Genomic DNA, 541,789 nt, shown 5'->3' with positions numbered 1-541,789 from the left:
CAAGAAGAATCAAGACGCGGAAAATTCCTGGTACTGCCCCTCACTAGCTTGCTCGCTAGCACCCTATCGCAATTTGTGTAGGAAGCTCTATGGTAAGTGCTTTTACCACGCTCGGGGTCAATTGCAAATCCTCTAAACTCAATAATAATCCTACGCAGTAGTACTAGCCGCTATGCATGCTCAGCCGTGAGAATGGCAGCGACACCTGAAGGCGTCACAAAATGGTTCCTATAGGTCTAAAGAAGGAAAGACGGTGGCACTGCCACTCGCACAGTGAGCTCAATAGTTCACCTGCTAAATAAAGAGCGTCGTATATCGAGAGAACAGCGGGTCGTGAGTTCTCATGAAAGACGTCGCAGTATCGTCCGAAAGGCGTAACATTCGTGGATATTCATTTCATTTGTTCATTTCCTATCTCCTTCAAGGCCCGAATGCATTACACAAGGGGGGCAATACAAACACGTGTAAGAGTGGTTACGTGATAGCTAAGTATTTGACAGGTACACGAACTAACGTAGTTTTATCGGTCGTTCAATCGCAGGAAACATTCGCTTACTACTTAAATTAACAAACCTGTTGTCACGCGCCTTCTACAGTAAACATACAGCTAAATGCGATCACACAAGCGTTCTTTTTTTTTGCTTTTGGTCCGGTCGAAATGCAGTAGCCATATCCAGGATCCCACCCACAACCACGAGCTCAGCTGTGCTACACCTTAGCCATCGGTGACAGCGGCGGGTGTTTGTTGATTGTACAAACTTACATCAGCCATAACGCACCACTGTAGAGGGGCTTAATTAAAGTGTACTATTGGCATATTATTTGAATATCAGTAGATATAGGAGTAGATATATCAATCCATCGAAGACAACATTTACGGTATTTCATTCTCATTCCCCTGAAAAATTATTTATAGATTGCTAAGTTGTATCACTTAGCAGTCACATAATTACAAGATCTGAGCCAACCAAATCTCTAGGCATTATCTTAGATGAGCACATTAGGTTCAACCGCCATGCCCGATTTCTTGTGCGAAAAATTTATTTTGGCATTCACGTTATTATCAAATCGCGCTCCTTTTTTCAGCTAAGTATTCTCTTGTCTTTGTATTACGCGTATATGCACAGTCATTTTTCATATTGCCTCTCATGATGGGCGATGAGCAAAACGAGAACAAGGTGAAAGCAGGAGCCAGCGTTTCGACAAGGGGACTTGTCTTCTTCAAGGTCAAGGTCCACTTGTCGAAACGTTGGCTCCTGCTTTCACCTTGTTCTCGTTTTGCTCATCGTCTTCAATTTCCATCTCCCGTATTCCCCGTATTTTCCCTGGCTCTCATGATGGGGTAACACATACTTCATTCATCTCCATTAACTAGAAGCTTTAGAAAGGCAAGCGGTACAACTGATGACATTTCAACCTTTTACGTCTCACTCTGCTCCCATTTTTCATTCCCTGAACCTTCTCCCCTTGCGCATGTTATTCAATCATAAGCCGTTGCTAATATTGTTCCGCTTCATTAATACGGAGCTAAGTATTGAAAGTTTAACTCGTACTGACCTCACTAATAGTACTACCGCTAGGTTTTCTGCACATCACAATTGTCTCCTTCCTAAAATTTCAACTAACTATGGGAAATTTACTGTCATGTTTTCAGGCATATCATTGTGGAATTCGATTTCGTCCGATATCAAATAATATGCATTTGAAGCCTTCAAGGGCAAAGCTAAGGCGCATTATATTAACTCATTGGCGAGCTCCTAGTATTTTTATTGTGCGAGGTAAACATTATTAAATATATTTGTATTGTAGCGTTCCTAATTTTCTTTTTATATTTCTTTGAAGTCTTTCTGTCCCTGTCAATACTTTACAGCTTTGCTTCTTCCCTATGCTACCACCACCTAGTTTCGTAGTTAAACGCTGTATTAAATGCTGCTGATAAACACAACCTTTGTATGATGTAGCCTGCTACTGTTGCCACAATTGCGCTAACCCCCCTTTGTTTCTTTTTTAGGAGGTCCCCCCGACAGTTTTTACTTCGGGACCTCCGACTATGCAATTATACTTGACGTGTATTTTGTTGTTGTTCTTTTCGTACTACTGATGAAATAAATAAATAAATAAAATATCATCTGTTAATCAAGTCATAAAAACAAATAGGCAGTCATAGAAGGAAATCTTATTGTTGCATACAGTTGCCGGTACTCGAAGCGACTGATTGTGCATACACGGAGGCATATGAAAGTAGTTATGCAAAAGTAATTTTCAACAATTTTGAAACCTTGTAAATAAACAAAGTTATTTAGCAGCTTGTTTCAGTATTGGATTTTATTAGGATGAAAATAATATTTATAAGCACTAATGGGGCATTGCTACCGCCTTTATTTCTAATCGTGTAACTAAACTTATGCTGTGATAACATATCTATAATGAAATCCATGGATGTTGTACAATACCATTTTTTCTATTTCTTTCTTACTTATGCTGAATTTCATCCCTGGTCCTCTCAGGTAGTGAACCGGAAGTGCTACGCAAGAAACAAGGGTGTCACTTGGTGCTCGTGTAACTAATAAACGGTCATGGCCCGAGCACTGACCGTTCCGGTGCGCCAGACAGAACAATGAGATGCGATGACGATGAGCCATTAATTCCCTTGCTCACGCGCGAACAAGTATGACGCTTTATCAAGCCAAGAAGCTAGCTTGGAAGCCAAGACAAGAGGTATGCACTCTAAAAAGTTTGCACGATTCGTTTTTTTTTTCGATAAGTATACTCACCATCTATCTAGCGTGCCGTTTGATTCTTTAACGCTGCGTTGCCGGTACTTCAATGTGATGAACGGCAATCGTGTTATCAGTGTGAGGCAGAGCTCTTGACACTTACGTAGCAAGTGCAGAGCCTTCAAGAAAAGAAACGAATACGGATGACGGTTATTGTTGCCTGACAGAAACGCCCCCAAAAGGGCTCAGGCAATTCTCAAAGTGTAGCAGTTGATTGTGCGAGGTGAGGTCAGAAGCCCTTCGAATTCCAGTTGAGTTCCTAAAATAAGAAACTAGGCTTTAGTGCCACTAATTCTTAATATAAGTATGCTATCGCGCACATAGATTGTGACGATTGCGACATCTTGGTGGCTGCGATCTTGCGTCCTCTTGAACAATCACATTTATCAAACTGACGTTTCTATACCTTGTAACTTTTACAAACTGGCTGTTTCGCGCACACTGTGACATCGCTTGCGTACACATCGAGTATTCTGTTAGATATTTTCTAAGTGGGTGATGGCCACCTAGAATTCTGTTTAAAACATACGTGACCGAACATTGGATCGAACATATGTCTTCGAGCAAAGCACCCCAATTCTCTAACCATTCGGCTACGATAACCCGCCATGCTTCTCTCGCACGAGCCGATCTCAATCTTTGAAAAGTATTTCGCGTGCGCCCACCTGTCAGTTTCTCGCTCTCTATTGTCACCACAGGTATAGCGCTTTGATACGCCCTCTTAAGCAACATTACCTCCGGGATCAGTCCATGTTTTTACAACGAAGGTGTTTAGCCATGTGCGTGGTCTCGTAGTGGGGGTATCTGGGTGGGCTAACGTCCGTAAATTGAACAAAATAGATGGCGGCGCGAGGATCGAATAAGGGGAACAAACGATAATATGACAGAGGAGAAAGAAAGAAAGGACACGTGGTTTAGCAGCGCCATATCTGCGCAGTAGGGAATCGTCTGCCCTCAATACAACATTGCGGCAGTTGGGACGGGAAAACATGGGGATGTGCGCTGCGGTAGCCGCCGAACTAAACCCATGGTCGTCGTTGGCGATTTCAACGTGGATCTGTCGAAACCACCGAACGACTGGTTCCTCCGGTGCGCTGCGCATGAATTTGGCTTCGTGTGTTATACAGACATATGGAAAGCGAACACCATTCACAGCTCGCGTATCGACTTGACCTTCCCTAAGAATGTGTCCTGTCTGAAGACGAAACATTTCTCAGTGCACCATAGCGATTATAAGGCCGTGATCAGCATCTTATCGAAGTAACACAAATAAAAATAATATATCAATGTATATGTGGGTGTGAATGTATGATTTTCAATGGGAAACCTAGTCACCTAAATAGCTTTGCTGGCAAATCCGCCAACATATGAATGGTCCGTCGCAAAATTTTCTGTCAAAAGAACATGATTCCTGCAAATCGAGTGAACGGTGCACATAATGCGATCGCATTAAAGACGTCACGCTAACCTTGGATTGCAGCATAAATGCTGCAATAATAGGAGGCATTTTCTGTGAAGTTCGACGCGAGTCGTAAACTCGTGTCGAACGACCATTGTAGAGATCATGCTGTCGCCGTCATAGGATCGTCATCGCCGTTGTGATCATGCTTTTGTCTTCACATCTCAGACGCAGAAATGCGCGCCTCGCACAAACACGTCTACGATACTTAGATCAGGTTGCGGAACTGTTAACGCTGCGGGATAGCCAGCTACCTGCAAGATGTTTCGCATAACGTCAAATGCCACAGTGCGCGCGATCGGCGGTATACAGTAAAGGCCTTATCTGGGATAAACACCACTAGCAGCTTTCTGGCTGTAGCGTGCGACACTGCTGCGAGAACTTGAAGGTTCACATACATGGCCCAACTTTTCACGTTTATAGTTACTATGCTCGGTAAATGCCACCTATCTCAGTTTCCTTCCGTTTCTCCCGAGGCAAGCCTGTAATCACAGCGTCAACGAAACTTCAGACGATTCTCTTCATCTACCAATACTGAATTTCCTTACTTAGAAGGAAACGCTGCGAGAGCTCCGCAAGTATAGTGCGCCTGCACTCGTTGAAATTTCACGAGGTGGGTTTGGCAATACAGTTGCGTGTGATATCTGCCATGATTTCTACGGAATAACTATAATACAACTTGTGTACCTGATGTTACGGCAAATCACGTATTCTTTATGCATTTTACCTATCACTGGTGTTCTACGCACTACGTTATTGGTCGTGAGCTTGAGCGGTGCGCTGTGGCTACTGGTTGCGAAGACGTATCACTACGCTCGTTTGGTGGTAAATATACTGAGGTCTTTCTACGCATTAGGCAAATTACATCGTGAAGGATGGATTGAATGTCGAAACACCCCTTCTGCTCCCTTATCTTTAAGAAAAATTTAGAAAATGGATGTAGTTGCTAGCAGAACACTCTTAGTGCAACCTGTCAATAATGTTAATGTGCGACAAGGGTGAATTGAGCAAAATATACACCTTAGAGAATTGACGGGTGCTCGGGCATTTCAACATTTCATGCAAGTAAAAGCCATAAGTCTCTTTCCGAGCGGTATGCGCCAATCCTTATGCGAGCGCGTTACAAATCACAATAGGATGTCAGTGTAATACTGTACTTCGTGTATAGGAAGTCCGCTGCGGTGAAGTTGATGAACAGCTTTTTTTTTTATTAACCTGATTTGCGTACTTAGGGCACTTCGGTCACATTCCGTGGTCCACGCTCTGTCGCGCTTCGGAATTACCTCAGCGGACATTCGAAAGGTTAGGGTACTGATAGAGTAAAATATATCGCTGTAAAAAAAAGTGTGTAATTCGGCAAAAGAACATTTGGGGGAAGCGGTGCACTTCCGAAAAATCACTCATTTATGTATGGATGTATCTATTTGCTGAAGCATCTTTTTCTATGGGTGTAAGATGGTGAGTTATTTACACAAGAAAACACAAGGGTGTTTTCTCGTGTCTGTAGCTCACACTTTAGGCCAACTGTAATTCTTGTTAGCGTAAATACAGTAAAGACCGCATAATTTGCGACATAGTTGCGAAGACATTGTTAAGTTAAATTAAGGAAGCATACATATATAGGGTCGCGCATATTTCACTTAAGTTGCAGAAAGATATCTTACGCATGCGGCAGCCCCGCTCTTTCTCAATGTTGCTAGAAATCTGGAATTTGGTAATCTAGATTGTTGAATATATCACTTGGAACAGTTACTTGCTCGGAAAAAGACTTTAAGTTGCTTTTGTGTGTGGATATGTAAGCTGCTGGCAAGCAGCGCTAGTAAAACTTGTGTCGCCGCCTGTAGGAAGTTGCATAAACCATCCGTTCAGGGAGCATTGTTGTGTTTTTCACGCTCCCCTGAAACACGCTGCAATCCTCCTGAACGGCTGGTTCCTGCAGCTGCCCATGTTTTACTAGCGTCGCCGTGGCAGGTGCTTGCATGCCCACAAGCGAAGGCAATTTTGCGCATTTTTATTCAAAACCAGACGGGCAACTGCTCCATGCCTAGATTCAACAATCCAGACCATAAATTGTGATTTTACTGTAAAACTTGAGCTAGAACAGAGCAGCGGTAAGCCCAAAGGTTTTAAAGCGAAGCTTTCGTGATCTACCATTGCAATTGGTTTCGCCTGAGTCCGTCAGTCGTTCACTGGTCGGCTTCTCACGATGTAAATTTGCGTTCACATTAAAAACAAAAGATGATGCACATCCGGCCGCCATATGCGAACCTCGGCCGCCCAACGCAGCCGCTCGAAGTATTAGCATGAGGCCACAACCGCACTTTATTTTTCTTTGTTATATCGGGAAAAACACGAAGTAGAGGCCCCCAAAGCTCTAGGCTAACAGGCACATGATATTCAGGTAAATAAACACAAGAGTTCATTCTTTCCTCTTTGAAGATGACCTGCGCCCGCCGTGGTTGCTTAGTGGCTATGTTGCTGGGCTCATCACCAGTTCGCGTGATGGAATCCCGGCCACGACAGCCGCATTTCAATAGGGGCGAAATGTGAAAAACCCCATGTTCTTAGATTTAGGTGAGCGTTAAATAACACCAGCTTCTTCAAATTTCCGAAGTCCCCTATTACTGCATGCTGTATAATCAGAAAGTGGTTCGGGCACGTAAGACCCCAAATTTAGTTTTAAATCTGTAAGTGTGAACCTAGTGAACATGTCCATTTTGTCTGCTGCTCAAGTGCTGATCAGCTGGAGGCAGCTGTCTCCTGACGCGTGCCCCAGCCCAGCCAATGAGAACTCCAGCAGCAGACGAATTGGAACGTGTCCACCAGGCGGACACTTCAACCCCCCGGCCCCAAGTCTCTTAAAGGTGTTATACGGCGTTAATGAATCAAGAGGCAGGTCGGAGACAAGAAAATTGGAGATGTATTGAAGCGAAATTGCTTATAAAGTGAAATCCAGGACTTGAGGAATAACACAGGAGATTAACGAACAAACAGATAGCACCTTACCCTTGCACTTTTCCGGAGTTAGATCTCCGTACCACTGTCATTACATGCGATACATACGACAAACTGAGTCTCACTGTTCAACCAGACCCACACTAGCGATACATCGCACGAATTCTTACGGAGCTATCAGCTTAGTGATTATTGTATAGAGTGAATGCAATGGATTCCGTACAGGCATTATATATATTTTAGTAAAGAAATCAAAAGTGGAAACGGCGACTGGTGGCACGCCGCGACATTCTACTAGCCAATGATATCACAATGAAATTTAAGCCAATACCTACTGGGTTGTGCCTAATCCCGTAGCAGAGTTGTTCTACCATGTTTGGAAGTGGCAATTTTTGGCGATCACCCAGTGGAGAAATTTTTCCTTTTTCGGCGACGCTTTGTTACCAGCTGCGTACAATACTGAATGTGTTCTAACAAAATAATTGACTAAAATTTGAATAAACTTGATGTTTACTAATTTTGGCATAAATACGTAAAAAAAGCTGGCCAGCGTTAGAGCATTTATTAGAAATTTGAAACAAGCATAACTTTTAAGATTTGTCTAACTAGTAAAACTTAGAGCTGATATTTCCTTTCACAAGAACCTCTTTAGAGCAACGAGTATAAGCCTAAATTGAACAACCATGTATACTGCGAAAGGGATGAGTAGTTACAATAGCAACTTTTTATCAAAATTTCATAATAGTTACCAGGTCTGGAGCATTCGCTACTTTCAGTTTCGCAATCCAAGAAGTACTGTAAATTAGCTAACAAATTCTCATTATCTGCCAATCACTAACTCTACGCATAAACTGAGCCATGCCGTCACTCGAATTAGTACTATTCATCGAACCGGCAGACAAATCATAATACTTTGGCTTTGCCAGCCACTTTGGCTTCAACCGGAATGAACCACTTGCTGCGTATCTAAAAGCGCGGGCATAAAATTAGGACTCCATAGCCTCAGCGCATGTACAACGGGACTCCATGACGTGTGATGGTACAGTTCGCTGGTTTGAAGTATATCCGCATATAGGGCACAAAGAGCCTTTCTACGCTGGTGGATGTGTGAAATTTGGGCACGTGACTCGCGACCAATTTGCTCACGTCTGCAACTGGCGTGCCTTCAAAAAGCGGAAGTGCCAGCAGACAGAGCAACAAGTATAAGCAACCCGCAAGGCGCCACCACACTTCTGGAAGCGTTTCGTCAACGCAATGGGGGTTGCCCTTTCCTTAGCGCTGCCGTCTCTTCGTTGTCGTAAACTGTACCTTCTGTGGCGCTTAGTGAAGTACCAAGGTTGCTTCGTAGATGGCACTGACCCATATATCGCCTAGAAAAGCACGCATGCCTAAAGGATGGTGATGTCATTCATTGACATTCCCTTTGTAACGGGGCGGTGACAAATATAGTCACCTATTCAGCATGAGTTACTCAGGCATACGAAACAGGTTTCCCTTTCTGGCGTTTTCGTATTCACCTCATTTTTCGTATCTTTTTGTATTCTTCAAAACTTCTCTATCTACCTTTCACCGCTACCTATGACTGGAACGGATGCGGTCATATCAATCTCCTCCAATGTCTCTTGCTTATCACCATTGCTGACCGGTTGATGCTTCCGTCCACTTTAAATCCAAGCGCTTCAGGAAGGTATACGTTACATACTGGTCTCAGTGGGTCAAGCCCTTCACATTCCATTAAAATGTGCTGCGATGTCTCCATATTTCTACTGCAGCATACACACACATGGTGCCTCATCTTGTTAACATTCGCTCCGGTAGCAAGGCACTTCCCTTCGTGTTATCGTACAGAATTTCCTGTCATATTTCTTTCTTCTCATTCTTGTAAATCTCCATGGTCTTTTTGTTTCCCTTCTTTCACTGTCTCTCCTTCTCTCACTTTCTTTTTTATGAATCCTGGTTGTCTATTTACACTTTCATTCACCCTCTACTTGGCTGCCAACTTTCTTGACCTCTTCCTTCAGGCCTAAGCAATGTCAACCGGCACTGCCTCCTTTGTCGTTTTGCCGTGGGCTCCCAAAGACAACCGGGCTACCGAGATTTGTTTAAATTCCAAACCACGACAAGATATCCGAATATAAGCACGGAATGGCATTTACAAACGTTAGCACTGCCGCCATTACTCATTCCGATATTCCACGCAACACCTCGTATATATTTGGGCCCCAAAGTGCTCTACTTTCGTTATTGCTGCATTCCTATTCCCCCTTATTTTCAAATTATTTTGGCGGATGCTTGAGTAAGTCTTTCTTTCGTCTATGTAAACGCCGAGGTACTTATAGTGCTTCACTGTGGTTATTACGTGCTGTTGAATTGACAGCGCGTAATTGCTCGTCTCTTCATTATCGATCATAATTCCCGATTCGTCTGAGCTAAACTTAAGGCCTAGATTTGTCACTGCCTTGCCGCATATACTCGCAAGTGTCTGTGAATCTCTTGCATTGTCCACTAGTAGCGCTGTGTTGTCCGCATACATCAGACCACGGATTTATGAATGCGAGAGATGTATGTCGCAGCACCTGTCCATAACGCATGTAGATTAATCAAACCCTAATTCACTGTTGTCAAGTCCTCTTTCTATGTCCATAACATAAAGCGTCAACAACAATGGAGACAGCGGACATCCTTGCTTGAGCCCTTGGTGAATTTGCACCGTTTCATTGCATTTTCGGCGTTCTCATACATTTTGTGCACTGTTGCCTCTATCTATCTCCTTTAGCAGCTCCACGACATCGTCATCTATGCCTTCGTGCTGGAGAATATCTCATAATAATTCCCTGTGTACGTTGTCGTAGGCTCCCCTAATATCTAGAAATGTTATCCATAAATGTATATCCTGAGCTACTGAAATCTTCATGCTCTGAGTAAGTGAAACACATCATTCTATAAGCGTCTGCCTCGTCTCAACCCCAATCTGTAGATCCCCAGTACATATTCTTTAGATCGCAGCTCTTTGGCGCCCGTTCCGGTGTTTCGTGTCACTGTCGGCCTCGCCCTCCTGCCTTGTCGTGACCACGGTTATCATCCACGCGCTGCTCTAACTGTGCGCGCTCAGGCTGCCAACTATCGCGCGCGGCGCGAGAAATGGCAGTCCTTGTCCTCCAAAGCCGGATCACGTATTATCACCTTTCCTGTCACCCCCTTCCTCTGCTCAGCGCCGTTGCGGTAACTCTCACCGCAACCGTCCACTCTACCCTCGCCGTCTTCCGCTGTCGCGGCAGTGCCGCGGTGCCGCCGGCGGGCGCTCCTTACCACCACGCGCGTGATCCACGGCTTTCCGCTCTTCCACCTTTGCGTCGCGTGGCTTTACGGCTCTCAGCCATGTCTTTCGCTTCTCAGTTTGCTGGGCGCATTCCTCAGTGGCATTTGCGCCTCTAACAGTGCTTGCGCCTGGCTGTCCTTCTACCGCCTCGACTGTTGCCGTATACTGCCCTTTACCTGGCGCAGTGACGTTGCGGTGACTCGAAAGACAGTTATAGGGTTTCGTCCCCTTACTTCTACTTCTCACCCCAACCTTGTGCGGCCACAGAGGCCTGCCTGTGAGCGAATGAGTGCGGAACCTCTACTCAATACCCCTGTTCTCCACCCGCTTCCTCATCCCTCCTCAAAAGAAAGATGAAATAATAACTGCTAATCTTCCCCCCCCCCTCTCCCGGCGGTCACCCACTATAATATGGCGCGGCGCCGGAGTCCCGGCTCGATAGCGGCGGATTGCAGTGTGGGCTGCCGGATCTGAAACGCAGAACCGCCTCCGTTCGGTACTGAGTGTTCTGTATGCGGTTGCCTGCTGTTGAAGTCATCCAGCAGCTGCGCTCAAACATCAAATTACCAAGAAGCGTAATCATCGCCCATTTTTTTACACTAATTTTGACGGTTCTAATTTTATGGCTTGCATTGCCATTCCATGTATATCATTGACGTTGCCGTAATTGGTCTGTACAAGTTCGTCCTATACTTATCACCTTTGCCTTTGTAGGTGAGGTCCATCTTACTTTCATGCTGCCCAACAGGAATTTTCTTCGTTTTAATGACTTTGTCAATTGCATTATTCAGCCATGTATTTCGTTTTTAAGCGGAGGTTTTTGATTAGCTTTATAGGGATTTAATCGGGTCCTGGGGCCGTGTTAATACGGTCATTTTCTTCTGATGTTCATCGCACAGATCCAGCACTAGAGCATCTTTGCAATCAGTATATCCGTCTAAATCCTGAATGCATGCATGCATATCTCCTCCTCATATCACCCGATTCGATTTTTTGAATCATTAATATCGGTTCTAAGGGAATCAATCAATTCTTCATTTTTTTCTCTGCTATGAGTACGTGTCCAGAGGTAACATTCTCCAAACCACGTCTTTTTACCTTGCCATTTACTGATCCAGAAATGATCCTTGCATGTCTCTTTTCTCCGTTGCCACTTCATAACTCACTCTATTAGCTTGCCTATGCCTCCGCCACTCCAAAACCTCAGTCACCCCGGTTGCAGCCCTCCCACATGAAAATGTCAATAACAGGCAGCTGCTCAAAATCTAGCAGATGCGTTTCTATCAAGGCGTACACGCTAACAACCTACTCATCCAGCCGCGCTTGAATTTCCATAAATTTTTCTGCTTGCGACCACCTGCATGTTTATGCAACAAATTTTACCTTCTCTATTCATATCCTTCGTGCGCCTTTTCCTAACTCCTTGTGGTGTACTTTTGTCTTTTGCTGGTGTGTCATTGCATTCAAAGCTTTATGCTTAATCTCCCTTCCTGATTGCCTGGGGCCCACCTGAGAAAGCTACCGCCTGTGCCGGGAACCCATATCCAATCGGTGTTATTGCACTATCGCTCAAATGCATCCCGTCCCACATCGAAGCGCCTTCACGGCCTACTCGGTGCTCCTCTCGGTTAACTTCAATGACCGCAAAGTTCATATTGCCTTATCTAGCGTCCAAAGTTTCGTGTTTACTTGCAGCACTGCCCTTTCAATTGCATATTCAGTAGCATACCCCTGCGTTTCGACACTTGACACCATGAACACTGCAATTTGCGCTCCCTTGTCGGCAACCTATTTGGTTGCTTGCACTACGTCAATAACTGCGCCTATTATGGCCACTAGTGCCCCTCACCCGTTGTCTACCATATGTGTGGCTTGGCTTTCACTATCATTTCCTTAATGGCTTTATTTCACTTGTGAGTGAAATGTATCGCTTCACATGGCCGCTTTCGTGAAGAAACTACCGTCTTTGACGGGCCGTTTGAAGTGGGGTGTTTCGGTAGTAATCGCCAAAGATTATTTGCTCCCTTGTTGTAATGCTTGTGCCCAATAATTAACATGTGCATGTAATTGGAGTGGGTGAGGCAATATATTTAACGAAAAAACGTAGCATCACTGACTTACAATAAACGAATATTAAATTACTATGCAATTATAATGGGTCACTATAAGATGCACATAGTCATTCACCAACCTTGACTAGCATTTTGTATGAAGTCTCCAGCCACTTCGGGATAAAATTATGTAAATTTCACAAATTTATCGACAATCAATCGTTATTCATGACTGAAGGCATTTGACGAAACTAAATGAAAGAAACAAATGCTTAGTAATTATCTACGACACTTGCTCTTAAAGCAGGGAAGTGACAGTTTTGCAACGCTTTGCATTTAAAATGTTCCAGTTTTCACGGAATTTCGCGTTCGTATGAGGTGCGTTGTTTTAGAAGTTTAGGAAACATTTAGATTAGTGGCAGTATGACACCCTGGAACGCTTCAATGAGTACCGTTCTACAAACGCTGCAATGAAACTACACAGAATAAACAGACATCGCTCGCCACAAAGAACATTGTTTCGTACTTCGAATAAATATCAACACTGTGCCCCGAATATTTTACCGCGGATACCGGGGGAAAACAACCAAACGCTCTGCATAACGCATAAAAATTGAGATAAAGCAACCCGTCAGGTTCTGTTCTCAGAGCACATAAGCAACCTACAAAACGCAAATTTTCGGTACACGTCATTGAAAAACTGGCCCTCATTTTTTCCAAATATAACATATCTGCAATGTTTGCTTCTGCCGGTAAGGAAGAAACAGTGTAGCTCTGATTTAGAAACAACCTGAAACCAAATCTTTATTCAGAAGTGACCCATGCCTATAGAAAAAATACAAGGATGTGTCGTATTGGTATTGAAGTGTCTATGCGAGTTGGACCGAGGTCATTTTGACGAGAGTATCTACGATAAGTCGTGATTACACAATGAAATTCGACAGTTATACGTGTAAGAGGTTTGGTTAGATTTGTGATGGTGATAAGATACTGAGACCGCATCGTTGCAACGGACAGAGAATAAATAGTTCCTACATTTGATAACCTAACGATTTTATGCCATAACGAACACCAGTCGTTGGGCGCGGCGGATTATAATACCTTATTCGGACCTGCCCCTCACCCACAGAATAAATATAAGAAGCTAATTGTGTTCTAGAATATAGACATAGCGGTCCCAAGAAAAGTGGGCATGATGCAAGTTGTGCAAGCTGACAGTTTGTAAGGGCGGGCACTGCCCAGCGCCAGGCGTTACCCGCAACGCGAGCAAAGAGCAACAATAGACGCATCTCAATCCCCGTTCTGCTTCTTGGTGCAGGTTTTCTGCCTTGTCACCACGTGCTGCAGTCAAGCACCGGCAACAGTGACAGTGCATCAAATCCACCCTGCCACAGACACAAGTTATCCCTGTGGATGGCCAGTTCCCGTCTACGGACGACTTTTCCATCTACCTGGAATCAGCACCATTCCTCGATTCTGCCCCGGCTTCGCGGTTCTGCACCAAAGCAATGCCAGCGACAGTCGCATCACCTGAGCGCTATTTAAAGGACTGGAACACCATGTTACCTTTCAGTGCATATTGAATTACAGCGAGGATGGACGCATCTCAATCCCCGTTCTGTTTTTTGGTGTAGGTTCATCCTGATTTTTCCCTTCATTGTAAAAAGTCAAGAAAGTCAAGCAATGTTTGCCTGCTCATATTTCCATGCCCACAAGTTCTGTTTTCTTTGTTGTCTGAACGTCCATTGCTTTATGAGGCTGCTGTCTGGCGACATTAAGCTGAATCCCGGGCCCACGAAGGACGAAACCTGAAAACAATACAGTGAACTGCTGGAACATGTTAAAACACTGCACAAGAAAATGAACGCCGATCGCGACCAAGTTATGGCTTCAATAAATGAATTAAAGGATACCCAGGCTTTCCTAGAGCGAAAAATCGCCGACATTGACAGCAGGCTGTCCTTAGTTGAAAATAATGGACAGTCTCGGGGTGGATCAGAAGGAAACCAAGGCGAATGAGTTACAGCCATCACGAAGCGGCTGGACGAACTCGAAGAACGCTTCCACCATGAAAACTTAATATTTCAAGGGATTCCTGACAACCCCTCTGAAACATGGGCTCAATCAGAAAAAAAATGTGCTACTTTAAATTCAGCTTTGAACCTTAACCTGTGTAGTAGTGATGACCGCATAGCTCATGCCTACAGGCTTGTCAAATATTCAAATGCAAATGCAGACCCATCATTGTGAAGTTTTCGGCATCCAAGTTTCGCGATATTATATTATCATCAAAGCAAAAAATGAAGTACTCTAAAATATCTGTAAATGAAGATTTTTGCAGGGCAACAAGGTCACTGCGAAAAAAAACTGTATGATTTCGGGCATGCCAGTGGGGAACAGTTGATGGTGCGTTGCAACAAGCTATACATAACTAAGAAATGTTACGTTTACCCGCCAGATACCAACAGCGTATCCGCACTTGAATTAGACACTGTCCGAGACGCAGCTGATAACTCTAGTCATTCCACACTCGCTAACGCAGACACGCCTTTATCCTAACACTAGCGTTCTGAGAAATTCAGGTCATGGCGGCTTATCGTTTTTATCTTCAAATGTAAGAAGCATCCTCAACAAGCGCAATGCTTTGTCCTCTGTCTAGGACCACTGTGGGGCTGATGTTGTAGTTCTAACAGAAACCTGACTGTCAGCGAAGGTTGCTGATTCCAAGTTATTTGACTGCAACAAGAACTACAATATTTATCGCTGTGATCGTGACATAAAGACTCGAGGTGGTGCCCTTATCACTGTAGCCAGTAATATTATATCAAGCAATATTCCTGTAACCTCTCTTTTAGAACTTATTTCTGTCTATTTTAAGCTAGGACACCAATCAATATTGTTGTGTGCGTGCTACAGCCCAGCAAATGAAACATCTGCATTTTGTAACCAGCTGCATGATGCAATGAACAGTTTAGTAATAAGGTGCCCCTCATATCTATTATTTCTGCTGGGTGATTTCAATTTCCCAAAAACTAAACTGGTCCGATTCCGCTCCTGTTCTCAGCCATGCGTCGGGCGACAGCTCGGCCTTCAATACTTTATGTCTAGCTGATAATTTTAAACCGCTTGTTACTCAGCCTACCAGAATCGAACCTACCGCAGCCAGCACATTATATCTTATTCGTGCCACAACACCTTTCTTTGAACATTCGTTAACCTATTTCCATGGTTTAAGTGGTGCTTGTTTTTTTTTTTGCACTTCGGCGTTCAAGGCAGCTGGAGACGTCTAGGTTCAGCACCTAGGACAATTAGGAACTGCAGAAAAAGATATTATTCTGCAAAAAATAACGAACTTGAAGCATTCGTTGACGGTTTCATGCACGGATTCTTTGGACGCTCTGTGAAAGAGAACTGGAATCAGTTCAAAAACAAAGTTCCCTATCTTACCAAAAGCTATGCACCACTACAGGCAATTTCAGCCAAACAACACATGCCATGGTTTATAGTTACCCTTGAAAGGCTCCTCAATACGAAAAAGCGGCTCTTTCGCTTCCCCAAACGCACCAACATACCTGCTCGTCGGTGCGTGTATCGAGACACGTTGTCCTATTATTGCACTGCTACTAGAAAAGCCAAGCGTGCATTCCTAAATAATACGCTGCTGTCACTTCTATCCAGTAAACCGACTATGTTTTGGAAGATCGTTAAGCCGATCAAAAGGGGCGTCATACCGTTAAAGGGCCCAAATGATGAGGTCATGAGTCTTGAAGAATGTTGTACTTTTTTTTTAAATAAGGCATTTCTTTCCTCTTTTTCGCGCCCACCTTCAGTCCAGATGCCGTATGTATGTAAACGCAGTTTTTTTCCCAATGGATCCGCGTGCGATTGATTCCGTGGGAATAATGAGCCTAATTAGGGAACTGAAGTTGTCTTCATGATGCGGTGTTGAAGAAATTAACTCGAAGTTTCTAAAAAAACGCAGAAGTGTACTCATCTATATTTCCATCACACATTTTCACCCAGTCTATTCAGTCTTCTACACTGCGATTAGATTGTAAAGTGGGGAAAGTGATCCCGATCTTTAAATCAGGTAACCTCCGTTCTCCTCTTAACCACAGACCGATATCCTTAACGTCCATTCCTTGCAAACTTCTAGAACATGTCATACATTCAAGAGTTGTGTCTTTTTTCAAACCAATTTTTTCTTTAGTCCCTCCCAGCATGGTTTCCACAAATTTTTCTCTTGCGAAACGCAACTATTGTTTTTCACCTACACCATTGCTTCTGCCTTAGACAAGTCATCTGTTATTGACTGCATTTTCTTAGATTTCGCTAAAGCCTTCGACGAAGTTCCAAATCAACTGCTCCTCCTTAGAATTAGCAAATTAAATGTAGATCCTAACATCCGCAGGCGGATCCAATGCTCCTTGCTAACCGTTCTTAGTTTGTGCTAGCCAATGACAGCAATTCACCTCCTTGTAGGGTAACATCCGGCATTCCGCAAGGCTCTGTTTTAGGTCCTTTATTGTTTCTTACATACATTAATGACCTTCCTGGTAACATTAGCTCTTATAATACATTATTTGCTGATGATTGTGTTTTGCATCGAGTAGTAACAAGTTCAAACGATTCTTGTATTCTTCTATCTAACCTTAACGCTATCTCCAATTGGCGCGACAAATGGCTAATGACTTTATATACTAACAAATGTGAAAGCATGAGCATCTCGCACCATTCGAACACTCCTGTTTGTTATTACATTATAATAATGATCAAGATCAGTTTGATCAAGTTTCATCATACAAATATCTTGGTGTTCACATAACCAGTAACTTCTCATAGGAATTGCACATTGACTTCATCGCCGCCAACGCAGATCGTACTCTCGGATACTTGCGTATCAGTTTTGCTCAAGCCCCTTTACATCTAGAACCGTTACTTTACCAAACTCTAGTCAAGCCTAAACTTGAATACGCGTCGGCAATATGGGATCCAGCTCTACACACCTTAATTGACCTCATCGAATCCGTACAAAACCATTCCGCTTGTTTCATTACCTCCAACTATCGTCGTACAGCTGGCGTTTCCTTAATGAAATATGATGTTAGACTGCCAGATCTACTTATCCCGCACAAAATTTATCGCCTGGCCTTGTTTCATAAAATCTTTTTTTGGCAACCTCTAAAAAAATGAACTTCTTTTCCAGCCTTCCTACGTATCTCTCGCACTGACCGCCAGTTTAAGGTCGCAATCTCCTACTGTCGCACTAAAGTTTTCTTCATCTCATTTCTGCCAAAAACTTGCAGCGAGTGGAACCGTCTTCCCCCTTCCATTGCTTCAGCTGTGAACGTGCCATCTTTCAAACCAGCACATATTTACTACCTGATGTAATAGCACCGCTACTTTTGTTTACAAACTTGCACTCTGTACTTTTGTACCTCGTTTTATTTTTTGTTATAGCACCAATATCTTTGCACAGTATTGTGCACTCTGCACTTCTGTATCTGTTTCTATTCTTGCATTGCATCCACCCCCTCTCTAACCCCCTTCCGGGCCTTGAGGGTACTGAAATAAATAAATAAATCTCGCGCGCCGCCTGCTACAGGTTGTCCCAACAAGGCACAACGGGCAATCGTCGTTGTCCAAGCAGGGGTATCCGTAGTAAAGAAAAGCATTACCTATGTGTTAACTCTACTAAGAAACAAAATTTTGCTTCAGCTGTAGTTATATCGGACTTTCAAGCCTGCAGCTCAAAGTGTCGATGCCGACTTTCAAAAGTGTGCGGAGGGGGCGTGGCGGACATGAGAGTGCTTCTCTTGGCTCCTCCCCCCCCCCCCCTTCCGCGCCCCGGTAGGTACGCCTATGGCCCTGTGCCTGCATTGCCTGAGCTGTTTGATCTCTAGCTGCGGCGCTGTACTCACGACAGCCGAACACAACTATTCCGCTAGAGAAAAAAGGATGCTTGGCTATCATTCGGGCCCTAACTAAATTCCGTCCTTACCTCTATGGCCGCCCATTCGACGTCAAAGCTGACCACCATGCTCTCCGCTGGGCGCCCTCCTTGAAAGATCCTTCAGCTCGCCTCACTCGATGGTCTCCAAGAGTGCACTTTTGGAGTGCTGTACCGCTCTGGCCACAAACACTCGGACGCGAGTGCCCTGTCTCGCTCCCATGTGTCCGGCCAGCCAAATTATCCGAAAGTTCCAGCATGCGAGGCCTCCCTTACCGCCACGGACATGCATTCATAGCATCAGAAGGATCAATGGATTGTTTCTATCTTGGCGTTTCTCCATCAGCGCGTTCTCGTGGCAGTGCATTGCGTTGCGAAACTGACCACTTCGCTGTTCGCGACGGGATTTTATACCGCCGTAACTACCTGGGCAGCCGAAAATGGTTAATCTTCCTCCATCGGCATCTACGTCCGGACAAATGTGCGGCCTTTCTCGATGACCCACAATGCGCGCATGCAGGAGTAGCAAAAACATACGCGCACCTACGACTCCGTTATTATTGGAGCGGCATGTGCCGATTCGTCTGCCGATATGTCCGCTCCTGCCTCGCTTGCCAACGCCGCATAGAATCCTCCTCATCTCCCAGCTGCTCAACTGCTGCTATTGTCTTCCCAAGGACGCTTCTATGATCTCGTCGGTGGTGATACTTATGGACCCCTTCCAAGTACTACAGATGGCAACCTCTGGATGATTGTGGCGATAGACCACCTTACGCTCCGCGGAAACTTCGCCTGTGCCCCACGCATCTGCGCCTGATGTTGCCTTGTTCTTTCTTCGAAACATCATACTTCGCGATGGAGCCCCCAGAATATTGCTAAGCGACAGAGGCCATGTATTTCTCTATGACCTTACAGAAGCCTTACTCAAGGAATGCCGCGTAATTCCCGGTACCATTACTGCTTACCAGCCGCAAACTGATGGTATGACTGAGAGCTTTAAGCCAACTCTCTGCGACATGTTAGCCATGTACGTAGCGTCTGACCAGATCAATTAAGACCGAGTTCTACCCGTTGTCACGTATGTTTATAATAGCGCCACTCAGACCACTGCGGGATTTCCACCTTCGTTCTTTACGGACGCGAGCCGTCCTGCACAATGGATACTATTATTCTGTATCGCTTTGAAACAATGGAGTCCACTACTCTGCCCGAAGCTTCTGCACATGCGCGGGAATGCCGAAAGCTCGCCCGCACATTTACTCCGGAAGACCAGCCGCACCACAAGTACTGTCGGCATTCTCCTCCTGCTCCTGCACCATATGCTCCTGGCTGACTAGTCTGCCTTTGGATTCCTGCCACCAGCACTAGACTTTCATCCAAACTCGTTTTGAAGTACCAGGCTCAGCACTGTGTGGTCAGTCAAATGTCTCCTGTGAAGTGTGTGTTAGAGCCCCTTGAGCCACCTTAGGACAAGCGCCGACGAGGACGTTAAATTATGCACGTTCAGCGGCTAAAGCCTTACTTCGATCCTTCTGTGCTATCCTTCGGAATGGCTCCTCTTCGCGGAGGAGAAAAAGTGCTGGAGAAGAACGAGCAGTACGCACTGCTTCGAGGGAGATGACGAGTTTGGTCGAAGCCTTGTGCTGTATGGCCTCAGGGATGTGGGACCTCTCGATACGCTGCTCGACTCTCTGAGAGCTTCATTAATTAAACATGAACACCTCACGGCACTTGCTACATTCTATTCCGTTCTTACAATACACTTTTCACGCTCACAGAAGAAATTTAATGTCGACATTAACACACACCTTAAACTTCACCTAAATATCACACATATCTTGCTTATTTACAGAAAATATGAGAGAGGTGAATCGTTGAGATCTCTGACGAGAACGCGGCCTCCTCGCATAACGCATCAAAATATGCAGAAAAGGAGCGTTCAGTAACTATTTACAAATCACAATGTTACCCCAGAAGCAATAAACTCTATGTACGCATCACTCCTAACATGGCCCCCACTCACACCTATTGTGAACCCGGCGGCACTCAGGTCTTCTGACACTGTGACAAACAGTGCGGATAACATCAGTGCAGAGCAAATTTCGAGCGTTTGCTCATTCCAAAGACCGTAATTAACTGATGCACTTGAAATTTTCCCAACATGTAACCAACTAAAATGGCCCCTTTTTTCTCGAAATTCAACTCTGGTGTACGGCTGTTGTTTAACTCAGAACAACGGCCAAACTTTCTATATAGTTCGTGAAAGACGCTTGTGAAGCTTTTGAAGCTTTGCAAACGCATGAAGAAAATTCGCCAGAACCCATCTCACAATGACGGTGGACGGGAATGTGTTTAGCATTGAGTAAAAATAGCTACACAGCGTATTGCAACTGTTAAAACGAGTTATGTATGAGGAATGCACGGCAGTGGAACATCCCTTTCGCACTTCCCTGTGACCACTCGGCGCCAGCAAACCTGCGCGTGATCTCCGAAATGCGTTGAGAAACGCGTCATGTGGCAGCCGAGCTCTACCCTCGTGCTTATTTCTGGACACGCTACGCCGTCTAGTGGCGCCGCCCAGAAGCCCGAGCATGGTCTCCAAGTCAAGAAGGGTGGAGCAGTGGCGCTGGCGAAGGCTTAGAATTGTTCCCTACCTTTCCGCTTCCTGAGTGGCCGAAGTTGCCGGGAGGTTCATTGAAGAGAGGCACACACCCAGTACATTCTTGGAGCCGCTCGCTAATGTTATGACGTGTAAATCGTTCATTTGAAGCGGCACATACCCAGTGCACGTGTGGTGGAGCCAGCTAATACGTATACGTAGGGATGCTATCCTTGAGGAACCCTTGTAGGTCGTCAATTATACAGTGGCGCTTACCTAGTTATCCAAGGTGGCGTCGTAGACTTTCACCGACCAGTGCGGCACACATCTACTGGAACGTACCCAGCTACCTAAGTAGGCATAAAAATGGTTCATTAAACACCAGCACCGACTGAGTGGAACATCCCCGGTGCTCCGTAGTGGGCGTCGAAACGTTTAATTCAGCAGTGGTACTTACGCTGGCCCGCATCTACAGTGACCCATGTCGGCGTGTAAAGAATTCGTGAAACAGCTGCACATATACTTATTGCCCCATACTGGATGACTCAAGTTCTTTCGATGGTTGGTTTTGAACCCTGTTCCCTCAGCACAGTAGCCTGATACTCTAACCATTTGAGCATGCACTAAAAAGTGGACCCGTTGGCAAGAAAACGGCTATACACATAAAAACACACGTATTTAGCTCCAGCTAAATCCTTGAAGTGCCCTGAGAATGCAAACGCATAAATAATGAACTTTGTAGACAGTCTGTAATTAACACGCACAGTGCAAAATTTCGTCATACATCACCCTCAACATGCCTGCTTCTTCAACGAAATGTATATACAGCCTCCGTCGGTGAGCTTGGGAGAACACCGAGTAAAACTAGCTACACGCCTAGTATAAAGCAAAATAATAGGAATAAAATGAGTAGTTAGTAATTACTTTCAAAGATCATAAGCTACTCCTATCGAACTTTCTGCACCTTTCACCTTAACTAGGCACCCACTTTTCTTTTTTCCAAATATGAAATTGCTGCCGTCTTTGGTCATTCAAAGACAGCGGGGCAACTTTCTACGCCTTTCATATAACGCCCCTAAAAAGGTCAGGAACGGAATTTAGAAATCGTCATTGAGCCCCTAATTAAACTCAACACTACAACTTTTCCCGTTCAGTCACCCATAAGAAAGTCTCCAAATTTACGCGAGGCAGAAACTATGGGAGTGGTGTAGTTCTTTCGGGACACTTATATAACGTTTTCTAGCGCATCAAATCGCACCTAGCAGCATCGCTGCAAACTAAAAGAGAAAGGGTGCGCCCTTTTTGATGAATTCTTCAAGGGTGTCGTTTACATTGTTATCATTTTCGTGACAATAGAAACGTTGATGTGCTGTGCGGTCCATAAATTTCATCGAAATGTTAGTTTTTCTTGAACATTGCTTCAAGTTATACAGCTTGAATACAGTCAAGCTATTCACATGGTTAGTTGAAAGCGACAAATAAAAGCGCAAAAAACTTTGAATGCTGGCGTAATTAGGATACCTGCTCAACGATTGCAAAACACTCGGCCTATCGGCTAAGATCAAAGTGCAGTGTTGCTATCACTGGCGCAGCGAACGATGTGATTTTCAGGTCATAAGGTTTAATTTTGCTTTGCACAAAGGAGGCGCGTTTGCATCCTGACCGCACAAGTTTGTAACTTTGCCGGCTGGCATTTTTCGAGTAACTTTTCATTAAACATAACGTGTGCCTCAGGCAAGGTTGAAGACGCGACGTGGTTGAGAGAACACGTCACTGGCGGAAGCGAAATAGAATTTTGACATCTATTAGAAGAGAAGGAGACAGAGAAGCCAGAATACAGACAGAGCGTGTATGGCGCAAGAGCTGGCATCTCGCCTATCGCCTTCGCTTGGAAGCAGTGTTGGGTAAGAGCACGTGTTGGGAGGAGAAAGTGGCGCATTTTATTTGCGTAAACTCTGAAGCACTCCTGTTGCCTCACTAAAGGAAATTTGGGGTTTTACGTGCCAAGATCGACGATCTGACTATGAGGCATGCCATGTTCGCGGGCTGCGTATATAATTTTAACAGCTAGGTTCTCCACGTGCGCCCAATGTACGGTCCACAGGAGCATTCTTTTTTTTTTAATTCCGCGCTCATCGGAGTGCGGTCGGCGCATGCGGCCGCTATCGAACCCGATACCTCGGGCACAGCAACGCAACGCCATTGCCACTGTGCTACAATGGAGGGTACCGTGTTTACTTTGTGTAAACACTGCTGTTAGAAAAATATTTTCACTGTCAGTCTATCCTGTCATTTCAAAAAGATACGGAGATGTTTCAAAGGTCTTGCAAGATCGAAACTATGTTTAGTACGACTACGATAAATAAAAGCAATGCGCAAGAAATCAGCTCTGACGCATCAAAACTCTCGTGAGAGAAAGATCGCTAATATTGCTCCGAAACCGGATGCACTAAATTCCGGCGCTGTCTGCGGTTCAGCGCCTCCTTCATCTTGAGCGATAGCGTGCGAAGTGCGCAAAGAAACCAATGACATTGGCAACATGCTCGCGGTTCGGAAGCTCCATGTACCTGTAGTATGACGTCGACATTGTCCACGGTCACGTGCCCACGCATGATCCCACACCGCGAAAGTTGTCAACTGTCCGGTGAACGAAGTCGGGACACGAGAAGACCCGGGGGAGCAAGGTGGTTGGCACCGGCTGGCCGTGTGAGTAGAAAGGGGCACCTGTCTGTACGTGCAAGAAGGATGAACAATTTTTTTAATGCCTCCGCATAGAGATCTACAGCTAGGCAGGTGCGCTATAGTCGCTTGACTAACCTGTGTACCCATACTGGTAGAAGTACTGTAAACGGTAAGGGCGTGCAACGGAACTAGAACACCGAAAAAAGTAAAACCGCGTTTATGCTTACGACAACCAGATTATGGTTGGATACATACACACATAGACACAAACATACAAAGGTGCCAGGGGCGTAGCCAGGGGGGGGGCTTATGGGGCTTCAGCCCCCCCCGAAATTTTTTCGTGCTGTCCATGCACCGCCGACCAAAGCGACCCCCGGCGCCGGAAATCACCCCGAATTTTGTCTAGAATGTCTTTTCGACGCTCTAAAAGACATTTAACCGCGAAGATTGCAAACTCGGGCTGGATTTCGTGGCAACGCCCATACACCGGGAGTCACATAACGCCAAGCAGTCCCATCCGAGCACAAAGTTTCAAGGGCGCTTTGATGGTGAGCGGGCTCGCCGCGGCATCTCACTGAGGCCACGGAATCTATGGAGCGCATGGATATCAATTGCGAAACTTTATGGGTATAAATCTCATAAGCTCTTGATGTGAAAGGTGCATTGACATTTCCAAAGTTGTGCTTTAGATTTTCAATTGCGGAACTTTGTGGGTTTAATGTTGTTATAAACATCTGACGCAGGTCTATTGACTTTTCTAAAATCTTACATCGGAACATACAACGAGACAAGCCAAATCAACACACTATCAGACGAGTTGACAAAGCAGGCAGCGAGGTCCAATGATACGAAGCGTTGGGGTGGTTCATTTGTGCTGTCATGTCACATAAAAAAATATCAACATTTTTTTTAACCTACGCCAGAACATCCATGTCAAGGCACTAAGCCAGCCAAAGTAACTACGTTCTTATTTATTTTTTTCTACTTTGACTTTTATTCGCGAGGACACATTGAGCCTCTCCAATTTTTTTTTTTGTTCTCGCTACCCTACCCGCGGGCTGCCAGAGCCAGCCAGAGCGCATACGTTTTTCTCGTATGGCCCCGACCACCGTACGGTGCACTTCGGTACGCGTTCGGTTTGCTCTGGCCGAGTGGATTTTCACCTGACAGAGTTTTGGAAGCTTTCTGGCTAGCAGACGAGAAAAAAAAAACAATGGTCGCTCGCCGCCATCACTGTGGGGACTCGAAGGATTGCACCGCATTCCTTGAGCGGAACCTTTCCGGAAAGTCTTGTTTCACCGCTGTAGGATACTGAGCAGTATGCGTATGGTTCTCAGTGGACCAAGCGTCTGATGTTTTCTTCGGTATTCCTTCGGTAGGCCCATTAGGTACCCGAAATAGGCATTCGATTCTGGCCAACATACTTTCCTATGCGGTTTTTTTTTTCATTTCGGTGCCTTCACCTCACAGAAAAAAAAATACATTGTTGCGGCGCAGCGAATTGTCGCATGATGAAAGTTCGATTTTGATACTTCTTTTGCGGAAAGTAATGGGCGACGGGACGCTTCAGTTGCCGGATACGCTTATTATATTATTGCGAAAGCAATTATATGGACACTCCAGGCGCATTCCGGCCGTCGCCGTCGCCCTCATGTTTCGTGTAAAGTCCAAGGGTGATAACATCGTGACCACGCGCTGCATGCTGTATGTGCGAGTGAAAGCGTAGGAGGGGAGGTGGAATGGGTGAGCCGACGATGGTGGCTGTCTTGTGTGCGCAAAGGAGAAAAGCGGGGAGCAAGCGCGCCGCCTTCCGTCGCGCGCAATACATCGGGGGGAGTGGATGGAATGGGGGCGGAATCTAGGATTCTGTGAATCTATGATTGTGTAACATGTTTATTTGCCTTGTTTGACGCATTATATACAGTTACTTCTTCTTACATACATAGACTCATTGGAGACTTATACGTATACTTAAATATCTTGTTGCGAGGTTTTGTGTATACATGCAGTGAACTTTGTTTCCAGTGACACTTTTTTGTCCTTTATCAAGCCGTATTTTCGCATTTGTATATCCCATTGTATCTTTGCATTTCTAATGTACGAGGGCGAGTCAAATGAAAGTGAGCCTACCCTAACCACGCAATAATGGTTCGGTTCATTATCTGCGAGGCATGTGCGTAGGAGAACGGCATGTCTCATTTACAACAGTGGCACGCAGGTGTGAAGATAAATGTTCTTTAATGCTCTCATACACTGGGTTGAATATGGTTGCGTCACATAATGGACACTTCAAAAGTTGAACAGCTCGGTGTCGCGAAGTTTTTGACAGCTGAAGGTGTTTCCAAAACAGAAATTAATCACCATATGACTGCCGTGTACGTTGAACACTTCATTTCATCGACCACTGTGAAGCGTTGGAGCAAATGGTTCAAAGGACGTTGCAAAGACATTCCAAGACCGGGTCATAACCATCGACAGCCTCATTGAGATTTTTCACTGGCCATTGCATATATACAAAAATGTAAGCACGGTTCTTGAATGACAAAGTTTCATTAACATATTCGTCCTCAACTTGTTCAGTTCATTGCCTTTTAATTTTTCATATCCTCGGCATGCACTGCTTTCCTGGTTTCGAACTGATATAGCTCTAAATCTCGTGTGATATTTCCTTTACTTAATAAATAGACAAAAAACATGGAAGCATTGACGTCAGTTATGTTGGGCACAATTTTTGGCACATACGAGTATAATATTTTATAAAAAAATACATATTTTACTTGTATTTACAGTGCGTAGCTTTCAAGAATTCGTTTGCAGCATCTTTTGCAATAACAATGCAGTTATTATTCATGTATTTGATCCCTCGATAAATTGTTTAAGAGGAAGCTTTAGCTCAGGCCCAATCCGACGCGGCCTATTCAAATACTTGTAAAACGCAGAAACGCTTTTCTGAGATAGGCATGCTAATCGCTTTTAATGAAATTGGTTGCATTTGAGAGAGAAAGTTAAATCCTAGTGTCTGTTGGAAACAGAACTTCGATTTAGGGCCTGAATTTTGTTTAAAATATTTTGAAAAATTTGAAAGTCTGAAAAAATAGAAGCACGACGTTTACAAACTAATAGCTATGCATGAAGAACAGATATTGTGGTTCTGTAAAGGGCATTTATTATAACAGTCAAAGCGGACAAGTTTGCTGTGTCAATTTTTACCTTACGTGAATTGGTTACGTTGTGTACAAGGGTTCTGCAAAAGCCGTACTTCCACAATACTAATTTTTTTTAGATTGATGTGTAGCATATCTATTTTGTCCGCTGTAGATGTACTATTAGATGCAATTCACAGAATTGCGATATCATTTTTCATTGTTGAGTCACGGAGTTTTAAACTTGATAGTTTCGTTTTCCGAAGATTTTCAATTTTGGCCAATGTTTAATAAATAATTGACCACCTAAATGAAAAATTCGAAACCAGTAGTCACTAGAATTAAACTTTTTCTTTTATATGCAAAAAACCTCGTCAAATTTGGTGAAGTGGTTGCAGGGAAAAACGAATTTTCCTTCTACATGTACCTAAATAGGAGCACCCGAGCTAAAGCTTCCTCTTAAGGAGGAGGCTGAGCTGCAACGTGCAGCTATATACATATATACATATATACATATATACATATATATATATATATACATATATATATATATATATATATATATATATATATATATATATATATATATATATATATATATATATATATATATATATACACATATATATATTGGGCCAGTGGCGTAGCCCCCCCCGAACAAAATTTCTGGCTACGCCACTGAAAGGTGCATACATAAATAGATGGATCCGTATCCCCGGAAATCGCGTGAAGCAGACTAAGAAAGCTAAACATTCACCCGCCGTGGTTGCTCAGTGGCTATGGTGTCGGGCTGCTGAGCACGAGGTCGCGGGATCGAATCCCGGCCGCGGCAGCCGCATTTCGATGGGGGTGAAATGCGAAAACACCCGTGTGCTTAGATTTAGATGCACGTTAAAGAACCCCACGTGGTCAAAATTTCCGGAGTCCTCCACTACGGCGTGCCTCATAATCAGAAAGTGGTTTTGGCACTTAAAACCCCATAATTTTATTTTTTTTAAGCTAAACATTACAATTTATTGCGCTGACGATATTCATATCAGCTATCCATTTGGTGACAGCCCATGCTTTCAGCCAACAGATCAGAAAGCTATGCCACAAACCAGCACAACGCCTAGGCGGGTGCGATATCGAGCCTTCTAATGCAGATTGTCATAATCAGAAATTCGACAGCTTGTACGATGTCTGACTATTTTACTATTGAAATGAAAATTAAAAACATATAGTCACCTTACAAGGGCGACTGGTACTCCTTTTCCCGTTGCAAAAATAACAATATAAAAATAAATGTAGTAAGGAAGTGAAAATAAACCACGTCATAGGGCCAGAAATCAGCAGCACACAGTCCTATTCACCCATGAACATATATATATATATAAAAGGCAAATGCAAGTCACTCCACAACCAGTTTGTAAACAAAGACTCAAACACACAAGCGGTCTTGATGTAAACCGCGATGAGCATATAAAGAGATGAGGAATTACGCAGGGTTAGAATAACGCACGCACAGAATGCAAAAAAGTATAACACGTAATATACAAGCGCTAATAATTAGAAATATTAGAACCAAGTTGTATTTCCATCCTGTGACTATTCAGTCTGATATTTAGTTCTTGTTAAATAAGCTTGTGTACTCGTTAAAACGTTAAGCTGCGTTCAGTTCTTTTTACTATTCTATTTTCAATGGTCATGGGCACCGAAATTTGGCGAGTAAAGAAGGTCGGTGACGATCACTGGAGTGTGGCTATTGGTCTAGCTGCCGTCTTTCCATTGCTTATGTGTGGCATTCGAGGAGTGGAAAGCGAACATGGTCATCGTTGTGGCCACTGGAGGAAGCCAGGGAAAAACCCCGTTTTGTGCAAAATAGAGAATGCTTTGTGTATGCTCTTCCATGGTGTAGTCGATGAATTAGTGTCTCGACATCTTTCGAAAGCTCTACATTCAGCTGGTATTTGGGCCGAGGGTCCACTTCGTAAAGAATTTATTCCTTTATACTTTCATTAAACTAGGTTGACATGCAGAAGTCCCTCTTTAGACTCTTAGTATGCGTTGCGTGTACATTGGAGATAAAGGAATGAGTTGAATTTCTGTATCTTTATGGGCCGATTTTGCCATTGAGTCCGCTAATTCATTGCCTGCTATACCAGCATGTCCCGGGACCTACTGTAATATCACTTCCTGTTTTCTTTCATTAGCCCAAGTTAAACTGTTCAGTATTGCGGCGGCTACTCGCGTGTGCGGTTGGCTGTCACCAATATCTTCAAGACAGGCTAAGCGGATAAGGAGCCTGTAGAAATTACCATCTTTTTTGGTGTCTCATATGTTTTGATAAAGTACGCGGCTTGGAGAATTGCCACTAATTCCTCTACTGTCGACAAGCGTACTCTACCTCTAAGGATAGTATAGGATAAGCTGTAGTCGCACTTTCTTTAATTGCTGAACCGTCCGCGTAGACGTGAATAGGTTCATGGTACTACACAAATAGCTAATGCACCGCTTATTGTTTATGTGGAAATGTCACTTTTCTTTATTCGTAAGCCCTTCGATTGACGTCTCTATTTTCGGTGCAGGCAGGAGCCATGGTGGGCAGCAGAGGTCTGAGTGCCAAAAAACTGATCGGGGAAGTCGCGATTTATGCTCTTGAAACCTGGCATGTATCTGTGCACCTGGACAGTCCTCTATCCGAGAGAGAAGTGGTTGCGCAGAATGCTGAATAGAAATATTGAAGAGATGCCGGTATGTTTGGGGGCTGCGAATTACGGTAAAACGTGGTTCATGCGCCTCTACAATAGTGAAGTGATTGGATGAAGTTTGCGGTACTCCTAGACACACTCATAAACTCCGAGCCTGCTACAGCTGTAGACGACGGAGGGACGTCGCAGACAATTTGTGGAATACAAAGGCGGAGTAAGCAATTCTTTGACGGAATATCCTGAGAGAACGTGAAGAAGAGATGCAGTTGTTCCACCCCACTTCATACCTGCGATTCTGCGGAGAACATTAATCACGCAACTAGGTTGGTCCTCCAGAGCAGTCAAATTATGAGTCCATCGAAGCTCGTTGTCTAAAATCAAGCCTAGTAAACGATGTTTCAAATCAGCTCCATTTTATAGCCGCTATTTGAAAGTCGGAAATGTTTAACCTTTCTTTCTCGTTAAGCGCAAAACCGCTGATTTGTCATATGTGCATGCCGCGTTCTCTTAAATAATCGCCTATTGTAGTTAAAGCCTTGAATAGATTGGACGACCGGCCATTTACAGAAGCAAAGGTTTTGGGAGCCTGGCCTCACAGTTCACCAGCCCAGAAAACCATTCGAGCGCTTCTTTAGTACATGAAGGCAACATACTTGAGTGCGCGACTGTATACATGCTGCACCTAGCTTAGTGCATGTTGAAGTACAGTATAGCCTCATGTCTTCTCTCTGTCTATCTTTCTTTCACTTCCTCACGCCCCTCCCCACGTGCAGTATAGCAAACTGGATTCAGTTTGCTTAACCTCCCTGTCTTTGATTGAATGTGTAGTGCTTATTGGCGCAAGAGCCAGGTATGGGCAAAGATCGCTATGCCTGTGGTAATGAGTTCGCAATGTAGTTGTGAGTTCTATGAAGTTGATGTGACGTATCTATAAAGGGTCTTAAATATAGTCACTCTAAAGTGAGTAAAATCTATGCGTAATAAGATCATGGCGATGATAAATGATGTGTACTATGAGCATTAAAATGCATGAATGATACGACATACAAAATGTGTGAGAAGCTAAAATTGGCTAGAGCACTACTGCCTCGTTAGAGCCCTTCAAACACAAGGGTCTGGAGGCATGTGCTATATAAAACATTTTTCACAGTGGCACCCTCTGGAAACAAGATACCCTACGAATTTATTGGACTTACAACATGTAGGATAACATCATTCAACAAACTAAGGACTGCTTTGGTGGTAAAGAGCGGTTCTTGACCAAGATACATAGCCGGGTGAAGAGGGACGCAACAGCGGTATGCAAGAAGAAAATGTCTCTTTCTCTGAGCTTCGGCTTCCCGACATTCGGAAAGGACGTGAAGGACGGTCGGCCTCTCACCACATCTACCACAGGTTGGAGGTTCATTTTCAGTAAGTAGATAATTATGAGTGCCAAATGTGTGTCCTATTCTGAGACGACGGAAAGGGACATCTGTTCGCCGTTATTTTATTGCGGAGAGTCAAAAACTGAACTTTTGCTTTGTCACGCGCAGCTTATTATTTGTTTCTGTGTGCCAGATGCGTTGCCCATGGTTTCGCAGTTTGTTTCGTAAAAAAGGATTCAGATCGGTGACAGGGACAGCAGCTGCAGGATTAACAGCATGCGATGCAATTGAAGTGGCCATTTTGTCCCCCCAGAACATTACCCTCGATGCCCCTATAACCAGGCACCCAGAACATAATGATATGCTGATTTCATAGATACGCTTTACACAGGTAGGGATAGAGTTCAGAAAGTATTGCATTTTTTGTGCTAAAAGAGTGATATCAAGGCCTTCACGACGCTTAGGGAGTTTGTATATTGTAACGGACAGTTAAGGGAATCCAGATACAACTATTTATTGTGGGTGAACTTGTGCCCTGGGGGCAAATAATAAGCACTGCCACGTTCTAAATGGGAAATCAGGAAGACCTTCTCTCTCGAGCGTCGCTTCACCTCGTCTTCTTCGTGTAGACGCCTACAACGGCCACCTGCGATGCGAGTGCGTGCGGCGAAAACGCGTGCCATTATTTCGTCGTCTTTTCCTCCAATACGCCGTTGTCTTGAGGGGGCGCACGAACCTGCGCGCATTGTTTAAATGGTTCTGCCTTGTATCATTATTCCCCCTCCAAAACGCATCGTCCCGATGCCTAAAGCAACGAAATTGTTCACAAGCAATTTTTCATACTAAAGTGGTATAGGGCACCGAAAAAAATGTTTGGTCGAATATTCACTGCCTGTCATAATATGGCTTCAGTCTGACCACATGTACAGTTTCTGTGCGACGCCGGCATCGTGATGAGCTCACTTGTCCTTCGGGCGTAACTTCGTAGTTCAGGGGACTGATGCGGCGAAGTACTCGGTAAGGGCCGAAATAACGGCGCAAAAGCTTTTCGGACAGGCCGCGCGTCCGCGCGGGGGTCCATACCCATACTCTGTTGTCTGGTGCATACTCGACTTCCCTTCGCCGCAGGTTGTAACGGTCGGCGTCGATGCGCTGCCTTTCTTGAATGCGATGTCGCGCTAGCTGACGTGCTTCTTCGGCCCTCTGTGTAAAGTCATTGATATCAGGGTTCTGTTCTGTACTGTCGCTGTCAGGCAGCATTGCATCCAAGGGTGTGGTAACTGTTCGTCCAAAAACAAGTTGGAATGGCGTTACTTGAGTGGTCTCTTGCAATGCGGTATTGTAGGCGAATGTCGCATAGGGTAGGATCTTGTCCCATGTACGGTGCTCTAAGTCTACGTAAATTGACAACATATCGGTCAGCGCCCTGTTCAATCGCTCGGTGAACGCATTTGTTTGAGGGTGATAGGCAGTTCTTTCCCTGTGGCTGGCATGAGTCAGTTTCATAATGGATTGCGTCAAATCGGCTGTGAACGAAGTTCCTCGGTCCGTGATAATAATTGCAGGGGCACCGTGTCGTAATACTATCTTGGTGACAAACGATTCAGCCACTTCAACGGCCGTTGCACTGATTAGAGAGGATGTCTCGGCATATCGGGTTAGGTAATCGGTCGCTACTACAATCCATCGTTTCCCTGATGACGATGTCGGAAAGGGACCAAGCAAGTCCATTCCTAATTGTTCGAACGGGGCTCCTGGGGGTTCTATTGGTTGAAGGAAGCCTGCGAGTTTTAATGGAGGCGTTTTGCGTATTTGGCAATTCGCGACATGTTCGTACATAATGCTGTACTGAATTCAATAGCTTTGGCCGGTAGTACTTATCATGAATTCGGGCGAACGTTCTGCTCACTCCGAGGTGTCCTGCTGATGGGTCATCGTGACAGGCTTCTAAGATTTCCGATCGTAAAGCTGAAGGAACGACGAGTAGAAATTTCTCTGTGCTGTGCTCAAAATTTCTTTTGTACAGGACGCCATTTCTCATCACATACGATGACAATCCCCGGCAGAAAACTCGCCGAACATGGACGGGGTGTCCCTCGAGGTGCCTGATGAGTAGAAGTAACTCGGCGTCAGACTGCTGGTGTTTGGCCATCTCAGATGTGGTCACGGCTCCAAGAAACGGAAATTCGTGTCCACCTTTCACAGGAGCAGATTCGACCGGAGAACCTGATAAACAATCAGCGTCACTGTGCTGGCAACCTGACTTGTACACGACCGTTATGTCGTATTCCTGCAGCCTCAGACTCCATCTAGCAAGTCGTCCAGAAGGATCTTTCAGGTTTGCAAGCCAGCACAATGAGTGATGGTCACTGATTGCTCGGAACGGTCTACCTATAAATATGATCGGAATTTTCCTATGGCCCATATTACTGCGAGGAATTCTTTTTCTGTGGCTGAATAGTTCGTTTCAGCCCTCGAAAGAGTGTGGCTAGCGTATGCAATCACTCTTTCCTCTCCGTTTTGCCATTGAACGCGGACGGCACCGAGTCCTAAATTGCTGGCGTCTGTGTGGATGTCTGTTTCCGCTTCCTCATCAAAGTGCGCAAGGACCTGGATGTTTTGAAGTCGCCGTCGCAGCTCATTGAATGCATCACCTTGTTCACTGTGCCATACGAAAGGGATATCTTCTTTCGTTAATCGCGTTAACGGCTCGGCCATCTTCGAAAAATTTGTGACGAAACGCCTGTAATAGGCACAAAGTCCTAGGAATCGCCTAACGGCCTTTTTGTCGGTTGGTCTAGGAAACTTTTCTACTGCTGCGGTCTTCTCAGGGGCAGGGCGGATTCCTTCGGAGCTAATCACATGGCCGAGGAAAAGGAGCTCATGAAAGCCAAGGTGACATTTTTGTGGCTTTATCGTCAGCCCTGCTGAACTAATAGCTTTGAGCACAGTCCTTAGTCGTTCCACATGCTGAGCAAAGGCGGTAGAAAAAATCACGACATCGTCAAGATAAACCAGATAGGACTGCCACTTTAACCCGGAGAGCTCAGTGTACATCATCCGCTGAAAGGTGGCTAGTGCGAAACAGAGGCCGAACGGAAGTACCTTGAATTCGTATAGTATGTCTGGTGTCACGAATGCGGTCTTCTCACGATCCCGTTCGTCCACTTCTATTAGCCAGTATCCGCTTTTGAGGTCGAGAGAGGAAAAGAATTTCGCAGCCCGTAGTCTATCGAGGGTGCCATCGATCCTCGGGAGTGGATAGGTATCCCGCTTTGTGACGACGTTTAGCTTCCGAAAATCAACGCAGAAACGCAAGGTCTGATCCTTTTTCTTTACCAGCACCACAAGCGAAGCCTACGGGCTGGTCGATGGTTGAATTACGTCGTCTCTAAGCATTTCTTCGACTTGCTTGCTGATGATCTCTCTCTCTCCTTCGGTGACACTCAGTAGGGATGCCGGCAAATAGGTCTCACAGCTTCGTCGACAATGATACGGTGTTTGGCGATGGATGTTCTCTGGACTTTCGATGTCGTTGAGAAACACGAGGCGAATTCTCCTACAAGGTTCTCCTTTTGCTGCTTCTGGCTCGGTGATAGTGCTGCTTCGATGTTGATGGATGCGAGTATGGAGTCTACGTTGTCAGACTCCAGTAGTGCAGCATCGGAAGAGCTCAAATCCGTAATCTGTTCATAATCGCTAAGGCGGGCAATGAAGGTTCCCTTCTCAACATGCTGGACTTCATTTCCAAAATTAGTCAGGAAGACATTTGAACACTCGTCACCCAGCCGATCAACGCCCCTTGCCATACAGATCCCTTTTTCGGGTAAGTGCCCAGTGTTACTGTCCGCTATTCCTTCATAGTCGCTGAATACGGTGCTTCTTACGGAGACAGCTATGCTGGATGTTGGGCGCATCGTGACGTCGTCGTCTATAATCTGAAGCGCATCGAATTGTTCTTCACACTCGAACGTCGCGACGGCGTGCTTCGTTGAGAACGACACCGAGGATTTCTGCAAGTTGATAGCTGCACCGTTCGTCTGCAAAAAGTTCATTCCAATAATTAAATCCCTTCAGAATTCTGATAGGACAATGAAATTGACGACGTTGTAAAGCCGCGTATTCCGATTCTAGAAGTGCACCTGCCCACCGGGTTGATAAGGTGTCCACCGGTAGTTCGAATTTGCGGTCCTCTCAAAGAAGTCAGCACTTCTTGCAATCTTCTGGCAAGTACTTTGCTCATAACGCAACGGTCTGCGCCTGTGTCTACTAAAGCAGTAATTTCGCAGCCGTCTATAAACACACATAAATCGGAAGCTACGTCACTCTTTTCGCAACTGCTCTCACGTCCGTCGTTATATTTCAGAATTAGCGCTGGAGGTCCCGGTCTTGCGTCGACAGCGGCCTAACCTCCACAGGTCGTCGGTGTTAGTTCTTCCGACGTGGGCTTTGGGGGCGTCGCCTTGGGGAGCTTGAGGATGGACGCGGGCTCGGTGATCGATACCTCAGCGGCACTGTTGACCGAGGTTGATGTTGCTGTGAAGTCTGCGGGCTTTGGCGCGTTGACAAATACTGCTGGATCTCGAAAGGGCGTTCACCGTTTCTTGGGCAAGGAGCGTTTACGGAAAACCACCGAAGTCCCGCTCTGCGGTATTGGCACATCCTCTAGAGATGACCAGCTTCACCTCAGTGGTAGCACAGCGGTATTCTATCAGGAGTGCGCCATATGTCAGCCTTCCGGAATCTCGTCTGTGGCGGAGACGGCAAGAACCGAGGTTCGGGTGCATGCGCAGTTGTCGCGACAAAAGTAAGTCCTGGAGATCCTCTGAGTACCTCGGCGTACGATACCGTCGGCCGTACCGGTGACGACGGTTGCGGCTGTGCTGGCGGGTGCTGTTCGCGGACTGCTTGTCTCACTTCTTCGCGAACCACTTCTGCTAACGAAGAGACCGCTGTGGGGCCGTTGTTCAGCTGTTCCCTCTGGAGCTCTTCTCGAACCACAGATCTTATGAGTTCTCGTAAGACCTCGACGCTGTTCCCGAACATTGCCGACATCGCATCCATAGAGGCGACGTTCATATCGCGGTTGTAGAGACTCGCATGCTGTAGAAGAGTGCTTTCCATTGTTGTCGCCTCGGAGCGGAATTCGGTGACGGTGCGTGGAGGGATGCGAAGCAAACCAGCAAAAAGCTCCTGCTTCACACCGCGCATCAGGTGCCGAAGCTTCTTGTCCTCGCTCATGCTCGGGTCGACCCGACGGAATAAGCGGGACATATCTTTGAGATACATTGCCACGCTTTCGTTGTTTGGCTGGCTTCTTGCTTGCAAAGCGGCTTCAGCTCTTTCCCGGCGTCTGCGCTCGGATACGTGGCCAAAAGCTCCCGTCCGAAGTCATCCCACGACCGGAGGACAGCTTCGTGGTTTTCAAACCACGTTCGCGCACAGTCTTGCAACGCGAAATAAACGCTGCGAAGCTTCCGGTTTTCATCCCATCCATTGTAGTCAGCGACGCGCTCGAAGCCTTCCAATCAGTCCTCGGCGTCTTCGAAGGTGTCACCGTGAAAAGGCTCGGGCGTTCGCGGCTGATCAACAACGATGCTGGTTGAGGCTGTCTAGGATGTCATTTCAGTATTGTCTGCTGCTGCTGTTATAGTCTGCTCCGGCAAAAGAGGAAACTCGGGCAGCTCACTACGTAGGCGACGGCTCGTGCGCTGGTGGACAGGCGTAAGCTCGGTGGATCTGAGATGGCGTGGTTCCGGGCTGCTTTCTCCAACTCAAATTTGGCTGGAAATCTTTACCGAGCACCCCCACCAGAATTATAACGGACAGTTAAGGGAATCCAGATACAACTATTTATTGTGGGTGAACTTGTGCCCTGGCGGTAAATTAAAAGCACTGCCGCATTCTAAACGGGAGATCAGGCAGACCTTCTTCTCTCTCGAGCGTCGCTTCACCTCGTCTTCTTCTTGTAGACGCCGACAACGGCCATCTGTGGTGCGAGTGCGTGCGGCGAAAAAACGTGCCATTACTTCGTCGTCTTTTCCTCCAATACGCCGTTATCGTGTTGCGGGGCGCACGAACCTGCGTGCGTTGTTTAAATGTTTCTGCCTTGTATCAATATGTGACTGCTTTTTGGAGTTTCGATTTCTTTATATGCTTCACGGCCGACAATAGTGCGTAGGCGTCGGCCGTAAAGATGCTTGCTTCCGGATACAGTATATCGAATTTTGAGAAGGATGGACCGACGGCTGCATAGGTCACCCCACCATGTAACTTTGAAGCGTTTGTGTAGAACTCTGTGCATGAGTGCTTGTACTGGAGTTCTAGGAAATGCATTCGTATTGCGAGCTCTGGAGCCTGCTTTGCAACTTCTAGGAAGGATATGTCACTCTACCGCCTGCCACTCACAAGCAGGTAATAGTTTGGTTGGATGCATTAAGTGATGTTCGAGAGGTTGGACATGTATTTCATCGCTAAGCTCCCTCACACACAGCGAAAACGCTACCTTACATAGGGACGATTACGGAAACGTGTAGCACATGTCATAAGGTTAACGGCATTAAAACAGGGGTGTTCATGATTAGAGTGTACTTTGGGAGAATCTTCGATCTTGGACGAGGCATCTCTTTCTAGTAAAAAGAATTTAGGTGCTTATGTGTGGGTTGATTTTAAATCCATTTCTACCTGCCACTTGGACACGTTGTTCAAGCGATGCTGTACCTTTCTTTCGCGCACTGCATGATTACAGGACTTCAAGCCTCTTGAATGTCGTAACAAATGGCCGGTGGTAATGAAGCACGATGTGTGGTCACTTTAACGATAAAGATTGTGCTGCTGAGTACGCCTCCCTGGTGTACACCAGTTTCCTGTAGAAATGGACGTAAGAATACATTCCCGATTTTCACGCGGAAGGAACGCTTGGACAAATAGCTTTCTGTTAGGTTTAGAATAAGGCCACGGATGCCCGTTCCAGACAACTCACTCAATATTCCGTAGCGCCATGCTGTGCCGTACGCCTTCTCTATATCGATTCTTATGGATAAGAAAAACCGTTTGTGTACAAATGCGTCATGGATATTTCCTTCAATACGCCTAAGGTGATCGGCTGTGGACCGCCCTTCGCTGAAACCACATTGAGAGGGATCAAACATTTTGTTCAGTTCAAGTAAATGAATGAGTCGCTGATTAATCATTTTTCAAATAGCTCACAAAGGCAACTTGTGAGAGGTATTGGGCGGTAACTTGCCACAGAAGAAGGGCCTTTGGGCTGCTTCAAAGCAGGGATCACAATGGCTTCTTTCCATGCGAATGGAAGGTTTCCGGCAGCCCAAAAATATTAAAAAGTGCGGGTAGTGTAACTTGTGTGTCAGTAAGTTTTTGATCATGTATACATGACTATCAGGTTGTGGTGCAGAGCTCCTGCATGCTGTCAAGGCAGCTATCAACTCGGCGATATCGAAAGGCTGGTTATTCGGTTCGTTCTGTCGGCATTTACGTACGACTGGATTATATTCTTGTATTTGTTCATCTTTAAGGAAGGATTGAGAACAATTAATTGCGCTCGACACATGCTCAAAGTGCCCCCCGAGAGAGTCTGCCTGGTCTTGCAAGGTATTTTCTTGTTCGTTCACCAGAGCCATCTGGTGGATTTGTTTCCCGTTTAGCTTTCTTAAGGCATTCCACACTTCCGCCTGCTGCGTCTATGAATTATAGCCAGAGAGGAACCTCACTCAGCTTTCTCACCTTGCCTGACGTCGTGTCCGCCTACCCTGTGATTTAATTTGTTTAAACTGAGTTAGACTTTAATTAGATGTCCCAGGTTTCCTATTTGCTCTGGCACAGCTAAGCATTGCACGGCTACACGCAGGTGGGTCCAACCCTTGTGTGCACGGGTAGGTCGTGTCGCAGCACCCCAAACACTTGCTGTCGCAGATGCCCCTGCGGGGCACTTCCCTGCCTTGGCTTCCTCCCTTCTTTCTCGCTCTCTCCCTGCAACCGATGCTTCACAACCTATAGAAACTTGTTCGACATCGTTATGTAATTGTGATCAGCATACGTTTGTTTATGTCTGCTAGAAGTACTGAAGATAAGCCTGCAATTGCTGCATTGAAGAGAAGTGGACTTAATACACTTTCTTGCGGAACTCATTTCATTATGATGTATGCAAGGCTTTGGCCGTCATTTGTTTGATATATATCTTTCTGTATTTCATGGGGTTAGCGGTACATTTGAGAACCCGCCCATGCACTCCGAGCGTTGATACTCCAAGCAGAACAGTCAAAGGCCTTCTTAGCATCAACAAACAGCAATCGCAATATCCCTATAGCAACCGCAATATCGTGGTTAACAAATGTTACCAAGTTAAAGATGCAGTCCACTGTGTAACAATGTTTTCTGAAACGAGCCATTTGATATGGCAGACAACTGCACCATTGTATCTACCGTTTTAGTCTAATTTCGATCATCTTTTCGATCACCTTTGAAACACAGTACGGAAGAATTCAAGAGACAGGGACGTTTTACCAGATGTTAGGGGCGGAACCACGTTAGTAATCTTCCAATTCACAGGAACATGGGCTTCCTCCCACATCTTGTTGAAGACGTGTAGAAGAGCGGACGTGCCTGTTGGGCCAAGGTTTTTCAAGGTGCAATACGAGATGTCTTCGGGGCCAGTCGCTGTTCTTTGGCGTGTCTTCGAGAGAACCTGCTGCAGTTTTTTTTAGAGAGAACAGGATATACAACTGGGCATGAAGTAAAAACAAGCATCTTCTATCTGGTGCTGCACCGACAAGGTAGATTGATCTTGAACTGCGATAGGCTATGCGAAATTTACTAGTGCTGCGCAGAACGTGCTTGCTATTTCTCGTTCAGATGAGCTAAGAGCTGTAGCATAGCTTTTGAAGGAACTAAATTGTGATATCAGATGGCCCATGATGTTTATTAATCTCTAGATTTTCGGTAAAGGAGTAAAGGGGGTAAGTGGCGCACAAAACAAACGTCACTGTTGCTGTCCAAAATTTTGCACACCCTGGTTAGAAGTTCAGTGTGCAACTTGACCCTCTTGATAATCTTACAGCCTTACAGAACGACGAAACCGACGCTCTGCTCTTAGCCTATCTCCTCGGAGTCATTTATTGTCTACGTCGACACTCTAATGGCCTTCCAGAACAGTTGTGTATCGCGTAGACCTGAAGTAATTACTATGTACCGATGATCTGAACATGCATAGTGCTGCAGATAACCTATTCGGAGCCACGTGCGCCTCTCCGCACATGCGTCTATGGTCCCTCTTCTTTCTTTCTTTCTCTCTTTTCTCTTCTATATATATTTCCGAGCTGGAAATAAAGCGCCGTCTTTTTGCTCTGCGAATCGGCCTGGATTTCATCGCGTAGCTGCCGGCCTTTGGCCGGTAGAACGTAACAGTGGCGACGAGGACTCTGCTGCAGCAAGGAAGCCAAGCAGAAGGAACCCACCACCGACCATGGCACACAGGCTACCGGAATTTGAAGACGAAAAAGATAAGTGGCAGGCGTATTTAGTCAAGGTTGAAGCCTATTTCGAAGCGAATGATGTGAAGGACAATGCTAAGCAAAGGGCCATGCTGGTAGCTGCGCTTGGAACAAGCACAATAGAAATTTTGAACGGAAAGGTAGCCCCGCGAAAGCCTAACGCCCTGACCTACAAAGAAGTGGTGCAGACGTTAAACAGCTACTACGACCCGGTACCGCATGAAATTTCTGAAAGTTTCAAGTTCTTCCATCGCTGCCAGCAAGAAGGGGAATCTGTACATGCATTCATAGTGGCAATACGGCAGATGGCACACAACTGCAATTTTGGAACTATGCTGGACAGAATAAGGGACCGTATTGTGTGCGGCGTCAGATCCAAGAATGTGCAGAAGCAGCTGCTAGCGAAGAAAGATCTGAATCTTGAAGAAGCCGAGGCTCTTGCCCTTGCCGCAGAGAGCGCTGAACGCGATTCGCAAGGTATTGTTACAGACCAAGAACAAGCAAGATTGCTAAAGCTCTCTGGGCAATACGAATCGCGCGCGAAGTCGCAAGGCGTGCAACAATGCAAATGTTGCGGTAGACGTGGTCACAAGACCAATGCTTGTCGACTAATCAAGCGGAAATGTTACAAGTGTGCACGGCCAGGGCATTTAGCGAGAATGTGTGCGGCAAATGAACCAAGCAAAATGCTAGCAGTAACTGCTCAGGCGACGGAAAGCGAAGACAGTGATAGCAGCGCGTCACAAATCTGGTCCTTGACTACCACGCGCTCTCTCATACCGCTCATCAGGAAATCTTTCGCGTGGAATGGCATTGAAATAATGATGGACATCGATACTGGTTCCCCTGTTTGTGTCATTCCCAAGAGCATTTACAAATTGCACTCTCACCGATGGCCGCAGCTACAAAAGGCGGAAGTGCAGGTTTCATGCTATCTCGGAAAGTTGCCGCTTATGGGAGCACTGACAATGCCAGTTTCTTACGAAGGTACAACAGTGCAGTGCAGTCTGACAGTTTTAGACTGCAATGGCCCCAGTCTATGCGGTCGGGACCTGCTGAAAAAATTAACAGACGAACGCATTCCGGTTCTGAGCGTGTATTCGACGGCTCCTGTGCCAAAACAAGCCTTGGAGGACGTGCCGACGCTGCTCCAGCAACACTCCGACCTTTTTACAGAAGGCGCTGGTCTCATGAAAGGCCCGCCAGCCCGACTGCACATCAAGGCCGGAGCAAACCCCAAGTTCTTCAAGGCAAGGAAAATTCCTTTTGCACTTCGTGATAAAGTGTCTAAGGAGCTTGACAGATTAGTGTCAGCTGGCATAATATCTCCACTCCCTCATTCCGAATGGGCAACGCCCATCGTGCCAGTTTTGAAGAAGGACGGAACAGTGCGCATTTGCGGGGACTTCAAGGTTACACTAAACCCTGTGTGCGATGTTGAGCAGTACCCCTTGCCTGTCATAGACGATATTTTTGCAAACCTGTGTGGAGGAAAAAAATTCAGTATTTTAGACCTCCGCGATGCTTACAATCAGGTCGAGCTAGATGAAGATTCGCGGAAATTAGCAGTGATAAACACACAAAAGGGGCTCTTTTGCTACAACAGGTTACCGTTTGGCATCGCATCAGCTCCAGCGATATTCCAACGGAAAATTGAATCTGTGCTGCAGGGACTAAAAGGAACCCAGGCTTATCTAGACGACGCCCTGATAGCCGAGAGCAGCGAGGCTGAAAACGTAAACCTGCAAGCTGTGCTACAGCGTTTCGCGAGAACGGTATCAAGCTTCGTGCCGAAAAGTGCAAGTTTGGTGAACAATCAGTGACATATCTTGGCCATCGTATCGATGCTGAAGGGCTACATCCACTCGAGAAGCACGTGGATGCAATCAGGCTAGCCCCTTCACCGCGAAATGTTGCTGAGTTGCGATCCTTTGTGGGAATGGTTACATTTTACGACAAGTTTTTGCCAAATCTTTCCACTATACTTTCACCCTTGTACAGCCTTCTTGAAAAAGGTGCAAAATTGGTTTGGCACGAAAAAGAAGACGCGGCATTCCAGAAGGCCAAGGATGCTTTGTGTTCAGCCCCAGTGCTAACGTACTTTAATCCGCAGCTTCAGCTGATGTTGGAATGCGACGCGTCACCTTACGGTGTCGGTGCTGCCCTTTTCCATCGAATAAATGGTGAAGACAGGCCGATTGGTTTCCGATCACGAACGCTCACCTCAGCAGAGAGAAAATACTCCCAAATTGAGCGCGAGGCCTTAGCCCTGGTATTTGGCGTGACACGATTCCGCGATTACCTATTGGGACGGGAGTTCACGCTTGTAACGGACCACCGCCCCTTGTTGGGCCTTCTCAGACAGGATCGTCAAACTTCTGTCATGGCTGCAGCCCGAATTCAGCGCTGGGCGCTTTTGCTCGGGGCATACCAGTACAAGCTGATCTGTAAACCTGGCAAACAGATGCTAATTTCTGATGCTCTAAGCCGTTTGCCTCAATCGCTGCAGGAGCCGCTAGCGGAAACCGAAGATCTGTCGGAAATGGTGCTTAGCATAGACGAATGGGACCAGTCAGCGGTTTCCCACCAGGAGATTCAAGCACTCGCAGCAGCTGACGGGTTTTTGCAGACGATATGCAGGTACGTGACTGAAGGGTGGCCCTCCGTCGTAGAAGATGACAGCAGAGAAATGGCGGAATTCTGGAAAAGACGACACGAATTGTCTGTAGAGAAGGGGCTGTTGTACTGGGGCCATCGTGTGGTGATACCAAGGGAGGCGCGTGGGAAACTGTTGAAGATGCTGCACGAGTCTCATCAGGGGGCGTCTACCAAGAAGACAAGGGCGAGGGCTAGATTTTGGTGGCCAGGTTTAGATCGAGACATCTGTAGAATGGTCTCAGACTGTCGAAGCTGTGTGCAGGCTCTGCCCAGGCCACCTGCGCGGAACCCCGTTAGCTGGCCGATTTCGCGAGAGAGGTGGTCACGGCTGCATGCCGACTACGCAGGGCCCATTGCAAACAAGATGTTGTTGGTAATCGTCGACGCACACAGCCATTGGCTAGAAGCCATTCCAGTATCTCGAGCAACCGCTAATGCAACTGCCGATTGCATGCGAACCTTGTTTAGCAGGTTCGGTTTGCCCCGCACCATAGTTACGGATAACGGTACGCCCTTTTCCGGTTAAGAGTTTGCTGTATTTGTGCAGAAAAATGGAATCGAGCATATTCGCACCCCGCCTTATCACCCTCAAAGCAATGGTCTCGCCGAACGGGCAGTGAGAACTATCAAGGAGGGCTTGAAGAGAATGCCTGGTGTGGAGTTGGAAACTGCCTTGGCTAGAATTCTTTGTAACTACCGAAATTCGCAACAGGCTTCAGGGTTTTCGCCGTCTGAACTTCTTCTTGGGTACCGTTTGCGTACAAGACTAGATATGTGTCTTCCTCCCAGGAGCCACGAAAAGCCCAAGGATCCAGCGGCTGATTTCGCCAGTTGGTACTTCGCCCCTGGAGATGCCGTCTATGTGCGCAACTACGGCATAGGAGAAAAGTGGACACCAGGCAAAGTAAAATCGACGAGTGGTGCCCGTTTAGTCACTGTAGCTACCGAGGACGGTGTCGTTCGACGACATGTCGACCAGATCCGGAAGCGTTCATCAGACACAGACGGAAGCAGAGAAATATCAAGTCCTGAGGAATCGCCTCCGACGACCTTGGGGGCACCGATAAACGAGGCTCAAGACCCTCCCGAAAGGCCTGTTCCTGACCTTCGTCATTCCACAAGAACCAGAAAGCCAGTGGAGCGCTACGGCTACTAGGGGAAAGTAATGCTGCAGATAACCTATTCGGAGCCACGTGCGCCTCTCCGCGCATGCGTCTATGGTCCCTCTTCTTTCTTTCTTTCTCTCTTTTCTCTTCTATATATATTTCCGAGCTGGAAATAAAGCGCCGTCTTTTTGCTCTGCGAATCGGCCTGGATTTCATCGCGTAGCTGCCGGCCTTTGGCCGGTAGAACGTAACACATAGTCGTCTACTTGGCTCAGTACCGCGGAAATATATTCTCAAAACAGCTGCCGATTGGTAAGTTTAGTGAATCTAGGAGATCTTGTCGGATGCATAAGCAGATGCACTATGACAATTGGGTAGTGGTCACTAGTCCGTGTCTCATAATCTGTTCTCCATCTAATAACGGGCGTGAGGTCAGATAAGGTTATAGTAAGATCAAGACAACTAGCATAATCGTAGCCTCTTAAAAATGTAATTGATCCATCATTGAGCACAGCAAGCGCACATGCGTCTGTAGCCTTTTCTAAGGACCTGCCTCTAGAATCCGTGTGACTACTACCCCAAGTAACGTTATAAACACTGAATTTCCCGCCAAATAGGACTGCTCCTTGAATTCTTCGGAAGAAAAGCATTAAAGTTGACTTAGCAACTCGTGAGGCTGTTTGTAAAAAAATGCAAACAGTGGTTACTAGCAACTTTTTCTAGTGAACTTTACAGGCAACGAATTCAGGCACATCAGAGTCCGAGGAATAGAGAAGACAGGGAGGTAGATTGTATCTGACGCATGACATAGTATGGCTAGGGCTGGGCGTTTGTGAAGATTAGTATATTACATAGTTCGAGATGCAAAAATTATGGTCTACACCGGTTTCCTTATGTCACACAACGGGGAATCTGTATTGCGATACAAGCTTCCTGAAGTCTGCACTCTTTGATCGAATGCAATTTGCATTTCATTGAAATAAGGTTGTTTCGAAAACTTATGCACCTGGCGAGTTATTATGTTATGTTATAAACTTCTTCTGCAGAACTAGCGGTTTTAACGAAAGAACCGCGCCCACCTCTGGAAGGTTGCCTGCTATAGGAAATACCCGCATAGTTGCATTTAACGCAACACAGAGCACATAAATCCCCATATGCTCTTCAGACGATTCCGGTACACCTGATACATGAGCACTTGCTTCTGTTCTCTAAGGGATGAATGCCTGCTGAGACCCATATTGGCGGTCAACAATACTTGCTGACGCCTTTCCTTCACTATATTTCCTGCTTTACTTGCCCTTCTGTTCTCTTAAACCATCAGTCATCATCGCATATGTTTTTTTGCGGTCTGCTGATTGCAACGGAGGAGCTGCTATCACGGGGTTGACAGTATCTAAGTTCGAAGGAGCTGAGCCTTGCTTCAGAATTCGACCAAGTAATATGTTTTGTCGCCTGAGTAATGAAGCTGCTTGATGCTTAGGACAGAAGCGAATGAAGCTGCATGGTCACCGTTGCAGTTGGCGCACTTCGGCTGATTTTTAGAGGTGCACCTTTATAATCATGCGCTCCAGTGCAGATCTTGCATCACAACTGGCCGTGACAGGACTTTTCAACTCGGCCAAATTACTCTCAATTGTAGAATCGAGTTGCAGGTTCTAAATATTCCTCTACTGTATGATTGGGGAATCCAAGCAGAACGCGTGCTGGCAATGGTTTGCTAGGCAAGGATTGTAGGATGACGTTCCCAATTGTATTCGATTCCACTGCTCCATCTCCTCCCCGGAGCCACCAGGTCTGCCTTTTGTCGGAAATGACGCCGCTGTCTTGTAAGTATTCAAGTACTTTGTCTTCGGCGTATCGAACTAAAACATGTCTTATTTTTCCTAGATTTCAGCGAGGCAAGGCGCATTCACGAAAAGGTCACCTTTCCTTGTTAAAGGAAGTGATTGTACCTTCTTTCTTGCCGTGGTAATAACCTCGCTGGACACCTTGTTTGGATTCCCTTTCCAGAATGACGCTTCTGGGTATATGAACTTGAAGATCACTAGCATTCCAATTTGGAGGGATTTCGTGTACATCACTGTGGTGAACGATCTATCTTCAGCTTCCATGTCGGTAGTTTCACCTATTGTGGGATCGCTGTAGGGCTCATGATCGTCACTACGTGCCCTCTTGGGAGAGTTCGTCTCAAGGCTAGCATACTTTGTCACACTCGTGCGGAAGTGGTCACTGCCAGCCGGCTGCAAAGCGGGCGCTTCTCCTGTGGAAGCATTATTCTCTCCACCTTCATCAATGCAAGCGCTGGGAGGAATGGGGTCCCTTTGTCAACTCCTTCGGTTGCCATGGTAGTCGCTGGTGCGGCTTGGAAGCCAAAAGGTCCTCCCACCTGGTGAGGCAGGAAGCCGTCGACCGAATATTGGCAACTCAGTGCTCAGGTTAAGCGAAAAAACTTACTAAGTCGCTGTGATAAAAAATTCCGCAGTCATTTGAGGATGATTTTCGGCAGTAATGTGTGAGCATTACATGCGTTTACCCTCAAAACGTATTGCCACCCTCGAAACGAGCCATGGATGAGATGTGTATTCTATAGGGGTATTACTCAAGTTCGCGCGTGCGCACCTGACCCTTCTCTGGATCGCACAACGCCGGCGGAGCGGCAGTCACTCGCTGGCACTTTCTCAGCAGCCCTAACAGTCAGAGCTGTGACCCCTAAGCCACGGTTCGCAGTGAGTTGCGACCACGGTGGGTTCAGGCCAGGGTGAGAGCGTGAGTCTCGGACTTAAGGTGTTTATTCACCTTATATACTACAATGCCAAAGAACACCAGCAGCAACCACAAACACAAATACAAAACCGCAGCGGCGGAGCGTCCGGCACGTCTGAGTCGAAAGAAACCACGCAATGTTGCTACCGCTGATAAGAGTTCAGCTCACCCAGAGTGGATCCGCGCTCGGGCCCTGGGGCGGTCAGTCGCTCACGAAGGCCGAGCGCAGCAGGGGGACGGCGTGCGCAGGTCTCAGCGGCTGAATTTAGACGCGGCCACTCGCAAGCTCGTCAGCCGAAAGACAAAGATGCATCTGGGGATAGCACTTCTCCCCGAGCGGCGCAGAGGGAGTCTCCCCGGTTCCAAGAAAGGGAAAGGAGGGAACGGCGTGCCTTAGCGTGCGTCGCGGCCAGGTGCGAAGAGCAGAGGGAGCGGTGAACGTGCCCTCTCCCCGCTACCCTCCGCGAGCGAGCACGTGATTATCGCGTGCTAACCTCGTGGCCGCTCCGGAGATATCGGGATGCGCGTGCGATCCCACAAGTGCAACAAGACTCCTCTTTCATGCTCCCGTAAGAATACTAGGCGCCATCTAACGCCGCCAACGCGAAGCCTGCGCATGGAAACCGAAACGCATAGCGCGGTGGTGCCTGCGAACCCTGAGAAACTACGTGGCAACCACGGAGCAAGAAACATTTAGGAGTGGAAACTCCGCTGTTTGCGGCGATCAGAAAAGGTCACAAGCCCGCGGAGCCGTTATCGTGCTGGCGGCGCCTGGCGGCCTGGAAAGAAATTACCGCCGTTGAGAGCGCACCGAAGCCGACTGCCCGGGCGGCGCTGCATTTTTTTTTCGCTGCGGCTTCTACGACTCGCCGCATGGCGCCGCCACTGTATACGGCCCCGTCGGCGCATACAACAATTGTGACCTTGGGCGCTAGAACTTAAAACAAATTCCAAACTTTTCTATTCCAATTCTGCTATCAGCCCTCCACGATTGGTCAAAAACTTTTTTCGACCACCCCCACTTCACCTGTCTGTCACGCGACTTCACGAAAACCGCGATAGCTCCCCATCTGATATGATGTGTACACACTGATTATGCATGATTTGACAGAGAAAAGAAAAAACTGCTATTTCTGATTCGACCCATTTTCGCCATATGCTCTCGGCTATTGGTAACAAGTTTTCGGGCTACACCCACTTTACCTGCCTGTCACGCGACGTCACAAAACCGCACAAACTCACCCCCGTCAAAGTGACATGTACGCGATAAAGGTGCATTAATATGCCGAACAAAACTGAATTTTCTTCGGAATAGCCGCAGGCTGCCCCGTTCCGAAAGGAATAAAAGATGGCTGCCGCCGATCGCTGAGACGCTGGCTACTCGCACCTGCTGGAGAGGATGCGTGTATTTGCGCATAATAAAACTTCTTGCGCGGCCGTGTAACGTTTTCGAGCACTTCCGGCACGTTTACCACCTCATTCTGCCAACTCTTCTTTGCTGAGGGTCAGTTTTAGCGTCATTCTTAAGCTTCCGTTGCATGCCGCCACGATTTTCGACCAGCCACCACAAGCTAAGTAAGGGAAAGCCAACCAATCGCAGACACCATCACCATCCTTTTCATCCGGTTATCGATTTTCAGTGCACTGGCTCTGCCCCAGTGGATCCCTCTCCACTTGAACGTTCTCCTCGCCTCTCGTCAGCCAATTAGATACGACTAGGCGCTCAGTGTAGGCAATGTTATTCGTTTTTCAAGCAAACAAAAGTGACCTCCTATGAGCTGGGATAGTGTTTGATTGGTCTGTACGGACAACCCTGTGCGTGACCACCCGGTGTTGCGTCGGTGGTTACGCAAATTTCACGTCAGGACATTGGAATAGAAATATATTGGAATAGTTTTACGTTATAGGGCCCCTTATCAGGTCGCCCGCGCTCGCTCGCGCTGACGGGAGTTTCACCTCCTAAATGTCTTACTCCGTGGTGGCAACCGAAACCTTCTGTCGCACTTCTTTTTGGATACAATGCGTCATCTGGTGGCTCAGCCGAGAGCTGCGAAACTGGCCAACGAGGGGAGGAGCGTGGCGCGCCGGTGCCTGCGAACGCCAGGAACTGTTCCCTCACTCGCCGCACACTCAGTTGCACATACTAGTGGCCCGCGTTTGCGAGAGGATCATTGAAAAGCGGCCCATCCCCTGCGCATTTGTGGCAGAGCCCACTAATGCGTCAGGTGGCTTTCCTTTAAGGCCGATCCACACGACGGACCAAATTGCTCTTTTGGACCGCGGTCCGCGCATCACGTGATAGGACGTCACCAGTTCGTGCGTACCGCCGTTGGTCCGCGCAAGACCGCGGCCCTCGCGGTCCAACAAATCGGCGAGGCTTTTCCCGCTTCCGTTTTGGCGGCGGACCGCATGCAAACCGCAGCGATTTTGGCTTAGCCAACGAATGTTGTCCGGCAACAGAGTGTCTTCAGCCAAATCCAATCCAGTTTTCGGCTCAGCAAAAGCCAGTCAAGCCAGTCGTTTCATGTCCGCCGTTCCGCCTACACGTGCGTGCAGCAGATATATTTTTTAAACACCGTGTCCTGTTGGAGTGACGAGGAGGTTTTTTTCATTTTGTATACCTCGTTGAGCAGTTCCCGGCTTTGTGGTACACGAGCCAGAATGATAACAATGATAACACTCTGGCCGAGAGTGTAACTGGTTGGTCTGCTCTGCCGTCTGCTATGGCGGTCCGCCGTGTGGATGTGCTCTGCGCCGGACCGGACCGCGCCGGGCCATGACGTCGCATCACGTGACCGAGGGGCCCGCGGACTTGGTCCGTCGTGTGGATCGGCCTTTAGGAGCACTTGCAACATTGATTCGATTCCGCTCACCATCGGATAATTTTAAGGGATCTTTTTCATCGGAACACAATGGTACATTCCCAGGAGCATGAAAGAGGTTCATTTGAGACCAGGACAGACCGACTGGCACGTACCCAGTATTCCAAGTCAGCGTCAGAGTTTCTTCGAACTGCGTTACATAACCAGTGCCGCGTCTGCAGTGACCGATGCCGGCGCGAAAGGTTCAATAAAAGCGGCCCGTACGTATACATCGCCACGTACTCAGTGACCCAAGTTTGTCCGATGCTTGGAAACCCTGTTCCCTTTGCACAGCAGCCCGATGTGCTAACCATTCAGCGATGGGCTACACAATGACCCAGGTAGACAGGAATATGGTTAAATGTAAAAAAAAGAAACGTACTTAGTTACAAAAGCAGATTAAAACGTTGGCGGCGCATTCATCCTGTGGAGAGAATTGGACACAGTATTGCGATTAGCATTTTTTTCGCAACAGGTGTTTAATTAGTGATTATAAGTGATGGATTCTTTTGATGGTCGAATTAACGAGACAGAGACAGGGTTCTGTGATATATTCAGTAGCAGAAGGGAGATTTACTTATATGTGCTTTAGTATATTTACATAGACAATGTTATGTACAAAAATGTGCATTTGAATATATGCATATATTGGCAATGTCCATCGGTTCGGCAGAGCTAGTAGACAACACTGCATCGCCTTCTGGTTTGTCGCTGGTAGTGACTAGAAGAGTACGCTGGATAAAACAGTACGATGCTGTACGATGAGGTAGTTTAGAGTGTATGATTGCGCGGACAACGACGTGGTCGAGCACATAGCCGGTCCTCGCCATGGGTACGATCACCAAAGAGACTTTCTAGGCGCCAAACGCCTCCCTCATTTAGTGCGGAGACCACAAGTTTTAGGGCTTCAAGAGGTCGATGTTGCAGTCCTCGCAGATGGCGAGCGGCATGTCTCGGTCATGAGCGTTGTTGTAGCAAGGTATGAAGGCAGTCCTGCTGTAAGCTATTAGGTTCGTTGGCATGAATCGCTGCACCATGTCCTTGGTGAACCCGGGAATGGCATAGACGGCGACGGTGTTGTTTTAGCCGATGTACGTTACGTGACCTATACAGATGTTTTTGAGATTGTTGTGTACTAGCGTATGATCTACTTGGAGCGAAAGCTGCAGCGCGACCGGTTCTATAGTGAAATAGGAAATGAGAATTCTTTGGGGCGATGCCGACGCACATTGACCTGTGGCGCTTGCGCTTGCGACGTGACGCACGCGTGCGCGCACGCTGCGTCACGTCGGCGAAAACGGCCCCTCTATAGTCGGGCGCACCGGCGCAGCCAACGTACCCGGCGGCTTCCGACGCGCCCCGACGGGCCCGGCGCCGATATGGCTCCTGAGCCATTCGCGCGTCGGAGTCGGCGGAACTCTCGCACCACAATGCATTGCGCGCGAAGAAAAAGGCGCCAACACAACTCCACAGGCGGCTTCTGCGGACGGTGCGCGACTTGGCGAAGGTTCTGCGCGTGACTGACCGCGAACGACGCTCGCCCGCGTGCCGATGGACGTCAGACTGGAGTTTTGCAAGACGCGTAGCGCCACCTGCCATTGCGAAGAGACAGTAATTGAGTATAGTGCGAAGCGCGACTCCCTTGCTAAGTTGCCTATGCAGCTAGCGACTGCGAAACAACGATTTCACTATATTTTGGTACATATTGCGCGTTTTGCGCATTTAACACCCAGACAGAGAGCTATGAATTTTGATGCTAGTTGGACGCTCCGCTTAACTGCCATAAAGTGCTTGCTGGTTGAATCTTCAGACTGATGGCGGAAATGACGGCAACCGCGATAGCTCGTCGCGCTACGAAGAAACGCCGCAATCGACGCTACTGTTGTGTTGTAAATTGCCATGAACATGAAGGACGGAACAACAACGTTCAGTTTTATCGATTTCCATCGCGATCGTATGAAGGGGAAAGGAGAGAGCGCTGGATACGGGCTGTTCAACATGTTGTGTAATCGGATTCAGTTGGCAGCAGCGGTTACGGCTACGTGCACGCATACTGAACCACTTCTTTCCGCCTGTACAGATCACAGCTGCAAGGAACTGCCGGCAAGAAGACTTCATCTACCCAGGCTGCGCCGCTTATCGCCCCAAGAAAAAGCATCTTGACAGTGGCCGAGTCTGCCGCCTGCCGTCTACCGCAGCGCGCCTGCGCGGGACCCCAAGCCCCTTGGTTTAAAAGCCCTGCAAGAGGCACGTTCGCATCAGTTGGCAGCAGCGGTTACTGCTACGTGCACGCACACTGAACCACTTCTTTCCGCCTGTACAGGTTGGTGATTTTTATGCCCCTCCTAAATAGTGGGATGCACATTCGGCCGTAGCTGCTGCTGCCACATTCCCGTTTATGCCACATTGCTGTCACATTCCTGTTACTGTTGTTTCCGTTGTTTATCTCGCGTTCTTGTTCGCTTATCTCCGTTTTGTCCCGCGCTCTGGTAGCAATGACAGGCAAGCAAGAGTTATCTAAACTTTTCGAAGAACTTAAACGCGAGTTGAAGAATGAATTTAGAGAACTGCGCGAATGCCTGGAAAGAGACTTAAGGAAAGAAATTAGAGAAATGAAGGGATTCTTGGAATTTGCGAACAAGAACTATGAGGAAATGAAAAGATCTGTGAGTGAGCTGAAAAATGAAAACTCTGATATAAGGAACACAGTGGAGGGTCTGGAAAAGGACCGAGATGCCCTGCTCGCAAAACTCAAGGATCATGAAGTAAGGCTCATGCAAAATGACCAGCATACCAGGTGTTTCAACATAGAAATCAAAGGTGTACCAACGAAGCCAAAAGAAAACACCCTGGATATAACCAGAAAACTTGCAGGTACACTCGATGTACCTTTCGAGGATTCTGATGTTGAAGTTTGCCACCGAGTTAGGACAAGCGGTAACGCTAATAGCCCTAATATTGTGGTGCAGTTCAGACACAGGGCCAAGCGCGATTCTTTCCTAGAGAAGGCAAGGAAAAAGCAGCTGACAACAGAAGATATTCAGCTGGAGCCCAGCACTCCGATTTATATCAATGAACACTTATCTCCTCCCATGAAACGCTTGTTTGGAGCGGTGAACAGCAAAAAGAAAACTCGGCTGGAAATATGCCTGGTATCGTAATGGCAAGATTTTTGCCCGGAAATCAGACGGCAGCCCCATTGTCCCCATTTGCCATCTTGATGACTTGCAGAAGATGACGTAGGAACAACAGTTGGGTCCATTTTTTTTCTGGTAGCTTCTTATCTAAAATATGGGTTATGTACCATCCGAGGTAAAGGATCTTATATCAGATAAGCAACCAGCAATGACATTTTTTCATCAAAATGTTCGATCGCTCGCAAATAAGACTGATGAACTTACCATGTTAATACACAGCTTCGGAATACCGATTACTGTCATAATGTTAACCGAAACGTGGTTAACGCCCACATCACAATTGTTCCAGCTATCTGGTTATCAGTCGTTCTTCTGTAGTCGACAGGATAAGCGAGGGGGCGGTGTAGCGCTTTTGCTCAAAGATAATATTTTTGCTGAACCAGTCGACGAGTTCACTGGTATAACTACCGATTATGAGGTACTGACACTACAAAGCCATACAAACTTGTTCTCTGTTGTGTACAGACCACCATCAGGTGATGCGACCCGCTTTCTTGCTTTCGTTGAAAAGCTTTTTAGTTGTGCAACAGAAGAAAAAATGAATCTTGTTTTAGGTGGTGACGTCAATATAAACATGCTGTCATCTTCTCCGCTGCAAAATGATTTCCAGACTCTAATTACAACTTGCGGTTTTTCAAATACAATTTCTACAGCAACACGCATCACTGTTGACAGCGCCTCCTTATTAGATGTGTTCATATCAAATATAAATATTCATTCATTAGAGGCCGACGTTCTGTACACTGATATCAGTGACCATCTAGGCATTATTCTGCTAGTGAGTAAAATCAATCGTGTGACTCAAAAAACTAAGGAACCAGTCTACATTCAGTCAATTACGCCATCTAATCTGGAGGCTTTTCGCCATGCCATTGCTCAGCAAACTTGGGACAGTGTTTATTGTGCACAAGACAGCGACTCTGCATATTCCGCTTTTATTAATATTTTTAAACCGTTGTATGATACGCATTTTCCATGCAAAAAAATTACGAGGCCACCTAAAGCGCAGAAACCTTGGCTGACCCCTGAGCTTCTTGACATGATTAAACAAAAACATGTTTTATATGCCAAATTTGTGAAATCTAGGGATGAAGCCTTGCTTAAGGCGTTTAAGAAATACAGAAATAGTTTAACAAATAAACTTAGAACTGCCAAAGATGCTTATTTTTTAGGAATATTTAGTGACCCTGCTAATCAACGAAGTGATGTACTTTGGCGCAAATTGAATGCCTTGTTACAGCTTAACTCTTACTCAGCTATTCCTGATATATTGGAACATGATGGGCAACAAATTTCTGGAGACGCACTACCAAATGCATTTAATGAAGTCTTTACTCTAGCACCGCAACAGGACCTTGAACAAAGCCTAACTAACCACGCTCAGTTTCTACCAGTAAACAGGAATGGAGCATCGCTTTTCCTTGCTCCAACTACTTCTCCTGAAGTTTTTTCGTCTATTAGAGCTACAAGCAACAGCAAGTCACTAGACGCCGACGGTATCCAGATTCGCCCTATAAAGTATGTGCTCGATATTATAAGCCCTATTCTAGCCCATGCTTATAACTTAACATTATCAACAGGTGCCTTTCCTAAGAGAATGCAAATTACCCGCGTTGTTCCCGTTTTCAAGCGCGGTGATAAAACAGCATTAAATAATTATCGGCCTATATCAATAATTCCAGTATTTTCTAAGGGTATTGAGAAAATAATGCATGCGCGATTACTCTCATTCTTTAACCGTCACCATTTGATTGCAGACTTTCAACATGGTTTTAGAAAGCACCGCTCTACGGAAACAGCCCTCCTGAGCCAAAAAGAAATAATTTTAGATGCATTCAGCCGGAAGCATATGGCACTAGGCATATACATAGATTTCTCTAAGGCTTTTGATTTAATTAATCATTCCATCCTTCTTAACAAATTAGAAATGTATGGTGTACGTGGAACCGCCCACTCGCTTATGACATCTTATCTGTCCCACAGATCACAGTTCGTAGATGCTAGTAACACAATATCTTCAAGGAAGCCAGTTATCACTGGTGTGCCGCAAGGCAGCATTTTGGGCCCACTTTTATTTTTGATTTATATAAACGACATTGTACGCTGTACAGATAACGCTACATTCGTTTCGTATGCCGACGACACAACCGTTTTTATTACAGGCAACGTGGAAACAGATATAGAAATAAAGCCTAATAAGACGCTGTCTGACTTAGAGCGGTGGTCCGTGATAAACTGCTTAAAAATCAACCCTAAGAAAACAAAAGTTATCTTGTACGCGCCTAGAGGAAAGTTGTTGACAACTAATATGAATTTGTGTCTGGGCAGTGAGCAGTTAGAGATAGTGGATTGCGTTAATATCCTTGGGGTGCGTTTTACAAAGCACCTAACCTGGAATGAGCATGTTGATCATCTGCAATCTAAATTGTCATCTGCCATTGGTGTTATTGCTCGTCTGCGTCGCTTACTCCAGACCAAGGTAAAAATTATGCTGTACAATGCTCTGGTGGTATCTGTCATGCAGTACTGCGTCATGGTGTGGGGTACAACTGGTGTGACAAACTTGCACAAACTACATTTGCTACAAAAAAGAGTTGTGCGTTACATAGCTGATGTCCATTATACGCACTCCACAAAATCACTTTTTTCTAAATATGGAATTCTTCCTGTATTTTGTTTTTACAATTATAGGTTGATGTTGTGCTACAAAGATTTCGTAAAATTTGGCATTGATGATACAATTCATCTGGCAAAACTTCGGGAAAATACAAATATTCTACAGACCCGACATAAAGAAATGTGGTTCGTACCTACCCCAAGAACCTCTTATGATGAGCAATCTTTATCCTATACATTACCTTCGCTTTTAAACCTATTAGACCGACAAAATTTTGATCCCTCCAGAAACCGAAACTCTCGCATTAAACGTTTTTGTCAACTTATTTATTTGCAAGTCTAGACATTGCCTTCTCCTAATTTTGTTTTCCACTGTTATTTATGAGTGTTGATTATTTCTTGCCGTCTTGTTTCACTCTGTATTGCCCGTTACATTGTGATGTTTTTTTTTTCATTTCTTGTGTATGACTGGCTGTCATCTTGCTGTTATGCCAACTTACAAGGCGTCGGGACCTCGTCAAGCTGTCCAAGCTTTTAGTCCTGTACTCCTCCTTCTTTAAGGAAATAAAATTATTGATTGATTGATTGATTGATTGATTGATTGATTGATTGATTGATTACTTGCATTCCCGACAACACAGCGGCTCGCATGAGAGAGTGCAACAATTTTGTTCTTCTGTAATTGTGTTGAGTAGCCCTGACGGAGGACCATGGTAACCAAGCGAAAACTCAAGAATCTGCAGCTGCCAATTCATTGGTAACAGAAAAAAACAACGTTGCGAACCATCCTGCTTATGTGCCATCGATATCTCCACCTTTCAACCGACGTCCGCCTCCGCTTGACTGAACAAGTGGAACGGAGAGATTTGGCAGGTCAGCTTAACCACATATTTTGGTTCGTTTATGAATTCAAAATCCTCTTCTAGAGCATCTTTGTATCGCGAGCTCATTTCTACATTAGGTATATTGTATGTCCTGCGCCGATACAACAAGCACGCTTCGCGATGTGCTGAGCCTGCTCGACTGCGTTTTTCAAACGTGAGCAATAAAGTTGCTGTAGGAGCGCTGGATGAGTAATTGCGAAGGAACGCACGTGTGGAAAGAAAAAGATGTCGCATTTATTTAGATTTATTTGTGCGCGCTTGTTGCTCGAAGCGTCTGCGAAAAGTTCAAATTAAGGTACTGAGCCATGATGTAGCTCCTGCGAGAAAGAAAGATGCAGCGTGTAAGGACTGCAGGAAGCTTACTTTCGTTATGATGGCACGCTGTTTGCTGCCTTGGAAAACGTTTTCTGTTTGCTGCCCTGGAAAAGGCTATGAAAGGATTTACTCTCTGTAAATAATTGCGAGATAAAACATTACGAAAAAATGCATAAAAATATAGGAGATACTTAAGTCTTGTGTTCAGGACATATCCAATATGAACCAATTTGAAATGCTTAGATTTTTATGCTGATATGCCTATAGACAAACCTGATGCTCTCTGTACTTGCGAATTGCAGCACGCCAAAATAACACTTGAGACTTTTTTATATTGTACACGTACTTAGTTCTGCTGATCAGCCTCCTTACAGAGGCGTGCATGGGCGGAAGAAGCTTTCCAGGTCCTTGATTTTTAGGAAACCGTGCCTCAACACAAACGAAAGAGAAGGGTCCATTGTGGCCTATGCACCTTCGCTTGCGGACAGCTCTCCTTGCACTACTCAGTTAGCGCCAAGGCTGCGATGGGGGCGCTGGTGACGGGTTTTTCCGCAGCGCCACCTGGGCAGAGTCTGAGGTCTATAACGTCGGACTATAAACGTGCCTTTAAAGGCCGCTGATGGATGCGGGTTTGTCGCTCTACTTTTCCGAGAGCGTGACCATGCCTGTCCCGGAAATGACCGCATCTCCCTTGAGATCTCTAATTAGATGACTGACGCGATCAAGCGACTGCACGTTGATCGCGGCAAGAATCATGTCCTTCACAAAGTTGTGTTTCTCCACTAACTCCTGGGTCTGCTCCATGTTCGTGTGCAGCTTGCTGTCGGCAGAGCCTACCATGTGGTGGAACTTCAGCTGTCCGCTGGCATTGGTTAGACCGAATCTACGCCCTCTGTTAGGAAACGTTCTGTTTGGAAATTAACGCGGTGGTAAAGGTGCATTGTCCGATGGGCATACATTTCATGCGGGCGAGAGCACTTCTCTGGCGAAAATGCTGCGCCTAGGACTGCGCCACGATGCCGACGACCAGCGACGGGAACTGCAGCCACAGTCGCACGGTAGAGTCATTACCATCGCGCTCGACGTACTTGAGCGCCCATGCTACCATCGTTGACATGAATGTTGGTCATGATCATGTAAGGTTTGCCCACGCAAAGTGGCATTTCTGCAAGTAGGCCCCTCATGTCACTAGTCTTCATCGTTGCCAACTTCGCACAGGCTTGGAGGTGGAACTCCGGCTGCTTACGCCCGATGATCTCGTCGTTAGCCGATCTGTAGACGACGTCATCGAGGCGCCGACCATTGTACCATCTAGTGCGGACACTAAATTTGCTTTCTTCAAAATTTAATACATTACGTCTACACTACTCTAATTCTCTTGTACCGTAAACGTTCAGCAGGGCTGTAGTCAGAATTCTGCTTTTCGCGCTAAGTTGTCTAGTATCTACACGCCTAATTTTCCGCCTCCCCTTTCCAATTAACCACAAATCTAAACCCGATTTACCTGTGAAACCTTATATTTGCGTTACGCAAGGGCCCCACGATCTGAGCAATGCTGCGCTTTGTACAGAATACGAAATTTTTAACTTAGATAGTTTTGTTAGCCTTGCGTTTTTACGCGTCCACCTCTAGTTAAATGTTTCCGAAAACAGATTGCATTCATTATTTGAACAGGAATATTTATTTAGAGCACAGCTCTTACGCTCTCGTTCCTGCGACGAGAGTCTATGGCGTCAGCGTCGAAGCCCAGCGAACGAGCATAGCGAAAGATGAAAGTGAACGCGGAGGGCAGTGGAGGACGAAAGACCCGAGAAGGAAAGCAGAGACGATGGAGCAGCGGAACAATGAAGCGGGAAGCGGTGGTGGGCATGGTGAAAGCGGGAGATGACAAGCGTAGTGCGGCGACTATGGATACGAGATGGCGCAAGAGCAGCGTCCGTCACCTGGGAGGTCTTTCGGCGGCAGCTGCTGTGAATTGCGCCCACGCGTCACCCGCGCACTGGCTCTAGCGATCTCCAGATTAGCGACCCAGTCGCGCCACGCTTCACTCCATTTGCAACGTGCCCTACGAGACATATTACCGCGCCAGCCAGTATATCGCGAAATGAAAACACGTATAGAGCTGAGCTCAAATTTCACATATTGAAGTGCCGTAATCATCGCTGAATTTTTCCGGCATTTTAACAAACATATCCGCTTAGCCATATTTATAGCCTATATGCGCGGGTGAATCAGAAAGCCTTTGCCCTTATTTTTTATTTACCGTCCATCGATCCACACCGATGTTAGTAGTGGGGGACTTTAATGTTGACATAAAGACAAACAGCAATTTCCTAACACTTATGCGGGAGAACATCCCGTTCCTCTCGCTCGTAACGCGTCCCACGGCTGTGACAACCTCGCGAGGCACTTGTATAGATCTCGTCTTTGAGAATCAAGCATTGGTGTACCAAGTCGAACATATATCAGTCTATTTCTCCGACCACAAAGCTTCCTTCATGACTGTCAAGAACTGTTAGTGGAGTCTTTGTTAAAGGAATACGTGTGAAAAATAAAAAAAAAATTCTGTGATAGCGCATACATGTGTTGCTCGATTTCTTTGCCTCAATCTATCGAAAAGGTGAAACAGCTTATTTGCTGCGCTCAAATTTCGCATTAGGAAGTAACGTAATCGTCTGTAATTTTTTTACCCAAATTACGGCTGTAATTGCGAAGTCAACATATCGAATCCCAGCGTTAGACCCTTCATGAACCGGCCCAGCCTTATCTGCAAGTAGCTCCACGGCACGTCACTGCTGTTAGTTGCTGAACATGGCTGTTGTGCTTCACACGTCCACGGCGTGCGAGCAACGAAGTGTAATTCGTTCTCTACTGAGCAAGGGACGAACGCCCGTCGAAATCCACAGCGAAATGCATCCCACATTTAGGGAGGTAGTGGTGTTGCGAGTTTGCAAAAGGCCGTGAAAACTTGCATGACAATGAGCATTCGGGGAGGCGTATATCAGTGCGTGTGTATATATATATATATATATATACATATATATATATATATATATATATATATATATATATATATATATATATATATATATATATATATATATATATATATATATATATATATATATATATATGTGTGTATATTGGTAGCTCGAAGAAGGTGGCGGGTTGTCGCCGTTGGAAGTCATCTGTGGTGGCAGACCGGCAATTCGGCGACTTCGGCACGGTTTGCGCGCCGTTCTTGCACGGAATCGCCGTTTTTGCTGGGCACGCAACGATGACTCAAAACACAAGGTGGCAATATATATATATATATATATATATATATATATATATATATATGTAGCGTTCCTACTTAAAGGACACAGTAAACGTAAAGCATTGCTGTGGAACTGGCGTCCATCTTGTCTACATTTTATTCTCACTTCCTTCTTCTCTTCTCCTGAACCCAGACTCCTGCGCTTCTTCATCTTCTATTCTAAGGCTCATACCGCTTCACCCTTCCAGGTTTCTTTTGCTAACCCCTCCTGGGGTAATACTTGAAAACGTTTCCAATCGAAGCACATTCAACTGAGCCACGTTCGCCAATGTACCACACAGTCTTCAATATTCCTTTCTGAGTGGCCGTCTTTGTCACAGAGTAAGGACCATAAAATTTGGCATTGGATTCTCTTACTCCTTTCCTAACTAGAATGAGGTCGGTGACTTGAATGTCTGGAATATCTGAGCAATGTCTCTTGTCAAAATTTTTTTTCATTCGTTTACGGTACCTCTCCTCCTGCGATTTCTGTTTCCTTTCCTCGACGATCTGGAGATTTTCTAACAGCCCAAGTTCACGGTCCGCCTGAAGAATAGGGGTTTCTCCTGAAGAAGCGAATTGCGGGCTGCATCCCAAGCCGCTGGTGTAGGAGCGATTGTGATGTCTTACAGCTGCTTCTAAAGAGCATTTCCAACCACCAGGGAAACTATCGTACATCCTGATGTATTGTTTAACATCTCGTATAGCACGCTCTGCAAGCCCATTCGCTGCGGGATGGTATGGCGCACAGAACTGGATTGATATATTATGGTCTCGAGCCCATCTTGCTAGCTTTTCGCTCTTGAACGCTGGACCGTTGTCACATACAATTGTCTTGGTTGTCCTAAACATATCCCGTTCGAGAAGGGCGAGGACACTATTCGCATCTTCTTTTCCTGCCCGTGCCGCGACCATCCTGGTGCATTCATCTATGGCCAGAAGAAAAGCTTGCGTTTTTCGGACTCCTTCTCGTTTCTTATTTAGCTCGGCGAAATCCAGGTGTATAACTTCAAAAGGCACGTTTGAGTGGCAAGGTATTATCATGGCGTCCGTAGGCTGCTTATATTTCACTTTGTTGATTTGACAAATGTGGCATGAACGAACGTATCGATTGACGTCGTCTTTCATGTGAGGCCACGTAAATCTCTTGACTAGCTTGTTGTAGGTGCGCCAAAATCCGTCGTGTCCTCCAGATTCTGGGCTATCGTGGTACAAATAAAGCACCCTGGAAACCAGCGTTGGCGGGACTTGATAGCGACCTTCCCTAAAAATCAATTGTTCAGTGCCTTCCCACAATTTAATTTCATTGATTTCTGCCGATTGTTCGTTGTTGGCCTGTATCATCAGTCTAGACAATGCATCTGCATCAGTCAAAAGGGGTCCAGGTCTGTGGGAGATGGTGAAATCGAACTGCTGCAAATAGTTCACCCATCTGGCGATACGTCCCTTAGGTTGTGTCATATTCAAGAGATGAGTGAGGGCTTGGTGATCGGTGAACAAAGTAAACTTCGCACCTTCTAGGTACGTACGGAAGTACTGAATTGCTTTGAGGACTGCAAGAGCTTCCTTTTCAGTAGTGGTGTAGTTGACTTCAGGTGGCTTGAGGGTGTAGCTGTAGTAACCTACTACGTGTCGCTTTTCTCGGCCGGATGCTTCTGGACATTTCTGGTACAAGACTGCACCTGTCCCATAGTGTGAGGCGTCGGTATTCAGTTCAAAGGGTAAAGTGAAATCTGGTATGCGTAGAATAGGCTCAGCAGATATTCTGTGCACCAGATCACGGTAGACTCTCTCACATTCCTCATTCCACTCAAATGGAACTTCTTTCTGTGTTAGGCGCGTGAGGCATCTTGTTTTGATGGCAAAGTCTTTTATGAAGGGCCTGAAATGTCCTGCTAATCCCAAAAATACACGCAATTAGTGTACGTCATATGGTTTTACCAGTTGGGATATCCTCTCGACGGACTCTTGTTTCGTGCTTTTGGTAGTCCCATCAAAGACTCTTCCAAGAAACACCACTTTTCTTTGAAAGAACGCATTTTTCTTACAATTAACCTTGAGGTGTGCCAAGCTCAAGGCATTTAATACCTGGGACAGGTGTGCCTGATGCTCCGTCTCTGTTTTGGAGAAGACGATAATATCTTCTATGTACACGTTACAAAAGACACCTAGGAAAGGCTTCAGGACTTCGTTCATAATCTTCTGGAACCATGCTGGTGAGTTTTTCCAGCCGAAAGGAAGCCGGTTATACTCGTACAGGTCGAAGGGCGTGATAAAAGCAGTGTACATTTTTGTTTCTTCGGTTAGCGGGATCTGCCAGAAACCTTTGCACAAGTCAATACGTGAAAAACATCGGCAACCACCTGTCTCATCTATAATCGTGTCTATCTTCGGCATGGGAAATGGTATAAGTTCTGTCTGTCGGTTGAGAACCCTGTAATCTGTGCACAGTCTGAAAGTTCCATCTTCTTTCGGCGCAATAGTTATGGGAGAGGCGAAGGGTAACACCGAAGGCCGGATTATATTGGCGTCTAGCATCTCCTGCAATTCCTTCTTCAACCATATCTTGCGCTCTCTTGACATGTTGTAAGGTGATTTTCGGATGACGGTCTTGTCGGTGAGTTCGAAAGGCACCTTGTGTGACGTCATCGCCGGTGGATAGCTTCCTATGCATACTAGTTCAGGATAGGTCGTTGCAATATCCTCCGCGCAATTGACAACTCGCAGGTTATCCTTTCTATCTGGCTGTGTCTCTTGCCTTGATAGTCCTTCCACTAAAACCGCATCGTCCCAGTATACGTTGATTTTTAGTTTCTTTATATCTGGTCTGGATAGCAGAAAGTCATACGTCACCCCCTCAATCACCAGTACTTCACTCGCTATTTCATGACCTTGGAACTCTATGTTTACTGAGGCCCACTGATTATGCATTGTCACTTTTCCATCGTAGCCTTGCACCCGTAGTACTCTTCCACTATGCAGGTGACTTGCATCTACCAGCTTGGCATTTATTATAGACACAGAAGCACCGCTGTCAACCAAAGCCATCATGTGTCTGTTTCCCACTTTCACAGGGATGTGAAGTAGGCTAGAGCAAGTTAAATAAACAGTCTCAGTTGTGGTCATCGGGTCGGACTGATCACCCTTGTTTATCAGTTTTTTGTCGTCGGAGCCTCTTCAGCGTCCGAAAGTAGGGGAACAGGGTCGCTGTCGATGTTATGCACCCGACCTCTGGGAGCGCGCCAACCCAAGCTCTCTGTGCCGCCTGCAAGGCGGCGCGGTTCTCGCTGATTACGGCTTGACCCATCCGTGCCGGACCGTGTGAAGTGACCGCTTGAGCTAGCGTTTATATTTTCTTCTGAAGTAAATGATATGTCGTGAAGGCACTCCAGGAGCCCGTCCATAGTTTTAGGTGACCGTAGTTGCACTTGCTTCAGGACTTGCGCGTGCAGTCCGTGCATTATTAGTGCTACTACGGCAGACGGAGGAAGCATAGGCTCGGCCAGCTTTAAAAGGCGGCATTTGTCAAAGAAATACTCTACGAGGGAGCCTTGCTTGAATTTGAAATTAAGCGCATCGTCCCACCTTTGCACTGGGTTGCTTCGGAATGTCGTCAAGAATTTTTCTTTCCACTGATTCCAAGAGTTGCCAGCCCCTCAGCCCCTTCAATAATGTGCAAATCATACCACTTCCGTGCAACACCGCTTAAGTAACTACGCATGTTAGTAATCTTGTCCTCATTAGAGTGCCAGTTGTTCTTTCCAGCGGCATATTCATAGAATTCAAGCCAACCTTCTGGACTTGATGACATGCCGTCGAATGCATCAGGTTCTACAAATTTAGTCACTGGCTTCTCAGCGTTTAAAGAGCTTATAAGCGATGTCACCAGTTGGTTTTGTTGCGAAATCTGTTCTTGTTGTAGCCGAAGTGCTTTCAAAACGAGGCTCACCTCTTCCGTCGACGACTGTGATCCAGAGTCCTTCCGACGCATCGGTTGAAGAACTAATTCGTCGAAGATCACCAGAGGCAAGTTCACGTTCACAGCACCCTTCCGACGTAGTTCATCAGGGTCCATGGAAGCCTTCTCTAAAACCAGGTTCATGAGTTCTGCCGAGTTGAGTTCGCGAGGTAGTTCCACCGCTGGTTCATCTTCAGCTTGGTATCTCGAAAAGATGATCTTGTCCGCGGAGGTCTCCTCAAGGAAAAATCTCACCCACATGTTGGAGTTCGCTGTCGGCTGCGCCAAAATAATGTAGCGTTCCTACTTAAAGGACACAGTAAACGTAAAGCATTGCTGTGGAACTGGCGTCCATCTTGTCTACATTTTATTCTCACTTCCTTCTTCTCTTCTCCTGAACCCAGACTCCTGCGCTTCTTCATCTTCTATTCTAAGGCTCATACCGCTTCAATATATATATATATATATATATATATATATATATATATATATATATATATATATATATATATATACACGCACTGATTCCTTGCTATCCTGTCGTCAAGCCTTCTTTTCCACACCCCTTTACCATTAAAGTCGTGCAGGGCTACATGATGTGCTGGGATCTTTGCCAATGCTAGTTAAACTTCCTCTTTGAGTCGTGGAACTGGAGTTAGTGGCAATCAAATATTCGTCTGCTGCGCCATCGTGTTCTTCGCATTAGTTTTTTTCTTTTTTGACCCTATGGACCCCGTTCTAGAAGCCGTGCTCGCGTGGCGCGATTCCCGCGACCCAAACCATCGTATTGACATATACTATTCAAGCATGTGTAATTGTTTCGCGGGACATGTTACTTCAGTCCCAGCTGAGAAATTCGATAGCTTGTAATCACTGCGTCGACTTCCGAAACTGCAGACACATGGAGTTCGGCGTAAATTGTAGCTAACCTTAGTGGGGAGAAGGGGTATAACTCTTCCAGCTAATTAAAATGCTGGCTCGTTCGCATTCACATTTTTGCGGGCATTACTTAACAGTATTGTGATCAATAAGACCCAGTAGTCTCATTGATCACAGGTCTTATTGATTAGTGCCATGGTCTACGGCGACGGCGCTAAAATATATCTTGCAACGTAGTATGGTAGCCCTATACACGTCTAAATACATCTGAGTATGAGTAATATTTAATTTGCTCTGGTAGTTCATAAGCCGTAAACACAGGCGCACCCAGCTGCCCAGTGGACCAATGAGTTGACAGGGTGGTGAATTTGACAATATGGCGGGCCTTGCTTTCTTCCAGCAGGCCCGCCCGGTGTTCTAACGGTTACGCCAAGAACGTTTGTTTAAAACGGCGAAATAAAACGCCTTTACCACTTTCCCTCATGCGAACCGGCGCTTTAGTATGCTTGGCGCGTTAGGCGAGTTGCACATCAAGGACCTACTCACAGGTAACACGAACACGAAGAAACAAGTTACGATGAAGAAACAAGTCACGAGATGCCTTCGTCGCCGAAATTCCCTTCGCATCTTGCATCGTACCCAGGCGCGTTTATACAAGGCCAAGCAAGTTATGCGCTGTGTTTGGACACGTATTAATACAGGGGTAAACGTTCCGCTTTCTACGCAGGGTCCACGATGGTGATTGAGGAACGCGTTTGTAACTGAAATCTGTAGAGTCTCTCTTTCAATACGTTTATTTGCCTCGATGGCTCATGAAGGCTCATGTAAATTAGTACGTTCTCGAAGATTTTGTGCTTGCTTTCTACGTGGCATAGACGAATGTGGACCTGCTCACCTACCTCTGCCGAAAGACACGTTCCATCGACTCTGCAGAAGAATGACACAGACACTCACTGCAAACAACATGTCTCAAGTCTAGGACTTAAGTTTATTCGTCACAGAAAAAAAGAACAACGTGGCTCTGGTACTGAGACAACAGAAGGAACTCTCTCGCGCTAAAGTAAACGTAATCTTAAACGCGTATTAGCGGGGGGCGTTGCCGGTAAATAACATCAACTAACAAATAAATAAACGGAGCAGTTGATATCAGGCACAACACAGCAGTCAACAACAAATAACAGAACGTCTCTGCAGGAAAGGTCAAACGACCCGGAAGTCCTCTGTCGTCGAGACAAAGGACCGGTTGCATCACCGATGCAAGCTTTCACTTTCAGAGGCATTTGCTGAGCGTCGTTCCCGTGACCGTCCGATGCACAATAGGTTTGAGTTTCCGGTGATCGAACGTTCAGGTCACTTCTAAAGACAACACAGCGCAAACAGCGAGTATCACAAGCAATGACTGGGAAGTGCAGCCGGCAGCACGTGAGGCGTTCTCGTTCGGCTTGTCCCGCTCGCGGAGACGAGAGTCTCAGGCGAAGCTCTCCTTGTAGAAGGCGAACTTGTGCCCCGCCAGGGTGGCGATGTGACAGTGCTTCTTGATTTCCTTGTTGAGTGAAGCCGGTCCGCACGAAAATACGGCGACCTTTTGCCTGTAGATGTAAGGCAAAAAATGTGCAGAAACAATCGAAGCTGATTACGTAAGTAATCGAATAATAGCTTTCTGGCACTGTAGAATTATCCATCCAACACTGTGGGTCAGCGAAACGCATGGTATCAACGGCAAGATTACCATGATGGCGCGTTTAAAACTTTAATGGTCATTTGATAAAGCATTATGTTGGGGTGTGAAATGTTTTTGGACGAGTAAGGGCAAATATTTATGTAAATGGGTCAATGATTTCACATTTTTAGGAAAATTTTTCTTTGCGAAGCCTCCCCGATATTTTTTTATTTATTCGTACATGAATGGGTGCGGCTTTCTGGGTTCTGCTGAGTGCAGCGCCAGGATCTCTACTACCCTTACAAGTGTACCGGCTGCTGGCCGGCCTTGGTTTTCGCGGAATTACTCACTGAAAAAAACAAACTATATTTACATATCCTCATCACAACGAATATACGTCGTCAAACGCCAAATTGAATTAATAAACGCAAGCCTTGCGTGCATGCTATCCTAGCGTTCTCGGTATTGCGCATCTGCTTGGTCGGAGTTTTGACCACTAAACTGTATTTTACTCTAGCACTAAACTACTGAACAAAGATCCGTATGCCTCATAACTGCCATATCCAATTACATTATTAACATATGGGAAAAACAGATTCTTTATATAGCATCCTATATGTTTCAGATGGCATTACTGAATGCGGGCGTCATGGCACATATGTTTTTTTTTTCTTCAATAGCGTATCTGCGGGATCATCCCGTTCTAGTCCGCGTGCCAACCCTGGTTACAGTGCAACACCAAAGCGGGTGAATCCCGGAGACAGTATTATGTACGATCACCCGGGTCTCGTGGTGGAGGCCACCGCGTCTTACTGACAAATAGGTAATCGTTAGGATGGCTATAATTAGTTGCACTGAATTTATGAATCATATTCGCGAATGCTTCGCATAATAAAATACGGTTTGAGCTGCATTAACTTGTTTCTTGGCCATGCGCTACATTTTCTCGGCCCACAAACTTCTGCTGGGCTGTTCGTGTGCGCGCGCATATATATATATATATATATATATATATATATATATATGTGTGTGTGTGTGTGTGTGTGTGTGTGTGTGTGTGTGTGTGTGTGTGTGTGTGTGTGTGTGTGTGTGTGTGTGTGTGTGTGTGTGTGTGTGTGTGGAAAAGTCAGCTTCCCTCACACAAACGAGAATGCTGCGCGCACGCATTTGGCCCAATACGGAAAACGCATTCGGCTCCTTAACAGAGATATTCTCTTTAAAAATATAGGGTGGAAAGTCCTAAATCGACAGACCGGTTATAGGAGCCACTGCAGTTTGGAAAAGAGGACAGGAAGGGGGCACTGCGGACTAGTTTTAGATCACCCACCACTGGTGGCGTAGTAGCTCTGCCGTTGCGCTGCTAAGCCCGACGGCGCGGCATCGAATGCCGGCCGCGGCGGCTGCGTTTTGATGGGGGCGAAACGCAAAAACGCCCGTGGTATATTGGGCGCACGTTATTGAACCCCATGTCGTCAGAATTATTCCGGAGTTTCCACCAGGTCGTGCCTCACAATCATATCCGGGGTTTCACACGTAAAATCACACAATTTAATTTTAGATTAGCCAGAGTTCTTCATCGTGCACCCAACGCGCGATACACACGCGTTTTCGCATTCTGGTCGCATCGAAATGGAGCCGCAGCAGACTAAATTCGAACTCGCCAGAACATAAGGTTAGCGTAACATATTGATAGAGTTTCACTGGCTGGGGGTTTTTCAGTGACATTCTCGCAAATGCTTACAATAGTTTTCCGCTTGGGAAAACACAGGTACACTATTTTATGGTTGACGGACCTTAACGTCCCAAAGCAACACAGAGGCTTTGAGAGACGCGTAGAATATATAGGGTCCTGGATTAGTATCTTGGACTTTGCAGTGCCGTGCGCCCGAGCTCAGTACACAATTTTCGCATTCATCCTGCACAAGACTGCTGCTACCACCGCTGCGTCCAATGGCGTATCTAACCTCACGCCGAGGTTAAATAGCCGAGGTCAGCGTGTCACTGGGCAAGGTAGGATTGTGCGGACACCTGAAGTATTGCGCCGAAGCCCGGAAAGTCATCGCTGCTACATAGTGAATGAAGCGAGCGAGGGAGGGACGGCAACCAAGATGGAAAAAGAGAATAGAACTGAAGCAACGTTTACCAGTGTGCACAAATTCATTCATCAATCACCCATGCTAACCAGCCTGAATACAGTAAACGCAGTAAGCATTACGTCAGCCATGGCAATTCGCATAATGTGGAAAGAACAAGCAGGGCGCTCATTCGGAAGAATTCTCCCTCGTGAGTGACATCAGCGGCTAGGCATCGACGAGGCGCTCGAGGGCCTAGGTATGAAACATTAAAATTATGGCACTTTACGTGCCAAAACCACGATGTGATGACGAGGCAAGCCGTTGTGGGGGACTCCGGTAATTTTGGTTTCCTGGGGTTATTTAATGTGCACCTAAATTTAAGTACACTGGCGTATTTCGCCCCCATCGAATTTATTATTAAATATAATAATTCATTATTAAATATTAATTAAAATATTATTAAAAGCTTATTTCATAATGGATTCTGAATGTCCACAGTCTATCGTAAGCTATAAGTGGTTATTCTAGGCTAGCTTGAAGCAAACTTACAGGTTGCCAATGTTACGCACAACAAAGGCCAAACTTATCATTTTTCTATTGGGAAGGTGGGCTCATTTTATGGCTACGTTTGACAAGCTATAGCTTCGCTTCAAGATGACCTAAGACAGCGAGCTTAAGACATGCTATGAACATTCAGAATCTATTCCGTGCGTTGCAATGTTGCCTAATTCGTGGTAATAAGCTAATTAGGCCCTTAATAAAAAAGATCCTACTTTGGATACAATAACAGTATTTATCATTGGCGAAAATGGTTGCATTTCTGAAATCAGCCGGTGAAAATACACGAACTTTACAAATTTCATTCAATTTGTTTGACAAATTTAAAAAGATAAGTGGTTTAAAGTACTTCACTGGTGCTGTCAGCACACCTTACGCGGCGTAGCGTTTGCAGAATAATAAGAAAGCTCACGTCAGTACCTTTGTATTTCACAGACACTACTATAGACCGTTATTCTCACATATTTACAAGGGCTAACGGGTTCCAACAGGTTGCGGTTGTGGAGACATGAACTCAGGATCACGTGCACAAAGCCTCGTATGTAGTTTCAGGAATAATATGAGTCAGACTTACTTTTACTCACCCAAAAAACACCGAAGCTCTGTTTGAATGCGACTCATACCGGCACCCAACAGGATGCCCTCGGGCACACGCAGACTCATGCTCACGTTAATTCTGAGAATGAGCTGGCATGATTGAATTCGCCGACTTTTTTGTGAAAAAGTGCAGCATATTCTTGCTTCATTTTTGCGAATTATTCTTTGGTTCATTATTTATTGCAATTTCCCCGCACTTTTCACTACACTTTACAGCCTGTCAAGCATTCCACTTTGACGAGTGGCCGGATAGCAGCGAGCAACTGTTTGAGGTAGTTCAGTAGCACAGCCGCAACTTTGACATTCTTTAGTAGACTGTCACTTTGAGCGAAAGTCCGAACGTAGCTTCGATGGAAACCCTCATGAAAATGACGGAAGCTTTTCACACTATCTGTTGCAAGGTCTCACCTTTGGTATACCGTCTGCCACTCACGAAACAGACGTGACCAATCTGGTCTTCCCACACGTATCCGGTTCGCAAGTAATTGGTACTTCTGCCAAAATTCATTCTGCGGAAAAGGGGAAGAAAGGTAGTTTACATTTACAGCACACCCACATGTAAATATCTTGCGGCGACTGCACACAGTTATGCCACCGAGCACAAGACAAGGTAAGGCGCAGAGACGGGTCAGCGTGTCACTATCTTATGCACGGTGAAGTTGCAAATTTTTAACTTGTGTGGAACGGTTAATCACTGTTAGGCGACAAGTAGAGCTGCAAATTTCTTGGCGCTTGATGACAGCCCCACTTAGGGTCTTCGCCATAAAACTGCAGTACTTTCAGGACGGTACTGGAAAAGAATGTCAATCTGGACGATACATCGAAAGTTAGACCTAAGCTTCAATGTGTACAAGTTTTATTGCTTCAAGCTTAGTTCGTTGCCGTCGAAAGTCTTCTGACCCATGATGTCATTTATAGTGATGCACGGGATGTGTTTCTCTGCTTGTGTGTGTACGCATGTGCATTACACCGTCAATGAGCATTACGATTTGGCGCTCTTGGACGCTCACCGTATTCCCGCTGCTCTTCCGTAGTCTTAACTTTCCGCAGTCTAACCATAGCGGTCTTGCAATGAAATGAATGAGTTGCTAGGCAGGTCTCTCTTTTAAATATGAAGTTTGGTGAGATCACTCACTCAATCGTATGCTGATGTTGACCCTTTCCCATCGGAGCAGCTAATGCAAGCGTAATCTTTACCGGGAAACACACGCGCGGAGAAGGAACGTGCCTGGCATTGTTCACAGGCGCCTTATCCATCATACGGTTTTGGCGCTTGTTCTCTGCCCTTATTGAAATAAATACTGAGCTGCGCGTCGTATGCCCGATTCCAAAGGCAATATGCACTTTGTGTTGGTTCATTTCTTTTCTGCTGACGGACACAAAAAATCCCGACCAACTAGAGGCTAAAAGCTACGCTGCTATATGGACCCGGAACCTCAAAGAGGCCCAGCGTAATGCTAACACTTTTTTCTGCATGCACCCCTAAATATCCACATATTTTTTTTTATTCCGGTGTGGCTAAAGGATTGTTTTTTTTGTTGTTTTGAATACCTGAGTTTTCACGTGGTTATCACGTCATTAATTCGAAAACTTCGTCTTCAATTTGAAAGAAGAATAAATCAAAGCAACATAAAATTTCAGAGTTGTTTCAAAAACTGGCTCGCAGCAAATTAGGATGAGCACGACGAGGTTCTTAATGTTCATTTACTCCTAACTTGGGTACTCAGTCATTAAGCATCGATTTCAGGGGTTTACATTCTCTATAGGCACATAATCGAAAACATCGAAGTAGCACTTCAAAGGAAATTTTTAGTAGTCTCTCTGCATTATGTTCAGCATTTCTTTTTATATTTTTTCCTTGACGAAGTCCCCCGATTTTATTCATATACTGCTTTTTGATATTACAACACGAAATCGTGACTTTCTGTCATGAAGGTTGCAGAAAAGTCGCATGTATCATCGCAGTTAATGTAAGTGCACTGCAGATTGACTTTGGTGATTTGAAGTGATTTGATATCAAGCAATGAAACATTACGCTTCTGGCCAGGAGTTTGCGGCTTACTGCGAGGCTCTTTGGAGGCACAGAGAAGTTTTCACTCAGTGCAGACGTTGTGCTTACCGACATAGTACCGTGTGGGTTACCTTGTGTCACGTAAAGGTGCATGGTGAAAAAATCGGGCAAGTTTTGCCTCCACATCTGCAGGCAAGAGAAAAATGGGTTGGCACGGTTGGCACATTGTTAGCCCATATTGTAAAGAGAAGCTGTAACACAGTGATGTGCGCTAAGTGAGTTGATGGCCGTAATGCTTTCCTATTTCCGCTGCAGCTCTACCAGTGCATGCGTTCACTGAACCTTGCGCTCACGTTACTTCTTTGGCTTTTGTACCAACGGTTACGATATTTAAGAATTGCAAGTGAATAGCTGCAGCTGAGAAATCTGTTCCAGTAGTAAAATTTTGGAAGTGACGACGTAAACGGAATTAAATGGCAAAGGGCACAAGAAATATTATAAAACAAGTTGAAAGTAACATAAGTGAGGCGGCTGTGCAAGAACCTTAAGAAATCAAGACATAATTGGTTTTCCACCACACAGCATATTTTCATGTAGCTGACAGCATATTTTCATGCAGTCATTTCAAATGTAGCTGCTTCCGCTATGTATAGCAGCTAGGAGTGCATATCTGCTGTTATTGCTATATCATAAAAACGCTGCGTACGAGCATACGAATATTTCAAAACACGACACATCTCGTTTGGAATTCGGGAACCAGTATGACACACTTCCTTAGTTTACTTAAGTCAGCTGCATTTCGCCACCAAATAATTAAAATATGCACTTATCCAGCAACGTAATTACACCACTGTGTTCATTACAATAAAAGCTTTTTGTCGACGCTTGAATATTATGCGCCTATATTGTGGCGCGAAATACCTGGGCAAGTTTTTCTTTTTCAAATCTACGTTTGACGATGTAAACATTCTCGATTAATGATTCACTACATGCCGTATGGTATCCATGTAGGTGAACGCTTTAATAACTAGTCATTATTAGGAAATGACACGCGTATAGAGAGTGTTGAGGTGGCATGACATGCCTACCTTCCTCTTTTACATATCTATCGTGACAGCTTATACATTTGCAACCAATTTGTCTGTTTATGAAATAACTCACGTGAATAAAATTCGGTGCTTTGTAACGAAGATGATAAAAACACTGGTACACTCTATTTTTCAAAAGTACGTTTCACCTAGAAATCCTTAATGACCTTAGACGACCCTGGTGTGACACGCGCTGCAGCATTCGACTTTTGTGTGTGCGACTTTGTTACCAGATTGTTAAAGAAAATGTCCTCCACAAACTTCGAATAGCGTTATTCTCCAACACACTTGATGACCTAATAAAAACCTGTTGTTCATTAAATATTCTCGTTTTGATAAACTAGTGTCGTATTATGACTAGGCACTTTAGAGCACACGCGGTCTTTATGAAGAAGACGCTCGTATAGCGCAACAATTCACGCTTCCATCCGACAAGGGCGTTCGTTCAACTGTACTGCAAGAACCACAGCGCTCTTGAACTAATGCAATGCTTCCATTTGTCAACGTTTAGATGAGTGAAGTCACGGGAAAAGCTTGTCGGCTCGCTTCACCAACATTTATACAAATTTCAGTTTACAGAAACATTTGCGGAAGATGACGCATCAGTGGAAGATCGAGTGAACAATACACCGTCGGCTATGTTTGTTTGTCTTTTCTTTGTTCTCATTTGGAAGGACCACCTTCAGGTTACAAATAATTGTTTGGCTTCTACATCACTACATAGCAACCACGCTTATATCACTGCTCAATCCGGCACGTGAAGGCTTCAGATGAGTCGCTATGTCTTAATGTACCTCGTAATGAAGGTTGGTCAGGTGATCCGCAAAGGTGGTGAACATGCTGATGCTTCTGCTGACCCAAACTAAGTGGAGGCGCTCAACTCGCAGCACGTTCTTCGAAGATCTGTAAGGAGAAGTGCGGGGAATCACTTTACTTCCCTTTGTTCTGGTACGTAAACGGTTACCCTCTAGGACTGTTATGTCACATCATTTCGATCACTTTCCTGTTCAACGAATACAAAGGAGTAACAGCGTTTTGTTTACCCCCGAAAAGCTGGAAATGCACACGTGGTTAACAAAAAGGCGCAGAAAATAAAGCGCATGCGCAACGTGCATTGGCAAGAAATTAATCAACGTGAAAGAGATTAACGTAACCTTGGCACACGCGCACATTAAAGAAGGCGCTTCCGGCGTGTTACTTCTAGCATTATTTAGGTCATGTTAAGCGGAAGTTTATCACGCCAATGAACGTTAGGGCATCACAAAGAGTCGCCAAAATGTCACCACCTCATGCACCCGTTTTCCTTTCATAAATATTTTGTTAAGGTGTTTGAATTGAAGTACACAACAGTCCCAATACCCGCTTTCAGGAAGCTGCTATAACAATGACCAACGCTGGCGTCATAAATTTATGGCCGCCAAATGTAGCCAGAAAATACTTTCCACTGTTCTATCTGCACATACCTTTAATGCTGAAGGTGCATGGGTTTTCTTTTTTTTTTGCTTTTAAGTGAACACTTTCGAGTCCAAATAGATCTGTTAGACTTTTTAAAAAAATTATATATTTATTGCGTTCCACAGAAAGCAAGATCACGGATCGGCAAGAGAGTGTCACTGCTTCTTCATATTCGCCACAATCATCAATGTTAATAGTAAAATTCTTAACGACAATTCAAGGGAAGCCTAAGCACCTAGTGGACTATCTAGATGATTCCTATGAAATGGTTAACCCACGCAGTTTCAAAGCACTGATATGCTGTGGATGGACACTACAGAAGCGAAAGAAGCGGCGATCGCGTTTGCCATGGGCACAAACTCGCAAATAAAGACGGGGACAGCGGCAAAGAACTAAGCTGGGGAGTCTTTATTAAGTGGGGAGTGGGGAGTCTTTATTTGCGATCAATATGATATGCAGTAAACACAAACTAGGCCAAACTCAAGTTCTACTACGCACTGCTTGCGAGTCGGTGAGCACAGCGTAAAAGAACACATAAACAACACGGGCGGTGTAAACAATACCATCCCTGTTGTTTATGTATTCTTTTCCGCTGTATTCTGCCAAAAACAACAACGATCATCTATAGCCTAGGTGACGAATACTTCGTGAAAAATGGGAAGGCTGGTTCGGCGACTCGAGGGCACGTCCACCGAACTTCTCAGCGAAACGATCGGGAACGGAGGCAATGGGTTTTATCTCCTTCAAAGAGGATGAAAATAGTGCATCAAACAGCGTGGTACCCGCCATTTTGCCGGCGTGGTATGTCACGTATTTTACGGGTGCAGAAGCGCCCTGCTTCTGAGACTTTGAATGCCCGAATCAATACTCTTGCAGTGGCGTACCAACTATTGTTGGAGTGGGAGGGGGAGCAAGCCATCTCTCTCCTTCTTTGTCTTCATATATATATATATATATATATATATATATATATATATATATATATATATATATATATATATATATATAGGTAGAGAGAGGGAGAGATTTGCGGATTGGAAATGTACTTGCAGTACGTGCCGCCTGGGATCACTCTACCGGCGCTACCATTTTGGAATTGACGCCACGGCAAGTACGGAAGCCGCACATCCGTTAGCCTGCGCATAATTTTCCTTTTGACTTCTGCAGTACATGTTCGTTTTTCATACGGTTTACCACAAATCCTGAGACTGATGGCTCCTACCAAACAGAGCGGAGCGAGCCGGCGCGCAGCGCGAGTGGGAGGGTTGCTAGGTAGACTCCCTTTTAGCGGTCGCAGACCATTTAAGAATGACACGTTCTTTTACTTAATGCGTTAATGACACGTTCAGATATTGCGAACTATTCATTGTAAGTTACGCAGAAGTGCATATTCATTACTAGGCGGAGCACACTGAGAGCGGGTCCAGGAGGCACGTACTATAATGATCACCTCCCTTGCTGATTACCCGAGTGTCATTGGAATAAATAGGGCTGAAAAATGTGCCAGTCAACGCTACCTTTGTCATCGACCGATCTGGTTTTCAAGCGCATGTTATGAAGCATTACAGTCTATTGTTGCCAATATTTTCTGAAGCGTGTCCCTGAAGTGAGACAGAAAGTCACCAAAATGCTTTATATTGTGGATTTTAAGAACGTAGGTGTTTTCAAGCACTCCCACATAAGCTAGCGCGAAGTAAATAATTTACCTTGACATTACATGTTGGTCTAATGTTCATTCAGCTGAAGGAAAACAGTGAATTTACCAGCAGGGTAAGGAAGGCTTCAGTTTCACTGATGTACTTGCTATAGGCTGGGCGAATACTCGAAGCTTGGAATACCAATAGTTGCCGTGTAATATTTCATCCGTAATCAAAAACGAACTTTTCTGCATTTTCGAATAACAAAACGAACCAAATATTTCGCAAGACCCGGCAGTTAAAATGGTGTTCCTGTTCGCCAGCTACCCAACGAAATATTCGAAAGTATAATTATCATAAATATCGAGAAATATTTTTGAAGCAATGCACGAACAAGGTCGGTAATGCAAGCTTTGTTTTCGATGTTGCGGCAGAAGTGTGGCGCTAGTTAACACTCCTTAGGTTAGATCATGTACACACACATGACTACCAAAGAATTCATCGACGTAGGAATTGCCGTCGCCGTAACACGATTGGCAGCGCAACGCGCGCGTAATGCGAAGGGTGTGGGTTCGGCTCTCGTCGTCAGCAAATTGTTTTTTTTTTCATTTCACTTCAGCTTTTCATTTTTACAATTCAAGTAAAAACTACAAATAATTTCCCTACGCTTTTTTCATTATCTGTACGTTTGATATGGTTCTCACTAAGAAATATGTGGGAGCGCTCGCACAAAAATAGTTTCCTGACAAAACCGGGCCCCTCATTTTTGCTTCTTTTCGTCCAAGACATGACAATCAGCTAAATTGTGGTTATGTCCTCCTACGTAGTCTTTCTTGCAATCTGGCCATGTAGAAGGTTTATCGTTTACATCAAAACCAGTTATGTTTTCCTTGTAACAGGCTACTTATAGCGTCTAGCACGCAAATACCTCAGTAGATTTATTTTTCCATAACATCCCATATTTTTTCAGCAGGTATTTATTTTTGTTTTTAGAAAGTTGGTCACACAGCAGCCTGTCATTCTTGGAAAGTTTGTTTGCCACCAGGCTTTAAAGGAGCCAAGCTGCTACTAGTGAAGTTCTTTTCATGATGGTCCTAATGATATTGTGCTTAAAATGGTCCTAATCGTCTTCGATAGTCGACAGCCAATTCAGTAAAAGCGGGTTACTAATAATATCTAAATAAATATTCTTTCCGTATATTTGTGCGTCTGCGTTTATCTATTCTATATTCCATATGTACTTTTCGTATTCGAAAAAAAGTAGCTATTAGATCGCATACATCTAATATTTACATCACGGATTACGGCTGCTTGAACTTTTGCTTACCTTCAGAATTGAAGGTTATAAATACAGCACGATTGGAAAGAACAGAAGCAACGCACTTTTCCTACCGTGAAAATGCACTTAGTGTACATATTATCTCTAATTTTTTCTACTTCTCCACGTTCGTATTAGCAGAAAGAGATTCTATGAAACGCACTTGGCGGCGTGTTGTTATCACGGCTATGACAATTACCAGAACTTTGTACAGGTCAAATAATACATTTTCGCCCTCAGTCTACCTGAAAGATGCCGTGAAGCACCGACTAGTCCTAAAGCCGTGAGATACGGAAGCGATTTGATCAGTCGCGCGTGAACGAGCTCGGCCGTTTCAATATTTATGCCTTTTTTCATGCAGTATATGTCTTTATTCACCTGCTGTGTTCTATACCTGAACACAAAATTTCTTCCGCTTGCTTTTGGTAAATTAGCTCTATTACACGCTTGCGGGCGCCTACCAATCGAATGGATTTAGTGACACCACTGAACCCGCACTGTTTAAACGCATTCAAATAGGTTTTGTAAATAACTAACTTCAATTATGTGAGCATAATGTGAAGGCTGTGATAACCAATGTGCTGCAAAGCATAATCACAATGTGAAGGCTACCAGCTGAAGGCAACTGTTGGTTAGTCTTGATTACGGAGCCTATGCATCGTACGACGAGTTTTGGTCACTTACATGTAGCTTTTGAATATTGCACTGCGTTATAGAAGGCCATTTTCAAGTAACTTTTCTAACTTATAAGTGGTTAAAATATCTCCAATTGTTCATTCAAGTCACCAAATAAAGTCGCAGATTGCTCAATTCAAAACATTGCCGTAAGAAGACAAATAAGCAGAGAAAGAAGTCACTAAGCCTGGTGACAAAAACACTAACATGGCAACATTGATTAAATAGCGGTAAATTATAAGACGCGAATATGATTTTGCGTTTTCGAAGATGGTCAGGTTAGACGGCTCCAACAAACACGGGATGATGCAAACGATGGTAGATTAAGGTTGCTTTGGACTTCTTAGCGACAGTCTTCTCGGCATTGCAGGCTTGTACGGCAATGTGCGGCAATCAACTGCTTAGTGCGGCCGGTCGAGCGTGAACTGCGACAACACGTGGCGGCGGCGCTTGAAAGTCAACCCAAGCTTCCCAAGCAGGGGACATGCAATGAAGAAATAGTAATTACGCGGGCGCAATTCGGACAGAAAACTTGACATCAGCTGTTATTTCGTTGGATTTGTCAGTGTGCAGCCGACAGTGCCCACTTTCACAAGTGTGTGCGTAAGGCGGGGGGAGGCATGTCCCACACCCCTACACACAGACACCGGTAGATTCGCATATGACAATTGTGGTGTCATGCAGGCACTGGCAAATATTAACGTATCTCACCGCGTGACTACGAGCACTCGCTGTCACAACGGTGGCGTGATGAAGAGCGTTGGCAGCGAGAAGCGAACGCTTCGTGCTGCCTTTAGTTTACCCGCGAGAAAACCTTCCACGTCAAAGAAATTAAAGCAGTCTTGTAAGTACTGGGAACCTCAATTGCACTATTGAGATTCCTAGCAGGGCAGACCAAGTAGCCCGAATGAAAGCCTAGACCAAGTCTTGAAAAGAAACTGGAGACTTATAGAGGTGGGGAAATTTACCAGCTGGAACTGAGTAAACCCTATGTGCTATATACATACCGGTGATGGGTGCTCTGAAGAACCAATGTGGACGGGAGTCCGCGTGAAGCTGTCGGAGAGGCCAGATCCCCATTATGAGGGTTTCAAGTGGCTTTCTGTAGACTCCAGTGATCTTGGCCGGGACTCCAGGCGCCGTATAGCTGGCTTTCAAAAGCGGGGAGCCCCGCAGTTCTAAGCGTGGGGGGCAAGTGCCTCCCCCCTGGTAGATACGCCTAGGCCCACTTGATTATTTATTTAACGCCGTTATGATTTGCAACGTGGTTCTTGCATACCACAGATACTAAAGTTCTTCTCGAGCTTAGTGACGCTGACCTGTCGGATTCGTGGTACACAACGCTTCAGACAAGACGGGCTGATGATTGCTATTTCATGTACGTTTTCCGATTCTAGCATGCTCGAAGTTGGGACTCGAATAAAATAAAAGCATACCATGGACACCGCAAGAAAGTATGAAAAGATTGCGCCTGCAAAAGTAAGGTAATAATTTGCAGTGTGAATATGCAAGCTGATACAGGACGTCTAAGAGTACGAAGATTTAGCCGATGACACTTCATGAGGATCACTGCGACTCCGCACTTCCCAAACGTGTGCAGCCCCCGTCACTAGTGGTGGTACCCTGAGTGCGCAGTAAAATGTAGCAACAAGCGCATAAAATTTGGGGTGCTATAACGTAAAGTTATTCCATTCTGACTCTATTCCAACCTCCTGACACCCGCCGTGGTTGCGCAGTGGCTGTGGTGTTGGGCTGCTGAGCACGAGGTCACGGGATCGAATTCCGCCACGGCGCAAGCCTTTCGATGGAGGCAAAATACGAAAACACCCGCGTACTTAGAAGCTCTTCTTGTTGGGCAAGTTGGTAGCTGTTCATTACAAAATATGAAGACACCAACTGAACGGGCGCACACAAGAGAATAGAACGGGACAGGGTGCCACTCGCAAGTGTTTTATTTACAGCACGCAGGCACATATATACCGTCAGTCAACACACGCGCACAGAGCGAAAATTCATTCACGCATCTAATCAAACATTCATGACGCACCACGCTCAAGAAACCTAATCTCGGCCTTATATAATGATATCGAAGTATCGCTAACGCACAAGCTGCCTTTCTTGCCTATGTGATAAGCCTGTTTCACATGATGCGATTTTCGTCGCACCGGAAGTGCGATTTCCGTCGTTTGTGATGAAAATCGCAGTCGCAGTGCCGACCCCCCGATTTTCGGCTGCGACCAACCGGTTGGTCGCACAGTCGCACCGTCGCACCGATCGCTGCGATTTTCCGTCGAAATTGCGCGGAGAGCTGCCAAAGGAGCTATTTCGCTGGTTTGTTTTGGAAAATGGCGTCTCGATCGACAAGTGCAATACGCGGAGACGTGGATCGTCGAATTCGGTACGTACGCGAAGGGAGAATAAAAAAATTGTACCGCAGATTGCATTATCCGATTTCTATGCGTTTGTTGACACTCTGCACAGCAAATGAAGTGCATTTTCACGTTTGCTTCGTACGCCTTTGCGAGTTGTCAGTGCTAGGAGGTGTTCGATCCCCAGCAGACGACGAGGTCGCTACAATGTTTTGAGTAGCATGCAAAAATCGCGCTTACGGAGCAGCTTGAATTATTTCAACTTCGGCAAGGGCAAAGTACAAGACAGCAGACAGCAAAGTACCCGAAGTTTCAACGTTGCGCTGAACGCTGTACCGTGCAGTTGCATTTTCTTGTCGGTTTTCAAGCACGAATTTCCCGATGCATCTTGAAAGCTTATCTTGCCTCTTATTAAATCTGACAGAGCAAAAGTGTAGGCTATCGTAATGAATTTGCTACGATAGCATTAAATCCGTGGCTTCAATAAAATATTACATGCACGTTTAGTTGCACCTCTTCTCTGGAGAATTTTTTTTTTCTTGCACAGAAACCAATGAACATTGACTATGTTGCGGACTTTGTATCCTTACTGCATCTGTATGAACACTTGCTCTGCAAGGTAACTAACTGCATAGCTAGTAGATTAAGTAAATACAGTGACAACGTACCCTCCTGCACAATTATGTAGAACTCGTGTAGAACCCTGTTCTTGTGTGGATAAAACAGTATAAAACGACACGCTGAAGAAAAGTAAATCCAAACTGTGCAGTGAAGTCAGCCAGTACAAGCAGTTCTTGCACGTTCACAGCTGATCAAGTGTGCAGAAACATTCATGCCTTACATGTTTCTAGTAAGTTTCTAATAAGTTTGTGATCACATATATATGTGTGTAAACCCATATAACGATATCCGCTGCGATTACTATCTTTATAAGTAATGAAATACCATGCTACTTGCAAGAACATATATCACCTGAGGATTTTAGAACAAATTTCTGCATTTCAACTATACACAATATGTGGTTTATTCAATAAAAGAACACAAACTGGGCTTTTTTGCAATGAAAAACTTATTCCAAACTTTACTTACATACAGGCAAGAAAAAAAATTATAGACAGAAATATTGTTCAATTTGTTCACCTGCCACTGTGGCTATAGCATTCTGCTGCTAACACAAGGCGAGGGATTGATTTGCCAGCCATGGAAGTCGCATTTCGATGGGAGTCATAGGTGCGAAAAAAAGCTCTTGCACTTAGATTTAGTTCATCACCTTTTATTGAACCCTTACACTTCAAAATGCTATTGCACGGGGGGCATTCTTATGAAAAATCTAACACCAATAGAAAGCAAAGCGCAGAATTGTAAAACAACCATCTTTCGTGATAATTCAAGTGTGTAAATATTCATTGCATCAATATGTATTGTTCAACAGCACTGCACAAGTAAGCATGATCAGGTATAGCAAGTACTCTGTCAAGAAGCTGGTTCTACAGATGTATAAATGTCAAGGCATGAATGCTCATACTACGTCGCACACATAGCACAAAGAAAACCATTTTTAAGAGTTGTCCCTTCTGGCAGATATGAGTGGGCCATAAGCAGCAGAAACTTTATTGCAGGACATTGTGTAATACCGCTTATGAAAAAATGAACAGAGTGAAGAGGCTTTTAACCCTTTATTGATGAGTGTTGCCTACAGGCAACACACCAAAAAAGAATTTTTTTCTTGTCGAGTTTAAGTATAGAGTACGAAGTTTCTAGCTAAATGTCTTCGACCAACACTGAATGACAAGCAGCAAGCGTCATTTGTTGGTTTAGAGCAGGAACACTGGACGAGGAAGAAGAAGTTTGGCACGCGACTCACTGTCTTGTGCAAGCAAGTTCAGAGGAGACAGGCCAATGCAACGTATGCAGCTGCATTGGTGTCGCACATCTGATGTAAAGCAAATGAAATGGGCACCTCTGGTTCACATATGATAAGAGCTGTCTATACAAATTGAAAATAAAGCTAGGTGGCTTCAATGGGGTGAAGCCCACTTCCAGTTTCCTGCCTGGGGTTTTCCCTCTATTGCTGAAAAATTTCTGCAAAATATTTTTTCTTTTTGTTGATTATGTTTTCTCTTGACGTGTTTTGCATATTTAGATAGAACAATAAGCATGTTTTCTCGGTATTTATATGTCTCGTCATTAAAGGGTTAACAGCAGTACCTCATGCTGCTCTAATAAGAGGAACGATGTGCAAAAACATTTCTGGTAGAACACTTAAACTAACTTTCTGAAAGACAGAAAATTCCAGGTGAGAGTTGGAGGTACGTTTAGCCCACACACACCAACAACACGGGCATACTACAAGAAACACTACAGCCTATGGTGTATTACAGTCTGTGGGAAAGCTATCTTATACAGAAATCAAAAATGATGCAACAAGCCCTCGACAACACTGCAGACTTCCTTGGCTAGTCTGGCCTCTCGCTTTCTGATAAGTCAGCTCATATCGATGTCAGAAAAAAAGAAAGACTAGAATCAAGAACTACCCCAGATTGCACATTGTGATCCACATAGCTGGACAAATATGCCTGCAAGTCAACATCCACAAATCCTGAGCTAGTGTAAGCCCATGACGGCAGAGCCAGCATGTGGGTGAAACAATTATGCAATGCCTGGACGCAACTTCCACACCTGGTGAAAAGAATAATCTCGAAATAACGGGGGTGGGCGAGCGGATACTATAGAAAATCGCAGATGCTGTGCTTGTGTCCAAGGTATGGTACGGTATGAATTACCAACAGCACACAAAAAAGACAACTCATCGAATACAGGCATCGGGTAGTAATAACAGGTCTTTCCAACTGTACCATGCTTGAAGACCTCTATGAGAAAGAGCTAACGAACAAGCACCTAGACAGAGTAGAGTTGCAGCCTGCAGCACAAATTCTTTGTCTCAAGAGCTCAGAACCTCATCGCAAGATACTATGCCAGCTAGCATATGAGATGCAAAGACGACTACCCCTCCCTTCAGAAACACAACCTCGGGAGTACCTGAACTTGAAACACAACAGGCCCATACCATGGAATATGGGGGCAAACAATTAGGCCAGGAGACTATATGCAACTGCCAAACACACAGAAGAGGTTGCTAGTCATGAAGATACAAGCAAACATAAGGCACATATAGTACACTGATCTGGCAATAGCAGTGTAACAGTAGTATGACACTACATAAAGCTAAACCCCATATAAGTGAGTACCATTTTAGGTCATCCTACACCTAGAAAAGCTGAACAATCAAAGCAGCACTTGTAATGCAGATTACACCCTGCACAACACCCTGCATGGATTCACCAGAAACTGTCTGGGCCTGCACATCACACAAGATTGTCAGGAAAATCAGGAGATTAACACGCGACTTGTCAGCACATGGCCAGAAATTAAATTACAGGATACATAGCCATGCAGTTATTCCAGGACACAAGCGGGCTTATAAGCCTGACATAATAACTGAAAACTAGATGAGTTTGTGTGTATTCATTATTAACTAAGGTGCAACAGATAGACAACACACAAGAACGAAGCGCTCTGTGTGTTCACTTTGTTCCTGTCCATCGCATTTCTGTTGCAGTATAGTTAATGAATTCATAAGGCTGCACAGGAGAAGAGTGATACCTCTGCCCAAGGGCCCGATCTCGCACCCAAATCCACACGTGTGCACACATACACACACAAATGTTGCAAGAGTGCATAGCATGAAGCAGTATCAACAGGATGACACTAGATATGGATGAGGACTAACTTTCAACTGAGGTTCATTTGTAAAAATGTGGCGAGTTGTAAAAGGGCGATGAGCAAAACGAGAACAAGGTGAAAGCAGGAGCCAACGTTTCGACAAGTAGACTTGTCTTCTTCAAAGTCCACGTGTGGAAACGTTGGCTCCTACTTTCACCTTGTTAGCATGTTGCTCATCGTCTTGAATTTCCATCTCCAGCCTTCTCCGAGTTTTCCCCAGAAAAAGAAAGACATCCTTGAAGGATAGATAAAAATTGGTGCTTGATGCAGCCAAACATAAATAAATATGCTACAGAAAGAAAATAGAGAAAAATTCCAAGTGCAGGAAAAAATAATTACAATTGCCAATCCTGCATGCCAGCACCTTTCAAGAAACACTGTTGTTATTCCAATAGACAGACTGACAGTTTGCTTATGCAATGCAAGCACATTCTTCCAGTTCCATGCCATTGGGGAAAAAATGAGTTTCCTGGAAGGTAGCCACTTGCACACTTGGTGATCATTGTTTTTTTTCCCTGGACTTGTATATCTATATGTATTTTCCGCCTTTCCTGCTTTTATGTTTGGTTTCATCAAGCACTAGTCTTTATCAGGTTTTATTGCTGTACTACTTTGTGGTAACCTTTATAGATCACTGCATTTTCACAATAAACCTTTTAATTAGAAGTTAGCATACCCTGTTCTTACTGCTTCACACTGTAAATTCTTGCTACATTGGCCAAATAAAAGATTTTATAAGGTATCATGAGGGCTATTGAAGTGACTTGCTGCAGTCTAAAAAAAAACGAATAGCCTGCCTGCAAATGGCACCAAAGAACACATAGGACAAACAAGAAAACCGTGATGATCTAACAATCAAAAGTTTAATGTACACACCGAGTAAATGCACGCTGACAAGCAATAGACTGAACATACACAAAAAAGGAGAAGCAAAAATTCATGTGCATTTCCTGACGGGAAATGCATCCATTTCTAACGGAGGCCGTGATGACAAGATTAACCCAGCATTTTTAGATCCACAGCTTCCGTAATTTCTCTAGGCAGCCGATCTGCACAGAATGCTAGCTTCTTCCTCTACAATGCACGCTCAGATGTGGAGAGTGCATTGTAGAGGAAGAAGCTAGCATTCTGTGGAGATCGGCTGCCTAGAGAAATTATGGATGCTGTAGATGCAAATACACTGGGAGAATCTTGTGTCAGCATGGCCGCTGTTACACTTTCAGAGATGGATGCGTTTCCTGTTGGGATCTGTATGGACACGCATCGGATCTTGCTTCTGCTTTTTGTGTGAATTCGATTTATTGCTTGTCGACCAGCATTTACTCGGCATGGTCAATAAACTTTCATTTGTTAGTACACCTCATGAGATTATCTTGGTATCTAGCAGAAAGGTGTTCACTCTTTTTAGAGTGAAGCTGTATATGCCTAGGCGAAACACTCATGGTCCGATCACAAGAACCCTAGCGTAGGGGTATGAGCCATTGTTTGTCTTACATGAGGGACGGAGACATTTCTTGTTGGGTAGACATAGAAATGCTTATGCATTTAACAAATAAACATTTATCTACGCATTATTCCAAGGAAGGGACACAGAGTGGGACGGGGTTAAGACAAGATCATGATGTCATAATTATCTTGCAGCAAAGGTGTGGCGGGCCATTGGCTACACCGATAGTGACGTCATTTCTCTCTAGCAGCAGAGTGCGCGTGCAGAAGCCTCTCTCTGACTTCCCTATAGGTTCAAAAATGTGTCCCTGTATTTAATTAAATGAAATGTGCAGCCCCGGTGTGTCACTTGGTAACTACAGTGCATAACCGAGTCATAAACATTATGATTAACGCATTACAAAACACAAATGCGTAACATAATTCAGAAAGACTTCGACGGACCACCTGGATTAACACAATGAACCGCTGCTCATTGCACTTTCGAAGATGGTGATCTTGCAAAGTGCAATGTGCGGCATTCCAAATAAACAATGTGATAAACCCAAGCCAAACATGTGCATAACCTCATTAAGAAACACAGACATAACCAATAATATAGAAAGACTTGAACAAGAAATTGGAATTAACCCAGTGATAAAAACCGGGACTGCACATTTCAGCTTCGCTGGTTTACCGTCTGTACAGGGTGCATGGGCAGTAACTTTTTCTGTTATTGTTTGTTAAGTATTGTATAATGTTGTGCCAGTAAAACACGTTGGGCTAGTTGGTGCAATGTAGTGGTACTGCTTTTTTTGCTGGTTCTTTTTCTTAATGTTGTGCCCTTCTTCCTTTTGTAACAACTTTTTTATTCCCCCTTGCATAATACTCCAACCTTGCAGCCTGCGAGGTATATAAATAAATAAGTACATAAGCACGTCATTCATTCATCTGCATACACCTCGCACCATTCCTTGCTCAACAAACGTCACTGTGTTGATGTCTCGCAGCGTGCATCTACATTAACTGCCGTTTGCGTTTCGGTATGGTTTGTGAACAGTGTAATGCATAAAGATTACATGACATGCATTAAGGTTGTGACCTATGCGGTGCATAAGCAAACCTTGCAAAAGATGACAAGTTGGATTGTTGAAAATAAGACAAATTGTATATATCGCAGTTACTTCAACAGCATTTAATTGACCACTTGACAAAAACTTCTCTTCGCATAGATTCCAACACGTACACTGAATCTGCAGTTTTCTTTTTTGCTTATTAATGCAGTCGTTACTGCATGGCCACATTGTAGATTTGAAAACAAAGTGAAATAAATTTGTTTGTTGCAATATAACAATATGTGTAGATCACTGCGATTGTAACCCCAGAACTTAATACAAACATGCACACTATAGGACGCAGACAAATGTTCAGGACAAATTTCAGAATGTTTGCATCCTGATACTTATGAAAGTGAACGGTTTCATTCCATGGCTGTCAATGAGAGGGAGAGAGAAAACTTAATTGTGTTCATGGAACAAAAACGCATTGACAAGCTTACACATATAGTCATTGCTTAACACTTTCGAAATGAATAATTATAGCTTGCTATCGACATTGAAGCAGCCATTCAACAGCAAGAAAAGGAATCAGTTTTTCCAGCTCTGAACATTGAATTGCAGGAAATGCAAGCAGGCATAAAATTCTGCCAATATAATGTTTAGGAATACCAAATTGGAATAAACATTGAGGCTTGCAATTGTACTTTCTCTGGCTGAGCAATCGAGTTTGAAATGACTCCCATAAGCATGTCGTAACAATGTTGATCTAATACAGGTTAAATGCATGACTAGCTTAAGAAATCTGGATGATTGCTATAAATTACAGTGAAGAAACTATAATATCTAATAACATTAATAATATAATAATATTTATTTCCACAAAACAGGCTAACCGTGAGAGGCGTGCGAGGCTGAGCAGAAAGCTGAAAAATTCTACGGCAAGTGCGCCTGCCGTGGGCCTACGATCCTGCATTATGAATAGCGCGTATTGATATGGTCTTTTTGTTAGAAGTTCCGAGTATACTACCAGCGCGAGACACGGGACAACAAAGTGGACGAGAAGCGTGTCTTTTAGAATGCTATGTTACAACGTACAGGTTTCTACAAAAGTGACGGTAACTGCTCGAAACATTTGATGCGTCGGCTTTTGCGCCTTTAGAAATATTGAGAGGGGGCTCCCATATATATATTCGCAGCGCAAGCACGGCGATGCACGAACCAGGCTAGCGCTAAGGTTGAATTTCACAACACAATTTTCATTCCACGTCGTAATCACACAGATCGTTTGAGGCTTCGTTCAGGGGCACACGCGGGCGTTCGGGTTGGTGCTTCTTGTTGCGTTTGGCGTAAGAATATGGCTAGGAGCAGGCACCACATATGCGCAATGACAGGCAATATACACGCATCATTTCTCTAGACGCTGACGCCGAGCACGGGTAGCGCGAGGATCTTGTTGGGCTGACACGACAACTTCGTGGCAGCCGAATTCCGAATACTGCATATACGGTGAGGGTAGCTATATGAACTTGTCGATAGGTCATCTTGCAGATTGTTGTAGCACAGGCAGAACGAAACGGTCATAGAAGGTAGATAAGACAACACACATCGCTGAACCACCTGCGAACAGCTGTTTACGTGCGCGATGTCGCACTGAACTACAGAAACCGCCGTCGCGCACCCCAAGACAAATATTAACTAACGTTTTTAAATGAGTAAACGTACATCTTATTTGCTTATAATCAAGAGAAGTCAATAATATTATAGTGTAAACGTTTTATTCACTACAATAAAAGAATTATGCAGCGTGTGCCACGAAACCTGGCACTAAGCAACCCTGGGCGTCGCACCAGTCGCATTGTTAAAATCGCAATCATGTGAAATGAGCCCTCTAAAAATCGCATTGCGACGCGTGCGACAGCACCGATTTTCGTCGTTGCAGTCGCATCATGTGAAACAGGCTATAGGCTTCAACCAGTTCCCTTGCTCTAGTATCTTTACTTCGGGCAAGAATCCGCACACCTGAAAAACGTGGTTCACAAGAGCGTGAGGAACAGGTCCCGATGTGCTTATGCAAATTTGGGCCCTCTTTCATTTGCTCAACATTTCTATCATGCTCCCGACACGCTCATTAACACAGCGCCCGGTCTGACCTGTCCCGTTCTTTTCTCTTGTGTGTGTCCGTTTAGCTGGAGTTTTCGTATATTATAATGAACCGTGTACTTAAATTTAGGTGCACGTTAAAGAACCCCAGGTGGTCAAAATTTCCAGAGTCCTCCACTACGGCGTGCCTCATAATCGCAAAATGGTTTTGGCACGTAAAACTCCATAATCTAACCTCCTCACGTCAAATTTGCGTAACCCCCGACGCGAGCATGGGTGGTGACCCGCAAAGTTGTTTTGACAGCCCAATCAAACGCTCCCCTCGTTTTATTCGATAGCAATTATATGGACACGTCAAGCGCATTTCCACCACTCTGTGGGCGTCGCCATCGTGGTGAGTTTCCGCATAAAGTGAGGTTGATAACGCTGTCGCAGCGCGCCCTACGCTGCATGTGCAAGTGAAGGCCTGCGAGGAGAGCCGACCATGGCGGCAAATCTCGGCCGCGCTGTAGGAGAAAGCGGGGAGGAAGCGCCCCGTCTACCGTAGAGCGCGAGGCACCGGGGGTGGGAGTGAGGTGTGAGAGAGCGGGGCGGCGTTCCACTCCGGCTGCAAATGCGCATGAGGCGGCTGTGCGCGATCGTGCGGCTGTATCTTGGGAGCGAAGGCGTTGGGTCCTGAGTCTAGGTGCGTCGGCGGCTCGTAGCTTTGTGCGTGCTGCGTGCTCTCGGCGCTCATTTTGCGTTGAAAAGATAGAAAGCACGATAGTCACTTCGCTCGCCACTGCTGCCGCGTTTCCTCAAGCCAGAGTTTGACAGCGAGTTTGCGTGGTCATCGACTCAGATATGTTCGTGTTTGCTTCTGCGCGCGTGACACCATGCTTGTTAATTTAGTTAGTGTGCCTATGTCTACAACTTTATACGGCCTACAAAACTTTTACCATTAATTTTTATGACTACCCATTAATTCGGTGTCACAATCGATCTTTGCCTTTCGGGCGCAACTGCTACTTTTTATAAGGCGACTGTTGTTTGGTTTCAAAGAGCATAGCATTGGCTACAGCGACAGGTTTTCTTTATCTAATTGGCTGACGAGAGGTGAGGAGCGCACAGAAGAGGAGAGAGTGTGCGTGGGGTCGAGATAGAGCATTTAAAGCAGATGGCCGAGTGAAGAGAGGGTGCTGGCTTCTCCGATTGGTCCGCTTCCTCCTCTTCATTTGCGGTGGCCTGTAGACGATTGCGGCGGCGTACACAGGGGCGTCGAAAATGCAGCTAAGATGGCTCCTCAGTCAAGAAGAGTCGGCCAAGCGACGTTGCATACGTGCCGAAAGCGCTCGGCAACATTTTACTGCCACGCAAAAGTTTTATTATACGTGAAGAAATCAATTATCGCTGCGAGCTACGAATATCCAATGCCGGAGCGCTCAGTGGACAGCTGGCTCCTGTTCCTTTCGGAACGGGGCTGTCTGCGGTTATTAAAAAAGATTTCAGTTTTGTTTGGGCATATTAATGCACATTTAGTGCGTACACGTCAATTTGATGCAGTAAGTTTTCGCAGCATTGTGATATCGCGTGACGGAAAGACCAACTAGGTGCGGTCCGAAAGCATTTTCACCAACGGCGAAGCCCTTACAGTGACAAAAGTTTAGAATCCAGAAAAAAAAAAGAAATGAAGGTTCTCCGTTGTTGGACCGACTTATGCATATTCAGCGTGTAGGCGTCACCTTGAGATGGGGAGTTTTCGAGGTTTTCCTGACGTTTCGTGACAGACAGGCAAAGCAGTCGTGGCATCAAACATTTTGACTAGTCACGGAAGTCTAAAAGAAGAGATGGACTAGAAACAGATTGGAATAACTTTACGCTATATCGTCATTGAAGTTCCTATCTGCCTATAAAATTGCAACTGCGTCTTGGCGTCTTGTTTGAAACCAGAGATAGTGAAATTGCTACCGCTACATTTCTTACCTTCCATTCATTACATTTACTTCAAAGTTTTACACGCTGATTTTCATATCAGCAGAGCCCTATAAAGTTGTTTCACCGAAACAGCTTTATAATCATGGCCTTGAGCTTAGAATCATAGCCTTGGGCTTAAACATAAATTAATGCGTAAGTCCTGAAAAAGTGGGTATACAATGTAGTCCATCAGCGCACTCCACAGCCAAACAGCACCGTGGCGACACCTTTATGTTATGACATCCACGTTACAAAACAATGCCAACACAGAGAAGTGACATGGACTGGCAACGTTACACTGCGCATTACGGGACGCCGTTGAAGTAACTTACGATTTTCCTATTAACAAGGCTACAGCTATTCAGCGAGGCAGTTTTGAAGCTGGAAAACATATTTTTAATCGGTGAAAGCCTGCACAACTTGAGCGTTTTACGAGGCGGTATACGTAGACTAAGTTGTATAGGAGGGCATGTGTATCCTCCTATACACCGAACACCGGATCACTATTATTCAAAGACATTGGCAAAGCTCGTAGCGAAACGCGCTCGCCGATTTGAAAGCTGTCTGCTGCAAGGTTTAACTAAATATACGCAGCATAATAGTTTGTTTTTCTTCACCTTTGGTAACCAGTAGTGCTCTTTACGAGTTTATTTAATAAAGGACTTAGTTCCTTCTTGAGCTAAAATTCACCGGTACTGCTTGTGTATCTACTGAGAAAACAGCAACTCAGGATCACCGCGTCACGGTGCACCGACCAATCGGTGACTGTACATTCAATGAGTCACTCATTACCGGGTTAATAAGCCAGGTTGCCATGCAAAAAAATGCTGGGGAAAATGCATGAATAGAGTTTACACAATGTAATTACCTGCCTTAATGTGTGTGCGTTGTTGAATTTGTTGAAGTTATTTCTTAAATCATGTAGATTCACATGTCCATCGAAGTGTGCGGCAGCACCTGATCATCCAGTGAAAAAACATTTTTAGCACCCTGTGGTGAGTGAGAGCCCAATAATTAGAAACTCCTCCCACAAAAACACAGTGCTCCCGTTCTTGACCACTGAAAGAGAGCCGAGCCGGCTGGAGTCCGCACACAGCTTAGTGAATTTGCTCTGCTAATATCTATGCAAGGGCAATTGAAAAATGAAAGCTCGTTATTTCAAGCTAAAATGGTACATTTGACGGGCATGGACAATAGAGCCACCCATAACATTTTCGCTAAACGTTCACGTTTCACCCTGAAACCAGTGACACCAAGACCGATCTCAAGGGGAAAACAGTTGTTTCAGCGCGCGAAACTCCTTGACGGTGTGTAGATAATAGAAGTTTGTAGTCACACGTTATTATATGTCGTCTGAAGTGATGGATGTTTAATGGAAATACGAATGGGCCATTACTTACTAGACACAGTTGAACACTGGGATACAGTACCGAATGATAAGATAGACGAACGCGCATGCAGCAAGAGAGTGCGTTACAACACACAACTTCTGTAAGCTGGTTGCAAGAACGTTTGGTATATCCATCACGCGGCCATCACGGCGCCAAGAGCGCTTATCAAGTCTCGCCTACTACAGCGCTAGCTACGTTTCCTGGTGTTTCCGTAACATGGCAGAACGATCTCGGCGATCAAATAAAGCAATGCACCCGAGAATGCGCAAACGATGGGCGATAGTACGGGGTCATCCAGAAGAACAGGTGTGCAAACTCGGTGAAGCCGACTTTCTTCGGCGCTGGTCTATGCGATACCTAACCGTCACTCGAGGCAAACATTTCGTACAGCCAGAATGATGCCTTGATTCAGTTTGCCTGGGTAGAGACATGGTACTTGTATGTGCACCGCGTTTCGATCATGATCATAAACTCGACGCTGAGGATAATATTTTTGCATGTGCACTGTAATAGTTGTCCTTGAAGCGGAAGTGGCAAAGGCAGTGTCAAGCAGAAACAATTTACTGTTTTGTTTGCTCCTATGGCTTATTTGTCTCGAGTACGCTGTATTGCATGTGCGATACGTTATATGGGACTCAATGTTCATACCACAGTTCTGTGCGAGCCTACCGGTGAATAAATTTTCTTGTGGACTATGCAAATTGTGTTTGAGCTCGACAGCATACATGAAACCTTTCAACTGTTAATTTATCAGTGACTATAGTAGATATTATATAAACGAAAGCTTATATTGAACCCCTTATAGATATGAATCAGACGAAGGCGGGGAGGGGAGCCCAGGAGCCCCGATTAGTTTGTGGCGTGAGAGTAACGATGAGCCGCCACCTTTATTGCGGTAGCCGCCCCGGCCAAGGAAGCGGTCGTAATGATCTGCTAATGTGGAAAACCTTAAATGGCGAACGCCTTATGATGACGATGATAAACATTAAAAATATGGCACCTACTCACTGGGCTGCATGAGTCAGCAATCGGTGGTTTCGAACTCACTGATCTTCATTAACTGGAACAAATGGTTAATTGAAACTTCAAGGATCTTGCAAGGAATGACAAATGATTAGACAATTCCAACCAGATGTACTGATGGTTAAATTCAAAGGAAATGATATAAGGCTTCCCTGAACAATTTAGAGGCTTGAAGGGATTTGAAAGTACCATAGCAATTGTAAGGAAAGCTGTGGTCGCCTTGGTAACCGTTTTATAGTAAGAACGTAACCACACACAGCGTCAAACACGTCCCTCTGGCTAAAAGTTAGAGACGAAGCCCCGAGGGAGAGCAGGACCAAAGCACTTAAATTTATTCCAAGTTTACGAAGCGGAGATACCAGTATTATTTTACTTTAAATAAATTTTGGGGTTTTACAAGCCAAAACAGCGATTTTATTATGAGGCATGCCGTAGAGGTGTACTCCGGAATAATTTTAGTGACATGGGGATCTTCAACGTGCCCCTGATGCACCGGACACAAGCGTTTTCGAATCTCCCGCCCATCGGAATGCGGCTGCCGCGGCCGGGATTCGATGCCGCGACTTCGTGCTTAGCCACTGAGCCACCGCGGCGGGTTTTTTTTTTTCTTTGAAGTATGAACAGGTGGCACTATAAATAAAATATAGTGATCGAAACATTCGATTTCCCTGCAAAAGTTACACAGCTGAGAGATTACCAGACCAGACCTGTGTGAAGATAGGCTTAGCGGGCGATGCAATGACACAATCTTGTAATCAATACACCTAAATGCCTTGATGGGTACCATTCATTTTTTTTAGGGAAACCTCAGACGGTGGAAATCTGTACAAATACTGGGCTTAGTTCATCGTTGTCTTCCCCTCCGAAGCGGTGGTGCTACAGGTTTCCACTTCAATATGCAAAGTGCGTCTTCTTCCGTTCCCTTTCTGCTGCCCTTCCTTCAGGCCGGAACACATTAGTTCAAATCAACGTCTCAGCTTTTCTATTTCAATAAACAGCTACCTTAAGGGTGCCATTTTTGTAGGTACTTCAGCTGCTTCTACATGAAGTTAAGGCAATTACGTTGTGTAGTCCATTTCCCTCTTTTTGTGTCCGTGTATGTAGGCCGACCATTTTTCTAACATATATCCTTACCAAGTAGGTAAGCTTTGGTTCTGAGCAAATATGTTCTTCCTGGCCGAAAGACATCATATTTCCGAGAGCCCTTGCAGACTGCTTTACTTCTGAAAGTGCAGCGCGGTGTGTTGTTGCCTTCGGAGCGCTAGACGCTAGAACGTCTTCCGGCATGCCACATCCTCAAGCTGTGCTGTTCATAAAATTTTTCCCGTATTGCGACAACTCTCAAGAGCAATATTTTTCTTTTGCCACCATGTCGTACATTTTCTTCGAGTTTCTCTTTCAACGCCGCCACTGTCGGTTTCGTCAAGGATCTATGTTTGTATAGCGCGCCTCCAATGCTCTCAATCGAGTGTTTTTGTTTGCGTTGGCGCCTAAGATACTATTTTTAGTGAGTCCTTCCAGTGAAAGATACGACTGCTGTCGGCTGCATAAGTATGACAAAAGAAAGTGTGGAAGTTTTACCGGGCGTTTTACACTGCATGCCCAGTAATCTTTCATAGACACAGGCACATACACATAAAAAATAATGTCAAGCCTCAAACCCTCATACGCAATTTTCTCAATACTAGCCTTTATCTACTGTTGTACCGAGCAGCCTTTTATGGGAAGATAATATGTAAGAACGCCTAATCACTCACTGCCGAAGACCAAAACGGGCTATAATTTATTCTACAAAATGTTAAATCTAAATCCACTGTATCATTTACGTGTATTCATAGGCCGCTTCACCGGCGAGGAGGAACGTAACGACGAACTAGTATATTTGGTTCGCCATTTCTCCCAGCGGCAACTTGGAACAGTAGTGTCATTGCAAATTAGTGCGATTATAACGTACTCCGTCTGTAATACCTGCGATGTCGTATGGCTCAAGGTCAACGGGCTACCGATAGGCTCTATTCGGCTGCAAAACAGACTTCAACGTAACGAACCACACGTGTTAATTACTTTTAATATACTTTCTTGTAACCTTGTAATTTAGCAATTACGTTTTCTTTTTTCTCGGCAACGCTCGCGGTAATTCAATTCCTAATTATCGAGTAAATTATCAAATTTAACTCGCTGCTTCATCGGAGACAGAATATGTAGCAGGTGACGGAATTTGGAGAACATGACTTTGGCAGCCACTACAATATCCGACGCCCGAGATCGCACCACGCAGCAGCTTCGTCGGATGCGCATGTTCAGACCGGCAAAGTCGGGAGCCTAGTATTTGCGTCCTCGGATCAACACTAGACCAGATATTGGACTTCGAATTAAATCGGTGTCAGCATGTCTCAACAGCGATGGCCGCTTAGAGTGTTAATGCCAAAATATCACATACGGACGATTTTCACAGGTTTGAATTCCTCCAAGCAATGGGGCGTCCTTAAAGTCCGAGCAACACAATGAAGCGCTACGCTTCACACAAGACACAGACGCTGAGTGACGACAATACTGTGCGCAAGATGTCCGTACGTTACAACACCACCATAATCCCCAGCGCGCACACTTAACTAGTTTTCAGGATCCCTGCTGATGCATTCCCGACAAAATGCGGGAAGATGACCGACGAAATTCTTGAAAAACAATTGATAGTAAAGATAGGTGGTGTATGAAGGGCTGAAGACGACGCTCTCAATATGCCACGTCAGCTCGTTCTGTTTACAGTATCTGTGCCATGCTATGAAAGGGTTCGGAAGAAATTACCGCAGAATAAATCGATTGCTTTTGAGTATTTCCTCAATTACTTATGTGGGGCAGCAATTGGCGACTGTAATCAATTATATTTTTAGTGAAGTAATTGTAGTTGTAATCGGTTACTTTCTTCAGTAACATTTAAAAATCTGCTGCAATAGTAACTTTCGGAAGCGAATGTGAAGCTCGTCTTCAGCAGTGGCGATTCCGTGGACTCTGCCGCTGCGGTTTGAGAAAACCGTCCGCTTTGGATTGCCAGCATAAACAGAAACGACTTGACGCCATCAGCTTCACTGCGTGTGTGCTAAGAAGATTTTGTTTCCAGTGAGCGCACAGCGACGAACTCGGCACCTGCGATTAAACTGCGGGTTATGAACGAAAGGTGCATTTGTTAAAGCGAAGTTTTCTTTGCCTCTTAGACTTTTCCACTGCTGCTACTGTCTGGCACATCATGTCGAGGCTGGTTCAGAGCGTGTGTATACATGGAAGGAGCGTGGCAAAAAGGAAACGAGATGGAAAAAACTCGTTTGGACCTTTGCACCACGTCCAGCCTACACAATGCCCCGTGCAGCTTCCTGGGCGTCGCCACAGTTAGCGTCTTGACAGCAGTAATTATCCGTCAGCCCCGCAAAAGCATTGCACAAAATGCAGCATTCACCTTTCCACGAACGTTCACGTCCAGAGGGAAGCTAGATAGAGTGGCAGAGAGGAGGTGGGGAGGAGGCAGAGAATTGGTAGAACGACGCAGTCGCGAAACAAGTGAATAACAGCCTCTCAGCTGTTCGCTGGCAGTTCCCATAAAAGACGCAAAGGGGGGGGGGAGGTCAAGGGTTAGGGGAAAGTGACGTGAGAAGGCAAGGAACCGCTACTACAATAGACTTGACAGTGGTTGTGGGGGAAATCGATATATTTAAGTTCCAAGGTACCATACAGTACGTTTCTGCTATATCTGAAAAGCAAACCACATGCAAATTTGTCAGGTGAACAACTTACATGTGGCGTTCAGCAGCACAGCCGCATTAAAGCGCACCGTATGGTCTAGGAGGCATTACGGAAGTGGTCACACATCAAATCAACACTTCTTTGCCCGCAGCAGTAGCTTTACGGATACGTCATTGCTCGAGGTCAAGGGTTTCATACCGACAACGGTAGCCGCATTTAGAGGGGCTGAAATAAAGAACGCTCGTGCATTTCGATTTAGGAACGCGTTAAATAAGATCACGGTGTAAAACTTTATCCGGAGTCAGCCACTACGGCGTGCCTGATAACCTGGTAGTGGTTTTGGCACGTACAGCCTCATAATACAGTTAAAGTGTGATACTACTGCAAGGATGCAATGTGCCATGTAAGGAAATGACAACGCTGAACTCTCTTAGAGCTTAAGTATGGCGCGCAAAACGGCTCAAGCAACCTCGTCTTCCTGTGTGTTCCGTGTACTATGCAGGCAAAGGCAGTGGCGCACGTAAGATAACGTTAGACATGAACTCGCCACACTCGTGTTGGACTAAACGTTGAATAAATTGAACGTTTGCTGTCCACGCCTCCAATTATCGTCAATCAAAGCAAACAGCACAGAAAGCTCGGCTTTCTGTGCTGTTTTTTACAGTGCATAGGATAAGCATAATTTTTTTAGTTGAAATTTTTTTTAGTTTTGAGTTTTTTTAGAGGAGAGAACACGAGTAGGAAAACGGAGGGGGGGGGGGGGTGTGCAGAACAACCACGCGGCGGAAAGCGGAGAAAGCGGGTATGGTGAAAGCGTGAGAAGAAAAGTGTATTGCCGTGCAAGAAGGGCTCCGCAGCGACGATGGCTTGTAGACGGCGCCAGAGTAGCGCGCGCCATCTGTTCCCCGACGATACCACCAGTACCATATATGGAAACAAAGCGCTGCATGTGCGGAGGTCTGTCTGCGGCGGCCGCTGTTAATCGCGCCTACGCGTCACCGAGGTGCTGCTTCTTGCAATCTCCGGATAAGCGCGGCAGTCGCGCCACACTTCGATCGGTTTGCAACGTGCCGCACCAGATAGCCTGTCCGTGCCAGCCAGTATATCGCGAAATCAAAACACGCACAGAGCTGTGCTCCAATTTCACATTAGGGAGTAGCGTAATCGTCGGTTTATTTTTTTCTTCTTGCATGCACATTCAAGTTATTCTGTTTAAATGTTTTCTAGAATTGTGATGCTTAGAAACGAACATTCTGGTGGAAGTTTAACAAGGACGTGTTATGAAAGTAATACGTGCCGACCAAGAAAATGAAGATGCGTTGGTTTTTATTTTGTAGCCAAATCCATGCCTACCGTGTGCTGGCCGCACCTAGTTCACATGGGCTCTCCCGGGCTTCTCAATCACGCCAGCAAGCTGACTGGCGGATGCCGCGCATCACGCGCTCTTTATTACTGCAGGTAGTATTTGCTGCAAAGAGTAGCTGTTCACTTTCCAGCTCTGTCGAATCGGTGAGGCATCCTTGCACAGTCGCCACTCAAGACCTAAGGGTGCGCATATTTTTTCAACGCATCGCGTTCGCCTGGTTGCTAGTGGAATATTCGAGGCCACTGTCATCCCGTTGTTTTGTATATGTTAAAGGCCGTTCCGAACCATTTATTTTACAGTTCTTGATTTTGTAAAGATTTATGCCCGGCTACCAAGCATACAATGCTTGAAAAACCATGCCGCGGAAATTTTAGGAGAATAGCTAGCAATACGTGTTCTCTTAGTTGCCAATATTGGGATGTGCGCTGTGCAACACACCACGCGGCACACGGAGACACCTGCGATTGTTGTCGCTTGACTGATACCTTAATACAGTTCAAGGCTAGACATAGAATAATAACAGGTTGTATGTATGTTACATGTCGACAACGCTCAGGCTTGACTCCATCACGTCATATTTAGATCACGGGTAAAGCAGTGGCAGCACCTCTAGACCCGTCGCGATATTATATTGCGGCTATATCGAACTTTATAGCTAAGTGACGACACTCTCAAAAGTTTCCCAATCGCAGGAAACTTTTGGCACCTCTCAAGAAAACGCGAAAACTTGCCACTCGTTGTCAACAGCACGTTCGTCGCGCGTTCGCCAGCGCGATCCCACATACCAACACGATGCCGGTCAATAGACGGTCTGTGATTTGAAAATGGCGGCACCCTCAATAAAATGTTCCGTACGAACCAAATCAAACACTGTCCGTGCTCGCCGAAGCACGTAAAGGGCTGATTGCTTCTGTCAATGTGGCCGAAAAGGTATTGTAAATTTGATCCATGTTCGAAAACCAAGGAAGCGGTGGCACATTCCCTCATGCAACCTTGCACTAATCCTTCATGAATATATTCAGGCCCATTCTACTTCTGAGATGGAACAAATGGGCATGCGAATTGAACGCACAATCGATGGCTATCTCTCCCTGACTTTCCGAAGATGTCGATTGCAGAAAATAGGTGCCAGATTATCATGATTACCACATCGAACATTTGTATAATACTAACAGCACACTTTGCCACACATCAAGGGAGCACCAGAGGTCTGCCAAGAAAACGCCCTGCACTAAAGGCGCTGCCCTCCCACTGCACAGATATGAACTGTTTATCAATCTCATCATAATCATAAGTTCATAACCACATCACAGCCGCAGTCACTTCTTATGCGCAGATGATGGTCTTTTCCTCCTCGAAATATAGCATCTGGCTTTCCTATATTGCAACAGCATTTACTTCCCGATCGCGCACGTTTGAGCCCGTTTGTACATTGCTAAAAAGTTAAAATAGTACGAGAACATAGGACGTTCTGTTGTATGTAACCATATCATTTTTGTGTGCCTTTGTTTCAAAAAACCAGTCCTTCATGCGGAAAGCACACGTCAAATGATGCAGTCCTTCATTTTCGCTACATCCGAGATCTCAGCACATTCGCTCGTCGTTACACACAAAACAACTATTTTACTATGTGTTTTGAAAGCCCAGAATTGTTAGGCTCCACTTTGCGCTCTGATGTACACGTATTTCTCTATTAAGCCAGAAGAACTAGGGCTCAACAAATTTCAATTGCCGTTACGTTTTGATGGGAACACCAAACACAACATTAGAAAACAAGATGTTGTACAAATTTACCGAACAATACGAGTATTCGACACACTTCATCAAAGAACTTACATTATGTGATTGAAGAACGAAACAAAAGGAGTTATTCCGATACCACCGGCGATGCAAATAGTGATGGCGCGGCGTCCTATCCATTCGGACCTGCTACAGAAAGGGCCGTCCACGTACAATCTGCAACATATAATGAACACAATATAAGGGAGTATTTCTTGAGGATACCTCCTTAATACACTGCGGCTAAACAAGCTTCCTAAAATTATGTATTTTCATGACGCCGTTAAAAGTTCACAGCGCCTCTCATGTTATCCATAAGCCGCCTTGATGGCGAAAGCCCAAGTGCTGATGCGTTGAAGGCAGACAATGACGTACACATCCCCCTTAATTCACTTAGTCATCCCCCTTAATTCGCTTAGTGTAATTCGCTTAATCATCTTTCAGTTTCAAAGGTTCTGTGTTCAACTCCCACCCTATTTCGTGGCTTCGAGTGCCTTAATTAACGCTATCTTAATCAATTGTGCCTGATTAACGTCACCTTCATTAAAGCCAATGGCCGTTGGTTCGAGTGCCTTAAATTAGCGTTAATTACCACCAACGGTGGCGGGTTCCGCTCCAACTAAAGATTATGGGTTTGAGTGTCGTAACTAACACTATCTTAATCAACTGTGCTTGATTAACGTCGCCTTTATTAACCCCAAAGGTCGTGAGTTCGGCTCCCAATAAAGGTTGTGGGTTCGAGCGCCTTAATTAGATTCGCCTTAATTATCACCAAACGTGGCGGTTTCGACTTCTACGTATGTTCGCGGGTTCCACTCACACCAAAGGTCATGGGTTAGTGTCTTAAGTGATCATGACCATCATTAGCAGCCTATTTTATATCCACTACAGGATGAAGGTCTCTCCCTGCGATCTTCAATTGTCTCTGTCCTGCACCAACCGATTCGAATTAGCGCCTGCGAATTTCATAATTTCATCGCCCCACCTAGTCTTTAGCCGTGCTCTACCTCTATTGTTATTTCATTCTCTGGGAACCAATTCTGTAACCCTAAAAGTCCACTGGATATCTAACCTATGCATTACATGACCTGTCAAGCAACATTTCTTTCTCTTAACGCCAATTAGAATATCGGTTATACCCGTTTGGCTTCTGATCCAAACCGCTCTCTTCCTCTTTCTTAACGTTATGCCAAATATTCTTCGTTCCGTCGCTCTTTTGCACGGTCCTCAACTTCTTCTCGAGCTTCTTTGTTAACCTCCAAGTTTTTGCCCCGTATGCTAAACCCGGAAGGATGCACTGATTGTGCATACTTCTCTTCAATGATAGTCGTAAGCTTCCAGTCAGGATCTGGCAATTTCTGTGGTATGCACTTCAACCCATTTTTATTCTCCTGCAAATTCCCTTCTCGTGATCAAGGTGCCCTGTGAGTCTCTGACCTAGGTAAAAGTACTCCTTCACAGACTCTAGAGGCTGACTGCCAATCCCCAAACCTTGTTACATTGCTACGCTATTGAACATTATCTTTTTCTTCTGCACACCTTCCGCCTCAACGATTGCTGGAAACGGGGTAAAAGACCGCAGGAGTGGAAACATGCTGAGTTAACCATGACTCCTAAATCAAACAAGCCCATCAGCGATCAGAACCTGCGACTTATATCCCTTACCTCATGTGCTGGAAAACTCTGAGCACATGGGTGCACAACCGCTTGATCGATCTCGAAGACAACGAACACATCACAAACACAATGTTCGCATTTAGGGCTCACCTTTCCATGCAAGGCGTGTTACTGCAGATCAAAGAAGTGATAGACAAACTGGACACACACAGAAGGAGAGCTATCGTCGGACTAGGCGTGAAAGGGGCTTTCGACAACGTGTCACACGAAGTTATGCTGCAACACTTTAACATCTATAACTGCGGAGAAAAGATATATGATTATGAGAGCTTTTCTGAAAGAAAAGACAGCCACTGTTGGAAAAGCATCTTACGCTCAGAGAAATTCGAAATACCGCGAAAGGGAACGCCACAAGGCTCCGTCATTTCGCTTATGCCATTCAATCTGGCAAAGAGCTCACTACATAAAGAATTGAAAGAAATAAAATGGATCGGTCACGCAATATATGCTGACGACATTGCTGACGATCTTGCCTATGAGACGGTCGACAAACATCAAGTTGACATATGGACTGACGTGCGCACCAGAAAAGTCGGAGACCTTGGTGCTAAGAAAGCGCACAAGAGGCCTACATCCGCAGCAGATACCAGACTCAGAGGTAAAGGTAGGATGCATCATGATTCCGCAGGTTGCGACGCTACGCATCCTCAGACTCCTGATTCAAAATGACGGGGCCAGGAGAGCAGAGTTGTAAAAACTTCAAAGACCAGTGCAAAAAGTAACCCACTTGATCAAAAGTGTCACGAGCAAAAGTCACCGACGGAAGGAAGAAGACTGCACGAGAATGATACAAACGCTGATCACGAGCATCATCACGCACAGTAGCCCGCACGTTCACATGAAGAAGTCAAAGAGATAAAATCAATGTCATCAGAGAAGCCTACAAAATTGCCATGGGCCTGTCGCCCTCCTTGTCCGCAGCAATACTACTCAAAATGAGAGTGCACAACACATGGGAAGAGATCGCGGAAGCGCACGACGTCAACCAGCTGTAGACACTAAAGCTGACAAAAAGGGAAGGGGCCCTGCTCAAACATCTAGGCTACCAAGTACAAGACGATAAAAGGCACCTACCTCAGTGCATCCCACACGAGACTACAGAAAAGTTACATGTAAGCACCATGCCCAGAAACATGCTAGCCGAGTATGAAAAGGGACGGAGACAGGCTACAATACAAACGCTCAAGCAAAAACTCGAACACAGCAGCAATAAAGAAAACATGAGATACATGAACGCAGCGGCGTACAAAACAAACTACTGATTTGCAAACAGCGTGGTTGACGAGAAGCGCAGCGGAAGAGCTGGGCACTTACGATGAGCTGGGAAATTACGGACTCGCAAAAAGCATGCAGAAGGTATATGAAATGAAGGATCGGAAAGGCAGCACTTCAGGTTTTGAAAAACACCGAGATAGAAGAAGCGAATATCCTCTGGACGCCGGCAAACGAATCCCTCGCGGGGAACCAGGCGGCGCATGCCTGGGACCAAGATCATGCACGCCGAGCCATCTCCGACACGCAGACAACACGGACCAACGGCTGCCACGAAAAGGCTGAACGCACACCCAAGTACTCGGAGATCTTGGCGCACCACAAAAAGCAGAGGAGTCCCTACCTGAACGCACATAATAGGATGAGTAGGGAACAAGCAGTGACCTAGAGAAGACTCCAGGCTGGAACACATGGAAAACCCGCATGGAACACAACTGCACCAAATGTATCCGGGTGCCTACAGGCCGGCCTGCAAGTTCTGCCCATCGGACAGGCCCAACACCTTCCCTCACATGGCACTAAAGTGCCGGAATAACACAAACGTACCATCGTCATCACCACCAACAAGTAATTACGCGCAGAATGAAGCAGAACTAGAGGAATGATAGGAAGACCAGTAGGAGGCTTGGCTCGTCACCCAAGACCCTGAAGACCAGCTACCGTTGGTGAACAGGGCTCAGGCGGCGGCAGCTAGCCATGGCTACCTGGACTGAGGAGGCCATCCCCCTTTGGGCTCGAGTCAAACAAGCCTGGTCAGGATGTCTACCAAGTTGACATTTCCAAATTCCCAGATTTTTCCAGGTTTTCCCTGAGTACCTTTGCAAAATTCCCTGAATGAGCCAGAACTTTGTTTTATGTCAAGACAGGCTGACACCACGTTGCCCGATGCTGTCACTCTCCAGTAAGCATGTCGAAATAAAAAAAAAATGATAATCCAATTTGAAGAGTAAGAAGTAACATCTATTTTATTTAAAAACAAAACAGAAAAAAGGTGTTAGTAAAATGCACAGTGAAATAAATGGTAAAACCCATTCCAAATTGAGTCGAACATTTTCAAATAAGAATGAAAAGGAGATGCATACATGAGTAAATATTTTGGAATATGAGATATTTCTATCAACTGATGGCAAGCTCATCGGTACGAGGCCTGAACTTTGTCACAATTAAGATTCTCTCTCGGCAGCTCGGAAGTCAACCTCAACTGTCCTGACATACTCTCAGCCCGTACACAACTACTCAGTGTTGTGTTTCTCTGCTTTAAAGAATTTATTCTGGTTTGGATGAGGGACACCTGCATCTCGGCGTCAGCTAACACTGTTTTTTGAGCTCAAGCTCCTTCAAAGCGGCGGCACGCTTCCTTTCCCGTTAATTTCTTAATGCGTCGGCCCTTTCGGTTCTCATCCTGCTTCTACCACCCTTTCAACCCATGGATCATTTGAAGCATACTCTCTACGTCCCATTTTTCGGACTCGCTAGGGGCCGAAAAAACATCCGGAAAATCTGCCTGTCCGAAAAAAAAAATGAATACATGTCCTTAACTGCCCTTAAGGGCTAAAATTGCCACAAATACGTCCGAAAAAAACTATTAAAGCCTGTCAGTACACTTATTAGGCATATCGGTGCTGGCACTTTGACATGAGACGGGGGTGCACGCGTGTATAATTAAGGAATACATACCGTGTCCCGTGACAATTTCCCCTTTCCACGCTTCTTATGCTTCACCTCCTAGCACCACTGTACTGAGGCGAAACAAACTTTCAGTGACTGGCATTACGCAACGCGTTGTGCTCTGCAAGTTTCGAAGCCAATCGCGAGGATTACAAAGGCGGAGTCGGTGCCATTGCTGACAGCGGCAAAATATTTCAATGATAAACACGGCACCGCACGACAAGAAGCTTAACAGCGAACGTAGAAGCAGCTAGGCTTAACGTTGCCGCGGTAGTGGCAACGGCTGCCAGCGGATCTGCGTGCGATAGTGCCGGTTCGAGGCCGCGAGATAATCAAAATGACGGCGGTGGTGGCTTTGAAAAATGCCATTTCAGACCTGCAGTCAGGGCAATATACATTGACCATATGGAGTACGTGGTGGTGCCGCAAAGTCGTGCGAATTATAGGGCATGTCAGAAAAATCGGGCGTCTGGAAAATCGGTAAACTACTCTGGCAATACATTGTGCCGATGACACAGCGTCAATGACGATTCTTTGCGATTCCTCTGTTACTAGAGCCAGCGTTACCACGACTTTCGTTCCCTTTCACTAAAGTTACAGGTAATTTTGCCTGATAGAAGCACACATACCCTGAGTTTTACCTGAGTATATCCAGACTATTCAAATTCCCTCAGAATTCCCGGTTTTCCCGTTTTTCCCGGTTTGTAGACACCTTGCTGGTCAAATAATAAAGTTAATTTTCGCTCTCCTTCGCTCTGCATATTAATATTCAACCCCAATCTTACACTTTCTCTGTTAATATCCTCAATCTTTTCTTGCAGTTCGTCCCCGGTGTTGCTGAACAGGAAAATGTCATCTTCAAACCGAAGGTTGCTGAGGTATTCGCCATTGATCCTCACTCTTGAGTCTTTCCAGTTCAACAGCTTGAATATTTCTTCCAAGGATGCAGTGAATGGCATTGGAGAAATTATAACTCCTTGCCGGAACCCTTTCTTTATAGCTATCTTTCTACTTTTCTGGGGGCAATCAAGTTAGCTGTGAAATCCTTGTATATATTTTCCAGGATATTCACGTATACCTCCTATACTCCTTGATCACGTAATCCCTCTATGTCTTAATTACCTTTGTCTTAATCAACATTACCCTCATTGACATCAAAGGTCGTGGATTCGACTCCCGCCAAAGTTGGACGGTTCGTAGCCTTTTTGTACCTTTCATGTCATCGACGAGTTTTCGCTGAAGGCTGACGGACTGATGTTATATATAAGGTTTTCGCATTTAAAAATCCTGCGGCAAAAGTATTTATCGATAGAGTAACTCTAGTTCTGCAGGAGGACAGATTTACTCATCTTCTCCCCCACCCAAGTTTATTTCGTTATACACCCAATGGTCAGCTGACGCTAGAAAAGAAGGTAAGTGCCAAGGCAACATCAAGGCCATTGAAAAAATAAATATTCAAATAAATAAAATTATGCAACCGAGAGAGAACCTTTCAATTCCGCACTTCTTGTATTGCTTCCTTTTTTTTTTTTTTCTCTCAGAGAAGTTGCCAATGTTATTTGAAAGAGCCAAAGCATGCTGTGGAAAGCGGTCGCATCAACTCTGTGCAGAATAAGCGGCCGCGCAATGTATAGGAGAATTAATACTCTGATCGAGACGAAAGTTTCTTCGGATAAGGAGGGCGTCATTTGCAGTAGACAAATATAGTCTTCAACCTATTACTTTTTAGTGCAGCCAAAAAACGTTAGCAAAACGTGTTAATTGCAAGTTATTCTTGTTGGCTCCTTGTCTTGCTCGGTTCTTGCTCGTTGCTACTTGTGTTAAAGGAGTTCTTTAGTTCCTTTCTTGTGGACTTCGCCGCAAATAGCAGAGTTATGTCGTTTCTTTTTCTTGCACTACATGTCTTACGTTGATTATACAACCTTGGGCTTTCGCGTTTTCTGCTTTCGCGACGTTAAGAAACAAAGATACATTTATTTCCAGGGTAAGGTTACGTTTGCGCTACAGTGGCGACCTATATGGTCATTTAGAAGAACAGATTTCGTAATATACAGAACATTGTCATACTTGATGTTTTACTGCATTCCTGCGCCTATATTGAAGCAGAAGGCTTCACTGCATAGCAATGAACCAAACAGTCTGCCAAAAAAATATTGCTGCAGAGCGACCTGCATAGCGCTGACAAACGAGAATATTTTCCGTACAACTTTGGAAGAATTAAAATTTGGTATGTGGAGGAGCTGTTAAGAAAGTCCAGGAATATTGCCTTTATGGAATAGAAAAGGAAGGATTTACAATATCCATTATATTAAATCAAAATTTATATTGTTCCCAAATAGAGCACATTATTGTAGCTATGACAATGGTTCTCTCGTGCCTTTCCACAAGAGTATTTATACAGGACACCCTAACCGAGAAATGTTCGCAAATGCAAGAGTCTATATAGGTTGTCCAAGCTAACGTTAGCCACACCGTTCGGCAAAGGAAAAAAAATGATTGAAAAAAGAACACTGTGCAAGAACAATCATAAGACCCAAAGTGTATTGTCGTCAATGGTCTGTCAACCGAGCACCTTAGGTCTTATAACTCTATATCACACAGTTTCTTGCAAATATTTTTTTAGGTGAACAGTTCGGCTAACATTAGCTGGGACACATGGTATATGAATGCCATATAACGCAATGAAACGTTAGAACAATTTGTTTTCGGCAGAAATGTCCTCACAGACGAATCACTCGGTTGAATACAATTCATCGCGCTGTTTTCTGTACGAATAATTATTTTCCACTGTACATCGTGCTGCGGTGGAAAACACACCAAGACATGCAAGGGAATGACTGCACAGGAAAAAAAAAGACACTTCAGCTAAGTTAAATCAGAGAGGAAAAGTACGCTGCATAGCATGCGCTTAGATGGGATTGCGCATGCTATGCCAGCATGCGCAATCTTATTTGAGCACCGAAAACAAACAAGATAGCTATCGACTTTGATTGCCAAAATGGATGCTTGTTTTGAAAGACCGACGAAGACTTGATGTTCATTGCTGTGCAGGCTGACTCATTTCTTAAGAGAGCGTGCCTGTCTTCTCTGAATTAAGCTAGATGGTAGCAATTTTTTTTTTGCTCGTCCGGTCATTTCATTGCACATTTTCGAATTTGTTCCGTCGCAAGAAGTGTGAACATAGAAGCCCAACAGTAATTAACCATGCATCTCCTCAGGTTTTGTCAATCAATTGCTTGCGCGGTCTTAGTGAAAGATGCAGTATGCAAGAAAAAACATTTATGTGGGCATTCACAAAACTGAGCTCAGGCCGATGGTACCTACGTTGAATACCGAAATATTAGTCTTACTTGGGGTAGGCTGGCGTGTCACTTTTCTTGGAAGCTTTCGGAGCGACGAGCTTCGTTCGCAGCACGCCTGGAATGTAAGACAGGGAAAGAGTGATGCACGCGAATAAAACCAAGGAGGCTTTCGAAGCATTGGCAACAGAACGCAAGGCAATTTGAACAACCTGTGTTCCCGGACCATGGCACGAAATCTTGGGCATATATAGAATTTCCCAGCTAACATGCACCAATCGTTTTTAAAGCGGTGCCTTCCACACTACGTAGTCTTAGTGTATTTTTTAGTGATAATCCCCAAAGGTAATGCTGTTTCGCCATCTGCTAGGCGGAAATCAAAACGCTTTCCCGGGACGGCGGCGTCATTTCCATCGCGGGGAGATGGAACCTCCTTTCTGGACTGTTGCGCGGGGGATACACAGGCACACGCGGCAGCCTTTGCAGTGCTCTTGCGGGCTGCTTACGCGTAATTACAGCATTCCGGAGGGCGTTTTGGCGACGCCTAGGAAGGTTTCGTTGGAAAGATGTACATGCATATGCCTAACAGCGTCAAATCAACTAGCTAATCTCAATTATTACAACAAAACCAATGCTTTTCGTTCAGCGTAGGATGGTACAAACGATGGCCAATTTTAGCGTTTACTTTTTGTTGTCACGACGGAAAGCTAGTAGCAAGGGCGCATTCGGTTCGTTGCAGGTGGTCTGGGATGGTATTCATGGTACTATATTGTTACGCAATCACGGTAACTTTAGTCAGCAGTTTCAGACACGGATGAGCAGTGGGCCTGAAATATCACCCAATGTAAAGCACTCTAATAACCCGATGATCGCTTCGATTTGGCTGAACGCTAAAGATGGCGCAGCCACTAAGTTCTTGAACGGCAAGCCTTGCACAGTGATGGCTTGTCTAATTGATCAATAACCGTAGCGCAGACAGGTAGTCTTCCGCATCTATTCTTAGTAGAACTGCTTTATTTGCGTGAAATGATAGAACCGCCGTCTAAACGTAAGTTACACCAAGCTAAAGTAGAAATGAATTCAGGCTTCTTTGAAAACATGCCTGACACCTGAACGAAAATTTACTCTCCTCCAGAAATCAAAGCCAGGAGTGCAGCATTTCTACGTTAGCCGCTCTACCATCTTGGCAGATGCTGCGACAAGCAGAATTATTCAACACTAAGCCCATGGTTACACTAGTATTTTCTGCGTAAATTGAACGTACACTTGCACAGTGAAGCCAGACAGAATTTACCAACGCTTGTCTCCACAACTTGGATCTGAAGCTACGGCTCCGCTTTCCGTGAGGACTACCTAGAGCTGAGGAGACGCTTCTGTGCCGCTTGTGGCTTGGCGTGGCATTGACGAATGCGTACTCATTTCGGATAGGCATGGCCAACAGCCCTGCATGCAATAACTGTAGCTGCGAAGAAACAATCACCCACCTTCTCTTTGAGTGTCCCCGCTTCAGTGAGCGCAGGAAAGAACGTTCAGGAGTGTTAGTTTTACCCGCCGTGGTTGCTCAGTGGCTATGGTGTTGGGCTGCTGAGCACGAGATCGCGGGACGGTGGCCTCATTTCGATGGGGGCGAAATACAAAAACACCCGTGTGCTTAGATTTAGGTGCATGTTAAAGAACCCTAGGTGGTCAAAATTTCCGGAGTCCTTCACTACGGCGTGCCTCGTAATCAGAAAGTGGTTTTGGCACGTAAAACCCCATAATTAAACAAAAAGATTGTTAGTCTTGACAAATGATCTTTGTCGTAGGAAAAGGTCCTCGAACACTGGCCGAGACTGTCCTCAACATAGAAGATTTTGAAAGCTTTCTTATGCTTTTTGGGGAGGACTGGTCTTACAGAGAAACTTTAAGCAGCGCCGTACGTATCCAGCTATTCTGGACGTAGTGATGACGTCAACAAAACAAAATAAAATAATTACGAGCTACCCCTGGGCAGTCAACATTGCCACAATGCTTGTCATGCCGGCGCTATCAGTGCTCTTGATAAGGCGCAGCCGCTTATCATGTGAATGTCGTTTAGTCGCGACCACGGCGTCGCGACACGCAATGGTTGATTCTGGGCTTTTAATACGGTTTTATTTATGCTACGGAGTACAAAAGCTAGGGTAATCGTCGGAAGCACTCCACGGCAGCTATTCTTCAGTCGGTACACATTCTTATAGTCCGAACGTCACACAGCGTCTACGGGAGACGCCGTCACGGACGGCTTTGATTTTGACTTATCGATTTCGTTAAGATGCCTCCACTTTTTTTTTTCTCTAGCGACTTTGCTAACCACACTCATCGGCTACCGCAGCAGCTGCAAATCGACATGTACTGAAGGATGGATAAGTTGGTCTTGCACCTTGAGGCAAAAGGCACGACACAAGATTTGTGCAAACCATCACTGTTTCGTCGTCCGTTAGCCCGCTATGCGCGAAGCTTCTCGCAATATTACCCCACACTTACTGTTCATTGGGCCAGCTACCCCTTTGGGTATGGCATGTACAGTACTTGCAATTAATTCGCAAAGTAGTCTCCTGTCATGGCTATCCGCGTGCGTAAAGGAAGACCGCTATACAAAATTATTGTGCAATAATATATGCGACATTTGTCTGTTCTCCATGCTGTCTAACAAGTCGCTATTCCGCCTTTATAATGTAACCGCAATACAGACCAGCAGATTTCGAACGCCATAAAGGCTACCCACATACTAAAAGAGCTCGCGCACAACTCTGATACTTGTATTCAAGAGTTGTGCGACTGCAAGGACATCCTTAACGAATGTTAAATAATAAATTGTGAGGTGTTACATCCCAAACTCACGATCTCATTATGAGGCATGACGCAGTGGGGGATTGGAGATTCCAGAACAATTTGGACCACCTGGGGCTCTATAATGTGCGCGTAAATTTAAGTACACGGGTGTTATTTTCATTTCCCCCCTTCAAAATACGGCCGGCGTGGCTGGGATTCAATCACCCGACCTCGTGATTAGCAGCCAAACGCCACAGCCACTAAGCAACTACGGCGGGTAAGGAATGTTGGCAGTTCTAGGAAGGTGACAGTCAGCACGTGAGACAATTAGTTGGCATCCTCATCACACGAGAATCGGTAGGAGCCTTCGAATAATGACACCGTAAATTGCACTGTATTTATTGGGATGGAATCCGCGTCCAAAATTTCAGACCTGAATCACCCTGTAAGGACTGACGACCAGGCATCTCACTTAAATGTGCCTGACAGTTGCCGGGCGCTGGCGTCTGCGAACAGGACCTACTTGACCTCTCCCGAACAGTTGCCGACATTCTCGCCTTATTTCACACCGCGGGATTTCAGCTCGATTCCTTTAGCAGCAAACTTATATGTCCCAAAATTAGGCCACCCTGCCAACTTTATTATTTTTTTCATCTTTAGTCATCTTTTATATTTAGGATAGTGCTGCCTTGAGGTTTCCAGCGGTTTCAGCTTTCCCGAAATGCCTGCATCTTCATCGACCTCGGTTTGGGGGACTTCTAATAGACGTTGAAACCATACCACGGCCCCAGGACCATGCTGCTCAAAAAGTCATCTTATTTTCCTGAAGTCCTGTGCAAGCTTCTGCCTTTTTGCCATTCATCAATCTTCTGATTTCCGTGTCACCTATATCCCTTTTCGACGACTCCTATCCCACGGAAGTCGGCAATGATGAAATGGCAATGGGACTGAAGCCATTTAAATCAATTCTACATTGGATAGGACAACCGTTTTTGCTCACTGCGAATGAAAATGTTGCATTAATTACCGCCCTTCGTAAGCATATACATTCCCAGACCGAACAATTATGCGGATCCCACACACTGGGGTAATCTATGTAAGCGAAGCTTTCTGTGTTGCTTGCTTTCATTGATGGTAATTAGCGTGAATGCTGACGGCGAGTGTCAAAGTCCTTCAGCGTCTAGTGCAATACGAGAGTAGTGAATTGATGGCAAATGTTGCGTTGCGTGTAGCATTGTAGTTTGTCTGTGTAGGACACGACATACAGCGAGATGTCTGCGCTTGAGGCGTTGTTGTGCGCCAATGTTTATGATGTACGAGGGGGTTGAGCGTTGTGATTGCTTCACATGGCACACTGAAACGCGCCAGTAGTGTCTGTAGAATTATGTGACTCTACGGGCCAAAACGACAATCGGATTATGAGGCATAAGGTAGTGGTGTACTACGGATTAACTTTGATAGCCTGGTGTTCTTTAACGTTTCCCTAAATCAAAGTGCACGGCCGTTTTTTGTATTTCACTTCCGCCGAGATCCGGCTCCCACGGAGGGGATCAAACCCGTGACATCGAGCAATTCCACAGCCGCATAGCTATCGCGGCGGCACAGAAGCGTTGATTTGACGTAGTGTTGCACAGACCCTACGGTTATTTATTCTGGCTTCGCATCTGCACGCCCTGCGTCAGTTGCCCGCTTGACAAACTTGCATGGTGTTTATTTTGCAGAAATAGCAGAAAAATACAGTACCATGCCTTCAGTTTGCTCACAACAGTTGTGTCTGTAGTAGTGGCGTTTCCTTATCTTCGTTTTCTTAACGTAACCTTTTCCCTGTACCGACCTTCCGTCCTCTATGGGAACTGCGAGCGAAGAGTGCCGAAGCTATTATTCGCTCGTTTCGCTATTTCCCCGGTTCTACCCATTCTCTACCTCATCTTCTTGCGCCCTCTCTACCATTCTTTGCACATCATCTGGACTTCCACGTTAGTAGAACGGTAAGCGCTGCAGTTCTACACGATTTTGTGGGGCGTCACAGACATTTACACCTGTCAGGAGGCTAATGTAACGACGCCCAGAGAGCATGGTGAACATGTGACGCAAATTAAAGGCCCAAACAAGTTCGTCGCGTCGCCTTTTCTCCCTCCTTTGTTCCTTCCATTTATATCAACGCTCCGCCTCTACCACCAACGCGGCGTGCAAGACAGTAGCAGCAGTAGTGGAAAAGTCGAAGGAAGAGAGAAAGCGAGCTTCCCTTTAAAAAAATGTCGTCGCGCCATAATGACGCAAATAAATTAAACTTGAACTCATTTTCTCAGAAATAAACGCTGACTAAAACGCTGCCATCTTCCTGAACAAGATCAACAATCGGCCCAGTACTTGATCTTCAGATGCCCCTATTCGCAAGCAAATGTATTTTTCAGGATGTTATCTTGTGTGGTAGAAACGTCCCTCAGACGCATCTGATGCGCTAGTTTTTATTCTCAAGCACCCAATGTAAACTCTCATGGCCGCAAATCCATGATGTCCTGGTGGCAGGCCAGCATGGCGTGTCGCGCAAGTGTTACCACGCTGCTTCATTTAGGTTGGCATATACTAGTTTCTGCGTCATACGTCGCCACAATTATTTTATGCGAAGCATATTACGAGAGCTCAACCCAGCTCCTCAGGCGCGGCGGTGTCGCCATGAAATCACGTGACACCGTGACGTCACGACAGAGGAGAAGTGGCTTTGGCTCAACTCTTGCAAGACGGGCTGGGTGGGAATCGAACCAGGGTCTCCGGAGTGTGGGACGGAGACGCTACCACTGAGCCACGAGTACGATGCTTCAAAGCGGTACAAAAGCGCCTCTAGTGAATGCGGTGTTGCCTTAGAAACGAGCTGTTTCTAAGGCGTGCGTCTCTTGCTCAGGCGCACATTTCGTTGCCGCGCCGAACGCTGCTTTGCTCGACGCTCACCGCGTCCAATGCGGGGCGCGTAGTCGCTGCCCTGTAGCCCATTATCTTACACCCCTTGGCGGGTCGACGGGAACGCTGTCGCGTTCCACTCTTAAAGGCGAAGAAGTAATGCATGAGTTGTTTCTTCGTCTAGCCGAACCAAATATAGCCAAGCAACAGCAGTTCACCAGGCTAAACAGTGGTTCAACAACTAAAATAAAGGCTAGTATGCTTCGCATCCTGGGCTTAACCTTACCTAAGCCACAGCCATTTTTTTCAAACTAAACTATGTGAGAGCTAGGAAAGCCGGTATAACTCAATAGGCACCTTTCCTCTCTTTATTTCCACAAAGTGTGTATCTATTGCTATGGTTATCAAATACGTCCAACGGTAAGCTACAACTCAAGCCTTTCTTGTGACCTGAGGAACTCAAGTCGCAGGCTTTCTTCAACACGGCGCTGACGTTCAATATGGCCATCCTCAGATGTTTTTCACGGACATAGCTCACCGCTTTCTTCCCCGTGTCATCGCTTACACTACTCGCTCGTGCTAGACACAACATAAACATGCAACGACCTTAATGAAGTGTCAATTACACGCTAGTTTACATGCTGTCGATGTACATTTCCGCTGATCACCGGAATAGGAGCGCGGCCATGTCTTTGGTAACATTATTGGTCTACAACCTCTTTCAGCAAGACCGCTTGTTATTCATAACGTTTTTTGTCGACAGGAGCATGCTGTATTTCCTCTGAATGTACTGTCGGTTTTATATGCGACCTTACATGCCCGCTTATTCGGCTACACTTACGGCGACCGTTCTCGTCAGGCCGCCACCTCATTCTGAGCGTCACTACAACAACACAGCACATAAATCTGTCTTCACAAACAAGCCACCTTGATTCGAGCCCACGTAATCACAGCATTCTGCACTTGCGAGCTAGGCACGCTAACCACTACGCTACCACCTCCTCCCCACCTTCACCTTATCTGCCTTACCACTTCTCGTTTTGACGCAGCCGGCAATATTGTAATATTGCGGCGTAGTTGATGGGAATGTCCTCCACCCTCGTCGCTTTCCGGAGACCGTGCTGCAGGAAATCCCGGCTGGTATGCTCTCGGGCGACAGCATGTGCTGCTTCGTTTCCTGCCAGGTGCGCGTGGCCTGGGGTCCATGCGATGTAGGTTTCGGGTAGTTCTTGGCGCCTTGATATTTCTTTTAGAATCTTCACTGCTGCGGCGGAAATTCGACGTTTCCGCGGGTTTCTACATGCCGTTTGCGAGTCGCTCAACATGATTGCTGTGTCTTTGCACGTGGCGATGCCGAGGACGATGGCCACTTCCTCCGCCGTTTCTGTATTTCTGGCCGGTATGGTGGCAGTGACTAGCTCATTCCCTTGGTTGTTGGCCACGGTAATTGCGTATGCTCTTCTACCTGGGTATTTTTCCGCATTTGTATATCTGGTGTTGCAGATCTTTGAGTATTTCTTGGTGCGCGCTCTAACTCTTGCTTGCCTTCTGTCTTTTTGGTATGTTGCATGCATGTTGCGAGGTATTGGAGCGACTGAGATAGAGTCACGAACAAGTGCCGGCAATCGAGTTTTCGCGTCTGAGTCTGCTATGAAGTTTTCGCTGTAAGCGAGTGTGCGAAATACTGCTCTGCCTGTTTGTGTCAGCTTAAGGCGTTCCAGCTGGCTGGCTCTGTGCGCTTCACTCATTTCTTCCCAGGTGTTACGGAGGCCAAGTTTCAAGTTTGAGGAGTGTCGTGGTTTAGGTCGTACTGGGAAGTGCCAGTGCGCTCTTGATTGCTTTTCTGATGATGCTGTGGAGTTTTTCAATTTGTGCTTTCTTGAGGAGTAGATACGGGGTGCCATATGTGATCCGGCTTATAAGGAGTGCTTGGATTACGTGGACGGTTTCTTGCTCTTTAAGTCCTCTTCTCTGGGTAATTATACCCCAAATGAGATTGGTTACTTGTGTTAAGGTCTTCTGAAGCTTCGGAAGCGTAGCTGTGCCAGAACCATCTTTATGTATTGGAATGCCAAGGACGCGGAGGGAGCCAACTTGAGGGATGTAGATACCATTGAGTCTCACCTTGGGATCTGTGGTGACGTAGGCTGCTGGTCTTCCCCGGATCCTTGCCTTGAGTATCAGTAGCGCCGATTTTTCGGGGGCGCACTGGAGACCGCCTCTTGAGAGGTATTGTTCTATGTGATCGATTGCCTCTTGGAGGGTAGTTTGCTGTTGGCCGGTTGTGGGCGCTTTTGTCCATAACGTTATATCGTCGGCGTATGTTGCATGTCTTAAACCTCCGATGCCATGGAGTTGTTGCGGGAGCTTAATCATGGCGAGATTAAACAGCAAAGGTGAAATGACTGACCCCTGTGGAGTTCCTTTGTTAAGCATTTCGAACATGTCGCTTCGGATGTTGCCGATACCCGCCGTAGCCATGCGATCTTTGATAAAGTCGTGTACGTATTGGTAGGGCCGCATTCTGAAGTTGGTTTGTTCGAAATTCTGTAGAATTGCTTCATGCTTCACATTATCGAAGGCTCCTTTACATCTATTGTTAAAATAGACATCATATTGTGGCGTTCTAGGTAGCCCAAGAGGTCTTCCTTGAGCTGTAGTAGTATATTTTGTGCTGAGGGGAGCTGTCGGAAGCCAAACATTGTGTCGGGCATGAGTCCTGAGTCTTCGAGGTATGTAGTGAGGCGATCGTGAACCATGTGTTCGAGAAGCTTTCCAGCGCAGGAAGTAAGGGAGATAGGTCATAAGTTGCTGATTTAGGGTGGCTTGTTGTGCTTTGGGATCATAATGACTTCTGCGTGCTTACATTCTGCCGGGAGCTCATCTTTTTCCCAGCAGTTATTCATGTAGTCGAGGAATCCAGTTAGGGTCTTGTCTGGCAGGTTTCGTAGGATCTTGTTCGTCACCTTGTCATTTCCTGGCGATGTGTTACCGGTCAACTTGGCAAAGGCGGCATGGAGTTCAGGAAGCGTGATAGGGCTGTCGAGGGTGAGGTTTGGTTCGCCTTTGGACGGTCGGGTATGGGCAACCTTGGGGGCAATGCCTCCGACAAGTTTAAGTTGGATTTCTTCCAGAATGTGTTTCTCAGTTCCTGGATGGGAGTTAATGATTTTCTTGAGGTCATTTCTTTGTTGGGTCTTGGTTTTGGTGGTAGCTACAAAGGCTCGCAGTATAAGCCAGGTCTTCTTCGTGCTGAGTGTGCCTTGAAGTTGGTCGCACAGCTTATGCCAGTTCTGACTGCTGAGTTGATCTCCGTATTCTTCTGCTTGCTTTGATATTTGAGCGATCCGTTTCTGCAGTTTACGGTTAAGCTTAATCTTTTTCCACCGCCTCAGTAGTCCTCTTCTGGCATCCCAAAATGTAGGAGGTGAGATTCTATGGCCGGCGTGTCCATTGTGAGTTGGATGAGTTTCGTGTGCTTCTCCGCCGTCTTGACCACTTCGGTGAGACACTCTCCAATATTTTCGATGTTTTCTTTTATGTCATGTTCTCGGGAGGCCTTCCAGCCAGTCAGCCTTGCCGTTCCGATTCTGCTCGGCTACTTATGGTGCAGGATTTCAAGCTGAAAGATGTGGTAGTCGGTGCTGAGATTTTCTTCCAGTCGGGTCCATTCCGCGTTGGATATTCCTATTGCAAAGGTGAGGTCAGGGATTGTATGAATGGACACAGTTGCCTATTCGGGTCGTTAGTTTAGGATCATTCCAGAGGGCGAGTTGACTCTGTTGCGCCGAATCGTGCACTCGCGCTCCTTTCTTGGTCGTGTGCTGGTAAACCCATGCTTTGTGGGGGGCATTAAAATGCCCCGTTATTACGAGTTTATGGCCTTTAGATAGTCTTCTAGCTTGCGTTGTGAAGTTTACAAAGTCGGATAACGGATCCCTCGCGGGACTATATAAATAAAGTACGTATAGTCTTTGGTGTGTCTTCTCAGATAACACTTTCATTAGGGTGTGTTCCACGGTAGTTACCTGGATTGTGTAATCTTGCGTGGTGAGATTTTTCTTCCTCAGGATGCCTGTTCTCTGAGATCCTGTGTATCATATCCCTGTATGCGCAGACTGGTGTGATAAGTTTCTTGGATGGCGACAATATCTGGTTGTTCCAGTTTGGTCAGTTTTCGGAGTTTTTTTTTTGGTTCGGATAGAGCGACAGTTTCATTGCCACAGCTTCATTGGTAGTTGTGGTAATCTCTTCTTGGTATTACTCGCATCTTCTTCGATGCCACTGTTTTCGCCCCGGGTGATAGATTCCGGTCTGGCTGCATTGTGGAGGTCTTTACGGGCTTTCTTGCGAGCCGTGTTGGTGTGGTTGAGTAGCTTTTGCGCTGTGCTTTCGTTACGTAGTTCTGCTTGGCATAGGACATGAAGTTGCTGAGTTCTTGGACGGTCGCGTAAATAAAATGGTGGTCATCTGAGCGGAGATGAGTTGCTGGAGCTTTTGTGTTATATCCTTCGCAAAAGTGGTCATGGCCTCCTGTATTTGCTTCTGCACCTCCATTGTTACAATTCCCTTGATTCTTTCTTCCGTAAGGGGCTGTGGGATTTTTGGCATTTCTTGAGGTTTCGAGGCTTTATTGGCGCTGTTTTGCGCTTTGCATCTTTGTGCGAGCTTGTCAATAAGGGCTTGCTGATTTTGGAGTTGTACTCGCAGAACTCGTGGGTTCTTGTGCTCGCGTTTTTCGTCCTACAGCGTCTGCATACGTGACTCGCTTGTGTGGGTTGCATGTACGGGATCCAGACCGTGATCTTGACCGGGGTCCATCGTTTGCTTGACCGCCTGTTAATTTGGAGTCACTTCTGAACCTGTGTGGACTGTGTAGTGATGAACTGCTTGATACGGAGAGTGCCGGGAAGCCCAAGTCTTAATTTGAGTTCCACCTGCGTTGCTGCACTTGGACCTTGTTTTCCCATTGCAGTCTGATCTTGTACAGGGGTGGATTTGGTTTCAGTTTATGTCGGCACTCCTTTCCTGCTGTCTCATGGGGTTGTTGACAGATTTACAGACAGTCATAGTCTTCCGGTTGATTTGCCATCCCGCATATGTAGCAGAAGTTGATAAGGGGTTTCGGGCAGAAATCTTGCCGGTGCCCCAGTTCCCCGCAGGTTCTGCAGTATTGCACGGATTTCTTATATGGTTTGCAGCGGTAGTCACAGCATTTACATATGATGTTATATGGAACGTGCGGTCCGTCGAAGTAAATGAGTGCTGTTGACGATCTTCCCAGCATGCGTGCTGCGAGAACCGTGTATCTTGCGGATACTCGTAGGCCTTGTAGTAGTTCTCTCATGCCTGGCGGGATGTTGTAGATTACGCCTTAGCTGATGCCCTCGGGTGTCCTGACACGTGCTTTAAGTTCGTAAATGGACCCTCCAAGCTGCATGCTCGTGATCTTGAGGAGCATGTTGTACGCTATGTTTTCGTTTGGTGTACTTGCGATTATTATATTCTCAATATGTTGCACTGGAATCCGGTTGTTTTGATAAAAGTCTTTTTGGGACAACTTACAAGCTCGGCGGATGGCATGTGTCACTGACACCAATGTCCATATGGAAAGTTGTAATCCCGCCTTAGGTCTGTAGATGATCTTCGAGTCATCCACTGGCAAAGGCGGAAGTCTCGGTTTTCTATTATGTGGCATGTTTCCCGCAACAGGTATTGTTGCGCCGGCTTGCTGCATTTGTAGTTAGTCTGCTTCCTCGGATGTGGTTTTTATATGCACCTGAGTCTTCTTGCTCTCCTCTCGCATGTGTGTCATTCTTCCTGGATGTTTATCGCCTTTCCGCTGCTCTCGTCATACGACCACTCCGCTTCCAGTTTTTCCTGATCTTGTATCGTCTCCACCTACATTTGAATGCTCTTGCTTTCTTGGTCCAGTTCTCGTGCAGTTCTTGCTGCGTCGGATGCGTCAGTCACTGATACTCAGCGGCAGCGCCAAGTCGCTCTCGAAGAGAGCGAGCGGCGGCTCCAGAATGCTCACGAGCCAAGGGACACGCTCGTTCGGCTGGCCACTTAGCCTTGTAAGGCACCGCTCGCTCTCCGTTAGCGTAGCGTGAAACCTTCTAACGGCAAAAAAATGACAGTAATTCCACGTACCGGTCATAAAGTCGATATCCTCCGTTACCACTTCCATGCCGATTGCGTCGATGTCCAAGGTTTCGATGAATAAAAGCAGGTGTCCGGAAAATTGCCGAAAAATGCAGGAGCCCATGCGAAGTGCGTCAGCACTGCTTAGCCCCCATTGCGGAACCGCAAGTGCAGGGAGCGCCGAGCGAGCCGCACTCTCTTTCCTCTAGCAATATGGCAACGGGCGGCTTGACGCGCTCCCGTAGGCGGCGGCTGGGACTGGCACTCCAAAAGTTAAACTTCATAACCTCCTTGCAAAGAAACAACGGCATGGTTGCTAATAAATTATTGGCTTGGACATGTTTGGCACGGGGCCCCAGAGGGCACCTTGTCTTCTAACGCGTTCTTATGTTTGCGTTCGCGTCTACGTCTTGGAGGGACGCGCACCGTAACCTGCTGCAAAGGGGCTTGCGTTGAGTGTATGTTAGGCGAGAAGCGCTGTTCTAAACTGTGTATTCGCTAACTTGTTCAGTAAACGCACGTTTATAGAATTCCCGCAATCTCATGAGTCACGAGTGTGGCAATCGTAACCGCAAGAGTCACGGCATGGTCATAAGTTGTCACTACAGCGGTCACCTCCAAGAAATACGTGGCGATGTATGGCGGATGAATAAGTAATTGCCAAGATTGGTAATCAGTGAACGTTCATTAACGAGAGCGGCGCATGCTTATACTACCGCAATAGCACGGATGCTGGGCGCTGTCTTCATTCATTTGCTCGCTACATCACACATCTACACTGATATTAAACTGCTTTCGCAAATTTGCGCATACATTTTCTCGACCCTTAACTGCGACTTCGCCTGCCACCTGGACTCTATTTTTCCCTTTTTTTGTCCCTCGCTCCTTTCCCAATGTCCTGAGACGTGCTAGCAGCGACGTTTGGTTCTTTTTCTTTTTAATTTATTCATTTATTAAAGTTTCGCATCCATCCATCCATTCATTCAATCCTGACTGCTGCAGGAAATAGCGTCTCTTCAAGTCTATATTTACCCTCTCTCTCATCTTGATTTTCCCATCGCAAAACAATGCTGCGGTGTTGATATGGCTGGGCATCGCATATACAATTTTCTAAGAATGGCCAACAGTGCATCCTGCTATTTTTGGTGGTTTACAAGACAGTGTAGCACCGTCTGTGCAACTTCCACACTCAACGCTTTGCTCCGTGAGTTACTATTAGCCGCATCGACGACATACGGCTCTCATAGAAAAATATCCTGGGAACTTTCCCTAAGTACTGTTGGATGCAGAACACCACGAAAAAGACCCCTGTGAATTCAAAAGGTGACGGCACCGTCTGTACGAATTCTTATGACTGTTACCGGTCATTCCTCTTCCGAGCGTGTTCACCATCGCCACCTCTTCTTTTTTTTTTTCATGTTTCATCCCCTTATCTGTCTGTATTCCTTTTATTGCGCAGTATTAGGAGTGTAAAAGGGAGCAAAAGTGTAGGCGTGTGAAGTATTGCAAGCTGGTCATGTGGGAGAAGTAGAGAGGAGACGGGACGGCTTAGAAAAGCGCGCGCACACACACATACATACGTTTATTTGGTCCGAGTACTCGGCGTCGAACCGTCAAAGGCACACACCCAATGATGATGATCACACCCGGAAATGAAGATGAGGATCGGTCAACGTAGAATCATGATGATAACATACAGATAAAGAAGACGAGCGTAATAGACGCCCACACTAATTCCCCCCTTACGTGGAAGCGGCCGTCCTGGCCGCGGGTCTAAGGAACGAAGTACGCCGCGTGAAGGGTTTTCTGCGGGAGACGTGAACGACCTCGTTGTTGCGACAATGGCGGTCTGTTGCGGTAACAGCAGGAGTCACGCGATAAATGACGGGTTATGTCTGATGCAATACTATGTATGGCCCGGTGAATCGTGGTTGGAACTTGTGGCACAAACCAGGAGTGCGAACGAGCGTCAAGAGGAGTACTTCGTAACCAGGTTGGAAGGACACAACGCGATGGAATGTGTCTTAAGGCGGAACCGCATGGCGCGATTTCAGGCGCGATTGACGCGCGGATGGTGGGACGCGCGCGTCATTTTGACGCGTGCCCAGCAGGATCCATCACGAAATCGCGCCGCCGCGTGCTGCTGCTCGGAGTAGAAAAAAACGCGTCGCGCGGGCGCGTCCACCAATCAGAGTTCAGGTAAGTCACGTGGCATTTGGTCACATGACATTTTGGTTATTTTTTTGCCACCAGATGGCCCTGTTCTCTGCGCATCTCGACGGAAGCTACTTGGCGGAACTTTTTTTTTTTTCTCGGCAGAACTGGCGCGCGCGTCAAGGAAAACATGTGCTACCGTGATTTCGTTCACGCATCGTGTTGGTTCGCGCATCGTGATCACCTAAAATGAACAAAGCAACCTTCAACGAGGCCCTAATAACTAAAGTGGAGAAGCGTCGCGTCTCATCGCTAATACTGGCAAGACAATTTGCTAATAATACCAGTGTATGGTGCTCGCTCTCTTCTCAACCAGGCAGCCCGCACCCACATGTACCTCCTGACCCGCATTTTTTCTTGCTTCAGTATCAGCATCCCCCTTAATAGTAGCAGTCGCCTCTTCTGCTCGGTAGTAAGCGGCCGACCCTCCTTTTTATATGTGAAGTTGTAAACAAGCAGCGGCTTCTCAGCAAGCGGAAGGTACATAGTCGCAGTTTCGCACACAATATTGCTGCTTGAAATTAAGCTTGATAAATACACCTCGGAAAGAAATGTCGCTGTCTAATTAGACTCAGATTATTTTTATTTTAGTGTTCTGTAAGTTTAAGGGCATATTTTATATGCGGTAACAGAGACAATACATATCGTTGAGAGTTATGTTGTCTGGCAACCCGGAAAGCGCGGCGCGAAAGCGCCGCTCCTTTTTTTTCGTACAGGTGCTCGCGCGTCGGCGGCAACGCGGGTGTTTGCCGCCCGTCGCGTTTTTCGCTCGCGAAAAACGCGCCATGCGGTTCCAGCTTTAAATGATCCTCCACTCTTGTTGTCTGGCCGCTGTGTTAATGCCAACATACTGGCGACACTGAGCGAGTCACGAAACGAATTCTTTGCTACGCGATGTAGATAGGCTGACAGGAGCATCGAAGCAAGAAACCTCGAGAAGGGATGCAGGCGACCGTCCGTAAACTAAGTATTATGGCGAGTAGCCGGTGGTGCGCTGGACGGCTGTGTTGTAGGCGAATGTGACGAATGGTATAGGCTTGTCCCCATTTTTGTGGTCAGGTTGAATATGTACGGCGATCATATCGGCAAGCTGGCGATGAAATCGCTCTGTAAAGCCGTTAGTTAGTGGATGGTAGCTCGAAGCTTTTTTGTCGGTGGTACCAGAGGCACGCAGGACTTTTAAAAGTTGTGAGAGGAAAGCTTTTCCACAGTCGCTCAGCAGTATCCGAGGAGCACCATGGCGGAGAATGATAGCTTGAAGGACGACGTCAGGCAACATGCGAAGCCGAGCCAGTGATCACTGATGTCTCAGCGTAGCGCGTCAAGTGGTCGATGGCGGTCGCTATCCAGCGATTGCCAGCCGGAGTAGCAGGGAGGAGCCCGTAAAGATCGATACCAACAACCTCGAATAGTGCTGTGGGACACGGAATAGGCAGTAATTCATCGTCTAGAGGAGAGGTTGGGAGTTTGCGACGCTGACACAGTGAATAGGAACCAATGTACCGCGCTACAGAAGTAGAAAGTCCAGGAAATAGTAGCGGCTTCGAATGCGACCGTAGGTTTTATGGAAGGCGATATAAGCAGCCATCATGCCATCGTGGAATGCTTAGGATGGCCAGCCGTCATGTTATCGTGGAATGCTTGGAGACATGGGCTCGAAGAGAGCGTGGTAGAACGGGCACCCAGCGGTGACCATCGAGGTGGTAAATGCGCCGATACAGCACGCGATTGTACAGCTTGACTTGTGCGAGTTGGCGTCGAACCGCGCGTTCGGTGGTGTTGTGCCTTTCGTCAACGAGTCCGCCTTTCGTCATCGACCTCGAAGTCACAACAGTGGGCATGACGCATCAGAGAGGAAGTTTACCATACACCGACAATATGGGTCAGCTCGTTGGCGAGATGCGAAAGTGAGATCATCGTCCCGAGAAAGGCGGTCTATTGAGGCTAGAGAGGAAACCCGCGTAATAGATACATCCCAAGAGATGTTTTGCGACAGAGTTGCTGAGATGTCGAGCGGGTGCGCAGGAAGCCGCCAACGAGAAAGAGCGCCAGCGTCTTGGTGTTTTTTGCCAGACTTATGATGTCAAAATCACACTCACGCAGGCGGAGAATCCAGCGACCCAGGCGTCCGGTGGAGTTCTTGAGCGCAGAGAGCCAGCACAAGGCGTGGTGATCGGTAACAATTGTATGTAAACCAGCACACTAACCAGCAAACCAGCATTTCATGTGTCAATGTAGCCCTGTAGTCGAGGGCCAGTTCCACCACTGGCACTGTGTCGGAGCTCATATTTCATGGGACATTACGTATGTCAGCATTAATAATAATAATAATAATAATAATAATAAAGTTTATTTCTGCCTCAAAGATACATGGACAGAGGAGCTGCAGAAAAAGCTGTAAAAAAAATACAGCTTGACAAAGCCGCAGCCCCCATTTTACAGGCAGCAGCAGAAGACAAACAACGACTCAACTTAAAGTGTCGTATAAACGAAACAAATGCCTCAAAATCACAGTATTTCTTTTTCATTTAGATCTTAACACAAGACAGTCAAAATATATGCAGCATAACCCTCATCCTAGTAATTCAGTGCTTCTTGTTCGAACCTACGCCTCCGAGCAGCTCCATATCTTACAGAGTACTCAAAATTAATCCACTGCTTTCTTCCAGCCAGCTGTTTTTATTCCTAATGAGGCCAGAAAAGCGAGGAAGATGCGAGCAACGCTCAGAAATATAAACGTGAGCGCGCACAACCTTCTCGCACACCTTGTGCCGTAGCGCTGACGTGCGTCTTGTATAATGTAGCAGAATCAATTGTAAAGGCGGAAGTGCACGGCTGGGTACATGCGTTTAAGTTCATGAACTTGATTTGCGCCAAGAAAACCTCCCCAATTGTTCGCACATGCTTCATAGGAAGCTTACTGTACCATCAATATACCGGCTCTTTTTACCTGCACCAAATAAAAATATTAAACCATTATAAATCGTAGTAACATCATATTACCATTCGAGTGTTCATATTGGTAACTTCTAGATACGGAGTAAGTTGAGACGTTGTGTGCGTAAGTAAGGAAGCTAGGTTAATCATATTTTCAATTGTTAATCTTAGGTGGCTAAAGAAATTTTGTAATTTTGAGCCAGTCCTATAGGTTATCCAGCTGAACGAAGAAATTTTGATTAAGCATGCTTCTATACGAGTTATCCGAACAAATATTTTCCAATTAAACGCTCTTGGAAAGCGTAACTGACGCGGAACAATAACGTTTGCAAAGGCAACCCCACAGCATTTAGCCTTTTTCGATGGCATCGATAGTATGCCTCCGTGAGCATGTTCCTGGTGGCCAGTCCGCTTTCTATTTTATTAACGCTGTTTTTTCGAAGGCAAGCAATTCAAAGCTTTAAGGTACGTCCTCACTTGCGCAATTAGGCGCGCGCAAGACGGCACGCTTACAAACGCGCGCCGCAAAAGGCACATTCATGGCAAGAATTCTCAGCCGCGCGAGGATGGGTCCCGAACCCATTCTATCGCGGTGCCGCGCTTCCGCAAACCCGAGCGAGCCAATCACAGGCGCCGAAGTCGTCACGTGGGCAGTAAGGCCAATGCTCTCACAGGCGAGCACGACCGGCGTGCGCGCCGTGTTTTCTCGGCGGGCGTCATTCCCACCGGTGTCATTCCCGAGGCATCTCGAGAGAGGGCGAGAACCATCGCCGGCCCGCAGCTCTCCGCAACCGCGAACGCGCAGAGGTGTGGCTCTCGAAACACGGCACGCGTTTTTCACCCTGTCACCTTACGCGCGCTTATTTCCGCAAGTGAGGACGTAACATTATTGTCAATATAGCAGTGAACGTGTGCCGCCGAAAGCTTCCTTGGTCGCAGAAGCGATGCATGATGCAATGATGGTGCAGGTTTAGCGCGTCTCTGGCATCAAGACAGCGAGCTGCCGCCGAGGGAAGGAAGATAACGAAGGTGAACATTACGTAAGTCATCATGGAGCCGTGATCATGGCGAAATCTGCGTCGGCGATCTTGACATCTTAGGCGCTTTTTTTGTTGGTTTCGCGTTAGGAAAGAGATAATGCTATAAATGCAGTGTCATTTGTTTTTGTCTCGTGTATTTTAATATGGGTTTCAATGAATTCTATATGCCATTCGTCTGCCGGAGTAGGTATAAGCGGGGAAATGTGCGATCGTTCGCTCACACACACACACACACGCACCCAAACACATGTGTGTGCACACGTACACGCACAGAGAGACACAACACATGTTCACCCAAATAGACATTCACACACGTCCACGCATGCACACATGCACAAGAAAGTTACAGAGGCACTAAAGTCTCCTTACGTGCATAGGTTGCGAAAGCGTTCTGGGCATGTCGACTATATCGACGTCCATACACTCTTAAAAAATTTTGTAGTAGTTCGAGCTTATCTTGTGCCACAATGATAATTGTCACCTATCCTGCTCGCATTTCCTTAATGCTGTGAGTCCGATACTTCGAGGTCACGAAGTAGCGAGCGCAAAGTTTTCAAGAAAGGAAGTGCAAGTAAGGCAGATGGCGATTATCGTTGGGACACATGATACGCCCCAAAGGGTGCAAACATTGTGAAGAGTTTACTGTTTCGACGTCCGTGCCGTGTAACATTCTCACATAACGTCATCACTTGCTCATGTGATCTTGCAACGTCAGGTTCTTAGTTGGTCACGGGACTACGTGATAGTTTGGTCAAGTGCTCGAATTGAGCAAAGTCAATTTTGAGGGTGTGACTACCCGAAATTTGCGAGTGGGCCAGGGCGGATATGAACGTGCACCAACTTATATATTGAATTAGGCAAAGTCAGTTCTGGGAATGCGCCATCCAAATTTTTGGGTTGGAACAAGTAGATTTTTGGAGTGCACCAAGTCGGTTTTGAACATAGGTCAGCTCAATTTTCAAATTTGGCAAAGTCAAAATAGGGTGTGGCCTACCCAAAGTTTTGAGGGTGGGCCAAGTCAATATTCGCTGTGGGCCAGGTCAGTTTTGAATGTGGGTCAACTCAATTTTCGTATTTCGCAACGTCAATTTTGTGAGTGGGCTACGGTGTCCTAACTGCGCCAGCCGTCTGTCCGACGCTGTGGCTGTTCACCATAGGATTTCACAGTAGGAGCCGAAGCAGGTCCAGCACTGGGAAGCCGACACCATTACTTGGTTAAGTGGTTTCCTTGCTATCATGTGTCTACGTGGGACGCTTGCCGAATTTCACGCTTCGTTAGGCATATGGAAAGAAGAATTATGGGTGTAACGTTAAGGGATAAGAAAATAGCAGATTGGGTGACGGAAGAAACGCGAGTTAATGACATCTTAGTTGAAATAAAGAAAAAGAAATGCGCATGGGCCGGACATCTTATGAGGATGGAAAGTAACCGATGGTGATTGAGGGCTATGGACTGGATTCCAAAGGAACGGAAGCGTAGCAGGGGGCGGCAGAAAGTTAGGTGGGTGGATGAGGGTGGAAGTTCGCAGGGGCCACATGGCCACAATTAGTACATGACCGGGGTAGTTGCAGAAGTATGGCAGAGGCCTTTGCCCTGCAGTGAGCGTAACTAAGCTGATGATGATGATGATGGTGATGATGATGATGATGATGCATATAAGTCTTTCACCTTAAAACGTACCCACACACGCGCACGGAAATGCACACAAAACACACGTATGCTCGCACACGCATACACGCAGTCGTGCGCACGAAAATCCAAATGCGGAGACAGAAACCCGCGCGGAAACGCAAATGCAAGTACACACGCACGCACGTTCAAGACGTGCACACACATGTACACTCTCCCTCCTTCCCTGCTGCCCGTCAAAAGCTGAATGACACTGGCTCTGCAATTACCGTTCAAACACTGTGTGTAATACATCGATTTGCGCTTTAAATTCGGCACTTGTTTAAACTTGGAGATACTCCACCGATATTTTGAAATAAAATTTTGTAAAATTTCGCCCATTTAGCTGAACTTTTGCACAGCCGTGAAGTTCAACAGAATGGTGAAGGGCATTATTCAGAATTCCTGGGCATGTTCATGCTACAAGGCACAAAAGTAATTTTTTATATAACATAAAGACATGCGCAAGCTTGTAGTTATGCGGTCTGAGGAATATTATTTGATTATGACATCGATGACTTGAGAAATGAGCTATACATTGTTACGTTTTAGGAAGTAAAAATATACCATATAATATTTCAAGGGCACCACTGAAAAAGCAAAATCTAAAACCAAATCTCGATTTTTGCATTTCTGCCATCTTATGGGAGACTGTGGAACTAAATCATGCGTGGTGTTAAAAAATATCGCGGAGAGTGGCATCGAGCCTCTGCCGACATCACGCGAAATGATAGGTACGAGCGATAATGCCACTCGGCCACGGCTTCCAAGGTTTCCGCTGTGATACATTTGCTCGAGTTTTTATATATACCACGTGAATTTGCACAACCGTGTTTCAGAAATCACATTAGGGTACAGTGTTACACCATGCGTAGAGAGTAGAGATCCACATCAACTGAAGGCTGAGCCTCCGGACTAGATATGCTGTAGCCGGTCTTACGATAGCTACCGCAGTTTCATCACAGCAACCGTTTTTGTCTGGAAAATCGAGTACAAATTTTTTGTCGTTTCCATAGGCTTCCATTGCTGAATCTTTGACCTCTCTGGAAACAAGATTATAATTTTCCAAAGCATAATCACTGCATTTGTCTTGTTTGGATTGTCTTCTAGAACCTGTCTGTCACCTGCCTTTTCAAAAATCGACTTGCAATTTTTAAAAAATATGGGGTCTTACGTGCCAAAACCCCCTTCTGATTATGAGGCACGCCGTACTGGAAGACTGCTGAAACTTCGACCACCTGGGGTTCGTTAACCTGCACTTAAATCTAAGTACCACAGGTGTTTTCGCATTTCGCTCCCATCGAAATGTGGCCGCCGTGGCCGGGATTCAATCCCGGGACGCCGTGCTCAGCAGCCCAACACCATAGCCACTGAGGACTTGCGCTTTTAATTGTTCGCCATAAACCAGCTCGTTCCATTGAAAACGTGCAATCTTCGCGCAGCGGCCACTTGGGGCGCTAATTTGTACATGTCCAGAAAAACTTAATATGTTCTTCTTTCCTTTTTTGTTTTTTTCTTGCTCTTCTTTTCTTCTTTCCGTATTTTTTTGTAACATCTCTTTTCTATTGCCTTTTATTCCCCTCACGCCCCTTCTCCAACACAGCATAGCCAGCCGGTGTCAGTACGGGCTAACCTCCCTGTCTTTCTGCCTATTTCTCCTCCTCCTCTGCGTAAATTACCTATACAAAAGAGGCTTCATGAAATAAAAAAGAAGACATTTGATCCAACCGAACGCAACTCATGCTACAAAAGAAGTTCGGTACAGGCTACGCAAAAACAAAGATTTCAAGCCGCAATAACAAGTCCTAGTATGGAAATTCATGCCGAGACAATGCCAACAATAAAGCTTGCCAATTCGAATATTCGAACACGGTAACAAATGCTGAAAAAAGTTTAAACCTCCATTATAAAACGAACTAAAGATGTTTTCTGAAGCGAAGCCTTCGTTGCCGACTTCCCGGGGGACAGGCGTCGTTTGTGCTACTGCTGATGAGTCGGCCGGTATCTCGCCATATATATATATATATATATATATATATATATATATATATATATATATATATATATATATATATATATATATACGTGTGTGTGTGTGTGTGTGTGTGTGGCGAATGAAAGCTCGGCAAATGAGCTATGAGAAATAAATAATGACTGACAAAGTAGCGTCAATTAGCTCAACATTGTTTACGTAATCAAACAATACAAAGCTTGTGAATGACGTGGTACATAAGGATTAACACATCCTGAAATTTCTGTTGCGAAGTGTGAAGCAAATGAACATAATCATTGTAAGAGGTTGCATGATGCGTGGGAAGAAAGTAAACACAATTGCACGCATCGCCGTTTGTTCTGTAGCAATTAGTTAACTCACTTTAGCATCAATCTGCTAAATTCAAACATGTGGCCTTGAATCTGCAGTTTTTCATCCTTTCATATAACTGACAAAATTGTTGTCGCTTTATTCTCCTCAAGTACATGTTCATAAGATACTGAACATTGAGCACATACGTTTTGATCACAATGAACGAAGCTGCAGAATGTGAATACAGTTAGCGTATACTGACCTGTCCAGTCGCCGTTCGTAGTCAAGTGTAGCGTGAATGTGTTGTCCGCACCTTTAGAGCACTGCATCGAAGAAAGAAATCATCCTGGGATCAGTTTAAGAGTAGGTGTCGATTAAGCCAAAGAGAAATGTGACATTGCTATATGAAAGCCTGTGACTGGCGGCACATTGTGAGAGAAAGAGCTCGAGTATGACATCTGTTGTGAAGAGCAAGAGACATCAAGTAGAACAATACTGTCACCTTTCCTGACATGCACAAAAAGGTTGAGCACTCTTAAGAGTGCCGTTTTGTGTCATTGATGCCACCCTTGCCAAACAAAATAGATCATGGATACTTAAAAAAACGGCAATAAAGAAATCACGAGGAAAGATCTGTATTATAACTCAAAGGATAGTGCCTTGCTATTTCATGCCTGAGCTGGCTGCCGGAGGACAAAAAGATGACCGCGCAAATATGAGTCCCAGGCTGACGCATGTGAAGAAGGCAACTTTGCACCCGGTGACACTTTTAGCAAATATCCACCTGCGAGAAACATTGCCATTTAAAGAAGATTCAAATAATTACTGGGTTGTTGTTCAAATAAGAGACGTTTAGAGTGCTGATGAGCAAAAACTTGGGTAAGAAATTGATAGGACCAGAGCTACTGCAAGCTAGCGTAACGGTACATTATAGTGATAGTGGTTTTACATTCGAAAGTTCAGATTGATATCAGGTAGACAAAGTGCTAGATGGCGATAGAGGTAGTACAGGTAGTCCACGGGTGAAACCACAGGTAGTCTTTCGGTTTTCTTTTCTCTGTGTTTCTTTTGTCGCCATGTCATAAACAAAATGGACAAACAGACGTAGTAAGAGCGTAAGTTTTGGCATGTTGGTAATCCATAACTTTTACTTTTTTAGCGCACGAAAAGGGACGAGAGAAGCGTCAATGTAAGCGTCATCTTTTCAGCGCCAATCAAGCTGTCCAACTTGTGCAAGGTTAGTTCCTGTGGTTCTGACAAGCCGAGTTGCCGGACAAATCACAAGGAAGGCTATGTTCTTTCTGAGAACAATATCGTGTATGAACTGCCCCTGTCTTATGGCAAAAAATACATCGGCCAGACGGGAAAGTGCGTAAATGATATGCTGCGTGAACACGCAAATAATGCGCGAACTGGAGGAGTGGGGCATCTGGCTTTTCACTGCAGAAAGCATGGGCGCAGTCCCATTTATAATTAGTGTATTGTGATAGGAAGAAGCCCAAAGCAATTGATTGATTGATTGAAAGCATCTTTATTTGCAGGATATTCGTAGAACTCATGGGTGGGCCGCCTATTCCGATAGCCCACTGCTTACTGCTGCTGCGCTGGCCCTCCCCACCAGCCAGTGCTGACGGTCAGGGTCATCGCTGAGCAGAATAGCCTCCCACTGCTCTTTTGAGGAATTTGGGATGGGGTCAACTATGGGATTAAACTGGCAAGCCCACACCATGTGGTAGAGGTTAGCTACCTCTCCACAGTGTTGGCATTGCGGGGAGTATAGTGAAGGGTACCACTGGTGTAACTTAGCTGGCGTTGGGTATGTATTAGTTTGTAGCCTCCGAAGAGTGTTCTCTTGCAACTTATTGAGGGATTTATGTGGTGTTGGGTACTCCTTCCTGGCTGTTCTGTATGATGCGAGATTGTCAGCATACACTGCTAAAGCAGTTAGGTCCCAGCACTCTTCACGGTAACACGTGAGGTTATTGAAGCGGCAAAAATCGCTAGTTTGGGGAACGCTTGTGTTAGCGCGCTTTCAATCGATCTTTCAAAAAAATTATTCGATTTTTTAAACGTGACATAAAGGGTGGCTTGATGGAAATAGCACTTTATTCTTCTTGGTACAAAAATTTTTTGGGCTATGCATGGTCGCCTTTTTCATCTTCGATATCAACTTAACTTGCCATTACATATGTCTCGTTGCTGTCTTACTTGTTCAAAACCAGTACATATGTGCACGCGTGCGCTGCTGTCTGTCCCCTATGTATTTGTGTACCGCTTCGTAGAATAAAAAGCAATTGTTGGAAGTTGTCCGCGCCGTATTTCTGTCTCTCATCCTTTTTCGTTAGCTAAAAACGTAAAAGACGTAGTAAAGCCTGATGAAATCAAGCCACCTATGTGACTGTATGTCACTGCCCGGTTTCTTAGGGGATATCAATAAACATCATGATCATCATCACTATAAAAACTTTCGCAAGCCTAAATTATATGCAAAATGATCTTGCATTTCACTCCTATCAAAATACGGCCACCACGGCCGGGACTTGATCCCACCACCTCATGCGTAGTAGCACAACACCATTACCGTTAATGCACTAGCGCAGAAATATTCAGTTCGTCTCTCCCTTACTGCTGAAATGACGATGCGTTCAATCAAGATCAGAGCTAACCGTAATTTGGCACCTGGCCTTCGAAAGGAAGCGTTAGAGAATCTTCAAATTAAGCCACACTTCAAGGCACAGGAATTTTAGACCATGATTAAGGCTTGCGTTGGGGTTAGTTGAAGTATCATACTTGCGTTTTAAAAAGCAGCGAGCAAAGTTCAACCCCAGGGACGAGAACTTCGTATGTGCAGTTTTCGCGCCTGTGGTTGAACTTTGCGGCGCTGCTATTTAAACACAAGCCAGACCGTGAGTCGCACTTTGATGAACTGCAGGCCTAATACGGCAAATTGAGTGATTCATCTGACGCCAGTTATTTTGATCTGCATGACCATTCTGAAATGTAGAATCACAGAACTAGACTTTCGCGGCGATTTCATTGAATCTTCAAACATAAACATTGTCCGTAAAGCGTGGTACTAAGAACTTAATTGGTGTAATTAGTGTTTTATTGAACGAATTGCTTTATTATTTTTGCAAATTATATTTGCATGGCCAGGTAATGGTCAGCAGTGACATACCTTTACTACGTTTTGAGGGATTTATGAAAAAGAGAGCTGGCAGTAAGAACCACACCGACAGAATATTTTGTTGTATGCATGTGCAGATTGTTCTTTTTTGATAGAAGTGAGAAGTTCCCTGAAAATTACGGATTTTTATGTTTTTCTGACAGAAAACAGCGTGACTCTACAGAAGTTTAATCGCTAGAGTTGATCTTTTTATCTGCTTACTGTACGTTTATGGTGTTACGGAACATCATACTACAGTATGGAGATACCGAACGCAAAGAAGCTCACTTACCGATGTTACTGTGAATGGATGCCACTCCATCAGCGATATCTTCGGGCAGTTGAGTAGCACATACTGCAAAACAGCAGAGAGAGGGCTCAGTGTGTCATATGGCTGCATTATTAAGATTTAGTTTGATTGTATGAGCCACAAGACATTATCGAAAAAGAACTAAAGGGTTCCTTAAGATCTCTCTTAACAGGTGAACGGCAAAAACCTATTCTTCCTCTTCTTATCATTCGCCTCTTTCTCTTGCGTCTTCTTTTTCTGTTCTTTCCTTTAGTCATTGCTGCTTCCTGCTGAGCATCTTTAGTCATTTACAATCAATTGTGGTCTTTACAAGCCGTCATTAGACACGTTGGTCATATCATAGTAGTCATTACAAGTGCTTTCAGGCATTATTAGTCATTACTGGTTATTACTAAGCAACTTTAGTCACTTCTAATGAACTGTAGTCATTACAGGTTGACACTACACCTATTGGTCACTTCGTAGTCATTACCAGTTATTACAAGTCATTTCAGTCATTATTAGTCATTACTGCTCACTACTAAGCATTTTAGTCATTTGGGATGAATTATGGTTCTTACAAGCCATCGTTAGACATATTGGTCATATCTTAGTCATCAGTACTCATTACATGTCATTTCAGTCATTATTAGTCACAACTGGCCACTACTGAGGATTTTTAGCTATTTCTAATGAATTCCAATCGTTACAATTCGTCGTTAGATATATTTGTCATTTCATTGTCATTAGTAGTCATTACAAGTCATTACTGGTCATGACTAAGAATTTTAGTCATTTCTAATCTATTGTATTCATTACACGTTGTTGTTAGACATATTGGTCATTTCATGTCATTACAAGTCATTTCAGTCATTATTAGTCATTAGTGCTCGCCAGTAAGCATCTTTATTCATTTGTAATCAATTGTGGTCATTACAAGCCGTCATTAGACATATTCGCCATTTTGTAGTCAGTAGTATACGTTACAAATCATTACTACTCATTATTAGACATTTCTACTCAATTCTAATCTATTGTGATCCTCACAAGCCGTCGTTACACATATTGGTCATTTCGGAGTCATATATAGTCATTGCAAGCCACTAGTAGCCATTATTGGTCATTACTAGTCAATTTTAACGTCTACCAATCTCTATTATAACGTTATCATTCACTGACTATCACTATCAATAATTTCTCATTCTTAAATCTGTATTTCATCTGTCTTCATATGGCGTGATGACGCTTCGGCGGGCACTCCGGCGGTCAGGTCTGCTGACACAAACTTCACCATGAGCCTAGAAAAGCTTTCGCCTTAAAACTCGCTAACTGTGTGTTGCATTCCCCGAGGCATTTAAGCGATTGATTTGCGTGACCTGAACGGTTTGGCGAGTATAATACCTTGCAAGAATACGGGGAACGTTTCTGTGCCATCTGGAATAATAGGGACTTTTAGCGCGTCCGGTATCCGGGAAAGCGCGGGCGGTTTTCCGGTTTAGTAGGGGCGTAAAGGTGAGCGCCCGATTGGTGGCGCCAGCTGGTGGCGCAAAGCTCAACCACACAACCACAGAGCTAATTACTGTATTCTGCTTAGCTGCTCGGGTAAATATTCGACAGTGGCGCAATCGTGTTCACAATTACGCCGCTGCCAAAAATTTGCACGAGTGGCGAAGCAGGATATGGTGAGTTACTGCAGTTTTAGCTATGCGTTTGTCTGGTTGAGCTCTACAACACCAGGCGGCTTCACCGCTCACGTTTACGCCCCGACCATCCGGTAACCCGCCCAAACCGCTCCCGTTTACCGGATTAGCGTACAAGCTAAACGTCTCTAATGTTCCCTACACGAACGCTAAGTAAGACCGGCAAAGGAAGACCTGTCCGGAACTGCTCAAGGTGTGTACACATTTTTCCTCGTGTCTGCGGACCCCCTTTCACCGCAGATATAGACACACGTAGGGGGCTCGTCTATGTATACGGTGCATTCTTCCCCTACGGCCAGCGCGTAGGTTGTGTAGATGTTAGAGGTTAAGAACCAGCACAAAATTTAGAGAGGTATGAGGGAGGACGCAAGACATGGTATTTTTTATACTTTATCTAACACCAAGCCTAAGAGCAGCGCCTACAGCTAGCGCATGGTTGTACTACACTACACCTAGCAACACTTATAGGAGGCTGAAGCCGACGCTGATAGCCCTTTGCCGTCCCAACCAGGTCCATTGGTGATCGCGAAAGTATGCAGAATAGCCGCGCGGACACCTCTTGCTCATCGGCATGTCGCGGGAAGCTTATCCATACCTCAGCGACGTGCTAGCGGTGCCTTTTCTGTGTTTTCGCCGTTGGCACTGGAGTTTCTTCGCTTGCCGTGCCGCTAGGGACCAGGCCCATTGGCAGTGCTGAGTGCGCCAAAGTTCATTAAGCCTGTCTTCATAACTCACACGGCAAAATTGTACTTCTTGCGGCCGGGCACTCGACGGCCTTTGGAGTCTGAGCGCTAAGCAGCCCGCTAGATTAGCGAGGCGGCTGCTGACGCGGGCCTGCAGCTCGAGAACCCGAACGCTCGGTAGACGGTTCTCCTGTAAGGCTAGGAAGCACCGCAAAATGCGAAAAATTCGACGGCATTTTACGAATGACTTTACCACGTTGCAGAACCATCTAACAGCGTTTTTTAGCATGAGAAACACAGACCTCGCGTTAAAATTGCGGGTCACTTCCTAGTTCAGTTTGGCGTGCAACAAATGGGACATCTATTACATCACTTATGATTCACTCTCGTAAACTCGAAGGACGTATAGACAACGTTAGGCATCTGATAGCACTGTTCTACCGATTTCCTCAGAAGTCCTTATATGCATATAGTCCGCGGCAGCGTGAAAACGGAAATACTGAAACGGAAAGACTGACAGCGACTGACAGCGACTGACAGCGACTTTTACAAGTATACAGATCATGTCTGGATCTTATGATGAAAATGCGACTTTATCAATCTTATATAAACTAGAATAGAATATCTGGCTCTAGACCAGGGCCCGTATTCACGAGAGCTATTCCGCTTGAATCGTTCTTAAGGGAATATTTTAGCTGGATGTCATCTAATATTATGATAATTGCGGCTGTCTTCCGAACCGGAAAGTCTCGGACAGCGCGAGTTTTGTCGGGATCAGGCTGTACTCCGGAAGCGTAAACGAGGTGGCCCAGAACAGTAATTTGGCGGCGGCCGAAACGACATTTGGACGAGTTAAGTTGCAGCTTCGCCTTTCGAAATACATCAAGTATAGCTGTTAGACGCTCAAGGTGAGTGTCGAACATGGGCGAGAAGACGATGACGTCGCCGAGGTACGAGAGACATGTGGACCATTTGAAACTACGGAGCAAGGAGTCCATCATACGCTCAAAGGTGGCAGGGGCGTTGCATAATCCAAACGGCATTACTTTAAATTGGTATAGGCCATCAGGTGTGATCAACGCGGTTTTTTCTCTGTCCATATCGTCAACAGCAAGCTGCCAGTATCCAGAACGAAGATCAATAGAAGAGAAATAGCTGGAACCTTGGAGGCAGTCAAAGGCGTCGTCTAAGCGTGGGAGCGGGTAGACGTCCTTCTTAGTAATGTTGTTCAGATGGCGGTAGTCTACACAGAAGCGCCACGTGCCATCCTTCTTCTTAGCAACACTACAGGTGACGCCCAGAGACTCGAAGAAGGCTCAATGATGTTTTTGTCTAGCATTTTGTTGACTTCACATTGAATTACTCGGCGTTCCGACGCAGAAACTCGATACGGTCGTCGGTGAATAGGAGTAACATCGCCAGTAAGAATCCGATGCTTGACGGCGAGCGTCTGGCCTAAAGGGCGATCGTCGAAGTCGAAAATGACTCTGTAGGACAATAATACTTGGTAAAGGTCTTCAGCCTGCGCACAAGACAGGTCCGTCGCAACCATTTTCTGTATCTTGGGATCGGTGGGTGAGGCTGGCACGATGGGCCTGCTAAGCTCGCAAGAAGCATCGCTCGATAAAGTTGCCACGTGATGGTCGCCGAGACAATCAACGTTGGCAAAGCAAATACCTTGCGGTAGAATTTGCTTTGCCAATCCAAAGTTAAAGATAGGTACGCGAGTGCGGTTCGCAGTAATAGTAAGTATACTGTGAGGCACGGTAACGTCATACTGTAGTGGAATGTCGGGCAGAGGAGTGACGAGGTACTCGCCATCAGGGACTGGTGGGGAAGACAAAAGTTCAATATAGGCCATTGATTTTGGCGGCAGACGAATAAAGCCGGTGGGGCGTAGGTGGCACTGGGCTGCGTCAGAAGGTTCTGCGAGAATCGGCAACTCAAGGCGAAGGGTACTGGAAGAGCAGTCAATAAGAGCACAATGCGCGGAGAGAAAATCGAGGCCGAGAATGAGGTCGTGGGGGCAATGAGCAATCACGGTGCAGACGACAGGAGTGTGACGGCCGGCGATGCTAACACGTGCCGTACACATGCCGATGATAGGCACAGTACCGCCATACGCAACGCGGACGGCGCGTGCTGACGCTGGGGTGAGAAGCTTGTTCAGTCGTCGTCGGAAGGCAGCACTATTATTAGAAAGATGTGCACCTGTATCGATGAGTGCCGTGACAGGATAGCCATCAAAGTCAACGGCAAGAAGATTTTGGTTTGTGTGTAACGTGAGCAGAGGATTTGAGGGCAGGGTGGATAACGCAGCTTCACCTCCAGAAGCTGCAGTGCCTAGTTTTCCGGCTGGATCCGGGAGGCGATAGGCGACGGAGAGAAGCGACGGGGTTGGGGCGAACGAGACTGATGGCGTCGAGGTGAGGGCGAGCGGCTGTAGCGAAGGTTTGGGGCAGAAGCATCAGCGGCAATTGGTTCATGGCGGTTGGCATAGGAAACAGAAGGTTCAAAGGGGCGGGAATGAGCGGCGGTGTATATCCGAGGAGATGGTGGCCATCGGTTGCGGCAGTGACGAGCGACGTGGCCGATGCGACAGCAGTGGAAGCAGATCGGCCTGTCATCAGGGTTACGCCATTCGGACGGGTTGCGGCGAGATGTGGCAGAAAAGGACTGCCGGGGACGAGGAGGGCTGCTAGAGAACTGGGGAACCGTGGGTGAAAATGATGAACACACGGAGTTGAGACCATGTTCTCAAATTCATGTCTGACGACGGCCTGAATCAGCGCAATCGTGGTTGCTGGTGGATCGGGAGGCGTCGTGGAGAAAGCTGGCAGACAGGCGGCCTCGAGCTTGCGGCGAACAATACAGGTTACGTCTTCACAGGGGGTCGTCTGACGCTGTCGACCCTCATATGTCGACGTAGCAGCAGTGTTGGGTAGCCGCGTGATGTGATGTGCGATACGGCGGCTCTTAGCTTGTTCAAGGCGACGGCATTCTTTGATGATGGCGTCGATAGTCGAGACGTGGCCGAAAACAAACGAATTGAAAGCATCGTCGGCGATGCCTTTTAGCACATGCGACACTTTATCTGCTTCAGACATAGTATCGTCAGCTTTGCGGCAGAGAGCCAAGACGTCGAGGATGTATGAAACGTACGGCTCTGTAGATGTCTGAACACGAGACGTAAGAGCCTTTCTCGCGGCAGCCTTGCGCCCAATGGGGTCGCCGAACAGTTCCCTGAGCTTTACTTTGAAACTGTCCCAACTGTTTATCTCGACGTCATGCGTGTGGTGCCATACGCGTGGAGTGCCACCGAGATAAAAGAGGACATTGGCGAGCATGATCGTTGGATCCCACCTGTTATTAGCATTGGCGTGTTCATAGAGCTTTATCCATTCGTCAAAGTCCTCTCCCTCCAGGCAGAGAACACACCAGCGTCGCGATATTGGGCAACCTTGATGATTGGAGCAGTCGGACAAGCCGAAGCCGTTGCAGAGGCGGTCTCGTCCCCGGGAGGCATGATGACAAGCTCGATGTACCGACCACTCCGGAGTTCCGTGGTGAGGACGGGGTTCGCTGACCTCCACCAGAATGTTACGTGTGGAAAAACACAGATGAAAAAAGTTATATACGGGCTATTTACACTGGAGCCCGACCGCCAGGCCGACACTCGCCCGCGCCAAGGGCACAGACCCACTTCATCTTCGTTCTCGCAGCGGCTCGCCTCTTGAGCATCGCTCGATGACATCGTAATAATATGATCTCATCTAACAATATGATGGACATAATATTGAAGAAGGTCAATAATATGCCGACGGCAACGAACACATGCGAAAGAAGAGCTCAGTGAATTCGGCCTCAGCTTAACGGGGACTGAAGTCCACATACGATTGCTGTTCTTTCTCAGGAGAGCCGCATTTCCTAGACGTATAATCACGCCGGCACCAAAATACGGGCGGATACCGCGTCTTCATGTGGATGCCGGATTTGATAATTTGTGCGTAGCCACCTGTCTATGTAAGTTGCGCTGGGTTATTACGAATAGTATTATGCTTAGGCGGCCCGAGCACTGAATTCATACTCATGACTAATAAACAAAATGCCCAAGTTCACAACTATTACTTTCATTTACTTCTTTCAAGATCATCGGTCAGATCCAACACCCCATTCGGCGATAATGGCTGTGCGGTGATGCGCGAGCAAACTATGAAACACAAAACAAACAGAAATAACGATAAATTGAAATCGCATTGTATGATGATCCTTTCCCTCCAATTCTATTAATTTTTATCACTCATGGCAACGAATAACCGATAGTGGCAATAACGGAAACATGGTTTAATGCAAACCGATGACGAAGGGCAAAGATAATACAAAATGAAAAGAATCGCTACTATATACTGCCCCTGGACCTATGACTTGTAATGTTTTATTTCATTTTGCCTCCGTTTCTTATCACAAGGTGCGTCCTGTAGACGATCTCAGTGAACACGACGGCGCAGCGACGTCCGATGCATTGAAGAATCGCGATAACAATGGCACAAAACTAAACGGAACGCAACAAAATGCTGTTCCTGGCAACATATTCATAGTTCCGGGCACTTCAGAACGGAGTACGCCTACCTGTCCCGGTCTGGCGAGCATCCCCTTCTTGGCGAGGCGCAGTTCCACGACCGAGTCTCGGTACGGGTCAGCGCCGGGAGCCGGAAATTCGCCAGGGGGCCCCGGAGCCGCAGGAGCCCCCATCACGTCGGTCTTGAATTCCGCAGGTGCGCCGTGCAGTTGGACTGCTTCGAGCTTCGCGGCCGAGCGTCGCCTGTAGAGCCGGCAACACGCGTCCAGGCCGAAGAGCGCAAAGGCCGCCAGGATCCACTTCCACGTCTACTGCAGCAGGCCGCCGCGCCGCAGGGCGCATGCGCACGAGCATGGGAGTAAGCGACCCCGGGTCTCACCACATTCGCCATGCGGAGAAGAGTGCTTAACGGGAAGCACACGCTCGGGAGTGGCGTCGTTTCACATCGAACAACTGTAATTGCTTGAACCTGCTGAAATACCACCTAGTCATGTGCTGTCGCAACGTAAAACAAGATCTTTACTTTCTTATCTTGGTAAGCCACACGAGAGAAATTCAGGATATGCAATAAAGTGTCACGCATTATGTCATATTACCGTTCACATAGCATCGGGATACCCAAGACGTGTACGGCAGTAGCAAGACTAGCACTGACATATTGCGACGCTTTGACCAACCACAACGCGTTACAAACGTTTTTTTTTCTATATGGGTGTTATTGGGAAGAAAATTTTGGGAAAGGCCACGTGTTGCCAATTACGCCAATTACGCAGTTTCCAAAGGGATAAGAAAAGAAAGCGATAGGGTCCATCTGGTATTTAACGAGCATTTTATGAACAGTGATGTTTACGAGTGAAACACAGAAGCCGTTTACGCAACACATATAAAGGCTGTCTCACATGGCACGATTGGGGCGAAAAAAGTCGTTCTGCCACGCACGTCGCAAAGCGATTATCACTGACAGCTTTCACATCCGTCTACGGCAGCGCAATTTCCGTCGCAGCGATGCGCAAAGTTGCCCCCGGCTCGCGTAGTATACTTGCCTGCATCATTAAGTAAAAACAACACAGAAACTAGTCAAATATTCAAATTTTCCTATCATTATTATATAATAGAATAAGTATAAGAATAAGTGGAAATTATATAATTAAGTTATATAGAAGATATGACTAATAAAAATCCGGCCCCTTGGTTCACCCCGTTTCTTCTCGTTTATTACATAATGAGGGTCTCGAATCCGGCAACATTGATGCCTTCAGGTAGCATGTGTGGGTTGATTGACCAGTTGCCTTCACGCAAAAATATCACGCTCTCTTGACGCCTGCGGCAAAAAGGTCTGTGAGTGGTGGCGCTGGCTAACATTCCAAGGATCCTACTAGGACAGTGGACAGAGGACCAAGGAAGTAGATGGGGAAATGGTGCCATGGCAGCTCAATTGGTAGAGCATCGCACGCTAAATGCGAAGGTTGTGGGTTCGGTTCCCACTTGCGGCAAGTTGTTTCTTCATCCACTTTAATTTCCTATAATTTATCGTTTATTTATTTCATTTGTGAAGCACAAGTAATTCCCCCTATGTTGTCCTTCGTGTCAGTGTTTGTTGACTTCTTGTGGTGTTACTAATAGGGCCGCTCAATTAACCCAATTTCTTCTCGTTTATATATATATATATATATATATATGTATATATATATATATATATATATATATATATATATATATATATATATATATATATATATATATATATATATATACACGATGGTAAAGCGTGCTTTGCAATTTTGTTAAAACGATTATTCGATGGGAAATATAATTTTCTCTAATACTGGTGTAACATGCGTTTAAGCACTTCCAATTGAGCAGCTATCCTTTTATCTATTTGTCAGTCTATCCGGAGTCGCTGAATACGCGTTGACCCGGGTGGTCTCGCAAGTGCACTGCTTCAGTCACATAAGTTTCTACAAGTATATAAACCAAAATCGAAAAAATTGCTGCTGACAATAGAGTAGCACACGTGGTATACAGGTTATAAACTCAGATAAGGTGCTACAGAACAATTCACAAGGTAGCACACAGCAACAAAATTGAGCACATTTTTCTGGGGAAACATGCGCATGCCATTCTCCTACTGGTGTTCATTTTGCTGTCATCCCTCAGTTCTTTTTCTGCTGTGCTTTTCGCTGTGGGCATTGGCAAGCACCTCTCACCGGAATATATCTATCGGGCGCCTTAACACGCCATTTAATCCCACGTAATCCGTCGCCACATACTTTGCATCTGCAAATGAGCGTTAGCCATGGAATTAAGCAGGTATATTTCTTTCATTTTAGAAATGCGATTGCTATACTGCGGGCTTCTGTAAGAGCAAGACGCTCAATACCGGTACGACGTCGTTCCCATTCGCCATTGCGAGTGGTCAAATTAGGAGTGGCCGCTTTCACGCTAAGACCTGAGTGACGCAGAACTATATCCGTAGGCTTACCTCACTCTTCTGGGAAATGAAAACAGGCGGAGCAAAGCAGACGCCGACGTCCGGCCGCGGCTCTGGATAAGGGATCTCATCCCTCCTGCTGGTGTTCATAAACTGGCAGCCAGGAACGTGCTCCTTGATGTTAACTTGTTCCTTAAGCACTCCGCTATTGTGTGGACGAAGGAGGGCGTTCAATTAGAAGGTGTGTGTTTAACGATCTCACACAATCATTCGGCCAAAGCGTCGTTTGGTTTTCACTGAAACGGTGCCTCGGAGTTTGTAAAAGCACTCCAGCGTGAGATGTTATGCAGTAGCCGTGCGAGCAGTCATGTTTGAATATGTTGTCATGGTTGTAAATTGATTTTCAAAAGCGTAACAGAAACATTACAATATAACTTCGGTAAAACTACCTGCAAGAACTTTCTGATAATTTACTTGCCCACTGGGTCGTCTTCTTAACTTTATTTGTCACTCCACAGTCGGTGTACTGCAAGACGCGTTACTGCGAACTCGCTGATTACATTTATTAAAATGAAGGTACAAAAGTACTAAAGCGCCCGCGAACCCTTAATAGTTTTTAGCGACTGAAATTCTGTATTTAAATATATTGATATTTCATCAAAAGAATCCTCTATAAAGTCTGACTTTGTTGTGTTATGACAAGACAGTTTTGCTTCCTTACCTGAGAGGATGAAAGATTGCTAACACCAGGAACAGCAATAAAAGATGATGAGAGTACCAGAACAGGTCATAGCATGATCTCCTGCAGAAATGGGTAAAGAGAATCAGCGGGGGTCGGGTGCTAAATTATGTGATCTAAGGCTAATATTCCCCCCCAAAAATTATTTGACTTCTTTCGCCATGCTTCTATTCTCCATATATTCAGGGTGTCTACCAAGTTGAGATTTCCAAATTCCCTGAGTTTTCGAGGTTTTCACTGCGCACCTTTGCAAAATTCCCTGAATGAGGCAGAACTTTGTTTTGTGTCAAGACAGGCTGACATCATGTTGCTCGATGCTGTCACTCTCTAGTAAGCATGTTGAAAGAACAAAAAATAACTTAATCCACATGGAATAGTAAGGAGTAATATCTATATTTTTAAATGAAAACGAGGCACAGCCAAAAAGAAATGGTAAAACCCATTCCAAATTGAGTCGAACATTTTCAAATACGAATGAAAATGAGATGCGTACATAAGCAAATATTTTTGAATATGAGCTATTTCTACCAAGTGATAGCCAGCTCATCGGTATTAGGCCTGAACTTTGTCACAACTAAGATTCTCTCTCACTAGCTGGAAAGGCAACCTCAACTGTCCTCACATACTTTCAGCCCGTACACAACATATCAGTGTTGGGTTTCACTGCTTTAAAAAGTTTATTTTGGTTTGAATGAGGGACACCTGCATCTCGGCGTCAGCCACGACTTTGTTTTTTGAGCTCATGACCCGTCAACGAGACGGCGGCACGCTTCCTTTCCCGTTAATTCCTCAGTGCGTCAGTCCTTTTCTCATCCTCCTTCTGCCACGCGGTCACCCCATGGATCATTTGAAGCATCTTCTTGGTCAGTTGTACAGTCAACGTTCCATTTTTCGGACTCCCTAGAGACCGCAAAAACATCCGGAAAATTTACCAGTCCAAAAAAATTAATGCATGTCTTTAACTGCCCTTAAGGAGTAAAATTACCACATGTCACGTCCAAAAAAGCTCTTAAGGCATGCCAGTACACTTATTAGGCGTATCGGTACTGGTACTGTGACAGGAGACGGGGGTGCACGAGTGTATAATTCAGGAATGCATACTGTTTTTGTTGTTAAAACCTTCATTCAAACAAACGTGTTCGGGGCACGCAGGCCCCTGGGCCCCTCACGACCGTACTCCACTCAAGTGTTTATGTTCCCTAGGTCCATAACACTGGCAGCCCAGCTGGTCGCGATGGTCTGCGTTGCCGGGGCCTCAGAGCGGAGCACAGTCTCCGATTCCTCCCACGATGTCAGGTGCTCCAGGCCCCGCGGGGGAGGGTCCGCCGGGTAAAGCGAGAGGATGTGGATGGCGGATGTGAACGGGTCGGGACAGAGGGCGCAGGCGGGGGTGGGAAAAGAGGGATGGTGGTGGGATAGGGTGACGGGGGAGGAGAGTGTGTGGGTCTGGAGTCGCCTCCAAAGTGTCGCAAGTCTGTTGTCTTGGGATGAATGAGGTGGGGGGTAGATCTGACGTGCGGCTCTATAAGCCTGCGTCACATAGCTGAAAGAGTGCATGCGCTCCTTCGTGAATCCCGGATCGGGGGCCACCTGAGCCCGGTTAATAGAACCTCGGGCTAAAAGGTTGGCAGCCTCGTTTCCGGGATTCCCAGAGTGCGCAGGCACCCATATCAGCTCCACATGGCGGGGTGGAGGTGCAACGGGCAAGTCCAGTGTGCAAAAAGAAGGAACATGGACTCGGCCTCATGCAAAATTTAGTATAGCTGTTTTTGAATCTGTTAATATGTAACGGGCTTCCGTATGGGTGATGGCAATGGCAATCGCTGCTTCCTCTGCAGCTTCTGGGGAAGTGTATGGGGGAGGGGTAGTGTGATGAGTGGGAAGAGGGAGGAGTCCACCACAGCGGCAACCGCTTGCTCTCCCATGCATGCGGCGACCACCCATACGGCGTCTGGTTCATGGCTGTAATAGTGAAGGAGCGCCATAGCTCGAGCTCGGCGGCACTCCTCATGGTGTTGTGGGTGCATGTTCCTCAGGAGCGGCTCAATAAGCAGCTCCCGGTGGATGTGGCGTGGGGTGGCGAGTAGGGTAGGGTCGTCGGCCGGTATCCGGATCCCGAGGGAGTCCAGGATGTGCCGCCCAGTGGATGTCTGTGTCAGGCGAATGTATTGCACCTGTCGGTGGGCTTCTACAATTTCCCCGATAGTGTTGTGGAGGCACAGGCCGAGTAGTCGGTCTGTGGGTGTTCTAATGGGTAGTTTTAGTGCTACTTTGTACACTTTGCGCATTAAGGCATCTAGGGCATTCGTATCGTGTCGGGATAAGTGTAAATATGGGGTTGTGTAAAGCACACAGCTAAGGACGAAGGCATACATGAGGCGACATAGGTCGCGCTCCTTCATGCCTCTGTGGTGGGCAGAAACCCGGCGAATGAGGTGTGAAATTGCACCTGCAATCTGCTTGAGTTTCTTCAGGATGGTGCTGTTTTTACCATCCCTCTGGATATGGACTCCCAGTATGCGGAGGGTTTGAACCTCCGGCACTGGGCATCCGTCCAGCTCGAACGTGATGGGGGAGCATGGGGAGCAGCGATTATGAGGTATGATTAGTAGTTCCGATATTTTTGGGGAGCAAAAACGCCGATACTGGCAGCATAATTTTGGGTCAGGGTGGCTGTAGACTGCAGAGTGTTCTCTGTGCCGCGGTCAGTGTCGTGTGTAGTCCACAGCGTCATGTCGTCGGCATAGAGGATGTGTTTGAGATGGGGTATGATTGCCAATTGTCGCGCCAGGGGAATTAGGGTGATATTAAATAGAAAGGGGGACAGAACGGACCCTTGCGGGTTGCCAACACTCTGTAAAGTTAAGGAGAGGGAGGTGAGTGGACCAAAGTGTATCTCAACCGTGCGGTCGGTCGGGAATGCTTGAATGTAGGTGTACGAGAGAGGGCAGTCATGATCGCTTGGTGTTCTACGTGGTCAAAGGCTTTGGAGAGGTCCAAAGCCAAGACTGCCTTTGTGTGAGCCGGGATAAGGGGGTCGAAAATGGCGTGCGTAAGTTGTAGCATGGCATCCTGCGCGGATAAATAGGGGCAGAAGCTCACCACGCTATGAGGGTAAAGGTCGTTTTCCGCCACGTGTTGTGTGACTCTCGATAATACTACACGCTCGAAAAGCTTTCCGAGGCATGAGGTTAGCGAGATCGGGCGAAGGTTTTGGAGTGTAAGTGGTTTGTTGGGTTTGGGTATGAAAATGACCTTCGCATGACGCCAGGGCTGGGGGAGGGTACCCTCCCTCCAATACTGGTTGAAGCAGTCCATAATCTGTGTGATGGATTGATCATCCAGATTAGGAAGCATGGATTTGGGGACCTGGTCAGCGCCAGGTGCGAAGCTGGTACGGAGAGTCAGGAGGGCCGCTCTGACTTCCGTCTCCATTATGTCCGTGTCGAGTGTGAGGTTGGGCTGCCCTGTATAGGGAGGTAAGTGAGTTGGTGAGCCTGGGGAGGTGTAGGTTTTTTTGAAGTGTGTCTATAAGGCTGTCAGGGTTGTGTATGTGTGCATGGATGAGTCTTGTTACGTGGTGTTGCGTTGCTGTTTTTGTCTGCGTCGGATCTATAAGTTGGCGGAGGAGTTGCCAGACCCGCTTGGTGGACAGCTCCCCAGCAATGCCGTCGCATATCCGGCCCCACTTGGACCGGCAGAGCTCCTCAGCATGTTGCTGGATTTCGGTTTGCAGCGCGGCCAGCCAGTTTTTAAGTGTCCTGTTTAGCTTATTCCTCTTCCACCGTTCTAGGAGGCTGTGATAGACCTCCCAGAGGTGGGCGAGTCGGGTGTCTGCTGTAGGGGTTTCTGTAGGGGTTTCAATTGTTTTTGTCTTGCATTGGAGGTCATCCTGGAGTGATTTCACCCAGGTGTCAATATCGGAAATAGGGGCATCAGAGCGGGCCGCCCGAGTGGTGCGGAGAGAGTCTCAGTTTATGAGTTTGTGTGTCATGTAAATGTGACGGGGTTGTTTGTATGGGACAGTGACCTGTATAATGTAATGATCGCTGCCTAGTGTGTATTGTGCTCTGGTCCAGATGACGCCTCGAATAAAGTGGGTCAGCACCAGCTCCGGGCTGGTGTCCATACTGACACTATTGCCGATTCGAGTGGGTGTTAGGAAGTTGTTGTGCACTGTGAGGTGGAGGTTCTGGGCCAGAGCCTGCGACCTCGGTGTGTTGATGTTTTGTATCCCCAGTCTGTATGTTGACTGTTGAAGTCTCCGCCGACTAATAGGGCGTGCTTTCCTACCAGCCGGTCGACCGATCGAAGTAGGGACTCTAGAGACGCCATCGGTTGTGATGGGAGGTGATAAATGTTTACAATAAATATGGATGGTAACGCGTTTTTATTGTGCATGATTTCAGTGATTACGCAGGGCGTATCTCAAGCGATATGGTGTACCCTGCGAGTGATGCTACGGTGTATGAGTGTGGACGCCCTGGGTTTGACTGTGGCGTCCGAATGTACCGAGGTGTAGCTGGCAAGTGTTGGGCAATGTGCAACATCTTAGAGTAAAAGTATTTGGGGCTGAGGAGTGAGTGTAAGAAGTAAAATCTGCAGAGGTGCACGCTTGCCGCGGAAGCCACGGCATCCAGTTCGGAGCCACCCCGGTCGTTATGTACGGACACGGGCGTAAGTAACTCTCTGGCGAGAGTGGCGCATGGAACATCTGTGACGTCACGTGCACTGCGGGGAGGCCGACAGCGCGCCCGATGGTCCTGCTGCAGTAAGCCGCACTGTGCACGACAGGCTGTGCCGCGATCCATGGGTCGGCCCGGCGAAGACCCGAGTCCGCGTCTGACGGGAGCTCGGGTGCCGATACGGACACACGCACGTGAAGCGCGGAGGTGCTCGTCGGGGCAACCGCCGAACCGATTCGAACGAAACGTGTGTCTCACTTGAGAGAGAGAGAGAGAGTTCTGCCGACTGTCGGAAGCAGAGTTTCCCTCTGCTCCTGCAAAGCAGGTACATTTAGAGTTTACGGGTTTTGAATTCAAAGCGCACACACACACACGCGCGCGCGCGCGCGCGCTAACAAATTACAATATTGCAATGGAAAGTTCCAACTTCCTAATTCTGCAGCAAGAACCGATCTTACATTTCTGGAAACTATTCCAAAGCCCGTCTGACGAGGTATTGCGGAGAATTAGGCTAGTCGGTGGGAGCTCATATCTGGCGCAACGGCCCGACGGAATACACGCAAACCGGAAAAAAAAAAGAACTCAAGTGGTGAAAGCTCTCGCTCATGACAATGCGGAAGTGGCAAGCGTACAATCAAGCTGACGATAAAGTCACATATTTTATTGGGGTGGTTATTAATTGCGTTTCCAAAGATCGGTTATTAACCGAGGATCGTTTCTGCTATTAGCAGTGGGGGCCCACTGCAAATTCGGGCCCACTGGATCGATGGTGTTGACGATGTTCTGTCTTCTTTTGAGTGGACCGCGGCTGGCGTGTAGTAGGACTTCTTCGATTTGCTTTGCATCCACTTGTTCCGGTCAGTTGTCCTTCACCACAGAGAATGCATTGTGGAGCGCAAGTTGGGGGGTCCACTCTTTCACGAGTTTCACCACATCTTGGGCATAGGTGGGAGCGGGGCAGGGTACATACATCTGCTCGATGTGCTGGTTTTCTGCAGTTCGCAAAGGCGTCGATGTGTCCCCGGTAGACCGTGCATAGGTGGACACCGCCGCCGCTGATGATTTTCCTCGGAACTGGTCCGTAGGCGAAGGTGATAAGAATTGAGCGTGTTTTCCCCATACGTCGGGCATCTATGATGGAGACTTCGACATTTCGGGCCTGAAGGTCTGCGATGACCTCGCAGGCGGTTTCATCCCAAAATGCGCTGGTGATCACTCCGCGCACCGCCCCGGCTGGTTGGGTAATGTAGGCTGTGATAGCACATTTTCGGTCGCGAATTGCAATTTCCTTGAGATTAGCGAGTTTGAGCGCGGTGTCTTGGCACGTGGTGGCGATGGTGCAAGTGTTGTTTGCAGTATTTACTCGGATCTGGATGTCTTGTTGGCCTTGTAGCTGCGCTGCTTGTATGACTGTGGCGAGTAGCGAACGCGGTGGGATGTCGAGAAGCGCGAGCCCTCCCTGTGATCTGTAGACAATTGTGTAAGCGTCGGCAGGCAACGGCGCGAGTTGAAGACCTTTGAACGCTACTGCTCTCGAAGCGTGCAGCTGTTCTTGGCGAGGCCGGAACGCGGGCGGCGATGGCGTCGTGGCGTTTGCGTTCTGTGGCGTCCCCATGCTGGATCCTGGGCATGCGGGAGGCAATTTGGAGGCTCCGGTCGTGTTCCGACGGGACGCGTGCATGGACAGAGCATGCTTCCAGTCCCGGGGGTTGTATTTGGACGGGTTCAAGTCCTCTGCGGTCACTGTGACCTGCATGCTGGAGTATATAGTGTGTCCCGTGGCATTGCCCCTTCCCAAGCTAGTTATCCTTCTACGCGCAATACTGCTGTACTAAGACAAAGGTAACTTTTGGAGGCTGGTATTGCACAACACGCTGTGCTCTGCGAGCTTCGAAGCCAATCGCGAGGATAACAAAGGCGGAGTGGAGTTGGTGCCATTGTTGACAGCGACAAATTCTCTCAATGAAAAACACAGCACCCCACGGCAAGAAGCTTAATAGCGAAAGTAGAAGCAGCTAGGCCTCACGTTGCCGCGGTGGTGGCTACAGCAGCAAGCGGATCTGCGTGCGAGAGTGCCGGTTCGAGGCGGCGAGATAATCAAAATGGTGGCGATGGTGGTGGTGGTGGCTTTGATTAATGCCATTTCAGACCTGCAGTCAGAGCAATATACATTGACAATATGGAGTCCGTGGTGGTGCCGCAAAGCCGTGCGAATTATTGGGCATGTTCGAAAAATCGGGCGTCTGGAAAATCGGTCATTAAATACCCTTGCAATACCTCGTGCCGACGACACGGCATCAATGGCGATTCGTTGTAATTCCTCTGTTGCTGGAGCTAGCATTAACACGACTTTCTTTCCCTTTCAATAAAGTTTCAGCTAATTTTCCCTGACAAAAGCACAAATTCCCTGAGTTTTCCCTAAGTACTTCTAGACTCATCAAATTCCCTGAAAACTCCCGGTTTTCCCAGATTTCCCGGTTGGTAGACAGCCTTGATATATGTACCAAATTTTCGCCCTTTTCAAGCAAGCGCCAATCATCCTTCTCGTCGGCATAACTTGCTGCCTCTTTAGTTAAAACCATCTATTATCAGTGAACGCACGAATGGAAGCAGTAAATTAGTGCAGCCTAAAAGTACGCAATGATAAATATACTACAATTTCTGAGGTCTTAGATGGGCGGACTTCACAGTACTGTTGGATTTCTTTAAATTTATCAATAAAAATATCCGTATAGGAAGCCTAATTCGTCAGTCGTTAAGTATAAGTGTGGCTGCAGGTACCTAGCTCTCTATAACACAAGTCATTCGCCTTTAAACTCTAGTTCAATAAAGGGGAATAGGACAGCACTAAATAGTTTACGGGAAGCACTAAGTAACAAATGCCTTTTCACCTTCACTGAAAAGACAACAAACAGAATAATTATGCTACTGCAGTGAATTTCAGGGGTGCGCTTTAGAAACTTTCGCGCCTACAGAAGCCTGCAGATCTGTCTAACCAGGAAGTCAGATTACGCAGTCTGTGTGAGGATTTCTGTCTGAGGACGACTATCAGAGACCCGCGCCTGGGGCGCCGACATTTAGCTAGCGGTTGACCTTGTGGGTGAAGCGCTACATTCGTTGTGCCAATTTTTCGTGTTAGTAGCACTACAACACTGACGCAACTTAGTGGGCGAAAATTTTCAGCAAATTCAAGTAACATGATCTTCAATGTTGGCAGTAGGCAACCAAACGGCCAAAATCCAAACAATTACACTCCCGCACGCAGAATGGCGCCTCACCTGACACACTTGAGGGACGCCACGGAGAGAAAGAGGAGAAGGCACACCATCGCGAGACCAGTCCAACCTGGAACTGAAGTAAAGTTGCATTAGGTTTTATTCATTTAAAAAAACAGTGACAATAGACGTTTGCTGGCATAGAATAGGCGTAGCGAGGACGTTATTCGTGGGAAATAGAACAGAGATGCGCAGACCACCTTTCAGGGAGCGAAAACTCCAGTACAGCATAAGATTTGACGCTTCGGGACCGGGCTTTGTGATATGGCGCGTTCTCTTACGTTTTGCGTAAACTTTCGTCACCAGGAGCAGTAGGTATACATTACCCGATCATTTCCTTTCAACCTTGATACTGTGCCTTTCACTCTGCTAGCACCAACCAGGTGTATGTGCAATATATACCCAAGAATATGTGTATATGGTAACACAAGCTGCTGCCGTGACCCTCTCGCCACCTACTTTAAAAGCATGTAGGAAGATGCTTTTTAGTTGCCTCTTTTCGCCTCAACATGTATTCTACTTCTAAAAATTAAGATAAACAGTCGTGCGCCGCAGCTGCGTGAGCATCCGGCTGCCTGACGGTAACACATGGAAAACATATTAAGGACAGAATAGAGCCGAAAACAGTCGAGGAAAAAAAAGCAACGGCACCCGTTCAAAGAACATAAAGCCCCGAACTTGTTAATAGAGAGACTATTGAGGTAGACCTGATCAATCATAGCTTAACCTGATACTCAGTGTAGGATTGAGACATAAATACAAGAAATCTAGTAACTAAACTTCATAGACGAAAGCCAACTAATATATTAATTTTCGTCACGAGCTTAAATGTGGGCCCATCCGACCACGTATCTACGCAGACTGAACTCGCTGACCGTTTCGATCGTCTTGCGTTCTTAAGGCTGTTGTTTTATCGAATCCAAATCATCACACACAGAGAGATACTAAAACTCGCGCAATTTCTGATATTTACTTTGTTTCGAATCCTGCCAACAGACAATTTCATTTATTTTTATAATTAAAGTCAACGTCTTTTTAGGGGCTTTACCACTTTTCTCTACTGGATGTGTTTCCAACCTGTCTGCCGCGCCGACGCCGGAGGAAGTGCACCGCCACGCCAATAAAGTTACATGACATTCAGGTTTCAGCTTCGTTGTTACTGCCCACTTTTAACATTTAGGGTTCAGAGATCTAAAATGAAAGACGCTACTTCACCTTAATCCACATTGCTCTAATTAGTACCAGCCTTAATCCACCACAATCCCCTCTGAAGTCGCCGCCAAATGGCTGCGACGTGACGTGTGCTATGACGCACGTACTAAGCACACATTTCGTCAGCCAGAACCGTCGAGCCACCGTGGCGCCAGGCAAAGCGTGCTCGTCCCACACCCCGGAGGCCCGGGCTCATTTCCCACCCAGACCCAAATGTAAAACGTTTTCCTTTAAAAGCCATAATAACTTTGTGTACAGGAACCTCCATGAGAAATTTGACGTCAATGCGATCACTTTTTGACGTGTTGTTACTCTTTGCGCCATCGGCCACGTTTTTCCAACCATGACTTGATCAGGCCGGATTTGCTGCCTCATGGGACATATAATGCTGTCGCATAACAAAAGAAAATCAAGCAAACGTCACCCTCATACAATCAGACGCATTCGGATACGTCAAGGAGGTATTTCTGCGAAGTGAGCGACTGTAAAGAATGATGACAAACTATCTGGCAAGTTTCACTAGGGAGTTCACTAGTATGGTCATACCGTTGAAGGGCACCGCCATGGACAACCATGGCCATTGATACGGCTGCGCGTCCCTTGTCGCTCAAAATGTTGCGCCATTTTAGTGGCCTCCCTAGATCGGATCCCGTCAGTATATTGTAGCCGGACGCTCAAAGTGCTGTAGCACGTCCTAGCCTGACACTGGTTCTCCATAAGGAACAGCGACTGCCTGTTATTGACGAGATTCAATACCGCCCTTCCACGACACGCTCGGTCCGCAGTATGAGTCAGCGATATGATCGGTAGCGCAAGCCCGCCTTTAAGCGCATAACATAGAAACTGCAGAGCATTGCAAGCACGGCGCCTGTAAATAGGTGACGAGAAAAAAAAGCAGCTTACCTGTCCTGAGTATCATCAAAAGCGGATCCTGAAAGCAACAGATGATAAGGAAGCGATGAACCAAACATCAACAAAATGGGAACTTGATCTTTTCACAACAAATGTTCAAGTATTTGTAGGGATAAAATGCCCAGATGACCACCACTGATTAATGAAATTTATCTGCCAGAGCATCCAATGGACTGTTGCATAGGCTATAGACATGTGCATCTAAAATACCGCTGGGCGTGAGGCGTGATCGCTATGAGCCACATCATTTCCTTAAACCTATAGCTGTGGCCATAGCACGGCTCTTAAGTGTTTCAGCGCTCTCCAGGCCCCACTCGCACCTACCGAAGCCTGCAGCAGGTCGTGCAGCTGTTGTTACAATGGCAGCCGCGATAAATGGGGTGCCGAGAAGTGAAAGTATCTGATACAAAGGAAATTTTTTGAATACAAATGAAATGCCATAATATAATAAAACTCCTCTGAAGCTGTAAACAGCTTAAGCTGCACAGTGGACTCCAGAGCAGCAACTAAATGGGACTAGTGCCTGTGAGTACACTTCTGAATTGATGGTAAATGTTCCAACTAAAACAGAAGATATTTATAAATTATGACCAATGAGTAAAGTATGTGGACAACAGGCTCCCTAAAAGAAATGAATTGATTCGGAATTCCGGCGCACAAAATATGACTGATGAGAGCGTTCGAAAGTTCGCCATGGCAAGTTTGTACTGCAGTCCTTAATTTTAAGTTACATTCAAAGGTGGAGATGAAAATCGTCTCTATCGCGCAATTCCTCACCCCTAGCGCTTTTGCTAAGAAGGAAACCCATTTTATAAACGTCCTACAAGCAGAGCACCTTGCAAAGAGTAGCGAATGTTCAATATAGACTCTGCTTTCGAGAAGATGAAAAGCCCGTTCCAAGTCGGCGGTCCAGAACTTGTCCTTTCGCCTCTGAGAATGATACGTTGCCGAAAGATATGTAGAGTTTTTTTTTTCTTTTGTTATGTAGGCATGTGTTTTTTAAGAACGTTTATTTGTATGTGTCTGTTAGGATGCACTTGTTAAATGCGAAACAAAGTTCGCTCTCACAAAATACTCGTGTGTGCGGCGTTTCCTCAGGACATGCAGCACACACTCGAGCCCGTATTCAACTCACGTTTTTGTAAACCCCACGCAGCGTCTGCTGGCTTCGTATCGTTGTGTAGTAAAACATATCTGAAGGTCGGCGTTTGTCTTGTGCATGTGGCTGTGCACCGACTCAATCTGCGCCATAATATCGTGGCCAATAATATACGACCAACTCACCTCTCCGGGATACCTGGCCATGTTGATTTCCACATAGTCGTGCGAGTAGTAAGAAGAAAAGTTGCACGCGTTAACAAGGTGTGCCAAAGAATGGACAACTGAAATCACAAGAAACGTGACAGCAGTCAAGAACACTTCATAAGAGAAGAAATCACACTGTCAGAAAAAAAAAACATGCCCAGATTTAAAAAAACAACAGAAAATCAAGCGTAGTGCTTGAGACTGATGCTCGTGCTTTGTTATATCCACGTAGAGATGTAAAACGACAAACACGGTTCACAGGGAGTTGGGCACGTGAAGTAATGAACAGTATACGAGCAGTGAGGAAAGTCGACAAGTGAGCAAGTTGGTATCCGTTCATAGAGAAGTGGGGCAACTCAGAGCGACAGCGCTCACACACTGTTAGCAAAAATTAGCCGAGATTGCGGTTTTCGCCGATCATGCGCTTTGAAAACTCCCTTGTACTAAAAAATTACTCTGGTATGCTGCAGTAAAATGCGCTGGGTTACATCTTTTTAGCACAACCTATAACAAGCGTAGTAAAAGGATGTCATTAGCCGACTTTACGACGTGCGGTGTTTTAGATCAAGTTAATAAAAACCATCCATAGGGAGTTTAAAACCACATGGTACAGAACCTCCCTCAATATCACGTGATTAAACACTACCACTATGCTCCGCAAGCCCTCAGAAGCTCCGTCCCTTCGAGTTAAGCCTACACTCAGCGAGAGGCACCGCCAAGCTATCAGAAAACCTGCCGTGGCGGCACATGGGCCAAAATATTGCTTCTTATTGCTTGCATTATTGTATTTTGCAGCCACAAGTACATGGGGGTCGAAGAGAAATACATACGTCAGCGCGGATCTCGTAACTGCTTGTGTTTGCTTAGGTACACACGTGAACAATTTATAATTGTCAGTTGGCTGAGTATGGAACTTGTGTACGGAGCATGGTCGTATTTATTTGTGTACGGGTGCATGCAAGCAGTACGCGTGCTTCACTTCCGCCGAAGCTCCAGCTGCCGTAGCAAGCCGGCCATGATGACTTTTTGTCGTCTTTGTTTCTTACGTTGCGAGGAAATATGGTTCTATCGAATGAAGATGAGGCGACGTATTCTCGAAAACACTACACTTGGCGCCATAACCCGTGAGCTCTCAGGAATAGCCGTACAAGCGTTATCAAGGGAGTGAAAAAAATAGTCCGACTATCCTTCCCAACAACCTTCACACGGACGAAAAAAAAACTCCCGTTTTTACGTGCACAAACAGAGTAAGCAGGGGAGTAAAATTGAAACCCGACTGGTACGTAGTATAAAAAAACAACACACAAACGGCAATGCGATACGGGACGAGCGGTTTACTTCCTTTTCACGTTATTTTTGTTTACACTGCAGAAAAAAGCAGACCACAAAGCGTTGCGCTCGCGATTAAATTAGGTTTTCAGAAACTTAGTCTTAAATAAGTGCACCAGCGTACCATCATGCGACAAAAAAGGCAATTCATAACACTGAAAAAAAGAAACAACAGACAAGACACATTGGTCTTCCTCAGTTCCTTTTGCAGTTATATTTCGGAAGGCTTGCATATAACTTGGCACGTAACTTAAACTGAAAGAGGCAAGCATATTTTGTCAGCCTTTTTTCAACGATATGCAGTGCTTTTTTTTTCTGTCACAAGCTGTTGCACTGGTGCACCTTTGGAAATTAGATGCGAGTGCAGTGTTTGTGTGGGGTACCTTTTCTGCTTTTTGTTCCGTCTTTCAGCGCTGTGCCTTCCTATTTCCTTTGAGCAAAGTGAGCATCGGGCTGGAGGCCGTGTTTCCACAAACTTATCTTTGTCAGGGTGCAAAGAAAACAATGTTCCTTGGATTTTAAGGTTTAACGTCCAGAACCTCCACCATGGGTTGTCAGGGACGCCGTAATGGAGTGCTTCGGAGTCACCATTGACGAAGTGAGGTTGTTCACCGTGCACACAATGCTCAATACACAAGCATTATTGCATTTCGCACTCAAGGGATTGCTTGGCCTCTGCCAGGATCGAACCCTGAACCTCACGCAGAGCCACGCAACACCATAACCACCGAGCCATGGCGGCGGCTAAAAATAATCAATTTTTTCTTTGGTAACAGATTAACTCTGGCCTGAGACGTATCTTGTTCGTCCACTGTCGTTAACATAAATACGTCACTCCGAATATTGGAAGAGGGAAAGTGTGGAGCAATCAGTTCTGCTTCCCCCGAAATAATCGCTTCCAGTTTTGTAATATGTCCTCCTTATTAAATACGCTCGTCTCACGTTACATGCGGCAGTAATATTGCATAGCATTTATAATGTTAGAAATTACCACCATCCCAAAACAATCCAGAAACCAAACAGAGATCAAGTTTTTCATTACTGTTATTCATCTCCTCCCTTTACCGCCCCCAATATTTCAATCGCAGCTGCACCTACGAAAAACACCTCTCAAGCCAGAGGCACCACAAATAAAGTAATGTAACATTTTCGGCCGGAACAGTGAAACAAAACTTATCACCCTCCTGGCATCCTTTCTATGTTTTCTAAAAAAAAAAAAACGCTACAAGCGTAGCGAGTGTGGCATTTTTGCTGATAAGTTCCCCGCCGAAGACGAGGAACTTATACTTTGCCGCTAATAACATCAATAACATCAATGACATCAGTACCAGAAAACGTTTTAACTAAAGATGTTACATGTTTCGCTAGATGATATGGGGCAGTAGTTTAAGTGGAATGTTTTGGGGCGTCACATGTTATTGCACCCCGTTTTGTTTTATCATAGAATTAACGCTTAACGTGACAAGTTAATCATCGAATGTCCACACTCAATGCAGAGAATATCGGAACCTAGCGCACTGAGAGCGCAGGAAAGGCGGCTTCGCATTGTGATCAAACGGAAGCACCCCATTTGATCGCTGCGGCCAGTAGCCGCAGATACTGATACGGCATGTTTTGTCTGGCGAGCATATCCTCAAAATACCTATCAGTATTTGTGAGGGACATGCCATCGTTCAAACTTCGCCACATATGTCGTCAGGGGACGCACATTTCCGTATGAAGTTTTAGAAAAACTTATGTGTTATTCATATTATCCGTCTTTTAACACAGCTCAATAGTGTACGTCAAGATATTGATGTCCTGAATTCAGAGGTGTCACGTTATGGAACTTTTACGTTATGAAATTTAATTCGACCAGCACAAGCCCCGTATCAACCCTTATCCGTAGCCATCAAAATTTGCCAACATGAGCCCACGCTTATCAGCTCTTATCGGTGTTTATCAACCTGGATGTCCAGCGAAGCTGTTGCAAAACAACCACTACAGTTGCAAAGCAGGCTATGCAATGCTTTATTGATTGTTTGGATGCTTGTTTTGATCTAATTCTTTATTGAAACGTATGCTGTTCTGTGCGTTGTATGGGTGATTTCAATGAATCTATGCACTGTTAGCTTCATTTTGCTGAGCACTTGTAGCCTCTGCTTACGTGGGTGTGAGACATTGCATTTTTCGCTTGCTTATGGGCGTATCCAGACATATACTACACGGACACGTGTAGAGTGATAACAGACAAATTCACAGCAGTAGCCCTCAGTCAGAGCACAGTGATAACGGCATCCATTAGGACCTATTCATATTGCCCGACGAAGGCAGCAACCATAGCACTGGCCTTTCGAGATGCAGAGGCAAAATAACAATCTGCATTGGTCATGATGGACTCCCAGGCAGCATGCCATTCGTTCATGGCGGTACCACCACATATAAAATTCGCACAATGCTAGGCGCCACCTTAGAATGGCACCACGCAATAATTTGGTGCCCGGTGCAATCTGGACTCAAAGGAAACGAGAGGGAAGACCAAACTGCTCGAGGAATAAGCATCCGATCACTAGTCAGTCTTCTCGAGGAACACCCGATAGACCCGCAGGAAATCCTCGAAAACGAAAGACCGACAAAGATACATCCACCCACATGCCGAGCTTAGAGGAGAACAGGCCAGGGACTGGCGGCGCATACGTATAAACACATATCCACATTTACATATAATTAGTAAGGTACAATCTGCACTCAATGCGGATACTCGTGCTTGGTGGACCGAGCGGCCAACTTTTGCCCACGTCACGTGGACGTGCAAACTGCGGCCTCCCAATTTCAATTGGCCCCTTAATTACTATTATCATTATTATTTGTTTTAGACACATATACACAAATAACAGGAAAGGGAGAGCGAAGAGCAGGCTGGCAACTGCCACCAGAAGGGGCACAACACCTGCCTACTCTTCAGAAGAGAGGTGACAGCAGCACAGAAATGAACGATAAGAAAGATGGGAGGCATTTGCCCCTTAAGGCGCAAATTCCGAGTTACAAGCAGTGGGAGCTTTGGCTTTCTAGCCAAGATCTAGAGAGCCAGAAAGCTCTTCTCGATCAAGCGCAGTAAAGCGCAGAGACCAGTGGCGCCCTGAACTTAGGAACCAGCCCAACGCCTAAACCCCTAACATAATTAAAAGCCGGTGCGTATGGAAGCGCTGGCAGGCTACTATGTATGGGTATGGGGCCAGAAGCTTCCATGGAAAGGGGAAAAAGAGAGAGAATAAAAATTAACACGAAATGCGCAACTGAACCTAATGATTATACTATTGCTTACGGGGGCATGCGCCATTGTATAGAGGGGGAATGATCCATTCCATTCGTCTTACGTGAGGGACGGACAAATTTCTCGTTGGGTAGGCGCAGAAATGCTTATGCATTTAAACGAATTTCTCCGTTCTCATGTATTTAGATGTGAGCGCGCGAGCTAAAGCAAAACTAGAATACTTCAGGTAACAATCTTTGGAACACTGCACATCCATTTACGTTCATAACGTACCGCTGCGGACAGAGTACCAACAATGTGCCAGCTGTAAGAGCGCCCACCGCCATGAACGACATTCTTTTATGGGAGCAATTTTGAGTTTCACTGAGGCGATGCGAGACATCCTGTTTAAATATTTCCTGCTCTGAAAGGGCCCCGTTATTTCCTCAGAGTCTAGGACAAAGGTATAGGCATCTTAAGTAACGGTGTGTGCTGCAATGACTGGCCTATGGACAATTCGGACACAGCTTTCTTTAAGCTAATAATATTTTTTAACCGGCACCCAATATAGGGAAGGCAACGGCGCCACATTGTTCCTTTTTATTATCAAAAGAACGCAATTGACTTCCCTGTGCTTTACGATGCTCCACGTAATACTTTCTTTATTCTTGATAGTATATTCATAGAAAATTTTAGCCAAAACAGAACGAAAACATAAACAAATCACATGAATTATTCAGAATTACAGAGGAGAGACAGTGCAGATCGGCCTGGAGACGACGGTGTTGAAAGAAAAAAAATTCTATCTCCGCAGTATCATATGGTATTGATAAGCCCCATTGCAATGCATTCGCACTTACTTGAAGTGATGATGATGGTTGCGGCAAAAAGGACGTGCAGCCCGACTCCTTGGTCGACACATACCCGCACGCACCCGTGAAATTTCTGCAAGATAACGCGCGAAACGCTGTTATTATTTTTTGTCGTTTTTTGTCTAAAAGCAATAATAGTGAGCTTGGGCAAAAATACATAGTGCAGGTGTAAAGCATGTGACGCAATAAAAGAGCTGAGTGCTGGAACTGCGCAAGCGTCTTTCTTAACCTTTTTCCTTTGGAAAAAGAAAACATAGACAAACGTATTGTGTACGTCAAACCCTAAGCTACTTCAATTGTATAAAGTGACGCATAACTGCAGTATCAAAAGCAAACGTTCTTTGTTAGATATCTATACCATACGGCATGCAGTTACGCATATATTTCCGGACGATGCACAAAGGCATTTCAGTTGCAAAAAAATTCCACGAATACTATAGACATTGAAAAACTTGATGCTTTCCTTAAAAGTATATTGTGCACTTCTTGCCACTTCAGCTGGTGCTTGTTTATTCATTTAATAGGTCACCCTTGATTGACTAATTGATAGCTGGCAGATGTAAGCACCTACATCTAGAAGCGCTTCCTTTTACGTGAACTGTTGCTTTAAACAAGTTTTAGGAGATTGACGCAAGCCAAAGGAGCGCCTTCTTCTTCTCTCAAGTGTACATAGTTGTTGCTGTTGCATATACGCTTAAAGGGAAGCTGAAGAGCCTGTCGAATAAAATAAGACGCTCATATACGGATGCGGGAACCTTGCAAACCATGCAGGTAAAATTTTGGGGGTGATTTTTGACTTAGGAGCGACGTAATCGTCAGTGAAAATTGCGCTGTCGCTCCACCCCCCGTCGAGCGCCGCGCGCTGCTGCTGATGCCGACGATGCGAGCGGAGACGGGAAGCACCGGTGTTCCGTTCCTTCGCCGTCTCCGCTACCGTGCCTGACCGTGTGTGTTTCTGAGTGCGGGCCGTGATAAGCTGCTCCGCTCAACCCTAAATTCCTTTGTTTGTGTCTATGTAGAGTGGTAGTTAAAGTGCGCAAAATCAATTGAAATGGTGGGCCGACAATGCCGGCGTTCTGTGCAGCCTACGGTTGCATGAAAACCAGCGGCCGCGACGATGTTATTTATTTATTTATTTATTTATTTACAAATACTGCAGCCCATAAGGGCTATTGCAGGAGTGGGTGAATACAAATGCGAGAAAGAAAATCACTATACAAAAGAAGCATACGTGAGTAACATGACTAAGGGGAGCATTCAATGGCATCCCCAAATTCTCTATGTGGTAAAGAACGGATGGAACCAGGCAGGTCATTCCAGAGTTCAATTGTGCGAGGAAAAAAACTGTATTTAAAAGTGTTGGTGCGAGAAAAAAAGACGGATAAGTTTAAGTCATTGCTGTTTCTCGTGATTAGGGGCTTTGCACGGGCCAGATATGTGTTAGGGGAAGCATAATGTGGAGAGTAAAATAGAGAGTGTAAAAGTTTCAGAGAATTAATGTGACGACGGTGGGAAAGAGGGGTTAAACCAAGCATATTCAGATGAGATGACGGTGAAAACATTCTATCATAACGGCGGTATATGAAACGAACCGCCTTTTTCTGAACAGATTCAATTTTGTGGACGTCCGAAATTTTGTAAGGGTTCCATATGGTAGACGCATATTCAAGAATAGGTCTTACAAGTGTTTTGTATGTAATGAGTTTAGTTTCTTTGGGGGCAGCACGTAGAGTTCGGGTTAGATAACCAAGTTTTTTTAGTCCTTTGTTGCAAGTTGTTAGAATATGTTCTGACCAGGATAATCTTGGAGTGAAAAGTAGGCCTAAATACTTATACTCATATGCGCGCTGCAGAAAAGTAGATTTGTAGGAGTAGTTGAAATATGAGCAATTAGCATGCTTGTGAAAGGACATGGCGACTGTTTTCTTGAAGTTAATGTTCATTTGCCAGAGTTCGCACCATTCACAAAAACTTATAAAAGATTGATTCAGAGTGTTATGATCGTTAGGTGAAGAAATGACATTGTAGAGAACGCAGTCGTCAGCGTAAAGCCGAATTTTTACTGAAACAGAGCTTGGAATGTCGTTAATGTAAAGCAAAAAAAGCAATGGCCCTAAAATAGAACCTTGGGGCACACCGGAAGATACTGATGCGTCAGGAGAGTTGAATGAATTAAAAGAAACATACTGTGAACGATCAGAAAGAAAACTACGGATCCAGTCAACGAGAAGAGGGTTATTAAGGATAGAGCTTAGTTTATGTAATAGTTTAGGATGTGGTACAGTATCAAATGCTTTGGAGAAATCAATGAAGAGTGCATCTAATTGATGACCTAAATCAAGAGCAGAAGCGATGTCATGTGTAAATTCAGTTAATTGAGTCACTGTGCTAAAACCACTACGAAATCCATGCTGAGCGCTGCATAAAATATTATTAGACTCGAGAAAAGTGATAATGTGTTTATAAATTATGTGTTCAAGGAGTTTGCATGCATGAGAAGTTAACGAAATGGGTCTATAATTTAGTAGAGATTGTTTCTGCCCAGATTTGAACAATGGAATGACTCTAGCCCGTTTCCATGAACAAGGAACTGTACAAGTGGATACAGATTTCTCAAAAATCAATGTGAGGTATTGACACGTCCATAGCGCATAACGATGAAGGAACACATTGTTGACATTGTCTGGACTGCAGCCTTTCTTGGTGTCAAGATTTAAAATAAGGTTCAGGACTCCTTGCTTACATATTGTAACATTGTTAATTGCACGGGACATGTTAGTTGTCGAGGAGTAGGGAGGAATTACGCCATTGTCCTGTGTGAATACAGACTGAAAATATTCATTGAATGCTTTAGCAATAGGTCCAGGATCGCTTACTTCGGAATCATCTAATAGAAATGTCTGGGTGGTGTTCTTTATTGGCGAAATTGAGCTCCAAAATTTTCGTGGGTTACTTTTAACTAAGTTAGGTAGAGTGAACTGATAATAAAAGTTCTTAGCTGCGTCCATTTTTTGACGGAGTTCTTCCTTCATAAAGCGGAACTGGACATTTGTTTCGGCATTCATGTGGCGCTTCCGACGTGCTCTGGCTACTCGACGCTTCAAATGCAGTATTTCCCTTGTCATCCAAGGAAGGTCTAGATTTTTCTTTTTTGTTTTCAATGGCACATAGCGCTCTATGCAAGTATGGACAATGTTTTCAAAATGGGATACTATAGCATTGATATCACTGGTAGTGCATAACTGGGAGAATCTGTCGAATGAAATGCTTAATGTATCAAGTATGGACGTATCATCTGCATGATTAAAATCGTAAAAACTGGTATATTCATAGTGGCGCCTTGAAACTGAAAGATTAATAGTAGTAATAACAGCCTTGTGATCGGAAATACCGTCCGTAATCTCACACTCAAAGCCACTCGTAAAGAGCGGTGCACTTAGGAAAATCAAATCTAGTATGGACGACTCTCTAGTAGGGTTAGATACAATTTGTTTCAATCCAAGGGATAGTGTAAATTCAAGCAACTCTCTAGAAAGAGGGACGTTATCACCAGTTATCGATAATGAAGCCCACGAAACGTTAGGTACATTGAAGTCCCCCATGCAGATTAAATTTGAGGAGCCAAAACCGTGCTCTTGGATGAACGCGTTAAGGATCATTATTTCATTTGAGGTATGTCTGGGAGGTCGATAAAACACACCAATGATTACATTTGTTTTACCAATGTGCACCTTACACCAGACCGTCTCGATTTCAAGTGGGGATTGTAGTACAGAAAACTGTAGATCAGAGCGCAAAAACAAGGCAACGCCTCCGCCTCTGCCCGCATTCCTGTCTACTCTTATGACGTTATATCCTGGGGGAGTTACCTCGCAGTCAAGGATGTCGCTATGCAACCAGGTCTCAGTAACACCGATAACATGTGGGGAATGTGATGCCACCAAAGAGGAAAACCTTGAATATTTGTTAGATAGGCTTCTTGCATTAAGATGCAAGAAGCCTATCCATTACTTCCCGCAAGACAAGAAGCTTTCAGCTAAGTGGGAGGCTGCTGTAAAATGAAGGAATGTTAAGCGGTCAAGAACAACACTGCTGTGCTCTAACCACTTCCGTGACGACGATTACTACCAGAGTTTATCAATAATGCGTGCTTTGAGTTCTCCGCGTTAGCACGCTGAACGGAAGGTGCATGTTCATCTCCCACCCTTGACGCAGGTTTCGTCGCCAAGCGCGCGAATTTTCTATTCGCACGTGTGTTATGAAACAGCCTGCATGCAGCTACCATAACGCAGTGCATGTGTAAGGTTTGCATGTGTTGGAAAGCCGGCTCACGCCAGGACGCTGCACTCCCACTTCTCTCGCGCACATAGAGAAGCTGACCATCTCACGTAGCCGACGGGATTCGCCGGTTACGAGTAGCGTGCGGATGGCGCACTGAAGAAGGTTCTGCACGACACGCGCTACAAGAGGCGGTAAACTTCTCCCGCGTTTAAACCATCTGTGTAGATCGCCGACAGCTTTGAGGCAGCCCACAAATGCCGAAGATCGCATCACCGCTTACGTTCTACAAGAAGGCATGCAGGAACATAACACTACAGTTGTTTGCCCGGAAACGAACTCACTGGATTGCTGAGTGCAGCTTAGCAAAAACATACTCACCAAACAACATTTCCAACACGACGAGATGCTAACACTTCGCCTTCGTTCGCGTCGAAAGCACTCCTTGCACCAGCATTTTTTGCTTCTTGAAGAGGCCGGCTCTTCGCACACGGCTCGTACATGTAGAGAATGAAGTATAAACCCAATACAAGCGATCTTGCACGCGACAGCTATAAGCGAAGCGATGGAGATGGCTTTCGGGTTCACTCACCGCCTACAAGCCGAACTCCATGCGAGCGATGGCTTTGAGCGACGACTTCCTTGTATGAGGGCAGCAATATATGAGCCGAAACTAGCGTGGGCGTGTGCTTTATTAATTTAAGTTGATGTATTTGACTGTAAAAAGGAGCACAAAATATTTCTGAAGGACTTGCACTAGGTTCTTCTACTTGCACGTGTAAATTTCAATAGTTTGCTTGTTCCGTGCGTCAATCAGTAGTATTTTAGTTATGCACATCCAGTTCCGGCTTCGCGATGTTGGCTAGTCGCTCATAGCACTTTCGGGCGACGAGCGACGAGTTCTAGATTTCTAGAAACGAGCGATGCAGCGACAACACCGAGCGATCTGTTCAAGCGACGACCAGTTTTTGCCGCTCGAATCCGTCGCCCATCGCTGTCGCGCGCAACCTCGATCTCATGGGGTTTTGACTTAACGCCAAACACCTAAATGAAACACAAGCTCTCGAAATTTTCCATTACCGTCTCAGCAAAACAGCTCCAAACTACCTTGCACCTTGGTTCATGTGTAGCGACAGCGGTCGGTCCGGACGAACACCATTGTTGACGTCACGAGGCGCCCGACCAATCACAGGCGGAAATGAGGCGCGCGAGCTGACCCGAATCTCTGCTGCACTTTTCGTCGAAATATTATCTGTTTGTGCTTCTTTCGCGCAATTTCGATGCGAAATTCGAATTCTAAGGGTTGAAAACCATGACGTACAGCTCTTCACTCAGTTTTTTTTTGAAAACTTTTCAACGTCCCTTTAATGCAAACGGTGACAGCATGTTCGTTTCCCGACATATCTAGGTGAATAATGACACCATAAATTAGCACAGACGGTACACATGTTTTGCTACTGAAATTTGTTCTCGCGCAAGAAAATAAATATCTCATATCTCGCAATATAACGCATAACTGCATGCTCTTCAAGAATATATATATATATATATATATATATATATATATATATATATATATATATATATATATATACTACATAATACAGCAATAATTACTGGCCTCACAGAAGCGCCTGAATGTACTTTTCTACTTCAACAGATCGCTGATAAACATTTTTTCTATGCAGATATCACGAATGCACATTGTTCAAAAAATCAGGTTATTCACGATTTTAACCAGCATTGTTTGGCGCACTGCCACCGTACATTTTTCAAGGAAAATTTATTTCCACAGCTTCACTCGCTATTAATTTCACTGCTAGAGATAAAAAAGGTTACTCTTAAATATGTAAGATTTTCTAGCTGCTTTTATTCTATTAGGCTGGAGAAGTTCATAATTGTGTATATGACACACCTTTCGGTAAGAGTTAAAATGAAATGGGGTATCAGATTTGAACGACACATTTTTGTTTAAGTTACGGGCTTGAATTAAAACCAGACGCATAATCGATGGAACGACAGGGAAATATAAGTTGACTTTTTAACGAATTTCAATTGCATCAAAGGTTCTATTGAATTTAAACATTTTTGTAGGAATACTTGTTTTGTGTGTTTCCCATTTCTCGCACAATACTGAAGTGTTCGCAAAAGTTTTCCACTGGTTTATTATTAGCCGGAATTCAGAATAATGTTTCGGATCTATCCACATGTCCAAGTAGTAAATAACAGTTTTCCGCGTGACAGGAAATTTCCTTGCAATGATACATTACATGCGCTTTTACAGAGAAACTATGCGGTCTGTGCAGATGTTCGTGAATTTTGTTGAATTATAGAAAAACTCTAAGTATAATACGGACATATCCTGCACACATCTGTCACGGCGTCTCCAAGAACATTTGTGTGCACACACACAAATTACTTGTGTTTCAATTATTTGTACGAGGTGTAATACAACTACCAAAAATGCGTCACCGATTAGCCCGCCAGTAAACATTATCTTTATAGCTGCAGTAGCTGTTGCGATAAATTTAGCTGTGCAAATACATTTACTGCAATTTAGCTTTTCTTGGCCGGTGGACTCGTGCATACGTCGATACATGTGAAATTCCTTGTTGAATTTTGAAAAAAAGAAAACTGAAGTCACAGTTTAGCCAGAAAGACGAAGCATCGATTGCGACAAAAAATTAGTGGGCAGCTATACGAAGTAAGGATAGTAGTTTTAGGGGCCGTATATACTTGTAAACAGAGGCATAATAACTAAATTAACAAGCATGGTGTCACGTGCGCACAAGCAAACGTGAACATATCTGACTCGATGACCGCGGAATCTCGCTGTCAAAAGGCTGGCTTGAGGAAACGCGGCAGCAGAAGCGAGCGAAGTGACATTCGCGTTGTATATCGTTTCAACGAAAAGTGAGCGCCGAGAACACACAGCACGCGGAAAGATACGAGCCGCCAACGGTGCCAGACTGTGCCCCTAATGCACATCGCTCTGAAGGTACGGCCGCCACCGCGCGCAGCCGCCACGTGAGCAGTTGCAAGCGGAGTAGAACGCCACCCCCTCTCTCCGCTTCCCTCAGTGCGTCGCAAAGGTGGGTGCCCCACGCGCGATAGCAGACGGCGCGCGCTTCCTCCCCGTTTTCTTCTCTTTCCCGCGGGTGCGAATAAGCCGCGATTATCAGCTACCCTCGCACGCCTTCACTCGTACAAATAGGGTAGGGCGCGCGCCGACAGCCTCAAATCTCTTGGACTTTATACAGAACCTCACGGCAACGGCGGAAATGCGCTTGGTGTGTCCGTATAATTGCTATCGCAATAAAAGCAATCTAAAGTTACATAATAGATGTAGAAATGACTACATCGGGCTTATCCTTCGCAGATAGAGGAGAACACCCTATTCAAATAAAACTTCTTAACGGTGGCGATATTTCTAATGAAGTTAGCCTAGATTCAACCTAGTCTGCGGCCTTTGATTGGTCCTAGGAGTGCTATCTGCCATCAGTTTTTTTGAAGAGCAGAAAACAGTCATCGGGAAATTTTATCTTGTGCTGATTCAAAATGTAGCACAAGTAATAATCAGGAAAAGAATGCGCGTTTGGAGAGGACAACAGTGGGTGTTGCACAAGGTCACATGTGTCAACGTTCAAAGAAACTTTTCAGCCGATACCGATACCAGTTATTCTTGGAGGTCCATTTCAATGGACTTATACACTTTGCGTTAGGCACCCCAGAATCCCTTCTCGGTGTAGCCGTTTGTAGTACATTAGTGTCGCCGGAAAGTGTTGTTTAGCGGGCCTCCAAAGAATTTCAAATCAGGCCTTTCAAAATTCGTTTCTCCCGTATCATGTCCGCTGAATTAGCTGCAAAGATCCGCAACCATACAATTGAGAAAACAACGTAGCTTCTCTACTGAATTTCCCCAGATAAGCGATCTTTTCCCAAGGGCGTCGCATCACTACTCATTCCGTCTTACGCATAATACAAATTGCAATAATCGTGCCTCTAACTTATTTTGAACAACTAGCTACGGTAATCTCACACCGTGGTTAGCAACGCTCTCGAGTGCGCCGCGAATGCAATACACGTCCTTCAACAGCGACAACAGTGACGTCGACGTGTGCAGCTGCGCAGAAATACGAATAAATGGTCAAAGCACAGAAAGGAACACACGACAGGACGGTGCGGTCCGTTTGCTTTCCGACTTACAAACGACGTTCCCTCGCACAATATCGCCTAAACGCGCTGCTTCAACTTAGCAATGCGAAAAAAAGAAAGACAGGCGCACTTGCAGCGATGCGTTTCCAGATGGTACCTAGTTTTCTTTTCAAAGGTCACAGCGCGTCCGCGCGGTCAAGTATTCCAGCAGCAGCCCCTTCAACTCGAAAAGATGTCAAAAGGCCACTCGGAGTTTTCTTCCTCGTTGGGTCTTTCTGGTCAGCCTCCACACAACCCGCTGATGCTGCTCACGTATTCAGTGCGTCGAGGCCTCATTGGGCTACCTTGAACGCTTAGATACTTTGCGCGGCTCCATTGCTGCTTAGACCACACATTGTACCTTGACGTTCTCTGCTAGTGAAGTGATATGCATCTCCATGAGAAAGCGCACTTACCGGGGGCAACCAGGCACTGAGAATCTGCAGCAGTGTCCTGCACATTGGAATGAGCACCATGAAGCAACTGAAGTTGATCACTGCCGCTGTTGCTCGGGACAAGCAGAGGCCTACCTGCGCGAAACAAGGTGAGCACGTTTTGTGAGCACACCGCACAGATCACACAAGCACACCTACGCCTCTGTCATAAAATGCATACGCGCCATGAGGTACACTTATTATATAGACTAACGAAAATGTCGCACCTCAGGATGCTCCTAAATTCGAATATACTTCTAGTTCAAGGTTTATCATTTGCTTGTTTGCGATCATCAAGAAATAGACAGATTGATTATTGAAGACCGACTTATCAGGCACTAAAACTGTGTGTTTGAGGAGACTAAAACTGTCCCTTAAAGCCTCCTACTAGAGAAAATAAAGACAACGAAATAGATACTAAAAATGCTTTCAAACCACGACCTGCTTTCTGTATTGAAAGTGTGCAGCCCATTTTATTAGCAAGAAAACTGACGTAGCATTGATTTGCGAAGTCTGAAAGGTAGCTACCATATTTTCAAAGCAAAGTAAGCCAATCATATTAGTTAACAATTATTCACGAATCACAATACATTCATATTTCCGAAACTTTTTAGGTTGGCGCGTTCGTCAGGCATTGGAAGTTAGCACAAGCGAACCAGTTCCTTGAAAACTACAAAAAAAAGTATCTACCGTTTGCCCAAAGCCTTCGATCTCAATCACTCACCAAGGTTGCCTTGGTAAGCTCAAATGCCACGTTGTTGGTACCTTGGTGGTACCTTAACCAGTAGCATAATCTGGAACTGGCTTATTACTTCCTTGCGTGATTTAACTTTCTAGAAACTTTGCCTTCTCAGACACAATTCAGAACATGCTCCCTTTAAAGTTAGACTAATCACTTACACTACTTTCATCCGTCCTAAACTAGGATATGAACCTACGATACGGAATTTTTACACGAAAACTAACATTTTACACGAAAACTAACATATTTTGGAAACATCGTGCAGGTGACTACGCAACCAACCTAATGATTGAAAATTAGCGTTGCAATTATACAAGAAAAATCCCAAACTTAAGCTTCTATTGTACTTAATAATGCCAAATTGACTCTTTCTCCGCAGGAGACTATCTAACACATACTTTGCTACTGTCCTCAATACAGCGCGCACCGGCTATCATTAGCAACCGCCTTGGCACGCCGTTGTGTTCGACGTTGGGCGCATGTGATTTGCGCGGTGTTTTGTTTGTGGTGACACATTTCTCGTTAGCATGTAGGCTTGCGTTCCGTGCCCTGCCTGTTCCCATCAAACGGATCGTCGGTTAAGGAAAGCGAAGCAAACGCACTGCATTGCGCCTCACTGCAAGCCCGGCTACGTATCGTCAAGGAATACGGAAAGCGTGTCGCCTGGTTTTCTGTGCCAAAGCACCCCGAACGTTTCCAAACGTGGCGGCGGGCTATCTCCCGAGCTGACAAATTTCTCAACGGAAAATCAGCCTTCTGTGAGCTTCACTTCCACGAACAATAACACACTGTGTGGCACTTCACGCGCGTGGTTCACGCACGTGGTTCGTGATTCGCCTTGATCGACTCGTGTTTCCAAGCGACGCAGTGCGAACAATTTACCCAAATGCTCCATCGCACCACTCCAAGACAACAGCCCCCACCACTGCTGTTTACAGGGGAGAAGTTTTATATCCGTCAGAACAGCTGAATTAATGCTGACATCACTGGAAAGCACTTTCAGTGCTTCAGTGTGAAGCAAGTAAGAAGTGACCGCTTAATGGATCTGGTGCCTTTTCTCCAGCTTACCAAGTTAAACCTCGTTGGCTGCTCTAAACGCAAAACAGCGCTTACGAATAGAATCAAAGTCCTATGTGCTCACAAGGCTCCATATCTGCGTCAGGACTCAAAACGCGAAACGGGATGAAACGCGGGAGCGAATGGAGATGCTGAAACTGCGTCGAGTGCTCTGATTTGTGCCTTGTGAACCTTGCTACAAACTTTTTTTTATCACTGACTTTTGGCTTCAGTTAAGTGCGATTTCTTTGTGAATTGGGTTAAGAAGAAGTCCTATTTCCCGAATACAATGCGCAATAAATGTCGCTTTGGCAACGAGGATTTGGCTGCTGAGGTTTTTGTCTGTTGCTGCTGCGCTCCTTCATTAGTTAGAGGACGCGCCATGAACTCAAGTAAATGAAACTCCACGTTGAACTTTATTCGTTACAGGCATTTAAGTTCTCACTTCCACTTTTAACTTATCGGCGCCTAAGCAAGCGCCGTGAACTCAAGTAAATGCAACTTCTTTCCATCACGTGAAAGTAGCTGCATTTACTTGAGTTCACGATGCGTGATTCCGCGCCGATAAGTTAAAAGCGAAAGTGAGAACTTAAAGGCCTATAACGAATAAAGTTCAACGTGGAGTTTCAGCTCCTGAGAGCGATTTCTTATCGCACCACGCTCGATAGGGAGGAAAGACGTGATTCTCATAGGACGTCCGAACTCACGACGGTCAGTTCCAACTAATCAAGAAGCACAGCAGAAACAGTCATGCACCTCAGCAACCATTTTAGTTTGGCAAAACGACATTTATTGCCCATTGTATTTAGGTATAGGAAATAGGACTTCTTTTCGACACAAATCACAGAGACATTGCTAAACGGTGCCTGCGGCCAGCCGAACCCAGCGCGTTGGGCGCGTCGCGCTATGGAGAGCAGCGCCACCTACGCAAGACATAAATCAGAGGAGCGGCGCTCGCCGCCCGTTGACGTCACCTAACAACTTCCAGCCACCATAGCGAAACTTCGGAGTGCGTTCAAAAATGAACACCTGGCGGGCGAAAAGCGAACTGCTAAATAAAAAAAAAACACCGCCTTTTTCAGTCTGTGAAGATGGTCGAACAGGGAAGCTGTGTTAGTTACACCGAGTGTTACACCATACAAGTCAAACTTCGAAAGAAGTCTATATTGTACATCTCTTGTTTCAGAATTTTTTTCACCCATTCTCGCTTTTGCGTGCTTCGCGTGGTGAGCATGCTTTAGGAGTGCTTTCTTTTGTTTGGCGTATCCCAGTGCCTCTCTCTCTCTCTTTTTTTGCGCGTGAGGTCGTTCCGCTCCTTTATTGCGCGCCAGTAAAGAGAACGCACTACACGTGGTCTTCCCATAGTTGTAGCTGAGATGGAATGTGCGGAACCGCTAATCCAAAGCTGCGTATAATGCGCGCAGGAGATGTGGGCGCTGCAATCGTTTGGACAATTGGTTCGATTGGTTAGACGACTGCCACTTCTTGCTGGCGCAAGAAGTGCCGGCAGCCACTCCTAGTATCGCGTTTAAATCGCTGGGCACTGTTCGTTGGGCGCAAACCGCAAGCATAACATTCTGCATGTAGTTAAAATAATGAGAGCAATTAGAGGTTACTCCTGTTCACGCAGATGCATGCAGCCAGTTTAAGATACCGTGGGTCCTTACTTCTCATACTGCCAATGAAATACATGTATTGTACTCTACCTTCTTTCTGTAAGCGACAATAGGTGTCGCCGTCATAACATACGTGATAATCAAGTTCCTTGTGACCAGACCGTGATGGCTAATTTTCGCATCGGTTTGAATCTTCTGGAATCTGTTCGCTCATGACGTACAAATTTCAGTTGTGAATGCAAATTGTTTCTACAGACTGACGCTTTCGCCCTGCATGGAGGTCAGACTTTTCCCAGAACGGAATGTGTGAATTAAACAAAACCGTTCAGCTTTTACTTGTGTTGACTTTAAGCTGAGTGAGAAATCGGCCAGCTTTAGTTGATTCCCTTTACAACAGGTGAACTAAATCAACGATTTATGGTGCCAGGAAATTTTCTCTATAGGACCTCCCACTATATATATATGTATATATTTATATCGACTAGTTGAACTGCAGCCCTAAATTTAAGCACAAGTTAGGAATTTGAAAGCGACCACTTTCACGACATGACGAAATGCAGTACCTGTGAATATTGGTATTAAGACGGTTTGCTATACACATATTTTTCATCATAATTGCTTGGCACTGGTGTCTACGAGCGTTGTCCCAGTGCTTTAAGGAATGAATAGAAGCTTCTAATGTAAACGCGGTAGAGAAAAAGCGCTTCGTAAACACGGCGCACTTCAGCGAGTTCTGCTCCGCGATTTGCTCTGTGTAGCCGCGTGGCCAGTGGGCCTGCAAGAGAGCATGAACACAGCCGCTTGCATGCGATGTAGGAAAGGAGCGCTTCGCAGCAAGGCTCGTCCCCCCGGCGGCGCACGCTCTATCTTTATTTTCTGACCTCATCAGGTACGTCATGGAGGCACTGTTTAGTTTCTGAATTATTTGCCGTTCGATATCCTGCAACCGCCAGTGGTTGAAGCGGCGGTGCCGCCGCGTATTCGCATGGGACAGAGTGTCCCAAAGGAGGTATACGGAGTTTCCTCACCCTGATAATACTGTGAATGACTAAACTAACTTTTATTGGGCGAACCTTTGCCCATGAAAGCAGGCTGCACTCATTCGCACAATGATAGCGGCAAGCACAGTCGGCGATCGAAGGTTCCAGAATAATCGTTGGTGGTTGCGGGTTTTCCAGAAATACTACACGAGCCGCGTTAGGTTACACAAGGTTCGGTGACAACAGACAACGGATAGAACCATGGATAAAATTCGAAAAGGTTCATGCGGGCGTGTCCTGCGCTGAGCAATGACATTTGTTTGACGGTAAAACGCGGTCACCCGCTAAAGATAAAGAAGTGTACATGTCAATACACCCCTCTTAAAAAGCGTCGTCTCGATGCCACAAACACGAAAGCGAAAACAAACAAACCATAATAAAGAGGAAAGAACAACAACGAAATAAAAAGGATGCTAAGTCCCTAAGTTTGTCAGCGGGCGTTGAAAGACTTAAGGCGCACCATGTCGACGACTTCAGGTAGTGCGCGGCGTCCCTGTGATTGTGAAATGCCGTCTCGCACGACCTCATAGTCCAGTGTACGAATGCGTCGGATGATCTTGTAGGGTCCGCAATAACGGCGTAACAGTTTCTCGCTAAGTCCTCCTCGGCGTATCGGAATCCAGACCCAAACGCGGTCACCGGACTGGTACTTCACGCATCGTCGTCGAAGAGAGAGACGCTAGGTGGCGTCGACCAGTCAAGACGCCTTCGCATCGAGCTCCGACAATCTCATGCGTTTCATCGGTTTTTCCTGCTACCAGCCTATCGACAACTATATCCTCGGACGGTGCTTCGCTCAAGGAACGGCTGGATGTCCTGCCCTCCACAAGTGAGCCCATCTTTTGGATTTTACGAGAGTTTTTTATCCGACCACGTCGCTACGCCTAACGCCGGAGCTGAGACGCAATCATGCAACCTACCCCCGCTCCCGTCGACGCCAGCCTCGCGCCACCGCGCGCGGTTACGTGCCGGGAGGTGTCGGGTGCCATAGACGCCAACGTGCAATCGGAGGCGCCTCGCTCACTTAGAATGGACCTTACCCCGCCTGCCGCCGCAACCGAGCCAGCCAATGTAATGGACACTCAGCAAACCGAGAACGCTGCTGAAGACGGCTGGACAACAGTTCAATACAAGAAGAAGAATCTTACCGCCCCCCTGCACCCTGCTGCGCTCCACACAGTCATAATTCGACCTCAGAGTGATGTGCACCTCCCTCAGCACAAATTGCACCACATCTCACAGGCCGTGCGGCAACAAGCCCCCCTCAGCCCACACGAAGCCCTGGATCTCTCACTGCATATTAAGCCTCGAAGCAATATAATCGTTATCAAGACCCCAAGTTCAATAGCAGCGGAGAAAATCGCTTCCATGTCTCAACTCACACTTGGACCAACCACGCACACTGTCACAGCATACATAACCGCGCCAGCCAACTCCTGCAGAGGGGTTATCCATGGAGTTGACGCCGGCACATCTTCGGAGCACCTGATGCAGAACTTGGACACTTTTGGACCCACCATACTAGCCTCCCGGATGATGGGCCGTACAGAGACTGCTATTATTACATTTCAGGGAAGCATTCTCCCCAGGAAAGTCCTCTATCATCGAGCTATGTTCCGATGTTTGCCACACCACCCCAAAGCAGAGTTCTGTTCCTTATGCCTGATGTATGATCATCGTGCTGACAACTGCCCCACCAAATCAACTATCTTCAGATGTCCTGACTGTACGAGACAACTCAAGCAGGCAGGAGAGGAACACCAATGCTTTCTCCTCTGCCTGCACTGTGGTAGCGATCATAGGACCAACGACCCCAGATGCCAAATTAAAAGGCAAAAAGACCAAAACAAGACAGAACGAGCCTACTTGCAACGCATCAAACTGCGCAACGAGCAACAGCCTACACTTGGTTCCAGCGCCCCCAACACCGCAACATCAACTGATTACCATCGCGAATACCCTGCACTATTATCGCACGAACAGCAACAGCAAACAACGCAGACGCAACAGCCCCAGAAGAAGCAACAAGACATGCTACCTAACACACCGCTGTCACAGCCGAAGACTTCGGCAAGCGCTACACCGAACGTGCAACAACCGGCCTCGAGCAAAAGCCCTGCGCGCACCCCACAGTCTGGGAGAACCATCATACCCAAGGCGCCTGGTAAGCCAAGCACTCCTATCATCCCGCAATCCCCATCCTTCAAGACCCTAACATCACAAGCACATTCTCCTACTCCAATTTACGAAGCACCACAATATCAGCAACACGTCCTACACGCGCATTCCCACAAGGCACATTCAACGCTAGAGTCTCGTCTAAACAAATCAGAGACCCTGTTAGAACGCTTTGAAAGCATAGAAAAGAAACTTGACCGCCTCACTGATATTGTCGAAAAACTTGCCTCAGCCTACGAACGTCACGAAACACGCCTAACCCTGCTGGAACAACGAGTAGACCGCATGCTTAAGCGCCTTCTTCCAGATGAAGATCTTAGCTACGAAAACATGGACCACATGTCTCATTCGCAAAAGAGACAACTTCCTGATGACCCAATCGACACCTCCAGCACCCAGTCTAAGACCGCAAAGGTCGCTAATCCATGGCAGAAGTAAGGGACGGAAACTTTTGCGTTTGGCAGTGGAACTGCCGCGGTCTCAGTAACAAAAAAGCAATAATGAGGCAATACTTCCTAAAATTGAAAAACCCACCACATGTGTTACTTCTGCAAGAAACATACAAAGAACAGAACATACCAGGATACACAGCTACACATTCAGCGCACAATGAATACGACCAACCATTGATTTCGACGTACGTAAAACATAACATTAAACACTACACGGAAATAGCACCAGACTGTTTAGCAAAGTATGTCTTAATAACCACAATATACCCGGACAACTCACAACGACCTGCCAAGCTGTACAACGTCTACAATCCACCAAAATCCATGTACAACCTTAGATCTTCAAGCACGCTAAAAAAGAAGAGAAGACACATGATATTTTCATCATGGGAGATTTCAATGCGCCCAACACATCATGGGGATACAAGGCGAACACGAAAACGGGCAGGTTGCTGGAAGACAACATAAACAAATTTCAGTACACAGTTCTCAACACTCCGGGGGTAACAACTCGCACAGGGGCGCAAAATCAAGTTCCTACTACACAGGACCTCGCGTTGCACAAAGGTGAATATGCTACGAGCTGGGAGAACACCCATGAAAACCTAACTAGCGACCACGACATAATAAACATCATTATACACATGACGCCTCGAAAGCGCCGCGCTACAGTCACCTTCACAAATTGGGACAAATTCCGGAAACTGAGGCAGAATAACACTGACACAGGGCTTGACTTGGACACGTGGGCTAAAGGCCTCATAGAAACAAAGACAGCAGTTACAGACACGCACACGATTTCAGCGCCGGCAGACCGGCCCGACCCGCACCTCACACGCGTCTGGAAAAAACGCAAAAAGCTATTGAGAGTCTTATCCCAGCAACCGCATAACAATCAGCTTCGTGGAAAGGTAGATGATATAACTATTCAAGCGATCAATCATGCCCGGACGCTCGAACAGACAGAATGGAACCAAATTTGCGATAGCATCCAGAATACGTTAGACAAAAAACATACGTGGCATCTTTTGCGAGCCCTGCTCGGCACAAAGAAACAAATGATCCCTACCATAGAGAAACACGCCAGTACACAAGGTATAAACAAAACATTTGATGAACTTCGGACCCTTTACATACCTGCGGCACATCAGTCACTGTACACAGACTATACGGGCCCCCCAAACGACAACATCGGTGCCGACTTCACTATGGCAGAACTAAACATAGCATTGCTGCAAAACAATAGGGCGACGGCGCCGGGTCCTGACGGCATCACATATACTCTTCTGCGTAATCTGCCCGACGAAGATAAAGAAACGCTTCTCTCGCACATAAATGAGCATTGGAACACGGGCACCCTCCCAGACGAATGGAGAACATCACACATTACCATGATCCCAAAACCAGGGAAAAAAGCCACGCTTTGCAACCTCAGACCCATATCCTTAACATCATGTATGGGCAAAACAATGGAACGGCTTGCACTAAACAGACTAGAAGAACATTTGGATAACACGAAACATTTTCCGCACCAGCTCATAGGCTATCTCAAGAACATTTCTACACAGGACTTATTTCTCATACTACAGAACACGCTTCTGCAGCCAAAGACCGCACAGACCCAAGCCCTTCTGGCAATAGATATAAAAAAGGCATTCGATAATGTCACACATGATCATGTACTCAAATCTGTTCACGACAGTGGATGCGGCGCCAACATGTACAATTACATACGCAGTTTCCTCAAAGGCAGGACAGCACGCTTCAAGGCAGCGCAGTCTCTTTCCTCCCCGATCAATATTTCCCGTGGAACACCACAAGGATCGATTATATCTCCCACCCTCTTTAATCTTTGCATGACAGCGCTATCAAGGCAGCTATCTACAATCCCTAATCTTCACCACACTTTCTACGCCGACGATATTACCCTATGGTGCGAAACCGGATCTCCAGGGAACGTCGAAACGACCCTCCAAAAAGGCGTCGCGACCATAGTTAACCACTTACATAAAGCCGGACTCGAACCTTCAGCAGAAAAGTCGGAATTTCTCCTCATGAATCGAGCACATTACCAAAAGAAAACAAACGCCCTGATACAACTCACCTTATTAGGCAAGCAGATACCAAAGGTTACATCGTGCCGAATACTCGGATTTATCATAAATCACAACAACAATGCTAATTCTAACGTTATACAATATCAAAAAGACTGCCGAAATCTCACGCACCTAATGCGAAGGATCATTAGCAAAAAACACGGACTGAGAGAAGGACAAGCAACACAGCTCGTGACTGCGCTCGTGCATAGTAGGCTTCTGTACACCGCCCCATTCCTAACACTGACACAAACACAAACTCGAAAACTCGAATCTTCACTCAACACCCTTCACAAGGCCGCCCTGGGCCTACCGATATACACCTCAAATGATCGCCTTCAACAAACGGGCCTCTTTCACACTTTCGCAGAACTAACACAACAACACCGAGACAGACAAGTAGCGCGATTGTCTTGTACGGAGCAAGGATGCGAAATCTTGAAACGAGCAGGGATCGCCCCTATCCAGTTAACACCAGTTAACCAAAGCCCTCCGCTACCACGCAACATTGCATTTACAAACATACCAAAAAATATGACGCCACATCTGCATGACGGCCGACGTCAAGCGCAAGCAAAACATCACCATATAGACAGGAAATGCATCACGATATACACGGACGCCGCACGCTCTGACATGGGGTCATACGCGTATGCAATATATACACCTGGACAGACAGCACCGATCATCCAAACAGCTGGGCCATTTTCCAACCCTCCCAAGTCCCAACATAGCCACTCTGGAGACTCACGCGATAATATATGCCATACAAGAAGCCTTTCTACTCACTAAGCACCACTCCAGTAACATCAACCTTTATACCGACTCCAGCAAAGCCATTCGCAACATACAACACCGACTGTTGGAAACACACCTACATGACATCTTAACAGAATCCTGTAACCGCAAACCGAACATTACAATCACCCTGCGTTGGGTGCCTGGTCATGCTGGGATCGAGGGAAATGAGTTGGTTCATCAACGTGCCCGCGAAATTAACCTCCGGGCGCCCTCGATTCCCTGGCCAAATCCAACGACAGTGGAAGACGCTGCCACGTACAAAGCGCAAATAACTGAACACTACAAGAACATCAAGGAAAACCGCACTATTTTGCCCCAACCTCACTCCTCACTCAACACGGAACAAGCACATGTCCTTCGTAAAGTTCAAACGAACACTCTTCTCACGCCACTAATGCTCTACAACTTCGGTTGGCGTAGCACAGCTCACTGCCCCAACTGTCCGGAGATAAGGGCAGGTTCAGAACACATTCTGTACTCATGTAACACTGCCATTACCTCTCCTCGTTTTCCTTACCCTTCCCCTCCTTCCTGGAGTGCTTGGCTTCACTCGGACTCGGAGGATGAACAACGAGCCTTGGCGGGGCAGGCGCTCTACTTTACTGGGCCTTAGTGTTGGCCTTAAATAAAGTTTTTTTCCTTCCTTCCTTCGTCGAAGATTGTAGTGTCGGCTGTCCGTCCTCTGCTGGTTCTTGATGCACAGGCGGGCCAGCTGTCGGGCTTCTTCGACGCACTGGAGATAGGTGGCTACTTCGAGATTCTCTTCGTCGGTGACGTGAGGCAGCATGGTGCCGAGAGTCGTCATAGGGTTCCTCCAGTTAAACAGCTTGAACGGCGTGATCTGCACTGTTTCTCGCACCGCCGTGTTGTAAGCGAAGGTTACGTATGGCAGGACTGTATCCGACGTCTTGTGCTCGACGTCGACGTACATCGTAAGCATGCCGGCGAGGTTCTTGTTCAGTCGTTCCGTAAGATGAGTCGTCTGCGGGTGGTCGGCAGATGTCGTCCTGTGACTTGTCTGGTGGTACTGAAAAATGGCTTGGGTGAGCTCTGTAGTCTAGGCCGTTCCCCTTTCGATGATGAGTCCTGGGGTACCATGTCGCAGCAAGATGTTCTCGACGAAGACCTTAGCCACTTCGCCCACAATATTTTTACACAGAAAGCCTTCCAGACTGTTGGACGGGCATGTAGCACAGAGATGAACAACTATCCGACAGACTACTCATTTGATTTATGCGAACCAGTGACCCAAAATGAATTCCTGTGCCATCACCTTGCAGAAAGTTCGTTTCAGCGTGTCGGGTAAAGTAGTCAGTAGCCATAACGATTCAATTATATCCCGATGTTGATGTCGGAAAGGGTCCCACCAAATCCAACTATATCTGCTGAAATGGTCGTCAAGCAGGCTCAATTGGCTGTAGTAATGCCGCTGGTCGTGTCGGTAGCGTCTTGCGTCGCTGACAGTTTCGGCAACTATCGACGTAACGGGCGACGTCGGCAGTCATGTGTGGCCAGTAATACCTTTCCTGTATCATCAACATTGTCCGGGAGAATCCGAGGTGCCCAGCGGTCAGATCGTCATGTATGACAAGTGCTACTTCTAGACGCCGCGCTGAGGGAACAACAAGAAGGTAGTTGGCGCGGAGTGGTAGGAAGTTCTTAACGATGGCGTCCTTCTGTAACGAGAACGAAGACAGTTCTCGCCTAAATGCTCTAGGGACAACGTCGGTGTTGCCTTCCAAATACTCGGTGAGGTTTTTTACACCTCACTGAGTATTGCTCATTGCTGTTTAGCGAAGTCTTCCACACTTATTGTTCCTAAGACGGCGTCGTCATCTTCGTCGTATTGCGGCGGCGGGAAGATGGGGGCGCGTGATAGGCAGTCGGCATGAGAGTGCTTCCGTTCGGATTTCTAGACGACGATTGTCAAATTCTTGAAATCTCAGACTGGATCGTGCGAGGCGTCCTGAAAGGTCCTTCAAATTTCTCAGCCAGCGCAAGACGTGGTAGTCGCATGTGACTTTAAACGGCCTGCCATAAAGGGAAGGACGGAATTTCGTGGAATCGAAATGATCGCAAGGCATTCTTTTTCCGTCATAGACTACTTGGTTTACGCTTTCGACAGCGACCGAGTAACGTAACCAATGACCCTTGCAAATGCTTCTTTCATTTGGACTATACACGGCGCCGCGGCCTAGGCTACTTGCGTCGGTGTGCATTACGGTGTCTGCACCTTCGTCGAAGTGGGCGAGCACTGATGGTGACTGCAGGCTCTGTTTAAACTCTTGGAAGGCTTCGGCTTGCGGCGCTTCCCACTTGAAATCGAGGTCTGATTTCGTGAGAGAAGTTAAATGCTCAGCGCTGCGCGAAAAGTTCTTGAAGCGTCTGTAATAGGCACACAAACCAAGGAATCTGCGCACTCCCTTCTTTTCGGTGGACTGTGGGAAGTTAGCGATGGCAGATGTCTCCTGTGGATCTGGGTAGACTCCACAATTACTGATTATTTGGTCCAAAAACAGAAGCGCGTAGTAAGCCAAGCGGCGCTTTTCTGGCTTCAGAGTGAGCCCTGATGACTTGATGGCCTTTAGTACTGTCATAGCCGCCTGAGGTGATCGTCGAAATTCCCGCCCGAGACGACAACGTCATCTAAGTAGACGAGACAGGTCTGCCACTTTAACCCTCTAACACCGTGTCCATCACGAGCTGGAACGTTGCAGGCGCCGAGCACAGTCCGAATGACATGACCTTAGACTCGTAGAGGCCGTTTGATGCGATGAAGGCGCTGTTTTCGCCATCTCCCTCGTCGACTTCTATTTGCCAGCAGCCAGACTTGAGGTCCATCGACGAGAAGTATTTAGCGCTGCACAGCCGATCCAATGCGTCGTCTATCCGCGGGAGGGAGTATGCGTCCTTCTTAGTCATATTGTTCAGTCAACGATAATCGACGCAGAAACCTAGGGTTCCGTCCTTTTTCTTCACCAAGACAACAGGAGATGCCCACGGGCTTTTCGACAGCTGGATGATGTCGTCGCGCAGCATTTCGTCGACTCGTTGTCCTATAGCTTCACATTCTCGCGTCGAAATTCGGTAAGGGCTCTGGCGTTTGTCTGGTGTTTGTAAAATCCTCGATAGCGTCGAAAAGGAGTCTTTGTATCGTCGGAGAAGTCTTTTGAGCTGTTGCTGCTTAATCCTGGGGAGACTTGGAATTATGTCGAAGTCTGGTTCGGGAAATATGGTCCTCGGTGTAGGTGCGTTGCTGGTTTTATATTTCCCTCGATCTACGCAATCGTCATGCCTGTGTTGATGTGCTTGAATTCCTGGCCCAAGTTTGTCGGCAACACTTTCGTTTTTCCTCCGTGCAGTAGAGCGAACCCTCTAGCGACGCAAATTTCGCGGTCAAGCAGTTTGTTTGTTTTGGTGCTGACGGAAATGACAATGCTGGAGCGAGGCGGCATGCTGACTTGATCTTCGAGCACATTCAAGGCACAGTGACCGCCAGCTTTATTCTACGGTATCACTTGACCTTCGGATAGTGTTATCGACCTCTACTTTTTTCCTTCTTCATTAGAGTATCACATACAAGAATGTAATATTTCGTCAGCCCGCCAAAGCAGGACTGGGCAGTGCTATGGCGCGACTGACAGAGTATTGTGCTCTAAGAACAGAGAAAACAATATGGGAAAAAGTACATTAGCAAAATTAAATTTTTATATGTGTCACGAACAATAACATGTAGTCTGCGGAAGCATCGATGCTTTTATGCGGACCACTGTATAATTGCCTTCGACAAGGCGTATTACAAGTACACGATTTCTTTCGCTCCTTCCCATTTATTGTCTCCACATTTTACTCCATCGCTAGGGTAATTTCTAGTAATTACTGCTCAGAAGTAAATTATTGTACCGTGTTCGTTCAGGAAGTCCATGCCGACAATGACAGCTCGTCAACACTGTTTGGATAACGAAGGTTGCAGGGTAGGTTCGGTCATGAATAGTAAGTTTTGCCATGCAGACTCCAGTCGGCATTATTGAGTGTCCTTCAGCGGTACGAATTTTGGGGGCCTTTGCACATAGTTTTAATTTTCTTCAACTGGGAGGCGAAAGATCGACGCATGAAGGAGTAGTGGGCTTCTGTGTCTACTAACGCGGTGACTACATGGCCGTCAAGCAACACGTCGAGGTCGGCAGCCCTTTGTTTTGTGTTGCAGTTAGGTCTTGGCGTCCGATTACGGATGCGTCGTCAGGCACGGCACTTAGTCAGTGCATTGTTTGCTTCCACGCTTCATTGGGATGGCGGCGTGTCGTTGTTATGTCATCGAGATAGTCTCTTCAGCGTCTTCGTCGGCGACAGAGGATCTTCGTTATTTAGACAAATAGCAACCGCACTTCCATCGGTTGCTGCTTTTAGTTTTCCGGATATGGGCTGACGGACCGGTCCCAGGCTGGGCCAGTGTATGGTCGGCGCTGCGGCGACAGGTAGCGGCCCGGTGACGGCGAACGGGACACTCGTCGAGGGCTCCACTGACGGCAAGGTAATTGGCGATATCGCGAGGGCATTCACCTTCCTTCGGGCGCGGCGCATTGACGGCCCCATTTCGCGATATGGCCATCAGCGGTGGACATGTCCCGCTACCCCGCAGTGATATCAGAGGGGCGGTGGTCGGGAGCGCGCCGAACGTCCGTCTTCCTGGGCGACGGGCGGGCGTGCTGGCAGCGGCGGTAGTTCACGACTGAATGGCGGCGTTACGGAGCTCAGGCGCGACCGTTGAAGGGGAGCTTGACGACGGGGCATATGATAAACCTTTTTCTTCGTTATCTTATTGAGGTGGAGATAATAATTCGTTTTGTTGTTCTTGACCAGCACTACAGGAACATCATCGCTCCCGGTTGGGGTTGCGGCGATGCAGGGACTTCTGGTACCTGCAGTGAGCGCTGAAGCTCTTCTTTAACAATGTCGGCGATCGAGTTCACCTGGGGCTGCGAACTTCTGCACAAATTTTGCAGCTCTTCCTGTACGACCGCTCTGATCTTCCCGCGCAGATCATCGGCGCCTAGCGCATTAACTGCGGCATAGTTTCTTGTCAACGCACGGCGGTTTTATTGTCTGATGCGCATTTCAAGCGTTTTCTCTAATGTGGTAGTCTGTGAAAGAAATTCAGCGATATTATTGGGCGGGTTGCGTATAAATCCGGCGAATAGTCATTCTTTCATACCCCGCCGCAAGTACCAAACGTGTTTTTCCTCAGACATGTTGGGATCGGCGTGGCGGAAGAGGCGAGTCATTTCCTCTGCAAAAATCACGATGTTCTCGTTCGGCAGTTCCATGCGGGTTTCCAGTATAACTTCGGCTAGCTTTTTGCACAATACACTCGTGATTGTCTGCAGAAAGCCGTTGCGAGAAAGGTCCCATGTAGTCAGGGTCCATTCTCGGTTTTCAGACCACATCCTGGCGGCGTCTTCTAAGGCAAAGTACACATGCCGCAGCTTGTCGTAGGAGTTCGAGTTGTTTAATGCAGCGACCCTTTCGTATGTTTCGAGCCGGTTATGCGGGTAATCAAACGAATAGCCACGGATGTTCCGTGGCTCCCTGGGCTGTTTTAGCATGTGGACAACGCAAGAGCTGGCATAGGGGTTGTAGACTTGGTCAGGATCTTCTTGTTTATCTCAGGTAGAAGTGTTCCAGGAGCACGTGTTTTAGTATGCGGCTTGCTCGATTGCCTGGGACAATGCGGGTGTCTTCTTCTAGTCGGGGGCGCCGGAAGCTAGTTGGGGGCGCCCGGTGCATGAGCGCAAAACACCTCCACCACATGTCACGTAATAGTGACGACAAAGAACACAGTAGCAATACTGTGGACGACGAAACTAACTTTTATTGGGCGAACCTGTGCCCACAAACACAGGCTACACTCACAGCATAACGATATCGGCGAACACAGTCGGCGATGTGCGAAAATCTGATCAGCGGGTCAAGCGCGTCGACTTTTATACAGTAGCAATCGAAGGTTCCAGAGTAATCGGTAGTGGCCGCGTATCTTCCAGAAAGTTCTACACAATTCGCGTCGCGCATACAATCAGGTTACACTAGGTTCCGGTGAAAACAGACAACGGATAGAACCATCGATAACATTAGACAGACTTCCGGTACATGAAGGCAGGTCCTGCGCTTAGCGATGAGATTTGTTAGACGGTGAAACACGGTCACTCGATAAAGATAAAGAAGTACACATGCGAATATGAAAAAATTCACAGCTATATATGTATTTTTACGGAGATAATGTATATTTATAAGTGATTGCTATATACAAGGTTACAACCGCCACAAGCAGCGGTGATTGATGCAAGGCTTTCGCGCATGCCTCTGGCCACTTCGTCGCCGTCATCTTCGTCCGACCAACCGACAGTAACAGCTCGTTCACTATCTCATGGCACTACCCCTCTCCCCCACCCCGGGCGAGTGCGCCGACCCAGTGCTTGTAATCACGGACCAAAGGGGCCTGTTACATACAGCTTAAGTCGCACTACGTGAACAATACCAGAGGGCGGTGGCGAAGACGGTGATGACTCGACGACAGGATCAAGTTCGTAGTAACGTCGGTGATGACGTAGCGCCCTGTAAGGGACCGTCGTAGCGGGACAATATGTTTTCGGAGAGACCGGTGTGGCGGGACGGAGACCACATTAGCACAAATGCACCTGGGTATTATCAAACGTCTCTGTGGCGTCTGTCATGCAGGGCTTCTGGGGAAGCCTGGGACACTGCGAGCCGTTCACGAGAAATCTGGCGAGCTGTGTCGGCATGCGCTATGGCATCGCAAGCATACGTAGTGGATGAGCTTAGAGCAGCGGGAAGTATCGAGAAGCAGAGAAGGTTCGCGCCCATACAGAAGGTCAAACAGTGAGTAACCAGTGGTGTCATGCCTGGAGGAGTTGTAGGCGAAAGCAACATATGGCGAAGTGGCGTCCCAATCGCTGTGGTCGGCGCAGACGTACATTGAACAAGTTCGGTTCAGGCGCTCTCTGAGGCCATTCGTTTGTGGGTGATAAGCAGTTCTGAGCTTGTGGCAGGTAGAGCATGAACGAAGGACGCCCTCGATGACGCGAGACAAAAAATACCGACCTCGATCAGTCAGAAGCTTGTGGGGTCTTAGGGTCTCACAGGAGTACCGACCACCACGGGTTCGAGCTTAGCGAGCCACAGGGCCGCGTCAGCCCTCAGCCTCTAGCGCCGCTGCACGCGAGCTCAGGCCACAAGGGGCTACCGAGCAACGCACGCAAAAGCACAGTATTGCCCTAAAATGAAGGAAACCGTTTATTGTCTCCAACGGCACCCAACACGGCACAAACGCCCGGTCCCGGGACGGCGGGGAACCAAAGGGGTCCCGCACCAAGGGCAAAAAATACAGCTAGGGGCGCCTGCAGCACGTCGCTGCGAGAGCACAGGCTCAAGCTGGCACGCGCGGCTAGGAAAAGTCCCGGCGGCTATGCTACTTGCTCTCGCGATAACCAATGGGCCAACTCGCGAGAGCTCGGGCAATCTCCTTCGGCTTGGGCCTCCGATGAGTGCGGCTCGGCGTGGTACGACCTCGCGCGAGCACTAGGCACCCGTTCTTCGGCTTAGCGTCGGGATAGGAAACAACACGAGGTACGTGCTCCCCGCACGGGCAAAGGCACCGTGCGTGAGCTCAATCCTAGTCACAAAGGTGTCGGCGGATGAGAGAGAGCATCGTACGTACCGGGTGCTGTCCGAAGGAAGAAGAGAGCCGGTACCGTCACGGCAGTAGCCACCAGGGGCCGCGCCGTGACGTCACTAGCTCCGCCCTCACCGCGAACCACCGCGCGAGTGGAGCGCCACCGCTAAAACTGGTTCGGAGCAAGGACGAGGTGGCTAAGGATTACAGACATGGGTGAAATGCGCCCGCGCAATGGTGCGTCGAATTCCCCAAATCCCCACAAGCTGTCGAGGAGCACCATGATGCAATATGTAAGAAGAAGAAAGTCGGCGACATCCGTAGCGCAGCTGATTGGGATGGCGCGGGTAACGGCGTATGGCATCGCGTAGTCGGTCACGGGAGCGACCCACTTATTGCCTAATTTCAAGGTTGAAAAGGGCCCAAGAAGGTCGCGCCGAGAGCATGGAGCAGACCGGTAGAAAGCATAGCGGGTCGCTTGCGACGCTAGCATTGGTCGCAGCTAACGACATATTGTTGCACGGAGCGGTAGAGGCCAGGCTAGAAGTGCTGGCACCTGGCGCGATCATAAGTGAGGGTGACACCAAGGTGCCCAGCAGCGGGCTCATCGTGAAGCTGACACAGCAGAGCTGACTGCAAGTGGGCAAGCACGACGATGAGGCGTTCAGGGCTGTCAGGATGCATATTGTAGGGGTATAAGGTGTCATCGTGAAGGCTGAAAAAGTAAAGGGTCTAGTGTGGCAGAGCTAAGACTGTCAATGATAAAACGTAAAGCCGAGTCGCGGCGTTGTTCGTCCCGTATATTAACCAGGTCCGAGATAGACAAGACGCAGGCATCGGTGTCTTGCTTGTGCACATCAGAGGAATCCACGGGATGCCGTTATAAGCAATCGGCATCGCTATGAACCTGAGCGAACTTGTGTACTACCGAAAGCGAGTATTCTTGCAGCCGAAGAGCCCGACGACCTAGGCGGCCTGTAGGGCCTTTGAGCGAAAAAAGACAACAGAGGGCATAATGATCAGTTACGACGCTAAAGGTGCGCCCAAACAGGTAAGGACGAAATTTGACGACAGCCCAGAGAAAAGCAAGACACTCTCGCTCTGTAATTGAGTAACTCTTCTCTGCAGTAGACAAGGGGCGGCTGGCGTGAGCTATAACGCAGTCGTATCCGCCCTCAGGCTGAGCGAGGACGGCACCGATTCCACGGCCACTGGCATCTGTGCGAATTTCTGTCGGCGCAATCAGATGAAAATGCGCCAAAATATGAGAAGTCCTGAAGGCACCGATAAGCGTCGAAAAGGCAGCAGCTTGGGGCAAGCCCCATGTAAAAGCAACGTATTTCTTGAGGGCTGCAGTAAGGGGACGCGCAATGTCGGCGAAATTACGGATGACACAGCAGAAATCACCACAATCCAATGACGCTTTGTACATCTTCACCTGAACAAGGGACAGAAAAATTCTTCACGGCGCAACTTTTTCACGATCAAGCTGAAGATCCGCCACGTTGACGACATAACCAAGTACTGTTATTTCACGGCGTCTGAAACGGCATTTTGAGGCGCTGAGCTGGTGGCCGGCATTGCGGAATACGTTGAGCATCGCAGAGAAGCGCTGAGGATGGCTGTGAAATGTTGGCGAAAAAAGTATTACATCATCAAGGTAGCACAAGCAGGTTGACTATTTCAAGCCACGAAGAGGGGAACCCATGGTGCGCTAAAATGTGGCCGGCACAATTCAAAGACCGAAAGGCATGACTCTAAAGTAGTAGAGGCCATCTGGAGTTACGAATGCGGGTTTTTCGTGGTCCAATGGGTCAACAGCAATCTTCCAATAACCTGAGCGAAGGTCAATAGGCGAGAAATATTGGACGCCGTTAAGATAGTTGAGTGCGTCGTCTACACGGGGGAAGGGACTAACCTTTCTTCGTTATCTTGCTGCGGTGTCGATCATTAACACAAAAGTGCGAGATTTTGTTCTTCACCAGCACTACAGGAGCGGCCCATGGGCTAGAGGACGCTTTGGTGATGTCCCTGGCCAGCATTTTGTCGACTCTTTTTTTTATTATGACGCGTTCGGCAGAGGAAACGCGATAAGAGCTCCGATGAACCAATTAAGCATCGCCAAGGTGGATGATGAGGAGAAGCGCTCATGATTCGCCTAAAGGGCGATTTTTGAGATCAAAGATATCGGCATATGACAGTAAGACCCGACGAAGATCGTCTGCTTGCGTAAGCGGGGGATGTGTAGATAACATATTTCGAAATCGGCACATGGCGACACGATGGCTGTGAGAGAGCCTAAAACACTCCGAGAGTCGTGGACGGCTAACGCAGAAATGTCGCATTCCTGCAACGACATCGTGGCAAGAGCAATACCGGCAGGTAGCACGTGCGTAGAACGTCCAAAGTTCAAAACATGTAGGCATGTTTTGTTTTCCCGTAAGGTTACCACAGTTTGCAGGACGACAGAATGCGTCAGGACTACGTCGACAATCGGGGAAACAACGTTGTCTTGCGTTGGCTGATGAAGGAACTCTAGGGAACATAAGCGGCTTGCAGTGTCAGATATCGCTTGGGCGTAAAAAGGGAGTTCCATTTGAAGCACACCTGAAAAGCAGTCGATAAGACCGAAGTGCGTCGAGAGAAAGTCTAAGCCGAGGATCACGTCGTCGGGACACTACGCAAGCACGGCGAATAAAACCGTGGTCCGATGGACAGCAGTGCACACTTGGGCAGTGCACATTCCAAAAACCGCAGACGTAGTACCATCAGCGACCCGCACTGTGTTATGAATAGCAGGCGTAATAAGTTTGCGAAAGTGACTACGGAGAGCAACACTCACTATTGAAATATGCGCTCCGGTGTCTACGAGAGCTATGACGGTAACGTCGTCCACTTGAATGTCCAGAAGGTTCCGGCGCCTAGGTACAGTCAACACAGGATTTTTATGCCGGGTCACTGATGAAGCGTCACCTCCGGGAGCTGCACAACTTAGCTTTACGAAGTGTAGCGCAGGGGACGAGGAGCGGCATGGTCGTGGCGACAGAGACGGCCTTGTGTGGACAGTGCGCGGCTAAACCTGGAGTATGGAACGACGGCATCCGCAGTATGTGGAGCAGAGCAAGGCAAAAACGTCGAATGTTACCTCCAGTACAATGCCAAAATCCAGTGGTACAGATTGAAGGGGATGACCAGCTACTACGGCAGCGACGGGCAACGTGTCCAACACGCGAGCAGTTAAAACATATGGGTCGGTCGTCTGCCGTTCTCCCGTCAGCCGGGTTTCTGTAGCGCAAAGACCTGGCTCTGGGTGGAATTAGCAGGTGTACTTTCAGGTGCACGGATGGAACAAACGGCTGATTATAAACCCAGGTTCGCAAACTCCTGGAGGACGACTGCTTGTATGGGCGACACGGACAGGTGAGCTGACTGCAGGTCTGGACGGACGGCCGTAGGAGCTATTGCTTGAAATTCGCGGCAGACAATGCTAGTTACATCTTCCGATGGTGTAGAGTGCGCAGACATCGGTGGGTCTTCACATGATGATGTGGCGGCGGTGATAGGCAGCCGAAGGAAGTGGCGGGCGATGCGGCGGTTCTGCGCTTGTTAAAAACGTTGACAATCCTTGACTATGGCGTCGACCGTCGTGGAGTCCTTGAATACAAGTAGATTAAACGCGTCGTCGGCTATTCCTTTGAAAATGTGCGAAATCTTGTCTGATTCGGTCATTTCTACGTCAACTTTTCGACAAAGGCCCAGTACGTCCTGTATGTACAAAATGTACCAGTCAGTGGTCGTCTGGACGCGGGATCCCACTTCCTTTTAAGCGGCCTGCTGACGGTCAAATGATCTGCCGAACGCACGCATCTGAGCCTTGCAAGCGCTCCAACTTGTAAGATCTTCTTCGTGCATCTGGTAGCATATTCTTGTCTTTCGTTTCAGGTAGAAAAATCAGGTTGGTTAGCATCAGCATCGTACATGTCGATTTACACTCCGACGTCCAAGCCATCCGTGCTAGAAAAGGTTCCCGGGTCTGGTGGGTTTAACAGATTCGCAGGAGCCGGTGACCGTTGCACCGTCGTCACATTGGTGGTCATCGCGGAGCAGCGAACACGGCGTCCGCTTAGAAGTTCCGTGGTTAGTTGACGGAGCCGGCACACTGTCAGGTTTACCCACCTCCATCAAAAAAAAACATACGGGGATAACATCTGCGCACAAATTATTACTATTTACAAGGTTTCAAGAGCCACAAGCAATGGCGACTGATACAAGGCTTTCGCGCGTGCTTCTGGGCACTTCGTCGCCGTCGTTTTCGTCCGGCCGACAGTAAAAGCCGGTACACTGTATCGTGGCAATATCTATTGAAAAAAAATGTTTATCTTCCCTTAATTCACGACACTCGGCCGCGATCTTTTTCCGTTTTAATCGTTCTAACTTTCAAATTCCTTCACGACGCATTCCCGTAACAAAAGCAAGCCATACGCCGATTAGCAGCAGCTTTTACTATTGTGCTTTAAAAGGACACTAAAGAGAAGAACGATTTCTTCTGCATCAGTAAATTACCTTTCTATGACACCAAAAACCCCACTCTTACGACGATAAGACGCTTGGTAAACCAGAAAAAGCGCAAGAAGGAAAGACGGGTGGCGACGCCTCCTTGAAGTTCCCGCACCTGATCGCTGTGACGTCATGGATTTTAATGACATCTTATAGGGCCTACATTTTTATGTTGCGGTACAGATTGACTACATCATGTTCTAAAGGAACCAAATATTAAACATGGCAAGTTTCGGGAACCTTTACTCAGCCGACGCAGCCCAAATGCGAAAACATACTTTGGAATCCCTGACGTCACATTGACATATTGGCGTCGGGGTTTCGGCGCGAAATTCAGATACTGATACTTCGACCTTCATTTTCTCATCTACTAATCAAATTATTATTTTCAAATGACGGCCTGCAGGATTCTCAAACAATGCTTTATTAGGCTCAACTGATTTATTGTTTCGCTTTAGTGTCCCTTTAAACAGCGTAAAGCTCGTTTAAGGCTCGTTATATTCGGTATACAGATGTTACGCCCGCGTCAGTTACCACAGCAGTTGTGCATCGACGATATATGCAATGATACGCATGTCAATACACAACATATCTCTGCCTGAATGACCCAAGAAAATATCATGATGCCCTTAACTGTCCTCTACACTGTCTTCGCATTTTAACGCTTGTGCGGACATGCACAGAGAACGTCATGCGCTCCACAAAATGCGTTACTGATACATGCTAAATCTCAGTAAACAAGACGATCGCGAGTTTGCCTCGGTTGCTTGAAATCTTAGAGAAAAAAATATTTATCCTAGTACAGACCAATACATACCCCTTCCTCACACGCTATCACATCATATACCCCGACAGCTACCCGAGCCAGACGTGCAAGATCTGTAAAACTCAATCAGCAACACTCCCCCACATGTTATGAGAGTGCAAACATCAATACGCAGACCTTAATCCCGTGATTCTCTCGTCGACAAGGCACGCCGCCCTTCGCAGCTCCCATCTCCACGACCAACTGTGGGCGACCCAGCAGGCCTACGAAGCGGCGAAGAGGCAAGACCTCGGCGTCCCATCGTGGGAGGCTTAGGCCCAGCTGACTAAACTGCTGGTTCTCATTAAAGTTCACTCTCTCTCTCTTTCTCCTAGTACATGTAATTTTTAAAGAGACTACTTTTGCCATGAAAGTGCGATGTGTCTTTCTATTTATCTGCTGAAACAGTGCTAGTATCACGCTAAAACGTGAAAGCTACTCATTACACTTCTCTGTAACGTTAGTACTCCCATTTTCATAAGGAGCCAACCATCTCTAAATTGGCAATGTGCACCAAAAACTTGGGACGGTTGCGAACGTTGCATTAATACATAATGTACGTTTTCTCCTTGAAACTCTGCAATGAGTTAAAACATTTATTGTTAAGGCGTAGCAACAGGCATTGTACTATAGGTATAAAGCGTTCTGTTATCGTAGTTGGAATTCCTTGCTTCAAAAGCTGCTTTCAAATAAAAGAACATCGCAGTAGCCATCTAGGTATCCAGATAGCAAGGACTCCTCGTTGCAAAGAGGAACGAGGAGTCGTCGTAGGGATACCAAGAACAGACATGATAAAACAACTCATACGGCTGCTACAAATTATTACAATTAAATTGTGCAACTCTAAATTACATCTTTACGCCACATGAGCAAAAAATTACCGTTTAAGTTGTGCATATTTGCTTTACAAGTTTGCCTTTCAGGTGTGATAGAACCGCTACATAAGGAGGCGGGAAGGAATTACAAACACGCACAAACACACACGCACGCACATTTATGAGCAAAATGAAACACTTACCCCGAGTATTTGGCGTAAATAGAAGTGCTTCTCTTCGTATTTGTACGTGCAGTAGGTGGCAAAAAATATGGCCGTGACAGCGCCTATCCATGCGACCTGAAATGGAAAAAAAAGCATTTTTGCATGCAGCGAACAGCTTCGCGTAAAAGAACCGCCCATCAAAGTGAAATCAAGCATGCAGAAGGAAGACAGACATCAGCATTGATTATACGTAGTAAAGAAGTTAAGTATTATCCAAATACGAAATGAAAAGTGGACAAGGAAGCATGTGAACTTATGCTTTACTCCAGCTCTTCGTGTGAAAGCACGTATGGTGAATGCTATATTACACTGAATATAATACCGTGTTTCCTTCTGTACAATTCGGCTATTATTTACCGTTGCATTGCTCGTCAAATGGTCCTAAATTTTGTTTCATGTTATTATCCTTCATTTTTTTGCCATCGCCACAGAACTGCCACAATAATCTAGATTATCATCGTAACCTTTCATCACTGCAGCTGGACGAAGGCCATACTAGCGGATTATACAGACATGCAACTGCATGACTTGCAATAAGCAAAAAGAGCGTAGAGCAGACCAAGACGATGTCCCAAATCGCAGTTTTACATTTTGCCATTACGCAGGAACAAATAGCCCAATTTTTGACGTTACCAAGGGCAAATCGGTTAAAGGTTATTTCATCTTCAGTGATATCAATTGTCATTCATAATGTAACAGACAATAACGTAACAAAAAATACATTGAAGCCCTTTTTTCATTATTCCCTTTCAGGCTCTCTCTTCAATGGTCCTGGTTCTGGATGTGGATAATCCAAGTTCTTCACTGCTTCAAGAAACTCAATACCAAATACGAACTCTTTTGTTTCTTCTGTCACCTAGCTAGGTACGTTACAACACCGGCTGTATTACCACCGAAATGATGCACCTTCTTTCATATCGCTTCTGCTTTTATATGAAAACACAGGCAACACATTTTCACCACAACACAGTGTAATGTGGACGCGCCGGTGCACCGCTCCGAGTCATATGGGATGTACGTGGGAGTGCATTTTTAGCTGTGGTACACTTACTTAGAAAACTACTGAGCTACTTGTCACAGTACTTGTCACAGCACAGAAAGAGTGTGTTTTTCTGGAATTGTAGATGGGTAATTTACCAATACAGCTGAAATTATCTTATCTTTACTGTCCCTTTAAGGAACCGCACGTGGTCAAAATTAAACCAGCGGCAGGGCTATTACAGGATTGATTTTAAGTTTTAACGATGCTACGAGACCATCCCCTTCACTACTGTCTTGGCTATATTATGTTTCTAGTCTAGAATCCTTTACTCCGCTTCTTTGCCTGAAGCAGCACAAGCGCATGCACTAGGAAAGAATCGTGAGAGTAATTGAGTATATCTGGACATTGGCGCAAAAGCACTACAACAGGTAGGCTTATCTTAGTTATACGATAACCAGCCGCTTGGTTTCCTGCTCGTGAAGCGTCGTAATGTGGTCGGTATAGGATCGCGATACAAGTGTCGCCATATTGGAGTTGCAACGTGAAGAGAGCAAGTACTGCTCAGACAGAACGTGCATTGTATTTGGCGTAATAGCCAGATTAATATACCGGTAGCTGAAACAGTTCTCGTCGATCTTTTTTGACGACTCTACCCCGTGGTGAACTGGCACACGGACGCTGACGCATATTCCAACCTAAAAGTTGATACAGGTTGAGTCATTAATAAGCTACGTGCGGTTTATGAAGAAAGTAACGACGAATTTACATAGCCTTGAATTCAATTATGTAGTTTTACGCGCCATAACCACGACCTGATTGTGAGGCATGCCCTAGTGGGGCACTCCGGAAATTTCGACCACCCGGGGTTCTTTAACATGCACCTAAATCTAAGCACACGAGTGTTTTCGCATTTGTCCCCCATCGAAATGCGGCCGCCGTGGCCGGGATTCGATACCGGCACCTCGTGCTTTGCAGCCCAACACCACAGTCACTGATTTACATTGCGTTGGGGCATAGTTGAAGTAGTAACTTAGCGCGAATAAAACCACGGAAACAAGAAAGACGGACAAGGACAAGCGCTGACTTTCTACTTCAAATATAGACGACCAACTAGCCCAACATTGAACTCTTGGGGCATAGGGTTGTCAAAAGGGGAACCGCATGGTAGAAGAACGGAATTCGCGCTAGTAGTTCCACACCCGCAAGTATTCTCTGTTGCACATTCCAGCCACGCTGCCACGTGTCCTCTTCTGCGAATCGTTGATCACGTAATAGTCACACTGCTGAATCAAACTGAGGCGCAATCATATGTATTCATGCGCAGGACTCCCGATCAAATGCTTTACGCCTTCCTGTAGGCTGATAATTGTGACTTCAGCGCATTGGGATCACTCCTTCGCGGAGCCTACACTGGCATGTCCAGACAGTTTGGACATTGCCCCCTCGGCTCTCTGTCGAAGCTCACCGCCGCGCTCCAATTACATGCCAGCATTTTCAAACAACGCCATTTCAAAAGATATCCCGAACGTAAACACCTGTAAGTTCGCAACACTGGCGTAATCAAAAATTTCGTTCGGGGAGGAGGGGGGGGGGGGGGGGGCTCACGTTGCAGCTCCGCCTCCTATTAATAGAATGTGTCGAGAGATCAAATACTTAAATAATAACCGCATTGTCATCGCCGAAAATGCTGCAAAAGCATTCTTGAACGCTACGCAGTGCCAAGACAAGTAAAATATGTATCTTTTCATAAAAGAAAATACTCGGATGTCCCAAAAATTGTGCACAATAAACCGATATCAATGCTTCTATGTTTTTGTCTATTTAATAACTAAAGGAAATATCACACGAACTTTAGAACAGTATCAGTCCGAAACCAACAAAGTAGTGCATGCCACTGATATGAAAAATGCAATGGCCATGGAATGAACAAGCTGAGGAGGAACATCTTAATGAAACTTTGTCATTCAATAACCTGGTTTACATTTTTGTAAATATGCGATGGTCAGGGAAAAATGACGGTGTTCTTTGTTTCAATACATTGCGCAGCAGCAGCTGTCACCAGTCGTGTATTGTGAGTAATGGCACCGGATCGATAGTCGCTAAAGGGCGCACATATAATAAGGGGGACTTGTGCAAAAGAAAAGTTAGCGAATCAATTGATATTGAGCCAATGCTAATATATATGACAAATGGGGTATTTTGTGTTAAAGCAGTCTTCATGAGCATTTAGACATTTGCACCACTGACTAACCAGTCGCGTGATTCCCGTCTCACAATATTCCTTGGGTTCCTGCCTCAAAAAGTCGGACTCTTTCACGTCATCATCCGACACGAATCCGGTGCCCTTGAGCTGTTTTTTCAGTTGCCCAAAAATGTGGAAGTCGCAAGGCGACAGGTCTGGGCTGTGTGGCGGACGTTGCAGCGTTTACCACTTGAACTATGCCATTTTTTATCAACCACATCAGCGACGTCGGGACGAACATTGTCATGGAGCAAGATGACCCCATTTGTCAATTTTCAACGTCGTTTGTTCTTGATTGTGACACGCAGCCGATCCGGCGTTTCACTATATCGGAAACTACTGGTAGCCTTTCCAGCTTTAGGAAATTCTATCAGTAAGGGCCCCTGACGATCGGGAAAAACAACAGAACACCACTTTTCGGCGGATATGACGGCCTTTGCTTTCTTTGGGGATGGTGTTTCCGAATGTTTCCACTGTAAGCTTTGCCGTCGTGTTTCAGGCTCGTAGTAGGGGCACCATGATTCGTCCCCGGTCACAATTGCAGACAGGAAGTCGTCACCCTCATTGTGATACCGGATCAGGTGAGTCAAGGCAGCGCCGAACCTCTCCGTCTTCTGGCGGTGTTTCAAAACTTTGGGCATGGATTGTGCACACAAGAGCCAATAAGCGAGATGTTCATGAATTCTGGTGTGATCCAAACAGTGACTTATGTTCACATGCTCTGCCAGTTCATCGACGGTTATCCTTCGTTCTCGTATAATGAGCGTCTGATCCTTTGCAATTGTGTTAGGGGTGATTGCACGGTGACTTTGGCCCGGTCTTGGGCCGTATTTGCAACTTTCACGCCCATCTTTGAACCGTTCAATCCAACGCCTCACACTGACCAATCAAATGCAATGTTCAACATACACGGCAGCCATACGGCGACTAATGTCTTTTGGGGAAACAGCTTCAGCTGTCAAAAACTTCACGACGCCACGGTGTTGAACTTTTGGAGCGTCCATAATGTCATGCGACCATGTTAAATCGAGCGTATGAGAGCATTAAAGAACATTTATCCTCACACCTGCGTGTCACTTTTGTACATCAGAGATGTCTTTGTGCTACGCGCTTGACGCACAGACAATGAACCGAACCATCATTGCGCGGGGTGGGTTGGCTCACTTACATTTTACCCGCCCTCGTGCATTATAAATGCGAAGATACAATCGAATATACATATGCGAAGACACAGCTTGATAAAGGGAAAAAGAGAGCCACGGGAAACAAAGTTCACTGCATGTATACACAAGGCCTATAAGTCGTGTAAGTCTCCAAGCCGTATAAGTCTTATACAAGGCGTATAAGTCTCCAATAAATCTACGTATCTAAGAAGAAGTCACTTTACATAATTTATCAAACAAGGCAAGTAAACAGGTTGCGGAATAACAGATTCACAGATCACAGAATCCTAATCCCCCCCCTCCCCTTTTGTATCCCGCGCGATGGAACGCGGCGCGCTTCCTCTCCGCTTTTCTCCCTTGCGCACACAAGACTGAGCACCCATCGTCGGCTCACCAATCACCTCCTCCTCCCGTGCTCGTTCACTCGCACATACAGCATGAGGCGTGAGGTCACGATGTTATCGCCCTTGGACTTTATACGGAACAAGAGGGCGACGGAGACGGCAAGAATGCGGCTGGAGTATCTATATAATTTCTATCGCAATAATATAATAGCAGTCTCCGGCAACGAAAGCGTCCCGTAAACCATTACTTTCCCGCAAAAGAAGAAGAACCAAAATCGAACTTTCACAATGCGACAATTCGCTGCGCCGCAACAATATCTGTTTTTCTTTTCTGAGATGAGAGCACGGAAATGGAAAAAAAAATTGCAAAAGAAATCATGTTGGCCGCAATTGAATGCCTACTTCGGGTGCTTAATTTTCCTACCGACAGAATATCAAAGAAAACGTGAGACGTTCCGTCCGCAGAGAACCCATATGCAGAGTGCCCGTTATCCTTCACCGGCAAGAGAAGACTTTGCATTTATGGCACTTGGGCACTTTGTCCCCTTCGTTGTAGCAGTGTTTTGGTGATGACTAAAGCACTGATATGGCCTCCTCAGACCCGAATACAACTTTCGGATATATTTCTTCTTGAAGCTGGTTTTACAGCGCAAACTGTTATGGCCTCATTCCAATCGCCGTTTCGGTTGGCGATCGTGTGCGCCACCGCCGCCGGTGTCTGTCGCAGCTAGGGCCTAGCGCGTAATCAAGTCACGCCATGTCACAGACGCCCCGCGTAAGGTCGCTACGTGCTCACTTTGCATTGTGGTTAGATATTGCGGTGCATATAATGTCATACTTATCCAAGTGGTTTGCGCTTTATTGTTTTGCGCATGCACACCCTTAACTTTCACATTTGGGCGATCCATCCTGTGAAAGAGGGGAAAATGCCACGTCTGTAGTACGGCAAGGGCAATGACGAGAAGACATATCGCCATTTAGACGAAACCTATTGAACAAAAAGTAGTGACTAGCGCGCGGAAATAAGCAGTCCATTCTTGTAAATGTTGCTGGTAAGTGAGTGCTTCGGACCCTCAACTTTCCACTTCTACCCTATCGTGACACGTATCGAGGGATGTGAAATGTGCACCGCGTAGTCTCCCTACCTGTGTTACCTCTTCGCAACGCGCTGTGGCTTCTCCTCGCAAGGTACGGATCGCTGCTGAAGAAGCGACTCGTATAACTACGCGCGCCGCTGCAGCCGGGCAACGTCGGGCTAGCAGACCAATGTGCCTAGAGCAGAACAAGCCGCAGGAACTGGTAAGCTATGCACGTGAAAAACATTTCTTTGAATTTAAATACCACGCTTACGTGCCGAAGCCTGCATCACCATGTACGTGTAAGAAGTAAACATCTCATCATGTTGCTACATGCTATGTTGCTGCTGTACGCTGGATTTTGACGCCATCTCAAAGAATTTGAAACACACTGCTATGTTGTTTTCTACCCTCCACGACAACAAAAAGGTCCACCTGGAAAGTTAGGAATAACTGAATGTTTTGAATAAAGGCGGCTGGAAAGTAATGAATAAGTGTCGTAAATACACATGTCATTTAGAAAGGCGTAGCCTCTCGACGGTTCTTACTGAAAGTTGCTGAAATTGGAGCAGCCTTCTGCAACATCTTTTCAAAAAGCGCTGCACATTGATCTACTTGGTGCAATGCGGTGGAGGTCGACAGATGGCAGCAGGGGCAATGTCCATAATTCCTAGGTATGAAAATTTTAATATGACGAATTCCCCCCCCACCCCCAAGAAAAGACAGTTTGACCTCACTTTTTTTATATACAAAGCATTGAAGGCACACAACAAAGGTAATACTAAGTGCAGCTATTTTTAATTCATCTAGCTGCACACAACAATGCGCTAAACAGAAGGGCCTGGCGTCGCATTTTCATGGATCTGCCAGACTGATCATTACACTAGGAGGGAAGTCACGGATTCCGCCACCAAATTCACCCCATCGTTGTCATGCCGAACATTCAAGGACGGATATTCAAAGTATTAACAATATGCGCATCCAGGTGCCGCGAGCAAGCCACAGTCGTTTGAACTGGGCTTTCCTCAAGTATGCGATTATACAGGCAGAGAACAAATGCATTTTACACTCCGCCGCAATGCCTCCTATTTTCGTCACCATTGACTTTATTCTACTGTTTGCAGCATGGATCCCCAATACCCTCTATGAATAGTATGGGTATCCTTTTTAAAACTTGGCGGTGGCAACTTCCAGCAATCTTAATGCATTTTTTTTTGCTGGTCCTCTCAGTCTTCTGGCTTTTAAAAATCATGATCCCTAGTAACAAACCATGGATTCAGCCCATATGTCAGTACAGTGGCATAATGTAATGTTAGCTACGTTATGTGTTTCCATAAACATTGAGCCAAAAATCTTTCGAACGTCTTAAAAAAGTCGCATCCGCAGGCACGTTAGGCTTCTCCCAGTGTCCTTAAAACTATCCAGCGCTTAACTACATCCACACTTGCCCCTTGATGGGCAATAGGGCACTCTAACAACGGAAACTCGATATTTCCGTAATGCATATTAGCGTGAAACTAGCGCAAAATCGCAAGGCGCGGTAATAAAAAGAACGAGGGTCTAAACTTTCCCGTTCCTTGACCGTTTGCACCGGTCCTAAAATACATTCCCAATACGCGGACCAGCTAATCCGATACCATGTGTCAGCAACGTGCAACAATTTATAGCATGTTTCTACACTGTACGCAGAAATCGTGGCCGTGGACGAATTTCCTCCTGTAGCTTCTCGCTATCAAATGATGTCGTTTGACATTTCTTTTTTTGTGGCTGTGTGCATCTGTGTGTGATAACTTTCATAGCCAATTTTGTTTACGTAGCGCCTCTCAGTTATTTCGCGTCTGCATGTCTTACTTTCACGATTACCGCAACATTATTACCGCCCACAATTTCCATGCACATGCAATATTTATTGGCTAGTGTTTACAGCTAAGCTGTATTTACCTAGGCAAAACATTCCTGGTCCGGCCACAAGAATCCTACTGGAGGGGCATTAGCCACTGTTTAGGGGTTAGTATGAGCCATTCCATTCGTCTTAGGTGACGGACGACCAAATTTCTCGTTGAGTAGGCATACAAATGTTTACGCATTTCTTACGCTAGGCGAAACGCTCGCGCTCCGACCACGGAAACTGTGTTTAATTAAATGAAATGTGCGGCCTTCGACTTTGAAGTACCCGCTCGGTTAACCCAATGAACCACTCAGTGCACCCCTCCTTGATGGTGATATGCGAAGCCGAATGTGGGGCATTTCAGGTAAACGCTCTCATAAACTCAAGACAAACGTGTGCTTAACCTCATTAAGAAATACAACATAACCAATAATTGAGAAAGAGTTTAATAAACCATCGGAATTAACCCAGCGATAAACATCGGAGCCGCCCATTTCAGCTTCCCTGGTTTACTATCTGTACGGAGTGCATGGGCGGTGTTTATTTTTCCTTTTCCCTACTATTTTCTTACCTTAATATTCGTCAACCATTTCACTGTACAAACAGCTAGATAATCCAGCCTTATTATATTTCTATTCCTGAGTATAACTCCTGAAACGAAATTTCCACTGTCCTCCGCCAGTTTGAAACATATACAAGCGACGCCTTCTTGTGCTTCTCCATTTGTACTTAGCTTCTGTCCACGCAATATTGTTTAAAAAAGACACGCAGAAGCACTCAACATTGCTGTAATCTAGATCTGCCCAACATGATTGCAGTAATCCTTCAAAAGCGTGCTCACATATACACAGAACACCAAGCCGAACCCATAAGGAAAATTACTGGTCGTGTAAAAATGGTTTGCACAACGGCACGCAACAGTTCTGCCAAAAAAAGAAGAAATTCAGTGCCCTTCCACTCCGTGAAGAAGGGTGACTAGCGAAGTGCTGAATGTGGACCCCCTACTGCTGAACTGCACTTCCACCGCGGGTCGGAACGGTATTGCAGAATCGTCGGGATCGGCCAACGTATTGGTATTGCTTATGCCTGCTTCAACTCTGCCGCAGATTGCACCGGCTTCGTTCTATCTTCGCGATCGGCCGACGTATGAAAAACTGTTGGTCCATGTCCACGGAGATCCGCCAGAACCTAGCTATAAACGACTGCAAATATTTCAAGCAAATATTTCACTGGCGCGGGCTTTAGTAGAGTCGAAAACATTACTGCTTAACATATCCATAGGTGGAAGCATTCGCTAATCATGGACGTTGAGCCTACAAGCTTACGATGGTAGGCTTTGTAAACATGCACATATTCGGTGCGTTGTGATCTCTTCTGCACTGAAATTTCCGCGCCGGGTTTCTAGCGTTTTGCTCGTCTCACTCAAATCTCAAGGCTACCTCGCCGTAGGTCAGCGCCACATGTAAAATTTAGTTTATGGGCAATAACAACTGAAAACCTGTAGTCTATGTCAACATGAGCAGGGTGACGTTTGTAAATGCACTCGTTGTCAACATTTATAATTAAGCAGCGTTCTTTATCTTTTATAATTCAGTTAATTATGCTAGTGTCCAGTGGATTTTGAATGTTTTGAATGTTCTTCTGTTCCCTTTCCTATGAATCGGAATGAACTATGTACTACCTATATAGAGGAGTGAACAATGCGTGATCTCGACGCCAGCTTTCATGATGTCACATATCATAACGTAACCTGGCGTCCCGCGGTGAATAAAGGTTTGCATACGGTCACTGCAAATTCTCAAAGTCACACAAAAAATAATAAAATAGGTATGTAAATCCACGAGTCTTAGGTGATCTTTCAATTGTGAAAATACGGACAACTTATAAATGTTGCTGCGCTCAGAACGTAGTGGTGGTTGCTTTTTTAAGATCTGAACTACGAAAGCCAACGATAATTTTCGTGAATACCTGCTGTATCCGCTGTGTTAAGAATGCGCGATGAGTCTGTGCATATAGCAACAATGAAAGCTACGTTGGCGCTCATTCTTAGATTCTACGTTTTTAGTTAGAACGCACAGCCTCGACAAAGATGCATCTGTAGACGCGCAAACAAATATCAAATATCTGACCATTGTCTTTCCTGCGTGGCTTTCACTGTACATCCTGTTGGCACATATTCTGGCAAGACGATTTTGTCATCTCATCGGCCGCCCACAGCGACCGTCACTTTTGTTGTTATAGTGCTTCGCCCTATCGCGGCATCGAAGCACGAGGAATGTCCCACATATGTGTACCGTTCCCCTTTTCTAGGCTGTTTGTTGGGCCTTATCTTCCTCCCTATGGGCGTAGTAGGCGTCGGGCCCCGCGCAGTAATTTTCTGCACGAGAAGCCGCTTAGTAAAGTAACGCCGTGTACTGTCGATGCCGCTTCACTGCAGCAGTGTTGGTGATAGCGGTCGCGATACCATCAGAAGCGACGTGCACAGAAGAAGCCTACAAGAGCCAAAGGGAGGAAATTATTGCACGGCTTACATAGCCGCAAGGCTTGGCTGCGCAGTGGACGAAGTCTATATGGTGCCGATTACGTCAAGTGGGCATTATGCAAAAAGGTAGGCACTAGTTTTAGCTCATTGTCGCTGCGAGCCGGATGCGTGGCACGTGCTTTGACTTTCAGGAGTTTTTATTACGTGACCGCGTTCAGGGTTGAATTCACCATTTACCATATTGAATACGCGCGAAAGAACAGTTAGACCACAGCGGAAATACAGGGCGCTTTTCATTAGCTGCCCCAAATTTTTGAAAGTTTGGCTATGGCAGGTACCCAAATTCTAATCCTTGATCTAAATTACTCGCTGAGAAGGCCATTACTTCAACGCGAAATCAAAATTATCAATTGAATGATTAACGTAATTACGTTATTTAGCTATTAAATTATTTACTTTACGCCACATATTTCAGTTTACGAACGAATTATCGCCGCTGATTTCGGACGGCGTATCCACTTGGAACGAATTCTCTCGACCACACTGTGTACCACAGGACAATGATATTCAGTCGAAAGGAGCGGTGAACAGGCACTCCCCAAGATATAAAAAAGGCAATCGCGCACCTGTATTTCTCTTCTTTTTTGTACATGCGCATGAGTTTGCGCCGGAGGAGATTTCAGCGTACAGGCCACAGACGGACGGACGTACGAATCGGCTGGCCATATACCGCTTCGCTGTAAAAAAATGTAGGCAGGCACCCGAATGGCGGACATGACGATGACATTGCCCCGACGGCAATGACGACGACCAAGGCATGAATCAGGCGGTTAGACTAGCTAGATGTCGACGATGACCCAACAGCCGCTCTACGACTGCACCACGGTGATCAGTACGCAAACGGTGACGGTCCGACGAAGGTGATATTCCGACGGCCGCGTGATACGTAACACGCCCGCGAACGAAACTGAGGTCCGAATATTTATGTTTGCTTCACTGGCGTGTATTGCAAGTTTCATGTCTACGCGGTGGCTCTCATTGAGCCACCGCGTAGATCGCGAAGGTGATAGAGACAGTGAAATATTGATTTGTAGGACGTGCGTGCAACCTTCGCAGGAATTCACCATTTTTCGCACATCCTCTGTTCGGTAAACTTTCGTGACCGACTGCATTGTTAGAGTGAAAGCAAGAAAAGGCGCACACGAGAAGAGCAGGAATACAGCAGCCTGTGCTCTTCGACGCCTCGAAAACTTCACATTTGAAGTAGGGTTTGTTGCTCTTATTGAAAGGATGTACTGTGTCCCTTATCAAGTTCTTTAAAACGGGGAAGCTAAATCGCAATACACAATACTGAGTTCACGCATTGGATGTTTACGCGCCTGCCGTAATAAAACGCTCAGTTTTACAGTGGGAAGATGCGTCCTAGCAATCTGAAGCTGTATAATCATGGTTGCCGTTGTTGTTTAAACTTGCGGCGGCCTTCGTCAAGGTTGACTAGGCGTGGTTAACTACTAAGTGAAGTATGTAACATGAAATCATTTCCAGAAAAGAAAAGTAACTAAATGGGAGTAGGAATGGCATTTCGCTGCATGGCATACAGAACGAGATTTAAGGTACATCATGTAGCTGCGGCAAAAGTATAGCAGAAGAAAACCTTAACAGTGCACATTCTAAGCAGCATGAAGCCATAACACACGTCCAAGGAGTAATATGCTTATGAACTCGAGTCTTAAAATATTTAACATAGACACGGTGGACACGCAGGGCAACAGGCCACACAGCACGATGAGGAACAGCCCGACAGAAATTGCAGTCGGGAGAAAAGAAAGCACAGTGCCAACCTGCACAATTGGTCGTACAGTAAAAAAAAAAAAACGGTAACACCCCTCGGTTCATAGCAGCGCTCCTTTCCGTAAGACGCGCGCCGCTGTCACTTCCGTTACAGTGTTGCCGAGGGCCGACCTTGAGCGCCTAGATGTTTTTCAAAACACATTTTCCTCGCACTCCACTCAATCAACTTTAAGCCAAAGTAATGAAACAGCCTGCAGTAAATTATACGTGCACGTTTTGTTGTGACTATGGAATGGAGAACGACCCACAGCGTGTCACTGGTACGATAGAGTACACTGGATTGCACACTTCGCCTCTGCAACCAAAACTGTCACATCATGTTAAAGTGAGAAGCAGTAGTTGCGTACGACCATGGATCCACCAGCTGACAAAGTATTGTACCCTTTTCCTCGTCGATGTCATTCATTTATCCACGGAATCTCAAACCTGTACCTCTACGTGTCGCTTTGAGCATTTGAGATGCGACTTTGATGACCAAAATGTAATCGGTAAATTTTAGTAATTCAAGCAGACCTTTGATTCAACTTCGAACTTTTCCATAAAAGCAACTATACGCTTTTGAATGTTCTTACACGTTATAGAACGTTGTAGTGCAGAAATAATACAATATTGACAAGGCCTACAAGACAAAGGCGGATGAACGAAACGATTGAAAAGCTCGTAAAAACGGACAGAAAGAAGCACGCATCGAAGTCAACAGATAACAAGTAAAATCAATTCCAAACTCATTGCTGTGTAGATTTACATTAAGTATACGGCGGAAAGTCGGTCCTCAAAAGTGCTTCATAGAGAACACAGTGGTATATGCACTGTCATAACATTTTATTTTATTACACTTATGTGATAACCAAAATGACACTGCAGGATTCATTACAGAACAAATAACAGATAAGGAAAGTGATAAAAAAGCAACAGAAAAGGAAAGTCAAATATTTTTTTATAAGATACCACTTAAAACCCATACGAGTAGTGTGCCCTACGTACTTTCAGAACAGAAAGAACTGCGTCTGGCAAGTTGTACACGAGTTCAAATCAATTTCAGTAATTCCCATATTATGTGATGCTTTTCAATTGCTGTAACGAATCATTTAAAGCGAATAATTAATGCCAGGGCTTGCTTTGCGTCAGTTTTTCTGTAGGGGAATGCAGTATAGTTAAGGCAACTTTTCTTTAAATCTTATTCTAATATTACACACTCAACTTCCTAGTACTTTGCTTAGGCACTACTTTAAAATTTATATTCGCTGATATTGGTAAATAGTCGAAGCTACATTATACCAACATGTTAAACTACAGCGTTGAAGAAAAATCATGACATGTCACAAGTAGAGCAGTTAATAACTTTAAATAATTGTACGAATCCAGGTTATATATATATGTATATATATATATATATATATATATATATATATATATATATATATATATATATATATATATATATATATATATATATATATATATATATATATATATATATATATTGCAGTAGTAGTACGCCACACGAGACAGGAGTAGTTGAGGTGGCTTAAGAATAACGAGTAGTATACCAATTTGTGCCCTTAATGGCTAAGATACACTTTAAAACAAAATTGCACCATTTGGGTTTTGTATTTTGCCACACAACAATAAACATCATCTGCCTTGTCCGCATTTACTTCCTTTAACGCTGCGAGCCCGGTACTTCCGAATAACGAACGGTATGCGCGTTATCTGCATGACATAGCTTTCCCGACAGGAAAGTAGCGGGCGCGGCGTTTTCAAGAAAGTAAACGCTAGCAAGGCAGATGACGATTATTGTTTTGTGGTAGATATACACCCTAAAGGATGTACCTTTGTCTAAGAGCTTATTTTAATGCTTTCACTTGACGAATCATCTGAACGACTTTCTGTGTCGCAAATTTTACGTCAACATTCGACGAAAAGAATTAATTAGTTTTCCGTCGCTACAGGTATCAAATATTTATTTTTTATGATGGGATTGAAAAAGTGTAGACAAGTAATCGAATTGCCATTGCGCGGAAGTTCCGCCCGCATGCAGTTATGCTTTTTTCGCAGCAATCGTGTGAAAATTGCGCATTAAGTTCTGGAGGCTATGAGTATGCACACACGCGCAGTCGGTAGATGTGGTGAGCCACGGATTGACTAGTAGCGCTACAAGACACTTGTTATGAACTGAAGTATCCGCGAACGCACGTTGCGTTCTTCATCTGCCATTAACACAAACGGTCGTTTTTGTCGGCTTCACGCCTGCCCCCCCCCCCTCCCCTCACCCCCTAACTGCTGCCACGCCCTGCAATTGTAGGTTCATTCTCTTGTGTGAATCTTACTCTAGTCATCGCTTTTCCTTCTCTCTTTTCTCTTTATCGATGTCGATTTATCGTCGCTTTGTCGTCTTTTTTATTTCATTGATGTCTTTATTTATCTTACGCTAGGGACAACTCCTCAACGAAATCTATTCGGGGATATGACGTAACGGCTGACAGTACCCCGTATTTCCGTGTTTTCCTTTCCCCCTTTAAACAACGTACAGGGTCTGTCTTCAACAAACAGTCGACCCAACGGTATGCGGTAACCGCTGAAGCGAGTGCTGCTGAAACGCGGTCGGCACTGCCAAATAATAGCGGAAAAAGAAGCCCAGTAAGCAAATTCCACCCCGCCCTCCTCACCTCATCTCCTTCGCGAGTCATGAGGCGAAGCGGGCTGCCAAACAGAAAAGCAAGAAAGCGTCTCCTCGCGCATCGGCCTACGTCATCCGCCGCACAGTTGAGTGCAGCGCTGTGGACCCTGTGCCTCAGGTTGCTTTATAAGCCTCGGAGAAACGAATGGCGCGAACATTTACCGCTGCACGCGACTACTGCGCCACGCATCGCTTCCGAAGCTGAACGGAACAGACCGCAACATTACCGCCGGAAAACTCACGTTCGCTGCGGTGATTTTCGCATTAGGCGAGTGTCCCCTTCGGCCCGAAATCGAAGGCCCCCCTCCCACCAGATGCCTTGAAGTCCGCAAGGGGACCGGTAGTGATTACCACCGCAGCGCCCCCTTGACTATAGGATCGGGCACGCCTTTCCGCACGTTTTCAGCGGTCGTCGCCGGCGTTGCAGCGAAACGAGCGAGGCGGCAGCGGAGGCAGAGGTGGACGAGCGTTTTCCGGGGTCGCGCCTTGTGGTTCACGTAACACATTTCACTTTTGCTTCTCCCCTTCCGGCCGCGACGCGCCCTCTTCACCTCGGCGCCGTCACTCTCGCTGAACGCGCTCGCAGGAGGTTTGTTTGCGCGCCGACGGAGGAGAAGAGCGACGGTTATGCGCTCGTTCGCCGCCACGGGGCGCCACGGACACATACAGTAATTCCAGGGGGCGCACGTTCTGGGAGCACGCCAGGGCTTTAGGCTCGCCGGGTGGTCAAATAACTGATACGCACGGCTCTGTGCCAAGGAGAGTGAATGTCGGGCTGATGCAATGCGAAACATATCGGCTGACCTTACGCGACTTTCTTATGCATGGCGAAGGCGGGCCGTGATTGCACTAGATAAAGGCTGCCAGGCTTAACTACGTTGAGCAAAAGTAGCCGCACTGGGAGCTCAGCCTCGTCCTAATGATCAGAAGCAGCACTAGCGGCGTTTGTGCCCCGGCCCTTCAGTCGCACTGACATACCGCCGTTGAAACTCCGGAAGTGCCAACTATGCCTGGTCGCCTCCATCGAAATAGCCTTCATGGAAGTCGGCAGTGGAGCCTTGCACCGGGAGTCCCATATAACCGCTACCTTTCTTTCTGACAGTGTTTACTTCTTTCCTGCCCCTTGCAGGACCTTCCACTGGTTCTCCAACTTGTTTGCTTAGGCCGACCGCCTTCCTATGCCTGCAAGCTGCCTAACTGTCGACTTGGCTGACATGGTATAACATTAATCGCTTCCGCTGCCTAACTGGCAGACAGAAACATAGATTAATGCATGCGCTTTTGCGCTCACCAACGGCTTCCCGCTAAGCGGACGCTGTGTAATCTCGGTACATGCCATTTAGTTATAGACACTACCCGCATTGTTCGTTTCATAGGAAATATTGCATGACCCCAGATCCAATTTTGTATACTTGACAGATCCTAAACGTTACTTGCAGTGTGAAACTATTCTTTGCGAGTTCTAAGACTGCCCACGTGCTTATGTGTATCTCGTTTTATGCCACCCGCCAAAACTACTTTTAAAGAAGAAACAGCGCCCTCCATTCCTGTTTTAAGTGACGACGCGGGAAATAACCAATACGGTAAAGCTTGGTGTGAAAACACACCCACCTGACTGTGGCAACCGGCACCGACACAGCAGCACATGTCCGGCCGCTTAAATTATTTGTGAATCGTCTCCCCGCAGAACGTCCAGCTGGTCCGACGAATGCACTAAACAAGCCGCGGGCGACATACGTCCATTTTGAGCGCGAAATTGAGAAGCAGCAATGAAGCACGTTTTCTTCTTCGTGTGTACAACACGCCCTGCCGTACGCCCGTCGGAACCAATTTCAACTGACAGGTCGTTTATTCGCTCCTGCGCCTGATTCAAGACGTCATTTCGATTTCCATTAGGCGCATTTCAAGCCCGTGGCAGGCAATCCTTGGAGAGTATTTCCGTTGCGTCAACTTTCCCTGCCCTTTCCCTGTCTGGCTGAGGACCCGTCATCCATTTCATTTCCGGGTGTCCCGGCGTGTTGTAGAGGTTTCAGTCATGGGGCCAAGCGGGGCGTACTTACTATTCCCGCGCAGCTGCGTCGCGCGACGTCGCCGCTTGTCTGCCGGCGTTGACAAGGCGGGGAGGACTAGGTCAAGTAGGAACTCAAAACCGGCGGAAGGAGGTAGGTGTCCGAAGGCGCACCTCACACGTGGAGAACCACTCCCGCGATCCACCTTCCGGCGCTCTACGTGGTCTGAGCATCCAGCAAGCCGCAGGCAGAGGCACGCATAGATGCATATACGTACAGTATAGAGTGGTAAAGGCGCACAGAACCAAGTGACAGTTAGAAATGTCCTCTGGCGTTCCTTTGCATATAGAGCATGCGCTATTGACACGTGTACTTGTCTTTATCGGGCGACAAGTTTTGCCGCCGAACAAATGTTATCGCACAGCGCGGGACGCGCCTGCATGTATCCGAAGTTTCTGGAAAGTTATCGATGCTTCTATCCGCTGTCTGTTATCGCCGAACGTTGTGTTATCTGATTTCATCGCTTGACACGAATGGTGTAGAACATTTTAGAAGGCATGCGGGTCCCAACGTTTATTCTGGAACATTCGACGATTGCTGTATAAAAGCCGACGCGCTTGACCCGCTGATCAGTTTTCCGACGATCGCCGACCGTGTTCGCCGCTATCGTTGTGCTATAAGTGTAGCCTGTTTTTGTGGGCACAGGTTCGCCCAATAAAAGTTAGTTTTCTCGTTCACAGTATTGCTACTGTGTTATTGCTTCTTTCTTCACCGTCACTACCACGTGACATCTGGTGGAGGTGCTTTTGGTCCATGTACCGGACGCCCCCGACAAGCCGTGATCCAAGCCCGGAACGCAAAGACAACACCAACGCAGTCCCGGACCATCGAGCAAGCCGCCGTCTTCAAAAACTGCCCCCGGAGCACGGACTTCTACCTGAGAAGACCAAGAAGATTGTGGCCAAGGCAACCGCAATGGCAGCCCCAGCGTCCCCCATCGTCCTGCAGCAGCCCAGGGAACCACCGACGTTCCGCGGTTCCACATTTGAGGACCCGGAAACCTGGCTGGAAACTTATGAGAGGGTCGCTACGTTTAACAACTGGGCAAGCGACGACAAGCTACGACATGTCTATTTCGCATTGGAGGACGCCGCCAAGACGTGGTTCGAGAATCGAGAAGCCACCTTGACGACGTGGGACCTCTTCCGAAGCGGCTTCCTGAAAACATTTCAAAGCGTCGTGCGAAAAGAGCGAGCCCAAGCTCTACTGGAGACAAGAGCGCAGCTGCCGAATGAGACGATCGCGATTTTCACTGAGGAAATGAGCCGTCTGTTCCGCCACGCCGACCCAGAAATGTCCGAGGAGAAGAAAGTACGTCTATTGATGCGTGGCGTAAAGGAGGAACTTTTCGCCGGTATGGTAAGAAGTCCACCGAAGACCGTCGACGAGTTTCTTCGTGAGGCGACGAGCATCGAGAAGACACTGGAATTGCGGAACCGGCAATTTGACCGACGCACCAAGTCAACAAGCTACTCCGGAATTCAATCACTGGCCACGGACGATTTATGCGAGACCATCAGGGCCATCGTGCGCGAAGAACTGCGCAAGGTCTTGCCATCGTCGCAGCCTCAAGTGGCCTCGATCGCCGACGTCGTGAAAGAAGAGGTGCACCGATCGCTAGGAGTTCCTGAGGTGCAACCACAATTGCCGCAGCCCCAGCCAGAAGCGATGACTTACGCCGCCATCGCACGCCGTCAAGCTCCCCCTCCGCGACAACGCCAGGTCCCTGTAACGCTGCAATTCCGTCGTTCACCGCCGCCGCCGCCAGCACGCCCACCCGTCGCCCAGCGCACCTACGCGAGGAAGACGGACATTTGGCGCGCCCCCGACCACCGCCCGCTCTGCTACCACTGCGGCGAAGCCGGGCACGTGTACCGCCGATGCCCATACCGCGACCTGGGATTGCGAGGCTTCGCCGTGAACGCACAGCGCCCGAGGGAAGGTGAACGCCCTCGTGACATCGCCGATTACCTCGCCGCTACTCAGTGGAGCCCTCGACGGCCATCCCGTTCACCGTCACCAGGCCGCTACCTGTCACCGCAGCGCCGACCGTACACTGGTCCAGCTCGGGGCCGCTCTGCGAGCCCATATCCGGAAAACTAAAAGCAGCAACCGATGGAGGTGCGGTTGCTGTTCGTCGAACTGACGAAGATCCTCCGCCGCCGACGAAGTCGATGAAGAAACCATCCCGACGACCTAATGACGACACGCCGCCGTCCCGACGAAGTCAGCAAGCCAAGACTACACCGACGAAAGACGACTTGACGACGCGACGTTCCAGTTTCAGTTCAACACGACGCAGCCGTGATCCGACGCCAAGACCTAACTGCAACGCCAGACAAAGAACCACCGACCTCGAGGTGCTTCTCGACGGCCACGCAGTTACCGCCTTAGTGGACACCGGTGCTGATTACTCCGTCATGAGTGGACACATCGCCGCCCAGTTGAAGAAGGTTAAGACTGCATGGGAAGGCCCTCAAATTCGCACCGCTGGAGGACATCTGATTACGCCGACTGGAATCTGCACGGCAAGGATAACCATTCATGACCGGACATACCCAGCCACCTTCGTTATCCTCCAACAGTGTTCTCGAGACGTCATTCTCGGTATGGACTTCCTGAACCAACACGGCGCAGTCATCGACCTGAAGTCGAAGTCAATAACGCTGTCGGAAGATAAAGCGATACCGCCGGAGAGCCCTCATAGTCACCACGCCTTGAGTGTGCTCGAAGACCAAGTGAGCATCCCGCCCCGCTCCAGCATTGTTATTTCGGTCGGCACCGAAATACCCGCTGACGTCGAAGGTGTCATCGAAGGCGACCAACGTCTCCTGCTAGACCGTGAAATTTGCATCGCAAGAGGGATCGCTCGACTGCATGGAGGGAAAACTGATGTGTTGCTGACAAACTTCAGCCCGGAGTTCAAGCACATCAACAAGGGCACGACGATCGCGTACATCGAGGAAATTGTGGAAACCAGTAATGCGTTTGTCCTCTCGGATTCCGCCACATCTACCCCGACGACCACGGTTCCCGAACCAGACTACGACATTAATCCAAGTCTCCCAGCGATTAAGCAACAGCACCTCAGAAGTCTGCTCCGACGATACAAAGACTGCTTTTCGACGACATCGCGGATTCGACAAACACCAGTCGCCAAGCATCGCATAATCACCGAGGAGTACGCTCGACCACTCCGCCAAAGCCCTTACCGAGTTTCGCCGCGAGAACGCGAAGCTATAAGAGAACAAGTCGACGAAATGCTGCGCGACGACATCATCCAGCCGTCGAAAAGCCCGTGGGCATCCCCTGTTGTCCTGGTGAAGAAAAAGGACGGAACCCTACGTTTCTGCGTCGATTATCGTCGTCTGAACAAGATCACGAAGAAGGACGTATACCCCCTTCCACGGATAGACGACGCATTGGATCGGCGTTGCAACGCTAAGTACTTCTCCTCGATGGACCTCAAGTCTGGCTATTGGCAAATAGAAGTCGACGAAAGAGATCGCGAAAAGACCGCCTTCATCACCCCAGACGGCCTCTACGAGTTCAAGGTTATGCCATTTGGACTGTGCTCGGCGCCTGCAACGTTCCAGCGCGTGATGGACACGGTTTTAGTGGTATTGAAATGGCAGACCTGTCTCGTTTACTTGGATGACGTCGTCGTCTTCGCCGAAAATTTCGACGATCACCTTAGGCGGCTTGCCACAGTACTAGAGGCCATCAAGTCATCAGGGCTCACTCTGAAGCCAGAAAAGTGCCGCTTCGCTTACGACGAACTTCTGTTCCTAGGCCACGTCATTAGCAAATCCAGAGTACGCCCCGACCCGCAGAAAACAGCTGCCATCGCAAAGTTCCCGCAGCCCACCGACAAGAAGGCAGTGCGTAGATTCCTTGGCATGTGTGCCTACTACAGGCGCTTTGTCAAGGAATTTTCACGCATCGCCGAGCCGTTGACACGTCTAACTAAATGTGATGTTGAGTTCAAGTGGGAAACGCCGCAGTCCGACGCATTTGAAGAACTCAAACGACGCATGCAGTCGCCGCCAGTACTTGCGCACTTCGACGAGCACGCCGATACAGAAATCCATACTGACGCCAGTAGGCTAGGCCTCGGTGCCGTTCTAGTCCAGAGGAAAAACGGAGTCGAACAGGTGATATCTTACGCTAGCCGGTCGCTGTCAAAAGCGGAAGGCAACTTTTCTACGACCGAAAAGGAATGCCTCGCCATCGTTTGGGCTACAGCTAAATTTCGCCCTTATCTTTATGGCAGGCCATTCAAAGTCGTCAGTGACCATCACGCTTTGTGTTGGCTAGCGAGTATAAAGGATCCTTCAGGACGACTGGCGCGGTGGAGCCTCAGACTACAAGAATACGACATCACTGTAACCTACAAGTCCGGACGAAAACACTCCGATGCCGATTGCCTATCACGTGCCCCCATTGACCCGCCGCCGCAGGATGACGAAGATGACGACGCCTTCCTTGGCATGATAAGCGCAGAAGACTTCGCTGAGCAGCAACGGGCAGACCCGGAGCTAAAAGGCCTGGTGGAATATTTGGAAGGGCACACCGACGTTGTCCCCAGGGCATTTAAGCGCGGACTATCTTCCTTCACGCTTCAAAACAATCTCCTCGTGAAGAAGAACTTTTCACCAGTCCGCGCCAACTACCTTCTTGTTGTCCCGTCAGGACTTCGTCCAGAAGTATTGCACGCCTTACATGACGATCCGACCGCTGGACACCTCGGTTTTTCCCGGACACTCTCGAGGATACAACAAAAGTATTATTGGCCGCGCCTGACCGCCGACGTCGCCCATTATGTCAGAACATGCCGAGACTGTCAGCGACGTAAGGCACCGCCGACAAGGCCAGCCGGATTACTACAGCCAATCGAGCCTCCTTGCCGACCATTCCAACAGATCGGGATGGACTTGCTGGGACCCTTTCCGACGTCAACAACCGGAAATAAGTGGATCGTCGTGGCGACAGACTACCTCACCCGCTTCGCTGAAACTAAAGCACTGCCGAAAGGTAGCGCAGCCGAAGTGGCGAAATTTTTTTGTCGAAAACATCCTGCTTCGACATGGCGCCCCAGAAGTCCTCATCACCGACAGAGGAACGGCCTTTACAGCGGAGCTCACCCAAGCCATTCTGAAATACAGTCAGACAAGGCACAGGAGGACCACGGCCTACCACCCGCAGACGAATGGCCTTACGGAGCGGCTGAATAAGACCCTCGCCGACATGCTAGCGATGTACGTCGACGTCGAACACAAGACGTGGGACGCGGTCCTGCCGTACGTAACCTTTGCGTACAACACGGCGGTGCAAGAAACAACACACATCACGCCGTTTAAGCTGGTTTACGGCAGGAACCCGACGACGACGCTCGACGCCATGCTGCCGCACGTCACTGACGAGGAGAACCTTGACGTCGCTACCTATCTCCAGCGCGCCGAAGAAGCCCGACAGCTCGCCCGCCTACGGATCAAGACCCAGCAGCGTACCGACAGCCGACATTACAACCTCCGACGACGCTTCGTCGAGTACCAGCCCGGCGACCGTGTTTGGGTTTGGACCCCGATACGCCGGCGAGGACTCAGTGAGAAGCTGCTACGACGCTATTTCGGACCCTACAAGGTCATCCGACGTATTGGCGCACTAGACTATGAGGTCGTGCCAGACGGCATTTCGCACTCACAGCGGCGCCGCGCACGATCTGAAGTGGTCCACGTGGTGCGCGTTAAACCCTTTTACGGACGCTGACGAACTTCGCCATTTTTGTTCTTTTCTTTGCTACGAGTGCTTTTGTTTATTACCTTCATTTGTTTTCAGCATCGGGTCGATGCTTTTTAAGAGGGGGGTATTGACACGTGTACTTGTCTTTATCGGGCGACAAGTTTTGCCGCCGAACAAATCTTATCGCACAGCGCGGGACGCGCCTGCATGTATCCGAAGTTTCTGGAAAGTTATCGATGCTTCTATCCGCTGTCTGTTATCGCCGAACGTTGTGTTATCTGATTTCATCGCTTGACACGAATGGTGTAGAACATTTTAGAAGGCATGCGGGTCCCAACGTTTATTCTGGAACATTCGACGATTGCTGTATAAAAGCCGACGCGCTTGACCCGCTGATCAGTTTTCCGACGATCGCCGACCGTGTTCGCCGCTATCGTTGTGCTATAAGTGTAGCCTGTTTTTGTGGGCACAGGTTCGCCCAATAAAAGTTAGTTTTCTCGTTCACAGTATTGCTACTGTGTTATTGCTTCTTTCTTCACCGTCACTACCACGTGACAATATGCTTTCAGAGCGGTTGTCGTTTGAGGCGGATTAACAGAATTTCAATCTACACTTTTATATGGCATCGAAACGGCTCCGAAACGGTGCCACATCTTCCGAGCAAGCGAAACAAGAGATCGGAAATTATATTGTGGCATACCGGCAACATTTCTTTGCATAACAGTATCATTATCATTATAAAACGTTGCTTTTATGTTGTAGAAAGGTACATATATAAGTTAGCGCTGTAATATCAATGAAAGCTGGGCACGTTGGTGAGGATTCCAAAAATATTGACGAAGGAAATGGACAGGAGGTGCGTTGTACGTTCTCAATTTCTCGTTATAGCTTCGCTCTGTAAATAATCTATTTTTGCGAGTTACCTTTGTTCTTACGTTTGGCTGCCACTCACCACTGTTTTCAAACGCTCCCGCTGCAAGCCCAGCGCCCTAACATGAGTAGCCCTGCAAGAGCGCGGCTAGGCCCTCTCACGCGGCGTCTGGATGCCAGAGTCGAACACAAAGACGCAAAAGCTGAATAAAACTGAAGTACAGAAAACGAACGCGCATGAGACATGACATCACGTTGCGTAATGAAGCAGCGACAACTAGCTGGACAGGGCGCCCAGCTCCTGCCTGTCATTGACGTCCTGCTGTGAATGAGTGCAACAGCAATGAGCACCCAGGTGCACTGTAAGATAATTTACACCCTTAAAAGTGAAAAAGGATGTATATGTGTCACAACTTACACCCTTAGGGTGTTATCTATATAATGCACACCCTAAGGGTGTGTGCTATAGAAACATTTACACATTTTTTTTTCACTTTTTAGGGTGTAAACTATTTTACAGAGTGGTGGCCGCTCTTCCAAGTGTTAGAACGCAGCCCTTAGGTGCTCGTTACTGCGGCAAGCGTCGGCGTAACCGAGAGAACGAGCTCAGCGAAGGATGAAAGAGCGAACGCCGAGCGTAGCGGGAATGAAAGACGAAAATAGGAGGAGGAGGGTATACGGCGAAAGCGTGAGACAAAATGCGTAGTGCGGCGATGATGGCTACCAGATGATGCCAGAGTAGAGCGAGTCACCTGGAAGGTGCCTCCGCGGCGGCTGCTGTGGATCGCACTCACGCGTTGAATCTCGCGATCTCCAGGTTATCCTGGCAGTGACACCACATATCGCTTCATTTGCAACGTGCCGCCCAAGAAACATTGACCGCACCAGCCAATATATCGCGATATGAACACACGTATAGAGCTGCATTCAAGTTTCGCATTAGGGAGTATCGTAATCGTCGGGGATTTTTTTTCCCTCTACATGAAAATTCTGTTTCGATGAACTCACCTTTTCAGGCGAGAAGACAGTTGCTGTGACTCACCTTTTCAGTCGAAAAGGTGAGTCGCAGCAACTGCCGCTGTAAAAGTGGAGCAGGACGCTAGATTTAGCGACGGTGTTCGCATCTACGTATGGTGTCACCAAATTAGAGTCACGTGCCGTTTTCTACGACAGCGATCGTTGTGAGCCATGGCATGGTGGTTTTCTCACCTTCTCCTTTGCCCAGCACCTTGTCTTGTGGAATGCGACCTGGTCGGCATGTATACAAATCATGATCTATGCATTCAGCTGGACTAAAATAGCATTTTTAGTGCGAGAGCATTTCTTTGCCTACCCCTACCCACTTTGGCCTGGAAATATATGTAGCCTCGGTAGGATGACTTGGTAGCCGTTGTCAAAAAAAAAAAAGAAAGCAAGTTTAGAAGCAAAGAGGTCAGTCCCCTAAGAGGAATCAAACGCGGGCCCACAGTGTGGTGAGCGAGGACCTTTACCACGTCAATAGTTGGGGAAGAAGCACGTAATAAGTGTGACCAAGGAGGCGACGTACAAAATAAAACCTGCAGTGTTTCACATTGGGAAGAAAAGGAAAAACAACTATGAAAGCAGCGAGCGGTGGCCTCAAGAGAGTAACCTCGGGTTCTTAGAACACGAACGCTATCGCCTCTGCGGCTACAAATAAAGCAAGAAACCAAAGAGGAGTCAATGCTCATGATAGTGACAGCGTACTCCAACATCGACATATTAAATTCTGCAAACAAACTGTTTCCTGAAGTCTAAGAACTTCTGGTGCCAAACTTCACACCTAAACCAAGGACATGAGATGTCACAAATGTTATCTTTGCTAGGGGTACAGAACATTTGAAAGCGTTGAAATAAGTATGATAGTTTAGCATTCACCTTCCCCTGACTTCTGTCACGGGCATGAGAGACGGCAGAATCAAAAGTTGAATAAATGTGCTTGTATGTGTCAGAGCTCGACAACCTGTTTGCGTGAATGCTCGCGCATTAATTTAGGCAATCATCGTACCGTGTGTTATGCCGGAAATATTTCCTAATGTAGTTCTCCACTTTGTTTTCCATATCCCTTCATTCCTGTATATAATCCTCAGATATGTATCTTTTCCTCCGAGCTTAAATTTATTCCGTGCCTTCTTTATACGCAAATTGTGATATTATCCATGAAACGCTGCTACCAAAACTGCACCAGAAGGTATACAGGGTGTCCTAGCTAACATTAGCCTGAGTTTAAATATATGCGAATGCCACGTAGCTTGACAGAACCAAGGTTATGTTGTTTGCTGTCGCTTAGAGATACTCAAACTGCTTTCTTTTATTCCCCTTATTTAGATAATTAGTCTTAATGAATCAAATTCTCAAATATTATATTTAGATGAAAAGTGTCAACGAGAAAATTGTAGAGTGACATGAACCGCCGACACAGATTTCTGTTGCTCAATACGGGCTAGATAATAGTGTATCACCGACCGTGAATGGAGCCCACGACTACACGCAAAGTGCCTCGAGCAGCCAGTCGAGCAGCAATTTTTGCGTGCATTTTGCGGGCTTCTTTCACACTTCCAAAAACACTTATATGTAAACGTATTAAGGGACGGAACGCTGTATCAGGAGTTTTTCATGCCGTTCTGCAATTTTGTCATTTACGCTTTCCATCTAATTATAACATTTGAGAAGTTGATTCATTCAGACTAATTACGTAATTAGGCGGAATGGAAAAAAATAGTTTGAGTATCTCCAAGCGACGGCAAACAGCATTGGTTCTGTCCAGCTACGTGTCGTTCGCATATATTAAAACTCTGGCTAAAGTTAGATGGGACACCTGTATAGCTGTCCCAAGAGGGGAAACAACGGATGTTTGGCCCAGATTCCGCCTTAACTTCCGGTTCAAGGCGGATATATGAGTTAATGCACAAAACAACACTGAGAGCTACAAATTGCAATCAACATTGCAATAAGGCAGTCGCTATAATCGCACTGTTCTTCCTGCACGGGTCTGCGGACGAGCGTTCTTTGGAAACCAGGTCGCCTAAGTCATTTTACAGTACAACCACGAGCGCCGGTTTAATTCAGATGTATATCTAACGCAATAAGGATGGCTGACGCGATCGTAATCGACTTGGTCGGGTGCTCATCTGCACACATTTAGCGAGAACTTGCGCCGTACACTTGCAGCCGTCGTGCGAATACACATCATCATCAGGAAGAGCCGCCTGCGTGAGAAGGATGCTTTAGCTCGCAAGCTCCTGTCTAAATACGTGCGAAACAACGAAACAGTTTTCCTCGGTATTTAATTGAGAAATTTTGCGGAGGATTGCTGAATTTAAAAGGAAAAGTTACATTCCAGTAAAGGTGGAATTTTTAGTTGACCCGTGTATATTTTCTTACGAAAATTGTTGGAAATTGTAAAATTTCATGAAACTCAAACATCAAGTTTGCAACTTCGTTACTTAGCAATACAGAGCGATATCACGGTTATGTGAACTGAATTTAAGCGTACATCCAAAGCGGACAAAATGTACATATTATACAAAGCTCCCATGCATGCAACTATTTATGACTAGAGAAAACACGGGGTAGGCGGGAGATATAAATTCAAGATGATGAGCAAAACGAGAACAAAGTGAAAGCAGGAGCCAACGTTTCGACTAGTGGACTTGTGTTCTTCAGGGCGCCATGTCGCCTTGAAGAAAAGTCTACTTGTCGAAGCGTTGGCTCCTGCTTTCAGCTTGTTCTCGTTTTGCTCATTATTTTATGAGTAGAACTTTTTGCAATACCCTCATAAACATTGTTAAAATTTCACTTAAGCTGTAGAGTTATACATCAAATTTGTAGTCTGGAGATACTCTAACCGATAGGGCTTCCAGAACTGTGACGTGTTCTTTTTCTGGAATGTTACGCATTTGCAACTGTCGTACTTCTCTTCTTTTTATCTTTCTTCGTAAATAGCGTCTTTTGGCGTTTTTTGTAAAGAAAATGTGTTTCTAAATAAAAATTGCGCTTCCGCAGGTGCATAAATTTAGAATCCTCTGCGAACTTCACTGTTGTCTCACAACATCATTTCTACGTTTACTATGCACTTGAACAGGCAAATAGAAACCAACCCTGAGCTAGAGAAAAAGCCTGACAATGACCACGTTTAGCGATCTTCGATCGCCCCTATATGGCGTGAGTCACATTCCTCCTATATTTGCATATCCCCTGATCTCATCACACAAATTAATCGTCTGTTGTCGTCTACTGCGTTTTCCTTCTCTTGGCACCCCCTTTGTTGCTGGCTACGTAAAAAAATCTAACTTCAAAAGGCCACAACAGTAGGACACAATAAGAGATCTAGATCTGGTTGTACATTTCAAACCTTGGACAAGCGTTGGAAATTAAAAAAAATACCTTCGTCTTCTAGTAAGCTAATAGTTATGTACTTCATGAAGTACATGACCGGAGCAACCATGTTCTTCGGGAGCCAAATAATTCTGCGCACTGAAAATTTAGTTTCACGTGAGTTCTTACATTTTTTACCAATTATGAAAAGCGTGCTCCCTACAGGCTGAATAAATAATTTTCAGTTATTTGGACGGTTTCATCAAGATTACAGAACGTGGAGTTCATGCAACAGCTCTCTAAAAGAACGCCAGGTATGAGGACGTACACAATTTCATGTCCACAATACTTGAAAAACACCTATCCGGCCACTTGAAAAAATATGTTTGATAGAAAACATCGGTAAATACAACCAGAGAAGTCAACCCGCTATATGACGACATATCTGGCGCCCAGAGAGAACACCCAGCTCCCTACCTTCCAACTCGTTTTACCAAAACGTATTACGCGTATCATTCAAATTTTCCATACCAGTGCAATAAAAATACTTTAAAGATACACGCGACAATTTTTAAATACCACTTTTATCCTTGGATTTTGTGCTGGAGGCGCTATCATGGTACGCATAGTTATGCATACAGCGCCTCAAGGGGATACATTTGATCACAATATCCGCTACACATATTTGTCCATCAAACCATACTGCCGCCTTCTTCTCCCCTAAGGTTGCACCTATCAGTTCTCTCCCTCCACTCGCTAAGCGGGTCTCAGCATCCCCTCGAGTTTCCTATCCTTCATCTTTCCGAACTGAAAAATTGTACAACGCCTTGGTTGTTATATGCTTCTTTTCGAGGATACACGTATGCCGCCGCTCGTGACCTGACTTGCTAGTGCCTGCCATGTACGCTTAAACCGATTTTTATTCGCTTGGGGTTCATCGCATACTCGTCATGAAGGTCCCCCGATACTATTTCTCGAAGATAAACGTACCTTAGCGCAGGCTTCAAAGACATGACTACAAAACACGAACTGTTCTTGTTTCTTGTTCTTGTTTCTTGTTGTATTCTTGTTCTTGTTTTTCCAGCCTGCTGAACATTACTACTTTAGCCATTTCCGCAAGCTTACACTAAAGCCTTTGCCATTTCAGCCGTCGCATGTACGACGTCTTTAGCGTTGTTCGTGAGAATGCCACAATGCAGGGCTAAAGGCCGCAATCCAGCCTCGCGCAGCGTAGGTGATGTTATCAACGCGAATAATATTCTGCTAAGCTGCCTTAGTGATTTTTGGAGATATCCACAGCACCGCGAAGTTATCTTACGCCTGCATATTTACATATAAGACGATGAGCAGAGGACTGTCTCCGAATCAACCCCAACGTTGATTTCCTGTTGGGCATATGCTTGTACGAACGGCAAAATGTTTGAAACCACACGCTTAAGTCTGTATTTCTTTTATCTTTTATTTGTATGCGGGGCAAGGGTACCACGTAGATAAAGCTGCACGAGCGTGAAAGAATTGAGAGGCGCCGCTGAGAATCAACAAATGACCTACGGAAAAATATTCTACCAGCTTTTTCTTTTATTTTATATTTTTATGTTGCTTCCCACATCAGTGCTCAATCTCACTTCTTGAACCTTCCTCATGCAAAAAAACAATGTCTTTGTTAACACGTAAGACTGCTTTTTATCGTATGAGGACATGAAGCACACTGAAAAAAAATGAAGCGTTTTCTGCCCGAAGAGGAAATTCTTGGTTGTGCGGCAGTGTTATCACTAGAAAATCTGTCAGGAAGGTGGTTTAAGTGGCTTCGTGCGAAAGTTTGCCTTCAGCCTATGAGAAATAATCACTTGCATCCGGCTCATAATTTCCATATTTCAAGGTGCCGCGCAGGGAAACCGAAGGCACTTGGTGTGATAAAAAGCGAGTAGGGAGACAGCTCTATATGAACACATTCCAAAATATTTAGTTTAGCAGAGACAGCAGCCCGACTTCACGAAGCAGCAATTTCGTGATTTTCCTACGTAGTGGCACGAGCCTAGAAAAAACAAAATTGACTCGGAATCACGGCCCTGAGAAAGTGAATGTCCAGTGAAGCTGTTCAGATCCACGGCTACAACTGCTCGGGGGAGTATCCAATGTTTCACTTTTACCTTTAGAGTAATTGTAGTAACGGAGTAATGGTAATTTCGACAGCTACGCCGCCGCCCATAGCAGTGCTCCAACAACATTGAAACCAGTTACTAGGTTGGTTCGTTTATAACAAAAGGCATGGGGACGTCATTTTCACGCGTCGCAAGCTTCAGTCGGCGGGCCAACTTGCGCAACAGTAATGTTTACCGGGAAACGCATGCCGGGAACCATACGTGTTTTGGGTTGTATCATGAGCGCCTCATCAGTTGCGTGATTGAAATGATTCATTTAACGTGATAGCTTTACCGGTCCGGGTCCCATAAAAATTCGGCGTCGGCGTCCCGAGTCAGGCGTCCAGCATTAAACGTCGTTTCGGCAAAAAGATATTTGAATCACCCATACCCAGACCCTCCATGTGGCACAAGGAAGCTACTGAACCAATTGCACTTCACAAGCTAAAACGCCTGAAAAATCGGAAAGTAGGACTTACATACAACACAGAGACATGATAGCGTCGGTCTGTAATTTGACTATACGAGAAAACATGCTTGCGTTACGCGAAAGCTCAAAGAAACCCCTTTTGCAACGTTTCTACCATGCTTAGACCAGCCACAGCGTCCGCAATTGGCGCGCGCAGGCGCGTGAGTATCTCAGGGGTTACGAAGGGGCGCGCGCGGTTCCGTGCTATACCTCCAGATGGTACTCGCCTCCACCGCATCGCGGCCCATGCAATTGAGGCTGCGTTTCTACCAGAAAGACCGCATTAGTGCATAACGTTCGCAGCCACCGTTTTCCGGTGAACATTCTAGTTACATACGCTCCAGTTGCAGGCAAGCGTGAGAAGTAGTCAGGGATCTCTGAATGCTATGACGTTCCACTATTAAAGGCGAAGCTTAAGCGTCCTAGAAATTTTGTGATTGTCCTTTATTTAAACGTATGCTGTTCTGTCTGTTGTATGCGTTATTTAAGAGAATGTATGCACTGTTCGTTTCACTTTGCTTACTACTTGAAGCCTCTGCCTTACTGGGGTACAAGCCACTGCTCCTAGCCCTGCGTTGCCGCCTGGATCGGATCCAATTTTTACATCGAAGCTGTTTTGGCTAGGTCCTGGCGGGTCTCGTCTCCGTGAATATAAACCAACAATTTTTCATACATGGGCCGGTTCACAAAATAGTGCAATGGCGGGCCGACCCGCGGCCCGGCAACGACGCCCTAGCCAGCAAGCTTGAGCCAGCGTGATGAGCGAGCGAGGCCGCGCTCGTTACGTGACGTGGCAGCCAATGGGAACGCGCTCGCACATGTCTTCGTTTAGAACAAAACACAGCCTGTAATGTCAGCTCCAGGCTGAGCCTTCCCTTTGTACTGACTCTGCCAGTGCATTCATCTCCTGACTTCCTGTGACCCTACGTTTTTGGTTTTGAGACGAAAGGAAAAGACATTTCATGCCACGGTGCTATGTGAAGTTTCTATCCGCTGAGCTTGGCACTGTGGTGAAATGCGCCAACGCCGTATATACTTCGCATCAGAAAACATTTATTGGGCTCTAGAAAAGAGATCTTCGCGGCTTCAGACGGCCTCTTCCATCTTCCGATGGATTCTTCTTTCTGCAATCACAGGGTTGGTGCCCTAGTCCAAGGCTCCACTGAGTATGGCCAACCCGCGAGCGAGCTCTACTAGGCGCTTTTGGCCGTTCAAGCTTACGCTGGAAAGCATACTCTCCCACTGTTCCGCACTCTGGTATAATAGATAGTTAAGCTAGCATCTTCAGTGGCGTACGGCTGTTGCGAGATAGCAGTAGTTGCAGCAGGGCTGCCCGCACTCGCCATGTGCATATGAAACTAAAAAATTTCTGGAAAAGGCAAGCTCGGTGACTCCAGCCATCCCTTCTCCAACGTTCTCCTGCTTATACCAATGAAGTTCTTGCATTCCACAGAGTATTCAGCAAGGGAAGTTGCCACAAATTACGCAACGTAGGCGCAGCGGAACATAGTGAATTTAACAACAGCTATTCAAGAAGTACCATGATAGAAAAATACCAAGTTCAAATTCTTTACCACAGGATCCGTGAATTTTATGAGTACACGATGGTTACATTTCAGACAGTGTCTTCGTTCTGGCGTCAGGGATCAGAGCATCAGGGGTCATAGATAAAGCCGAACGTTGGACTCAGGTATAGCATTCAGTCGTGAACGTACGGTTTAATTTGATTTGTTCTCTTATATTTCTTTCACTATACGTACTTGAATATGCCAAGAAACTGCCGAATACAACCTTAGATGTGCAACGGAATAGTTTACACTTAAGATCTGCCCGAATCTTGCGGTCGATTAAAACTACGTTTCTTGCACATACATCCAGCCACAGCTTTCCCGAGCGCAAAGCGGCTATGCAGAGCAAAATATTTGTAGAAAGGAAAAAAAAAAGCAAGAGATGGGCTAGCTGTTGACGCACCCGTCAGGCATGCCTTTGTTTGGGCATCGGCAAAGCGGTCGTAGTGTTCAGACAGTAGCGCAGCCACATCCAAGTTTGCGAGACAGCAGCCTTTACGCAAATATTCTTCAACCGTAGTGCGCAGTATGCGCAGAGAAACACTGGTACATTCAATAAAGGGGGGTGGGCTCCGTCGAAAGCAAACCACGTTCTCTGTCCACACGCTCCCAAAGCGCAAGCACGCGAAGTTTACCGCACTTTCGCACAGAGGAAAAACAAGGGGGGAGGGGGTGGGGTCGACAGGTCCGGAACGGGCTCGGCCGGAAGAAGAAAATGCGCGAGACACCGCCGGCGATATGCGCGGAAGGACTTGAGACAAGTCGCACTGCGCCTGCCGGAAACGGGTCTCCTTCTTGAAGTCGAGTGCCGCGCGGTATGCACGTATACGGCACGTTCAAACAACGTGCCCGCCGCTTCTTGTGTTTGCTTTACGGCCCTGCCCTGCCGCGACTTCTTCGGCGTGGCTCCAGCTGTCGGCTGCGACGACGACGGGTGAAAGGGCAAGCGCGTCGCGGCAAGAGCGGCTGCGGCGCGGCTGACGCGGCGATGTGCGACCCCGATTTTTAGGTGAGCCGCCCGCGGAGTGCCGGCGGCCGCAGCTTTGAAAACAAACGCTGCCAGGGCGCACCGGGGGCGGGAGCCCGACGAAGTCGAAGAACGCGCGTCGTCATTGTCCAAGACCGGTCGAATGCATCGCCCCCGGTGTGCGCGCTCCGTGTCGGTTATACCCTGCCCCATCGTGAACTGCTTCGCTCGCGGCGCTCGGCGGCAATACACGCGGGCCTGGCCGCCGCCGGAGGGACCAGGCGTCTCCGCAGCTTGTGCGTTCACGCATCACGCCTATCGGCGCCTGTAGCATCCAACATGAGCGGTACACGTGCGGTCTCCCCTGCGAAGGCGGCGCACAAAATAGCAACTCCACGTGTATACGCGGCGACGCGCGTTAACCGTGACTTACCTACACTATTGTCTGTACGCGGATGCTCTCAGTGCTCTTTTTCCTCTTACTGTTTTTTTTTTTGCAGCTGCCCCACACGCTGTCCACAGTGCCCCTCCCCCTCCCCCCTCTCGTTTCTGTTCTAATGTTTTCGTTTACTAGTGTCAGTACGCAGGTCACGGCGCACACTTCGCGTTAGCGAGGCCTTTCTTCTGACTAACCATCCTCGGCGCCTGAAGCTAGAGGAGAACGGCGTCAGCTGCGCGTAGCGAACATGATTTCACGAGGAAAAGAGGCAGGAAACGGCACCGACAAGATACCAGCGTTGCAAGCAGCCGCGGCCACCTTTCAACCTTCAGAAATGTTCCGAGCAGCCTTCAGCTTACTTAAGCTGTGTGCGTCGTCCAATATAGCTCACGCCATCACGGAGCGGAAATAACGCATGTTTTCGTTCCATGAGGCTGATTCATACTGACCCCAAAATATATGTCCCCGCATGTTCCTGGTTTAGAGAAAGCTTTTGCGACATCGTCGCCTTTCGCACATCAAAAAGTATCGTCGAAAAGCGTTCGTCCCACAAACCCATCAAAACACTGCTAAGGGTAATTGTGCGGTAGCCCAGGTGAAGCACCTGTATTGACGAGTCTGTATTCAAGCTCTGGCCAGATGGGTGCTGCAGTTTGCTGCCTGTGAATCTTCACCGGCTGTGCAGCGGACACCGCGAGGATCTGTCCCAGAGCAAGCTGAGGCCCCATGTTACAAAACAGTACGGGGAGTGTCCGAATTCTCGTCTCTGCTAGCTGGTCGTGGTCTTCTTGATATGGTCTACTTAAATATGGTCTAGTATAGAATCCCGAGTACTGCGGGAAAAATTCGACGGCATCGTACTGCAGAAATAAAACTCAACAATTGTGCGCTTAGAGTTTGACCAAAAAAAAAATATTTTCGGCCAAAATTCATTTGGAGTTGAGCCGACTGGCGTATTTCAATGTCCACCTGATCTCCTTAATCGGCCTCTCGAACTGGAACAGTATCTTACGTCCTTCTTGTGAAAAACATTGAATTATTTTGGACTGCATGAACGTTCGCGTACTTTCTAGCCATAAGTTAAGCAATGTCAGCAATGCTGTTCACATGAATGGCTGGAAACTTACACCCATCCCCCTCTCTCCTCCCACTCTCACCACCCTTCTATTCGTCAGCTACACCTTCCTTCGGCATTAATTTCCCGGAAGGCGATTACGTCTGAGCCTCGCCAAGGGCTTTTTTTTTCTTTGTCTGCCAACCCTACCTCCAAGTTTTTCGTAACCTCCACCAGATATCTTAACATTTAAAAGCATCTAGCTTATCATCATCCGGTTTGAACTGAAGTTCAACAACGCATGTCGTGTTTCTTATCACAGCACGTATGAATTAATCGACGAAAAATAGAGTTGCTAAAACAAAAATGAGCGAGTGGCTTCATCTACAAAATGCCTAGCAGTGACTACGATTGCTAGGGTATTATCAAGTGGCATTACCAGTGGCGTAGCTAGGTCCTCCGGCACCCGGGGCCCATAGGTCTTCTGTCACCCCCCCTCCCCCCCGGGTGTAGTCGAGGAACGCGAGGATATCAACAAGTTCCAGGTGTCTTCATACGTATATGACACCCCCCCCCCCCCGCTGGCCCCTTGCACCCGGGGCCCACGGCCCCCCGGCCCCCCCTGTTGCTACGCCACTGGGCATTACGCTGGCAGTTTCCAGAGAAGCACACCGAGCACAAAGTTTTTGTAAGGTCACTAGAACGGTCAGTTCATCGTGTTTTGTGCAAGTGGAATGGTAAATTCGTAATATGAAAAATGGGCAAAAATCGGGCGGTTACGCAGATGAACAAAGTTAATGGATATAAAAAAAATAAAATGATACAGAGTAGGGGAGTGAAGCCCCGCATGCGTGTAGAATGTGTGAAAAGGGAAACCTTTATTAACACGGTTGCGTTTTCAGACGCCCTCGGTTCAAAGCCTCAATTAATTATATGCCATATGCCTTCAGTCGACCGTCCGGCGTTCGCAAGTAGAGGAACGTAGAAATTTGTGTGGACGGTCACAGGTGGACGGTCCATGTTCCCAGAGTATGCGTATCGTGTCAGGGTACTTTTCACAGTATATGCGCTGTGCTGGGTGATCAAAGGCAAGGCCCCATAGCGGATGGAGTCAAGCCAGTGTTGGTACAGTGTTAGTCTGCGCTTGTCAAATTGATGAACTTTGCTTACGGTTTAACGTACCACGGAACGTGGAGACTATCCTTCTATCTTATTAGTAAACACGTAAGACTAATCGCATAGATTGCGTGGCTGCCTGGTTTGGGCCATGAATGTCAGGCGCCCGCTAGTACGCGCTAAAATGTTTAGCTTCTCATTTTCTGCGAGCATTTCGTGGATATGTATCCGCATGCACTTCGTATCCTTGGCACATACCTATGCTCATGTCTGCTAAACACTTGCTTTAACTTTTGTAGACTTTATTCATGTATGTTCATTTTCTCTGTGCACTTGCAAATTCTACGCACTTCTGTATTTTGCTCCCTCTACTGAAACTGTGTTTACTCTGTTTTGCAACTTATGTATAATAATAATATATAAATATAGACGTTTTATCACTGCTAATGTTTATTTCCTACTCTTTGCAGGTGGGTAGGCTTTAGACAGGTTGAAGTTAGACCTGCCTCTTCTTCGGCAATTTTTATTCTAAAATCACCAGAACAACAAATAATTATTAACATAGTTCGTTGGAATGCATCTTCCTTCCATAATCTTGCACGTGCGTCTGGATTCCGTATTAAATGTAGACGAAGCCGAAGTTATCAATACGATTGAAACATGTTCAAGATAACCACGGTCCTCTCTACTTCCCATGTTCGATCTGTCAATGAACAGTGCAGCTCCTCCTCTCGAAACAATTACGAGCATATTATTTTAGTGTTCTCATGACAACAATCATGATAATCACCACGGAGGAGCTGCTAAGACAACGACGAACGGCGACACAAGCATAGCTGGCAAGTGCTCAGAAACGCACGGTTTATGCGAAGAGTTCACTCTCAAAAACTTTCATGGGCGCACGACAACGGGATAAAATCCGAAGACGTACCACTAGCGGCGTTCTCCAACCCTCGAAGTAACGTGATCAATGTAGAACGAAAAGACGACCGCCACTGTACTCGATGCAAATGCTGTTTGGCAGCGAATTCTTGTATGTCTTTTACGATCCGTCAGCATCCAGCACGTAATACCGGAGCGATGCACCAAGCGCGGCAATATAGAGAGTGGCTCGTCGTTCATCGGTGGCATCTCAATTGTTACCGCGGCCTTTGCTCCGTCGGCTAACCGTACCCATGTGGCAGCGCGATTAACCAGAGCAGCGGTGGGGCCGACGTCATCTTTCTCAGGCAGCCCCCCGCACTCGTTCCTGGGGCTTTTAAAATCGGGGTCACGGGGTCGCGTGCCTTGTTGACGCGCCATTCCCCAGCTGGTGGCCCGGAAGCGGGCAGCCGGACACTGAAGCAAACAGGCAAAGAAAACTGCTGTGACGAAACAAAAGCCGTGACCGGGCGGCTCCCGCCACCGTTGCCGACGACCTTTCCTTTCGGCGCGCTGGCAGCGGACGCGTGGACCCGACGCGTTCAATTCTGCCGTGCTCGTGTTCGGCCTCGGCTTCCGCGACTTACGAGTACCTAATGGGCACAACGACTGTACCTTCTACCTAAGCGAATGAAAATGAATATATGCATATAATTGGTGAACCCTTATATTAGACAGTCGCGGTCCTACGAAGCAACTTGGTGTGGACACAACAGATGTGAGGACACAGCCACCATCCCTCATCACACGTTTATGGCCCCGTTTTCCCTCCCTATTTGCAGAGTAGCAGTCCACAGCGTGCTAGCTCATGCCGGCCTCTCTGCCTTTTTTCAAATAAATTCTCTTTACCACGATTTGATTATGAGGCACGCCATAATGGAAGTTCCCGGGTTAATTTTCACCACCTGGGGATCTTTACCGTGTCCCTAGTGCACAGGGACCCCACAAGCGTTTTTACATTTCGCCCCTATCGATATGTGGTCAGCGCGGCCGGGATTCAATCCCTCAAACTCGTGCTCAGCAGCGCAACACCGTAGCCGCTAAACCGCCACGGCGGTTTAAGGGAGATGAGTGGCAGTGGTGAAAGTGGAATTCAAAACCATTGCAAACTGGAATCTTGCGGGTGTGTGTACAGTTAGCAGAAACGTCCCATGCAGAACAGAAGTGACAACAGCCCATGAGAAGCCTACGAAGACCGAAAGGTGGTCGAAAACGCTTGTACGAAAGCGGATAAGATAAGCCACAAATGACAGAGGGCGAGAGAGCAAGCCCACGTGTTTTAAAGGTACTGTATGCACTCTCCAAAAGTCTACGTAAATCTGAGGGTTAAACATTTCGTTTTTCTCAAATGGATCCACTGCACCTATTTCAACGACAGTTCTAACGAATTCAGTACCCATAAAACCACTTTTCCGTGTCACTTATGCTTTGTGCACTCCCACTGCAGCTGCCCTGCAAAGGCTGGAGTATCATTATGACCAGCTGGATATTCACGTTCTCTTTGCTGAGGATGCGGAGGGTCGCGCCGGTCTCCTCCAGCTCTCTGCGGCGTTACTCCTTGGGGGCACAGCTTGGACACTGGGGCGGTGTCCTGAACTACCGTTTCGCGCACTTGTTGCTCCATGGCTAAGAATATCAGCACACCGAAAATGGATGCGTAGAGAAACACAAGCGCTGATTTTCAACAGGAATTGATTGAAGAAACGAGTTAATGTATGCTTCTGACTACGTATGCACCGCAGCGCATACCGCTTTTGACTACTTACTAATGTGTAACGAAACGGCACGCGACTGACAGGCGCCTAAGAGGCTGACATGTGAAGTGAATAGAGGCATCAACTCGGTGATCGTAGTTAATTATTGCGGCAACCCACAAATGGCACACACAGAAACAAACGCAGAGGCAAAGCTCTGAATCAACAACTGAAAGCTCAATGGGAAAAAGTAATCATAAACATAAATGTGGACACCACAATGCACAGCGACATTGTTTTTATGGAGCAGTTCATACTGCAGGTCTTCGACAAATTGAGAGACAGGTAATACCGATATGCAACAATTATGCTTTTTGTTTTGTTTTTGCTGTATGATGAAGTGTACATAAGTCTTTACGACATTGTATATTGTACTATAAGATTGCACTCTGGAGCCTGCACCTGATTACCACTTCCGTTCCCGTAAATAAATGCTAAATTTTCGCATTAGCATCACTATGAGTGATGCTAATGCGAGAACTGTTCGAGGATCGTCCTCGAAATAATACCCGTACACTACATGTTGATCTGTGGGTCGCCATCTGCATTACCTAAACTTCAAAACGAACACAGAGGCGGCAAAAGCAGTATGCTATGCACTGACAATCCAGCAGATGTATGTTGTAAAAATTTATTTCCTCCGATTTTATTACCTACTCATACGTCCCACCAAGTCACCAACCCTCCGCAGGTACGAGTGGGCGGCTTCGTGCTCAGCGCTCACGAAAAGCAAAAATACGTTATAGGAGTCCTTACGAAATGTTACTCCAGGACTTCCAAAAGCATCAATATATTCTATCGCCTATGGGTATCAGCAACCATATTAGTCGCCATGGTGTCAAAACCATAACGGCCGGACATCTTTGAGATATCAAGGCACGCTCCTTGCGAGGCGTATATACGTCTTTTTGGCGATTCTGTCAAGCTTTTGCACTGTCATTGAAAACTGTTATTGCGAAAGGGAATAGGGAATGAGCACTGTGGTTATACTGACAGCGACAAGCGCTCTTTCATGGAGGAAATCGAGATTGGCAACTTCTCCACCTGAGCGTGTGTTTCAAGGCCACTAAAGCACGTGGCAAGGTGTCCAATAAACCACCGTCGTGGATACCACAAGGAGGACTGAAACTTTTCTGTGGATTATGGTCAATCCTTTCGAACACATCAGATTTTGTAAAAGCGAATGAAAAATAACAGCATTCTGTAACACTCTAAGAAACCTGTTCCTTTCGGCACAACAGTATAAGCATCACCAAGTTGTTCGATACCTTCTACTTAATTGTACGAGGAATAAACCGGAGAAAGGGTTCCCCCTGTTTGAGAAAGCCAAGATGGCTTTTATGCATATTTAAGCTCTATCATATACACTTGTGCGAATTCGTCTTAGGAAACCGCTTGATTACGCACTGCTTGTATGGCAGATTGCAAAGCTATCAATTATGAGCACAGCTGCCTGGCTTAGTTATTTCTTGACTTTTTGGAATACTTGCCTTTGGGAGGTGTGAGATTTGATCCTAGCGAGAGTATCCGTGCTGTCATTTCGAAGAAAAAAAAACGATGCTATATGAAACCCACCACATCTTTATTAGGATAGCTTTGATGTTGCGTTTCCTCGAGAGGTTTAGCGATGTTTGTGGAAGCTACCTGCAAAGTAGGCCGAGTAGTAAACCGAGCACGGCAGGTCCACAAGCGTAGACTAAAGCCTGTCGGTCCGGCACAACAAACCAAAGAGCACCCAGAGAAAGTCGAGAGAACGCGTCTGCACAGCGGTCTTATCTGTTTCCTTTTTCACGAGCTGCGTAAACATAATCCACGAAACGTGTTCCATGTTTCATATTAATGAGAACGTGGCCCCCCCGCTGATCTGTCGGAGAAGGGAGCGATGACTCGCTTACTCGAAGCAGCTGGGTCATGAGATCCTGGGACGACTGAAGCCGGAAAGGGTATGACTCAGCTTTATACAAGATGCCAATGCACGCGGAGTCCTCGACGCCGCCACAGCGTGATGTACACGCACCTGCATACTATATCGTGATCTGGAGTAATTCCCAGAACCACACGCTTAATATTTGAGACTTGTGGATGTCAGACTATATTTCTGGTGGGAGTGGTAGGGCAAGCGGTGACACGTGTGCCTCAGTAGCCGAGACTGCCCACTGGTTATCACGTGACGGTGACGCTGATAGCCAGATATTCTCTATGCTGCAATGCGGGTATTCTATGCTAAATCCATCTACGCAGCGATCTACACTGACGGATATTTTCATTCTTGTACGGTGACCTAAAGAATGAGCGAGACCAGCCACGGTGATGGAAAATAGCAAGAGAGATAGCGCACATTTCTGTGGAATGCCGAGAAAGAAACACTAAGTCATTGGAAACGCTTCGAAGTCGAAGCCTAATGCCCCGATCTCCCAAGAACACGAGGAATAAATAGAAGAAATCTGCCGCGACTTCAATCACTTGCAACTGGCTGATGAGGACTGTTTGAAACACACAGTCGTGAGCCTTGGAAGCATCCATAAAAAGCAGCATTTTCCGACAGGCTATGTTGGCTGTAAATAGTGTTAGCTTAGCAGATACAGCAAATTGTCCTGACCGCTTACACGACGCTGAAACGCAGTCAGAGAAAGGACATGTGAGAGGGCGCTTCGTGCCCTTCTCGGCATACCAAGTAACCCTCATTTGCGTCGTTTTCCATAATTCACGTTGCTGGAGGTCAGCGACACCGGTATATATGAGTGCAAAGCTTCAGAAGCTTTCATACGCTGGAAGACCGTTACCACCATGTCACTTTTCATAGCTGTGTAATATCACCTGTAATAACACAACTGAGGTCTGGACATTTCATGCTTTGGTCCGATCCCACCGCCAAGCTTCGTCGTCAGTTGCTTGTAGCTAACTTCAGCTCTAAGTGTAAAAGGTGCATTCATCAAGTACGGTGACAGAGTAGAAAGGAAGTCCGTTGTTGAGTCAAACGACCTGCCAGACCAATAAGCTTTCACAGAGTAATCCGCTAAGAAGCGAATGTTTGCCGTATTTTCAAGGCAATGGTTACAAAAACATTGTCTGTTCTCAACATTTCTGCAATACTATTCACAGCCCTTATTGCCCTTGGTAATGCAATGAAGCGTAACAAATCAGAACAACCTGAAAGGCTTGCGTGCGTCCTTCCATTACTTATGCATCGTAAGATCACCTATTTCAGTCCACAGTATGGTGACCGCATTGCTCGGTCGCTGTCCGTTTTAAGAAGAATTCGCGCTACACTCTTGTGAAGGCTGAACATGTATAATTTTACGTAATAGTCTTGCGGAAACCCACGAGGTGAGGAGAAGTACTCAAGTAAGGGAAATATGCATTAATGTATCATTATCTATTATTATTATGTATCTTTTTAGTTGAATCAGGCTCGAAGGAGTGTTCTGAAATCTTGAGCTTAGCGGTACTTCATTCATTGTGCGCAATATATTGTTACGTGTGGAAAGACACAGACGAGAGATGCTATTTACACGCTATTTACACTGGAGCCAGGCAGCCAGCCTGACACTCGCTCGTGCCAAGGGCACCGACCAACTTCTTCGTCGTTCTCGCGGCGGCTCGTCTCTTGAGCGTCGCTCAATCATATCGTAATAATATCATCTCCGGAATATTCGCGGATATGATCACTGCAAGTGTCCCACCCCGTCACATAACTGAATATTCGTCCGGTAGGTTTGAAACCAGGAATAATGGCGAAGATTGGAAAACATCGCTGCCCACCTTATCTTCGGAAGTGTGGCAGTTTGGGTACGTTTATTGGAAGCGAGAGATCTGTCTATGGAGGCGCTTATTTTACTGTATTTGTCCAGTTCGCAATTCTTTGTTTATTCTGTGTTGATTGGTTGTCGATTGTGTCATGCAGGAGTAAGCGCTTTGACGGCATATATGTTTAAGAAAAAGAATTTTGCCCTGCATCGTATCAAAAGCAAGAACATAACATGGCGTAAGCGGGAATTAAATAGAGTGAAGTAGGAACATTTCACCTCCACCTTAATGTCTGTATTGATGATTGTTTTAATAGAAGTTTTTCTTCTAGTGCTGCAGTGGCGTATGAGAGTTTGTAGTCTACTGAACGTTATTGTTTGGTTATCTGCACAGTTTGGTCCTGAACTCATGTCCGTATGCACAAATGTCTCTTAGAGTTTTCACATCGCGACTGCACGGGAACGCGAACAGTCAACCTGTTAATTAGTCAGCTATTATATTGTCGCTATTTTACCATGTCGTAGAAAATATCTATAAAGCTGTGTGGACACAGCCAGCACAATGGGTGCTGAGAATATCATTTCCATCAAAAACACAAAGCAGAACAATCAGGATAACAAGAGGTGTAACAGGAAGATATACTTGCAGTTAATTCTCTGCTTATCTGAATAACACATTTTTCATGCTGCATATCATTACTTGCTACATTCATCTTCATTATAGGCTGTCGTGCTTCATAATAACCAGTCTCATTTTTCTCTTGTCAACTTATTTCAAGAGAAACCATCCTGTCCTGTTACTACAGGCTCATAAAGTTTGGTAAATGCTGCTACAAGGCGTTTAGTTCTGAGTGTACACAATAATACGTTCGAAGCGTACACTTCTCTCACAAGAGCGATAACAAAAAGAAATGCTTCATTCAATATTTCAGGAGCTACAGCTGCGGAAAATTAATAAATGCTAATATATGTGGATTTCCTAGTGTCACTGATGTTTACTTTAGTAGTGCTCAAACGGTAAAGCAAAAATAGGTGAGAAAAAATCCCAACTCAGCGTGATAAAGTCTGCGCTAAACATTTCCAAATCAATGTGTGAAGCTGTTTGACGTAATATAAGTGGAAAAGTTACGTAAGACATGAATTACACGTAAATGAAGTCCAAAATGACGAAGGACGGCTTTTCACACATGCCTGAAATTATCCCTCTGCCTGCGTTAACCGAATCACCCATTCTCTGGAAATGTCCTGATTTCTTCACTCTAGTCCATGGTGATCCGGAACTCTCTTTTTCCTGTCCCTGAGTACCAATGTGAATCGGCAAATAGACCCATCCTGTACGCTGTCAAACCCCACATGATAATGCCAAGTATATTATACAGGGTGATCATTTTTAATATTTACAGATTTTCAAAAATAGCCTACTGCAGATCACTTAAGTCTAGTAGTTCTAGAGGCGCAACATAACTTACACGAGAAACCGAAACAGATATTGAATTATTTAACAAAAATTCGCTAATTATCCTTAAAATTATTTACATTGTGGCACATATTTCAACTTACGAATTGTAGCCGGTGAGTTTGCAAGGCGCATGCGCTTGTAATGAATTTCCAGAATGAGGCCCGTTTCGAGATATGCGCCCTGAAAATGCACTGCTGTTGCACTTAGTTTTGCAGCAAAACGCTCATTTGTGCATCGAACCACAAAAGTAAATGGAACGCCAATGAGTTTCGTACCACACTTTGGAAAATAACATCCCGAAACTGGTATCATCCTGGAAATGGATTTCAATTAGTTGATACGTCTTCCAGGCTCACCGGCTACAATTCGTAAATTGCAGTATGTGCCGTTAAGTAGTTATTTTTTTCATTTACTAATACTGCAGGCCAATACTTTGGCCCAAGCAGGAGGGGCATGTCACAAACAAGAAAACACAGAAAAGCGAAACGCTTTTCTGTGAATTTTTTATTATTTGAATATGTGTTTCGATTTCTCGTGCGAATAATATCCGCCTCATCGAATAATCAAGCTGAAGCACAACAATTATGTTATCCACCACGTGCGACTTTCAAAAATTCCGTAAAACTTAAGACTTGTTTGCCTGTATATCGGCTACACAATTTTCATGAGTGATTCTCAACACTATGCATCCGTATAAAAAGAAGTAATTTCCTTATATTCAATACTCTATCAACATACAGGCAACCTAATTAAAATAAACATGTACGTTATGTCATGTAGTAAGTAATCCATACGATCCCAATATTTCGAATATAAACGTATGAGCATCCCATGGAAAACCCTGCATGCTTCCGTATATTATACGGCGTGTGTCCAATATTAAAGTATCAGATTATTGAATGTGGTGCATGTGGGTTTACGGATAGGGTTGTGTTTATTGCGCCTATCAATTCCCTTTTAAAGGTAAAACTCTACTGTGTGCAACAAACTAATGTACCTTCCATCATTTCGCTTTCAAAGCTTTGCAACTCAGCGGCTTTTTTTTTTTTTCAAAAGATTTTTCAAAATAAGTTGCACGCCGTGCACAAGGTATTCGGGGTTAACCCTCAGAAGTCCATCAACCTTGCTGATAGGTGTACTTTCCAAATTCTCATTTTCGGTTCACCTTGTTCTCGCAAGATTGTTTTCTACCGCTTTTCTACAATTATCGGACGGCCATGACGGCACACGAAATGAAATGTAAAAACTAGCCCGACAGGAAGTAGGCGCTCACGTGGCACAAGCTGCTCCAAAACGACACACGAATGCCACGCGAACTAGATATATATGTGTGTATATATATTTCGGTTCCCAGAAAACAAGAGCGCTCGCTGCTAGGCGTTGCGTGCCGGCGACCGTAACCTTGGCCTCGACCCCCAAAGACGCTACACGTGGGGGAGGAAGCGCCTCCCCCTTCCCCCCACTTTCTACCGCCAGGGTTTCGAGTCCGACGGCGAAAGCAAGAACGACGGGGTAGGGTCTCTCGTGTTGTGATGACGACGCCGACGGGAGAATTTCCGCCTACACCCCCTCCGCACCCTGGCAACACCCCCAATGCGCGCCATTACTCCCCTCTCCGCAATTGCACCACCGCCAGGACGTAGCTCGGCTAAAATAGCGCCGCTCGGTGCTCAGAGTTCCTCGGAGAAGACGAAACGTGCAGGCTCGAACCTCAGCCAGCCCTTTTCTTTACCCTCCTCCGCGCATACGTCTCGCTCTTTTCTTGCTGCCGAAATAAAAAAAAAAGATACAGACAGCGCGGAACGAAGCGACGGCCAACCTCGTTCAGTTTCAGCGAGCCGGCAGACTTGCCGTCGACTGCGGGTACTAGGCTGCTTGCGTAACTTGCACACTCGAGCGCGGTGGCATGGCGCAAGTGAACGAGGCTCTCGTTGAAAGGTTGCGCGGTTACTAAGCGCTTGAGGGTCGGTTGTGGTTCCTGCGACAGTTATGAAGCAGTGACAGCTGTCCAGTGAGCCCCGGATTGACCGCGGGGAAACGTTAACGTAGCGGCGCGCCTCATGCGGCTAGGACGGCAGCGCTCGCGCCAGCCTGGAAAGGCGATAAAGTAGGGACATAATCGTGCACCTCGCTACTTCTTCACTGCCTGTAAAGAAATGCGGCGCCGAAAACTGAGTCACGTTTTGGTCCAAGGAAACGTGCTGCACAGGTGCTAGTGAATAAGTGATGCTCGCGTAATAGCCGTCCAAAACGAAAGTGAGAAACGACGCATGTTTTGCATAGCGTAGATGCATGCGGCAACTCCGCCGCTCCTAAGAGAGAGGGTGACAGAAAAAAAAGCGCAATTCCTTGTTCGTAAACGGAATGCCTCAATCTTCTTTCCAGACCTCTAAAATAGCGCTTGCGAAAAACAGAAAACTTCGTAACCACTGTAGCCAATTCTGCATCCATTTGAATAGACTTCCCACGGATTTCTCGTCCTGACCGCAGATGAACGGGAAGGAAGTGAAGCGTTGTGCATATTCCTGTGACGTCATGTAGACTGCTGTAGATGAAAGAAGAGCATTGCGGCAGCGCTCCGCAAACAACTTTTGGCATCCTTCGTTTCAGAACTCGTTCCAGAACGTTCCAGAAATCAGACTCAATAAAAAGATGCTGCACAACTGCCGAGCAAGGAAGTTCAGCCAGTCTGAACTTGACTCCATCCCAGTCTCATGCATAATCGACAACCGGCTAGGGCACTTGCGCACATCTCCGTCGAAAATACTTAAATAAAAATTGCGGAGCGGCGTCACGGACGAAAGTAAGGACGCTCGTAAAGTCAGGAAACGTCTGCGAGTAGACCACGAGGGAGAGCTGCTCCCTAGACTGCACGGCAACGATTGAGATGAAGCCAGTTACCGCGGTTAGTGAACTCGACGACAATTGCACGTACTTGGTACAGGTGACTGCAAGAATTATCCCCGGTTAACCTTAAGAAAACCTCCAAGAATCATTTATGTGCGTGTCAAAGCTGGAGAAACCGTTCCCCCCCAAGAATGATGCCAAACTTCTTACACATCATCAACACCGTCATGCGCCAGTACCGTCACTCGCGGTATTTGCGACCTCAATGTCGTGTGTGGTTTTTGCAAGCGGTGAATTCCAGCTCAGCTTAGTAGCGTTTGTCGTGCGTGGTGTGTTACCGCCTGCCGCCCTCTTTCTTGGATCGCCGCCGAACACACTCTTCTTAACTCTTCCTTCTCCTCAAGGCTAAAGAAGTCTGCCGATTCCCCTCACTGTGCGGTGACAATAATGTACCTGTAATTATTCTGGTTTCAAACGGAAGGGGTCTCGCACCTTACTGAAATGTCCTTTGGATTCGTGCGTTACAAAAACAGCATGTGTCTGTCCCATTTTCTACCTTATGCCTGCGAGATAAAACCCTGCGCTGTTGAATTGAATTTTGGGGTTTTAAGTGCCAAAACCACGATCTCATTAGGAGGGGTGCCGTAGTGGGGGACTCCGGATTAATTGTGACCACGAGAGGTCTTTTGTGTGCCCCTGTTGCACGGGGCACGGGCGTTTTCGCATTTCGCCCCCGCTGAAATGCGGCCGCCGCGGCGGGGATTTTAGCGGCGCTACACCAGAGCCGCTAAGCCACCACAGCGGGTGACCTTGCAGTGCACAATTTCTTAGAGTCGAAGAATACGGTATACCTCTTGCTGGGCCGACACCGGAAGACGGCGGCAACCAACATTAATTGACAGCGCCGGAGAAATACCCGATTGTCTTTCCTGTAGGAGGCACCGTGCGAGAATATTCTAATTACATTTGTTCAGAAATCCTGAAGGTTCCTGAGGCCAACTGCGTTCGGTTGTAAAGCCTGGCTCAACGCACGCATCAGTTGTAGTCTAAATGTGCGCGTGTATTATTTTGTGCTGACACCAGGCACGTACCCAGGAGGGGGGGGGGGGGGGGGGCCGGGGGGGCCCGGGCCCCCCCCTCCGAAATTAAGTGGCATACCCCCCCCCCCCTCCCCACCCACGCCACGACTTCTCATACATTCCTAAAGCGCCACCAGATCAATATTGAGACTTGACAGCTGTTCATCGGTCAGCATTATGCTGCCTTTTTCACTCCTTTTAGACGGCGGTAGTTATCGGCACCTCTTGTAATGTGAAGGACAGGTTTCTCATAGATTCCGCACCCGTGCGATTAACTCGAGATGCGTTCAGTTGTCACCATCTATTCAACCATCACGCGCATAGCTGTTGCTTTTGTTAGTTCAACCTTCTTTGTTTAGGCTGATCCTGGGACCAGGAGAGGGATGCGGCTGTTACTGAGCTGGTCTTTACTCTCATGGAACGAGTTGCGGCCCGAGAAAACGCCAATTGCGTTTAACTTTTCCCTTTGCTTCATTATTTTCTTGAGTTACGGCTCGCCGCGACCCTGGCAGGTGCCCGGAACCATATACACGTGATATGGGTCAGATAAGGTGGGAAATAAAATAATGTGAAAGAGAGTCCATCATGAAACCCTGCAATAACCCTTAAACCCATAAGCAAGATGACTGTCGCCCGTTACCTCGTCTGTTTCTCCCTAACTGTATAGCACTTTTCGTGCAAAATTGGCAACTGGAAACAAAAATCGCAAGGAGTTGAGAAATTAAGCGATATACTAAGGGAGAGAGCCAAGGCAACAACCAAACTGCAAGCAAAGCGAATAATAAAAAAGTTAAGCGTCCTTTATGAGACTATTTATGGATCAACATCTTTTTATTGAAAAAGGAAGTAGAGAAAACGCCGCCGTAAGTGGAGAACAATTACTTGTTTTGAATGACGCTTCTACAGTTATCGGTCGAACCGCCTCACGTAGCCACTTCTCTGCTGTGCTTATGTGGGTGTTTTTCTAACCTTTCGCGGTGAGCGCAGTACGTCTAGAATCGCAGAGTCCTGCGCTCTACGCGGTTGTATGGGACTGGCGGCCGCACAGCGTTACGCAATTCGCGGAACTGTCAAAACTGATCAACAAGGCGAAAATAACTGATATTCGAAACTATAACATGAGAAACACTGAAGAAGCCGTAAAAAATGAACGCAGCTTGAAATCAGTAAAAAGGAAACCTGGAATAGGACAAACCATGATGTATGCACTAAAAGATAAAAAGGGAATATCATCAGCAATCTCGAAGATATTGTAAAAGCAGCGGAAAAATTCTAAGCTGACCTCTATACAATACCAAGAGGAGTCACGATACCTCACTTAGAAACAGTAATGAACAGGATACAGAAACTCCTATTTGACAGAAACCACATTTGAAACCCACAGAAACCAAGACACCCACATTTGGCAGCTTCTCCAGAGTATAAACACTTGGCATTTCCCTGGCATAGCGAATCTTGTTACACAAAGATGCTTGAGGTCTGCCTCACCAAATTACGCTGCCGCATTCCCTCCATAAATTTCTATTTACACAGGTCGGGTTTGGTTCCCTCTCCCCTCTGTTCTTTTTGTGAGGAGGATGAGACGATACAGCACTTTCTTCTATCTTGCCGCCGCTTTGCTGCGTAAAGAAAAAGATTGTTGGAGATACCTTTTCGAAGAATTGGCCTGGACTTGACAGAACCTGCAATTCTTTCATTCGGGGCGTCCACTTTGGGATTCAGCCACTTTTGGATGCATGATTCACTTTTGGGGCGTCCACTTTTTGATGCATGATTCGCTGTCCAAACATTCCTTACAGAATCTAAACGAATGCCCTGCTAAATTCTATTTTTTTATTACTTTTAAATTAATTATTCCTCATTCAACAGCACCTTCCTGATTTTATTTTAGCCGGTAATTCAACCCTATTCAATGCTATTCGCATATATATTAGGAAATATATGCTCTATATTATTTTGGAATAATCCACCCATTTCTTGGCCAATCCCCCATCGTGGGTAGGAGCCACACGTGCCATAGGCTACAATAACAACAACAATAAAGGAACAAGAGATCAGGATTGCCAGTCGGCCACTAGAGACTGTGAAGGAGCACGTTTACCTAGGTCAATTAATCACAGGCAACCCTGATCATGAGAAGGAAATTCACAGAAGAATAAAAATAGGTTGGATCGCATACGGCAGACATTGCCAGCTCCTGACTGGAAGCTTACCATTATTATTGAAAAGTAAGGTGTGCAATCAGTGCATTTTGCCAGTGCTGACATATGGGGCAGAGACTTGAGAGCAAGCCGTTGGACCATTAGGATTACAGAATGGTTACCAAGAGAATGAAAAGGCAATCGAGGACGACGAAAGAAGAGACGGAGCGATGAAATTAGGACATTCGCGGGCGCTAGTTGGAATCGGTTGACGCAGGACAGGGGTAAATGGAGATCGCATTGCAGGGAGAGGCCTTCATCCTGCAGTGGACATAAAACTTGATGATGATGATGATGATGATGATGACGATGATGGAGGTGGTGGGCCCCCCCCCCCCCCGAAAAAAAAAAAAATCCTGGGTACGTGCCTGGCTGACACTATACCTATACCTCGCATTCTCGCGTAACCTTGAGCCAGCGGTGCTGGCCCGAAGGATTCACGGCAACTTACCTCGTCAATAATGCAATTGTCGATTATAAATGTTTTGGTGAACAAAACGAGCAAAAAAATTCGAAACAATGGTAGGCTTCAAGCATGAAAGCATCTTCGTAAAACACGAATTACGCAACTCTTCTGGTTACCGGGCATTAGTAATAAAGCGGCGTGCCAGGTGCAGCCAGGGGACCGTGAGCCCATCTACCGTCCCCAGTGTGCTAATGCGTTTGTGTGACAGCGTCTTGAAAGACGATTCGCAAAAGGGAATGATGAATTCCTTCAAAGGAGCAGCGATTACGCGGCTGATAGTACGGTGCCGCGCTTCGTATGCCACAGTGCGATAAGCCGCTTTGGCTGCCGTCAGCGCAACAGCCTCGCTAAGCTGCTTCTAGTAGTGGGTCATTGCTCAGGATAAGCTCGCCTCCCGTGGTGCGATTCTTCGCCGCAGCAACACTGCAGTCGGGTAAGCTTGCAGGGTGTGTGCAGGCTGCGCCTGCCTCATCGTTCACCCACGTTGTCTGACTTTCAGTTACGCAGCTACAGATGACATCAGTCAATACTGGTATAGTCGTGTCGATGAAAGCGTTTTGAAACTACTGGAACGCTGGTTCAAGGGAAGGGATAGAATATTTTGATGGAAGAAAGCTTGTTTGTTTGCATGGACGTGACCTCTGGGGGCGGGCGTAAAAACACAAGATAATTAAAATTAATCCGGAGTCTTGCACTATGATCTCTCTTGCAGCCCTTCAGTAGTTGTGATCTTAAACTTCGTGAGCCTGTCTTTTCGAAGATGCTCACAGGGAGCCCGCTTCAAACAATGTGCAGCGCTTATGCGAGTTGCGTTTATTATTTTATGGTACTGATTGTGTTTAATATACTGGTAAATGAGTACATATGACACATGTAAGAATCACAGCTCGTGGACTCACTTTGGTTATGACCCAAAAATCGCAGGCGACGTGCCTTCAATAAAAAGGTTTCAACCAGGTAGAAAACCACTAAAAAATTGGGCCCTTATTGCACCGTGTCGGGAGGTTCGGGTTATCGCGTTATTCTCAAGGTGCATAAGATGCACCATTAATTAGCTTTTTCTCTTAGCCCTCACAGTTGTCCGTGCTCTTTCCGTCTTCTTAATCTATACATTACTTGAGTACTCATCCCAATTCGCAGCAGTGCATACGATTCATGTCGGCGCTGCCGCCGGCGTTAAGAACACTTCCTTCTCTGGGCCGACAAAAGCCACGGAGATTATTCAGCATCTGAGCGTGAGCGTTGCACAAAACATGTTGATAAAACATCACCAGGAACAGAGCAACAGTTTTTGTAGCGTCGTTGAGCGGCGACACGGGTGGGAATAAACGAAGTGGACAGGACAGACGCTCACAATATGGAAAAGAAGACAGAAAGGTGCCCGTTCCACAAGAAATTAAATTCAGAAACGTAGACTGCTGGGCAAGTTGGCGCATCATGTAGTGTCGTTGTAATTGTTGCGATGGACTGTCGATGCAACGTTATGAGTGTACAAAATGAGCGCGCGGCTTCCTGCGCGTATATTACTTTTCGGATTTCATCAGTGCTGCTGCTACTGCGACAGACTCAAGTGTATACCTATACCGCAGCTCATAAAGCTGTGGCCAATGTATACGCAACCACACACCGAATCAGAAGAAATAACTTTTATGCATGTGAAAAACATCAATCGAAAACGTTTCACCAAAACGCCTACAACGCTTTCGCATTCCCATACGTTAAGCAGTGTTAAGTTCGTATGCCTGATTTTGTGTTGTACAATTATTAACGCGCACCAGCGTTTTACGGCACATCAAGTAAGCCCTGGTAGTCAAATTTTTTCAGAAAGCAAGCCGCGCACACCGCGTCGTAATTCAAGTGCTCCTTTTAGCATTTCATTCTCATTAATCCCTGAATAGTACGGTTTAACTGAACGCACGCTAGGTTCATTTGTCAATTTTTTATTGTAGTGAGATTGAAACAGGCTCTGCAAATTATGTATTGACACGTGTACTTATCTTTGTCGCGCAACGACGTTTCGCCGCTTAACAACTGTAATCGCAGAGCGAGGGACGCGCCTGCATGTATCCGACGTTTCTGGAAAGTTATCGACGCTTCTATCCGCGTGTCTGTTGTCGCCGAACCTTGTGTTATCAGATTTCATCGCGTGACACGAATGGTGTAGAACTTTGTGGAAGAGACGCGAGTCCCATCAGTTAATCTGGAACATTGGACGACTGATCTATAAAAGCCGACGCGCTTGACCCGCTGATCAGATTTTCGACGATCGCCGACTGTGTTCGCCGCTATCGTTGTGCTTTAAGTGTAGCCTGTTTTGTGGGCACAGGTTCGCCCAATAAAAGCTAGTTTTGTCTTTCACAGTACTGCTACTGTGTTCTCTCTTCACCGTCACTACCACGTGACATCTGGTGGAGGTGCTAGTGCGTTCATGTACCGAACGGCCCCGCAAAGTCGCGATCCAAGCCCAAAGCCCGAGGACAAAACTAACATCGCCGAAGACCAGCGTGCTAGCCGCAGACTGCAAAGACTGCCCCCAGAGCACGGACTTCTGCCTGAAACGACAAAGAAGATAGTGATCAAGACAACCCAAATGGCTGCCCCAGCGTCCCCCGTTATCCTACAGCAACCTCGGGACCCACCAACTTTCCATGGAGCAGCAACTGAGGACCCGGAATACTGGCTGGAGACGTACGAGCGAATCGCGACTTTCAACAACTGGGACTCCGACGACAAGTTGAGGCACGTATACTTCGCCCTAGAAGACGCCGCCAGAACGTGGTTTGAGAACAGGGAGTCGACATTGACAACATGGGACCTGTTCCCTACCGGCTTCATGCGCACCTTTACAAGCGTCGTGCGCAAGGAAAGGGCCGAAGCCATGCTGGACGCCCGAGTGCAACTACCGAACGAGAACGTTGCCATCTTCACGGAGGAAATGAAGCGTCTCTTCCGCCACGCCGACCCGGATATGCCCGAGGAGAAGAAAGTCCGCCTTCTCATGCGTGGTGTGAAGGAAGAACTTTTCGGCGCAATGGTACGAATCCCACCGAAGACCGTAGAAGAGTTCCTTCGCGAGGCAACCAGCATCGAGAAGACACTCGAGATGCGAAACCGGCAATTCGACCGCCGCACGAACGCGACAAACTACGCCGGACTTCAGTCACTGGCCACCGACGACCTGCGCGAGACTATCCGAGCTGTCGTGCGGGAGGAGCTACAAAAGCTGTTCCCATCATCCCAGCCTCAGGTGGCTTCGATTGCCGACGCCGTGCGTGAGGAGCTCCAACAACAACTTGGAGTAGCCCCTGAATCGCCGCAGCGTGAGCCGCAAGCGATGACCTACGCCGCCGTCGCACGCCGTCAAGGACCCCCTCCGCGACCGCGCCAGGGCCCTGTCACGCCACAGTTTCGTCGTCCGCCGCCGCCGCTGCCAGCACGACCACCCGTCGCCCAGCGCACCTACGCGAGGAAGACGGACATCTGGCGTGCTCCTGACCACCGCCCGCTCTGCTACCACTGCGGAGAAGCGGGTCACGTCTACCGACGATGTCCGTACCGGGAGATGGGACTGCGAGGTTTCGCCGTCAACGTGCCGCGTCCACAGCTTGGCGAGCGCCCACGTGACATCGCCGATTACCTCGCCGCTACTCAGTGGAGCCCTCGACGGCCGTCCCGTTCGCCATCACCAGGCCGCTACCTGTCGCCGCAGCGCCGACCATACACTGGCCCAGCCCGGGGCCGGTCAGCGAGCCCATACCCGGAAAACTAAAAGCAGCAACCGATGGAGGTGCGGTTGCTGTTCGTCGAACTGACGAAGATCCTCCGCCGCCGACTAAGACGACGAAGAAACCATCTCGACGACCTAATGACGACACGCCGCCGTCCCGACGAAGTCTGGAAGCCAAAACTACACCGACGAAAGACGACTTGACGACGCGACGTTCCAACTTCATTTCAACACGACGCAGCCGTGATCCAACGCCAAGACCTAACTGCAATGCCAGACAAAAAACAACCGACCTCGACGTGCTTCTCGACGGCCACGCAGTCACTGCCTTAGTCGACACAGGGGCCGGTTACTCCGTAATGAGTGGACACATCGCCGCCCAGTTGAAGAAAGTGAAGACCGCATGGGAAGGCCCTCAGATTCGCACCGCTGGAGGACACCTCATCACGCCGACTGGGATCTGCACGGCAAGAATAACCATTCATGACCGGACTTACCCTGCCACCTTCGTTATCCTCCAACAGTGTTCACGAGACGTCATTCTCGGTATGGACTTCCTGGACCAACACGGCGCAACACCTCAAGTCGAAGTCAGTAACGCTGTCGGAAGATAAAGCAATGCCGCCGGAGAGCCCTCGTAGTCACCACGCCTTGAGTGTGCTTGAAGCTCAAGTGAGCATCCCGCCTCGCTGCAGCATTGTTATTTCGGTGAGCACCGAAACACCCGCTGACGTAGAAGGCGTCATCGAAGGCGACCAACGTCTACTGCTAGACCGTGAAATTTGCGTCGCAAGAGGGATCGCTCGACTGCATGGAGGGAAAACTGAAGTGTTGCTGACAAACTTCAGCCAGGAGTTCAAGCACATCAACAAGGGCACGACGATGGCGTACATCGAGGAAATTCTGGAAACAAGTAATGCGTTTGTCCTATCGGATTCCGCCGCATCTACCCCGACGACCATGGTTCCCGAACCAGACTACGACATTAATCCAAATCTCCCTATGATTAATCAACAGCAGCTGAGAAGTCTGCTCCGACGATACAAAGGCTGCTTTTCGACGTCATCGAGGATTCGACAAACACCAGTCGCCAAGCATCGCATAATCACCGAGGAATGCGCTCGACCACTCCGTCAGAGCCCTTACCGAGTTTCGGCGCGAGAACGTGAAGCTATAAGAGAACAAGTCGACGAAATGCTGCGCGACGACATCATCCAGCCATCGAAAAGCCCGTGGGCATACCCTGTTGTTCTGGTAAAGAAAAAGGACGGAACCCTACGTTTCTGCGTCGATTATCGGCGTCTGAACAAGATCACGAAGAAGGACGTATACCCCCTCCCACGGATAGACGACGCATTGGATCGGCTCTGCAACGCTAAATACTTCTCGTCCATGGATCTCAAGTCTGGCTATTGGCAAATAGAAGTCGACGAAAGAGATCGCGAAAAGACCGCCTTCATCACCCCAGACGGCCTCTACGAGTTCAAGGTTATGCCATTCGGACTGTGCTCGGCGCCTGCAACGTTCCAGCGCGTGATGGACACGGTTTTAGCAGGGTTGAAGTGGCAGACCTGTCTCGTATACTTGGATGACGTCGTCGTCTTCGCCGAAAATTTCGACGTTCACCTTAGGCGGCTGGCAACAGTACTAGAGGCCATCAGGACATCAGGACTTACTCTGAAGCCGGAAAAGTGCCGCTTCGCTTACGAGGAGCTTCTATTTTTAGGCCACGTCATCAGCAAATCTGGAGTCCGCCCCGACCCGCAGAAGACAGCTGCCATAGCAAAGTTCCCACAGCCCATCGACAAGAAGGCAGTGCGTAGATTTCTTGGCATGTGTGCCTACTACAGGCGATTTGTCAAGAACTTTTCACGCATCGCTGAGCCGCTGACGCAGCTAACTAAATGTGACGTCGAGTTCAAGTGGGAAACGCCGCAGGCCGAGGCATTTCAAGAACTCAAACGACGCATGCTGTCGCCGCCCGTACTTGCGCACTTCGACGAGAACGCCGATGCCGAAATCCACACTGACGCCAGTAGCCTAGGCCTCGGCGCCGTCCTGGTCCAGAGAAAAGATGGACATGAACACGTGATAGCTTACGCTAGCCGGTCGTTGTCAAAAGCGGAAGGTAATTATTCTACAACCGAAAAGGAATGCCTCGCCATCGTTTGGGCTACAGCGAAATTTCGCCCTTACCTATATGGCAGGCCATTCAAAGTCGTCAGCGACCATCACGCCTTGTGCTGGCTAGCGAATTTAAAGGATCCCTCAGGACGGCTAGCACGGTGGAGCCTCAGACTACAAGAATACGACATCACTGTAACATACAAGTCCGGACGAAAACACTCAGACGCCGATTGCCTATCACGCGCCCCCATTGACCCGCCGCCGCAAGATGACGAGGATGACGACGCCTTTCTTGGTATAATAAGCGCGGAAGACTTTGCCGAACAACAACGAGCGGACCCGGAACTTAAAGGCCTCGTCGATTATTTGGAAGGGCACACCGACGTTGTCCCCAGGGCATTTAAGCGCGGATTATCTTCCTTCACGCTTCAAGACAGTCTACTCGTGAAGAAGAACTTCTCACCAGTCCGCGCCAATTACCTTCTTGTTGTCCCGTCAGGACTTCGTCTAGAAGTATTGCACGCCCTACATGACGATCCGACCGCTGGACACCTCGGTTTTTCCCGGACACTATCGAGAATTCAAGAAAAGTATTATTGGCCGCGCCTGACCGCCGACGTCGCCCGTTATGTCAGAACATGCCGAGACTGTCAGCGACGCAAGACACCGCCGACAAGGCCAGCCGGATTACTACAGCCAATCGAGCCTCCTTGCCGACCATTCCAGCAGATCGGGATGGACTTGCTGGGACCCTTTCCGACGTCAACAACCGGAAATAAGTGGATCGTCGTGGCGACAGACTACCTCACCCGCTTCGCTGAAACTGAAGCACTGCCGAAAGGTAGCGCAGCCGAAGTGGCGAAATTCTTTGTCGAAAACATCCTGCTTCGACATGGCGCCCCAGAAGTCCTCATCACCGACAGAGGAACGGCCTTTACAGCGGAGCTTACCCAAGCCATTCTGAAATACAGTCATACAAGGCACAGGAGGACCACGGCCTACCACCCGCAGACGAATGGCCTTACGGAGCGGCTGAAGAAGACCCTCGCCGACATGCTAGCGATGTACGTCGACGTCGAACACAAGACCTGGGATGCCGTCCTGCCGTACGTAACATTCGCTTACAACACGGCGGTGCAAGAAACAACACAGATCACGCCGTTTAAGCTGGTTTACGGCAGGAACCCGACGACGACGCTCGACGCCATGCTGCCCCACATCACTGACGAAGAGAATGTTGACGTCGCTAGCTATCTCCAGCGCGCCGAAGAAGCCCGACAGCTCGCCCGCCTACGGATCAAGACCCAGCAGTGTACCGACAGCCGACACTACAACCTCCGAAGACGCTTCGTCGAGTACCAGCCCGGCGACCGTGTTTGGGTATGGACCCCGATACGCCGGCGAGGACTCAGTGAGAAGCTGCTGCGACGCTATTTCGGACCCTACAAGGTCATCCGACGTATTGGCGCACTAGACTATGAGGTCCTGCCAGACGGCATTTCGCACTCACAGCGGCGCCGCGCACGATCTGAAGTGGTCCACGTGGTGCGCCTTAAACCATTTTACGGACGCTGATGACCTTCCTTAGTTTGTTGTTTTCTTTCCTACGAGTTCTTTTCTTTGTTACTTTCGTTTGTTTGCAGCATCGGGTCGATGCTTTTTAAGAGGGGGGTAATGACACGTGTACTTATCTTTATCGCGCAACCACGTTTCGCCGCTTAACAACTGTAATCGCAGAGCGAGGGACGCGCCTGCATGTATCCGACGTTTCTGGAAAGTTGTCGACGCTTCTATCCGCGTGTCTGTTGTCGCCGAACCTTGTGTTATCAGATTTCATCGCGTGACACGAATGGTGTAGAACTTTGTGGAAGAGACGCGGGTCCCATCAGTTAATCTGGAACATTCGACGACTGATCTATAAAAGCCGACGCGCTTGACCCGCTGATCAGATTTTCGACGATCGCCGACTGTGTTCGCCGCTATCGTTGTGCTTTAAGTGTAGCCTGTTTTGTGGGCACAGGTTCGCCCAATAAAAGCTAGTTTTGTCTTTCACAGTACTGCTACTGTGTTCTCTCTTCACCGTCACTACCACGTGACAGTATCCTCTGCGCGACTAACAGCAATAGCTTTCGCTATGACAAGTTTCCCGCATAAGCAATAACCGTGGAAACTAAATGGAAGCAAACAAGTAATCCAGCACGAGTTCAAAAAGCTAAAGTCAACGCCGTGATTGCCAATGGAACAAAACAGCACGTTACATGTTTCGCACAGGTGCTAAGGCAATCAATGCTGTGGAAATGTAACACAGACAATAATTAAATACTGCCGACTTTTTTTTTTCCTTGACAACCAATCATGACAGTGCATCCACCGGGCGAAAATTTCATACCCTGCGGCTAACTTTACCGACCACACTTCGATACAAACTTAAGTTTCCGTTCTTGTTTTTGTTTCCCGAAAATCAACATCTCAAAGGCTAAGAAATTATTTCAGTCTTAAAGGATTTTGATTGACAATATCGTTGCTCGAAAATCGTAACCGATTCCGTAGAAATGGCCATAAAGGTAGCACAAATAACAGTGTGATGTTCCAGCAAGTAGAGAGGCAACCACTTAGAACAAATGCAGCAAATTCAACGAGTTGGAATTTATATACAGCGGAGCTTGTACTGTGTGCTTAATGAGTCAAAACACGAGGTTGTATTTATTGAACGTCCGCACGAAGTGACACAGAAGGCTCTATTTAGGTATTGTAGAGAGCCTAATGAATTGACGCTGCTGTTGCCACAGATACATGAAGGCGAGCTTTCTGGTTCTCTTTTTTTCTTGCACCCGGTGGTGGTGGTGGTGGTGCAAGAAACCCAGTGGCACGGGCGACGCGCCTTCTCCGCTGTGTTTGGTTGGCCTATTCGCTAAGAGAACAGCTCAATCGGTCACGAAACCCGGCGAGCTTCGCCAGGAAAAGCTTCACGTTTAACGCTGTACTTACAAGTGAAGTTTATGGCGAAGAAATTCTGTAGATCGCAGCTACGCATGCGTAAAAAACAAGCCGTAAAACACACACAAAAAAAGCCTAGCCAAAACTGCCCCTCCCCCCCCCAAAACGCTCAACACAATCTTAGCATGGTATTTTTAGAGAGATCTCAAAATTTCAGATCCTCATCGATAAGCTTGAGCGAAGGTTCACTCACGCATAATTGTGCGCCCAGTTTCAAGAGAAAGCTTCGCGTCTCTCTTTTTCCGATCTGCCGCGCTCTTTCCCCACTATCGAAAAACTCGCAGATTATGGAGTGCACCCGTACTTCTCGCAATGCATGGGCAAGATTTCTCCTGTACCAGTTGGGAGCAAATAGCGGTGCTTGTGCCTGCGCTCACTGACAACCAACCTGCGTGACCAACGTATGACCGTCCGCAAGAGATAGGTATCCGATAAGCGGCCGAAGCCGCATTTTTGCCCCAGCCACTACTCGCTTCTTTCTGCTCTCCCGCGATGCTCTTGCATTGCGTTGCCAGTTTGTTAGGCGCGGAAAACTCCAGGGTAATGGCATTCCTTGTGGTAGCACGCTTTAGGCCGTTACACGAGCCATGCAATTATGGTATCACTTCAACGTTTCTTTTCTTTTCGATGATCAGGTGTTTTCCGCGGCCTTCAACGGTCTTTTTTCGTCATCTTCCTGAACAAGGTGTCAGCATTAGCCATCAGAAGTGAAGCCAGGTACCTTGCAGACGTTAAATCGGCCACCTTGGCCTCAGGAGTCTCTTGCACATAGTAGATACAGCTCTTGTTTAGAGCATTTGTGAAGGGCAGAAATATAAAACTGTATCGCACGTGATCAATTCGGAGTCAGACAATTCGAAGGGAACGAGTGCCTTTTAAGATCTAGGGCAGTAACACCAACATACATGACTCACTTTGAATGTTTACCAAATCCAAACATTTATACGAGTTATCTTTGCAGAGTTCATAAGTGAGGCTACAGGCCCAGGAAGGCTCTTCTAAAGAAGTTAAATCCTTCTCGGATTTGCTTCTATAGGCGTTCATCGAGCTTTAGCTTTAAAAGCACAAAAACATCGTCTACCATATAAAATAACTCGCACACTTTTTTTCTCCTGCCATCCATGATTTACATTACTGTCCTACTTCGATAAAAAAAATGTGCCAGAACAGGAGCAACATTAGATTCGATACATATGCTCTTTTCTTATTGAAGACATCATTGTGATGGGACTCTACAATATTTGGGAAGTAAAACATGAAAATTTCCATTAAAAACTCAGCCACAGACTGCTTGCATTGCAAAAAGCTACTTCCCCTCGTTTCTCACTGAGTTTGTGTACGGTTGCAAACAGGTCCTCCTGTGGGATAGAATAAAACGAGTCCTCAATATCTACAGACATTGCAGCAAATATCACTACACTTTAGGGAGTGCACAACCTACAAGAAGCTCTGGAAGCAAAACGGTTTCGATGTATCGAGAGCCTGCAACGGACACTGCAGCGACCAACCAACTTCTATGTGCGGGGAGCCTGCATCTGTAAGGATAGCCCGAAACGAGAGCTCTGGTTTGTGAGTCTGTCTTAGTCGCAAAGAACAGTCGTAGAACACCTCCTTTACTTAGTTTCACGGTATTATATTGGCCCTCCAGTGCAGGTTCTTGAGGAGTTTCATTGCTTGAGCCTTTGGCTTTCTAGGTGACATATTCGCAGGCCTAAAATTATTCTCAATCGCAAAACATGCTTTTTCTTGAAAATTATTACAAAAATTACCTGAAAGCGAAGTTGTAAAGTGCGGTCCACTGCGCTCATTAAAAGCAGGAAGTTGAATTTTCTTTAAATATATCCACCCACATATCCAAACGGCCACGCTGAAACTGACCTAGACGGATAAAGTAGCTATGCAGAGCGGTTCCTTGTCGATATCCGTGAAGGGTAAGCAGGCTGAGAAGGTCGTATGCGATGCGGATATAAATGCGGAACCGTCGGCACACGCGAAAAGGAAGCATTAAAAACGGCACTGCTCGAAGAATGAAACAGTTTGCGTGACTTCAGAAGTGTTTAGCCGCGCAAGATAAAGTTGTGGCGCAGACTTTTGCCTTAGATAATTGTGTTTAATGACGAGTTTGGGATAGATTGCAGCTGCCTTGAGAGAAACGCTGATGCGGGCATTCCCTAGCACTGGAAGTATACCGGCGTCGCAGCGTCAGTCTGCCGTTTTCCTTTTCGACCTGGTCGACCGCTATCACAAGCTCGTTAATTTATCGCGGACTTCCGCAGAACTGTCGAACAGGCTTATCGACCTGAAATATATAGACGCTTCGGAATTCTACAGACAGAGACCACAAGAGAGATCAACAAATTTTCGAGCAACCTGAACGGCACTTCCGAAGAAGTAGAGTGTGGGAAGAAACTTAGCAACACTCAGGGGCTGGATGACGGAAGTGAAAACAGAACAAAGCAAAAAAATATCTGCATGCCGCGCCAACCGCCACCGAAGTAGCTTTCACGCGGGCAACTACAGATCGAACCCGTCACATAGGGACATTATTATTACCTGCTTCAACCAGTCTTACTGCAGACACGCACTGGTCCGCCATGTAAAATGAGTGAAACCTGCACCTTTGAATATCACATTTTGGTGAATGATTAGATTCGTTCTCGAGAGGCACATTAAAGTAACTATTTGTGCTTAGCAACGTACTCTACATAACAGCAAAATGTAGACGCATCGTTATGGCGGGCGATGTGCCTGTTAGAGCTAAATAAATTCAGTTTTGTCTTAGTTGCTCCCACGATCATGACCGTAGCCGCAGCAGCGGCTTAGTGCCTCTGACGTTGCGCCGATAAGCACGAGGTCGCAGGTTCGATTCCCACCGCGGTGGCCGCGTTTCTACGGGGCGAAATGCAAGAGCGCTCGTGTCCTTAGATTTAAACGCACGTTAAAGAACCCCAGGAGGCCAATAAATTATTCCGTAGTCCTTATTACGGCATGCCTCACAATCGAATGGCAGTTTTGCTGCACAACAACCATAAATTTAGTTTTTGATCAAGTCATCACTGCAACCTTGCATCTTCTTTTAAGTGCCCATGGCCGGCGTCCCCATCGGTCAGACATGCGGGGATATTTAGACGTCTACGTACTTTCAAAGATTAGACGGGGCATGTGTCTGCTTTGTCGATATACGTCAAAAGGTAACGAGAATTAAAATATTGACAACTTCGGAAGAACAGACAAAACTGTGCGCGCTCGAGGAACTCTAAGCGAAAACGTAACTTAAGCGCACGCCACCAAAACCTGCTACAGAAACAGCACCTATGTGGTGTGAACCGGCACAAAAGAGCTTCTCATTTCGCTAAAAGATTACAAATTTGCCTGGTTTCACTTTGCCACTAACAAGTCCCTTCATTATCCTTGCGCAACAGCTCAAGCGAAGCAATAAACGTTCCTTTAATTCGCCGCCCCACCAGCCCTTTATATGTGGTATTCCACAACCAAGTTTAAATTCTCCGATCCATCACTGTGCACGTTTCCTATAAGCCACACCCTTCCCCTGAAAAAAAATGAAAGAAAAGAAATAAAGATTGAGTAGGGTGATCAACGCACAGATGCTCATACAGCAATAAAATGTAAATGGAAATGTTAGCTAGGCTATGAGGTGCTGGTTACTCCGGAGACGCCTTACGTAAGCTACGCAGGATGCTGCACCGTTTTTCAGCGGTCCCGGCAGCCGCCTCGGGCACCGTCTAGTTGGCGATCTCCCTGGTGCCGCTGATAAGGATGCTACGAACCCATTTTGACTCAGCTACCTAGCCTGCTCCTGCGTTGTCAGTGCCACGGCGGCGCGGTCCACTTTCTCTGAGAGCCTAAATGGGCGCACCATTTTCGACTTCCGTGCGCTTACGTCAGGCTCTATAATCTTTCCTCCGGCTTACGTAAAGCGTTTCTCTTCTCGGTCTACACGACGATGTCTTCGCACGTCAATATTTACAAAGCTGAATGCCGGAGATGGAACGGCGTGCATGGAACTTTCGAAGCATAGCGTATGTGCACATTACACGAGTCTTTATTGAAAGCTTATACATGTGCACGTACGCACGTAAACATAGGCACCTATGGAAGGGTGCCCATTTCTTATGTAGTGCATCAAATGGGCGCGAACATTGCGGAAATTACAACTTGTATAACACTGCCCCGTGATAAGCCACAGCGGTTCACAACACGATGTTCTCGTATGCCAATGTGTACTGACGTTGACTGCAAAGACAGAATGGCGTAACACCGATGTATGAAGCGGAGTAACACAGACAGGCGCCTAAACAAGCCTCTTTAGTTTGGGTATACTCTGATTTCATCAAAACACAGCGGTCACTTTGGAGGCAGTAAGTTTTTTCAGTGATGTTTTAAGTGGCGAGGCACTGTTCAGAGTTGTATCCAGAAAACTTTCTTTTTCCGTAGATACTATGGCAAAGTGCGTGAAGGCACGATTATTAGGCTTGGTGGGCGCTCGAAAGCCGGCGGATGTGGAGGCGCCTTTGCGTAAAGGAAGCTGAACTGCATATATGCAGGATTTAATGCTGTAATGTGCACGTGCTCCTATTCACTTCAAATTTATTTATTTATTTATTTATTTATTTATTTATTTATTTATTTATTTATTTATTTATTTATTTACAGTACCTTCAGGGAAACTGTATGAAGCACATGCCAGCTAGAACAATGACACATAATCAGAGCAATTTTAGACTTAGCAGAAACAAGTCACACTCAATTATATTAAACGAGCAATCAAGAACCGAGATATGCTGTGAGACAGTTATGATGGAAAATAATATTACTGAACATTTGGCAACGCAGTGAAATACCAGCAAGACAAAAAGCGAGCACTTAGCACAAATTGTTACGAGTTAACATTGAGCATAAAGCGAAGAAGTGCCGTTTAACTCTGGCTACTGAAAGAAAACGTATGAAATGATATCGCACTGGGTATCGGGATATGTTGGCATTGCGAGCAACCAGTTAGCGGACTCGCAGGCAAAATCAGCCCATAAGGGTGCAGTAATTCAACTGATCCCTTAGTCACCAATGAATACGCGACTCATTTTCAAAGAACTAAAGAAGCAATGGTGCATGTCAACCTGGTTCAATGAAAATGTTTAGGAACTCATCCGTTAAGAGGTGGACTCCCATCTGAAGCACCAGCTGCATGTAGAACTTTTGAAAAATACGTCGCCACTCATTCATTGATTGCCCCTAGGAGCAGCATACAGAAATCATTCACAATTTCGCATAAAATGGTCTTCATCCCCGACCGGCTTTTTCTTGTGGCAACGACAATGAGGATGTTCGCCATTTAGTTCTCGAATGCCCCAGACACGCAATGCATACACGGCAGACGGAATAAGGGCTACACTCCACTCACCTTCACCAACGGTTCACACTCGCAAAACTGCTGGGCCCTTGACCATCGAAAATATCGCAGCGTAAAGTATCGAAAGCACTCAAACATTTTATTGGAAGACACAGGTATCCATGAGGAGTACTACACGCCGCAATAAACAGTAAACACAATGTAACTACAACTTTCTTCCTTGAAGTCAATCTATGTGAATTTATTTATCTTGTGTTGTACTCTTTTGTATGCCGTGCTGAAGGTTGACGCTTAGCTTTGACCACCATATCTCTGTGCTTGGGTTACTACATGAGTGTGTAGTCCTCATCTGTTTACCTACTCATCGCAGACTGCAGCGCGGCCTCGTTATTTGTTTGTGACTCTGCATGCTTCCTTCAGCATGATGTATATGTGTGTATGTGTATGTATGTGTGTGTGTGCGTGCACGCGCGTGCGTGTGCGCGTGAATATATAGGAATGTATGCTGTGGATTTCTGTCCCTAGGAGATGTTTCTTTTTTTTAGTATATATATTCGGCCCATTTGATCCCTTGCTGTTATTATATATATATATATATATATATATATATATATATATATATATATATATATATATGTATTGCTTCTGGTATGGCAAAAGGAGTAGCCGTCAACATTAAATATGGGTTGATGACATCTCGCTCTATTAGGTTCATTTAAATAAGAACAAAATGGGAATTGTGAGGTAGATGGAAATCGGTACATTTTCCGGCTATGAACAATAAAGGCTAGAAATAACAGCAAAGAATCAAACTGGCCGATTAACAGTCGCGAAATCTTTACTGGTAGCAAGTCAGCAACTAGAAATAATCCGTCTTACAAAAAAAGCAAGTCCTTAAACATTCACATTCAAGTCACAATCTAATTAACTATTGCTAACAATTCAGTAACCAGAAAGACAAACTCTAACTTAAAAAACAACATAGGAATTGCTTAGACATTGTCAATCAAGGTTTGGAACGTAATAACCCCTCCTTGCAACTTCACTTAAATGTTGATGTTTTGAATACTAACAGCACGGTCTGATTATGAGGCGCGCCGTAGTGGGGAGGGAGGGGGGGCTCCGTAATGTTTTTTCACCCCTTTGGGTTATTTCATTGGCAGCCAATGCACGACACATGAGCGTTTCTGTGCCCCGGCCCTATCGGAATTTGGCTACCGCGAGTGGGACCGAACCAGCAACTTCAAGCACAGCAGCACAACGCCATGGCCGCTGTGTCTTTTTTTTTCTTCAATTTTCCGAAGAAACAATCGTGGACCTGTGGAACTAACTTTTGTTATCCACAACCATACGAAGTGCCAGATAAGATAACAAAGCCATAGAAAGGGTAGCGGAAGTTAAACGTATGCTTAATTGAAATGTAGATATAATCGAGTAAAAGAAATGAAAGTGGACGAAAAGATAACTCGCCGCTTTGGGAACTGAACCCACAACCTAAAATATGCGATCCGTCCAGGCGAATCACAGATGCCGGTGAGAGCGGGGCAGGGCCTTCATGCGACCCATTGACGAAGGGCGAAGAAACTATCAACTTCGAAACCTTTGCTTATATTTATGCTTGCTATATTTAACCTATGCTTTGCTATATTTAACCTTTGCTTTAAGCTATTTATGCTCGCTGTTTGTTGTTCTGGTGAAATTTTCCCACATTGGGGGGGAGAAAGCAAAAAGTGTGCAGGTGCATCTTAACGGCAACATAGCTGCCGCCGCTTCTTTCAGCGCCGTTGTGTTGCGGTTTTACCGTGGTGCGAAAATTATTTGTTGTTTGTAAAGGAGAAGCGACACACGCACACACACACACACACATATGTATATATATATATATATATATATATATATACACACACACACACACAGAATGTATATATATATATATATATATATATATATATATATATATATATACATTGTGTGTGTGTGTGTGTGTGTGTGTGTGTGTGTCGCTTCTCCTTTACAAACAACAAATAATTTTCGCACCACGGTAAAACCGCAACACAACGGCGCTGAAAGAAGCGGCGGCAGCTATGTTGCCGTTAAGATGCACCTGCACACTTTTTGCTTTCTCCCCCCCAATGTGGGAAAATTTCACCAGAACAACAAACAGCGAGCATAAATAGCTTCCACGTCGTAGCGCATCTTGCTTGTCGTCATGTAAATGTACTACGATAACGCTGACAAGTTACGACAAATCAAGTGCCCGTTTTAAAATCTTGTTGACGTTACACTTCGTACCACGCACGCAAGCATTCATGTGACCTGATGTTTCGGCTTATTGCTTCGCGGCTGTTAGCTGTGCAATAACGTACCATTGGTACGTTTCTGCAGAAACGTACCATTGGAAAGGTGAACCTTTCTTGTGTTTAGATGTTGCAACGAAGCCCATGGCATGTCTTTAAATTACGCAAACCGATTTATTTTTTGTTGCGCACTGGTGCGTATATCACATTATTTAGAACGAGCGTGCACATATATACCGATAGTCCGGTCGCACCATCTCCTATTACGCTTGCGTTTGTTTTCCGCTACTTTATGTTGCCCGGCGATTTCAATTCGACCCAAAATAGATAACCACGGCTACAAAGCCAGCTTCTGTCCGTTTTATCACTGCTCACACACACTTCACAAAGATGCAGTGTTCTGCGATGCCAAATCAGCGCTGCAGACGCTAGCGTGTATTGTGAGCGAAGAACAAACGAATTCTGGAGCTCTACTTGCCGAAACCAAGATTTGATTATGAGGCACGCCGTAGTGGGGAACTGCGCATTAATTTCGACCACCAGGGGACCTTTAACATGCCCCCAGTGTACGGGATACGGGCGTTTTTGTATTTCGCCCCCATCGCAATGCGGCCTCTGCGGTCCGCATTTGATTCCGCTGTATACCTCGTGCTTATAGAAGCGCAGTACCATAGGCGCGAAGCCACCGCGGCGAGTTGTATTTTGAGGAAACGACCCTACTACATGCTCCTGCAAGAACTCGCAGAATCTCATGGCATTGCCCAGCGAACTGGCCTTATTACTACGTTTTATTAGCTGTTTGGTCATTGTGCCGTGATTTGGAATGAACTCGCCGACAGTGAGGCAAGATCGGCAATCTCTACGTTTGGCGAAGTGCGGATCGTCTACTCGTCACCTGACACTATCTCGCTGGTTAAGGCACTTGTGCAGGACCTTACAATGACACACAAATGTCACGCTAACAACAGCCACAGACGCATGCATGTAATCAATCCACATAGGAAATTCCGTATTCCTCAAAGAGTACGCCTAGTTAAGTGTCACAATGTGATGAGTGAAGTGCGCGACACCATGGTTAATGGCGGTGTAATGAAGACACGGGCAGCGAATAACCAAGACAGAGCGCCGGACGCAAGTGAAGCTCTTCAGAAAAGACAACGACGACGAAAAGGGCCAAGCACGGGAATGCGCGCGGCGCTAAAGAGAAATTAGTAAAATAAACAGGCGACAACTGCGGAAGTTCACGAAGCCCGAAGCAACCGATCGGTGAAATGAACAAAGCTCCAAAGGACCAATCCTACGGAAGCACGAAACCGCCTGGAGGTGAAAATTGCAAACTACGTTGTACCAGACCACCGCACAACAGGACTGGGAGCTGGAGATGTCTGGATCCTAACCCGGGCCACTAGGGCTTCATCCGACAGGGGCCCCCTGTGAACTTGTTCCAGCGCGTGGTGACTCCTCCTGGCGACGGAGTTCTACCCCGACACCTGTAGACACCTGCGCCACAACGCAAAACGTGATCGGTCAGGCTACGGGCTCGAGCTTGCGAACAGTTGCCCAGCCAGGACGTGCCGGTTTCCTGCCACTTCCACCTGACGGTCTGTGGCACGGCGCCCTTTCATTCTTCGGGCGGACTGGAGAATACAGCGAGGCAGTCGCTCCGCAACAGTGCTGCATTGGTGAGACCTTCGCCCGTTCTCACATCGCCACGCCCCTCATGCAGTGGTGACCTGCTTTTCTTGAGAGAACTGCACGCTCTTAGGTAGGTGGTTTTTTAACATTTCGTGTTCTATGACACCATGATTTTTTCTTTGCTATACGTATCAAGCTGTGTTAAGTGTCCGTTAGCTACTTCTCTTTTCTTGAGTACAGTAAATGTTGTACACGCCAGTGTTAGCAAACGGCTTTGTACCTAACTGGCCGCTCTGAGGGTCTGTCTCAATGACCTGACGCAAAACGTAAAAAAGAACATGCATCACACTTTCCTACGCAGGATTTTGCTGGGCATTGCTTTCATTCACCGCTACGCACACCTCATTGCACGGTCGAATAGGCCCTTCCGTCAGCCACCTGAAACGCTGTAACATATATTAAGGAATTGCCCACCCAGTACTCTGCGCAACCAAACGCTTCACAGTTTCCTTGCCAGCGTAGTTAGGCATCCGCTGTAGCAGGGCTTTATTCTCAGCCCTTCACCTGATACCCCAACTGCAAATGCAGACAACGAAAACCCTCTTCAAGCTCCTGCATGACCCGGGACAACACCAGCGGCTTTCGTAGGGCCGCTGTCGAATGCGCATAAGCGTTAGCTCCTGTCTTCCTCGTCATCATTCACCCGAATACTCGCACTACCCTTCCCTGTTCCACTGTGTAGAGTAGCAGACAAGAGCACCGCAGCTCAGATAGACCTTTCCTGTGATTACATATATATATGCCTGACCGCCTGACGAGACCCTTGTATCTTTGTAGGTTTAGGTATATGGAAAACTACGCTCCAGTGCCTGGCAACAAATCCAGAACGGTGCCCGCGAGGAATAACCATGGTGTATCTCCCATTACTTCTTTACTCACGTAAAATACTAGTTTAGCAATGCAATCTTTTTAGAATGTCCATGAAGTTGAGGACACCTTAGGTCATAATTGAAGACAATATCGTTTATTTGTGGACACATTTACCTAAAAATAAGGAAATGCCAAGACAAGTCGACGACACACAATATAAACATGTTAAACTTAAAAACAAAACTGATGTATTCCAAACTAAGAACATTTGGAAGCAATCCGGCGTGAGAAATTTCTGTGTATGTCTTCAACGCCATATACTTACAGAGCATCGTACATGATTCAACGCATGCGCATTCGGAAACGCTGGCCTAAGCGTTGACGAACCATTGGTTCGTCAACCTCACGACCTGTGAAGCAACACGCTCGCAACTATTTGTTTTGATTCCACGAAAGGCTTTTCGCGCAGACGCTTCTTTCGCCGTACGTGGCCGACCGGAACCGACATGACAGTTCCTGCGATGCGCGTCGCAGTGCAGTTGCAGCAGGATTTCGCAACACGCGGACGAGCTACGCGCAAGGCAGCGGCCTGTCCCGGAAACTCTCGCGCAGCCGGGCAAGCGAGAGCGAATGCAGATGAGGCCTGCCACTGGCGCGTTGTGCGATCTGGTGCCAGCTCGTTCACGCCTCGTTAATTAGGCCACTTCATCGGAAGCAGCGTCCGTGCCAGCTTCGATAGTCACACTGTTGCTGTTCATTTCCTTGCCAGCTCGAAGGCCTCCATGTTTAGGTTACAGCTCGGCGTTCGAATGGATGTAGCGGTTGGTTCGACAGAAATGACCATGGGGTTCATCGGAGCAACTTCGTCTCGAGGAACCCATTGTAAACAGGGACGAGGAAAACAAAGAAAGCTAAGCGGTTCGAAGAAGAAACCAGCGCCTGACCCGTCGCCTTTTTTGTATTATTTGTCGATGCCGTCACTGTTTGCGCTGGCCCTCGAGGTGGCAACAATGCTTCCGCAGTCATGATCCTCACGGAATGAGCGCTTCACCCGTTAAGCACAATAGTGCGATGTTCGAGGACTTAGGTTAAGTATTGTCATGTTAAGTTGCTGAAGTATTAAGTTATGTATTAGGTTCCGTTAAGTATTACATTCTGGCTATCCATGGGTCTGTTGATTCGTTTCCGATATCTTTCGATACTCAAACATGCACTGTCAGCTACACTTAGACATACGGATTGTTGTGCACGTAACAAAATCCTACAGCACTGCATTAGAGTGTTAACGTTGCTATGGCATCCAAGCGTTGTGTGCGAGTCGACATGAGCAACTGTGGCGACTCAGCGTCTCGCACCCAAGGCAACGGTGCCGCTTAGGTGGTAGCAGCAATGCAGAATGCTGTAATGACGAACTATGGTTTCGCCATATCGAGATGTAGCCTGGATTCCGTCCCATAATATCCAAGCATGCAGAAGACATCCTTATAAAGGCTAGCAAAAGATTACAAAGAGAGCAAGAAAAGTGGCTTAGTTTGCTATTACAAGTATCCGCAATAAATGAAAGCTGCTCTGGCTTCAGCGATACATAAGAATTCTTGCTGAAGTTCACACTATATTACCAACGTGACACCTGCCTTTACTTTCATCTCATTTCTAAATCGGGCGGTACCTGGTACTCATAAATTCTGCAGGCGAACTGCCAGTTACACAATCACGAAACAAGTCTTAAAGGAACAAAACACACTTTTGTCGTACAGTCACAAAACACAGAAAATGCCCACTACTTGTGGCGAGATAAGCGTTGCTGATGAAAAAGTGCAGGCATGGACGTCGAGGCAACGTACTTCGATTGGCTCAACTTCCTGGCGTAGACCAATGACAACGGTGCCCTAGAAACACGTGGTACCGATCATCAAGACCTGCTGTTGGGATGATCGCTCGGAACCCAACACGCAGTTGTTGTTGGCCAACATATGGCTCACCACCACCAGTATTTTTCTCTTCGAGCTAGCAAGTTTACGTATATGCCTCTGTTATTATGCGCGTATTGTCTCGTGATCATCTCGTGATTGGTGAAAGTCCCGAGGCCCTGACTATGAATTTGACTGTATATATAGTAATAGCACACCTATGCTTTCAAGCACAGGAGGATGCACCCTATATACTGTGCGACCACGGTGATAAGTGGTGTGACAGAAATTGAGCTGCACTGTTGGCCACCTTCGGTTAACGAGGACAAACGCTTGATTGCCCAGTCATGCGTCATCAAATGGTCCAATTCCGAGAGCGTCGAGATGGGTGCCGCGGTTACTGTATGCATGAACACGAAACTATACTATAATGGCTAAGGCGTTTAGAAAATGGCAGGCGCATGTCAAATTCTTATTTTTAAAAAATGTTATTGTCGGGTTTTAGGTCAGAAAGCCACGCAACCTAATGACGCACACTGAAGTGGAGGACTCCAGAATAACTTTAACCACTTACGTTTCTGTTGATTTTTTTAAGTGCACGCAATGCATACTGCATGAGTATGTTTGTATTCTACCCACATCTGTAATGCAGCTGGGAAAGCCGGCATGAAAGCCTTTGTCTCGCGCTCCGCAGCGCAGTCAGATTTTTATCAAGTCGGCAACTGCCTGCTTCTGGAAAGTAGTTATGCAGGCTGAATAAATGCGTGCCGCACACTACATTTAGGCAATGAACCGGAGCACGCTCCGCAACATCACTGTCGACGTCGTACGTGGTGGCCGTGCACAACGTGCAGGTGCGCACAAACGCCGGGGCGTCAGCATTGCAAGAACGAAATATGCAGTACATTGCCATTTATTTTCTTTTTTCATTGCGTTGCGCGACATTTCCGCCTGAAGGTGATATTCCTTGTCACTCGCTCAGCGCGACGAACTCGCGTTCTTGTCCCAACAATGTGAGAAATTTCGAAACCAACTAGCCCTTCCAAGCAGTGCAATCCGAACAGCGCAATCACCAGCGCAGCGATCGAAGCTGACGCAGCACATATACGTTCTACACGGAGTGACCACGCACGTGAAGCACATCAACATCCGCAACCGAATTCTTCGCTCCCAGAGTCTTGTTGAAGCTTAGAACTTTTTTTGGGCGAGTTGGTGCACATTATCAAACAGCTTTATAAATGCGGAAGCAAATGACGACAGCGATGTTCAACAGCAAACTATTTGCTGTTGAACATCGCCCTAAAACCTTCATAAAGCTTACAGCACAAGCAGTCGATAGGCGACCGCCAGGGCGGCAAGAACTTAAATTATTGAAATCATTGCCACTTCATGAACTAAGAAAAAGTACTGGTGTTTTACGTACCAACAGCACAATATCATCTACGCACGCCGTAGTGGGGGACTCCGGATTCATTCGGATTACCTGGGGTTCTTTAACATGCACCTAATTCACAGTACACAGGAATTTTTTTTATTACGCCCCTATTCGAATAGGGCCACCGTGGTCACTGGTCATGTGCCGCACCTCAATGGCACAATAACAAATCTCCCGTACGCGACCTAGTTCCAGAGGCTGCCACATTAGGATTCTATTCACTGTCAGATGTCATGGGCTTCAAGCTTAGAAGGTCTGACTGCACAACGCGTTGCCACACGGCAAAGGCGTCAAGCACCGCTGTTCATATTCAAGCTAATCCAGACGGTACGCACGTCCTTTGTGCAGCAGAAATGTAACGCGCTCAAAATATGCCGGTGCAGGTGCTGAGCAACGGCGATGTAGTGATTTTCTTGTCCCTTTATCACACTGATGCTCGCACCTCCGCTTGCTAGTAATACGGCTCGTAGGTACCATTTACGTCAGGTGCCGTTTCTTTACTGCGTTTTATTTCGTGAACAGCAGTTATAAGCTGTTCACTAAATGGGCCGACTGCACAATTCGTTGCCTCGTGCGTTCTCATGCTTTCGTCTATGTGGAATAACGCCACGTCAAAATAGCATAAACGTTTGATCGAATCAACACTGCTCCCATTTCAAGCAGAGAACTCTAATCAAGGCGCCAGATCTGCTTTATGCAAGCGAACGAATAATACTTTCGTTTGGCGCCGAGAAAACGCTCACGGTTTTCCGTCGGGCCCGTCTCGTGCACAGCGCGCCGCCGTGCAGAGTAACGCAGTGCGCGTTGATCAAGACGAAATAGTTTCTGTTGATGTTCCGCTTGTTGAATCGCATTTGTGACATTTGATTCGGTACTCGCAACTTCAAATCACCGTGTGTTTGGGGTGAATTGCCTTGGACATTTGTGTTCGCCATAGGCAAACACTGATTATGTATGTGGAAGCTGGCGTGCGTAAACTCCAAATGTGCGGCGGTATAAGCCAGAAACTGATTAAATTTATTTTACTATCTTTCTGGAGGCCGTCTATAGAGAGGACGTGCGAAGGCCGCATATTCTGGACGACGTCCACGATCAGCGAAGTGTAAGTCCAGAGCCACGCAGAAATTTCATGTCGCATATCCGGCTAGCTGCACCTGAAAGCAGGTCGGCCGCTTGCGAGCTGATTCCGCTAGACACACCGCTTATAGGCGGCCAAATGTTTTATCTGGTTTTCTGGCTATATGCTGTCACTTTACCCAGGAAAAGAGTGGCGGTAGTAGAGCGCATTCGTACAGATTGGGATTGGAAACAAAAAAATCGGGTTGCGCTCAGTAAAGGCCCGCTCTATAGGAAGGCTTGTTCAGCGAACTTTGGTTCAGCGCGCCTGCTTTCGCGTTTCTAGCTTAAAATGAGTGACACGGCAGACACCAGGCCTCTAACGCTGCATACAAGCCGTGTTCTTTTTCGGATTCTAGGGGAGCCTCCTGGAGTGTGCAGGCTGTTTCTAGAAAACCTAATGTCCGGAACTGGTATTATCTGAATTCATGTTTAATAAAAGAAAATACCGCGAAAAGACAGGTACGTAGAAGAAAAGTGGGCCCAATACAGGAATTCTTTTCCGCGCCCCCGCGTAATCTTTCTCGCTCTATTGACTCATACCAACACGCCCCGGTTTCAGTCTTGCTATTTATTCTCTGAATATTTGACAAGGTTAGCGGCTCCTTTCAAGATAGCAATAGGCGGCCGCGACAGCTGTTCACCCTAATTGAGTGTACGAGAATGCAAGTCTCAGTGGAATGCGGCGATTCCTTTTTCCGCATGTGAACACAAGCCCAAATTGTTTCCGTTCACTCCTTCGTGGTTGATAACGGGCGTGCCGTATCTAATAGCACTTCATCCTGGGGCGTACATTGTGGTTTTTAGGTGAGATTCTTCATGGCCTCGACTAATGAGGATGATAAAGCTTTATTAAATTATGGAGAGCTCGTCGGCCTACCTCGACTTATAAAATTGCACTTGTATACAATTATGCGCACAGCAAGTGGATGTACTGAATATAGCTGGCTAATTCTCCTCTTTAGTTTACAGCGACTGTAGTCGGCCTGCGATACAGCTTGGGATCTCTAGGCCGCTGCGGCTATATTTCTTCCTGGTATTTTAATTCGTGGCTTTCCACTTTTTTTTCCTCGCTTCGAGCCTACGATCAAGCCCAAAAGCTGGCCCCATGTGCGCGATAGCGTGGGCTCCCTAACACGATCAGCCGTCCGCTCGGATAGGCAGCTTGCAGTAACGAAGCGAGTTCGTCAGCCGGCGTATTGGCCGATCTTTTGCTCAACTTAGGGTAATGCCGAGTCATTGTCACTGATTCCGCTGAGGTTTCTTACTCTGGTGTGAAGAACACTCATTGCTAAATGACCTGCGCTTAAACCTGCCGTAATATGCGCTCGATTCTGGCCTAATGTGCATTGAAACACCTATCCAGACTGCCTGCTCTACTCGACTTCACTACAGTGGTGTAGGCAAGCTATATGCTAGCATCAAAATGATAATTCGCGCCCTTCCTAGCCTCTTGCCCCATACAGCAACCCGTTCAGATGTTTAACGCCCATATGAGCGCGTCTAACACAGCACGTGGGCTGTATATTTTTTTTTTGTTCGTTCAAAGTGGTCACGTTCAGCTGCGACAGCGCGATAAGAAATGCAATACGCTCACCGGATTCATAAACAGGGGCGTCAGAGAGCGCGTATAATGAATCACGCGACATGGCAAGCATTATTAGGAGATGTGAAAAATATGTGCTCAATACGCTGACGCAGAACGATGCGCCGCTACGCTAAACAAACACCCCACCGCGATCGAGAATCCGGTGCTTGTGAACAACATAGGCATATTAGGGGACGCCTCAGCAGATCATCGCTGCTAGCGTAGCTCAGGCACTGTCACGTATAGACAGCTCCGAAGCACTACATGATGATGTAATTTGTTTTCGAAAAAAAATAAAACGCAGGCTTCAACAAGATCGAGTGAGTCGATACCGTTGTTTTCTATCCACAAATCGTATTTCACCAGGCTAGCTCACTCTACCAGAATGCACAGCCTTTCCTGACGTTTGCTAAATAACTTCGATAGCACGCTACTAAAATAGCAAATATCTGACGAAATTTGGTTGTAAAGATTACAAAAAAAATTTACAGGTACATTTAAGGTAGCCTGCAATGAATTATATAGTCTGCGCGATCGTTCGCAGTGTAAAATTCTGTCATATACTGAATGCCTTATGAAGGAAATTTCGTGCTAACAAAAGCTGCGGTTATTGTTGGACGTTCGGGTCTGAGGCATCGATTTCGTCCGCATTTCATGCGGCTATAACTGCTTTCGATGAACTTGCGTAAGACTCACCTAAAGCAATATTACGAGCACCGTATCATGCACTTTCCACCTGCAACCGCGTCCCAGCACTTTTGCTCACGTTTTTTTCATTTTATTTCCGACCACTTTCCGTGACTTAGTGTAGTGAATAAGGCGGTGGCACTGTTTGCTCATCTGACTTTCCCTGCAGTGCTAATCCCGCTTTTGTTTGATTTTTGTTGTTGCTCTTTTTTTTTCTTTATAGCTCCCTACAGGCATTAGAAGGGCGCTTACGAGAACCTAGAAACAAAAAATAAAGGCGAAGAAGACCGTGACGCTTCTTGCACGACGTACCAGTTATCACGGTGCGCATCGGCCTCATTCCCTGCGTGTTCGCATGTGCGAAGAACAAACTCGCTCCGAGCACGACAACGTGCACGGTCCCCGTACACGACAGCAAACACTTGTCAATGTTCCTAGGAGGGGCAATCCTTGGCGTCGATGATAGGCCTCGTCGTATATCGCCGATTCGTCACGAGACAGGGCACCCGGTGCTCTAGTTCTGACGCTACCACGCCTACAGTTGGGAAACCACTCGTGCCTGCGAAGTTCGTGCGGGAAATGTCTAATGGTACGAACACGGGTACTGCGCTGTTACTTATCGATTCTTGTTGACTTTTCTATCGGTTGTGTACGGCGCTCTGGTGACCTGGAGAGCAAATATTCTCGCACTGCGTCGACAAGGCGTGCCAGGTCGAAATATTTCACCTAAAATCTCGTTCTTTAGATGACCTGCCAAGTTACGCAGGTTGTTTTTTTTTTTCTTTACGCGCGTAAAGTCATAAGAAACATAACTTGTGCAAGAGCTGCGACGAAAGCGGAGAAATGCCAGCCAGCTTGAGGAAAAGCATTGCTTGGATGCCTATGCGGAATATAAAGCGGTACAACAGAAACTGCAGCTCCATCGTAAAGAATGAACATAACTTTTATTACCTATGTGTATAATTCTTCTGAACCTTTCGTTTTTATAAACATGTATTTTGAGCTATGTAAAGTCCACATGTGTCATTGAAAAGTTACTGAAAAGGTAATAACTTTTTGTTTGTAGCGCGGCCCACAGGCCGTTTGTTCGTTAAAAATATCAAGCCATTATTAAACAACCACTACGCCGTAATGATCAAATCATAGTCTCCGTGGATACAATACACAAACTAAGCAGGAACACATCTCATGAAGTTTTGGCACAATGTACAAATAGATCTCAGTGAGGGACGGAAGTTCCTATGGACACTTTTTGTTGAGTACACAGTACAAAAACTTGCACCGCCGTTCACCGTAACTACTGTATGTTTAGCTGCTGGCATGCTGTCCGCCGGCTTACAGAAAAGCTGCACGGGTATAGGAAAAGTGGCAGCTCCAGAAAAAACAAACGGTACCTAAATAGTAAATGACATGACCACGTTTCAGAGAATGATCAGTGAGTCCACGAGTGAGTGCCAGAGTTGGTTAACTATGTTAGATTGCCGCTCATTCATTGAGTCAATTCCTTCCTTCCTTCCTTCCTTCCTTCCTTTCTTCATTCCTTCCTTTCTTCCTCCCTCCCTCCCTCCCTCTCTCCCTTTCTTTCTTCCTTCCTTGCTTCCTTCCGTCCGTCCCTCCTCTGATCAATTTGGTACTTCTCCAAGCTCAAACTGTCTCGCAAATTTCGCCTCCACGCTGCCTATCGCAGCATTTCACGCAAAGTATCTTAAATAAGCGAATGCACTAATAAGCGGCCGCTCAACTTAATTAAGGAAAATCTTTCAAAGACCTGAACTTTCACCAAATAATTAACACTCTTGTAATATAACCCATAAACCACAGACGTCAAAACATCAGAGAGGCAAATTGATATAAGATGCACAACTCCAAATGTTAACGCTATTCGAGAACCACAGCGGAGAGGTGGAGCAATGCACTAACCTGATCTGTAGGTGAGCATATGCTGTGAATTTCGAAACATCTGGCACGTAAAACTCAGAATATTGCGATCCAATTATTTCTTCTTTTTTACCACTGGTTAGGCTGGAGACTATATGCGTGGGTTTCGTTGTGTGTCCCATTTTCGGCAACATTGGTGGAATTACAGTATGCGTAAATAAAATGTCTACCTCCAAAAGTCAATATACTGTGCCTCTTTCGATAAAGGGGGAGAAATGTGATATTCTGTAATCAGTACGGTGACGTAGGGATGCCGTTGTGCACAGTAAAAAAATTGACCGTCATCGATAGATTGTCCATCTTAATCGAACCCAGAGCCTCGCGGTCAGCCGCAGGACGCTATTAGACGCCGGCGCCCCACAGTCGTGTCCGTGTGAATACCTAACCACGAATGGCTACGCAAACCCGCTGCAGTGCTCGCGGCGGGGAAAAGCCTCGAAAAGTGAGACAGTTAAGGTGCACGGCGCAATGCAGCGCTGACGATAGCTCAAACAAAACAAAATAAAGTAAAAGAAAAGCAGGCCCACAGTTCAAAACTAGCCGTACACTACAGAGAGAAAAGTCTAGAAGGAGGAATGGTCACTGTCGCTGCACGAGCTGATAGCGGCAGCGTAAACGGAAGTGTAGGACGCCCTTCCTGGCTAGCGAGGCACTCCTGTTTCTAGGCCCGCTGGCGATAGCATCGTTCCTACGGCGTATCTTGCCTACAATCTAGTGAAAGACGCTATTTTAGTCGGCTCTTATTCGCTCTTCTCGTTCGAGAATCATGTTCGTCTACTTCAAGCAGGGGCCACCACATTTTCTTTTCTTCGCGGCCCACATACTGAAACTCTTCGGGCTACACTTTTTATACTTTGCTGTTATTACACTAGTTCTTTATGTTCTACTCTATCACATTTAGTTGCCGACATCCGCAACTGGTTTCTTTCTTTTACTTGTGCCTTTCATTAACTTCTTACACTGTTCACAGTGAGGACGATAAGCAGAAAGCGGTAGGTTTTTCAGTGTCACCACCATATAACAATATAGAATAAACAAGCATATGTGTTATGAAACAGAGTTACTGGAGCCCACGGTGGCCAACCGTTAGAAACACGTATATATATATATATATATAACATGTATATAAACATGTATACGTGTAAACGTGTATATAAACATGTATAGTGTTACCGGTAGAGATATAGATGAAAAGATATTTAGAAGCTCTTTGCGGCATAGTGCAACACACACAGGATGTGTTACAGGATGTGTGTATAGTGTTACCGGTAGAGATATAGATGAAAATATATTTAGAAGCTCTTTGCGGCAGAGTGCAACACACACAGGATGTCAGTCTCTATTCCCAAGAGTCGTCTTTCTTCCACACCATTACCAACGTCATCTTTGTCGCATCACTCGCAGTCTTGATACACTGTATATCTTCGTTATCGCACCAACTCCTGTGAATGTTGCCAATTGACAAGCTTCTTGCAAGGAAATACACCGACATTTTTTTCGTGGTGGGCTCAGTGCAAACACAATTGACTCGCCAATCCAGACCATGCGAAAGTAAATGGCCATCGAAGCTGTTATAAAACCACTCGAATATCGTCGATGGGGATATGAATTTTTTTATTATTCCGCCTAGCCTTAGCACGGCACCGTTTTGAGCATTAAGACTTTGCGCTCTTCGACGCTCATGGTATTAACCCTGACCTTCCGTAGTCTTAACTTTGCGTGGTGTAACCATAGCGGTATTGCAATGAACTGTATGGATTGCTAGGCAGGTCCCCCTTTTATATATGGAGTTTGGTGACATCACTGACTGATTCGTATGCTGCTGTTGCCCCTTTACCACCGGAGGAGCTTATGCAACCATAATCTTTACCGGGAAACCCACGCGGGGAGAAGGAACGTACCTCGCGTTGTTCACAGGTGCCTTATCATCCATCCTGCGGTTTTGACGCTTGTTTTGCGCTTTCATTTATTGAAATGAATGAGCTGCGTTTTGTATGCCCGATTCCCAAAGAGATATGCATTTTTTTCGGTTCTTTGTTGTTTTTTCCTGATGGACCCAAAAAATCCCGACCAACTGGAGGCCATCAGATTCGCTGTAAAAGGCCTTGGAGAGAATAAATCGACACTCTGTTAGGATTGTCATCACACCTTGGCAGGTAATCCTACTGAGATTACCTGCCACGGACATAGATGCATCTACAGCAGCTCTGACGTGACGGCCCAAGAACGTTGCCCCACGCGATGGTACATCGGAAGGTGCTAAAACAAATTCGCGTCGCCCTCTAACAACTGAATATCACGAGTTTCTAATTTAATAAATGTCGTTGCTTAGCGGCTATCTTCAGAAGTGTATAATATGTAACCCGCGCTTATCCCTTTACATCCTATTCCCTTCATATGAGGACCGATGATATTATCCTTAACATTCCATATTAAAATGTCTAAATTTTGTTATCCGTCATATTCCAGTACAGATATGTATGTCATAACAAAAAAGAACACTACCGCTCAACATTTATTCATGAATTCGAGAGGCAACTACGCAGCCCAATATACTGTTTCCGCGCATAAACCAGTAGACCAAATGAATGCGCTAGTGTATTTCTTTTCGCGAAGATGCGTCTGCACCGATATTCGCTTGTTCAAGCACTCCCTCCTCAGTATTTTCAGTAAAGGCTGGGTGCAACCACAAAACACAGAATTGTAAAGCAAAGAAGCAAACGTGCCTGGCTACTTAACCCACGTTAGGAATGACAGAGAACTCAATTTAGGTTGCACTGGTTTTTTCCTCATGCCCGTCACACGTTCGAGCACCGGGTCAGCAGTGCAACAGCTCCTACACTCTGCAAAACCTGCAGCGCGCATTCGCATCACGCAGGGCGTCGAACAAGGTCATGGGTAGGCTGTCCTATTTATGGTGACCGCCACTGTCTGAACGATCCAGTTTCGCCCATCACGACTGGACTAGACGTCGTTCACAGCTTAATGGTACAGTGCTTGTCTTCTCACATCGTGTCCTTTATGCGCAAGGAAACGTGGACAAACGATGGGCTTCCGCACTCTCGCCGTCTGGCCTCCCACCTCGATGCACTGCAAGAAATCGTGACAGATGGACGTCTTAAGTGCACGTTCAGTCGTCTTGGAGGCTCAGAGCAAGCGCACATTCCCTTGCCCATCTCCCTGACTGAATTCGACGCAGCGAGAGTTGCCGCGGGCACATTTCCATTGATTCGCGGCGATGCCCCGTAGGATGGGCGGGACGATGACCACCCCGTGATTTTACGTTTACGAAAGCGGCGAAGAAGTGGCTATACAGAACACGAAATTGGAGGCAGAGTCTAACAAGTTGGAGCAACAACTTGATAGCCTCTAGACAACGCGTGCTACTCAGTGCTGGCCTAAGAAATAAGGCGCAAAAAAGAACCGCCACGGCAGCTGCCTGGTTATGGCGTTGCTATGCCGAGTTCGAAGGGTGCGATCCCGACTGCAGTGGCCGCATTTCTATGGGGGCGTAATGCTAAAACGCTCGTGAACATAAATTTAGGTGCACATTAACAATCCCAATTGCTCCATATGAGTGCGTAGTCCCCGATGACAGGGTCTCTCCTAAACAGACAGTGGTTTTAGCACTTGGAACAATCAAATTTCACTGATGAAGGTGAAAAAAAAATGATTAGGTGGCTGAATAGTAAAAAGATACTAATTCAGAACAATAACAGCGTAACAAAGCAGCAAGGATGCCTTAGAATAAGACAACACATACAAAAACACACCCACGCACACACACACAAACACAAACACACACACACACACACACACGCCTATATCTTGTACGCATCGTTTCCATCGGTGCGAGACCAGTTCCGAAACGCACATGTGTCTCGCCAGACCTTTCCTGGGATATCGGGATCACGTTTTACGAGCCCGGGAGCGAATTACGGACTCAAATCATAATGCTCATCAAGGCCAGTCCGACGGCTGAATTTCATAAGAATGATAAATATTATTTGAAAAAATACATTTTGCTCACTGACCAAGTCAAGGCTTCGTTGATGTTGGTGCTAACTGCCCCGACAAGTGTTCTTCGATGTCGGCTACTGCCGGTAATGACGCCGCCGCACCGTTACGAATGAAGCCGCAGGCTCTCGTAAGCGATCGCTTTTTTTTGCGTTTGCTTGCCCTACAGAGCTAGCCTTCTAGCAAGCAACGATTAGAGAGCGAGATAAGGGTCGCGAGCGGTAAAAAAAAAATACCACTAGGTGCATGCGTACAGAAGCGTTGGCCCAAACACAGCACGCGGCGAAACCTAAGCTCTTTCGCCGTGGCCGGCTTCACGTTCCCAGATGAATCTACGAAGAGACTGGAGCATGCAAACATTTCAGTGGATCATTGTCACCATTGCTAGGCATACAGCTGGCGCACGCTGGTTCACAAGCGGAATTCGATGCTGTATGCAAGAGATTGTTGGTTTTGCTCGGGCGACGAAGTTTCGATGCAGACGAAACGTAGAATATCATTACAGGTATTAGAGAAATCTATTAAGCCAGATTTTTAGAACCCGCAAAGAAGAAAATCAGCCAATTGATGAAAGCACAGGAAGAATTACTATGTAACAGTACCGAACTTCAGTTTAGCAAGAGCGCGTAATGCAGGTATGTAGGACATTTCATTTCGGCTATGTAATATACCTTCGTCATGAGCCGTTTGTTTAGCATTAAAGTGGTTAGGCAGTTTGTTCGCATATGGATGAGAATAACTTGTAAGAGAGCTCCGGCAAGTGAATTCCCAAGTATTTTGTTTAGTTTTTTTTTAATGCGTAAGCATTTCTATGTCTACCCAACGAGAAACCTGTCCGCCCATCAGGTAAGACGAATGCAATGGCTAATAACCATGGGTGTAAGGGCGAGGCTACAAGTGCTCAGCAAAATGAAGCGAACCATGCATATATTCATTTAGATCACCCATTAAACACACAGAACAGCATACGTTTGAATAAAGAACACGCTCGAAAGAAGAGTACCAAACATCGATAAAGCACTGCTCACCCCCTCAACAGTCGTAGTGCTGGTTTTGCAACAGCTTCGTTTGACGTCCACTTTCGCAGGTTGACCAATCGATAAAAGTTCATAAGGGTTGGATACAGTCCGATAACGTTGATAACGACCGATAAAGCTTGGCAAGTGTTTATGCTTGGCGGATCAAGTTTGATAAGATTGATAGTGACACCGGGCTGCGCGGAAATGAGCAAATGGAACCATGCTTACGTATACTTACACAACTCCAAGAGCAGTATCCACGTGATTTTTTATTGCCTTAGTGGCTTGTTCCTTCAAATTGTGCTAATCTTACCGAATAACTTTGATAAGTGTACGGAGCAACAGGAGCACCTTCGCACGCTGTTTCCTAAATATAAACTTGGATAAGATAATCATGATGAACATTTATTGTCATCCCCTTTGAAACGGGCGGTGATAAATGCCCACATAATGTTCTTGATTTAATCAGCTACGCTATACATGCATTCCAGCATTTCCCTAATCTTCCTTCTTTCTTCCGCAAAACTTGCCTATACGGGGGTCGTTTGATAAGTGTGGTAAAAGAACATTAAAGATACCATGTTTGAAGAAAACAATATTTTATTTTCCACACAGTTCCTTTCCAGCGGTGCTCCAATTTTTTTTTGTCCCCTCAGAAAGAAAACACGGCTCGAGGCCCTTGACGTAATCATTTACCACTGAGATAACCTCTTCATCTGAAGAAAATTTCTTTCCACACAGCGACTTCTTCAGGTTTGGAAAGAGGAAAAAGTCGCATAGGGCCAAATCCGGAGAATATGGTGGTCATATGAGGCACAACCTCGAAGCCTAACTCTTTCAATTTGTACACTGCAACAAGCGATCTGTGGGGCACAGCATTCTCCTGGTGAAAGAGAAGTTTCTTCCGCACTAGCCCAGGTCGTTTCGTGCGCAATTTCTTTTTCAATTAATCTAGCAATGTTGAATAATATGGTCCTGTTATCGTTTTGCTATTTCGTGAGTAGTCTACAAAGATTCTTCCTTGTGAATCCCAAAAGACTGTCGACATCACCTTTCCAGCTGAACAAACAGTCTTTGCGTTTTTTTTTGAGCATCTTCATCAGGCGCAGTCCATTGCTTTGACTGTTGTTTAGACTCTGTAGTGTAATGCTGTACCACGTCTCGTCAGCTGTCACAAACCGACGCCAAAAGTCACTCGGATTTCGATCGAACACTGATAAACACTGCTTCAAGACGTCTGCCCTCATGCGCCTCGGTCGACCGTCGACAGTCAAGGCACCCAACGTGCACATAGCTTCTTCATCACAATTTGTCATGAAGAATACTGTGAACTCTCTACCGAGATGCCTTCAGTTTCAGCTATCTCACGTGCCTTCACTCGTCGGCCTTCTGTGACAATTCCATGAGTTTTTCATACCAGGTCTGGTGTGGTGACCTTCACTGGACACCCAGGACGTGCTTTATCTTGCATCGAAGTTCGGCCACGTTTGAATTTATTTATCCAGTAGTAAATGGTTTTCAGTAATGATACAGCCTCCATGAAGTTCGCTCAACTCAGCTTTAATTTGGGCAACCGTTCAATGTTTTAAATAAAGATGTTTGATCAATGCTCGAAATTCGCCTTTTTCTATTGTGGCGGGAATCACCACACAGCTGAGTGCCAATGGCTGTCAGAAGCTCACTAACTGTCGGTGCCAGCGTAAACAAGCTCTGGTATCATATGAAGGGTGCTTCTCGCACGTGACCTGGAAGAAAACAGAATTGTAGCGCCATTTCTTGCATTTTTACCATAATAATCGAACCACACTCGTACCTACTACCGCTACCTTTGCTCGCAACATATCAGGCCGTAGCAATCTCTTCCCAGCATTTTTTCCACCAATGCTCTAAACGTCTCTTCCCCATGTAAACTGCTGACCGGTTAATGCTTCCATTCACTTAAAATGCAAGCACATCTGGAAGGTGCACGTCACCTACGGGTCTCACTGGGTGAATCCCTCCTCATACCATTACGATGCGCTGAATGGTCTCCGGATTTTTGCTGCAGCATGCACATGTCTCATCTATTTCCGAATATTTGCTCCTGTATATTTTTGCCCTTATAGGCTACCAGCTCGAGCCTCAAATGCTAAGGCTCTGGGCTTGGTGATATCATACAGATTTTCCCATCTAACTTCCCGTTCTGGTAAATCTCCATGGTCTTCTTTGTTCCCATTCTTTGCAACCTATCAACTGTCTCTGTTTCTATCACTTTCTTTCTGATGACTCTTGGTTGCTTCTCTACACTTTAATTAGCTGGTACCTCGTTGCCAATTTTCTTGACCTCTCCCTTCATTCTGTGTCCTATCTTTTTAAATCGTCCGCATAGGCGGGCATTCCGAATTACGAGTTTACAAGGCGACACCCATTTCTCTAACGCGCCTCGCCTATGCGCAGCGACGTGCTTCTAACGTCGAGTATGACTGTTACTTTTACGCGGGCATGGTTTTGCAAGCTTTCGTTTCCGAACGCGACGAGGCGAACGAGACTGCGTTTACGCGACTGGTTACGAGGCGAGACTACAAGGATCGCCGGCGGGCGCCAGGTCTTGGTCGTTAACGCAGGCCCAGAACCAGCTGGCCGCCCGCGCTCCACTTTTCGCCGCGAACGTGTACCGTGCTTCGTATACACAAGGGTTCGCCGCTCCTTCGTCGAAGCCAGGGCAATCTACAGCGGGCTAGGGCGCGGCTTGACCCCGAACAGCGAACGAGCACCGCATCACGTGCCTCTCGATTGACACCGGGCAAGAAAGACGGGGCGCGCGCGCCGGACGCAAGGCGGAAACGAAGCGGCCGCCGCGCCGTTCACTGTCGTCGCTTGCCACGACGTGCATGCCGAGGGCGGGCCCAAGAAAATAAAAAAAAGCCCGTCGGCACTGCTGCCACACTTTGGCCATTGTCCTTGCTAAGGTCACCCTGCTTTTCCTTGGTTCGGGTTCGCTCAGCTCGTTTATGCCTTTCTTTCGGGCCGGCCTTACAAGTTTTGAACCTCACAGCTGTCTTTCATTTTTCACCGGCCCACTAAGCTCCGTGACCCGCGCTCAACGGGTTTGAGCGGCCGCCTTCGCACATATTGCGCCTTCGCTAGTGTGCCACAAATTGTCCCTCAGATTCGCGCGTTGTCCTGCCCTGGTAGCCACACCTCGCCGGGTCTGCGGCAGCCAAATAGACGCGCGCTCTGGGTTTACCCTTTCGCGCCCCTTCCACCATCTCGAGCCCCTCCGCAGTGCCAGCACACTGCGCCACTCAGCCGCTCTTTGTTGACGTTTGACGCCGTTCCCGTTCATCGCGTCCCGTATCGCGGCGTCACTTTGCGAGCGAGGAAGCGCGTCGGGGTGTCGTTCGGCCGACCGGCTTTCGCCCGGCTTGTGCGAACAGAACGACACGCGACGGCGACCGTGCGCCCGCCGAAGCGTGAAACGGCGTGCCGCGAATCGGTAACGCGAGCATCGCGGGCCGACCGCGCTTCGCTGACCCAGAGAGGCGCCAGTCGGCCGGCAGTGCACGGCATCGGGACGAGGGGGCAAGACGTGTATGCGGACTGTCGCGACACGTGTTTGCTGTGGCGGTACCGTTAGCTCGCTCCTTACAGTGTGCAGTGCAGTCACCGGTTACTAAGAAAAGTAAACAGGAAGGTAACCTCGCAGAGACGCTCTCTGTCAGACCACATAGAGGAAAACTGAGTCACGCTTGTAACCTCCCCATCTTTCCTCCCCTTTTGTATTTTTTACAACGGCGCAAGCGTTGCATAGAGTCACCTTCGTGCTACAACTCTCTGAGTTGCCCGTCGTTCCTCAGTTGTTCTCAAGGTGTCAAAATTTGTCGCTATCAAAGACTGCATAAGTGCTCTGATCTCGCCTCATCCAAATTATCATTCACAAATGAGGTGTTGAGAGTGAGGTGTTGAGAGCGAACCCAACGTTTCGAAAATTGCCCTTAGCTTTCCAATACAAAAAGAAATCACGGAACGGACCACAGAATAAAACCTACAAAATCTAGCACGAAAAGTGACACGCGTGCTTCGACAGTCGAACGATCGAAAAAAAAAATGCTTGGCGCCACCAGTCAAAATACCGGATCAGTCAAAATTAAAGATGAATTGTGGTACAACGTACTAAGGCTTTGATCTTGTTTCCTTCTATCATTTTTTTACGTGCCCAAACTATGATATGGTTATGACGCACGCCGTAGTGGAAGACTCCGGTTTAATTTCAACCACTTGCGGATGATTTAACGTGCACTCAATGCGCAGTACATGCTTGCTTTTGCATTATGACCCCAGCAAAATTTGAACCCGCAGCCAAGGGGTTAGCAGCGCAAGGCCAAGGCCACTACGCCACTACGACGGGTATACTTAACCGTACCGTAATAGCCACGCAGTTTAGGAAATTCTCATTCCCCCTTTTGCTCCACAGAGCCCTAGTGCTCACCGGGGAGAGAAATAAGGCTTTGTTGGCGTGCTATATTTAGAACCAGTTCTTTTTTTCGCCAAACCACAGAAAGAGCAAAAAGACAACACATTCAAAGCTTTCCACTGACCCGTCTAGACAGATGCTTCGTCTGCCATATATAGACCCACAACCATCGGAAGTGGGCACACGGAATGGTGAGAAAGGTGCACATATGAAAACAGAAATCTCAGAGAAAGAAAAACTGCTGCAAATTTCGCAAAAACTATTGTAGTTCAGCCATACTTAAATAACAGTCATGGAATCCCTGCGTCAAAAGTTAATTCGATGAAGACATGCAAAGTTCACTGGTGGCCTTGGTAGGACTTCGAAACCACTTGGAAGCCTTGACGTGGCGACCCTTCTGGATGTTGAGCATCATGTGCACAATGGCGGCTTTCGTGGAATTTTAGGTATTGTAAGGTTTCAGGTTGAAGCCCATTTCAGCAACGTCGCACAAACGACAGTGCATCAGGTCCACGTCCGCATGTATGGGGGCTTCTGTTCGAGCTGACGTGGTTGTGGAAATTGTGAGACAGCTACTCCTGCATCAGTGAAACTACGTGTGGAGCTGCAAATTCTGCAAGCAAATTTTTGTTTGAAGATGTATTTTCCCTGAACGAAATATTCAGTACGTTGTATCAGCACCGTGTTCGGCACATCAACATATACAGCAGCACTGACTCAGAGGGCGTCAGGGAAGAAATGTGGTGGCGTGATGTGACCCTCACAACTAACATTACCGTGGATTATGACAGAGGGCGCAAACACTTCCTATATTAGTGGGAAATTTCGTGGCGCTATAGTGACGACATCTCTCATTTCTGCTCTGTTCAGCACTTGACGCTGAAAAATATCCGTTTTGTTTAAGATAAACCAAAGCTCGTCTGTATCCCTGGGATGCTTAAGCTTGTTGAACTGGCGCTTCGACCGGATGAGAAGACTGTCCAGTGTCTTCCTGGTGCAGGCTGCCCCTCTATTGAAGACGTAAGTCATAGAGGATGTCTTACTGAATAACACGCCTCACAGTACACTTATTTCTCCCTCTTTTCGCAATTGCCCTCGTTTATATGCTGGCGTTGTCTTCGTCAATGGTGTGCACTTGATCGACGAAGTCAGCTGTTGTGACAGTATACCCGCTCGTTGGCAAATGGTTTTTCTGTCTGGCATTACGTGTGCGTAGAACCACTTAAGGATAAAGTACCTGTTCTAACAAGTTGCAGGCAAGTTATCTTGCCACGTTTAGCAATTTATCATTCTACGAGTCCCTGCGGTCGGCGGCAAGCACCACTAGCACAGCATGCCCTTCCATTTACTGCACGACGCTGGAGCACTCCAGCCTAATATGAATAGTTAAAGCGACAGACGAACTTACTTATTTTAAAGAGATTTATGTCTGTTACCTATTATATGTACAACCCTATACCCTTACGCGAACAAACACAAAGATGGTCCCACTATCAGATGATGCCACGAGCAAGGTTAACAGCACTCAGGAATGACGATTCTGTTTTTCTGACACGGATAGGAACGGCGCGCTTACAAACTTTGGACTGAAGGTTTCATTGTTGGCTTCTACAGTGAGCAAGCGTGAAAGACTGCGATAACGTGAGCGAGCTCTGCCGCCAGCTTAAGTTTGTTTTAAACACCAAAGTGCATAGTATATTTGCTACATCGTCTTTTAAAAGGTTAACTAGCAGTGACCGTTAGCTGTTGATTCATAAGATAATTTCAAGGAGAGAAGCCAGAAACACGTCACCTTTGTTTATCGGCAGGTCTTTCTGTGCGCTGCCAGAACTAACATTACAAAGTTTACTTTTACAGCTTTTCACCGTTGCACTTCTCCTACTCTGATTTCCCCAGGAACTAAAGAGTGCTCCGGCTCTTAGCATATGTATCACATTATATAGTGCACTGAAATAACGAGATGGCTTAGCGGAGCGGCTGAATATGACGTTCAAGATAGGGCACCACCAAACTTGTGGATGCAGAAGGTTGTGCTTGCGCACTTCGAAAATACATCGTTTATAACCTTAAGTATTATTACCCGCCGCATTGTCCATAGCCTTGTGACCATGAAAGTCAGGAAAGCAGAATACTCCAACAAAATATATTAGAAAGCTGAAATGGAGGCCTACTTAATATAATCTATACATCCATTCTCGGCTTCCAAGCAAAGTGTTGTATCGACTGTTGCTATATACATCACCTATCTACCGCGGCAAAACTGGCATAAAGGACGCCCCCATGAATGGCATAAAGTAAGCCCCCATGAATGGCATAATATAAAGCCCCCAACATACCAGCCTCGGAACATCAGCTGGTGGGTTTTCGGAGACTGGTACGAAATCCCCCTGGTCCACAAGGAACGCGCTCCAAAGCAATCCATACCCCGAACACGCTTCCGAGATGCTTTTGATATTGAGCTTCGAAATTCAACAGAGCGCGCTTTACCATGCTACCTGCTTCTTGAGAGCGTTTGACAACTCCTTACGACGTCGCAATACTCTAACTGCACAGTCGGCCAAGTATCCCCGACGGCGTTTCGAACACCACCGCGGAGCACAGTTTGTAAACCACACCGGTCGCTCGTGTACACGTGCGGTCATGAGTAATGGATGGCAGGGCGGGGGGGGGGTAGGCTCTAACTCCTGCAGGCCAACAAACGGGCTTTCACTGGCCGGCAGAACGAGAACACGACCACACCATTCCGGTCACGGCCTCGTTCTGTCCACCGGTTGGTTACGCAAAAGGGCAACGTCGACGAGCGCTGTTGCCTTCACTTCTGTGCCGCCTGTAATTATGGATTGCGGCTCCCGTATTACGTATCACAATTGGTGTACAAGGTTTCGCAAGTGAACTTCCGCGCGACAGGCGGGGCTCGTGCCTGTGTCAACCTCTGGCTCTGCTATTTCCTCCCGGCCTCGATTTCACCACTCCTGAGGTCGCGGAATCCATGACCGGAACAACTTAAAAGTTTGTAGCGCTGCCTGATAGGAGTACAATTCTTTTAATTCTTGTCGCGAACGGGATTCGCAGAGGCCCCGTTATGGTCGCAGAGAGCCTCATCTGTTCCTGTCCGCGGACTCTTGCCATCTACGAGGAATTCCGCCACGCCTGACTGCGTTGCCTGGCGAAGTTCATTTCTGACGGAGCGAATAACGGTGCGCAATTTTTGTAAAGATATCTGGTCGCCTGAAGCGCTACAACTGCTGCGATTGGCTGTAGAGCCTGTTGCCACCGAGGCTCACCAAGGTTAAGGTTTAGTGAACACGACAACTACATTATTGTTGCGAACTCCGCGCCCCGAGAGCCATGTTATTATGCGTTTAGCAGCAGTGCCCTATACTCGTTGGCGTATTTGTGACGCCGCTGAATGATCGACATATTTAGGAGAAACAAATGCAAAAACAGAATGTTCAGTCTCGGCAAAGACAGAACAAGGTAGAGGCTTGTCGACACAAACAAGGAAACAAACTTGATTTTTTATATAGTCTAAAGACACTTCGCTGCAAGCCAATCAGGTAAAAAGAGGCGGTAGCATGTAGCATCGCAAGAAGGTAACTCAGTTACAGAACTATTTCGCCTTTCAGAAGCGCGGCGTAATTGCTGTTCTTCAGTTCGTTTTCACATCTTCAAGACTGATCCGAATCGTAAAGGCAATCCAACTCGCTCACCGGTCCGAAAATACCGTCCATCAGTGGTTCTAAAAATCATACAGTTTGTCTGAAGGCAGCAACCGCAGTTTCAAATCGCAAGTCCAGCGCTAAAACGCAACACGAGCCTGGTTTAACAAAGAGTGTGCTGAAAGACATTGCGGCTCAATTTCTCCGAAGGGGGCGCCAAATTACAAATCATAGATCTCAGTAATAGCTTGAATGTTCCTTTGATGATCACGAACGGCAAGTTTCGCACTTTTGTGAAATCGTATCTGAGATTATGTTATGAATTCGGTGTGTGAAACTAGGCGGTTCCGAGCGAGATGGAAAGCTGGATTTCACGAGGGTTCCAGAAGCCTCTAAAATGCTGATTGGAGCAGTCTTTTAAAACGTATTGGGGGTTCTTTGTACATCAGTAAAATACGTTGTATACGATAAGTTTCCTGAACATTGTTGGTAAACAGCTTCAAGCATGCAATAAAGTACAAACGCACAAAAAAGACAACGAAGAACTAGCCACTTCTCATTGCCAGAAGGATAGAAAATAAGTAAACTACCCTTTGTGCCACCACTACAAGGCCAACGTGACAGACTAGTAAACGCGCGGTGAACGTTAACATCAACGGAGATCTTAGAGCAACGGCAATATTATTTTTTGCATTTCGTTAGCAGACTTAAACGCTGCGCCACATTTCAGTCATGATCGGTGCTAGATCTGATCAAGCAGATCATGGCTTCAAGGTGGGAGAACTTGTTACTGCCCTTATCAAACCTACTATCACTCATTACCGCCCCTATAAAACCGAGCGCATAGGGGACCTCGTTTCATTGCCCACTTCGTAAACTTGGACCGCTGGCCCGTATAGCTTGCGTATCGTTGCCTCGCCGTTACTGCTGATAGTAGTTTCGCAACTTAACAACTGTGAATTACACAACAGTCAAAGTTACCGCTGGACGCTGCCTTCACTGAAGTGTCCTAACTTTGTGCCCGTTAAAGGTTTAACGAAGATTTAGAAGCTGTTAACGTAGGAGGTATGACGGTGTTGCATGGTCAATTATTCTTCTTTTGAAGAATAAGTCATACAGTTTAGGCTTCCAGCCTGCTCGATTGCTGCGTTTTCTTTACTGGACGCGCTATTCGCGAGGACCGCATATAGGTAGTTGCTCAAAAGCAGGCCTTATGTAATACAGTGCGGAGGACAGGCACGTACCCAGGGGGGGGCCCGGGGGGGCCCGGGCCCCCCCCGAAATCAAGTGGCATAGCCCCCCCCCCCCCACGCCACCACTCCTCACACATCCTTAAAGCGCCGCCAGATCAATGTTGAGACTTCGCAGCTGTTCATCGGTCAGCATTATGCTGCCTTTCTCACTCATTTTAGATGGCGGTAGTTATCGGCATCTCTTGTAATGTGAAGGACAGTTTTCTCGTAGATTCCGCACCCGCGCGATTAACTCGAGATGCGTTCAGTTGTCACCATCTATTCAACCGTCACGCGCATAGGTGTTGCTTTTGTTAGTTCAACCTTCTTTGTTTAGGCTGATCCTGGGACCAGGAGAGGGATGCGGCTGTTACTCAGCTGGTCTTTACTCTCATGGAACGAGTTGCGGCCGGAGAAAACACCAATTGCGTTTAACTTATCCCTTTGCTTCATTGTTTCCTTGAGTTACGGCTCGCCGCGTCGCTGGCAGATGCCCGGAACCATATACACGTGATATGGTTTAGATAAGGTGAGAAGTAAAATAATGTGAAAGAGCATCCATCATGAAACCCTGCAATAACCCTTAAACCCATAAGCAAGATGACTGTCGCCCGTTACCTCGTCTGTTTTTCCCTAAATGTATAGCACTTTTCGTGCAAAATTGGCAACTGGAAACAAAAATCGCAAGGAGTTGAGAAATTAAGCGATCTACCAAGGGAGGGAGCCAAGGCAACAACCAAACTGCAAGCAAAAGCGAATAATAAAAAAGTTAACCGTTGTTTATGCGAATATTTATGGATCAATATCTTTTTATTTAAAAAGGAAGTAGAGAAAACGCCGCCGGAAGTGGAGAACAATTACTTGTTTTGAATGACGCTTCTACAGTTATCGGTCGAACCGCCTCACGTAGCCACTTCTCTGCTGTGCTTATGTGGGTGTTTTTCTAACCTGTCGCAGTGAGCGCAGTACGTCTAGAATCGCAGAGTCCTGCGCTCTACGCGGTTGTATGGGACTGGCGGGCGCACAGTGTTACGCAATTCGCGGAACTGTCAAAACTGATCAACAAGGCGAAAATAACTGATATTCGATACTATAACATGAGAAAGACTGAAGAAGCCGTAAAATATGAACGCAGCCCGAAATCAGTAAAAAAGAAACCTGGCATAGGACAAACCACGATGTATGCACTAAAAGATAAGAAGGATAATATCATCAGCAATCTCGAAGATATAGTAAAAGCAGCGGAAAAATTCTAAGCTGACTTGTATACAGTACCCATAGGAATCACGATAGTTCACTTAGAAACAGTAATGAACAGGATACAGAAACTCTCCTACAACTAGCGATGAGGTCAGAAGGGCCCTGCAAGACATGACACGATGAAGAGCGGGAGGATAAGGTGGAATAACAGTCGATTTAATCAAAGATGGAGGATACATAATGCTTGGAAAACTGGCGGCTCTTTATGCGAAGTGTCTATCGACTGCAAGGGTCCCAGAAAACTGGGAGAATGCAGACATTATACTAATCCACAAAAAAAGGAGACGTTAAAGAATTGAACAATTATGAGACCATAAGCTTGCTTCCAGTATTATATAAAATATTTAGCAAAATAATCTCCAATAGAATAAGGTTAACACTGGATTTTGTCAACCAAGGGAACAGGCTGGCTTCAGGAAGAGATGCTTTGCAATGGATCACATCCATGTCATCAATCAGGTTATCGCGAAATCTGCAGAGTAGAATAAGCCTCTCTATGTGGCTTATATAGATTACGAAAAGGCATTTGATTCAGTAGAGATACCAGCAATCGTAGAGGCACTACGTAATCAAGGAGTACAAAACGCTTACGTAAAAAGCTTGGAAAATATTGCTACATGCGCGAAATATTTGTTTGTTTGAACGAGGCGCGTAGGTGTCATCACTCCAGAAAAGAGGAGGAAGAACGAACTGGGCTCGCGCTGTGAATCTAACCGGTCAGCGCTGCAACCGTTGTTGTAAATATAATCTGTAAATAGTTTCTCGTCTTACTGACTCGTCTTTCGCTTTAGAATATCTAGAGGTTCTACAGCTACCTTAATTCTACACAAGAAAAGCAGGGAGATGCCTATAGAGAAAGGGGTCAGACAGGGAAATACAATTTCTCCAAACATATTTTCTGCGTGCTTAGAAGAATTCAAGCTATTAAACTGGGAAAGCTTAGGAGTAAATATCGAAGGCAAATATCTCAGCAACCTTCGGTTTGCCGATGACATTGTTCTATTCAACAACAATGCAGACGAGTTACAACAAATGATTGGAGACCTTAACAGAGAGAGTGTAAGACTGGGGTTGAATATTATTATGGAGAAGAAGAAGATAATGATAAATAGCCGGGCAAAGGAACAAGAGATCAGGATGGCCAGTCGGCCACTAGAGACTGTGAAGGAGTACGTTTACCTAGGTCAATTAATCAGAGGGAACCCTGATCATGAGAAGGAAATTCACCGAAGAATAAAAATAGGTTGGATCGCATACGGCAGACATTGCCAGCTCCTGACTGGAAGCTTACCATTATTATTGAAAAGTAACGTGTGCAATCAGCGCATTTTGCCAGTGCAATATGTCCAGTGCCAATGCATCTGCCAGTGCATTTCCCAGTGCATTTTGCCAGTGCATATGGGGCAGAGACTTGAGAGCAAGTTAAGGAATGTAATGCAAAAGGATAGACAGTTGGGCGAGTTGGTACGGTAACATGATTTTGGGTTCTAGCGCGAAGTGAAACACGGACACAGAAAGGAGCAGACAGGACGAGCGCAAGTTAAGGACCACGCAAAAAGCAAGTTAAAGGGCCCCTGAAACGGTTCGGACAAATTTTGTAGGCGCGTAGGGTACAGCTTAAGTAGAACATTCGCACCACAATTTAACTGAAGCGTTACGTATTAATGGAGCTGCAAGCGATTAGAAGTTACCCTCCTCCCTAGCTATGCTTTTCCTCCTCAACTCGCTCGCCGAGAGAGCGGCGCTAAGCTCCGCCTTCACTGGTTCAGCGTCACGATGCGACGTCACATCGCTCACTTCCGGTTGTTTAGGAGCACGCCCCCTCCCGCGCGAGACCTCTCCGCTAGCCGCTTGGCCGTCGACCGAGAGCTATCGAAGCAGCGTGCGTTGCGAGCATTCTGTCGTAGCGCCGAACGTGTCCGGTACTCCGCTAAAAATAGGCAAGCTGGTCATTTCGGCAAATGACTGGAGGCATAAACTCAAGCTGATGAAGGAACTTTAGCGTAGACGTACGTGAGCAGCCTGATCGGTCTGCACGGTCCAGACACTTGCTGGCGCAGCGCTTAACCAGTCAAACAAAGCGCTAATATTGCTCTAACCAAGTGTAAAGCATTTTAAACATTTATAAATCGACGTGTTGATGATTACACTCCTGCGAAAAATACACACCAGCAGCAAAGAATACACTTCGTTGCTGCTACTGTGTATGGTTGAGCTCTGTGCCACCACGTGGCTGCACCGTGCAGACCGTTAACATTTGCCCTTCTGCTCATCTCGTGGCTCATCCCGGCACAGTCAAGCGGCCAGACCCTGTCCCCTTGCGCTTGCGTTTGCCCTAATACTGGACTCGCGGTTTGCAGGTCGCTAGGTTTGCAGTCCACAAGGCAACAAAGTCGAATCATAGTGCTCGCGAAAAGACTGAGACCGACTCTGACCGCGGAGCTCTCGTCAAAATGGAGTACGTTGTAACACAAGCAGACGACACTTGCTGTGTGCCGGAAGTGCTGAAGTGTACTAAAAAACTATTCTTGTGTATTCTCTTTAAGTTATTTTCTTTTTACAAAAACAAAGTAACTAACATTCCAACTATTACGAGCATCATTTGTTCACCATAAAGTTGGAAAAATTATCGACCACGCGCCCTGGTCAGCCAATCAGATAGCTCGCCCATGTGACGTAATATGGGTTATTTGCATCATATGGGTAGGGGCGGCTTAAAATTCCGCCGAGCAGTGCGCTGCGATCGGCAGCGATGTGTATTTTTAAAACCTTATAATAAATTACACGCTTTACGCAGAGCACTTAGATGCATCAATTAATGATCAGAAGAACCTACTCCAACGACTAAGTACGTTTGTAGAAAATCGCCAAAATCGTTTCAGGGTCCCTTTAAGGACCACGCAAAGAGCGATGGAACGAAGATTGCTAGGCATAACGTTAAGAGAGAAAGAGAGTGGTTTGGATCAGAGAGAGAACGGGTATAGACGATATTGTAATTGACATCAAAATTAAAAAATGTAGCTGGCAGGTCATGTAATGCACCGGTTAGACAACCGTTGGACCATTAGGGTTACAGAATCGGTACCAAGAGAAGGGAAACGCAATCGAGGACGACAAAACACTAGGTGGAGCGATGAAATTAGGAAATTCGCGGGCGCTAGCTGGAATCAGTTGGCGCAGGACAGGGGTAATTGGAGATCGCAGGGAGAGGCCTTCGTCCTGGAGTGGACATGAAAGAGGATGATGATGATGATGATGGTGGAGGAGGAGGTGGTGGGCCCCCCCCGAAAAAAAATCCTGGGTACGTGCCTGGCGGAGGAAGACAAAAACTACAGAGGAGGGGCATACCGACGCAGCGTTCTGTTTTCTGCCGTGGTTCCTCTGCTCGCCGCATACAAGAGCAACTTACCCTAACCACTACAATTTTGAAAGAAGATATTTAGTTCAAGTTATTTGGGTTTTTATTTTGTTTTTCTTTCTTTTTCTTAGACTGTAGACGCGAAAACTTTTCGTGCCTGTGGGATCAACTCGTAGCTATAGCTTGGGTGCCTTTACTCAAGATGTAATGGCTCGGACTGTCCCTGAATTTCCACACGTCCCGCAGTGCTCTAAAACGAGACATTTACTTAAACCTCACTGTTCTGTTTCACGGCAGTGCTTCCCTAGGGCACCTGCAGCTCACTTATTATAACGTTGAACACTTTCTTTGAAACCTACCATCCTGGCGTTCTTATTTTTTGTTTCTATTGGTCATTGCTCTCAAAGATCTGCATCCCCGGCAGGCAAGTCCCGACAGCTCCTCTTAATGGGCGCTGAAATTCGCGTGTTTGCCGCAGTAGGCAAGCCTGCCGTCGGCGCACTTCCTGTTTGCACTGCGCAAAAGAGCGTTGCGTGCGTGTGAGTAACACCGCTTTCGGATGAAGTCCTAACGCCGGTCGGCCGTTGCGCGCAAGGAGGTCACCTACGCAGAGATTAATTCCTATAGTCGTCGCTTTGGTCTCTGCGGTGCTGAAGAATAACCTAGAAACGAAGCAAGGAACGAGAACCTGCAGCCGCAGGCATGACACAGTATTCTACATATTTGTCCATACTAGTCGACGAGCGAAGCATCACGTCGTAAGTCGGCGTTCTTTTTTTCTTATTGTATTGGCTCGCCTTTTTTTCGCTTAATATGCAGTGTCGCTTCACGAAACGAGAAAAGGAAGAAGCTGCCTCTTGAGAAACCAGTCTGTGGCTCGTTTATGCGGAATTCGTGGAAAGGAACGACCTGCGATGTGGCAGTCACATTCATACCGTGCTTTGCTATACATCTCTCGACGATCTCCATCGCTCTCGTAGCCCTTTTGGTACGGCATAAATATGAGCCCAATCATGCCGATTGTGCGATTAAGAGGCAACTTTGCAGGGAAGAGGGATTGAAGAAACGACGTCGCACCGTTAACTCTTGATGGGCTGCCATGCGGGCGACCGGAATTTCAATCATATTATCTACCCGTGCGAAAGGAAATGCTGTGATCCGTGTCTGCATGCACGTCCTAGTTTTTTTCCGCTCTGTATGAGAGCGTATGACCACGCGTTTTCTGTCACGCGAACAGGCACTATGCAATGATGCTTGTGATTTTTTTTTTTTTTGTTGTTGTTGTTGTTATTCTTACCCCTCAGCAAGTTGCAGCTGCTTGTCAGTCAGGGCATGCACATCTACATACATAGCCCATTTCTGTCTTTTCTGTCCAGTTGCAGAAAAGAAAAAGTTAGGAAACTTTAGCTTTGGGTCAATTGGCACCACTGCATACTCAATGTGGCACCGTTTCACTTCGACGTGCCGCATATCGCTTCAGAGGGCCATGTTGCTAAAGGCGCTGTATACCGTGCTTCGCGTGATGTCGCACGTGCCGAGTGCCGTCAGGAATGGCTAAGACATGCATTTGCCTTCTTCTTTTCTCGTAATGCTTCCAGTGTTGTTTAAAAGCGGCGATTCAATTCATTTCACAAGAAAACGCTACGTCGCTTATTACAATACATACAGATTTAATTATGCTGTAATTATGAGTACTCGGTACAAAATGCACCAAGCGTCATGCTGGCTCGTTGACTTCCTTGCAATTGACTCTGAAGCGTCTACGAATAATATTACGCAAATGTGACACATTCACCGACAGCCCATCATAATTTGTGAGCGAAAGGCTTGTATTCGAAACAAACGGCATAAATGGCAGGCTTCGGACACCTATTCACAGGCGTGTACCTTTTATACGGAAGTATACGTTATTCCAAGCAAATTGGTTCAATATGAGAAATATTGGCTGTGATTGCTATTCTAGCTTTGGACTGATATAGTTATAAGCAGCTCGTTTCCACTTCGTACCCCGGGACACGCCGGTGAAACGACGCGCTGCTTTGCTTGTTGTTCTTTTGTTTTTTGGTCTCTTTTTCACTGCTGCGATCTTACTGATGTCGTTTGTGCCAGCTAGAAATGGTGCTTCCACCGGGACGGTAGAAAAAATTTTTTTTTTCGTAACACATGCGAAGTCAAAAGAATAATTTCATTTGGCTAGTCACGCCTTTCATTTATGGTATATCACATACAAGGACCAGGTAAATAATTGCGGCGCAAGCTCCAAGGTTATGATCTAGTGCACAAACCTTCGCAATAATGTTTTCCCCAGAGGTTTGAGCATTTACATCATCGCGCCTGTCAGACGCTGTCCTGTCACATGATGTACTGCAGATGCTGCCATCACATGCTTCCCAGATTCAGCGGGACGTTCTGGGTCATAATCACGCCATACGAAATACCACAACGTTAATGCGTCCAAAACTTTCAGAACCTCTTGAGTGTGCTGAGAAAAATGAACAATACCTTTAACACGAAAACTATTTGTCATAAACACGTTGACCATCGCGAGGCTGGTCATCGGTGTGCCTTCGCTCAAACTAGAGGAAAGGCACGAAGTTCGACACCGGGTTCAGTGAGCTTGTGTTACTTTCTTTTTCTTATTTCATTTTATCATCGTTATGACGACATAATAGTACTCATATCTTGCTGCGGACTACGCGCGGCTGTATAGTTAAAGCGTGCAGTGTCAAAGTAACAGTTGTTCGCTCTAAGAGTAATAAATGACAAGGTGAAATGATTTGCTGGCCATAAAATACCGAGAATCGAACCAATGATTGACTGCTGAATTTTAGCACACCCCATCAACAAATGTGCCATCAGCGACAGCTAGCCTAGCGGAGAGCACCGTAACTGTTTTGGTAACCAGGGGCTGTCAACCATACATCCATAACGCGTTATCCGGGCGTTCTTGCATAGCGCCCCCATCTGAATGCGGCCGATGAACACGGAATAGAAGCCGAGACGCTATGATTGCAGCAGTGCGCCATTAGCACAGACAAACCGTGACAGATTCGCGTAAATGTTTGAGTTCCAGTTTCCAAGTGGGAGCGTCAAACACGCAGTGAAACGGCAAATTTCGGAGCTCGTCCAGCAACCCTCAACCGCAACAGAAAGAATATGGGGTCAGAGAGAATATTTTTTTTTCGCAAATGCCACAGCGAGCAACCAAATTTCATTCGTGCTGGCGAACTCCGCTGCGAAGCGTGAACCGATAAATATCGGGAATCCGGCCCGCCGTCGACAAGGCGATGGCGGTGTACGCAGGGAATGGGCAACGTTGCGGCTGAAACACACCTACTACTTCAGCCTGGATTTTCGCTTGCTCTAGTTTTATTGTCGTTTTCAGCCCAAAGGACATGAAATCGCGGGAACGGCGCCTTTTCGTCGTTTTCACAAAAAAAAGCGAAAGGAATAAAACAAAAAACTCGCGCTGCAAAATAACCACGGAGTCATTATTTACCGGAGCGCGCCGCGCATTCGTGCATTTATTATACACGGCGCCTTACAATTTAGCTCAGTCGCGTGGGCGCGGTGAAGCGGCGCCGGTGCGAACAGATACAGATTGCGAAGCCTGCGCCGGCCTGTCCCGCAAGCTTATTTTTATTTATTTTTTTTACATTTTGCAATCTTGAAGTGCACGAAGAGAGGATATGAAGCTCGACAATGAACGCAAGCAACAGCCCCAAATTTTAGTGGATCGCTCGTTCAACTTAATTTGGATAAACGAGTTCGCCTTAGGACGCCACGCCGCACGAGGCCACACCAAAGTCTTTTCTCTGTGCTTATTCGATAAGTGGCGACACGTACCGAGAGAATAGGGAGCGAAAAAAAATGAGAGGGGGGGGGGGGGCAGATCGGCGCGAGATAGGAGGGCGGGGGGGTCACGTACCCACTTTCTATCCTGCCCACCTTACTTTCGTTGGTTCATTATCAATTCAAAATTCGTATTGAGGTTCCGCGAGACCCAGCTTAGTCCATAACACAGATCAGTAAGCTTGAAAAACAAGTGCAATCGCTCAGTGCTGCTGCGCAAGCCAGCTGTCGCCATCTTCGAGAAAGTAATCTGCACTGTAAGATTCTGTTTTCCCGTTTTTACTGCCGGACAGCTTCTGGCACGAGTGGCCAAGTAGCATAATCAATGCGTTGTTCGGTCCTTTGTTTCTTTTGCAGCGAAATACGCTATATCCTACCTGAGCAAAGCGCCACCGAAAGAAGTACAGCGGAGATAAATTTAAACGTCATCAATGCGCCAGCTTATAGTTACGACTCACTGCCGAAACACCCTTCCCAAGTGACGTGCAGTTACCCTTCGCAATGCAATTAAACCCATCGTTCGTGTTTTGTCGCGCTTTTGGTTTTAGCAATGTAATACCAATAAGCAAGTACCTGCTCTTGTAGAGATTACGTGAAGCTTTTGAGAATTAGGCCACTCGATACATTCCTGCGGGTTAGAAGCTTCACTGCATGAGCTGAAAAATTTTGTGGTAGTGCATTTTGTACGCGTGTGCGAATAGAGAGCGTTAGAATAGGGTCCTAAGTAGATAGCTGGCCACGACTGAGCATGCGCAGAACACAAGGCTGCCTTGGGTCTTTGCGTTAGAGTCAACCCAATGCCATCAACTCTAAGAATAGCACCGGTTCCCAAGCCGTCTCATCTGGCTCGCGCGGGCGAGGAGCAGCCGTGTGATAGCCAATAGACATACGAGCCGTAGCCATAGAGAGCTCGGATGGCTCAGTCAAGTTATGGCGCGAAGCCTGACTGGCAACAAAGCATTGTATGCGTGGTCGCGTTTCACTCCAACCTAAATAGGCGTACAACAGTTGGTTGCAGTGGAAACTTGCCGTGTTCCGGGTGAATTTCGGCATTTTAAGAGCCAAGAGACGCAGTTCAACGCAAGAAGACTAACTGAGGTTGTGTTGGCATTCTCCGACACCTCCTCCCCCTGGCTTAGATGGGCAGGAACAAGTCGTACAAGAAATAACTGTCATTATTTTTTATCACAAACATTATTCCAAGTCTTTATTTTGTGGATAATTAATTTTTTTAGGTTTCGCTTGTAAAAAGACTTGCTTTTCGATTTCAAGCGTCTTCCATTTTCGCCACTGCGGCATGCCATGCGCGCTCTACTCTGCTCTGATGCTCATCAGAACTGAATAGCAACCCACCGCAACGTGGCGTAAGGCTCAAAGTCTTAGGGCCCAAACTATATACCTATTTATTGCGTGTGCGTGCGTTTATACTTTATTTAGTTACTTCGCTTTTTTTCGTTCCTCCCTAACCATCTCACATGACGTAGCTACGCCAAGCCTGTTGCTAGGCTAAACTATCCAGATACCAATGAACCTTTTGTCTCGCCGAGGCCACTTCTTTGCGAGCCCCTTCGACCCCTGCAACATTGTGTCCATCATTACCACTGCCACAATTCCGTCCCTTTCCTATTGCATTCTAAACAAGGTAGTTCCACAACACGTTAGCCTACTGTTCGGTGACTTCCAACATTCACAGGAACAGGGCATATGGTGCGCAAAATTCTCAACGCTGAATAACAAAGGCAAGCTTCCCTTTACAACAAGTACCTGCGCGTTCGAGTAGGTACCGTGCCGAGGAGGTGCGGTGCCGTTCAACTCTTGTCTCTCTGTCTGCTCGCACCGGAGGTTCAGGCGACCCCATTCTGTACGTGCAGGCCCGCATTCACAGCACTCATAACTAATGCCCTTACCAAAAATCGACAGTGCTGGATTGCGTTTCCCTTCCCAACAATCTGGATTCGTCAGGTTCCTTAAACATCGTGGCGAAACCAGGCGGCGAGTGACGAAGTTCGCGATGTAGTGGAAGTGGCACCTCGATTACGGAGCCGTGGGAAATCATACCCGGTCTAGGAGGCATTGCGGTCGCGTTAAAGTTTCTTTTCTCTCCTTTTTATGGGGTTCGTTGGTCGGAAAATGCATGCGGAACTGTTGGTAGTAGCTTGTGCCCCAGTATCTCAAAAGGACGCCCTGACTCTAGCATAAACGTACGGAAAGCGGAAAGAAAAAGCTGCCGAGTCTCTGAAACGGCCGTTCGTGCCGATTTTTTGTAGTTCAAATTAGCACGCACACCAATTTGCAGGCCTTCAAATGAGTTTCTCATGTGCGGTGAAATGACATCGTCGATTAGGAGAAAAACTCAGAACAGCACACGTTATCTGCAAATCAGTTTACCGGGAGAACAAGCGCAACAATATCGGCTCACGTTGCAAAGAGAGTCACTTACAGAGAACAGGGGAAGAAACGTCGATAAAAACTTCACATGCGGCGCCGTTTTCACATACGATGCCGTGATCAGGTTATTGGCGAAACAACGAACAAAATGCGCATGGGCTGTTCTCACCATGACAAATTTTCGCGCGCAATAAACGAACAGGCTCCAGAACGCAATCCACCGATTAATTCTTTGTTACTCGTCGGGAACCCCCCGTAGAAGAATCTTCGTAGCCGGCCGTCCAGCACAACCAGTAAGACTGAATACCAACGATACCTCTTCGAGCTAATTGCTTCCTTTTATTATGTTAATTATTTGGGTGCGTCACCGCATTTATGGCGAATGGGCACGCCTCACCCGAGTTCTTTCCCGCTCGGCGACACGTGAGCTCCACCTGCACTCGAAAGAGGCAGGGCGGCTGAAATACGTCTGCTGTTCCTAGCTTGCTGCGTACGCATTCGGAACACGTAAATAATTCTTTCGGGACGAACAACTTACGCGATAAGGATTACCAGGCACGTAACTTTCTGAAGCTTCCACCACAACGCAGCGCTGTTGCACGTATATATATATATATATATATATATATATATATATATATATATATATATATATATATATATATATATATATATATATATATACTACACAACAACGTATTTATGTGCCGAAGCTCGAGTTCTGTGCTACCCGAATACCAAAAAACGTGGCGCGAAGGGCGCTGTGGACTGGCGTTTTTGCAGCCACACCTCGAAAGCGCAACAGGTCTAAGAACGTCTGTTACCTTCTTTAGGCATTATTTGAGCACACGCAGGATATCAGTATTAATCAGGCCCTCCTATAAAAAAAAAAGCTCTTTAGTGGGAACTTGAACGTAACAAGACTGAAACAGCATGATGACGAGAGGAGAAACCGCCGTGGAAGCTTTAGGTAGAGGATTCGATCGTGACCACAGCGGCCGTATTCAATTCGATATCGAGTAATTCACTGTATTATGACCCGGCATAACGAACATCTATTACTTTCCCCGAGCGAGGGTTATACGCGATAGACCACGTCTGCACGATGGTACAGAAGCACCCCGTGGGAACCTGGCTGTCGCCGCTGCAAGCATGTAAAAGGGCAACTGCGGCGATTTTTCGACGTCCACTGATCGTAAAATTTTGAATATATGTTCTATTTTGCGCTCTTATTATATGTGCCAAGCAATATGTCTGCAAGTCGTTTTGTTTTCTTGAGAATTAATCTAAAGTTTGGCTGCGCTCCCGACTCATGATTTTCTACTGACCACCCTGTGTTTGTCACGTCAGAGACCACACCGCTACTGTCGCTGAAACCGTCAATGAAATCGCCGCTGTCCAGCTCGGAAAATCGGTAAAAGCTCCCTGTGTCGTCAGGAGACAACGTTGCTTCTCTTCTTTGGCGTTATCGCCACGTGCACTGCATGTTTAGCACGCGTTCTGCGTGTTTACATTATGGTAGCGTAGGATCTGACGTCATCGGCTCATCGTGACGTAACACGAAACAGTTACCCATTTAGGTTTCGGTATGTCTTTGATTGGTTATTTAAAATTACTGATGGATTTCTAAGCAAATTGAACCACCCTACCGATGACACGACTGACAACGCCAACTGAATATGACAATGCCCTAATATGGTTAAAAATACACCGCAGTTGCCCTTCAAATAACGCAGCATCAACGTGGGATGTAGAACTGTATGTCGGCCTATGCAACCTATCGCACCTTACGTGGTTACGGTCTAAAATGTTGTCAAGCGTGCTCCAGCCGCATGTTCGAAAAAAAGTAAGTTCCATAGAAAGCATTCCCCGGAAAAATATTGCACCGCTTCCCCGGTTTTATGGCACCGCTTGTAGGCACTCCGATTTCAATATATCCTCCGGCCAGTTCCTTTTAAGATACTTATTTTAAACGGATGTCGCTGGATGACCATTGCGTCTTTGACAGAGCAGAATTTGCTGTGCGCGAGTTCGTCATAATCGGCACTGATCGTACATACGGGGGCGTTCATAAAGTACGCATTACTGGCATGAAGGAACAGAAACAAAGAAATGAAATTTGAGGGGAAGTTTATCCTTGCTCTACATAATATCCGCCCAATATCTCAAATTCCTGCCTACGACCGATCAGCTGCCGCAGGCCATCGCAGTAAAAGTTCTTATTTTGAGAGTTCAGGAAGAGCTTGGCTTGAGCTATCACTAGCTCGTCGCCCCGCAAATGTTTTCTGCGCAGCTCTGCTCTTCATGGCGAGGGAAAAGGAAGAAGTCACTTGGTGCGACATGAGTTGAATATGACGGACGCGGTGCAAAATTTCGAGGCCTAAAGACGCTGTATGCGTCACCGTCACCTGTGCCGTGTAAGCCGGCGCATTGTCATGGAGCAGATGGACGCCTTTCGTAAGCTTTTTTCTGCGTTTCGCCTTTATAGCACTTCGCAATTTGGTGAGAAGCTCGCGATAATACTTTGCTGTAATATTGAGGTCTTTGCGGGCATAATGTGCGAGACGAGCACCAAGGTAGTCCCGGAAGACGCTCAGCAAGACGTTGCCTGAATGCGGCACAGCATTGGCTTTTTTTCTTTTTTTGTGACGCGAACGAGTTTACGTTCTTCCATTGTTTTCTTTGCAGTTCTGTTTCTGGGTAATATATGTGCACCCAGCATTCATCCACAGTTTTCAGGCGGCGAAAGAAGAAGCCAGAATCCCTCTCGCGAAGCTTAAACATTTTTTGCGGCTGCTGCCTTCCACAAGTCTTTCTGCGCTGGCGTCAGCAAACGAGGGACCCGGCGCACGGCAACTTTTTTCGTGTGCAAGTTGTTGCCGAGCATGTTGTGTACAGAGCCTGCACTCACGTCAGCTTGCTCTAATAATTCTCAAACAGTTATCCGCCGGTGAGCGAGTACTAGAGCCTCCGTTTGCGTAGCAATCTGTGGTTCAACCATCCAGCGACGGGCGGCCACTTCGTTCTTCGTCATCCAGGCTTGTTTTACCACACCGAAATCGTCTGCACCATATGAGAACAACGACATAAGCTGGGGCACGGCCACCGTACACCGCCAACTGCTCGGCGTGAATCTTCTTGGCATCTTGACCCTTCAAATACAGAAAGCGAATCACTACACGTGTTTCAACTTTCGTGAAGAGTGCTGCTAATTGTGTTTTGGTGCCCCAGCGATGTTGCGCAGGTGCTATATAGAACACAAGTTTTATAGTGTGCTAAAATTAGAAAGATGCACACTCATTTTGATGCCTATCTGAACGCCGTTTACAAATCTATGGCAGTGATAATGCGATATTCATGAATGCCCCTCGTACTTAAAAAAAAATAAGCTACAGTTCATGACTACGGCCAACGCTCTCACAGCTCTTCAAATCCTTTCTTTTCGTCAGGAAATGTCCTCTCTATATTCTCCTCCACTGGTACCAATTGGCCTCATTAAAGACACTAGTTCGCTGTATCGAAAACCTGTAACAGCACTCAGGAATTCTCCATTACTCGTCAATTGAATTATAGTATTGCGGCGTTCGCAAATTCATATTGAAGTTCACGTTTAAGCTTTACTGCTTCAGTTCCTCAATAATATGGTGCAAATAAATAATTTTCGCCATTGCTGGACGGAAAAATATAGCATGAAAACCCACGGGCTACTGTAATAACCACACCCGCCGAAGTTGCTTAGTGGCTATGGTGTTAGGGCTGCACAGCACGAGGTCGCGGGATGGAATGCCGGCCAAGGCGGACGCATTTCGATGGGGGCGAAACGCGGCCCCATCGAAATACATGTAACAGTGACACATGCAGCGTCGTTAGGCTGCGAAATTTTGCCCCATCCGCCATATTCACATCATCTCGCAGTAAGTGAATTCTTCCTTTTCCCTCGCATGAAAAGAAGAGCGAAACCCTCCGTGTACTTAGATTTAGGTCCACGTTAATGAAGCCCATGTGATTCGAATTTCTGGAGTCCCCCACTACGGCGTGCCTCATAATCAGATCGTGGTTTTGGCACGTAAAACGCCATAACTGAATTTAGAATAACCTGAATCAGACTTTTCAAGTAAAGCATCGTGAATGCATTGGAGGCACGCAGTGAATAATAACGGAGAGCTATGCAGGGGAATACAGAATACCAGCCTTAGCTGCAAAGACGTTAATATTCGCCTCGTGTTCCGTTAGGGCAGATTGTAAATGGACTTGAACTTATTCAGCTCAATCGGACACGAGCACGAATGGCCTGCGGTACACACTGAAAAAAAAAAGGTTCTTTAAAGCAATCTGTGCTCTTCGTGTCCTTGTGCTTGAAATGTATACGCATACTTCTACTTGCTCTTGACATAGATACACATATACAGGAAAACCCAGCTTGTCGTACGGAGGTCAGGATCAACTTAGACTGGTTGCTTCTCCGAGCATCTTCGCCACCAGGGCCGGGATATAAAGAAACGCATCCAGAACTGGGAGAATCGTTAGGCGCCCTTGTCACAGCGACCACAACAAGGCTGCTTGCATTAATATTTAGAACAACCTTCGCAAGACGGAGGCACCGCAAGCTCAGAGCTCGAACGTTCGCAGGCGACAGTACACCGATAAAATCAAACGTGCGCGGGAGCCACGCGCCACCTACGTTGCGACCCGTTCAAGGGCATGCATGCCTTGCATGCACTGGTATAGCAGCGAGGCTACAAGGAGCCTGTCGCTAAAGCAAACTGTCGCCGGCATAGCACTCCGTCATAAAAGGAGAGAGTGAGGCGTGTGGGGCTTTGAGAGGACCGCTGAGATGGCTTTCAATGCCGGCCGACTGCTGCCACGTCGTCGTTCAACAGTAGGCGATAGCGACCGTCGACCGTCTCCCACATTTTGAGCCTGCTCACTTTCTCCACAGCAAACTCCCCACTCAGGCCACGCCGACAATTTTGACACCGCGCGGCATTGCAGATCGAATCGCGGACCCCGGCGAGGACATGTATTTCAATTTTCATATCCGCTGCCTCATTCTTCTTTTTTTCTGTTCGCCCAACTTTCGCGTACACAACTTTCAGAGACACCGCACCAAAAAAAAAAAAACTAGGTCGTACTCATTTCTAATCGATTCACATGTTTTCAACATCACAGCCATTTATATTAAAAACATGGGCTACGAATCTGAGAGTAACAGAAAATTCATAGAGTTCTTTAGCAAGGAACACATTTGGGAGTAATATCTAAACACATTGGAGCTCAGCGAAATCTGCACAAACTGAAATAAACTCTTGTTGTTCACTATAATGCCGCCAGGGGCATCGTGCCATTCCCTCTTAAACAGCTGCATCTCACCCAAAGGTTGCCCCTTGCGCTGCGGAAACAATGCTATGGCTTTCGAAAAGAAGAGAAAGGGAATCTGGCCTAAAACTTCAACAGAGGAAAGCTGACAAACTCTGTAATGGTGTGGCTGCCATTTCAGGAACCTGCCGCGTTGCCTGAAGGTAAGAATTGGGCTTAATGACTGACCTCTGAAATTCAGATTCATCGGTTCCAGATGAGCTAACAATCAAAATTATAATATGGGGTTTTCCTTGCCAAACCACGATCTGATAATGAAGCACGCCGTAGTGGAGGACTACAGATTAATTTAGACAACCTGAGTTATTTTTAGCGTACACGTAAACCTAAGTAGACGGGCGTATTTGCATTTCGCCCCCATCGAAACTCCGTCGCCGAGGCCAGGATTTGATCCTGCGACCTGGTGCTTACGAGCGCAACACCAAAGCCGCTAAGCAACTACGGCGTGTGTCGCCATAATTGAGCAGTTTAGTTCGCCTTGACATTACACGAAAACACAAAGCAAACTTCAAAAACAACACGCGGATCGTAAAAACGAATTTCACTGAACTCCTTGCCCGCTGCCAGTCTAAACGAGAGTTGTCCAAATATATCAAAGCTTTTGCTCGTTTGACAGCAAATGCTGAGTATACAAATCAAGCTGTTCCCACTGTCGACGCGGACGCAAATACGCAATACAAGAGCGTAAATGCGGTGGGCTGAAGATCAGCGAGTAGTAGCGTAACGATGACGCGAAAAACTTTCAAGCAGCAGCTGAAACAAGGCCACGCAACGGTATACATAAAACTCGCGCACATGGGCCCCAAAACATCGGGATCAAAATTCAAAAACCAAGCATTTACGTATGCCCGCCGGTAAATGTTTATTCCGCTACGGTGAGCGACGGCGTCAGTCAAAGGAATGAGGCTACAAGGGCGCCGAGACTTGGGCAGCGCCGTTTTCAGGGCTTGAGATAAACCATCGCGGGTTCTGCGTTGCGCCTCGTGGCTGCATATCAAATGGGTGTGCTGCCGACCCACTTCCGGCCCCCTATTCCGTCAAAATAATCTAAACAGTTCGATCTCTTTACAGGGTTCCACGCCATGCACTGCACTGCTCGTTGCAGCCAAGCCTTCGTGGGGTTGCACTAAACAAGTCGGGCGCCCCGACCTTTGATAAACTTCTCGGCGAAAGCCAGAGCGCGCGTTGTCTGCAAGCACGAGGTGCGCTTGCGTGAGCATGCATCGGCTGACAAGAGCATTCGTTGCCCAGAAACTTGTACCAGCGAGTAGCTTATAGAGGTATAACATAGGCGGAGAAATGCTTGAAGTTCACAAAGTTAACGCAAGGTTTCGGCGTCCTGGTTAGCTAGGAACGGGTTTTTTTTTAGTACTGATGTACTTCACTGTGTCCCCCGCTTATCACTACCGCAACGGTCATGGCCGACCGCAGTGGCTCGTACGGTAAGACCGGACAAGCTAGGACGTGATCTGCAGCGTAAAAGATGTGTAGCGGAGCGGTTTCCCAACTTCTCACTGTTTAGGGCGTCTATCGGCAGCACATACTCTGGGATTCTGGCAGGTCCCACCTGCTAAAATGCTCATTCTCACCACGAAGTGCTCAATTTTACGCTGCGAAATGCACAGAAGCTTAGATACAGACGGAGTTGTTGAGCTCGTCCTGTTTTTCATTCAATAGAGAAAAAAAAAATTCACGGGGCTTTCTCCAGGAAACTTGCTCAACGTTCCGTCTGTTGGCCACAGGCGACAACTACCAGGCTGCAATGAATTAATAATCAACCGTCAAATCAACACTGAAATTAAGGAAAGATAGTTATTTTGACACACTGACTGAAGAAATATGACAGATTGTTGAAGTACCGAATAATATTTATTAAAGGCGCGGCTTTTGCATGGCAAAACCATGTTCCAGTTATGAAGCACGCCGTAGTTGGGATGGATGGTTGGAATAACTTTAATGAAAGGTCCTGCGAACTACGGGACGCAAGGTCCCATAGAGTGGGCTACTCCCACGTTGGGACCGGGATTTGTAACTCCCTGGCCGCATCGTGGGCTCGCTGGATGGCCCAGAGCTGCTCCGCCAGGTCCGTGCTGCGTAATGCTTCTTGTAGCCTGGCGGAGTGTTGATCCTTGTTTGCGTGGGTCTGACCACACGGCCAGAGCAAGTGATGTACGTCTAGTGTGCTATGCCGATTTCCGCAATATGATGTTTTGTATAGGTCAGGAATGCAGTGATGTGACACCGGAATAATTTTGAGCGTATTGTAAGCGAGCGCGATTGTATTCCATCCTCAGTGGAATACAACCTCCATGGCCCGGTTGGAGCCCAGGGCTTCAAGCTCAGCGGCGCAACGCCATAGGCACTGCGCTACGAGGTCGGTAACCGAATAATTTTTAATACAGTTCATAAGGTATGTGTGAAGCGTCATGAAAGAATAAAGTTGCCGATAAATATATCCATATAGTGACTGTCCAAGCTTGCAGCAAATATGTTCATTTCTCTTCTTCAATTGTGTGAAGGACGGAACACTGGTACATTTCATTTCCGTTTTCCGGGAGCGTTTTCTAGTACCTTGCGTGCCCTTTTATCATGGTTCTCATAGGTGGCATGTGTTCCATTGAACTGCGGACTGCACACACATTGTTTGCAGAGAGATGGCAATGGTCCACGTGCGTGTCTGTTTTTCAATCGGTCGTTCTGTTTTCGTTCGCTTGTACGCAATCTGAGGCGCGGTTGCAGATCCTTGTTCGGAACGCGCGTTCAGTCTGCGTTCAGTTTCGCGTCGCGCGACTGGCCTAGGCCGCGCCGACGTCGTCAGCCACGCCCGTTGGCATAGCCTAGGCCAGTCGTGCGAGGCGGAACTGAACGCCGGTTTCGAACAACGATCACCGTTTGCGCACCCGGTGGCGTTGCCGTCACATCAACAGGACGTCACGCTCTGCATCAGTCGTTGCGAGTTCGGCACTCGGTGATTCCGCGCAGCGCGCCTGCATTGATTATGCCGTCGCGGGCTAGCTACATCAGGCCTCTGACCAGAGATGCGGCTCGCCATTGCGATTTCATTTGATTCAAGAGTTTTAGTGCACCAATGTAGTCCTGGGGCTATGAGAAACGCCGCGTTGCAGTTCTCGGAATTAACTTGGAGCACTTAGGATTGTTTTGCGTGCAGCTATATAATATGTGAACGTCCTTTTCATTATTTGTTTGTTTGTTTGTTTTTTGCATGTCGACGTCATTGAAATGCGGCCGCCAATGCGGAGATTCGAAACTTGGACCTCGACTTCAGCAGCAGAACGCTACCGCCACTGCCACACGGCGGTGGGTGTGCTCGCGACAGCTTGAAAGTTTTCAAATACAATATCTCGAGGCGAATAATCTCGCTATACCACAACGAATATGGAAACGCTAGAAAAGTGACTAGCAACCCTCAATGGCCTTTGGAAGATAGGATCATTCTATCCTGATATATCTTGGCTTATGTTTCACGTCACACAATTAGAAATTGTTGAGAAATTTTTGCGCACTAATAAAAATTTATGATTTCGCAGGCCAAGAACAATGCGTATGTATCACTGCTCCGTAGATCGATCTCCGCCATTATAGCAGGCGCGATTCGAAGTATTTGTACACTCAACATACGTCAAAGTTTAAAAGTCAGTAATACACATTGCCGCTTGGAAATTTGATAAAGTCAATGGCCGTTGGGGTTTTCTTTTTGTATGTGTGGGTGTGTGTTCCCGTTGCCTTTACAATACAGTACCACATCAAAACAGTGTCGGCCACTTCTTTTGGCACACGTAACTCAGGCCAGTCGCGCCATATTTCTTTGTTTCCTCCCTGTCGATGAACGACTTGGCAAGGAGCACCGGTGGGTGGAAACGGTCATTCGTATACATGGGTCGAACCGCGCGTAAAATATACCGGCGGCGCCACGACCTGGGCCGTTTAGAATACACAAACTTCGGGCACCCCCGCGCACGCTTTATAAAACCCAGCCCGCTCGCCGGCCGTCTTCCCACACAAGCTATTCAGGGTTGCGTTCTTGACCCGCCGGGGCTGCGGCGATGCGCCGAACGGAAAGCGAGCCTCGCGCAGAGCGATGTGTCTAAACACGGTTCTCTGCTTGCGCGCTGCCACTTTTGGCGAACACTTACCTCGGTCAAGTATACGGCAAATGCATAATTTCGTACCACAAAACATTACTAGAGGTGGGTCTAATGTGTGCGGGAGCTCAAGCCTATGTCTGCTCAGGCAGCATGGATATGATGGGCACAGTGCCATCGATTGGCCTAAACTTTCTCCTTCTGCGGCTTCAGACGACTTCACGACATTGCAAAGTGACAATTTCCAACGGAATATTACGTTACAAAGGCAACAATCATCAACAAATAAACACGTGGACCGACACTAACTACCTTGTTAGGCTTAGGAAAGCATATGAATGCTTGAATACTTAAAATTATAAACACGTCATAAACAACGTCGCAAAACCGCTTGAAGCCACAAGCGCCAATGTTATACACACCTCCATGTACTAACCACCTTTTCCATGGCAGTGCCAGTGTGTCCTTTAGTAATTTTTTGAACGAAATTGTGATGGTAACACTCCCGAACTGTGACAACTGGCCTTGCTTTTCAGCCCGCTTCTGGCGCCTAGCAACGCGCAAACGGTGTCGCAGGAAGACGAGCGACTAACCGAGCGCGCGACACTAACCGTGCCGGACGTGAGGGGAATGCCTAATGTGCACGAGCGATAAGCGTGCTCAAAAGGAGCGCGACAGTTTTAAGGTTAAGCCACCGCGTAATGCAAACACGGAAAAACAACAGGGAGTCGTATCCTAAAGTTAGTGATAACCGAACAGCAAAGCGCCAACGCGAGCCACTGTCGAGCCCACTACCACTGTGAACAATAGTGCCGGACAGGCTGCTCTCACGGCCGAAAGTGGTGAGAAAGCCAGCGATGAAGCGGAGAAAGCTCAGGCGTTCAGTTAAACCCATTCAACGGAGCACTGCTATTTCAAGCTCGGCAGACCTCGCCCGAGCAAGTCGATGGTTATTCTCGAAGACACATTTAAACGTCACAGTGGGGAATGCCTCAAAGCAATCGATGAGGAAACATCCTGCCCGACATCTTCGTTAAGGGCCGTATCTCTCAACTTTGCACTCTTTAAATACGAGACAGTGATACTGCTTTCGTCGCTGTCCTGTTGCATTGACGCCGTCAGCCGGCCTTACGCCATATTCACGGCGAGAGTAGAAAGACTACCACATCCGAGTTATCGATCTCCGGTAAGCGATGTGTGGTCTGTCGTTACTTCCTGATGTCCTCTCCCTCCCCGCCACACTTTCGTGCTCGTCGAGGCTGCGGTGCTCGTGGTACGTGCCATGCAACCTGCGCCGCCTTCGTTATTTCGTTGTGTTTAGCAAACCCTGGTGTTTACCACTCGTGTTTACCACTCGTGTTTACCAAAACCTGACCGACAGAATTAGATCAAAATGACAAAACAAACGCTCCAGCTATCAAGAATGAAGCCAGCACTGCGAAATATCAATCGTGAAGATATGCTTGTTTTTGATGTTTCTTTAAAAGAAACCTTGCTTTGGCGCTTCACTGAACTTTGAGGTAACTAACTTGCCGCATACCGACAACTTCGGCCGCTCCTTATGTGCCACGGTATATCTGCCCTTCATAGACATTGTAGTGGCGCTGCCTGCAGCACCTCGTGCCATCGAAGAGGACGAAGTTAATAAGAGCGCCAGTTCAGAACGTCTACAAGTTAACAGCCGCTTGGAACTTGATTTATTCCTGAGCTCCACTCAACTTAAGTTTAATTCATTTAATACGGGTACTAGGCCACCGAAATATTCGTCTTAACGAAATAGCCTATTCGCGGGCACGCTCCTATATTTAAATGGTCTGGCGGTACCTGTTCTGCCCGATATTGCTCTTATCGCTGCGGCTAGATATAGGCAGTTTTCTGCGACGAGAAGACACAAAAAGCGTCTCATTTGCAATATCCACTGAATCCACTGATCTCAACTATTCTGGGAACCGGCAGCATGTGTCCTATAATATTCGTCATGTTATTTACGAGGCTACGTTATCGCATCCCACCGCTTAATTTTTACTCGCATAGATCCGGTCTCCATGGCGGTGTCCCCTTTATGCTACCACTGCAGTCAGCCGGAATCCATTGATCACTTCTTCATATCGTTCCAGCGGTTTTCGACTCAACGAAAATGATCTTAGGAAATTTTGCTTTGCGATTTGAGGCTGCTTTATGTAGCACTGTCATCCTCTTAGTTCGAGCATCGGTATTAGGACCCAGCCCTAGGAACGGTTCCCGAGCCATTTATAGTTACCTCTCCGACTCGAAATTATTACCCTGATTATATGTCCTATATTCCATGAATGATTTATTTCTTCTCTATGAAATCATAAAATAACAAGCAAGACAAATACATAATAGCATTAATAATAATACTGTTATTCTTTACCTCGATATTTACTTCACTTAAGGTATTATTATTACTATTATTATTATTATTATTATTATTATTATTATTATTATTATTATTATTATTATTATTATTATTATTATTATCTTTCTACTCTACCTGTTCATGGAAGGTTTACTACTTTAATACAGACTATTTCATTTCATTTATTATCGGTTTCCTTCGCATCTTCGATTATTTTCCTTTCTCGTTCATCATATTGTCACCCGGTTCGTGGCATATGGAGTCTACAGTGGGTTTGTGCCTTTATAGAAGGAATCATCATCTCCATAACGCCGACGCCTCAGAAGCTGAGCCGACATGTCCGCTAGTCGCTCTTGCCTAACATATTTACGTTCAAATAAATGTGGCCGCGGTCACCTGGCTGCTGAGCTCCACGTCACCTTAGGCCACTGGGAATTTGCGCGATATCGTGCAGAATTTCTCGTCATTGGCGTAAAAATTGCACAACATTCGCTTTATACTTCACGGAAAAGGAATTTTCGCTGAAAACAGATTCTCACACCGGAATATGCATCCATTCTTGGCCAACCCCACTGGGGATGTGCCTGTATAGAGAAGCACAATTAGAAAGGCGAGAAGTGTGAAGTTGCCTGCAGAAAATCAAAGTCGGCTACAAAGAAGTAATGAAGTCGGGAACGTAAGCAGCCGAGTGTGGAGAAAGACGTGAACAGAGCGAGACCAGAGCGTGTATCGAGCTAGGAACATGGAACTACAAAGAATTGAATAAGGTGGCAACAAAAAGTTCAAAACGTTGGCTACGCAGAACTGCGCAGAATTACATTCCCTTTGCACCATTTTGTGCAGAATTTACCGTCATTAGCGTAAAATTTGCACACTATTCGCTTTAACGTTCACGCAAACATTAAAAACATCTCCGTTGAATACCGATTAGCGCACAAAAGTGGGATCCGTCAGATTTTTCTTGAATATTGTAATGCTTAAACAGAGTTCCACATGAAGCAAAATTGGAACAAAATCTTCACCTTTATTTTTTGCCAAGGAAACTAATTTGTACTAAAAAGAATAACAAGTTGTTTTAGTTAAAACTTATTTGGTGTATTATTTAGGTAACCAGTAGTTCGTACGTCGAACTATCTACAGATAAAAACTTCCCTCCATCATATTAAAAGAACTATCGGCTGTGCGTTAACTTTCATGCGCTTAAATTAGCATTTGAGGGCATGAACTCAACGTAGCGTACGATACTTTGTCCATTACAAGGCAGAAGCGCACCTGTTACATCTTTCATTGAAGAAATTTGAACGGACGTGGGGAAGAGGGAGGCGGGGGAGCGGCTTTGTACAGGTGTACCTAGGGAGCGATTTGGAAAGGCCCCTCAACCAACTCGTGCAGTCTTCACCTAGGTAAGTGCCGAGCCAGTCCGCCCGTAGCACTTTTTCTCAAATGCCCACGCCAGCCAGGCATCCAGAGCACGTCGGTTTGAACACGTGTTCGTGTTGCAACTGGGCACTGTCGGCCGTGCGAAACATCCGTTCGGTTACGCGGCGTGACGAAAGCACGTGTCATGGCGACCTTGCAGATCCCGTTGGACGGATATCCAGGCAACGCGCCGCTACCATTGCACGCAACGTTCGCGTTGCGTGTTCCCGACACCGGAATTGCAACGCTTCGCTCATCGCGCTCGACGGAACGCGCACACGATTGAAATCAAGACTCGGAGGCGTCTCGGTTCACACGTCCTGGTTTAAAAGCGACAGTGGGTCTTCGCATTGCGACTGCACACGCTCACGCAAGAAATCGCCGAAGCGTGTACGAAAGAGACGTTATACAAAAAATTCGGGGCTCGTAAAACGTGAGAACGGCGTCCAGTGCTTTCCACATCGTGGAGTTCGGTTATGGCCAAACAACGAGCGACGGAGCACGAAGGTATAAGCAGCGCGCATCAGGCTAATGGTTGAGAATAGGGGCAATACATGAGCTGTCTGCTTTACATTGCTATACAGCCGCGGTGTATTAGGCACGATATGTCCAGTGCGCTCCGCCTCGATCGCGTTTCCTAACTGCCGGCCGCAGTAGCGGGATGCTAATCGCTGCGTTTTATGAAACGCGATCAGTGCAATGTCTGCACTGTGATTTCTGTCCTGCGTCTTCGGCCCTCAATTTGCATTCAAAAGAGGGCAAGCAGGCGCGTACCACCGCCGAGATGGATGATAAACGATGCGACATCAGTTTTCTGCATGAAACGAAGTGCGTTGTTCTCCTGAATCCAAGCCAGTTATGCAACCCACTTCTAAGGCTGCGGAGGGACTCGGGAAATAGAACAAGTCGACTCTCTGTTTGACGCAGAAAAAAAAATTGCAAGCAAGAACATACATTCATTCTTGTTTCAATAGTCTGTACGACGGTTCTGCTTATCGTACTCGACGAGGCCCGAGGTTGCACGGGTTGGTGAGACAGCAGCAGCAGCAGCAGAGAAATATCTTCGCATTCAATACCTTGAGCTCAGTAGCACCACTGACTGCATTAACTGTATACCGAGAACTTCTAGCGCTTCTTCGTTTGGTAAATGCGCTACCTTTATTTTGCACAGACGGTACACGAAGGATGGATATATGAACACAGGCTGGTAGAAATATAAACCCGTAATTCGTGCAGTAATGAGGGGATGGACCTCACCACGGCGGTGGTTCTGTTGCTATGGCGTGCGGTTCGACAAATGGCCTCGGCAGTTGTGTTCTCGTGGCTGCTAATGCAAACATTTTTCTATTATTCTTGCAGTATCGCCAGTAGCAAAAAGAAAAGAACCAATCTGGAGCCCTCCACTGCGCCCTGTTTGATTAGCCCGCACGTTCGCCTTCTATGGTAAAATACAACGATGATTCCGTTATTGTACAGAATGTGAGAAATATTGTAATTACGATGCGAAGTTAAACTAATGCAGATGCCACACACTGTGGACAATCGATAATGCTGCGCGAAGCATTTTGTGGCTAGTTAACTATCGAGAATATTCTGCGGATTTCGAAATGCTTCCAACCTGACCAATAAGTTCGCAGAAGAGGAGAAGTATGTGTACGACGCGAACGTGAGGGTGACGGCAGCTGCAAGACGGCGAAAACGACAGCATTTCGGTGCTGACGGCATGGCCACCGATTTCTTTTTCTTTTTTCTCTCAATCGAAGCAACGTTAAAGGCTGCTCCGTTACAACCTGGGTCGCTCTTCGATGCGGTACAGTGTCGCAGAGCCTCTCAATAGCGCATCTACTACAAGGAAAAGGCTGTAGAATGGGCACCGATCCCCAAGGCAGGTTTAGTTCTAACAGCGCCTCTCTAAACGCTGTGGCTGCCACCGAGTTTTATAAGCAACTTGATGCAATGTGGACTGGCACACGCAAAAGGGCGGTAAGTCTGGCCGTAAAGAGAGTGGTGCGTGCTCACTCGATCGCGCTCGCGCCAATCTCCTCAAAGAGTTATATTCCGTTGCAGACACCAGGTGCAACGCTGTGGAAGCTAGGCGCTATTTGCTGTGGCTGCGTCCGCAGTTAGATATAGCTCGATGTTCTCGATCGCAATTTTGCTACACTGCTCTTTATAGCGGCTCAGTATAGAATGAAAACAAAAGTGTTAATCCTTAGAAACAAGCAAACTGTGGCTACTGTGGTATACCGCTATCTAACGCGTTGTTTTAAATCAATTTACTTGTTGCGTTTTTTTATTATTATTGGCAGCCCGTCGCGGTGGCCTGAAGTGCCTGCTCGCGTGAGCAAACGGCGTTGGCGCGCAGCGAATCATGGACGGAACACGCGGATTGATACATCTTCGTCATCGAACTTACTGCGTAGCTTAACACAGCGTTGGACCTGATGTCTGAAAAGGAGTGTAGTTACCGCTGGAACGAGAAAAGCATGCGCCCAAGTGCGAGACATTTAGCTTTAGCTTCCTCTTAAGCCTTCTTTCCTTTATCCTTCTTTCTTTCTCACCTATTGCATCCCCTTACCCCTCCCCCAGTACAGGGTAGCCAACCGGAGATAATCTTTGGTTAACCTCCCTGTCTTTCCTTTGCCTTTCTCTCTCTCTCTTTTATCTCGGGTGCTCCTGTCTAAATACATGTAAAAGGAGAATTCGTTTTTCTCGGCAACCGCTGCACGAAATTTCACAGTGTTTGTTGCATTTAAAAGAAAAACATGATATCGAGTGGCTGTTGGTTTCGAATTTTCGGTTAAGGTTGTCACTTTTTTATGAAAAATTGTCAAATATTGCAAATCTTCAGAAAACGAAACTATCAAGTTTACAGCTTCGTAACTCTGCAAGGAAAAATCATATCGCAATTCTGTGAAATGTATCTGATAGCACACCTAAAGGGGACAAATTTGATATGGTACACATGAATCTACAAAAAATCTAGTAATAAGGAAATATAGCTTTTGCAGAACCCTTGTACACATCATAAAAAATTCACGGAATATATAAATTGACATATCAGATTTGTCCGCTTTCAATGATCTAATGGATGCCGTTGACAGAACCGCGATATCTGTTCTTGATGCATAGCTATTAATGTGTGAACTTCGTGCTTCTATATTTTTCATGCTTCTGAATTATTGAAAAACATTTTAACAGAATTCAGGCCCTAAATGGAAATTCCGCTTCCTACAGACACTACAATTTAACTTTCTCCCTAGTGCTACAAATTGCTACAAATTTCATTAAAATCGGTCACGGGGTTATCTCAGAAAAACGTTTTTGCGTTTTACGTGTATTTCAATAGGCGTAGCTTTATTTTATATTTCGCGGGCTTTCTTTAAACGACGGGAAAAAACGCCATGCAGCACGTACGTTGCCACATAAAAATTGGATCAGTCGTTTTAGACTGCCTTCTACAACGTAAGGAAGCGCACTTGGCCCTAAAGTGCATAATAATAAACTTGTTGAATATCTGATTTTATTTAACTAATTAAGCGTAGCATAAAAAATACCCTAAGGAACGCCACATGACGGCAAACCATATGTCGTTGGTTTCATTCAGTTGCGGTTAACCACACCCTTTTTTTTAATCCTTGGTTCAAGTTACGTGAAACCCTTGTATATTGCGTGTACCTACTAAAGAAAAAAAAACCCAGCGCGCTAACACTCTACCACTATTGACTGGAGCTGTTAGTGCCTTTTATTTGAAACAACCTCTGCTTCAATGTTTCGAAGCATCATAACGCAAACGCGTCAAAGGTGAATACTTCTCCAGCATTGAAGATCATGCTTTCAATTATCCATCACTAACAACCGTGGAGCCGGCACTTCACGAGTTTTGTGGCTGTCAACGACAAATAGATGAGCGCGTACACGCAAAGTTGCCTGCGGACCTGATGCTAATATTTACAGGTGAGCTTGCAGGTAAACTCGGGCTTTTTTTATATGAAATGCTGAATCTTCAAAGCTTTCCGACTAGACTAATTCCTGACAAGTACTGGAACAGCTAATCCTAAGCCCGCTGCCGTTTTCAAGGGCCGTGCATTGGACCTAAGATGCCGGGTAGCGCTAACGGATCGTGGCAAATCATATCCACTCGTCGCTACAAGAATTGCCTCTCGTCGTGGTACGCGGGGCATTCATTCAAGTAGTATATGCTCCACCGACTCTAAGCTGCCGCATTTATCACAGTAGGGATTACTGCTACGCCGTATGCGGGAGCAGATTACTGTTCGCGTATGAGGCACGTTCAGTCGAAGACGATGGTAAAATGTTTCTATTTATTTAGATTTTTCTTCACTCTTCTCTGGAATCTTAATCCCATTCCGCATCGCTATACACAATAGCATGCCAGCCGTGTATACAAGCCGGCAAAAATAAGTTTTTCTTTTTCTAATAAAGAGCCCCTCTCTCTCAAACTTGCCAAGCAGGCACTTTGCTGCGTAGAGTTCGTGAACACGAGCTATGCTTAACACTTTCATTGCGTTGCCATGCCGCGTGACCCGCCTCTGCAAAGGCGAACAACGCGCGATACAAACAGGACCCGGACGCGCTACACCGCCTGCATACGATTGACGCTCGCGAGGGCGCTGACATTTATATACACGCACGCCGCGCGCCGCTCCCGGCGGCCCGGTCTGACCACGCGGCGCGAAACGCGACCGCATTTGCAGAGGGCGTGGCACACTCCACACACACTGCGGAGCCGCTTGTTCGAGCCAGATCGGCCTGTGCGAAAAGTATACGCACCTCGCCGCACTGCGATCGTTCGCGCTTCCTCCGGCGGCGGCACCCTGGCGTCCCGTCGAAGCGGCTCGATCAGTTCCTTGCATAAGAGTAGAGCAAGCGCCCGACATTCACCTCCACGCCCGTACTAAAACCCCAAAGAAATGACCGATCTCAGGATCGATGGTATACACCCAGACTGACAGCAACGAAAAAAACAAAAAAAAGAACGCGTTTCGCCGAGCAGCAGGACCGGAATTCATAGCTCTGGTTTCTCTAACCTCCGTCCTTTTGGTAACGAACCAGAAACAATTCAGCGTTTCTTTTCTTTTCTTCCTTCCCGCCGCTTTTGCTCCCTCTACAGAGAGTTTCTCGTACTTCCGACTACCTAACGACGCTTAACTTTATCGACAACAAGCCTATTGTCCTTTGGTGAGCGTTAGTCGTGCACCAGCTACTGGTTTATCATATGAGCTCTGCATGCGTTCACTGAAGCGTTCAGACAGGTTAATGCTGAGTGCAGTAACTATATTTTTGTGCGTGTTTCTTTTGTCCTCGTTCAGTAGCGCTTATACACTCTACCATGGATTCTAACCAACTAGCCCGCCAAGCGGGCCCTATTGAGATTATGATTTCTCATTCACGCAATGTTCCCTTTCTAATGCTGAGCTTTCTTCGTGAGCCCTCCCCTGACTTTCCCGATCGTGTCATCATGTAGCTGTGCTGGTCCCCCAGCACTGCTCCCCCATGACCAGATCATTAGGTTAAAACACGTTGGCGGGCTAGTTGGTTAGAATCCATGGTAGAGTGTATAAGCGCTACTCAACGAGGACGTTCAGCGCTTTGTCTGTGTATCTGTTTCTTTCTACGTCATTGTTCGGTCGCGCTTACACACTCTACCACAGATCATTAGACCACAGTCGCACGTGTATACTTCTAACGTGCCAACGCCAGCTGGCTCTCTCAGACGACTGCCACGTTTGTCACATTGCGTGTCACAGGTGCGAGATATCACGTGGGCGAGCGCGCACACGTTTCCTTTACGCCAGAGACGCTGCAATGAAACGTGCTAATCTATAACACTTCATGAGTCGCCTCACGAAAGTTTCGCTTCGACCTGACTAAGATATGCGTTGGATCTGCATAATTTCTTAATGCCAAACTTTATTCACGTCATCCTTGGCACTTTATGGCTGGTAGGTAGGTTACCGTCTGGCCTCGCTTTAGGAAAAGTGAAATGACATGTGACCAGCTGACTGGGAACCGATGTGAGGGAATTGAGCACAGCATGTCGGTTGCCCTAGCCATCAGGCCACAACTGCAGTTTTGCTTTCTTTATTGCGTCGAATTATGAGTAACGTCATGCCCAAATTATTCGCGTTACATTCAGACACGCATGCAAAAACAGATGCACTCACGATGAGAAGTGCAATGAAAGTTCAAAAAATCGGCCGAACAAGCGTAAGCGTCCACATGCGAAATCCACTCCGGAACGGGATCGAGGGTTACAACCGCACTACGCACTTGAGCAGCCTCTTCTCAATATACAGTGTTCCTGTAAACAAGGGCACTGGATAGACCTTGCCGACCGAGGTGGCTCGGCAGGTCTGCCGACCATGCGGCTTCTTCACACTGAATGGAGTTCTAGCAAAACGGACAAGTCATATGGTATATTACTGATTGGTTTTTCGAAAGGAAGGAGCGAATACCGTAAGATGTGAGAGGAACCTCCTTTTTGAGAGCTCTTTGTAAGATGCAAAAAAAAAATTCGTCACGACAATTAATAAAGCAGCCTTCTGGTTGCCTACCATTTGCATTCCAGGGCACGTATACTCTGTTTTTTTTTATGATCATTATGAAGCCAAGTTGCAAATGGCAAAGTGGAACAAGGCGCAGCGCTAAAGAAAAAATGTTTTCCCTGCTAGCGTTTCTTCTACGGACACGGCAACGACCATCTTCACCAACTAGAGACAAATGCAGCTTTTGATACACCGGTTAAAGGAAATGGTTGCGCAGACCAAGTGATAAAAATAGGTGACGTTCTCTCTCCAAAGTTAGCAAGCTCTCTCAAACGCTCCGCGCGTGCCAAATTGCCGTGCTTGTTTGTGACAGATCGCACTTTGAGGCATCGTGTCAGACTGGACTATCTCAGGGAGCGGTCCACTATGACCCAGTGCTTTTCACGCAGCAACTTATGCTACGTACAAACAGTGCGACGTTGTGCAGACTTCACGATCGCCCAAGTAACCAAGGTTTAGCATTTCTTCGCGAAAGTACAAATGCCATTGTCATTTAAACATACATAACATCATATAGCCTTACTTACGTACGATTACATAACACGTAATGGCTGATGACGTCGCAACCCCCGCTTCTTTCGCATACGCTCGTCCAATAGAACCCGACAATCGTGCCGTGTCGTAGGCTAGCATCCAACGGCCAGCGTAAAATCACGCCATTGACGTCACGCGATCGTCTACAACGCCCTGGGTCGTCGTGCATGCTGTCGTTACACACACATGCTCTCGCAACCCAGACACAAAACTACTCGATTGGCTGGAACACGGTGGACCGCGTAGTATCGTTTTGTGTAACACAACATAATATGCTGGATAGCCAGGTATCTGCAAAGAAATGCTTCGCATAACGTAGATTCGCACAGTGCCCGGGATCTGCACGCTTTTTTTTTTAATGCAAAGCTTTTCTTGGCGAACATTTGCCTCCTTGACATTATATATCTAGCCGCCTACGTCTTGTTGCTCTCACGGTCGTTTCGTTAACTTGGTATGTACCAAAATTTGGATAGTGTGACACGAATGTATGACGAACATAAACGATAGGTCATGAAACAGGCGCCTACGTCTTGGTGCTCTCGTGGTCGTTTCGTTAACTCGGTAGGCTCCCCGCACACTCCTTCGCATAACATAGATTCCCATAGGGCGTGGAATCAGCCAGCTGTAATGCCATTCGTTTTTTTTTTTTTTTGAGTCAACTTTTCCTCAGTTCTGGTGCGGTCAATTCCGTTCGTAGTTACGAGAGATAATTTGAGGCCACAACAGCAACGACGACTTCGGCTTCGTCGCGTTAGTCGCGAAAGCCGAGGAGCGTTACGGCGCGCAACCCGGAAACGGGGCGGCGGCGCTCCATCACTTCTTCCAGCGCTCTCGAACTTGACAGATCCCAAGCAGGCGGCCCGCCTGTCGGCAGCCGTCGGGAGCGAGCGATTAGGGAACGCGCGCCCCTCAGGTCGAATCACTGCGGGCGCGCGTCTGCACGTGCACACGGCGGCGCCGTGCGCGCGACTTCAACGCCCGCCGCATACAAAGCAGCGGCTGCGAATGTCCGATATTCCGTTAGCGGCTTACGCAACACGACCAAATATACGCACTGCCGTAAAAGAAAAGAAACACACAGGGTGAACGACGAAGGACGGCGCTCAAATATTCACTATCAATCTGTCCTCATTCGTCCCTCGTCCACAGCATGTCCGCCCTCGTGCTTTTCGCTGCGCGTTCAGAAAAGTTTCGCGTCGCAGCGATTAGGGTGACGAATGTTATTCGAAAGACCAGACGCTGTCTGGGGTATAATATACGCATTGGGAGCACGACGTTTTCGGCTTTTAATGGTCCACGCTGCGTTATCCAGTTTTCTGTATTTTTTCTCTTTTTCTTCCAGATGGAATGCACGGTTAGCTTGGGCGTCAGCTACAAGCTGCATTGGAGCTAGGAAAGCGTCAGACCGGGAAGGAGCAAAACGAGCATTCTGCACAAGGGCGCGACAGAGAAATGGTGCCGAGTGCAAGACAGCCTGCAAAGCAGAGGGAGTGCGGGCCACTCTTAATTCTTTCCTTCTAGTCGAGGCGCCCGAGCGTTAGTTACACGGGCGCGGATTAGAATTAAGGAGCGTAGACCCCCGTCGTGCGAGTGTCCGTAGGCACAGTTGCGCTTCCACGTTGGCGTCTCGGTTCCAGGCGGCGCCCACTGCGAATATGCACACGCCGTCGCAGCCATTTCCAAGGAGACCAACAAAGAAACAAAGAAAGAACGGTAAAAGCGAAGTGCGCCGCGCAGTGGATCGGCTCGCGCCGAGAGCGAGTGCGGACGAGGGAGCGTGGGAGGATCTGCATTCAACGTCCGGAAAAGCTGCGAGTGAACGAAACTCGCTAGCAGCGACTCGTCCTGTGACTCACAAGCCGTCGGAACGCGACGGAAAAAACAGGGAGAAAAAAGGAAAGGCACAACTCCTGGCGCGTCTTTTTTGTAGGCGTGTTCGAGCAGCGGAATTCTCGAATTGAACGAGAATATCCGCGAAATTCTTGATTTAAATATGATATAGAACAACGACTAATCCCTTTAAATGTATTATCAGACTGGCAGGATGTTTCAATCGCAATTAAATACAAAACAAGAAACAACACAAGTTCAGTGTAAACAAAGTACAGTTTACTAAATCATATTTCGTTTTGACTGAAGCAAAACATCCGAAGAATGCGTAAAAATTAAGCAGAATTGTTCGGGCGATATATCGCCACGGAAAGATATATCGCTACAGAAAAGGAAAACGACAAACAGAAAACGAAAACTACTGCTCCACTCGATATTTACAAGTGCCGCGCGGCTCTCGATATTGGTGAAGTTTCTTCGGTTAAGATGAAAAATTGGCAGTGGCTTAGCTCGGCTATGCCAGGATATACGTAGCGAAAGCTAAGGCATAGCATGGTTAGCCTTGGTTAATCTTGATTGAAAGTCCAGGTTAGTCTGGTTGTCTAGCTATGTTGCAACGTTTAGCCAGTTGTTCGTCACACTGTTCGTTTGTTTCCTGGGCGATTCGTTTCCTCTTCATCTCATTCCGACGTCGATTCCAGGCCTCCTCCTCCTGCTTATCAGAATTGTCGCCGTCCGTACTGCCGCCTCATCTGTGGTTGCGGCGCTCGCGAGCTCTCCTTTTCAATCCTCCGACATGTTATCAGGCATGCCACGCAGCTGGCGAAGCCAGCAGAGGCGAAAGCAACGACGAGGAACGCTCTGTTACGCCATGTGCCCTCCTCGGAGCACAGCCACGGCGAAATCGCAAGTTTGCGGCCAGTAAAGTTAAAAGACGCATTTCAGACGGCCTTGCAACACTTTTCCGGCCGGTGAGCAGCAACAAGCGCTCTTATCCCGTACTATTTCGTCACAGGCGAGTTATCAAAACGTTCTGCAATCAAATTCTCGGACTGAGTAGAACACCAAAAATAATTACTTTCGAATTTTTATTCGATATTTATTCTACTCGAAAATCCATTTTATCTCTCTCACGATCTGCGAGCCAGTTGCGGCTTCTTTGGGCTGTTCTAATTCGTGTGGCAACGCGTCAAGCGCGAAACCTACATTCGATGGGGGCGTCTCGCCGACTGGTTCAAATTCCCTAATCCCTTTCGAGAGTGAATACGGGCTACATTGTCTCCGTGGTAGTGCGCATATAAAGATAATTTTCAAGGCAGCCTCGCCACAAGTTTCCTTACTCTGTGACTAAACGCTCATATTTTTCTAATGTCGAAACGCGCATGCCATTCAGCATAAACGCTCGACAAGCAACGTTCGGGGTCGCAGCTACCGTGAAGGCAAAGCAACCGGAGAATGAGACGCCATGCGAGCAGCGACCGCTCCAAGTCACAAACCACGTTGTATCCCAAGAGAGCGTTTGAGCGGATGTATTATTGCGAGTCCCCATGCTGGCATAGAACGCATGGTTTAAGTCAAACCGTCATAGAGCAAACCACCGTCCATTCTGTGAACTTCGCACGGTTGTCAACAAAAAAGATCGCGAGCCACTGGTCTCCAGCTGGCGAGATATTTTTCGGTCAGCGAATATCGTCACTGCAAGCGATCAACACGCGTCACTGCCGGACGCGATCTAAACTGAACGGCGCCAGTGCCAGCTGATGTAGTACCGAACGGTACGCGTGGTACTCTTGTTCATCCTGTGCGATACTGTATTTCTGCCATAACTCGTAGCTTCCCAAGTCTTATCCTGTGATGCATCACGTGGACTCTTTTTGTGAGTGACGGCGAACGCAGCACAACAAGCAGAATGAAAGCTGTGCGCTAGGAATAGAAAAGCAGATTAATACCCAAACGCGAAATTACGACGAACTATCGCACGAATTTCTTCCCCGACGCAACAGGTCCAGGCTTCTTTCGGTTACTTAATATGACAATTAGGCTGTGGCCTCAAAGTTGAAAGCACATGGAAGAATTTCGACAGTAATATGTGCATATATAAGGGGGGTGTTTGAGAAGACGTTGATTAGTTTCAGCCGAAAGAATGATTCGTGGTGCGCCTCTAGGAGTCATCATCATCATCATCATCATCATCAGCCTGGTTACGCCCACTGCAGGGCAAAGGCCTCTCCCATGCTTCTCCAACTTGCCCGGTCATGTACTAATCGTGGCCATGTTGTCCCTGCAAACTTCTTAATCTCATCCGCCCACCTAACATTCTGCTGCCCCTTGCTATGCTTCCCTTCCCTTGGAATTCAATCCGTAACTCTTAATGATCATCGGTTATCTTCCCTCCTCATTACGTGTCCTGCCCATGCCCATTTCTTTTTCTTGATTTCAACTAAGATATCATTAACTCGCGTTTGTTCCTGTTTGTTTCTTGATTTCAACTAAAATATCATTAACTCGCGTTTGTTCCCTCACGCAATCTGCTTTTTCTTATCCCTTAACGTTACACCTATCATTCTTATTTCCATAGCTCGTTGCGTCGTCCTCAATTTAAGTAGAACCCTTTTCGTGAGCCTCTAGGTTTCTGCCCCGTACGTGAGTACTGGTAAGACACAGCTGTTATAAACTTTTCTCTTGAGGGATAATGGTAACCTGCTGTTCATGATCTGAGAATGCCTGCCAAACGCCCCCCAGCCCATTCTTGTTCTTCTGATTAATTCACTCTCATGATGCGGACCCGCGGTCACTACCTGTCCTAAGTAGATGTATTCCCTTACCACTTCCAGTGCCTCGCTACTCATCGTAAACTGCTGTTCTCTTCCGAGACTGTTAAACATTACTTTAGTTTTCTGCATATTAATTTTTAGACCCACCCTTCTGCTTTGGCTCTCCAGGTCAGTGAGCATGCATTGCAGTTGGCCCCTGAGTTACTAAGCAAGGCAATATCATCAGCGAATCGCAAGTTACTAAGGTATTCTCCATTAAAGGGACACTAAAGGTTACCCGAAACTCAAGTTCAAATGGTAGAGCAATGTTCTAGAACGCCTAAGGCGTCAATATAATCGCGAACAGAGCTTTAGTAACCGAGAAATTGAGGTAAATGCATGGCAAGATTTGAGACATCCCAGCGACATTCCGGTACTAGCCCGATGACGAAAGCACTCCTCATAATTTGTGCTACTAATACTCAACTACTCGTATTAAAAATATCATTTGATTCGATTATAAGACGGAAAAAATGCTACTTGTCTACGTCTATTCGATTCTAAGAAAATATATTTTGACGTTACTCTTCTGTAATATGGGTGGTCGAAAGGTTTCGTTTTCGCTCGACTCTGCGCGCTCGACTCTGCGCCGCTTTGGAGGTTTAGTAGTTATTTTATCGCGTTGTGCTGTGAGGGTTCTGCTGGCTCGCGAAACTTTCATTTGGAACAAGCAGTGAGAATGCCACGTCCTTGTGATGTCGTGGGAAGCCCTCGTTGCTTTCCCGCTCCGGAGAGCCGGTGTCGAGGCCGCCGTCGTAGTACGCAACGACGCCGGCAGCGCGAGCCCTCAGCAGCAGGTCGCGCTCGTCAGTGCTCAAATCGCTGAAGTTGAGCCCACCATCGCGAGCCAGTCTGTCGTTGTCAGGGTCCATTGGGACGAGCGTCCAAGTTTGCCTCATAGAATGAAGTACCAGCTTATGGTCGCGCGTTTCTCCTTCCGCTTTCGCTCTGCTGTCAGCTCTGTCTTGGCTCTGTTTCCGGCCGCGCGCTTGCGTTTTGCGCAGAAAAGACGTAGCGCCGTCTGCGGACGCCGTTCTACTCACCGATGGCGCAACGTCACTATGAGACCATGATGTCAGTACTCCTCGATCGGAGGGCGGGCGATTTGAACTGCGTTGGAGGTACGCGGACGCTTCAGAACGCATTTTCTCTTAAAATAAGTCTCTCCTTGGCACGAAACAAGCGTTTCGAGGTTTCTGGGATGGCATTTCAACAGTCCACGTTGACTTAATGGTAACCTTTAGTGTCCCTTTAACTCTTGCCGACCAAAGGGAACGGAATCTACAGGCTCCACAGCGAGCCACATCACCTGCTACACGTTCTTCAAATATCATTGACATTAGTAGTATTAGTATTAGTACTAGTAGTAGTGCCTACCAATAATACCAGGTTGAGAGTCGAGAGAGAACGAAACACAGCCGGCACCTGAAGTTCCGAAGTACTAGGTGGACCTATTCGTGCAGCATAAGCCACGTTAGACAGCGCAAGAATGCTAGCTACTACAACCGCATTCGATATAATCAACTCGTTTGCTTGTATAAATGCAGAAAAATAGATACGTAAATAAAATGCGCATGAATTCAGACTTTCCTGAGAATATTTCTTTAATACTGCGTTTAATGCGCTTAGTTGAACCGAATAACTAATGAAGAAGGTTCCTCGTTTTAACCGCCAGAAAAATAATATGTGAAGGGGAAGACATCAAACGCACCGAAAAGGCGTTGTTTGTAATTCACGTAATTTACATAATGCATAAAAATAATGCATTCTTTACCATCTGTATCTATCGCTTCTAAGTTAACCTATTATAAAATTTCGTTCTGGCGCGGTCGAGCAAAGGGAGTACTGCGGCCGCGGTCGAAGTAGAGGCGCCACACGCCGCGAAAACGTCATGGCCGCATCATCATGACGCCTCCCTAACAGGGGAAGGCTAACCGTTCTGCAGGCATTCATAACAAAGTTGCTTCCCTCACTCACTCTCTTATTATGTACTTTCACTTACCCAATTCTTGGCCAGTCCCCCAGAGTAGGTACAAGCTAGTATTTACAAGGATCGACATCTACATATACAGTCAAAGCGAAACGCTGACCGAGCACGAATCCCTACTCCGCAGAAATTAATTTTAATTGCGTCGCCAACTTTAAACCGGACGATCCCTGTGTGAGGGCACAGTGCGTAAGCTGTCTAAATGGTCATTCGTCACCTCCCCATTTGAACGGCGATGCCAATTAATTATAATTTTTTTCTTTCTTTTGTCACGCAGCCCCACGGCCGTTGCAGCAAGTTACCTGGTATACTTCGGCGTAAGCGTTCGGATGAGCACGCCACGAAGTGCACGGCGGTAGCTTTCCTATTGCTGCGTGAATTTGGGTTATTTTGCGTATAAAATTGCGTGTGGGCGACTCGATGACACCGAGCGTGTATGTAGACCCACGTAGACTACGACGAGGCGACGCTGAGGAAGACGACGGCTCGTCGATTGAATCGTGTCTTCCCCACGATTAAGCCCTCTGATTTCTATGCTGCATTTTTGTGCTTCACGCATCTGCTACTGTTTTGATAAATAAAGCTCAAACACGCAACGAAAAAAGGGACACCACAGTGCGCTATAGTATGTCCGTTCCTTTTTGTGTCAGTGCTGCAATTGAAATCAACGCAGCATCAAGAAGCGCTATCCTCCACTCTTTCGAGTTTTTCTTAAACATTGCGACACTAATGGGCAGAGTATAGACACGGCTATAGACGATGTCCTGTCAATGTCGATCAATAAATCTAGTCCATTCCGGTTACCTTAAACACAAGCTTGTCTATTCCCGGACGGTCCGCGGGAACCGAGGTACTTTAACCTTCCTACGCGTAGCTCCCATACGCCATTTTATTTTAACGCCTAATCGCTGCGTGCGAACGGGGTCGCGAATGATCTCGTAGGACTCCGCCCTTTACGCGTTCGCCAGCCGCTCGTTGACTGCTGATCGTGTAATTGGCACTCTGCTCGCGTCCGCATCTAGCGTACTACGACAATGCATCGGATCACAAACCCGCGCGTCGTGGATCTCGCCTTGATGCGAGCGAACTTTTTATGAATCGTCGCTGTTGATGTTTATTGATGTGGAGCATAAAAGGAAAATTGGTCCCCTGTAGGAATCGCCTGCGCAGCCGCTGTGGTGGCATAATGGCTTTGGATGTTGCGCTGCTAAGCCACAGGGTGCGGGATGAAATTCCGGCCCCGGCGGCTTCATATTGCACGGGGAGGAAATGTGAGAACGCCCAGATAGAGTGCGTTGGGTGCGAGTTGAACTCCATTGGGTCAAAATTAATCCGGAGTGGATACGACATGCGTCATAATGATATCGTGGTTTTGGCACGTGAAACCCCAGAAATTACTTAAATAATTATGTAGGAATCGGCTACGAGTATGTCACTTGCGTTGATTATGTTTCAAGTACGACATGAAACGGAAGAAAATGCTCATAAGCATTAGTGTTATTTTCGAAACGCACGGATCGACTGGATTAGACAGACACGACTAAGGCAAGCTGCTGATTCAATCCGCCATTGTTCTGCTTGCGTGGCTGCCAACTGCGTGGACAGACTCGGTTCGATAAAGCGGCTGTGTAACTACATTTAGCCTACATTGTTATCAACTGGCTATAGAATCTCAGTTAACTATAGGGTATAGAGACAAGAATTACCGGGAATGGGACGCAGTCTTGCTCAGTACACGCCTTGCATTGACAAAAATCTCGTCGTTCTCACAATGGCTGAGCAAATGTTGTCTAAATTTCTAGGAAGTAAAAAAAAAACTGATAAAAAAAGAAAGATGCAATGGTTTATTTGTGTGCTTGTTTATTTATTTGTTTGCTTGTTTGTTTGTTTGTTTGTTTGTTTGTTTGTTTGTTTGTTTGTTTGTTTGTTTGTTTGTTTGTTTGTTTGGGGGTATAGTATTGGCCTTGGAAACTGAACTACGCGAACATCAGCGCGGTCGGCTATGAAGGCGCTGTTGTGGTATGAAAAAGACACTGGACTTTCTAACAGATTGTGACTTCACTGTATGACGCAGGATTGTACGGTGACACTGTATAACACTAGGAACGCATTTGCGGGCTGCGTGACAGTGCCCGCAGGAACAGTTTGTGTGTGCGTGCGTGCGTGTGTGTGTAGGTTTGTTATTTCTGGTTTTTTCAAAATCCTCTCTCTCTCACCTATCGCATCCCCTCGCCCCTCCCCCAGTACAGGGTAGCCAACCGGAGATAATCTCTGGTTAACCTCCCTGTCTTTCCTTTGCCTCTCTCTCCCTCTCTCTCTGTGAACAATTCTCGACACAGAGCGGGACAGCAGGTAGGAGACACAAAAGCCCTAGCAATGCTTATGTGCGTCCTGCCTACTGCTCGGTACCAATAATTCTGTAACAAATAATTTCTATATTGTGTTAGTCCTGTTTGGAAAAAAAAATTAAGCCTATGTAAAACAGTGCGAGAAACAATGCAAGAAATAAACCCGTTACACGACGACGTACTGACATCGGGAGCAAACAGCCAATCGAATAGCTTCAGCACGCATTGTTAAAACCACTGCGCACACATTATTCAAGCTCGCAGAAGTATTTCAAACAGAAGCGTCTCGATCAGAAGTGTTGAAACCAGAAGTGTTTCCAGGCGTACACGGCACGTTCTAAATATCGTTATATTCATCGGTGCTTTTGCTTTTGTCGCACTACTTATATCGGCGAATTGCGCACACAGCGCCTGATGGGCACATCCGCTATTAAGTTATCGGCGTGGATATCGGCCGGAGGGGCACAACGTGAAAAAGTTACACAATGGTCTCACCGCCGCAAAGCTGCACGCCACGCAGCGTATGCCGACGTTATACAGTTGGTACAATAGCGAGAGCGAAGGGAACCGCCGCCATAGACACGCAAAAACGTTTCAACGCCACTTCTTATCACGCGGCCACGTGCAAATCCTGCGGAAATCGCGCTTACACGACGCCTATAGAAGAGAGAGCAGCGGCGCTCGGAGCTTCCATGCAATGCGAAAAAACAATACGCAAAAGTTCTCCGCTTCGGCTGCTACAGCTCACTCGGTAAAGCAGCGCAACAGAGGCTTACATCGAGGAAAAAATCGAGGCGCATCGCCAACGGTGTCGCCACCGTTTCTTATTCGCATTCGGGTAAAACTCGCTCACCGGGATTGCGCTGTGCCAGCGGAAGCGCGTCGACTTGATCGCTCGCGCGCTGCTGCGCTGATAAGTGCGACCGCCGCGCGACGTCGAGCACGCGCCCTCCCGAGATGCGGGATGCGGCGCCGTGCTTTGTGGCATCACCGCGCTGATCGCCCCCGAAACGGAGGCCCACGAGCGTCTGATCTTCACCACGTGTTCGCCGCCACAGAAACCTTCGTGACCGAACTCTTTCGAAAGCGTGGCCGCACTGTTGGTCCAGTGTGCCTTTTCACACATGAAACGCTCAGCAAATTGGGATAACGGAGCCGGTTCGTTAAAGCACACCAGGATTGCGCGTGAGCATTAGACAGTTTTAGTACTGCGCCATTACGATACGTACGCAGCAAGGAAGCGCTTTGCGGAACGTAGCAGCGCTTGTCACGTCATCGCTTTTAGTAGTGGGTCGCGTACATGATGTGCGCAGTACTAACACTGTCCATTAATTTCACGTTTTGAAGTCCGTATGAACGTCGCAACTCTTTGAGGTGCCAGATGCGTGATTTAAAGCGCGTTCACCACATTGCAAAGCGTTCTTCAGGAGCATAATTTGCTCGATAGACGTCCTGCCTCTTCTAGGAGCAAAGTGAAAATTACATGTAAATGCATTGTTGCGACTCGGGGTAGCGTTTAGGTCAGGAATCCTCTAGCTACAGGGAAGAGTACGTCCGGATGTTGTAGGAGTGAAACAAAATGCGTTTACTTTTGGCCCCAGATGCGAAAGCCCACCCCACGTAGGAACACTAAGTATCTGAGCTCACTAAGTGTCTGAGCAAACATCAGGACACATCAGGACACACATGTCAGCAGACGTCAGGACACGCCACTGCATCAAAGGTGTCCGATTTTAAAACAGTTCATTGCCCTAGGCCACTAGAATAGGGAATCTGATGACTTAATCTCAGTCAATCACAATCTTCGAATCGTTCGCAAAATCCCTCTCATGACGCAGCACCCGTCCGCTGGACTCCGCCTCCAATGTCGCGCGATCGCCCCTGCATGCGTATACGAGGCAACCACGTGTCAATCTGTGAACCTGACGTCGACGCCGTTCTCACGGAAGTCTTCAACGTTGGACCCTTTCACCAATTAGTGGGCTCTCCGTGACGGTCCGCTTGCTAGGGTCAGGGTCACAAGAGTGGTCTTCGCGATAGTTAACGCTTCCACGGAGTACGGCGGTTGCTGTCACCTCAAAGTGACCTCGTTTGTTTGCACGTCACAGTCTATGTCGGGCGCCGCCGTCGTCTGTGCAGGCGCTGATGAAATGGCTGCCGCGCAGGCAGCATCCAAGGAATGCTCATCTCATCGCCGTCTTGACACGTAACAATATGTAATCATGACCACATAAAGCCCCCACACGATGAAGTCAAGGACAGCATCGGGGAAATATACGGTGGTAGAAATCTCGCCAGTAACAAATAAGGAAATGAAAGTGCACGAAAAGATAGCGTCGTTAAAGATAACGGCTTTATATGATCATGATTAACAAAAATTGAGCCCCTAAGTTTCCCTTCATCCCTCGTTCATTTATAGCGAGGGTCTCGAATCTGGCACTTTTCACGTCGTTAGGTAGCATACGAGGGCTTTTTCGCCAACGGCCTGCTCTCCTAAGTTCATTTGTTACCTGGAGAATGTTCCACATCCGCCCCCATGGCTCTTAGTGCTGCTGGCTAACAGTCTTAGGGCTTCACTGTTAAGTAAAATTACACCCTTTTGCCACACAACGATAATCGTCATCTGTCTTGCCCGCATTTCTTTCGTTAACACGGCGAGTCCGGTACTTCCCAGTAACGAACGGCATGCGCGTTATCAGCATGACATAGCATTCCCGACAGAAAAGTAGAGGGCGCGGCGTTTTCAGGAAAGGAAACGTAAACAATGCAGATGACGATTGTTGTTGTGTGACAGAGAACTTTGCTGAATAGTGTAGATACAGAAAACACAAATACCCAGTTTAGTGAACGGATTGATAGCCATCGCCGTGTCACAATTGGCAGTGCGACGGACGCGTAATGCGGAGGTTGTGCGTTATCGTTATCTCGTCGTCGAATTCATTTCTCTATCCTCCTTTCTCATCATGTTCTACATTTCACTTTCAACCACAGTAATTTCTCCGATGCTTTTCTAGCCTTCAGTGATTGTTGTCTCTCTATAACAATGATTACCAAAAACCGAGTCCCTCGGTTTCCCTTCGCTTGTTCCTGTATACAAGGGTTACTCAAAAAATGAGAGCCGTTTGTTTATATATAACTATTTACATGTCAGGACAAAGTTTTGTTTGTGCAGCGCCATCTGTTAATACTTCGGGAATGCAATGAAGTTATTGTATTGGCCCATTAGTCATCTGATTGTCAGGGAATGCAGACGACAATGTGCGCGAAAATCGCATTTGTTGTGAAGTGCGGGTTGTAATTCGATTTTTTTTTATCCATCCAGCAAATGGCTAACTTTCAGCAAACATGGATAGCACATCAACCACCGCAACCACAACAGCAGTGAAAGGCCTCCTGGTCTGGCATTGGAATTGCAACGGTTTTGCTGGGAAAAAGGCTGCACTTCAGCAACACTTAGAACAAGTATCAAGAAAGCCAGATATTATCATGTTGCAAGAGACCCTCATTGAGGAAGTAAAGCTCTCAGGTTACCGGTCCCACGCAAGCCCACCAAGCTTCCGGACCGCGGCCGGCAGTAACGGCAGGGGAGTTTGCACCTTGGTGAGAAAAGGCATCACGTACGTCGAGCACGAGTTATTGAGCAAAAGCCCAATCTGGCACACCATGGTAGAGGTGGTTACCGGGAAAAAGCAGAAGGAAAGCACTTTTCTGGTAAACGTGTACAGTAGCCCATCACACGGAAAGCAGAAATTCAAAGCACTGTTACACAAAGCGTGCAACGTCGTGGGGCCCGACAACAGGCTGGTAATCTGCGGGGACTTCAAAGCGCCGAATCAAGCCTGGGGTTACCCCAAAACATTGGCAAAGGGCAGGGACCTAATGCAAGATGCTACCGACTTGGGACTAAGTCTAATCACCGAGCCAGCATACCCTACAAGAATCGGCAACTCGATCACCCGAGACACAACGCCCGATCTCACTTTCGTCAGGAGTAATAACGGTGGTATGGCGGACTTCGAATGGCGCAGCACGGGCCACGAATTGCGAAGTGACCATTACATTGTGGAGGTCGCTGTCCCGCTCTGTGGTAACGACCGACGAAGTTGGCAGAAGCCTTCGGAAACATAGATTTACTGACTGGGACGCGTTTCGAGGATTGTTACCCGAGGAACAAACCGAAATTACGGACATTGAGAAGTGGTCCACCGAGATTGTAAACAAAGTAGAAAAGGCCACCAAGGAAGTCGAGACGGACGAGCGTGTCCACAGGGTCGACAGCCGCCTCGCCCACCTCATCGAAGCCAAGCAGTCCATCCTGTCAAGGTGGAAGACGCAGAGGACAAACAGAAAGCTACGCAAGAAGGTCGCCGAACTCAACCGCGAGATCGAGTCCCACAGCCGAGTGCTATGCACACAGCAATGGAATGAGGTTTGTAACGCAGCGGACGACCAGATGCACTGCGGCAAGACGTGGAGTATGCTGAGGCATCTTTTGGATGCGACCACGACCAAGTCTCACCAGCACCACAACTTGGCCAAGATCATCCACAGAGCGCTGACCGAGCACGGGGAAGACGAAGTGAAGAAACGCCTCGACGACAAGTACCTCCCGGTCACTCCCACAGACACGCACCCGGACTACCTAGGCGAAGCAAACGAGTGGCTAGATCGAGACATTGAAGTATGGGAAGTACGGGTTGCCCTGCACGATCTCAACAGCAACTCCGCCACTGGTCCCGACCGCGTTACGAACAGAGCGCTGAAAAATCTTAACGAAGCGGCGATAGAGAACCTCACGGCATATTTCAACACTTGCTGGCGAGCCGGATCATTACCTCGGCAGTGGAAAGCAGCCAAGACCATCTTGATTCCCAAGCCGGGCAAGCCACCCAACATTGAGAACCTCCGGCCGATCTCGCTTACGTCCTGTGTGGGCAAAGCGTTGGAGCATGTACTCATGAACAGGTGGCAGAGGTACCTGGAAGATTCGGGGCTCTACCCAAACACCATCATCTGGTTCCGAAACAAGCTCGGAACTCAGGACGCCATGATACAACTGAAAAATGACATCCTCGATGACACTACCAACACGAAAGACAAGCGAGCCATCTTGGGTTTGGACCTGCAGAGCGCTTTTGACAAAGTAAGACACTCTGCGATTCTGGCCCAGGTGTCAGGGCTAAACATGGGCAAGAGAACTTATGCGTACATCAAGGATTTTTTGACGGAGCGGACTACTGAAATCATCGCCGGTGACCTGCAGCTCCAAAAGAAGAAGCTCGGCAGTGTCGGGACCCCCCAGGGCTCAGTCATCTCGCCATTGCTTTTCAACCTTGTAATGATAGGGGTGGCCGAGCGCCTCTCACGAGTCGCGCGGGTCCGACACACCATCTATGCCGACGACATAACGCTCTGGGTCCCAGGAGGAAGCGACGGACACATCGAGAATACATTGCAAGAGGCGGTTGACGCTATCGAGGAGCAGCTGGACGGGTCTGGGCTCGTCTGCTCCCCAAGCAAGTCTGAGCTGTTGGTGGTTCCTCCGAAAAGGACAGCAAGGAAGACGAAAGGCAACGAGCCTGCGAGAGAGCAAGACACAATAAAGATCAAGACGAGCGGTGGTCACATGATCCCGGCTGTCGAGAAGATCCGAGTGCTGGGGATGCTGATTGAGCGCAAACGAGTCAACGGCGAGACGGTCAACCGTCTGGCGGCCAAAGTCACCACGGCCATCCGCCTCATTAAGAGGGTGACGCACAGAACAGCAGGCATGAAGGAAGAAAGCCTCACCCGGATAGTGGAATCCTTCGCTATAAGCCACATTAGATACGTTGCTGCTTTCCACAACTGGAGGCAGTGCGAACGCAATAAGATCAATGCGCTCATACGCAAAGCGTACAAGGCTGCACTCGGACTTCTCGACTGCACAAGCACCGACAAGTTCCTGGCCTTGGGAGTGCATAACACCCTGGAGGAAATCGCCGAGGCGCAGAGGACCGCTCAGCTCGCGCGGCTATCAGAAACAAGAACGGGCAGACAAGTGCTGCGTGACCTAGGCCTGGGACCAAAGGAAATGGGACCCGAAAATACAGAGGTGCCTGTACCGGACGCAATTAGTAGACGGCTACGGGTATGTCCGGTGCCAAGAAATATGAACCCTGAGTTCCATAAAGAGCGGCGGGCGGCGAGGGCCAAGGCGCTCATCGATCTCCATGCCAAAGGCAGGGGTGCCGTGTTTGTGGACGCGGCAGAGTATCCCCATGACAGAAAGGCATTCGCCGCTGCAGTCGTCGGGGCATCGACCGGTGCAACTAGAACAGCGGCGAGTGTGCGGACTCGAGGGGCGCATCAAGCCGAGGAGGTGGCCATTGCTTTGGCCATCGCCGACCCCGAGTGCACGACTGTGCTCTGTGATTCTAGTACGGCAGTGAAAAATTACGCCAGAGCAAGGGTGTGTGGTGAAGCCGCGCGTGTGCTGCGTGTGGTCGATCTCGCGAGTGAAAGTCGGTGTGTGGTGATAAAGTGGTTTCCGGCCCACATGGGCAGTGATGTGTCGGATCGCGGCAACGCTAACCACAACGAGACGGCGAACGCGGCGGTGCGAGGACTAACCAACCGTGCCGCTGCTACTACAGCCGACCCGTCGTGGTGGTGGGAAACCAAGGACAAAATGACTTCGTACAATGAAATTGTGAAATGGTACCGACTAGAGCGAAGGACTATGCCGCCACCTCATCCGGGCTTGACCCGTAAGGAGGCGGTTTTATACCGACAACTTCAAACGGGGTCGTTATTCACCCCGGTGCTGATGAGGCACGTGTGTCCAAGTGTTTATGAAAGTGATCTGTGTTGTGTGTGCCGAAAGGAAAGAGCCACTGCAGCTCACATCCTTTGGGACTGCGCTAAGAATCCGCATGAAGCTGCAACACTAACAACGATCCCGCCGCGGCTCGAGGCCGCAACGAGATGCTATGACCAAGATGTTCAAACCCAGGCCGTCCAGCAGATCTCGGCGGCCCTCGAAAGGCAACGACCGAGCGAAACCGGAGGGAGGCTGCCACCCCAAAGGAGGGGCAGGCACGGTCGACCAAAGGGAATAGTGCGGCCGCGGCCGAAGTAGAGGCGCCACACGCCGCGAAGACGTCATGGCCGCGTCACGGTAACGCCTCCCTAACAGGGGAAGGCTAACCGTTCTGCAGGCGTTCAGAACAAAGTTTCTTCACTCACTCACTCACTCATCCATCAGTCAACCTTATTTCCTTTGGATAGGAGGAGTACGAGACTAAAAGCTTGAGCAGCTTGACGAGGTCCCGATCTCATTACAGTTGACAAAACAGCAGGATGACGGTCAGTGGTGCACAAAGAGTTCAATTAAATCGACGAATATTCCATAACACGAAGTAACACAAAATTTTGTAGCAAGGCGCGAAACAATAGAAGCCAGTTGCATAGGCTTTAAATGTCATGAACATGATCACCTTTTTAAATTCATGGGGAGTTGTGCCTCGTTCACGGAGCTACACCAATGAGTGAAGGAAAGGTCAGAAAATGGTGTCGAGACTTCAAACATGGCCGCACAAATCTGCACAATGAAGAGCGGAGTGGCAGGCCCAGCATCCAGACCAATGAAACTGCTCGACAAGTGGACCGGGAATTACGATTAGGTAGACGACTGACAGTTTGTGGCCTGGCTGATAAATTTTCTCTTACTGGACGCACTAGAATTGACGCAAGTGTAACTGAAAATCTCGGATATCACAAAGCGCGTGCGAGGTTGGCAGCAAAAATACTTACAGACCAACTCAAACAGCAAGGAATGTCAGCTGGACGATGGTTTTGGCCCTCTACCGACAATACGGAGGTGAGTTGTTTTCGCATACTGTTACAGGCGACCAATCTTGCGTATCGTACGTGGCTGTAGAAGCAAACGAACAACCAATGCAGTGGCGCCGCTCCTATCACGAAAACTGACAAAAAAAATCAAGCGGTCTCTTTACTCGAGTCGGAAAAATATGGCTACCATCCTTTTGGTTGATTTCATGAAACGTGCAACCACAGTCACAGCCTAGGTATACTGCGACAGCCTCACCAAACTGAGTCACACAATAAAAAAAATTGACGGTGCGAGAAACTGTTTTCCTTCAGGGCAACGCATGTCTTCACACCGCTGCCCGAACCAAGGACAAGATTCAAGATTTTGGTTGGGAACCTTTTCCCCGTCCAGCCCAGATTCCAGACCTTGCCCCAAGTGAGTATTTCTTCTTGCACTTGAAACAGTGGCTTGAGGAACAACAGTTTGAAGACAACGAGAAACTCAAGACCGCCATTGTCAACTGGTTCAATTCCCGGGCGGGTACTTCTATGCAGAAGGACTAAAGAAACTGATTCAAAGGTATGAAAAGTGCTTAGAAGATAATGTGGAATATGTAGAAAAGTGAAGTAGGCTTGTACTAAACTAAAGTAGCCAATACAAACTGTCAAAAACCATTATATATATTTTTGAAGACGCAATGGCCCTTACCGCACACACACACACACACACTGTATATATACATATATATATATATATATATATATATATATATATATATATATATATATATATATATATATTACATGTCAACACGCTTTCCAAAGCTCTCCCATTGCCTCTCTAGCTCTACTGTATGACTGGTTTCCAACAGTTCACACCCATACGCTTTTTTTTTCCCACTTCAGCACTCCCTTAATGCTAAAGCATTAAAACACAAAGCTCAATACACTTGGAACATAAGCACGATCTGAAGTTTGAACAAAGTGTAGGAGCACGATAAATAAAATGAGACGAAAAATTGGGATGCGAAATATTCACGCGCAATGCCTTTCTCCGGCTGTCAGGCACGGCGCGTTGCCAAGGTTTATTACAACAGACCAACCAGTCTGCGAGCAGCTCCGGACACCGGCAGCAAGGAAGGCGAGTGTATTGCACGACTTGAGCGCACAACAACACTGCGCTCCGTCCGCAGTAGCGCTGAGAAATAAACCTAAGGAACGGGGTCGACGCGCGGCCCTCACCTACGAAAATTGCTACAGGTAACCGTTATCAAAGTTTAAAAAGCAACTGCATGTCCGCGAGGTTCGCGAACAGCGGGGGGGCGAACTCCTCCCTATAGAGGCCGCACGCCTCGATGCAGGGAGCTTGCGGCAACCACCGCTCGCAAACCATGCATGACGAGAGACGCGAGCGCAAATCTCTTGCTCAATCGCGCAGTATACAACGGCGCGGCCAAGTACGCGACCCAAATCGATGGCATCGCTTATTCTTCTTTGGGGTGTCAAAGACTTTTCTACACGATGACTGCCGTGTCCGATTCGCCGCTCCTGTTTGTTCCATCACCGCGCTGCGCGGCTGTGTTGCCTCACGACGGAAGCTTTTGTGCGTTGCTGAAGTGAGACCCGCGCACCTATTAAATATTACGACGCAGGAACTGCGGCAGGACGATGCACAAAGACTAAGGGACTCGTCGCCGCATCGTGGCCCTCCTCGCAGAGGACTCCCCATCACGATGGCGCCAGGCCGACTACTTCGACACCCCGTGCTTCCTCCGGCGCCGGTATCTCAAGCCTTGCCCCTCTCAGAACAGCGCCAAGCCCTCCGCGAAACCCTCCACCAAGTAGATATCGGAGGTGGTCAATTTACGATACCAAGGCTACCTGGCGGATTTCAGTAGCGCGGCGCTAGAGAACATCGTTGCGAGATACTGCACTGCGGACCTTTGCCGTCTAAGCTGCCTGAACCAACAACGACGACAACAACAACAACAACAACAACAACAATAATAATAATAATAATAATAATAATAATAATAATAATAATAATAAAGTTCACCTACACCTCTCTTGATCCGCTCTTTTCAGAGCGAACAAGACGCCTTGGAGACAGAAAGGAACTATATTTTTTTCGTTTGACAGATGAGCTTGCACGAAAACCTAACTACGCGCTTATCCAGTTCAGAACTGTTCGCACCATATTGTGATTTTCAGAGGCAGCTATTCACTCGCATTCCCTCAGACAAATGGTTAAGCTTTACGAACAAATATGCTTTTTCATGGCGTCGCCTAGCCTTCTAGCGCTTCAAATGGCGGACTTTTGTTCACGAACCATGCATAAAAGGGGAGTGTCTTATGTACGGCCTGTATTTTTTACTGCACGCCACGTAGTGTTAGAATAAATGCTACTATGCAATCCAGTCCTGGGCAACGTGGTCCGTCCATTGTAGTCGGCGTCAGCTTAGAAGGCCAACTATCAGCCAGCTTGAACACTCATAGATCACTCCGTCGTCTTTCACTATAAGTGATGGCCATGGAAAGACACCATCCCTAAAGTGAGACAGTGTTTTGCCGGTTCTTATAAAAGGACCCAATAACGTTCAAGGAAAACCTAAAGTATGATCATCAAATGAGTACAGAAGCCGGTGAAGTGCACAAAGCTACCGTACAGGCTCTTTATAAAACACGCTGCGGCAGCAACGGTGCTTTTCTGACCCCGGCCACGTGCACTTGCGGGGACGTTCACCATAAAATGTGAACGGATTTTCTCACGTAGGAACATATTATTGATGCTTTTACGTATGAGGAACACGGCTCGTGCGTCATGTGTGATTCTCGTGAGCATTCCGGTGTAAAATTGATTTATCAACCAACGTTTAAATTGCTTAGCAAAACTTGTGAAAGCCTTAGGGTCCCAGATATTTGCCGGCTAGCAAAACGTCCAATCTCTCTTCTGCCGGCTAAACTTAGCATGCTGATCCAGAAGTCGGAACCAGAATTTTTTTTTTCGAACACGCGTGTGTAAACATTAAAAGGGTCAATACACTGGAGAGTACGGGCGGGACGCTTTTGTCTCTTTCGACCTTTGAGCTAATTGCGCCCACTGTATCTGGTGGCATTCTGAACCTTGCTTTATTTTTCCGTATACGCTGGAGAAATCCACCTTATACGCTTATCAAAGGATAAGACAACGTATTCTCTGGCGTCAATTTACGGATACTAGGCGGAATAATCTCAATCGGTTCCTATGTCGCTGCTGCTCGTACTCGGCTTCTTGCACCCAAGTACCGCTGCGTCCATTTTCGATGCGCCCCACTTCATTTGAATATCGTGCTCGCCTTAAAATTGTAACTGTGAAGTGTCCGAGGAAACCACGCGCCAAAGACCGAAGAACCAAATGCTATTCACATAATCCGCACCCGAAACGCCGCCGCAGCTTAGCAAATTGATTTGTAAACAGAGGCTCTCCTTATGATCCCTCGCAAGCTTTGTTGACTCTGACTGCTCGTGCTGCTGTCTTGCCGGATAGCTCGTGTTATATATATATATATATATATATATATATATATATTCGCGGGCGCATCACAAATCCTTGCCCGATTGCTTATTAGCCAAAATAAGGTACACAGTGGTAATAAGAAATATCGTGCTATTCTAGGGTATCTTGCAGTATTTTCTCACATAGTGCCCACACTGGTTCAGCCATTTGTCGCAGCAATAAATTTGAGATGTCCCTGTGGTAGCAGGGACACACGGAGCCTCCCCGAACGCTCATTGTCATATCAGGTGTTGACGGTTCTTTTGCGAACTCGCCACACCACCATCTCACACTTCTCAAAGGGAGACACCTTTGCGCGTTCGTGGGCTGCATTTCCCTGTGGATTTGGATGGGCGGTTGTCCCTTACTCCATTGAAAACGAATCACACTCCGTTGCTCGTGCGCAGTGGACCGTGTGGAGCACAACCACCTACTTCAACAACTGACAGCAGCGCCTTGCCGCGGAGCTACCGGCAGATAAGGCCAGGCAGGTCCAAGAAAAATACAACGCTGGCAATCGATGTGTTGACTTCGCATGTACAGCCGTAACCTGGATAAAAAGCGATATATGGAGAAATAGCTGCTTATGCGGCCTCGTATATATATATATCAGGGGCGTAGCCAGGGGGGGGGGGCTTATGGGGCTTCAGCCCCCCCCCGAAATTTTTTCGCGCTGTCCATGCACCGCCGACCAAAGCGAGCCCCGGCGCCGGAAATCACTCTGGATTTTGTCTAGAATGTCTTTTTGACGCTCGAAAAGACATTTAACCGCGAAGATTGCAAACTCGGGCTGGATTTTGTGGCAACGCCCATACACCGGGAGTCACATAACGCCAAGCAGTCCCATCCGAGCACAAAGTTTCAAGGGCGCTTTGGTGGTGAGCGGGCTCGCCGCGGCATCTCACTAAGGCCACGGAATATATGGAGCGCATAGATAACAATTGCGAAATTTTATGGGTATAAATCTCATAAGCTTTAGATGTGAAAGGTGCATTGACATTTGCAAAGTTGTGCTTTAGATTTTCAATTGCGGAACTTTGTGGGTTTAATGTTGTTATAAACATTTGACGCCAAAGGTCTATTGACTTTTCTAAAGTCTTACATCGGAACATACAACGAGACAATTAAGCCAAATCAACACACTAGCAGACGAGTTGACAAAGCGGGCAGCGAGGTCCAATGAGACGAAGCGTTGGGGTGGTTCATTTGTGCCGTCATGTCACATAAAAAAATATCAACATTTTTTTAACCTACGCCAGAACATTCATGTCAAGACACTAAAGCCAGCCAAAGTAACTACGTTCTTATTTATTTTTTCTACTTTGACTTTTATTCGCGATTACTTTGACTTTTATTCGCGGGCTGCCCGAGCCAGCCAGAGCGTATACGTTTTTCTCCTATGGCCCCGACCACCATGCGGTGCAATTCGGTGCGCGTTCGGTTTGCTCTGGCCGAGTGTATTTTCACCTAACAGAGTTTTGGACGCTTTCTGGCTAGCAGACGACAAAAAAAAAACAATGGTCGCTCACCGCCATCACTGTGGCGACTCGAAGGATTGCACCGCATTCCTTGAGCGGAACCTTTCCGGAAAGTCTTGTTTCGCCGCAGTAGTATACTGAGCAGTATGCGTATGGTTCTCAGTGGACCAAGCGTCTCATGTTTTCTTCGGCATTCCTCCCATAGCCCCATTAGGTGCCCGAAGTAGGCATTAGATTCTGGCCAACGTACTTTCCTATGCGTTTTTTTTTTCTTCATTTCGGTGCCTCCGCCTCACAGAAAAAAATACATTGTTGCGGCGCAACGAATTGTCGCATGGTGAAAGTTCGATTTTGATACTTCTTTTGCGGAAAGTAATGGGCGACGGGACGCTTCAGTTGCCGGATACGTTTATTATGTTATTGCGAAAGCAATTATATGGACATTCCAGGCGCATTCCTGCCGTCGCCGTCGCCCTCATGTTTCGTATAAAGTCCAAGGGTGATAACATCGTGACCACGCGCTGCATGCTGTATGTGCGAGTGAAAGCGTAGGAGGGGAGGTGGAATGGGTGAGCCGACGATGGTGGCTCAGTCTTGTGTGCGCAAAGGAGAAAAGCGGGGAGCAAGCGCGCCGCCTTCCGTCGCGCGCAATACATCGGGGGGAGTGGATGGAATGGGGGCGGAATCTAGGATTCTGTAAATCTATGATTGTGCAACATGTTTATTTGCCTTGTTTGACGCATTATATACAGTTACTTCTTCTTACATACATAGACTCATTGGAGACTTATACGTATACTTAAATATCTTGTTGCGAGGTTTTGTGTATACATGCAGTGAACTTTGTTTCCAGTGACACTTTTTTGTCCTTTATCAAGCTGTATTTTCGCATTTGTATATCCCATTGTATATTTGCATTTCTAATGTTCGAGGGCGAGTCAAATGAAACTGAGCCTACCCTAACCGCTCAATAATGGTTCGGTTCATTATCTGCGAGGCATGCGCGTAGGAGAACGGCATGTCTCATTTACAAAAGTGACACGCAAGTGTGAAGATAAATGTTCTTTAATGACGTCATACACTGGGTTGAATATGGTTGCGTCACGTAATGGACACTTCAAAAGTTGAACAGCTCGGTGTCGTGAAGTTTTTGACAGCTGAAGGTGTTTCCAAAACAGAAATTAATCACCATATGACTGCCGTGTACGTTGAACACTTCATTTCATTGACCACTGTGAAGCGTTGGAGCAAACGGTTCAAAGGACGTTACAAAGACATTCCAAGACCGGGCCAAAACCATCGTGAAATACATATTTTACTTGTATTTACAGTGCGTAGCTTTCAAGAATTCGTTTGCAGCATCTTTGGCAATGACAATGCAGTTATTATTCATGTATTTGATCCCTCGATAAATTGTTTAAGAGGAAGCTTTAGCTCGGGCCCAATCCGACGCGGCCTATTCATATACTTGTAAAACGCAGAAACGCTTTTCTGAGATAATCCTGCTAATCACTTTTATTGAAATTGGTTGCATTTGAGAAAGTTAAATCCTAGTGTCTGTTGGAAACAGAACTTCGATTTAGGGCCTGAATTCTGTTTAAAATATTTTGAAAAATTCGAAAGTTTGAAAAAATAGAAGCACGACGTTTACAAACTAATAGCTATGCATGAAGAACAGATATTGTGGTTCTGTGAACGGCATTTATTATAGCAGTCAAAGCGGACAAGTTTGCTGTGTCAATTTGTATCTTACGTGAATTGGTTACGTTGTGTACAAGGGTTCTGCAAAAGCCGTATTTCCACAATACTACATTTTTTTGAGATTCATGTGTAACATATATATTTTGTCCGCTCTAGATGTACTATTTGATGCAATTCACAGAATTGTGATATCATTTTTCATTGTTGAGTCACGGAGTTTTAAACTTGATATTTTCGTTTCCTGAAAATTTTCGATTTTGGCCAATTTTTAATAAAGAATTGACCTCCTAAATGAAAAATTCGAAACCAGTAGTCACTAGAATTAAACTTTTTCTTTTAATTGGAACAAACCTCCTCAAATTTTGTGAAGTGGTTGCAGGGAAAAACGAATTCCCCTTCTACATGTACTTAAATAGGAGCACCCGAGCTAAAGCTAAAGCTGCAACGTGCAGCTATATCTATATATATATATATATATATCTATATATATATATATATATATATATATATATATATATATATATATATATATATATATATATATATATATATATATATATAGGGCCAGTGGCGTAGCCCCCCCCGAACAAAATTTCTGGCTACGCCACTGATGTGTGTGTGTGTGTGTGTATGATGTTTTGCTGAGGCGTAAAGAATGAGTAAGAATGAAAAACAAGTTGGCCAGCCTTCTAGCGACTGAGTGCCTTATCAAAGTTTCTTTAAACAATATGCAGCAGCATCCGACTCCTGGAAGCCATGAGAAAATCGCATGTGATATTGAATAGAATCAACTCCCCGGGACCCCTGGATAATGCTGAAGAACTGAGTGAAATCAAGAGCCACCAAGATGATGTTGATGATGAAAAACTTTATCCCTCATAAAAGGGAAGGAGGCAACGGTATAGAGGCCGGGCGGAGGAACTCCGTGTAGTAGGCTTCCTCCATCCACTCAGCCCACTCGAGGATGGCCTCCTGAAGGTCGGGCCTCGAGCTGCGCAAGGCAGCCTCCCACTGCTCCTCACTAGACATTAACTGCTTGAGGAAAGTGGAAAGGGGGTGCTTAGAGCACCCCCACATGATGTGGTTCAAGTCTGCTTTGGGAGAGACGCACAATTTACAAGAGGGAGGAAGGTAAATGGAGGGATCAATGCGGCGGAGCCGTAAGGCGAGGGCAAGGTCCGAGTCTGCAACTGTCGCCACAGAACTTCACACCTGCGTAACGAAAGGCTAAACGGTCTAGCCGGTAGTGTGTGCAGATGTCGTGGTAGGCAATAAGGCGATCCTGCGCTATAAACGGCGCCTCCTCCGTAACGAGGTCCGATACATGTGATGCCTGAGCCCGGACTATAAATCCTCGGGCGCTGGCATGACCCGCCTGATTTCCGGCAAGGTCCGCATCAGCGGGAGTCCAGATTAATGCTACAGTTTGATGGAAAGTATTGGCCAAAAGGAGGCAAAGGGCTGGCTTAGAGACCCTGCCAGCTCCGAAGTTATGTTTGAACTCCTGAAAACTGCCGGACAACGCTAAGAAGCTCCATCGCATTCCGAAGAGGCATTCAGCCTGCGTTCAGCACCGAACACGCACTATGCGCGACTTGGTACATTTGCCAGCGGAACGTTCGAGACAAGCGAACCCTCCGTAGAGTCGCCCTTTGCTGACTTCACAATTCATCCTGACACTTCCTTCACTTTTATTTTTATCGGCGCATGAGCTTCGTAAACCCGCCAGTATTCTGTTGGACATGAGCACTGCGAGCGAAAGCTGTTTTTTTCCTACTTTCGGCTATCAACTTTTTTCTACTCATTTCTCTTCTATACGGAAGAAGGTGTGTAAGTGTTGAGAATCGCTGGAAAGACTTAACGTGAAACATGATTAACGTGAAAAGCTTCACAAGCAAATAGTGGATGACGCAGCGTCACACTTAAGCGCGAAACGAGTGGTTCGATGCCTGCGCAGTTCGATGGCGGGGTAAAGCGAATGCTCGGACGAGACGAGTGAACGTTCGTCAGGCCCCTGTTTCGACGCGAGTCTATGGGTCCACGTGGGGCGTGGAGCTACGGAGAGATCGGCGTTCTCCGCATGCTCAAGGAGGGCCTGGAATGTTCCGCTGCACAATGGCCGTGGGCCCGATGGGAGCCGCAGATCCCTGGGCGCTCGCCGTCCGACGATTGAGGTGCCGGAAGGCATGACACCGTACGGCTCCTTTCGAGCAAAATGAGCTGGGAATTTTTCGCAAGAATGTGGGCCAGGGTCTCATCCGCCGGGCAGTGGATGAGACCATGGCCCACATTCTCTCGCTCGATGGAAAACCGTCGGCGTTGCCCAAGCAAGTATTATCTGTTCGCTTGCGAAAAGTGGTCGTGGCTTACAGTGAACCAAACGCTCGGCTTCAAAACGCACCGTAGGTAATTGGGTCCCCGACTGGTCGGATAACTTTCGTTCGGGTACACCGTTGTGCCCTGCACGAACCGCGGCATGACCAACAAATGAAGATGGTCAGCCCATATTTTGGCTTGTAACTGTTAACCCCAGTAAGAAAACGACCCCGTGACCCGGCGCACCGACGTGCGGGAAAACAAAAGAATTAGCAGGCACACGAGCCGTGTGCAGACACCGCAAGAACGAGCACGAAGTATATAGGGCTAAGGTTTCGTAAACTTTCGCTTCACTGCACGCCAGCCAGTCCGGACAACTTAATACAGGGCTCAGAAATCGGCTTGCACTGCCTTCTACATCGCAACTTTTTTTGTTGTTGTTGTTTACGTGATTCTGCTTACTGCCGGGGATGACGTAACTTTCACGAGTGACGTGGTCAGGAAACGCGCTTCGACACAGACAAATAAATGGGCTTCAAGATATGTACTCCGGGGTTGCAATAATTATTCGTTGAAGGCACGCGGAAGCTTTCAGACAAAGCTTCAGTCTTTGATTGCCGAGATCAGAGAGACCCAAATGACCCCGCACCGAAGCTTCCGCGATGCTCCTACTCAGTTCGGGGCACCTTACGGTGCCCTTGTGCACGCTCCTACAGCACAGATATTTCCGTGCGCATGACAGCCGTCAGAGGAACAAGCGCTAGACTTATCCCAACAAGCGCATAATGCTACGCATGGTGGGTTGCGTTAGTATGACCGGCTGGGTGAAGTTATTTCTTAACGTCGACGACTTGTTGGTTTCGTTGCGCGCTAATCCTCACGAAGCCAGCAGTAAGAGCACCAGCGACGCCACCGGATTTTCCGCAGTTTCTGAACAAGCCTCCGCGGACTTTCCTTCACCAGGGCGCTGTCTGAAAGTTACGAAGTTGGGTTTCTCGACCTCACGCTTTACTTTGGCGACAAGCACGCCTGCTGGAACTATTGACCACGCTCCCTAAAGAAGGACCTTCTAAACTTCACATCTCAGCACTCGAAGCTCGTGAAACGCGCCATCGCGCTAACCGCCATGAGGAATGCCTTAGCTCGTTCCTGTCCTCATCGAGTCACGCTGAGCTTCGCTCATGAAGTTGATGGATTGACGAAGGCAGGTTTTCCACAGCAATTCCTGTCAGGGCTGGCTGAAGAAATTTCACCAGAATCACGTTTGCCAAAAAATAAAGCTCAGCCAGAGGAAAAGGATCGACAGGTAGGCGCGTGCGGTTTGTGTTTCTTCTTCTTCGTCCTTTGTGTTTTTAGCGCTACAAGTTTTTATGTATAACTCAGCCACATGTTGACAGGGCGAAAGTGGCCGCGGTCCCCTAACTACACGGCGTCTCCCACAGGGTGAAGAAGGCTGCCGCTCGCGCGGACGTGGGTGTGGTGTACTCGGCGCGCAAAAGACGGGGTTCCCTCTGCAGGCGAGTGAGTGCCTCTCGCTTAGGGAAACCTACCTGCGAAATAAAAAGATACGTGCAACTCGCCTCGTCCCCTGCAAGGCAGAGCTCGCGATTGAGGTTCCAATGTTGCGTTGAGGCCCGTATACATCGAGCCGACGAGCTGTTGCTTGCACGACCGCTCGCTTGAACGTGCCAGCAAGCCTGAAGAGAAAAACTGGCTGCAATTTGACGGTCCATTGTTCCCAGTGCGAATGCAGCACTCACTTCCACTAGACGCGTATCGCCCGCAGGTACCGCGATAGCCGCGCTGGCGAGCTCTATGAGGCGCTTTTAATGCATTCCATTACGCCTGCGTGCGTTAGTTCACCATCGCTTGCGTTACCCGACGAAAGGATTTGCTATTTCCACAGCTGAGCAATAGCTGAGCAATTCACTGTTCTAGATACGGTAGGAAGCATGCGCGTGTTTTACCCCCATCCCCGCCTTACCATATGTTTATGCTCGTAAAAATAAACATTTCGTTGGCAGTCAGGGCCTGTCCTGTTCGTCTTTCTTCTCTAGTTTACTCACGCTATTTCCCCATAATGAAGAAATACCAAGAACCTTAAGCTGACCCTTTTATAGCATGCGCGTTATGCATATGCATTTCTGCGAGCGTTTTGATCTGTTTGTTTTCTTATTCTGTTGTTACGAAATTTACTTCCACTTGCACCACTGTTCAGTTCTCGCTTCGTGCGTATGGCCCCATTTTATGCCATCAGATGTCGGTGTTTCTAAAGAGCGCGGCGAATGTGTCACCGACGTATGACGAGCAAACCCATAATGCCACCTTGCTGCGCCCGCGCATACACTCAGAGTGCCGTATGCCACATAGCGTGGATTGCAGTAACAACAATCTACATTACCTAACCTCATCGCGCAGACGGGTCCTTATAGAAGCACAAAACAACAGAAAACAAACGAGGGTATTATGCATCGAGGCCAATGGCTGCAGGTCACTTGGCCTTTTTGTTCGGCCATTGCTGAAACGCAGCGAAGCCGATGGTCACCTGCTCCGCGGCCAGCGGCTCCCGCAACGATAGACGACCCGGTTGTCCTATTATGCTCCTTTTGTTTATCACCAGCCGCAGCGGCGGCGTCGCTCGTGCTTACACTCTCGCACCAACATTAGCTTTTCACTCTCGCGACGGGGCGCAGTTCCACGCAACTCAATCCTTGTATTCCCGCGCGACTCACTTCCACGGAAGTGGGCGGCTTTGTTGCCAGCACGGGCCGAAGAAAGTGATCGACGATAAGCCTGAGGGCGTGCGGTGGACGACAAGCGAAAAGAAACACACAAAAATGGCCGCCGTATAAGACGACACTGAAGTGCACGCGTAACGATATCGAGAAAATTTTGCTTTTATGCAGTTGTTACGGTTATTTACGCATCGATTCCCACAATACACAATTGACTGCACGTCAGGACAAATGGAGGTTACTGGCCTCCCGACTGAACCCCACACCCACCAGACGATACGGTAGCACCCCATACGCTATGCACAAAAAAAAGAAGGTGTCATTCAGTGCATGGAAAACCAAACGTAGTAACAACGACGTAAACAAACATGATCATTTCGTAAAGTTATAACATAACTGGATTTCAGTCAATACTGGTCCTTCGAGTGAAATAAAAGCAAAGGGGTTTACATAGTATAGTACATTAGGTAAAATAACCAGACAGAACAAAAACTAGCGTGTACCATATAGGTATATATATATATATTCTAGTGAAGTCCGGACATGCGCCGAAACATGAATAAATCATTCAACACGTTCGTCTACTTCCCTATTAACGTCTGACTCTACTAAAAAAAAAACGCTTTGTTTCGGTGTATATATACTGATCCGCCTTCTTCAATGAACCGATAACTGCCGCGTATAAGCTTCATCGCTGCTCGGTTAACACCCCGTCGCAAGAAGGCGATATGCCTGTCGGCCCCGAATAGACGAGAAAAGAACTGAGATCAAAGAAGCGATTTTGAGTTCAGCCATTATGGAGATTATTATGCAAAAGCCAGAGATACGTAAGAAGATGCCCGATGATTGGTGGCTAAGGCTGACAGGTCTTTTGAGGCATCGCGGATATTTAGGTCACAAGCTTTCCTTTACGGCAAGGTGACGCCTGTCAGCACCTCGATACAATGAGGCAATCTGTATAAGCGGATGTCCATCACTCCAATGGCTACATACATAGGGGTTGCAGAAACAAACAGTGAACTTAAGGTTCGAACAACAAAAAGAAGTTGGATTTCGGCATATCAGCAGGTAACGATTGGTGTAACCCCTCACTAACTAAGGAACATGACAAACTAACTGCTAATGTAACGGGACCTAAAACACGAAAAAAGCTTTACCCTTATCGAATTTCATTTTTTAACGCACACTCTAGTCTTTTATGCCAAAGAGCTCGTCTAGAGAACCGTCTATGATTGTTAAGGATATGTAGGCATTGCCGAAGGTGGTGAAATTTTAACTTTTACTCTTTTTTTGACACGTGATTTTTTTACAGGATTTATATTATCGAGGCATAAATGTACCGCTTCATCCGAATATTTCCATACGCTGTCATATGTGATGTTCTTCTTTTTTGTTATCTCAGTTCAGATGTTCACCTGCACTCGATCATCGTAACCTACGTTGTCGCATAATGCAGTGTTCGTTAAATTTGATCATCTGGTTTCCAACGCGACGGCACAGCAACGCACGTAGCACTTAGTATTTCATATCACGATAGATGTATTTTTTTCATTCAAATTGGTCTCTACATTTGCAGCTTGGGTTAAAAAAAATTAAGTTATGGGGTTTTGCGTGCCAAAACCCCTTTCCGATAATGAGGCACGCCGTAGTGGAGGACTCCGGAAATTTCGACCACCAGGGGTTATTTGCAGCTTGAGTGGCAAAGACTTTAACATAAGTAACAAAAGTGAAAATTTAGTAAGTTCATAACCATGCAATCTTACCGACCTCCTCCAGTTACTGAGAGCATGGTTAGCCTATAGACGTCCAGTTCCCAAATTTTGCTGCATTAGTCCGCAGGCTGCAGATCTGTTGAATGGGTGACTCTCCCTGTATGAAGTGTAAAGTGCATTCGTAGCTGCTGTTGTTTGTAACAACTCTGCAGTCAGAGTTCATGATCCAGATTGCGTAGTTTTCGAGCTCAGATCTGCCACACCGCAAGAATTACTGATTCCAGTTTATTTGTGGTGCAGAAGGTTTCCAGGACCGAAAAAGTCGAGGGGTCGCATTCCAATGGAGCTGGGTCACACAAAGCCAGGAAAGTTTACACAAAAGCGCTTTTTTTTTTCTTTCGCACCATATTCATTTTCGCAACACACTGACCACAATAAAAACAATTGATATCAATTTGGATTTATGCACACTTATGCGCTCGTCCTGCTGATTGCGAAAATGTAGTGGTCGCGGTATATGCCATGCTTCACTCACTACGTTCAGACGCGCGTTTGGCGTTCGTGCTGTCGATGTGTTCATCATGTTATCGGTTTTAAATATCTGCGAGCCCTAAGGAAGTTAATCACACTATTGGGCTTGTCAAAAATTCATACAACATTTTGCGCCTTCTCTCTAGCATAGCATAAACCTATGTCTCTTATGGAATGCTCTTACTTTGGCAAGGACCTCGCATACGGACACGTGTATGATTCTGCGCCGTCTTCACACTTCGTTTGAGTACAAGCAACGCCGCAGGCGAAAACAGTATGAAAACGACTCCACTCACCATCAGTGCCCGAGACCGCGCCGCTACACTGAAGCGCCTCCAACACCTAACGAGGCACGCCGTTACAGGCGCTTCCTCACTCCCAGGAGCCGCGTCACGACCGCGCGCCACAGTCGTGGGCGTCGTCGTAACAACGTCCATCGTCACCACCATCATCCACAGTCGGAAACCGGAGTCGTCGGTCACACGGGCGTCGATATCGGAGTCGTTCTTTTTTTTTTCGTCTGCTGGCTCACGTGACGGCGAAGTGGCGGTGGATGCTACCAGAACAACACCTGTCGCGTTCTAGGGGTCCCGGAACAGTGGACACGTTCCTACTCCGCCGCAGATCCATCAGACGTCGCCGGCGACAGCGAAGGCAGCAGCGAAGAGCGCATATTTCCCGCGCGATTTCCGAGGGTCGGCAGCCGTCGTGGCGCTGGTGGACGAGGGGCCAGATGAATCGTTCGCCGCCGCCGCTTTCTCCGCTTTCACCGCGCGAACGCGCCTTCAGCGCATGCCGTCTCTCGCACGCCGAGGGGAGCTCCGAGAGCAACAGGCAGCCGAGCGGCTGCGGCGGTGCAAGACAAGCAACTTGCGCCACGCTGATCGTCCGGCTGCGCTGCTCTCCGACGTCCTTGCCCCCCGCTCTCTCCCTTACGTGGCCCCTCGCTCTTTTCACGCCCGGCAAGGCAGCTCTCCTCTCTGGGTCAAGTGGCAGACGCCCGCCATCCCCGCCCTCCCGGCTGTTGAATCCTTTCTGTTCTCTTCCGCAGGATCCGTCCGTGTGGTGCACACAGCCGCTCCCCACTTGATCGAAAGCGAGGGAGATGAGGGAACGTGATACGACACCGCCCAGACACAGACGGCGGCGGCGCTGTTACGAAGGGGGTAGAAATGAGGCGGCGGGAAAGGAAGAACGCCGCAATGTCTAATTCGAGCTTTTCTGTTTGGAGTCCTGTGCAGCGCCCACCGGCGCCAACAGTCACCGGTGCGAGTGAAAGTCGGCCACTGGGACCCGCTGTGCGCCGCTGTGGCGCGCTCACGTGCGGCTTGCGTGCTGCTCTCCGCCGGGGGGGCCGAGGAAAGGCGGCGGCACACTGGGGCTGGCTTTTGTTCGCGTGATTGAAATGATTGCGTAACTGTTACGCTTATTAGCTCTGCGGTAAGAGTGCTTGCACAAGCGCTGTATGTACTAACGTCCGTAGCAAGCACAAAAACAGTAACGGATTGGTAGTCGTGTTCAGAACGGATATGGAAAGAAGGCCTTTGCGGCCGCCACGGGGTAATTAGGTTTTTTCATTTATTCCTTTTGCTTATTGCAGATCGTTTGGCTAACTTCACATGAATCAGCGACGTGCTATACACTCATTCCGATCTCGCCGGAGTGTACAGGATCTCCAACTGCGCAGGAAACGGCGGCATACATTCAGGGCAGTTTTTGACGACCATATTCAGACAGGCTTCGCTGTAGCGGGGGATAGCATGCGCAGCGAATAGCCGCCTTTGCTGCGCTGCACGACGAGAGCTCTCAGTGGTGAAGTCATGAGAAAGCGCCAACCTCACTGTTCCTGCTACGTCGCGCACCGCTGACGCAGCAGTAACACGGAGCTGACGTCACGATGGAGCCGACGTGAAAAAAAGAAGGCTTCGACCGTTGCCGCCAGTTCGGATCTAACTCGAGCCACGTCGCCAGTGTGACGCAGTGAGGTGGACACGCTAACCAACCGTTAACCACCGCGCGTTATCAAGCCACTTGCGTACTCGTATGGAACTTGTAGTACACACAATGATGTCTCTCAAAAAGATGACGTCGAAACACCCACTTCAAAAGTGACAGAAGGTAATACACTGGTACATAACAGGTGGCGCTGTGTGAATCTTGCAAAATCTATGCTGCTGAGGCACAATGCCGCAGGCACCAGAGAAAATGTTTCGCTAAAAAGGCAGAGCACCGAGAAGAATTTGCTAGCAGAGAGCGAATATCGGTTACGGTATTTGAATTGAGTCTCTAATCAGATGGCCTGTAAGCCAAGAGCTATAGTTTTTTTATTATTTTAGAAGTCATCAGCAGGCAAAAACGGCGCTATGACAATAGGTTAGAAAATAAGCTTGTGCTATGTGGGACATAGCTAGATGTGCACAATTTTGCCGCGAAGACAATGCTGCGAAGGATGCACTGACCTCTTTGTTGATAAACAATGCTACGCTGAACTCTTGGTTAAGCTACAGTGAGAGACCTGGTTTACTTCCCGTTGATGCAGTGAAGCTCGTATTTCCGACACGACGAACAAGATTACACGTTCCGGTGAGGTGCAACAATTTCGAATAGCTTTACGATTATTCCCACCAGCTCGATCGTGAATGTTAAAGTCTAAGGGACAGCATTCGTCAACTTAGTTTCTGTAAAATCGAGAAATACGACCATGTCAATCCAGCATAAGCCACAATTTCGCTAGAGCGGCAAACAGAGGTGCAGTGTATTTATGGATGGAATGGCAGCTCTCGTTATCAAAACCACGAGCCTATCCCAAAAGCGCGTCTACGTGAAACTGGCAAGTTCTCACGATGTTCTCCCGCTTGACGTGAACGATAAATAAAAGAAATCATGGATGTGTGCTCGGAGCAACGCACAGCGGCACGTAAAGCGCAGAAACGGGATCGAGCGCTGGCGCTGTTTAACACAGCTTTAAGAAAAGGAACTAAAAGCATAATACAAAACAGCTGCGCTTCTCTGCACGGGCAATCAATAACACAGCATGGCTGCCAGATAACGTCTCACTCACCTGCAAGCGATGTCCTCGAGGAACGCGGCACGTGTGTCGTACTACGAATGCAAGCTATTGCTCGTAACTTCGCTAGCGCAAAAAGGTTTGTTTTTGTTTTAGATAGGCTCCAAAGCGTACTCACCAGAATATAGCTCTTCGGCAGACGTAGAAGGCACAATCCTATGTATCCCCGCTATCAGTCAAGTGGGGCCAAACGGTAGAAATCTCATGTCTCCACCGCTTGCGCGCTCAGTAGCTCGCCTTTTCACCCAAGAGCACACACAGCAGAATGCTTCCTGCAGCATCTGCTACATCCAGGCTTGTCGGGGCAGGAAGCGAACAAACTGTGCAGGTGCTTTATGGGGCCTTACACGATTTTTGCTACAAGTTTTGTTGCGCTCTCGGCTTTTTGCTCGTCTTAGTGCAGTGCGCATGTGCGCAGCTCGACACGGGGAATGTCGCCCTTTTCTCTTAATACGAGCATAGATAGTACCGTAATTTTTACGGGAACACATGCACGAAAAGAAGGAGGCATATTTTACAGTGTGGTCACCCGCGTAATGTAGTAGTGTGAACCAGTGCTAGCATACCTATTGGATTCTGCGTTTTTATCGTGCTAGACCCACGTTTTAATTATTAGGCACGACGTAGAGGCAATCCGGGATAATTTTGACAACCTGGGAATTTTTAACGTGCCTCTAACGCACAAGACGCTACCGTGTCTTACTATATCGATGAAAATCGTGAGAGGCAAATGATATAACTTCCACTTTTCCTGCGATTTAGATCAAGACATTTTCATGCTTCGTCTTTCCGAAAACTTCCGCAGTAAATTCATGCCACTGATTGAATACATCAGCCTGGTAGCGTCTTCTCACGAGTTAGTCGTGCTAGCCTTCTTTCCCGTGTAGCTCTCGACTCTTACCAAGCATTTCAATGCGAAATCTCTTTTAAAACTGAGTTTCAATGTTCGCGACTTTCACTGTTCATCAGATGAAAATGTTGCGAATTCTATCCATCCCGCTTGGGTCGTTCATCTCAACTTCACTTCAATCAGCAACATCCTCACAATATGTGTTTCATGCGTCGTCACTGGTCATACTCTGAGCTCAACCTGGGCTTAATTCACAAAGCTTTTCTTTCGTAAGAGCTGTTTGCCATTTGCCGGCGGTCTCTGCTAATATACATCCAACGTCCCGATTGGCAGGCACCTACTTTTATGAACTACTTTACCTTAAGATCTTCTGCGCGAATAAGAGACCTGTTCCGTTAATTTGGCTGCCTTGTTGTCCCGTAGGCGTATATGTCCTAAAAAAATATTCAACACACTTCCAATTCTTGCAGTATGCGTGTTCACTGGTCTCCAATTTGAATCTGTTGGCTTCGTACCCTGAGGAGTCGTGCAGTTTTACGACTTTGCACGGGTGACTCGCCATTTGGAAGCTGTATTAGGCTCCGTATTTTTTTCTGTGCTATTCATCGTAACACGAGCCGGTGGAATACTTGTAGCTCTGTATTTCCTGTCACCTGAAGAGATTAACCTTTACGTTGCGTAGATTTCAAGGTGTTCATGCTAACCAATGAAAAAAGTGTTTTAATAACACTATCCGATCTATAGTAGGATACAACATTAGAAAAAAGGGGGCATTTAATCCTCCGACACGGACGCACACGAGCATCCACCAATGGGCGCGCACTCTGGACTGACGTCATGAGCCGGACGGCCGGTGACCCCGCTGACGAAGATGGCAGCCCGCGCTTCGAACTGGGCCAAGTCGCGTCAGGTGTGTGCTTCAGCGATAAATGCATTGTTTTATATAAGTACTTTTTCAATAGCAACTGATTCATTTTAAACTTGGAAAACGAGCAGTAGATACGCCATGTACATGTGAACAAGCGCAGAAGCCATGCAGAGCTGCTCTTTCTGCTTTTGTCATTTGCAATGAAGCTAAGGAGCAGACGACGGGCAGCGTTCTAGAAGGCACGGGGTTATTTTTCTGTCGCTATCCGGCGTGTGCTGTAGCACATGAGAGCTGTACTAAACCAGTCATCAAAATACTAAAGCCTTTATTTATACCGAGACTTGCGCGTTTCAGGAGCACGATTTTTCGAGCGGGACTATATTAGTCTGGGAGGCAATCGGCTGTCGCGCTTCGGTCATCTGGCTGGGGCCTCCCCTTTCTTCTAAAGTTGTATCCGACTACAGGTGTAAATTTCTGTAAGCAGAGAAATACTGCATTCACAAATCGTTCTTTTTAATACTCACTAAGTTAAACTGCATATGGCGGCAAAACACTGCCTGTGGTGAAATTCTGGCTGCCCGTTCTGTGTATGCTTTTCTCTCGAGACGTTTAGCTGATCAAGCGTAAGGAATTCATCAGTTGAACCAAGAAAAGTGATGGAGACAGGGGATTGTTTTTGCTGCAGCGATATCAATGAACGAGACAAGACACCTAAAAACTTATACACCAAGCACGTCGCTTCGTGCGTAAGTGTGCAATCTTGGGAACCAGACAAAAGGATTTATGAACGGAATGAAGCTAAACGTATAAGTAAGGCTCGCACATATCGCATCCGGTAGGGAAGAGTTCTTCAAACAGTTCACAATACCGGTGGCCGCGGGCGCGATCTCGGAGGTCACGCAACAGCTAACTGTCGCCAAATCTCCTTTTCGCATCACTTGGCCTCACGGAAGGCCGGCTGGTCCAGTTGGGCAAGCTGCGGAAACCGCAGGGGCATCTCGTCCGCCTTCAGCCTGGGCAGCCGGAACGACTCCTCCGGGTTCGAGGAGTCCATGAAGTCGGCAGTCAGGCCTACGCCGAACAGGAGCTCCTCGCCGCCCAGACCGCTCACCTCTTCCTCCACGGGCGACCCAACTAGCTTAGCTTCGCTCCTGCAAAAAGGCACCACGCCTTAATTGCGAGCACATACAAATTCGAAATATTTTGGCAGCCTACCAGGCCGAGAGACGCACCCTGTCTGTGCGTCTCACGGCCGGTGTCTGTCACGGTGTCTGTCATTACGCAAACTAATTCATATAGGAGGTTATTTCGCCATGCTGTCAATATGGAGCCTTCAACACTGACTCCAGGTGCCTAAATTCTGTTAATGACGTTCTAGAGAGCACCAACAAGACAAGCTCAGGCAAAGTGGTCGCTTTGACGAGCTAACATTTTGACGAGCTAACATAAACAGGATGTCACCACTTGGCGCGTGGAAGGCAGCAGTGCCAGATTAAGAGGCTTGGCGGCAAGGCTAAATCTGCGCCTAAGCCCTAGTGATTATGGTGATGGGGATGATTGTGTTGACGACAACAATCGTGGGGATCGGATAAGGTGGCAAATATTTGGAGCATTACGGGTTTCGCCTGCTGTTTTATTTGTAATCTCAGATAAAACTGCCTATAACGTACATTCGAAGGTATCCTGCATGTTTATGAGATATTTTCAACATTAATGTTTTCAAAAAGGGCGTGTCTTATTGTTTTTGTTAGGTTGTTGTCTAATGCTTATTGTCTAACGGACACACCACTGTCTTTTAACCACAAGGTTAGTCCCATATCGACGAAATGCCCCATCACCATCACTCAGAAAAAAAGTGAACCACATGTTCCATAGCAACAAATATTTTACTTAAGCATGCGCACTTTAAATGGATCTGCATATGTAGCATAAAATCTAGTACAAATACCTGAAAGCACATGTACTAGAGGTCAATGCTCACCTCTTATATGGGAGAAGGCAATAGAGGATGCTCGCTTACGGGCGCTTGCCGAGCACTGGAAGAGAGCTGCGGTGTACAAAAGGCAGGTTGCCTCCTCGCACAAACATATTTTACTTCTATTTCTGCTACAACTAAACCCTTTGAAAAATTCTTGTTGTAAGGCATTCTCTGGACGACGCTTTACAACTTCTAGTGTGCCCTGGGGAGAGGGGCCCTCTAAAATTGTTGAAGGGCCTGTAAAGAAAACTTTCTCACAAGGCCGTCTGGCAGACGAGTGCCCGGCACTCCAGCCGTCTCATCCTATAGGCTAGTCCGGCCCTCGAAGGCAGAGCAAGGAATTACTGAGGTCATACGTATGTTTGGTGCGGGATACCGGTGCTTCAGCGCAATGCATGACTGGTGCATAAATAGATCACCAGGTATTATCTATATTTTACTAAGCTACAAGGAAATCTAGAACCTAGTAATACCTATTTCTACCGAGAAGGTAAGTGCGTAAAAAGAATACTTTCTGCTGGTTCAAGACTGTTCCGGAATACTCTTACAGAATGCACATGAACCAACGGCAGTAGGAAATGCAAGTGAAAAGGCGCGAAATGGAACACTCTACTCGACGACATTATGCTCTATTATTAGCGCAGTAATAACTCTTTCATTACGTTTTTTTTATGTTTATGGTTTTTCACATTATTTTTTGGCCAAACCATACGGCACAATAGCACTTCTGAGAACATTCTTGCATTTGCTGGGAGCAGCGATTAGTTCTCACTTGTATGAAAAAAAAATCTGCAAATAGCCTACGTGTCGGCATGCTGCATATCAAACTTGTATTTTATGGGAACTTCATTACGTGCAAGAAATGGCATAATATTGAATATCGATCGAATATGGAATAGAATGTCTAATAATCGAACACAGACGTATATATTTACAGCAAGAATATTTATTCGGTATAATTTTATATCACGCCTTTGCCGGCTAGTGCAAACACACGGCTATGTATCAGGGCCGAATAATCGGTTTTTAGTTCAAGAAACCGAATTCCGAAAGCGTTTTCTTCGTAAGGTGTCTTTGTATTTGTCCAGCCGCCTTCACTAATAATATCTGTACGAGCAGGATTCGATGGAATTTACTCTTACGGACAAGTCTAACTTAAGGGCTTCTTGTCAATACTGGCCAAGATCATCATTTTTCTAAACGCACGAATAACTTCGCAACTTTAGACCTTGGTACAAATTTTCTAAGAAGGAATCACTGCTGTATGACTTCCTTTCCAAAAGGGCTACGTAAATAGTTGCCGCAAAAAAGTCAGAAGTTGTGCAAAGAGAAAAAAAAGGCTGCTAAAGGACCCTTCTGCGGCAAACACGTGTAAAAGGGCCAGTGGAAAGAAAAAAAACCGGATAACATCAAATATTGTAGTATGAAAGCTAAAACTGCTACGTGACTAAACTGTCAAAAAAACTAAATTGCCGACTATAGGAAGAAATCACAGTTGTCCAATAGGCTTGTAGCGCTGCCGTAACACAAAACCCACCTTATATTGCCAATTTTGTTTCAGCATTCGTGAAAAAAACATTTGTCGTTTTCTCGCTCTTGATAATTTCCGATACATTGTTTAACACAAGGACGACAATAACCACAATAACATAGGATTGGTGAGAAACATTTGGTGAGTGAATTTTTGAAAATACCGAATAGATCATTTGCAAGTACGAATACAAATAGACAAAGCGTGCGAATCGGCTCGCATTCTGAACTACGAATATTCGCCTACTGCTGCAAGAAAGTGTTACAGTGTTCGTTTAAGGTAGCTTTAAATGGCCCCCAAACCAACACTTAGCTGGAAGGCGAGTGAAAAGTTTCTCTCTCGCCTTCACTGGCCTATCCCCGAGTGCTTTTTCTTCCTCGCCGCGTAGTTCTCTAGCAGACACGTGGACACTAAACCCGTAAATACCAAAATTTGCATTGATACTCCTTTCCTGGAATGCACCATGAGCGTCCAATTATCAGGACTGCACGGTTTTCGGCTCTGGAGTGTTGCCGCCGCACGCCCAGCGCAGAACACGCAACAGTAGGTGCATGTTCTTTACTTATTTTTATTTTATTTTAAATACGTGCAAGCCCGAGGGCGTGACAGAAAGGGGTGGTTATTACTTACTATAATGTACAGAAGAGACAAGCCTAACATCAACAAAAAAAGAAGCATTATGCAGCTCCACTGCAGTTGTCTAAGTACGGGTAAGCATTTTGCCTTTGCTGATCTCCACGCATATACGAGGCGACTTATGTTGCTTAGTGCGATTGACGTTGCAGTAGACGGTCCATTAAACGTACTGTGCTTTATTGGCCTCGTCATCTGTATTGGCTCTTGATTCGACCAATATAAACCCTTATCTGCCGTTATCAACCTTATCGGGCTCGACCCTACCCTTGTCAATCCTTATCGGTTGTTATCAACCTTAACAGAATTACCGCCGCCATTATGGCGGCGGTAATTCTCTTTAGCACCTTATCCTTCCACGTCCAACCATTATCAACCGCGATAAGACCCACATAAGCCCTCCCACTCCGTATCATGCTTATCAAGTCACTGACTGCTTGTGAGTCTGTGTTGTGCGACAACACAGACGACGTGGTAGAACACATTCATATGGTTCAGATATATTTGCCTTCTTCAAATGCAGGTGTTTATCCTGGTGGGCAAGAAACTCGTATTCACTGAGCGTCACGCTTCACGCGTGAGCGATGGTTTTCCTCGGCGAGTCGACAGAGAAATGCTTATGGATTTGAAAAAATACACACAGAGATCTCGGATGGCACTTTTCAAATTTTGTCGGTAATGGCAGTGACGGAGGTAGGAAGGTGGTTTCATTCAGCACTGGTTTTAGATATCAAAGAGTATTTATCCCGTTTAGTTTAACAATATGGCACAGCAACCTTACACTTGCCATCTATACGCGATGAAAAGTACCCAGCGGTGTACTGTTAAATGAAACACTCAATTGTACGCCTTCGACTTTTCTGGCGAACAAGCAGCAAATGTCAACGGAAGCAATGTCAATGCACTGCGCAAGTGTCTCGAAAAGAGTCAGAGGTACCAATGGCAAGTTATCAGCTGCAAATCTAGACGACTGTACACTAGCGAGCGATCAAAATCGGGACATCCTCTGCGCTGAAGCACTCGCTTTAACAGTGGACCGATCTGTACATGGGTTGAAAAAGAGGACCACTTCGTAACGATTCATGCTGATTATAAAGTTTGTGAAAGAGTCAGAGGTGTGATCATTTACGGCCTGGAGATGATAGATCGGGTAGGTATTGGGCCGCGAGGTTGAGTTGCAGGTTGAAGCACCGTCGCCAGGTTAGTGTGGATAGGTGGTCTGCGGCACGCATTCAAGCGTACACGCCGGACGCTCCGCTGATTGATTAGGCTCAACTTTCTTTTAGACGCGCTGACTGCGGTGAACTGGCCATATATTACCCTGACATTTTTGCTCTTAATGCGCAGAAGTTTTCTGTTTACTTCAAAGAAGCGCAAACTGCCATATACCGGTGTACTAGCAGTCAGCCAGAAGAGTATGTGCTTTGGCCCTTCCTTGGGGCATTTTCGGTATGTTTCGCTTGCATTCCGTCCCATTTGTTAACACTTTTGGCAGCCTAACAAATAGCGCATTCTCTGCGAATCGTGCACTCCCCGTAGCAATGAAGTAGCAAGTTAAGGAGCACTCCACTTCGTGAAATTGTAAACATACAGCTGCGTTTCTTTTAACCTGCTGTGAAATGTCTGCTGTGAAAACAGTGAATCCGTTCAGTTAAACAAGCTAAACCACTGTGAGGGACAGGACGTTAGTGCGTTCGGCGAGTTCCCTTAGGCGACATCATTTTTATCGCAGCAACTCCAAATACGTGTCATTTAGACACAAAACTGGATCCCCTTGCACGATTACGCATGCGACAGTGATGCGACAAATATGCAATTATTTGAGGGGATGAAGTCATTAGGTTCACCGTCAAATTGAACAGTGATATGGATTACAATAGCCGCCTTTCAACTAAGATTCTTGATGGCAGTCGTCTAGAGAAAGCCGTGTCATACGTTACCTTGATCTATTATCCTACATAAGCTCTTCTTTTGACGGCAGTGAACCAAAGTGCAAAAGCCCAAATATGGCTAGGCAAACTGAATTCACAGTAGGGGCATTAGAACCACAAATGAAATGAACACCCAAGTCTTGGCTAATTAGGGCTGGTCGCGTAAGCCCTAATTGAGAGTCGTGCAATTATCGTAATGGGGTTATCGTAAAATAAAACGTATGACGCGGAATGATACGGGTGTATGCATATAATACTTTGTTGTGCTGCTGAATTACATTCGCGCCACCTCGTTCATGTTTCGCAGTATGACAGAGATTGTGGAGTGATTAACACATTCTAAGAACTCGCTATAGTGCGGCAGGCACGTTTCATTGCGACCACTTGATTTTTTAATACGGTGTCAAACGCTTTCTCGTGCACTTGAAACACGAAGCTACAATAAAATTGACATGATTGGGGCCAACAGAGGATGCGACGGTCCTACATTGCAAGCTCGACATGGGCATGACATGACATGACAAGAACTATATTTGCGTCCTGAGGGACTGAGACCTCAGGGAGCCAAAACCGAAGGCTCCCGAAGATCAAGTCGGTGGCTCCGCCCACGATAGAATCGGGAGATCAAGTCCCGCGGCAATGTCGTGGGCCCTCTGGACAGCGTGGAGTTGAACGTGGAGATTGCTGCTCTTGAGAGATTCCTGCCATTGTTCTTTCGTGATGGGTGGAGAGGCGTTAAGGGCTGGGCACAGCCAGAGCATGTGGTTAAAGGAGCATGAGTCATGACCACATTTGGGGCACGACTGTGAGTGGTCAGGATCTATCCTGTTAAGAGACCGAGGAGTGGGATATGAACGGGCTTGGTGTGGTAGCCTGAGGTTTGTTCAATTTGGGGTGAGGGGGTGGAAATGTCCTCCTGCCTAGTCGATAATGGCAAACAATTTCGTGGAATGTCCTTAATGGATCTTTGTGGATGTTGATCTCGTTCCAAGCCTGGCTACCCGCGACAGCGCGGTGCGTGAAATCGCGCGCTCTCCAGTGGGCCTGCTCGTTCGGATTACATCCAAGCGGGTTAATTGAGCTATCTAGATGGGTTGGAAACCATGGGCAGTCACTGATATTACTACCGCACAAAGGCGATAGAGCCGAGCTAAATACTTCTGAACACATAGGCAGAAAGTACACAGTAGAATTTACGACTACGTTACAACCACGAAATTTAAATATAGGCACGCCTTAGGCACACATGTAAACATATATTGCTTAGGAGACGGCGCGCAGCGCAATACACGCCATGTCCGTTGTTCAGTCAGTGTAAGCCAGGCGACCACATTGTTTGCTCTTGGTCAACAGCATGTTTTTCGTTGAGGGGACAGACGTGACGGGAATGATTTTGACAGTGTAAACTGCAGGTAGCACAATTTTGGGAAGATTAGAGGGCAATGATCAGTATAGATGGAATAGGGCCCGAAATGGCCGATACGTATTAAGGTTCAGGGCGAACTAGAGCTTACTACAAAGTTAATCTCATGGACGAAGGTTCTTTGGGGAAGTTTCGGCGCAGGTATAGCCTAGTGTCCTGTTCGGATAGCGAGTTACGTAGTCAACGTGCACGCGTCACGACAGGTCATTAGTAATATAAATGACAACATCTTTGTAAGTTTCGACAGAGTTTAGGGGAGCTCCATTAAGATAATACGTGTTGTTTGCTTTGTTAAGGCGCCGGGGGTGTACAACTCGGTGTGTACTGAGCCAAGGGAATACGATCGCACATGAAAACGAAGGCAAAGAACCCTTACTATGAACTTTCGACTCGGTTGCTCTAAATCTGCCAAATGTTTACTTAGCTTCTAGCACTTTGTTATAACATGCAGTACCATTGCGAACTGTTTCTATGCTCGATCGCATGTAAGAAACGGTGGCGATATCTATAGAACGGGAGCAGGAGTTGGGGCGAAGATGTCACCTCCCGCTTGTCAATCCGCTAAGTGCGTGATGTCACTGCAGGAAGTCGGACCGGACAGTGAAGTGGTGGGCAAGAGACCGCTTTCTGAACCACCACGCCACAACGTCCATCATTCACTTCCTACGTCCCTGACAAAGGCTCTCGCCTATGTTGCCCGTTGACCCTCCAGGAACTAAGTATAGAAGGAAGACCTCAACGACCGAACAGCAGACAGGTTTCCCGTGTGTGTAGCGAGGTTAAATGAGAAATCGCCGCTTCCGTCACACTTAAATGTTTCATGCTATAATGGTATAAAAGTTTAATGGCATAAAGCATACCTCTGGATCACTTACTGAAGTGGTTCTCATGTCTTGTAAGGACACCGCGTATGCTTTCATTGCAAATTCCAGGGAACTGCTTAGACAGCTTGTTGGGGGCAGAGAAATTTACAGGTACACCATGATGGAATTTAGTATTTGGCAGTGGAATTGTAGGGGGTTCAATCATAAGAAGGCGTCTCTGCAGCAGTTTGTTAGAACGCATGGTGTCAAGCCTCAAGTTATCATGTTACAGGAAACACTGACGTCTAACGTGACCTTAACGAATTTCAAAACGGAAGTTAAGGATAATGAACAGGGCAGAGGACTCGCTACTCTCATTAATAGGAGGTTGGCGTATATTAGACATGCTCTTCACATGGCAGATTGCAAGATTGAATATATTATGGTGGAAGTAATCTTAGGTCGGCAAAGATCATGTCAGAGGAGCGTTTACCTGCTAAACCTGTACAGTAGCCCCCGGGACACGAAGCAGAGTTTCAAATCTCTCTTGACCAAGGCAACCAATCTGGCTAAGGATGCACCGTTGCTTATTGGAGGGGACTTCAATGCACCATATCATGTGTGGAAGTATGCTTATAGCACTATTAAGGGGGAGAGACTATGGCAGCAGGCACTAGACTTGAATTTAACTCTGATTACAGACCCCTCGTATCCCACCAGATGTGGCACGTCGACATGTAGAGATTCGACACCTGATCTCACTTTTGTTCGGGGGGTGGTGGATTCGTCCTGGTCCAATTCTAATATAGATTTTGGTAGCGATCATTACATACTTATGATTACTTTGGTAGTGGCTAATAAAAAGGAGCGCACATTCAGGATGGTTGACTGGGATGCATTTAGGAAAAGAAGAGAGCAGAGAATCGATGATGAGGGAAATGAGTTGACCTTGGAACAGTGGACTAGTCAGCTTAAAAGTGACGTTGAGGCGTCCACTAAAGAGGTTAAGACCGATATTGACACGGAACACATGGATAGTCGCCTGGCACATTTGTTGGAAGCAAAGCAGTCGATGTTAGCGCGATGGAAGGGTCAGAGATTAAATAGAAGGCTTAGAAAGCGTATAGCAGTGGTTAATCAGGAAATTGAAGACCATTGTTGGGTACTGTGCAAGCAGCAATGGGATGAAGTGTGCAATTCTATTGATGGTCGCATTAAGAGGGGAGGCGCCTGGAGTTTGCTCAGACATTTACTAGATGAGACAAACACTAAGTCTAATCAGAGGACTGTGATAGGTAAGCTGGTCCATCAGGCGTGTCGGGACTCCACGGAGCAGGAGTTGCTAAAGGATTTGGCTCAGAGATACCTTCCGTTGGAGACCTGGCACGATACACCTGATGTGGTTTTGGAATATAGTGGAGACGAAAATGCAGCTATGGACGCGGAATTTACTGAAAGTGATATAAGGATGGCGCTGCAGAATCTTAATGGTCGATCGGCATCAGGGCCGGATGGCATTACGAATAAAATGCTGCGGAATCTAGACGATGGGTCAATTGAGTTCCTTGCGCGGCAGATCAATTGCCTATGGAAGGAAGGCTCTTTCCCGGAAGAGTGGAAACTGGCAGCTACTGTTCTGATACCCAAACCGGGGAAGGCCATAGGGCTTGAAAATCTCAGACCCATTTCCCTGACGTCGTGTTTGGGAAAAGTCGCTGAGCATGCCATTTTAAATAGGCTAACGCGTTATGTTGAGGGCAATGGGGTCTTTCCGCACTCGATGATAGGATTTCGGCCCGGCCTCTCGACTCAGGATGCTATGATCAGGATTAAGCATCAGATCCTTGACCGGCGAACAAGGGATACTAAGGCACTAATTGGACTTGATGTGGAAAAAGCTTTCGATAAAATCCGACATTCTTTCATTATACGGGTGCTATCGGACTTGAATTTGGGGCAGCGGCTTTTCAATTTTGTCAAGGCTTTCCTTACGGATAGAAAGACATGTCTCAGGTTTGGGGAGATAAAATCGGAAGTCGTTAAATTGGGTTGCTGTGGTACTCCGCAGGGATCCGTACTCTCGCCTATGTTATTCAATCTGGCGATGTCGAAGTTGGCTAATAGACTGGACACTGTCCAGGATATTGGCTATTCTATCTACGCGGATGACATTACTATATGGAGTGTCGGTGGTAGTGATGGAGAGCTTGAGGCTAGGCTGCAGCAGGTGGTAACGCTTACGGAGGAGTATCTGGGTCTCATGGGGCTCAAGTGCTCCTCTAAAAAGTCGGAGTTGTTGATCTTCAAATCTAAGAAGCTAGGTCGTAGGCCGAGGGGTTGGGTACCGGACGTTGAGCCTTGCATTAGAATTCATACTAGGGAAGGGTCGGTGATACCCAAAGTTGAAGCAATCAGGGTCCTGGGTTTTGTACTTGAAGCGAACGGATCGAACATTAGAACCATTCAGCGTATTACCAAGAAAACGGAGGAGGCCATAAGACTTATAAGAAGGATCTCTAATAGGCATAGGGGTTTAGGAGAAGAAGGTGCAATGCGCTTAGTTCACGCATTTATTATGTGTCATTTCTCGTATGTGGCAGCTATGCTAAATTGGAATAGGGGGGAGAAAAATAAATTGGATGCATTAATCAGAAAAGCCATCAAGGCTGCGCTTGGTCTGCCTATGACTACGTCAAACGATATGTTGTTACGACTGGGTTTGCATAATACTTTAGATGAAATTGCTGAGGCTCAACGTTCCGCACAGAGGGAGCGGTTGCTAGGTACACCGCCGGGTAGGTATATATTAGAGTCAATTGAAGAATCGGTGGCTGTGTCGCACGATAGGGTGCCCCTACACGAGTTGAACGTGAACCTTAGGGCAAATATCATGGTTCGTCCATTTCCGCGGAATGTGCACCCCGTGCACAATGTAGGGAGGCGGGTCGCGAGAGCTAGGGCTTTGTTACGAGAGGCAAAGGATCAGGAGGAGGAGTCTGCGTTTGTTGACGCCGCATGGCTTAATGGTAAAAATGCTTATTCGGTGGTGGTAGTAGATGGCAAAGGGAGCGTTAGAAATGCTGCTTCCATTTATACCAAAGATCCAGGGGTTGCTGAACAGGTGGCTATTGCTCTAGCACTAATTGATTCTAGAAGAGTTTTGGTGTTTAGCGACTCGCGATCTGCGATTACAGCCTTCTCGAGAGGACTTGTTGCGGAACCGGCTAACAGACTGCTGCAGGGTAGGGATATCACTTCGCATACCGTTACTTGGTTCCCGGCGCACATGGGGACAGTGGAGGGAGCCCCGCGTAACCTCAACGAGGTGGCGCACAGGGAGGCACGAGGATTAGTGTGCCGTGTACTCCCTGAAGGGGCTGGATCTCCCGCTCCTGAGTACAGGGACCAACTGTTAACCTACAACGAAATCACCAAGCACTATTACTTAGGGCGCAGGGCATTCCCGTTGCCACATCCTAAATTAAATAGGCCGCAGGCGGTTACATTAAGGCTACTGCAGACACGGACGTACCCTAACCCTGTCATCATGAATAAAATTAATCCGGACTGCGGGGTTTCAGTCTATTGTAGTAAGTGTGGGGGTTTGCTCGATTTACACCACATGCTGTGGCGCTGCTTGGCGTTGGCCGGTGATGGTTCTCGAGGTGAACAGTGGTGGCAGCGAATGCTGCACAGTGAAGTGCTGGCGGACCAGATCAGGGCTGTCCAGAGGGCCCGTGTGATAGCAGAGGGGCTCGGCCTCTCTGTACCGACGTGGGAGTGGCCCGCATCAGTCCCAGACTGATCCCTCAGGACCTCAATAAAGTTCTTCATACCATACCATACCATGATGGAACCTTTATAAGGTTGTGTGACACTTTGTGCCCATAAGGTGCCCACTTGTGCCCACTTCCGGCCTCCGCGCTTACCCTTCGCGCTTCGTGCTTCGTGCTTTACATTTTAACGCGACAGCGTTAAAGGCCCCGTGTCGCAGAATACGGCATCCGCGTCCGGCGTCCAGTGTCGCTTCGGCAAAAAAGAATTTCAGACCGCGCCATATACGCAACCACGCAGGCCCTCCATGTGGAGCAAGGAAATTACTGAACTAATTGAATTCATCCAGGTATAATACAGAAAAAAATCGTAAAGTACGACTTTTACACGTCCTACAGACAGGATAGCGTCGTATTTTAAATTGAATATACGAGAAAATGTAATTCTGTTACGCGCAAACTCAAACACAATCCCATTCTAACGCGATAGCGTTTTCCAGATGCCGTTTGAGGTCTGTCTTAGTAGGAGCGGCGCGGCCGCCTCGGTTCCTTGCACACCATCAAAAAAAGAAAAGAAAGAAAAATCAAGCACAAAGCTCGCCTTCGTGCATGGCGTTCACCGCCAGCATATCGCGGGGAACGTTACGGTTACATAAGCTGCAGTTGCCGGGTAATGTGAGAAGCACTCAGGAATCTTTTAATGTGGTCCCGTTCCACTCTCAAAGGCGAAGCTTAAGCGACCTCCACATTTTGCAGTAGCTTCTCGAATACAGAATTCACGACCAACAAGGGGAAGCCAGCTGCCAAGAAGCGGCCAATACTTGGATAGTAAAGCGAGACCGCATGTGGTGCGAGCACGATTTGCCGAGAGCCGAATTTAAGCAAAGCGTAGCTACTGCTCGTTTCACTAGCTTGGAATGCGCGGATACTTAGTTGCTTTAAAGCACGTGGTTGATAAGCCCAGCCGGTCGTTACCGTCACTAAATAAACCTTCAAATTCACAAAAGCCAAAGAAATCACAAAGAGCAACGCTTATCTTTGTCGCTTTTTCCCATGCGAGTTGTCTTTGGTTTCGCGCTACTTTTCCTGGTCAGCATGTAGGGCTAGCTGCCCGTAAAATCTCTTCTACAAAAGAAACTACCTATTGGTATGCGAATGTTCGAAATTTCCTACACATGTCTAACGCTCGTGTTCTGAACCAAAGGATTCGACACGTCAGTTTGACATTCCATTTTCTCGACCAAGCGAAAACGGCCAAATGCACTTGGTGAATGCAATTTTTCAAGCATAAAAGAATTGTTCATGCCTACCGCACGTGTAAAGCACTCGTTGCAAGCCTACTTTGATGGCTTCCTTCCTCAAGAGAACGTATGCAGCTAAACTTAATACGAAGCAATATTATCGCCCATAATGAAGAGGATAAATCGTTGTAACCATCTTTGCTGCCCAGGTTTGTATGCTGTCAAAAGTACAAAGAAGAAAAAAAATGTGCGATATTCAATTCCACGGTCAGGTTCGCGTTTTTCGTATTTGTATATCACTATATTCCAGAACTGCCTTGTTATAGAATGCTCTCTGAAGATGGCAAGGAAAAATATGAAATAATGCTTCTAGGGCTCGTCACATTATGCATTACACCGAGTGAGGTGTATGGTAAGCATTGTACAGCTCGTATACTTGTACGACGTTCTCCCTGGAAAAACGGAGGAGGAGGATTACACGTATCCGTTGTTGTGTGACAGCAAAGATAGGGAATTCAGAGAACTACGGCTTGTCCTCCACACTCTGGATGAGTTCGTCTCGAAACTCACGTTCGAGCACGAACAGTAAAAAAGATGACAGTACGCCATTATGCAGCCGCTACTGCCTTAGCCGTAGCACGAATGTGTACTGCGGTCGCTCGAAAGGAAATTAGGTCAACGTAAGTGTCCGCTTTGTGAACAGCGTCTTGGGGCCTTTAACAGCGAATCGATGCACGTAGTCTACCACAGTGCACGAATGAAGGATTTCTCGATCGAAATCCGCAACGAGCCCAGCACTGATGATACAGATATGCAAGCTATGAACCTAGCAGGTAAACTTACTTTACAGAGTCTATGAAAGTTTAATTTCGCAAACCTTGGGTTTAGTAAGGGTGTACGTCGAATACGAAAATTTCCGAATCGAATACGAATAATCGATAAAAATAACCTTTCAACATCAACTCTTATATCGTATGTTCCCCTATTTCTAGCGGAGATGAAAATGTACTACTAATAATGCTTCGTGCAGCCCGCTTCGTAAAAATATGGAGGGTTATTGTGATTACTTATTCATGCAGGCATGCAATGCCCGTGACGTTTCTTTGAGTGAGGAGCTTGTGAGAAACAAAGGCTTTCAATTACTTGGCGCACCGTGATAATGAATGTAGTGAAACAAGGCCTAACAGGTCATTATCAGACACACATAGAGTGCTATGTTCATTGAAGGAGCTAATCGCGATGCAACTGCACCGTACAATCTTTTAAAAGGATGGAAGTATGATGCAACCAACTAAAATACAAATTGACCCGGCATATTCAGATATATGTAAGGCATTCTTGATGAATGAGAAGGAATGGCGTTCGCTGAGGTACTCGTGGCTCCGCGGCTTCCTTAAAGCTGAATTCTTTGAGAGAGTTCTCACATTCCTCACAACTCCAATAAGTGTCCTTGTCCGTCTTATTCGAAAAGGAGCAAATGTCTGCCAATTTAAAATAGTGATATCAGGAATTGAATGCGATCTATTAAAGTTTGTGGGGCCGCAACATTCATATGGGGACAGATTACTGGCGAAGCTGTTTGAGCTGCATAGATGGGCTCAATACATTATGAAATCATAAATTTTTTTTTTTTAGTACGGCACCACACTACGCCGACACAAGCGCCGCCGCGTTCAGCGCACCTCCCATGCCTACAATGCCGCCGCTGCAGCTGCAACCGCCCCTGCACTTCCGACGTGCCTGAAGTTGTAACCACAGAAGCTCAGGAAACGTGCACAGGCGCCGTCGCCACACCCATGCCCCCCTCATTATTCGTTAAAGAGAATTTAAAACAACTAAAGAGTATGAAGGCCAACTTGTTGCACCAATTACATATATATATATATATATATATATATATATATATATATATATATATATATATATATATATATATATATATATATATATATATATATTGAAGTGGGGTTTATGTAGCTCGTTCGAGGGATCGCAGGTAGCTCTAGATACGAGTCCTAGCGCTTCGCACCAACAACCCGCGCTCGTGTCTCGCGCCGCAGCGGTGGCAGTCCGCACAGTGCCACATGCATATTACCCACTACAACTACAGTGCCACATGCATATTACCCGCTACAACTTCCCCCGGGGCGAAGAGGAGCCATCCTGGCGACATAAGGCGATGATACGATAAGGGGGTCGTGGTACGGCTTCAGGCGGCTGACGTGAACAGTCTCGCGGCCACGGCGACGTTTGTCCGAAGATGGCGTCACCGGTTCGACCACATAATTCACAGGCGAAGTACACGCGACGATCCGGTACGGACCTTGATATTTCGGGGCAAGCTTTGGGCTAAGGCCTGGAGCTTGGAAGGGCAGCCGAAGCCAGACGTGAGAGTCCACGGCGAAGGACTGTGTGGGCTGATCGTTGTCGTGGCGATCTTTGCGGATTCCTTGGGTATCCGACGTGAACGAGCGAGCCAGTTGGCGGCACTCTTCAGCATGGCGAGCAACTTCGGAAAGAGGGGTGAATTCAGAGGCATCCGGGTGATATGGTAGTACGGTGTCGAGGGTAGTGGATGGTTCACGCCCATAAAGAAGGAAAAATGGTGAGAAGCCTGTGGTAGCCTGAACGGCGGTATTGTATGCGTACGTCACAAAAGGGAGGACATCGTCCCAATTGGAATGATCCGACGCAACATACATGGTGAGCATGTCCCCAAGGGTGCGGTTGAATCGTTCCGTTAGACCGTTAGTTTGTGGGTGATACGCCGTAGTGGTGCGGTGAATAGTGCGGCACGCGGCGAGTAGCTCATTAATAACTTCGGACAAGAAGACACGGCCTCGGTCACTGAGCAGTTCTCGCGGTGCGCCGTGCCGTAAGACGAAATGCCGTAAGATGAATGCGGCGACGTCGCGAGCAGCAGCCGAAGCAAGTGCAGCAGTCTCAGCATATCTTGTCAGGTGGTCTACTGCGACAATTATCCAACGATTGCCGGTAGCGCTGCATGGAAGAGGCCCATAAAGGTCGATGCCAACCCGATCAAAAGGACGTGCAGGACACGGTAAAGGTTGCAGAGGGCCTGTCGTATGAGAAGATGTCTTGCGTCGCTGACAGGCTGCACATGACCGAATGTATTTGCGGACATAAGAATACATGCCGCGCCAGTAGTACCGCTGGCGGAGCCGCTCGTAGGTTTTCAGGACGCCAGCATGAGCTTGTTGTGGGTCTGCATGGAAATACGTGCATACGTCGGAACGCAAATGGCGAGGGATGACTAGTAGCCATTTGCGACCGTCGGGCTGATAGTTTCGGCGGTACAAGATGGCGTCCCGTAGCACGAAGTGGGTGGCTTGGCGACGAATGGCTCGAGGGCATGTAGACGTTGAAGAACTGCTAAGAATGTCAAGAAGAGAAACAATCCACGGATCTTTTCTCTGTTCAGACGGCATGTCAGTAACAGCAAGCGTAGCAACCGGGCACTCTGTGGATGAAGGTGGCCTTTCGTCGGATCGCATGGGCGCACGGGAGAGCGCATCTGCATCAGAATGTTGGCGCCCGGATCGATAAATGACGCGAATGTCAAATTCTTGGATCCGAAGAGCCCAACGGCCAAGACGCCCCGACGGGTCTTTCAGTGACGCAAGCCAGCAGAGCGCGTGGTGGTCTGTCACAACGTCGAACGGACGGCCATACAAGTAAGGGCGAAATTTGTTTAAGGCCCAAACAATAGCTAAACATTCTTTTTCCGTGACAGAATAATTGGATTCTGCCTTCGTGAGAGCACGACTCGCATATGCAACCACATATTCTGCAAAGCCAGGCTTCCGTTGTGCAAGGACGGCCCCAAGACCAACGCCGCTGGCGTCGGTATGAACTTCAGTCGGTGCACTCGGGTCGTAGTGGCGTAGAACAGGCGGTGAGGTAAGCCGACGACGCAAAGTGGTGAAGGCTTGGTCACACGCCGGAGTCCAGTCGCGAAGGTCACCAGAGCCAGCCAGGAGCTTCGTCAGGGGAGCGATGATGCAGGCAAAATTGCGCACAAAGCGGCGAAAATAAGAGCAAAGACCGACGAAACTGCGGAGCTCTTTCACTGTAGTCGGCCGCGGAAATTCTGCGACAGCACGAAGTTTGTCAGGGTCGGGAAGGACGCCGTCTTTGGACACGACATGGCCAAGTATGGTCAGCTGGCGGGCTCCGAAGCGGCACTTTTTCAAGTTAAGTTGAAGGCCGGCGGTGGTAAGGCAAGTAAGGACTTCGCGTAGACGAGAGAGGTGAGTGGTGAAATCAGGGGAGAAAACTACCACGTCGTCTAAATAACATAAGCATGTCTTCCATTTGAGGCCTCGTAGAAGATTGTCCATCATCCTTTCGAATGTCGCGGGTGCATTGCAGAGGCCGAATGGCATTACGGTAAACTCATACAGGCCATCAGGCGTAATAAAAGCTGTCTTGGAGCGGTCGGATTCATCCACTGGCACTTGCCAATAGCCCGATCGCAAGTCCAAAGAAGAAAAGAATTCGGCACCATGAAGACAATCTAAGGCGTCATCTATGCGCGGTAGAGGATAGACATCTTTGCGTGTAATCTTGTTGAGGCGACGATAGTCCACACAGAAACGAATCGAGCCATCTTTTTTCTTAATGAGGACTACAGGAGATGACCAAGGGCTGCAGGATGGCTTGATAACACCACGTTCAAGCATGTCTTCAACTTGCTCGGCGATGACACGACGCTCGGTGGATGACACGCGGTACGGACGCTGGCGTAATGGTGCGTGATGTCCCGTATCAATGTGGTGAGAGACGGTACTTGTGCGGCCTAATGATGCTTGGTTGCAGTCAAAAGAGGCGTGAAAATCATTTAAAAGAGTAATAAGCCGCTCACGTTGTGTCGGCTCGAGGTCAGCGGCAATAGAGCGACAAAAAACATCCGGTGGTACTCGGTTAGATGGCACATGGGGTGCCAGTGCTGTTACGTTGGCAGTATCCACGTCGTCGGGAACAGGGAAATGCACAATAACGTCAGCGTCCACAGTCTGGATGGTACCAATAGTCTCGCCACAGTGCAAAGCCAAAGTGTACGAATTTGGGTTAGAAATCAGTATTTCTGCAGCCCCATGGTGCACCGTGAGGAGAGCGAAAGGCAACAATATAGGCTGGCGGCGAATGAAGACGGCAGCGGGTGAAAACATGACCGTCGCTTCGGCAAGCGATGCGCATGAAAGAGGGACAAATACCGCGCTGTGAGGGGGAAGGTCAGTATCGGAAGCTACACAGATCCTGGTAACATCATGAACTTTAACGTCGTGAGATGGCATATCGCACAGAACGGAGAACTGAACCTCAGCACGTGCACAGTCAATGACGGCGTGATGGCGCGACAGAAAATCCCAACCGAGAATCACATCGTGGGAGCAACAAGTTAGCACAAAGAAATCAATCGGATACAAAATGTCTCGAATCAACACCCTGGCAGTGCACATAGCGACTGGCTGAACTTGCTGTGCACTGGCTGTTCTAAGCAATAATACCGAAGGCATCATGGTCACTTTCCGTAATTTACGGCAAAGTTTCTCACTAATCACAGATACAGCAGCACCTGTATCGACGAGGGCAAGACATTTGATGCTATCAACAGACACTTCAATAACGTTAGCGGGGGAAAAACGAGGACTTTGATGTTCCGACGATGACGCAGTTCGTGCCTCAGGAACTGCGGAAATCAGTTTTCCGCCTCAGTAGTACTGGCACTGGGCCTACGACGCATGGGTGAGAGTGAGCGCCGACGAGGGGAAGGCGAGCGACGAGTATTGTAGAGCTGTGACTGCGGTGCTGGTATGTCATCAGCAGCGTAGACTTCCGATGGTGGTCGCTGAGGCATACGGTATGGTCGGAATCCGGAGCTGGGTGGTCGCGCGGTGCCCACGAAGGCCGGCAAGCGCCGGCGGCAGAAGCGCGCTACATGCCCCGGTGTACCGCAGGCATAGCATATTGGGCGGTTGTCAGGAGTACGCCAAGGATTTGTGCCTTGCTGCTGTGCGCTGAAAAAGGGAGCGACCTGCTGGCGAGGCGAGGGCGGATGAGAGAACACCGGCTGGAGAGGCGCTGAAGGCGGAGGAGAGAATCCCGGCAGACGAGGCGCCCGTGCAGCGGCTTCAGCATACGTCAGAGGCGCGGCCACGGGAGCCGGCTGACACGGAGGTGGAAGAGCTTCGGTCACTTGCTCTTGAATTACCTGTCGGATCGCTGGAGCCAAATATTGAGAAGGCTTCTCCGTGGTCGGCAAAATCGAGAGCTGTCGCGCGACCTCCTCGCGCACAAATTCTTTTATTTGCGTCAGCAAAGTTGCGTGGTTGTCGCCAATAACCAATGCTGCTAACGAATCTTCCGTAGGCGGTGGGCGCCGAGCTAAGATGCGTTGTTTCCGTAGCTCGTCAAAACTTTGGCACAAGTTGATAACTTCGGCCACCGTACGCGGATCCTTCGCTAGCAACATTTGAAATGCGTCCTCATCAATGCCTTTCATAATGTGTTTTATCTTGTCCTGTTCCGCCATTGACGGATTCACGCGCTTACACAGGTCAATGACATCTTCGATGTAACTTGTGAACGTTTCACCGTGATGTTGCGCGCGCCCCCGTAAGCGTTGTTCTGCGCGAAGCTTGCGCACAGCGGGGCGCCCGAACACTTCTGTGAAACTTGTCTTGAATCTGCTCCACGTTGTGAAATCGTGTTCGTGGTTTCGGAACCAGAGGTTCGCGACGCCGGTTAAGTAAAACAGCACATTGTGCAACTTTGTGACGTCGTCCCACTTGTTATGCTGGCTCACCCTTTCGTAAGATGACAACCAATCCTCCACGTCATGATCATCGGTGCCGCTAAAGATGGCAGGATCACGCTGGCGCAATGCACCGGAAACGATGACCGTCGGAGGCTGGGGTGCATCTTCCTGGGTGGTTTCGTCAGGCATGGTCGCAGCAGTCGGTAGCGTCCTGCTTCGGAGTTCCAGTTTTTGAGGTTACCCCGCACCTCCACCAAATGAAGTGGGGTTTATGTAGCTCGTTCGAGGGATCGCAGGTAGCTCTAGATACGAGTCCTAGCGCTTCGCACCAACAACCCGCGCTCGTGTCTCGCGCCGCAGCGGTGGCAGTCCGCACAGTGCCACATGCATATTACCCACTACAACTACAGTGCCACATGCATATTACCCGCTACAATATATATATATATATATATAGTGCTACGGGGTAGTATTCCCAATGACAAAGAGCCGCGCAGGAAGAAGACGAAGACGACGATTGGAAGCTAGCGCGGGCCGTTGCCTCTTGGTCAACTGCGGCGTATTGCCTTGTAAATATACTTGTAAATAGCTTTTCGCCGGTGTATTTCTACGTAACATATTTGGTGGAGGTGGACGTTCCCTGTACCTCGTCACGGAGCTTCGCAGTGGACGGTACGTCGAGCCTGTGCCGACGCTCCTCGTCCCAACAACACTGGCGATGTTACGAGGATTGTCCGGCGTGAGATCGAGGCCGCCTATCCGGCTGCGTTCGACTCCAGCCCCTCCAATGCACCCGCAGTCACTGTTTCCCTGATCCAGGCAGTTGTCCGCCAGGAGTTCGCCAACATGGGTATTCACACCATCTGCTCGGCCCATCGCCCTGATCCCCACCCGGCATCTTCGATTCCACCCCGTCCCGCACCTTCTTACCCACCACGTTTCCGCAACCCCTCTGAATGGCGCACTGCAGACGACAAGCCAATTTGTTTTCACTGCCATCGAATTGGGCACATTTCTCGGCACTGCCGCAGTCGCTGGAGTTCCCTGAACCAGTCTACATATACTGCCTACTCTCGCCCCCCAGGTGGCCTTTCTCGTCCCTATGCTGCCCGCTCAGATAATGCCGCCACCGATTCTCCTGCGCCGAACCGCCCCTATTCTCGTTCGCCTTCGCCCCAACGACGACAATCTCGCTCTCCCCAGCCCCGTCGTTCCTATTCGCCGACTCCCTTCGGACGCCGCTCCCAGCCGGAAAACTAGACGATGCAGCGCATCGAGGTGACGCTGCATTGCTCCCTACGCCGCCAAATCCTCTCCTGACGTTGCCCACTCATCTGAACCTTCTTGACGTGCAAGTCGACGGTGTTCCTGTATCAGCTCTCATAGACACTGGGGCGCATTTGTCGGTAATGAGCGCGGATCTTCGTAACCGGCTGAGGAAAATAATCACGCCCGCCACGACGCCTGTTGTCCGTGTCGCCGATGGCGGAACAGCTCCCGTAATTGGTATGTGTGCCGCCCGCGTCTCCTTCGCCGATCGCTCCACTACCGTGCTATTCACAGTCATCGCTCACTGTCCCCACGACATCATCCTCGGCCTCGACTTCCTCTCCGCACATTCTGCTCTCATCGATTGCTCCGCCAGTACTCTCCGCCTCGACCTGCCTGTTCTGGACCCCGCTGAAGAACACCTTCCTCGCCTCAGTTCCGTCGACTTCGTTCGCTTGCCACCTTCGGCACTGACTTACGTTGACTTCGTGTCATCCCCACCAGTGCCCGACGGTCACTACATCGCGGCTCCTATGCAAGACGTCCTCCTTACACACGGGATCACACTACCTCATACTATTTTATCTATTACGGCGAATTGCGTCTGCCTGCCAGTGGTCAATTTTGCCTTGACGACACAAGTGCTGCCACGCGGGATGTCTCTGGCCCAACTTTGCTCATTCGAGGATCACTCTGTAGCATCGATTTCAGTAGACGACAATTCAACCGATCCTCCTCTACCAGGGGCGTAGCCAGGGGGGGGGGGGGGCTTATGGGGCTTCAGCCCCCCCCGAAATTTTTTCGTGCTGTCCATGCACCGCTGACCAAAGCGACCCCCGGCGCCGGAAATCACTCTGGATTTTGTCTAGAATGTCTTTTTGACGCTCGAAAAGACATTTAACCGCGAAGATTGCGAACGCGGGCTGGATTTCGTGGCAATGCCTATACACCGGCAGTCACATAACGCCAAGCAGTCCCATACGAACACAAAGTTTCAAGGGCGCTTTGATGGTGAGCGGGCTCGCCACGGCATCTCACTGAGGCCACGGAATCTATGGAGCGCATGGATATCAATTGCGGAACTTTATGGGTATAAATCTCATAAGCTCTTGATGTGAAACGTGCATTGACATTTCCAAAGTTGTGCTTTAAATTTTCAATTGCGGAACTTTGTTGGTTTAATGTTGTTATAAACATTTGACGCCAAAGGTCCATTGACTTTTCTAAAGTCTTACATCGGAACATACAACGGGACAAGCCAAATCAACACACTAGCAGACGAGTTGACAAAGCACGCAGCGAGGTCCAATGAGACGATGTGTTGGGGTGGTTCATTTGTGCCGTCATGTCACATAAAAAAGTATCAACACTTTTTAACCTACGCCAGAACAACCATGTCAAGACACTAAAGCCAGCCAAAGTAACTACGTTCTTATTTATTTTTTCTACTTTGACTTTTATTCGCCGAGAACACATTGAGCCTCTTCAATTTCTTTGTTCTCGCTACCCTACCCGCGGGCTGCCAGAGCGAGCCAGAGTGCATATGTTTTTCTCGTACGGCCCCGACCACCGCGCGGTGCACTTCGGTGGGCATTCGGTTTGCTCTGGCCGAGCGGATTTTCACCTGACAGAGTTTTGAAAGCTTTCTGGCTAGCAGACGAGAAAAAAAAAAACAATGGTCGCTCGCCGCCATCACTGTGGGGACTCGAAGGATTGCACCGCGTTCCTTGAGCGGAACCTTTCCGGAAAGTCTTGTTTCGCCGGTGTATGATACTGAGCAATATGCGTATGGATCTCAGTGGGCCAATCGTCTCATGTTTTCTTCGGTATTGGCCTCGAGCTCCACCACTGGAAAAGCTGGCGCCACCGTCCGCGTGACGTGCTAGGAGGGATCACGTGGACATAGCGGCCGCGTCGGCTGCTTCGGGCGCGCCGAAGCAAACTGAAAACGAGTTTAAATTCCCTCGTACGCTGCGGTCCTCATTTAGTGGCGAAATTTTCCCGCTTCGAGTGTCTCCTTTACAACGCTTGAAAGCACTACAATAGGTAGTGGCTGCCTTTGAAGGCGCGCAACATGGTAGGCTACTGCTCGGTGCCGCAGGGCCGAACGCACGTAACGGAGGCCGGTGTCAGCCTTATTCACACGTAGCCGCAGGACAAGAAGCTGCGTGAAGCTTGGCTCGCGAAACATAAAACCGGCAAATAGTCATCGGCTACAACTCGGGTATGCAGCAAGCACAGACGCGAGGAAGATTTCTGCTACGGCGCCCGGTCTGCGATGTTCTGAAAACGCGCACTGAGACGCTCGCCCGAGTCCGCTGCCCGACTAATGTCGTGACGGTTTGGTCTATGAACTTGTCGATGCTATAGATACTGGTAAGTTCAGTGGAGTGGAAAGGCAGCGGTAAGAAGCACATTTTAAAAAAGCATGGCATATGGTCATGTTTGTGCTATGAATTAATGCACTGGATTACAAAAAAGGAGCAGCGGGAAATTGCACGCTGAGAACACCGATAAACATGCAGTGCGACGCAACTCGAGAAATAGTATTGAAAGGTCAAAGAATTTAGAAGAAAAAAAAAGATTGAATCGTCGCGACGGCACATAGGCGTCGAAGTCTCTACAATGAAATTATTTTTGAACAGCTGTGATAGCGCCCACGCAACAATGGTTGCTTGTATACTGTCAAATGCTCATATTCTGCGGCCTAAAGCTCATGGCACGGTGCGAAAACGCGCGCGCGGGGAAAGTGAAACAGTGCGCGGACAAGCATGCCGACGCGCAGTCGGTCGCTGCGAATCTGCGCGATTGCTGCATTGAGGCTTCGTTCTATTACACTCCACTTAGTTATACAAACACTATAAGAACATATTTCACATAGTTTGCTCTCAGCGTTTACGTACCTTTCACGCAAGAAGCCGGTTCGGGAGACTCCATCGCGGCGACCGCGCGCAGTGGCGTTCACTTTACGTATTCGGTAAAGAGATGGCGTCTGTAAACGATTGTGTGTTTTTAGTTTGCCCACGATTATTATTTAGACTGTAACAAACTTTTCTCGTTTCGAAAGTACTTACAGAAATGTCCGGGAGAGCTCGCGCGTGGTGTTTTCAGTGAGCGCTGACAGCATAACGGATACGAGGAGCGCGCCACGTGATCCCTCATACTACGCCAGCGAGGCGCTTCCGATAGATGGCGACTCCGTAACTCCTCGCCGCCAATTAATTCTGTAGCCCCATTAGGTGCCCGATGTAGGCATTCGATTCTGACCAACATACTTTCCTATGCGTTTTTTTTTTCCATTTCGGTGCCTCCGCCTCACAGAAAAAAATACATTGTTGCGGCGCAGCGAATTGTCGCATGGTGAAAGTTCGATTTTGATACTTCTTTTGCGGAAAGTAATGGGCGACGGGACGCTTCAGTTGCCGGATACGTTTATTATATTATTGCGAAAGCAATTATAAGGACACTCCAGGCGCATTCCTGCCGTCGCCGTCGCCCTCATGTTTCGTATAAAGTCCAAGGGGGATAAAATCGTGACCACGCGCTGCATGCTGTATGTGCGAATGAAAGCGTAGGGGGGGAGGTGGAATGGGTGAGCCGACGATGGTGGCTTAGTCTTGTGTGCGCAAAGGAGAAAAGCGGGGAGCAAGCGCGCCGCCTTCCGTCGCACGCAATACATCGGGGGGAGTGGATGGAATCGGGGCGGAATCCAGGATTCTGTGTATCTATGATTGTGCAACATGTTTATTTGCCTTGTTTGACGCATTACATACAGTTACTTTTTCTTACATACATAGACTCATCGGAGACTTATACGTATACTTAAATATCTTGTTGCGATGTTCTGTGTATACATGCAGTGAACTATGTTTCCAGTGACACTTTTTTTTGTCCTTTATCAAGCCGTATTTTCACATTTGTATATCCCATTGTATCTTTGCATTTCTAATGTACGAGGGCGAGTCAAATGAAAGTGCGCCTACCCTAACCACGCAATAATGGTTCGGTTCATTATCTGCGAGGCATGCGCGTAGGAGAACGGCATGTCTCATTTACAAAAGTGACACACAGGTGTGAAGATAAATGTTCTTTAATGCTCTCATACACTGGGTTGAATATGGTTGCGTCACATAATGGGCACTTCAAAAGTTGAACAGCTAGGTGTCGCGAAGTTTTTGACAGCTAAAGGTGTTTCCGAAACAGAAATTAATCGCCGTATGGCTGCCGTTTACGTTGAACACGGCATTTCATTGACCACTGTGAAGCGTTGGAGCAAACGGTTCAAAGGACGTTGTAAAGACATTCCAAGGCCGGGCCATAACCATCGTGCAATCACCCCCCACACAATTTCAAAGGTTCATGAGCTGATGAAACAAGAACGGAGAATAAGCATCGATGAACTGGCAGACCGTCTGAACATCAGTCACGGTTCGGTTCACGCCTTAATTCATGAGCTTCTCATTTCTCGGCTCTTTGGAGCGCAATGGATCCCCAAGATTTTGATCCATAGCGAGAAGACGGAGTACTTTCGCGCTGCCTTGACTCATCTGATCGGTTATCACAATGAGGATGATGAATTCATGTTTGCAATTGTGATCGGGGACGAACCTTGGTGCCACTACTACGAGCCTGAAACACGACGGCAAAGCTTACAGTGGAAACATTCGAATTTACACGCCCAAAGAACGCAAAGGCCATCATTTCCGCTGGAAAGGTGTTGTTGACTTTTCTTTCGGTCGTCAGGGTCCATTACTGATAGAATTTGCTAAATCTTGAGAGGCTATCAATTGTTTCCGATATTGTGAAACGCCAGAACGGCAGTGTGTCGCAATCAAGAAGGAACAACGTGGAAAATTGACGAATGGGGTCATCTTGTTCGACGACAATGGCTGTCCCCAGGTCGCTTATGTGGTTAATACAAAACTGGCAAAATTCAAGTGGGAAACGCTTCAGCATCCGCCATACAGCTCAGACCTGTCACCTTGCGACTTCTACATTTTGGGGCAATGGAAAAAACAGCTCAAGGGAACCAGATACAGACTTTTTGAAGCAGCAACCCAAGGAGTTTTATAAGACGGGAATCACGCGACTCGTTAGTCAATGGGACAAATGTCTAAATTCTCATGAAGACTACTTTTAAAAGAAGTACCTCGTTGTTGGCTCACATTTATTTGACTTGCCCTCGTATATCTTGCAGAATTCCTGCTTTTTATACGTGCCCTCTGTTGCGACTGATTTCGGTGCAATTACTCACGATACACGACCGGTGACAGCTGCTTCTGCGTAATACATTAAAACAAATTACAGCGTCATTGAGATTTTTCACTGGCCATTGCATATATACAAGAATGTAAGCACGGTTCTTGCATGACAAAGTTTCATTAACATATTTGTCCTCAACTTGTTCAGTTCATTGCCTTTTAATTTATCATATCAGTGGCATGCACTGCTTTCCTGGTTTCGAACTGATATAGTTCTAAAGTTCGTGTGATAATTTCTTCACTTAAATAGACAAAAATATGGAAGCATTGATATCAGTTATTTTGGGCAATATTTTTGGCACATACGAGTATATTCTTTTATGAAGAAATACACATTTTATTGTTTTGACTGTGCGTAGCGTTCAAGAATTCGTTTGCAGCATCTTTGGCAATGACAATGCAGTTATTCATGTATTTGATCCCTTGACAAATTGTTTAAGAGGAAGCTTTAGCTCGGGCCCAATCCGACGCGACCTATTCAAATACTTGTAAAACGCAGAAACCCTTTTCTTAGATAATCCTGCTAATCGCTTTTACTGAAATTCGTTGCATTTGAGAGAGAAAGTTAAATCCTAGTTCTGTTGGAAATACAACTTCGATTTAGGGCCTGAATGTTGTTTAAAATATTTTGAAAAATTCGAAAGTTTGAAAATATAGAAACACGACGTTTACAAACTAATAGCTATGCATGAATAACAGACACTGTGGTTCTGTAAACGGCATCTATTATAACAGTCAAAGGGGGCAAGTTTGCTATGTCAATTTGTATTTTACGTGAATTGGTTACGTTGTGTACAAGGGTTCTGCACAAGCCGTATTTCCACAATATTAAATTTTTTTGAGAATCATGTGTAACATATCCATTTTGTCCGCTGTAGATGTACTATTAGATGCAATTCACAGAATTGTGATATCATTTTTCATTGTTGAGTCACGGAGTTTTAAACTTGATAGCTTCGTTTTCTGAAAATTTTCGATTTGGCCAATTTTTAATAAATAATTGACCACATAAATAAAAAATTTGAAAGCAGTAGTCACTAGAATTAAACTTTTAAATGCAACAACAAAATTTCTGGCTACGCCACTGGCCCCGTATATATGTATGTGTATATATATATATATATATATATATATATATATATATATATATATATATATATATATATATATATGTACACACGTAGGGCCAGTGGCGTAGCCCCCCCCGAACAAAATTTCTGGCTACGCCACTGTCCTCTACCATCGCAGGCGGCAACTTGTACCATCGCCAACTTACAGAAACTGATTGCACCCGACATGCCCTCCGAGCACGCTCGTGCGCTCTACCGCGTTCTGATTTCCTACCAAGATATTTTTGACTTTAACGATCGTCCTTTGGCCCAAACAACAGCTGTTAAACATCGCATTAATACCGGCGATGCTCCTCCTATTCATCGCCGCCCGTATCGAGTATCACCGGCTGAGCGTCAAGTGATTCACACCGAAGTTCGCAAAATGCTTGCCAAGAACATTATTGAACCGTCATGTAGTCCATGGGCGTCACCGGTTGTGCTGGTAAAAAAGAAGGATGGCTCATGGCGCTTTTGCGTGGATTATCGGCACCTTAACAGGGTTACCAAAAAGGACGTGTATCCCCTACCTCGGATTGATGACGCCCTTGACTGCCTCCACGGTGCTCGCTATTTCTCCTCTACTGACCTTCGCTCCGGCTATTGGCAGATTGCCGTGGACGATCTCGACCGCGAGAAGACTGCCTTTGTAACACCCGACGGTCTTTATCAATTCAAGGTGATGCCGTTCGGCCTATGTAACGCTCCTGCCACTTTTGAACGCATGATGGACTCCCTTCTTCACGGTTTCAAATGGTCCACGTGCCTGTGGTACTTGGACGACGTTATAGTATTCTCCCCAACATTCGCTACGCACCTCGAGCGCCTCTCAGCAGTCCTGGACGTTTTTCGGCGAGCCGGTCTGCAACTCAACGCATCGAAGTGCCAATTCGGCCGTCGCCAGATTACCGTCCTTGGACATCTCGTTGACGCGAACGGAGTGCAACCGGACCCTGGCAAGATCCATGCTGTTACGCACTTCCCTGTTCCGAAGTGTGTCAAGGATGTGCGCAGCTTCATCGGCCTTTGCTCGTACTTTCGCCGTTTCGTCAAAAATTTCGCGGCCATAGCACGACCACTAACCGAGCTTTTGAAAAAAGACGCCCCTTTCCAGTGGGGCGATAACGAGGCCTCTGCATTCTCGCTTCTCATCGATCTTCTCACAACGCCTCCCGTTCTGGCCCATTTCGATCCTTCTGCGCCTACCGAAATCCGTACTGATGCCAGCGGTCACGGAATTGGCGCAGTACTGGCACAACGCCAGCGTGGCCACGACCGTGTTATCGCTTACGCCAGCAGGCTCCTCTCGCCCGCGGAGCGCAACTATTCCATCACTGAGCGTGAGTGCCTGGCCCTAGTTTGGGCGGTTGCGAAGTTCCGCCCATACTTATATGGCCGACCCTTTTCCGTTATCACAGACCATCACGCGCTTTGTTGGTTATGCTCCTTGAAAGACCCTTCAGGAAGACTTGGTCGTTGGGCCTTACGCCTCCAAGAATATTCGTTCTCTGTCACCTACAAATCTGGCCGACTACACAAGGACACTGACTGCCTGTCTCGCTACCCGCTAGACGAGCCTGACGACGCTGACAGTAGTACCACCGACGGCATTTTCTCTGTGTCTGCCTTCGCTAACATCGCCGATGAGCAGTACCGAGACCTATCGCTGCGAGTACTCATCGAGCGTCTGCGCTCTACACCTACCGACGCATCCGTTCGCCGATATGTCCTCCAGGGCAGCTTTCTGTACCGAAGGAGCTTTCTCCCTGATGGCCCTGATCTTCTTCTTGTCGTAGCAAAACATCTACGACAAACTGTGCTCTTTCAGATGCATGACGCACCCACTGCAGGACATCTTGGCGTAACCCGCACGTACGACCGCGTCCGCCGCCGCTTCTATTGGCCTGGTCTTGCTCACTCCGTCCGACGCTATGTTGCTGCCTGTGATCCCTGCCAGCGTCGGAAAACGCCTCAGGTGCTACCTTCCGGTCATCTCCAGCCGATCACCGTCCCTGTGGAACCGTTTTTTCGTGTTGGATTAGACCTCCTCGGTCCCTTTCCCACGTCATCCTCTGAGAACAAATGGGTAGCCGTCACAACTGATTACGCCACCCGATGCGCTCTCACGCGGGCTCTACCTACCAGTGGCACCACTGACGTCGCCGACTTTCTCTTGCGTGACATTATCTTACACTCTAAGAAAAAAGAGAGTAAAAAGTGAGTCACGGCAACTTGACTCTCTTTTTTCTTCCGAAGACCCACTTTTGCGCGAGTAGAGTCACAAAGAAGGGTCAACATTCCCGCATGGGTCGTTTGACTCTCAATAGCACGCTAAGAGTCATGGAAGATCGCCATTCCTCTGATATTCGAGATGAGTCTGGCGAGAGAAAGATTTTAATGCAGGGGAACAAATACCAGATAAACTCTTCTGTTTTAGGCAGGCCCTCGGGTTCCTGTCCTGGTTGTAATGCCGTGTATCATTCTTTCATCCTTGTCATGTTCTGCAATTACTTCGAACTCTATATATTGATTTTCCTTGACCATGTTTGTTGATACCTCACACGCTTAAGCGATAGCTGGATTCCCATGATAAGGAAAACTTGGATTTGTCACACTGGATTCTGACCATAAGTAAATCTAAAAAAAAGCATTGGCTACTAAAGAGAGCACAGCAAAGAGATAAGTTCAGTAGGTGCAGTCAACAGTGTCGATTGTAAATGTAATTCCGCGACTTAAACTAAATTTGGAAGATTTAAGTTCCAAAATCAATATCTTGTGATGAGGCGCACGGTAATGGAAAGCTGCAGATTTATTTTCAGCAGCTCGGGTTATTTAACGTGTACGGAATGCACGGTTACGCGCGTTTTCGCATTCTGCCCTCGTTGGAATGTGACTGCCGCGGTTGTGATTGGACCCGTCACCTCGAGCTCAGCAGCGCAACACCAAAGCCATTGGGCTACCGCAGTGCGTTGCGTTCCGCGGCCAGAAACAAATATTAGCGTACGCAACACTGCTTTGGAACCCCCTAGAAATATAAAAACAAAAATACAGCAGTTTCGCCCCAATGCTGCATGAACCACTGCACGAACTATTCCTCGAACCAAGGTTCGTTGTTTCATCGGCTCAATAAACTGCAGTAAACATTCGCTTACTCCTTAAATTAGGAAGCACTGGCTCACGCGCGTACGTGCAAACAACAGATCTCACTCAATGACGGCGAACACTCGCTGTCACAGCGTTGGCGTGACGAAGGGCGCGAACAGAGCGGACCGAACGCTTCTGCTGCCTCTTCCGTCAAGGCGTCTCCGCAAAATTGCGTTATCTGAGCACCCCCCCCCTCCCCCCAGCTTTGCGTCCATAGGAAATTATCACCAAAACAGAGCGAGGGTGGCGCAAGACCGGGCTGAGCAACGGCTAGAGGAGGAGAAGCGCGCTAAACTAGCGCATCCCTCTCCCCGCTTGCGCGCGTTTTATCACGTGACCTCCTATAGATACTTGGGGCGCCCATTGAGCCCGGCTCAGCCTCAAACACTTCCTTTAACGCGCACAGCCAACGGCGCGGGATAGGATCTTATCGCACTTGACTTCATACGAAAGCTCACGGTAACACCGACAGATATATTTCGACGGTTGTGTCCATATAATTGCTATCGCAAAATTCGCAATAAATAGAAATTTTCACTAAGGACCAACCACGCTGCTTCTCCATGTCGTGACAGAACGGTGAACGGTAGTTCTAGAAAATGTGCTGCTAAATCTCCGCCAAATGACTACGCTCGCATTTGGTGACAACGGCACACAGACGCAAGAACTTGTGGAGGAAATACCGGAGTTCTGGCAGCTTCAGGTGCACTAGATCATTCAGTAACATGGGCGGCTTTGTAGTTCTACCTCACATCAGAGCAAACTGCACTCGACAGAAATAAAGGGCAGCCGCACCGTTAGAGCTAAGCAAATTAAGGACAATTACGCCGCGTCTTCACACTTCGAGCATGCTCCGACAGCCCCCAGATAGATATTTCAAACGTAACCACGCTCGGACGAGCAAATTTTGCTTCTGCCAAGTGAACGTAGCGGGTATTTCAACACGCGTGTTAAATTCATGGCTGTTTCATTCGTGCGCATTACTTAAGTGACGTAAAATTATCAGTGAGCAAAACAGTTTTTATTTCAACGCGAGGAAACAAAACCGAAACTAGCGCAACTGTTTTGCTCAGTTGTCAGATACAAAATGATCCAAAGCCGAAGCCGTCAATAGCATGACGCCATTTTAAAGTTGCGATCCACACGCGCGAGTGCGTTGTCGTTGAGTGGTTCTGAAATCTCTGCGTTAGGGGCGACTGCAACCAAGCGTTGCGGCAAGTTACGGTGGGAGCTTCTGTGCGTGCTGTGTGATTGCGACGAGGGGACCGCCGCCAGCAGCAGCGTATCGCCGATTTCGTCTTTCGGTTTGCACTGCATCTTTCATTGTGATATGGGAGATCGCAACGGACAGAGACGACCAGATGCATACGAACCACTACCAGCGGGGACCTGTGACCTGTGCCATATTTCTCTTAACGTCTCAGGTAAGCATATCAGCTTTTGTTCCGAGTTTACAAACGGCGCGGACTCGGCCCTTCCGGTATGGCTACATTTTGCGCCACGTTTCTCTTGGCAGTTCACAGATGTTTCTTGGGCATGCGTGCGCGTATGTATGCGAAAATACTACTGGCAGACGGAAGCCTCAGGAGAGCATCTGAAATTATTGCAAAGCTGTACTGCCAGGAGAAACACCGTTCTTAACGACTCCGGTGACGAGTGGCCTGTCGCATCGAAAAATCCGTATAATATCAAGTACTGCGTAACTTGAAGTGTAGATACAATACTAGCACCAGTGTGACTTTCGCTGGCGAAGACAGGTAGTCGAAAAGACAGCTTGTGTATTCTGAAGATTTACTAGCGCTTTAGGTATATTACCGCGAATAATAAAAGCGCTACAACGCTGTATGGCAGTGTCAGGCGATGTGGCAGCACAGATATCTTAAGAGCGGTAAAGCGGCTGCATGCACAAGCGAACAGACACGACGCTTTAAAAGCGCTGAAACAGAAAAAATTTTATGTGCATTTGGCTGTAAGTAGAAAACACAAAACACGTTAGCTGACAATCTAAGCCGATGTATAGTGTTATTATTTTTTATGTAATCTTTATTTTCATGGTGGTAAATATTTAAAAGCATGAATTTGCTGCAACCTTTATATAGTAAATCCTACTAGGCGTACAAAACCTGGCTGTGTTATGCACAGAAGTTGTGGTATTCCTACTGGATTTTCTATTTTGAGTCCGGTGTTTTATGAAAAAGAGGGTCTTTTTAGTTGTAGTCTTATGTTAGTGCAGATATTTGGCAAGCAGAAATGAATTGATTGCAAAGTTGTACCTCCTGGTGATCTGCATATAAACCCAAGTTTATCCTGTCTTGGCTATTGTAATGTGCATATAACAATTTTAAGTATATACTGCTGTAGTTGGCTTAGTCACTGTCGCGTATTTTGTAAAAGTAGAAGGCTATGATTATTTTACTGTTTTCATGCAGAAATACCTTTCTTTCTTGTACCAAGAAACGTTCACAGCATTGAATGAAATGAAGTGTGGTGTATTATTCTACTAATTTAATAAAGGGAATTTCGTCTGCACTGCATCAGAGATTAGTTTACTTTCTTTTACTAAACAATGCGTTATCTCCTCTGCTACTGCTGTTCTGTGTATTTTTGTAATTTTGAAATGTACTTTATTTTAGGTATTCAAGAAATGCCAACATCCAGAAGACGCCATCTTATCCAGCACGTTATGGGTGAGACAGATCGTAGCAGGCACTTTCGCATATCTCATTAGCATATGATGCTATTTGTTGTAATTTTTGTGTTCACTTTCCTGGCCTTTATTCATTTCAGCATTATTGTGCAAAGGGTAATACTTTTACATAGAGATAGAGTAATTGTCCAAAGGAGAGACATGGCTGGAGGAGACGGCACACATAAGCCTCCTTTGTCCGTATTTCTATGTTGCGCAGTTACTCTGTCATTGTCTACCAACAAGGCCAAGTTCTTCATCAGCTACATTTACTAATTCTCCGTTATTACAATTTCATTGATACAACATTGAAAGTACAGAGGTACACAGGAAGACAGAGACTTGAAATGATGAAGAGCCGTAGAACAAGGAGCATCGCTGAAGCCAATGTTTCGACAAAAAGAAGGAGATAAGTTTTCTTGTCAAAACATAAGCTCCAGTAAAATTTCTTGTTCAATCACTATTTATGATTAAAAGACAGCATTATTGCTCTTGCTGAAGTATTATGCATTATGGAATAAAAATTAGCAGGGTTAAATGTCAGGAATGTGAAATTTCTTGTGTATTTTAATGCTACAGCGAAAGCCAGAAAAACAAGATGTAGAGAACCACATTGTTATTTGTCACTACCCAGTTTGGCCAGCTTTATCAGAGCATGCACTTTGTTGCATTATCGACCACTGGAATTCATTAATTGAATTGCTTCGTGATTACTTATATTTAGAAATGCTGAACATGTTTTAATGCAGCTTAACATAGTGCGTGTAAAAAATATACAATGACATTTTAAGAGGCTTGCAGTTGACTAGCAGATCATTTGATGGTATGAGCTCGGGTTTCCACTGAGCTTCCATGCACAAATCGGATGCACATTCTCTTTTTTTCATTGCTTGGATTTTCATAAGCATAGGTACCATTTCTTCTTTGTCGATGTTCTAGTTGTGTTGTAGGACCTAACTGTTTACATTTATTTGTATTGGTATCCATGTTACACAGACAGCTTAATTTTTCTTGTAAATTGTGACATGGTAGGACTAAGAGCATTTGTGCAAATTTGCTGCAGGTACACTCTGGTCGCTCCCGCCCCTGCATCCTACCACCACTGTGTCCTGACTACGTCCACTAGAGAGTTCGAAGCCTTTGGCGGCTCCTGCCACTGCGTCCTGCCACCACCGTGTCCTGACTACGTCCACTAGGGAGTTGGCAGCCTTCGTGATGATGCCAAGCAGGCTGGAAGCCGACAGAAAGATTAAGGTAAATACATGTGATTAAGTGGCAATTTTTTGAGTGAAGTGGCTTGTAGCCACTCAGCAATGAAAGAGTTAACTTCAAAGCAGTTTAGACTCCCTGCTATCTGTGCAGGGATGCTCAAGTCCATGCAGTTTGCCTTAGCCGCCAAAAGGCTATGTGGATTACACGAAACGCGCTGCAAATTTTGAAACCAGTAGGAGACCACTTGTACAATTTTTTTTTCTTGCTTAACAAAAAACTGCTTTGATAAAGCTTTAGCAATCTAAAAACAATACAGTGTACACACATACATGGTAGTGGGCATAAATTTACTAGGACTGCCTCAATAGTAAGTATGCCGATAAACACACCAAAACTGACTTTTTTTGCTAGTTCATCCTCATCTCTGTGCACTGCTGCATAATTTATGTTCCTGAAACCAGTTTTTGCATGCAGCACAACCCGTAAATATGAGGATTACATCAATTTGCAGCTTTTGGTGTAAGCCAGATTCATGAAAATAAAGTTAATAGGCCATTTTGTCCATTTTTAATGACCCATAATAAACTGAGCAATGGCTAATAAGCAGTTCAGTTTTTGGTGTAAGGTCTCTCTTTATTGCCCTGAAAAATTTGGCCCCCTTAATGAAGGAACCAATTTTTCTGCTATGCCTTTTATGATGCATAGATTGGTGCATTACACAAAATCTCACTTAGTGCTTGCGCCAGTAAAAAAACTTTTTAAGTTAAGTATTTTTTGAAATTAACATTTGTGCTATATTGAAGGGCCTCCAGTTTTTCAAAAAAAATTTTCAAGTGGTCGTGTTCCAGGTTGGTACAGTTCGCATAGAATAGCCTACTTACACAAATAGGGAGGGCCATGCCCTCCGTGGTTGCTCAGTGGCTATGGTGTTGGGCTGCTGAGCACGAGGTCGTGTGATCGAACCCCGGCCACGGCGGCCGCATTTCGATAGGGTCGAAATGCGAAAACACCTGTGTACTTAGATTTAGGTGCACATTAAAGAACCCCAGGTGGTCGAACTTTCCGGAGTCCTCCACTACGGCGTGCCTCATGATCAGAAAGTGGTTTTAGCAAGTAAAACCCCATAATTTAAGTTTTTTTTAGGGAGGGCGAAGTAATCTTGACTTTATGTTAAGATACTATTATTGATCTACAAAAGACAAAATGAAACATTCCATCCTATAAGCAGCTCTTCACACTCATTTACACTTTTGCACATTTTTATACCTGAAGTCTGGTGGCTTGTGTCTGTTTTCATTATCTGCTATGTGCCGATGGTAAACTTCAGGTTTGCCCTATGGCGAAGAATATTGTGGTGCTTATAGATATCGATCTATGTTTTTCAGGTTGCCGCGAAATTTTACCAAAGCCGTACCACACACTCGGGCCAGGCCTTTTTGCAAACGGCGTATAACCAGGCTCAACGCATGAGTGTCAAGTGGGTCCGGAGATCAAGGCAACCTGCTGTGCAACCAGCGTGCAACCTTTTGTGACTCCTCTACATGTTCCACCTATTTCACAGCTGCACCTCAGCTGCAACTTATCCAAACAGCATCACCAACTGTGGTCACTCATCGAACCATGGATGAATGTTGGGGTGGAGTGATTTGAAGAGACATTCTATTTGTCTCTTCAAATTCTTAGCAAATACTTGTGTTATTATAATTAATATGTGTCTGTAGTGCCTAGTTTTTAATGGTTCCTTTCTATTAGAATTCTCACCATCGATTCCTGGTATTATAATGTATGTCTTTATGCCCAGTTTTTCGTAGTTGTTTCGTACTTGTGTATGTAATTGATAGGTTCCTACTTGTTATACAGAAGGCTAAAATGCAAACTTACAGCATTTTTTTTCTTTCTTTTGATAATCTACAGCACTGCAAAGTGTTCAAGAAATGTAACCTAACGTGGGCTCTCGTGCAGGAAAAATTTAAGAGCAATATAGAGTACTTATTTCAAACACCCATTATTCTTGGAAAAGTCAAGAATATAGGAGCACAGAAAAGAAAATATTAAACTAGAGAAACATGAGTTCCCCTCATAAGTCTGATAATAATGCGACTTCCTTTCGCTGCAAAGATACCTGTAATGTACTCGCATACAAGGTTTCAAGCAAGAAAGCTATGTTGCCCTTGGCATTTCTCAGTGCCTATTTGCCACACTGACGAATGTCAAAGGCATCGTAGGTTTCATGCACACATTGGTTGTGTTACACTTTTGAGTATTGCATTTCTCAAACACAAAGGTTTACAGCAGTGCTTTAAATAGCAAGTGCATTTCCTAGTTTATTAGTGCAAGAGTAGCAGTACAGATCATGTAAAAATTATTTTACAGACTATATGTCCATGGATGCACGCTTCTGATGACATAGCAGTGACGTGTTCGTGGGATGAATGTATTTATTTCAGATTTAAATATTGGCTTCCAGGTCTGGGTTAGTCTCTTACACTGAGTAGTCTAGGTCAGAGCCCATTTACTAGAGAAAGTGAATTAAACTAGGAATTATAAACATCAAAAGATCTTGTTTAGGACACCAATAAGACAATCAGCAAGGTTCTTTGGTTATTCATTTCCAAATTTGTGAGGATATATTTTATGACTGGTTTCAATATTGTGAGAACAAATATTTGTTTATTGTCACACTAGAGTTGGCTGCCCCCATTTGTATACAACCCCTTTACAGGCTAAAAATTCAGCGTGTTACCCTATTTACTCGCATAATTGACTCAAATTCAGGGGTGCGATCATTACGCTGGTTAAATTTCCCGCAAAAAGAAAAAAAATATATTATCTGGCATTTACTACGGGATGACAACAGGTCAACAAATAGGCGGCTGCTGCTGTATGTAGTGCAGGACACGAAAAAAAATGGTGGCCGGCAGAGCAAGCCGAACGCGCCGAATGCGTTTTTCTTCTCGTGAGTACATTACAGTGCATTCAAACAGTTTCTTCCATATTAGTAATGAATAATATCGGCAAGTTTGCGGCAATAACATAGCCATGCCCACTTTGAGGGGACAGAGATGGGCACGCTTAGCTCTGCCAGTGACATAGGAACACATGGTGGGCATGCTGCGGAAACTGCGGCATTTGTCTTCACCACTATCCTAATGTGGCACGTTTCCGCTAAGGGTGGGCGAATATCTTAGCTGCGTTACAAACGTCGGCGAATGAATAGGATACACTTCTAACCTATCAGTGTAAACGTGGCTGCTATCATTGCCGCTCGCGATTTGTTGCGTGCCCACAATTGCAGATGAGAAGTATTGAAAGACCCCTTTTTTTTGTTTTTGTTGACCACAACCATTATAAAGCCTACACATAATAAAGGAAAGTTTGGTTGTAGCTTTTTTTTGTCGTAGAAGTGCGGAAAGTGATGAAAGGAATGAAATGGGGCATCTGCTTAAGAAAGTTTTTTGCATGCAGACTGCTTGGTTCGTCTTGAAGAGTCGTTCGCATAGCAGTTGACAGATGGTAAGCGCGATCATTATTAGCTAGATTTGGCACATGACACATCGCTGCGGCAAGTTCGGGGTGAAATCATTACATGGGAAATAAAAAAAATCGAATTTTGACGACAAAATTTAGGAGTGCGATCATTACGCGAGTGCAATCGTTATGCGAGTAAATACGGTAATAGGCTGTTTTTGGTTTTGTGCACTTTATGTTAAGGGATGCAAATGGTGACATACAACAGAATGCAAAAATGACTAATGAATTCAAGCAGGGCATGGGGCGTTTTAGGCAGATGTGTGCGTGTGCTATTTATAAAGCTCCCCATGGTATGCCTGAAGGTATTTTCTAACACTTTGGTAGAATACACTGACACCCCCTTATTAACTCTTCAAAACAACTTTTTTATATATTTGTACTAGAGATTTGAATATACTGTCATTCATAAAGTGTTTTATTAGATTTGAATTGTCATTTATTTTTGTGTAGCTGCTGTTTTTCAGTTATGTCCTACACAGTGGCAAAATATTTTTGTGGGCACTTTCCTGTGTATAAAATTTTCAGAAATAGCTTCATGCTGTATCTTATTTAGCTACTCGTATACTGCAAAGTGGTGATACCTATCCAAACGGCTTGCACAATTGCTGGAACTATGCAAAATATATATTAGGCCACATAAATTATTTTACAGATTGCAATTTCAATTAGATATCAGCATTCTGCATATCTTGAAGAGTACGTATGCCAAATTTCGAAGTATAGGACAACTATAAGTGCATAAGCTTATTCTCATGCTATCGTGAGAAAATGTTTTTGAAGTATATTCAATAGTTTTTTTTCACAATAGCATGAGAAGTATGCAAGATTAGTAGGCAGGCCTCTCTGCCTGCCTACTAATTTTGCATACTTCTAGTAACTTTACATGCTCTTTGAATAGATATCGGCACTTTGCAGTCTACAAAAAGCTGAGGTAGCTACAGCACACTGCTTTTTGTGAAAATTTACACAAGAAAGTACCTGCAAAGATCAGTGTATTTTCCCATTGTGTAGGACATAACTCAAGAAGCAGCTAAAGAAATACTAATGACATATATGACATCTGCATGAAGAACTCTACAATTTGCTCTCTTTTCAATCCTCTAGTACGAATAATAAGACTGTTTAGAGTAATATTCAATCAGCAAAACATGCCCCTTGCTATAGTGACCTACAACATAGAAACGCAAATTGAACGCAAGTCTTTTTGTTGAAGCGACTCTGGGCTGTCTTCCCAAGGGCTTCTGTTAAACACTGAAATTTCCTGCATTTACCAGAAGTGCAATACTAAAATGTTTGTGTATGTGCAATTGGTATTGGCAAACTAACAGAAAAAAAGACAGTTCTGTGAAATGAAGAATTGACTATAACTTTGTTCGACATTTACATTTTGACTCCATATCTTTGTTTTATGCTTTGTACTGAGTGTTTCAGCAGTGACTGCTGCTAAAAATTGAACATAACTGCTTCATGACAATGCGACAATTTTTGCTAACAGAAATTTATAGCAGTGGCAGGCATTATAATTACCGTACTCAATAACGTCTAGTTTGTAAGAACTCAGACTAGCACCAGTTCCGAGATACACAACCCAAAAAGACATGATCAGATAGGTTTATCTTCCACACAGAATTGTCCCATAAAGCTTACAAAATGTTTTGTGGCTAAGTAATATCTGCAACAGCAAAGCATGTTCCACCAAGTATGGCGATAAATATTTCAGAGCTGTCAGTCTGAGGACTCCTACAAACTAACAATACCTTCAGCACTGACTAGCCTCAATAATAGGATGTCAGCCATTTTGCTGAAATTAATAAAACTTCAATTATTGTGATCTTGTTTACGAAAACATTTGCAATTGTAATTCAGTTCTAGTATCTGTCACTTTTGTAATTATTTTCCAATTAGTTTTTCAGACTACAATTTTTGGTAATAGAGGTATTCATTGCAAAAAGATCTAGTACATGGCACTTAATAATAAAGGTACTGGTCATCGTAGACTTTCTGTTGCACAGCTGTTTCTTGAAATCTGAAGGGATGTAGCCGCCTCCTTATGTTAGCTAGAAACGGAAATCTGTCAGTATGTTTTGTTTAAAATACAGCTGATCAACCCGATAGTTAGGCTGCTTGCCAAATATAAGTTATAACGATAATAGTGAAGGACCATAATAACAGAGTGATGCTGACTCATAACTATGTCCAGCTACATCCACGCAGCTGTGCCATACAATGTGCATGTGTTCAGAAGAGCCAAATGCCCCAGAGAGAAAGCAACAGTAACTCATTGTTTGTCATCTTGTTCAAGCAGATTATGTGCTAGCTGCAATTTATGCTCAGTAAATACATAAATCAGTCATGTCAGGTGTCTTACTTTAGGTTGCAAGTTCGAAGTTCTTGTAATCTTGCTTGTTTTTATTTTGTTTTCTTTGTGAGAATGAGTGACTTGGTTGCCTTCGCACATATTCTCAAAACTGTTTCATCACTGGGAATGAGGAAATTTAATTTGCATATTAAATTCCCAGTTACTAATTTGGTCGGCTTTGAGCTTAATTCTCTTATCTTTTATATGTTTATCTACCAAGTAGTCTTATCGTTCATTGAAACATATCCATGTAATGCAGAGAGGGCACCCAAATTATAAATATCTCTTCTTGCTTTCTACCCTGCTCTGGTGTTTTCAAAACCTAGCATTGGTGCAATGGCCTGTCTGCAGAAAAGTAGTAAAGTGGCTAAATTTAAAGGTCAACAACACGATTAAGATACAAAGCAAAAATATAAGTTTGCAATTGTCCCCCATAACGAGAGTTCTGCTTAGAATTTAAAAAAAAATGGACATCCTGCTGTGGTGTGAGAATTGCTTTGGGTGCCAAGGAGACTACGTAGCACCTGTACTAGTGTATACAAAGCAAAAAAAAGATCACTCCAGATTGGAGCGGCAGTGGGAAGTCAAGCACAGATGCTTTATTTCACGTACCATTAATGTGATTTATCATCTGCTCCTGTTGTATGGGAATGCATACATTGGGAAGACAATCCTTTGCGCCATTGTTACCTTAGCGGGACACCAGAGAAAGGTAGAAATCGAGAACAGGTATTCACACTTGGTTGCCCACAGTGTGTTATTTGGATGTGTTTCACTCTACAAAAGACTACTGTGGTAGGTAATCATAATGACAAAGACAAAAGAATTAAAAGAGGTATGTGTCCGTCATCCGTCCATGACCTCCAGTGTTTATAGAAACACTTCTTTGTGTATATGTGCCAAGCCGTAGGGAGGCTTTACGTAACTCAGTCATGCTTGCTAAGCTAAAGATTGGAATAAGGAAAATCACAAGAACATTGTATGAGTGATTTATAAATGTGGCACCTAAAGTAACTTATTCATGTATGTCCTGAGGATAGATTACAGTCAGTGCATAATGTGCTCTTACAGGATGACTTGTGATGAGTAAAAGAAGCCTTCCTCACATCTTCCTCTTTGTTTCTTTTGGATCTTTGTGCACTATGTGTATTGTTACAGTTGCGTGCATGCAGCTGGGTATAGTTTGTTTATGTGTTCTGCTTCCTCTCTTGTACTCATCATTCATGCGCTATCTTTGCCGTAACAAAATACAGCTGCCTGTGCTACTTATTTTGTCAACGTGTTTGCATTATGGAAAGTTCTGTATTAGCGGTTATTTCTACCTGTGAAATTGTCTGTGTCAGCTATTTTACTTAGTCTTGCAAAAGTATGCTTCTCAAGATAAATAAATGATCACTGTAAGTGTTGCTGTGTTTATTTTTGTAATTTTGTCAGTTATGAGGTTTTTATAGACTGTTGCATGTTGTATGACAGAATAAAATTGATGCACAACTTTTTAATGTGGTGTTTTTCAGATCAATTTTCATCACGCTGACATGCACAAATTGTGTGGGAAAAAGTGCCAACAAGAGTACCATAAGGTAAGACAGCTGTTTTTACTATTAGACTGGATTATCAATTGCCAACCAGTTGTTTTCAGCAAGCATAGCATAATGCATAGATAATGTAATCTAAGTTGGAATATTGTTTTTATTGCACTTCATTATATGGGTCTCCTTTGTGCATAAGTGCAGCCTCTCTTATTTTTTATGTGTAGCTTACTTGCTTAGAATGTTAAGTCGTAAGTTAAGTCTTTTAGAACAGGGAAATAGGTTGAACTTACGAATACTTTGACATATTATAAGAGACTTGTGCGGTGGTGAATTAACCTTCTACATGGGTTACATAATATTTTGGGGTCTCATTATGGTTCTGAGTGGCATTGCAGTGTCATGCGTATGCAGCTGCAGGCTACATATTGGATATTTATTTAAGACTGTTTTGCTTAGTTGGCTATTGATTCCAGTTTAATGGTAAAGAGAACTGTCTTGCTTTCATAGTGATTCTGTGCTGACTTATACATTTGAATTTTCCAGAAGACAGTAACAAAGATTGATGAAATATTAACTTTTTCTTGCTAACCTGCCATGTGCTTTTTGTCAAGTTTACTGTGGATTCTTTGTTATCCTATGTTGTCTTTTCATAGTAGTCTTCTTGAGAACTAGCCGTAGTCGTGTGTACTTACAGCAAGAGTTGTTGACACATTTTGAAAAGCGGCTCGACACTGCCATCCAAGAGTGAAACGACTTACATAGATTAGTTACCTTACTTTATTTGCAAGAGGCCGGCACCACGCACTAAGGGTAACTTGACACACATGCTGGAGTCATCAGACTCATCTAGCATAGTTACCGGAATGATTCTTGCAGTGTTCACATGACACTTTATCTTGAGTCGTTCGACTCATTTAGAATTGTTAACGGACTCCCTCAGCACTAGTCTTGTAACCCTTTTGAGAGGGTATAGGCGACTATTACAACAGAGTATGCATGACTATTGTGTGCGGAGTCACGTGAACACCTTGTATTGAGCACAGATAGTCTCGGGACTCTCTGCCAAAAGAGAGTTCGGGTGTCTCCCACAAAGTGAGTCGTATACGTGACGAGTCCAGACTCTTCGAAAAGAGTAAGGGATACTCTTTTTTTTCTTAGTGTGTAGTGCATGGCGCCCCGCGACAGCTGCTTACTGACCGTGGTCGTAACTTCCTCTCGAAAGTTATCGCCGACATTGTGCGTTCCGGCTCTATTCAACACAAGCTGACTACCTCATACCATCCTCAAACCAATGGCCTGACAGAGCGCTTAAACCGTACTCTTACCGACATGCTGTCCAAGTACGTTTCGCAGGACAACCACGACTGGGACGTTGCCCTTCCTTACGTCACCTTTGCTTACAATTCTTCCCGGCACGACACCGCCGGATTTTCCCCATTTTATCTACTCTACGGTCGCGAACCGACCTTGCCCCTTGACACGGTACTTCCTCCTGCTGCGACCTCAACAACCGAGTATGCGCGCGACGCCATCGCCCTCGCCGATCATGCACGCCAGCTTGCCCGTGCTCGACTGACGGACTCGCAAACCACGCAGCAGCGTCGGTACAACGCCCGCCACCGTGACGTACAGTTTTCGCCTGGTGCACTCGTGTTCCTGTGGTCGCCCTGTCGTCACGTTGGACTTTCCGAAAAGCTCCTTTCGCGGTACACAGGGCCCTACCGCGTGATGCGCCAGGTGACGCCTGTGACTTATGAAATTGCTCCTGTGAGCTCAACCTCGTCATTTACTCTGGCGTCCAGTGATGTTGTGCACGTCAGTAGGCTCAAGAGCTACTACACTGCTTCAGAGTCCAGCCTTTAGTCGCTCCGGGACGGCGCTTTTGCCGCCGGGGGTAGTGCTAAGGGGTAGTATTCCCAATGACAAAGAGCCGCGCAGGAAGAAGACGAAGACGACGATTGGAAGCTAGCGCGGGCCGTTGCCTCTTGGTCAACTGCGGCGTATTGCCTTGTAAATATACTTGTAAATAGCTTTTCGCCGGTGTCTTCCTACGTAACAATATATATATATATATATATATATATATATATATATATATATATATATATATATATATATATATATATATATATATATGTATATATAGGAGAAGAGAGATGGTTAACCGACGAGGAGCCCGATATTTATTAGTCAAAATCATAAGAAGCCAACAACCGCGTTAGTTGGCTTCCTACAATTATGACTATATATATATATATATATTGTTTCTCTTATAACGCTTCATGGTTCTACTCGCATTTGGACCCAAGATAAACTTATTTATGTAAGGTGGCGGAGTCCTTGACGCCTGCTTCATCTCCGCCGCGGATCCGGCTCAGTATTTCACCATCTCCGGTATCGGGCCACGTATTGCTGTCCATGCGCCGTGATATATGGGCGTAAGCTGGCCAGGAAATCCCCCCACCCCCCCCCCCCCCTTCCTGGGTACGCTAGCCCAGTATTGCACTATCTTCGGAATATCCGCCCACATTCATGTCACCTATACGGAAATAAGCCGGCCAGGGTACTCCCCCCTCCTCACTGAAAAGGCATGCCCGGTACTGCACTATCACCGGGATCGGCGCACCGATTCATGCCGCCTATACGGACGTCCAAGGCTCACGCTTTCACCATATCCTCCTCGTCAGCTTTCCTCTTCGTGCTGTCTTCGCTATCGCTCTTTCATCCGCGGCTGCACTCTGTGTTCGCACTTTCATCTTTAGCTGTACTCGTTCGCTCAGTTACGCCGACGGACGACGCCGGCGCTAGACGCAGGAACAGGAGACTAATTATAGCTGCGCTCTAAAACTGAGGAGAGGTCTTACCCACTGCATGCGCTAAGAGAAAACTGCATAGGCAGTCATGTGGTATCTTTCGCGGTAGCTGCCATGTCTCGGGGCACAATGGCGGTTTTGTTCTGATGTTGCGTGCTCTTGTGTGTGTCGCTACGTAGGTATCGTACAGTGTCAAAGGCGTCATCTACGCTGATTTGCGTGAGTCACCGTGTTTTGTTCCGCTGTGTTATGGAGACGGTGCTCTCTCGGCTGTCGTTGTGGCCATGGGGGACTGCAAGAAGTAAAAAAGCGGGAAACAAGCGCCGTTGTACGAAGTACACCACGTACCACACCCCGACGGAAGGATGATCTGAGAATATATTTGTCGTCTTTAGTGGATTCATGCTAACGCGCCGTCACAGACTAAAACCGCTTTGCTTCAGAATATGCACGATGCAATGCTTGCAGGTCAGTGACAGCTCTGCAGTGCTCCTGCTTTTGACAGTGGACGATGCGTTTGCGCCATGTAAAACAGACAAGTGGAAGGACAGGAAAGAAGCGGCTGCGGCGAGTAATAACGATACGACCCCTGCTTGCCGCATACAACTTATCTGTGTACTTTAGGGGCGCAGGCAAGTGAAGGTTGCTGGATACAGTGCATGCGTGAACAAGGCTCGAATGAAGAACGTAAGCCGGCGCGCACATCAAACGGCTAATGGTCATACGCAGACCAGGTCAACGCTCTAGCCCCAGGCATACACGCTCACTGTTTGGCACCGCAAGGAGGATACCACAGAAGTTTGTTTCCCGAGAGCTCCATTTACCATGAGAACAATGTACCTCATGCCGCAATAAGTGTGTCTAAGCGTGCAACGATGTTCTCTTCTGCTGGCCCCCTTGTCGGCGTGCTTTGACTCTTCACATCTTCGCGGTGCCCGGCTGATTGAAACTTGTTCAATAAAGCCAAACATTTCCTGAAGCTATGACCAGCATATGTATTTGTTATCATTAATTCCGCAGATAGAATAGCCATAGGTCGACGTGTATTGATGAGCGTAAAAGGCTGCCGGCCATCGCCTGCGCAATCTTGCGGTGCAGCGAGAATGCGCAGAGCTATATTCAGAAAAGCTGGAAAAGGTAGCGGTAACCTGCCTCAAGATGTGATTTGCAGAGTTTATAATGAACTAATTTCAAAGCTAGAGCACAATACTCGGACGAAATGACCTTGGCGACGGTATCGTCGTGGCACACCGTGATTGGATCCGTTGGTCGCATGACCACGGCGCGCACGTATGCGCGTATGCGCGCGGCCGGGTGTGGTGAGAAATGTGAGAAATGTGGGCAACAGTGGTGAATCTGCGCCGACAAGATAGTGGAGTAAGGCCACCTTCAGGCGTCAATGAGCTTCAGAAATAGCGACGTCAGGGCTTCTGTCAGGTTTTGCTTCTTCCTTGGATTCGTGTTACAAATTTCGAATATTCGCGCTAGCAAAAGCAGCAGTGAGCTGCTATTGACTGCTACGGAGCGGAGGCGCCATCCCGTGAGTTTTAGTCGAACCAGTCAGATTGTCCTCATTTGACGAGTTGTGCGACAAGTCCACGACGAGGCGCTGCACCTTCAAAATGAATTGCGTTGCTCCACGCTCGCGTAGCGGAGCACAGCCCGCGTTAGCTATGACTAGTGTTCCCGTATATGCTCCCGCAGGGATATACAGGAACGATAGCTATGACTAAAGCTATGACGCGCTGGTAGCGCCGCTGTTCGCCAAAGCGTGGCCGCATGCGTAAAGCATCCTGTCTTGGAAGGAAGCCAACTTCAGGGTTGCGCTGCCGCCCGCCGCGTCACCGCCGCCGCCAGTCTAGCATGAAGCTCTGCACGGGCTCGGGCTTGTCCGAAGCTCCCGGGCGTGCCAGGACGGACGGGGTAAGCCCGTCCGTTCAGGCCCGGTGGCTCGACTTGGGCTGGATTAACAGTTTTAACGTGGGTCGGGCAGCTTGGGCTTAGGAACTTCGGACTTGGGTCAGGCGCAGGTTTTCACTTGGGTGCGTAGTACGCCAGGTGATTGTTGCTTCGCAAAAGTGTAATACAGAAAACGCCACCCTTACAGAAATTTGGGGAAACATTAAAGGGTGCTGCTGCTTTTGTGAAGGCCTTTTCTAGCGCTATCGTTCAATGGGTCTCGCTACGAATGAAATGTCGACGAGAATGCAAAACTTTCATTAACATTGGGCGTGCGATATGGCGCGTTATTTAAGCAAAGAGTGAAATCGGCGAGCGCAAGCGCTATACAACGGAAATAAGTACCAATAAAACGCTTTTGAAAAGCGTTCTCTCATAAATGAAGTTCCGACGGTGGGCTGCTCGGTTCTATGACCCTTAAGTTGGAATTTCATCGCGGCGAAAGCGCGGCAGGACCGCTTCCGAACCAATGACGGCCCGCCTCGTCACGTGACCAGCGCAGACCTAGTGTGGGAAAGCCTGCGCATAGGACGTTGCTTATTTACTTGCTACGCGTGGTACGGACAGCATACATGCATACATACATGCAAAAATAGCTTTTCGACGAATTGCTAATCAGTGAGGTTTCGAAACGGCCACAGCTGTGCAATGTGCAAGACAACTTTCGCAATAGGGGGGTCCTTTTGGGATGCATTTAGGGACGCCTTGCTAATACACTGACACCGGTAAGCAAAAACGCCAGTTGTAATGAACTGCGAGATTGTTGGTGTGAATATTTTTTAATGCTGCAGACGCTCGAACGGCATGACAATGGTTGTGTTAAAAGCAATTTGTCTCGCCTAACTACCGAAACGCCGAAGCTTGTCGGAAACTCGATCTTTGTCGCCAAGTAAACTTCGTGCCCTTGCCATGATTCGCACAGAAGCTCTCTTCGTGGCGCTCCTGCGAGAGCACGTTTGTATGCATTTATTGTCCGGGTTTACGGACACATCACATGCTCCTTGGAATCATCTTGTGGGGCACATAGATCCATCTCCGTCGACACGCTAGCGTCCATTATGGAACAGCACCGAGCCGCTCGCGAGTTGGTGCACCGCACACGCTCATATTTTTACAAAAAAACAACACGAAAGGTAAAAAGAAAGCATGATTTAGATGCTTAAAACGCGGGATATGTATCTATAAAATAAAAATTTAAAAAAAGGGGGCAGAACAATGCTTGTGTTGGTAGTCTCAAACTACCCAAACTGGCTGAAAGTCCCATGTTTTTGCTAGCAACATTGATATTCGGAGAGGCGGAAAGCATGCGGCGGCAATGCTTGTGAAACGAAACCTCGCGAAAAGCTTCGCAGCGCCGCGCTGCTATCCGCTACATTCGCTCAATCGCTTGCATGTAAATCAGGCTTTACGCTTTCTCTGAGCTATCCAATGTTCGTATGGCACAAGCGGACAAAATATGGTTGCAACTCGCGTACTTCCGTCTTCTAGGCACCCGCGGAGGGAGAATCTAAATTCAAGTCAACTGTGTGTCAGCGCGAACGCGCACAGCAAACCCGCACCACAATTTTACCGCAGAAAACTGGAATTAATTTCTAAGTTTCTATATAGATGTTCAATTTCTGAATATAATGAGCTCAGAGCTGTCGCAGAAGATCGCTGCATAGAGGCCAATAAGTTGTGACAGTCGATTAATACCAGCATGGATAGTTGTGTTCACTACTCTATTGCCGATGCTACACTGTAAAAAATTTCCGTAATTATACGGGGGATTTCCGTCATTATACGGAGGACTGCAAGTAAAAAAACGGAAAATCGGTCATTGTCACAAAAAACTGCAAAAACTGCCGTTAAAATACGGAAAGTGCTCTCCGTTTTCAGCTTAACGGACATTTTGCACGTATTATTACGGTAACTGCCCTGTTTTGCACGAAACAGACGGAATTCCGTATTATTATTATGCGAACATCCGTATTTTCGCGACGAAAACTATACCCGCATGCTGTCTAAATGAGCATGCACTTGTACTCGCAGAGTTCCATCCAAGAACAATTTATTGAACAGGCGAACTGTACACATTATGAAGACACGTGCAGACTCAGCCTTCTACCGAAAGCTTCAATAACAGATCGTATAGATATACATTGACGCGCACTCTCTCTCTCTCCATATATATATATATATATATATATTATTCGGTGTAAACGCTGTGCAGATTATAATACAACATATATGTGTAAGTGGACGAAGTGTGGTGGATACACGTTCCAATCTCCAATGAAAACAAACTTGCACCGCTCAGCTGCTGCATGGTGCGCTGACAATGACATCGGCGCTGTATGTGCATATATATGTATGTATATATATATATATATATATATATATATATATATATATATATATATATATATATATATATATATATATATATATATATATGTGTGTGTGTGTGTGTGTGTGTGTGTGCGCGTGTGTGTGTGTGTGTTCATCAACACCAGGCGAGCGTCTTTGTGGATCGGGCGGCCAAAATTAATTATTTCAACGTCTCGATTCAAAGCGATGGTCCAACATTGAAGGCGCGATCTCACTCTTTTCATCAATGGAACATCCGTGGTCGTTCACGATCATCAATAGCGCGGCCACAACTCGTTTTTCGGTTTGTTGCTCGTCGTCTTTTCTGTACACCTGTATTTTTCTTTCGGGCATAGCATATGCATATGGGCTTAGTAACGCTGATCATATGCGCAAATATATGCGTGTTCTCGCAATGTTCTCAAATTAAGCGCTTTGTAGTTAATAACGCAGCATATATGTTTAAGTGAATGAAGAGCCGGGGACATACGTGCATACGTAAACAAGCTTGCGGCACTCAGGTGCTGGTACACTGGGAATGACATTGGTGCTCTATACGCCAAAAATTGTGCGCACTCTAAATCAGTACCGAAACGCAGGGAGTGGTATAATGACCGTAACTGCGTTTACATTTGGCAATAAATGGTCTCGAAGGGGACTGGCGGCCTATAGATCCAAGTACAACGGTCGGAGGAAATTTTCGAATGCGGCAAGCAATTAACCCAAGTGTCAAAGAGCACTGCTGAACTGCAATGTAGTTGGTTGAACTCATTCCCATGATATTTACAAAATATCTCGTCTCTGACAATAACTGCCCATTCATTGAGACAAATCGACTACGCATAATCTTCACTGTTCATGTGTTAATTCTTGCGGTAAGATGTAATCGCAAACATTTGGTGCTTCATCTTGAAACAAGACCGGTAAGCGCGCTCGTTCTTGTACGGTAGAATCAAGAACACGAACATGCACCGACATGTATGTAAACTACTGGAAGGTGACTGAAGATGAAGGACCTATTACCGTGCTAGTACTGTGTATACTGTCAAAAAGAAGAAAAAAATATTTCGGAAAGAAAGAATGCCCAGTGTCGAGATGTAACGATTCAAGCTTTATTTCTTTTTGACCTATAGAATGCAACACCACTAGTTCCACGTGCTTTATGCATGGGTAATGTTATGACACAACTCATTATTTAACCGTTCATTACATGCACCAACCCGCCCAAATTATCACTGTACTCGAGCTTATGGACGCATCGCAGTGCACTGCTTTGCACTTCATTGTAGCACAGGGGTTTGCTATCGCCAGTAGCGAATGCTTTGGTTGACCTCCCTGCCTTTCTTCCTTTTGAATTCTCTCTCCCTTTGTATAAAACGCACTAACTTGTGGGAGAGAAAGCATTCTCCTCTTTTAGAATTCAATTAATTGTCAAGCAATTATATTGCAGTTCCAGTAACTAGAGCACAAATGCGAAAACGAAACCGATTCTCTTCGGTTCTCCGCGCTCAGAGTGCGGCACCAGGGGGCAGGGCGCGCTGCGCGTCCGTTGGAGTGGCAGACGGAGATGCACATGTCTAGTCAGCCGGCATTTTTCGAGTCGTGTTGTAAATGTTGTTAATTCGCCGTAAATATCTCTTGATTTGTACTCAAGGGTGGAGCAAGACCCCAAGGAAGAGAGATTGACTCATCGGGAGCGAAGAACAGAAACGATGGATGGTTACGCTGCTTGGGTCTCGGCACGTTCAAATTGGCAAAGTTCCGAATTTGTTGCTGTGTTGTGTCCGCTTGTGCGCTCGTTATTTGCCGTCATCGCTCGGAGATATTTGCGCTGGATGTCTTTCACTTCGTGTACAAAACTCTGCTCGCTGCGGCATCGAAGAAGTTGTCCTGTGTTTGGGTGCACGTATGCGCTTGGACACGGATAGCCTGCTTGCTCTCAACGGGTGTTCAACAGTCTACGCGCGCTGGTAACTTGCTCATGAGGTAAGCCCATTTTAATCTTATTTGTTTTGCATAACGTAGGTGTTAAAATGATGTGTGGTAAGCCGGTGTCGCGAACAGAAATATTGTTTCAAAAGACCACTATGCAACGTCTTAGGGCAAAAATCACGCATGAATGGGGAAAGGATAAAACCTATCTCTTCAGATCGATTCCAGTCGTAGCGCGATTGGCTTGATCGCAATTTCCGTGAGGTACTTCTAACCTTTTGTTCACTCGCGTTAAAAGCGTAGAATAAAACTGCGTTCAGTTGAGCTCTTGTATTGACGCTTGTATTGGCTTGAGAGCATACTGTATCCGATACAAGAACTTCTGTTAAAATACGGAAATAAACGTTCGAGGCAATAGCAGTCGCTCACTACCTGTGATCGTTACTTTCTTGCTTGGGTGCACGTTTTAATTGTGACCGGAAAAAAACGTCTTGCTGCACCGTTTGCGGTGCAGCAAGACGTGTTCCTTCGAATGATGTCTGGGCAGTCAAGGCATTCGTGCCACTAAGCAAGCAGTAAACGGGGTATCAGTGCGAAAACATTTGGACATACAAGAGAAGCGAATGGTATCACCATAGACTCTTTTATTTGACGAATAATTCAGTTGTATTACTAAAGCGGAGAGTGGATATGCATGAAAGTCAGATTGTATTGATACTAAGCAAAAACAAGGTAACTTATCATTACTAATCAATCCTTTTCTTTTACTGAAAGGCAAGTTGCTGTTGTGCTGGAGCTGAGAAGAGGTCTGCTGCCTGCAATGGGTCCATCTCTCTCAAGTTATTGCAGTATTATAGCTCTCAAGGTGAGTGGATTTTTTTTTTCTCATAGCTATTTGCCACCTGAATCAGGACCGTTTACTTAGCTGTGTAGGTGATCACTGTTAGTGACATTGGAGTGCTGGTGGACCAGCACTCCTTTATGATTGCAACGCATATGACAGAGTGCAGCTGTGGCAGTATGCAAAGGTGTTAATCTACAAGCCAAATTAGGTTCTTTGAGGTAATATGTTAATATATTGATGACATTGGATTGTGGTCTAGCAGGCAAAAATGCTAAACAAAAAGAAATTTTAATTTGCACTTGGTAAGATGTGCAAGCAATTCAGGCTGTTATACATGAAGTGGGACATTTGTAGATGTCTTCTACAGTGCTGCAGTCCTGAATGGCTTCAGAGTTGAGTGATACCACTATAATTTCTCTGTAGAGCATGCAGCACAGTTTAGCATTGGGGGAGGCTGGCATCAACAGGCATCTACTTACTGTGAAGTTCAAGTGAGGTGTTACTGTTAGGGTGACTATATATAATTTATGGTTTAATTCTAGTCTTGTGTCAGGCAGACATAGTTTACCCATTTGGTTAAACAATAGAGATGTAATATCTATGTATACAAGTATTACCCATTCATTTATGCCATTTAGACAATGGCAGAAATGCGTGGGTAATACTTGTGTACATAGACAATACATCACTATTGTTTAACCAAGCGGTGCCCCTGCATGCTAAATTTTACAGGGCTATTATTAAGTAATGTCAGCTTTTGTTGTAACATTAAGGCACCTTTTATATTATTACAGATTACCACCATTGTGCACCATCATAGTGTCATATTTACACTAAATGTATTTGACTTTGCTATAAAACCTTGCATAGCGGTGCATCGTGAAATTTTTTTTTATAGTTTCTGGCCTCAGAATGCACTTCACGTTATATTCTTGTTTGCAACAAGGCTATAAATGCAGGTTTCTCTCCTTATGTTTTGTGGCACTTCAAACTGCGGCGAGCTAAACCACTGGGCAGCAATACTGGATACGCTACTGCGTGTGGAGCTGTCTTCAAACACACACAAGGAATACATCATTGCTTTTTAGCACAAAATAACGGACACAAGAAAGACGACAGAACAAGGTGCTACTCTCAACTGACATCACTATATTGCGTCCCTCCTTTGTAGACAGCAGAATCTAGAAGAACATTTGCTGTGAACACCAAGTGCAGGAACCACCAACATCTGATCAAAAAAGCACACTCATGCGACAGAATCCAAAAAAGAAACATATTGAGCACTTTACAAGGTTAAAGAAAGCACACTAATGCACTGTGACCCCAGTGACTGTATGAAGAAAACTTCTGATAACTCTCTGGCGGTGGTATCACGGCCCTTTTTTCAAAATCGTAGCATCACGAAACATTGCGAACCTAAGCGATCCATACCAACAGGCACAGGTTCCCATTTGGCTCAACATTGTAAAATATGGAAGTGCAAAGCCATGTTTCGTGATACTACGATTTTGAAAAAGTGCTGTGATACCACCGCCTGAGAGTTATCGGAAGCTTTCTTCATACAGTCATTGGGGTCACAGTGCATTAGTGTGCCTTCTTTAACCTTGTGCAGTGCTCAATATGGTTTTTTGGATCCCGTCGCATGAGTACGCTCTTGTGATTGGTTGTTGGTGGTCTCTGCACATGGTGCTAACTGCGGATGTTCTTCTAGATTCTACTATTTATAAAGGAGCGACGCAATAAAGTGATGTCAGTTGAGTGTAGCGCCTTGTGCTGGTCGTCTTTCTTGTGTCCATTGTTTTGCACTTAACAAAGTATTTATGGATTCACACCAACTAGCCCGCCAACACATTGTGTTGCGGGCACTTCTGAAGTACTGTCTGTCCAATAACCTTGGTGGCATAGAAGCGCCGTCCACTTCTATGCGTTGCTTTCTGTTTCATTGTGGCATGACATCACATTATAATCATAATGTGTATGTACTTTTTCCAAGAGACCCATATTCCTATCCTTGTGTTAAATTTGCTGTCGCATTATTTATGTGCAAATGACCAGTGCTCCGAGCTCCATTTTATCGCAAGTAAACTACTGGTACCTAAACAGATCTGTATATCAGAAAACCAAAGCTGAACTGCCGAACAGTACCAAGCGGCAGCCTTAGTGCAGTGTCAAGTAGTCAGATTTTATTGGTCATGCAGAGGTACACAGGATAGCTCTTTATTACTTGCTGAATAATTAAGCTGTGTGAAAACTGAGTATATATGTAGCTTCAACCACATGCTATTGGTCATTGCTCCTGCCCTCATCAAATGTAGAAGATTATCACGGCATTTCCTATTCTCTTTTTCCTTAATACAGTGGGATTACTGCATGCGTAAGTAGGAAACGGATCACATAGGCAATCAAAAGCCAACATTGTGTAAACTTGGAACATTGATTCTACAGTTTGATGACTCAGAATAAGTAGGAATACACCATAAATGATTGACAATTAACTTTTACTTGACACAGGGCTAAAGCATACAGTAAGCATACTGTATGCTCATATGGTGTCACATCAATTTAAATTTTAGTGTAGCTTTACAGTGTACGCTTCTATTGTTGTATTCTGTCAGAGGAATGATAATGTTTCGCGTGTATAGCAACTAGACTGTCTATATACAGAAGTAAAAATGTGTGAACTGTATTTTTTAATGATTTGATAGAATGTGTAGCACAATAAAGCCATACAATCAACGCACAGTGATGTGACTTTCTCTGCACATGTTGCAGGTTCAAAAAAAGTATGGTGGAAGCTGTTGCCAAGGTTCCGACCAGAAAAGACAGCCAGTATAAAAGGGTCCACGCCACTGATCTCTACTACAGGGGATGAACAGCACATCGAGCGCCCTCGACTGAAGCCGGCCTTGTCCCGGAAGTTGGTGCTTGACAACTTTGCGGCAGCACTTTGTTGCACGGGTGTGTAGCATTTCTTCCCCTAACATGCCTGCCTGATGTGCCATAAACTACCCAAGCAGTGTTTCGAGGTGTCCAGAATTTTTCCATTGTAGTGTCTACAGTGTTGCTAACATAAGTGGCGTGCAATGGAAACACTGGTAAATCAGAAAAAACTTGATGTAAAAGAACACTATCGTATACGGGTTCAGATTGTCATAAAAGTGCTTACCAGACATGTAGAGACCTCCTAAAATGTGAAAAACCACAAAGAAAAGTTTTTCGGCAGCAATATTATCTGATCGCACGCACTAGTTAGTCCACCATATGCCCTGCTTCCAGGACAAGCGACTGCATGACATCGCATTTCCACTGGCTTCACCTGCATCCGGTGCGGTGTGCTGCACCCAGCGAAACATGTTAGAAATCAGTGGTGCACAGTGTTTTCTGTCCCCTTTCTCGACGCCTACTGAACACATGTTAAACTGTTTCCAAAGCAGACAAACAGAAGGAAAGGGTTCTGAACACATTGCATTTTAAAGTGGCTGGTACTGGGTAACGCAAGTACTGTGGCATAGTAGATTTGCACCAGGCAACCTGGGTTCCCAAAAAGGCTACTGTTTACTTGCAAATGGCCAACGTATTGTGAGCATGTTGAAGTTCTTTTTTTATTCTCATCGCTTATTTAGCTAACGGAGACAGCTTTCACAACTGAAGAAGCCTTGGAAGCATGAAACACTTCACAAAACCAGCTTCAATATATCGTGTCTGCATCACAATTTCATGGCTGCATGAGTGAACCCTCTGGTTAACATGTAAGAGAGTTCATGATGTTTGCCATGCATTATCCAGTTTATTTACAGGTCAACCCTATCTTGAGATTTAAGCTGATGTTGCGTTTAGAGAAATTATGGCCGAGAGCCAGCTTTTGAGAATACAGATTGAGCTTGACAGATTAAACGCCAGAACAAGTCGTTGAGGATTTCAGATCAAGAATCTTCAAAGGCCAGTTCATTTAGTGGTGTTAATATTCTGCTCGAAGTTGTTGATTGTTATGTTCATATGGTGCCCAAGCATTGCGGTAACAACTTCACTTGGAGTACATAGCAAGGGTGTATTCAATGTAAGCTGCTGGCTTTTTTTCTGTGTTTTCAAAAACTGGTTTCTTGTTCAGTTTAAATTTTCGAATTTTGCATTGTTTATTAGGTGTTGTGTCTTGTTTCCTTTTCCTGCAGCTTCTTAGTTAAACATCTGAATAGTGAACACAACTTGACCTTTTGCTTGATTGCCTAGATTACATGCCCTCGATGCAAAACAATTTCACTTCAAAACTGCTTGTACCACACTGAAAGAATAACTTGAAGCAGCCATAGCCACCAATAACACGCAAGAGATGATTATGAAAATTTTAATATTGTTTTTTGATCTACAGGGTGTCTTAACTATCGTGCACCAAGATTCAGAAATATGTAAATGCGATGTAACTAGACAAAATGAAGGTAATGTTTGCCATCGCCTGGAGATACTCTGATTATATTGTGCATTCTGCCTAATTACATAATTCTTAATTATTTATTAAATATCTCAAATAATTAAATGAAATGTGTCAATGAAAAGTTGTAGAGCAATATGAAAGCCTCCTGATACACTTTTTTGTTACTGTTACTCATTGTGTGCTACATAAAAGTGTTTTTCCAAGGAATAAGCCTGCGAATACACATAAAGTGTCTTGAGTGGCCAGTCATGTGTCAGTTTTGTGGTGCAAAGCCACGAATACAACTTAAATGGGTTCTTTTAAGAAAAAGACTTAGCTCAGCAAATTATCTTTCTTTGTGCAGCCTGTGGAGACAAGGTTTCTTAGACATGGCCGTGGCCCTCAAGGAAGATGCCGAGGCCACAGGCAGTTCCTCCAGTGACCGTGAAAAGGTCCCCTGGGGCACAAGTCTGGTTTGGCACCTCCACCTTTCTCCTGCAGCTTTTCTGTCTACTTAGCTAACCAGGTGGGTCAATGATGGCAAAGGGAAAAAAAGAATCAACAGCATCAAACGCAGAACTTGCTCAAGCTCAATGCATTTTTGGTGTGAAGTTTTTCCCTTATCATTTATCAAAAAAACGGGTAATAAGTATATGATATGGTCTTCATACGGACACCTCTTTCCCACAGAGAATTAGCAGTAAAAAAAGCAGCTTATGAAGGCTTGAATATTAGCTAGGATGATGTGGCATAGATAGGATAATGATTATGAATGTTTCTAATGAAGGCAGTGGTAGTAGAGTGAATAATCAGAGTTTATATACAGATTGAAAGACATTTCGTTCCAATGCCAGAATTTTAAATCATCCCAAATAATTCTTGCATTTTATAGTCTTCATTTTATAGTTCTTGATGCTTGCTTCTTGCTGACATCATTCTTATGCTGCATAATTCACCTGTTATAAATTCCCTATTTCCCCCATTCAAGCAACTTTACATTGATCATAAGAAACCTCGTAGATGAGTTCCAGAAACTTGCTGATGAGATTAGGGGGCGGCGTGTACCCCAGGCCGCTTTCAAGGGCCTCATATCTTGCAAATGTTAGAAATACTCCTGCTAAGCAAGTTCTTGGTGTCATACAAGGTTATTTGCGAATACGAATTTGCCTAAATTTAGAAAACAGCCAATATAAAAAATGTCAAGCGATATCGCTGGCGATACACACACACATTCCAACTGAACTAAATGCAAATAAATATAGCACCAAATGCAGAATCATTGGCATGATGCCATTCTTTCAGTGGAATAAAATCTGTCCTGCATTGTAAATCTGGAATCCTTTATAATCCAGACTACTAAATACTTATGAGGGTTGTAGCGTAAAATATGCATGTATTTATTTCTCGTTTCTTTACTTTAGGACCCGATAATGCTAAAACAGCAGTGAAAGAACTGATATCACAGTACCTAATACTTTATATTGCTCCAGAAATCCGTTTCTCTGCCGATCGCAGCATTCGACACTAACAAGAAGGCACATAACACTTAGGGTGGTGCTATTCACTTTGATTGTTTGGGAACGAAACCCATAATGTACATGTTATGGCCCTACGTGTCATTACGTTTGAACAACAAAAAGGTTGGGGGTTTGCATTTTGCAAAACTGCATGGAGGTTTTCACTGTGTGCATATAAAATTAGGAACCTTCCCAGCTCATACTAAATGCATTCTCCAAAGCTTTAGGTTATACAGGTGCACTACTTTACACAGAACACACTCTTTTCCCTCGTCACGGCTCACACTCTTAGGCAGAGTTACACCCTTTGAAGTGCCCCTTCTTCCACACAACGATAATTGTCATCTGCCTTTATGCATTTTCTTTCTTTAACGCTGCGAGCCCTGTGCTTTCCAGTAACGAACGGCATGCGCGTTATCAGCATGATAGCATTCCCGACAACAAAGTAGCGGGCGTGGCGTCTTCAAGAAAGGAAACGCATCGAGGCAAATAACGATTATTGTTGTGTGGCAGAAGCGGCACTCCAAAGGGTGTAACTTTGCCTAAGAGTGCAGGTGGTGATTCAGATTCTTCAAAGGTGTTTCATTGTATGGGATGGCACATCGCGCTTCACTTATTTGCAGAATATTGCATTCCAATTATGTCATATGAGATAAATCCATTAGAGAGCTTTAGCTTGCCCTAAATTTATTACAGCTGTGTACTGGTAAACTGGCCGCAGCTTGCAGTGCTTGTGGAAAAACAATTGTAACTGCCATATTATATGTAACTGCTAGTGCACAGGCATAGGCAGCAGCAATGGTTAGAGTACACTTGTTTCTTCTATTCTGGGGTATGCATCCTCCACCAGAAAGTAGTTTTTTTCGTCTTCCTCTTCTACCATATTGGAATGTGAAATGGGGTGTAATTTGTAGGATATACTCTTGCATAAACTTAATGAGCATTTATTCTCGTCTGTGCCACAGATCATTGTTGCTACCACTGTAAAAGCAGGGTGCCTGTTTACAGCACCCATAGGGAACAATCTGTGAATCTTTAACGAACAGTAACGATAATGAATAATCGAATAATTTTTAGTAATTTTCAACAAATTTAGCACTCTTTGCTTTCCACTACAGTGTTTTTCAAACTCTAATATTGGCACAAGGTTTGAGTGCAGGATGTCATTTTGTGTGAAAGAGTACACTTGTGCGCATAACACCTCATCGTCAACATTCTGCTGCACAGAATGTCATTAGCTTTTGTATGCATTGGTCACTATCTCACAAACCGGTTGCTCCTTTGTTAGTTGGAATGTAGCATTTATGTAAGGCACATTTGATGTTCTAACAAAAAGCATTGTGCCCTCTTATCCCCTAATTCTCCTCACTTGATGCCTAGTGTTGTAATAGCATGGTTGACACCATGAGAGTCAGTGTGGTGAATAATTGTCTGGTGGAGTAGGGGGTGTACGTTAACTTAAGCAACTTTTCCAGACGACTTGAATCAGTATTGTGGAATGCTGGTTTTTTTTTCAATCACTGTTACCTAGTTTCACTTTGGTTGTGGCAACAAGTATAATGTAGTTCGCTAGCACTCCTGCCAACACATATAATGTGCAGGCATCTGTGTTGAAAAAAAGACCAGCTAATGGTTTGCCAGGAGCTAAGGTCCATTTAGACCATTAAATTTTGAACTTACACCGGTGGAAATAACTGGTGAATGAAAGCACACCCAGGAGAACTGAAGCAAGACTGCGAGTCGGCCTAGTTGGAACAAATTCATCTTGAAACTTATTGTGTGCAACAAACAGGGACGAAGAATAGAAGAAACACAAGGACGAGCGCTTAACATTGTGGTTCTTCTATTCTTCGTCCCTGTTTGTTGCGCACAATAAGTTTCAAGATGAGCAGGAGAACTGACCATAATATTTTCTTTCATTATAACACCGCTGAAGCTTTGAACTGCATTTGAACTGGCTTGTTTAAAAAATGACCCATTTCCTTGTTCAAGTAAGACAAAGGTTCCACAGGAAGACAGAAACTTGAAGCCGTCAACAGCAGCATGAATATAAACAGCACTCGACGTTTTGCAATCTTGCACCTGGTTATATTATCCATCCCATTTTTTTCCACAGGCTGTTCTTTACTGTTTTATGGTCATATCCAGTTTAATTTTAATGTCCCTATTTTTTAATATTTGGTTAATATATACTTTCTTCATCGGCTTGCAACAAAATATATATTCATAATGTGCCTTCATTTACCATTTGCAGTGATCTTAACCAGATGCATCTTGATACAAAATTTATTTTCCTTAATTCTTCGTTTTCCTTTTTCAAAAGTGCAAACTGTTTATCTTGATACCTATTTTGTCTTCTGGGAAGATTGGTTCTACTGGATTAATGACTGCATACATGTGTACATCGTTTTCTGTTTTGGTCACCCCTACTCTTGGCAAGTACTGACAGCATTGCTCATACCCGCTCCATCACGATCACCACTGCTAAGCACACCCTTCCTTCCTTTATTTTAACACTTTGGCTTCTCTTGACCTATTATATGCACCAGTTACTTCTCCCCCAATGAGGCTAGGGGCCAGTGAGATATGCACAATCCCACAACACAGCCAAGGAAAACATTTGCTACCCTAATGACAAGCACCTATGTCGAAATTTTGGCTACAGCAACATCCCTTGTGCCAGCAATGTTGATCTACTTACATGTTTTTCTAACACAGAAGTTACTGCTTTCTCGTGTTCTGTGATTAAACTTTTTTGCCGCTTTCTTTAGGATGGATATTCACGAAGACTATTTGTTTCTCCTAACAGCAGCAAGTTTATCCTTGCAAGTGTTTGGAGTCAAGAACAACTTTCACCAGGAAGAAGTGCAAGACGAGTGATTGAAGAAAATAAAGTTGCTTCTGTGATCTAAGAACTTGAGGACTGAAATGTTGCACCTTTTTGTGTATATGCTATGCAGTGCATTCATATCACAAAGTGCAAAGTGTTTTATCTTTGCAGCCATGTCAGTGTGTTGGCAAGACAATTTTCTCAATGGTGACCTGCTGCTTTGACTATGAGCTGCCTTCATGACATTTGCATTAAAGGAGATGTACTATCGTGGACAAAAGTACCCTGGAAGTGCGAGCGTTGACCAAATTGCATTTCTGCTCAAGACCGCTGAAAACAGTGGGTCACGTATGCACATGCTGAACGCAGATGGTGGCACGGCTGATCCCAGCAAATAGCACACCAATGAAATTCGGTCGACTCTCGCACGTCCTGGGCAATTTTGTGCCCGATGGCACATTGTTCGAATGGATATGCTCTGCAAGATGAAATACGGGAAGCACCTGTACTTTAACGGTTATAGTACAGATTCAGAATACAGAATCTTCCGTTTTCTAGATACAGAAGCACTCGTATCTTGTATTACGGTCTCCTTTTTTACAGTTGTCCGTTCTACGGAAATGACCGTTCTTAATTTACGGAAGAGTGTTCGGTCACAAATTACCAGCAAATTTTCTGTAAAGTAAGGCAAATTTTTTTTACAGTGTAGAACTCGAATGCCCATTCAAAATAAAAAAAAGAGGCAGAATTACGAGTATACAGCAGTCACAGGACCACAATGACATTACGCGCGCACACGAGCATGCATGCGCGTGGAGTGCACTCAACGGCACAACTTGAGCTCTTGAGGAAAGGCTGCCTAAGATGTAGCTTTGATGACATGCACACAGAAGCTATTTCAAGCGGAAGTACCCGCATACAAAGCGGTCCTGAAGTGTGTGTTGCCACAGCTGTTGACGAGACTTTCAACCGGCGGAATGCTACATATATCATCTTTTAGATTTCACAACGGCTTCGCACTATCGCTAATAAGGAACATATGCGTAATTGCATTGTTTGGGAGATACCACAACTGTTAGTCTGAGACAAAAAAAAAGAACACCGAATACTTTAAACATAAGCAACATTGTAAAATCAAACGGGGAAACTTGTAATACAATAAAAGCTCGTTAATTCGAACCGCAAGGGGAAGCCGCTTCAGTTCGAATTAATGAAAGTTCGAACTAACGAAGGTGAACGAGAGCAACAGTACACTGCGATTTGGAAGCAGTAGGGCATGTCAGAAATTTTGTGTGTCAGAAAGTGATGGCGTTTGCCGCGGGCACACGCCATCTTCAAGTTGAAGCTCGGGGTCCGACTGTGCCACACCACCGATGTCCGCCGAAACGAACGTTAGCCATCACAATGAATCGCGACGGCCGCTACCTCCTAATCTCAAAACAGAGGTGCACAACCGATGAAGACTGCCGAGACAAAGACGCTGAACATGTGAAGGTGGCGAAGGCCCTGATTCGTTGGTTCTTGATTGCAAGCGCAGCTGCGACGTACTTGATTCGCTGTGTTTTGGCGCTTGCCGTGCCATCTCCGCACAACATTAGCAGCTGTACAAGATTCGCAAAGCCTCCGAGATTCGCAACGGGTAAAAAGTCTCGGAGGTTACGTAGAACAGAGAGGCGGCAGCCGCCGCTGCCTTCTGGCTGACCCCGCGTCGGTTAGACTTTTTTCCGATTTTGGCTTCTCTCGCCGTTCGCTCCATTTCGGAAGCAATACAGCCTTGTGTGTAGGCAGTAGGCGGCCGTAGGCGGCCGTCTGTGGCCGTGTGCTAGGCGAGCTTAGTTCGAATTATCCGTGAGGGAACCTTCTCGCGTTCGAATTAACGAACTTTTTTATACATAGACTTCTGTGGAGCTGAGCCGGACCAAGTCGTACAGATCGAATTATGCATAAATTCGAATTATTGAAGTTCGAATTAACGAGCTTTCACTATACAATATGCCAATGAACAGCCTTCAATATTGCTTACCGTCGCAACAATTATATTCCCCTGATAAGCTGTCACAAAAACGGAGATAAAACAATCGTCACTTACAGCGTATACATAGACGAAGGACAAAAAAGGACGACGAAGGCAAGCGCTGATACCATGGAAGACGATTGATACCATGGAATACCAACTAGCCAGTACCCAAACCTTGCTTCAGGATAAAACAATGTTGAATGCCCTTGATGTTCAAGGCTTATATTAAAGATGATGGTGCGCTAAGACCACGATAAAATGTGTATGCTGTGAACATTTACTGGATTCAAATTGTCATTCTCGAATGGCGCCATAAGATATTGTAACCAGCCACTTCAGTGAGGAGGAGGAAGAAGAGAATATTCTGAACGTTGCTCGGGTCTCTCTGATGTAATCTTGGTACCTTACTACATAAATGTTTTTTGTTATGTTTCTGTTGAATTTCAAAGTGTTCTCGCCCCGTCACAATATTTATTTAACGTTCAAATAAAGGCCATAATATAATTTAGTATTTCTTTAGCGACGCTTGCGCAACTAATACTTCTTTACCTGGTGAATGATAATGTGTCACTTGGAAAAATAATTCTATCATCTCCACCAAATTTTCTCTAAGAATCGCCTAAAGATTTCACTGAGACAATACGCACACGTTTTATTAAATTTAGGGTGAAAGCTCTGTTCACCTTGTTCTTTCAAATTTGATTCATTAGTCTCAATCTTCATGTCACTTTGCCGTCTACTTTAGCTTAAGGTGTTAAGGAGTTTCAGCTTGTCCGCTAACGTATTGCCCTTTGCAGAATACCGGATTCCTGGAGACGTAAACGTGAGTGGTCGGGTAGGTGACACCACCTCGTGCTGCAGAATTTAACTAGAGGTGGAACAGAGCTTTTATCGCAGTTACCAACCCCAGTTAATAACGTCAAGAGGCGGCAGCGCCAAAACAGCGAAAATGCCGCCCGTTTCCGTTTTTGTGTGTTTTTTACGCGGCTGCTACAATAAAATAAGTAACAGAAACATTACAAACGTATGTGTTCTGGTTGAAAAAAGCCTCACAAGATAACGCTAATGGCGTCGACACTACCGGTATTCAGTAAGCGTCATTACGTTTGCGGACAAGCTAAAACTCTATATTGTATTACTTCGGCACAAAAGATATCAGATTCTGCAAGAGCAAGTGTCCATGCCATCTCATACTCGATATTGATGCCAAAAAGTAGCCAAATACTACGGAAGTCAGAATCAGCGCAGTTATGCTGCCCTATATAACTGATGAATTAATGTGACTTATGCCAGCCAAACCTGGCAGCCTTGTCGCAACGTACAGCACCTTGACCTGTATTACTACCGATGCTACTGAGCTTTAGATGGATAATGTGCTGCTGAACTACATAGCAGGCTGTTGGAGAATTTCGGGCCTCTTGATCTCACTGTTAACAATTTTATCGGCTCGCGCCACACTGAACATCGGCGTGGTTAGGTGAACGTTGACAAACTTGGGAAACAGGCAACCACCACTAAGGCAACAGGCGTACTTTGGCTCCGGCTTGTTCTCGTGTGCCGCAGCGACCGCCTGCATTGCGTCATTGATAGACGCCTCCGAAAGTGCGGCCAAGTTCGGGAACCGCTCCTGGAGTACCTCATCGCGCAGAGTGGGCCATTCCACAGTCTCCTGGAGCGCGGCCTCGTTGTCGTACGGCACGTACGTCACCGTGCTTGAGATCTCCTGCAAGTGGGTTTTCCAACACTTCGTAGCTTCGTGCGTTGCTGAGCTATCTGTTTAGCAGTAGTAAGGCTCCTGGCGCTCTATTATGTCAGGATTCTTTTTCTCGATACATTCTTTTGTGCGTCTCTCATTGGTCACTTCCATCCGTTACGGGTCAAACACGTGCACCATACGATCACCATGTCAAGCATAATCTGCATGACGCACAACCTCATTAGGCCACATTATGACAATGGTACCTGTTATGCCTTATAAAACGAGAAGTTTCTGGAATCTTGTAAAGTAGTTCCATTCCAAATAAAGTCTAGAAGAATCGAAAACGTGCGGGCCCGGCTGTCTCTGTGATTGGTCACTAGGGACCACCATCGGCGTATTTGGTCATGGTTTCATCACGATAATTGAGTTCGGCCGAAAAGAGTGGCTCGCGAAATGTATGCTCGCATATTTTTTGAGTCCGAGGCGAAGTAGACAGGAGAAGCGCTTTATTTACAAATACACATGGACAAATATTTAAAGTTCGGAGTGTTAATCAAATATTACTTGCCGTGATATTTGTATTTCATTCGTGAATTCAATATTGAACAGTGACGAATACTCTTTTTTTCGCCGTATTTAATGATACCTCTCCAGGTTACAAAATAAATGAAACTCATTAAGCTGATAATAATTTGATCAAAAAGATGTAATTGAATTCAGGGCTCAATTACTGCCTTGCGAAAGTAATTGAGCAATCACTAAAATGTAATAGATTGCTTCTGCGCTACTTAACTCGCAACTTTAACATAGTACAAATAGAGTGAATAGAACAAGCTGGCAAGGTTCTTTCAGTACGTGCTGTGCAGTGCTTGACACGTTACCTTCACTAATAAATGTTCTACACAGTTGTTGTTACTCATCTTTCCTCGGTTTCTTGTCAAGACATCAGCCGCGACACTGAAAAGTGGCTGGATGTGCGCGCTTGAGGAAAGAGCGGTGTTGTAATGTATAGGAACACCTTGTGCACAAAATTGCGGTTACTCAACATCGCAATGCTAGCGTCTGGGTCCTCTATCAAGCGCAGAGCTTCACTGTTGCTGGTGCTCGGAGATGATGCTCCCGGTAAGAGAGATGAAAAACTGTAAGAGAAAAATAAAACATTCTCTGAAAGTGATGCCAGTCACGAACGTCCGAAGTATTCTTCGCTATCGAGCCATTGCAGTGCTGATTCAATTCGTCGACCAGCTCTTATGTACAGTTAAGATACAACTGTACAACCTGTCCGAACGTGTGCATGGGCGACTGTGCTGTGGGGCACGACCACGGGCGATCTACTGCAGGTTCCGCCAAATGAAAGCGCCCAAAGCTCTCCTGCAGCTGCTCGCGTCAATAAAGTAACCGGTCACAGGAATTGGTTACTGGCAAAAGTTATTGAATTAGGTGAGTGTTGACGAGTAAAATGGTAATCGATGAAGTGCAAAAATAGCAAAGAATATTATTGATTACAGCTATTCAATTACTCGTTACGTACAAATCAGAATATAAGGGATGCGGTTATTGAATCTAAAAGAGGGAATAGTTAATGGCAGTCACTGCAGACCACTGCAGGAGAGCCGCGGCTGTAGCACAGTTCCTTAGCTAACACACGGTGCGGATGACTTCTGCTCATGTATTTCCAATCGTTCAATGTGAGTCACTCCCTTATAGGAGCGAGCTCATGAAATTGATCTCTCGCGTTAGGCAAAGTAACTGACAATTTGGACAGCCTGACTATCCTTGAATTTAAAACAATCCGCGGCACTATACGTAGTACCGCGCTTCTCTCCATCAACGGCGCAGCTGTCAAGCGTGCATCTGGTGACGTGCTCGTTAGTCTTCTTTTAATATTGTCATTGTCATGCCGTGTCACCTAACCGAAAACAGCTTAACATTGAAAAAGGCTCCTCAATTCAAAGGAATTTTGTGCTTTTACACGCCAACCGCACGAATTGATTATGAGGCACGCCATAGTGGGGGACACCGAATTAATTTTGACCACATGGAGATTTTTAACGTGCCCCAATGCACGGAATATGGACGTATTTGCATTTCGCTCCCACCCAAATGAGGCCGCCGCGGCCGGGATTCGGTGTCATGACCTAGCACTTTAATAAATAAATAAATAAATAAGTACTTAGCAGCGCCACAGAATAGCCACTGAACCACCGCGACGGGTAAGCTCCTCACACGACCGGACGTCTAGCTGTGAAGGGAATTGCGTGCATGTAGTAAATAATGAAAATTAGCCTTTCTTTGGGATAACTTATTTTTGGGCTAGTTGGCTGACACTTGATGAAGGCATTACAGTGCCAATGGAAACCAACAGAACGAAGAAACGACCAGGCATCATGGTCGCCATGCTACCAACAGATTGATTAGGTCCTCAGAAGGGACCAGCACGAACTGCGCATGCCCTGAAGATTGTCACAGCAAAAAAAAATAATAATAATAATGAAGAAATCCCCATCTCGCTTCGAAATAGACAAACAGGGCTACCACCGACTCAATCCGTGCCTCTCGCTTTTTCTAATTATGGAAGGCTCGCAAATGTTCGAGAGAAGTAGTTTATTGGCATTTGTCTAGGATCTGAACTCCCTATTCTAGAACGGTCCTTCCCTAAAACCAGCTCCACAACTCGAAGATAATGGCTCGATCCGCCATCGCACATCCGGCTCAAGGACTCAGTCAAGCTTTGAAGTGCTTTTGTGGCAATTTTCAGGAAATTGGAAGGGCCTAGCCCCCTCTTTGCAGAGCCAACCTCGGGACCACACCATCTCGAGGAAGAAGAGAGCACCGGTCCCCTTCCCACATAGAGCACCCCTTTTCTGCCTCAAGGCTTCACCTATTAAACCCAGAAATAAAGACATTTAAAAAAAAGATATTGACTATTTATCGCCATCCCCTCGGAAACGGCGCGGTGACAAATAGTCTCCTAGCCTGCATGAGCTTATCAGGTGTGCTGTGCATGCTTTCCATTCCAGCATTTTTGTATAAATCTAATTTCTTTTCGCTTCGTTAAAACTTCTCTATCTACCTTATGCCGCTACCTATAACTGTAATGGATCCGGTTTTCTCAATCTCTTAACTGATTTTCAAGCGAAACGTGTATGGGCCCACAAGTGGCGTTGTCGTGGTCACGAGAAAAAAACAATCACAGGTGCTCCCAGAGCACAGCAGCTGCGGGAAAGAGTGGTTTGATGTGTTCATAGCTGTGGCGGCGCCGGAGCGCGAGTAATCAGCAAAGATTCCATGCACATAGTTGCGCGCTCAGGCTACGCGCGCAACCAATCGCAGCCATTTCTCTTCCGCCGGGGAGGGAAATTACGGGCAGGAAAGGGTCTCGTGCGTGCTGCCCGTCGGCGTAGTTTCCATTCAGTTCAATCTCGGAAAACGGGTGGGACGCCCATGTGTTGTGCATTGCTCCAAGGAACTGGCAGCGTTCGACGAGTGGCGGCGAGAATTCGCCCGTGAAAGAGCTCGCCATCTGCGCATCGATCCAGCCGTTAAAGCCGCACGAGCTCAAGCAACCCGACAGCAACGAGAAGATCCCGAGTTGAGGGAGTGGGAGGCCAAAGCCATCCGGTACCATTATTACCTGTGGGTTACTTGACCGCTACGAAATTCAGGTGCCCGCAGGACAAGCTTCGCTTACCGCCATTTTCCGGTAAAGGAAGGGCTGGTGATTGTTTAGAGCTCAGCTCTTAGGCGTCCGTTCCTGCGGCGAGCGTCGGTGTGGTCCCTCGCCCCCCAGCGAATGAACACAGTAGGGACGTTTAGTTTAGGGGACGCAAGGCGTTGGGACCCCTAGCGCTTCGGTGCGTTTGCGTTTGCGTACGCAAGCAGAAACACGTTATAGGTTAGCGGCCCCAAACGCAAGCCGCAATGAGGTCGCATGCGCTCGCAGCACCATCATCGTCTGATGTTTGCTGCGTTTTCATTTTTGAAAACATGAAATTAAGCATATGATGTAAAGCACATAAAACTATACATGGCTTGCATTGACGTCACGGCTAGGAACCATGGGATACTATTCCGCCATGCTGGTGCAGTCGCAACGCAGTTGATGCGTGTGCGGTAGTTCGTCGGTGCGTCGCAATGGTTATCTGCGCAGTTGTTGGATGCTCCAACCGCACTTGTTGGGCGAAATCAACAAATACAAACTTTTTTCGTCTTCCAAAGATCATCGGACATCAAGGTGACCGTACGAGAGAGTTATCCACGAAGCGACGGGGTCTGTCGCTGGCTCGGATAAAACGCGCCGACCTCAACACTGAAAGGACCGGCATACGTGTTTGTGGCGCGCACTTCGTAAAAGGTAAGCCCGTCGCATATGCACAATGCTACTTTAGCTGCAGGGTGTACAAGCACAGAGGAAAGGCTGATTTTTTAACGAAAATTTTTGTTGTTGTCGTAGGCAGACCATCAAAACTGTGGCAGGAGGCGGACCCGAACTGGGCTCCTACGCTTTTGCTCGGCTACAGCGCAAAACGTGGAGATCCCGGACGCCACGCTCGCGCGGCAAAACGAAGGAACCAGGCGCGTGCAGCTCAAGCACGGCATGCAGCAGCGGAGGCGACGAACCCGGACGACCTTACCGCTTCACATTTGCCCGCGCCGCGCACGGACGACGAAGTCGGCGTAGAAGACGGTGAAAAAGGTGAGCGTCTTTGTTGCGCGTTTGGAGCAGAGACAAAAAATGAAAGAGAGGGGGGGGGGGGGCTGACGCTTTCTTTTCAGTAATGTGGGGCAGCCAAGACGTTACTCTCCTGTGTTTTTTTTTGTTTTTGCCAGCCCATATCGTGTGCCCTCCTGCAACTCCCCCTCCCCCATTCACACTCCGTGTTCATTTTTGTTTGCAGCACATGATGAACTGCACAATAAAATGAATTTTGTATGTTGCAGGGATTGTAGTCCACACGGACATGACAATGGGCGACCTCGAAGCATTGGAGAAGGAGTGTGCGTCACTCAATGAGCGTCTCTACGCTGCAAGGAATGAAAACAAGCTTCTGGAACTGACAGAAGACGCCCTCAAATGTAGCGACAGAAAGGTTGCATACTTCACTGGCATGGCCAATTTCACAATCCTTTATGCTCTGTTTGGTGTCATCGAGAGATTTGGGTCACACAATGCGAAAAACAGTTTGCCAAATTTCCAGGAATTCCTGCTCTTCATTATGAAGTTGAAGCTAAATTTGCAGGTTACTGACCTCGCTTTCAGGCTTAATGTGTCAGATGCCACAGTGTCACGCATATTTGACAAATGGCTGCATGCTGCGTACTGCCGTCTAAAGTCTCAACTTGTGTGGCCACAACGCAGTGCTCTGCAACACACAATACCACAAGCATTTTGCGATTCTTTTGGAGAAAGGGTTGCAGTCATAATTGACTGTTTTGAGATAAAGATAGAGAGACCATCTTCGTTTCTGCCCAGAAGTGAAACATTGTCCCAGTACAAAGGTAGTAACACGGCAAAATATTTAATTGGCATTGCACCACAAGGTATTGTCAACTTCATTTCTGAAGGCTGGGGAGGACGCACTAGCGACAGGCACATAACTGAGCACTGTGGTCTTTTAGACAACTTACTTCCAGGTGACGTAGTGCTTGCAGATCGAGGGTTCAATGTGTCTGAAAGTGTTGGGTTTTACTGCGCTAAGCTTCATGTACCAGCGTACACTAAGGGGAAGAAGCAACTTTCCGCAGCAGACGTTCTGAGCACTAGGAAACTAGAAAATGTAACGATCCACGTTGAGAGGGTGATCGGGCTAATCAGAAATAAGTATGTTATCCTGAAGGCCACGCTGCCCATTGACTATGTTGTTGGCAGACCTGGAGACAATTTGACACCTCTTGACAAGATTGTCACGGTTTGCTGCGCCCTTTCCAATCTATGCCCTTCAATAGTTGCATCACAAAGAGAGTGTAACGGTGACTAGGTATGTCACTCGGTTGCGCAAAGATGATGAAAGTTATGGGTCCGAATCCCTCTGAGGAACCTTTCTTTACTTGAATATGTTGCCTTAAAGAGTAGATTCGAATAGCCATTAAAATAGCTCCAAAGTTATGCAGAACATTGTTTCACTGTGGTTGTTCTTAAAATTGTATTGTTCCTCTGTAAAATTGCACTCTTCGCATGGCAAAGATGAAATGATTAACCTGAGACAGTAAAGTTGCAAGATTTACATTGTTCCCTTTTTAAATATTTTGTCTCACAAGAAAGTTGTATCCATCCATCTATGCCTTACATGTACCATGCTTTGTGCCCTGTATTGGTTATACACTTTCTGCAGGTACTAATCTGCATCACTGTGCATAATGCAAAATTTTGAGATGCGAACATTTCAATTTAGTGAGTGTTGTGGCTGAAAACCAATTAAAATGTTTTTACAAGTTGAATCTTGAATACGTATTTGTATTCTGGTGATTACTAGTTGCATGTGTTTATGGCTATCACTGACGCTGGTAATGTGTGGAGTGTTTACATACGAAACACCATGACCTAGAAGGGTTGAAAAATAAAGTGTATTTTTTTAGAAATCCTGAAAGCTCTGCTTATTCCTGACATGACATATGTTCCATGGTCCTTGCACCAACTTTCTTCACACTGGCAGGCTCAGATTGGCAACATGGGTTGAAGCCTGAAGTACGCTTCAAAAAAAAAAGAAAAAACACTAATCCATCTTGTCTTTACACTGAGGACAAAACCACTTCTTTGCTCTTGGCTTTTGCTTGAGTCCAAGACAGGAGAAGTGGAACCACTTGTACTGGCATGATCCACTGCCACAAGCAACCATTTGTCCAGTGTCTGGTCCATGGCAGAAACAGTATTCCACATCGTCGGACAGCTTGTCTTCAAGATTGCTTTGCTGCCTCGTGTATTAGCGACTAAATAGCTCGGGTAAAATTACCCTCTCGAAAAACTGCTTTGCCTGAGCAAATATCTTGATGCAAAACTGCTCGTTACGACTTACTCTTTCAATGTATAACAAATTTGGTCCCCACACCACAGAGTCGCAGAATTGAACCTGGCACACAGTCATCTGGGTCTGGATTTGATAGTAGTAAGCGTGATCTGTCTTCAGCTTAAATGTTCCACCGGTATCACTCAAGCATGAATTCTGGGTGGTGATCTCCTCGGCACCTTTCAGCAAAAATGGGCTCTTCAACTCCACGACACCTTTCCCACAGCAGCTGCACGAGACGATGGCATCTGGCGACGCACCGATAAAAGGGTAAGCAGTGCTGCGGTGCAAACCAGACTTGCGGCACTGGAAGTCACGATGTTTGGTGGCTTCCTTATCTGTGTAAGCTCGCAAAGCATCTCGTTCATGGTCCAAATCCCACATGACGGCAGGGACACTGACGGAATTTTTTTCAGGGTAGCATACTGACTTCAACAGTGAAATGCTGGGGCTTTCGATATTTGTGTGACAAACCCTCTTCATTACTGAAGCTGTTACTCTGCCAGCCCGATAAAGAAATCAGTCTGATGAGTTGCTCTGCTGTCTTGTGGCAGCCTCAACTGACTTTATCCTGCCCTGTCCGATAGAAAATTCAGACAGAAAGTTCTTCGCCTTCTTCAGAAGCATGTCAAGGTCATCAGCGACGTTCTGCTCGCTGTACAACTTTCTTAAGTGAGCAGGCTGGGATCGTACGAGCTCCTGGAAGCTCTCGCAATATTCTGGCAGCACTGAAAATAGCGCAGGTACAACGTTGGTGGTTTTGAAAGCTCTATAAAGGCCTCCAAGTTCCTCTTCTGTGGGCGGTGGGATGTCCACGCGATTCTTCGGTTCGACCTCTGTTGTGCTGCTGTTTTCATCATCCAGCTTTCGCTTTTTCATCCTGGACGAAGTGAAATCTCTATCTTTGAGCCTCCTGAACTGTACTTTCTCCATGTATGCAGGAAGCCAGCCAGATGTTGTTGTTTGAGGTGCAGCTGATAGCATTCTTCATTCTCACACCAGTCTCAGTGGTATACAAGCAGGCTCCGACATGAGAGCATGCCTCTCCTGCTCCTGCCATACAGGTGCAATGGGCTGTGAGCAGAACCCCGCTTTTATTGCATAATATCCATACATGTAGCGGCTGGTCTCGCATCCTTTGTGAATAGTTCACCTGGGATGGAAATATCAAGGTATAAATTAACGTTGGGCACCTCTCTGCACGAACTTGCGTCACTGTTGAACTTGTCGCGCACCAAGCACCGGCAACAGCAACAAGCCGAATCAGTTAAGGCAGGCCATAAAAAATGGCGTGACGCAGTAGCCGGTACTTAGATTGGATGGGGGCGATCCATATCCATTTCTTCCCGCGTGACTTTATTTTTCGTTCATTAACTCGTTCGGCTTCCAATCTGAACAAAGCATCAACAGTTCCTATCATATGCGCGTAAAAAAACAAACAAAAAACGAGGCGTCATCTGAAATCGCCAAGGTACATGTGAAGAAACCGAGTCTAGCTTGACAGTTTGTACATAATTCTTTTGTTTACGTGAATCCTCACACTTAAAACTTGCAGAATGAATGAACGTTATTTATCCTTTTGTCTCCTTAAAAAACAGCTTACGAAACTTTGCTACTTACCTCTCCAAGCAGAAGCACCTTTTCACCTTGCAGCTGTTTTGCAGACAGACTTTTCACCCAGCAGCTAGTAAAATAATTATGCGCTTCGGTCGACTTAAACGCCTTCAACTCATCAAGGGTCAGAAAGTTTACAGAGAAAACAAGGTAATTGACGATGTCACCATAACAAATCTCTGGGAATATGCCCACATCACTAGCCGTGTCCGTTCCCGGTCGCAGCGTGAAGGGGTCGATGTTGTCACACATGCGCACTTTTTCCGCATACCGCACGCGCTCACACCCTGTGAGATCCAAGTGGTAGTTCACGTCCAAAGGCTGCTGACTGAGATGCGGCGGCATATCACACGTAAAAAACACACCGTCAGCGACTGTGAATGAACGGGCGCGGCCGGGCTGGTGCACTGCGCCGACTCCGCTTGGACTGCACCAGCATGGCCGCCACAGCGCGCGCCGGTGAGCGTGACGTCACGCGCAAGCCATGTATTCCCATTAAAAGCAGTTAATAGAGAGGTTTAGAGTGCCCGGTAGTGCCATGTTCCCGGCGTTCCCGGCGGAGCCATGAACGGGAGTGGCCTGCATGGTGCCGCCACCTGGTGGCGCAAAGCTCAATTATACAAAAACAGTAATATTGCAGTAACCATGTGTATTTTACTTTGCTACGGGTATAAATTTTTGGCAAGAACACAATTACGCCAGTGCCAAAAATTTACACCAGCAGCGAAGTAGAATAGACTTGTTTACAGCAATATTAGCTGCGTTTGTCCACTTTAGCTTTGCGCCGCTAGGTGGATGCACCATGCAGGCTGCTCCCGTTTGTTGCTCCGCCCCAACTGCGTTTATCCGAATACCGGACACGCTAAACCTCTCTAATATATATAAAACGACGTCTGTCGACACTTGCTGAAATATTTATTAGATTATCTACCCCCTAGCTACTCGTAAGTTCTCCGACACCGCGAGAGTCACGTAGGTAACGTGACCACTTAGGGGCAGCGAGCGATGTTTTCGGCCGGCCAAACAACCCAAGGACGCAAGCAGACGTAGCGGCCTGCCATTGCGCAGTACCGTCGCCCCTAGTTCTTGTGTACGCAAGCCGCTTGCGTCCCCTAAACTGAACTCTCTAATGAAGGACCAGAATAAACGCGCTTCGCAGCGGGAGATGAAAGACCGATAGCGAAGAGAGCGCGAGGAGGAATGCGCATGAGGAGGGTGCAGCGGAACCATGAGGCTGAAAGCTGAGTAGGAAGGTATGGCGAAAGCGTGAGAAGAAGAGCGTAGTGCCGCGCAAGACGGGCTTTGAGGCGACGATGGCTGCCAGATGGCGCCAGAGTAGCGCGCGTCGTCTGCATGGGAACAAAGTGTTGCTTGAGCGAGGGTCTGTCTGCGGGGGCTGCTGTGAATCGCGCACACGCGTAACCCTCGCGCCGCCTCTCCGTATCTCCCGAATGGCGAAGCAGTCGCATTACACATCAATCCGTGTGCAATGTGCAGCACGTGGCAGATTGTGCGGACCAGTCAATATAACCGCGAAATGAAAGCACGTGTACAGCTCCGCTGGGGAGTTTTGTAATCGACGGTCAATTTTTTTCACCGATACTCTAAACGCCTCTTCGATATCTCGACTGCTGACCGGTTTATGATTGCATTCATTTTAAATCCAAGCTCTTCTGAAAGGTGTGCATTGCCTACGGGTGTCGCTAAGCAAATCCCTTCACATTACATTACGATGTGTGGAGTTGCCTCCGGATTTTTGCCGCAGCATACACCTGTCTCATCCTGCTTCCAATATTCACTCCGGTATGTTTTTCTCCTTAGTGGAACAGCTTCAGCTTCAAATAGGAAGGCATTGACCACAGGCGCACGCTCAAGCAACGCCCACTCTGCCCATTGTATGCCCTGTTGCAGGTCAAAGGAATACAGTGGTGTTAATCGTGCTAATTGCTATGTCATTTGTAGACGCAATGTTGTCTACTGCAGTACTTTGTCCTTCAACAAAGAATACATTGGGCGGGCTGGGTGCTGTTTGAATGTGCGCTTGTGCGAGCACCACTATGCGCTAAAGGCTGCACAGAGTTGGCATTTCTCTGCCTATTGCTAAAAAAATGTCGGTGCGCTCCGAAATTTCAGCGCACTTCAGTGCTGTATGGCAATAAGGACTCGCAAACTAGGGAGATAGCTGAGAGCTGTTTTCATCAGGAAAATAGTCACACTTGCGTGAGTTCACCTTAGATGCCACTATTAGCGTGTGAATTGTCATGTCTGGACGGCGCGTGTTTTAGTGCAATTTTTCTTCCTTCCCTTTAGGTTCTTCCTATGTTAATGTTTTTCTTACGCATTCGTATGAATAAAATTTAGTTCCAGTATGCGCTCGCTGTGTCTTGTTCTTCTTCACTGTGCATCTTTTCGCTTCCAAGCAACCATGTTTCTTGTGATACATTCTTGGAATACGCAAATTGTGTATACGGGGGAGGTGGGGGGGGGGCTGTACGGTGGGACGCTTCAGTAACCTACCTGTGAGCCGATGCGCACAACCTTTCGCACGCGCTGTTGCTCATCCAGGGCCAGCAGCGCCGGAGTAGATTGGCTGCGTGCCTTCTTGATGATGGGCCTGGGACTATAAGTGCCTGGGTGCCAGGAAAGAAAACTTCTGGTCACAAGCACCGCAGAAGACAGCATCCGAATCAAAACAGTGAATACGAGGTATGCTTGGCATAGTCGAAAACCGACGTCCAAATTTACGCGCATGTATAACTAGAAAGCCTGCATTTCGTTTATTTCTAGAAGGAATGCTACAGCGCTGAAGACCTCGGTTCATGTACAAGGGAATTTCAGAGCTGTAGAAGTGTAGGTTTGCGTTCGGATCTCATTGCACAGCGTCCACATTTAGATAGAGCGAGAACGAAGATCGTTGCGTTCTTGCGCATAGCGCAGTAACAACTGAAACATTGTGAAAGCAGATAGGCAAGAAAAACTTCAAGACACTACTCGTCCTTTCCACGTCCTGTGTCGTTCGCACTTTTCAAGATTGCATCCTTATGAATTTGCGTATGCGTTTATAACTCCCATACATTGTAGGGCAAAGAACTTGAAGTGTTTAAGTAAACGCAAATTGTGAAGTAATTCCTCACCGTCTGCGACGACCTGCCTCGTTGGCCTATTTGTAGCCGTAGAATCGTGCTGGGGATCACCGCTAAAATAAAGCACGTGCAGCAGTGTTTTATGTCAAAATCGAATGCTGGGTAAAATCTTAAAGGCCTTCATAATTAAACAAAGAGATCCTTCCAGTTTGTTTCGTTTTTGGACGTCTTGGCTTCCGTGCCGATTATTAAGCAACAAGTTCATGGCCTGAATTGTTTTATTTCGAACCTTCAACGACGAACTGGTAGGCAATAGGTTTTTGAAGCGAAGCTTATATTGGCGTACGAGTGGCGTTGTCGCGCTCACGCAAAAAAAGAAAAAGTTGCTTCCAGAGCAGGGTAGCGGGATAGGGCGGTTTCATGAGTTGACAGCTGCGACGATGCCGGAGCATGAGTCATGAGCAAGACTTCCCGCTGCATAGGCGCTCGCTCACGCCATGCGCGCAACCAATCAGAGCTGTTTCCCTTCCACCGGGAAGGGAAAGAGTGGAAGAGAGTTTCGCGCACGCTGCGTCGGCTTTGTTTCTGTTCAGTTCAGTCTCGGAACACCGATGGGACGCTCACGGGTTGTGCGTTCCTCCAGAAAACAGGCAGTGTTTGCTGCCGTTTTCTTGCCGTCTTGCCGTCAGCGCACAGATCCACCCGAGCCCACGAAATCCGACAGCAATGAGATGAATATCCCGAGCTGAGGCAGCGGGAGGCCAAAGCCATCCGGCACCGTTACCTGTGGGTCCCTTAACCGTGACAAAGGTCAGCTGCACGCAGAACAAGATTCGCTTACCCCCATTTTCTGGTAGGGAAAGGGTTGGGGACATAGAGAGCATCCACTGGGATAAGCATTCCCACGCTAACTTTATAGCATTATACTTCTAGTCAGTCACTTCCTTATCGCCAAAGATGCCCGCTAGCCTCGTCATTACGAGTGTGCAGCAAACTCATAATCTACCACGCGTGACCGCCAACTACTCTTTACGCGGGTGCTTTAGAACGGAGAGAATGTGCTAGAGGGTGCATGCTCGCAAATAGCACGCAAAGTGTCGTCTGCTAGGCTGTTCCTCTATTCCTACGCAAGCCCCTGTCAACGCGGGATCAAATGGCTGCAAACACGGGCTGCCGCATAATTTATTTATTTATTTATTTATTCAGCATTGATTCAGACACAGTAAAGGTCTTGGATGGCAAGGCTAAAGGCAGTACATTGTCTGCCTGACTAAGGCCCTGTCACCCATACATTGCTCATCAGTGTGGTAGCATATAACATACAGATAGTATACACACATATCAATAGCGTGGATTAGACGTACATAGCATACACTGCCAACATACGTGCATTAAATACCACAATAACTATACAACTTTCTAAGTAGAAACAGTTTAGGATCAACAGAGTAATATGAACACGAAAAAAAACTTTATATATATATATATATATATATATATATATATATATATATATATATATATATAAATATATATATATATATATGTATGTACAAGCACAAAATGAAACGCACTTAATATAATTGTACATAAGACACAAAAAACCAATTAGCACAATGTCAATCAGAAAGGGAAAGCAAATATGTTTTCATGGCACTTTTAAAGCAGTTTAATGATCTGAAGTTTTGCGCGATAGTGATCTTGTTAGAATGTGCATTTATGAAGGATGGGACTAAGTATGCTAGTTGTTTTTTACCCTAGTTCGTCCTGCAAAATGGAACTCCAATATGGTCATGCCTGAAATTGTATTGGGTGTAACTTGAGAGGTGGTTTTGATAAAAAATGAGTGAATTTTTCACGAGTTCACTTCGTATGTATATAGCGAGCTCAAGTTCGTACAGTTGATTAATTCTTAAAAGTGCATGCTTTATGAAAAAAGGTGCCGTGTGATCGCGGGGTCCAAGGTTCTCAACACAGCGAACTGCTTGTTTTTGGAGACATATCAATCGATCCAAGTTTCATTGGAATGTAGTCCCCCATACCAATAAGCAATAACTAAGATGAGACTGAATTAAAGCATAATACAGACGGCGTTTCAACCAAGTAGGAACAAGGTATCTAATTTTAAACAATATGCCTATTGACCTACAAATGCTAGAATGAATCTTCGTTACATGAGGTGTAAAACTCAGGTTCTCATCAAAAAGCACACCTAAAAATTTAAAAGCTGAAGTCCGCTCGATTACACAACTATTGAACATCACACAAAAAGCACAGCCATCAGGCCTATTTCTAGGCTTAACAACCACATATTTTGTTTTATTGACGTTTAACTTCAGGTGGTTTGCTGATAACCAAACTGAAAGTTGATCTAACCAATTATTAGCCGTAATTTCTAGCACTCGTAGACTGTCACCTGAGAAAAACAAACTTGTGTCGTCAGCATACAAGGCTATGTCTTGTATAAACCTGTAGCCACAAAGTATCGCCCGGTGTTGCTCAGCTATAGGGAAAGTACTTAACCTTGTGATTAAGGCAGGTGGTGTGCTTCGTACTTTGATAGACGTCCTTGTGTTTCTTCTCTTTTCTTCCCTTTCTAGTGTTTATAACCCAAATTTCACATAGCAGATTGTTTAATACCTAGTCTTGTTCTTCTTCTGTTCCTTTCTTTGTCCTATTCTGAACACTGTTTTCTGCCAAAACATGTCGCAATTAGCTCACCTAGTCCTGTTATTGCGGTTAAGTGAGGTGAAGGGTTGGTCCAATTGTTTTGGCCCCCACTCTGGTTGCTGAGTGGCTACGGTGTTAGGCTTCTGAGCACGAGGTCGGTGGGATCGAATCCTGGCCACGGCGGCCGCATTGCGATGGGGGCGAAATGCGAAAACACCTGTGTCCTTTGATTTAGGTGCACCATAAAGAACCCAGGTAGTCGAAATTTCCGGAGTCCTCCACTACGGTGTGCCTCAAAATGCGAAAGTGGTTTTGGCATGTAAAACCCCATAATTTAATTTCCTAATTGTTTTGGCGATTAAGAATTTACGGACACCCAGGTTGACACAGCTGCCTTTCCATTCTGTTTACCTTTGTCAATGAGAACGTTATTAGGCTCACTATACAAAAGCTTTCTAGGAACTACTCTCAATGTTCGCTTACGTTGGAACTACCGTCTCAGTGTCACAGTGCACCACTGACCTCGATTCAGATAGCTACGCATACCTTTCTTTTGCTGACTAGCAAGGATAAAGTCACGTGCACAAATTTATGTTTACGCCTCCTATGTCGTGCCCTGCCTAACATATAACGATAAGATCGCGTTGCCTGTCAGCAGCTAGGTTGCTGACATCCCCTATACAGTCGCAAGCGTGTGTCAGTTCTACAACAAAACATGTTTATTGCTTTCGATTTTATCAGCACTGATTTGAAAACATGTACACGCCATTGAAAATGCGTCACCGCACGTTTCACTGGCTGTTTGATACACAACTGTTTCACTAACGAATCCCAAAGTGCTGATTACAGAGTTTCTGCGACGCAATTTGTTGACTGCGGCATTAAGAACACTGGCTTAGCATGTGTCTGGAAGTATCGCAGCGAGTGTGCGGTACACAGCGTACCGATGGTGTTCGCGCCGGCCATTTTCAGTCCATCGGGAGTCACCGTGCCAGAGTCAGGTCGCACGGCTCCGTCAGGGCTCATTACGTCCGCGGGGCTGACAGTGGGCGTAGCCGGGTTGCCGTCGATCACGGCGCGAGCCTTTCTGGCCGGCGACGACAGCCGGCGTTCAATGGAAGCCATGAGCTTGGCCATGAGTTCGGCGTTCAAGTCGATGCTGGTGTGCAGCGGTGACGACGGATCGCTGGGGTAGGAGCTGTGGCGACGCCTGTGGAAGCTGCTATCTGTGGCACCACCGTCTGTGAGCTGCTGCTGGGAAGCCAGCTGCGGTGCGAGAGCGGACGAAATGAGCATAAACGATTACATCAATGCAGTTTCTCGAATCTCTACGTTTCACCCTTCATCCCCCCCCCACACGCACACACACACACACACTACTGAATTTGCTCGAAACAGTAATAGCTTACACCAGTTTAATTCCGCGGAGCCAGCATTTGTGATTATTTGCCTCTCTTCTGCTAGCTTTTCCTTCTTAGTTCGAGAGCTGTTACAAACCTCTACTACGTGTTTTTGTCTTTTCCTGCTTTCGCAGGGCACTTCTCACTACTCTGAATTTCTTTCCCGTTGACGAAAAACAATTTTCTCATATATAAAGGATAGTATACGACAAAGCCAAAATCTCTGTAACCACGTCCCAGTTTTCAATCACCATCATCATCCTTATTATTTATTCATCCATAAAATAAACTGAAGACGATTGGACGAGTTGGTGGTTTTCCATAATGTTTACAAACAGCGCAACCACGTACACCGGACCACAGAATAGAGGATGGGACACACACGGCGCTGACTTACAACTGCGTTTCTCGGAAAACGCGCGGTGACTTTTTGAAGACTGGCTTCATGCGCGTGCGCATGCTCGATGTGAATAAAAGCATTTATCATTCCCAAAACATTTCCTCGTGGAAGCGGGTGAGATTAACACCGTTGTTCACGCCTGTTCAGCAAGCCTATTTCCTTCAAAGATAGGGATACTGAAGGCTGACTAACACGCCCACTACCTTTTCTCATTATGTGGAATGCTTCCACCACTTCCCTTGTAACGCTATCATTGTGCACAAACAGTATCTTTGTGTCATCAAAGGATGGTGTACATTCGCATTCGAAACAGTGCTTTGCCAGGTTTGCAGATTTCTTGTATAGGCACAATCTGGAGACAGGCTAGCACCGGGTTGTAATTTGTGTATACGAGCAAACATAATTCCGTTAAGCGGAAACTCAAACAAACCCATTTTCGTGCATTTATCCAATTTATAAGGGTGCCATGGCCTCCAAAAGTTGCACGCGCCAGCCAGCGCATGCATGCGAGTTATTCTCAGAGGCCATGGACCGGCGCCCCAGTTTCCTTGCAACAGCTCCAGATGGCGCTTGCCTCCTCCGCATCGCGTGCCGTTTCTACCAGAAATCTATCCTTCGTGCATAGCACCCCGCGCCAGCGCCTTTCCCGGTAAACATTACGGTTACACAAGTTGCAGCTGCCGGGAAGCGTCAGAAGTAGTCAGGGATATTTGAATGCTATCGCGTTCCACTTTTAAACGCGAAGCTTAAGTGTTCTCCTAATTTTTTAGGTGTTTATAATGATTACGCACGTATTCAGACCACTAAAGAAATTTCACACAGGCTAGAAGATGTTCGAATAATTTTTCAAAGCAGGCATATCGCTATAAGAGAGAAGCTCCAGCGCATCTTATGTAGAAGCGTGGTCTATGTTGCACATTTTGGAAATAATGCTTGTTACCTGTGCATCGGACGTGCGCTAATGCTATGTTTTGCGAAGTAGACGCCTCCATTTTCAACGGTATAATGACACGGCCCGGGCACAACGTGTGTAAACAAAGACCGAAAACTGCTGAAAACTACGAAACGGCTACCGATAACATGGACAGCCAAGCCTGCTAATCTAGATGTAACAGTGCTGTTTGAAACCTTTCAGTCTTATTGACGTACCGGTACGTTTTCGCGTTTCTGTTACACCATGTCGCGGACGTACCCGTACGTTCTCATGTCTCCCGGGTCGAATGTGAGCAGTGACGCGAAATTCGCACGCACCTGAACCCTCTGAATAAAACTGAAGGTAGCGACATTCCTCCTCGCCCGACCGCTCTCTCTCTCTCTCTCTTTCTCCTGGTCTCCCCACCACGCGCGATTATTCTCGTCCCTGGCCCTCGCAGTTTGCTCGCTCGCTCCAGGGCGCACGACTCCGCCCATAGGGTTACGCAAGGTGAAACATTAAAAATTGTTGGGTTTGTGCGCATGTATTTTTACTGTATTTTGGGCTTGTTTATTGTGTGCTGTGATAGGAGCGATGATGGAACCCTGTGAAACTGGCAAAAGGAGATGACTTTGGTGCTTTTTTCAGCGGAGTAACTGCGCACTTCTGTTGCAACTTCGGGTTGGTTGGTTGGTTGCTTCCAGTTAAAACGTTTTGAGGCTAGTTTCATGGATAAATTACTTTTAGCGTCGAGTAGAGGCACAAGAATCGGCGCTCTTAGTCTCGTCAATAATGCATACATAGTGCGCACGATGTTCCTATCCTGCCAGGGCTTTATTTGAATGCCATGTCGTCCACGACCAGTGTACCCGCAGGCAGAAACCCTGTCGCGGCTTGCGCAGATCAAGCCACTTCGCAATTTATTTCTATTGCATTCATCAGATTCTTGATTTAGTCATCTAAAGACACTTGCCCGGTGTGAAAGGGCGGCGATAAGTTGAAGGTTTCACCGGTACACGCGAAAGGCGATGCGTTTGCATGTGTGTAGCACTATGTAGCACGTATACTGATTCAACAACTCGATGTGTTTGAGCTGCTCGAAGTGCGTACGTGTAAACCTGTGTGTACCCAATCGGCTGCGATGTGTGAGTTTGTGGAGCTTCATAATTTAGTCATGTTATCACCGCGATGGCCGAACGTAAGGCGCGTCACATATTAGCCTGCATAACGCGAGTGTCCTGGAAAATGTCCTGGAAAATGAAACGCGGTACATCTGAACGATTCTCGCCGTTTCATCATAACGCTGTCACCTCTGCATGCAGTGAAAGTGGTCCTACACCTTCATGACAAACTGGTTCCGCTGGCTTGAGCTAGCGAAACACAGTGGATCCCGTACTTAATTTGTATACAATGGTTTGCAAGGACGAAATACACACATAGAAATAGGCACGTTACAAGTCTTGGTCTTTCGCTCTGCAACACAAATGCAAAGCACGGTAATTTATTCTCCCTCTTACGAAATATATTTGCGGCGCCCAACTGAAGCCTGGGCTGACAAAGCCTCTCAATAGTACGATAATAACGCGTAATATGCTTTTGGCACGATATATTACAGAACACAGCCTACGCACTGCATAGCTTCATACACTTGTTGATGATAGCGCAATCAAGAAAAAAGTCTGAACGAGCACTGAAAATAGCATCTATACATAAGCTTACCGATGCGTGAGCTCAGTAGCCCGTGAACAAAAAAAAAATAAAAAAACCTTCGTTCGGACACTCTTGCATCTTCACTATCCATGAAATGAATCCTAACAGAAAACCAAAACAAAGTTCTTCAATGACGCGGGCAGCCATGAAACTTAGCCAAAACAGTCAAATCTCTTGCGAACGTTTCGCCGCAGCAAGTCGACGGCCAACTCATGGTGGTGAGTACGCCAAGCTGCACAGAGGAAGGAAAAAAAAGAAAGCTAGGAAGGGACGTCACGTGATTCCGCTAGCCTCGGCAAGCCAACCTCCTCGAAGCTCTGCTGGGCGTTGTGCGCGGTGCCTTTTGGGTAGGACTAGGCCCACATTATTGCCGGACCATTCATCATTGTTCGGTACGTGGTAATCGTTAGTGGCTCAGTGGCGCCAGCCGTCAAAGGCATGGAGGCACGTAAGAAGTGTAACGCGTGGATTTCTCCTACAGCGGCGGTCGTTCTTCGCTTCAAATACGTTGCCTTAAAACGTGGAGAAAGAATGGGGAGCCAGACCCATGACGACATAATTTTCAAAGTGCCACTTGCACTTACCGCTGCAGTTAGTCGGCGCTGTCACCTCGAAACGCGTCCAGAGTATGTCCGAATGGGGTCTATGGTTTCGTTAAATCAGCAGTTGTGTGCTGTGAACTCCGGTGCGTATATATACAGCGAAGCTGTTAAAGGCTAGTTCCCCGAGTATCGTGTCCGCATCTAGACACAAAACTCCTCATCCCGAAGATAGTGCAATGACGTGCCGACCCGTGGCGGAAGTGAAGCATGCGTTAAGTGCTCCCCATACATGAGCCGATCCCGAAGAAAGTGAAATGCCAGGCCGACCCCCGGCAAATGTGCAGTTCCTCATTAAGGGACCCACATACACCGCTTCGCTGGTGTATGTGTTCAGAGTGGAAGGGCCCTTAATTTTATCTGCAATTTTTTTTCCGCTGCCGTGCACCTATATAGGCGGAGACGAGATGTACCGCGATATAGATATCTGTCGCGTGTTTGCTTAGTAAAAGTGTCTGCTGTGCGCCTTTCGTTCTCGAAGAAAAAATTAGCCTTACTCTGCACTGCAGACGCCGATGCCGTTGCCTTTCTTTCGAGATTTACGCGTATGATTTAGTAAGACTGTGTGGTGCGACGTCCTTACGCTGTTGAGACGCGTCTGTTGAATTCTCGCCGGTCTGTTGAGAAGCAGAAGGCATTGATCACAACGGCAGCGTCGACTGGGACCGCCTGCTAAACAATGGGCCGGCACAGCCTGAAATATGGTCGGATCGCCGGTTCGTCAGTACAACGTTGGGCCTTTGGCGTAGTTGATGGGATGATTTTTTTTTTCACACGGGAAAGAAGTTACTGCGGAACCCGCATGTTCACTTGCCCTCCTGCACATGTTTGTCAGGGCGAAATACATCATTATTTCCCGTAAGATGGCCTTAAACGCGACAAATCATCGTCGGAAGGGCGGTTTGGTCACCTTGCTTGCAGGGTGAAAGGTTTCCTCGTTTCCCTGAAACCACCCCGAAACGCGACCAGTGGTTTTTGAGGTAGCCCTTGCGGGTTGTCCGGTACGATACCAGGTAATTTCCCGACGCCTTCTTTCGCTACCACCTTAGTGCCTGTTTGCTGCCTGTTTAAGCGGTGAGCCCCGTGGTGGTTCGGTGCGTTACGCGACTGACAACAGAGGCTCGACTGCTTCATATTCTTGAATTCCTTCACTAAACCTCGGAGTGCGTTTTCCATGCGTACTATGCACGTATATTCCAAAAGCCCCGCAGCAGATGCGACCAAAATGAGCCGACTAAATCTACCGCTTTCCTATCACGTGAGAGCCTATTTGCCATCATCCCATTCCTCTAAACTTTTTTATGACTAGGCTTCAAGATTGTCACTTGTCACTTGACGCTCCCTCCTAGGTTCCTTTTCTTTCCCCCATGCCGAGACGCGGAAAAGAAGCAAAAAAAGAGAGAAAAGCATTTGGGAGGCTTGTTCTCTTGCTTCCTCCCGTGTTCCTCGCAGCAGCTGCGGCTGCAAATTAAAAGTATGTCGCTACTTTTAATTTTATTCAGTGAGTTTTCCCGAAGGATGGATAGATGTTATGAACGTCCCCTTCCGAATGGGGCGGTGGGTTGCTCTACCAAGCTCTTGCTATTATACTGCCTAATATCCTACCTAGGTTAGACAAAAAAAAGAGCACTATGAACTCCCACAACCAAATTTTCTGATCCCCTACTGCGCACTGTGATTTTGTACGTCTCTGTCTTTTGTCGTTTCCCTACTTTTCTTCCACCAATCCTCCAGTCGCCTCTTACTAATGTCTATTGCGGACATGTTTGTTTTAACACTGCTCCCTCTGAACCCAAGGGCTTCAAGGAGGCCAGTGGTGCCTAAATCGACCGCTGGGTAGATGTCTTCACATTCTAACTACACATGCTCCATAGTTTCCCTAGCTTTACCACAGCAAGCACATGCTTCTTCTTCCTTCTTTTATCTCGCTTTATAGGTGCGTGTTCTAAGGCATCCCGATATCACTTCGAAACGTAGTGAGCTTCCCTTTGAGTTATCATAAATGGTTTCTTTCCTGATTTCGTTTTTTCCTCTGAAGTAGTTACTCACGGGAGATTTATTTTCCATTGCCGCCACCCATGAGCTAATTTCGGCCTCTCTGACTTACCGCTTGACGTTCTTTGTTGCTGTGTTGCCCACCCTACAGGCCGCATGCTTGCTGGTAAGCTTCCTAGTTCTTTTCCTCCACTGTGAAGCAATGTTTTTCCTATACAGATACCTCAACACCCTCCCAGCCCATTTACTTTCTTCCATATTCCTCAGTCGTTCTTCATACTCAATTTTACTGCGAGCTTCCCTCACTTTAAATCTAGACCAGCCCATATCACCCTGCACACCTTCATTTGTAGTCTTCCCATGAGCGCCCAATGCCAGGCGACCCACTGACCTTTGGTTCGCATCGAGTCCTGATTGTACCCCTGGGTTAAAGCAAACAACCGCATTTCCAAAAGTAGGCCCTGGAACCATTACACCTTTCCACATACCTCAGAGCACCTCGTACCAATTGTATCCCGATAACACTCTGTGCTTCATTATGGCTGCATTTCTCTTCGCCTTCACTGTTATTGTTTTTTCCTGTGTTTCCATATATATATATTGCCTTCGTTTATCCATGTACCAATGTATTTATATTCTGTTACCCTAGGTATTTTCTGGCCCTGTATCGTCACTGTCTGTTCACTGTTTTCATCGAATACGATAACACCTGATTTTCTAACACTAAATTTCAAGCCTAAATTGTTGCCTTCCTGTCCACAGATGGCCAGACGTTCCTGACCAGACGTTGCAAATCACTTTACTTGTTAGCTAGCAACACAATATCGCCCGCATCAAATAAACCTGAAAGCTGCTGCTCTACTACTGTACCCGCCTGTTTGTATGAGACATTAAAACCGATATTACTACCTTCTAGCACCCTCTCCATCCTCACCATGTACATCAAAACAGCACTGGGGATAAAGGACACCCCTGCCTCAGTCCCTTGTTGATATGAACTTTCTCCTCATTTCTCATCCCTTTCCATTTCGATGTAGTTGCGCCATCTGTCATATCTTTTTCGAAGCATATTTTCTCATCTCTTGGTTTGTTTAGTCTGTTTTTTTTTCTTAGTGCGCTCCAGAACGCATCTCTTTGTGGGCAGCGTTGGGTCAAACGGAGTGAGCACCTTGAAATGGGAGGAGTAGTTCGCGGACTTTGTGCCCTACTACCACAAAAATTCTTCATTGAGATATTCGTTCCGCAGAGCAACGCCACCACAGTCGCCTATTTTATCTATCTCTCGTAGGTATATGTCTATTACCCTGACACGGTGGTGCTCTCGCAGAAGCATGCCCATTAGATGACACTAGGTAGGAGGTAAAAACTAAGAATGTGAGAATGACTTCGTTAAAGGGGTGGAGAGATGAAAAATTTCGTTCATGCCTTCTTCCATTGAATCGTTGCGTACTGCTTCAAGAAGCACGATACACACCACACCGTGGGAGTCATATATACCTGATAAATAATTTAATAATAGCATTATTATTTATTATACCGAGCGATTTCGGTTTCGGTTTCTGGGCTCCGGGTGACGCTATCACGTCCTAGGAGAGGAATCGTAACATGGCTTGGTTACATGGATAAAAAAAAATAGTGACGTAAAACTACGCTGCGTCGTCTGCTCGCGCATACGCGTGCTCTTCCAGCAGAGGTGAACAACTGGCAACTCGAAATGAATGTCGCGATTATTATTATTATTTCGAAAAGCAACAACAACGGTAAGAAAATATTGCGGCTTGTGAGTGTCGCTGATTCATTCTAAAGCGCCGTCAGGTTTAGCTTTGAAGTGAACCGGAAGAGGCCTAGCCACAATATCGGCGCCGCCGAACGATTAGCGGCGGTGAGGCTGCCGCCGGTGCCTTAGTGACCACTTTTCGGTCGCTGATTGGCCGCTTTGCCGTACGGCTGCCGCACAAACTAGTAGTGGTCCAATCCTCTCTAGGGCAAGGAAATCTCGTCGTTCGCTAGCAAAACCCGGCCCGGAAATGGTATGCGGCGAGTTGCCGTGCCGGTAACGTGGACGGGCCTTTACACGTTGAGAATCGCCAAGTGAACGAGAGGCCGCTCCGAGCTGCCGAACTATGCGACTCGCAGATGCTACGTCAACTGCTCTCCGCTACAACGCTATGCATGTCTTGGTTAGCCAGGGGCCAGGGCTAGCTCAGTTACAGTGTTCTAGAAGCCTGTAGCATACATATAGAAAGGATTTTTAGAACGACAGCTGAGCTAGTTGGTAAGGATTCATAATGCAAAGAAGGAGTAAGGTGTTCAGACACGGACACAAGAGAAGTGGACAACACCAACGCCGCATATCCTGGTCCCTTTCGGAGCCGCGGCCGGCTAGCGTTACACTCAACGTGTAAAGGCACGTCCACGTTACCGGCACGGCTAACTCGCCGCACGCCGTTTGCCGTTCGCGGGCCGCAGTGCGGCGTTCCTATTGTCCACTTCTCTCCTCTTGTGTCCGTGTCTGCACGCCTTACGCTTTCTTTGCATTCAGAAAGGATTTCTATATGCCTGTAGCTATGCTATGCTAGGCTATGCTCGATCGCTCGGTTAAGCAGGTTCCGTAATCGGCATTTCATCCCTACTCATCATACGTAACGTTTTCATGCTAGTGTGCTGTGACGTCAATATTTTCGTTCTTCCGCTGTCACGTCTTAACAGTCCCGCTAGCGATGGGTCTCGACCACGAGAAGGATCTTTTCTTGACTTTTTAGAGCTGAATTAAAATTATTTTGAAATGTTTGCAGCATTCAATACTCATTGTGGTTGTCCTCGCATACAGATGCAGCCTACAACAGGCTTTTTATAGTCTCAAAATTTGGTGTTTCCACCCCTTTAAGAAATGTATTTCTCGCTGTCCGTGACATTTTCCCTCCTGTATAACTAGAAATAAACAGTTGTGTTCGTTTTACAGTATTCCAGAAAAAACTTGACACTCGCGATGCCTCACCACCAAAAAAGAAGAGCCATGCACAGTTTGGCCCGAAAGGCGAAGCATCGATTGCGATACCAAAGTAGTAAATATCCACACGAAGTAAGGATATTAGTTTTCTCTCCCGCATAAACTTGTAAACATTCGCTTACTAACTAAATTAACAAGCACGGTGTCACGCGCACACAGGTGACCATGAACACATCTCACTCGAAGACCGCGGAAAGTAGCTGTCAAAACAGTGGAGCGAGGAATCATGGCAGACGCAGTGAGCGAATTGACCGTCAAGCATCACTCGCTTCAATGCGAACTAAACGTCGAAAGCACAGCGAATACCAAGCCATCGGCACTACGCGCACTATGCAAACATCACAGATAGCTTTGAAGATGGTGGCCGTGCAGTCGCGCACTTTGGCTTTGTCGCAGATCGTTTTCAAGATGCAGCGCTCACACGGCCGCGCCGTAAGCAGCAGCCGCCTGAGAAAAACGCCCCCCCCCCCCCCTTCCCCCTAGCCTCACCCCCGTGGCTCGCGTGGGACAATAGAGGGCGCGCTTCCGGCCCGCCTACTTAGCTCGCGCATGCGAGATTGAGCGGTGTTCGGCGGCTCACCCTCGCAAGCTTTCACTCGTACATACCGAATACGGAGCTCGGCTACTTTATTATTGCCCATGTACTTTATACAGAACCTCACGGCGACGGCGCTGCCGATGGCAGAAATTCGCCTGAAGTTGTCCACATCGTTGTTATCGCAATAAAACCCTGACATGAATAGGTTGGTCTGCTCGCAATGTAGAAGTGAGGCGTCTTGGAACAGCCTATTCTTCCAGGTTTACTACTGCGCATACTGCAATGTTTCTGTGCATGGTTCAAATCGTCCGGCTTTCACTTAGCGCGGGATCTTGGGGCGAGATAAAATTTATCTTTACATCTGTTATAGCGTGACGTCACATATAACTGCGCAGCCAGTGCGCGCATTCCTTTTGTACGGATAACGTGATCCCTTGTCTATGAAATAAATAATGAAATAAGTGGTGAAATAAATGGTCGGCCTTTGCTTGTTGGAATACTGCCTGTCTGCTCTATTGCACTGGCGACGAGGTTCGAATGTTCCCGCTTCTACTACCTCAGTACAGAAGCAGCATCATAGACGATCTGTAGTCGACAGCCACAGAAAGGAAAGCGGCGGCAGCCATGGCCCGGAACGGATGAAATAATCGGTACCAGAGCAACAAGTCAACGCAGTCGTCGGGAGAGCGAACGGATAAGTACACAGTCACTTCACTGGAAATGGTGAGACTACGAAAGCTAGACGAGTACGACGAGAAGGATCAGAATTTTTAATCGTATTTAGAACGCTTTGAGCATTTTGTCACAGCAAACGATATCAAAGAGGAAAAGAATCTGGCCGTGTTCTTGAGCGTGATATGATCACGAGCGTACGAGGTGCTCCAAAGTTTGGTAGTACCCGCCATTCCTGGGGACAAATTCTTTCAAGAGGTCACAGTGCTGCTGTAGAAGCACTATAGCCCAAGCTTTTCGGTGATCGCCGAACGTTGCAAATTTAACAGGCGAGCACAAGAGGAACAAGAAAGCGTCGAGGATTTCATAGTGGCCTTAAAGCGTTTAGCAAGGAGGTGCGATTCCTACTGTTCCTGCAAGACGCCCTGCGAGAGAGATTAGTGGCAGGCATAAGACGCGAAGAAACTAAACTCGCCTTGTTTGCTGAAGAAAATTTAACCTTTGATAAGGCGTGCAAGATAGCCTTGGACCGGGAGCAGGCACCGCGACAAACAGCGTTACTGCATGCAGAAGGCAGGGAAGTGGTGCTGCATGTCATGACGATAAGAGCACTGGGAACTGAAAAGAAATGGAAGCTTTGGAAGTTCAAGGACGTCAAGCGAGTCTGCGAGAGATGCAGCAAAGCCCATGACGCTAGTGTTTGCTGGTATAAGAACATCCAGTGTCACAGCTGTTCACAAATTGGCCATTTACAGATGATGTGTCCCAGTAAGCGCAGAGAACTAACGACTGCGAACTTGGCGGACTGCTCTGACAGTGACTCTGAATTAGAGGTGTACCATGTTATTAATACATTCCATTCTGGATACAAAGTGCAAGAAAACGTAGAAGGGAAATATAACTGCATGCAGATGGATACGGGAGCTGCTATAACCCTAAGTCCTCATAGTGTTAGGCTGAACGCATTTCGTCATATCAATGGCGAGCCATCGCGAGTCACCGTACGAACACACACTGGGGAACCTGTTCCAGTGAAAGGGCAATGCAACTTTCTCGTTACGACTGGAAACCAGTCTTTGCGACTGCCAGTTATCATTGCCAAAGATCACGGCAAACGGCCCCCACTGCTGATGGGGCGAAGTTGACTCGAGAGGCTAGGCTTGACTGGAAAAGAGCTGTCTATAAATGGAAGCGACGCTAGCAAAGTGGAAGCAGTGAAGCAAAAGTTCCCAGAGGTGTTTTCTAAGAAACCCGGGGTAGTGAAGAATTACGAAGCAAGGATAGTTTTAAATGGGAACTGTACGCCAGTCTTTGGCACGGCCAGAAGCGTTCCGTAAGCGCTATACGAGATAATGTAGAAAAGGAGCTGGGAAAATCCGCAAAAAAGGGGAGTTATACGCCACGTGAATCAAAGTAATTGGGAAACGCCAGTGGTTGCGATTCAGAAAAAAAGATGGCTCACTGAGATTGTGCGGAGACTACAAAGTGACCATTCATCCCGTCCTATAAGACCGATTACTTCACATTGCCTCGAGCGCAAGACTTGTACTTTGCCATAGCGGGTGGCAAGGTGTTTTGGATATTTCAGCCGCGTATCAGCAGATTCCGCTTACTACCAAGTCCCGAACACTGCTAACCATTAATACGCCCATGGGACTTTCCGAGTTCCAGCGCTTACCCTTTGGTGCAGCCAGCGCGCCAGCCATTTTTCAGTCATTCATGGATGAGGTGCTCAAAGGTATACCGCACGTGGGATGTTACATAGACGACGTCTTTCTGTCGCGAAAAAAATATCACCTGCTGCCAAAAGACGTTGGAACTAGTCTTGCGGCGGCTAATAATTACAACGTGACTCTGAAAGAAGGGTCGTTTTTTTTTTCAGAGCACTGTGACTTATCTAGGTCACACTGTGTGCTCTGACGGTATTTATCCCATGGAAGAAAATATAAAGGCGCTCACGGAAGCGCCAGAGCCCACTTGCCAAACGGAGCTAGAGGCTTATCTAGGCATGTTAAACTTCTACGCAAAGTTCTTAAGCAACATTGCCTGCGTGGCAGAACCATTGTATTGTAGGTTGCGCAAGGGCGAAAAGTGGTTGTGGGCACGGGAGTGTAGCGAAGCTTTTGCTGCCACGAAGCAGTTGCTTGCCAAGAGTACTGTGCGCACATTTTACCACGTAGCGAAACCAATTGCTCTGTCGTGTGATGCTTCGTCGTATGGGTTGGGTGCTGGCCTTTTTCACGAGACTGCTGAGGGACAAGAGAGGCGAATGGCGTTTGCGTCTAGAACACTTACATCAGCTGAGAAGGGTGAGCGGGAAGCATTAGCACTGATGTTCGGGTTAAAAAAATTTCACCGCTACTTGTATGGAAGAGAGTTCACTCTTTGCACAGAGCATCAGCCGCTGCTCGGAATATTAGGCCAATACAAATCTGTGCCGACACTTGCTGCAGCTCGAATGCAAAGATGCGCAATTAAGTTGCCAGCGTACAGGTATAAACTAATATACCGGAAAGGAAGAAACGTTGAAGTGGCTGCTACTCTGTCCAGGCTACCACGGCCTATTGTAGTGGACGACAAGCCTCCAGAGTCTCTTGCTTTTGGTCAGCATGCCACTAAAATCGGATCAAGTGGCTAAAGCTACCAGACGTGATCCCACCTTGTCTGGCGTGACACACTTCATTCTAAATGGCTGGCCTTCGCATAGCTCCGAAGAGTTGAGACCATTTTATTCACGTCGCGATGAGCTATCAGTAGAGCAAGAATGCATAACATGGGGATCAAGGGTGATCATATCTGATAATCTTCGGCTAATGGTCTTGCATCAATTGCATGAAGACCATCCTGGAGCTAGCCGCATGAAAGCTGTAGCAACAAGCTTTGTGTGGTGGCTGGGTCTCAACTTTTTGATTGAGAGCTACGTTCGACAGTGTCGGGTGTGTCACGCCATGGAGAAAGCGGCTGCGCCGGTTCCTGTGCAGCCATGTAATTATCCCACAAAACCCTGGCAACGCGTACACGTCGACTATGCTGTAAAAGGCTGCCAGGCTTAGCTTGTGTTCGTCGACATGTTCTCCAAGTAGATCGAGGTCTGGCCTGTGTCATCCACTACTGCTAACAAAACCATTGAGATGTTACGTAGTGTGTTTGCCGCCTACGGTATGCCAGAGGTACTTGTGAGTGATAATGGACCACAATTAATTTCTCAAGAGTTCTTAACGTTCTTGAGTGTGAACGGTGTAAGACATGTTTAAGACGCCGCCGTGGGATGCGGCTACTAACAGAGCGGCCGAGAGTTAGTGCAGATAACTAAACAAGCCCTATTAAAGCATGTCTTGCATGACGGACTAAACTAAAAGAAGCATTCCTTCCTGGAGTGCTTGGACAGCTATGTGATGAGTTATCGGAATATTCCACACAGTACCAGTGGCCAGACGCTGGCGGAATTGCTTTTGAAAAGACAGCCACGGGTGAAGCTTTCTGTTAAAACCATATTTTACGCGCTCCATGGGGGAGCAGCATCAGTGCATGAAAGAACACAATGATGTGTCGCATGGGGTTCCTCGATGTTTTGCTGTGGGGGGCGCTGTGTGGGTGAAAACTGTGCGAGGTGAAAGAGCGTCGTGGGACGATGGTGTCGTGACGCAGGTTGTTAGTCGCGTTACCTATCTGGGGAAAGTAACGCGGGCGGTGAGATTTTACGCATGCGGACCACGTCGGAGCCCGCTATGCCAGCCCAGGTTCCTCAAGCTTCCCGCCAGTACAAACTGCTTCTAAAGCCTCGGAAGGCGCAGCTCATCCGTCTGTTCCGATGTCTAGTGAGCCAGTCGCCATGCCACCTCTGGTGGTTCCACGCGCGACAGTCTGCCAATCATCAGCTTCCGGTATCTGACTCGCCCACCTCCGGAACAGCTGTTCCTGGCTCTTCGAACTAGCCAGACCCTGCATCTACAGCTGAGCTGCAAATCCTTCGTCGTAGAGCACACGTGTGACATCCCCCGAACAGATACCAACCCAGTGATTTTCGGAATTAATCGAAGGGGGAAGAAGCGTTATAGCGTGACGTCGCATATCACTGCGCAGCCAGTGCGCGCATTCATTTTGTACGGATCATGTGATCCCTTGTCTATATAAGTGCACTGTGAAATAAACGGTCATCCCTTTTCTTGTTGGAATGCTGCCTGTCCGCTTTATTGGAACATCTTTTTTCCGGTGTCATGCTATAATCCCCACTCCTATGCTTCCAACATCTGTTCTTCATGTTTAACAACTTCTCGTCATGAGCGCTTCGTCGCTTTTTGACAGCGTGATTTTCTACTGTGCCAAACAGGTTGCTGTTCTATACTGATGATGATTCAAAGAACCCTCCCACGGTGGTTTAGCGACTATGGTGTTGCGCTCCTAAGCAAGAGGTCACGAAATCAAAACCCGGCAGCGGCTGCTGCATTTCATTGGGGGCTACATGCAAAAATGACCGTTTCCCGTGCATTGGGGCCACACCCAAAATTAATCCGGCTTGCCCCAATACGCCGTGCCTCATCATCATATTGTGGTTTTGGCACGTAAAACTCCAGAATTCATTCTTGATCCAACAATATAGAATGCGAGTACACGCCGCGGTTGCTTATAGTAGCTATGGTGTTGCGCTGCAGAGCAGGAAGTCACGGGATCAAATCCCGGTCGCCATGGCCGCATTTCGATGGGGGCGAAACGCCAAGATACCCGAGTACTTAGATTTAGGCGCACATAAAGAAGCCCCAGGTGGTCAAAATTAACCCGGAGTCCCACACTATACGGCGTGCATCACAATCAGATCGTTGTTTTGGCACGTAAACCCGAGAAGTTAATGCAATTTTTTTACTGAGAATCTGAGTAGCGCTGAAAGAACATGGACGTACATAAGATACAACACATGGGCCGTCATCCAAGAGTTTATTTCGAAAACGTATACAATTTTATGCGGGTCACAGACACGGCATGGTATCATGTGAGACTTGGCGCGGGTATGAGACCATTAAAAAATTTCAGTTTCTTAATAAATAGCGACCGGGGTGCCGCGCTCATACAGTTGCCTACGGAATTTCGTAGACGTGCTCCTTCGGTTATCACTTGTGTTATGAGCTCTCTGGCTCCACCCATGATGCCGTAATGCTATAAAATAGGCGTGCACGCCCACATTCGTTGCAATGAAGAGCAAATCAGGTATCGGAAGATTTTCCTATACGTCAACGTTGTGCTCCCGCAGCCGGTAATTCAGGCACTGTCCAGTTTGGTCCACGCACTCAGATTCGCAGTATGGCCGGTAAACTAGCCTCGGACCGAAGAAGCTTCGATCACGGGTGGTGTACCTCCTGCCTGAATCGAACGCCAGGCCGGGTCACGTTGTCCGAGCTCTCGGTGCTGGCCATGGGGCCACCCGAGTCGACGTGCTTCCGGTCGTCCGTGAGGCCGGCCGAGCACCCTCCGCTGCTGGGGTCGTTGCTCGGGTCGACCGCCAGTGACACCCGCTTCTCCTCCGCCGGCAAGCCGTGGCTCCACAGAACGCTGCATAACGGAAGAGCAAGGGGAGCCTCACCATAGTGGTTGGCCCTCGTACTGGCTTACATGAATATAAAAAAAGAAACATATATGCTACCACAAAGGTAAACTACTGCCATTACTTAGTTCCAAGTTATTTCTGGCCTGTGCCTAGTAATTGTTCTCTCATCCTTTTAAAATTGCGATCTTTTTCCGCTATGCAACCATATTACTAGCAATGGTCTGCATAAACTATGCTGTCACCCGTCGTGGTGGCTTAGCGGCTATGGTGTTGGGCTGCTAAGTACGTCGTCGCGGGATCTAATCCCGGCCACGGCGACCGCATTTCGATGGGACCAAAATTTAGGTTTACCTTTGGTTTAGGGGGTTTAGGTTTAGGTATAGAAAATTTAGGGCGAGATTTAGGTGCACAATAAAGAGCCCCAGGTGGTCGCAATTTCCGGAGTCCGTCACTATGGTGTGCCTCATAATCAGAAACTGGTTTTGGCGCGTAAAAGCTTATAATTAAAATTTTTTTAACTATGCTGCCTGTGACGCATACCTAAATTAGCTACTATAGATTGTTTGCACTGATTTAATAGTGGCTGCCACCTTCGGGCACCATAATGTAGAGAAGCTGCATAAAGGAGAGGTGTGAAAGCACGACAGACGCGTGCTACGCCAAGCGACAAATGATTAGTAACATAGATAATCCTGAGAAAACGGCTACCGTAGAAAGGCAAAACAATGTACCCGTAATATGCTGCACTGACATCACCGTTGCCACCGTGTTCGGGTACTACCACGGTTACCGGATGCATTCAGGACGACGCGTGAGAACTAGCTATAGTAAAATAAGTTGCTCCTCTTGAAGTCACTTTTGAACCCATTCTTCAACAGGCCGTAATTTGGTGGGCTTATAGGCAGCGTAATATCGACAAAATGGAATCAGTTCAAAAAAAAGCAGTCCCATTTTCGCATACGTCTGGGAAAAGCTGGGCAGCTTTTGGGCATTTTATATAGCGGCACGTCGATAGACATATTTGTCTACCGTGTCCACGGCGGCAACACAAAACCTTATGAAGCTAAAGAAATGTTTCAGCATCCCCGTGGAGTATAGATGTTTCAAGCTACGCCAAAAATATGCTTCAGATGTCTAGACTAACGGCCAGGCTCTTACGAATAGTCATAGAAAACCGCTTGCGTAACGTTGCGCTATGCGTTAATCGAATACAGTGAAACAAAATATTCGGGGATTTTACGTGCCAAAACGGTGGTCTGTTTATGAGTCATGCCGTAGTGGGCGGATTCCGAAAATTTGGACCACCTTGGGTTCTTTAACGTGCAGCTAAACTTAAGTACACGGGTGTTTTCGCATTTCACCCCCAGTGAAATGCAGCCGCTCGAATGCATTTCGTTTAACGTACAGTAACGGAAACAATAGAAAAGCGGAAGCAGCCATAGCGCTAGCTCCATTTGCTTAGTCGCGTCGAACTTCGTCGAGACAAAACAGCGGATTTGCACAAACGTGTTGCTTTTATGCCGACCCTCTTCGTGTGGACTACGACTGCAAGATCTACCATACAATCTCAAAACTTGACCGGGTTGACCATTCATAGGAGGGAAATTCGGGTGATTTGGGACGAACCGGTAGCTCAATGCATTCATCTTTTGTCATCGTTTCAAACGCATATTGAGCAAAAAGGAAGCCAAATGTCTCTTGCCAATGCATCTCATCAACCATAGCGACAGCGCACCCATGAAGACAATTCACACTGAAGTGGGAGTCATGGGTATCACCAGGTTGACAACGGAATTCCTTAGCATACATGCGTATTATGTCAACCCCAGGAAGACTGAACACCATTCTACATTAAGGAAAATTACAAGCGTTTTTTTACCAATTTATTCTGCCCGTGGAGAGCACATTCCTACAAAAAAATGAGAAACAAACTATGGAGTATTCTTGGAGCTACACCTAAATAAACCTACAATTACCCCATACAGTTTCCAATCAAGGAAGCAAAAATTCATTTATTTGGGGCCATTTATTTGGGGCCGAGTATACTTTTGAAAGAAAAAGCAACTAAATTATTTATTTATTTGAAGAAGTAATTCAGACACGCAAATGATTTTCTATGCTTCGGCAAACGGCTCAAGAATGCCTCACAAAGCGATCTTTCTCAAATGTAATCTCCTAGTAAACCTAGCGAGTATAATAAACACTTTACTTGCAGTTGGCTGCTAAGTGCCCACAAGTCAAATCTCGCTCTAGCGTATCGAAAATGCTACTACGAGATATCCGTTACGTTTACAGCCCCTAAATTCAGGTTTTGAGGTGATAAATTCAGCGTACCACAAATGATACGTTGTTCTTGGTGGGGTTAAATCAGCAGCATACATTACGATTGCATAATTAATTTCCAGAAACTGGACAAGGTACAGAGAGCACTTACAGTGAACATAAAGCAAACTTTTACTTATGTAAGGCACTCGATTACGTTTGTTTTCTTAGATGTTGTGAAACCATCTAAATATTAAAGCACTAATTTTTCGTTGACGCATTCGCTGGTCAATCGAGAAGTCAATGTAACCATGCATTACCGTCCCCCATGCCCCCGAAAAGGAAAGCATCCTAAAACACAGGACAACGGTATTAACAGTGTAATGGTTGCTCTCACTCTTGGTAACGCTGCGTTATGACGCTGCAGAATGCGAGCAGCACGATGGAAAACATCACGAATGCCACGATGCACGGAAGCAAGTACGCCACGACGATCTTCCAATGCGTGTCACCTGCATGTCAGTGAATAAACGAACAAGGTATATGCACACTTGTTACTGAAGTACCCGATAAACCAGAATATGGGTCTACCCCTGAGTCACAACGTGCTAAAGACCACTATATGAGATCAGGGGCGACTTTAGCTGTGTTCGTTTCGGGAAAAAATCTCAACCTATATTCCGGTATACGTACTCTAGTTGTCTCATACTTGGTATGGTGCAGTAGGACGCGAAACAATTTCAGGTAAGGCGAGGTTAGGAAGGAACTTTCCTTGCCTGGGCCACAATTGTTTAGCGATGCCTTCTTCTGTGGTATTCCTTTTCTCGCTTTTCGCGCACCGTCAATGATCAGAATAATGCTTCGCCTGCGCTATCATTGAGATCAGCCGGCCGTAAACAGTGGATGATAACAGTGACATAGAATCGACTGAAAGGCATGGCTAGAAAATTATGGCCCAGGTCTCACTTCCCATTGTTTCGTGTCCTATCACCTCTCAATAAGGACAACGCATACATAGCTTCTCACGAAAGGCCACAGAGCGTAGCCCCTTATATCAGAACGTCCCCACTGGTCGACGCGCATTGTTTTTGCCAATTCTGCTCTTTAGGGGAAAAGAAAGGAAAAAATAGCACCGGAAAGTTAGCTGCGGATCAACTGGTACTGCTGATTAGCTAACGTTACACCGGTTCACTTCAGACTGAGCGGCAGTGCTACATATGGCTGCATTACTTAACGTGCTATCATGTTTCACGAGGTCTTAGACGCACCGCGTTCCATAACCAATGATGAAGTAGCGGTATTTCATTCCTATTTATGCCTGCAGCCAATAATCGACACTTCGAGATGATGGTCAGGCTGGAGATTGAAATGGTTTTACAAAAATATGTGCTAATAGCATACTAACTGCACAATATGTTGCAATAAAACTGTCCTGAGTATACCAGAATTCCTTAGAAAATGCACAAGGTTTATTCCTGTTATATCTCTTTACTTTTAAGACCAGCAAGAAGAATTCCAAAGCATTTTCTGCTCAAGAAGCCTAATAACCATGGCGCCAGAACAAAAGGAACTTTACGGCGGGAATATTTTTTACTTCATGCCCTGCCATAGGGCCTGTAAGGTCCTTTTGAATAAATAAATCAATAAATAACTAACATATATTTCCTCTCACGGCGAATTAAATCGTACCATTAGTAGCAGTGAGATGCATACAAGAAAGCGTAAGGTTTTCGTATTCAACCTCACACAGTTGCTACAGGCTTCAACTGCACTCGCTAGAGGACTCCGCAAACCCCGGCATGCGGTTGACACAAGTTATTTTGTACAATTGAATGTCCCATCTCTTGGTCCAAAGCTTTCTTAATGAGCACAAGCTCACGTGTGACTGGCACCGCGATATCAGACAGCCACAAGATAAAGACACACACGAGCGCTGTGTTCCTTTATTAGTTCCATCTGATTCCGTGCTGTTCGTCTAACAGACGTTCAGGTATGGCTGCTACTCACACTGCTCAGCACTGCATCGAGCATTTTGCGATTACTAGCATATCTGAACTCATAACGCAAGGGAAAGCTGAATTGAATGAATTAACGTGGTCTCAGTGGAACCCAGCAAAAAAACAGGTTACCCTAATAAAAACAGCGAGATATCATCAATGAAGTGTCTTTCGCAAGTGTATCGGCACTGAAAACAGACAAGATGATGAAGAAATTGCGGCCACTGACCAAGTCAAGGTGAAAAAAACACACAGAGACCTGTACGGGTTCCTTGATCACACTTAAGGAACCCGTAGAAGAGTGTGATCAAGGAAGAGTGTGATCAAGGAACCCGTACGGGTCCTGAAACGTCTCTGTGTGTTTTTTCACCTTGACTTGGTCAGCGGCCGCAATTCCTTCGTGATCATGTTACCTGACCAGACGAACTTTCGTCGAACTCTTGACTACTGAAAACAGACAAGCACGGTGCGTAGGCCATCAGCTCACAATCTTGTCTACAAAGTGCCAAACCGCTGCACGTCGCGAGAGCACCTACCATTTCAAACAAAAGCCAGCCCACGATTTCCTTCGAGAGAGCCCGGCTGCCTGCTGAAAAATCAAGGTCACAAGTATGCGTGCCTCTACGTAGTGGCGCCAGTGAGGTCATCGGCATCCTATGCAGTAGCCCACCGTGACCCTCCTCCCTGTACCCCTCTCCCTGCTCCTCTATCCACTCGTTTCAAGCAACGAAGTATATTTTTACCTTTATGGCTTGCTTCAGCGTAGGATATGTTCTGTAGCTAAAGACTAGTTATTTTTATACCTTCTTGAAATGTGCAAAGTAACGAGTGCACCACAAAACTGCCTATTAAGCAAAATATCACATTGAAAGCGCCTAGTTTCGTGTTTATTCTGTATTAGCAGGCCGAAAACCATGAATGTGCCATAATTTTTTTTATTTCAAAAAAGAATACATCGCAAAAAATAAACAGAGGCTCTACGAAATATGCACTGCCTGCGTTGTCACAGATTATGGCATGTGACCTTGATTATTCCATGCAAAGGATGCAAAAGGCCATGCTGAGCAAAAAAGGAAGAGGATGACCATCGATATAATGCAAAGCAATTTGCTGGTAGGTGGCTACCCAGCGTCGACTGGGATTATGCGAAGCGTTACCAGGTTCTGGCAACTAGCAGATGGTTGGATAATCGTGGCTGGCGGCGCGTTGCCCTGAGGGTCAGCAGCAATTGATAACGACGTTAAGTGGTGCTACCGCGGCTTGATAGATGCCTGCTTATGTGTTGCACTGAAGTCAGGCGTGCAATCAGGACTCGATGGCAACCAAAGGTGAGTGGGTCGCCTCGAAATGGGCGCTGACGAGAAGACTACAAATGAAGCTGCGCAGGGTGATATGAGCTGGACAAGTTTTGAGGAATGCTCACAGTAAAATTGATTATGAAGAACGACTGAGGAATAGGGAAGAAAGTAAGTGGGTTGGGAGAGGGTTGAGGTATTTCTGCTGAGAAAACATTGATTCACAGTGTAGGAATAGAACTAGGAAGCATACCAGCAAGTATGTGACCGTATGGTGAACAACATGGCAATAAAAAAAGTTAAGCGCAAAGTCAGATAGGCTGAGACCATTTCCTGGGTGGCGGCAATGGAAAAAAAGAAAGCCGGCTATGAGTAGCTACATAAGAGGTAAAACCAAAATCAGTGAAGAAACAATTTATGATAGCTCAAAGGGCAGCTCATTATTTTTCAAAGCATGATCTGGATGCCGTAGAGCGTGCCATTATAAAGCCACATAGAAGAAGGAACAAGAAACAGGCGCTTTCTGAACTAAAGCTAGAGAAACGATTGAGCATGTTTTATTAGAATGTGAATACATCTGCCCAGTGGTCCATTCAGGCATCTCTGGCCTCCTTTAAGCCTCTGAGTCCAGCGAGAGCAGGGGGAGATTAAACATGTCCGCATTAGACATTGGTAAGGCACGATTGTAAGACTGGTGCAAGAAAAATTGGGAAACGACAAACAACGGCCGCGTACAAAAAACAAAGTTCCCAATAGGGGTTCAGAAAGTTTGGTTATGGGAATGCTTCGTGCCTTTTTCTCGTTTTCCTTTTCTCTTCTTTCGTTAACAAACCTATGACATTAGACAAGATAATAAGAAGAGCTTGGTGGCGCAGCCCACCTCCCCGTTCCAAAGGGGACGCTCATAGCATCTACTTATCCATACATCCATCTATACGTCCATTCATATGCCTATTCACGAGTGCAACCACAGTAGCATGCTGTTGAAACGCTAAGTCTTCCGTCTTCTTGGCGTCTGGCTTCGTGTCAGTTTGGTTAGAAGAATTTCTATGCACGCTCAAGACAGGAGGGATAAGAACCTAAAAGAAACACTTGGTTACAACAAACATCGCACAGATGAAGCTAACAGGCTTAAAAATTCTATAGACTGACAAGGCTACATTTTCATGCGAAAGAAGAAATTGAGGCTGGGAAAGATAGAAGAGAACGAGTTCGCTACTTCAAGCATCGTCGTGTGACATATGCCCTTACGTGGTGCGTTGTTTCCTTATTGTGTTCTCACGTTTCATGTTCCCTGAGCTTATTATAGGACTACAAAAGTGAGTACAAAAGTGAGTTCACAATCTATTTTGTTGGGTTATTGTACCTTTTCCTTGGTGCAAGATAACAACAACAAAAATTCACGCACCATATCTTCCCGTGGTCAGTGCTCTTTAATATGTGCAAGCCTTATAGAGTTGGACAACGTTTTCGAGATGTTATCGGTCTAGCACGCACTGCATTTCGAACAGACGTTCATAGTACGGCGTTGCACCTAAGTAGTCAATGGAAAAGGCAGTTTAACTAAACGTACACTGCTTGATAAACAGACATGTGGGTTAGTCCGGTGGCACAGAGAGGATCAAGTGAATTGCTACAAATAAAATGAATGCCAGTCACTATGCCACGCATGCACAAATGTATAAAAAACATCTCTGAGAGGCTCTATTTCGTAAGCAGGAAAGTAGATGCTTGGGACATGCTACTTCTTTTGGCCGCTTTTTCCTCGGCACCTCATCGGCTCTCTTTACACCACACAACGTCTAAAATAAAAAAAAACAACAATATCATATTCGGCTGTTTATTTTCTGGTCTAGAGCAGCAGACAGAAAGTAGAAGCTTTATATGCTTTATTGTTACGCATCCCGAGCGCAAAGCAATCGCACTGCTTCTCCTACACTTTGTGCCTGTATTTTTTCGTGCCCCGCCAGCGATGCTTTCATCCTTTTTTTTTTGCAAAATGGTGACGAGCGCCGGCCTTCACAGCGCACTCGCCCAGCATGCCGAGTAAGTAGGTTGATCAAAGTACCGGCAGCAGCGCCGCCCTGCTATCATCATTTGCTGCTACTCTCCGCGTCTGCTGTGCTCAAACGCTCCCACCTTCACTTCTAGCTAGGAGAACCAGGTGGACAACGTGTTTGTGTAAGGTGAGCAGATATGCGTCTGGTCTGCTGCGAGCGTGTGCGACGACAGTAGCATGACGATGCTGTCGACGACCGTGTGACGCCGACGTCACGATTTCAAGGGCGCTATAACCTAAAGCTATACGAAACTGTTTCCATCGCATTTCTGCAACTAGCCATAGTAAAAAAAAATATCACCCGCAAATCATTTACCACGAAATCACCTCCCACTATCGAAAAGACTGAATAAATCCCGCTTCCGCACACCAAACTTGAACGCACGCAGGTGGCCGCGTTTGGAATGCTACAAACGGACTCGTATCCGTCCCGAGGCCTACTAAGTAACTACGACTCAGACAGTCCGGCGAATTGCCCAGGCTGCCCAGAACTTTATTGCTCACTCTCGCACATGCTGTGGAAATGTACCGCGTTACCAAAGGGCCTTTCTTCAGTGAGCGCGAATGGGAAGAAGCCCTCAAAAGCCCGGATCTCAAACTCCAACTAAAGACCGTCCAGAGGGCCCAAGAATTGGCAGTGCGTCACCGCGTTCCCGTCCCGACTTGGGCGTCGCCTACGGTTTCAGCCCGAAGAGCTCCCCGCGTGAGATCTCCAACGGCCTAAAACTCCTCCGGACTTCAATAAAGTTCTTGACTGACTGACTGACCGCCCCTTCCAGTCCATGAAGTGGGCAGTAGAGCGAAGCTGTGTTAGTTACACCAATTGTATTACGATGCAAGCGAAACTTTGCAAGCAATCTGTATTGTAAATCTCGGGCGCGCAGCTGGGGGTCGGCTCTACGACGACAAGGCCGTTCTCGAGCCAACTGCCGCGGACGCTCGCGGCAAGCAGCTTCTTGCTCAGGAGTATGCACCATTCGTAATCTTCCCATAGTGGTAGATGGAATGGAATGTGCAGGACCACTAACCCAAAGCTCCGTACATTGAGCGCAAGGCCCACCATTGGAGATGCGGACACTGCAATCGTTTTGACGACTGCTTGGATTGGTTTGATGATAGACGTGGCTGCGGACACTTCTTGCTCGCGCAAGAAGTGCCGACAGTCACTTGCTCTTAGTACCGCATTTCAACCGCTGGGCACTGTTTGCTGGCTACAAATCGCCAGTTTAACATTTGTTTCTTCCGTGGCAGGGTGGAATCAATAGTCGATAAATTGAATGCCGGTCTTGCTAGATCGCCGAAAACATACCGTGTAACAATAATATAAGATTCGCGTATAAGATAGCATTCTCACAGGGGGAAATGTATAGCATTCTCACACGGGAAAATGGGTCACTCCAACGCCTTTCCCCCTGCTGAGGTATTCTTATAACACTAAGTCATGTGGCCTCTTTTAGCGAAGTCCGACAACGAAGGCACAGGGTCCGCATAATTAGCTTCGCTGTAAAATTTGTCGGAGCCCCACCACTTCGCCTGTCTGTCACGCGACGTCAGAAAAAGTGCGAAATTCCCGACTGCTTTGACGTATACAAGCAGATTATGAATGATTACAAATGAACAAAGAAAAAATAATAATTTCCAAGTCCACACCTTTATCACCATTAGCCCTCCGCTATTAGTCTAAAGATTTAGGGCTGCGCTCACATCGCTTGTGTGTCGCGTCATGTAACAAAACAGGGAAACCTCATAATGTAAGAGTGACGTGTAGGCATTAAAGATGCATTACTACTCCCAACAAGACCGAATAATTTTCGGAATAGCCATTCCAAAAGGAATAGAAGATGGGTGCTTGCCGATCGCTCTCCAACTGCGTACTCGTAGCTGCTGGGGTTATTGATATTATGCGCTTGTAATGAAAAAAACATTTCTGGGCAAGCAAAGCCAAGGTCTGAGCGCTATGCAAGGCAGTGAATCCCTCCAAGGTAGCTCCGGGTGTGGAGGAAGGCATCTTAATGTAGCATCATGGTGGGCGATCCCAAAAAGCTGGTAATATGACACTGGAACTGCGCTCGTTTTCAAACGCGCAAGACTCCGCTAGGGCAATTTTTGGCAAATGAGGTGGAAAAACCGCAGATTTTGTTATTACAGGATACACTATGTGAAGACCCTAGCCTCTCTGGCTTCAACACTGTGTCAGTCAGGAACGAAGGAAGGAGAGGACTAGCGACGATGATAAAAAAAAAAATCTAGCCTTTATGGAACATCCAATGCAATCTGGACGGAGTAAGATGGGGGCCCTTTTCGTGGAGGTTATACCGCACGAGCCTCTTAAGCAGAGCGTCTTTGCGCTTAATGTCTATAGCCCGCCGTCGGACCAGAGACAGACGTTTAACTCCCTGCTTAGGAAGGCAACGTCGATAGCCAAACACTTTCCCCTGTAATAGTTGCTGGTGATTTTAACGCAACTCATAATGCGTGGGGCTACGTCAGACGGAGGGCAAAAGGAGAGAACCTGGCGAGGATCCTCGGTGATCTCGCGTTTGCGGTAATCACGGACCCAGGGTTCCCCACTAGGCTGCGCAGGCCAGTTGCGCGAGACAACGCCTGATTTGGTATGTGTAAGGAACGTAGGTAGCGTAACGTGGGCCAATAAGCAGGAGAACCTGGGCAGTGACCACTTCATTGTTGCGGTAACTTAGGGTGGACGCCCGACTGGCCAGGGTATTTCGAGTCACGGGCTGGGAAGAGTTCAGGAAACTTAGGAAGGAGCGAACGAGCACATTTTCCTCATTTGGCGAGGCTATCAACTCGTAACGGAAGCAGTAGAGAAGGCTACTAAGGTAGCACAAACGGAAGCGGAGGCCATAAGAATGAATCCGCACCTAGCGCACCTGCTGGCGGTGAAATCGTCAATTCTGATGAGGTGGAAAACACGAAGATCAAATCGCAGGCTGCAGAAGAAGGTTGCGATGCTTAATAGAGAGATCGAGAGATATTGCGCGGAGCTCCATAGGCTGCATTGGGACGAGGCCTGCGCGGCAGTAGACGGGTCTATGCGCTAAGGAGGGAAATGGAACCTCCTCAAGCGTCTCCTGGGTGACGCGCAGACTAAGCGAAATCAAAGGCAAACACTTAGTACAGTCATACACCGACACAAACAGGAGGGAAGTACTGAACAGTCACTTTTGAATGCGGTCGCGGATAGACACCTCCCCATATGGCCGACGCAGGAAGAGGATTATCCGCAGATCGAGTGTGCGACGGTCGAGGAGTTGTACGCGCCCTTCGCAGAATCGGATATTCAGGGCGGTGCTCTACAATTTAAACAGCTGATCGGCTCCAGGTCTGGATCAAATTTCGAACAGGCTAATACGAAACCTGTACCATAAGGCAGTGGAACTACTAACTAAGGAGGTCAACAGGGTATGGGAGAGAGGACAGCTGCCTGACGGATGGAGGTAGGCTATGGTGACATTCATCCCTAAACCAGGAAAACCTCTTCATTTGGACAACATGAGGCCAATATCACTAACCTCGTGCATAGACAAGGTAGCGGAACACGCGATCTTGAACAGGGTTTCCTGGTACATAGAACGCAGAGGCTGCTTCCCACATAATATGGTTCGATTTCTGCCCGGCCTATCGACGCAGGAGGTTATGCTAATGCTAAGGGAGCAAATTTTTGATAGCGGCACCCGGGGCGTGAGAGGGAATCTCGCCCTGGATCTCACTAAGACGTTCGGCACAGTGTTACATAGATACATTCTGCAGGCCACGGCCGGTATTGGCCTGGGAGTCAAATTCCACGCCTTTGTCAGGTCATTTCTCATGAATAGAACTGCTACTATTCAAGTGGGGCAGATTCGGTCAAGCGTGCACGGATTGGGGGCTCGGGGTACCCCTCAAGGATCAGTCATCTCGCCACAGCTCTTCAATATAGTCATGAAGGGTCTATAGTCATGTAGTCATCACAAACGGGTGGCTACGAAGGTCGGCACACACAAGACACGCCGATAGAGAAATAAAAGTATTAATTAAAGAGAAGACACTCGGTAAAAACTGGCAGTTAAAAATGTCTCATTTTTTTATTTCTTGGCCCGTAAAACCAAAAACGTTCAAAGAGGAGCCGAATATTGTGAATACACATTTTACGACCAGACAGCGTAGCCAGACAAGCCGATGGCCAAGTTAGCCGTGGAATGAAGGTCCAGGAAGGCCAGTTTATTTTATTTATTTATTTATTTTCACAATACTGCGGACATCTGTCCAAACAGGAGGGGGCTACGTGAGCAGATACAAAAATAAGCAAACATACAATATATACAAGGGTTACAGTCAACAAGATTCATCAAGTGGGTGGCTGTAACCAGTGGGAATTTCCAGGTAGGAAACCCCCACTGGTTGCGCAGCAAACATACGCAAACATACAATATATACAAGGGTTACAGTCAACAAGATTCATCAAGTGGGTGGCTGTAACCAGTGGGAATTTCCAGGTAGGGCATTCCAATCATTGATTGTTTTCGGAAAGAATGAGTTTTTGAAAAGGTTTGTTCGTGCGAAGATCGGTTTTAAATAGTGGCTGTGTTTGTGGCGGGAAATTCGAGATGTGTCCTTAATAATATAGTCACGCGGTTGTATTCCTAGTTTCCCGTAATAAAGCTGGCGAAGGAAGTTTAATCTGGCAGTTTTTCTTCGATCAGTTAGTGGTTCCAAGTTTGCGGCTTCCAGCATACTCGTTGGAGAATCACGTCGTTTGAAGCGCTTATAAATGAAGCGCGCGGCTAACCTTTGAATTCTTTCTAATTTTTCAATACCTACCACTGTGTGTGGATCCCAAACGATACTCGAATATTCTAAGAGAGGCTTAACGTACGTTTTATAAGCTTTTAATCTTAATGAGGATGTGGAGTCACCTAACTTAAACTTTAGAAATCGTAATCTTTTTCGGGCTGCACAGGTTATATTGTCTATGTGAGGCACCCAGGATAGGCGTGAAGTTAAAGTTATCCCCAAGTATTTGCAGTTTTCTACTTTCCTAATCTTATTATCCTTTATTTTGTACAAGTATTCTAGCTTTCTTAACTTATTTGTAATACACATATGCACTGTTTTGTCATAATTAATAATCATATCCCATTCATTGCACCATTCTGCCAACCTATCCAAGGTTTTTTCCAGAAAAAGCTGATCACAAACAGTTCGAATGTTGCTAAATATAATACAATCATCTGCAAACAATTTGACGCGAACAGGTGATTCCACAATTTTAACTAGGTCATTAATATAAATATTAAACAGTACTGGACCCAGCACCGATCCCTGAGGTACGCCTGAAGTTACCCCCAAAAACCGGGAGCATGATGCATTTATTTCCACATACTGCTTACGACCAGTCAGGTATGAATTTACCCAGTTTATGATCTGTAGGGGTATTCCGAGAAGTTTCATTTTATATATTAGTTTCGAATGAGGGACTCTGTCGAAAGCCTTAGAGTAATCTAAGAAAATAGCGTCAACTTGACCGCCCCCATCAAGCACGGAAGCGAGTTCATGGACAGTGACTACTAACTGTGTGGTTGTGGAGTAACCTTGTCTAAAACCATGCTGATTAGCCGTGAGTATATTATTTCTCTCCAAAAAATTATTCAGGTAAGTGACTATGATGTGTTCTAAAGTTTTGCAGCAGCAACAGGTGAGTGATATTGGTCTGTAATTACTTACAGAAGATCGGAGACCTTTCTTAAAAACTGGTATTACTCGTGCCAAACGCCAATCGTCGGGAACAGTACCACAGGGTAAAGATTTAGAAAAAATAATGACCAAAAATCGAGCTAATACTTCGGAATATCTTTTAAGAAAAGCAGGAGGAATGTTATCTGGCCCTGTAGCTTTCTTTGCGTCTAACCGTAGAAGGAGCTCAGTCACACCCTCAATTGTTACACTGATCACGTCTTGGCTGTCAATTATCTTCATCTCGGCAACACAAGTGCTCGCAGTGGAATAAACACTTTGGAAAAACGCATTAAATGCTTCAGCTATTTTCTTTGCATCTGTAATTGTTACATCACCATCGCATATTTCCCACGAAAGTTGGGAATCTTTGTTAGATAGGTATTGCCAAAATTTTGGGGAGTTCTGAGAGGCAAATTGACCAAGTGTTTCCGTAAAATAATGTTCCTTTGCCTCTCTCAGTTTTAGAGCCAGGTCATTTGCCATCGTGCCAACAATTGTCCTGTGGTAATCTTTAGATTTTCGGTATCGTTTTATTTTACGTTTGAGATGAATGATGTCTCTGTTTATCCAAGGGTTCTGTCTACCGATCATTTTTGTTTTATCTGGAATGAATTTTCTGATACAAAAGTGGCACAAGGACTTAAACTTGTTCCACAAAGAATTCACGTCATCGTCAGTATCAAGCTGTACAAGTGCTTCTTCCAAACAATGCACAATTTGAAGGTCGTCAGCAGAATCATAATTTTTAACAGTGATATACCTGGGAGTACGTAACTGCGATCGAGTAGGAAGCGCGCATGTGAAGTACACTATTTTGTGGTCAGAGATCCCTTCATTCACTTCAGCTTTATAGTCAGAGATGCTAGCAGAGCATAGTACAAGATCGAGAATTGAAGTCGCTGAATTTGTAATTCTTGTAGGCAGGTAAACAGTTTGGGTAATGTTGTGCGCTAGTAATATATCTAGCAGGGTTTCAGAACTTTTAGTGTCCGTTGAGCCACATGACATTGAATACCAGTCAATATGAGGTAAGTTGAAGTCCCCAGCAATAATAACATTTTGATTTTGATAACTGTCAAGGTAATCATACAATTCTAATAAAAAATCTGGATGAGTCCCTGGTGGTCTGTAAACGCCCCCGACGACAACTTGGTTACCCGACAACGTCACCTTACAGAAAACACTTTCATGCTCCGTGCTAACAGCAGGCAAAAGGAAAGACACCAAAGTTTTTTTAACTAAAACAACCACGCCTCCGCCGCGTGTCAGACGGTCCTTGCGATAGCAGTGATATGTTGGCGGAAAAACACAATCGTTTGTTATTTCTGGTCGCAGCCAGGTCTCGGTAATTACCGCAACATGAGGATCATACAACAGGAGCACTCGTTCTAGTTGGTCATATTTGTTGCATAAGCTTTGTGCGTTCAGGCAAAGTAGTCGAAAAAGTTTCTTTTCGGCGTTTGCGGTGTTAATATTACGTCAGTCTTCATTCCTGTTTCCAGACTTGGCATTTCGGACTTTCTGCGCTGGACTATTGGCCCTGCGCAAGAGCACTCTACAATTTTTGCCTTCATCCCACGTGTAAGCTTCGTTCTTTACGAACAGCTTATCATGCACCAGTCTGACCCTGTCCCCAGCCTTTCTATCGGTGCCGATAGACTGCCACAGCTTTTTTCTGATAGCAAGGGTTCTTTGTGAGTAATCGTGTGATATCGATACCCCTGTATCTTTTAGTTTAAAGCAAACCTTCATGATAGAATCTTTTTCTCTGAAGTTGTACAGACGAAGAATTATGGGCCTGGGTTTGTTATTCCAAACTAGCCAGGAAGGCCAGTTTGTGCAGGCGGGCGTCGGTGCCCTCTGTTTTTGTTATAGGCTCGTGCAAACTATGATACCTCGACGTGCTTATGCGTGTCGCTGGTGCTAGCGTACGCGACGCTCCTGCGTTAGCTCCTGCTCCATTTGATAACGGCAAGGTGAGAATTATTTAGCCTTAGCACGCTACGCTTCAAGAAATTTAGGGTTAGGGCACACCGGCCGCTTAAGCTTCACTTCAAGAGCGAAGCCAAATTGGTTGAATTTTACTGGGAATGAGTGCCACAGTTTTTATCCATAATTTTATCCCATGACCATACCTGCTTTAGGAAAAATACTCATTATTTAGCAGTGGGGTAAAGCGTGGTCGACTTGACAAAGAAACGAACAAGTGTTCCGAAAAGGTAACGAGCGTTCACCATGAGTGACAACACGGGATTCCATTCTTTGCACTTACATGACACTCGTTGAACGCTAACGTGTAGGAGCAACATGAACTTGTGCTTTGGAAATTTCCAGTTTCGCAAGATAAAATTCGCTTTGCACCCGCGCGTTTTATTTTAGCGCGTATAGAAGGCAATCTGTGAGCGTCTGGCTGACGTTGCCTGTGTTGCACCTATCGCGATTTTTACGTGGAGTCCCATCGCGTCCGCTGAGAGATGCCGGAGGCAGCCAAAGTTTTTCACATATATGTGCGTCCTTGTATATGGGCTCTTATGGGACATTTAATCAGAGCGGGGAATGTGAAATTGCTTGGAAATCATTAGGATGTACCATCGTCCTATGATATTTATAGTATTGTAAGCGATGTATCAATGTTCCCTATGCGAAGATCGCAAATGGAAGTTACCCTTGTTCTTAATGTTGTCAATCAAAAACTTTCGCACATTTCGCGTCGCCACATACATTTGTGATAGGTTTAAATATAAGATTTACACATGCTTGTCATGTAAGTTTTTTATCTGCTGCCGTCTGGTGGGGATTCATATGGTGTTGCGGCAACGACTACTGCCTACCATGGCGCAAGAACGATGGCAGAACAAACAAAACGCCTGGCACGAGCTTCTTTTCCTACCCAAGGGGCAACAGTCTTGGGTTGGTCAGTGCTTGCAGTGCTCACTTACCCACGTAGACGCACGATCCACCCTTTTGTGCGTAGTGGATTCGGCAGGTGCAGGTGCCACGTACGCAGACACTGCTGCGCGTGTAGCAGCTGTCAACAGTAGAGCAGTTCCCTCCGAGCTTGGCCTCTGCAAGAACAATTAGACCAAGTGGATCTAGAGGCGAGCTTTGTCATGCGAGTGAATAGCTTCCATGCAATCACGAAAATATGTACGAAGGCGGGAGTGAAGGTTTTGAAGCTTGCTAAAGTGCGTTTCAATCCATCTGCGATCTCAGCCATAAAATTTGCTGTCACGTCAGATGCAGATGCTTCTGATGATGGGCCGGATTCTAGTGGTGATCTAATACAACCGGAACACCGGTGAATATTCAAACATATACCGGCTGCACTCTATGTACCGCGTAGGTTCAAATGTATTCTTAAGAGCTCCTTAGCGATAGGGATCAGGCCTCAGGTGCGACGAAATACTGAAGTGTGGTTTTGCCAGTAAGATGGCAATTATGCAGCACGGGAAGATCTTATTGGTGTCTATGTTGCGGAACATTGATCTTCACCTAATGCGATGCAGGCCGTCTTTATGTACCGCAAGAACAATGGTCTTGACATGGCCACAAGACACGCTCGTAATGTGAAGACTGGTTTTGCTGTCTTGCCGCTCGTCATTCTATCATTAAAGAACTGAACGACGGCTTAGAATAGCGCAGTCTTACAGGGAAGAAACTTGCCAATGTCATTCTCTAACAAAGTTTAAATAAAGAAAGCCGATGAACGGTAGCAGCATAGCGGTACCGGTTTCCTGGCTCTCTGAAATTCCGTGGTTGAATTCACAAAGCTTTTCGTTTGCAATTGTTGTCTGCCCTTTACCGAGCGCCCTCGTACTAGATTAAGATTGGCTACCACTTCCTCTCAAGTGCAGCTAGCGTAAAAAGTTTCATGTGTGTACCAGCCCGGTTCAGGGGTAATTACCCGAAGCCATCATACGCACAAGATCGGTAGAGTCCAGCTAAACGAGCCGAGGACCGTAGTTGGGGTCACGGAATGATCGGTATTTCACAATTACATAGGATCTTCAAGACGACAACGATGTGCATGAAGGCAACTTCGCAATAACCACTGCCTCAAGTAAGAGGTTATCACGAATTCAATTTCACTTGGATCTAAAGATACCGCGGCCACCTTGTGTTTTTTATGACATGAATGCCACCTAACATTGGGATTTCTGCCTGTGATAACGCTTTTCTCCCTTCCCAAATATTAGCATTTTAGAATCGCTATTTTGGCACTGTCTCTTGCCAGAAGACAGGCGCCGATGTTCTGCTGGCAGGGCAGCAGGTACTGCCAGAGCAGTGTTCCCTTGCGAGTGCGCTAAGTACTACAGCTTGATTCCCTGCGTAGGCAAATGTGAAACGACAAGGCGTGCGTCCGCGAGTGCCGATCACTCACCTGGCATGCACTTGAATCCCTGCTTGACTCGCATAGGACTGGGGCAGATGCACTTTCCATCGAGGCATAGCAGGTACACGTTGTTGTAGCGGCATTGCTCCACGCGCTCGCAGCTGCTGCCCAGGGCGCCGGCTGAGAGACGTCGGTGGAAGCAAGCAGATCAGCGTTAGACATAGGCAGAGATGCTGAAACAGCAGCTTTCTCAGAGTGGGTGATGTATTAAAATAAACGTATCTACACTTCTGCCTAGAGCGCTCGAGCACGTAGCTGCTGAGCCAAGAAAGTGTAATAACATAGCAGCTGCTAAGCTCAAAGTGCGAGGTTGGATACGGCCCGAGCGTCCGTGCCACTACGGCTGTTTGCAAGCATTGTCTATCAAACCGGCTAGGGCCGCACGAAAACTGATTTGTTTGCATCGCGGCCCACCAATTCCGAACGGTCACGAGGTCGCGGGATCGAATCCCGGCCACGGCGGCCGCATTTCGATGGGGGCGAAATGCGAAAACACCCGTGTGCTTAGATTTAGGTGCACGTTAAAGAACCCCAGGTGGTCAAAATTTCCGGAGTCCTCCACTACGGCGTGCCTCATAATCAGAAAGTTGTTTTGGCACGTAAAACCCCAAATATTATTATTATTCCGAACGGTAGACATAAAATGCGGACGACTGTAAAGCACATAAATGTTTACGAAACACGCAACCAAATAGAGCACACAAAAAGGCAGGGAACATTACTCAAAGGACAAGAGGATAGTTGCAATGAGACCATCGGCGGTAGGTTTGGAAATAGTTACCACGAATGTAGTTGAATTTATTAGCCACGCGTGACAAAAGGCTCAGCGCGACCTTAGCAATCGTGCATGCGCAAACCCGATACTCTTTCTTGAACACTCCTTTCTTGAACACAGTTAGTGTTCAACAATCGAGCTGTATCGCACCGGTATTACTTTCTTATCAGCGATACTAGCGGATGTCAAAGCGTACCGTACATGTTAGGCCCATGCTTTTATCTCTAGGGCACTGGAACTGTGCGTTTAATAGTCTTATACATTCACCTAGACATTTATCTATCGTGTGTTCACAATATATAGCGTCCGTGGTTAATGTAGGTTTAAGTACCAATTATTACAAAAAACGTGACTTGTGCTGCGAGGTGATTTTGTTTTGGCTATTCAGCTCATCGATTTTTTTTTCTAATTAAAAACTGTTACTTTGCCTGTCGGAGATAGCACGATTCTGATCTTGCAAATGGATCCGTCGATGAAGCGTACATTACTTGCAAAATAACTCGAAATGCACAGTCGACTACTCTGCAAATTTCAACTGACCGCGTTTTCAACTAAATATTTTACGGTATGTATAGCAATTTACAAATCGTAGCCGTGGAGGTGCTGGCAAGGCATATTCACTTGGAACAAATCCTGAACGAGTTTTGGATTTGAGCTTATATCCCTTCATACTGCCGCAAAATTCTCTGTTGTTTCATCTATATTTTTTAACAAAACACCGCTTTATGCACTGAAGCACAAGAATAACTGGAACGATAACTACTCGTAAGAATTCGTTCCATGCGAATATGCCTGTCAACTTGCCGGCTACAATTCGTGAATTGCAGTACGTGCCATGAACTAATTTTTTGGATACCTAATATTTCAAGTTATGCTAATTTGTGGATTATCTATTTCAACTTCTCGTGCAAGTCATGTGTGTCTCATTAAGTAATCTATCTAAACTTTGTTATCACAGGCGATTTTTACAAATTATGTACTCGGTAAGAATTTTTTATTTCTTGTATTTTGCGGGCCGAAACCACGATATGCGCTCAGTGATTGTGGGGCACGCCGTAGTGGGGGAGTGCGCAATAATTTTGACCGGCTGGGGTTCTTTAACGTATGCACGGTACATGAGCACAGTCTTTTAAAAAAAGTAATTCGGCATAGCGTGCTCATTAGCATCGCGTAGCATAAAGAAGGGCTCGAAAACATTAGCACCACATGTAGACGGGTATGCGCTGTGTGCATTCACAACTACTGGTGCGATATTTAGAGGTATTATTTCCGAGCAGAAGATGACACAGAAGGCAACGTGCCTGTGCCGAACACTTCCTTGTTTTGCGGAAGTCCCTACTGTGAAAACACCATACCCGAAATTGAGGAGGCTGCCTGCATATTACGGGCACGAAGCTCACGCAGCACACACAACGTTCGCGATTTCAGCCACTCATTGGTTGTATAGCATTACGAAATAGGTTTTTCGGCGCCTAAAAAAAGATAAGTTTACTTGGAAGATAAATACCCCAAAGAAACTGCCCAAAGTCTGTTTGCCAGCCATGTCCAGTGAACTTCGTCCTGAATGGGAGCCTTCACATCCACGCCCACGCCGTTTTAGATGTGTATGAAGGCTCCCTACCATCGCACTGAGAGCATCAAGACAACGATAATAATCACCCCTGCTGCATTTGTAGACGCCACCTTCCTCCAGGAACAGCGGAGTGTAATCGGGGCAAGTGCAGTTCCCGGGTTCGCCGTCCCCGTCCGAGTTACAGGTCATGCCCTTGATAAACCGGGAGGAGCAATCGGACACGTTCAGACAGCGTTTCCCAAAGAAAGCGGCTGCACAGACATTTTCATAGACACCTCTTACGGTATAGGCAAGCGAATAAACGAGGGTGACGACTGCGCTCAAAATAGTAGCTTAAGTAGCACCAGGGCCGTGTTTTGAAACAATAGCCTATTTGCCATAGTCTCGAAGCTGCAATAGCTCGAGGCAATAGCCTATTTGCCAAGTCTTGCGATGCTGTGTCCTTAGCGAGAACACTTTTAGTCCACTTACCGACTCCTGTAACTAATGAAGGCATGGTATCTAGGAGCTGTCTCTCGGTCGCGAACTTCCGGAAGTGATTTTACATTATCCTGATTTCGCGGCGCACGTGACGTTTTGTTGTAGCAGCAGGTGTCATGGCCGATGGCTCAGCCATCAGTGTTCAATGAACGTGTTTTCTTTTGAAGATGTCCACGAGAAATACGGATCCGTAACAAACACATAACGGACACATAAGCCAACAGGGCTACTCAACTCTTTGAGCTTGATGGCGCTCCCCGTTTTAAAGGCTTTGCGGAAAGACGCGGTTTGCAACAGGACATACCGGGCAGCTGCTTCGTTTTGACTGACACGTACGGCATAGTAGCGTCCGCGACAGCACTGAATTCTCGTATTCCTCATCCACTGATCCTGCTCAACTGTCCCCTTCTTTTCTCCATAAAAAAGAAAAATAAAGTTCAACAAGTGCGATTATTGCTACGCGATACTGACCACCGCCTTTATACTGGTGCTGCCTCGCTAATACCGAATCGCTGGAGGATTCACTTTTAGACGACGGCTTCGCAAGGTTTAGCAAATGGAAACGTGTTGCGAACAGGGAGTCTGGCCTTCGGTACTTTTGCAGAGCTACCATAGAGTGCCAGTCCAGCGTTTCCTACATTTTCGTAAAGCGACGTCATGAAACGGTGTTCAATACATTGTGGTTCTCGTACTCATGTCAATATTAGTTTCCACGCGCAAGCGTTTGTTGTACAGAAAAAGGGTTAAAATGCTGTTTTTAACTTGTCCGTTACTTATCTTTAGTCGATTTACGAAGTTCATTTTAATTAAAAGTTAGCGCCACAACCTACCTTACGAAGACTGTAGGTGATAATGCGCTAGCACTTAACACATTGACGCAAGGTATTGCTGCCGTCGAAACGAATTCTATATGGGTGTGTACTGCAGAGAAACTCTTTCGCATTTCCCTAAGAACACTCATTGCCATCTAGCGCCGCCGTCTCGAAGCCTGCGCGTCACCTCCTCGAAAATGCGTGGGGCGTCCGCGCGTGCCAACGCACAGCAACACGACATGCGACAACCGGGCTTCTTTCCTGGCCCTTGCGCTTCTTTCTGGCCCCGCTGCGCCATCTAATGGCACTAGCGAGAAGGCCACGCGTGGTCTCCGAGACGACAAGCGTGGCGCGCCGTTGTCTGCGAATGCTGAGAATTGTTCCCTCGCTTGGTCGCACACTCATCGGCACACACACAGTTGGCGAGACGTTTACGAAATAGCGGCACATATCCAGTACATGCGTGGCGCCGATCACTAAAATGTTGGTGAGAAAGGCTTTCACTGAAAGCAGCACGCACCCAGTATATTTGTGACGCAGCGTGCAAATGCGTCGGGTTACTGTCCTTGAGGAACTCATGTGACGTGGCTTCGGTTTCGCACACCATCGGAGAAATTTAGGCACCTTTTTCGTCAATTTAGGGTGGCGCAATCCCAGTGGCACATACGTAGTTACGCAAGTTGTCATCAAAGACGCTCATTGAAGAGCAGCACACACCAACTGGCACATACTCAGTGACCCAAGTTCGCATCAGAGAGGTTCACTGAAGACCAGCACAGACCGAGTGGCACACACCCAGTGGTATATCCAAGTAGGCGTCGAAGAGTTTCTTCGAATAGTGGCGCTTACTCAGCCCTGCTTGTGCAGCGACTAAAGTCGGCGTGAAATAGCTTCGTCGAAGGGAGGCACGTATGTACACACTGGCACATATTTATTTACCCAAGCTGATTCTATGGTTGGTTTCGAGCCCTGTTGATTCAGCACAGCATCCGGTTACGCTACCCATTCGACCATGGACTACCAAGTTACCAAAGTAGGCGGGAAAACGGTTAGATACAAACAAACTAACATAGCTGCATAGACTGGCCTTGGAAATTGCATGAAGTAACCAACGAATGCTAACGTATTAAAATCATTCAGCGATTGAATAAAACATCTCAGTGGCTGTTATAATGTTTCACTATCGGCCTATATAAGGAATGTTAATTGTAATGCGATGAGCATCCCAAGGAAAATTCAGACAGTTTGCAGCATATTTGTATTTCAGTCAGTTTGTCCGCGCCAAACCGTTTTTCCGCCAACTTGGGTCCCTGAACAGTCCAGGGTCTAAAGGGATCGAACATCACACTACTGTCCTAATGGAGCCGGGTTCCAAACCAAATGTCGTATCATGTTGTGCCACTGGATATGTTACATTGGTTATGTGCAGCTCTCCAATGAACCTGATTCTCACCACGTCAGCTTGAGTCACTGTGTATGTGCGGGGTATGCGTAGCTCTTCAATGGCTCTGATGCCGATTCGGTCACTGCTGCTTGTGTCCGCAAGCAGCAGTGCGAGCTCGAATAGGAAAACGGCTGTTGATGTGAACTGCAATTAGCATTACACATCATCACATTCTTCTGCAGCGCCCCACAGTTACCCTACAAGATTCTACACAACTATACCAAGCATACACTGGTGAAACTATTAATTGCCTCAAGCAGCAGCGGCAACTGGAAAAAGAGCAAGACACTGTCTGACTACATACACGACTCAGACATGACGCGTGTTCGTGGTAGTATCACGGTGTGTTGCTTCAATTCTTCAATGGTAATCGCATAACGTCAATATTCATCCTGAGGTTGGTTGTGCAGGAATTTTCTGTCGTTAATAGAAGTTCGTAAAATTATGGAAGCTTTTCAGTTTCAAAAGTCGGGTGACGAATGCGAGAGTCAGCCAGACATATGTGCAGACAGAAAAAAATATATTGGTTTAATGAAAATAAAGCTTTGGTAAGGCCCATTGTATCTTTATCGCCCTTTGAAGTCCATTCGAAGTGCCGGCTCATGTGCTATATATTGCTTTTTGACATGAGGTAGCGTTTCGAGTGGAAGCGCCAGCAGTTGCGCGGAATTAAATCGTTCTTCAATCGCGAGTGCACTGCGTCCTTTTCGTTCACGGCTAATCCATTCTGACTAGATCAAGTTGCTGTCATTCTGCGCTCGATATATGATGCGTGTGGCTTCCACGGCGAAAATGATAGCACATGGAAGAATCAATCAATCAATCAATCAATCAATCAATCAATCAATCAATCAATCAATCAATCAATCAATCAATCAACCTATACTATTATATAGCATATATTATATAAAAGGTACACTGCATTCAATTCAGTTCACACACAAGGAGGTCCCGGGGTCAAAGATCGATTGGGAGCCTCCTATACAACGCTTGACAAGAACAATAAAAACTGAATTGCAGTATTTAGGCCGTGTGCGAAGATACGCAAACATTTTCTCCATGTAATTTGCGTAGTATAACAGCAACGTCACTGGTAAGGTATATAATGGTTTAGGTTGCTAGGCACACTTGAACGCATGCTTATTAGCGCTTTAAAGAGACGCGAGCGTTCTTGTAATATGTGCTTTAGCCAATGTCATATCTCCGGTATTACAAGAAACTGTAGGAGAATATCTTATGGTGGTATTTAAATTAAACTGTATCACGCGAAAAAAATTAGGGTCAATCGTTTTTTTTCCTATGCTTAGAATCAGCAGTGCCAATTTCGGAGAATAACTTTCACGCTATAACAGCTAGTGCAGGCTTCGTGCGTTCACTCACCACCAACGCCATTCACTCTATCTGCGAGGGATCCGTTCGCGTTCGCCGGCACTGTTGTCAATCTGAAAATAACGAAAATAAGACGCATGCCATAAGTGTAAACGGGGGCGGCAAATTTTCCGTACGCTATTTGGTTTTCCCTTAGCATTGGTCAAGTTGCGCCGCAGAACTTTAACATCGATGTGAATCCTCTGCGCTTGAAATTTCAAAAGTAGCCACAGCCTTATGGTTGTTGGTTTGGTGTTTGGTGGTATGGTGTTGGTTTCTAGAAAAGCACCACTCTCTGTGCGAGTGATGACTCCAAGTCATCCCAGTTGGGTTGGGCAGGCTGCAGTATCTGCGGAAGCCGGAAAAGTCGTCCGCTGCACACACCTTACAGTATGAACAAACACGAGTTTCTAAGGTCGCGTACCACAGCTCAATATGGTAAATACACCATTCCTTGTTCGGGGGGCCATTATAGTAGTTTAGTGTACGATTGCAGTTGAGGAACATGATAGATTGCTATTTCCAACCAATCATTTAGTGCCCTACCTCTGCGAAATGTGGTACAAATAGTTGTGATGTAACTACTGCTGTGAATAAGAGTGAACGGGAAGGAATCCTTGACAGCACCAAGTGGTCTTGATTACAAACAGGGCCTGATGCGCCATTTTCTTGCTCATAGATATTCTTAGAATAAAAGAGCTCGCAAGCTAAAAGAAATCGTACAATTTTAAGTGGCAAGCAAACGTAACACAGCACTCATGAGCATCAAGGTACCCGCCGCTGTGGCTTAGTGGCTATGGTGCTGCGCGGCGAAGCTTGAGGTCGCGGGATCAAACCCCTGCCGCTGCGGCGGCATTTCGATGGGGGCGAAATGCAAAAACACCCCTCTCCCATGCATTGGGAATACGTTGAAGGTTACCCCATGGTCAAAATTATTCCTGAGTCCCCCACTACGGCGTACCTCATAATGAAATTGTGATTTTGGCAAGTAAAACCCAAGAATTATATCCAATTCAATAAGCAGCGTGAGAAAAAAATAAACTGCTAAATGACAAGCTAACCAATGCAATGTCTCGCATTGGTTTTGCAATGTTTTGCTAAACATCCTTGCCTCGTACTCGGGTGTTTTGCAAAATATCACAAGAGAACACGAGACAACTATATTCTTCTATATTTTAATAATTTATCTCAATGTGTCTTGTGCGCTCAAACCAAATTCAAGTTGAAAAAGACACTCAGGCAAATTTACAATTAGTCGCCGATAGTACTCAATTAGTTGCCTTTAGTACTTTACTTTCGTTACAGTTTTTTCTTTCCTTCTTTCTTTATTTTTCTCCTATGGACGTTCTCAGAATGTAAAAAGTGTGTCATTTACTTTTCAAAGTCGTTTGTGCTGCCTGCCAGGCACTGCCACTCAAGCTCTATGTGGCTTTGGCAGGCCTCATTTGTACGCTGTGTTCTTTGTAACTGTGCAATACATTACTATTATTATTATTAATATTATTATTATTATTATTATTATTATTTATTTTATTTATTTGTTTGTACATACTGCGGCCCCATGGGAGGGCTATTGCAGGAGGGGGTAAAAACAGTGTTGAACAAAAATAAAGTGAAATCAACAATGACTCTTACAACATCGTTACAATCGTTTACAACATCTTACAAATTGTTTTCATCGATTCCTAAAAAGCAACGACACAGCAATACGCACACATAAAGTATAAACTAAACCGGATTTAAGTAGTCACACATAGTGGTTTTCATAGAGAGCACTTTCGAATTCGCTTATCGGGAGTGAACGAAGGCAGCCAGGTAAAGAATTCCATACTTCTATTGTGCGGGGAAAGAAGCTGTACTTGAAAATATTTGTACGGGCATAGAGAGGGTTAAGAGGAAGATCGTGGAAATTACGCGTGCAAGAAGGCTTGGTGAAAGATATGCAAGTTGTGTTTTACTGTTAATTATGTTGTGCAAAAATTTTAATGATTTCACATCACGACGTGCTGAAAGTAATGTTAGTTTCAGCGTAGGGAGGGCAGGCGAGGCTGAAAAATAGCGGTCATACCAATGTAAAATGAAACGGACGGCTTTTTTCTGAACTGCTTCTAGTTTGATTATGTTGTTTTGGGTTATGTGGTGACCAGACAGTTGAGGCATAATCGATAATGGGGCGAACAAGAGTTTTATACATTAAAAGTTTATTTGCCTTCGGAGCCTTTTGCATAGGACGACGTAGGTATCCAAGCTGTTTTAGGGCCTTTGAACATGTTTGGTCAATGTGTGCAGTCCATGAGAGATTGTGAGTAAATGTTACGCCAAGGTATTTGTATTGTCGAACTCTGGTTAAAGGTGACCCATTCAAGGAATATGTCGCAATTACAGGTGCTGCTATTTTCGCGAAGGGCAAAACAACCGTTTTTTTTAAATTAATGTTAATTTTCCATTTTTCATACCAAGCACCGACCGAAAGAGACAAAGGAATCGTTTAATCGCTGAAAAATATTCGGGGAGTCAATCACGTCGTATAAGATGCAATCGTAAGCATAAAGACGAATACTAGAGGAAACATGTTTTGGCAGGTCATGGACACAAATTAAAGCCAATAAAGGACTAAGCACAGATCCCTGAGGAACCCCGGAGCCTACTTCAAGTATTATTATTATTATTATTATTATTATTATTATTATTATTATTATTATTATTATTATTATTATTATTATTATTATTATTATTATTTATTATTATTATTATTACCGGAACCCCGGAGCCTACTTCAAGTATTATTATTATTATTTATTATTATTTATTATTATTATTTATTATTATTACTATTTATTATTATTATTATTATTATTATTATTTGTTTTTTTTCTTTTTCTCTCATCAATTTTTGTACATCTTTTGCCTTGTCTATCATATTCATTGGCACGGTCCTATAAGCCAACTAAGGCTTAGACCGGCCTGCTTGTGTTGTTTTGTATATTGTGTGGCAATAAACATTATTATTATTATTATTATTATTATTATTATTATTATTATTATTATTATTATTATTATTATTATTATTATTATTATTATTAATAATAATAATAATAATAATAATAAAACGGTTACGTAGGTGGAGTTTACATGTCTCGAAAGCTTGATTTATCTGGCTTAAAATTTAAAAATAAAGGGACGCTAAACGCATCAACAGGTGAAGCTAAAGTGACAGGTAAGTGCTGGAGAATCTCCAACGCGTCCATATTATTGCAAACAGAGCGTTAGTAATCGAGCAATTAAGGTCATTGCAGGACACAACTGAAGACGCTCGCGGGGAATCGAAGTATTTACCCGATGACGAAGGCACTGATCATTAAAGCTTTGTCACTAGGAGACAACCACTCGTTATAAAAGCATCATTGTACTGCTTTATAAGACGAAAGAAAATGCCACTTGCCAAGTTTTAGTCCATTTTTATAAATAACAAATAAGACAATGATGTGGGTGGCCGAAAGGTTTCGTTTTCGCTCGGCTCTGCGGCGCCCGCACTTTCACATTTCAGCATTTTGGTTATCCCCCAGTGCTTCGCTGGTTTTGCTGACTCGCGAACCTCTCAGAAACTGCCAGTAGCAGAGAATTCCACTTCCTCGCGGGATGTCTGAATGGTCCACGCCACTTGACCGCGCATTTGAACATTATGCAAAAAACTGTAGCGCTCTATATCGGGCGCCGTTTGACTCACTGACGGCAGCAAAGGGCGGTGACGCTGTATGCAACGTCACCACTCTCCGTTTGGGCAGAGGGAGATTTGTACTGCCATAATAGTCTTTGGACCCTTCAGGTGCAATTTTCTCGTAAACCACGTCTTTTCTTGCCAAGAAACAAGCGCTGCGAGGTTTTCGGAATGCTATTTAAACAGTCCACGTCGACTCAGTACTTGCCGTTAGTGTTGCTTTAACCTCCAATTTATTTAGTGATAATGCAACCTGTACAGGGGAGAAGGCCGATTCCCATATTTATTTACAGGTAGACTTCTTCATGTATTACTCACGCATGGGGATGTTCGAATTTCGTAAGTCGAAGAAGATTATGAGCACTGTAAAACCCTTTAATCTAGTGCCCCCTACTGTGCGCGAATCGCGAACTCCGGCCATATTCGCAGCTCCTAAATGTCGCATTTTTGGGCTTGTGCCGTAAGGCTCATTGGGGCAACGCAACTCCTTTGCATTTTTCTTATCATTTCTACGGTTAGCGAAACAGCTCAGTCTGTTTACTCTTCTCTGTGTCCCTTCAGTCACATTTATTCTTCATGCAACCCTTCTCTTGCGTCATTTATCGACCAATGAATGCATCGGCTTGCCCGCGCGCGATGATTGGCACGTCTGGGAGAAAAATATTTTGCGTGTGTATGTGTGCTGTCATTGTTTTGCGGCTGTATTTTTCTGCATTCTAAAAGCTTGTTAATCTTTGTTAAGCTTGTTGCATTCTAAGCTGTTCTTGTTAATCAACAAGCGTAAGACAGCTGACATAAGGAAGTACAATATGTATAGAATTGAACAGGCTCTCAGGAACGGAGGAAGCCTAAAAGCAGTGAAAAAGAAACTAGGAATTGGCAAGAATCAGATGTATGCGCTAAGAGACAAAGCCGGCAATATCATTACTAATATGGATGAGATAGTTCAAGTGGCTGAGGAGTTCTATAGAGATTTATACAGTACCAGTGGCACCCGCGACGATAATCGAAATTCGAAATCCCAAAGGAATTCGAAATCCCAAAGGTAACGCCGGAAGAAGTAAAGAAAGCCTTGGGAGATATGCAAAGGGGGAAGGCAGCTGGGGAGAATCAGGTAAGGATGGTGGACAGATTGTTCTAGAGAAACTGGCCACCCTGTATACGCAATACCTCATGACCTCGAGTGTACGGGAATCTTGGATGAACGCTAACATAATCCTAATTCATAAGAAAGGAGATGCCACAGACTTGAAAAACTATAGACCAATCAGCTTACTGTCCGTTGCCTACAAACTATTTACTAAGGTAATCGCAAATAGAATCAGGAACACCTTAGACTTCTGTCAAGCAAAGGACCAGGCAGGATTCCGTAAAGGCTACTCAACAATAGATCATATTCACACTATCAATCAGGTGATAGAGAAATGTGCGGAATATAACCAACCCTTATATATAGCTTTCATTGATTACGACAAAGCGTTTGATTCACTCGAAACCTCAGCAGTCATGGAGGCATTACGGAATCAGGGTGTAGACGAGCCGTATGTAAAAATACTGAAAGATATCTATAGCGGCTCCACAGCCACCGTAGTCCTTCATAAAGCAAGCAACAAAATCCCAATAAAGAAAGGCGTCAGGCAGGGAGATACGATCTCTCCAATGCTATTCACAGCATGTTTACAGGAGGTATTCAGAGAGCTGGATTGGGAAGAATTCGGGATAAGAGTTAATGGAGAATACCCTAGTAACTTGCGATTCGCTGATGATATTGCCTTGCTTAGTAACTCAGTGGACCAATTGCAATGCATGCTCACTGACCTGGAGAGGCAAAGCAGAAGAGTGGGTCTAAAAATTAATCTGCAGAAAACTAAAGTAATGTTTAACAGTCTCGGAAGAGAACAGCAATTTACAATAGGTAGCGAGGCACTGGAAGTCGTAAGGGAATACACCTACTTGGGGCAGGTAGTGACGGCGGATCCTGATCATGAGATGGAAATAATCAGAAGAATAAGAATGGGCTGGGGTGCGTTTGGCAGGCATTCTCAGATCATGAACAGCAGGTTGCCATTATCCCTCAAGAGAAAAGTGTACAATAGCTGTGTCTTACCAGTACTCACCTACGGGGCAGAAACCTGGAGGCTTACGAAAAGAGTTCTACTCAAATTGAGGACGACGCAACGAGCTATGGAAAGAAGAATGATAGTTGTAACGTTAAGGGATAAGAAAAGGGCAGATTGGGTGAGGGAACAAACGCGAGTTAATGACATCTTAATTGAAATCAAGAAAAAGAAATGGGCATGGGCAGGACATGTAATGAGGAGGGAAGATAGCCGATGGTCATTAAGGGTTACGGACTGGATCCCAAGGGAAGGGAAGCGTAGCAGGGGGCGGCAGAAAGTTAGGTGGGCGGATGAGATTAAGAAGTTTGCAGGGACAGCATGGCCACAATTAGTACATGACCGGGGTTGCTGGAGAAATATGGGAGAGGCCTTTGCCCTGCAGTGGGCGTAACCAGGCTGCTGCTGCTGCTGCTGCTGCTGCTGCTGATGATGATGATGAAGAAAAGCATTGCACTCGTTTACCTGTCTTTGTGGTATTTCGGATACACGTGTTCTTCACAGCGTTTGAGCGTACTGGAGTAGAGCAATCTTCATCATCATCATCGTCATCATCATCATCAGCCTGGAGCCAGCAATCTTCAAAGGCCAAATAAATCGAGTGCACCACGTTTTAGGCGTTATCGCCGGCAGGCCTAGCTGACCCAATAATATTTTTTAGTTTTCAGCATATTGTCCATATTTCTATATATAAAGTAGCACGTCCCCTTAAATATCCCTACGTTATTCGAACGCGAAATTAGCGTAAATTAAGGGCGCCCATAAATCAACGACTTCACAGTGATTACGTACGGGTGACCAGGAATAATTTTTGTTCACATGAACTGTTGAAATCAATTTGCCTTTGTTTGATAAACAGTTCTGGAAGAGGCAATTAGCTCTGCACTCTGTTAACATTTTATACATATTCGCTGCATTTTCTTTCTTTTTGCATTTCTAATTTCGTTTCATAGCTGGCCACGTGTCATTAGTAGAACACTACAAGGTTAAAAAGATTATAAACTTGAAAGTTTGATGAACTCATACATGCCGCTGTCAAAAAAGTTGCGTATAAATATACGGGACGTCACAAGTGGAGTGAAATGTTACTGCTACCCAAATATATGCAACATCGCCTTAACATCTGGTTACTCGTATTTAGGCAGATATGGTCCCCCTCTTATATTGTAAAACCCGAGAGCAACAGCAGTTCAGATTTGCTATATTGGTTATGATTAAGTAGTATAACTGACCCTTCCTGTGGATTAGTTTATTGTAGAGAAACGAGATGGCGCTTTCGGCGGCACGCCACAGGTAGTCTCAGCGACAGTGTACGGTTACGAAACCACTAGCGCTTCATCCTTGCTTTTGCGCGATAAATTATCGGAAATGCAAATGAGTTTTTAATAGGCACTTTGCTCCAATCGTGCTGGAAATGATGGAGCACTAGTTGACTGTGGTAGAGTAGCTGGCTGCGAAAACAGTGCCGCGTGCATTAAGGAATCGAAAGAATCTATGTGATCAAACTCATGCACCACTGCTGCATCAGGACAGCCTGTATTGCCAGCCCTTCGCGATGCACAACTTTCTACCAGAATAACGTCCTTCACGCATAGGCCAGCATTGTATCGCTAACCTAAAGAAAAAAGAAATTCAACCTCGGGTCGTCGGCAAGAGTGAGTACCACTCGTGAAGCAGTAAAAAATGGAGTAACTCCGCTTGCTGTCATAGAAATTTTCGCGCACGTTATCTACACACATCTGCCCCAACTGGCACGCAAGCTTACTCACGCCCACTCTTTCGTCAACGTATCAAGAATAAGTGAATTGGCGCACACTTCAGCATACGCACACTTTATACGCACACTAAATCGCGGACTACAGCGACAGCACATGAATGGTCGACTCTGAATGTTTCGTGATGGCCTACAGAACTAAGCGAGTTACTAGCGATAGTATAATCTTTGCTTCGAAGTTTTGCAATGCACAGGACACCTACGTGTCAACCCTTGTGCGCTGTAAGAACAAATCTATCGAATCTGAGGACACTCTCGAGTGATCAAGCAGAAAATAATAAGGTAGTGACCACACCGAGGAACTTTACTGATAAGAAACGTGACAAGTATGTCAAGCTGCTTCAAGTATTTGCCAAATAAAGAATGAAGAGGAAAACACGCTCATTCTGATTCAGTAGATAAGCGGAAAGTTTGAACAATTTGGAACACATATTTAGCCCCGCATTTACACCAATGACCATATACACTGCTCGCGCTGTTTGGAAGCAGCTTAATCAGCTCCGAGAGCGTTTTACATGTTCTCTGAAGCTGCGGCCAAAGGTTCGTGTCACCCACCCAGTCACCGTCTACGATATATCCCGAAACAGAGGTTTGCTAAGCCGCACCGGCGTCAGAACGATCGATTGTAAACAAGAAGGCAACGGAGGAAGCTGAGGCAGGCAATGGACGCGTCACCACTTGATAAAACATGGCAGCGCCCACGTGCTTGCCGTGAAAAGGGTCATTACTGTTGATGTTATCTTTGCAAAGCTACAGGGCTGATCATTCTTTAATTTCTAAGGTGTAGCCTTCAAATAACAACTAAGCAGGAGATGCCTGGACTTGGTGGTCAGAGGATATGACACAAGTCCCAGTACGTCACCTGCCGGATATTTCAGGGCCCTGTGGGAATCACGGGAGGTCCTCAACATAAGAGATAACGCCGATGAGGCGCTTGTTCCGAGTCATGCGTGAGTTTGGGCGAATGGCAATTGTAACGTTATCTTTCTTTTTCTTTTGGTTCGGCATTCTAAACGGCTACATTTGCGATCGTTTTGAGGCGTCTCCACTCGCATTTGAATCGTGTATTTTTTAATGGTGGCTTCTATAACAGGTGTTTCTCAATATCTGGAACACATACGCCAAAGAAATTGTGCTATCTAGCCTTCTGCCACTTTTTCAGATACGTTACGTGGCTATGAAAATTGCATCAAAGAAAATTTCCCTACTTTACTATTATGTACTGATTAGCTTATGGGAGACATCAGGGCGCACGTTTCACAGGTTTGAGAGGTTGAAGCCGAGGAGCAGTGAAGTTCGAAGGAGTAGCGATGTCTGCTTAACGAAAAATGCTCAAACAGGCGCAACTTTCCAGATATCCGTCCCCAAAATGTGCTGCAAGGGCCTCGGCATTCCAGTTAAGATTATCCCAAACTTTTAGGAGCATAACAAACGAGTAGCTGGAATGCCAGTTTATCTCGTAGCATATTTCAACGTAATGTCACATATGTGAAAGATGACGTTTGCATAGTGGAATGCTCGCTTGGCATGCTACCACGACTTCAACGCTTTTTCTTTCTGTGTTTGTTCAGGTATAACTAAGAACTAGAATTGCTGCCAGGTATGCAGATTTTCCTGGCCGACATGCTGTCGAGGTCGTCGTCATCTACAGTGGACGGTAGATGACGACGCCTCTTTTAATAATACTCCCCTTTCCACCGCAGCGTCTTCGGCGCATTTTAATGTGGAATAAACGTGGTTTCATTCATTCTTTCAACGGAGGGTACCACTGGCTCTACCCAGGGTATTGAAATCCATGCAGCAAGCGTTGCAAGCAAGAAGGCAATCGATCGCTCCTCAAAATAAATGGCAGCCGACCTCGATTTGCAGTAATTTATTTGCAGTAAGTACCCACACGCAAGGAAAGTTCTCGAATGCCAAATAAACCCTTTACCTTAGAGTATACACTGGTAGAGGGAATTGTATATAATGGATGGATGTTGTAATCCAAAAATCATTGAGCACAGAAGTGCACGAACACATTTATGAAGGGCAGTTATCATTTCCAAGGCAAAGCTCGACGTTTGGTATTTTGGCCAGGACATAATGTAGTCATTGAAAGTATGCTACAAACGTTCCCCGCAAGTACACTTTCGTGTGGCAAAGCGAAGCTGTTGTCATATTGGCTATTGGCAGTGCAGTATGCACGGTACAGAGTGAGAGCCGACATCTTCCAGCATGGTGGAAGTTCATACATGTGCATGTTCTACGCCTTGTCAATTTTCTAGAAATTTAGAAATCACTGTTGACTCCAAGACTGTCCTTGTCACTGAAAAACTGGTTACCGTTTTTTATGATATGGTACTCTAGTTTGTAGCGACAACGAAACTGAGTTTTCATCTCATGAATTCGTTATTTTTGTTTCTATAAGCGACTTGCAATATATACCATCCAGCCCCGGGTTACCTCAGCCCAACGCTCTTGGTAAGAAATGCGTTCAAATTTAAAAAGAATCTTGAAGAAGACCGCAGAAACAAAGCAGTATTTCTGGCTTGGACTGTTTAGCTATCGCTCCCCCTCCCCCCCTCCTTCGCAAGCGGTCGCTAATCAAGTGACCTCCTCCAGAAAGACAACTACGTGCAAGACTTCTAGACTCGAACCATAGCCCAGCGTCCACGGGATTTAGCACATGATCATTATCATCATGATCATCATGATTACGTCCACAGCAGGTCCTACCGTTCTTGCGAAGCCAGAGTACGCATGCGGGCCAAGGTTCGAGCTTCTTCAGCGAGACACAGAGTCTCTCCGATGGAGAGATCATCATCATCATCATCATCATCATCATCTTCCTGGTTTTGCCCACTGCAGGGCAAAGGCCTCTCCCATACTTCTCCAACTACCCCGGTCATGTACTAATTGTGGCCATGCTGTTCCTGCACACTTCTTAATCTCATCTGCCCACCTAACTTTCTGCCGCCTCCTGCTACGCTTCGCTTCCCTTGTAATCCAGTCCGTAACCCTTAATGACCATCGGTTATCTTCCTTCCTCATTTCGTATCCTTCTTTTTCTTGATATCAACTAAGATGTCGTTACCTCGCGTTTGTTCCTTTACCCAATCTGCTCTTTACTTATCCCTTAACGTTACATCCATCATTCTTCTTTCCATAGCTCGTTGCGTCGTCCTTAATTTGAGTAGAACCCTTTTCGTAAGCCTCCAGGTAAGACTGGTAAGACACAGCTGTTATAAACTTTTCCCTTGAGGGATAATGGCAGCCTCCTGTTCACGATCTGATAATGCCGGCCAAACGCACCCCAGCCCATTCTTATTCTCCTGATTATTTCAGTCTCATGATTCGGATCCGCAGTCACTACGTGTCCTAAGTAGATGTACTCCCTTACCACTTCCAGTGCCTCACTACCTATCGTAAACTGCTGTTCTCTTCCGAGACTGTTAAACATTACTTTAGTTTTCTGCAGATTAGTTTTTAGACCCACCCTTCTGCTTTGCCTCTCCAGGTCAGTGAGCATGCATTGGAATTGGTCCCTTGAGTTACTAAGCAAGGCAATACCATCAACGAATCGCAACTTTCTAAAGTTTTCTCCATTAACTTTTATCTCCAATTCTTCCCAATGCAGGCCTCTGAATACCTACTGTAAACACGCTGTGAATAGCATTGTGGAGATCGTATCTCGCTGGCTGACGCCTTTCTTTATTGGGATTTTGTTGCTTTCTTTATGGAAGACTACGGTGCCTGTGGAGCCGCTATAGATATATTTCAGTACTACCGTGCCTGTGGAGCCGCTATAGATATCTTTCATTATCTTTACATACGGCTTGTCTACACCCTGATTCCGTAATGCCTCCATGGCTGCTGAGGTTTTGACTGACTCAAACACTTTCTCGCAATCAATGAAAGCTACAGATAAGGGTTCGTCATATACCACAAATTTCTCTATCACCTCATTGATAGTGTGAATATGGTCTATTGTTGAGTAGCCTTTACGGAATGTGGCCTCGTCCTTTGGTTGACAGAAGTCTAAGGTGTTCCTCATTCAATTTGCGATTACCTTAGTAAATACATTGTAGGACACGGACAGTAAGCTGATCGGTCTATAATTTTTCACATCTTTGTCGTCCCCTTTCTTATGGATTAGTATTATGTTAGTGTTCTTCCAAGCTCCCGGTACGCTCGAGGTCATGGGGCATTGCATATACAAGGTGACCCGTTTTTCTAGAAGAATCTGCCCACCATTCTTCAACAAATCTGCTGTTAACTGATCCTCCCCAGCTGCCTTCCCCCTTTGCATAGCTCCCAGGGCTTTCTTTACTTCTTCCAGCGTTATTTGTGGGATTTCAAATTCCTCTTGAGTATTCTCACTTCCATTATCAATGTTGCTGCCACTGGTACTATATAAATCTCTATAGAACTCCTCAGCCACATGAACTATTAGTAATGATATTGCCGGCTTTGTCGCTGAACGCATACATCTCATTCTTAACTATTCCTAGTTTCTTCACTGTTTTATGCGAAGCATAATAACGTAGGTTTCGGGCCTTCGCGCGACGCCCGGCGGTGGCCACCATTGACCCTGAAGTGGGGTCACGTGGCATGACGTCACGTGATGACGTCACACAGGCTGCAGATGGGGCCTCATATCGCGCCGTCGGTCGTCTCCCGGCGGTGGCCACCATTGACCTTCAAGTGACCTTCAAGTAGGTCACGTGACATGACGTCACGTGATGACGTCACACCGGCTGCAGATGGGGCCTTATATCGCACCGTCGGTCGCCTCCCGGCGTTGGCTACCATTGACCCTGAAGTAAGATCACATGATGTGACGTCACGTGATGACGTCACACCGGCTGCAGATGGGGCCTCATATCGCGCCGTCGGACGTCGCCCGGCGGAGGCCTCCACGCTTCGGTTCGCGCCGTCGCGCGCGACGCGGCGGCGTCGCCACCATCGCTGCATCACGTGATATGTAACGTCATGCCATGGATGAACCGGCGCGCGCCCGCCGTCGCGTCAGTCTCTGTGCCCGCAACCGCGCCAGCGTCTTTGCACCGGGCGTGTATGCGGTCAAGATGCCTCCACACGCTAAGGATACGCTAAGCTTAAGCCCAGTGGATGCTTCGCATCCACTGGGCTTAACTTTGAAAGCCTCCAATTTTTTTTAGGCTTCCTCCGTTCCTGAGAGCATGTTCACTTCTATCCATATTATACTTCGTTATGTCAGCTGTCTTACGCTTGTTGATTAACTAGGAAAGTTCTGCCAGTTCTGTTCTTGCTGTAGGGTTAGAGGCTTCCATACATTGGCGTTTCTTGATCAGATCTTTCGTCTCCTGCGATAGGTTACTTTTATGCTGTCTAACGGAGTTGCCACCGACTTCTATTGCGCACTCCTCAATGATGCCCATAAGATTGTCGTTCATTGCTTCAACACTAAGGTCCTCTGCCTGAGTTAAAGCCGAATATCTGTTCTGTAGCTTGACCCGGAATTCCTCTATTTTCCTTCTTACCGGTAACTCATTGATCGGCTTCTTATGTACCAGTTTGCTCCGTTCCCTACTCAAGTCTAGGCTGATTCGAATTCTTACCATCCTATGGTCACTGCAGCGCACCTTGCCGAGCACGTCTACATCTTTGTATGATGCCAAGGTTAGCGCAGAGTATAAAGTCTATTTCATTTCTAGTCTCACTATTCGGGCTCCTCCCGGTACACTTTCGGCTATCCCGCTTGCGGAAGAAGGTATTCATTATCCGCATATTATTATGTTCTGGAAACTTTACTAATAACTCTCTCCTGCTATTCCTAGAGCCTATGCCATATGCCCCCACTGACTTGTCTCGAGCCTGCTTCTTTCCTACACTGGCATTGAAGTCACCCGTCAGTCAGTGTATTTTGTTTTGTCTTTAAATACGAATTAGCACAAGCAGCCCTAAACTGAAAGCATATGTCTAGCAGCGCTGCAAAAATCTCAAGTCGAAAGGACCAGACAAGTCATGGACTCCAAGGCAGAGGTGCTAGGGCCACCTGCACCAAGTTTCTATCACGTAGTCAGAAAAGATGTGAGTGGGCTATTACGCAACATGCGACACCTGCTAATGACGCATGGCAGTGCATCCTTTGCATGTGTCGCTCCTTAAACGTAACCGCAGTAGCCCAGTGGCTACGGAGTTTTGCTGCTGAGCTCGAGTTCGCAGGTTCCATCTTGGCCGCAGCGGCCGCATTTCGATGGAAGAAGACGCGTGTACTGTGTGTGCATCAGGTGCACGTTAAAGAAATCCAGGTCGTGAAAACTAAGCCTTAGCCCACTCCTACAGCGTACCTCAGAATCCGAAAGTGTAACTGGCACGTGAAACCCCATAAATTAAGTGTTAATGTTTAAATGCACCGGCCTTGAGGCAGCCGGAGCTGGCAGAAAGTCAGGAGCATCAGAGCCAGCCTGGTTCTAAACCGTTCGCAGATCACCCAGCGTAACACCGATCAACACGATAGATGCAACCACCATATCGGCTTTGCCATATGACCGCGATTTAAAGGGATTCTGAACAAAAATGTGAAAAAGAAATTACGAAAGCATCGAAATTCAACTTGGAAGAATCGACTGTTAGGATACGCAGTGCTTATTTCACATATGTTTCAACGGATGGCTGTATTTTTAGAGGATTGTGAGCGCCTAGCTGCTGCACGCCAATCGCCGTGGTGTCATGTGTACGGGCTTGGAGCAGCAGCAGTAGACGTTGTTGCATCAAGGCGTTGAAGTTGTTTCGAAATTTTTTGCGCTTAAGTTCCTGAAGAGAAGCAGGGTGTCGATTTGCACGTTGTGTTGACAATATTCACACGCCAGTACAGGCAGTCGACCATTGCGCAATAGCGAGCGTACGCATAGGACACCTGCGGTGTTCTTTCGTCGTCTGGTACAGTCCATCTTCCTCTCGCGCCAGCACTATGGTGCGTACACTGCGGACTCTATATGAAGCTCTCCCATAAGCACGCATACTTGATCTCAGGGTACAGGGTAACAGGCGCGCGGACCAGATACTTAAACAGTCTTCGCACGACGGACAGTAACCTACCATCGCAAAGGCTTCGTAGAAGTGGATACACTCCGCCTAATCCACGCCTTTGTAATTAGCCGAGCCACGTACGGTCACCCCAAACCAGCACTTAGTAAAGCCGAGATCGAACAAGCCGACACGTTCATCTATGTCGCGTACAACGCTGCCCTCGGACTACCAACAGGAACACCTGTGGATCGCCTTCTAGCCTAAGGGATCTACAACACCTTTGAGGAGCTGAGGGCCGTGGTCCTGATGCCGCAACGAGAAAGACTCAGCCTCACGCCCACGGGTAGGGAGGTCCTACGTGGCTTAGGGTACCCAGTGCGGCCACAATACGATGAAGAAGAACCCGTAGTCCTTTCCCCCAATATCCGAACTGAAATCTACACAACGCCTACGCCGAAAAACTTGAATCCATTGTACCACCGATCGCGTCGCGATGCCAGAGTCAAACAACTAACTATACAGTACGGAACTGAACCACACACAATTTACATGGACGCAGCCCGCTGTGGCACACGTTTCGCTGGCGTTCGTTGGCTCGGCCCGAAGGCCGGGTTTATTCACCTGCACCTAAGCCAAAACCAGCTCAGCAAACACGGCGGAAGGCCTAGCGGTCGACCTCGCAATCGAAACCGAAGAAGCCATGAAACAAGGGACTTATATCCTCACAGACTCACAAATAGCATGCCATTTCACTAGCGGGCGCGTTCCTGCCAGTGTCGCCCACCTCTTACAACATTACACGAGAAACAGAATATTATTTGGTGGACGGGATACATCGCAGCCACGGGGCATGACTTAGCGGGCAGTGCAGTTAAAGCTATGACTCACCGATTGAATTTCCCCCACCCAGATATCCTCCTCCCGTCCCAGGCGCTCCACACGCCCCGGAATATCCTAGAACACCAAATTCGCGAAAGACAGCGCTACTCCACGGCGCACCCTCAGTTAGGTATAAGGGAAGACTGTCAGTGGCGCCGCCTGCAGACAATTACACACCCGCACCTACTGTCAAAACATGCCATCCACCCAATCTCCCGTGATGCGGAGGCCAGTCCACTTCCTTCCACATGACGTGGGAATACGATCTCAGGCCACCAGGAATTAGTACGCCTCACATTGCGGTGCAAAAATTCAGAACGGAGTATTCAGAGACCTGGCTCGCCAGCGAGGAAAAGGGGACCCAAGAGGGACTCTTCGACCAAGCACGGCGGGCTGCTGAGGCCAGGGGGGCCTTGAACTAGGGGCCCCAGCCACCTGTTTCCAATACCCTTTCCTTATAAAATAAACATTTTTCATTCACTCATTCTCCCGTAACGTTACGCGGAAGTTTCATAACCAGATGAAAAGCATTGAAGCAGCTACTACGGTGCCAGAGCGCCCTTTCGCTGCCATGTCGCAGCTTTTCAGCGAAGTAAAGCTCGTCATATAGTCACTGTCCTCGAAGCATAGAAAGTGACACTTTGACGATGCCTATCAGAATGCGTTGGTGGGCTAGTTGGTGCGAATCGATAATTTGTTTAGCGCAAAACAACGGACATAAGAAAGACGACCAGGAGAAGACGCTACTCTCAACTCAGTTGAAGGTAGCGCCCTGTCCTGGTCGTCTTTTTTGTGTCCGTTGTTTTGTGCTAAACATAGTAATTATGGACTGTACCCATGTTGGCGGCGATGGGCGCGCAACGCTTACCCATATCTTTCGCAGCTTCGGCTCTGCCGGAACGGCATAACACGGCTTGTCTCGCCCGACGATACCTTTCTCGCACCCTTGCGCGGAGCAGCGTAGAGGCATCTTTAGCGTTATGCCAGATGCTTCACTGATCTCATACAAAGCAGCACGCAACACAAAGAGCGATTTTTAAGACTTGGGTACAATCTCCGCTTGCGGAAATTATACGGCCGCTGGCCACTGTGCAGTCGAGACGTCGTTCGCTGCCGTCCGGCGCCGTCTAGGGGGTGGACAGACGCGGGCGAAGGCTGACACGCCGGTATCCGGTACAGACAGCGTCACAGACACGTCACTTCCTCTACTTCGCGGCACGGCTCCAAGACTCGGTATTTTGCGAAAAATTCAATAAATTGATTATTTTTCGCTAGTTGCTGCCTGAAGACACGTCTTGTGAAAACGACTTTCAGCACCCAAGCTTTGCGTGCATTCGTGGGCTTATTTCGCGCTCGCAGAAACAGTTTTTGTAGCACGTATGGAGAGGAGAAAGCTGTACCTGGAGTTTTTCATGTTGCTCTAGAATTTTTTCATTGAAACTTTTCTGCTAAATATAATACATGAAAAGCTGAATAGTTATTTAAGTCTATTAATTCTATTAGGTAGAATCCCCCCGAAAAATCTGAGATCTCCAAGTGACGGCAACCCACATTACTTTGGCTCTGTCTAGCTACGTTACATTTGCATATTTTAAATCTTGGTTCAGGAGAGTTGGGACATCCCATATATATCTATATATATATATATATATATATATATATATATATATATATATATATATATATATATATATATATATATATATATATATATATATATATATATATATATATATATATATATATATATATATATATATATATATATATATATATATATATATATATATATATATATATATATGGCCCCGAGGGCATCATTATATAATTGAATCGACAGTTGCAATGTATTACCAGCTTCGGTTGCGCTGTAGCTACATAATTACGAGGCTGACCAGGAAGTCCTTGATTTTATGCTGGCCGTGACGACGGCATTCTGATTGATGCGCAGTGCAAAAACATTCCTGTGTCGTCATTTCGGTGCACGATAAAGAGCCGCCTGTAATCAAAATCAACGCGGAGCGAACCACTAGGGCGTGCCTCATAATCCGCTGTGCAGTGTCGAGGACCTTAAGCCCATACCTAAAGTCGCAATGCAACGCGTTGCCCATTGCGGTGTGACCATTCGACGCACCCTCGCATTCGTTTCACTGCTCCACACATAAGTGTGTCTCCGTGCCCCCCATCCTTCACCTCAATGGCGCGCCAATTAATACGGAAAGGAGCTGGCGGTGAGATAGGAAGATTGCGCGAAGCGCTTGCGGCAACGAAAGAGTGCTCCGAGCCTAGGCAAACAGTAGCTGTTTACCTTAAAGGGGCCCTGAAACACTTTTTGAACACAGTGAGAAAACGTTGGCGATATGTTGTAGAGGCTGCTGTGAACATGCTGGGCAAATATTGTTGGGAAAGAAAATTCAGAATATTGTGGCAAAAGCAGCGAAATATTACTTCCTCTCACTTCCGCAATATCGTCATGTAGCCTTACCCAAAGCATGTGGACCCATCAACGCTATTGGCTAATATCGTGATCGCGAGAAGATTTTGAGTAATTCATATTTGCTAATTTTGAATGAGCTAAGATATACATGTCTCGGGTCTCAAAAAAAAAAAAGAAACAACATTTCACTTTTGCACACCCGCTTTACACACGACAATGGCACGTAGCTGAGTCCGCTAAGCGTGGCCTCCGAGATGTCTGTGGCATGCTGTGTGGTGCAGTCTACCGCAGCCGCCACGGGGTGCCGCTTCGAGTCCTTTCGTTGTATCATAGCGCAGGGTGCCTGAATGCCCCGCTCCGTACTGGGAGCGGGGCAGAGGCAGAACTTTCTTGGCCTTCTCGCCTCTGCAGCTTCTAGCAAGCTGGCGGATGCGAAAAGAGAGAGAAAGTTGCGTATCGCTGTGGTAACTCTACCAATACTCGAAAGATGCGAAAATTTCTTGCGGTATGAAATTTGTGAGACGTCGTTTAGTCATGAGGCAGTTCTGTGATTAGTTAGGCGAATCTTTCAGGGTACGTTTGAAGCGACACTACATAGAGAGAATAAATAATTTTAAATTGTTAATGCATTCTCCCCACTCTATTTTTGTTGATTTCGCAATAATAGGTTGATCATTTAATAAGAATACCCAAATCGTACTGTTAATCTTCAATTTTCGAGCGAAAGTTCCAACTTCGGCACGTTGGTGTGACGTCAAACTTTTCAAAGTGTTTTTTTCAAATTATTTGGGCAGTTCCCGACAATAAACGTTCTTGAAGTTCATGCTTTGGCTCCTTTGAAAAAAAAAATGTGATTATATGTATCAAGGAAGCCGCTAGGGGGCCACGGAGTGCGGACGCGCGTCGCACCGGCTCCGCAAATTTTCTATGGTTTTCGGCGAATTATCTACAACTATCCTGTTCACGGTATTCCCAGCTGCTTTCGAAAGTTCTACGGACTCTCTAGATACCAGATTTCGGCAGGTGAGCCCGTTTTCCGGCCACTTTTCGAAGATTTTCCGCGTCGCCACGTCGGCACGACAGCCAGGCTGGTAGACAAGGCACGGTAGGCCTAAGCGTCAGCGGAGCCCCGATCCGCTGCGTCGGCTTCCGAGATGGAAGTCGTGCAAGTCGACGGGGAGGAAATATCGCCGACGGAGCTCGGAGAACAGCAGGGATGGTGCGAGATCAAGCGTAACACCAAGAAGGCGGCGGGAGACGCCGACCCTGCGACGCACCAGCAAGCCGCGACAGCGTCTTCCAAGAAGGCGGCGTCTATAAAGCAAGCGACGCACTACGTGCGGAAGATCACCATGGCGAGCCGAATGCCCAACCTACCCACGGACGACTACAAGATCATCGTGCGGCCCCGGGACGGCATCAACGTGTCGAAGTACCAGAAGGACCGCGTCCATTGCTGCATACGCAACGCAGCAGGCGTGGGACGCGAGGCAGCTGAGGAGGACAGCGTTTGTCTCAATGAGCGCCAAAACGTGATAGTGGTGAGCACTCCGTCAGAAGATCGCGCTAGACGATACGGCAGCATTTGCAAGCTGCGCATTGGCGACCGCGAGTTCGAAGCAAGCGCCTACAGAGCGGCTCCGGAGAACACATCCAAAGGTGTTATCAGGGGCATATCGCTAGACGAAAAGCCGGCGGACGTCGTGAGAAGTCTCGTGAACCAGCGAAACCCTAACGTCTTGCATGCCAAGCGCATGGGGAACACGAGCAACGTGGTCATCCTCTTTGACGGCTACTACGTGCCCCGTTACGTGAACTACGGCGGGATGTTGATGAGGTGCTCTCTCTACAAGAAACAAATCGACATGTGCTACGAGTGCGGTCGTCTGGGACACAGGACCGACGTGTGCCCCAACCCGAACGACAAAAAGTGCCGCGGGTGCGGATGCAGCAACCCACCCGACGACCATCGGTGCGAGCCGGTGTGCCAACTGTGTGGGAAGGGTCACCTTACCGGGGACCGCAAGTGCAAAGCCAGGTACAAGACGCCGTATCTAGTCAAGCGACGACAATGGGAACGCAGAATGCGCGAGGAGGCTGAGGCCGCTTACGCCAGCAGCAGCACCTACGACTGCAGAGAGGAGAGCTACCGACAACGCCCCACACAGAGACGAGCTAGCGCCGACAGCCGCTCGGCCTCGAGGGAGAGCCGTGCACGTAGCCGCACTCGCTCCCGCACTCGTTCTCGAGCCCGCTCTCGCACCAGCTCCCGCCCCCGCTCGGTGAGGCCTCGCAGCAGGTCGACGGCCCGTGCCAGCCATGCAGCTGCAGCGGAAGATGGACGAGGATCCAACCCCCCACAGGTGAGCTGGGCGGCGGTCGCCTCCGGAGGCGCACCTCGTGCGCCGCTATCGCGAACCGAGACTGCCATTAATAGAAACCCCGGAGCAACTAGAAGCAGCAGTAGCGCTCAGAGTAGCAACTACGGAACAGAAAGCGTGTTACAGAAGCGACTGGATCAGTTAGAATCCGTCATCAAAACACTACAGCAGGAAAATGCTAGGCTAAAGAACGAAATTACCACGTTAAAAGGAGCCCCAGCAACCCCCTCTCCTCCTCCTCTGACCAAACCAGTCGCCGCAGACGCAGCTGCTCGAACGGTCGAGAGCGCGGAGGAAGTCATGGAGGCGCAGGACGCACAACCCGCTCCTACTAAACGCAAGGCGCTAGACCCGCAACAGACCGAGACCACATTGCAAACGCGCGAGCAGAAACTCCGCGAGCGAGTCGACAGACTCGAAGACAAAGTAGACGCGATGATGACGCAACAAGCGCATCAAACAACGCAACTGAACCGCGCAATCGCTCAGCAAACCGCGCAAACCGAACAGCTGAGCAGTGCAATAGCACAACTCACTCAAATGGTTGCGACGCTCCAATCGCGCATAGACAATATTGAAATGCGGCTCCCGGGCGCAGCGGGTCGCCCGGTACGGACGACTGGGAAACCGTACCTTAGGCCGATACCAGACGAAGAGGTGCAGGATCAGCCGGACGGCAAATAATAATGCGGACAGTCACGATGGCTCAACACACCACACAAACACAACGCCCACGACCGCGTAACACACAGAACACGTTCACAATCTGGCAGTGGAACTGCAGGGGGTACAGGAGGAAACGGGGCCATCTTCAACAATTCCTACGCAACCGGGAACGGCCTGACGTAATCCTATTACAAGAAACCAATGACGCGGTCAAGCTGGCCGGTTACAAAGCGATCGATGAGGCCGTGACCGCGGGAGCACCGCCGGCCGCTGCAACGCTAGTGAGACGCAACCTCACCGTGGCGCAACGCGAACTCAAGAACGTTAGAATACCGCACGTGTTGATTGAGCTTATTCCGACGAAAGGGCGCGGTCTGTTTGTATTGAACGTGTACAGTAGACCAAAAGGCAAACACCGCTTTAGCACGTTACTGCGAAAGGCGAGCGAGGCAGCCGGCGACAGGCCCTTAATCATCGCGGGTGATTTCAACGCGCCTCACGCGGCGTGGGGGTACAAGTACGAAACGCCGAAGGGTAAGCGCCTGTGGGAAGACGCGCAGAATGAGGGGCTGGAGCTCGTTACGGACCCTTCCGCGCCCACACGCAAGGGCAACAGCGTATGTGCGGACACTTCGCCCGACCTTACGTTTACGAAGAACGTCGCTGGCGCGCGGTGGCATAACACCCAGGAGGACTTGGGTAGCGATCATTCGGTGATCGAGATCCAGGTCGATGTGGGACCGCACTACCATCACCACGGTCATCGGGACGGCACCAAGGGCAACCACTATCGGCTGGTAGAATGGGACGCGTTTCGCAAAGCCCGGAAGGAGCATAATCGCGGCAGCGATGCTATCGACGACATCGAGAGCTGGACCGCGACGCTCAGGAGGGATGTCGAAGCGGCAACGCGGGAAGTACCGCAGGAAGCACACCTAGAGGTGATAGATAGTAAACTCCTACACATGTGGGAAGCCAAGCGCAGCTTACAGGACAGGTGGAAGCGTCAAAGACACAATCGAACGCTACGCAGACGCATAGCACGGCTAAACAGAGACATAGAAGTCCACGCATTGCAGGTATGCAAAACGCAATGGGAGGAGACGTGCAACAGTATGGAAAATCAGCTAGGAATGGCCAAGACATGGCACCTCCTCCGGCACCTCTTGGATCCTGAGGAGACCAAATCAGCGCACGCTCATAAGATTAACAAGCTAGTACACGACTACGAAGGCACGTCCGCGGACTTTCTAGAAGCCGTGCGAACCCGTTACGTCAAGGCAACTAGCCCCGTCTCGCATCCGGCGTACGCGGGGAAGAGTAACGTGCAGCTAGATAAAGACTTTAGCGCAGCAGAGGTGAGGGCGGTACTGCACAAGCTCAACAGAAAATCGGCGTCGGGCCCGGACGGCGTAACCAATAAAACGCTCCGCAACTTGGACGACGAGTCGATAGAACGGCTGACGGATTACATTAACGTGTGCTGGAATGCCGGCGCGATACCGAGCTCGTGGAAAACGGCGCGCATAATTATGATCCCCAAACCGGGCAAACGGGTACAAATCGACAGTCTTCGACCAATATCCCTGACGTCCTGCGTCGGCAAGGTCATGGAACACGCGGTTCTCACTCGCCTTACCAACTACCTCGAGGACCGAGACATGCTGCCGCACACGATGCTGGGGTTCCGTCGTGGCCTTTCTACGCAGGACGTCATGATTCAACTCAAACACCACATCGTAGACATTCCCACGCGATCCACAAAAGCAATACTCGGTCTTGACCTCAAAAAGGCGTTCGACAACGTAAAACACGCTGCGATACTTGAAAGCATACGAGCATTGGGACTGGGCGAGAGAACGTACGACTACGTACGGGACTTCCTTACGGGTCGCCATGCCCGTATAGTGATCGGTGGACTGGAATCGCAAGACATAGACATAGGTTGCACGGGCACACCGCAGGGCTCTGTCATCTCGCCCATGCTCTTTAACGTCGTGCTTCTCGGATTACCCCAGAAACTGGCAGAGATAGAAGGCCTCCACCACAGCTTGTACGCCGATGACATTACGCTCTGGGTTGCTGAGGGAAATGACGGCCACGTAGAGCAAACCTTACAGGCGGCCGTCGACGCGGTGCAGGAGTATCTACGTGACACGGGCCTCGAATGCTCCGCGGCCAAATCGGAGCTGCTGCTTTACAGACCCACGCGCAGGGGTCGCAAACCCAGGAGCTCCGATTCCGCAGCCGAGCACGCCGACAGAGAAATTAGAGTAGTCACATCTGACGGCACCATCATCCCGCATGTTCACAAAATTAGGGTACTGGGCTTGCACCTGTCGGCCAACGGCCACAACGGCGAAACCGTACGCAGACTAGAGCGTGCGGTCAATGAAACGATCCGGTTACTGATACGCATCACGAACAGACATAGCGGAATGAAAGAAAGCAATACGATCCGCCTGGTACAAGCGTTCGTAACCAGTCACATAAAGTACGTCGCCTCCTACCTCAAGTGGCAGGTGGCCGAACGAACTAAACTAGACCGCCTCATCCGCAAGGCGTACAAACGTGCCATAGGATTGCCGATCAATACCAGCACGGATAAATTTCTCGAACTGGGTTTACACAATACCCTAGACGAGATAATAGAAGCGCACAACATCGCGCAGTACGAGCGTTTGTCAAAAAGCAGAACCGGACGACACATTCTCGAGACGCTGGGCATCAGCTACTACACACAGCAGGGCGAAAAGGTTGCGATACCCATACCGATTCGCGAGCGCATCGCCGTTTCGCCGTTGCCCAAGAACATGCACCCGACGCATCACGCTGGCCGGCGCAACAGGCGCGCGCGAGATTTACAAAAGAAATACGGCAGCAACAAAGAAACTGTCTACGTAGATGCGGCCCGTTACGAGCGGCAGCGTGGTTTCGCGGTTGCAGTCACGGACCATAGCGGAACTTGCGTCGCGAGCGCGACGATACGCACAGAAGAGACGGAGGCGGCCGAGGAAGCAGCGATAGCCCTCGCGGTGGCCACCACGGATGCCGAGGTGATAATCAGCGACTCGCAGGCAGCGATACGCAACTATGCTAGCGGCCGGATCTCCCGGGAAGCGGCCCACATTCTCAAAATTCAACAGGGCAATATTTGCCGCAAAAACGACCGTTTCCTCGTATGGACCCCCGCCCACACGGACCCTCCGCTCTCGGGAAACGAGACGGCCCACGCCACGGCTCGAGGACTTACATGCCGAGCCGCGGCGCCCGCCGGCAATCCCGACCTCTCGCCCACCGCGAGAGCGATGCAGGAGTGGACGTGGGGGGATCGCATGACCACTTTCAGAGACATCACGCAACACTACAGATTGAACAGATGTAAATACCCACCACCGCACGCCAACCTAAACAAGAAACAGGCGGTTGCCTGGAGGCAATTGCAGACACACACATATCCTAACCCGGTGATCCTTCACCTCTGCTACCCCGACATATATCCGTCCGACGACTGTAAAGCGTGCGGAGCCAGAGCGACGCTGCAGCACATGCTGCGGGCATGCGCCGGTAGCCAGCAGCAGGAGACTCCGACGAACGGGATAGAAATGGCAGTCTCGAACCGAGGGGCGCGTTGGGAGGCGGCCCTGCTCAGCCACGACCTCGCCGATCAACTGTGGGCCGTCCGGCACGCCGAGGAAGCCGCCCGGGTCCAAGGACTCGAGGCCGTCACCTAGGCTGGGGTGCTTATGGCCCCACCCCACCCAAATCGCCGGGCATTTTCAATAAAGTTTTCACCACCACCTATATGTATCAATTTGCTGATAAAGATCAAATGAGACTCAAGAAGGTGTTGAAATCTTCGTGGTCGCCGCGAGATGGTGCGGGGAACTTCAAAGCGACGTCACCTGTCTTCAGTTATTGCATCAGTTCTTGCTCACAAAGCTGCTTCAAACTCCCGGAGTGTATTTTACGTAGTTTAGAATGGTAATATGCTAATACAACGCAGATTGCTTTTCTCATTCATGTCACCTTAAAACGAAGCTAGCATTCATTGCAGTCCTGACTAGGTTACCACGGCCTCCGTTCTCTCATGGAAATGTGGGATAGTCTAAGAATCTACCCCAGCAATTTATTCTCTCGAAGAGTATTGCATGGGTCCGCTTATAAACACTAAACATTAACTTCAAACACTTATACAGCGTTTACTATATATTGCCGAGCTGGTAAGACAGGCAGAGGAACTTTCATGAAACGCAAAAAATAAGGCTGTCTTCCTAGCGTCGTTCGACGGTCCGGGTGTGTGGTTATAACTTTTATAAAATATTGGCAAATGGCCATACCTTTCATGACGCTCCGCTATCATCGGAAATGGCTGACTGTCAGTCTTCTCCTCGAAAGGGAAGGCCTCCTCCGCGTGAGCAAGGATTTCGGGCAGCAGCCACAAGACCACCGCGGCCGCGCTATCGAAGCAACCCAACCGCATCGCCTTTCCGTGGTTGTCTCCTTGGGAATCTGTGCGAGAATCTGTGCGAAGTGTGAGAATACTGCATGTTTATGAAAGAGAACTATTAAATTCGGCGGTTTGACGTACAAGAACCCCGATATGCTTATGAGTCGCGCCGTAAGGGGATGGGGGGGGGGGGAGGCGCTCCGGAGTAATTCTGATTACCTGGGCTTCTCTAACATGCACCTAATGCATGGTACACGAGTGTTCTTGCATTTCACCCCCATCAAAATTGAACTGCCGTGGTGGGGACTCGAGCCCTCGACCCCATGCTTAGGAACACGACACCATAGCCGAGGAAGGTAGCCGACCTCAACGCTGCACTAAAGGAAACACCTCATGATACGGACGGCTGCATCATGATGCATTTGGATTTTATCAAAACTCGCTGATCTCCTGCATCATGGTGTTCATCCTAGATTCCATAATATAGGAGATGGAGGAGGAGGAATATAGGAGGAGATGTAGGATATAGGAGAAGTGAAGGCAGGCTCCATGGCTATTACTTAAACAAAGATTAGCAGCATACGATATCTAAAATGTTCGCGGCCGGTTTCTGACCCGCAGTAATCGCAAATATTTGTGGGAAACTAATTATGAAGTTGAGGAAAGGATTTCGCAGAGAGAATCGTGAGCTACACGAGAAGATTGGACGAATAGCGAGCCTAATAATAAAGAAATGTCGCACTGCCTCAAAAAATGAGCTGACTAGGCACGCCGCACCACTTGGGATTTTTTCGCCAACAACAAGCTCATCTGCCATTGATTTTGTGTTAACCCAGCCGGCTTCGGAAGAAACATTCTTTCCTATATAGTCAACAACATTTGCGGGGTCGTATTTAATTATGTATCTGTCATTTGAGCAGAGCTGAATTGCCGAGAATACTCATCCACCTAGATTTAATAAAGCGCGATCGACATGCAATTCAACTTGGAGACTAAGATTATACACCCCTCCCATATCTTGATGTACAAGTCAATTTAACCGGCGAGGGTCTAAATTTTTTTAGCCAATTGTAAACCAAGTAAGCGTTTAGCTACACTTCGCTTCGTCATACAATCTGGCTCGCCACAGGATGTCAGCTACAGGTACTTTATTGAAGCGGGCTGAAAGTGACTGCAGACCTAAACCTGCCGAGGAAAAAAATAATTGTCCTTGATAGGCTGAGAAAAAAATGATTGCTCTACATCATTCCGCAAAATGCTGAACTGCAGAAGCTTAAAGCCTTCGATTCGCCTCGTCCTCAGAAACAAATTTCCCTCCCTGCTTTAAAGGCAGCAGCAGAGCCGTCAGCTGAATCTTGAATAAAATTGTAAACAGGTAAACGAACCAATAAATATAAAATGATCAACGAACCGACAAACCCGTTAAATAACTTCCTTCCCCGACTGAAACACCGTCACCCTATAGAAAAATGCTTGTGTATAAAGTTTCATGTATACAGTGCCCCGCGAAGTACATTAGCGGAATTACAAAGACAAGGGTTCCAGAGACAAAGACAGAGACAGATGTGCCAGTTCAAAAGCAGATGGAGAGACTTGAAATGGTCAATAGTGCCATGCTATTTAGAGGAGTTCTTGGGGCCAATTTTCCATGAGAGGAGTTGTCTTTTCTCAGGCCCAGACGAAGACAAGTCCTGTTATAGCAGTGGTGGCTCCAACGACTTTTATAAATCGTTTTACCGATTTAAAAAAGTCGGTTTGGTTGTTTCCCATTCGGAAACAAAAATCCGGCAGAAGTCAACTCTGGGTGAGTGTCGAGGTTAATGCCACTATCAATGAAGCAATGTACTGACACGCCGTATTGCCATCACGGAAACGTGTATGCAGCAGCTCTTTTCTCTACTGCTGCTCACTGGCAGCGCTGCGCCATCTAGAGGCTCCACCGTAAAGTACGCGTGTGGGCTCCAAGCACTGGATCAATATAAAGGAAAATATTGTTGTAGGGTGGCCCACACTCTGCGACACATACCTATTTTCTCAAGTTAACGCTAAAGATGTTCCTCGAAGAGTGCCGCGTACACAGTCACCCAAGTTTGTGTCAAATGAGTTCATTGAAGGGCGGCAAAGAGTTAGTGGAACATACTCAGTGGTGCAAGCCGGCGTCACAGAGGTTCGCTGAAGACCGTTGAAGTCCAGCGCAAGGCCAAACGCCTTTAATTTCTTATTATTAACGTATATAAAGCTACAGTCCACACTTGCTTTAACCCTGACGGATGAGGCCAGTCAGCCTCTAAGTGCCAAGTTTATTAAATCCCACTTTTCGTTCTAAGGCATCATTGACCTCGGAAATGAATAGCTCGACGTGCATGCATGCTCAACATCGATACCATTTTTGGTAGCAAATCTCGTCGCTGGGTGCGTAGTGTCTAGATTGTTTTGTTGTCCTTCAGCTTTGAGCCCCAATGTAATGGTGGTAGAATGAACCGGCCGAGTGTACACTGTTCAGTGATATGCTTAGGCTGTCACTTATGAATTGGTGGTGCCTCAAGCGTGTCCTCCAACACATTTTAATTTCTGTGAAGCACCCTTTCTTTATATACCGGTGCCCTTTGATTAGATTTCATACATAAGCACATTCCTGAACAGCTTTAGGAGGCTCCATACCAATCATGTTTCATTTTCCGGCTGACCAACAATACCTTACTATTGTGCATGTGAATATTCAAACCTTAAATTTAGAAAAATGGAATCCTTTAATGAGATATTGCAAGTATTCGCCAGTGTTGTCACAGGAAGTCGATGTGTTGTGCTAACCGTAGAATGCACCCATTGTGCTGTAGCGTCCAGACTTCATATTCGAATACCGTGAGTACTTCTGCTGAGCTCGCAGTAAATAAACATGATAAGGCATTTTCTTTTTGCCAGACCCCAATATTTTATGCATTTCTTGTGAACATTTATAGTTCCTCGCGCACTTATTTATCGTTTCTTGTGACCGTCTTTCCTCGGCTGTCAAATGTGAAAAGCAATCGCCGAGCCAAAGACGCGCCTTTTCGTATCGGAATTTTGTCGAGTGTTATCGTTGCTTCTATCTGCTCTTCATGTTGTCGCCAAGCCGTGCCTAATCAGATTGCTTGCGCGACGAAAATAGTGGTGCACATTGTAGAACTTACGCCAGCAGCAGCGCTTACGCGGAAAGGTTCATTGTGTGATGCGTAAATAGACGACATGTCTACTTCGAAGTTTGGATTCCAAAAATTGACGATCACGATCCCCGCTCCGTTGTGCTCGGAGTCTTACTTATTTTTGTGGACACAAGTGCGCGCAATGAAGAGTTAGTTTAGTGACTCGCAGTTGTGCCGCTGTCTTGTTCTTCGACGTCACTACAACAGCACAGCACTACAGTTGTGAAAATTCTAAATTAAAATAAATTCTGGGGCTTTAAGTGCCAAAACACTATATGACAATGAGACACATCGTAGTTCTGGCTGCGCTTTTATTTGGTTAATTTTTTTTTGTTAAGGGCATAGAAATATGGCTGGAAAAGCGTTAATCAGGGTTTGATTTAGCCTACATGCGCAATGGCAAATGGTGGAACAGAAGATCCCCGGACTGAAGTATGCGAACTGCATAGTACTAATGGCGGATAATGCAAAACATTTACAGATACTTGCGAATATCTTTGGCAACCAAGCGACAAATCTAGGCCTTAAGTTTAGCCCAACGAAATCGGGAATTATGATCTTTAATGAAGAGATGAATAATTACGTTGTATAATTTCAACAGTAAGCCATACTAATTGTCAAGCAATGTAAGTACTTCAGCACATACATCAAGAAAGCGAAGACTTATTTAACCAGCCATCAAGATAACCTGAAAATAAAGGCAAAGCGGAATGCAGCAGTCACAAAATAGAGCACGTTGTGGCCACAATAAATATGAGATGGTGCGTGTAATCTGGAAAGGAATAATGGTGCCAGCGCTAACGATTGTCAATGGCATTCTGAGTTTAAAATTGGATATCTTGTCGGGGATGCACGTTAGCCAAAGATTGGCTGGCCGGTTGGCTTTGGGAGCCCACGGTAAAACCACAAATGAGGCAGTGTAGAGTGACATGGGTTAAGCTTCTTTTGATGTAAGAGAAGCGCAAAGTTAGTCTTGAAGAAACACACAGCAACACTGATCAAAAGAAATGGGTGACTAAAGTGTACAAGTATCTGTACTTGAAAAGCGTGGAAAAAGAATGGAGTAAGAGGTCAAGATAGTTGGCAACCAAGGAGAGGGTAATTGAAAGTGTAAATAGGCAATCAGAAGTCAGCAGAAAGGAAGTGAGAGAAACGAAGTCATTCAAATGGATTCAAAGAATGTAAGCGAAAATGACCATGGAGATTTGGAATACTGCAAAGAAAGAAATTAGAAGGAAAAATTTCTATGTTAACACAAAGGAAAATGTCTTGCCGTTTGAGGCTCGAGCTGGTTGCCAAAGAGCTAAATCATACCGGAGAAACTATTCGCAACAAGATGAGGTATGTGTATGCTGCAGCAAGAATCCGAAGACAACTCAGCACATCTTAATGGCATGCGAATAATTCATCCAGGGAGAGCCGTAGATAACGTACACTTTTCACTTTCCTAGAATTTAAAGGGGAAGAAAGCACCAAGCGGCCAGCCGTCGAGATAAGCAAGAGACGTACAGGGTGGTCCTTTATGAAAGGCAACCCGCGAGTGCGTGGCCCGTGCTTTGCGGGGGTAGGGACTTTATGCGGAGGCTGCTTAGAGCGCCAGCAAGTGGCAGCAAGAAGAAGCAAGTATGCTTGTGGCGTCATTTGTTAGGGGCCAGAATAACCAGGCATGGTCGATAGGCAAGTACCTGCCAGAATTCGCATTTTGTTACGCAAAACTGAGCATGCGCAGCGCCCTAGCGGCTGACGACCGAAGCAGTTCGGCAGGCGCACGGCCGGTCTCGACTCTCCTCCGAGTGAGTGGAGTACGGCCATCGCAGGCGCTGCACTTTTCAGTGGAACAGGTCGCCAGCCGTTTCTCTTACAAACCGGCACATATACATGTCTTGCTGTTCTACACGGTTTACACCGACGTACATCGCGACGACGCCTGCCCGTCCAGCGGGCACACCTCCACTCGAGCACACATGCTCCGGGAATGCGGGTCGAGATACGCAAACTTCCCAATATCCATGCGTCTACGACACGAACAAGTTGAAATATCGTGGCACAGCAAGAAAAGAAAGCGCGCGGAGGGCTATAGGAACGAATTGCGGGCTCGCAACAGGTAAGCGTATGCTGGTAACGAACATGCGCTTTTGCTTTGTATTGCGTCGCGTGCCACCTATTTTAAACATGCTTTTCTGTTTCTTTTTTCTCAACATGTTAGTTGAAGAATGCTTAAAGCTCTGGAAACGGCTGCGTAACCAATAAACTCGGGAAGTGAAGGCACATAAAAGATGCGGCTGTGGCCACGTAGTGAAGACGAATTCAGAATTCGCCCGTGCCATGGAGCTTTACCGGGACTGTGGCCCATCCAGAAAGTAAGCAAAGCGCATTTTAGGCAGTTGCGTTGGTGTGCTTGATACACGTGCCCTATTCTATGGATTACTATTCTTCAACGCCCAGTATTTTCGTAACAGCTCGTCTACCTTGTTTTCCTTTGGCTTGTCACACATGGTGGACGAGTCGGTTTCACTCCAATCACTCGCAAAAAGGAAATTCGATGGGAGTGGGAGTGTAAAACGAGAAGGACAAGTTTAATTCTGACTTTTCTATTATTGCGGCAGGGTCACATGTTATACCGCCATGTTACAAAAACCAGCTACTTCCTGTTACTAAATACAGAATTAATACAGGATTGTGGTTTGTTAGAATGTCACACTTTCCCCTCTGCTTGCAGAACACCGTAAAACCTTGCTCTAAAGTCACCACTGCATGAGAGTGGCATTAATGAAGAGCTGTCCAGTACAACAGATGAAATGTCAAGCGCAACGAGTGAATAGCTGTCACATCCATCACCCATCGAGCCGGCAGAACGTAAACCAGACGTTTCGAATCCGCCTGCGGACTCTCTGTCAAGTCAAGAAACGCAAAATGCTAGAAAGGCTGCTGGAAGAAAACGAAAAAATAATTGAAACTTCGAAGTAAAGTTGTTTTCTAAGCTAGACAAAAGAATGACGGAAAATGAAGAATTTGGTTTGTCTGTAGGCACACCACCACTTGAGTGCGCAGCAAGCCTCGCTATGTGAACAGAACATAAAGGAAATCAATGCAGGGTTTGATGCGCAGTAAAAATTATAGCAATGCATCATATTAGAAGAGTCTTCTTCGTTTGTTGAACGAGCACTAAACAGTTTTATGAAGTTCTAATGTTTGTAATGTCACTTGTGTGCAACAACTGTTGGTCACTTTTTACTTAAGGACGCACTGAACTTTTTTAACTTTGCGCTCAGCGGTGTGCAATAAAGGGACTTGTGTCAACTGAAATGCATTGGAGTAGAAGACAACCAAAAAAGAATGAAACAAGGCCATTGTTATGAGATCGTAGCCACCACCCAAAGTAGTTGCCTTGTCGAAGGTACCTCTACCGTGGGGAAATGTTATTTGAGAAATATAGACATTATAATTGCCTTTACTCACATTGCTTATACGCATATGTATTGCGTGTTAGCCATTGTTACGACACGTCATGGTGTTACCACCTGTGTACGACTAGAGGCGGACATGTTAAATAACTTCTAGGTGACATAAAATGATGGGCAACACTATTCCTCGATGCGATTGCAACAGGAGGAGAGTTGTTGCTAGAAGTTTCTTTTCGCTGGGGCACACTAACTCTGAGCAAAATTCGAGCCCATCATATTTCCCTGTAAAAGCTGTATTCTCTAATGTAACAATGAGAAAGCATTTGCACGAATATGCGGGAAGAAACGCAATTTGTGCTAAATAAATGCATCAAAATTTTCTCTCTCACTGCACTAAAGTCGCAGTATCCACATGAGTGGACAATAAGTTCTCTCTAAAACAGAAACAAACAAAGGCATGCTGCTTCATAAATGGTATACCTAAGTCTCTGCAACTAATTTGAGAGCCCTAGATGATTAATACCGCAACAAGCTTTTTCTTAAGTTCCACTACGATATTTTTTACGGAAATTCTCGCACTAAGCAGGCCCTTTCCTATTTCACTTACCAATAGTAATTGGTACCATGTGCACCAGATCTGAACGTAAATTTCGCTTATGTACTCGGAAGAGTTCAAGGATCCAAGAGCTTGAGCAGAAGCATTGGTAGTTGTCTACTGAACGAATGTGATCAATAATTAAGGAAATTATGCCTCGGTTTCGCGGACGTCTGGTTCAGTGATACAGGGCCCGTCACGAGGTACCCATTGCAAATTTCTCTTACACGCTGAAAGCTGCAACCTTGCGATCTAGATTACGTTTTAAAGCAAATAATTTTCAAATAATTTTGTTGTGAAGTAGATAAAAGAAAGCCCAATATGTCGCGTGCCATGCAGCCAGGACAGGGCCTTCGCTGCCGCCATGTGCTTGCTTTGTATAGACGAGTCTGCACACGCGGTATGCCTGCGTTGCTTTTTCCATTAAGCCAAGGAACCGCGTCAGTACTACGTAATGTGCCCTGGCTCAATATAAATGCTTTAAGAATTATTTGGCAATATCACACAATATGCGGCAGGTCTATATCTATGTACGTCCGCGCATGACCTCTTTCGCTTTAACTTGGTTAAATATGCAGTCTATGCTTCGCTAGATACAGAATGCGGCTGCTATACGCAAAGAACCAGGTACGGGCTGCTTTTCAAAAAACTTTTGGTGCCAACTTGGCTAAGTACGTGCCACCTTTTATGATGATCAAAAATTTGGCACAACCTATGCCACAGCGCCTGTTGATGGTAATGCGTCTAGCATTGAAACAGAGCGGCACAAAGTAATGCGACCGTCGAAAGATGCTGTACTAGGCGTGCCTTGCAGCGGGATTCCTCTTTTGCGCTTGCATAAAAACACTTGGTGCCATCTAGCGGCGCCACCGGGAACCTTGTTGAAGGCGTCCGAAATGCATGGCGCACTGAGGCGTGCGAACGCTGAGAAATGCGGCAGCCGGGCTTCTCCCTCACGCTTGTCGCACACTCGGCTCCATCAGCGGCACAGCCGAGAAGTCCGCGCGTGGCTTTCGAATGGAGAAGCGCGCTGCGGCGGTGCGTGCGAATGCCGAGAATTGTTGCCTCGCCTGTTGCACGCATAGTGGCGCATGGTCAGTGACCTACGTAAGCGAGAGGTTCACTGAGGAGTGGCTCGTACCCAGTGTATTGACGGCGCAGCTCGCTCAAGCATTGACGCGAAAGACGTTAATTGAAAAGCGGCACATATCCAGTGCATTCGTAGCGCAGCTTGCTAAAGCATCGGGCTGCAGTCTTTGAGAAAACCATGTGATGCCGGTTTCATTCGGCCCTGCATCGCATAACTTTAAAGCATTTTTTAATTGGTTAGCATTCTTCGGGTGCTTCATGTACTTTTGGGGGGCTATGTATGCTTGTATCTAACCATTTTGAATGGGAAGCGCGTCGGCCTGCTGTGCTGAAGGAACAGAGTTCAAAACAAACCATCAGACCAACTTGGGTAACTGAGTAGGCGGCAGTATGTGCACACGTGCCGCTTTCAAGCGCATCTCTTTCACGCTTACGCGGGTTACTTTAGATGCGTGAGTGGGTATCGCTGTTTGAAGGGACTCTCTTGACGCACACTTGGAGCACTAGGTATGTGCCACTGAGTCTGGGCTGTACTCCACGGAACCTCCTTGATGTCTAATTGGATCACTGGGTATACGCCAGTAGGTGTGCCTCTCTTTAATGAACGTCTTTGGAGCCCACAATGCGCCGCTATGCAACAACGAAAAACATTTCTTCAAGGTGACCTGAACCATCCCTCCGGCTTGGTGAAAAACACAGCCCGCGGAAAGCATACGCTGCTGTGAACATCTCAGCCAAATTTTGTAGTCGAGTGCGACGCGTGGAGTTCGCGAGTGGAGCTCGAAGTCATCGTTCTTTCAAACACCCTCTTTTCAACAGAAGCCTGGTCCTCACTCTTTTGCGGATTTTTCTATTTCGTAATATAGCAGGGGCGCTATAAACTAAAACAATTCCAATCTGTTTTTATTCCAATCTGATCAGGTGAAATTCACATAACCACAGATTGCTGTATTGAGGTTATACGTGTGCTGACTAAAACTTTTGTTGACAGATCTTTCGGTATTGCCTATTTGGAGATTCTTAGTGCCTTGTACCCTATCCAAGCTGCGTTTCATTATAATGGCAAGTCAGCACATGTCTCACACACCACACCGTATGCTAGTATTTGTAAGGCAACACGAAGAGAGAGAACGCATAAAAGCAGCCATAAGGGCATAGCATAACCCGTGCCACGGAGCCTGTATTGCCCCCTTGTAAACTGTTTCCATTGTAGGAGCGGGTTTGCGCGACATAGAAAATGAGCCATACTCACGAAAAATATTGGGTGGCAGGCAGAAAAAACAACAGTTGCAAGCAAGGAGCACAGAGTTTGTCTTCCAGCCACTGACGCAGACCCGACCAGGATCACGTCCTCTTCTTCAATACATGCCATAACGATGATGATGATGGTGAAGCCTGAATTAATGACACGAACCCACTGTGGGGGATAGGCCATGTACCCGGTGGTAATATGATTGAAATGTAAAATTAACGCCATAATGAAAAACGTCATAAAAGATGATGAGCAGGGCGTGATTTCAATTCATCCTTCTGCGCACCGTGGTGGCATATATGGCACAATATTGGTTTAAGAATGGGCAGTTAATAATTTGTGCTCGAAAATTTAGAGCAATGAGAACAGGGGTTAGATATGTATCCACAACTACATTTTAACAACTGCTACAAAAATTCGGAGAATTTTTTACTAATGCGTAAGAATTATCTGCTCAGCTGTTTCTTAGCTTTTTATTACTTATTTAACTAGCTTAAGCATGTCTACCAATCGATATCAGTCATCTACTATTACGCAATTATAACGATTACAGATGTTAACATGACCGAATATGCATTTTTCTTTTTGCAGATATAAGGAGTCGTTGGAGGTACAGATTTTGCTGGAATACTTGCCCAAGAATGCTTACGCATTGAAAGTGTGATCACTACGTCCGCATTCCTACTGCAACCAGAGCCCTTGCCCCATGCTTGCAAGAGGCATTCTCCCTGGAATGCAAGCAACAAGCACAGTTGATACAAGTTTTGAAAGGGTAAAAGACAACATGAAAAGCAATAGATCTGGACATTAACGGCAAGAAAATAATTATTAAAACAACCATGACTGTGCTCCAAAGTGCTAGAATCTCCGTTGTGCCGTACAATTCTTATCGAAGTGGCACGTAGTGCGGTCACCGAGTTTCTGTTTATTAAGCAATGCATCTCCTATGGTCGCTTTTCCTCATGGCTGTGTGGCACGGCTCTTCGGTTTTTTTTTTTCCTTTTTCGTGTGCCTTGCCTCTCGGTGGGGTACTATTCTCTTGCCGACGATATGCCGTCATGATGGGCAGGACGGCCTTATAATGGCACGATTTCACATTGACACGAACCAACGCAGTGGCATTATTGCCCATGACATAAACGTCATCATGTCAGTTTTGTAGGCAACCTGCATGCATATACTCTTTCAGGGTCGGGACAACTGCAAAATTTTTACACAGTCTTTACAGATAGATAGGGGTTTAGAGTCCGCTAGGGGCTGGTCACCTAAAGCCATAACTTATATAAATAAACCCGTCACCTTCCGTAACAATGTTTGCAGGCTCACCTCAGCCCAGCTGAGATTGTCTGTCGGTGGCTATGGTTTGTAACAGCGGTTCTGGAGCACTTTGGATCCTTTAACGTTCACCTAACCCTAAGTACACAGGTGTTTTTGCATTTCACACCCATCGAAATACGGCTGCCGTGGCTGAGCTTCGATCCGGCGACCTCGTGATTAGCAGCCGAATCATATATTAACTAAGCAACTACGGTAGGGAAAGAATGTTGGCATTTGACAGTTCGTACGTGAGGCAATTTGCACCCATCCTCATAGCACGAGAATCGGTACCAGCCGTCGAACCATAGAGTGCACTGTATTTAATGTGATTCAGTCTAGGCCCTATATTTCAGACCGGAATCCCACTATAACGACTGACGACCAGGTATCTCGCTTATACGTGCAGTCGCCTGACAGCTGCCGGGCGCTGACGTCGGCCAAAGGACCTACGTACTTGACCTCTCTTCAACACATGCCGACATTCTCGCCTTGTTTCGCACCATCGGGTTTCGGCTGAACTGCTTCAAAAGCCAATCTATTTGTGCCAAAATGTGGCTACCCTGTCAACGTTATGGCTTCTTATTTTTCGGTCATCTTTAATATTTAGGCCAAAGCTGTCCTGAAATTTCAAGTGGTTTCATCTTTTCCAAAATGCCCGCATTTTTGTAGGCCTCTCTTCATACTTTTGAGAATTTTTAGTAGACGTTGAAACTATAGTACGGCCACCTCACAACGCTGTCTAAAAAGTCATTTTATTTCCCTGAGGCCTTGTGCAAGCTTCGGCCTTCTTGACGTTTATCAACCTCCTGATTTCCCTTTTAATACTATCCCATTTTCGCGACTACAATAACATGGAAGTTGGCAATGGCATAATGGCTATGGAATTGAAACCATTTAAAGAAATTCTACCATGGACACGACAGCCGGTTTTGATCACAGCCAACGTAAATATTGCATTAGTGAGAGCCATTCTGAAGCATATAAATACATAGTCTCAAGATTATGCGGAACCCACGCACTGTGCGAATCAATGTAAGCCAAGCTTTCTGTGTTGTTTCTTTTGGTTGACGTTAATTAGCAGTAATGCTGACTGCGAATGTATGATTTCTTCAGTGTATAGTGACATAGAAAAGCAGTGAATTGATGGCAAAATGTTACCTTGCGTGCACTACTGCTCTTTGTCTGCGTAGTACACAAAATACAGCGAGCCGTGTTTGCTCGGGGCGTTGTTGTGCGCAATCGTTTGTAACCTGTGAGAGGGTTGAGCATTGCCATTGCTTCACATGGCACATTGCATCGAGGCCGATCTGTTCGCAGAATTGTGCCAAAACACTATCGGATTATGAGGCACGCTGTAGTGGCGTACTCTGGATTAACTTTGATACCCTGGTGTTCTTTAACATGCCCCAAAATCAAAGTGCACGACCCTTATTGCATTTCGCTCCTGTTGAAATCTGGCTCCCGCGGCGGGTATTGAACCCGTGACCTCGTTCAATGGCATAGCCGTCGAGCTACCGCGGCGGGCACGTAAGTGTTGATTTGACGTGCGACCACTTCACCAGTGTCATCAATACCCTATGGTAATTAGTTGCGGCTTTGCGTCTGCACAGCCTGAGTCAGTTGTCGACTTGACAAATTTGCATGGTGTTTCATTTTTAGAAATAGCAGAAACGTACAGTACCGTGCCTTCAGTTTGCCCGCAACTGCTGCCGCTTCTATAGTAGTAAAGTTTCGTTATCTTGGGGGGGGGGGGGGGTCTCGTCGTTTTTTATCTATCGCGTCCTTCCCCCTGTATGAAAACTGCGAGCGAGGAATGCCGAGGGTGTTATTCACTCGTTTCGCGAATACCCCGGTTCTATCCATTCTTCAGCTCTTCTCCCTGCCCCCTCTCTACTATTCTATATAACCCTCTTCAGGACTTGAATGTTAGGATAAGGGTAAGCGTCGCAGCTTCTGCAATGCCTTTTGCAGGGCGTCACAGATAATTGCAGCTGTCAAGAGGCTAATGTGACGTCGCCCAGGGAGCTACAGAGGGCACATGCACATGTGACGCGATGCAAAAGTCCAAACGAGTTTCTTGCGCCGCCCTTCCTCTTTACCACGCTCCTGCCACGTATGTGTACGCTTTGAACCTTCCCCCGACACGGCGTGCAAGACAGCACGAGTGAAAAAGTTGCAGGAAGAAGCAAAGAAAGCTTCACTTTAAAAAAGTTGTCTTTATTTGTTGGCCTACAGTGGCCTGTCGTCATGGCGTCGTCACGTCCTTTACGGGATTTCTAAGCGGCGAGAGCCAACTGACCGATTCAATGGCCCACTAAATTTTCTGCCTTCAGGAGCAACATTGTGTTGCCAAGGCCCGAACGGTCTATCCAGTTTACCACATACCTACAAGACTTTTTTCTGGCCGATTCATTATTTGCGCTCTCCACAGCTATACTGTGGAGGTACTTCGTTTATCATTTCATTTCATTTTATTTCATTTGTTTACTCACAGGGTAGTTCGGCGTTACAGAGAGGAGTGTGTATACAAGAATACAAGCATACAACTGGGTATGCGAGAATACATTTCTAGTAGGCAGGTTAATGAAGATTATCATATACAGTAGACTTGAAGGCTTCGGGCACTGCGATGGACACGACGAAGGCAGGAAGCTGGTTACAGTCCACGCTTGTCTTTGGAACAAACGATTCAAAATAAAGATTAGTCATGCAGCTTGGCGCGACAACTTTGAACCGGTGGTCCATGCAGGAAGAAAAGTAAGTGGGAGTAAAATAAAATGATTGCTTTAGAGTGTCATTGGTGAAATATATCTTGTGAGAGAGGCATAAACGAGAAATACGACGGCGTAAGGGAAGGTCAGGAAGATTTAATGTTTTCTTCATAAGCGTTACACTGGCTGAACGAGAATAATTAGAAAGTATAAATAGAACAAAACGGTTTTGTATGGTTTCGAAGACTTGTATGAGTGATTTGAGGGGAGGGGGGGCATCCCAAACGGAAGAGGCATGCTGTAGTTTCGGGCACACAAGAGTATTATATAGAAGTAGTTTTAGGGATACAGGAGCCAGGGCAAAATTACGGCGAAGGGAACGAGGTGTGCGGTTAGCATTACTGTAGTGATATCTGCAACATACGTTTTCCACGATAAGTTGGCAGTAATGTATGCACGAAGATATTCATAATCAGCGACTGAAGTTAAGAAAGAGTTGTTAAGGAAGTAGATGCATGAAAACTGGTTAGACATCCGCGTTATTTTCATTGCTTTGCACTTACCAATATTTACATAGACCAGGTGTGACACAAAGTGGGGACAGCACCAGCAATATACCGGCTGCTTTTAACTGCACCAAACAGAACTATTAAACCAATACAAGTCTTGGTGACATCATTTTATCATTCGAGGGTTCAGAGTGGTAACCTCTGGATGCAGAGTAAGTTGAGAAGTTGTGTGCGTCATGAAAAAAAACTACGTTAATTAGATTTTCAGTAAATGACCTTACGTGGCGAAAGAAAATGAGGAGCTTGGAGTACGTCCTCGAGATTATCGAGCAGAGAGAAGAAATTTTGAGTAAACATGCTTCTGTAAAAGCCATGCGACCAAAATTTTCCAAGTAAACGCTCTTGGAAGGCGTAACTGACGCAGAAAAAGACCATCTGTAAAGTCACAGGAAGCACAGCGCTTCCAGAAGGGACACAAATGAGGAACTACACAAACACTGCGCTAACAACTTGAAGATCTGTCCTTTCTGTGATAATGAAACAACTAGCCCGTCAGTTAATCCTTGCAAACCTGTAATAGTTAATCCTCGCAATAGTCTGGCCCCATGACCCTGTTCCTTGTGGCCAGCCCGCTTTCGATTGTAATGCACACTGTTTTTTCGAAGGCAAGCAATTTAAATATTCAGCAGTTTTAGTTTCAGTATAGGAGTGAACGTGTGCCGCCGAAAGCTTGCTTGGTCGCAGAGGTGATGCATGACGCAATGATGGTGCAGATTTAGTGCATCGCTGGCATCAAGACAATGCGCTGCCGACGAGGGAAGGAAGCTAACGAAAGGGAACAGCTTGGTAGCAGCTCACGGAGCCTTGCCGATGGTGACGGTGTCATTGTGACGAAATCTGAGGCGGTGATATTGACGGCAGAGGCGCTTCTTTCTGTTCCTTTTTTTAACACAGCGAAGCCGTTAAGAGGAAGTTTTAGCTCGGGCCCAACAGATGTAAAACGCAGAAACGATTTTCTGAGATAACCCCTCGACCTATTTAATGAAATTTGTTGGATTCGAGCGAGAAAGGTTGGTAGTGACTATTGGAAGCGAAATTTCCATTTAGCGCCAAAATTTTGGTAACAGAATTTTCAGCACTTCGAAGGTGCGAAAAAGATAGAAGCACGAAGTTTACAAATTAATAACTCCGCATCAAGAACTGATATCGCAGTTCTGTAAACAGGATCTAAAAAAAAGTAAGCAATGTCAATTTATTCTTAAAATAATTATGTTGCGTACAAGGGTTCTGTGAAAGCTGAATTTTGATATTACTAAATATTTAAAATTCATGTGTAATAAATCAATGTTTTCCGCATCAGATGTGCGGTCAGATGAATGCACAGAATTGCGAAATCATTTTTAATTCCCGAAAGACAGAGTTGTAAGTTAGACGGTTTAGTTGCCTGAAAATTTGCGAATTGCGACTCGTTTTGTAGCATGGCCTAATCACGCCATCGCCGGATTATCGTCTTCATGAGTCACGTATTTATCTCGCATTAAAAGATGTGGTACAACTCATCCTGCGGTGAGCGTCGATGGTAATGCGTCAATATCGAATTACTTAGCGAGAAAACGTATTGCCATCGTGGGAACGAGTTATGTATGAGGCGCGTACTACAGCGGGGTTACTGTATTGCGTTTCTCTGTAACAGTTGTTGGCATCTAGCACAAAGGCTGCCGCCGCCAAATGGGCGCGTGGCCTCCGAAGTGCACAAAACTAACAAAGCAACAAGCCTGCACACATGCATACCTGCCACCTGTAAAGTGTACATGAAGCACCCTAAGAAGGCTAACGCATTAAACCAAAAGGGCGCAGTTGATAATTTGCCGAACCACCACAACGGACCCCGTTTGGAACGTTAGCGTACAAACTTGGCCTGTGTGTCGCTGGAGGAGCTTCGCAGAACCAGCGATCCAAATTATTCTGTTGTTGCGTGTTTTCTAGAGAAAGACGTTTGTCGTTTGCGCGGCACCGAACCCTTAGCACCTTTTCTAACCCCAAGTCTCTCCTGCCCATATTAATGCCACGCACGTTGTTCTGCCGAGATTCGACTCGGCAGCCAGAATCAAAGTGACACCGTGTCCAACAGCCTCCACTATTATCAACTACCTCCAGGGCTAGTAGGTCGTACGGCTAATTACGCGCTCCACGCAGAGACGCGAAGTTCAGTTGCACGTAATCACGGTTTCACCGGTAGTGGGTTCCCAACATACACCGCTAGGTGTTTGAACCCGACACCTCCCATATTCGAAGGAAGAGGCGTTCATCGCATCTCGTCAGGAAGCTGGTGTCTCGAAAATATTTCGCCTGATGTTGATCCCGCCTCGAAACAAGCAAAACGATCCCGCGCCCTGCTGCTGAAACTGGTACACCTCCTCACTCTTTCTGCTTCTCCCTCTCCCACTGCTGCTTGTTCCGCTCTTCCCGATGCGCACTAGCCCCTCCTCCATCTCCCTCATGTTTCACTGTTTCATATTACTTTTGCATGACTATCACTAGTGAAATGATGCAATAAAACACGCAAGTTTTGCGGGTCCGTGCGCGGGTGTCGGCGTGTGGCCCGGGGGGGTTGTCTGGGACTTGGTATGGGCGCTCCTTGTAAACGGTAATTTGTTTCTTTCCGGAGGCAGTTTTCAGAGAACCTTCTGATAATTCTTTTTCCATCCACTAACTTGTGTGTTTAACTATTCATTTCTGACATTTTCCAAGCTTACCTCCTTGTTTTTTTTATATATATGATTTTTTTTCTCTAAATTCATCTTGGTTTGCCTCTGCAGCCCCTTTTCACTTATTTTTAATTTGCCTTTCTGCCTGCTGTACCTTTCTGGTGGAGCGGGCTTCCTTAGTTTATTTTTATTTATTTTTATTGGTTAGGGACATAAAAAAAGCAAGTAAAAGAGACGCTTGAAGATGGCGTTATCGAACCTTCGAAGAGCTCATGGTCAGCTCCGGTTGCTCTTGTCAAAAAGAAAGACGGTACGCTACGCTTCTGCATCGACTACCGGATGCTCAACAACGTAACTAAAAAGGACGTGAACCTATTGCCACCTATCGACTATTAATTAGATAGATTGCGGCACGCCCAGTATTTTTCCTCATTCAATTTGAAAAGCGAATACTGGCAGATCGAATTAGAGGAAAAAGACCGCGCTAAAACTTCTTTGTTAATCTCGACGGCCTCTATGGATTTCGGGTGCTCCCTTTCGGCTTGTGATAACCTCCAGCTACGTTTCAACGAATGATGGATACTGTCCTCGCTGGACTGAAGTGGCAGGCTTGTCTCGTGTGTCTCAATGACGTAGTAGTCTTTTCTGAAACATTTGAGCAACATCTTCATCGCCTGAGGAATATGATAGTAGCGATCCGATCGGCTAATCTCACGCTTAAACCAGAAAAGTGCCGCTTTGGCTATGAAGAGTTCAAGTTTCTCGGACACGTCGTAAGTCCTAGAGGAGTCTGACTCGATCCCTGCAAATTTTTTTTTTCCATTGCCAACAAGAAGGTCGTGCGGCATTTCCAGTGTTTGCGTGCGTATTATCCCCGTTTCATTGAAATTTCTCGCAGATAGCGGAACCCCTGACTCGCAGTACACGGGATGACACACCATTTGCCTGGACAAATGAGCAACAGACGGCTTTCCGTGAACTACGACAACGTATGCAGTCAGCAGCCATCCTGCTACATTTTGACGACGACGCTGACCCCAAGGTACATACTGACGCGAGTAGCATCGGTCTTGGCGCAGTACTCCTGCAACATCAAGACGGCAATGAAAAAGTAATAGCTTATGCTAGCCGCTCACTGTCCCGTGCCGAGGCGAACTAGTGCCTCGCCGTTGTGTGGGCGATCACAATGTTTCGCCCTTATCTCTACAGCCGTCCTTTTAAAGTGGTGACTTACCACCATGCCCTACATTGGTTCGCAAACATATGCGATGCATCAGGATGACTGGCAAGGTGGAGCCTTGCGGCTACAGGAATTTGACGTCACTATCGTTTATAAATCCGGCCGCAAGGATGAAGACGCTGACACACTGTGGCATGGACCCGTCGAATCTCTCAGTACAAGTCATAGGACGATGACGGCTGCCTGGGCGCCATTACTGCATCAGACTCGATAAGACGGCAGCGTGACGACGCTGAAATTCTACCTATCATTGACCACTAAGAGGGCCGGCCAACAGCCATTCCATATCATCTATGTCGCGTACTGACATCCTTCCGTCTGCGAGACACAGTGTTTTACAAAAAGAACACCCGTGGATGACCGAGCCTACCTTTTGGTGGTTCTAAAAAGGGTGGCGGGACGACAGTCTTTTCCCTTGCCATGACGAGCCCACATCTGGGACCTTAGGCTTCACACGAAAATTGCGAGAGTACGCGAGATATATTACGGGCCCGGGTCTTCGGCAAGCGTCAAATAGCACGTTAAAGGCTGTCGCGAATTTCAGCGGCGAAGGTCACCGCCCATGAAGCCCGCCGGGTTATTGCAACCCATCGAACCACCTCATAAGCTATTCGACCAGGTCGGCTTGGACATTCTTGGGCCTTTTCCTTTGTCGACCGACGGCAACAAGTGGGTGATTGTCGCGACTGACTATTTAACCCGCTATGCTGAGACGCAGGCGCTCCCAAAAGCCACGGCTTCTGAGGTAGCGCAGTTCTTCATGTGCCACATTGTCTTGCGTCAAGGTGCCACGTCCAATGTAATCATAGACCGAGGTAAGGCGTTCACAGCACAGATCATGGACAAAATTTTTCAGTTCAGCAACACTAGGCATCGAAAGGCTACTGCTTACCATCCGCAGTCCAACGGGATTATGGAGCGCCTAAATAAAACCATCACGGACATGATCTCGATGTACACAGACGTCCAGCACAAAACATGGGATCATATCTTGCCTTACGTGACCTTCCCATAGAATACCACCGTACGTGAAACGACGCGCTTTACACCATTTCGTCTCCTTTACAACCGCGAAATTCAGACGATGCTGGACGCTATACTGCCATGTCATGACGACGAGCGCCTAACTACTGACGGCGAAGAATTGGCCCAGCGCGCTGCGCAAGCTCGCCAGCTTGCACGGCTACACATCGGTAAGCAGCAGCACGCATATGCACGGCATTATAACATCCGCCACAGACAAGTATGGCACAACCACGGCGACCAAGTGTGGGTGTGGATTCTTGTTCGACGCCGTGACTTAAGTGAAAAGTTGCTCAGCCGGTATTTTGGCCCATACAATGTGTTGCGCCGAATTGGTGACGTGAACTTCGAAGTCGTTCCGGACAGTACAGTTCACATACGGCGTAGACAACCTAGTCCTGATATCGTGAACGTCGCCCGCGTGAAGCCATATGTTACGCGTTCGTGATTATTTTTTCTCCATTTATAGATTTTTTTAAATATTTGCACTCATATGTGTAGCTAATTCGGTTACTTCTGTTTATTTAGACTGTGCACGTCACGCTTCACTTATGTTGTACTTGTGTCTTTCCTGTGGCGGTCACTGTGCTAGCATCTGCGTGGACCACGTTTTGGTTTCCTTTACGCGGGTTTTTAGCCATCGAGCCAATTCTCTTTCCGAGGAAAGGGGGTAATGCCACTAGTGGTATTGGGGGCAGTGTGAAAGAAGAGACAGGAAGTACAAGAAGGAAGAAGTGCGCGTGCTACTCCCGCCCGCTCAACAGCCTGATCCCTTCGCCATTGTTTTTCAGATGCCAGCTCTCCCCGTTAAACGTTGTCAGTCTCTTCTTGAGGCCCGTAATAATTAATAGTTTATTAACCTGTGCATTTTCTGTACACACCGTTGTATATATTAAGCTTGTATCACCCCGCTAAAATCGCAGCATTTTGATGTCAGTATCAATAAAATAAGTATAAAAAGCGATGAATATTCCTCTCCAATTCCACGCGTTCTCTGTCGTACAATTTGGTATGTTTATGGCCATTGGAATGCATAGCCTGTGGCAAACAGACATCCTGGGTCGAAATACCGAGCCCATAATTTCATCAGCAACTCCTTCTATTCTATGCTTTAATTAACTCGACTTTATTTAACTGCACTTTAATGAACACCAACCGTCGTAGGTTTGAGTCCCACCAAAAAGTCAATGGTTCGTAGTGTTTTTGTAGCATGGCGTAGTCACGGCAACGTCGGATTATTCGCCTCATGAGCCAACGCAATCATCTCGCATTAAAAAATGCGGTACAACACCTTCTGCGGTTAGCGTAGATGGTAATGTGTTAATATTGAATTACTTAGCGACAAAAGGTATTGAGACATCGTCGGAATGAGTTATGTATGAGCCGCGTAGTGCAGCGGGACTACTATATCGCGTTTCCCTATACTTGGTGGCATCTAGCACAAAGGCTGCTGCCGCCGCCAAACCGGCGCGTGTCCTCCGAAGTACACGAAACAAATAAAGTAACAATCGTGAACACATGCATACATACCACCTATAAAGTACATGGAGCACCCTAAGACAACAGGGCGTAGTTGTTAATTTGTCGAGCCACCACAACAGACGGTGTATGGCACGTTAGCGCACAAACTTGGCCTGTGTGTCGCTGGCGGGGCTTGGGAGAACCAGCGAGCCAAATTATCTTGTTGTTGCGTGTTGTTTTCTCAACAGAGACGTTTGTCATTTGCGCGGCACCAAACCCTTAACACCTTTTCCCACTCCAAGTCTCTCCTGCCCATACTAATGCCACGCAAGTTGTTCTGCCGAGATTCGACTCCGCAGCCAGAATCAAAGTGACACCGTGTCCAACCACCTCCACTACTATCAACTACCTCCAGGGCTAGTTGGACGTGCGGCTAATTACGCGCTTCACGCAGAGACGCGAAGTACAACTGCACGTAATCACGGTTTCACCAGTAGTGGGTTCACAATATATACCGCAAGGAGTTGGAACCCGCCACCTCCCATATTCGAAAGAAGATGCGTTCATCGCCTCTCGTCACGAAGCTGGTTATCATATCACAGTCCGTGGAGGTATATGTGCCTGTCCGTGGCGTCATTACGTAGTAAATTCCAAGAATGCGAATGCAGTAGTAAAAATGATACGTGACGTTTGCAAGGCAACCTGTACAGTTTCGCCTGTTGTGATTGGAGACGTGAGAGAGCCGGACACAAGCTGTTCTTGTTTTCATGCCATTATCGGTTTATTTGCGATATAATTATTGGGGCAATTCAACCACTTTCCGCGGGCTGTGTGCACGTATGGCTGCCTGTTTCTCTGTCCATGTCTATAAGCGCCAATTTGGATCAGAGGGTAGTTCATAGTCTAGCGGTTCACAGCATTCCTCAGCTGTGTGATATCAGGGAACTAGATTTGAAGGCAATGGCCGGGCCAACTTGGATCACGGGAATCTGACATTGCTTATGTGCTGTATTTCCACCAACTTATGATACTGAGCGTGGGCTACAACTTACTGGCCACGTGAAACAAAGGCATCCGCCGCACTTCCATGGGTCTCTTGGATGTGACTTGGGGTCACCGGGTATGTGCAACTGTGTGTGTGCCGCGCTATTAATTTGGGCACCGAGTCCATTCGCCCATCCGCAGAGCCTTAGCTCATTTTATGTTTTATCCGCTTTGTTTTCAGCAGAAACGTTCACCCCTCCCCCCCCCCCCCGTGGCGTCGTAAAGTCAAGCAACTCAACGCACTTCGAATTCAGCGCTCGTGTTTGGTGCCCGGAATCAGCGCCGAGAGGTCATCCGTTTGCGCGATATTAAAATCGGACAGCCAGAACGCGAGTGCCGGGGGCCAGCTTCTTGTTTCAGCCGTTCAAACTCATTTACACTCTAAAAATTTTAACACCCTTAAGGGTGTAAATGACTTGTCCCATGGGTGACACCCTTTTGGGTGTATTGCTACACCCCAAGCAACGGGATGCAAATTAACACCCCACAAAAGAAGGGGTGTTAATATGACGTCACCTCGCCTATGGGTGTAAAACGAAACAACACCCTTTCTATATAAGGTGTAACAGAGACACCACCCTTTCAATATGGGTGTAGCATGGACAAAACCCTTCCAAAAGGGTGTTATCCCTGCAAGTATTTTGGCTTTCACTACAGCCATGTAGTTAATGGGCAGACTAGCTGTTGTGAATGCTGCCTAGCCTTAGCTATGGTAACTACCTTGTTCAGTATAAGCCAGAATCTGTGAGGCGTCCTCATATTGCGCTTCTGGTCCATCATGTGGTAGCATAACGTGCGACCCTTTCAGGCAAACAATTTAAGGTTTCGCCATTGCAGCAAGGCACACAGGCCATGCTTTTCGTAATCTTCCTCTGCAGTGATAGTACGCTGCCGGCAGGATGCAGAGCGCAATAACAATGCGCGCTGCACTAAGGACACAGGATCTCCCGCACCTTGGTGCACCAGTACTTATAACCCAGTGGAAACAGCACACAGCCAAAAGCATGGTTACATGCATTTCAGAAATAATTAAAAACCTCCACTTTTCTTGGCCAAAACTTTTCGCAACACCACCTCGACCAGGAGGGAAACACACCACAGCTCGTTGTTGTAGCTCATATTGAATGCAATAGAGCGCAAGCATTGCATGGATTGGCGACGGTAACAAGTGCAGTACTACAGAAGCATACGTTTACCTGTCAAGCAGTTTTTTGCCGTTTTAAGCACACATTTTATACCTCTATTCATCAAAGTTGTCATTTATCTCCACGGGATGCTTCTACTAGTACTTTCACACATATGACTTAAAGGTAGCACTGAAAGCCAAAGAACAAAGTGCTTCCACGCCGAATAATGTTTCAGCATTTACGAACAAAACAGCATGTGTAGCTGTGCATGCTGTTCAATATATAAGCATGCACTATTTCCTGAAATATATGTATGCTCCATTTACTACCAGTGACCTGCTTATACCCAATAATTTAGTTTATTTTTCACCATGTGCTTGCATTGAATATTCCACAGGCATTGTAAGTTAAGCTACCAGAATAACAATCAGCTAGTCTAAGGTTACCTAATTGAACAAAATCATTGTAAAATTTGTGAGGAAATGTCAGAAGAAAAGTATTTATTTCAATAAAGAGAAATGGTTACATAATAATGTTTGCACATTCTAAATGTAAAAAGGAAAATAAGGAGTAAAACCATACCAGTACAAAGACATAAGCACCGAATAATGGCACAGGCTTGCTCAATTAAATTTTAAGCAGAAGTTTTTTTAAGTAACCTGACTACGAACTATTACGTGTTTTCATTCAAAAAGCACTGCATCTTATTATAAAGCACAGAAATAACCGGTCACATAAGTCAGAACAAGTATGAGTGTGTCTTTAACACAAGGATAGAAAGTTGGGCGAGTTGGTACAGTAACATGATCTTGGATTGTAGCGCGAAGTGACACGGACACAGACTAGAAGCAGACGGGATGAGCGCTAACTCTCAACTAAATTTTTAATGAAACGAAAACACACACACACACACACATATATATATATATATATATATATATATATATATATATATATAGGTGACTGCAAGAAACCGCAGCACATCTAAATGAATATTGAATACATAGTAGTAACATGAAGACGACAAACAAAAGCCATCAGCCGTCAACTGCGTGGCAAATCTGAGTGCAAGCTATTCTCTTATAAAGTATACCTGTAGGCATTGCGACCAATGTGCTCCCAAGATGTATCATTGCAGAGTTGTAAGGACATGACAATCCTAGGATGATTATGTTCTTGAGGCTTTTTTCCCCACTTTCCATCTTTTGAAACCTGTATACTTCACTCATGAAAACAAAAATGCTACAACTGGCGTGTGATAAGCTATGCGTCTTATTTCATAGCAGCTCATTGAAACGAGCCACGATGACAAATTTAAATACCGTTACCTCATCAGACACTCAAATTTCTTAAACACAAACAAAACCAGATAGGCATTAGAGTGAGCAACACTTAAATACATTACACTGGTTTAAAGTTATTGTACCACTTTGTGCCAGGTAAAAATGTTAGAAACATCAAAAATTTTAAGATTCTACGGCCAACCGTGAAAACTAAATAAAAAAAATCATTAAGCTTTCTTAAAACAGGTACAGGAGCTTTACAACTGGCCGTCTTGGTGATGGACACGCAGATAGATGAGCAGCCATTCCAATGAGACGAGAACGAGCCATTCCAATGAAGTCCGCGAGACACTGCAGAGTAGTTCTTGGTCCACATGAAGGAGGTTGCTTGCATACACATCTGGGCCGCCATACTGAATTCATGGTGTTACCGGAACCTTTTCCCCTGCATTGTGGTAAAAAAGCATGGTTAAGTTTATACGATATTTAATATGAAAAAAAAGAGGTGAGGCATGCAGACAGGTCACTAGAGTAGAGAAGTGAACATGAACACGAAAAACATGAAAAATTTCATTAAATTGTTTTATTAGACAAAATTTTTATACTATGTGTCATTCATTATGAGGGTTCATAACCGCAACATATTTAATATATAAGCAGGTAGAATTATCAGCTTGGTCAGTTTGCACAAGCTCGTTTGAGGCATGAAATCGAGTTTCACAAACACAACCTCAACATTCTTGATTGAAAAAGGAACACCTCAGATGACATGCAGTCCTGTGAGCGGGAATTGCAAAGTTCAAGAAAAACAAATTAAAACTCACAGACCGAAAGCGAATTAATTGATTGGTTTTAGTAGCACAAGGGCATTTTGGGCCAATGAGCGCCAAGTCTATACTGCAAAAGATAAACTTAGTGCATCTTTACAAAGCAAATGTATAAAGATGGCTAATGCCTCTCTGCACTACAGTTGCTTTGCTCTAGCGTGAAGTCATTTTAATGCATGCACACGTACATACACACGCTACACTCAAGTGTAACAGCTGCAGAATAAAAATTGGGCAGCAACAAAGTCGCAACCTTTAACCATTGATCCCAAGCTGTACTAGTGACTGGAAGTAGTACCAATATCGCCAATGACGAGTCGCACTCTTTCTGCCCGATGTTACGCTGCTCTTATTGTCAGATGAATTACAGTCGGCATTGAGGTAAAGCTGCCCGCAAGAGCAGCTCCTATTTTTGTGTTATTTCTAACCAGAGACCAATGAAGTAATATATTTTTAGAATGAGAATGACACAGAAAAATTGAGTACGTAAAACATTTGGTACATTCTTCCGGAATTAACTTGAGGGTTAACGGCTAAAGAGGCAATGCAGAAACTAGAACAAGTTTTGTCATGTTTGCTACCAGTGAATGCTAGAAAATATGTTGGCATTCTGTAGTTTTGTCCAACAATGCAAAAGGGATTCTTAATAACTGAGGAAATAAATGGAAAAGTATCATGGAGTATATTTCGTTAATGTAATGCAGAATCACCCAACTTCTGTTACTATATAATCTCCACTTGATTAACGCGCACTTTCTGAACTAGTTCAGGAGGTGCTGATTTCACTACTCATTCCACCAGTTCAACGTGGCAGCAACTGCATATTGCGATTTGTTTTACTTAGTGCAGGCTTTGTACAGGGCGAGTTCACAGCATTCCCTGCACTTGGCCGAAAGATAGTGCATGTTTACGCAGCAGGTGTGGTGCCGCTTCTGCACAAGCGAGGTGCAAAAATAAGAGTTTCATAGAATAATTACTAGAGGGAACTCTGACGTTAGTGTCCACAGGAGATCAAACAAGAACGGCTGTACCAGCATGGAAATTATGGGAAGTACATGGATTTGCCTAAACTTCATCTGTTTGGCTTCAAACGGCTTTGTGACTTTGTAAACTAGTCATTTTCAACAATATACTGTGTAATAAATAAATAAACATTAAAATCGTCCGACGACAGGATTCAAACACAGGAACTCTAGAACAGAAGTCTGATATTGAAACCATTAAGCCACGGAGGCATGTAACGACAAGCGAGTGCAACGCCCTGATGAATTTATCGCGGGCATACCAGTGCCTTGAGGCGCTTGGCGCCTTTCGATTTGGCCACCTGGACAAGCTCAATCGTTGTAATTAGTAGCAATTGTGCGTGTTGGCGCCGTCTTCTGCACTTCGAAGAGTATAGACTGCGCTGAAATGTACGACAATAAGATTTATATAGCGTATAATATACGAAGCCACAAGAACGTCTGAATTCACAAGCACGAATATCAGACAAATCCATGTGCTTCCCATCATTCCCATGGTGGTACGACTCCAGCACCAGAGTTCCCTTCAAGTAATTACTGTAAGAAACTATGGCAGAAAGAGGAGTAATAAACTAAGTTTTGCTGTCCGATAAATCTTACTGGTCATTAATTCCAAGTTTCAGTGCAGTCACATGTCTAGTAGGCAATTGTGGTATTTTTCATAAACATTGCAAAGCCAACTGTGATGAATGCTCACTATGGTAAATTGTTTATGATCGAGTAGCATAGACTACTGAAGCAATCTCTAGAAGGCAAGTTAAGTAATTTTCTTATTAGCAGCCTTTACACAGCATTCGAGCATATGACACATGCACCTCAGATATGCAGATAATATTTCCTTGACTCAGCAAGAAGCGATGCTTCATGTTCCACGAGGCTACTTCTATCAAAGCAGTATTGGTGCTCTCTAAAAACAATGCCAATGCAGATGATCAAAAATATTTTTCAGGGGCAACAGTTATGCCTGAAATCATGCTAGATTAGTTTTTTTAAACACATGCTCAGACCATGTTAGAAGTGCTTCTTAAAATCCTCCTATTTATTAGACTAGTCATATATCTGTACACAAAGGCTACTAATTAGGTCCCATGCTATATCATCATCTTAACAAAAACTTCACTTAGTAATACACATGCTGTGATGAGATTTGAGACCACATTGAGATGCTGAACAAGGTAAATTCATTATTTTTAAAATGAAGCTCCTGTTCTTCCAGACGAGAAGAAAGGATACTGAGGGTCAAAATTTTTCTGAATCACAGCTGGAAGATGCCAGAGAAGGCACGTGGAAACTTATTTGTAATTTTCTATTTAAATGTACAAATGATAAAGGGAAATGACAATGGTAAAAAAAACAACCAGGCATGGGGCGAGAACGAACCTACAGCCTTTGCATTAGGCACGCGATGCACTAACCACTGTGCCACCGAGGCAGCATTCAACCGTCCACAATGGCCCCTCAGATTGTCGACGCTCGAACACGGCCGTAGTACCACAGTGGTTAGTATATCACATGCGTAATGTGGAGGTTATGGGTCCGTTCCCCACCCACAGGTGGATATCTTTTAATCCACATTCACTTACCTAGAATTTATCATTTCTATACTTTATATAAAAAACTTAAAACATGTTCCTGTATGCTTTCCTTGGCCTCATTATCTGCTGGCTTCTTCCAGTTCTGTTACTACCAACACTTATACATATTCTAATCTGGTAAGTAAACAGTTTTGCATGATGCTGGAATGCAATATAAAACATTATTGCAGGGCCGTGTTATGTAGAATGCCTTACATTGCCCAGGCAAGGTGTATTAATGTCAATCTGAAAAAAAAAACAATTCCCACTCTAAGCAGAAATGCTGTGTACTGCTGTGTGCAACAGGGTTTAACGAAAACAACTTGTTCAGAAATAAATCCACCAAACAACGAGGAAATATGAAAACTAGATGAAAAGTTGTGCAGTTGCATGTTAAAAATTTAGCACAGCAACAGATGAAGACATAATGAAGGAAACGCGAAGATGGTTTATTTTGGACACACGAGGCAATATACTTGAAAGATGCATATGAGCTTACACGTGGAGAAATATTGTTTATGTAGCAGCTAAACTACGAACAGGCCTAGAGCACACTGATACAAGGTGTCGAGCATGTAAATCTTATTATACCCTTAAGTCAAAGAAACATGGCTGTTTCTCATGATTCGCTACACATGGCTGGCTCACACAACTTGGCCACTTCTATATATGCCTTGTAATTACCAGGTGGTCTGTATGACATGTGCAAGCTTTAAATATGTACAAGTGCCACGTAGCTGTACAGCACCAAAGCAATGTCGTTTGCCATCGTTTTGAGGAAGTGAAACCATTTCTTGCATTTTTCCTAGTTAGGTAATTAGTTATTAACAATTATTTAACTGCTCAAATATTTTATTCAAAGCAAAAGTGTCAGTGCGAAAATTGTAGAGCATCCTGAAAAATTCCCAATCCAGCTTTCTACTGCTCAGTAGGTGCAACAAATTCTTTTTTTTTCCAAGCTTGAAAGAAGCCAGTGAACACATGCAAGAAGTGCCGTGCAACTAACCGCTCGTGCACCTGAACACCATTTGGCGCCTCCTTTCATGCTTGAAAAAAAAAACTTTTTGAAAAGAATATTTTAGAAATTGATTAATTATTATTGACTGTGTTTTTGGCAAAATGCATGAAATAGTGTGACTGCCACTTCCATTTTCGGCGACATGAATTGACTCAATTTGCATGTCCAAATCTAGCTATACATGGTGCGTGTTTTGAGCTGGTTCTGTAATTTACGCTGGTTTTGACTAATTGAAGCTTTGCACCCTAATAATGGAGTCAGCCTAAAAAGAAATTGGTACATGAACGGTCGCTCTCAGTACTCCATACTCCTCTAACTTAGTGCAAAGTGCTTGTGAGCCAAGAAGTTGGTAGTTCTAAGCAGTATTTCTCATTTCGACCTGGTGTTATAGCCCACTTACTATGATGCCATGCTGCTCAGTCACACTGGTCCCAGCTTCAATCTAGGCCATGGCAGCTGACCTCCAATGAGGGTAAAATGCAATAACGCTTATGCACTTAGATTCAGGTGTACATTAAAGAAGCCAGGTTTCCAAGACATTACGTTTTGGAATGTAAAACCCATAATTTAATTTTAAAATCTAAAGGTGCTTTATTAGGAGCAGGGGCATCATTTTGAGCTTTTACTGCACTGCCATAGCACCAAGAAGCTCCAAGTAAATAAAAACAATTTCTTAGACAATGTACATATCTTGCAAACATTTACAAACACTTCTCTGCATGCACCTCCGTTGCTGTTATATTTAGATCCGTATGCCAAGGCGGGTTATGATGTTAGAACATGTTTCAAACTTTTTTTTTCACCGCTTTAAAGTTGTTGGTTATTTTGCATCCCACTGTGTGTCGAACGCACATTTCAGTGCATCAATTTCTTCAAAAAGTGCATTCCTCTTTATTTATTTGTGCATGCAAAAAGGGTTCAGAAGACCTGCTTTCTGAAGGCCTGTAAAACAAGCAAAAAACAATTCTATGTAGGCTGCACAAAGAGAAAGGATTGCTTTGTAAATATGTTATTTAGTTCTTAAAGAAAGAGGCAGCTGTCAGTATTCTGTTCCAAAGTAAAAATTGCCCCTACCTGGCTCTGCTTCATTTTCCGATGTTGATGGTCCATTCAGGGGCACTCAACTGATAGGCTGCACTTTGGCGATGTCGGGTGTGCTGTCACCAGGCCCAAGGTCGATCGACATCCTCACCAAAAGTCGAGTCCAAACGCTATAATAGAAATATCTCATCATTTTGCTATCAGTTTTGTCAACTTGCGCGTTTCACACACGGCCGTCAGTGAAATATTTCGTCACTTGGATACTGAAAGAAATTCAAGCATTTTCTGGCAGCCAAGCTGGTGATGACGATGTGTGGTATTTTATGGCGCAAGGGCCAGGTTTGGCCAAAGAGCGCCATGACAAGTGGTAACGTTGACGATGTATTATGGAAGATGTGACTTGGCTGCGAACTGGCCTAAAAATTGGCGCTGTAAAGTGCGTAAAATCTACGTGCTACAAAATTATGGCGATGACTAATGACGAATACTATGAACATTAAAATCCATCGTGGAAGAATGATGCAAAATAGAAAATATATAGGATGGTAAAATTACTTGGAGCACTGCTGCCTCGCCAGAGCCCTTGAAACACAAGGGCCTAGAGCCATGTGCTATACGAAAGAGCTATCACAGCGGCATCCTCTGAAGAGAGGGCGGCAGCCAAGATGAATACACAGTAAATGGAGAACATTAAAGAGCAAATGCAGTTGTCACCTTGGATTGATCAAGTACAGCAGAAATGGAAAATAAATCAGTGATACTGTGTCTGTTGGCTTTGAATGCAAGAAATGTAAAAACAGGAACTTGCAGCCACGCCACCTTGAATTTTCCGCCTTTGCTACACCTCACAAGTTTGGCGTCGTCCGGTACTCGGGGATAGTAACCGCTTAAAATCAAGATGAACGAGCGTCAGCATAAATTAACAGGATAATTAACCGGGCAATATTGGCGCATAAAACAACTCACGTAGCGAAGCTACTGTCAATTACCCGATGACGCATCTGCGGGCGGTGCGGTTTGGGCGAACAATTCAAAAAGGAATGAGAGTTTCACTTGTTTCACGCCTACTAAGCTAAGACAGAATTTGAGTTTCTTACTATACTATACTGGATATTTACGCTCCGAATAAAACGCTGGAAATTTTGTTACGTCACACTGCATACGTATGAGTGAGGAAATTGCTTTTATTGTGTTCTGCGCTGACGGCATGTAGCATCAACCACTCTCATGCAACAAAAGCATGAAAGTGGTACTCGTGACACCGAAAACAAACATATACAGCGCCAACGTTACGCCCCTTGGAGTTGGAACTAAGCACGATCAAGCCAGTTAGTTTTCTAGCTTTCATAACGCCATGAACACGACCAAACATCGAGCGAAAAAACTCTCTGCTCTCGAAAATTATTACCGCTTCCATTTATATACCTATCGCTGCCACAAACAAAAGTCAATGGGCTAGCTGTCCACAAGCCACAGATTAGACTGATAGCAACATATTACGGTAACGTAAAACAATGTCCACGCTGACTTAGCAGCCGCGGTGTGCTCTAAGTGCCAAAGTTCTCGTTTGCCGCTCGAAATTCACACCATGATGACGGGCACTGCATCTTTCACATGGAATATTGCACGCTTCGCTCCGGAGCTCAATAGGAGGGCGAAACGCATTCGCACGTACCTGAAATCCGCATGCCGCAAACCCGTCGACGCTTCCGAGAACGAGGCGCACAGCCATACACCCGTACGGCGGCTTGACTTGGACGTGAGGCGCTTCTATCAAACATTTCACATGCGACATGTTTCACACCGATTGCGCGAGCACCAGAAAATGACGCAGGCCGCATTGCGACGCCGAGCAGACGTGCAGCCACCGATGAGCTGTGTGCGCGGATTGCAGAGAACAAAGCCATACAAAACGTTAGGCGCGAGAAGATGGCGGCTCTTGTTGCGGAGACGAAGCGAACGAAGCAATGACGCGCGAATGAATGTTGCCAACTGTTGGTTCCGCGTTATGCCGGCGGTGGTGGCTTTAGTGGCGTGTGTTGCGGCTAATTTTTTATTTCTTTTCCCCAAACAGTATAGCTAAGATCAGTTCTTTGTTTGAATTTTTAGCTGTGTCGTTTGGCATTATCTTTCTCTTTTTATGCTATTAAGCGGCCAATTGTGGCCTCTCAGGATCGCGCGCGCCAGCTTCGCGCGCGATCCTGAGAGGCCATAATTGGCCGCTTAAATAGCATAAAAAGACAAAGAAAAACCATCCGTCCGTCAGTCCGTACCGCACGATATCTTTCAAAATAGAACCCGCAGCAGCGAGTGAATTCACCTTCGTGCTAGCTCTCGCTTCAACGCGACCGAAGCGGCGAGAACACTGCGCTCACGAAGCTTTCAGCTTATGCCGCACTATGCGCTTTTCGCAGATCACTTTCAAGATAGGTGTACGCGCGTCTGTTTTCAAAGCGAAGTAAAAGGTGAGAACACAGCGCGTGAAGCTTTCAGCAGTGGGCACACTCTGTCCACAATGCAGTTCGCTTTCAAGATACGGTTCGCGCGGCCGTGCCACAAGCAGCCGCCGCCGGAGAACGGTTGGTAATGGTTCGTCGCGGATGAGGAGGGCTAAAGAGCGATAACGGCTCAAAACGAACGGAACGTCACCAGCGCGCCTGGCCCCGCCACCTGCAGTACTTCGCTTGCGCCGCCGACCAGAGCAGCTCGTGTCGCCGCAGCGCTGTCGCTAATACTTGTCTGATCAAGTCTCATAACATTGATGACGACATGGACTGCGTGTGGATGAGGAAGAGTCACAATGCTTACGCACACTTAGACAAATCCGAGAGGAGTTCCTGTGTGATATTTTTTTTACCGGAAATGTACAGTCAGCGGTGGGACCCAGAGTTGACAATGCCTGTAAGAGGGGTGCCAAGCTTTTTTTTTTGTGAGAGTCTTGCCCAGCTCCCAAAGATCTGCTCAAGCTAAGACTTGCTGATGGCTGTATGTGTTTTTTTTTATAGTCTCATGCCCTCGAACCGCCACGAATCCTACAGTGTAATGGCATTAGAGCAGAATTCACGTCCAAAGGAAAATGCAGCCGGTAATTGGGCTGCCTAAGGTTTGCGGCCCGGCGGCAGCTGCCCTCCCGTCCCCCGTTTCCGTTGACAAGTTAGGGGGAGGGGTCTAGAGCAATCTTACACCCCCCTCCCCACAGTGGCGTAACTAGAAAATATTTTCGTGTGACGGGGAGGGGAAGGAGTGGGGCCATTGCCATAGCAGCGAAAATTTTACTGTTAGTGAGCGTTACAAGTGCCCGGCGTGCCCCACTTGGCTACGCCGCTACTAGCCCCCCCTCCCCCCGCTATCGACGCAAATCGAGCTATCAGAACGTGCATGACACGCATGCATGACACAACATGAATGACATGCCGCGAAGCTAGCATGGATGTCATCACATCATCATCATCATCATCACCTTATTTTGACGTCCATCGCAGGACGAAAGCTTCTCCAGCGATCTCCAATACCCTTGTCTTGTGCTAACTGGTTACACGTGTCTTCAAGTTTCCCTATTCCATCCCGTCCACATTATTCTCTGCCGTCCTCGACTGTGTTTCCCTTCCCTTAGCACCCATTCTGCAACGCCAATAGACCAGCAGTTCTCTCCCTTACGCATTGCAATGTCTGCCCAGCACGACTTCTTCCTCATAATGTCAACCAGAATATCAGCTATCCCCGTTCGCTCTCTAATCCACATCGCTGTCTTCCAGTCTATTATCATCATGCCTAATAATTTTCATTCCATCGCTCGTTGCGCGGTCCTCAACGTCTTCCCAAGCTTCTTTGGTAACTTCCAAGTTTCGGCCCCATACGTTAGTAACGGTAGAAAGCAACGGTTAGCAATAAGCTCCCTCGTCATGATTTAGTAATGCCTGCCGTAAGCTCTCCGGCTAATGTTTTATTTTTGTTAATTTCCTTGATCAGAGGCCCCTGCGAGTAATTAACCTCAATAAACGTATTTCTGCGCAGACCATGGCATTCGTTCTCTCGCCTGGCTGCGGAACATTACTTTTCTCTTCTGCATACTAAATCTCAATCAGACTTACACTTTCTTCGACAAGTTCAACAAACGTTTGTTGCAAATAGTCTGCAGCGTTGCTGAGTATGCCAATGTCATCTACAAACCGTAAGTTGGTGAGCTATTTACCGTTAGCCCACCCTCCTAACCATTCCCAGTCTAACTGGTTGTACACCTTTAAGTATTCAGTGATAGCATTGTAAATATTTTGCCATTGATCATATGAAGCCTTTTGCAGATATCTGGCTATGCAAAGTCTGCGCGTTAGTGTCATCCGTTCGATATCGACATTCGTGGGAAACTTCATTTTTGACCACTGTTCGGAGCCAGTGCGCTGCTGCCTAGATGCCCCTATCTAATCATTCCAGCTACCTGATTCAAGCGCAGGTAACGCGCGTTTCATGTATAGCCAATATCAAGGCCTTAACTGGCAATGTTCATTTATCACATACTGTAAGCTTGTTCACTTACTCCCTTATAATTAGGGTGTAAATTAGAAATACTGGGGTGTTCCAAGGGTGTTTTCTTGTTGAACACCCTTTTCCGTTAAAAAAGGGGGTTTCAAGGGTGCTTACAAGGGTGAAAAGATGAATACACCCGCACTACACCCATAAGGGTGTGAAAATTTTTATAGTGTAGGCGTTGAACAGCTGTATGCGTTTTGTGCCTAACGCTGTTAAGAAACCGAAAGTAAGAATGCGTGCATTTCCAGGGCGATAGTGAAATTATGGAGGCGGCTAAAGAGACGTTAGAAGAGAAAAATCATGCTCCAACGCTTCATATTTTGAAAATTTAACGTTTGTCCTTTGAAATTAAGAATCAAGTGGGCATAGACAAAACACGTTACTACGGGGAATCAGTACCTAGTTTCAATACAGCATCACCGGAAAAGTTCCGAGAACTTTTTCGCCTTCATCCTTGTACTGAGAGATTCGAAATTAAAGCGGAACAGGTAGCTGATTTTGATTTAATATCTAACTCATTTAACCACGACTTCAAATCTACTTTTCCTAAAGATGATGGTGCCCTCCTTTTTTTTTATTTCTCCTTGTCACGTGTGCCAGACCTCATAATCTCAAAACGAGGTATCTTCAACATGCGGTTAAAACTGAATATACTGTCACCAGCGCAGACAACAACCTAGATTCGTTTCTTCAAGAATATGCCGAGTGGGTGTCTACGTATTTGCTCGTTTTATTTAATGAATCATTACGCAACCGATAACTACGGAATGGCAGGCTGATAGCCACAATCAAACCGTTACATAAAAGTGGAAGCAGAAACAACATTACCAACTATCACCCGATTTCATTAACATCCATAACTTGCAAATTAATCGAACACATTATGCATAATCTAATACTATATTTTCTTGATAATCATAATTTTTATCCAAATATCAACATGGTTTAACAAAAAGATTCTGGAAGTTTACTCAGCAGATGGTAATGATCCACGATTTTGCAATGTCAATTAACAATGCTATACACAAATTGACGCTATGTTCATGGAATTTTCAATAGCACCTGATAAAGTTCCTCACAAAAACGACTCTATAAATTGCGTAATGTTTTCAAAAATAATCAGCTAACTGTACGAAGCGCTGCATTCCTAACGCAAAGCAAACAGTTTGTTTCCATTCGTAACAGCGTATCTGCACCAGTAAAGGTTGATTCTGGATTACCGTACTGCTCGGTGATAGAGCCACTTTTCATCATCTTATATATCAATGATATTGTACGAGATATTGCAATTCATATTAAACTTTTTTTTGAGGATTCTTTTTCAAACTCCCAAATTAATGGCAAATCAAATCAATTGAGTATTGCTGAACAGTGCCCTTTAGAAAATTGCTTTACTTTTATTTTCAAGCTATAGTAACCGTCAAAAGTCCTCATTGGCAGCCTTTCTCCAGTCGCCACACATTCTCAACGTCCGAACCTCGCACAGCGTCTACTAGAGACGCCGTCGTGGACTGTTTTTGATTTTGACCTATCGATTTCGTTAACGTGCCCCCAATTATTTCCCTAGGGGCTTTGCTATCCGCACTCATGGGCTACCGCAACGGGTGCAAATCGAGATGTGCTTGACTATTAAGATATATACATGGATATGTTGGTTTTGCAGCTTGACGCAGCAGTCACAACACAAGAATTGAGCAAAGTGTCTCTGTGTCGTCGTTCGTTAACATGCTATGGCCGAAGCTGCTTGCAGTATTACGTCACATTTACTGGCCACTAGGCCAGCTAAACCATTGGGTAGGACATATGAAGCACTTGCAGTTAGTTCCTATAGTACTCTCCTGTCACGGTTATCCACGAGCGTGATGGAATACCGCTATTTAAACCTATTGGGCAGTAATGTATGGGGGATTTGTATGTTCTCCATATTTGACATAAAAACTGTTACAGTGCAAACACATGCAACCACAAAGTATGAAGGAGAGGACACAAGCGCTGTGCGAGAAGAGGGAAGAACACAGAAGGAAGGGCCCACTGAACAAGAAAGGTACTTCATTAAAACTTCTTTCTGGGCGAGTTGGTGCATACTTGACATAAAAACCGTTACAGCGCAAACACCTGCAACCACAATATATGAAGGACAGGACACAAGCGCAACCACAAAGTCCTTCATACTTTGTGGTTGCATGTGTTTGCGCTGTAACAGTTTTTATGTCAAGTATGCACCAACTCACCCAGAAAGAAGTTTTAATGAAGTATCCATATTGTCTAACATGTTGCGTTCCTCCTTTATAATGTAGCCGCAACGTAGACTAGAAACAATTGAATGCCATAAAAGCTACCCCCATGCACAAACCTCGCGCACAACTCTTGACATTTACTTCTATTCAAGAGTTGTGCGACTGTCAAGGACAGTCTTAACGGACGTTCCATAATACATTATGGGGTGTTAAGCGCCAAAATCATGACCTCATATGAGGCACGCCATAATGGGGGGTTCCGGAATAATTTGGAGCGCTTGGGATTCGTTAACGTGCGCCTAACCTTAAGTACACGGGTGTTTTGCATTTCACACTCATCGAAATACGGCTGCTGTGGCTGAGCTTCGACCCCGCGACCTCGTGATTAGCAGCCGAAACCAATAAAAACTGATCAGCTTTGGGGGGCCAGGAATGTTGGCAGTTCGAGGAACGTGACAGTCGCGACGTGAGACAATTTGTTCCCCTCCTCATAGCGCGAGAATCGGTACGAGCCGTCGAATAATGACATCGTAGAGTGAACTGTATGTATTATAATGGAGTCCACGCCCAATATTTCAGACCCGAATGACACTATAACGACTGACAACCAGGCATATCACTTATATGTGCAGTCGCATGATAGCTGCCAGGCGCTGGTGTCGGCCAAAGGACCTACTTACTTGATCTCTCCTCAACACTTGCCGAAATTCTCGAATTATTCCGCACCATCGCGTTTCAGCTGAACTGCTACAAGAGCCAATTTATTTGTGCCCAAATTTGGCCACGCTGTCAACGTTATGGTTTCTTATTTTTGGGTCTTCTTTAATATTTAGGGCAATGCTGTCCTGAGATTTCAAGTGGTTTCACCTTTACCATTATGCCCGTACTTTTGTCGGCCTCTGTTTGTATTTTGGAGGATGTTTAATAGACGTTTAAACTATAGCACGGCCTCCTGACCATGCTGCTGAAGAAGTCATTTTATTTCCCTGAGGTTTCCTGCAAGCTTCGGCCTTTTTGTCTTCATCAGACTCCTGATTTCCCTGTCACTTGTATCCCATCTTCACGACTACAATACCGCGGAAGTTCGCAGTGATATAATGGCCATAGCGTTGAAACCATATAAATCCATTCTACCGTCCACACGACAGCCAGTTTTGCTCACAGCGAATGCAAATATCGCATTAGTGAGCGCCATTCTTAAGCATACAAAATTCATAGTCTAACGATTATGCGGATCCCACGCACTGTGCGAATCTATGTAAACCAAGCTGTGTTATTTGTTTCGATTGACGTTATTAGCGGTAATGCTGACTGCGAATGTATGATTTCTTCAGCGTGTAGTACAATACGAGGGTAGTGCGTTGATGGCAAATGTGACCTCGCGTGCACTACTGCTCTTTGTCTGTGTAGTACACAACATAACTATAGCGAGCCATGTTTCCTTGAGGCGTTGTTGTGCGCCATTGTTTGTAACCAGTGAGAGGGTTGACCATTCTCATTGCTTCACATCAAGGCATATGTGTTGGCAGAATTAGGGTGCTCTACGTGGAAAACCCCTATCGGATTATGAGGCACGCCGTAGTGGCGTACTCCGGATTAACTTTGATACCCGGGTGTTCTTTAACATTCTCCGAAATCAAAGTTCACGGCTGTGTTAGCATTTCGCTTCCGTTGAAATCTGGATTCTGCGGCGGGGATCGAACCCCCGACTTCGTGCAATGCCATAGCCGTCAAGCTACCGCGGCGCGCATGCAAGTGTTGACTTGACGTGCGACCACTTCAGTAGTGTCACCTATACCCTACGGTAATTATTTGCGGCTTTGCGTCTGCACGCCCTGCGTCAGTTGTCCAGTTGACAAATTTGCATGGTGCTTAATTTTTAGAAATAGCATAAGCGTACTATTGTGAGCAATATGAAAGGGAACACAGGAACGCGTAGAAAACACCATCAGACCCAGCTATATGGGTGATACGCAGCGGCCGCCGTCGGAAACAAAGTGGAAAGGGGAACGCTGTTCTAACAACTGTTCTCACTCCCGCCAATAGCGGAACTTCGCATCGCCAGCAGACAGTGATAACATCGCTCGATTTTGCGTCACTGGTAACTTTTTCGCGCCGAATCGTTACAACAGGTAGCACTGTTCCCGACTTCGATATTGAGTTATGGTAAATATATGGGAATTATGGGAAAAAATGGTCTTTAAGTGTGAATTCAAAATAAGTTTATTGGCGCTTTCCGAATATTGAAAAGATATTGAAGCAAATGAAATAAGGCAATATCATCATCACAGCTTATGTTGGTCCTTTGTTTTGTTCGCTGGTGGCCTAATAAGGTGTCATGCCACCGCCGATTTTAACGACGGCCTCTATTCTTTGGGGCAGAGACACGTAGAGAGCCTCGATGAATGCGGTATCACGCTGAAGGTGCTTCCACTCATGTTCTATTGCTTCCCATAGTTGGTCGGAGTTCGCCACTTCTAGTGACCTCTTCGAAAGGTTCACTTTCATACAGCCCCAAACGTGCTCTATAATGTTCATGTCGGCACCCTTCGCGCACCACTGAAGTTTCATTATCACTCGCTCTTCCAAAAGGCGCGTCGCGTCCTTCGATGTGTGAACTGGAGACAAGTCCTGCTGGAAAAATGAACACCCATCTGGCTGCGGCCCGTTCAACACACATATGTATAGGGGATCATCTGGTGCTCGAGCAGAGTGCAGTACGCAGCACTGGTGAACCTCCCATTAATTCTCGCCAGTGGGCCTAGGCCTTCGTGGGAAATCGCCCCCCAGACGTTCAAAGACACGCGTCCGCTGGCGGCCGCCTCCTGGATATTCTGCGGACTAAAGCGTGTGTTTGCGCTCCGCCACACTCTCTTTCGTTGGTCCCAGTGGCTCGAGAACGTGCACTCATCAGAGAAAATTACATACTTCAACTCACTTTCGCTCCAGCTGCGGTGTTCAGTAGCGAACCTCAGGCGAGCTGCTTTGTTGGCTGCGGTGAGCAGAGGTTTCTGTGCGGCAATGCGACTTCGCAGTCCTGCTTCTCTAAGCCTTCGTCCTACCGTGCTCTTACCTCTTCTCCCTGCCACATCTCTACAATTCTATGTGCCTCTCTTCAGGACTTGAATGTTAGGATAAGGGTAAGCGCACATGTTTCTGCAATGCCTTTTGCGGGAGTCACGGATAATTACAGCTGTCAAGAGGCTAACGTGACGTCGCTTAGAGAGCTTTAGAGGGCGGCACTATGCACATGCGACGCGATGCAAAAGTCCAAACGAGTTTCTTGCGCCCCTTTTCCTCTTTTCCACGCTCCTTCCATGTATATGTACGCTCTGAACCTTCCCCCGACACGGCGTGCAAGACAGCAACAGCACGAGTGGGATAGTCGCAGGAAAAAGGAATGAAAGCTTCACTTTAAAAACAGTTGTCTTTATTTGTTGGCGTACAATGGCGTGTCGTCATGTTGTCATCAAGTCCGTTGTGGGATTTCTAATTGGCGAGAGCCAACTGGCCGACTTAATAGCCCACTAAACTTTCTGCCTTCAGGAGCAACCTTATCCTATTACCAAGGCACGAACGGAATATCCAGTTTACCACAGACCTACAAGACTATTTTTTAGCCTGTTAATTATTTGCGCCCACCATAGCCATACTGTGTAGGTACTTCCTTTTTACTACACGGCATTAATAAGTGAAAATGTTTTCGGATATATTCTCTAATAATGTTTCACGCGTATTCTCTAATAATACTTCACGCGTACAATCTGATAAGGTAAGGCTATTTCGCAATTGCCTCCGTGACAAGATACTGGATATTAGAAACACATGCATGCGCGTCTTGAGATAACCTATAACTTTAGAACATAGAATACAGTTGCTTTGAATATCTGCTCAAACATAGTACTCGTGGTAAAAAGGGACACGAAGACTGCAGTTGCGCCGACATACCAAAAATTGAAGAGCTAAACACTTTCCAATTACTGGTATTTCTCAAACCAGCATTTCGTGGTTCAATGTAGCCCTATAGTCCAGGGGCCAGTTCCCCCACCGGTACTGTGTCGTAGCTCATAATACATTTCAACTATAATTGTCACAAAATCGCAGCATTTTTCTTTAGATCTGAACATTAGACAGCCACAGTAAATGCAGCGAAATCCTCTTCCTAACACTTCAGAACTTTTCGTTCTAACGTACATGTCCGCGTGATCTATATGATATAAAATACTGAATATGTAGTCAATACTTTGCCCGAAGCAGCTGTTTTTATTCCTGATGATGCCAGGAAACAGAGCCTGATGCCACCAACGCTCAAAAATCCAATCATTAGTGCACAAAATGTTTTCGCGCGCCTTGTGTGATGCACCGTAGCGCTGAGGTGCTTCTTGTATAATGAAGGAGATTCGGTTATACACACAGAAGCTCACGGTTTGGCTTAAGCTTAAGCCCGTGAAGTTGATTTGCGCCAAGGTAACCTGTCCAAGCTTTCACACTTGCGTTATATGAAGCTTACAGCAGCAGCAATATGTCGGCTGCTTTTAACTGTACCAAACAGAACTACTAAACCCTTAGAAGTATTGGTGACATCCTTTTAATTATTGTAGCGTTCAGAGTGGTAACCTCTGGATGCGGAGTAAGTTGAAAAGCTGTGTGCGTCATGAACAAAGCTACCTTAATTAGACTTTCATTGATTGATCTTACGTGGCTAAAAAGAATGAGGAGTTTGGAGCCCATCCTCGAGATTATCCAGCCGAGAGAAGAAATTTCGATTGAACATGCTTCTGTAAAAGCCATGCGAACAAAAAGTTTTCATGTAAATGCTCTTGGAAGGCGTAACTGACGCAGAAAAAGAGCATCTGTAAAGTCACAGAAATAACAGTTCTTCAAGAAAGGACACAAAGGAGGAACCACACACACACTGCGCTAACAACTTGAAGCGCTTTCCTTTCTGTGATAATGAAGCAACTAGCTCGTCAGTCAATCCTTGCAAACCTGTAAAATCAACCTGACCGCACCTAGCCTTTTGTGATGCTGTCATCAATAGTACAGCCCCGTGAACATGTTCCTTGCGGCCCGTCCGCTTTCGATTGTAATGCACGCTGTTTTTTTTTTCGAAAAAAGCAGTTCAAAGTTTTAGCAGTTATTGTGTCAATATAGCCGCGAGCGTGTGCGCCTAAAGCTTGCTTGGTCGCAGAGGCTATGCATGACGCAAGATGGCACAGATTTAGCGCATCGCTGGCATCAAGACAATGCGCTGCCGCCAAGGGAAGGAAGATAACGAAAGGGAACAGCTTGCTGGCGGCTCACGGAGCACATGCCGATGGTGACGATGCCATCGTGACGAAATCTGGGGCACCGATATTGACGGCTGAGGCGTTTTTATATACTTTTGTATGCAGTGAAGCCATTAAGAGGAAATTTTAGCTCGGGCCAAACTACGACGCTGCCTATTCAAACAGATGTAACGCAGAAGCGATTTTCTGAGATAATCCCTTGATCAAATTTAATATAATTTATTGGATTAGAGAGCGAAAGGTAACTTCTAGTGTTTAGTGGAAGCAGAATTTCCCTTTAGGGCCAAAATTATGGTAAAGGAATATTCAGCAATTCGAAAGCGCATAAGAAATAGAAGCACGAAGTTTACAAATAACTCTGCATGAAGAACGGATATCGCGGTTTTGTAAACAGCATCCAAGGGTTCTACAATGGTTCTGCAAAAGCTGAATTTTCGTATTACTAATTTTTTTAGATTCATCAATTTTGTCCGCTTTAGATGAGCTGGTAAATGCAATGCACAGAATTCTGATGTCATTTTTCATTGCCTTAAGACAGAGTTATAAGCTTAAGGGTATATTTTTCTGAAAAATTGCGGTCTTTGCCTATTTTAAATAAACAAATCATGCCCTAAATTTAAGATTCGAAACACACCGTCACTACATTTTAAGTTTTTCCATTAAGTGCAACAAATCTCCTCAAATCTGGTGCAGTGGTTGCCGAGAAAACGAATTCTCCTTTTGCATGTATTTACATACGAGCACTCGAGCACTTCGTCTTAAGAGGAAGCTTTAGCTCGGGTGCTCCTATTTAAATACATGTAAAAGGAGAATTCGTTTTTCTCGGCAATCACTGCACTAAATTTGACTAGGTTTGCTGCATTTGAAAGAAAAACGTAAAATCTAGTGACGGTTGGTTTCGAATTTTTGAGTTAGGCCGTCAATATTTTATAAAAAATTGACAAAAATTTCAAATTTTCAGAAAACGAAACTATCAATTTCACAACTCTGTAACTCAACAAGAAAAAATGATATAGCAATTCTGTGAATTGTATCTGATAGCACATCTAAAGCGGACAAAATTGATTTGTGACACATGAACCTCAAAAAATGTAATAATATGTAATTACAACTTTTCAGAACCCTCGTAAAGAATGTAACAAATTGACGCAAGATGTAAAATGACATATAATATTTGTGCGCTTTGAATGACCTAATGGATGCCGTTTACAGAACCGCGATATCTGTTCTTGATGCAGAGCTATTAGTTTGTAAAGTTCATGCTTCTATTTTTTTCGAACTTCTGAATTTTTGAAAATCTTTCTAACAAAATTCAAGCCCAAAATCGAAATTCTGCTTCCAACAGTAACTAGAATTTATCTTACTCTCTCAAATGCAACAAATTTCATCAACATCGGTCCAGGGGTTATCTCAGAAAAACGTTTTTGCGTTTTTACATGTATTTGAATAGGTCGCGTCGGAGTTGGGCCCGAGCTAAAGCTTCCTCTTAAGGGCTACTTTCCCCACTATGGTGTCTGCCTGTAGAACAAAGTCCCGAAGATAGTAAAAGGCCCCACCGGCAACGCCGGCGTCAAGAACTTCACATACGTGGGCCGATACCGAATATTGTGGAATGCCGGGCCGACCCGCGGCGGAGGCGCAGTTCGCCATTAACGGGCACACACACATAGCTTCGCTCGTCATACTTCGTCACAGAGTGCAAAGGCACTGCGTTTTCTTCTTTCTGCATTGATCTCGCTTTTAGAGAGTGATAATGCTGTAAATGCAATATCGATTATTCTTGTCTCGTAGATTTACATACGGGTTTAAATAAACTCTACATCCCATTGATTCTGAAGAATAGGCGTAAGCGGTGAAATGCTCGCTAGCTCGCTTACGCAGACACACACGCTCTCAGGTGCACGCACATTCGCGCACACTCACGGCAACGGAAACGGACAGAGATACGACACATGCTCGCCTGCATTCACATTTACACGCCCACAAACATGCACACACGCACAAAAGTGTACGCAGGCACGCACAGGGAACTGCACGCACACAAACACGCGCATGCTCGAGCATGCATACACGCACTTGTGTGCACGCAGATACAAGTACCGATACACAAAAACGCGCGCACACAAGTACACGCGCACCCACGCTCACACACACCCACGCTCAAGGTGCGACACCCAAATGTACACTCCCTCTTTTTCGCTGTTGCCTCACAAAAACAACGCGTGCAAACAGACCGAACGACACTCGCTCTACAATTACCGTTCAAAACTCCGGCTGTAATAAATGACATTACGGTTGAAATTTCGTGAATCTTTATGTCAACGTGCCCTCTGCTGAGAGGGTGCAAGACCATTTGCTCCTGTCGTTTGACATAATCTCCCATCCCCGCCCAAAACACTGCTTTAACGCACCACCGATGTTCCCACTGCGTGCCATAAATGCATATGTTGTTACGAAAATGGTTACCCTCTTGGCGCAGACAGTAGAAACTCGTTGATACTCGGCTATTATATAACAATAAAATTGTTTAAAATTTCGCCCATTCAATTACGCATGTGCTTTGCCATGAAGTTCCACAGTATGGCGAAGGTGCAATGTCCAGTATTCCCGAGTATGTCCAGGCTACGAGCACGATAGCATTTTTTTTTTGCAGCACAAAGATATGCACATGCTTGTTGTTATGCTGTCCAAGAAGTAAAATCTCATAATAAAGGAGATGACTTAACAAGTAACCAACCCATTC

General features: G+C 46.4%; 3 protein-coding genes, 2 long non-coding RNA genes and 1 pseudogene across 7 annotated transcripts; 4 read left to right on the top strand and 2 right to left on the bottom strand.

The window, feature by feature from the left end:
* Positions 1-66,005: 66,005 nt before the first annotated feature.
* LOC135900504 (NADPH oxidase 4-like) lies at positions 66,006-350,794 on the bottom strand. 2 transcript variants are annotated; one of them, XM_065429988.2, is made up of 18 exons: positions 350,641-350,794; positions 193,372-193,467; positions 169,306-169,419; positions 160,406-160,490; positions 154,964-155,061; positions 153,671-153,698; positions 151,559-151,631; positions 143,578-143,658; positions 142,908-143,061; positions 140,476-140,733; positions 133,467-133,529; positions 130,271-130,331; positions 108,060-108,126; positions 100,150-100,269; positions 73,820-73,928; positions 72,046-72,123; positions 70,335-70,435; positions 66,006-66,625 (listed from the first exon to the last, which is right to left on the bottom strand). In XM_065429988.2, exons 3-18 carry the CDS (start codon positions 169,363-169,365, stop codon positions 66,505-66,507), a joined length of 1,557 nt encoding a protein of 518 aa, XP_065286060.1. In that variant the 5' UTR covers positions 169,366-169,419; positions 193,372-193,467; positions 350,641-350,794; the 3' UTR covers positions 66,006-66,504. The 2 variants fall into 2 exon arrangements, with proteins under 2 accessions (XP_065286060.1, XP_065286059.1); XM_065429987.2 differs by lacking the exon at positions 350,641-350,794 and adding an exon at positions 347,752-348,776.
* A 2,206-nt stretch (positions 350,795-353,000) lies between these two features.
* Positions 353,001-507,177, bottom strand: LOC135902147 (uncharacterized). The gene is made up of 12 exons (XM_070538356.1): positions 507,087-507,177; positions 497,455-497,638; positions 472,159-472,220; positions 468,129-468,293; positions 465,683-465,814; positions 464,241-464,366; positions 450,612-450,726; positions 447,762-447,957; positions 432,121-432,442; positions 427,941-428,053; positions 416,639-416,829; positions 353,001-353,391 (listed from the first exon to the last, which is right to left on the bottom strand). The coding sequence occupies exons 2-12, from the start codon at positions 497,595-497,597 to the stop codon at positions 353,175-353,177; spliced, it is 1,782 nt and encodes a 593-aa protein (XP_070394457.1). The 5' UTR covers positions 497,598-497,638; positions 507,087-507,177; the 3' UTR covers positions 353,001-353,174.
* Positions 384,269-389,046, top strand: LOC135902105 (uncharacterized). The gene is made up of 4 exons (XR_010564404.2): positions 384,269-384,541; positions 385,751-385,804; positions 386,867-387,057; positions 388,401-389,046. It is a non-coding gene; the product is annotated as an uncharacterized lncRNA (long non-coding RNA).
* Positions 402,555-413,165, top strand: LOC139059871 (uncharacterized). 2 transcript variants are annotated; one of them, XR_011514433.1, is made up of 5 exons: positions 402,555-403,544; positions 404,265-404,355; positions 407,107-407,292; positions 409,107-409,268; positions 413,069-413,165. It is a non-coding gene; the product is annotated as an uncharacterized lncRNA (long non-coding RNA). The 2 variants fall into 2 exon arrangements; XR_011514434.1 differs by having other exon boundaries at positions 402,557-403,544; positions 409,107-409,215; positions 413,069-413,115.
* On the top strand, positions 421,767-424,889 carry LOC135902136 (uncharacterized). Its single transcript, XM_065432068.1, has 3 exons — positions 421,767-422,395; positions 423,996-424,079; positions 424,874-424,889. Exons 1-3 carry the CDS (start codon positions 421,767-421,769, stop codon positions 424,887-424,889), a joined length of 729 nt encoding a protein of 242 aa, XP_065288140.1.
* On the top strand, positions 442,462-446,795 carry LOC135902100 (uncharacterized; annotated as a pseudogene).
* Positions 507,178-541,789: the final 34,612 nt, after the last annotated feature.

This window comes from Dermacentor albipictus, chromosome 5 (genome assembly GCF_038994185.2).
Source record: "Dermacentor albipictus isolate Rhodes 1998 colony chromosome 5, USDA_Dalb.pri_finalv2, whole genome shotgun sequence".
In the NCBI taxonomy this organism is placed as follows: Eukaryota; Metazoa; Arthropoda; class Arachnida; order Ixodida; family Ixodidae; genus Dermacentor; species Dermacentor albipictus.
Note: the sequence above shows the minus strand (reverse complement) of the source record. Positions and strands in the feature narration are given on the sequence as shown.

Bases quoted from the DNA above. Each gene is read 5' to 3' on its own strand.
- LOC135900504 (XM_065429987.2), bottom strand. From the start codon at position 347,907: ATGATGGTGGTGACGATGGACGTTGTTACGACGACGCCCACGACTGTG. The intron at 151,632-153,670 runs GTAAGCTGCTTT...ACTTTACTTCAG, and splicing joins TTTGATGATACTCAGGACAG to TTCCAGGTTGGACTGGTCTC. The intron at 66,626-70,334 runs GTGAGACCTTGC...TTACATCTACAG, and splicing joins TGGCAGACGGTATACCAAAG to GCAAAAGGTCGCCGTATTTT.
- LOC135902136 (XM_065432068.1), top strand. From the start codon at position 421,767: ATGACAATGGGCGACCTCGAAGCATTGGAGAAGGAGTGTGCGTCACTC. The intron at 422,396-423,995 runs GCACATAACTGA...GGCACCTTTCAG, and splicing joins GGAGGACGCACTAGCGACAG to CAAAAATGGGCTCTTCAACT.
- LOC135902147 (XM_070538356.1), bottom strand. From the start codon at position 497,597: ATGCGGTTGGGTTGCTTCGATAGCGCGGCCGCGGTGGTCTTGTGGCTG. The intron at 472,221-497,454 runs GTATGGCCATTT...CGTTATTTTCAG, and splicing joins ATAGCGGAGCGTCATGAAAG to ATTGACAACAGTGCCGGCGA. The intron at 353,392-416,638 runs GTACGCCTGTTG...GCCTTTTTGCAG, and splicing joins GAGAACAAGCCGGAGCCAAA to GAGCGAAGCTAAGCTAGTTG.